The sequence below is a fragment of the Scyliorhinus torazame genome, chromosome 4 (assembly GCF_047496885.1).
Source record: "Scyliorhinus torazame isolate Kashiwa2021f chromosome 4, sScyTor2.1, whole genome shotgun sequence".
Classification (NCBI taxonomy): Eukaryota; Metazoa; Chordata; class Chondrichthyes; order Carcharhiniformes; family Scyliorhinidae; genus Scyliorhinus; species Scyliorhinus torazame.
Genome location: NC_092710.1, coordinates 142,043,767 through 142,559,172, shown reverse-complemented (window position 1 = coordinate 142,559,172; position 515,406 = coordinate 142,043,767). Strand labels below are relative to the sequence as shown.

General features: G+C 48.1%; 3 protein-coding genes across 14 annotated transcripts in view; 2 read left to right on the top strand and 1 right to left on the bottom strand.

The window, feature by feature from the left end:
• The window catches only part of adi1 (acireductone dioxygenase 1), a 31,353-nt gene extending 5,162 nt beyond the window's left edge, over positions 1–26,191 (top strand). For both annotated transcript variants that reach the window (XM_072498693.1, XM_072498694.1), the window contains exons 3-5: positions 7,111–7,230; positions 9,936–10,115; positions 24,416–26,191. In XM_072498693.1, the coding sequence (XP_072354794.1) occupies positions 7,111–7,230; positions 9,936–10,115; positions 24,416–24,535 (420 nt within the window). In that variant the 3' untranslated portion in view covers positions 24,536–26,191. The remainder of the gene's footprint in view (positions 1–7,110; positions 7,231–9,935; positions 10,116–24,415) is intronic.
• Positions 26,192–30,449: 4,258 nt separating this feature from the next.
• Positions 30,450–154,659, bottom strand: trappc12 (trafficking protein particle complex subunit 12). Of its 11 annotated transcripts, none has more exons than XM_072498685.1 (16): positions 154,601–154,651; positions 129,464–129,546; positions 127,815–127,862; positions 126,098–126,239; positions 124,631–124,768; positions 119,576–120,832; positions 107,553–107,669; positions 99,763–99,876; positions 95,557–95,695; positions 79,506–79,618; positions 73,565–73,637; positions 65,364–65,437; positions 50,858–50,956; positions 38,185–38,288; positions 35,765–35,852; positions 30,450–31,018 (listed from the first exon to the last, which is right to left on the bottom strand). In XM_072498685.1, exons 5-16 carry the CDS (start codon positions 124,754–124,756, stop codon positions 30,776–30,778), a joined length of 2,547 nt encoding a protein of 848 aa, XP_072354786.1. In that variant the 5' UTR covers positions 124,757–124,768; positions 126,098–126,239; positions 127,815–127,862; positions 129,464–129,546; positions 154,601–154,651; the 3' UTR covers positions 30,450–30,775. The 11 variants fall into 11 exon arrangements, with proteins under 11 accessions (XP_072354786.1, XP_072354782.1, XP_072354784.1 ...); XM_072498681.1 differs by having other exon boundaries at positions 127,815–127,867; positions 154,582–154,650; XM_072498683.1 differs by having other exon boundaries at positions 154,582–154,650.
• A 5-nt stretch (positions 154,660–154,664) lies between these two features.
• eipr1 (EARP complex and GARP complex interacting protein 1) lies at positions 154,665–268,328 on the top strand. The gene is made up of 9 exons (XM_072498691.1): positions 154,665–154,843; positions 165,551–165,634; positions 170,946–171,078; positions 190,589–190,745; positions 198,037–198,136; positions 204,473–204,609; positions 224,808–224,975; positions 235,688–235,855; positions 265,803–268,328. The coding sequence occupies exons 1-9, from the start codon at positions 154,802–154,804 to the stop codon at positions 265,972–265,974; spliced, it is 1,161 nt and encodes a 386-aa protein (XP_072354792.1). The 5' UTR covers positions 154,665–154,801; the 3' UTR covers positions 265,975–268,328.
• The last annotated feature ends 247,078 nt before the right edge of the window (positions 268,329–515,406 follow it).

Below are 515,406 nucleotides of genomic sequence, written 5' to 3'. Positions count from 1 at the left end.
TCTCGCCCCCCTCCTCTCTCTCTCGCCCCCCTCCTCTCTCTCTCGCCCCCCTCCTCTCTCTCTCGCCCCCCTCCTCTCTCTCTCGCCCCCCTCCTCTCTCTCTCGCCCCCCTCCTCTCTCTCTCGCCCCCCTCCTCTCTCTCTCGCCCCCCTCCTCTCTCTCTCGCCCCCCTCCTCTCTCTCTCGCCCCCCTCCTCTCTCTCTCGCCCCCCTCCTCTCTCTCTCGCCCCCCTCCTCTCTCTCTCGCCCCCCTCCTCTCTCTCTCGCCCCCCTCCTCTCTCTCTCGCCCCCCTCCTCTCTCTCTCGCCCCCCTCCTCTCTCTCTCGCCCCCCTCCTCTCTCTCTCGCCCCCCTCCTCTCTCTCTCGCCCCCCTCCTCTCTCTCTCGCCCCCCTCCTCTCTCTCTCGCCCCCCTCCTCTCTCTCTCGCCCCCCTCCTCTCTCTCTCGCCCCCCTCCTCTCTCTCTCGCCCCCCTCCTCTCTCTCTCGCCCCCCTCCTCTCTCTCTCGCCCCCCTCCTCTCTCTCTCGCCCCCCTCCTCTCTCTCTCGCCCCCCTCCTCTCTCTCTCGCCCCCCTCCTCTCTCTCTCGCCCCCCTCCTCTCTCTCTCGCCCCCCTCCTCTCTCTCTCGCCCCCCTCCTCTCTCTCTCGCCCCCCTCCTCTCTCTCTCGCCCCCCTCCTCTCTCTCTCGCCCCCCTCCTCTCTCTCTCGCCCCCCTCCTCTCTCTCTCGCCCCCCTCCTCTCTCTCTCGCCCCCCTCCTCTCTCTCTCGCCCCCCTCCTCTCTCTCTCGCCCCCCTCCTCTCTCTCTCGCCCCCCTCCTCTCTCTCTCGCCCCCCTCCTCTCTCTCTCGCCCCCCTCCTCTCTCTCTCGCCCCCCTCCTCTCTCTCTCGCCCCCCTCCTCTCTCTCTCGCCCCCCTCCTCTCTCTCTCGCCCCCCTCCTCTCTCTCTCGCCCCCCTCCTCTCTCTCTCGCCCCCCTCCTCTCTCTCTCGCCCCCCTCCTCTCTCTCTCGCCCCCCTCCTCTCTCTCTCGCCCCCCTCCTCTCTCTCTCGCCCCCCTCCTCTCTCTCTCGCCCCCCTCCTCTCTCTCTCGCCCCCCTCCTCTCTCTCTCGCCCCCCTCCTCTCTCTCTCGCCCCCCTCCTCTCTCTCTCGCCCCCCTCCTCTCTCTCTCGCCCCCCTCCTCTCTCTCTCGCCCCCCTCCTCTCTCTCTCGCCCCCCTCCTCTCTCTCTCGCCCCCCTCCTCTCTCTCTCGCCCCCCTCCTCTCTCTCTCGCCCCCCTCCTCTCTCTCTCGCCCCCCTCCTCTCTCTCTCGCCCCCCTCCTCTCTCTCTCGCCCCCCTCCTCTCTCTCTCGCCCCCCTCCTCTCTCTCTCGCCCCCCTCCTCTCTCTCTCGCCCCCCTCCTCTCTCTCTCGCCCCCCTCCTCTCTCTCTCGCCCCCCTCCTCTCTCTCTCGCCCCCCTCCTCTCTCTCTCGCCCCCCTCCTCTCTCTCTCGCCCCCCTCCTCTCTCTCTCTCGCCCCCCTCCTCTCTCTCTCTCGCCCCCCTCCTCTCTCTCTCTCGCCCCCCTCCTCTCTCTCTCTCGCCCCCCTCCTCTCTCTCTCGCCCCCCTCCTCTCTCTCTCGCCCCCCTCCTCTCTCTCTCGCCCCCCTCCTCTCTCTCTCGCCCCCCTCCTCTCTCTCTCGCCCCCTCCTCTCTCTCTCGCCCCCTCCTCTCTCTCTCGCCCCCCTCCTCTCTCTCTCGCCCCCCTCCTCTCTCTCTCGCCCCCCTCCTCTCTCTCTCGCCCCCCTCCTCTCTCTCTCGCCCCCCTCCTCTCTCTCTCGCCCCCCTCCTCTCTCTCTCGCCCCCCTCCTCTCTCTCTCGCCCCCCTCCTCTCTCTCTCGCCCCCCTCCTCTCTCTCTCGCCCCCCTCCTCTCTCTCTCGCCCCCCTCCTCTCTCTCTCGCCCCCCTCCTCTCTCTCTCGCCCCCCTCCTCTCTCTCTCGCCCCCCTCCTCTCTCTCTCGCCCCCCTCCTCTCTCTCTCGCCCCCCTCCTCTCTCTCTCGCCCCCCTCCTCTCTCTCTCGCCCCCCTCCTCTCTCTCTCGCCCCCCTCCTCTCTCTCTCGCCCCCCTCCTCTCTCTCTCGCCCCCCTCCTCTCTCTCTCGCCCCCCTCCTCTCTCTCTCGCCCCCCTCCTCTCTCTCTCGCCCCCCTCCTCTCTCTCTCGCCCCCCTCCTCTCTCTCTCGCCCCCCTCCTCTCTCTCTCGCCCCCCTCCTCTCTCTCTCGCCCCCCTCCTCTCTCTCTCGCCCCCCTCCTCTCTCTCTCGCCCCCCTCCTCTCTCTCTCGCCCCCCTCCTCTCTCTCTCGCCCCCCTCCTCTCTCTCTCGCCCCCCTCCTCTCTCTCTCGCCCCCCTCCTCTCTCTCTCGCCCCCCTCCTCTCTCTCTCGCCCCCCTCCTCTCTCTCTCGCCCCCCTCCTCTCTCTCTCGCCCCCCTCCTCTCTCTCTCGCCCCCCTCCTCTCTCTCTCGCCCCCCTCCTCTCTCTCTCGCCCCCCTCCTCTCTCTCTCGCCCCCCTCCTCTCTCTCTCGCCCCCCTCCTCTCTCTCTCGCCCCCCTCCTCTCTCTCTCGCCCCCCTCCTCTCTCTCTCGCCCCCCTCCTCTCTCTCTCGCCCCCCTCCTCTCTCTCTCGCCCCCCTCCTCTCTCTCTCGCCCCCCTCCTCTCTCTCTCGCCCCCCTCCTCTCTCTCTCGCCCCCCTCCTCTCTCTCTCGCCCCCCTCCTCTCTCTCTCGCCCCCCTCCTCTCTCTCTCGCCCCCCTCCTCTCTCTCTCGCCCCCCTCCTCTCTCTCTCGCCCCCCTCCTCTCTCTCTCGCCCCCCTCCTCTCTCTCTCGCCCCCCTCCTCTCTCTCTCGCCCCCCTCCTCTCTCTCTCGCCCCCCTCCTCTCTCTCTCGCCCCCCTCCTCTCTCTCTCGCCCCCCTCCTCTCTCTCTCGCCCCCCTCCTCTCTCTCTCGCCCCCCTCCTCTCTCTCTCGCCCCCCTCCTCTCTCTCTCGCCCCCCTCCTCTCTCTCTCGCCCCCCTCCTCTCTCTCTCGCCCCCCTCCTCTCTCTCTCGCCCCCCTCCTCTCTCTCTCGCCCCCCTCCTCTCTCTCTCTCGCCCCCCTCCTCTCTCTCTCTCGCCCCCCTCCTCTCTCTCTCTCGCCCCCCTCCTCTCTCTCTCTCGCCCCCCTCCTCTCTCTCTCGCCCCCCTCCTCTCTCTCTCGCCCCCCTCCTCTCTCTCTCGCCCCCCTCCTCTCTCTCTCGCCCCCCTCCTCTCTCTCTCGCCCCCCTCCTCTCTCTCTCGCCCCCCTCCTCTCTCTCTCGCCCCCTCCTCTCTCTCTCGCCCCCCTCCTCTCTCTCTCGGCCCCCTCCTCTCTCTCTCGCCCCCCTCCTCTCTCTCTCGCCCCCCTCCTCTCTCTCTCGCCCCCCTCCTCTCTCTCTCGCCCCCTCCTCTCTCTCTCGACCCCCTCCTCTCTCTCTCGACCCCCTCCTCTCTCTCTCGCCCCCCTCCTCTCTCTCTCTCTTCCCCCCATCTCGTTCCCTTTCCCCCCCTCTCTCTCTCTCTCTCTCTCTCTCCACTTTGGCAAATCTGACCACAAGGCTGTGCTCCTGCTCCCTGAAAGCAAAAACTGAAGCGGGAGAATCCGTCAAAGAAAGTCATGCATTGTTGGTCTGAGGAATGGGATGCTTAGAGTCAGTGGGCTGGTCAGTATTTAAAAACTCTGCACCCAGCCTGAACGAGTACGCCACAACAGTAACTGACTTCATTAGTAAGTGTGTAGAAGACTGTGTGTCAAACAACCAAATCCGCGAGTTTCCCAACCGGAAACCCTGGATGAACAGGGATATCCACTGCTTGCTGAAGTCTCGGTCTGAGGCATTCAAATCAGGCGACCCTGACCTATACAAGAAAGCCAGATATGATCTAAGGAGATCCACCAAAGATGCCAAAAGACAGCACCGGACCAAGCTCGAGTCCCAGGCTAGCCACATGGACCCCCACCGACTATGGCAAGGTCTGCAAGACACAACGGGCTACAAGATGAAGGCATGTAAAATCATCGGCTCCAATGCACCCCTCCCTAATGAACTCAACGCATTCAATGCACGCTTTGAGCAAGAGGTCAGCGAGAGCAAGCCCTTCACCCCAGAAGCCTCGTAGGAACTTGTATCTGAGATCACCATTGCTGATGTCGGAGCAGCCTTCTCGAAGGTCAACCCATGGAAAGCCACTGGCCCGGATGAGGTATCCGGATGGGCACTCAGATCTTGTGCGGATCAGCTGGCAGGGGTATTCGCGGACATCTTCAACCTCTCTCTACAACAATCTGAGGTCCCTATCTGCTTCAAGAAGATGACCATCATCCCTGTACCAAAAAAAGCTAAGCAGCGTGCCTTAATGACTATCGTTCAGTGGCTCTGACATCCATCATCATGAAGTGCTTCGAAAGGTTAGTCATGGCACGAATCAACTCCAGTCTCCCGGATTGCCGCCTTGATCCACTACAGTTCGCCTACCGCTGCAACAGGTCCACAGCAGACGTCATCTCCATGGCCCTGCACTCAACTCTGGAACACCAAGATAACAAAGACACCTATGTCAGACTCCTATTTATCAACTACAGCTCAGCCTTCAACACCATCATTCCTACAAAACTCACCTACAAACTCCGCGGCCTTGGCCTCGGCTCCTCCCTCTGAGACTGTATCCTGAACTTTCTAACCCACAGGCCACAGTCAGTAAGGATAGGCAACAACACCTCCTCCATGATCATCCGCCATGGGCAGCACGGTAGCATTGTGGATAGCACAATTGCTTCACAGCTCCAGGGTCCCAGGTTCGATTCAGGCTTGGGTCACTGTCTGTGTGGAGTCTGCACATCCTCCCCGTGTGTGCGTGGGTTTCCTCCGGGTGCTCCGGTTTCCTCCCACAGTCCAAAGATGTGCAGGTTAGGTGGATTGGCCATGCTAAATTGCCCTTAGTGCCTAAAATTGCCCTTAGTATTGGGTGGGGTTACTGTGTTATGGGGATAGGGTGGAGGTGTTGACCTTGGGTAGGGTGCTCTTTCCAAGAGCCGGTGCAGACTCGATGGGCCGAATGGCCTCCTTCTGCCCTGTAAATTCTATGATAATCCTCAACACCAATGCCCCACAAGGCTGTGTCCGCAGCCCCCTACTATACTCCTTATACACCTATAACTGTGTGGCCAAATTCTCCTCCAACTCGATTTTCAAATTTGCTGATGACACCACCTTAGTGGGTCGGATTTCAAACAATGACGAGACAGAGTACAGGAATGAGATAGAGAATCTGGTGAACTGGTGCGACGACAATAATCTCTCCCTCAATGTCAACAAAACAAAGGAGATTGTCATCGACTTCAGGAAGTGTGGTGGTGAACAATCCCCTGTCTACATCAATGGGAACGAAGTAGAAAGGGTCGAGAGCTTCAAGTTTTTAGGTGTCCAGATTACCAACAACCTGTCCTGGTCCCCCCATGCCGACACTAGAGTTAAGAAAGCCCACCAACGACTCTACTTTTTCAGAAGACTAAGCAAATTTGGCATGTCAGCTACGACCCTCACCAACTTTTACAGATGCACCATAGAAAGCATTCTTTCTGGTTGTATCACAGCTTGGTATGGATCCTGCTCTGCCCAAGACTGCAGAAAACTACAAAAGGTCATGAATGTAGCCCAGTCCATCGCACAAACCAGCCTCCCATCCATTGACTCTGTCTACAATTCCTGCTGCCTCGGAAAGGCAGCCAGCATAATTAAGGACCCCGCGCACCCCGGACATACTCTCTTCCACCTTCTTCCGTCAGGAAAAAGATACCAGTTTGAGGTCACTTACCCACAGACTCGAGAACAGCTTCTTCCCGACTGCCATCAGACTTTTGAATGGACCTACCTCGTATTAAGTTGATCTTTTCTCTACACCTTGCTATTTCTCTACACCTTGCTATGACTAACATTATATTCTGCAGTCTCTCCTTCCTTCCCTATGTACGGTATGCATTGTTTGTATCGCATGCAAGCAACAATACTTTTCATTGTATACTAATACATGTGACAATAAATCGAAGTAATAGCGACCATGAAGCTATCATCAATTGTTGTAAAAGCCCATCTGGCTCACTAATGCCCTTTTGCAGGAAATCTGCCATCTTTACTTGGTGTGGCGCCTATCAAGGGCAATTAGGGATGGGCAAACGAATGCTGGCCTTGCCAGTGATGCTCACATCCCATGAAAGAATAAAAGAAAATGAACTGTAAGGATGAATAAACTCAGGCTGAAAGTATCATATACTCAGGCCTCCTACATTCATCATGGTCTCCACTCCTACAACGTGCCAGTGGCTTATAATAGCAGAGAAACGGGCATTATTCCAGACACAAAATGATGAAATGCTTAAAAGAAAAAGAAAGTCAGGAAAAAATATACACTGGAAAGCAAATATGTCAAACCAGATATTGAGAACTGCTTTGTTCTAAGGATGTAATCTCAAGAAGATTATCTTTGTTTTCTTGCCAACCAAGATGCTGTAATATGCTTCAATCACAGAATCTTCTCCATTCTACATAAATGTTTCTCAGCCAATTAATGTCATTTTAAAAGATCAGCGTGAGTTGTTTAGCATTTCTGTATGACTTCTTGCTTGGCGATCAAAAACAAGTTCCCTTAAAAAGTATGGAACGTTAAAATAATTGAAAAAGGAAGATAAAAAGTAAATGATGAAGAAGTGACAGATATTGGTAGGGTATATTTTTTAAAAATTCTGTCTTTTTGGAATTAATCAAGATGTGATTGACTGTAATGTGGATAACTAGTATCAATTATCATTATTGGTGAGACCCTATATCATATTCTTCTAGACCTTGTGCTTGTAGTTTAATTAATAATTTGCAAAGTTTGTAGCATTCTTGACATTTCATTTCACTGAATTAAAGAAAATCTTATAAACTCTCCCTTTCAAAAAGATTTCTTCAAATAGAATTTGGCCCATCATTTATTTTTCCCGTTGTTGATCCAGATGAGTTCTGAGTATTTTTACAAATACTGGTTGCTCTCTTGTAGTTTGTCATTGTATGGCACATTCTGTATTCTGCAGATGGACGCTGATAATTATGAGAAAGATCCGGAGCTGCAGAAGATTCGCAAAGAGAGGAATTACTCCTGGATGGATATAGTAAATGTCCACAAAGATACCATGCCGAATTATGAGGAAAAGGTCATTGTTTACTTTATGGTTTGCATGACTGAATAGATATTGATATAAATAAGTTATTTCTGAAGGTAGTATGAGTGCAGTGGCTCAGTGATAGTGCTCTCATTCCTGAGTCTGAGCTGACACTCCAGTGCAGTATTAAGGGAATGCTGCAGTGTCTGAGGTTTGGTCTTTCAGACTAGTTGTTAAACTGAGAACCTGCCTGCCATCTCAGCTGGGCGTACGGCCTCTGACACTACTTCAGAGCAGAGCAGAGGACCTCTTTCCAGTGTCCCTGCCAAAAATTATCTTTCAACCGCCCTAAAATAATTACAATAATCTTTATTGTCACAAGTAGTCTTACATTAACACTGCAATGAAGTTACTGTGAAAAGCCCCCAGTCGCCACACTCCGGCACCCGTTCGGGTACACTGAGGGAGAATTCAAAATTACCGAACAGCACGTCCTTTGGGACTTGTGGGAGGAAACCGGAGCACCCGGAGGAAACCCACGCAGACACGTTGCGAACGTGCAGACTCCGCACAGACAGTGACCCAAGCCGGGAATTGAATCTGGGACCCTGGCGCTGTGAAGCAACAGTGCTAACCATTGTGTTGCCATGCCGCCCGATATCTGGTACTTATCACATTGCTGTCTGTGGGAGCCTGCTGTGCACAGATTGTCTGCTGTGTTTCCGACATTACAACAACGATTACGGTTTACAAGTACTTCCTTGACTATAAAGCACTTTGAGATGCTCTTGAGGTTGTGAAAGGTGCAATAAATGCAAGTCTTTCTTGAATGTCAGAATACCTCGGATGGTAGTGCTGTTATCTTCAAATTAGAAACACAGGAGTTTAACCCTTCTACAGAACTGAATACCCAATCTTCCAGACTGATACTGCAATGCAGTACTGAGGCGGTGCTGCAAAAGTCTTTCCTACAAGAATACAAATTAGGAGCAGGAATAGGCCACCCAGCTCAACAAGATAATGGCCGATTTGATTTTCAACCTCAACTCCACATTCCAGCACAGCCCCGATAACCTTTCACCCCCTTGCTTATCAAGAATCTGTCTATCTCTGCCTTTAAAATATTCAAAGACTCTGCTTGCACCGCCTTCTGGGGAAGAGAGTTCCAAAGTCTCACGATGCTCCTGAGAGAAAAAATCTCTCATCCTCCCTGTCTTAAATTTCCGACCCCTTATTTTAAACTGCGACTTCTATGTACGTTATATAGTTTCTTGTATGTTTCAGTCAAGTTACCTCCTACTCTTTTGAACTCCAGCAGATACAAAACTAGCTTGTCCAACCTCCCCACGTAACACAATCCACCCATTCCTGATAATAGTCTCATAACCCTTCTCTGAACTGCTTCTGATGCATTTACATCCTTCCTTAAATAAGGGGTCTCAGTGATGCCTTGAATAACTGAAGCATTACCTTCCTACCATTATATTCAATTCTCCTCAGAATACACAGTAATACTCTATTATCCAACCTAATTACTAGCTGTGTCTCTGTACTGATCTTTTGCATTTCATGCACAAGGACACCCAGATCCCTCTGCATCTTAGAGCTCTGCAGTCTCTCACCATTTAGATAATATGCTGCTTTTTTATTCTTCCTTCCAAAATAGACAATTTCACATTTGCCCACATTATACTCCATTTGCCAGATAGTTTGGGGGGTGATGTTGAATCAAAGTCTATCTGCTCAAGCAGGTGTAAAGGAGTATTATTGAAAGATGCAGAGGGTGCTCTCCTGTTGCCCAGGCCAATATTCACCCCTCAAATGCTAGTATCTATAAAGGGCATAGTGGACCACTCATCTCATTAGTGCTTCATGGGATCTCACTGGCAGAAAAGTGGCGCCACATTACTTGCATGATAGATACCACTTCAGAGTAATTGGTTGTAAGATAATCATCAGTAAAATGTTCTAAAAATTAAAGTCACATTTTGTAAACTGCTCTCATTTTGGAAATTGAGACTTGGTCTTTGTAAATGCCTGTTATTTGTTGGTATGGTCAGCAGGCGGCAGCACTGTGCTGTATGATCCAAATGTTGCAGCAGTTAGTTGCCACTTGGAGATTGATTGGTTAAACCTTTCAATACTCTGCTCTATCCTTGATGTAAAAAGATGTTCTCCCTCGAAAATGAGTTATTGCTGCACTGAATCAAAAGGAATAGTTCAGCACATCAAAAATGTGGTGTCTGCTTCTTGAAAGTAAATAATTAAAAAGAAATCACGGCACTGCGGAGCATAGAGATCTCAAAGCCTGGCCAATGCTGTCTGCGAAATCAGCCATGTCTCACAAAACATGGCGGAAAGTTAATTACAGATAATTCCTAGCTGAGTTTGAATCATGGGCTCACTGACATTTAAGCTGACCTCTCCTCAGTGAATCCTGAATGGTTTGTTAGGTCGACCTCTCCACTGCTGTGCAGCAAACCAACCATCTTTTCAGGGAGGAAGAACATGGGCCACTCCCCTGGGCCACTGTCCCTCTGCACAGCAGCCTGCCTCCTTTCAGCTGAGTGTAGAATAGTATTGATTCCGATTGTCTCAATCATTTTACTGAGCAGACTCCAGTCGGGAGAGTTTTTTTTTTACAAATGTGTGTGTTCCCATGGTAAAACACTCATGAAAGAATAAAAGCGAATTATAATGCTGAAATTTCCACACAGCACATCATTTTTGACATCAATTGTGTACTTTCTTCCCAGATTATGACCTTTTTCCAGGAGCACATTCACTTGGATGAAGAGATTCGCTACATCCTCGATGGGAGTGGATACTTTGATGTGCGAGATAAAGATGACAAATGGATCCGAATTGCCGTGAAGAAAGGAGACATGATCACGCTTCCTGCGGGGATCTATCACCGATTCACGCTGGACGAGAATGTAAGTTCTGGACTTCTGGTGGCGGTGATGTGGTGAGCTGTTGGACACATGGTGGCTCCCACCAGATTACTTGGTTTTTGGCCCTTTGTGCCCGATTTATGGGCAATTTTCTTGGAGGAAATTGGGTGTAATTTGATGTAATAAGACCCCCTCATTCAATTCATTCAAGTAATGTCCGGTCAAAGCAAAAGTTGGGCAAGAGAGCAAAAGTTTCTCGAGCCTCAGCAGGAGGGGGGGGGCAGACATGGCGGCGGCTTCTGCAGAGTCGGTGGCCCCTTAGTAGGCGATTAAGACGTTGGTCAGCTTCTTGACCGCCACATTAAAGAAGCAGCGATAGGTGGTCACTGAGGATCTGTAGAAGGCAATGGAGGGGGATTTGGCCTCAATTGGGCGGCCATGGACAAGATGGACTGGCAGATAGAAGTACATGGGGTGATGATTCAGTAGGTGGGGGTGCCACTCTCTGACCATAGAGATCCGATTGTCTCCTTGGAGGCAGAGATGGCGGTGCTGGCACAGACTGCTACAGACCAAGGTTGACGATCTTCTGCCAGGACACCAGAGCTGACTCTGCCGGGACACCAGAGCTGACTCTGCCGGGACACCAGAGCTGACTCTGCCGGGACACCAGAGCTGACTCTGCCGGGACACCAGAGCTGACTCTGCCGGGACACCAGAGCTGACTCTGCCGGGACACCAGAGCTGACTCTGCCGGGACACCAGAGCTGACTCTGCCGGGACACCAGAGCTGACTCTGCCGGGACACCAGAGCTGACTCTGCCGGGACACCAGAGCTGACTCTGCCGGGACACCAGAGCTGACTCTGCCGGGACACCAGAGCTGACTCTGCCGGGACACCAGAGCTGACTCTGCCGGGACACCAGAGCTGACTCTGCCGGGACACCAGAGCTGACTCTGCCGGGACACCAGAGCTGACTCTGCCGGGACACCAGAGCTGACTCTGCCGGGACACCAGAGCTGACTCTGCCGGGACACCAGAGCTGACTCTGCCGGGACACCAGAGCTGACTCTGCCGGGACACCAGAGCTGACTCTGCCGGGACACCAGAGCTGACTCTGCCGGGACACCAGAGCTGACTCTGCCGGGACACCAGAGCTGACTCTGCCGGGACACCAGAGCTGACTCTGCCGGGACACCAGAGCTGACTCTGCCGGGACACCAGAGCTGACTCTGCCGGGACACCAGAGCTGACTCTGCCGGGACACCAGAGCTGACTCTGCCGGGACACCAGAGCTGACTCTGCCGGGACACCAGAGCTGACTCTGCCGGGACACCAGAGCTGACTCTGCCGGGACACCAGAGCTGACTCTGCCGGGACACCAGAGCTGACTCTGCCGGGACACCAGAGCTGACTCTGCCGGGACACCAGAGCTGACTCTGCCGGGACACCAGAGCTGACTGCCGGGACACCAGAGCTGACTCTGCCGGGACACCAGAGCTGACTCTGCCGGGACACCAGAGCTGACTCTGCCGGGACACCAGAGCTGACTCTGCCGGGACACCAGAGCTGACTCTGCCGGGACACCAGAGCTGACTCTGCCGGGACACCAGAGCTGACTCTGCCGGGACACCAGAGCTGACTCTGCCGGGACACCAGAGCTGACTCTGCCGGGACACCAGAGCTGACTCTGCCGGGACACCAGAGCTGACTCTGCCGGGACACCAGAGCTGACTCTGCCGGGACACCAGAGCTGACTCTGCCGGGACACCAGAGCTGACTCTGCCGGGACACCAGAGCTGACTCTGCCGGGACACCAGAGCTGACTCTGCCGGGACACCAGAGCTGACTCTGCCGGGACACCAGAGCTGACTCTGCCGGGACACCAGAGCTGACTCTGCCGGGACACCAGAGCTGACTCTGCCGGGACACCAGAGCTGACTCTGCCGGGACACCAGAGCTGACTCTGCCGGGACACCAGAGCTGACTCTGCCGGGACACCAGAGCTGACTCTGCCGGGACACCAGAGCTGACTCTGCCGGGACACCAGAGCTGAATCGCTCCAGACGGCAAAGCTTAAGGATCGCCAGGCTGCTGGAGCGGCTCCAACTCTACCGACTACATGTCTAAGATGTTCAGAAAGTTGGTGGGAGAGGTGGGTCTTTTTTGACCGGGCCCGTAGCTGTGTGGTGGGCATCTTGGGTAGGCCCGGAGCTGGCACAGGTTGAGGCAGTGCTGGATTGCCTCACAGGGTGGATATGGCTGATCCTGGATCTATCTGGGAGCTGGAGACCCTGATTTGGTTGATAACCTGGAATATGAGGGGTTAGACGGCCCAGTAAAAAGATTCTGGGTGTTCACGCACCAGAGACGTTTGAAGGCGAATGTGGTTCTTGTAAAGGAGGCCCAATTGAGAATTAAGAATCAAACACGTTTGAGGAAGGGATGAGTGGGGCAGGTATATATAACTTGGATTTTGATTGTAGGGCGCGGGAGCCATTGTGTTCATTAATAAGAGGGTGGATTTCTCTGCAGGTAATATATTAGCAGACCCAGGCGGGAGATACATAATCATCAGGGGTGGTGAAGGAGTTATTGGTGTTCATGGAAAAGATGGGGGTTGCAGACCTGTGGAGGTTTAAGTTTCCGAGGGATGAGGTGTTTTCCTTTTTTCTCATGTCCATCGGGTCTACTCCTGAATTGATTTCTCCGTGGTGGGCAACGGGGCGGGGTACTCGGCGATCGTTATATCGGATTATGCTCTGTATTTTGCGAACCTGATGTTGGAACTGGGCCACTCTCAGCGACCCCTCATGGAGACTGGACACAGAGTAGCTCACGGAAAAGAGATTTTGTGAGCTGGTATCCTCTGCCATTGGGGAGAATGTTGAGTTCAACAGGAATGAGGCGGTTTCGCCGTCCACACTCTGGGAGGTCCTGAAAGCAGTTGTTAGGGGCGAAGTAATCTCTTTTAAGGCACATGGGGATAAATCTGGGAATTTGGATAGGGAGAGACTGGTGGACTCTATTTTTGAGGTGCACCGCCAGTACTTGATCACTCCAATGTCAGAGTTATTGGCGGACAGAAAGAAATTGCAAATGGATTTTGAGTTGTCAACAGGTAAGGCAGTGAATCAGCTGCATTGCTCGAGTGGGACTTATGAGTATGGGGAGAAGGCCAGTTGTCTGTCGGCTCACCAGCTGAGGTGGCAGGCAACCACCCGGGAGATAGTGCAGGTCAGGGATTCAGGGTAGTTTCAGGCCCGGAGAAGGTGAATGAGGTGTTTGAGGCCTTCTACCGTGGGTTTATGAGTCAGAGCCCCCAGAGGAGGGATCATCAATGAGGCAATTTTAGGATGGGTGGACCTCCTGGGGGTGGAGCAGGAGGGAAGGCAGGAGTTGGAGACACTGATCAGATGGAGAAAATCATGAGTTGTGTTTGGTTAATGCAGGTGGACAAAGCACCGGGCTTGGATGGGTTCCCCATTGAATTTTGCAAACAGTTTGTTGGTCAGTTCCCACTTCTGCTGGATTTCTGGATTTGCTTAATGATTCCATGTCCCGGGGGGGGGGGTTTGTTGCCGATTATGCTGACAAAGGTGTCGATTTCCTTGATCCTGAAGAAGGACAGGATCCCATGAACTGTGGGTCGTAACGGCCTTTTTCATTGTTAAATGCTGTCGCTAAGTTGTTGGCGAAGGTATTGGTAATGCTTTTATAGCCTACCTCCCTGGGGTAATTTCGGAGGAGTGGACTGCACTAAGGGCCGGCAATTGTCGGCAATATTAGGAGATTGTTAAATGTTGTGTTGTCGCTCTCCTTATGGACCTAGTCAGAGGTGATTATTTTGATGGACGCGGAGAAGGCGTTTGACAGGGTTGAATGGGGGGTACCCCTTTGATATCCTGGGGCTGTTTGGCTTTGGGACAACATTTATTTCTTGGATTAGTCTTTTGTACAGGTCCCCCACTGAGAGTGTGTGCACTAATGCCCTGAGCTTAGGTTATTTCCAACTGAACAAGGGTACAACGGGCGTGCCCGTTGTCTCTGCTTTCATTTTCCTTAGCAATTGAGACATTGCCTATTGCGTTGAAGCCATTTACCAGATGGGGGGAGGGAGCACTGGGTGTCCTTGTATGCAGACGACCTACTGCTATATATTAAGGATCCTCTATCCAACGTGGGGAAGATAATGGAGCTGCTCAGGAGGTTTTCCAGCTGAATCTGGGCAAGAGTGATTTTCTTCTGGTGAACCCCCACCCTTCGCGGAGGGGAACTGGTCTGGAAAGGCTGCCGTCTGGCCAAGATTACTTCCTGGGTATCCGGGTGGCCCATGCCTGGGCCTCGCTCCATTAACTTAACTTCTCTAGTCTGGCGGATGTGGTGATGGTCGACTTGAAAAGGTGGTGCCCTCCCTCTGACCTTAGCGGGAATGGTACAGACGGTGAAGATGAATATCCTCTGGAGCTTTTTGTTTTTTGTTCCAGTGTCTTCCAGTCTTTCTTCCCAAGGCTTTTTTTTTTTTGCAGGATTAACAAATTGATATCTGCTTTTGTTTAGGCTGGTAAGACTCCTCGGGTTCTTAGGACGTTTTTGAAAAAGGATAGGCAGTCAAGGGAGGTTGACCTTACTTAATCTGTTATGCTATTAGGGGGCGGAATATTGATAAGGAGCAGGAATGGTTCAATGATCCGGACTCTATTTGGGCGTGGTTTTGTGTAGGGTCGAGTCTGAGGGGCCTGTTTACAGCAGCACTCCTTTTTTCCCCTGCTAGATTTTCTTTGAGCCCGGTGGTGATAGCCACTTTGAGGACCTGGACAGTTTAGGCAGCATTTTATACTGGACTCCATGGGCGAGATTCTCCGACCCCCCAGCGGGTCGGAGAATGGCCGTTGGCTGCCGTGAATTCCGCCCCCGCCGCCCGCCGAAGTCTCCGAAGGGAGAAAAGTCGGCGGGGCGTCAATGGCGCTGCACACCCCGGAGAATGGCACGGGTGGGCGCAAGGCAATGGATTTTGGGGCTGCCGATATCCTCCCGTCCGGATGGGCCGAAGTCCCGCCGACGTGATGACGGGTCACGTCGGCGTAAATCAAACCACCTTTCAATCGGCGTCAACCAGTGCTCAAGGTTTACGCCGACCAGCGTGGAGGTGGGTGACGGCCTGGGGGGTTGGCCGCTGGAGAGGCGATGGCGTGGCTGCAGTCTGAATGTGTGGGGGAGAGGTGTGTGTCGGGTTTTGTGTGTGTGTGTGGGGGGGGGGGCGTGCCGGGGAGGAGGATGGGGTCCGTGCCGGGGATGGGGGGGGGGGGGGGGGGGCGTGCCGGGGAGGAGGATGGGGTCCGTGCCGGGGAGGAGGATGGGGTCCGTGCCGGGGAGGGGGATGGGGTCCGTGCCGGGGAGGGGGATGGGGGGACGGGGTCCGTGCCGGGGAGGGTGACTGGTTCCGTGCCGGGGAGGGGGATGGGGGGGGGGGACGTGCCGGGGAGGAGGATGGGGTCCGTGCCGGGGAGGGAGATGGGGTCCGTGCCGGGGAGGGGGATGGGGTCCGTGCCGGGGAGGGGGATGGGGGGACGGGGTCCGTGCCGGGGAGGGTGACTGGTTCCGTGCCGGGGAGGGGGATGGGGGGGGGGGGACATGCCGGGGAGGAGGAGGAGGAGCGTGCCAGAGAGGCGGCGCAGGCGACCAGGCTGGAGGGACGCCTGACCGACAGGACGAGGAGGGGGAGGAGGACGTCGCAGCCCCACGGCAACGGAGGCACCCGAGGGCGCCCCGTGTGTACCGGCCCCGGCAGTCATACCAGGACCTCACGGACCGGGAATGCAGGAGGAGACTCCGGATGAGCCAGGAAACTGTGGCACACACCTGCCACCTGCTGGCGCACCTGTCACCACGTGGCACTGGCGGGGGACACCCTCTCCCCGTGTCCGTCAAGGTTACGGTGGCCCTGAACTTTTATGCAACGGGGTCATTCCAGGCACCGAGTGGGGACCTGTCCGGCATATCACAGACATCGGTGCACCGGTGCATCCGGGCAGTGACAGACGCCCTATATGCCATGGCGCACCGCTACATCTGCTTCCCTGTGGATCGGGCCAGCCAAGATGCCCGGGCCGTGGGCTTCTCTGCCGTGGCCGGGTTCCCCATGGTCCAGGGCGCGATTAATGGGATGCACGTCGCCTTGCGGCCACCTGCAGATAACAGGGCCGTGTTCACCAATAGGAAGGGGACCTATTCGATGAACATACAGGTGGTCTGCGACCACCGCATGATGATCCTGCACGTCTGCGCCCGTTAGCCGGACAGTGTACATGACTCATACATGTTGTCGCGGTCATACATCACTGGCATGTACGAGGGACGCCATCCCCGGCTGAGGGGCTGGTTGCTGGGCGACAGGGGCTACCCATTGCGATCGTGGCTGACGACACCTATACGGAGGCCACGCAATGAGGTGGAGAACTGCTACAATTGATGCCCATGTAGCGACAAGGGGAGTGATAGAGAGGTGCTTTGGCATGCTGAAGATGCGTTTCAGGTGCCTGGACCTCTCTGGGGGCGCCCTCCAGTATCGGTCAGATAGGGTCGGCCGCATCATTGTGGTGTGCTGCGTCCTGCACAATAGAGCCCAGCAGAGGGGCGATGTGCCGCAGGCAGAGGAGGGCGGAGTGGAGGAGCAGCAGGAAGAGGCGCAGTCCTCCCCAGATGAGGGGGATGGGGGCAATGGTCAGGGCAGACGGGCTAGACACGGGCGGGTGGCTGTCCACCGTTACCGGCTGGGCCAGCGGGCACGGGACAGGCTGATAGCCGCCCGCTTTACTGACTAGATGGGCGTGGGAATCGGGTAGTATGGCCACAGACTGCTCACCATGGCAACAGCCGACCACCCACACCCCCCACCCATCCACCCACCCAGCACCCTCACCCCCCTCCCCAACCCCACCCGCATACACACCACCCCCCCATTGCCGATCCACCTGCGGCACAACGGCCGGGCTCTCACAGTTGCGGGTGGACGCATGTTTATTGCAGGCCATGGAGGATGATGACAACCTGCCCTGCGACGAGCTCCTGGCTCCACATCGTTGGACTATGTCTGACCCATGGCCACAGTACCACCATCCACCCGGACCATCCCTGCATGCGGCTGTGACACTGCAGCGCACGGTCCTGTCTTCTGCCCGGGGCGATGTTGATGGCGGCACAGGGGGAAGGGGGCAGACTCACCTGGGGCTGAGGTAAGACCACCCCTCACACACACACTTGCGCTCAACGTACATGACACCCCCGCACGCTTTGGACAGAGCACAAAGGCAGCTTCTGTAGGTGTAACATTGACTTTAATAACGAACGGAGTTCATGCACGTGCCCTAGCGCCTAAAACTCATCTGTGCCCTGCACCCGTGCCAACTTACTCAGTGTCTAGTTGTTTGGCCTTACCCTATGACTACGTCTATGTGGTTCCCCAGACGGTACAGTAGAACTGGAGGTGGACTCCTGTGATTCCTGCCCTCTGACACGGGATCCCTTTGGCGGCCGTTTCCTGGGGCGTCCTGGCCTAGATGGGCCAGGCTGCGGCCCGGACGACTGGGATGGAGAGCTGCCAGCCTGTCCTGCCCGTTGCCTACCTGATGCACCTGGGACGGAAGGGGAGGGGGAGTCCGAGGTGTCGCGGTGTTCCGGGACCTCCCCTACAGGGGGACCCGGGACGGACCACAGCACCTCCTCCTCCACCCTCAGGGTGCCCGATGGCCCCCAGGCCTCTACATGGGTGGGGGATGCGAACGGACTGGCCATCCGACGCCCCCCTGACATCTGGCGCTGCCAGTCCTGGAGGCCCGTGCTGGTATCAACAGGGGTCTGCAGGTTTGCAGCCATGGAGCTCAGGGGATTGGCAAACCCTGTCTCGCACATGGGCAATGGCGCCGATGCCCTCAGCGATGGCCTGCTGAGACTGGGCCATGGCCTGCTGAGACTGGGCCATGGCCTGCTGAGACTGGGCCATGGCCTGCTGAGACTGGGCCATGGCCTGCTGAGACTGGGCCATGGCCTGCTGAGACTGGGCCATGGCCTGCAGAGACTGGGCCATGGCCTGCAGAGACTGGGCCATGGCCTGCAGAGACTGGGCCATGGCCTGCAGAGACTGGGCCATGGCCTGCAGAGACTGGGCTATGGTGTTGAGCGCCTCTGCCATCTGCCGCTGGCGCTGGCTCATGGCCTCCTGTGAGAGGGCAGCCATGTCCTGGGTCACAGACGTCACCTGCACGGAAAGCCCCATGCCTCGCAAACCTCGTTCCCCATGTCTGACACCGTCGCACCCATTGCCTCCACCGCGGACGCCACCCGTGCGGTGTCGGCCTGGGTGGCACGCATGACCGGCACCACTTCCAGCTCCTGGACGCGGGTGGACTCCTCCACCTGCGACTGCAGCCGCCACAAGCCGGCCGTCACCCTCTTCGCTCATCTCCGGGTCGGTGGTTGCATCGGATCTATGTGTGGGTGTGGTAACTGCAGGAACCCGGGATCCATCTGGGCGGCAGATGTTCGCTTGGGCTGGGCTGCCCTCCGACCGCCCGGCCCCTCTGCTGCTGCTACCTCCACCTGCTGTACCGGGACGGCTGTGTTGTGCGCACCAGTGAGTGTACCAGACGCCTCATCACTAAAGTGCCCAACCGAGGTGAGCGTCTCTGCGATGGTGGAGCGTGTTGGTGACAGCAGTGGCGTTGTGTCGTGCGCGTCGTCCCACTCTGAGTCCATGGCACTTTGGGGTGGCAGTTCGTCTCCACCCATCCAATCTGTGTCACTGTCCGGTATTTCAGTTTCCTGGGTAGGGGTGTCCTGGGTAGGGGTGTCCTGGGTAGGGGTGTCCTGGGTAGGGGTGTCCTGGGTAGGGGTGTCCTGGGTAGGGGTGTCCTGGGTAGGGGTGTCCTGGGTAGTGGTTTCGTGCCTCGGTTGTGACGGGGGCCTGTGGCTGCCCCTCTCGTCGCTGGGTGGCACACGCCTGCGTCGTTGCACCCGCACGAGACTGGGGCGTCGTCTCCCTGTTGCTCCAGGTCTCTCCATCTCCAGGGGTCTCCGAGGGACATCCTGCGGGCGTCGCATGCCAGAGGGTCCGGGTCTCTCCATCTCCAGTGGTCTCCAAGGGCCATCCTGCGGGCGTCGCATGCCAGAGGGTCCGGGTCTCTCCATCTCCAGTGGTCTCCGAGGGCATCCTGCGGGCGTCGCATGCCAGAGGATCCGGGTCTCTACATCCCCCATGGTCTCCGAGGGGCATCATGCGGGCGGTCTGCAACTGCGGGGATGGGTGCCTCGACGTTTGCTCCTGCGATACACAATGAAGCATGCATGGTTAGACACGCAGGCAGTGATCAGGTGATATGGGGGAGGGGGGATATGGGGACGGGCTGTCGGTGGCTCACTTGCTGGTGGGCCCCCGACCTCTGCATCAGCAACCTCCCGGTCCTCGGGTCCGCCAGCCAGTTCCAGGGCCCTTCCCTCAAGTTCGGTCAGTGGCCTCTCATCAGCGGGGCCTCCTCCAGTCCTCACATGCTCCCTGGTGTTGTGTGCGCGTTTCTCCTGTGGGGGGAGGGGGGGGGGGTGGTGGCAGGGATAAAAGGCAACAGTGTTAGACAGGTATATGAATGCACGCCATTGGTTGCGCGTGTATTGCAGAGGTTAAGGTTTGGGCTGGATTCACTTGGGGAATATGGGGGAGGGGGGAATATGGGGGAGGGGGGATATGGGGAGGGGGGATACGGGGCATTTGGATATCGGGCGGGGGGGGGGGGGGGCGAGGCTCACCCTGCCTGCTCTGACGAGGTCGTTCACCTTCTTGTGGCACTGGGTACCTGTCCGTGGTGTCAGGGCCGTAGCGGTGACGGCCTCTGCCACCTCCCTCCACAGACGCCGGCTGTGGCGTGGGGCAACTCTGTGGCTGTGCCCGGGATACAGGGCCTCCCTCCTCTGCTCCACTGCGTCCAGGAGCGCCTCAATGTCACGGGACTGGAACCTCGGGGCTAAGCGGCGGGCGGCCATCCGGTCGGGTGTTCTGGTCGGGTGGGGGGAGCAGCGCGTCCTTAATGAGCCGTCACGCCGTGCGGCGTGTATGACGCCGCACGGCGTGAACCACGTGAGCCAGCGCGGATAGCGTCACGTCGCTGCTAGCCCATTCCGGGCCGGAGACTTTGCGACGTTTTTGGCGGCGTGGTGCAGGTGGGATTTGCGCCGTTTTTGCCGCCGGTTGGCGGACTTTGCGCCGATAACGGAGAATTTCGCCCCCTGTCTCTGATGGCTCCGATTCACAGGAATCATAGGTTTGTGCTGACTGGTTTGGATTCATCAATTCGGGCATGAGAGAGGAAGGAATTGGCGAAGCTTAGAGCCACTTTTCTGGAGGGTAGGTTCGTCGGTCTTGGTGAATTGGAGTAGTTCAGCTCCTGAGAGGGAATGTATTTGGGTACTTTCAGGTGCATGACTTTTTATGCAAGGAGCTACCTTCATTTCCCCAGGTACTATTGACTTTACTTATGGACAGGGTTCTGTCCTTGGAGAGTTAGGGGAGGGTAAGATTTCAAATGTCAATGGGCAGATTTGGCGACGGAGCAGGCATCGTTGGAGGAGGTAGAGGAAGTGGGAGGGTGATTGGTGTTTGGTCAAGTGTGGAGTGAGGCCCTTCACAGGGTCAACCTCATATCCTCATGTGCGAGGTTAACTTGATCCAGTTCAAGGTGGTGTACAGGGCATACTTGACCAGGCACGCATGAGTGGGTTCTTCTCTGGGGTGAAGGATAGTTGTGAGTGGTGCTCCAGGGTGCTGGTACCCCTCTGATACTTCACTTACATGGTTCATGTGTTAGCCTTGACTGAGTGTCAGCAGACTACTTGAGTGAGACAGGCTAGTCTCCTGCAATGTCCTCACATGCACCTTCAGCAAGGGTCACTAGAAATGCTAAGAAATGATTGGATTGGATATGTTTATTGTCATGTGTACCGAGGTACAGTGAAAAGTATTTTTCTGCGAGCAACTCAACAGATCATTAAGTACATGGGAAGAAAAGGGAATAAAAGAAAATACATAATAGGGCAACACAAGGTATACGCATAAGCACCGGCATCGGATGAAGCATACAGGGTGTAGTGTTAATGAGGTCAGTCCATAAGAGGGTCATTTAGGAGTCTGGTAACAGTGGTGAAGAAGCTGTTTTTGAGTCTGTTCGTGCGTGTTCTCAGACTTCAGTATCTCCTACCCAATGGAAGAAGTTGGAAGAGTGAATAAGCCGGGTGGGAGCGGTCTTTGATTATGCTGCCTGCTTTCCCCAGGCAGCGGGAGGTGTAGATTTTGTCATAGAATTTACAGTGCAGAAGGACGCCATTCGGCCCATCGAGTCTGCACCGGCTCTTGCAAAGAGCACCATACCCAAGGTCAACACCTCCACCCTATCCCCATAACCCAGTAACCCCACCCAACACTAAGGGCAATTTTGGACACTAAGGGCAATTTATCATGGCCAATCCACCTATCCTGCACATCTTTGGACTGTGGGAGGGAACCGGAGCACCAGGAGGAAACCCACGCACACACTGGGAGGATGGAGTCAATGGATGGGATTGTGTGATGGACTGGGCGGTGTTCACAACTCTCTGAAGTTTCTTGCGGCCCTGGGCCGAGCAGTTGCCATACCAGGCTGTGATGCAGCCAGATAGGATGCTTTCTATGGTGCATCTATAAAAGTTGGTAAGGGTTAATGTGGACATGCCGAATTTCCTGAGGAAGTATAGGCGCTGTTGTGGTTTCTTGGTGGTAGCGTCGACGTGGGTGGACCAGGACAGATTTTTGGAGATGTGCACCCCATGGAATTTGAAACTACTAACCATGAGAGACCTCAGTTAATTTTCCTTGCTTTTCTAAACCACATCTCCAATTGAGTTCCATTGTAAAAGACTCCCATCACTGTGAACACTGAGATCAGCCATCTTTCTAGATCAGAGATTAAATTTGATATTTCGGGTCTCTATAGGTAAGCTACTCCCAAGCCCACTAAAGGCAGGAAGAAGCAGGAAAGGGAGAATAGCTCATTCTATGTTGACAGCACTACTCTTATTTTGTTACTATCACTGTGGGGGAAACATAAAGTAAAAGAATCACACTTTCTGAATGAACTGCAAATGAAGAGATTAGCAACAAGATTCCACTTTTTGGAGCTTTAATATGATTCTGAACCAGTGCAAATTAGATATTTAATTAACAGGCAAATGATGCTTCAAAATCAAAAGATAAATTTTACATTAAATAGTCCATACAACAAAGAGATCCAAGGATATGGAGATCGGGCAGCCAAGTGGAATTGAGGTCAAGGATCTGACATGATTTTAATAAATGGTGGAAAAGGCGTGAAAGTCTTATTAAACAACCTATGATTAGACACTATTCCATATCCAAGGTAGAATTTCTGCTGGGTTATGCCGATTACTTTGGCATAATTTACCTGAAACCAGTGCAACTGGCACAAAAGACTTGAGAAATGGTACCACAAATTACTCACAGCGGAAATAAAGTTTCTGTGAATCTACTGCACTTGTTTAAAAAGCACTGGAAGCAGACTTGGTGTACAAAACTGGCCACCTGCTCCCTGTCTCTCTCTCTCTCTCTCTCTCTCTTTCCCCCCCCCCCCCCGCCCACACACATACACAATTAATTAATCACCACTGGAGGTTTCTGCTAACTACTTTTTCCCCCAATACCGGGAAATCTAATTACTGACTATTATTCCCCAATATAACTCTGGAATGTTCTGTTTTTTTCACATTTTAAATGGGCTTTTAAATAATCATTTGCGGGATGTGGGCATCCCTGGCTGGGCCTGCACTTATTGCCCATCCCCAACTGCTCTCCAGTTCAGTGGGCATTTGAGAGTCAACCACATTACTTGTGCTTTGGGAGTCACATGTAGGCCAGGACGGGATGGCAGATTTCCTTCCTATAGGGCATGAATGAACCAGATGGGATTTTACGACAATCAACAGTGGCCATCACTAGACTTTTAATTCCAGGTTTTTATAGATTCAAAAAGTGGGAAGAACACAAAAGGAAAGTCTGTGATAGGATGAGAGGCAGGAGAGCGTGAATGGCACACAGGATGATGCAAAGCAAAAGGGAAAGGTAATGGGACATATAACCTCTAGAAGAGATTTAAATGGGAATAGCAAATCATTTTCAATGCTTGCCCTTTTACCTGCTGACTTCCTACCATTCAGGGTCCCAAACCCTCCTTCCTGGCGAAATGTGATTTATTTGATGTACTTTCGATTCATTATATTGCATTTTACTGCTCTGCAAACATGAAGTCATCAAAAACTCTGCTGGCCATGTCCCATTCACACACCTTCTCAAAAACTGCTCACATCTAACGTTTTCCTGTCCTGAGAGAAGGTGGTTGTTTCTCTCTGCAGATGCTGCCTGACCTGCCGAATGTCTTCAGCATTTTATGTTTTGATTTAAGATTTCCAGCATCTCAGTATTTTCCTTTTTGTGAGCTCTTATCAAGGTTCTGCTTGTGTGCTCTCGATACTGTGCCTGTTTCTGTGTATTGATTAACAAATGAAAACACAACCTCTTTCACATGTAATGTGTGTTGGGTGGAAACTGGCTTTGTACAAGCTGGTGTTTGTCCCTGGTATGCAGCATATAGTCAGGTCTTCGTTAGTGTTGCCTGAAATGGATATTGTATCGCTACTTCCTTCCAGAGTTCTTTTTCAGACTTTCTATGCCTGCCGCTTTTTTTTTTTAAAGCAAAAATTATAACTTCGACGACATTTTCTATCCCCCTCCCCCACCCAAAAAGGAAACAACTGATGCAAAACTTACTTCAGGCAGAAGTGGCAGGCAATGTACTTTTTTCCTTTCCAACCATACATCTTCAGATAATGAAACTGTTCTGGGATCTCTTCAATTAGGCATTTTTTTCACTGTGCTTTGACAAAGAGTCGTCCAGACTCAACGTTAGTTCCGTTTTCTCTCCCCAAATGCTGTCCGACCTGCTGAGATTGTCCAGTGCTTTCTGTTTTTGTTTCAGATTCCAGCATCTTCAGTAATTTGCTTTTATCTTATGTTTTTTTTATTGAACTGGCCGTTGCAATTGTTTTCTTAGCCTTCTTTGTGTAACTCTGACCATGATTGGGACCTTTGCGAACACGCAGAATCATGTCCTCTTGAGTATTGTGAGAGGGATTCCACCTTAATGTAGCAAAGTTATGAAACCCCACAAGATCCTACCCTTGTAGTTTAAAACCGGTTTGTAGCTAACAGCAGAAAATTATGCAGTAACTGTAATTTTTTATGTTGCAGAATTACGTGAAGGCTATGAGGCTGTTCATTGGAGAACCAGTTTGGACACCTCATTATCGCCCAGCTGATGAATTTGAAGCCCGCAAGAAATATGTTCAATTTCTTAGCCAAAAACTTTAAATTCTGTACCAGCTACACTAGTCATGCCAGAATAAAGAAACTATGGGAAAAAATTTGCATAATGTCTTCCTACCATACACCTAGGTTTACTTGTTCAGTATAATTCATGTGTGATTTGACTTTATTTCAGCTGTATGACATTGGAAAAGACATCACACAAATTTATCAGTGTATTAACCTAATAAGAGCATGTGTATTGGAGTCATTGAATTGCTGCAGTGCAGAAGGCCATTTGGCCCATCAAGTCTGCACTGACCCTCTGAAAGAGTACCCTACACAGTCACCGAAGGCCAGAATTGAACCAGGACCCCTGCCGTTGTAAGGCAGCAGTGCAAAGCACTGTGCCACCATGCCAATGTTCATAGTAACCAACCATTGGGGATGGCACAGTGGCACAGTGGTTAGCATTACTGCCTCATGGTGCCGAGGACCCAGCGTCAATCCCGGCCCATGTGGAGTTTCCACATTTTCCCCCGTGCCTGCGTGGGTCTCACCCCTACAACCCAAAAAGATGTGCAGGGTAGGTGGATTGGGCACGATAAATTGCCCCTTAATTGGAAACAATTAATTGGGTACTCTAAATTTTTTTTTTTTTAAATTGCCCTCTGTTATGACCTACCATGCCATTTAGTTCAATAAATTCATGACACAAAGGTGTAATAATAAAACTGACAGACAACTAAACATTGGATTCTGACTTGACAAAGGCACAAGCAGCCCAATTGACTCTCCAAAGTATTCACCTGGGAATGTGTGCCAAAATAATGAGTGCTGTCCTACAGACCAAGCAAACAACAGCTTGACAAGTCCAATTTAGATTCCTCCATTACCATCCCTGGGTATTGTAAGGGTCCTTCCTGTTTATTCCCATTGTTTCCCTTTTATTTTGGTGTTCTTATTTTGACCCATTGATAATTAACGGACAGGTCTCTTTAAGGCAAGCAGCCTTTGTCTTTTATTCAAGCAGAAGAATCCACAAGCAGGATCACTGTGCCAGTCTGTGCTGGTATGAGAAGACCACAGACTTGCCGGCACCAGTGAAAGAGATGGGTTGGAACTCCGCTTGATTGATTGGCTGATGGCCAATGAATTGGCACAAAAGGCTGTACTTGAACGGTAACAGATGGTGATTGTATCCTATCCCAGTAAAATGTTTTTCAGAGACCTAAAGGTTTCAGTTTGATTCTGGCAGCATGGAGGAAAAAAGATCCAGCTAACCTTCTCCAGAAATGCTGCTGTGAGATCTCTCTTTCTCCAGAAAGCCTGTGGGGGGCTGTATTTCTGAAACTACAAAGGCCTGAATACAAACCATGAACTGAAAGCATATTTTGAAGAGAAATAAAGTGCCTCTCCAGGTAAGTTGTCAGTACTACATTTCTAAATTGCAGAGACCATTACAGGCTGCAAACCGAACACTTTAATTTGCAAGCTTACTGTGAGGAAAGTATGCTGGGGACCATCATGTGAAACAAATACTTTTTTTTTTTCCTTTCACGTTTGATTTTTGCCCCTGTGTTTGTCTGTCTTGTGTGTATATGAAGAGGGGCAAGTTAAAATGGAAGTTAGGTATTAATTAATCATTAACAAACTGTATCTGCTGCATAATTAATTATAATTCTTGTTATAAATAAACAGTAATTGTATTAAACTTACAAATCCAGTGACTAATTATTGGACAGATTGTGGGTATTTTTATAATAATTGTTGGTTAATTCACTTATGCTGTGATTCTGGGATCAGTGGGGCTGGAATTGACCGTGCACTTGCCCAGGGTGCCATAATATAATTAGGACGCTTGGGTCCGGGATCTTTTAAACAGTAGTTGGCGAAGTTTGGGTTACAGGGTAAATTAAAAAGAGACACCAAGTTTACAGTGATATGGCAGGATGGATCTGAAAGTTGCTAAGCATTTTCTTCAGGTGGATGACATGCCTCTGGTTTATTTAAAAGCGTTTTGCAAAGACAAGCTAGTCAAATTGGCAGGGGAATTAAAAATGAAGGTACCAGCCAGAGCTAGGAAAGTAGAGATAATTGACATGATTTCTAAGCATTCAAATTTGAAATTAATGCCAGAAACACAGTGTGGGTCAGGGTAACAATCAGTAAAATTAGCTAAAATCCAATTACAAATGGAGGTGCAGCAGAAAGAAATGGAGCTGAGACATAAGGGGCTGGATTCTCCGTTCCTGCATCTAAGTGCTGATGCCAACGGAGGATCCGTGGTGTTTCATGACGGTAAAATCAGCACCACACCCGCCCTGATTCCGCTACCGGTGACGGGTTAGCACCGGTGATGTGTGAATCATTCGCGAATGCACGGAAAACAGTGGGAGAATCGGGTCCATGCTAGACATGCTGCAGCCGTGCGTATGCCTACCCACCCCCCCCCCCCCCCCCCACACGCACCTATCACACCTGAAAAGATGGTACTGGTTGTGCTGGACCGTGTACCCACCCACCCCGACCCCACAGCCCACCACTCCTCAATCCTGGCAGAAGCCCCCCAGCCAGCAGTGCGGCTCTCGGCGATGTATGGCGGTGCTGGACACCGTCCCCGCGCCCTCTCTCCTCAGCCACCATGCGAGGCTTGCGACCGCTGGGACATGTGGCCCACGCCGTCGGAGCAACGTGGGTGGGCCCAATAATGATATGCAAATGGAGTTGCGACTGCACGTGTTGCGCGTCTAAATGACATTGATTTGGAGGGGGCGGAGCATCGTGGACTAGCGTCAAACCGGTGCCTGTCACGATTTTGGGTTCGGGAGCCATTCTCTACCCGATCGCCGTTCTCAATTTCGACGTCGGGCAACGGAGAATCCCAAGGGGTTTCCAAAAGGGGATCAAAAGTGGAGAATGTTACAGGGTAGACTAGCTTTAACATGACTGTGGTAAACATTGCTGTGGGAACAGGTGTGAGGAATAAGGTTGAGGAGAGGTTTGCAGGGTTTGTGTCCTTTTCCTCAACTGAAGTAGCCAAACCTATAACTATCCTAAGAGATACAGGTGCTACTCAAACTCACTTACTGGAGAAGGATTTGGTTTTCCCTCCAAAGAGGTCAATGAAAGCTGAGGGGCAGGATTCTCCGCCGGCAAGATTCTGTTTTGCCGGCGCCCGGGGATTTCCCGACAGCGTGCGGCTGCCCCACAATTGGAAACCCCATTGTCCGGCCGGCGTAACTGAGAATCCCGCCGGCAGGTCAGGGCTGAAAAGTGGCGTGGTGGTGTGGAGAATCCAGCCTGAGGAATAAGTGAATGGGAAAGGTGGAGATTATATCCCAGTTCCATTGTATAAAGTACAATTGGAGTGTGATTTAGCACAGTCGGCTAAACAGCTGGCTTGTATTGCAGAACAATGCCAGCAGCGCGGGTTCAATTCCCATACTAGCCTCCCCGAACAGGCGACTAGGGGCTTTTCACAGTAACTTCATTGAAGCCTACTTCTGACAAGCGATTATTATTATTTAGTGTCATGTCTAGTAGTTGTTGGAGTGATTAAGAAATTCCCAATGGACGGAGCAGCTGCAAAATGGAGGAATATCTCTCGTGCCCAGAACACATGACCTGCTCTCTGACACCACTCCAGGCAGGAAGATACTAGCGACGTAAAAAAAATTCTCCTGGGTCAGCACACCGACATCAGGAGGAGGCGTTCTGCTTCTCTGGGCTCCGGGCCTGCGCACTGCTGAGGGAGCATGCATGCAGAACGGCCGGCATCCAGAAAGTCTGTCGCAGTAGTCATTTTTAAAAGCTGCCCGTGTCATTGGGCACTACTTTCTGAAATCAGGAACACCGCAACGCATGGCCCTGCGACCCACCCGCAGGTCGCGCGGCCCTGGGTTTGGCAATAACTGCTTTAGAACAGCTGATTGCCATTTAATACTATTCATTAAGTTTGGACATCATTTTGGTCACTAATGCCATCTCCTAACAATGACCAGCAACTGTGATTTTACACTTGTTGATGCGGATTTCAAGCAACAGAGTTCTGAAGAAGTCATATTGAATGTGAAACAGATACTGCCAGATTTGCTATCTTTTGAGTATTTTGTTATTACTGCTTAAAAAGATATTCATCATTTCATGATCATTGCTGTTGGAGCTGTATGGAGGAGCACTGAAACACCCAGGACACATTGTCAAGGCTACAACACTCGAGTAAGATTTATTCCAGCAATTATTTTGAGAACTTAATTTATAAAGAGAAAATGTGTTCTATTTCTTGGAAAATCACCAGGCGTGTGTGCTTGGTCATGGTCAGCTTGCTAGGGGTGCCCCTCATTAAGGATAAGAGGTCATGAGGTCAGACAGCAGCACCAGCTGTGACAGGAGAGACAAGGTGGTAAGGAGGGCAAGATGATGACATTCCTCACTGTGGGTCATCTCTTTCTCTGGACTTCCAGTGCCACATCCAAGAACCCATGTTTTCCCCCACTCCCATAGCTCTTAAGCCATCCTGGAACCTACTGCTGTCAGCCAGCCAACTCTACACTTTCAGTGGAAGTGTGAGAGGACCCCACATATACTGCTCCACTAGTAGTGTCTGTTGAGTACCTCTAGGAAAGTTTAAATTATGATCATCGGCATTTAGGTCCAAAAGCGTGTGCTACATTTGGACTTTCAAACAGACTAGCGTTATTAGTGATGCAGCCACCTTGGTATCCGTTTTCAGTCTGCCCAAACTAGCTTTCAGAGCAGGAAATAGCATTTACTTAATTAGAAACATTGGTATTGACACAGGGGAAGCTCAACATAGGCAATAATATACCTTTCAAATTTAACTGCGAGAACTATCTCCCTACATCCTAGACATGGTGAAAGGCATTCTTCCCTCAAATGTTGGTTCTCACTGATGAAACCCAAATATAATTTTTATTGAACTTTGTTGCAGATTAAAGATTGCATTCTGTACAAGTCTGTATCATTCTTCTCTGGCCTGGAGGACACCATTTACTTCACTTAGAAATTAAAACATGTATTAAAAGTTTCTGGTCAAAGACTTTGCTTGGAATGTAGTTACACATTTGCAAGTGAATCAATCCAGTACCTCTTCTCCCCTTTGTAAATGTTAATATTGGGTTTTGTATTGCAATGTATCTGATGTAAAAGACCATGTTCAAACTCTAAGCAACTATAGAATTTATTTTAAAAAGTTACTTGTGGCAGTAATATGCAGTACATGCAACAATATGTCAATGCCAGCTTCCTTTGATGTGGAGTTGATTTTCAACCTTTATCATATTGTGCTGTGGAGCTATTAGCAACTTACACAGAAGAATGTGCGCAAACTAAAATCCGATGATGCATTTCTGTTCCTCAGGATACCAGAAGCTCCAAACATTTCACAACAGAATTCATCAGGGCATAAAATGAATGGAATTGCTTTTGCCTGAACAATGGATAACAATTTCTTACAACATATGCTGTAGAGTAGATGTATTGAGCAGATTGTTTCGAACTCCCTTCCAGAAAGGCTATAGTGCTATCACTGTCGACCAATTAAGAAGTGGCCTGTAGTTTGATTAACATTGGTCCGGCTCTTGTGCCAAAGTTTCTGTTGTAACATAAAAATGTAACTCAATGTCAAATCCCTCAGCAATCTTTTAAAATTCCTCTCTTAGAGGGCGGCATGTGACACAGTGGATAGCACTGGGACTGCGGCGCTGAGAACCCGGGTTCGAATCCCGGCCCTGGGTCAATGTCAATGTGGAGTTTGCACATTCTCTCCATGTCCGCGTGGGTTTCACCCCAACCCAAAGATGTGCAGATTAGGTGGATGCTAAATTGCCCCTTAATTGGAAAAAATATATATAATTGGGTACTCTAAATTAAAAAAAAAAAAAATCCTCTCGGTAAGCAAGGCAAAGCATAAAGAATGGGAGGAAAAGACAACGTGAATAAATGGCCATTGCAAATGTGATTTTCATAGTTGTGTTTATTTAAAATTACACCGCATTATTCTCATCCCTCTAACAACCAAGTCAGAGCAGCACTGGTCAGAAAATTTGGTGAAAGGACCAGGAGGAGCAAAATAAAATACAAAATAGAGAAGGGAATTGAAATCGGAATTGTTCCCTTATCTCGACCAAAACAGAAGCTGATGTTGTAAGATACTCCACTTACAAATAATTTACTTGCAATACAGGACAGTATCAGTTGCAGTTAAAAGGTAATTAAAATATTTACACATTTACATCTTCGAAGTTACAATTGCTAATTACAAACTGGGCAGAATGCGCAGTTTCACAGTAGCTTTAGACACTGAATATTAAAGCTGTCTCCTTCACGACAGGCCACTGACTCCAGCAAGCTCTGCTTTTTCTGCATACTTCGAGATGATTCAAGCTCGTACATAGTGGTCAGGTTAAAAAGAACACTTTCGTGCAGGTAGTGTTTGGGATCCTGCTGGACGAGTCCTTCCAGCTGCCTGAGGGAGTCCTTCAGTTTTCCCAAGTACAGCAAACATACGGCTGCATTATTATTCGCCTAAAGAGAAAGTACAGGTGAAAATGGCAGAAACATGCCCAATGATTGATTTACTTAATGAGCACACCTGCAGCTGGGTTGCCAGAGCCATCAATATTTTTTGTCTGAAAGGTATTTTGTTAAAATATCCTATTTTATTTTCATAACTATTTCATCACAGAATGACGCTCAATACATCTGTGCGATCTCATCCCATTATGCTGCTCTTTCCACATTCCCTTTAATATTTTTCATATATTTAATTCCCCTTAAATGCTGGGACAAACAACATAGGCAAGACTAGGAAAGAGGACCTGCTGTGGGATTATCAGGCACTTGGAACTAAATTAAAGCACAGGTCCTCAAGGGTTAGAATCTCTGGATTACTACCCGAGCCACGTGCGAATTGGCAGAGGGATGAGAAAATTAGGGAAGTAAACACGTGGCTAAAGGGGTGATGCGGGAAAGAGGGGTTCCATTTCATGGGGCATTGGCATCAGTATTGGAACAGAAGGGATTTGTACCATTGGGACTGTCTCCACCTGAACCGATCAGGGACCAGTGTTCCAGCAGAAAGGATAGTTAGGATGGTGACAAGGACTTTAAACTAGTAAATGAGGGAAAGGGAAGGGTAAAACTACAGGAAGTATAATGGTTAACGGGGAGCAAAGCAGATTAACACATGGGGGGGGGGGGGGTTCAAATACATGGAAAATTATGAAAAAAGTTAAAGGGAAGAACTCAGGAGATGTCATTAAATGGAGGTGTTAGGATTCACAAAAAGGTATAAAAACTAGCATAAGAGCACTTTACCTGAATGCCCGTAGCATTCAAAACAAGGGAAATGAGTTGACGGCACAAATCATCACGAATGTGAATGATTTAGTGGCCATTACAGAGATATGGTTGCAGGATGATCACGACTGGGAGCTAAATGTCCAGGGGTATCAGACTATTCGGAAGGACGGACAAAAAGGCAAGGGAGGTGTTGTAGTTCTGATATTTAAGGATGACATAGGTTTTATGGAGAAAAGGTTGAATCCATTTGGGAGGAAATATAGAAATAGTGAGAAAAAGGTCACTGATAGGCGAAGTCTACAGGGCACCAAATAATAATTATGGTGGGGCGGACAATAAATAAAGAAATAACTGATGCATGGGGGCAGTATGGTTGCACAGTGGTTAGCACTGATGCCTGACAGCACCAGGGACCTGGGTTTCATTCCGACCTCGGCTGACTGTCTGTGTGGAGTTTGCACTTCATTCCTGTGTCTGCGTGGGTTTCCTCCGGGTGCTCCGGTTTCCTCCCACAGTCCAAAGATGTGCAGGTTAGGTGGATTGGCTATGTTAATTTGCCCCTAGATGGGGTTACAGGGATAGGGTGGGGGATTGGATTTCGGTAGGGTGCTCTTTCAGAGGGTCGGTTCAGACTCGAGGTCCAAATAGAATCCCTACAGTGCAGAAGGAGGCTATGTAAAAATGGTACAGCAATTGTCATGGGAGATTTTAATCTACATGTCCATTGGTCAAACCAGGTCGGTCAAGGAAGCCTTGAGGAGTTGTTCATAGAATGTATCCACGTCAGTTTCCTCGAACAGTATGTAATGAACCTACGAAGCAGCAAGCTATCCTAGATATAGGGCTGGTTTAGCTCAGTGGGCTAGCAGCTGGTTTGCGATGCAGAATAAAGCCAGCAGCGCGGGTTCAATTCCCGTACCAGCTTACCCAAACAGGTGCCGAAATGTGGCGATGAGGGACTTTTCACAGTAACTTCATACTTGTGATAATAAAAGGTTATTATTATCTGGTCCTGTGTAATGAAACAGGAATAAATAATGATTTTATAGTTAGGGATCCTCTTGGAAGGAGGGTTCACAGTATAGGTGAATTTAAAATGCAGATGGAGAGTGAGAAAGTAAAATCCAATACCAGTATCTTGTGCTTAAACAAAGGAGATTACAATGGGATGAAGGAGAAGTTGGCTAACGTAGACTGGGAGCAACGACTTAATGGCGGGACAATGGAGGAACAGTGGAGGACTTTCAAAGAGATTTTTCACAGTGCTCAGCAAAAGTATATACCAGTGAATAGGAAGGACTGTTGGAAAAGTGGTAATCAGCCATGGATATCTAAGGAAATAAAGGAGGGTTTCAAACTGAAAGAAAATGCATACAAAGTGGCAAAGATTTATGGGAAACTAGAGGACTGGGAAATCTTTTAAGTTCAACAGAAAGCCACAAAAAAAAGCTATAAAGAAAAGTAAGATAGATTATGAGAGTAAACTAGCTCAGAATATAAAAAGATAGCAAAATTTTCTACAAATAAATAAAATGGAAAAACATAGCTATGGTAAACATTGGTCCTTTAGAGGATGAGAAGGGATATTTAATAATGGGAAATGAGGAAATGGTCGAGGCATAGAACAGGTATTTTGCATTGGTCTTCACAGTGGAACACAAATAACATGCCAATAATTGATGGCAAGGAAGTTATGGCAGGTGAGAGACTAGAAATGATCAGTATCCCAAAGGAGGTCATGTTGGGCAAGCTAATGGGGCTGAAGGTCGACAAGTTTCCTGGCCCTGATGGAATGCATCCCAGGGTACTAAAAGAGATGATGGGGGAAATACCAAATGCGCTAGTGGTGATTTACCAAAGTTCGTTGGACTCTGGGGTGGTTCCGGCAGATTAGAAAACAGCAAATGTGCGCCACTGTTTAAAAAAGGAGGTAGACAAAAGGTGGGAAACTATAGGTTGGTTAGCGTAACTTCTGTAGTGGGGAAAATGCTTGAATCTATCATTATGGAAGAAATAGCGAGACATCTGGATAGAAATTGTCTCATTTAGCAGACGCAGCATGGGTTCATGAAAGATAGTTCATGTTTAATTAATTTACTCGAATTCTAAGAGGATGTTACAAGCATGGTGGACAACGGGGAACCGGTAAATATGATATATCTGGATTTCCAGAAGACATTCGACAAGGTGCCGTACAAAAGGCTGCGACAAAAGATAAAGGTGCATGGTGTTACGGGTAATGAATTAGCATGGATAGAGGATTGGTTAACTAACAGAAAGAAAGAGTGGGGATAAATGGGTGTTTTCTGGTTGGCGATCAGTGGCTAGTGGTGTGCCTCAGGGATCAGTGTTGGGACCACAATCTTTTACAATTTACATAGATGATTTGGAGTTAGGGCCCAAGTATAATGTGTCAAAGTTCACAGATGATACCATGATTAGTGTGCAGAGGACACGGAAAGTCTGCAGAGGGATGTAGATAGTTTGAGTGAGTGGGCAAGGGCCTGGTAGATGGAGTACAATGTCGGTAAATGTGAGGTCATCCATTTTGGCAGGAATAACAGCAAAATGGACTATTATTTAGATGGTAAAAAATTGCAGCACGCTGCTGTGCAGAGGGATCTAGATATACTTTTGCATGAATCGCAAAAAGTTGGTTTGCAGGTGCAGCAGGTAAATGGAATTTTGTCCTTCATTGCTAGAGGGATGAATTTTAAAAACAAGGAGGTTGTGTTGTAGCTGTACAGGGTGCTGGAGAGGCCACACCTGGAGTACTGTGTACAGTTCTGGTCTCCTTACTTGTGAAAGGATGTACTGGCACTGGGGGTGGGGGATGCAGAGGACATTCACTCGGTTGATTCCAGAGTTGGAAGATTGGCTTAAGAAGAGAGACGGAGAAGGCTGGAACTATACTCATTGGAATTTAGAAGAATGATGGGGAATCTTACAGAAACAGATAAAATTATGAAGGGAATAGATAGGATAGAAGCAGGGCGGCTATTTCTACTGGCAGGTGAAACCAGAACTAGGGAGCATAGCCTCAAAATAAGGGCAAACAGATTTTCGACTGCAGGCTCGAGGGGCCAGATGGTCTATTGCTGCTCCTAGTTCCTACGTAATAATTTTCTTGGCTTCAATAGCCAATTGCGGTAATGTACGTCATACCATGGGGAAAAAATATCTTGACCCTATTTATGTTTCTAAACAAATCCTAAATATTATGGAAAATTTATGCCAATCAAATTATAAATGCATCGGAAAGTAGATTCCCAAGGTGAAAATGTACAATATAGCATAGATGGTTTACAGACTGATGACATTTGTTACCTATGGGAAAGGTTTGTGGTGTCTGGGTGTGAAAGGAGCACAAATGGAGTGAGAGTTCACCAGGAACAATAGAGGTTTCAAAGATATCTGGAGGCAATTTGTCCAACACTGAAAAGACAAACAATCCCTCAGGTATTAGGAGACCAGAAGATAAGCGGTGCAGGTCAAAAGTACATCAATCAGAAACAGCTTTTTTAGAGGGAGGAGGCCCCCTTGACACTAAACAAAGCAATATAGTATTTATTAAGCTGACAACAGGCATGTTTGTTGAGGTGAGGTAGTACTGGGATGTCTCGCTGAATATCAAGGAGCTAGAATCTAAATGATGACAATTTTAACATGATTGTCAGGAACTACATCGATACAAGATATCTGAAAGGAATTGTTTGTTAAAAAATATATTTTCTTAAAGTAGAATAAACTTGATGATGACAAAGGAAGAACAGCTCAAAGCTCACAACATGGAAAATGCAACATTACCAGTTACATAAACATGCTAGACTTGCAGCTCAGTTTCTAAAGCAGGATATTTTCAGAAAGTGCAAGAGTATTCCCAATAGTGAAAATTACAACGGAATATGATTAATCTAGGTCACTGTGGACGTAAAAATATTAAACAACAGACCATAGTCTCTCACTTACCACTGGATTGCTTGGGTCTAATTTGGTAACTTCATTGAAGTATTTATGGGCTTCAGTATAGTCATTCTGACCTAGATGGAGGAATGCTCTGCAAGAAATAACATCATATTTTCAGCACCAATTTTCTGTTATTAATACTTAATTAAAAGCAACAATATCACAACATATTACAGTGGACTAAAATGAAGTACTAAAACAGGTTATGCTCAGAATTTAAGCCAGGTCCTTGCAGGGGTGCGACAGAGAGGAGATTGATCTACTTTATGGATTTGCTTATTGTTATGCAAAGCAAATTCATCAACTCAGTTAAAGCATATTTTCAGTGCATGTGCGAGGAATGTTATATAGCATAGCAGAATGTAGCACGAAGATGCATTAAAAATTAAGCATCCTTAGGGCTTGAAACACGCCAATACTCAGCACCATAAAGGATTGTACTGCGCCGAGTCATATGATTTTCACCAGCAGAGCCCTGTTGTACGCTGTCATCCCTTAGCTGCCGCCACATCTTAAATTTATTTCAGTATAAAAATAGAAAATACACAATAGTGAGTAAAGGTCGTGGAGGATGTTTCAAACTGAGAGAGCAAAAATGTGGTTTAGGAGTAGCTGAATCCCCTGGGATTGGAAGATGTGTAGTTGTGGGTAGCCAGAACTACTCTAATTCATCAATTTGACCATCAAACCAACCAACATATCTTTTGCAGGATTACTCCCCGCCCCCCCCCCCCCCCCCCCCCCCCCCCGAGAAACTTCTACCACAAGTACACATGCGCACAAATGCCTGTTGGAGCGGATTTCTCAAAAACAAACGATTCCAGTTTTTACATTGCTGTAATTATGCATTAAACGTCCAGAATTAATTTCCCGCCAAACTTTCCTGATTTCATACTGGAGAAAGCCTGCTGCTGGACCACTACCAATTCGCTGCCGGACCGCTACCAATTTGTTCAGCAAAAAAAGCTGAAGACACCGTATAGCAGCTTGGGCTCTGCTCATCCCCACTCTGATGAAATTGGGTTGTTTTGTCAGGAGACTGCGGTTGCAGACTTAGTTTTTACCACTCTGCAGCAAATTGCACTTGAAACATACCGGCAGGCTGTGTGTTGTGGTGCAGCTTTTAGTGAGTTATTTAAAAAGAACACCAGCATCAGCAGTTCAAATTAAAAATGTGTTTAAACTTAGAGTATCTTGCTGCAAAGGCACCAAACCAGAGCTTACACATAAATATGTCAAGTGCGAGTTATCAATGATGGAATAACTATAACCCACTAAAGCTGAAATGCATTAAAAGGTAATGAAAGAAAAGAATTAAAGCAGAATAACAGAGTCAAGATAAAGTAACAAAATGCACTGCTTCTGTAGCAAAGGACTGGAGTCAACAATATAGAAGGCGACTGAAATAGAGCACAAATTCGATAAAGAGGTATTAAGAGATAGGTGGAAGACAATAATTGAAAAGCACAAATGCACAAGCATTAGCCATGATCATCTCTATCTCAAGGTTATGATACAGCCTCAGTCGGCAAACTATTAAATTCTAATAAGGACAGCGGGATGTGTATTATAAAAATAAATTGTCCTCTGCCAAGACATCAAGCTGCTCTTTTACCCATGCATTATATGGACAGGCTTTCAAATGGCCAGCAAATCAATGCTTTGGATTTTGTGATAGGGATAAAAGTGAGGTTTGCCAATGCTCAGCACTATGAAGAAGCAAGTCAGATAGTAACTTCCGGCATCCGCATATGTACATTTAAACATGGAAATCAAGAACTTGATGTCTGATTTGCCCTGCTCCTCTCCAATTCCTCACTCAGCTACTCGGTCTTGGAACTAAAACAAATAAAGGATGCGAAATTGCAGTATTTGCCCACTACTTACCCAGTAAAACATGCTGAAAGAAATTAGAGCATGTCCATGCAAGTCCAAGTGTATTTGTAATGGCGTACTATGTATTATTTAGTCAACCAACTTCTCAGTGTGTGGGCCCTCACTCTCCATGTGTTTTCGAGACAGAATTGAATCCAAACTTAAATTTCCTGGTTTAGACTGCCTCAGTAAGGATTACTAATCCGATAGGTTGAGGAAACTCATTGTTGTTTCTTACTGAACCCCAGATCCCCAGTGTTGTATGCCTGATTACCATAAGATGCCATGAAAAGTCTGTGGGCAGCAGGAAGGGTCATGAATGAAGTGTGCCATGTATTTATCACTGGCTGCAAAATCCAGGCCAATACATCTTCCACTAGTGGCAAGAAGCACTCCTTGTGAGCCGTGCTGTCAGCATCTCGTGAGAAACTGCAAAATAGCTTGCAATACTTCACCATTTCCTCTATAACTAACACAGGGGTTTTGAAATTATGGGACCCAGTCAATGAACTGGAACATATAATTCGAAAATATATCTTTTGACTTACCTGTTCATTTGAACGATTATATTCTGATGCAGCTCATTTCCTAACTTTGGCCTAATTTTCTCAACTTCTTGAAAGTATTTCTCAGCTGTTTTGATGTCACCAATCTAAAGACAGGAGGAGGACAATACTGAGGTACCAATTTAAACAAGGCACGCGCATCAATGTAATAATCTAGGCAGAACAACATTGAATTTTTGGTAACAGGAAAAGTAACTTGGCACAAAAATTCCCTCTCAACATTGTTTTTAAACTATATTTGTTAACCATTCTATATCCGTCAATTCCTACTCTATCCACAAGGCATTTCAAACAACTTACATCATCAATTTCAATGGCTGATCCTGTTAAGCTATTGCACGAGAGATGCAAAAGTGACAGTACAAAATTCTTCTTTCACATTAATGTCACAGACAAAAAGAAAATGAGTTGAATTGTTATTACATAAAACTGAATACACCCAAGGAAAATGAAGACTGCAGCAGTGGATAGATGATATGCTCAGTAAGTGGAATAAATCCATAGAATTCCTACAATGCAGAAGGAGGCCATTCAGCTCATCGAGCCTGCACTGACCCTCCGAAAGAGCATCCTACCTCGGCCCACTTCTCCGCCATTTCCCATAACCCCATCTAACCTGCACATCTTTGGACTGTGGGAGGAAACCTGAGCACCTGGAAAAAAAAACTATCCAGACAAAAGGAGAACATTGAGACTCTACACAGACAGTCACCTCAGGCCGGAATTGAACCCGGGCCCCTGGCGCTGTGAGGCAGCAGTGCTAACTACTCTGCCACTGTGCCATTCTTGGACAAATCCTCTACTGTGCAATGCTTTGAAAATACCAAAACAACATCCAACTCTCATCTCCTGTTCTACATAGTGTACAAATGGAAATGCAATAGCTTTCTACACAGAATGGCAACAAAGGTGTTCTTTTGATTCCCAATGGTTCTTCTGATGACGGGGTGTGCAACTGAGCCATAGACTAGAAAATATCTGGTCTCCATTTTCAGGCCACGAATATGCTAAATTACATATTTCTTAATCACAGTCGACTAACAACATTACATTTCTAATGAGCTTCAATCTTGCAAATGGTTTGGTGATGAGTAGGGGATCAGGCTGGCGTGTGTGTGTGTGTGTGTGTGTGTGTGTGTGTGTGTGGAAGGTTTCAACTTCTAGCAAAAAATGTTTGTGAAGTTAGTGGAACAACCCCTTAGGCCAGTCAAGGTTAGTGTCAATGCTAGCGTCAAAGATAGTGTTTTCCTCCTGCACTCACAAAACCACAGAGAAGGGTTGGGACTCTTTTGTGGAGCAGTCACAAATCTATTGCCTAGGCCATTCACCGCCCAGCACAAATTGGCTGCCCAGATCTACTTTAAAATTGCCACACTGGTCTATGTACATAATCGGCTTCCTGCCCGTAACAGGTACACATGCCCAGGGTTACCTGAAAATTGCATTAGGTATTCCTCAAGTATTCCCACAGATATTTAGCTGTCTGTGCACTTATCAGGTGATAGTTGAAAAAATAGCCTTTGCTATCCCTCAGATTCCACTCTTCTACAAGTTCAAGTGCACAAAATAATTTCCAACCATAGTAACCGTGTGGCTTGCTACTACAGTCTGCTACTTACAACTGCACCACAGGAAAACTAATACAATTTCCATTCTAATTTCAAACTCCAACAATCTAATCTTTACCAATGAGCAATTACCAAAAAATGAACAATCTGGTTCAAGTTCAAGTTTGCTTGGCTAATTTACATTTCACACTTTTCTTATTCTGTGAATCATGACCAGCTTAGTTTCGCAATAGCCGTGAATCACGATCTGCCTGATATTTACTTAAAATAAATGTAGTATCCAGGAAACAACACAATTGCCATAACATAGATACTCTTTCGCACAAGATCAATGTTTTCATTTGTCAGTGCTGCACGGACATCTGAGAAATAAAATTAATGTACTTTTAACACTTGTTTGACAAGTGCTAATACAATTGATGCATAATCACTCTGCGACTTGTGCTGTAAATCACACTGTTTTGAGCTCTGATCGTCCCGTGAAAACTTACTGCGGAATCTCTTGGAATATGTAATTTGAATATTCCACATTGAACTTAATTGACGACTCAGGGATCGGAGAAGCAACACAGCCAGTAGCTTACCTCATCTGCTTCAATTAATCAGACAAATATTGCATTGACCAAAAAGATAGGACTTGCTATACTGAACTTGATCACTTACAAAAAATTATTTAAGTGGAGATATCAGTTGCTATATTCAGATGTTTGGAATATTCTAGGTAACAATCTTCATTTTTAACCATTTATATGGGAGATAACACTAGTTATTTAAGCTTATTAAACAAATGGAAGTGGAGGAGGAGGGGTGCAGGTTTTGTGGGGGGGGGGGGGGCGGGGAGTGCAAAGTGTGAACAGAGCAAAACGGTCCAATTTTCTCACACCTCAAATGAATGAAATATTTCACAGCATAATGATTTGTGAAATATTCAGGCAAACCTGTTGGCTGCTTTAAATAGGGTCCCTTTATGTACTAATGAGAGGTCTAATGTCTTTTTAAGGATCCTCATCTTGGAAACCGGTCAGAACCTGTTTAACTGCTTTCTCTGCAGCATAACATGTATTTCTTAAAGGGACTCTGAAGACTACCAATGTAAAGGTAACCTTTTTAACTTACACGAATATGGAGCCAAAGGGAGCATGAATGCTCATTCCAACTTCACAGCATCACTGTCGGACCCCAGCATTCCCTTGTCCTTTAGGAGCCGTCCCAAACTAGTCCAGCAGAAATCACTGCGCTGCCACAAGAGGACCAACAGGCACCTGAAACTCATCAGAATTATTCAGCTAAGGCCTGAGCTTCAATTTAAATAGCTCTTGGGCTTCTGATGCATGTCCAAGTGCGGCACTATTTTAAGCCCCAAAACGTGCCTGAACTAATTTCCCTTGGTCTCGTTTTCATCAAGCACTGATTCATGCACTTCAGTGCCCTACTACACCGCATATACGATATATACTAAACCGAATGCATAATGGATTTTACCTAAGAAAGACAGAGATTGTATTTTGAACTCATGAACTTAAGTACATTCCACAATTACTCATCGCTCTAAGTGGTTCAATGAGAAAACTGAAGTAAACCTGGGAAATTTAAAATCTGTAACTTCATTGCAGTGTTAATGTAAGCCTACTTGTGACAATAAAGATTATTATAATTGTGTGGTGGCCCGACACAATACCAGGTAGACGGTAGTAATGAAGAACAAAGTGTTATTGGCAACTAACAAAGGAAACTTACGTACAGGCAGGGTCTCGAATATGGGTGTTAACAGCCTGGCTCCCAGGTTCACTGACTGGAGCCCCGCAGCCCAGGACCCACACTGATCCCTCATTGGCAGCACGATGGGCCCCGAGCCAGTCAAATGGACTGCGAAGGCACACCCGTTAATAGGGCCGCGCTACAACAGTGGAGCTGAGTAATGATAATTTTCCACGGCTTTAGTGAGGCCATCTGTGGAGTGGTGTGAAAACTGCAGGAAATTCTGGGCCAACTTCTTTCTGATACTCATTATGGGGACTAATTGTAGACATTATTGAAACTTCATTTTGAAGTTCATAGTTCTGGCAGTTGTTTTAATAACAAAGCATTACAAATAAAAAATACCCTTCAGAAAGTGATCTTGAGGGCAAAAGCTCCCAAACTCCATGTATTAATTAATCAGTGGATATTAGTGTAAAAGGATAATGAAAAATATAGCTTCTCATCCCTGTAGACTATACGCTCCAAAGGAACTGAAAACAGATTTTCTTTTTGCAACAAATTGATAATCAAGAAATAATGCAAGAAAGGAACTGGGGAGAGAGGGAGGAAATCAATGGAATGTGTTTCAAAAGGTAGCTAGGCTCAACATCATAGGAGTGCTTGCTAGCATGATCTCTTCATTTCCCACACCAGCCATTCTTATGACTGCTCAGAGTACAACTGCTTGTTTAGTGCAGAATTATAGACGTTTTGGTGCTTTGGAACTGGACTTAAACTTCACAAAACATTTCTGCTCAGGAAGATCATTTTCATCATTCAGAACTAAATTCAAAGCCAGATCTCAGAGGCAAATCGCCCGGGTTCCAACTCACTGCACCACAAAAATCACTGGCGTAATTGTATTTCTACCAGTGTTTGCTTCACCAATGCACCGTAGCAATGTTTTGGGGGTTTTAAAATTTTGTTTTGATCTCATAAATCTACAGCCATGCTTCATAAAGGAGCAATAATATTAAATTATTTAGTTACAGCTTGCTGCATGGAGATCAATAACTCCCAAATTCACAGCTGCACCCTGCATAGTGTGCTTGCAAACATGAGGTATGTTAGTGAGGGAAATGCTTATCGGCATAATGGTCACTTTCCAACCTGCCTACTGAAAACAGCAGGACAGGTACGTGCACATATGTTTTCCTGAAGATGCTGATTAAAACCATGTATCCATTTTTCTGTAGTGAAAACTTAGTTCTGAATTCCTTTTGCTCTAACGTTACGGATCTACTTTAAATTAACATACACATACTGCAGACGTTTGAAATGGACCAACGATGGCAAGTGCACACTTGGCTGCTTTCATTCAGAGTAACAGGTGCTTAATTACAAAATGATTCATGAAGGTTCACAACCAGAGAACCCAATTTAAAAGAAATTCTCAGAAAAAAATTAATCCCGGAAATAACTAGACTAACCTGGGTTTAAAAATAAAGCTATCAATTGATCCCAGATGTAAAATAATTTCCGATAATGCTGGAAGGAAAATTAGAAATTTACATTTACACAAAAGGATTACAAAAGTAATATCTACAAATGTAAATCCTAATGCAGCACTGAACAAAAGAGCAACTGCACTTGGAGCACTACAAGATCTGCAGTGACCTCGTTGGAATACTGTCAGGGCACCAAACATGTGTAATGATCATCTACGCCAGCAGCGAAACACTGTTGGAATATCTGCCATGGGACAGGATAGCAGTTTGCTTGTGTTCATGATATTTATAATGCAGCTGATGCTGTAATCTGGGTCCTATAAGATGTCTATTTGATTGCTGGCTGGCTAATTTGTGGGATACAGTCACGATCTATCATTTTTAATACAAGCCCAAACCGGTGTTGGAAACTGCAAATGATACAGCAGCTACAGAAGTGTAGATCAACGACACTCGATTTGGATATGGTGCCATCTATTGCTTACAATGGCGTGCCCCACAAAACAATTTTTCTTTAAATTCAACTTCAAGATGAGGATGTTAGTTTCAATGCTTGCCGTTATTGCACATCCCGGTTTACTCAGGAATGATGATGGGCCAGCTTCCTAAAACACTCTCAATTTGGTACAACTGAGTGGCTTCAATGGACAGTTAAGAGTCAGCTATGCTGGTATAGGACTAGAGCCATTTGCAGGTTAGGCCGGATAAAGATGTCAGAATTCCTTCCCTAGTGGCATTAGTGGGACAGTTGGGTTAAGATAATCTCAACAGCTTTATAGTCATTTTTACTGATACCGGCTTTCTTTTATTTTCCAGATGATTTAAAACTAAATTCAAACACTCAAATTTCCACGGTGGAATTGAATTATTAATCCAAGCACCTGAACTTTGAATCCCTGAATATAACTACTACTCCATTGTACTCTGTTGACTTGCCATCAATCTGACATACACAATTCAATTTAATATTGCTTTATAAAAGGTCAGTTAACTTCAGAACATTACAAATAGAGTAGGGAAATCAAAAAAAAAAAATCAGTTTTATACATTTTTATACAGGAGTAAGCTTCATGCGCAAAGCAAATTATATAATGTGATAAGATGATCAAGACAGTGGAGGCCATTTCAAAGTTGAATGGCATGGCAATCCATGAAGGGGGCAAGTATAATTGGTTGAGCGGCCTTTTCTCAGTAATATTGTATGACTCTAACTAGGTTCCATCAGATTAAGTGTGCCTATTTTAATAATTTTTCAAAAAGACATGCAGTTTGAAGAAGGCTCAACCAACAGCCAAGAAGCAACAGAATGCAGATGTGATTAATAAGGATTAATTAACAGGACTTCATGAATTAGGCGGAATGGATAGTGGCAATTTTTCGGATTTAAAAACAGTAGGAAGTAGAACTTTGTGACATATAAATAAGAGAAGACAGTGGCATACTGGTAATGCCAAAGGATTAGTAATCCAGAAGCCCAGGCTAATCCGATGTGGACACAGGTTCAAATCCCACCATGGCAGCTGGTGAAATTTAAATTTGATTAATTAATAATTTTGGAATTGAAGAGTTAGTCTCAGTCATGGTGACCATGAAACTATCATCGATTGTTTTAGAAACCCAACTGTCCTTCAGGAAAGAAAATCTTTTGTCCTTGCCTGGTCTGGCCGACATGCGAATCTAGACCGGTTAGTTGCATCAAACTGTTGAAGAAAAGTCAAACTGGAGGGATTGTAGCAGGTGAAGAAAGCAGCTCACCATCATCTTCATAGAAATTATAGTGCAGAATGAGGCCATTCAGCCCATCGGGTTTGCACCGGCTCTTGGAAAAAACAACCCTACTTAAGACTACGTCTCCACCGTATTCCCGCAACCCCACACTAAGGGGCAATTTAACATAGCCAATCCACCTCACCTCTTTAGACTATGGGAGGAAACCGGAGCACCCGAGGAAACCCACGCAGACACGGGGAAAAAGTGCAAACTTCACACAGTCACCCGAGGCCGGAATTGAACCCAGGTCCCTGCCGCTGTGAGGCAGCAGTGCTAACCACTGTGCCACCCACGGTGATGGCCTTCTCAAGGACAATCAGGGATGGACAATGAATTGGCCTTGCCAGAGATACACACAATCTGCAAAATAATTTTTAAAACTTTTTTTTTTTTTTTTTAGACACGGTAGAGACAGCTGGTCACACTCAGGAAAGCACCAATTCTAATATTAGGATCCAGAATTGGTGCTCACTCCTCATTCCCACCACACAATTCCCAAATGATGTGATTACACTTAAAAAGTACTCAGCCCATCAACTATTTTTAGATTGTCTTCTTTTTAAAAAAATAATCATTATTATCACAAGTAGGCTTACATTATCACTGCAATGAAGTTACTGTGAAAAGCCCCTAGTTGCCACATTCCGGCGCTTGTTCGGGTACACTGAGAAAGAACTCAGAGTGCCCAAATGACCTAACAGCACATCTTTCGGGACTTGTGGGAGGAAACTGGAGCACCCGGAGGAAACGCACACAGACACAGGGAGAAAATGCAGACTTCGCACAGACAGTGACCCAAGCCGAGAATCGAAACTGGGACCCTGGTGCTGTGAAGCAACAGTACTAACCACAATTCAGTATTTGCATATTATTATTTTATCACAAAGCAATCTGCTCCTTCGCTACCAATTTCTGACAGATAGCCACCATGAAGTGGACAAGAATAGAAGAGGCAGTTGTTTCTTCTGATGACAACTTTGTCTTGAAAGGATCTACATTCCATTTGAAGTCAAAATAAGGCGAGATGTATACTGGCTTTCCAATCCAATAACATCAGATTTATGCCCATGCAAATGCTTCTGCATCAATTGTGGAACTAAACTTAACAAACAAAATACTGTGGATGCTGAAAATCTGAAACAAAAACAACATACGCTGGACATACTCAGCAGGTCAGACAGTATCTATGGAGAGAGAAACAGAATTAATGTTAATTCTGTTTCTTTCATGACAGAGCTTGACTGGCCTGCAAAACCATACCGGTTATGCCCTGAATGAAAGTGTAGCACCTGTGCCAGACTGCTACATGATTATAAGCTTAAGAACACCAACATGCTTCAGAACGAACTCTGGCCCAAAACGTTGGCGCATTGAGTGGCTAACCAACAATGCTCGCCTGACCTCCAACAAACATTTCCATCAAGATTTTCAGTGATCTCGGTATCACCTGTTCTGACAGCAATTTCATTCTGGTACTGATTATAGAGGTTTCTGACATCCAGCTACCACCAAGTACTATCATCAATCAGCCACTTACACTGAAGAGTTCTCAGACCGCAAACGAGGAAGTAACAAGCTGGTTTAATCAATTGTTTTTGAACATTTTCAGAAACAGAAATAAATATTGGGACAGACAAATAGAATTAAGGTAGAAGCTGAAATATATTTAATTTTAAAATAATAATAATCTTTATTAGTGTTACAAGTAGGCTTACATTAACACTGCAATGAAGTTACTGTGAAAATCCCCTAGTCACCACACCGCGGCGCCTGATCGGGTACACTGAAGGAGAATTCAGAATGTCCAACAGCATGTCAAGACTGAGAACTGAAGGGAATTTTAGCATTGAATGGAGAAATTTGATATTCCACTAATATAAAATTAGGTTTGCAGGGTCAAAAGGGTTTTGGACAGCAATAACTTAGTGCACTGTTAAACGTCCACCTATACTTCAGTCAACAAGATGCAACTTTTTAAGGGTTGTCACAGCAAGATTAATAGTATAAAAAAATGGACACTCAAGTCAAATCAGTAATTTCTAATTGATTCCAATCCGTAAGAAATTCAAGGGTACATCCTGTGAAAGAGCAGATTTACAGCAGTTTGAGGACTTCTATGATTAAATGTGCATGTGCAGACACTAGACGTTGTTGTCAGTTTCACTGTGTAATGTTGGTGAACACAAGACGATTTTGCCTTCATTACAACCACAAAATCTGGGCCATTAGGACGAGTGCAAATATTCCTTCAGGCCAGCATTATCATCGCAGAAGCAGCAGCAGAATCCTGTAAATTTCCTTGCTATGACATGAGATACTTGGGCAACACGATAGTGTAGCCATCTGGGATGGCCACATCCCGATTACAAAATGGACACTTCGCAAAGAATGCAGGGAAAATTGGACAATACCAAGAAAGCAGGTGCAAGGTTTGTCTGTTGATTGGAGCTATAGCTCCCAGACAAGACCGACACTGCAGAACCATCTACATACTAATGAGCCATTTTCAGGGACAAAAGGGTAACAATGCTAAGACAGACAACCCGGCGCCAGAGGAGACTAAAACAAAGTAGACCAACGGCCACCTAGGACACGCCCAACAATCAGGGAACCCAGCCCTCTATTGGAGGAAAATCGATAAGAACGATTGGGAAACGGCCCAATTAATTGGGGCCAAGTTCAAGGCTCGCCAAAAGCGCGCAAAGCCCTTTCGAGTATAAAAAGGACTCTCCAAGAGAGAATCGCTCTCTTGGCCTTGGCTCTCAGCGAGGAGAGACCTGCTAAAGCTGCTCCAGACCAAGTAAGTTCCAAGTCAACGCACGCTACGAGATAGACGCTCCTATTTGCTATCCTATAAACAGCTCAACCCAGTAGCCTCAGAACCGAGCAACGGCCATTGTTCCTCTAACTGAGTGGGCACCTGAAGCTAAGTATAGGCTTTTAGTAATAGTGATAGTTTAGTTTGTAGAGTTTATGCATGAGTATATTTGACGGTGTGTGTAAATAAATGAGCATTGATTTTGAACTTACTAACTGGTGTATCGAGCTTTGATCAGTATTCAGTTTTGAACCTTGTGGCGACTCTTGAGCAAACGTAATTAAACAGAGCCAAATTAAGAGAGCACACAATTAGCAACAGTAGCATAGTGGTTAGCACAGTTGCTCACAGCTCCAGGGTCCCAGGTTCGATTCCCGGCTTGGGTCACTGTCTGTGTGGAGTCGGCACGTTCTCCCCATATCTGCATGGGATTCCTCCGGGTGCCCCGGTTTCCTCCCACACCCAAAGATGTGCGGGTTAGGTGGATTGGCTAAGCTAAATTGCCCTTAGTGTCCAAAAAGGTGAATTGGGGTTACTGGGTTAAGGGGATGGGGTGGAGGTGGTGTGTGCTTGAGTGGAGTGCTCTTTCCAAGGGCCAGTGCAGACTCGATGGGCCAAATGGCCTCCCTCTGCACTGTAAATTCTATGATTCTATGAATCCCTACTGCGTAGATGTCTGCATCAACCCTCAGAAAGAGCACTCTACCAAAGCCCACTTCCCTGCCCTGTCCCTGTAGCTCCACCTAACCTGCACTAGTTACTAAGAGACAATTCTTTAGGATGGTTAACCTATCTAACCTGCACATTTTTGAACTGTGGGAGGAAACCCACGCAGATAGGAGGAGAACCTGCAAATTCCACACAGTCACCCAAGGCCGGAATTGAACCAGGGTCCCTGGCGTTGTGAGGCAGCACAGAGCTAACCACTGTGCCACCGATCATCTATCATCAGTATGCCCCATTTGATGAAAAGCAGATTACTTTCCCCCAAGGAACGGTTTCACTGGGGGTGCTTCTGCTGCGGTTGAAAATCTAACTTCCATACTAACTACCCGTAACTTGTATCAGCTTGAAGGGTCAAACACTATGGTTCAGAAAGCAAATAATTAGCCTGCTTGACACATGCGCAGTTTGGAACGTAGACATGTTGCCTTAATGGCTATGATGGAGAAATCTATAGGTATTAACAAAAAACTGGTTCCTGTTGGAATAAAAGTGGTTTTCAATGTGTTGATGTTTACTGGGTGAACAGATTTCAGCATCAATCTATTTAACAATTGAATTATTACAGATCAAAGTTAATTTGTGATTGACAACTATGTCTCCGAATTCTAAGAACAGAAAAAAAAATCAATGATTGGCGATATATCTTTTTGATAATTTTGTGGTTAGGGTTTCCAAATATACATTTAAATTGGGCTCCCCGTCCATAGCTCAAAGCCAGCAGAAAGTCGAGCTCGATCCCATGGCACAGGCCCGGGTCATAAGAAGTGCAAATCTGTTTTTGAGATTTAATGCATGTTGACAGTAAGAACAGGGAGTAAGTAGTCTTTATTGCTTTCATATGCTTCATGAAGAACAGCTGAGGTTTGTAAATTATGTAGCAACATTAGTCAAGAATTTCTGGGCGATTTTCACCGTTGTAGTGAAGAACCTGTGGCACTGGGTTTGTATTACACCATCGAATTTCCAGGAAATCATGCTGTCGGAGTCAGGACACGTGCTACCCATAGTGAGGGGATCTGAGACTGGTATTAACTTCCTAATTATCATATGCAAGGAATCTAATGCTCGTTTAAAGACGTGACCAAGTTTAAAGACGTGACCAATATGGCATCAGGCATATTGTAGAAACCCATGGGGTTCAAGAAATAGTCTGATTTCACATCGAAGCAACAGGAAATTAAATTAAATGTTGACCATCTCAGTTTGGTTTAATCTGAAACAGGTGTAAATTATGACACGAATTACAGACTGTGCCATTTGAGGAAATTCTAAACCATTGTACTGAACATTGCTCAGATTGCCCAATTAAAAAATCTATTGTTAAATGAATTGACGGAAGGTCGAAAGCGCAAGCCTCAAGCTGACAAGCATCAAAGAGGGGATATGCAATGATACTTGGTACGTTTTGTTAACTGGCTTACTCTACTAATCGTTCACTAGTCAATCCCTGGTCTCTCTACCATCTCGGTACAGATGCTGCCCCACCTGCTGAGTGTTTTCAGCATTTTCTGCTTTTATTTCAGTGGAATAGATCGTGGGAGCTAGAAACAGGGGGAAAATATAGAGAGGGAAGTGTGGGCTGAAAGCTCAAATTCAAACAGAAAAAAAGACACTAGTGGGAGATAGAAATGGCTCCATGAAGAATATCAAGGCACGATCTTAGTTTTCTATTTCCTGCTCTGGCATTCTCCCCCTCCCTTCATCTTTTCAGTTCTCTCCTTCAACAATCTTCAACGTCTACCTCAAATACTAATTTTTGTTTAAATTGCACCACTTTTCCTCTCTTGTTCGGCTCCTTTTTTCTGCTAAGCTATCCGACAAAGAACTGAATGAAAATTTCTAAGTCCACCTAATCTACTATAGAGTAATGTTCTCTAACACTGCCCAAAATTCCTAGGCCACTGGCTCCAATTTGCCGTTCACAAACAGCTCACATCACATCGACCTCTGGCTCCAATTGTATCACTTCTGCCTGCGCATTCCACCTCTCCCGCTACTTGCCTCGTTTTCACTTCTCTCTGCTCTGCCCACAAGCCAGGATCAAAACAAATTTGTCTGTTGACAAAGGGTCCAGATGCAGTTTGGTTAAATTTAAATGCTTCTGTATTAAATTTATTGATTTGCTGCTGCCTGAATCTGATCAGTCAGTGGTGGCAAGTGCACTGTTAGTTTATTAATTCACTCATACCTACCCTTTGTAACCCATCAGTAACCTTACGTTGTCAGTGAGCTGTCATGCATTTTGCTTGTATTTTTGGCGTAAATGTGATTTTTCCTTCATCCTTCACAGTTCAAACCAAACAAAAGTTATAATTCAACTTCTCTAATTTGTTCCATTTGTGTTTTAACCTGAATGCTGTTTTACTGCCAGATTCTTTTCTCAACTGTTTCAGGATTTGCTGTCATATTCCGCTGTTTGGGAACATGACATAAAATGCTTCCAGAAGGTACAGCTCTTGACTCCCCCATCCAAGTCTCAGGAGGTCGACTTAGAATATTCATTAAATCAATGCTCAAATGATCATGATTAAAGGATAAAAAAAATTGGATGGTCTCCTGCTTGTGACCTCTTCCATTGTTCATACCTGCAAAAGTAGTCTTCCTATGCCACTTAGAAGCTGAGGCTCTTGTTCCGGTTGATATTGGATGACTGAGTGGTACATGTTAATTGCAAGAACGTAATCCTGATAAAGAGGAAGAAAATAATAAACAGCTTGCTCAGTTCTACATCATAAACATCAATCCTTTAGCGACTACACTGTCTTTCTGGAAACAAGAAATGGGACCTGTTTGAGTTTGCTCGAAGTCTGGCATGAATTGCTTGCGCACACGCAATATTAAAGTGTGACAAATAGCCATTTGTACAAGGTACCAGAGGGTTACCACAGAATCATGGCCGGCAGGACTGTGCACCTTCAGGAACATAGGTGAGAAAAGGAAAGGCAATTAGAAACAAGAGAGGAACAAACATGCAGATGTGAAGAAGAAATCAAAACAGCATAGATTTGAAAAGTTCGACGAGTGAATACGTTAAATGAAGCGCCCAGTTTTTAATATAGATAAACCAGAAGAGAAACGAAAAACAATGTAGCAACAAATGGTTCTGAAATTCACCTGGGGTGGCTGTCTTGGCCAATTCATTTCTGTTACTAACCTCTGTTACTGTTTTGTGCATTGAAGTTCTTTTAAGTATGGTAAATTCAGTAACATGATAGGTATCAGTGTTGCTCTTATTAGCAAATCTCACCAACAAAATGCAAAATTGAGCCTATTCCACATTTCCCTGCTTTTTCCTGGATTCCCATGGTTCTTAATTTAATTTAATCTCCCCAGGTGGGACCCTGTCAAAGATTTTCTGAAAGTAGTTCAAAGGAGTTCCTCCACCACAAAATTTGCAGCAATTTCAATGTAGTTAAGGAGGTTTGACCTTCTAAAACTGTGCTGGCTGAATCCATTGTCAAAGTACTCCTCACGTCTACTCCTTGTAATGGTTTATTATTTAACCTGCTAAACGGGATGTAGTGGTGTATTTCGCCACTTTAAGTGTTTGTTTGTTTCCAATTCTGCAGATCCTCTCCAACACTTACTGATTCTTTCATAACTATAGCCAAGATCGCAATTTATTTTGTTCTTCGTCAATCTCTTTCGCTCAGCAAGTACCCACGCAACAAAGATTTTTCAAAAAACTTTCCGTGTTTCTAAGAACAGTGAATCTTCTGCCTGGTTAAAAATGTAAAAAATATATTAACTAATTCTATTTTTCCTTAGTCTTATTCTACCATTTTTATCCATTAGCAATCTAAACTCATTCCTGATCACTCTTCCTATGTTGATACTCAAAATATTTTGTGCTGTTGGGCTGAATTTATGCTAGATCACAGGCCGTGTGCCGTCTAAGTAACTTACAAAAAAGGACATCAGGCTCATGGAAACGGTACAGTGAAGATTCACTGGAACGATCCAGGAATGAAAGATAATGAAAAAAAATAGTGAAAAATCTTTGCATGGATGAAGAAAGCTCAAGGGGAAATTGAATGGCAGCTTCTGTCAAAATCTTAAAGACGAGAAGCTACTCAAGAAAACACAGTGCAAGATTGTTTGCAACCTAAATTGGGTATGATCACCAGAAGAATGATACAGGAAGTCAAAGGTTATTATGTCCAAATGATATTAGAACACGGAATAATTGATGTGAATAGTTAGAGGCAGACGCTGCAGCATCGTTTGAAAAGGGAACTGGTCTAAGTATATGGGGAAAAAGGATATGGAAAAAAGACAGGGAAATTAGATTAAAGTATTCAGCTCCAATTCAAGATCTAGTACTCGTACTGGTACAGGCATGATAGGTCATTTCTCCCCCCCCCCCCCTTTCTGTGCTGAAATTCTACAATCCCTTGTTTTTGTAACCAGTTAAAATGGCTAACACCCGATTTAGAATGGCCAACCCAGATTTAAAATGGCGAACGGAAAAGGCTGATGGGAAGATCAGCCAACAGGACTAAAACAAGCAGCTGCAGGTAAAACTGTGTATTCGCCTCCAGGAAGGCCAGACAAGATCGATACCTGCAGCCACCAGCACAACAAAACACCAGCCATCTGAATATTAATGAGCAATCCCCGGGAACAATATGCAACATTTTAGACACAAAGCCAACCCAGACTTTTCGGCGCCATCAAGAGCCTACACAAAGGGAGGTGACCGATCACCCCAAGTCCGCCCATCGATCAAGGAATCGCTCTAGCATTGGAGAATATCGAACCAAGTGATTGGGACAAAGTCCAATCACTTGGAACCAGGTACAGGGTCCGCCCCGAAAGGCGGGAAGCCCCTGGGGACTATAAGTATAGAGTCCAAGTTCAAATCGACCCTTCTCCTCTCTGCCACCCTTCTGCAACCCCTACTGCTGACCATCTGCAACAGCCGTTCAAATCGTGTGTCTTACTTCAACGCTTGCTACGAGATAGGCGCTCCTAGCTATCGATCTGTACCAGCTTCGAATCCCGCAGGCTCAGAACCCAACGAAAGGCCATTCGTTTCCCTGACCTGGTGGGCCATTTCCAAGTTAAGTATTGGCCTGTTAGTTGTAGGAAGTAGCTTAGATGTAGAATTTATGCATGAGTATTGATTACTGTATATAATAAATGTGCGTTGATTTAACTCTTACTAAGCGGTGTGTTGGATTATAGATCATTACTCAGACTTGAACCACGTGGCGGTATCAGAAAGAAAATTTATTATAAAACGTTCAATTTTGCCTCAACTGAGCTTGTTCAGCAGCATGCCACAATTAATTTCTTATTCCACTGAAATTTATCTTCCTGTCGTTATATATCCTGTCCTGGTCCTCACTGACCCTGATTATTAGCTGATCTCAAATTTTTGTTTTGTTAAAATATTTTTATTCTCCTCCTCTTTCACATTTTCTCCCGCATTTACACCCATCAACAATAGTCAGCAACAGATATGTCAATCCCCATAACAGTAACGCCCCCATCCTCCCACCAACCCCCAAACATCAGCCCGCATGTTTACATAAACTAATGACAAAAAGGAATCAGGGATTACCCATTGTTACCCTTAATATACACAGCCCCCCTCACCCCCCCCCCAACTAATGTTCGATGTTATCCAGTTCTTGAAAGTGCATAATAAATAGTGCCCATGACTTGTAGAACCCCTCCGAGCTTCCACTCAGTTCGAACTTAACCTTCTCAAGGGTCAAGTATTCCAACAGGTCCCCCCGCCACGCCAGGGCACTGGGTGGAGAGGCTGCTCTCCATCCCAGCAGGATCCGCCTTCGGGCGATCAACGAGGCGAAGGCTATGATATCTGCCTCCGCACCCGACACCCCAAATATGGCCTCCCGGGGACCCGGGTCCATTTTCACACGCACCACCTTGGAAATTACCCTAAACTCCTCCTTCCAGTACTCCCCTAGCTTTGGACAGGACCAAAACATATGAACGTGATTAGCAACCCCCCCCCCCCCCCCCCCGGCAACGCTCACACACATCCTCTACTCCTTCAAAAAATCGGCTCATCCCCGCCCTCGTGAGGTACGCTCTATATACCACCTTCAGCTGTATCAGCCCCAACCTCGCACACTAGGTGGAGGCATTCACTCTCCGGAACACCTCACACCAGACCCCCTCCTCTATAACCTCTCACAGTTCTTCCTCCCACTTTGCTTTGATCCCTTCCAGTGGTGCCTTATCCTCTTCCAAAATAGCTCCGTACACCGCTGACACTGCTCCTTCTCCAGTCCCCTTGTCATCAGCACCTCCTCCAGCAATGTGGAGGCTGGTTCCTTTGGTAAGCTCTAGATCTCCTTCCTGGCAAAATCCTGAACCTGCATGTCTCCCTGCTCCAGCCCATACTTCGCTTCCAGCTCCCTCAATCCGGAAAACCGACCCCGAAGAAACAAATCTTTTAGCGTCTTAATCCCCCTCTCTTCCCATTTCGGAAAACTTCCATCCCACCTCCCTGGCTCAAATCTGTCGTTCCCCCGAATCGGCATTTCCCTTGATCCTGCCCCCAACCCGAAGTGTTGGCTAAACTGCCTCCAGATTTTCAATGAAGCTATTATTACCGGACTCCCTGAGTATTTCCCCGGAGCTATCGGGAGCAGCGCTGTTGCTAGTGCTTTCAGCCCCGACCCCCTGCACAAACTCTCCTCCATTGTGCCCCACTGGGAATCAATCCCTCTGACCCAGCTCCGCACCTTCTCCACATTCGCCGCCCAGTAGTAGTACAACAGGTTTGGGAGACCCAAACCCCCTGCCCGCCTTCCCCTCTGTAGCAGCACCTTTCTAACTCTGGCCACCTTCCCTCCCAATATGAACGAGGTAATCCTTCCCTCAATCTCCCTGAAAAAACTTTGGCAGGAAAATCGGTAGGCATTGAAAAATAAACAGAAATCGCGGCAACACATTCATTTTACCCGCCTGTACCCGACCCGCCAGTGATAGAGGAAGGCCATCCCACCTTGCCAGATCAGCTTTCACTCTCCCCACCAAACTAGTGATGTTGTACCTGCGACGCCTCCCCCACTCCTGGACAATCTGCACCCCTAGATACCTAAAGTGAGTCCATGACCTACGGAATGGCAGCCCCCCCCCGCCGAGACACCACAAAATACTCACTCTTGTCCAGGTTCAATTTGTACCCCGAGAAAGATCCAAATACCCGCAGTAGCTCCAATATTCTTCCTATCGACACACTCGGTTCCGACACATACAGCAGCAAGTTGTCGGCATATAAGGACACCCTATGCTCTATCCCCCCCCCCGCACTATTCCTTTCCATGCTCCCGAACTTCTCAATGCGATGGCCAACGGCTCAATCGCAAGTGCAAACAGCAGGGGGGACATAGGACATCCCTGTCTCGTCCCACGGTGGAGAGAAAAGTATCTCGAACTGATACAGTTTGTGCGGACACTCGCCTTCGGCTCCTTATATAATAAGCTGATCTCAAATTGAATCATCTTATAATTTATTATGCCCAGAGATTCTCCAGGGGTCACTGCTTAAAAATAAGGGGTCACTCGTTTAAGACAAAGATGAGAATTTTATTTCTCTCAAGAGGGTCGCGAGTCTCTGGAACTCTCTTCCTAATAAGGCAATGGAATATTTTAAAGGCAGAGTTCAGTAGATTCTTGATTAACAAGGGTGTGAGAGGTTTTCGGGATAGGGACAGGAATGTGGGGTTGAGGTTACAGTCAGATCAGCCATGATCTTATTTAAAAAAAAAAAAATTTCATTGAAAATTTTTGGTCAACCATCACAGTACATTGTGTATCCTTTACACAATAATATAACCGTATAAATAACAATGACCTGTTTTATAAACAAAGAATAAATAATATATAACAAAAACGAAAACTAAATGGCAACTGCCTTATCTCAGATAAACACTCTCCAAAAATATGATTTAACAGTCCAATATACAATTATTTATAGCAACGACCTATACATATTATACATATGTATTAACAACCCTGAGAGTCCTTCTGGTTCCTCCCCCCCTGGGCTGCTGCTGCTACCTTCTTCATTTCCATTCCCTCTATCTTTCTGTGAGGTATTCGACGAACGGTTGCCACCGCCTGGTGAACCCTTGAGCCGATCCCCTTAGGACGAACTTAATCCGTTCCAGCTTTATAAACCCTGCCATGTCATTTATCCAGGTCTCCACACCCGGGGGCTTGGCTTCCTTCCACATCAACAGTATCCTGCGCCGGGCTACTAGGGATGCAAAGGCCAAAACATCGGCCTCTCTCGCCTCCTGTACTCCCGGCTCTTGTGCAACCCCAAATATAGCCAACCCCCAGCTTGGTTCGACCTGGACCCCCACTACTTTCGAAAGCACCTTTGTCACCCCCACCCAGAACCCCTGTAGTGCCGGACATGACCAGAACATGTGGGTGTGATTCGCTGGGCTTCTCGAGCATCTCGCACACCTATCCTCTACCCCAAAAAATTTACTGAGCCGTGCTCCAGTCATATGCGCCCTGTGTAACACCTTAAATTGAATCAGGCTTAGCCTGGCACACGAGGACGATGAGTTTACCCTACTTAGGGCATCCGCCCACAGCCCCTCCTCAATCTCCCTCCCCAGCTCTTCTTCCCATTTCCCTTTCAGCTCATCTACCATAATCTCCCCCTCGTCCCTCATTTCCCTATATATATATCTGACACCTTACCGTCCCCCACCCATGTCTTTGAGATCACTCTGTCCTGCACCTCATTCGTCGGGAGCTGCGGGAATTCCCTCACCTGTTGCCTCGCAAAAGCCCTCAGTTGCATATACCGGAATGCATTCCCTTGGGGCAACCCATATTTCTCGGTCAGCGCTCCCAGACTTGCGAACTTCCCATCCACAAACAGATCTTTCAGTTGCGTTACTCCTGCTCTTTGCCATATTCCAAATCCCCCATCCATTCTCCCCGGGGCAAACCTATGGTTATTTCTTATCGGGGACCCCACCAAGGCTCCCGTCTTTCCCCTATGCCGTCTCCACTGTCCCCAAATTTTCAAAGTCGCCACCACCACCGGGCTTGTGGTGTATTTCTTCGGTGAGAACGGCAATGGGGCCGTCACCATAGCTTGTAGGCTAGTCCCCCTACAGGACGCCCTCTCCAATCTCTTCCACGCCGCTCCCTCCTCTTCTCCCATCCACTTACTCACCACTGAGATATTGGCGGCCCAGTAGTACTCACTTAGGCTCAGTAGTGCCAGCCCCCCCCTATCCCTACTACGCTGTAAGAATCCCTTCCTCACTCTCGGGGTCTTCCCGGCCCACACAAAACTCATGATACTCTTTTCGATCCTTTTGAAAAAAGCCTTCGTGATCACCACCGGGAGGCACTGAAACACAAAGAGAAATCTCGGGAGGACTACCATTTTAACCGCCTGCACCCTCCCTGCCAGTGACAGGGATACCATGTCCCATCTCTTGAAGTCCTCCTCCATTTGTTCCACCAATCGCGTTAAATTTAACCTATGCAATGTACCCCAATTCTTGGCTATCTGGATCCCCAAGTAACGAAAGTCCCTTGTTACCTTCCTCAGCGCAAAGTCCTCTATTTCTCTGCTCTGCTCCCCTGGATGCACCACAAACAACTCACTTTTCCCCATGTTCAGTTTATATCCTGAGAATTCTCCAAACTCCCGAAGTGTCCGCATTATCTCTGGCATCCCCTCCGCCGGGTCCGCTACATATAACAACAAATCATCCGCACACAGAGATACCCGGTGTTCTTCTCCTCCTCTAAGTACTCCCCTCCACTTCTTGGAACCCCTCAATGCTATTGCCAGGGGCTCAATCACCAGTGCAAACAATAATGGGGACAGAGGGCATCCCTGCCTTGTCCCTCTATGGAGCCGAAAGTATGCAGATCCCCGTCCATTCGTGACCACACTCGCCACTGGGGCCCTATACAACAGCTGCACCCATCCAACATATTCATCTCCAAAACCAAATCTCCTCAGCACCTCCCACAGATAATCCCACTCTACTCTATCAAATGCTTTCTCGGCATCCATCGCCACCAATATCTCCGCTTCCCCCTCTGGTGGGGGCATCATCATTACCCCTAGCAGCCTCCGTATATTCGTATTCAGCTGTCTCCCCTTCACAAACCCAGTTTGGTCCTCATGGACCACCCTCGGGACACAATCCTCTATCCTCATTGCCATTACCTTGGCCAGAATCTTAGCGTCTACATTTAGGAGGGAAATAGGTCTATAGGACCCGCATTGCAGCGGGTCCTTTTCCTTCTTTAGGAGAAGCGATATCGTTGCCTCAGACATAGTCGGGGGCAGCTGTCCCCGTTCCTTTGCCTCATTAAAGGTCCTCATCAGTAGCGGGGCGAGCAAGTCCACATATTTCCTGTAAAATTCAACTGGGAATCCATCCGGTCCCGGAGCCTTCCCCGCCTACATGCTCCTAATTCCTTTCACTACTTCCTCTATTTCAATCTGTGCTCCCAGTCCCACCCTTTCCTGCTCCTCCACCTTGGGAAATTCCAGCCGGTCCAGAAAGCCCATCATTCTCTCCCTCCCATCCGGGGGTTGAGCTTCGTATAATTTTTTATAAAATGCCTTGAACATTCCATTCACTCTCTCCGCTCCCCGCTCCATCTCTCCTTCCTCATCCCTCACTCCCCCTATTTCCCTCGCTGCTCCCCTTTTCCTCAATTGGTGGGCCAGCAACCTGCTCGCCTTCTCCCCATATTCGTACTGTACACCCTGTGCCTTCCTCCACTGTGCCTCTGCAGTACCCGTTGTCAGCAGGTCAAATTCTACGTGTAGCCTTTGCCTTTCCCTGTACAATCCCTCCTCCGGTGCCTCCGTATATTGCCTGTCCACCCTCAGAAGTTCTTGCAGCAACCGCTCCCGTTCCCTACTCTCCTGCTTTCCTTTATGTGCCCTTATTGATATCAGCTCCCCTCTAACCACTGCCTTCAGCGCCTCCCAGACCACTCCCACCTGGACCTCCCCATTATCATTGAGTTCCAAGTACTTTTCAATGCACCCCTCACCCTTAGACACACCCCCTCATCTGCCATTAGTCCCATGTCCATTCTCCAGGGTGGGCGCCCTTCTGTTTCCTCCCCTATCTCCAAGTCCACCCAATGTGGAGCGTGATCCGAAATGGCTATAGCCGTATACTCCGTTCCCCTCACCTTCGGGATCAACGCCCTTCCCAAAACAAAAAAGTCTATTCGCGAATAGACTTTGTGGACATAGGAGAAAAACGAAAACTCCTTACTCCTAGGTCTGCTAAATCTCCACGGGTCTACTCCTCCCATCTGCTCCATAAAATCTTTAAGCACCTTGGCTGCTACCGGCCTCCTTCCAGTCCTGGACCTCGACCTGTCCAGCCCTGGTTCCAACACCGTATTGAAATCTCCCCCCATTACCAACTTTCCCACCTCTAGGTCCGGGATGCGTCCTAGCATATGCCTCATAAAATTGGCATCATCCCAGTTCGGGGCATATAAGTTTACCAAAACCACCGTCTCCCCCTGTAGTTTGCCACTCACCATCACGTATCTGCCCCCGCTATCCGCCACTATAGTCTTTGCCTCAAACATTACCCGCTTCCCCACTAATATAGCCACCCCCCTGTTTTTCGCATCTAGCCCCGAATGGAACACCTGCCCCACCCAACCTTTGCGTAGTCTCACCTGGTCTATCAGTTTCAAGTGCGTTTCCTGTAACATAACCACGTCTGCCTTAAGTTTCTTAAGGTGTGCGAGTACCCGTGCCCTCTTTATCGGCCCGTTCAGCCCTCACGTTCCACGTGATCAGCCGGGTTGGGGGGCTTTTTACCCCCCCCCCCCCCCTTGTCGATTAGCCATCCCCTTTTTCCAGCTCCTCACCCGGTTCCCACGCAGCTGTGTCCCCCCCCTAGGCGGTGCCCCCCCGCCCATCCCACCCCATACCAGCTCCCCCCTCTCCCCAGCAGCAGCAGCCCAATAGTTTCCCCCCTCCCACCCCCCCCCCCGCTAGATCCCCCACTAGCGTAGTTACACCCCCCCATGTTGCTCCCAGAAGTCAGCAAACTCTGGCTGACCTCGGCTTCCCCCCGTGACCTCGGCTCGCACCGTGCGACGCCCCCTCCTTCCTGCTTCCCTATTCCCGCCATGATCATCATAGCGCGGGAACCGAGCCCGCGTTTCCCCCTTGGCCCCGCCCCCAATGGTCAACGCCCCATCTCCTCCACCTCCTTTCCTCCCCCCACCACCTCCTGTGGAAGAGAGAAAAGTTACCACATCGCAGGATTAATAACATAAAACTCCTCTTTCCCCCCTTTTTACCCCCCTCTTCGCCCCCCCATACTCGCCCCACCACTTTGTTTCAAACGTTCTTTTTTTTTTAATAACCCGCTCATTCCAATTTTTCTTCCACGATAAAAGTCCACGCCTCATCCGCCGTCTCAAAGTAGCGGTGCCTCCCTTGATATGTGACCCACAGTCTTGCCGGTTGCAGCATTCCGAATTTTATCTTCTTTTTGTGAAGCACCGCCTTGGCCCGATTAAAGCTCGCCCTCCTTCTCGCCACCTCCGCACTCCAGTCTTGGTATACGCGGATCACCGCGTTCTCCCACTTACTGCTCCGAGTTTTCTTTGCCCATCTAAGGACCATCTCTTTGTCCTTAAAACGGAGGAATCTCACCACTATGGCTCTAGGAATTTCTCCTGCTCTCGGTCCTCGCGCCATCACTCGGTATGCTCCCTCCACCTCCAGCGGACCCACCGGGGCCTCCGCTCCCATTAACGAGTGCAGCATCGTGCTCACATATGCCCCGACGTCCGCTCCCTCCGCACCTTCAGGAAGACCAAGAATCCTTAGGTTGTTCCTCCTCGCGTTGTTCTCCAGCGCCTCCAGCCTTTCCACACATCGTTTATGGTGTGCCTCGTGCATCTCCGTCTTCACCACCAGGCCCTGTATGTCGTCCTCGTTCTTGGCAGCCTTTGCCTTCACGACCCGAAGCTCTCGCTCCTGGGTCTTTTGCTCCTCCTTTAGCCCTTCGATCGCCTGTAATATCGGGGCCAACAGCTCCTTCTTCATTTCCTTTTTGAGTTCTTCCACGCAGTGTTTCAAAAACTCGTGTTGTTCAGGGCCCCATATTAAACTGCCACCTTCCGACGCCATCTTGGTTTTTGCTTGCCTTCCTTGCCGCTGCTCTAAAGGATCCACCTCAATCCGGCCACCTTCCTCTCCTTTTTTCATCCGTATCCAGGGGGGATTCCCTTCTGGTTCACCGCACAGTACTTTTAGCCGTTAAAATTGCCGTTGGGGCTCTTATTAAGAGCCCAAAAGTCCGTTCCACCGGGAGCTGCCGAAACGTGCGACTCAGCTGGTCATCGCCGCACCCGGAAGTCCCAGCCATGATCTTATTGAATGGTGGGGCAGGTTTGAAGGGCTGAGTGGCCTACTCTTCCTCGTAATTCACATGTTCATGTCCTAGAGTATCGATTGTTTGTGATCAATGTTCCCTCAATGCTCCGCTGCAATCGGGTATGCGCTGCGCAGGAAAGAAACAAGCTGTACCCAGCCATCTTTAAGGTAGCTCCAGTAAACTCCTAATTTTGACTGTACTGCTTGAACTCACCTATACCCATCTTATCTGATCATATAACCTGATCATTAATGGGATAAGATGTGAAAATAATGCATAAATTACAAATGTAATCAACAATAAACTAAATATAGCATTTTTCACACCAGGTCATAACTAACGCAGTATTTCAAAAATATGGTCACTGCTGTAATGCAGGGAAACATGGCAGCCAATTCGCACACGGAAAGTTTACACAAACAACAATGAGAAAATCCAGGTAATTTCAGTTAGGTGATAAATATTGGCCAGGAGATGGGGGAAGGATGCTTCGGTTTCAAAACTAAGTGTTCCCGCCAGCGGAGAATCGGGACTGTTTCCCGCTGGCATCAGGAGCGTCGCCAAGGTGGGATTCTCATACCTTTACTGTGCTAAAGGAAGGACATTCTCACCCCACTATTGTGGGAAAACATGTAACTCCCGCCACCATGCATGGACACGGGTGACACCCCCCCCACATACATCGCACCATCAGCCCTTCCCCTTCATTCACCCCCACCTCTGCATTGCCAGCAGTGCACTGCCGCTGGCGTCATGAACTGACGCCTTGGACTGGCTTAGTGCGCTGGACCCCGAGAGGGGGGTGGGGGGTTGTTAATGTGGTTAGCACATTGTTCATGTCCATCTCTGACATTGCCAGGTTGCAGCGGGTGGGTGCCCAAACGTTCCTGGGGGTTGGATGGGCTTGAGCTATTGGTTAGGAGGTGACCCTGGAACCCTCTCCCGTTATGGGGCTCTAGTGTCTGGACTGCCCCATCCAGCCCTGGGCATCCTGAAGAACACTCTTGGCATGATGATCTCAGGCAGTCCTCTGCTCGAAATTATCACCCTTGGCTGACCTGTTTAAACTTTAAAGTGGCCTTTTCATTCTGAACTGCTTTGCCTGAAAGCTGATGAGGTCAACAGTTCACTGAAGATTCAAGCCAGGAACATTTTCACTTTCCTCACACCTGCTCCCTCAGCCCAATGCTTTTAAAATTGCTGTTTTTTGAAGTGTCAGAGCCTTCCAGGAAAGCCCACAACACTTGAAAAGATTTGAAATCCCCAGAGATCCTTCGAAATGTTTTGCATTCATTCAACTTCAGTGTAGTAATTTTAACTAGCCTTTTATTGGTTTAAACACAGCAAGCTTATTTATTTATCTTTCCCATCAAGGTCAACAAAATAGGCGCTCTTTTCACTTGAACCTACAAAACAAGTTTTGGTAAGCTGTTCAAAATAGGGACACAAATTTTCCTCTCTTATCCACAACTGGAGGACATCTGTGACAACACTACCTATCCTAACCAAGATAGGTTAACACCACAAATTAAGCCTGCAGCCTTCCTACTGATTATTGTTCAGCTACTTGCATCACAATCTGAACCATTAGGAGGACTGAAATAAGTCCTCTTCACATTGTGTTACAACCTCTTTTCAGATATGAAGTTTGCTTCAGCGAGAAACATTTAATATGTCTATGAACAAAGCTACATAAATGTAATGAATAATATGCATATGATGATATTGGTCACCGACAGGGTCCAGAAACTGGTTCCAACTTAGAGGAAATCTATACTTATTAGTTTATCAAGTCACAGCAAGTCCTAAAACTGCTGCTTCTCATCCTCCCAACATGCTTAATATTTTCAGCATGACTGATCTCTACCTGTGCTGAAATAACTGACCTACAAATGGGGTGGTGCAGTTTCATGGGGAAAGTGCAGGTGTGAATCATCCACTCACTGATCACTCTATTGCGACTGCTAGTCGAAAGTATGCGTTGATACCCAGTCAAAATTAGGCCAGAGCAGATGCTGCTGTTGAATAGGGAATGAACACTGACTGTTTTGATTAACACAGGAATGGCTACTCAAGGAAGAATCTAGAGGGCAGCTCGCACCCGTAGAAATGTTCCTCATTATCAGAAGAGATGAGTGCACAAAAATGATAAATGAGGCAGTACCAGGATTCTGCTTCAAAATTAGCCATGGCACATAAACTGGTTCAAAATAGTGTAAAAGAAATCTGAGTGATTAATGGGATTTATTGAACAGTCAAAGCTATTCACATATCGCTGCGCTAATAGGAATAATTCCATTCCATTCACACTGTGTTGAAACATAAAAAGGTTTTAATGCATTTCCATGCAGAGGCGTGATTAAAGCTAATTGTGGGGTTTAACCAATTAATGCCATTAGAGGGCATTTTAACATTTTTGAATTGTTTCAAATTAAATCATTTGGAATGAAATTCAAGATTTTTGGATGCGAAGTGAATTAGGATTTAAAAATGGTCCAATTGATAGTGATGATTGTAATACTATAAAACAGCAGAGGGCGATGTTCTGCATCATAATAAATTGACATATAAATTTCTACTGATTTTCCACACAGATTACCACAGCTGGTGCCCTGGCACACATTTGCAGCATTTCTAATAGGAAAATCTGACATCTGGCAAAGAGGTGTTTTAGATAACTTACCCTTTTGACCCATTAATTGGACTGGCTGGGATCTCAGATTCCATTCCTAAAATTTCAAACTCTGTTGCTGTGGTAAATGAGAGTGATTTCAGTTCCCTTGTCAGGGGAGTTAGTTCCCTTTTCTAATTAGAACCGTTTGCTTCTCTGCCTTCAATTCTTGCTGTCTGGTTATTTTAAGTTCTAAAGAGTAACTCACAAACATCCATATCCAAGTTAAGAAGAAGAATTTTAAGGGCTGCACGATGGCGCAGTGGTTAGCACTGCTGCCTACGGCGGAGGATCCAGGTTCGATCCTGGCCCCTGGTCACTGTCCGAGTGGAGTTTGCACATTCTCCCCGTGTCCGCGTGGGTCTCACCCCTACAACCCAGAAAGATGTGCAGGGTAGGTGAATTGGCCACGTTAAATTGCCCCATAATTGGTAAAAAAGAATTGTGTACTCTATATTTATTAAAAAAAAGAATTTTATGAGACTGAGACATAAATCAAGGAGTTGAAATATCTTAATTGGCTTGGTAAAATTAAAAAGTTCAATCAAGGTTTTAGAAGTTGCCTGAACTGCAAGAGTGTGGGTTGTCCTTAGAGTTTCCACCTTCCCAATATTTGATTTATTTTGCAAATATTTGTTGAAAGAATTGTAATGATCAACTAACAAGTATGCATCCATGCAAACAAGGTAATTTTCACACTGACACTCATTTATTTGTCTTTGAGCAGTTGTGTGTACTTGTTCGTTGGTAAATGCTTTGTTAGAAAAAATAAATACATCTTTCTGGATCTGGAATTTTTTGCTTTTAGACCAAGTTACATATGTCTGCAAACAAGTTATGCATAACAACAGAGATCTTGATATGGTTTAAATCAATTGCACTCCCCACCCCCAATTTCTTCTATCTCCTACATTACACATTGAAAGAAATTGATTAAACTGCTGCACCGTCCACAGTAGTGCTCAGATTATAAACTATATACGGTAATTCTGCAGCTCACAACCGCCCACGTACCTTCATCATCAGCAGGCAGTTTGCCATGGAGTACATCACACGCCCCAGACGTGACCTCCACAACTGCATAGAAGCTGCAAGACACAGGAGCATCTCATGAAGATACGGTGCACAAATAATTGCTTTTTGTTACTGGCTTCATTGTTTCAACTACCCCATTGCCTCATCCTATGAATTACATTAATTTACAAATATTTTATTACTACTTCCAAGGAAAATAATTGTCCATGGTCTTTCTGCTGCAAAATAACAATAGGTCTGCAGACAGATTTAAAGAAGATAATGTTTGCACTTGGTCATGCAGCATTTTGCAGCCTACATAAAATTTTCTTTAAAAAACTGGTTACTGTCAGGATATCCGTGACGCCAAAAGAATATAAGCGATTGTAATTCTGATATTGCTCTACCATAAGTAATTTTATGAAAATCATGCAAGTTTATTAAAAAAATCTCTTGTCAATGTACTATACTATGAAAGCAAAGTAGAAATAAGCAACATAAATCTCTACCAGACCAATATGCAGCACCAATTCGGTCACACTGTTAACAATAACATGAGTGGCCCTGATGAATAATTAAACTTTCACAGCTTACCTATACCACACTAATATAATTGTAGCCTCAAGGATAGCTGCTGCATTGCATTACCTGCAATAATACAACTTGCTGTGTACAAGGCTTCTATTTATATATTGAACCATAAAACCCTGAATTCCCCTTCTTCATTCTCCTCTTCTTTTCTGAATTTTTTCCCTAGTGATCTTCGAGCAGCATTGATTCATATTAATGAAGCTAAGTGGCCATTCTTCTTGTGGGAGCAAGAGACAGCAAGCATTAAGGGGCTATTCAAACATGCGGCCATCGCAATCAGAGCTAATATATCCTTCTCACCGATATTCAACCTAATTTTTTTCAGCTGAAAGTGTCGACTCCTTACTGGGTACCTGTCATCCTACGGTACCTCACCCAAGTGATAACTACTGATGCAGTAGCCCTGAGTGCAAGTGCCAATGGAGTTTTTGGTTTGTGAGGACGATCACAAGTCACATCCAAACACATCCTTTCCCACTGCTCATACATGCATTTACAACAGGGTTCAGTTGTCGTCGCTCTCCGCTGCTACCACTCCCAGCCAACTCAGCACAAACTGATGCATACTGCTCAACTACTCACAAAATAAATGTTGCGAGCCATTTGGGAAGCTGTAATTTCTAGAACTGGAAACAATAAAGGATAAGCACATACAACAGACAATGCTGGAAATACCAAGCAAGTCAGGCAGCTTCTACGGAGAAAGACACAAAGTTGGTGTTTTAAGTCCATGGTCTTTCAGCAGAAGTGATGTTTCTCTCTGCAGATTTTGTCTGACCTGTAAAGTACTCCAAGCATTTTCTATTTTTATTTCATCTTTTTCAGCAATCACAGTATTTTGCTTATGTAAAAGGAAAAGCATATACCAATCCGGGCCAAAAATCATTCTGGAATTAATTTTGATTCAATGGCCTGCCCAATTTAATTCTTTCGAGGTTTCATTTATATTCACTTTTGAACTCATCCTACACTGCCGTCGTCATCACTTAGCTTCGCCAAGAACCAATCCCACCTGGAAACAAACCTCCAATGTTTATCTTTAAAAGCAGAATTCTTGGCTCTGTCTCAACACATCAACATTTGAAAACATTAAAACATAAAATTCATACACAAGTCAAAACAGCTCATTCTTCTATAAAATTACATCCCGCCTTACGCTCTTTACCCCAAGTAAGACTGTGACAATGGGCAGAAAGAAAAAAAACAATTAACAGATATTAAAACTAAAATCTGAAGACAACAATTATGCATTAAATTAAATTATTTTCAAAGCTACATATTGAACAGAACCGGGTTTCATCATACACTTATGAACAGATTAGCAAAACAAGCAGTTACCAATAATTTAGTAAATCATACAAATCACTGTTGCAAATGAACAATTCTCCCCATTTATATCAATATGCACTGAAGCCATGTGTTCTCCTAAGAATCATCGTTGTAGAGGAAGAGACTCAATGCATTGAACGTAAACTAATATGCAGCTGAGCTAGAAATGTAGTGATATATATCCAATCTTAAACTTGAGAATTGTTTTGAAGGATAATTATTTCAAAATTACCTGCTGCAGAGTACAATTCACAGACAGCCTGTCACATTCTAATTTTCATAGATACCCCTATAAACCAAGATCTAAACCATAGTTAGGTTTCTACTGTATATTTTAGCTCTGGTGCAGTTTACTGCAAGTTACTCAAGCATGGTAAAGTCCTGAAGTATTTTTTCAAAATCTGACATTTACTTTTAAAGTGTTACTTATGAAATGTGCATTTAAGGTGCATAAACTCAAATTACAAAAGAAATGAAGTAATTGAAGGTCTGCTGTTATTTAAACTTTGGATACAAACTTCAGCACCTTTACATGCAACAAAATTTGGGTAAATTTTAATATGAAAACCAGAATGTTTAAAATTGGTTTTATATTATTCATACATTAAAAAGTTAAAGAAATTCAAGTAATACATTTTGCATCATATGAACCTACAGTATGAAAAATATTGTTCTTTTTACTCATACCAAATAAATTTGCTGCCATAAAAAAAGTTCCATTAGTTGTTTAATGAAAAGTACACATTTTACAGGAATACGCATTCCCAGCTATGGTAGTGGAGTTGGACACTTTAGGAACTGTCAAGCGATTATTGGAAGGCATATGGAGTGCACTAGAATGATTGGGAGTAGGCTGATTTGATCTTAGTTTCAGACTAGTTCGGCACAACATCGTGGGCCCAAGGGCCTGTACTGTGCTGTACAGTTGTATGTTCTACGTTGGTGTCTAAAATGGTTGCTATATTGCCTCGTGATAACTACTGCACTTCAACATAACTCATTGTACATGAAGCCAAGACTTTTGGGATAAATAAGGCACAAATAAAATCAAAATCTTCCTTTTCATTAAAGCATTACTGAACAGTTTGCTTTACCTGTGTAAGGCACACGTTATTTGATAAATGAGAACAAATGTAAAAATCAGGAAGTGTGGTTTCTTAACTTCTGTGATAGCTGCTATAATGCGCAAGGTACTGACCACACAAAACAGGATCAGTAACACAAACCATGGATTATTGATTCAAGGTTGGCTCTGCATGTACACAAGCCTTCATTGTACTGGTACCGTCTTCAGACCGCCCACGTACAGGAGTCACATGATGTTTAACATCACATCCCTTATACTGCGTATCACGACAGGCATTTACTCTAGTACTGAAATTATGTAATGCTTCATATTCAAAATTTATACTGGTAAGTCCTCTGCGAGTTGGATTGTATCCAATGATAAATAAGTGTTACTTTTTGTGAAATGTTGTGTACAAGGCACAACATTGGATTTACAAAACATTCAGAAACTATTTAATAGGACTTACTGGTTTAATTAATATTTAAAGAAATATTATTTATCTTTGTATTTCCAGAGGAATTTATTCCAAATCCCTAAACCCACAGTATCAATGGTGTTTCTTTCATAGAATCACCATCTGTCTATAGCTGGAAGACGAGATGCAGTGGGCTAGTAATATGCAGTGACTATATTCATTTCCTATCCAGCCATATAAAATGTGGATGCTTTGACAAAGGAAGACACTCATTATCCTTCATTTTACAAAATAGAAATTTCATTTTTCCCCTCCACTTCCAAAAATTCCAGAGGCGCTGAAAACCTTTTGCCCTCCAATACCTCACCAGAATCAACTTGATTGCATGCATTGGCTTTCAGTTGAGCTTAATTTTTCAATTTTGATCTTCAGTTCTCACCATGACTTCGCCCTCCGATCTCAGTAACCCTCGCCAATACCAAAAATGTTTTGAGATCTATGCACTCCTCCAAATCAGGCCTCTTGCCGCTTCACCATGAGCAGGTGTGCTTTCAGCCACCTTGGGCTCATGCGCTGGTGTTCCCTCCCTAGACACCCGAGTTTCTCTCTTCATGATCCATAAAACTTAACTCCTTGGCCAAGCCTTTGGTTTACCATCATCATATCGCCTGACCTTAGTGTTGAGCTTTGTTCACTAATGTTGGGAAGCAGCTTCAGACTGTTTAAGTGTATTAATTACTTCATTACAAAGGTGGTGCCACTATTGTATTAAATTTGACGAGATGCTGAGTAGTTATTCAAACGGACATCGCAGCCTCGCTTGATCCTGCAAACACCAAGTGATGGATTTTGACTGATCAAAGCAGAAATCCTGGCTGTATTGCCTCCTTCCTAAAGTTAATTATCGCACTCTTATCACCACTGAAGGCAAGATCAGCTAAAGCAACACAGACAAATGATTGAACACCTCTATTTTCTTGGATTGAACAATGCACTGGATCAAATCATTGGGAGAAGTCTCATATTGTAAGTTAGTGATTCTTACTCTTTGAAATGATTAATCTAACCCCTAGTTAGTGATTGTGAAAAGGGATAACTGTAAACTTCAGAATAATTAAAAAAAAAAAATTTACAGTACGCAATTATTATTTTTTTCCAGTTAAGGGTCAATTTAGCGTGGCCAATCCACCTAACCAGCACATCTTTGGGTTGTGGGGGTGAACCCCAAGCAGACGCGGGGAGAATGTGCAAACTCCACACGAACAGTGACCCAGGGCCAGGATTCGAATCCCGGTCCTCAGCGCGATAGTCCCAGTGCTAACTACTGTGCCGTTGTGCTGCCCCAACTCCAGAATCATATCAATGGTTTGGTTGAGTGGGCAGAGAAATGGCAAATGGAATTCAATCCAGACAAATTCGAGGTAATGCAATTGGGGAGGGCAAACAAAGCAAGGGAATATGTAATAAACAGAAAGAGGGGTTGAGAGAGAGCTTTGCGTACATGTCTATAGATCCTTGAAAGCGATAGGACAGGTGGACAAGGAGATCAAGAGAGCATATGGAATACACTTTTTTTATTGGACAAGGTATTAAATAAAAAAGCAGGGATGTAATGATGGAACTGTGTCAAATGCTGGTTATGCCACTGCCGCAACTTTGAACGGCGGAGCAGACTCGATGGGCTTTATGGCCTAATTCTGCTCCTATGTCTTGTGGCCCAAGGCTATGGACCAGGGTCACCACATTACAGGAAGGAAAAATTGTTCTGGAGAGAATGCAGAGATTTATAAAAATGTTGCCAGGGCTTGAAAAATTCAGCTGGGAGGAGAGATTGGAGAGGCTAGGGTTGTTTTCCTTGGAACAGAGATGGCTAAGCGGTGACCCGAGGTGTACAACAATTCTAGGGGCCTAGATAGGCTAGGCCCTAGCTGGGGAGTCAATACCAGGGGCCATGGATTTAAGGTAATTGGTTGAAGGATTAGAGGGGACATGAGGAAAAATTGTTTTCATCCAGACGGTGCTGGGTGCCTCAAATTCACTGCCTAGGTTGGTGGTTGAGACTGCAATGCTCAACCCATTTACAATATACCTAGATCTGCATCTGAAGTGCTGTAACCTGTAAGATTACAGTTTTGGGCTCTGTATCTACGGAAGGATGTGCTGGCCTTGGAGAGGGTCCAGAGGAGGTTCACAAGAATGGTCCCTGGAATGAAGGACTTGTCATCTGAGGAGCGGTTGAGGACTCTGGGTCTGCACTTGAAGGAGTTTAGAAGGATGAGGGGAGATCTCATTGAAAATTACAGGATACCGAGAGGGCTAAATAGGGTGAACGCGAAGAGGATGTTTCCACTAGCAGGAGAAACTAAAACCTGAGAGAACAGCCTCAGACTGAAGGGACAATCTTTTAAAACAGAGAGAGGAGGAATTCCTTCAGCCAGAAGGTGGTGAATCTGTGGAATTCATTGCGGCAGAAGGCTGTGGAGTCCAAATCAGAGTGTCTTTAAGATCGAGATAGATAGGTTCTTGATTCATAAGGGGATCAAGGGTTATAGGGAGAAGGCAGGAGAAAGGGGATGAGAAACATATTAGTCATGACTGAACGGCGGAGCAGACTCGATAGGCTATATAGCCTAATTCTGCTCCTATGTCTTGTGGTCGAAGGCTATGGACCAGGGGCTGGGAAGTGGGATTAAAATGTGCGTTAATTTTTTCTCTTTTTTGGCTGGCACAGACAAAATGGGCTGAATGGCCTCTTTCCCAACTTTTCTATAGTTCTGAAACCAAAATCTGTATATATCTGTATGATTGCTTTCACAAATAATAATCAGGAGTGTCCAGTTGAACTTGCTCAGAATAACAGTGCTGTACTTCTAATCTTAGTCTAAACTTGGCTAAAACCTTTACACGCTGAAATGACAGTCTATGATTGAAGTTCCCATACTAATTAGCTTGTGACACAACAAACCATTTGTTTGGAAATGTAGGAGTTTTAAAAGCAGTGACACTTTTTTGAGGTAAACTCAGTTTCCCCCATTTTATTCTGGGTTTAGATGCGGTTGCTTCTATACACCTGGCCCACGTTCATATTTTGCTGGCACATTGTGTCCCAATATTCTGCTATTATCCATCTGACCCTAGTTATACTGTTCGCTCTCTTCTGCCCAAACTTGATACCTGGACTCTCCTCATTCTCCAGACTCCTATTACAGAAATAAAAAGGAGATAAAAGAATAACAATGGAAAATGAAAATGAGGGTAGCACATGGGACCCGGATTTAATTCCCACCTTGGGTGACGGCCTGTGTGGTGTTTGCATGATCTCCCAGTGTCTGCATTGGTTTCCTCCCACAGTCCAAAGATGTGCAGATTAGGTGGATTGGCCAAGCTAAATTGCTCCTTGGGTGTCCAAAGATGTGGAGGATAGGTGGGTGATGGGATTACGGGGAGAGGGAAGGGGAGTGTGCCTAGATAGGGTGCTGATTCAGATGGTCAGTGCAGACTCAATGGGCCAAATTACCTCTTTCTGCACCATCGGGATTCTAAGTGAAAAGAAAAGTTCAGAAAGTTGGCTGGTAGCTTGTTTTCACAGTCTGACATTTGATGAGATTTAATTGGCAAAATCGGTGATGTGGTTGACAGATGCTGCCAGTTATTGACAACATTCAAACAGGCGATCAAAGGTTTTTAAAAAATTATTCTAAGGTTGCTTGAAATCCATGGGGTGTCTCAGATAGAGTGAACACTTGTGTATAAGTAAATGTGGACTCGGCAAAATCGATAATATCTGGCCCATTACAGCATCATATTAATTGTTTTTGGAGAGGATGAGAAGAGAAAGAGGATCCCCCCCTCTTTACTTGCAAGCAACCTTGATAATCAAATGACCATCATTTAGCAGTGCAAGTTATCTCTGAAACCAGACATCACAACCAGCCCTTCTTGCCTACATACCTATATTACTGCAGCCTAGGCACGCACCTCCCCAATTGATTTGGCTCAGATTATGAGCAGCATGCATTATTCAGTTTTAAACGAGTCTCCATATTCTTAGAATAGAGCTTAATTCTAAAGGCTGCAACGAGTAGAATATTAACAATTCTGTCACTAACAAGTTCCTTTCAGGGAATACCAGTCCTTTTAGTAAAATAGGAAAAACATGCCCAACATTAGCATGTTAATGAATTTGAAATTTTCTAACTCAAGCAATGAAAATCATATGCAAATGATGGGGATAAACAATTATCAGGTGTACCATGAAGTCAGATCAACAGTGTTCAGACCTACAGTCATGCTTGTCTGTTCTGCCAGTTTTCCCAGCTGCATAATTGGCTAAACTGTGTGCATCCAGTGCTTCAAAGATATGCACAAGACTGTCAATTTTTGGCCAGTCTAAGTTATCTGCTCCATGCAGCTGTGGAATGTTTGTAAGTTAAGCTAAAGATTGACATTCAATTACAGACTTTATTGACAGCTGATAGGAAAGCCTTCAAAATGCAGGAGTTTGTTCGGGTTTCTCAAATTTCAGTATTCTTATTTCACCGGGTGCAGCCTTTCTTACAACATTACTTCTATATACATTAATTGCCTTGAAAATATAACACTTAAAAGAGTTCCACAAATTTGCAGCACAATTACAAGTTGAAATTAAGCTGAACAGTATACTCCTCTGAAAATGTTTAGATTGTCTGGCCGTTTCCTTATTTAAACCACTTTAAAACGGAGTTATTTGTACAACATTAATGATATCTATGAAAACTGGCATTAACCTTTAATAAAAAAAGTTACGAAAATCCACACCTTGTCTGTTCTCAGAGGATACATTGATCATACTTCCATCTTCAGCGAGTCCATTTTCTAGGTTATCAATGACCTGTGTGAAAGATAAGTAGTTTAGAAGGTGAAAAATTACATATTCATTAAAATATTCAAAGCAACTAATGAAGAGTGGTTTCTTTGGAAAACAAATTTTGATATATACCCTGCCATAGTGCTCATGAAAGATTATACTGTTAATTTAACTATACATCCAAAAAATGTGATCAAGGCAAAAGCATTTAATGTTCATTAGTATATCTGAAAATGCAAATACAGGCAAAATAAATGATCATGTCACTTCTGTTCCACTAAATTATAAAAGGAAACAAAACCTGGTAAGTATTCACAGGAAGGAAAATAAACAACCAAATAAAGTCAAGATAAAATAACTGAAGCTAATAGATATAATGATGCTCCTTTCTTTCACATTATTGAGAACTTAAAAAAAAAGGAAAATATTTTTACCATGGTTAAAATCAACTTCCTGTTCCAAAAATATACCCAGAATGACGTAAACCTTTATTTAAAGTTTGAACCTGCTTATTTCTGTGTGATCAAATGAGAATGTTATATTTGTGGCTGAAGCAGAAAGCTAGATTATGTTATAATGGTCCAAAACAAAGTTTGAAGAAACTATCTGCATGCTTAAGTAATTTAAAAGAAAATAAATTTAGAGTACCCAATTCATTTTTTTCCCAATTATGGGACAATTTATTGTGGTCAATTCACCTACCCTGCAGATCTTTTTGGGTTGTGGGGGTGAGACCCATGCAGACGCGGAGAATGTGCACACTCCACACGGGCAGTGACCCTGGGCTGGGTTCGAACCAGGGTCCTCGGCGCCGTGAGGCATCAGTGCTAACCACTGTGCCACCATGCTACCCCTCTGCATGCTTAAGTGATGCATGTCACCTAAGGCGCAACAATTTACAAATTAGAACCTGGAAATTACAGTCAATATTATTTTTATACCAATAGTTTGATTAATTTTCAAGAAGTAGGAAACAAGGGTGCTCAAGGTATAATCTGTGTTTTACAATATTGATAGAGTATAGTTTTATTCATATGGGTACTGGTTGAATGTATATAGCTAAAGAAGCAAATTATTAAAATTGGCTTGACTATGGGAACCCAGTCATTTTCTCAAATAATGAATTAACCATTGTGTTCCAGTATATTCAGCACTGCAAACGTATTGTTCTCTATCTAATCAATTCTTAAGGTCTCCGCCAAGCTATGAGACATAGCAAAATGTGCGAAAACATATCCAGTACTTTTCCTAAGACTGCGCACGCAGACACTAAGCTAGTTTTGATAGGCACCAGTCAATCTCCCGTAATGTCCAATATTTGATTAACAAATCATCCTTTAAGTAACAGACATTCATTTGAACAAATCAGGAGGTCTCAGCTGAGAATTAAAAGCCAACGAGCATAAATGAGGGGTTAAACCAAAGATAAGAATTCCCTTAAAACTAGGACCTTGTGGTTGAAGTCTGTTGTCCCTGAATTCTTCAATCATCTATCTGTTTGTTTTTGTATAGTGATTTCTTTGTGCTTATGCTTCTTGCCACGTGCTTGACTTTTTAACATATTTTGTTTCTAAGTTTTTATTAATTTCTTACTCAAGTGTATACCAGTGAGTAATTAGCAATAAAGTCATATTTTTGACACCTCCCACCAACCGGACTACAGATTCTTATTAGAAGGTAAAACAAGAGTCCCCACAAACATCAATGAGTAATACTCAATGGCCTAAGATCACAAAATCTGTAGAGGATCTCATACGTTTCTGAACTACATTTCATAATGTCCCGTTCAGCCAATCGTTGTGAGAATCTTCACCCAACAACATGCAATCCATTTGGGATTATTCAGTTGTTTCAGTACCAAACAATTTGAATTGCCCAATAAATTAAGAAACATAAATTACATTCTGGTGTGAATTTAAGTGTTATAATATTTAAAATATCAGATTTGAACAAAAAGTTTGAATTAAGAATAGTTTCTTGTACTATACACAGTGGTGGGGAATGACCATGATGAAAATGAGTTATTTTAGATGTGAAATAAATAAATGCATTTCATCAATTACTGTACGTTTTTAAAGGGATGCCACATTCACAGAGTTCAGCATAATTACTCAATGACTGAATTTTTACTTTCAGGAAAAACTACTAGCTCACAACAGACTGACCGCCTGTGTTTAAGTAAAAAACAAAGGCACAGTACACTGATACTCTAACACATCATTACAGATTAATGCTCTAACAATTTCCTAGAGAGCAAGCACCTGAGCTCAGCTGTGCTGTAGAGGTGAGTTGGCAATGGAAGATGGGAAGCAACGAGAGAGGTATCAGTGCTTTCAATTTCACAAAGGCTATAAGATGTTTGTCACCACCATCTCCAACTGCCACAATCAGACCTGATTCCTTAGCCGCCAAGATGTAATTCTGCCACCCTAAAAATTGTTGACTGGACTTTAGTTTTATTAAGAATTCCAGAATCCTTACCATACAAGGATTTATGCAAATTTCAAGTTGAAACTGAACACGTGCTAAAGTTAAAAACGTACCCAGTGTTTATATATGAAAGTAAATCAACTATAATGTTGGCCCACATGAGCCATTCAGCTTTCAGATCAGTTTGACATCACAAATCACCATTTGCCGATCATTAAATCACAACTGCTGTGGACCTTCTGCATGACATCATATCTATTTAAATGTTAAATGTCAAAACTTCAGTAGTTTAACAAATACAATGAATGTTCATTACTTCAGTCACATAGTTTGATCATGTAAGTGGCTAATGAATATAGAGGCCCAAATAACTTACACTTTCTAAATTAAGTGTCCTGGAGCTTTAAAACAAAATACACCTTAAAGTTAAATTGTGCAGTTTGGGAACAGTTACAGAATGGTGAACAAATTGCTTCATCGCTTCATGCCTGTAATATTTAGACAAATAAAATACTTTTCGCACTTCAGTAGTGATATTGTAAGCGCACCCCAAACAAGTATTTGAGCATCCAAACCATTTTTTCTCATACAGAGCAGTGACATTGGGCAGTACGGTGGCGCAGTGGTTAGCACTGCTGCCACATAGCACCGAGGACCCAGGTTCGATCCAGTCCCGGGTCTTCCTGTGTCTTTGTGGGTCGCATCCCCACAACCCAAAAAGATGTGCAGGGTAGGTGAATTGGCCATGCTAAATTGCCCCTTAATTGGAAAAAATAATTGGGTACTCTAAAATTATAAAAATGAAAATAGCTTGTTCAATAAAAGTCACACTATCGAAGGGAAACCATGTGACGAACTTTACAAATGCAATAGACAAAGGACAATGCAGCAAAGGAACAGGCCCTTCAGCCCTCCAAGCCTGCACCCATCATGTGTCCTATCTAGACCAACCGCCTGTACCCTTCTATACCCAGTCTGTTCATGTGCCTATCCAGATAAGTCTCAAAGGTCGCTAACGTATCTGCCTCAACCACCTCCCTTGGCAGTGCATTCCACCACCACCCTGTGTAAAAAAACTTCCGTGCACATCTCCACTGAACATGTCCCCCCTCACCTTGAACTTGTGCCCCCTTGTAATTGTAATTTCCACCCTGAGAAAAAGCCTCCAACTGTTCACCCTATCTATACCCCTAATAATATTATAAATTTCTATCAGGTTGCCCCTCAGCCTCCGTCTCTCTAGGGAGAACAATCCCAGTTTATTCAATCTGTCCTCATAGCTAATACCCTCCATACCAGGCAACATCCTGGTAAAACTTGTCTGTACTCTCTCCAAAGCCTCCACTTCCTTCTGGTAGTGTGGCGATCAGAATTGGATACAGTATTCCAAATGTGGCCTAACCAACGTTTTATGTAACTGACATAATTTTCGAGCTCTTTTTTAAATAAATTTTGAATACCCAATTCATTTTTTCCCAATTAAGAGGCAATTTAGCGTGGCCAAGCCACCTACCCTGCACATAGTTTTGGGTTGTGGGGGCGAAACCCACGCAAACATGGGGAGAATGTGCAAACTCCACAAGGACAGTGAGCCAGAGCCGGGATCGAACCTGGGACCTCGGTGTCGTGAGGCAGCAGCACTAACCACAGCGCCACCGTGCTGCCCTATTTTCAAGCTCCCGTCCTATGAAGGCAAGCATGCCGTATGCTTTCTTTACCACCATTTCCACCTGTGCTGCCACTTTTGAGGATCTGTGGACCTGCACACCCAGATCTCTGTGTCTATGCTCCTGTTGGTTCTGCCATTTATTTTATAGCTCCCACCTGAATTGGATCGACCAAAATGCATCACCTTGCATTTGTCCACGTTAAATTCCATCTGCCATTTCTCTGCCCAATTTTGCAGCCTATCTATAGCCTGTTGTATTCTCTGACAATCTTCATCACTATCCGCAACTCCTGTAATCGCAGTATCATTCTCAAACTTGCTAATCAGACCCGCTACATTTTCTTCCAAGTCATTTATATATATATATATATATATATATATTACAAACAGCACAGGTCCCAGTACTGATCACTGCGGAACACCACTAGTTACAGACCTCCATTTGGAAAAACATCCTTCCACTGCTACCTGTCTTCTATGGCCAAGCCAGTTCTGAATCCACCCAGCTAGTTCACTCCTGACCCCTTGTGATTTAATGTTTTTCACCAGCCTGCCATGAGGGACCTTATCAAATGCTTTACTAAAGTCCATGTAGACAACATCCACAGCCCTTCACTCAATCATTTTTGTCACCTCCTCAAAAAATTAAATTAAATTAGTGAGACACGACCTCGTACAAAACCATGCTGCCTGTCGCTAATAAGACCATTCACTTCCAAATGTGTATAGATCCTATCTCTGAGAATCTTTTCCAACAATTTCACTATCACTGACATCAAGCTCACTGGCCTATAGTTACCCGGGTCATCCTTGCAATCCTCCTTAAATAACGGCAACATTGGCTACCCTCCAATCCTCTGGGATCTCACCTGTGGCCAATAAGGACACAAAGATTTCTGTTAGAGTCGCAGTGATTTCATCTCGTCTCCCTCAGTAATCTGGGATAGATGCCATCTGGCTCTGGTCATTTGTCTACCTTAATGCTTTTTAAAGCATTTTACTAAAGTAAAGATGCCATAGTTCCAGATGACCATAGGCTGCTTTCCCCTTTCAGGGAGAGAGCTGACTGGTGGTAATTTAACATGAGGATCACATGAGGGACAAGGTTGAGAAGGTGGTCCTTCATGAATAGCCTCAGCTGAACCTGTGCTGTTGCCCTAAGCTCTGCATCGCGAACCAGCTGTCCAGCCAACTGAGTAAACCAGCAATATACAATGGACTGGTGGGACTGTCAGAGCTGCCATTTCCCCACGGGATTAATTTCCTTACCTGCCCCTTGGAAACATACTAAGGAAGACAAAGCATTTCCCCATATGGAATTGTGCATGGATTGGTTGAGGGCGAGGGGGGAAAGAAGGGATTTTGGGGTCCGTGAGGTCATGTTGGTCCAATCTTCATTGCCAAAACATAAGCTTAAAACAAAACATCACTGGGACAGACTGTATACTCACTGTCAAAAACAGCAATGACTAAAGAGAGAAATGCACAAGTCAAAATAAAATCAAACTTTGAGAGTGCATGTGGAGAAACGTTTGGGAATTCTCATGACAACAGTTGTCTAAACATGTAAATTGTTTCCACCACTGAATAAGTTTTCATATTTGGCTATTTCATGTGTGGCTACACAAATAGAAAAATAAATGACTCAAATAGATTTTTCACCAATGGACTAGTAACAGAATCCTCCTCGGACTTTTCTGCAATTGCAAACTTTATTGAGCAGAGTTCATTTCTCAGGAGTAAGGCACAATTGACCCACCCAAATGTACATTCTTAAAAACTTATGGTTTTACCTTTAGACAAGTTACTTTCATGGCATGCAGTCTGTCCAATGATTCCTGTGGTTTCCCCAAGTACTGTGGAAGTTCTGCATGTAGGACTCTCATAGAAAATGGTATCATGGACCCTAACAATGCAATTGAAAAAACTATGTTACAGAACAGCAAGACATTTTGTATTTACGCAATCTTGTGTTTTCAGATATACGTTTTGAATGGATTGTTGACTTATTTATTTTTAACATAACATTTAAGAATATTCATTTAATATAAACTCTGGCTGCATGTGTCAAGACCATCAATTTCTATTTTATAAAAATCCGTGGCAGTCAATTCAATTTGAATCATCTCTAAAAGGTTAATGGATCATCGGCTCTCCTTTCTAATCCTAAATCAAATCAGCTCTACGTACAGGATTTTTGTGGTGATAAACTGAGAAGACACATTGAAAAATTAACAGGTTTGTTAGATAAAACTGCTGAACTTGGAGACGTGATGCCTAATACAAATAAAATTTCCCAGAAAAACAATTTAGTTTTGGATACTGAATAGGAGTGGTACATACAGACACCCAACACAACTGGAACCAAGAACATATCAAATACTTATACATGTCAGTTACGCACAATAAAGCCTGTGGTTGAAAGGATTAAAGCTCTACCATAGCAGTGCTTTACGGTGTGGCAGGGAAGTGAAACGCAGGGGGTGGCAGCAAGTAAGGAACAGGGGGCAAGTAAGGAAGAGGGAGGAAGGACAAGTTGAGAAATGAAGGAAGGTGGGGAGGGGTGGGAGAAGGAGAGTGCGAGGGATGTGAGAGTGGGGAGGGAGGCGAGAGTGGGGAGGGATGGGAGAGAGGGGAGGGATGGGAGATGGGGGAGGGATGGGAGAATTGGAGGGAGAAGGGAAAAGATGGGGAAGGGCGAGAGAGGGGGATTGGAAACGAGAGGAATGACAGAGCCAGGACATGGGTGAGAATGAGGAACAGCAGCATAAAGAAAATGTTTTTCTAAGTTCGTACTATTTGATTTTCCTTTCCCTTGTTGCTTCTTCTCTCTCCCCCCCTCTCCAAGAATATGTAAAGATATCTCAGGTGTCTCACAAGCGTGAATTCATAGAATTTACAGTGCAGAAGGAGGCCATTCGGCCCATCAAGTCTGCACCAGCTCTTGGAAAGAGCCACCCTACCCAAGCCCACACCTCCACCCTATCCCCATAACCCAGTAACTCCAATTTTGGACACTAAGGGCAATTTAGCATGTCTGATCCACCTACCCTGCACATCTTTGGACTGTGGGAGGAAACCGGAGTACCCGGAGGAAACCCACGCACACACCGGGAGAACGTGCAGACTCCGCACAGATAGTGACCTAAGCCGGGAATCAAACCTGGGACCCTGGAGCTGTGAAGTAATTATGCTAACCACTATGCTACCGTGCTGCCCAAAATGTTTTTGATCAAAATTTGGAGAGTAATCTGAGACTTTGTTACACACTGAATCAACTGATTGTGTTTCTTATAGCTCAAGAAGGCAGATGGAAGAACTACACCTAATGAAGGTGCAAATGCTGCAAATATAGAAATTCATTACATCTGCATCCTGGCACATGGAGGGCGAGAAAGGAGCAATCTTGATTATGAGGCTTCAAACTTACTACTTTATAGAGTACTATTGAAAGCGCAATCACAGTCTCTACTTTTAAATTATCCACTTATTTGTGCATTTTTTGTGCCGATAGTGGAAGCATCTTTTTAAATCTCTCATCAGCACTGAACGCTGAGTTAATATAGCATCGACTAGAGTAAATCTCCCTTAGTTTGCTTTGAACCATATGCCTATAAAAAAACTATATTGCTCTGAATGTTCTGTTTTCCGCATCAACCGCCGTTATAAATTGATATGATCCCAATTGATGTTATAGCTGGACAGGAAGATCCCAGAATGGAACTCTGGCTCAAAAAACTGTAACATTTACTTTTTAAAATAAAACATGGAGGAAGAGAGTGACAGGACCGCTAATTAATTTTAAGAAGAAAAAATGATTAAACATGAAAAAATTGGATGATAGAATACTCCTTTACTCCCCCCTTAGCTTAACAAATACACACAGATTTTAAGATTAACATGGATTACAAAGTACATCTTAAGCTTCAATGGCCCATTTAACACAAATTCCCTTTTAAGCACACAGGTTGGCTGTGGTCAAATACACGCTTGCCGTTCTGAACCCAAGTTAGTGTCTGTGGATTTCTTCTCAGAATCCTCCCAGATGATTGTCAACTGTGGCAAATGCATGATTTTAGAGACATTGGATGACAAACATTTGGCAATCTAAGGGTTAAAAGCCTGGGCTAGAGTGTGTTTGGCTCCAGTAGTCATGCTTTTAAGTGAACCTTGTTTTGCAAGACCAGAAAGCTTTTTGGAGCCAGAGGGGAAATTGACCATCGTACAAGCCTGGGCTGATGCACTGTTGTTTGACTAGGGGGAATCCCTGGGGAGTTGATGCACTTTCAGCCTAGGGAGCTATTGCCATTGCTGGGTGCAGCTCAGGTATTCAGACATTTTAAAAAAAGCTTTTGAGTCGAGTTCTGATCTGACAACCGTTTAGATCACAAGTCTGCATGTTCTCCCCGTGTCTGCGTGAGGTTCCTCCCACAAGTCCCAAAGACGACCTTGTTTGGTGAATTGGACATTGAATTCTCCCTCAGTGAACCCGAACAGGTGCCTTAGTGTGGCGACGAGGGGATTTTCACAGTAACTTCATTGCAGTGTTAATGTAAGTCTATTTGTGACACTAATAAAGATATTATTACAAAAGTTAAGTATTCTGTTCTCACTGCAGGATAGTTAAAAAAGAGCAATAGTATTTAAAGCAGTGCAGAATTGTCAGGGGACAAGGGGGGAGCTGAAACAAGCTAGGTGGAACAGCTTTTTGAAGACAACCAGCCAAAGTCTGCAGGGGTTCTAACAGGAGCCAAATCTATTGTGGAAAGCAAATCTGTTCTGTGCCACTGGTATGCAGGATGGATTGAGAGCTGTATATTTGTTTCTTTCTTGTTGTTGAATTGGGAATAGAAATAGTAATTAAGGCTATTTACTATATTTAGTAGTATTATAAGGGATGATTGTAAGCTATTTTCGGGTATGAGGTTGTATATTTTAAATACTCTGTTAATAATAAAGATTTGTTTTAAAATATCAAATCCTTATTTTTTTGTTCAATCACCCCTTCAGCAAAGTATACTTTCCGCAGAGTCTGAAACAAAATAAAATAAAATATTAGGGTTTCGGTCCAGCATCCTAACCACTGTGGGGTCTCTGTATGGGGATGGTAATACACAAGGGTCTCCAAACTCCACCCCCAAAAGCACACTTGAAGATCTTCTCTCACAATAATGCTTTCCCTTAGCAGTTTGCAATCCATAATCCATAACCGTTAACAACAAATCCAGTCCAGAATTTTACATCAACTCCTTTAGGATTTCTTTGTCTTGATTGCAGTATAAACTGTTCATAATTGCTTTAACTCTTAATTCCCAGACTGTATTGAAATGACAATGTAATGCGTATTCATCTTAAAATCTGTATGTATTTGTTAAGCTGAGTAAAGGAGTATTCTATCATCCAATTTTTCATGTTTCATTATTTTTTCTTCTTAAAACACTCCATTTACCTCTGAAGTCTGCTTTAAATCTAGTTACTGCAATTGTCTCTTTAACTCAGAACACTTTGCTTACTCTTCCTTGAACTCTTCTGAATATCTTGGGTCTTGTTCTCTTAACTCCAATCGTCTTAAGAAATTATTTTTGACGCAAGTCCCTCATTAGCTGGATTGCATCTTGTTCCTTAGGAAACTTGCATCCTTGCAACTCCCTTCTCCTGCCCAGCTTCCCCCAGCAGAGTTGAGAGCTGTTCACTCCCTAATGTCCTGTATCCATTTGCTCTGGCTTCCAGTTAAAATTAACAAAGGAAAGTATTTCCCCCTCTAGAAAGTGGCCTCCTGTTGCAAAGCAACAACTTATTTCTATTTACTCTTCGCGCTGTAACCTTTGCTAAGCATAATAGAGACACGGTTGAAACTTAACTAACCTGCACACAAGCAAACACCTTTGTCTAGCATGAATCGAACTATTGGTTTTACCCGCCCAGGCACAGAAACATTAAATTAAATAAACTGAAGACTATACCTTATTTCCAGTGTTTATCAATACAAATATTAATCACTTAAAACTACCTGTTTTCCTAACAAAATAAAATACGAAATAGCAAAATACCACTTTAAGAACTTTGCTTAAACGTCTAACAATTGCTCACATGCCTCTTACATCCTATTTGGGTTCTTCAACAGTACTTTTCGGTAGCGAGTTCCTAATTTTGCCCCAGTCTAGGTTAGGAAGGCTCACTTGACAGTGGTGTTCCCATGCATACTGCTGTCCCTTTAGTCTTGGTGGCAGTGGTTGCAGTTTGGGAGATGCAGTTGAAGAAGCCTTTAGCTGCAGTTCATCTTGTGGATGGTACACATTGCTGCCATCGTGCACCAGTGGTGGAGCAGTGAAGGACGAGTGCCAATCAAACAAACTGCTATGTGACTTCCGGGTGCGGCTATGTGGAGCTAAGTCGCACGTTCGGCAGCTCCCGCTAGAAACTGATTTTTGGGCTCTTTTTAGGGCCCCCAACGGTACTTTTTCGACGATTCCCAGTGTGGGAAGGGGACAGCAATATTCCCCCGGCACTGTATGGATTGGAACAGGAGTGGAGCGGTGAAAAAAGTGGGATTAGAGCAGAGAAAGGTGCGAGGGAGGAAGACCAAGATGGTGGCGGGTGGAGAGCAGGCAGCGTGGGCGCAGTGGTCACAGAAGCAGCAGGAGTTTCTCCAGCGCTGCTTCACGGAGCTGAAGGCAGAGCTGCTGGAGCCGATGAAGGCGTCAATTGACAAGCTGCTTGAGACTCAGACGGCCCAAGGTGCGGCGAACCGGGAGGTCCGGCAAAAGGTCTCGGAGAATGAGGATGAGATCTTGGGCCTGGCAGTGAAGGTGGAGGCGCATGAGGCGCTCCATAAGAAATGGCAGGCAAAGTTCGAGGACATGGCGAACCGGTCGAGAAGAAAGAATCTGCGGATTCTGGGTCTCCTGGAGGGATCGGATGTCGGAACCTAAGTGGTCACCATGTCTGTCGGGTGGGTTCGTGGGTAGGGGGGGGGCAGGTAAAAGCCGGTGGGCGTCGGTGGCTGGAAATGGAGATGGGGCCCCGCAAGGGGGGGGGGGGGGGGGAAGAGGGACTGGGCCTGGAAAGGGAGCTGCGCCAGAGGAGGCAGGGTCGGGTGGGTGGAAAGTGCGGGTTTTTCACCGCGCTGAGTGCAAGGGGGTGGGGGAGGGGGAGGGTAGAGCCCGTTGACGGACAGGAGGGGGGGGGGGGGAGGGGAGACTCCCACACTGGGGGGGGGGGGTCAATGGAGCGGCGTGAGTGGCCGGGGTCAGCAGGAGTCGGCTGACTCACGGGAGTGCAATGGGGGGAGCAATGCTGCTAGGGGAGACCTAGATTTGGGGGGGGAGGGGGAGGAGAAACCGGGTTGCTGCTGGAATGGCCAAGGGGGAGCTGGAGTCTGCAGCGGTCGGGGGTCTGCCACTGGGGGGAACGGGAAGTGCGGGGGCACGTGGCTGGCCTAGAAAGGGTCATGGCTAATCGGCGTTTGAGGGGGGGGGGGGCCCTGATCCAGCTGATAACCTGGAATGTAGGAGGCCTAAACGGGCCGGTCAAACGGGCCCGTGTGTTCGCGCACCTGAAGGGGCTGAAGGCAGTGTGGTCATGCGCCAGGAAACGCATCTGCGGGTGGCAGATCAGGTAAGGCTAAGAAAGGGGTGGTAGGGCAGGTGTTCAATTCGGGGTTGGATACAAAAAATCGAGGGGTGGCGATTTTGGTGGGGAAGCGGGTGTCGTTTGAGGCGTTGAGCATCGTGGCAGACAATGGAGGTAGGTATGTGATGTTGAGTGGTAAGCTGCAGGGGGTGCGGGTGGTCTTGATGAATGTATACTCCCCGAATTGGGACGATGCGGGGTTCATGTGCGGGGGGGGGGGGGGGGGGGGGGGGCGACGACTCCAACATGGTGCTGGATCCGGCCTTGGATCGCTCTAGGTCTAGGACGGGCAGGAGGCCGGCAGCTGAGGGGGTTTATGGACCAGATGGGAGGAGTGGATCCGTGGAGGTTTGCGAGGCCGTGGTCCAGGGAATTCTCATTCTTCTCCCATGTTCATAAGGCCTACTCTCGGATTGACTGTTTTGTAATGAGCAGGGCGCTGATTCCGAGGGTGGAGGACACGGAGTATTTGGCAATAGCCATCTCTGACCATGCCCCGCATTGGGTGGACCTCGAGCTGGGAGAGGAGAAGGACCAGTGCCCGCTGTGGCGCTTGGAGGTGGGGTTGTTGGCGGACAAGGAGGTGAGCGGGCGGGTCCGGGGATGTATAGAAAGGTACCTGGAGGCCAATAATGGGGAGGTGCAGGTAGGGGTGGTCTGGGAGGCGCTGAAGGTAGTGATCAGGGGTGAGTTGATCTCCATTAGGGCCCACAGAGAGGGGAAGGAGAGGAGAGAGAGGGAGATGCTAGTGGGGGAGATGGTAAGCATAGATAGGTGTTCAGAGGCCCCCGAGGAGGGACTACTCAAGGAGCGACGAAGCCTCCAGGCAGAGTTCGACCGGTTGACCACCAGGAAGGTGGAAGTGCAGTGGAGAAAGGTGCAAGGGGCGGTGTACGAGTACGGAGAGAAGGCTAGCCGGATGCTGGCACACCAGCTTCGGAGGCAGGAGGGAGATCTGGGGAGTTAGGGATGGAGGGGGGAGCACAGTGTGAAGTGCGGTGGGTATTAATGGGGTCTTCAGGGACTTTTACGAGGGTCTGAGTCCCCATCGGAGGAGGGGGGATGGATCGCTTTCTGGACCGGCTGAGGTTCCCGAGGGTAGAGGGGGGTCAGGTGGTGGGCTGGGGGCGCCGGTTGGGTTGGAGGAACTGGTCAAGGGACTGGGGAGTATGCAGGCGGGGAAGGCACTGGGGCCAGATGGGTTCCCGGTGGAATTCTATAGGACCTGTTAGGCCCGCTGCTGGTAAGGACTTTCAACGAGGCAAGGGAGGGGGGGGGGTCCTGCCCCCGACGATGTCTAGGGCGCTGATTTCTCTAATTCTGAAGCGGGACAAGGACCCTGTACAGTGAGGATCGTATAGGCCGATTTCACTCCTTAATGTGGATGTGAAACTGCTAGCAAAGGTATTGGCCTTGAGGATTGAGGACTGTGTTCCAGGGGTCAAACACGAGGATCAGACGGGCTTTCAGAAAGGGAGGCAGTTGAATACCAACGTACGTAGGCTCCTGAATGTAATTATGATGCCGGCGGTGGAGGGGGAGACGGAGATAGTGACGGCTATGGACACGAAGGGCTTTGATAGGGTGGATGAGGGGTACCTGTGGGAGGTGTTGAGGAGGTTTGGATTCAGGGAGGGGTTCGTCAGCTGGGTGAGGTTGCTGCACGAGGCCCCGGTGGCGAGTGAGGCCATGAACAGGAGGAGGTTGGAATATTTCCGGCTATACCGAGGGATGAAGCAGGGGTGTCCTCTATCCCTCCCTGCTCTATTCGCTGGCGATTGAGCCCCTGGCCATGGCATTGAGAGTGTCTAGGAACTGGAGGGGGGGGGGGGGGGGGGGAAAAGAGGAGGAAGGAACACCGGGTATCGTTGCATGCGGACGATCTGCTATTGTATGTGGCGGACCCGGTGGGCGGGAATGTCGGAGGTGATGCGGATCCTGAGGGAGTTTGGGGATTTCTCCGGGTATAAGCTCAGCATGGGGAAGAGCGAGCTGTTCGTGGTGCACCCGGGAGACCAGGAAAGGGGGATTGGTGAGCTTCCGCTAAAAAGGGCAGAAAGAAGTTTTAGATACCTGGGGGTTCAGGTGGCTAGGAGCTGGGGGGGGGCCTTGCATAAGCTCAACTTAATGAGGCTGGTGGAGCAAATGTAGGAGGAGTTCAAAAGGTAGGATATGCTGCCGCTCTCCCTGGCGGGTAGGGTACAGTCGGTTAAAATGACAGTGCTCCCGAGGTTTTTGTTTCAGTGCCTCCCCATCCTGATCCCTAAGGCCTTCTTTAAGCGAGTTAACAGGAGTATTATGGGGTTCGTATGGGCAAAGAAGACCCCGAGGATGAGAAGGGTGTTCTTGGAGCGGAGCAGGGACAGGGGGGGTTAGCATTGGCAAACATATGTGGGTACTATTGGGCTGCCAACATGGCGATGATACGTAAGGGGGTAATGGAGGGAGAGGGGGCGTCGTAGAAGAGGCTGGAGATGGCGTCCTGTGTGGGCACGAGCCTGGGGGCGCTGGTGACGGCACCGCTGCCGCTTCCTCCGACGAGGTACACCACGAGCCTGGTGGTAGCGGCGACCCTCAAAATCTGGGGGCAATGGAGACGCCACAGGGGGGAGGTGGGGGCTTCGGTGTGGTCCCCGATACGGGAGAACCATCGGTTTGTCCCGGGGAAAATGGATGGGGGGGTTCATGAGTTGGCGCAGGGCAGGTATTAGCAGGATGGGGGACCTGTTCATAGACAGGAAGTTTGCGAGCCTTGGGGAGCTGGAGGAGAAATTTGGGCTCCCCCTGGAAATGCTTTCATATATATGCAGGTAAGGGCGTTCGTTAAGAGCGACAGGTGGTGGAGTTCCTGCTGCTGCTGGCGCGCAGGGTCCAGGACAGGGTGCTTTCGGGGGTGTGGGTTGGAGAGGGCAGGATCTCGGCAACTTATCAGGTAATGCAGGCGGCCTCGGCGGAAGAGTTAAAAGGTAAGTGGGAGGAGGAGCTGGGGGAGGAAATAGACGAGGGTATGTGGGTGAATGCCCTGGGAAGGGTAAACACTTCCTCCTCTTGCATGAGGCTCAGCCTGATACAATTTAAGGTGCTGCACAGGGCGCACATGACCGGGGCAAGGCTAAGCCGTTTTTTGGGGAGTGAGGACAGATGTGCGAGGTGTTCAGGGAGCCCAGCAAACCACACCCACAAGTTCTGGGCATGTCCAGTGTTGAGAGGAGTTCTGGAGGGGCGTAGCAATGACGGTGTCAAGGGTAATGAATTCCAGGGTTAGGCCTAGCTGGGGGCTTGCAATATTTGGGGTGTCGGACGAGCCGGGAGTGCAGGAGGCGAAAGAGGCCGGTATTCGGCCTTTGCGTCCCTGGTAGCCCGGCGAAGGATTCTGCTTCAGTGGAAGGATGTGAGGCCCCCCCAAGCGCGGAATCCTGAATTAACGACATGGCAGGGTTTATTAAATTGGAGAAGGTGAAATTTGCTGTAAGGGGATCTGTGCAAGGGTTCTTCAGGCGGTGGCAGCCGTTCCTAGACTTCCTGGCGGAGCGTTAGGAGATGGTCAGCAGCAGCAACCGGGGGGGGGGGGGGGGGTATAAGTTTGTGTCTGGTAGGGGATGCACTATTGTTTACTGTTTAACGTTTATTTGTTTATTTATGCGCTTTTGTTCTTGTTGTTTTATTATTTGTGTAAGGAGGGGGGGTTCTATTTTTCTGTTGTGATAATCTGTGAAATATTTTGACAAAAATTTTTTTTTTTTTTTTTTTTTTTAAACTGCTTTGTCCAGGATGGGGTCAAGCCCCTCGAGTGTTGTTGCAGCTGTGCTCATCCAGGCAAGAGTATTCTATCACAGTTCTGACATCATTGGGTAATGACATTTAATGACATTTTTTTCACAAAGGAAGTCTTACTTGAAAGATACATCAGTTTGATATCAGCGCTGTTACAAATGTCTGAGCATTTTAACACAATTCAGATCCCTTATGGGATAACATTATAACAGTTGACAAAGTACTTGATACCTGGGAAAGCCACCACCTGTAAGTTCCCCGCCAAGTCACTCACCACCAATTTTGAAATATATCGCCTTTCTTTCAGTGTCGCTGGGGCAAAATCCTGGTATTCCCTCCCTAACAGCACTGTGGGTGTACCTACACCTCAGGGACTGCAGCGGTGACGGCAACTCACCCACACTTTCTGAAGGGCAACTAGAGATGGACAATAAATGCTGGCCAAACCAGCGATGCACACATCCTATCAATGAATTTTTTAAAAATTGGCTGCAAAATACTTTGTGATGTCCGGAGGTCAAAAAAGGCACAATATAAATGCAATTCCAGTCTTCCTTTCTAATTTCAGTAGTCACATCATGTGCATTTTAGAAGGCCTGCAGCTTTGAAACAGTCACTGACATTCTTATTAGATGGCATTGTAATGGGATAAACCAATCAGACAGGAATTGGCAGAGCTATTAAATAGTCACAGCTCATTATTCCGAGCAGATGCCAAAGACTGCTGATTAAGCATCTCAAAACTCACTTGGTATCTTTTGTGTCAAAGTGATATTTTTCTAGAGGCTTTTCATAGTAAAGTCCCACCATGTGACCAATACTCAAGAACAAGTAAAATAATTCAGGATGGTCAAGACAACAGTCTTCACACTATATTCTGGGTGAAGAGGTAGGAACCTTGGATTTTCTTTGCTGTATGGCAAAAACATACACCACATAGGTTATGAAATATTGAAGTATAGAGTACTGTCAAATCATTATTTAAAAAAATTAAACAACCAATAGTCAGCAAAGACCCTCAATTATTTTAATTGAAAACACATTCTCCTCTAATCCAACAACTAAAAATAAAGTCTGTGAAGTAAATACCCTTCAAGCTTACTGTACGAATTTCTGTGGCAATGTTCCCCCCAAAAAGGATATTACATTGGATATAGGAACCATCTTTTTTTAAAAGGAAAATCCACACGCTGCAAGTGAAGCAGTGGAGTGCATTGCAGGCTGTACTGCCCTCGTGATACTCACACTTCTCTGAGATTTACTCTCAAAAACTTTCATCTTTGTATTGATTAGAAACTGAAGCTTGAGGTTCATCACCAATTCACAGCATATGTACGGAGAAGAAAGACAACCTCAGCTGAGTTTCCTCTTCATAATCCTGTGTTACTGAAATCAACTGAAGCAATTTTACTATCAACTTGCCTTAAATAATTAATGTAGTAGAGACCATGGACCAAACCTGGGACCTTCTTTGTGCACGACAGATATATATTGACTAGAATTAGTTATGGAGAGGGAGGGCTGGGCTGTTAATAAATTATACAGCTTGAACACTTGAAAAATTACTGCAAGAGGAAAGATGGTACAACAAAAATAACCATATAACAGTTAACATACAATATATCAGTACACTTGACTAGTTATTGTGCAATAGTTATTTATATTATTTATTTTGTATGCAATTTAAGCTGCGCAGATAAGTTTGGGTTAATGGCATACCTTAAATCATATTTTCATTACAGGTCACCATTTAAACTTCATAAAGCAAGTAAACTGAGTCATGATGGAAGTAGTCACACAAGCAGATTAATAAATTAATTTATCTCCATGATATTCAGTGGTACGGTGGTTAGCACTGCTACCTCACAGCTCCAGGGTCCGCCGTTCAATTCCAGCCTCGGGTGACTGTCTGTGTGGAGTTTGCACTTTCTCCCCTTGTCTGCGTGAGTTTCCTCTGGGTGCTCCGGTTTCCTCCCACAGTCCAAAGATGGGTAGGTTAGGTGGATTGGCCATGCTAAATTGCCCCTTAAGGGGCAGCACGGTGGTGCAAGTGATTAGCATGGTTGCCTCATGGCGCCGAGGTCCCAGGTTCGATCCCGGGTCTGGGTCACTGTCCGTGTGGAGTTTGCACATTCTCCCCGTGTTTGTGTGGGTTTCGCCCCCACAACCCAAAAAAGATATGCAGGATGGGTGGATTGGCCACGCTAAATTGCCCATTAATTGGAAAAAATGAATTGGATATTCTAAATTTAGGTAAAAAAATTTTTAAATTGCCCCTTAAGTGTCAAAATGTTTGTAGGTGGGGTTATTGGGATAGGATGGAGGTGTGGGCTTAATAGGGTGCCCTTCCCAAGGGTCAGTGCAGATTCGATGGGCTGAATGGCCTCGTTCTGCACTGTAAATTCTATGATTCTTCAAGTCATTGCTCTCGTGTTTCCTGAGGCCAGTGTGCTGAAAAGTGCATGCTATCAGAGTTGTGGCTCAGGGTGTAGCACTCTTGCTTTACCCAGGTTCAAGTCATATTCCAGAGAGTTGAACACAAATCTCTGGCTTACAGTCCACTGCAATACTGAGGAAGTGTTGCACTGTCATAAGTGTTAACCTTTAGATAATATGTTAAACCAAGATCTGTCTGTGAACTCTCGGGTGGATGTAAAAGATACTGTGGCACGATCTTGAAAAAAGCGCAGGTGCATTAGCCCTATTGTTCTGGCCAATATTTCTGCCTCAATCAGCTCCTTGTGGGAGCTTGTTATATGCAAATTAGCTGCCACAAGTTTCCTACAATATGACAGTGACTATATTTTAACAAGCACTCCATTGCCTGCAAAGTGCCTTTGGACGAATTGAGGCTGTGAAGGGGACGGTATAATTGCAAGTCTTTATTCGTATTCTCTTCAGCAACACTGACATCAACGTTAGCCGCTATTTGCAGGAATCATTTCTTTGTGCTGACTGGCTTGGACTCGTCATTCAGGGCATGGGGGAGGGAGAGTCTGGAAAGGTTTGGGATCATGTTTATTGAAGGGAGATTTGCCGATATGGAGGAGTTATTAGATTGGTTCCACCTTCCGAGAACAAATGTACTTTTTGGGCAAGGAGATTCCTTCTTTGCCCCTGGCACCGTCGCCCTCGCTCTTGGATAAGGCCCTGTCTCTGGCCGAGCTGGGTGAGGGGAGGATTTCAGATATCTATGGCCGGAGCAGGGTTTGTTGGAGGAAATGAACAGTAAGTGGGAGGGTGAACTGGGTAAGTTGTTTGTTCTTGGGGGGTGGAGGATCGGTGTGAACGTCGTTCTCAGGGACTGATGAATCATACTCTCATTTTCTGGTCTTGGTCTAAACTTGTAAACTTCTGGGCCTCTTTCTTCAGCATCATGCCAGGGATGCTGGGTATTCAGCTGGACCTGTGCCTGTTGGTGGCCATCTTCGGTGTATCGGACTCGCCGGTGCTGCAGATGGGGGTGAAGGCAGACGACCTTGCCTTCGCCTCGTTGATAACCCAGAGGAGAGTTCTGCTCGGGTGCAGGTCCCGGATGTCATCCAGTGCCTCGGCCTGGCTGAGTGACTGAATGGAATTTTCGAGAAGGTCATGAGGGGGTCGGTGGAAGGGTTCTACTCGAGGTGGCAGCCTTTCATTTATTTTTTCAAGGAGTTAGTCACCATCAGTTGCTGGGGGAGGCGGTTGGGGGAAGGTATGGTTTTTGTTAAGTTTTGTTTGTGGGGTTGAGGTTACATGTGGATGTGGTTTTATTATAAAATGGTATTTGCTGTACGTTATTGGTTTTTAACTTCTTATAATGAAAAACGTTTTTGAATAATATTTTTTAAAAACTTCTCCATCTCCATTTCTGGGGACGAGCTGCAAATCAATATCTACCATAAGTTAATTTTCATCCTTAAGAACAGCCTTGGTTAGGCATGGTAGCACAGTGGTTAGCATAGTTGCTTCACAGTTCCAGGATCCCAGGTTCGATTCCTGGCTTGGGTCACTGTCTGTGCGGAGTATGCACTTTCTCCCCGTGTCTGCGTGGGTTTCCTCCGGGTGCTCCGGTTTCCTCCCACAGTCCAAAGATGTGCAGGTTAGGTGGATTGGCCATGCTAATTTGCCCCTTAGTGTCCAAAACGTTTGGGTGAGGTTGCTGGGTTACGGGAATGGGGTGGAGGTGTGGGCTTAGGTAGGATGCCCTTTCCAAGGGCCGGTGGAGACTCGATGGGCTGATTGGCCTCCTTCGGCACAATTCACTATATCTGTGAATCTGTTCCAATTAGGCCACCTTACAAACCGGGTCTCACAACACGTCTTCCATTTTCATACATCGGCAATTCCTCTCCACTGAAGTTGATATGGCCCGCAACCAAGTCTATTGCATTTCCTGTACCTCTGCACTCATCTTCCAACTCTCTCCAAGACCTATACTAGGGTTTCTCTCATTCTCACTTGCCACCCCACTAGCCATTCTGAAGGCGCCGTTTTCTCTGTGACACCCTGCTGCATGTTTCTTCTCCAAGCACTCGCTCCTCTTCCCACATCTTTCTGTGCAAATGCATAAGATGCAACAACTGCCCTTGTACTTCCAACGTTCAGGACACCCAAGCACTCCTTCCAAGTGAAGTGATTAATCATACATTCAATTTAGTACACTGCTTACAACGTGGAGATAGCAAATATAGGTTAGGGGATTGCTTTACTGAACACCACAAGTGTGGCCCAATGGTTGACATTTTAATTCTCTGCTCCAATCCCGCTCTAACCTTTGCCTCCTACCTTTCTGATTAAGCTAATGGAAGCTTGAGGAACAGCGCCTCATTCTTTGGACTTAACAGGTGGCAACTGCCCGAGCTGCCATGGTCAAAAGTAAGCGAGTGAGCAGGGGCCAGGGACATGCTCTGCTCTCCTCATGCTCACTCTGGCCTCCACCCACTGTCCATTCACCAGTCGTTAATCATCTTGAATTCTGCTACGATCCTCCTCAGTGTCTGCTACTTGTCAGAGGTTCATTTGTAAACTTTGAAATTATACACAAGACAAGGTCATTAATATGCACCAAAAGGAGCGGCGACCTTTATAGTGACTCACAGAGGACACCGTTGTATACTTCCCTCCAGTATGAAATACAACCATTCACCGTTGCTCGGTTTTCAGTTTCTTAGCCAATTGTGTCCACACTGCCACTGCCCCTTTTCCATGGGCTTCAATACGGTTAACAAGTCTAATGATGTGGTGCTTTAATCAAATGTTTTTGAAAGTCCATGTGCACAACACCAAACACAACACCTTCATCGACCCGCTCCGTAATTTCTTAAGAAATGCAAGCAGATAAATGCACATGGCTCCTCAAGTCTCCTCTGCCATGCAATATCATGGCTAATCGTTCTGCTTCAACTCCACTTTCCTGTCTTCAAAGCAGATAAAGTCAGTCCAACATGATTTACCTTTATCAAACCTGCTGGTAATCCATGTTGTTCTATTTCCCTTTCCTCCAAATGCCAGTGTTTACCAGAACACACCATGCTTTCTATGCTCTCATTATTGATCCACTGTTTTATCTAACTATCTTTAATTCCAAACCACCAGGACCTTTTCAGTTCACTGAAATTAGTTCCCCATCAGTTGAATACTATCACTGATGTTTCCTCATATTTTCTCGTAACTATTCTAAAACTTCATTACATTGGGATCACTGATTCTCAAATGCTGTCCCACCAAAATATCCTCCACTTTGCCTACTTCATGCCCTTGATCCACCCCATCATCACTGCTTTATTGTTCGTTTATTTTTAATGAAAATTGCCTGCACGTTTTCCCCTCCATCGAGCGGCAGGGCGGCACAATGGTTAACACTGCTGTCTCATGGCACCGAGGTTTCAAAATTGATCCCGGCCCCTGTCCACGTGGAGTTTGCACGTTCTCCCCGTGTGCATTGGGTCTCACCCCCACAACCCAAAGATGTGCAGGGTAGGTGGATTGCCCACACTAAATTGCCTCTTAATTGGGAAAAAAAGAATTGGGAAATTCAAATTTAAAAAAGTTTTATCTTCCATCTCCTTTCCACTATTTTAAGGTTTATAGTATACATCCACATTGAAGTTAACAAGTCCACCTATTCTTAACTTTACTCAAATCAATTCTATTCTCAAGTACGTAATCAGGTTTTCCAGTGCAACAACATCTTAAATCATGGTTGCTGAACCCCCTTCTCTTTTTCCTTCTCAATTTTCCAGAGTAGACATGTAATAACAATAGTTTTAGTTGCTGAGGAAATTGTTTTCAGCATATATTTAAAAAATAACCTATGGAAATATGAAAAGTTATGAGTTAACATTTTTGCTTCACGAGAGAAAAAACAGAACTGGAGATGGGAGCAAACAATCTTCTCCACTGCAGTGTCAGTAAATATAAGACAATACATTAATTTTGTCTGTAATAAAAAGTAACCTCTGCGTCCTGGGTACACATGAGGATAGTACTCATAGTACAAGTCTGGTTGGTCGAGGCTTCCGAAAGGCTCAAATTCCATCTCAGCATTTTGGAACAAACTCAGCTTCATCAACAAGGCTAGTCGCACAAACCATAGCTGAAATAATGAACATATTATTGTTAGAGTTTGCATTGAAATAAAAGGTAATATCTTGAAAACGTTAAAATATATATGTATATATTTACATACACACCACTTAAAAAAGTGTTTGTTACTTCATCTTGGCTCCGATTTAATCTGATGAACAGTTGAGCCAGACACAGAAAAAAATCCTGCCGTTAATCCCAAGTCCGTCAGTCAGCCGCCCTCAGCTGGGATAACTGTAGGGTCAAAACAGTTGGCCTCCCATGTTCCTGGTTCCCTCCAGGATTTCCAAACCTGACTGCTGTTGAACAATCTGTTTGGGAATTCTGTGGCAGCAGGCTTGGCTGTGATGACCTTGGCATTGCCACCAATAGGCAAATAAAAATAACAGCCACTTGGTTGAGGTACTAAAAACTGATCAGCACCCACAGAACCATTCCCCAGGAACAGCAAATGCCTTCTGCCAAAGATGTGGATGGGAGAGAAATAGGGGTGAAAAATGTACTTAAAGGTTCTTTTCAACTACTCCAAATAAACACACCCAGAATGCAAGCACAATTTGCAGCAACGGGCAGAAAAGAAGCATCAACTCTTGTGCCGTACAGGAAGGATTTCCTATTCCTTAGTGGAAAAAGGATGGGGAAGCAAACACAAATTTCCTCCACTCTGAATCAGCCACTATGGTTGTCCTGAAAAGCCAATGCAAGTATTTGGGTTCACTTTCTTTCATAGTCTGGTTTCTAACTTAACTTGAGCCAGAGCATGAGGGTGTGCGACGCCAGAGCGAGTGCAAACTAGAGGGGGCCAATCCATTGCAGCAGCACTTAGTATTTGGATGCAGCACATGGATGGAGACCCCGAAGGGAGGTAGGACAAAGAGATGGGACATTGAATTCCAGCATTGAGAACTGGCGGTCGGAGGAAAGGCTGCAACTTACATCTTCCTCTTGCCGCCGCAGTGACATGACTAAGTGCACCAAATTAGTTGGTAATATTCTGTGTGCGTTCATGTTTTCTTCATGCTTGTGATTTCTCCTTAGCTCCACCCCATACCTCCAACTGAGTAATCTTCTGTACCATTGGGAATTGGCATGGTGTCCAGTTTTTGCATTACATGCATATTTATACAGTATATGCATTTACATTTTTTTTGCATAAGGTAGAATTAACTTGTAAACTAGCTGAGGGATCTCTGGTCAGTTGGACCTTGGGTGGGAAAAAAGGAGTTAAGGGGAAATATTGGGGGATAAGAATCAATTTGGAAGTAAACATATCTAGCTCAGTATATCTCAATATAGGGGTATAGCTCAGTGGTAGAGCATTAAAGATCAATACAAATCCAAGTGACACTTTGTAATTGGCTGCCTTGTTTCATACATCATACCAATGACAACAATTCAAAAGTTTTTCATTGGCTGGAATTGGTTTTGTGGTGTCCGCTGGTCAGGAAAGGAATTTTATGAAAACAAGTCTCTCTTTCTTTGTGAGGCTGGTTTTGCCCAGTTGGCTGGACAGCTAGTTTGTGAAGCAGAGCAAAGCCAAGAGTGTGGGTTCAATTCCTGTACGGCAGAAGTCATTCTTCTCAATCTTGCCCCGCGCCTGACGTGTGGTGATCGTCGGTTTAAATCTCCACCAGTCAGCTCTTCCCCTCAAAGGGTAAAGCAGCCCATGGTCATCTTGGACTGTGGCAGCTTTACTTACTTATTAAAAACATATATAAGAGACACAGATTTTTATTTTTATGACTAACAGAAATATATACACACAATGCTTGCATTGTGGTCCAGGAGTCCAATTTAAAAAAAAACACAGAATGGGGTCTCGGAAACCAAAACGTTCCGAACTCCTGATCAAATTTTAAAATGGGGACAGAGGTGGTGATTGCATTGGATGCAGAAAAGGCATTTTTACGGGTAGAGTGGGGGTATTTGATTGCGGTGCTAGAGAGGTTTGGGATTGGGCCGAGATTTGTGGTGGGGGTATGGTTATTGTATAAAAAACTGAGGGCGAGCGTCCGTAAAGCAATACAAGTTTGGGGTATTTTGCTCTGCACAGACGGACCCGGCAGGGGTGTCCCATGTCCCTTCTGTTATTTGCGTTGGCGATTGAGCCTTTGGCCATCGCACTGAGGGGTTCGGGGGTGTGGAAGAGAATAGTGCGGAAGAGAGGGTTTCTCTGTACGCGGATGATTTATTACTATATGTGTCAGAGCCGAGTGCGTCGACGGGGGGGGTGCGCATACTGAAGCTTCTCCGAACATTTGGGTCTTCTGTGGGGTATAAATGAAACCCGGAAAGAAGTAAATACTTTGTGATTTCCCGGGCCAGGGCTGGGGGCGGGACTTGGGGGGGCTCCGTAGGTACAATCTTACTAGCTTGGTGGGGAGGGTGGAGGCATATTTGGCAATGGTCTCCTCTGTCACTGGCAGACGATTAAAATGAATGTGCTGCCACGTCTTGTGTTTGTATTTCAGTGCCTGCCGATCTTTTTGCCAAAGGCATTTTTCAAGGAGGTTGAGAAGATGATTACCTTGTTTATTTGTGAGGGGGAGAGCGGGGGAAGGTAGCTGGGTTAGGAAGGTACTTCTGCAGGGATGTCGGCAGGCAGGGGGGTTGGCTTCCCGAATTTATTGTACTATTATTGGCCGGCGAATGCTGAATAGGTGAGGAGGTAGGTTGGGGGAGGGGGTAAATATTTTGGGATGGTGGTGGAGGCAGTTGGCAGCACTTTAAGTTGGGGTGGGTTAAGAGAGATGCCGATTAGGTGGAACCATCGGTTTGAGCCAGGGAAGTGGGATGGAAGATTTCAGAGGTGGGAGGAGAGGGGAGTCAGGATATTAAAAGATCTGTTCCTGAGAGGTCATTTTGCGAGGCTTGAGGAGTTGGGGGAGAAATATAGACTGGGGCAGGGGGAAGCATTTAGGCACCTGCTGCTCCAGGACTTTGCCAGGAAGGGGGTTCAGAGCTTCCCTATAGTGCTGGCTTCCACGTTGTTGGAAGAGATATTGACGGCAGGGGGAATGAAGGGGTGGTATCAGCGAGGATAAGATATCCTTGGAGGGGATTAAAACCAAATGGAAGGAAGAGTTGGGGGAGGTTATGGAGGATGGTCTGAGGCCTGAGGTGCTCCGGAGGGTAAACGCCTCAACCTCTTGCGCGAGGTTGGGGCTGATACAGCTGAAGGGCATGTAGAGGACGCACCTCACGAGGGCAAGGATGAGCTGACTATTTGAGGGGGGTGGAGGATGTGTGTGAGCGCTGTGGGAGGAGCCCCACAAACCATCTTCACATGTTTGGTCCTGCCCGAAGCTGGAGGGAGGTTAAGGTCATCTTGGGGTGGTACATGTGAATTTGGAGCCAGGGCCCCTCGAAGCCATTTTCTGGGTATCGGACCAGCCCGAGCTGCAGGCGGGTGCGGGGGGAGAAGTTTTAGTCTTCGCCCTGCCGATTGCCCAGAGGCAGGTCCTGTTGGGGTGGAGGTCAGCTTTTCCGCCCTGTGCCAAAGCTTGGCGGGGGACCTGCTGGAATTTTTGATGCTCGACGAGGTGAAGTTTGAGCTGAGGGGGAGGATGGAAGGGTTCTACAATTCATGGGCATTGTTTATCTTGCACTTTCAAAAATTGAAAGCTGGTTTGGCACAGTGGGCTAAACAGCTGGCTTGTAATGCAGAACAATGCCCACAGCGTGGGTTCAATTCCCGTACCAGCCTCCCCGAACAGGTGCCGGAATGTGGAAACTAGGGGCTTTTCACAGTAACTTAATTGAAGCCTACTTGTGACAATAGGTGATTATTATTAATTGGATGCCATCGAACATTAGGGGGGGGTGCTATTGGTGGCGTTGGGCAGTGTTTATGGGATGACCGTGAATTCTCTTTTTGTTTTTTTGTTTTGTTGTATTTGGAATGTATAGGTGCTGTTTGGGTTTGTATGTGGAAGGGGATGCTGTTTGGGGGATTGATACTACATTTGTTATTGTTGGTTATCTTTTGTTTTGTATTTGATGAAAGTGTGGAAAATGAGGGGAATAAAAAAAGTTATAAAAATATAATTAAAAAAAAAAAAAAACGGCCCAACCTACCTGCACGGAATCTGTAGTGTGGCTCGTTGGCTGACCACTTTTGCCGTAGCCTTGACCATGTACTGTGAGCAATCTTCCACAAAGATCAACAGCAGCTCTCCAGTTCTTCGTATTCTGTTAGCACAGAAAGAAACATCACTAATTCATCAACAGCTCATGATATTTCAATCAGGCACATATAGGATCAGTGATAGAGCACAGGAAAGGCCCTTCGGCCCATCACGTCTGTTCCGCTCAAAAACAACCACCAAAATATTCTTTTTTTAAATAAAAATGTTTTTATTCAATTTTTGGTATACCACCTAACTATTCTAATCCGATTTTCCAGTAATTGGCCCATAGCCTTGTATGCCTGGGCATCGCAAGAACACATCTAATTGCTTCTTAAATGTTCTGAGAGTTTCTGCCTCCACCACCCTTTCAGGCAGAAAGTTTTAAACATCCACCATCCTCTGGGTAAAAAGGTTTTCCTCACATCCCCTCTAAACCTCCTGCCCACCTTAAATCTGTGCCCCCTGGTCATTGATCCCTCCACCAGAGGAAAAGTTCATTCCTGTCTCCTCTACATATGCCCCACTTAATTTTACACGTCTCAATCATGTCCCCTCTCAATCTCCTCTGCTCCAAGGAAAACAACCCAAGTTTATCCAATCTCTCTTCCTAACTAACACTCGCCAGCCCAGGCTACGCCCTGGTAAATCTCCTCTGCACCCTTTCCACTGCTACAACATCCCTTCTATAACAGATTCCAGAACTGCACACAATACTCTAGTTGCAAACTAACCAATGCTTTATACAGTTTCAGCAAAACCTCCTGCTCTTAAACTCTATGGCTTGGCTAATAAAAGCAAGTATACATATGCCTTCTGAACCACTTTATCCGGCTGCTCTGCTACCTTAAGGGACCGGTGTACATGCACACCAAGATTCCTCTGATCCTCGGTGCTTCCCAGCGTAATACCGTTTATCATTCCTGCCTGGCGATTGTCGTGCAATGTCCGTTCATCCGTTGTCGCAGCGTCTGCATGGTCTCGCCAATGCACCATGCTTCGGGACATCCTTTCTTGCAGCGTATGAGATAGACAACGTTGGCCGAGTCACAGGAGTATGTACCACGTACCTGGTGGGTGGTGTTCTCACGTGTAATGGTGGTACCCATGTCGATGATCTGGCACGTCTTGCAGAGATTGCCATGGCAGGGTTGTGTGTAGTCTTGGTCGCTGTTCTGAATGCTGGGTAGTTTGCTGCAAACAATGGTTTGTTTGAGGTTGCGCGGTTGTTTGAAGGCAAGTAATGGGGGTGTGGGGATTACCTTGGCAAGATGTTCATCTTCATCGATGACGTGTTGAAGGCTGCGAAGAAGATGTCGTTGTTTCTCTGTACCGGGGAGGTACTGGATGACGAAGGGTATTCTGTCGGTTGTGTCCCATGTTTGTCTTCTGAGAAGGTCGCTGCAGTTTTTTGCTGTGGGGCATTGGAACTGTCGATCGATGAATCGAGCACCATGTCCCGTTCGTACGAGGGCATCTCTCAGCGTCTATAGATGTCTGTTGCACGCCACAGCAGAAAACCGCACCGACCTCCTCAGAAAACAAACACCAACAGAGTATCCTTCGTCGCCCAGCACTTCCCCAGAGCAGAAAAATTCCGACATCTTCTTCGCAGCCTTCAACACGTCATCGATGAAGACGAACATCTTGCAAAGGTCATCCCCACACCCCCATTACTTGCCTTCAAACAGCCGTGCAACCTCAAACAAACCATTGTTTGCAGCAAACTACACAGCCTTCAGAACAGCGACCACGACACCACAACCTTGGTTCATGTCATATTACATTCACCCCCCACCATCTGGCCTGAGCTTGCAAAATCCTACCAACTGTCCTGGCTTGAGACAATTCACACCTCCTTAACCTGTGATTATCGCTCTCTCCAGTTGCTCCATCTGGACCTGCAGACTTAATTACCCCCAAAGACTTGCATTCAAAGTATCGTATTGCTTTTTGACTTTGTCTATGTATATGTTTCTGGAACCCACCTCTTCATTCATCTGACGAAGGAGCAGTGCTCTGAAAGCTAGTGATTCAAAACAAACCTGTTGGACTTTAACCTGGTGTTGTAAGACTTCTTACTGTGCTCACCCCAGTCCAACGCCGGCATCTCCACAACATGCCTTTAATGGAAGGGGCTCCAGAGATAGCGGATCTATTGGTGACATTTTTTCTAACTCACTAAATTCTGAGAGCGTAGTTGGAAAACAATCTATGTGACTCTCTTGTTCAAATAGGGAGAAAGGCAAAAGGCAGGGATCTATAGCCCAGTTAGTTTATCAATTATTGGCACGATGCTAGAGCCAATAATCAAAGAGAAAATAGCTAATCATTTAGGAAAGTGGAGTATAATCAAATAGTGAACCTGGTTTTATGAAAGGGACATTATTGTCTGACAAATGTGCTCAAATCGAGGGTGTAACAGGGAGTAGATAGAGGGGAACCTGTAGATATAGTGCATTTAGATGCTGCAGAAGAGGTTGGTAAAAGTAAAGTAAAAACCCATCGAATTGGAGGAACTATGTTAGCATGGATTGAAAATTGGCTGTCACATAGAAATCAGAGAGTTAGAATAAATGGGTCCTTTTCAGAGTGGAAATATGTAGCTAGTGGAGTACCGCAGGGATTAGTTATTGGCCCCAATTATTCACGATTTATGTTTATGATCTGGAGAAAGGAACAGAATGTAAGGTTTCCAAATTTGCCGATGTTATGGAAATAGGTGGAAGAGCACGTTGTGATGAGTATATTGTAATTCTGCAACGGGTTATAGATCGATTGGATTACTGGACAAAAACTTGGCAAATGGAGTTTAATGTGGGTATGTGTGAGATCATGCACTTCGGTAGGAGGAATCATCAGGCAGATTATCATCTAAATGGAGAGGGACTGCAGGAGAATGAAGTACAGAGGGATCTCGGTGTTCTAGTGCATTAATCACCAAAAAGCTAGCAGGCAGGTGTAACAAGTAGTTAAGGTGGCAAACGGCATTTTGGCCTTTACTGCAAAAGGCTGGGGTTTAAAAATAGGGAGGTTTCATTGCAATTGCATGGGGTGAGGCTTCACCTGGAATACTGCGTATAATTTTGGTTCCATTACCTAAAAAATGATAAAGTAACATTGAAGGCAGTCCAAAAGAGATTAACCAGGCTGCTTCCTGGGATGAGACAGTTGTCTTCTCAAGAGAGACTAAATAGTCTGGGTCTTTATTCCTTGGAGTTTAGAAGAGTGAGGGGTGACCTTATTCAAACATATAAGATCCAGAAGGTGCTTGACAGGGTAGATGGGGAGATCTTTTCACTAGTGGGAGAGTCTCGAACATGGGGACATAGCTACAAAATAAAGAGGCGGTCATTTAAAACTGAGATGGGCAGAAATCTCTTTTCACAGAGGGTGGTGAATCTCTGGAACTTTCTGCCCCGGAGGGTGGTGGAGCTGGATCATTAGAAGTATTTAAAATGGAAGTGGATAAATATTTGATAGATTGAGGAATATGAGGAATAGAGGGCTATGGGCAAATGGCACAGAAAAGAAGTTGAGGGCGGCATAGGTCAGCCATGATCATATTGAATGCTGGGGCAGGCTTGAAGGGCCTGGTGGCTTATTCCTGCTTCTGATTCTTTGTTCTTGTGGTGGTGTTCAAGTATCTGCTGCCCTTGTCCTTCTAGATGGTAGCATTTGTGCGTTTGGAAGACGCTGCCAAAGGAGGGTGGAGTGTCGATCAAGCAGGCTGCTTTGTCCTGATGGCGGTGAGCTTCCTCAGTGTTGTTGGAGTCAACTGGGCAAGTGGAGAGTATTCCATCACACTCTTGACTTGTGCCTTGTAGATGGGCTTTGGGAAGTCAGGTGGCGATTTACTCGCCATAGGATTCCTTCCCTCTGACCTGTTCTTGCAGCCACAGTATTTATGTGACTAGTTCAGTTTCTGTTCAATGGTAACCCTGGATGTTGATAGCAGAGAATTCAGCGTTGGAAATGCCATTGAATGTCATGGGGCGATGGTTTATGGCATGGATGTTCCTTGCCAACTGTCCAGGTCTTGTTGCATTTGTACATGGGCTGTGTCTATCATCGTTCTTTTTCCTTTGCCGCTTCATCCTCGGTGCTGCCTTGCCTGCCCCTTATCCAGGCCGTTCATCCGAACAAACTCGTCCGCCTCTGCCGGGGAAATATTGTTGCTTGTTTTGGAATGTGACCCAGAGCCTGGCTGGGAACAGCATTCCAAATTTCACTCTGCTTTTGTACAGGGCCAATTTCGCCTGGTTGAACTCAACCCTGCACTTTGCCAGGTCTGCCCAATGTTCTGGTAGACCTGGATTCTCTGTCCTTCCCAACTACTCACCTTAGTCTGCCTTGCCCACCCCAGGATCTTCTCACGATCCTGGTAACGATGCAGTTTTGCAATTATTGCCCATGTTGATTCCCCCGCTTTGGTCTTCAGTCGGAGCGATCTGTGTGCCCTCCCAATCTCTGGCGGTTTGGGGAAGCTGTCCCTCCCGACTAGATTTACAGAACAGAAAACAGGCCATTCGGTCCAAATGGACTACACCAGAGTTTATGCTTGACACAAGCCTTCCCTCATCCCTGTTTATCTAACCCGAACAGCATAATCATCCAAATCTTATTTCATATGCTTATCCATTATCCCTCAATTGCATCTATGCGACTGGCCCTAACCACTCTATGCAATCGTAAATGCCACATTCTAAGTATTGGTAGGTAGTTTGTCCTGAAATTACTATTGGATTGATCAATAGCTATATTAATACGGTCAAAACAAGTCCAATATAACTTCTCTGCCTTTCAATTCTATTCTACGAGAAATTAAACTCAGTCTCTTGTTTGTTTATAAAAAAAATGGCCTTACTAACCTGCCTCGCTACCTGGCTCGTCTATCTGTACCTATGGAACATCATGGGAATCAAATGGAGGAACGAAGTACCCAAAACTGAGGTATTTCAAAGAGCAGAAATATTTGCAATTAAAGCGCTTATCATCAGAGCTCAGCTCTATGAAGCTTGGCAGGTAGTACATATGTCTGATGATAAAACTGCCTGCGAGATAGGACAAGATCAAGGCCCAAGGATTCCTTGAAAGCGAAGCTGAAGAAATGTGACAAGTCAACAATGGACAACCCGCATTGTGATCGAAAGTAGTGACATTGCTTGCTTTGAATAGAAAAGAATACAGGCAGTTAAGGACAAAAGATAGGAACAAAGAGAAACCGGCAACCACAATATCTGTACCCCCTGATCACTTGGCACCTATATCCCTTCTTGACTCTTACTTTCCAAGGAGTATATGGCCTTCTTATTCTTGTTCTTCCTACCAAAATGCATCATACAAACATAGTTGAATTTTCATCCTGCAGGGAAATTTTACTTCCAATTGCCACTTCTACCCCACAACCTCATTAAGGTCAGGGCCAAACCTGCAATTTCATGATGCAACATTTGATTGGTAATTTTAATTTGTTTTTAATTCTGGAAACTTCAGCTGTAACCTTCATTGAAATATCAAAACAATATTTCACTGCAGAACAACTATAAACAATAAGTTATCAACACAGAAAGAAATGACCATCAACAGTTTAAAATGGTTACTACAGCAGTTGCTGGATACGGAGGGTCCCTGCAATACATGATAATTACATTTACATTACTTTTTTCTTGAATATACATCAACTATTGATAAAATGTAATCAAAATATTAAAATGTATACAGTCAGACAGCAAAATAGGAACAGGAGTCGGTAATTTAGTTCCTTGCATCTTTTCTCCATTCCATTAATCAGGTTCATCTGGACCAAACCAGCTCACATAAATTACAGATTATACAGGACAGAAACTGGTCATTGGACTCAACCAGTTCATGTTGACTTATTCTCAACTCAAGCCTCCCACCCCATACTTCCTCATCTAACTTCTATCAGTTTAAGCCTCTTTCCCTCCTCTCTCGTATGTGGATCCTGCTTCCCTTTGCCTAAACCACTCCCTGTGGTAGCATGTTCTGCATTTTCACTATGCTCTGGGTAAAGAAGACCCTTCAAAATTCACTATTTGATTTCTTTAGGACTATAAATATATATTACATACACACACAAATATAAAAATCTATAATAAATATACAAATAGAGACGCATACACCAGTGGCAACATGCTTGTAAATGCTTTGTGCACCCTCTCAGCACTTCCAAATCTTTTTATAACATGGGCGATCAGAACTGTACACTACAAGTGAGGTCAAACCAAGTTTAGCCTTACTACCCTTTTTAATTCTATCCTTCTACAGATAAACCCTAATGCTTTGTTGCATGCTAATTTCAGAAGGTTTTAAGAGCAATAGGGTACTGACAATGGGGCCTTCTATTGACCTAACGTAGACCAAGATAAAAAGTGCAAAGGTAAGAAGGGGAAGGAATTATTTAAATATGCAGCAGAGAACCTTTCTGACTAGTAGGTTTCCAGTCCAACAAGAATGGAAGCAGTGCTGAACCTAATTCTGGAGAATGCCATGGGCCAAGCTTAGCTTGTTTCAGTGGGCGAGCATCTGGGAAACGAGGATCACAGTAGCATTCTGTTGTGGCAAGGGACAAGGTAAAGATGCTCAAATGGAAGATGCCTAATCTCAATGAGTTAAAAAGGGATCTGTGTTCAATTCAATTGCAAATGATGAAAATATTGAAATGTGTGTAATGTCCTCATTATTGAATTGAAGCACCTCAGAGTGCCTCTGGAGAAAATGTAAATATTATCTTACTTTACAGTTACGACAATTTGAAATGTATTTGTAATGTTTTTATTCTTTCAAGATTTTATGAATAAAGTATATTTTTGGAAAAAAATTGCAAATTAAGATTGACAGGTAAATGAGAGGTTCTATGATAGTTAAACTGAACACAGTATAATGGGGGAGAAAGAGAAGGTATCGAAAGCTACAGATCCCTGGGTGACTCAAGCAATTGAGATTAAACTAAAACTGAAAAAAAATGTGATGGAAGCAAATTCAATAGTAACTTTCGAAAGGGAATGGAATATATATCAATATATAATACTTGAAAAGGAAACGTTTGCTTGGTTTTAGGGAAAGAGCGGAGAAGTGAGATAAATCAACAGTTCTTTCAAAGACCATGCACGGACATGATGCATCAAGTTGCTACATTCTGCATTATCCATTTCTAATTTTAAGAATGTTTCTGGTTTCTAACACCAAAGGAAATGGTTTCTCTGAATCGCTACCCACCCAGTCCCTTTATTATTTTAAAGACCTCAATTGGGTCTAAATTCAGATGAATACAAGCCAAGTTTATGCAACCCAAGCTCAGAATTTAATTCTTTAAGTCTGGGTATTGTGCTGGTGAATTGGTAGCGACAAATTGATTTGAGGATTATAGGTGCTGGGGTCAGAATTAACTTTTCTTTTGGAGAGGCAAGGGGGTGAATGCACGATGGCAGCAGTTTCATTTTCTGATAAATGCGTACGGAAAAGCAAACAACATTCAGTGATACGTTCTCCCAACACTCAAATGTCTTCATTTTACTGAATAGATAAGTTAAAAAGGACAAACATTGTTACATGTTGATGTGAACACAAGACAGGAATACAGAAGGATTCTTCTCCCATCTGCACAACTCTCAGGTAACAAAACATCCATGGCAATGTCAATGCCGAGTATTTAAAAGAAACAATGCTCCCTTATATCTGCATGATAAAACTGTAAATGGAGGACCCATTACTTACTATTAATTGCTTGAGTCCCACAAAGGACTGCTCCACAGCATTTGCAGTCAAAGCTTGTCTCTTCATTGCAGCCTGCTCTCCCAAAAACCGCAGCATTACTTCCTTGACAGCATCACCCTGAGAGGATTAAAACACATCCACACAGTTTGATTAATGAGTCATTTGTGCCAGACGAAGCAGTTTTGAAAAGCTATCTTCCATTTTGTCCTGGAGATTTAAATTGCACGAAGTGGTGCAAATGTTGCAAAATAACCAGTCTTTTTTAAACTCAAGTTTGACTAATTTCTATTCAGGTTGAAAATTCAACAGTTAGTTAACATGGGGAAATGTATAATAATGACCCTCATATGAACCGTAGGAACATATGAGAAAAACATCTCACATTGCCTTCTGTTAATTTTATTATAAATTCCATATCCATATTTCTAAGACGAACTGTGCCGGCAAACGTAACATGCTGTTATACAGCAGCTCGCATCTCCTGAGCCTCAAATGGAGGCAAACACGAATTCCCAAATTGCCATAGGGGGTGCTGTTTAAATGTAAAGCCAAAGCAATGCACACAAATTAGAACAGAATATATGACTTCTAAGTGGATAATGAATTATATTTGCATATTTTTGATTAATTATCCCTCTCCTGGAAACAATACTTTTTTCTGAAAACAAATGTCTAATTCTCTGTATGTAGCAATCCTTTTTGCTTGTTCATGGGATGTGAGCGAATTGCCTGTGAGGTGGTGAGCCACTTTTTTTTGCAAATTATTTTTATTCTCCATTTTCACATTTTCTCCAGAATTTACACCCCACCCACACGCAGTAAATGGTAACAAATACAAAGTCCTTATCAACAACAACGATCCCATCCTCCCACCACCCCAAGCAACGACCCACCTGACAATATAAACATCAAATAGAACAAACCCTCCCACGGTGGGACAAACAAAGGAGAAATAAAAGAGAGGGGAATTAGGAATCACCTATGGTCACCATTAACCTATAGAGTCCCTCCCAACCCCCCCTCCCCCTAACATTCAATGCCATCCAATCCACAAAAGAGTACTGTAGATGACACCCATGCATTGCAAGCCCCCTCCCCCCTCCCTGGCTCCTCCCCTCCACTTCCTCTTACAAAAATCCTCTCCCCCCCCCCCCCCACCAACCTCCGTTCCTTCCCCCCATCTTTCCACCCCAGCTAGACTCATCGGGACCTATTCTGCCAGGCTCCGATGGCCGCAGCCCCCCCCACCTCACTCCCGTTCACTGGCCGGCTTAAACCGGCCAGCGCGGAGGCCCCCGCCCGGGTCTCTTTCCCTTTGCCCGGTCCCAGGAAAACTAAGAAATCCCCGATAGCACACAAACCCCGCATACACACCCAAGCCCCAAAGAACCATCATTGCAAGCGAAAGTCCCATCTCTTCCCCTGTCCAAGTATATACAACGTTGGCTCATTTAGCACATACACCCGCCACAGTGAAAAAATACACCCGCTGCAGTGAAAAAATACAGTTACATGAGGCTACATCAGTACATGACCACTTCTCAATTCAGCCACAGTCCTTCTGCCTTCGCAAACTCCTCTGCTGCTTCCGCCGTCCCGAAATAAAAGTCCTTGGATTTGTAGATCACCCTCAACTTAGCTGGGTACACTATGCCGCACCGCACCTTGGTGTACAGCGCCTTCTTCACCCGGTTGAAGGCAGCCCGCCTCCTTGCCAGCTCCACCGTAAAGTCCTGATATATGTGTATACCAGCTCCAGCCCACTGCACCACCCGCTTCTGCTTTGTCCAGCACAGGACCTTCTCCTTCACACTGTACCTAAGAAAACACAAGAGTCACTACCCTTGGCCGCTCACTCTCCTTTGGTACAGGCCTCCACGACCGATGAGCCCGATCCAGTTCATATCGGGAGGGATCATCACCCTCCCCCAATAGGTTCGCCAACCTATTGCAAAATACTCCGTCGGCCTCGGGCCTTCCACCCCTTCGGGACGACCCACAATCCTCAGATTCTGTCACCTGGATCTGGATCCAAGTCATCCATTTTGGCTCGCAGACCCTCGTTGATCTCTATCACCTTCCGCATCTCCTTCCCCATCGAGGTAAGTTGATCGCTGTGCTGTAACAATGTCTCTTCCACTTCCTTCAGCGCCTCGCCTTGCTCCCGTACCTCCGCCACTGCGTTCAATACCGCCGCCCTCACCGGGGCAATCGTCTCCTCCACCAGCACTTTCAATACCGCCCCCATCTCCTTCCTCATCGCCCCCATGTGTTTTGTAAACTGCCTTTCGAGTTCCGCGTCCATCACGTTAGTCATTTCTTCAGCCGTGGCCAATGCGGCCTCCCCTGGTGCTCCAGCCTCCATTTTACTTGCCGTCCCCGCGGTGACCTTTCCACTCCCCGACGGACTTTCAGCTGTTTTTTTCACGGCCGCTTTTTTACTTGTTCTCGACATTTCCCTTCACTGTGCCTTCTCCCTGCTTTTACTGCCTCTGTTACCCCTGGGACCGGGCGTTAGACCCCGAAAATGCCGTTCCCAAGTGGGAGCCCTCCAATGTGCGGCTGCCTCCCCCGCCCGCCGTCACCCAGGTGGTGAGCCACTTTAATGAATCCCTACATTCTTATGTGGTGTAGATACAGCAACAGTGCTGTAAGGAAAGAAGTTGCAGCTTTTTGACCCACTGAGTGGGGGCGGGTTTCCAGGTTTGGAAGGTCGAAGGGCCCTTTGTAAATTGTTGTAGTGCATCTTGTACATTATATCCACTGCTGTCAGTGTGTGCCAATGGCGGAGGGAACGAATGCCTAAAATGATGGGATTGGGGGTAGCTCAAGTGGACTGCTTTGTCCTCGATAATGTTGAGCTTCTTGAGTGCTACTGGGCTGCACTCATCCAAGTAAATGGGTGTATTCCAACACGCTCCCGACTTGTGACTTTATAAAAGGTGGACAGGCTTTAGGAGAGTCAGGAGTGGAATTACTCGTCACAGAATTTCCAGCCTATGACCTGCTGGCTGGCCCAGGTGACCCCCAAGCATGTTGATAGTGGGGGATTCAGCAAGAGTAATAATAACCTTTATAAGAATCTGGATTGTCACACGTAGGCTTATATTTACACTGCAATGAAGTTACTGTGAAAAGTCCCTAGTCGCCACATTCTGGTACACAGAGGGAGAATTAGAATATCCAATTCACCTAACAGCATGTCTTTCGGGACTTGTGGGAGGAAACCGGAGCCCACGGAGGAAACCCACGCAGACAAGGGGAGAACGTGCAGACTCCGCACAGACAGTGACCCAAGCCGGGAATCGAACCTGGGGCGGTTTAGAACAGTGGGCTAAAAAGCTGGTTTGTAATTCAGAACAAGGCACGGGTTCAATTCCCGTACCGGCCTCCCCGAACAGGTGCCGGAATGAGGAGACTAGGGGCTTTTCACAGTAACTTCACTGAAGCGTACTTGTGACAATAAGTGATTATTATTATTATTGTTGTGAAGCAACAGTGCTACCGTGCCTGCCCTGCTGAATGTCATGGGGAAATCTCTTGTTGGAGATGGTCATTGCCTAGCTCTTGTGTGGAACAAATGTCCTTTGCCAGCCATCAGCCCAAGCCTGAATGTTGTCAAAGTCTTGCTATGGACTGCTTCAGTATCTGAGGAGTTGCAAAAGATATTGAGCACTGTTCAATTATCCCCACCTCTGCTCTTCAGTTGGAGGGAAAGTCATTGATGAAGCACCTGAAGATGGTTAGGGCTGTCCTGGGACTGAGTTGATAGGCCTATAACTATCACCATCTTCCTTTGTTTTAAGTATGACTCAAACCATCCTTGTGTCTTAGGGCATTCTCAGTCCAATATTCCATGTTCTGTAACCTTCCTCACTGCTTTCATAAGAAACTTCCATCAGAACTCTCATCCACTAGCATATTTACCACAAAATGCAATTCCAGCGGGATTGACTTATTACTTTCTAACATCAAGCTGACGACTCCCTATGCTTGTACCGTTACATATTCATTTATAGTTTTCCACATTATGCACCCCAGTTGTTTCTCATATGAATTAGGCAGTTAACCTGCAATTGTTGGGTAGTTAAGCTGTAATTGCTAAGTTTGTGCTTTGTCCCCCCATTTATGAGCTCCACATTTAAACTTTTTCAAGTTCTCTGTAACATTGTTCAATAACTTTGTGTGTTCTATATCACTTAACTCCATTTAATAGATCTGGCAATTGCCTCCCGCATGAAAACCGATGAAGAATCTATTCAATGTTATTGCCCTATCCTGATCATCTGCAATAGTTTTATCCCAATTTATCTGTAGAACCACCATTTTGTTCTTTCTGCTCACTGTTTAGTTGTTTTTTGGGGGGTTCTGTTTGTGCATCCCGCTCTCCCTTTGCCCACTGTTGGTAAGAACCCGTAGCTACTTGTCCCTTCTCCTCTGGAGTACTTGCACTCTAAGCATCCCCCCCTCCCTCCCATCCCTAAACTTCTTTCACCACCATTAGAAACCTCCTCATTTTGACCAAGGATTCAATTCAGTCATTGGCATCTATTCGGTTATCGATTAATCTTCACCACCAGCCCCCCACCTCCCCCCAAATGCATCTTGGGACATTATCTATACTCAAGATGATAAGGGGCTGGTTTAGCACAGTGGGCTAAACAGCTGGCTTGTAATGCAGAACAAGGCCAGCAGCGCAGGTCCAATCCTCATACCGGCCTCCCCGAACAGGCGCCAGAATGTGGCAACTAGGGGCTTTTCACAGTAACTTTATTGAAGCCTACTTGTGACAATAAGCAATTATTATTATTAAATGCAAGTTGCTGTTCTTTACCCCTCAAGCGCAAAACCTGCAATTCTGAAGTCCCAAAGTATTATAGAAGTACACAGTTATTTTGGGCCTTAGCTTTTGGAATACCAAATTGAGTCCAACAACATAACAATTGCTATGTCCAACATATTCACAACACTCCAGGCTATTCATCAGATCTGGTGAATTACTCAACAACAAGTTCAGTGGACATCTGTAGCCAACCTGGCATATTGTTCAAGGAAAACATTCCCATGGCACCTGAAAATTATAATTTCCATTCCTGCCTTCTAGTTGTTCCTAATCTGCTCACTCAACCATTGAATGTCTATGTTCTATGTTCTATGTACTATCCCAAGCTCTCCATCTTCTCGTTCACCTTGCATTCATGATCCAAAACAGCTAAAAGTTAATAGTTTGCCAGTATCAACATTCTCTCCTTCCACAACTTGTGTCTCATACCCTGAAGCACAATGCTCCACTTGAGCTATGGCTCAAAACAAGATAAAAATATCATTTCCTCCACTGCCATATGGTGGCATCACTCTTTTGTCAATGAATAATCCCTCATTTCACTGTTGTCAAGATCTATGATGTAGACAAGAGTGCAGGATATAGGGGGAAATTTAAAACTAAGAACTTGGGCATACTTCCATGGAACAAAAGAAAAGCCACAGCACTGAAAGAGGTCATTCAGCCCACCGTGTCTGCACTGGCAGAAAATAAAAAACTAGCTGTCCATTCTAATCCCGCCTTCCAACACCCAGTCCGTAACCTTGCAGGTTACAGTACTTCGGTGAAGATCCAGGTTCCTTTTGAATGACTCAAGGATTTCTGCCTCCACCACCAATCCAGGCAGTGAATTCCAAACATCCATCATCAACTTCTGGGTGAAGATGTTTTTCCTCCTGTCCTCTCTCATCCATCACCTTAAATCCGTGACCACGGTAGCTGACCTCTCCGTTAGGGGAAACAGGGCATCCCTGTCAACTCTATCTAGACCTCTCAATCAGGTCACCCCTCAGCCTCCTCAGTTCCAAGGAAAACAATCCCCAGCTTAACCCATCCTTCCTCAAAGCTGCAATTTTCAAGCCCTCTATAATTCTCCATAACAATTATGTCCTTCCTGTAGTGTGGCAACCAGAACTTTGTGCTTGATCATGCAAATCTTTGTTTCAAATTGTAGTGAATTGAATACTTTTAAAAAGATACTGCTCACATGTCAAAAAAGAACACAAACTTACAAGGTGAAAATCAGCACTTCAGTCCAAACACATTGCATGAGCAGTAGTCCTAATATCATGTGCCTATTCTGTTCCCACATACCCTTATCGCCTCTTTCCCCTATTAGACGATATGGTGGCAGTGGTTAGCACTGCTGTCTCACAGTTCCAGGGACCTGGGTTTGATTCCGACCTGGGGTGACTGTGTGTGGAGTTTGCACGTTCTCCCCGTGTCTATGTGCGTTTCCTCCGGGTGCCCCGGTTTCCTCCCACGGTCTAAAGATGTGCAGGTTAGGTGGATTGGCCACGTTAAATTGCCCCTTAGTGTCCAAAGGTTGGGTGGGATACAGGGATAGGGCGGGGGGCCTGCGTTGGGTCCTCTTTCGGAAGGTCGGTGCAGACTCGATGGGCCAAATGGCTCCTTCTGCACCGGAGGCACTTTCTGATTCTAACCACCTCTAATCAATCTTAAATGTTGACATGATCTTGGCTTCAATCAATAACTCTGGTTTGCATTCCACAGCCCCATATGCTTAAAAAAACCTTCTCCTGTTCCCTGCCCCAAATAATTTAATCTTTCATTGATATTCCATTTTTCTAGATCCCTTGATCACTGGAAACAATCTGGTTCCATTCACAAATAAAAAATAGAAAATGTTACAAAACCTCACCAAATTAGAACAAAGAACAATACAGCACAAGAACATGCCTTTTGGCTCTCCAAGCCTGTACCGGTCATGATACTAACCTTGGTCAATATCCTCAGTACTTCCTTGCGCCGCATCCCTCTACACCCACCCATTTTGTGTGCCGACCAGAATTATGCGTAATACTCCACGTTTGGCCTCCATCAAGGTTCTATACAACTGCAGCATGAATTTCCAGTTTTTATACTCGATGCAAGCATTCCATAGGCTTTCTTGACTACCTTGTCCACTTGTGTTGCCACTTTCAAAGACTTTCTGAATTCTAAGAGTTTTGCCATTTACGGTATATTTCCCCTGCAGTTAGGTTGATCTTAGATTAGGATAAGTGGTCGGCACAACATGGTGGGCCGAAGGGCCTGTTCTGTGCTGTATTGTTCTATGTTCTATGTTTGGCCTACCAAAATGCATTACTTCGCATTTGGCTGGATTAAACTCCATTTTCCATTTCTCTGCCCAAGTCACCGACCTATGTCCTGCTGTATCCTCTGACAATCCTCAACACTATCTATCACTCCACCAATCTTGGTGTCATCTGCGAACTTACTAATCAGACCAGCTACATTTTCCTCCAAATCGTTTATGTACGCCACAAACAACAGAGGCTCCAGCACAGATCCCTATGGACCATTAGTTACAACCTTCCATTGAAAAAAACATCCTCCTACTGCTACCCTCTGCCTTCTGTGACCGAGCCTGTTCTGTATCCATCTTACCACCTCACCTCTAACCCCGTGCGGCTTTACCTTTTGTACCAGTCTGTCATGCGACACCTTGTCAAAGGCTTTACTGAAGGCCATGTAGACAACATTCACCGCCCTCCCCTCATGAATCATCTTTGTCACCTCCTCAAAAAATTCAATCAAGTTAGTGAGGCACGACCTCCCCTTCACAAAACCATGCTGTCTATCGCCAATAAGTCCATTTGTTTCCAAATGGGTATAAATCCGGTCCCTTTACCGACTACCGAAGTGAGGCTCACCGTATAGTTTCCAGGATTATCCTTGCTACCTTTCATAAACAGCGGTACCACATTAGCTATTCTCCAGTCTCACCTGTAGCCAATGAGGATACAAAGATGTCAGTCAAGGCTCCAGCAATTTCTTCCCTCAGTATTCTGGGGTAAATCCTATCCGGGTCATGAGTCCTATCTACCTTAGTATCTTTTAAAAGATCTTTCGATGTCAACATGACCCAGACTATCCACACACCCTGTCCAAGAATCAGCTTCCACTTATCTTTGGTGAACACTGATGCAAAGTACTCATTTGTACCTTGGCCATTTCCTCTGGCTCAACACATAGATTCCTCCCCACTGTCTTTAAGTGATCCAATCCTTTCCCTGGCCACCCTCTTGCTTTTTATATATGAATAAAAAGCTTTGGGATTCACCAATCTTATTTGCCCAGGACCTTTCATGAACCCTCCTCGCCCTCCTAATTTCCCGCTTAAGTACCTTCCTACTTTCTTTATACTGTACCCACCCTTCTAGACTGTACAAAAGCCTCCTTTTTCTTTTTGACTAAGTTCACAATATCCCACGTTATCCAAGGCTCCCTAAACTTCCCATACTTGACTTTCCAGAATCCTAATCAACTGTCGCTTGAAAGGTTCCCACATGTCCGATGTTGATTTACCCTCCAACAGACGCACCAAATCCAAATTCTTCAATTCCTGTCTAATGTTGTCATAATTTGCCTTTCCCCGGTTTAGCACCTTAACTGGAGGGTTACCCTCATCCCTATCCAATAGTACCCTAAAGCTTTTGTGGTCACTACTCCCAAAATGTTCCCCTACTGAAACCTCAATCACCTGTCCAGGTTCATCCTCCAGTAACAGGTCCAGTACTGCCCCTTCCCTGGTTGGACGATCTACATATTGCAAGAAGCCTTCCTGGATACACCTTACAAACTCTGCCCCATCCAAGCCCTTAGTACTACGTCCCAGTCAATAAAGGGGAAATTAAAATCCCATACAACAACCCCGTTAGATTATCCAAAATCTCTCTATCTGCTCCTCTCTCTCTCGCTGGCAGTTGGGGGGCCTGTAATAAACACCCAACCTCTTCCTGTTTCTGAGCTCTACGCAGATTGCCTCATTGTATGAGCCCTCGGGGTAATCCTCCCGCAGTACGGCTATAATATTCTCCTTAACCAGGAATGCTTCTCCCCCACCCCTTTTACATCCTCCTCTAGTTCTTCTGAAGCACCTGTATCCTCCAACGTTCAGCTGCCAATCCTGCCCTTCTTTAAACCACATTTCTGTGATAGACACATCATAATTCTAAGTATTGATAAGTGCTCTAAGTTCATCTGCCTTACCTGCTATACTTCTGGCATTGAAACAAATACACTTCAACCCACTGCATTTGAGAAGACAGGGTGATGTTAGACCATAAGACATATGAGCAGAATTAGGCCACTTGGCCCATCGAGTCTGCTCCGCCATTCAATCATGGCTGATACTTTCTCATCCCCATTCTTCTGCCTTCTCCCCATAACCCCTGATCCCTTTATTAATCAAGATCCTATCTGAAAATGAAAATCGCTTATTGTCACGAGTAGGCTTCAATGAAGTTCCTGTGAAAAGCCCCTAGTCGCCACATTCCGGCGCCTGTTCAGGGAGGCTGGTACGGGAATTGAACCGTCCTGCTGGCCTGCCTCGGTCTGCTTTAAAAGCCAGCGATTTAGCCCAGTGAGCTAAACCAGCCCCAGCCCTATCTATCTCTGCCTTAAAGACACTCAGTGAATTGGCCTCCACAGCCTTGTGCGGCAAAGAGTTCCACAGATTCACCACCTTCTGGCTGAAAAAATTCCACCTCATCTCTGTTTTAAAGGATCATCCCTTTAATCTAAGATGGTGTCCTCTGGTTCTAGCTTTTCCTACGAGTGGAAACATCCTCTCCACGTCCACTCTATCCAGGCCTCGCAGTATCTTGTACGTTTCAATAAGATCCCCGCTCATCCTTCTAAACTCCAACGAGTACAGACCCAGAGTCCTCAACTGTTCCTCATATGACAAGCTCTTCATTCCAGGGATCATTCTTGTGAACCTCCTCTGGACCCTTTCCAAGGCCAGCACATCCTTTCTTAGATATGGAGCCCAAAACTGCTCAAAGTACTCCAAATCGAGTCTGACAGAGCCTTTTACAGCCTCAGAAGTACATCCCTGGTCTTGTATTCTAGCCCTCTTGACATGAATGCTAACATTGCATTTGCCTTCTTAACTGCCGACTGAACCTGCACATTAACCTTAAGAGAATCGTGAACTAGAACTCCTAAGTCCCTTTGTGCTTCTGCGTTCCGAAGCATTTCCCCATTTAGAAAATAGTCTATGCTTAGATTCCTCCTTCCAAAGTGCATAACCTCACACTTTTCCACATTGTATTTAATGCCACTTCATTGCCCACTCTCCTAGCTTGCCCAAGTCCTTCTTCAGCCCCCTTGCTTCCTCAATACTACCTGTCCCTCTACAGATCTTTGTATCATCTGCAAACTTAGCAACAGTGCCTTCTGTAACTTCTTCCAGATCATTAATGTATATTGTAAAAAGCTGTGGTCCCAGCACAGACCCCTGAGGCACACCACTAGTCACCGGCTGCCATCCTGAAAAAGACCCCTTTATCCCCACTCTTTGCCTTCTGCCAGTCAGCCACTCCTCTATCCATGCCAGGATTGGTCTTAACACCATGGGCTTTTAACTTATTTAACAGTCTCCTATGCGGCCCCTTGTCAAAGCCTTCTGGAAATCTAAATAAATCATGTCCACTGATTCTCCTTTGTCTAACTTGTTTGTTACCTCCTCAAGGAACTCTTAACAGATTTGTCAGTCACGACCTCCCTTTGACAAAGCCGTGCTGACTCAGTCCTATTTTACCATGCACTTCCAAGTGCTTCGCGATCTCATCTTTAATAACAGACTCTAAAATCTTACCAATGACCGAAGTCAGGCTAACCGGCCTATAATTTCCTGTCTTCTGCCTCCCTCCCTTCTTAAACAGTGGTGTTACATTAGCCACCGTCCAGTCCTCTGGGACCCTTCCTGCCTCCAGTGATTCCTGAAAGATCATCCCCAATGCCTCCACAATTTCCTCAGCTATCTCTTTTAGAACCCTAGGGTGTAGTCCATCCGGTCCAGGTGACTTATCCACCTTCAGACCTTCAGTTTCCCCAGAACCTTCTCCTTAGTAATGGTCACTGCACTCAACTCTGCCCCCTGCCCCTCTTCTCCTGGAGCTCTGGCATCCCACTGGTGTCTTCCACCATGAAGACTGATGCAAAGTAACTATTCAGTTCGTCTGCCATTTCTTTAATTCCTATTATTACTTCTCCAGCCACATTTTCTAGTGGTCCAATGTCTATTTTTGTCTCTCTCTTACCTTTTATATATTGAAAAAATCTTCTTGTTCTCTTATTTTTGTTCTCTATTTCCCCTTCAGTGATTACACCTTCTAAGCTAATGTTCTGGTTCTCACCCCCTACCATACTAATTTAAATCCTCCCGAGTGATTCAAGCAAACCTCCCAGCCAGGATATTGGTGCCCCTCCAGTTTAGATGCAACCCGTCCTTCTTGTACAGGTCCCACCTGCCCCGGAAGAGATCCCAGTGGTCCAGAAACCTGAAACCCTCCCTCCTACACTACCAGTTTAATCATGTATTTAGCTGCACTATCCTCCTATTTCTAGCCTCATTGGCACGTGGCACAGGGCGTAATCCTAAGATTACAACCCTGGAGGTCCTGCTTTTTAGCTTACTGACAGCATCTGGAGCTAGAGAAACACAGTAATCTTTTGAGTTGAGGTAGAACTTCTATCCACTTTGTCCCGTCTCTTCACAATCAATTTACTCCTCAACCTCCTCTGCGCTAATGAACACAGCCCTAGTTTTCAATGTTTTAGAAAGGTGATTTTATTCCTCTGCTCAGGGCCTGGCAGGGCTCGATGCATCTACAGGGAGGTAATTTATTAACAGAAATGCAATAAAGCCTCAGATTTCCTATATGCTACTCACATTACAGTAAATTGGAAGAACGTAAAGACAATAATTTGTATGAAGATTTAAGCAACTAACCTAATCTGAAAATAACAAAGACATAGCAAGCTCAAATCAAAAAGAAAAAACCAGGACAGCAGGTTGGCTTCCTTTTAGATTTTTTCATGTACACAGCATAGCATTTCCCTCCGAAGTAAGATTAACTTTTTCCCAGTAAATCGCAAGTCAGGAACAGATTCTGGAGGTCACAAATGTGGTAAAATTAATTGTTAATGCCAACAAAAACTGACTCACCTGCATGTTGTCAAACTTCAGGCCCGGCATGGTCAACTTTTCCTTTTCTATAAATACTGTGTTGTACTGCTGGGTAGCTACAGAGATGAGAATGTTCCTAGTTTCCTCAGAGGGAAGCCAAGCATCATACCGTCTGTCAATTTCACTCATGTTCAACGCTGTTGCAAAGGGATCATCACTTCCTGCAAATGCTGCTTGGAGCTGGGAAAAGGGTTTCGGCGACAGAGATATTTCAGTAGATGATGTTGATGAAGGTGTGATATCACTTCCTATGTTAAAAGACTTGCTTGTGCCATTATGTGGACTGGCTATCCCAGAAGAAAGTGAGGACAATCTATCAGGCACTGAAGCACTAGCATTTGGGTTACTGACAGAAATGAAAGACGTTGACGTAAAGGAGTCAAAAAATTCGGCTGCTGAGGAGCTTGAACTGGCATCCTCTGTGAAAAATTTGCTTAGGCTAGGACTAGGGTGAACTCCAAATAATGAAGGCTTACTGGGAGTATCAATAATTGTCCCAAAGCTCGGAGATTTTACCATCTGAGGTTCATAACCATCTGCTTTCAAAGGAACATGAATCTGGGCTTTGGACTGATTTTCTTGGCTGAAAATAGTGCACATGGGCAGATGTTCATCCTTGGGCAATTGAGTGGTAACTGGTATCAGCGTCGGTTTCTCCTGCAATTCGGAATTAATCTGACCTGTAGGCCCATTTTCAAGACTTTCCTTTGTTACTTGATGCTCTTTTTCTGATCCGACTGTTAATTCCAGATTTTGTGAGGCAGACATGACATCTTGTGTCGGAGTCCTCTCCTCATCATTGTGCACGACAGGACCTGTAGGTTCACTCTCTTCAGAAGAAGTCTCTTTATAATCCTTATTCACAGAAACCACGGCCTGGACATCACCACACCCAATCTCTAAAGCCTCTTCACAGTCATGCAGGATTGCTAGATCTCCTGCATCACCCTCACTATTACTAGGTGAATCAGATATTATTACACTCTCCATCATCTGGTCATTAAGTTTATCCATGAGATTCATTGGACAAGCATCAGATATTTTATCTGCAGGCTCAGAAATGAATTCACTTGCACCTAGGTCAATGTTTTCTGATCCGAAAAGCAACTGCTGCTGCTGAGTTTGAGATTCTTGCAGCACTGTGTTCACATTCTCTTCATTATTAATCTCCACACCAATGTCGAATGATACGGTATCAGTAACCTCAGAGTCGAGTTGAAGATTTTCCATCCTTTCCTGCAACCAAAATTCATAAATTTAGTAACTGTCCATAAAATCCTGCTGCAACATTGTGAGCAAGTTGCATTTAACACAGTCCACAAACAAAGGCATTGGCCCAGATTTTGCAGTCAGCGTCAAAGTGGCAGCACTCGCTAAAGACCTCGATGAAAACTGCCCACAAAAGCAGGTCATCTCTGTGCTATGGCTTTCACCTTTCCGGATATTAAATTTGATTCTGATGCAAACTGTCGGGGATTGCCAGCATCAAGCGGACCAAGCAGCCAATCACACCAAATAATTTGCACAGACAATAAGCCAGGAAGTTAAAAAAAACTGATCAACCTTCATTGAGTCATTTTAGCCGGTGTGGCTCTGTAGCGCAACCGTTAGCTTATTTGACTTCTAGTCATTTTTAGTCATTTTCCTGACAGCATATCAACAGATACCAGAATTAAGGTAAAAACTGAAATATGAAACAAGTTTAAAAACCTATGCATTATTTTCATAATTGAGAAATTTGACATTCCACACATACAAAACTAGTTTTTCAGGATCAGATGGTTGGTTCAACTGTAATAATGACTTAGCACACTGTTAAAAACCCAAGTAGAGCACAATGAACAAGACAGAACTTGCTTTGTGGTGGCAGAGGCAAGGGGTGTTACAGGTAAATGAATGTGAAAAGGGGATGTTTGTGTTGATTCGAGTGAGTCTAAAGGTTTCCATCTGCAGGGACTTCCAACAACACACCCTGCTGAGGTTTGCAGAACTACTGACAGCAACATCTGGACTTTGATATTTAACTGCTGACGCCAAAAATTACTGTCAATTTTATAATTATACTGACAGCAAACACCAACAGTTTTACTATCATTACAACTGCAAAATCCAAGCAATTAATATTTGTATGATGAGTCGAGCCCAAATATGGTATCTCGAGACTGACTCACTTACATGAAATTGATTTTCTTGGTGACATTTTACTTTGCCCACCACAAGTGTTATTTGCACTTGTAAACCTCATTGGATTACAAAAAATCCTCTAAATTTGTCTTGTTAAACCAAAAGATCTTCTCTTCATGCCTTGTGTCATTCCTTGGTTGAAAACACAAGTTGACTACAATATCATGACATTGACTGTTGCTCAGTAAGCAACATTGTTCCATGTTGATATGCCCGACAGTTTCCTCCCTTTGGGGTGATGGCGGCCGGGGAGAGGGAGGAGGGAGGGGGTAAATGGGGCAAGAAAAGTCATTAAGAGGAACAGCTACCTTTTAACTGCAGTATACTGTGCTAAAGTTTTCTTCTTGTTCTTAAATCTTTTACCTCATTTTTTTTAAATCCCCAAAGGATTCGTGGACTTCTTGTTGCTGCAATCAATACATTTTCTTCTCATTTTCGGAATACAAAAAAATGGGTATGACCCGTAAGCCAAGATTCCCTCTGGTATTTGGTTTGCTCAGCAATTAACACCTGCTGTGGTCATAACAGAGTCCTCTAGTACCTGGAATTTTTAGGTAGTTAACAGATTTCTAGCTGCCAAATAATAAAACTGATGGGGCAAATATGTTTTGTTAAAAAGCCAGCTCCTGTTGCAATTAATTTGTAGCTGAGGGGCATTGAGCATTACACTGACTGTTGTGCCGAGGCATTTATGTCTGCAGTTGTGCGGCAAATTTATAGGTGCTAACTGGTGCACCACACCGCCATGTAGAGCTGAACGCTGTTACCAGGATATTGCACATCAGCTGATTGATATTTAGTTCGACCACTCTACGTGCTTTCACAACTGCAGACATAAATGCCTCGGCACAACAGTCAGTGTAATGCTCAATGCCCCTCAGCTACAAATCAATTGCAACAGGTGCTGGCTTTTTAACAAAACATATTTGCCCCATCAGTTTTATTATTTGGCAGCTAGAAATCGGTTAACTATCTAAAAATCCCAGGTACTAGAGGACTCTGTTATGACCACAGCAGGTGTTAATTGCTGAGCAAACCAAATACCAGAGGGAATCTTGGCTTACGGGTCATACCCTTTTTTTTGTATTCCGAAAATGAGAAGAAAATGTATTGATTGCAGCACCAAGAAGTCGACCAATCCTTTGGGGATTTAAAAAAAAAAAATGTAAAAAATGTAAGAACAAGAAGAAAACTTTAGCACAGTATACTGCAGTTAAAAGTAGTCTGAAAAAATATTCCCCCCAAAAGACTCCCTACTTGGTCAAGCCCACAATCAAAGAACTTCTAGGTCCATATAGATGTTTATTGATAAAAAGCCAGTAATAATACCCTGTTGCTTTCCTAAAGGTATACCACTCGGCTCGGCCTCTCAAACTCTATTCCACTGTACTATACAAGTTCAAAAAACTTTAGAACAAGACTGCTTTTTTCAACCTTAGACTTTTTTAGCTTGACTGGATGGGTGATTCAAACTTCACCTTCCCCCAGCCCAGAGCTGTTTCCAGGAGGTCTTCCTCAGAGCCAACAACAAAAAAAAAATCAGCTCAACATCTTTCCTCTTTAACCCTTTCATCTTAGATTCCATTGTCCTCAGCACTTCTTTGAATTTAACTTTTCCAAAATGTAAAACTCTTTCACGCCTTTCCTATTACCCCAACTTTTGGGATCAAATAAAATTGAACAATCTTCCCTTGTTTACCGTTGAAATTTAACAGCTGAAAATCTAAGTGCCCGTCTCTCCTAATGCAAATTTCTAAACTTTATTTATTTACTTACAAAACTTCATTACAAATGTTTGCATTTAGCACCTTCACTACTTTCAGACCTCAACTCTTTGACACATTGTCTCCATTAACCTTTCTCAGCTTACACGCTCACAAAATAACATCCACTCTCAGACTTGCACCACTGATTTGGCTAAGCACTACAGTGGGCTTACTTAAGTTGCAACTGCACACTGTTGCAGGGAAAAACATCTTGCTGCACAGGAAATATAGATCATAAGCTTTATATATTTCTTAATCCATTCATTGTTTTTAAAAAAAAGAAATTTAGAGTACCCAATTCATTTTTTCCAATTAATGGGCAATTTAGCGTGGCCAGTGTACCCACCCTGCACATCTTTGGTTTGTGGGGGCGAAACCCCCGCAAACACTGGGAGAATGCGCAAACTCCACACAGTCAGTGACCCAGAGCCGGGATCAAACCTGAGACCTCGGCCCCGTGAGGCAGCAGGGCTAACCACTGCGCCACCGTGCTGCCGGTCTTAATCCATTCATGAGGCATGTGTTTACGTCAAATGGACGTTGGGGCTTCATAAATACAGCTACAGAGTAGAAAAGCAGGAAAGTTATTCCAAGCCTTTATAAAGCTCTGGTTAAATCACATCTCGAGTATAGCATCCAAACTTGGTCGACCACACTTAAGGGTGTGTGGGTCCTTGTGAGGATGCAGAGATTTACCAGAATGGTTCCAACGATAAGTGATTTTAGCTACAAGGTTAGGTTGGAGATGCTGGGCTGTTCTCCTTGGAGAAAAGAGGATTTAAAAAATAAATAAATTTAGAGTACCCAGTAAGTTTTTTTCCAATTAAGGGGCAATTTAACGTGGCCAATTCACCCATCCTGCACATCTTTTGGGTTGTGGAGGTGAGACCCACACAGACGCGGGAAAATGTGCAAACTCCACACAGTCAGTGACCCAGGGCTGGGATCGAGCCAGGGTCCTCAGCGCCATGAGGCAGTGGTGCTAATGACTGTGCCACCATGCTGCCGTTGGAGAAAAAGGGATTGAGACGAGATTCAACAGACATGTCTAAGATGGGCTGGCACGGTCAGCACTGCTGCCTACCTCGCTGAGGACCTGAGTTTGATCCCAGCCCCAGGTCACTGTCCATGTTGAGTTTGCACATTCTCCCCACGTCTGCTTGGGTTTCACCCACAACCCAAAGATGTGCAGGTTAGGTGGATTGGTCATGCTAACTTGCCCCTTAATCGGGAAAAAAATAAATTAAAAATTATTTAAAAAAAGACATGTATAAGATTACAGCAGATTTCAATAAGAGACACAAAGAAAAGCTGTTCCCATTAACTGATGACATGACGACTGATTCGAGTAGAAAATCAGATGGGCACTTTACGGAATAAACCTGCAGGGCAGTGGGGATAGAGCAAAGGAATGAGGCTAACTGACTGCTCTAGAGGGCCAGCATGGTCTCGATAAACCAAATGGTTTTCTTCTGTGCTGTAATGACTCAATGACATGTTGGTTGGTTATTTTATAACTTAGAATTAGCAAGGTGGTCACTAACATTAAAACTATCAGATAGCCAGCCAACCACAGTTCCAATAAATACTTGACATGAAGCAGCTCCCCACATATTTTGCTTGGGTTTTAGGCCATTCCAAGTCGATAAATAACAATGTTGAAATAATTGCAATGCCTGGTGTTAAATAGAGCTTACTTGTCAAACGACTGCATCACACTTCTTTCATTTGATTATGTCGCATTTTCAAAGATTTGTGAACGCTAAAACTTAGTTATCCACAATAAAAAAAGAATTATACAATATATTATTCTATTTTTTAAATATTTTAGATATTAATAGCCTCCCTTAATATTACAATCACTTGCACAGTATAAAAATTAAAGATATACTATACAATATTAAGAATGAACACACTCCCAATTTACCCCTCACACCCTGGACGGGCTTCTCCCATCTGAAGACATAGTGTTGACGCCGTTGTAAAAACTGGAGAGTTTAACGACGGCGTCATTGGACCACTAAGTGTAGCGATCCTCTGCCCTACAGGAGGCCAGCATGGCACTGAGGTCACCCACGCCGCTCCAGCTGCCGATACCGGCGTCAAATGGGCGCCCCGAAGCAACATGGCGTCGGGGTACAGGGGCCGGCGCGGAGCAAAAGAGGCCCCCACCAGGAGAGGCCGGCCCGCCGATCGGTAGGACCCGATCGCAAGCCAGGCCACGGTGGAGGCCCCCCTCTGGGGTTGGACCCCCACCCACCAGGGTGGGTGGCGAGGACCCGACGGGTAAGACCAGATGTGAACTGCGCCGGCGGCACTCGGGCTTTTTTGGGCGGCCACTCGGCCCATCCCGGGCAGAGAATCGGCAAGGGGGGGGGGGGGCCGCTCTACCGTACCAGCGCCAATTCTCAGGTCACCAGAGAATCGGCAGACCGGCGTCGGGGTGTTGTCGCGCGATTCACACCCGGCCCGGTAATTCTCCGAACCGGCGTGGGCTGAGAGAATCCCGCCCACTATCTAATCAATCTTACATGGTTCATTGTTGACTTACCTCTATCTCTGTCGGCTTCAGCCAAACTGGAGCAAGCCAAATCAAGATATACTTTCACAACTCAAGTAGAAGTGAAACAAGATGTTTGGCTTTTCTGGGACCAGGTTAAGCTGTTCCACAAAGCATAGCATCCATCTAATAGCTGTGGGGACAATCCAATTAATGCCCATTAATTAGTAACTGTGTCTTGAAGACAATGGATATTTACAGGTAAACAGAATTGGCTACACATGCAGCTACATTATGAATTGATAGTTTCTGTCCACATCTGTTGTGCATACCAGGATGAATTATGTTCAGAAAATGAATGACTGAAGAGTCTCTAACCATTTGCGTGTCGCGTTCACATAACTTTGTCACACAAATCATAAGACTAAACTCACTCTTGCAATCACAGGAAGTGAAGGGGCCCTTTGGCCCATCGAGTCTGCACCGATGCATGAAAAACACCTGAGCTCCTACCTAATCCCGTTTGCCAGCATTTGGCCCATAGCCTTGAACGTTATGACCTGTCAATTGCTCATCTAGGTACTTTTTAAAGGGTGTGAGGCAACCCGCCTCTACCACCCTCCCTGGCAGTGCATTCCAGACCGTCGCCACCCTCTGGGTAAAAGCGTTTTCCCTCAAAACCCCCTGCCCCTCACCTTGAACTTGTGTCCCCTCGTAACTGACCCTTCAACTAAGGGGTACAGCTGCTCCCTATCCACCCTGTCCATGCCTCTCAATCTTGTACACCTCGATCAGGTTACCCTCAGTGTTCTCTGCTCCAGCGAAGACAACCCAAGCCTATCCAACCTCTCGCCATAATGTCAATGTTCCACCCCAGGCAACATCCTGGTGAATCACCTCTGCACCCTCGCCAGTGCAATCACATCCTTCCTATAATGTGGCGACCAGTCAGGTCAGGAATAATCCCAATTTTGTTGTTTGTGTCTCTCAAAACAATTTTTACTCTTTTTTTTGGGGGGGGGGGGGGGGGGGGGAAAGGAGGAAAGACGCGAGGGTATTTTTAAATAGGTGGCACATTTTGAGCAATTTCTCATTCTTAACATTGTTTCTGTTACCAGCTGCAGAGCAAAAAGCAGATCCTAAGCAAGAGGGAGTTGTCAGCAGATTTTAGGGCCCCGCAGGAACCCAAGAAAGGCCTGAGACACCAACTCTCCAGTTAATAGATACAACACCCTTTATATATCTTCCAACTCTCCGAGAAACCCAAACAAAAACTAGGCATATTATTTTTATCCTGCCAACAAGGCAATTCTGATTCCATCACAAAAAAATTCTTGTAACACAAAGTACATACAAGCTTTTTTGCTACAAGGGAGAAAGCCTTAATGATCAGGAAATAGATTTCCCATAATTTCTGATATCAACAGGTTCAATTTCCAGGTGTAGTAATAACAAAACCTGCAATATTTATAGGGTAAAGTGCCGAGCAATACTTCCGCTCGTCAAGAAAAGTTTTTCAATGTACCAATAGCTCCAGAATCAAGCATTCACACCATTAACCTTAAACGCTTAACCTAATTATTTCACTTAAATTATTACAAGTATCCACCCCACTTCTGCTTAATTTCAATTTACTTCTTTATTTTGAGTTATAGCTCACTTCCCATTCATACTTTACCTGCTGCAAACGACAACAGCTAAAGAATATGAATTTCTAAATAATGCTGTGCACTTCAGAGAGGATTATGGACATATTTAATGCATTCACCTATCACCCTGCGCTTGCTGATGATATTGGCCCCTGGTCCAGCTCTGCCTGCACTTTAAAAAAAAGTATATTTATTAAAGTTTTATATTTTTGCAAACAACGCAACAAAAATTAGAAAATACATCGCAGTAAGTACAGCAAAAACGGTTCAACACACATGAATAGAAAAGATTCTCAGAGATAGGATCTATGCACATTTGGAAGTGAATGGTCTTATTAGTGACCGTTAGCATGGTTTTGTACGAGGGAGGTCATGTCTCACTAATTTGATTGAATTTTTTGAGGTGACAAAAATGATTGACGAGGGAAAGGCTGTGGATGTTATCTATATGGACTTTAGTAAAGCATTTGATAAGGTCCCTCACGGCAGGTTGGTGCAAAAGATTAGATCACATGGGGTCAAGGGTGAACTAGCTGGATGGATCCAGAACTGGCTTGGCCATAGAAGACAGAGGGTAGCAGTGGAAGGATGTTTTTCTGAATCGAGGTCTGTAACTAGTGGTGTTCCTCAAGGATCAGTTCTGGGACCTCTGCTCTTTGTAATATATATAAAAATGATTTGGAAGAAAACGTAGTGGGTCTGATAGCAAGTTTGCAGATGATACTAAGATTGCAGGAGTTGTGGATAGTGATGATGATTGTCAGAGAATACAACAGGATATAGATAGGCTGCAGATGGAACTTAACCCAGACAAATGTGAGGTGATCCATTTTGGTAGATCCAATTCAGGTGGGAGCTATAAAGTAAATGGCAGAACCATCAGGAGCATAGAGACACAGAGAGATCTGGTCCAGTGCAGGTCCAGATCCTCAAAAGTGGCAGCACAGGTGGAAATGGTGGTAAAGAAAGCATATGGCATGCTTGCCGTCATCGGACGAGGTACCGAGTATAAAAGCTCAAAAATTATGTTACAATTATATAGAACGTTGGTTAGGCCGCATTGGAATACTGTGTCCAATTCTGGTCACCGCACTGCCAGAAGGACATGGAGGCTTTGGAGAGATTTACCAGGATGTTGCCTGGTATGGAAGGTATCAGTTATGAGGCGAGATTGAATAAACTGGGACTGTTCTCCTTAGAGACAGAGGCTGAGGGGCGACCTGATAGAAGTTTATAAAATTATTAGGGGTATAGATAGGGTGAACAGTTGGAGGCTTTTTCTTAGGGCGAAAATGACAATTACAAGGGGGCACAAGTTCAAGGTGAGTGGGACAGGTTCAGTGGATATGTGTTTTTTCACACAGAGGGTGGTGGTGGCCTGGAATGTACTGCGAAGTGAGGTGATTGAGGCAGATACGTTAGTGACCGTTAAGACTTATCTGGATAGGCACATAAACAGACAGGGTACAGAAGAATACAGGTGGTTGGTCTAGATAGGACATGTGTTTGGTGCAAGCTTGGAGGGCCGAAGGGCCTGTTCTTGTGCTGTATTGTTCTTTGTTCTATAGAGAACAGTAAAACACCATTATATCTGGCTCGATACATTAGACAAAGCTGGACACCTCGATAACCCCATCAGACACCAAGGGAGAATCAGAATTAAGCCATGAAAACATGGTAAAATGCTGCACACCCTCCCACACAAGGTCTGATCGCAATTACCACGAGAGATCAGGATAAATTTTCCGTGCCATGTTCGGGGACGTACCAATATACAACTCCCTCCACTCCGGCAGCATCGAAGTCACCAATTATATACCACAGTCTCCTCTCCTCGGATACCAAACCCATCTGCAGAAAAGCAAACAAAGAAAATAAGCGAAACCCCGACTCTAAAGGGCAGTTACATACATAACCACACAACACAACTTGTACCAAGTCTCAGACCCAGTACAGAACCATCATCATTCCATACATTTGTAGAGAGGGCATGTTCAGATTATGATTAAGCCTCCACTGGGCAGCACGGTAGCACAGTGGTTAGCACTGCTGCCTCATGGCGCTGAGGTCCCAGGTTCGATCCGAACCCTGGGTCACTGTCCGTGTGGAGTTTGCACATTCTCCCCGTGTTTGCATGGGTTTCGCCCCCACAATCCAAAGATGTGCAGGGTAGGTGGATTGGCCACGCTAAATTGCCCCTTAATTGGAAAAAATGAATTGGGTAATCTAAATGTCTTTAAAAAAATGATTAAGCCTGCAGGCCTCCCAAGAAAAACAGGGAGAAAAAAAGAGCTAGAACTACCATAAATAAACCACAGGATAACCAAGGATCAGGGCCCAACCCTGGTTCAATACTTTCCTGGCGCATGCCGATCACCCCTTAATGAGGAAGAGAACAAGCTGCTCATTCAACCAAAAAAGTGTCCCATTCCCTGCAGGTCAAAAAGATATCAGCCAAAGTACAGGACTCAGCTCAACCCCAGGCCCCAGTGCACCAAAGAAGTAATAGCCAGCCTCTCAGGACATGCCTAATTTGCACCTTCAAGAATGGACAGCCCAAGCTCCAGGGGGCAACAGGATACCCCACAGCACGGACCTGGCCTCACCCAGCACCTCTCGACACAGGAATCACCACCCATTGGGCTGCCAGCACACCCCAGCACTCACAGCCCAGCTGGACCCGCAACTCTCCAACCACATCCAGGGCAGTACAGCACCCCCATTTGTACTGAAAAAGCCTGAACTGAGGAGACCGCATCACCAAAGAGAAGAATCACCAAGACAGCCAACAATTGGGCACCCTGGGAGGGGCCGATTTCCTCCTCCTTGGTACAACTAGGGGAATGTCCCCTGAACCATCGGACCAGACCAGTATTAGTAACAGCACCCTCATCACCCAAGTGAAGGAAGGAAAAAACCCCAAAGGGAAGAACACCCAAAATAATCCAAAGATATCACCCATCACTGCCTGCCATCACAGGAAGGATACCAAGAACAATCTCTCTTCCAACAGACCAACCAAGGATTACCAAAACCACCTCAGCGTGCGCCACCACTCATATCCTCCCATTCTAATAGCTTGAATATAAAAAACCCAGATGAAAAACTCCAACCTCAAGGGAAAGTTAGAAGGAACCCAGCACTGCCCAGCTTATCGATGGAGATAGGCATGGATTCTTAAATTTAAAAAAAAATTCAATCCCGGCCCTGGGTCACTGTCCGTGTGGAGTTTGCACATTCTCCCTTGTTTGCGTGGGTCTCACCCCCACAACCCCAAAAGACGTGCAGGGTAAATTGCCCCTTAATTGGGAAAAAAAATAATTGGATACTGTAAATTTGTTTTTAAAATAGTCCCTCCCTAAAATCAGCTAGTATATATCTAATTCCAGAATGGCAGCCAACAACCAACCCATAAACTGAGCATCATCCTAATTTGGGGTATATATAATGACATCTGCAAAACTTGGCAATAGTACAGTCACTTCTCCCGTCAAAGTCATTTATATATATTGTACATAATTGTGGCCCCAACATGGATCCCCGTGTCACTCCCCCAGTTACAGGATGCCATCTGGAAATGCCTCTCTTGTCCCACCTCTCTATCTTCTATCAGTTAGCCAATCCTCTATCCATGCTAATATACTACCTTCAGCACCATGGGCTATTCAGTAGCCTTTTGGCACCTCAACAACTGCCTTTTGAAAATCCAAGTATAGCTTTTGAAAATCCAAATATACAACATCGACTCTATCTGATTGATGCAGGTAGGGCAGTGGATGGTGTCTATATGGACTTCAGTAAGGCCTTTGACAAGGTCCCTCATGGTAGACTAGTACAAAAGGTGAAGTCACACGGGATCAGGGGTGAGCTGGCAAGGTGGATACAGAACTGGCTAGGTCATAGAAGGCAGAGAGTAGCAATGGAAGGATGCTTTTCTAATTGGAGGGCTGTGACCAGTGGTGTTCCACAGGGATCAGTGCTGGGACCTTTGCTGTTTGTAGTATATATAAATGATTTGGAGGAAAATGTAACTGGTCTGATTAGTAAGTTTGCAGATGACACAAAGGTTGGTGGAATTGCGGATAGCGATGAGGACTGTCAGAGGATACAGCAGGATTTAGATTGTTTGGAGACTTGGGCGGAGAGATGGCAGATGGAGTTTAATCCGGACAAATGTGAGGTAATGCATTTTGGAAGGTCTAATGCAGGTAGGGAATATACAGTGAATGGTAGAACCCTCAAGAGTATTGAAAGTCAGAGAGATCTAGGAGTACAGGTTCACAGGTCACTGAAAGGGGCAACACAGGTGGAGAAGGTAGTCAAGAAGGCATACGGCATGCTTGCCTTCATTGGCCGGGGCATTGAGTATAAAAATTGGCAAGTCATGTTGCAGCTGTATAGAACCTTAGTTAGGCCACACTTGGAGTATAGTGTTCAATTCTGGTCGCCACACTACCAGAAGGATGTGGAGGCTTTAGAGAGGGTGCAGAAGAGATTTACCAGAATGTTGCCTGGTATGGAGGGCATTAGCTAGGAGGAGCCGTTGAATAAACTCGATTTGTTCTCACTGGAACGAAGGAGGTTGCGGGGAGACCTGATAGAGGTCTACAAAATTATGAGGGGCATAGACAGAGTGGATAGTCAGAGGCTTTTCCCCAGGGTAGAGGGGTCAATTACTAGGGGGCATAGGTTTAAGGTGAGAGGGGCAAGGTTTAGAGTAGATGTACGAGGCAAGTTTTTTTACACAGAGGGTAGTGGGTGCCTGGAACTCGCTACCAGAGGAGGTGGTGGAAGCAGGGACGATAGTGACATTTAAGGGGCATCTTGACAAATACATGAATAGGATGGGAATAGAGGGATACGGACCCAGGAAGTCTAGAAGATTGTAGTTTAGTCGGGCAGCATGGTCGGCACGGGCTTGGAGGGCCGAAGGGCCTGTTCCCGTGCTGTACATTTCTTTGTTCTCTCACTAATATCTCCTCAAAGAATTCTAGCAAATTTGTCAGGCATGATTTCCCCTTCATGAAGCAATGCTGACTCTGCTTGATTATGTTATACATTTCTAAATGCTCTATTACATCCATTATAATGGACATTAACATTTTCCCAATGACTGAAGTTAAGCTAACTGGCCTCGTTATTGGTTTTTTTTCTCCCCCCCCCCTTTTTTGAATAAAGGTGTTACATTGGTAGTTTTCCAATCTTCTAGGAATTTTCCAGAATTTAAGGATTCTTGGAAGATTACTACCAGTGCATCTACTAACCCTGTAGCTACTTCTTTTAATATCCTGGGATACAACCCATTAAATCCAGGGGACTTATTGGCCCTTATTTCAGGCACTGGAGTATAAAAGTAAAGAGATGTTGCTGCAACTGTACAAGGTACAAGTGATGCCATATTTAGAATCCCGTTTACAGTTTTGGTCCCCTTATTTAAGGAAAGATGGATTATCATTGGAGACAGTATGGAGGAAGCTTATCAGGATGATCCCAGGTATGGAGGGACTGTGATATGAGGAAAGATTAAACAGGTTGGATCTGTACTAGAGTTCAGAAGAATAAGAAATGACACGATTGAAACGTATAAGATTCCTAGAGGGTTAGACAAATGTTTGGAGGATGTTCCACTCATGGGAGAATGCAGGGCCAGAGGCCGCAGTCACAGAATAAAGGGGTGCTCATTTAAGATGGATTTGAGGAAGAATTTTTTCTTTCAAAGTGTGGTGGATCTTTGGAATTCTTTATCCCAGGAATCTGTAGAGGTCGAGTCCTTGAATATTTTAAAGGCCAAGATCGATTGGTTTTTAATCAGTAGGGGAATTAAGGGTTACAGAGAGACAGCAAGAAAGTAGACTTAGTGAATGTTAGATTAGCCATGGTTTCATTGAACAGTAGATCAGGCGGAATGTTTCTATTTCTTCTGGTCTAACTATTCCAATCAACACTTTCTAAGATACAACTATTTTTTTAAAAAAGTTTCCAATAAAGGGGCAGTTTAGTGTGACCAATCCACCTACCTTGCACATCTTTGGGTTGTGGGGTGAAACCCATGCAGACACAGGGAGAATGTGCAAACTCCAAACGAACAGTGACCCAGGGCCGGGGTCAAACCCGGGTCTTCGGCACCGTGAGGCAGCTGTGCTAGCCGCTGTGCCAGTGTGCCGTGTCCCGGGATACTGGTTAACATATAAGCTTTTGAGTATATCATTCCGAGGTGAAGGTGATGCTGACAACCAAGTGGCTAGCTCAGTCACATAATGGCGCATGTAGGCGAGACTAGGTAGAGGTTGCCTTTGCACAAATTGGCCTTTTGACAAACTAGCAGTTTTCATAGTCACTCCTTGTACCAGGCCACTAATCATCAAATTTACTGAATTAAATTTCACAACCTAGCAATGTCGGATTTGAATCTCTGGGTAACTAGTACAGTACCTTACCAAGAGAAAAGTCTAAGTGTAAAGTTGCCATAGTACCAGGTGATCATAGGCTGGTTTCCCCTTTGAAGAGGTAGAGCTGACTGGTGATGATACAACCTGAGGACCACCACACCTCAGGCGAGGGCAAGGTTGAGAAGGCGGGGCTTCATGAATAACCTCAGCCAGTACCGTAACAAACACACTACTGTACCCAGTCTATGACCTTTACAAATATTAATCAGGCAATTCACTCTTCAATTTGTAATCTCCTAATTTCCCTGAAACATTTCAATCCACACAAATTTATTTCTTTTGCGGAATTGCATTTGAGTCAATAATTTAAATCAAATCCAATTCTGAAACAGAGCAAGGTGATAACAGTAAAATTCCACATAAATAATTCACAACACGGAGCTCCTGATATTTGGGCAGAATGCACCACTGAATGCCTAGGGCAGATGAAACCGAAGGTGGAAATCACTTTTGACTATTCATCTGCTGACTTGCTCGAGGAGGAAAATACTTGAAGATGGTTTAGAAACAAGTTTACTTGGCTGATCCCTGGGACGAAGGAGTTGTCTTAGAAGGAAATGAGCAGGTTGGGCCTATCCCCAGAGGTCAGAAGAATCAGAGATGGTCGTATTGAAGCTGTAATATCCCACAGGGGATCTACGGGGTGGGAATGATTATCTTCCCCGTGGCCCTTGTGGAGTACAAGCTCCCCTGCTAGGGGAATCTATATCAACCTCTGTATAAAAGGTCGACCAAAAGGCATTGAAAAGAACTGGAGCCCAGTAGGGATCTACCGGGTACATACTTAGTGTACATACTATGTTGTAAATAAAACTATGTTTCTTCATTTTACTCCATATGGACTCCCCGTGTCTTTATTAAACTGGCAAGAAGTAAACTGGTTGGCTGCCTACGCTGCGACCTGCTCAGCTGAGCCACCTCTCCAATTTTATGGACCCAGGTTTGGATTTACCATGCCTCTGTTTGTGCGGTTAGATGTATTTGATGCCAGTGTTGGACTGGAATGGGAGCCGGTTTAGCTCAGTTGGTTAGACAGCTGGTTTGTGATGCAGAGTGAGGCCAGCAGCGTGGGTCCAATTCTCCTACTGGCTGAGATTTTTCATGAAAGTACCGTGGGGCAGCACGGTAGCACAGTGGTTAGCACTATGACGTCACAGCGGCAGGGTCCCAGGTTCGATTCCCGTTTGGGTCACTGTCTGTGCGGAGTCCGCACGTTCTCCCCATGTCTGCGTGGGTTTCCTCCGGCTTCCATCCACAGTCCAAATATGTGCAGGTTAGGTGGATTGGCCATGCTAAATTGCCCTTAGGTTAGATGGGGTTGCTGGGTTATGGGGGTAAGGTCTTGAGTGGGATGCTCTTTCCAAGGGCCGGTGCAGACTCGATGGACTGAATGGCCTCCTTCTGCACTGTAAATTCTATAATTCTCTCAACTTACCCCTCAGGTAAAATCACCATCAGTCAGCTCTCCCCCTCAAAGGGGAAAGCAGCCTATGGTCATCTGGGATAAGGCAACTTCACCTTTTACCTGAAGACTGGAACCAATAAAGGATGCATTATTTCTTCTGGGCCAATATCACGGAGAACGAATGCCAGGCGGTCATACTATTGATGGCTTGTGGAGCGCATACATTCGGGGTGATCAGGAGTTTCACATGGCGACAGATTTGCAATTGTTTGACCAACACGTGGCACCTGTGTTGCAAAACTTTAACCCAATCCCGTCAGTGATCATTCAAAGATATTGGTTTAACACTGCGGAGAGGTCCCGCGGTGAGTCCGTCACGGAGTACGGATCACGGTTCCAAAAGATAGCAGAGTTCTTTGAGTATGGAACTGCTTTATCCCATATGCTCCACGATTGTTTGGTCTGCAGTATCAATAATATGAAAACAAGAAAGTGTTTGGGCGAAATCTCCCTGACCTTTCAGCAGGCATTGCAGATCTCCTTGTCCCAAGAAAGCACAAACTGCGACGTCTAAGAGATACAAAGGATAGAGGTGAACACCTTGGGGCGTCACGTGGTATTCCCACATCCCGTACCGAATGCTGCGACTCTGGGCAAAGAGCCGTCTGGCGAGACGTGCGACATCACCGGACCCGGCTGAAGATTCCGGCCATGTGCGAATCTAGACTAGGTGTACTTACAGGAGGGCCAGCGCTCCAGACATCTGTCGAGGTAGGCAGCATTCCTGGTGCCGGACTTTGCATCTGGGTGACCCAGAAGAGGCAGAGGATGAAGCGGAGATGCAGCTGAATTTTGGCAGCACCCAGGGGGTCTCGCTTCGTGTTCTGTTACAGGTGAATGGCCTTATGGTCAAATGGAGTTGGATACGGAAGCTGCCCTTTCTGTGATGGCACAGAGCACCTCTGATTTTATGAAACAAGGTGAACATACTTTGACTTTGGCTGACATGGCGGCTTGTTTGGGCACTTTTACGGGGGAACGACTGAATATTACAGTGTCCATCCGTACTCAGTTTTCTTCCCCTCACTTGTTGTGCGCCAGTTTGTCTTTCCCTCATTGAAGTTTACTTACACAAAGTGTGAGTCACAGAGGCCACAGGCCAAGAACATTTGCAGAACCTCGAGGCAGTGTTGAAGCATTTTTCAGAATATGGGGTTCGCCTGTGCCGCGCAAAGTGCATGTTTCACGTGAAAGGTGGTATATTTAGGGTATCGAGTGGACCGAGCCTGCCTGCATCGGGTCGCCCCACCCAGAGAGATGCCACAGAGCTTCGCTCTTTTCCTGGACGAGTAAATTACTTGGGCCGATTTATTCCAAATTTGGCAACACTCCTGGTCCCTCTTCACTTGCTCCTCAAGAAGCACCTGCCTTGGGAATGGAGCAAGGTCCAGGATGAGGTATTTAAGAAGGTGAAGCGGCGGTTATCCTCTTCGGGGGTGTTGATGCATTTTGACCTTTCTAAATCATTGTACATCACTTGCGATGCTTCGCTGTGTGGGATTGGGGCCGTTATGCCTCATCGGATGAGCGATGGCCGTGAACGTCTGATCGCCTTTGCCTTCTGGATGCTGGCTGTGGCAGAAAAGTGTGCTCCAGAAAAAGGTCTCGTGGTCATATTTGGCGCAAAACCATTTCATCAGTCTGTCTATGGCCATCATTTCTTTGTCACGCCCTTGGCGGACCTCTTCCGTGAAGACAAGGTGATCCCACCAATTGCGTCTGCAAGGATTCAGCACTAGGTTTGAGCACCATCCAGGGACCCAGACTGCACATGATGCGTTAAGTCGTCTTCCCCTGCAGACCAAATCCGCGAATCCCCCAGAACCAAGTAGTCGCGGTCAGAATTTTGTCAAACTCCTTGCCAGTCACTGCATTGCGCATGTGTGACTGGACGCAGACCGACCCCAAAGTGCATCTGATGCTAATCGGTGGGCAGCATTGACAGCTACCAGGGGTGTTGAAGGCTTTCTCCTCAAAATTCTTTGAGCTGACTGTGGAGGATGGTGTTCTCCTGTGGGACACGAGGGTTGTTGTTCTGGTCCAGGGCCAGGAAACTGTATAGGACCTTCACCACGGGCACCCCGGAGTGTCCAAGATGAAGCTACTCCTGGCGGCCGGGGTTAGACACATCTCGAGACGTTGGCCCAACACTGCTCCATTGTCAAGAGCACCAGAGCTCCCTGCGATGGCATCCCTGCACCCTAGGGAATGGCCAGGCTGCCCTTTGGCTCGCGTACATGCCAATTTCTCCAGTTCCTTCTTGGGTTCGATGTTTTTTGTTCTGGTATACGCCCACTCAATGTGGCTGGAGGTCCACAAGATGGCAACAATCACCTCCCGGGCAACTGATTACAACCATTTTACCACCCATTGAATCCCGGACGTGCTCGTAACCGATAACGGGGCTTCTTTCACAAGTGAAGAGTTTGTCGCTTTTGTGAAAAGAAACGGGATTCGCCATGTCTTCAGTGCCACATATCACCCAGCATCGAACAGCTTGGCAGAGAAGGCTGTGCAGACAGTTAAACGGGAGATCAAGAAACAGACGTAAGGGCTCGATGGACACCAGAATGGCATGACTTTTATTCTCATACCTGACCGCACTGCCACAGAAACCGGGGTGGCCCCCGCTGAGATGTTAATGAGTCGTAGGCTTCACACACGAATGAGGGCAGCATGGTGGTTAGCACAATCGCTTCACAGCTCCAGGGTCCCAGGTTCGATTCCCGGCTTGGGTCACTGTCTGTGCGGCGTCTGCACGTTCTCCCTGTGTGTGCGTGGGTTTCCTCCGGGTGCTCCGGTTTCCTCCCACAGTCCAAAGATGTGCAGGTTTGGTGGATTGGCCATGCTAAATTGCCCTTAGTGTCCAAAATTGCCCTTTGTGTTGGGTGGGGTTACTGGGTTATGGGGATAGGCTGGAGGTGTGGGCTTGGGTAGGGTGCTCTTTCCAAGAGCCAGTGCAGGCTCGATGGGCCGAATGGCCTCCTTCTGCATTGTAAATTCTATGAAATTCTACGAGTTTGATTCCTGACATCGGCGGCGTCACCAAGATTTGCAAGGGTGTTGCCCAGTTTGACGTCAACCTCTTACAACACTTCACAACGCAATGTTTGTTAACTTCAACGACAGTGCCCGCTGGCTCTCTGGGATTGTCATCCATCAAACAAAACCAGTCTCTTACCAGGTTCGGACCCTGGCGCAGCTGATGCGACGGCATTTGGATCACATTCGTTCACGGAGGTTACTCCCTCATGAGGTTCCTCGAAAGAAACCCGTCCTGAATCCTCTGGCTCCATTGCCGAACCAGCCTGCTGCGACACATCCAGGCTCTCTCGATGCTGACGTTCCTGACATTGTATCTTCCTACTCTGAAATGAGACACAGACCTCCGAGGTCCCGGACGCTGACTCTGTGGTTCCGCCTCCTGACAATCATCCACCGTGACATTCCTGCTGCAGACGTAGACGACTTTCACCAGCAAGGTAGGCGCTGACTGATCCAGTACATCAGTTGCACGCCGACCTGCCGGAGCTGAAGACTGTCCAACTTCCTCTGCCTGCTCCTCCTTCACTGCCTCATCAGTGGTCCTTGCAGAGTACGAGTCCCCCCCCCCTCCAAAGGTGGAGGTTCTCAGTCAGCTTCTGCATAAAAGGTCGGCCAGTAGGCCACCGACTAAAACAGGAGCCTGGTAGGGATCTAGCGAGTAATGTACATATCGTGTTGTAAATAAAGCTACGCTTCTTTATTTTGGTCAGTGTGGACTTCCCGTGTCCTTATTAAAGAAGAAAATAAGATTCTGAGGGTCCTTGACAGGAATGCGGAGAGAATATTCCCTCTTGTGGGGGAATCTACAACTATGGTGCAGTTTGAATAGAGGTCTCCCATTTAAGATGGAGTGAAGGGGTATTTCTACTCCCAATAGGTTGTTATTTGGTGAAATTATCTTCCACTTAGAGCAGTGGGTATTTGAATCTGTTCAAGGCTGTGTTAGTCATATTTCTAATCGACAAGGGAGTGAAGGATTATGGGTGGGGGGAGGGGAGGGGGGTGGACAGAAAAGTGGAGTTAAGGCCACAATCAGATCAGCCAGGATCTTATCGAATGCAGAGCAGACACGACAGGCCATGCCTGCTCCTATTCCTTATGATCCCACTACTGGTACCAACATACTTCCTGTGTTACTCGATAGAGAGAAATTCAGAAAACTAAAAACAAAATGGAGAGTGGAAGGGGAATATAAATCAGTACATTTGGCACATTACTCAATGCAGTAACACGCATGAGAAGTCAACACCTTACGTAATATAATGTATTAGTTTGTAACGCACATAGGTAACATTTCAAAATGGCACAACTGGCACTTCATGTCACAGCATCACTGTCAAACTAGGGAGAGAATTTTTTTTTTTACAAAAAAAGGTGAGAATTTAGACTCCAATTATTTGCTGAAATTTGGAGTATTATTTCAAATGTCGTCTGTTTGTGAAATCACGTGTTCAAAGGTCACCTCTCAGACTCTGCCCTGGGTCAATCAGTCCAGCATCTCCTCCTCAAACACACCCATAGGACTGCCAACCTAATCAACACGGGTATCTTCAGTAATATAAATAGTGGATCCAGTTCTGAAAGTCAGACCTCAGCTTTGAAGCCCCAGGGCTGTTTGAGGCAGGATTATGGAAACATAGCGCAAACTGAAAATGTCAAAATTGTATCGCAAGTGAATTTCTATCTGGAATGGGATAGATCAGCAAGTGTATTTAAGGTCAGGATGCCACTCGCTTATACTTCCCCAATTCCTACACACACCCAAGTGCCCGCCCACCTCCCATCACCAAAAGCAGTAGCAACTGACAGGCCAGGGTGGCCTACTACAGTGACCACCCCCACCTCACACTGGTCCAATTCCAGTTTGAAACTGCAGCTTCCAGCCCTGGTATATCAAGGGTAACATTCAATTAACATTGAACCGTCCTGTGATGGAGATGGTCTATATATGGGGGGGGGGGGAACGAAGGGGTCGGGGGGGATGACGACGAGGGGGTCAGGACGGGGGGGGGGGGGGAAACGGGGGATGAGGGGGTCGGGACTGGGGGGGGGGGGGAACGACACGAGGGGGTCGGGACGGGGGACGACGAGGAGGGGGTCGGGACGGGGACGACGAGGAGGGGGTCGGGACGGGGACGCCGAGGAGGGGGTCGGGACGGGGACGCCGAGGAGGGGGTCGGGACGGGGACGCCGAGGAGGGGGTCGGGACGGGGGACGCCGAGGAGGGGGTCGGGACGGGGACGCCGAGGAGGGGGTCGGGACGGGGACGCCGAGGAGGGGGTCGGGACGGGGACGCCGACGAGGGGGTCGGGACGGGGACGCCGACGAGGGGGTCGGGACGGGGACGCCGACGAGGGGGTCGGGACGGGGACGCCGACGAGGGGGTCGGGACGGGGACGCCGACGAGGGGGTCGGGACGGGGACGCCGACGAGGGGGTCGGGACGGGGACGCCGACGAGGGGGTCGGGACGGGGACGCCGACGAGGGGGTCGGGACGGGGACGCCGACGAGGGGGTCGGGACGGGGACGCCGACGAGGGGGTCGGGACGGGGACGCCGACGAGGGGGTCGGGACGGGGACGCCGACGAGGGGGTCGGGACGGGGACGCCGACGAGGGGGTCGGGACGGGGACGCCGACGAGGGGGTCGGGACGGGGACGCCGACGAGGGGGTCGGGACGGGGACGCCGACGAGGGGGTCGGGACGGGGACGCCGACGAGGGGGTCGGGACGGGGACGCCGACGAGGGGGTCGGGACGGGGACGCCGACGAGGGGGTCGGGACGGGGACGCCGACGAGGGGGTCGGGACGGGGACGCCGACGAGGGGGTCGGGACGGGGACGCCGACGAGGGGGTCGGGACGGGGACGCCGACGAGGGGGTCGGGACGGGGACGCCGACGAGGGGGTCGGGACGGGGACGCCGACGAGGGGGTCGGGACGGGGACGCCGACGAGGGGGTCGGGACGGGGACGCCGACGAGGGGGGTCGGGACGGGGACGCCGACGAGGGGGTCGGGACGGGGACGCCGACGAGGGGGTCGGGACGGGGACGCCGACGAGGGGGTCGGGACGGGGACGCCGACGAGGGGGTCGGGACGGGGACGCCGACGAGGGGGTCGGGACGGGGACGCCGACGAGGGGGTCGGGACGGGGACGCCGACGAGGGGGTCGGGACGGGGACGCCGACGAGGGGGTCGGGACGGGGACGCCGACGAGGGGGTCGGGACGGGGACGCCGACGAGGGGGTCGGGACGGGGACGCCGACGAGGGGGTCGGGACGGGGACGCCGACGAGGGGGTCGGGACGGGGACGCCGACGAGGGGGTCGGGACGGGGACGCCGATGAGGGGGTCGGGACGGGGACGCCGAGGAGGGGGTCGGGACGGGGACGCCGACGAGGGGGTCGGGACGGGGACGCCGACGAGGGGGTCGGGACGGGGGCGCCGACGAGGGGGTCGGGACGGGGACGCCGACGAGGGGGTCGGGACGGGGACGCCGACGAGGGGGTCGGGACGGGGACGCCGACGAGGGGGTCGGGACGGGGACGCCGACGAGGGGGTCGGGATGGGGGGGAACGAGGGGGTCGGGACGGGGGGGGAATGAGGGAGTCGGGACGGGGGGGGGAATGAGGGAGTCGGGACGGCATGCGACGAGGGAGTCGGGGGTCGGGACTGGGGGGTGTGGGGGGTCAGGACTGGGGGGGGGGGGGGAGGGGGGCCAGACAGGGGGGGGGGGTGAGGGGGCGAGACGGGGGAGGGGGTGTCGGGCCGGGGGGACAGGACCGGGGGGGACGGGGACGAGGGGGTCAGGACGGGGGCATGACGAATGGGTCAGGACCGGGGGAAGGGGGCGAGGGGGTCAGGACCGGGCGACGGGGGGACGAAGGGGTCAGGACGGGGGGACTGGGGGGACGACGAGGGGGTCAGGACGGGGACGACGACGAGGGGGTCGGGACGGGGACGCCGACGAGGGGGTCGAGACGGGGACGCCGACGAGGGGGTCGGGACGGGGACGCCGACGAGGGGGTCGGGACGGGGACGCCGACGAGGGGGTCGGGACGGGGACGCCGACGAGGGGGTCGGGACGGGGACGCCGACGAGGGGGTCGGGATGGGGGGGAACGAGGGGGTCGGGACGGGGGGGGAATGAGGGAGTCGGGACGGGGGGGAACGAGGGAGTCGGGACGGCATGCGACGAGGGAGTCGGGGGTCGGGACTGGGGGGTGTGGGGGGTCAGGACTGGGGGGGGGGGGGGGGGGGGCCAGACAGGGGGGGGGGGGTGAGGGGGCGAGACGGGGGGGGGGGGGGGTCGGGACGGGGGGACGAGGGGGTCGGGACGGGGGGACGAGGGGGTCGGGACGGGGGGACGAGGGGGGTCGGGACGGGGGGACGAGGGGGTCGGGACGTGGGGCGAGGGGGTCGTGACGAGGGGGTCGGGACGGGAGGGACGAGGGGGTTGGGACGGGAGGGACGAGGGGGTAGGGACGGGGGGGACGAGGGGGTCGGGACGGGGAGGACGAGGGGGTCGGGACGGGACGGGGGGGCGAGGGGGTCGGGACGGGGGGGACGAGGGGGTCGGGACGGGGGGGACGAGGGGGGAACGAGGGAGTCGGGACGGGGGGGAACGAGGGAGTCGGGACGGCATGCGACGAGGGAGTCGGGGGTCGGGACTGGGGGGTGTGGGGGGTCAGGACTGGGGGGGGGGGGGGGAAGGGGGGGCCAGACAGGGGGGGGGAGGGGGGGCCAGACAGGGGGGGGGGGTGAGGGGGCGAGACGGGGGGGGGGGGGGGTGGTCGGGCCGGGGGGACAGGACCGGGGGGGACGGGGACGAGGGGGTCAGGACGGGGGCACGACGAATGGGTCAGGACCGGGGGAAGGGGGCGAGGGGGTCAGGACCGGGCGACGGGGGGGACGAAGGGGTCAGGACGGGGGGACTGGGGGGTCGACGAGGGGGTCAGGACGACGACGACGACGAGGGGGTCAGGACAGGGACGACGCGAATGGGTCAGGACCGGGGGACGGGGCGAGGGGGGGGGGGGGGAGAAACGGACGAGGGGGTCGGGACGGGACGGGACGGGGGGGGCGGGGGGACGAGGGGGTCGGGGGGGGGACGAGGGGGTCGGGACGAGGGGGTCGGGACGGGGGGGTCGGGACGGGGGGACGAGGGGGTCGGGACGGGGGAGACGAGGGGGGTCGGGACGGGGAGGACGAGGGGGTCGGGACGGGTGGGGGGGCGAGGGGGTCGGGACGGGTGGGGGACGAGGGGGTCGGGACGAGGGGGTCGGGACGGGGGGGGGGGGGTCGAGGGGGTCGGGACGGGGGGGGGGGGTCGGGGGGGTCAGGGAGAGGTGAGGGGGCCAGATGAGGGGGTCGGGGGGAGGGACAAGGGAGTCGGGACAGGGGACGGACGAGGGGGGAGCGAGGGGGTCGGGACGGGGGGGGGACGAGACGGGGGGGGGACGAGACGGGGGGGGGGACGAGACGGGGGGGGGGGGGACGAGGGGGTCGGGGACAAGGGGGTCGGGACGAGGGGGGGGAATGAGGGGGTCGAGGACGGGACGGGGAATGAGGGGGGTCGGGACGGGGGGGGGGGGGAAACGAGGGGGTCGGGACGGGGGGGGGGGGAGATGAGGGGGGTCGGGGGGGGACGAGGGGGGTCGGGGGGGGCGAGGGGGTCGGGACAGGGGGGGGAGACGAGTGGGTCGGGACGGGGGGGGAGACGAGGGGGTCGGGGACGGGGGGGGAGACGAGGGGGTCGGGACGGGGGGGGAGACGAGGGGGTCAGGACGGGGGGGGGGGACACGAGGGGTCGGGACGGGGGGGACGAGGGGGTCGGGACGGGGGGGGGGGGGGGGAGAGACGAGGGGGTCGGGACGGGGGGGACGAGGGGGTCGGGACGGGGGGGGGGGGAGGGGGGTCCGGACGGGGGGGACGAGGGGGCTGGGACGGGGGGGGACGAGACGGGGGGGGGGGGGAGACGAGGGGGTCGGGACGGGGGGGGACGAGGGGGTCGGACGGGGACGAGGGGTTCGGGTCGGGACGGGCGAGGGGGGTCGGGGCGGGGGGGGGGGGGGTCGGGACGAGGGGGTCGGGACGGGGGACGAGGGGGTCGGGACGGGGGACGAGGGGGTCCGGGACGGGGGACGAGGGGGTCGGGACGGGGGGGGAGACGAGGGGGTCGGGGGGACGAGGGGTCAGATCAGGACGGGGACGAGGGGGTCGGGACGGGCGGGACGCGGGGGTCGGGACGGGCGGACGCGGGGGTCGGGACGGGGGGGGGGGACGAGGGGGTCGGGACGGGGGGGGGGGGGACGGGGGGGACGAGGGGGGTCGGGAACGGGGGGGACGAGGGGGTCGGGACGGGGAGGACGAGGGGGTCGGGACGGGGGGGGCGGGGGGGAGACGAGGGGGTCGGGACGGGGGTGACGAGGGGGTCGGGACGGGGGGGACGGAGGGGGTCCGGGACTGAGGGGGGGGTCGGGACAGGGGGGACGAGGGGGGTCGGGACGGGACGGGGGGGTCGGGACGGGGGGGGACGAGGGGGTCGGGACGGGGGGGGACGAGGGGGTCGGGACGGGGGGGACGAGGGGGTCGGGGCGGGGGGGGTCGGGACGGGGGGGGGACGAGGGGGTCGGGACGGGGGGGGGGGGGGGGGGGACGAGGGGGTCGGGACGGGGGGGGGGGGGACGAGGGGGTCGGGACGGGGGGGGGGGGGGGAGAGACGAGGGGGTCGGGACGGGGGGGGGGGCGAGGGGGTCCGGACGGGGGGGACGAGGGGGGGCTGGGACGGGGGACGACGAGACGGGGGGGGGGGGGGGGGAGAGACGAGGGGGGTCGGGACGGGGGGGGACGAGGGGGTCGGGACGGGGGGGGTCGGGACGGGGACGAGGGGTTCGGGTCGGGACGGGCGAGGGGGTCGGGGCGGGGGGGGGGGGGGTCGGGACGAGGGGTCGGGACGGGGGAGTCGGGGACGGGGGGGGAGACGAGGGGGTCGGGGGGACGAGGGGGTCAGATCAGGACGGGGACGAGGGGGTCGGGACGGGGCGGGACGCGGGGGTCGGGACGGGCGGACGCGGGGGTCGGGACGGGGGGGGGGGACGAGGGGGTCGGGACGGGGGGGGGGACGAGGGGATCGGGACGGGGGGGGACGAGGGGGTCGGGACGGGGGGGACGAGGGGTCGGGACGGGGGGGACGAGGGGGTCGGGACGGGGGAGGACGAGGGGGTCGGGACGGGGGGGCGGGGGGGAGACGAGAGGGGGTCGGGACGGGGGTGACGAGGGGGTCGGGACGGGGGTGACGAGGGGGTCGGGACGGGGGGGACGGAGGGGGTCGGGACTGAGGGGGGGGGTCGGGACGGGGGGGTCGGGACGGGGGGACGAGGGGGTCGGGACGGGACGGGGGGGTTCGGGACGGGGAGACGAGGGGGGTCGGGACGGGGGGGGGACGAGGGGGTCGGGACGGGGGGGACGAGGGGGTCGGGACGGGGGGGGGACGAGGGGGTCGGGACGGGGGGGGACGAGGGGGTCGGGACGGGGGGGACGAGGGGGTCGGGGCGGGGGGGTCGGGACGGGGGTGGGCGAGGGGGTCGGGACGGGGGGGGGGGGGACGAGGGGGTCGGGGACGGGGAGGGGGGGGGGACGAGGGGGGTCGGGACGGGGGGGGGAACGAGGGGGTCGGGACGGGGGCGGGGACGAGGGGGTCGGGACGGGGGGGACGAGGGGGTCGGGACGAGGGGGTCGGGACGGGGGGGGACGAGGGGGTCGGGACGGGGGGGGACGGGACGGGGGGGACGAGGGGGTCGGGACGGGGGGGACGAGGGCGTCTGGACGGGGGGGACGAGGGCGTTGGGACGGGGGGGGTCGGGACGGGGGGGTCGGGACGGGGGGGACGAGGGGGTCGGGACGGGACGGGGGGGTTCGGGACGGGGAGACGAGGGGGTCGGGACGGGGGGACGAGGGGGTCGGGACGAGTTGGTGGGGCGTCGGGGGGGACGAGGGGGTCGGGACGGGGGGGGGGGGGAGGGGGGGGGGCGAGAGTGTCGGGACGGGGGGGGGGGCGAGAGTGTCGGGACGGGGGGGACGAGGTGGTCGGGACGGGGGGGACGAGGGGGTCGGGACGGGGGGGGGGGGGGACGAGGGGGTTGGGACGGGGGGGGGGGGGAGACGAGGGGGTTGGGACGGGGGGGGACGACGAGGGGGTCGGGACGGGGGGGGGGACGGACGAGGGGGTCGGGACGGGGGGGACGACGAGGGGGTCGGGATGGGGGGGGGGACGAGGGGGTCGGGACGGGGGGGGGGACGAGGGGGTCGGGACGGGGGGGGGACGAGGGGATCGGGACGGGGGGGGGGGTGGGACGAGGGGGTCGGGACGGGGGGGGACGAGGGGGTCGGGACGGGGGGGGGGAGACGAGGGGGTCGGGGGGGGGAGACGAGGGGGTCGGGACAGAGGGGGGGGGGTCGGGACGGGGGGACTAGGGGGTCGGGACGGGGGTGTCCGGGACGGGGGGGGGGTCGGGACGGGGGGGGGGGGGGTCGGGACGGGGGTCGGGACAGGGGGGAGACGAGTGGGTCGGGACGGGGGGGAGACGAGGGGGTCAGGACGGGGACGCCGACGAGGGGGTCGGGACGGGGACGCCGACGAGGGGGTCGGGACGGGGACGCCGACGAGGGGGTCGGGACGGGGACGCCGACGAGGGGGTCGGGACGGGGACGCCGACGAGGGGGTCGGGACGGGGACGCCGACGAGGGGGTCGGGACGGGGACGCCGACGAGGGGGTCGGGACGGGGACGCCGACGAGGGGGTCGGGACGGGGACGCCGACGAGGGGGTCGGGACGGGGACGCCGATGAGGGGGTCGGGACGGGGACGCCGAGGAGGGGGTCGGGACGGGGACGCCGACGAGGGGGTCGGGACGGGGGCGCCGACGAGGGGGTCGGGACGGGGGCGCCGACGAGGGGGTCGGGACGGGGACGCCGACGAGGGGGTCGGGACGGGGACGCCGACGAGGGGGTCGGGACGGGGACGCCGACGAGGGGGTCGGGATGGGGGGGAACGAGGGGGTCGGGACGGGGGGGGAATGAGGGAGTCGGGACGGGGGGGGGAATGAGGGAGTCGGGACGGCATGCGACGAGGGAGTCGGGGGTCGGGACTGGGGGGTGTGGGGGGTCAGGACTGGGGGGGGGGGGGGAGGGGGGCCAGACAGGGGGGGGGGGGTGAGGGGGCGAGACGGGGGAGGGGGTGTCGGGCCGGGGGGACAGGACCGGGGGGGACGGGGACGAGGGGGTCAGGACGGGGGCATGACGAATGGGTCAGGACCGGGGGAAGGGGGCGAGGGGGTCAGGACCGGGCGACGGGGGGACGAAGGGGTCAGGACGGGGGGACTGGGGGGACGACGAGGGGGTCAGGACGGGGACGACGACGAGGGGGTCGGGACGGGGACGCCGACGAGGGGGTCGAGACGGGGACGCCGACGAGGGGGTCGGGACGGGGACGCCGACGAGGGGGTCGGGACGGGGACGCCGACGAGGGGGTCGGGACGGGGACGCCGACGAGGGGGTCGGGACGGGGACGCCGACGAGGGGGTCGGGATGGGGGGGAACGAGGGGGTCGGGACGGGGGGGGAATGAGGGAGTCGGGACGGGGGGGAACGAGGGAGTCGGGACGGCATGCGACGAGGGAGTCGGGGGTCGGGACTGGGGGGTGTGGGGGGTCAGGACTGGGGGGGGGGGGGGGGGGGGCCAGACAGGGGGGGGGGGGTGAGGGGGCGAGACGGGGGGGGGGGGGGGGTCGGGACGGGGGGACGAGGGGGTCGGGACGGGGGGACGAGGGGGTCGGGACGGGGGGACGAGGGGGTCGGGACGGGGGGACGAGGGGGTCGGGACGTGGGGCGAGGGGGTCGTGACGAGGGGGTCGGGACGGGAGGGACGAGGGGGTTGGGACGGGAGGGACGAGGGGGTAGGGACGGGGGGGACGAGGGGGTCGGGACGGGGAGGACGAGGGGGTCGGGACGGGACGGGGGGGCGAGGGGGTCGGGACGGGGGGGACGAGGGGGTCGGGACGGGGGGGACGAGGGGGGAACGAGGGAGTCGGGACGGGGGGGAACGAGGGAGTCGGGACGGCATGCGACGAGGGAGTCGGGGGTCGGGACTGGGGGGTGTGGGGGGTCAGGACTGGGGGGGGGGGGGGAAGGGGGGGCCAGACAGGGGGGGGGAGGGGGGGCCAGACAGGGGGGGGGGGGTGAGGGGGCGAGACGGGGGGGGGGGGGGTGGTCGGGCCGGGGGGACAGGACCGGGGGGGACGGGGACGAGGGGGTCAGGACGGGGGCACGACGAATGGGTCAGGACCGGGGGAAGGGGGCGAGGGGGTCAGGACCGGGCGACGGGGGGACGAAGGGGTCAGGACGGGGGGACTGGGGGGTCGACGAGGGGGTCAGGACGACGACGACGACGAGGGGGTCAGGACAGGGACGACGCGAATGGGTCAGGACCGGGGGACGGGGCGAGGGGGGGGGGGGGGAGAAACGGACGAGGGGGTCGGGACGGGACGGGACGGGGGGGGCGGGGGGACGAGGGGGTCGGGGGGGGGACGAGGGGGTCGGGACGAGGGGGTCGGGACGGGGGGGTCGGGACGGGGGGACGAGGGGGTCGGGACGGGGAGACGAGGGGGTCGGGACGGGGAGGACGAGGGGGTCGGGACGGGTGGGGGGGGCGAGGGGGTCGGGACGGGTGGGGGACGAGGGGGTCGGGACGAGGGGGTCGGGACGGGGGGGGGGGGTCGAGGGGGTCGGGACGGGGGGGGGGGTCGGGGGGGTCAGGGAGAGGTGAGGGGGCCAGATGAGGGGGTCGGGGGGAGGGACAAGGGAGTCGGGACAGGGGACGGACGAGGGGGAGCGAGGGGGTCGGGACGGGGGGGGGACGAGACGGGGGGGGGACGAGACGGGGGGGGGACGAGACGGGGGGGGGGGGACGAGGGGGTCGGGACAAGGGGGTCGGGACGAGGGGGGGGAATGAGGGGGTCGGGACGGGACGGGGAATGAGGGGGTCGGGACGGGGGGGGGGGGGAAACGAGGGGGTCGGGACGGGGGGGGGGGGAGATGAGGGGGTCGGGGGGGGACGAGGGGGTCGGGGGGGGCGAGGGGGTCGGGACAGGGGGGAGACGAGTGGGTCGGGACGGGGGGGAGACGAGGGGGTCGGGACGGGGGGGGAGACGAGGGGGTCGGGACGGGGGGGGAGACGAGGGGGTCAGGACGGGGGGGGGGACACGAGGGGGTCGGGACGGGGGGACGAGGGGGTCGGGACGGGGGGGGGGGGGGGAGAGACGAGGGGGTCGGGACGGGGGGGACGAGGGGGTCGGGACGGGGGGGGGGGGGGAGGGGGTCCGGACGGGGGGGACGAGGGGGCTGGGACGGGGGGGGACGAGACGGGGGGGGGGGGGAGACGAGGGGGTCGGGACGGGGGGGGACGAGGGGGTCGGGACGGGGACGAGGGGTTCGGGTCGGGACGGGCGAGGGGGTCGGGGCGGGGGGGGGGGGGTCGGGACGAGGGGGTCGGGACGGGGGACGAGGGGGTCGGGACGGGGGACGAGGGGGTCGGGACGGGGGACGAGGGGGTCGGGACGGGGGGGGAGACGAGGGGGTCGGGGGGACGAGGGGGTCAGATCAGGACGGGGACGAGGGGGTCGGGACGGGCGGGACGCGGGGGTCGGGACGGGCGGACGCGGGGGTCGGGACGGGGGGGGGGACGAGGGGGTCGGGACGGGGGGGGGGGGACGGGGGGGACGAGGGGGTCGGGACGGGGGGGACGAGGGGGTCGGGACGGGGGAGGACGAGGGGGTCGGGACGGGGGGGCGGGGGGGAGACGAGGGGGTCGGGACGGGGGTGACGAGGGGGTCGGGACGGGGGGGACGGAGGGGGTCGGGACTGAGGGGGGGGTCGGGACAGGGGGGACGAGGGGGTCGGGACGGGACGGGGGGTCGGGACGGGGGGGGACGAGGGGGTCGGGACGGGGGGGGACGAGGGGGTCGGGACGGGGGGGACGAGGGGGTCGGGGCGGGGGGGGTCGGGACGGGGGGGGACGAGGGGGTCGGGACGGGGGGGGGGGGGGGGGGACGAGGGGGTCGGGACGGGGGGGGGGGGACGAGGGGGTCGGGACGGGGGGGGGGGGGAGAGACGAGGGGGTCGGGACGGGGGGGGGGGCGAGGGGGTCCGGACGGGGGGGACGAGGGGGCTGGGACGGGGGACGACGAGACGGGGGGGGGGGGGGGGGGGAGAGACGAGGGGGTCGGGACGGGGGGGGACGAGGGGGTCGGGACGGGGGGGTCGGGACGGGGACGAGGGGTTCGGGTCGGGACGGGCGAGGGGGTCGGGGCGGGGGGGGGGGGGGGTCGGGACGAGGGGGTCGGGACGGGGGAGTCGGGACGGGGGGGGAGACGAGGGGGTCGGGGGGACGAGGGGGTCAGATCAGGACGGGGACGAGGGGGTCGGGACGGGCGGGACGCGGGGGTCGGGACGGGCGGACGCGGGGGTCGGGACGGGGGGGGGGGACGAGGGGGTCGGGACGGGGGGGGGGACGAGGGGATCGGGACGGGGGGGACGAGGGGGTCGGGACGGGGGGGACGAGGGGGTCGGGACGGGGGGGACGAGGGGGTCGGGACGGGGGAGGACGAGGGGGTCGGGACGGGGGGGCGGGGGGGAGACGAGGGGGTCGGGACGGGGGTGACGAGGGGGTCGGGACGGGGGTGACGAGGGGGTCGGGACGGGGGGGACGGAGGGGGTCGGGACTGAGGGGGGGGTCGGGACGGGGGGGTCGGGACGGGGGGGACGAGGGGGTCGGGACGGGACGGGGGGGTTCGGGACGGGGAGACGAGGGGGTCGGGACGGGGGGGGGACGAGGGGGTCGGGACGGGGGGGGACGAGGGGGTCGGGACGGGGGGGGACGAGGGGGTCGGGACGGGGGGGGACGAGGGGGTCGGGACGGGGGGGACGAGGGGGTCGGGGCGGGGGGGTCGGGACGGGGGTGGGCGAGGGGGTCGGGACGGGGGGGGGGGGGACGAGGGGGTCGGGACGGGAGGGGGGGGGACGAGGGGGTCGGGACGGGGGGGGGAACGAGGGGGTCGGGACGGGGCGGGGACGAGGGGGTCGGGACGGGGGGGACGAGGGGGTCGGGACGAGGGGGTCGGGACGGGGGGGACGAGGGGGTCGGGACGGGGGGGACGGGACGGGGGGGACGAGGGGGTCGGGACGGGGGGGACGAGGGCGTCTGGACGGGGGGGACGAGGGCGTTGGGACGGGGGGGGTCGGGACGGGGGGGTCGGGACGGGGGGGACGAGGGGGTCGGGACGGGACGGGGGGGTTCGGGACGGGGAGACGAGGGGGTCGGGACGGGGGGACGAGGGGGTCGGGACGAGTTGGTGGGGCGTCGGGGGGGACGAGGGGGTCGGGACGGGGGGGGGGGGGGAGGGGGGGGGCGAGAGTGTCGGGACGGGGGGGGGGGCGAGAGTGTCGGGACGGGGGGGACGAGGTGGTCGGGACGGGGGGGACGAGGGGGTCGGGACGGGGGGGGGGGGGGACGAGGGGGTTGGGACGGGGGGGGGGGGGAGACGAGGGGGTTGGGACGGGGGGGGACGACGAGGGGGTCGGGACGGGGGGGGGACGGACGAGGGGGTCGGGACGGGGGGGACGACGAGGGGGTCGGGATGGGGGGGGGGACGAGGGGGTCGGGACGGGGGGGGGGACGAGGGGGTCGGGACGGGGGGGGGACGAGGGGATCGGGACGGGGGGGGGGGTGGGACGAGGGGGTCGGGACGGGGGGGGGACGAGGGGGTCGGGACGGGGGGGGGGAGACGAGGGGGTCGGGGGGGGGAGACGAGGGGGTCGGGACAGAGGGGGGGGGGTCGGGACGGGGGGACTAGGGGGTCGGGACGGGGGTGTCCGGGACGGGGGGGGGGTCGGGACGGGGGGGGGGGGGGTCGGGACGGGGGTCGGGACAGGGGGGAGACGAGTGGGTCGGGACGGGGGGGAGACGAGGGGGTCAGGACGGGGGGGAGACGAGGGGGTCAGGACGGGAGGGGGACACGAGGGGGTCGGGACGGGACGGGGGACACGGGGGGGTCGGGACGGGGGGACGAGGGGGTCGGGACAGGGGGGGGGGGGGGAGAGACGAGGAGGTCGGGACGGGGGGGACGAGGGGGTCGGGACGGGGACGGGGGGGACGAGGGGGTCGGGACGGGGGGGGGGGGGGGCGAGGGGGTCCGGACGGGGGGGACGAGGGGGCCGGGACGGGGGGGGGACGAGACGGGGGGGGGGGGGGAGACGAGGGGGTCGGGACGGGGGGGACGAGGGGGTCGGGACGGGGGGGGGGGGGGCGAGGGGGTCCGGACGGGGGGGACGAGGGGGCCGGGACGGGGGGGGGACGAGACGGGGGGGGGGGAGATGAGGGGGTCGGGACGGGGGGGACACGAGGGGGTCGGGACGGGGACGAGGGGTTCGGGTCGGGACGGGCGAGGGGGTCGGGGCGGGGGGGGGGGGGGGGTCGGGACGAGGGGGTCGGGACGGGGGGACGACGAGGGGGTCGGGACAGGGGGGGGACGGGGGACGAGGGGGTCGGGACGGGGGGGGAGACGAGGGGGTCGGGGGGACGAGGGGGTCAGATCAGGACGGGGACGAGGGGGTCAGGACGGGGACGAGGGGGTCGGGACGGGGGGGGGGGGGGGACGAGGGGGTCGGGACGGGGGACGGGGGGGGACGAGGGGATCGGGACGGGGGGGGGAGACGAGGGGGTCGGGACGGGGGGGGGGGGAACGAGGGGGTCGGGACGGGGCGGGGACGAGGGGGTCGGGACGGGGGGGGACGGGACGGGGGGGACGAGGGGGTCGGGACGGGGGGGACGGGACGGGGGGGACGAGGGGGTCGGGACGGGGGGGACGAGGGCGTCTGGACGGGGGGGACGAGGGCGTTGGGACGGGGGGGACGAGGGGGTCGGGACGGGACGGGGGGGTTCGGGACGGGGAGACGAGGGGGTCGGGGCGGGGGGACGAGGGGGTCGGGACGAGTTGGTGGGGCGTCGGGGGGGACGAGGGGGTCGGGACGGGGGGGGGGGGGAGGGTCGGGACGAGAGTGTCGGGACGGGGGGGGGCGAGAGTGTCGGGACGGGGGGGACGAGGGGGTCGGGACGGGGGGGACGAGGGGGTCGGGACGGGGGGGACGAGGGGGTCGGGACGGGGGGGGGGGACGAGGGGGTTGGGACGGGGGGGGGGGACGGACGAGGGGGTTGGGACGGGGGGGGGACGAGGGGGTCGGGACGAGGGGGTCGGGACGGGGGGGGGCGGACGAGGGGGTCGGGACGGGGGGGGGGACGAGGGGGTCGGGATGGGGGGGGGGACGAGGGGGTCGGGATGGGGGGGGGGGACGAGGGGGTCGGGACGGGGGGGGACGAGGGGGTCGGGACGGGGGGGGGGACGAGGGGGTCGGGACGGGGGGGGGGGGGAACGAGGGGGTCGGGACGGGGGGGGAGACGAGGGGGTCGGGACGGGGGGGGGGGGGGGGAGACGAGGGGGTCGGGGGGGGAGACGAGGGGGTCGGGACGGGGGGGGGGGGGGGGAGACGAGGGGGTCGGGGGGGGAGACGAGGGGGTCGGGACGGGGACGAGGGGGTCGGGACAGAGGGGGGGGGTCGGGACGGGGGGGACTAGGGGGTCGGGACGGGGGTGTCGGGACGGGACGGGGGGGGGTCGGGACGAGGGGGTCGGGACGGGGGGGACGGGACGGGGGGGACGAGGGGGTCGGGACGGGGGTGTCGGGACGGGACGGGGGGGGGTCGGGACGAGGGGGTCGGGACGGGCGGGACGGGGGGGACGGGACGGGGGGGTCGGGACGAGTGGGTGGGGGAAGGGGGGGGAAGGGGGGGAAGGGGGGATTAACATTGCGACTTAACCTACCCGGACTCGCGCTCCTCACCTGACGTCGCCGCGATTGTTCCGTCGCTGCCCAGTTCCGCGCCTGCTCTGTTCAAACCGGAAGTGCACGGACGGGAAGCCGCGCGGACCTGTTCCGCGAGAGTCGAAATTGTTCACCCGGGAGGGGCGGCCCGTTTGTTGTTGTCGTCGATTCATTTGGTTTTGAAACCCACCCGCCGTTTGTTTTGAAAAAGAAAAAGAGATGGAAGACGACGCCCCCGTTATTTATGGGCTTGAGTTTCAGGTAGTTTTTTTTGTCGGGAGAAGTGTCGGGCCGAGGACAGGTGTTGAAGGGACAGCTTGCAGCTTTTGACATCCAGAGCGTCCCCAGGCAGGGCCAGTGGTTCAGGAGGAGCTGAATGTGCCCATTGGCAGCAATCAGCTTCAGCAACTGCTGACTCGGGCCTGCCCATCAACAGGTGCACAATACTTCAAGAATGATCAGGTTAAAACATAAAAACCCACACCAACCGAAAAAGGAAACAAGGAGATAAGAGAACCGCTAAGATTTTCCTTTGACTCAAATCTTCACCAATAGCTCTTTCACTCCGAAAACGCGTTGAATTGTCCATCTGTACACAGAAGGACCCGGGTTTGATTCCCGGCTTGGGTCACTGTGTGGCGTCTGCAGGTTCTCCCCATATCTGCGTGGGATTCCTTGGGACGCTCCGCTTTATCCCACATGTCCCGAAAGACATGCTGTTAGGTGGTTTGGACATTCTGAATTCTCCCTCTGTGCACCTGAACAGGCGCCGTTGTGTGGCGACTAGGGGCTTGTCACAGTAACTTTGTTGCAGTGTTAATGTAAGCCTACTTGTGACACTAATGAAGATTATTATTATTCAAACTCTGCATTGAAATGTTGCTACTGCAAGAGTTCCCGCCTGGTGGTAAATTGCACGATCGCCTCTTGGGTCATATCTTAGAATTTAGCATCAGAATTTTGCAGGCAGACGAGATGCAAGACAGCAGGCAATGGGTAACTTTTCCATTAGTCAGACTCATTCTGTAACCATTCTCTGCTATAGCAATGTCAATTTTTGTTGTAAACCATGGCTCACTAGGTAGCACTGTCACTTCTGCATCCCACTGTCAGACCTGAACACAAAATGAAGGTAATACTCCAGTGTTGTACTGAGGATGTACTGTATAGTCAGAGATACGATCTTTTGGATGCGATTGGTGTGGCACAGTGATTAACACTGCTGCCTCACAACGCCAGAGACCCGGGTTTCAATTCCGGCTCTGGTGTGACTGTGTATATTCTCACCATGTTTGTGTGGGTTTCCTCCAGGTGCTCCGGTTTCTCCCACAGTTCAACGATGTTAGGTTAAGGGGATATTGGGATAGGACGGTGTGTGCTTTTTTGGAGGATCGATACAGACTCGATGAGCCGAATGTCCTCCTTCTGCACTGCCGGGCTTCATTGATACATACATATGTACATACAAACCTACTAATTAGGAGCAGGAGCAGCCTCTCAAGCCTGCTCCATTTGAGAAGATGAAATCTGTGGCACTATGGGACTGTGGCACTATTTTGAAAGTGAGCAGGGGAGCTATCTACACTGTCCTGGTCAATATTTCTCCCAAAACCAACATCGCAAAAAAATACTTCAATTCTTTGCAAGATCTTGCTGTGTGTAAATTGGCTGCTGCATTTCCTACACTATAGCAGTGACTATACTTCAAAAGTATTTAATTGGCTGTAGAGGACTCGCACTTTCAGTGGGTGTGAAAAATGCTATACAAATGCAAGTCTTTTTTTCTGTTAATGCATTGAAATATTAATTAAAAGATATTAAAACAAATAAATGTTTAACACAGCAACTTTAATCAGGTGTGTTAATAAATCGAAACATTGAAAATATTACGCACTATCACTGTTAAAGAATCAACAGACAGCACTCCAAACTCGGTGCATGAACAGAAAACAAGACTTGCATTTGTATAGCATTTTTCACAACCACTGAAAGTGTGAGCCCTTTACAGCCAATGAAATACCTTTGCTGCACTCCACCGTGTCTATTATGAAGCTGATTCCCCTGCCAAGGTACTGAGAAACCGGTCAGTATGTTTAAGCCTTCTTTCCAGCCTTGGAATCTTTTGCATATTTTGGTCTTAAATCCACTTCACAAACTGATCCTGCGTCTTGCATATAGGCCACAGTAAATCTGTCTTGCCAGCTTAGAAGTTCTGAGGCATGCAGGAGAAATGTTTATATGTGTGGCACCAACAACCTGCAGACTACTAACACATTTAATAAAAGTGTCCCAAGATGCTTCTCAAGAGCTTTAGATCACTCTAAATCTCATGCACCACTCGCTCACCTATGCTGGGACAGAAATACTCTTTATTCCTTCTCAATGAGGGTCGGCTAAATTTATCATTCATCAGGCCCCTCAGTCACCGATATGAATCAATAAATGCCTATTGTATCTCCCAATCAATGTCAAATTGGAATCTCTCTTGAACTGTGCAAAATCCAAGTATCCATTTGAGAGCCTCCAGCATATATGAGTAGTTAGCCATTGTTTAAGATGGTGAGTAGAGAGCATTATGCCTCCAGTTTGATAGCAATATCGATCAAACATATTCCATTGGCTTACTTTAGTCTCAATGAACCTAAAATTTTCCAGAAAGTCTAATATACTGAAAATTAGAATGTGCTGCAAAACATTTGGAACCTGCATTGGAAAAAAAATTGTCTTGTGATGAATTTAATTCATTCGTATAACAGAGTGGTGCCGCCACTTGTGCCAGCCGCAGTTACTCGAGAATTGTGAACTAAATGTGATAACCTTTATTTGTATATTATACATTTTACTGAAGTGCATCATGATTCAGAATGCATTGTTTTGGTGTATTCCGCTGCTGGTTATCCTTCTGATGTGGCACATTTGTGATAAATCTCAAAGTGTACTTCTGAAGCAAGTACATTAAATGTTAATGTAACATTTGGTCCTGTTACATTTTGATACTTTTTCTACGCAGCAAATATTTTAGGATAATTAGTTGAAACCTGAAGAAGATCTCACCATTAGAGCAAGGTTCTAAACAAAGGAGCTTTCTGTGTAACTAAAGGACTGCGCATAGGGAATATATTTGTCTACCATGTTCCTGCTTTTCCAGAGAATCATACTGCACAGAAGGCAGCCATTCTGCCTATCATGCCAGTTCCATCACTTTGCAAGAACTGTCCAATTAATTCCACTCCCCTGCTCTGCAGTCCTGCAAAATTTTCTTTTTCACGTGTATACCCAGTTATTTTTTGAAAGTTATTCAGTTTTGCAAGCTGTCACTTTTTTGATATTCTTGTAGCAATTGCCATTTTTATGGGAGAAAACGATAAACATATCAGAAATATTATCGATGTTTTTTTGAAAAAAGCATCAGTTCAGTTGGCAGCATGGAGGCCTTCAACCCGCTTCCAGTAATTACAATGGATTATTTTACTAAGCAATCAAAAATATTTCTGGTACCTAAATAAAAAGTGTTCTGTTTCGCAAATTTCTGGGAAGTGTAGAAAAGTGCCATTCAAAGTACTCCACAAGCAAGATATCTAATCACAAGCTCTCAATTGGCTCAAATATTATCCATCCATCCATCCATGGGTGACACGGTAGCACAGTGGTTAGCACTGTTGCTTCACAGGGTCCCAGCTACGATTCCTGGCTTGGGTCACTGTCTGAGTAGAGTCCACACGTTCTTCCCGTGTCTGCGTGGGTTTCCTCCGGGTGCTCCGGTTTCCTCCCACAAGTCCTGAAAGACGCGCTGTTAGGTGAATTGGACATTCTGAAATCTCCCTCTGCGTACCCGAACAAGCGCCGGAGTGTGGCGACTTGGGGCTTTTCGCAGTAACTTCATTGCACTGTTAATGTAAGCCTACTTGTGGCAATAATAAAGATTATTATTGATTATTATTATCTCGCTATATTATAAAAATAGTAATCTGTCCCAATTTCCTGCCTGTCACACTTCGCGAAATAAGTATAAGAAGCAAAGACTTTGTCTTTGTAATCTTCCTGCCACTTTCCAATTACATTTAGCCTTTCAAATGGGCAGCATGGTAGCACATTGCGTAGTACTGTTGCTTCACAGCGCCAGGGTCCCAGGTTCGATTCCCGGCTTGGGTCACTGTCTGTGTGGAGTCTGCACGTTCTCCTTGTGTCTGCGTGGGGGTTTCCTCCCACAAGTCCCGAAAGATGTGCTGTTAGGTGAATTGGACTTTCTGAATTCTCCCTCCGGGTACCTGAACAGGCGCCAGAATGTGGCGACTAGGGGATTTTCACAGTAACTTTATTGCAGTGTTAATGTAATCCTACTTGTGACAATAAAGATTATTTAAAAAATAAATTATGATTGTGACCTCCAATTCAACAATTATATAGCACCTTGAAGCAACTTGAGTCACTTCACAGGAGCATCATTAAACAATATGTGACACTGATTCACATAAGTAAATACAAGGTAGGTGACCAAAGGCTGAGCCAAAGAGATAGGTTTAAGGAATCTCTTAAAGGAGAGAGAGGCAGAATGGTTTCTGCTTGGGGCCTAGAGTTGAAGGCTGCTGAAGAGGTTTTAATCAGGGATGTGCCTGACCAGATTTGGACGAGCACAGAGATCGGGTGGTGGGGGATGGAGTTTGTAAGGATGGAGGAAATTATGGAGATAGGGAATGGCAAGGCTGAGGAGGTTTTGAAACAGTGATGATTATTTCAATATTGAAATGTAGCTGTACTGGAAGCCAATGTAGGTCAGTGAGCATTGAGGTGATGGGCGAATGGACTTGGCATATGTTAGTACACAGGCAACAGGTTTTGGGTGAGCTCTTGTTTATGAAAGGTGGAAGATGGAAGGCCAGCCAAGAGATTATTGGAATTGAGAAGTAAAGAAATAACAAATGCAGCAATGAGGGTTTCAACAACAGATAAAATGAGGCAAGGGGTGGAGATGGATGATGTTATGGAGGTAGAAATGAGGGATCTTGATGATAGAACAGCTATGTGGTTGGATGCGAATGTCAGGATCAAAAAAGGTCTCAAAGTTGTGAATGGTCAGATTCAACTTCATCGTGGCCAGGGATGCGAATTAAGTTGATCGCTCGGAGACAGAGAGGTAGTGATGTTGACCTAGCTGTTGTCCATGCACATGTAGAGACTGACGTGCTTTCGGACGATGTTGCTGAGGGGCAGTATGTACGTGAGAAATAGGATGCCAAGGATACATTGTTGGTGGACTTAAAGGTGATGGTGAGGAAGCCATTGCATGTGATTCTATGGCTACAACTAGTTAGTTAAGAATGGAATCAGGCGAGGGCAGTCTCACCCATCTGGATGATGTAGGAGAGGTGTTGGATGCGAATGTATGGTCAACTGCAGACAGGTTGTGAATGGTGGCATAATACAACCTATAACATAATGTGGGGACTGTTGCCTTCATAGATATGTTAATGGACTAATAATCCAAAGATTCAAAATGTACCAAGGCAGCTAGGGAATTCAGATTTAATTAAATAAATCTGAAATGAAGTATCAGTAATGGTGACTATGAAACTGCAGATTTGTCATTAAAACCTATCTGGCCCACCATTATCCTTTGGTGAAGGAAGTCTGCTGCCCTTATCCAGTCTGACCTACATGTCACTCCGGACCAACAAAATCTGGTGGATTTCGAACCAGCCTCTGAAATGGAAACCATTTAATTGTTTCAAAGAAAACTGACAATGCCTAATGAAAATCCTAAAAGCACTGTGAGTGTACCACTGCTGTTGGACTGTTACAATTCAAGAAGGAAGATTGTCACCACCTACTCGAGGGCAGTTAGGAATGGGCAGTAAATGTTGGCCTTGCCAGCGACGTTCCGATCCAATGAAGACTTTAAAAAAAAAAGATAATGTGGGATAGTTCACGTCATGTCACAAAAGGTATAATTTGTGACTTTGATGGGAGTCCTTTTAGAATGTGGCAGGGATAATTGGAGGAATTCAAACATGGAGTTGCGGGAAAATGGGCAACAAGTTAAAGTACTTTGGAGAGTAAAGACGGGTTGGAGATGGGGCAATAGTTTTCAAGGGCATTGGTTTGTTCAGGGAGAGGTGATGACTGCAGATTTAAAGAGGAGGGAGATAGTACCTGTGGGGAGTATACATGTAACAATATCAGCTAATGTGAAGAACAGGAAAGCAACATTCTCCCTACTTTTTTTGTGGGGAACTTGGGTGATTTTCTTTCAGTGCATGTCTCCCCTGAATTATTTTGCACAGCTGCACAGGTTCAGAAATGCAGAGGCATTAACTTGCAGAAGGCCTGCATGTTTGTTTTTGGCATGCTGCATGCAAGGCTCAGTCGGAATGTTGCTTGGATGGTCAGCAGTTTGGCAGAAATAAAGTCAAGGGAGCAGAAGGTGAATCTCATAGACATGCGGAATTAATAAAGGGCTTGAGGGAAGATAGGGCAGAAACTGAGGAAAGGTGTGGGCTAGGGTACAGGAACCTGTGAGGAAGGTGGCAGGAGAGAAGAGCCCATAGGAGTTAGAGAAAAAAAGGGAAAAGAGAGAAAAAAGTAATGGGCTCAGGCTCCAAGTAAGATCTTGAGGAAGAAAAGCTAAATAGGCCATGCGGCTCATCAATCTTGTTCTGCCATTTGATAAAATCGAGGCTGATCTGATTGTGGCCTTAATTTCACTTTCCTCCTTTTCCCCTTAATGCTTCTGTTGACTAAAAATCAGCCAAATTCAACCTTGAATATATTCAATGACTGCCTCCACTGCTCTCTTTGGAAGAGAATTCCAAAGGCTTTCGAACCTCTGAGAGAAGAAATTCTTCCTCATCTCTGAGTTAAATGGAGGACACCTTATTTTTAAACTGCCCCCTAGTCTAGATTATCCTGCAAGAGGAAACTTCCTCCCAGCATTTGCCTTGTCAAGCCTGCTCAGAATTTTATGTTTCAATAAGATCACTTCTCATTCTTCTAAACTCCATTGCGTATAGGCCTAATCTGTTGATTGAGTAGAGGACCAATCTGCGGAAACTTTACTCATAAGGGATCTCATTCATTTCTGGAATCAAATTGGAGAACTTTCTCTGAACAGTTTCCACTGCAGATATATCCCTCCTTAAGAAAAAAATATACCCAGTGCTCCAGGTGCGATTTCACCAATGCTCTACAGCTGTAGCAAAACTTCCTTAATTCATTCCACTTGGAATAATGGTCAACATTTTGTTTGTCTTCCTAATTACTTGCACTCACTGTGTGCTAACCTTTTTGTGATTCCTCTCTACTGCAAAATTCTGCAGCCTCTTTCCATTTAAGTCATGTTCTGCTTTTTATTTCTTCCTACCAAAATGGGTAACCTCACATTTTCCCACATTATACTCCACCTGACAAATATTTGCCCAATCACTTGATCTAATAATATCCTTTTGCAGACTCTTTATATCTCCCTCACAACTTGCTTTCCTAACTAAGTTTTTATCATCAGCAAATTTGACTACAGTAGTCTGTCATTAATCTAAGTCATTAATGTAGATCGTTGAGACCCCAGCACTGATTCCTGTGGTAGTGCACAAGTTATGGGTTGCCAATCTGACAATTACCCGATCCGACTCTCTGTTCCCTGTTAGCCAGTCCCCTATCTATGCTACTACATCACCCCAACACCATGAACTCTTATCTTGTGGGGTAACATTTTATGTTCCTGCCAACATCCTGGGGGTTACCACTGACCAGAAACTAAATTGGACTTGCCATATAAATACTGTGACTACAAGAGCAGGTCAGAGGCTAGGAAGCCTGATGCAAGTAACTCACTTCCTGACTCCCCAAAGCCTATTCATCTACAAGGCACAAGTCAGGAATGTGATGGAACATTCCAGGACAAAGCAGTGCTCCTTGATTGGCACTCTTTCCAAAAACTTTCAGTCCCTCCACCATCATGAACGAGCAGTGGCAGCCATATGTACCATCTACAAGATACACTGCAGAAACCCATCAAGACTCCTTGGGTAACACCTTCTAAACCCACAATTGCTACATTTATGAAGAACTGCTCTACAGCAGGTATATGGGAATGCTACCAACTGGAGGTTTCCTCCCAAGTTACTCACCATCCTGACTTGAAACAATGTCACTCTTCTTTCACTGTCACTGGGTCAAAATCCTGGAACTCCCTCCCTAACAACACTGTGGGTGTACCTATGCCACAAATACTGCAGCGGTTGAAGAAGACAGCTCTCAACCTACTTTGCAAGGACAATAAGGGATGGGCAATAAATGCTGGCCTAGCCAGTGACAACCGTAAGTGATTTTAAAATATTTTATCTGATATATTATTGAATGTCTTTTGGAAATCCAAATACACTACTGGTTCCTCTTTTTCCACCCTTCTTGTTACTCCCTCAAAGAACTCTCAGAACCTCATCAAACACTATTTCCCTTCTACAAAATCTGCCTGAATGTAGTATTCTACATTTTTCCAATGATTGATGTTAGACTAACTGGCCTGTAGTTTACTGCTCTCTGACTCCCTCTTTTGAATATTGCTGGTACATTTGCAGTTTTCAAATCTGCCAGGTCCAAGCCAGAGAACTTTGGAAGGTCACAACCAGTGCATCCATGATCTCTGTAGCTACTTGTTTTAAAACGCCAGGATGCAGCCAATCATGTTCAGGAAACTTGTCGCTCTTTAGTCAGTTTGTGATTGTTTTAAGTTCCTCTCTTTTGATTTCCTACTATTTTTGGGATACTCTCTGTGTCCTCTATTGTGAAAACAAAATACTTGTTCAAAGTGCCATTTCCTTGTTTCCCAATAATACTTCTCCAGTTTCACCCACTGAGTGACCAATGCTTACTTTAGCTACTCTCTTCCTTTTTATATATTTGTGGAATCTTTTATTGTCTGTTTTCATATTTCTTGCTTGGTTTCACTCATACTCCAATTTTCCCCGCTTTTTCTTAGTCATCCTTTGCCGATTTCTAAAATATTCTCAATCTTCTGGGGTAAGAAACCTTTGCAGCATTGTTTGCTTTCAATTTTATGCCATCCTTAACTTCCTTGATTAGCCACAGATAACACATCTTCTTGAAGTGCCTTTCTTTCTCATTTGAATATATCTTTGGTGAGAGATATGAAATAGCTCCTTAAATATCTGCTGCTGTTTCTCTACCATCAGACCCAATTTTCACACCCTCCAACTGAACGTGAAATTCAATCACTCTTACTGAAGTTATCCTTTACTATGAGGTCATTAATTAATCCTGTTTCATTAGATTACCAGGTCTAAAATAGCCTTAAACAAAAACATAAAATATTGGACAATCTCAGCAGGTTTGACAGCATCTGTGGAGAGAGAGGGTGCTAACATTTCGTGTCGGGCCCAGAATCGCCCCAGTACGGATTGTAAACTGCCGCCCACGTTTTGACTCAGCACCCACTTCCCCCACCACCACCCTCCTGGAGTCCCCGACCACTTCTCTCAAACTCCTGACTATTCCCTCCCGCCCCCCCCAACCACCATCCCTCACACCCTCTTTCCCTCCCCACTGCCGACTACAGCGATACTTTCACCCAACAGCCACCATACCCACTTACCTTATATACTTCTCTCAAAGTGGCCTTGGGACTTTTAAACGTTTTACTTACTGGGATACGGCAGCTAGTGCCATAAAAACAGGCCATGGTTTCCACGCAGATATTCTCTGTTCCTTCCTGTGAGGATTGATGCGCTACCTGAGTTTCGAAGGATCCTCCATTGGAAGACAGGCCTGCAAAATCTTAAGAAAGTAAGGAACTGATTATTGTTTGATCTGGGTCGGAAATAGGGATTTTGACCAAGATGTAATGTTCTGAGCCAAATTATCTAGTCATTCTTCTCATTGCACAATGTGAGATCTTGCAACACAAATTATCTGCTGTGTTTGCTTAAATGCAGGGAATGCTTCAAAAGTGATTGAAAAACATATGAAGTTCTCTGGGATTTCCAAAAAACATGAAAGACAGTACATAAATTCAAATCTTTTCTTTTTCGATGGGTCCATATTCAAATAAATAAAACTCTGATACATCTTTTGCAGTTGCTGTTCCATTCTCCATCGCTCTCAGCAAGTATTGCTTCTGCTGGTATCCATCTGTGCATGCACAGTTCTGTCTACATTAGGTCTTTCTCTTGTCTTCAAGGCCTGCAGAACTAAAGTCAGACTGATCAATCTTGCTGCTTTTGTGAGTTTCTCCTCGATGTAATTACACGATACTTGAAGGAGAATCCCACATGTTGACATTCTTTAATTGTACATCCATTTTATGCTCTCTGTCTCTCTCTGAGGCAGGGTGCCGCATATATAGGAAACATGTCTTTATTTCATTTAATTTAATTTCTCCAACACTGGGTTTTATCAACTTTGGACAGTTGCTTTTCTTATTTTTAAAAATGTGTTCATGGGCTCTGGGCGTTGCTGGCTGGGTCAGCATTTATTGATCATTCCTGAGGATATTTAAGAGTCAACCACGTTGCTGTGGGTCTGGAGTCACATGTAGGCCAGACCCAGTAAGGACAACAGATTTCCTTCCCTAAAGGGCATTAGTGAACCAGATGGGTTTTTAACAATAATCAACAATGGTTTCATAGTCACCTTTTAGATTTTTAATTCCAGATTTATTTTTATTGTATTCAGATTTCACCATCTGTCATGGTGGGATTCAAACCCGAGTTCCCAGAACATGACTTTCTGGATCACGAGTCAAGCGACAATACCACTACACCACTGCCTCCCCATAATGGTTATATGTTACATATGGTTACATGTTACGTATGGTTATATGTGCTCTACAGAGTTGAATAAAGTTTCTATTGGAAGGTGTGATGACTAAATTTATAGTTGACAGGGAGCAAACCATGAAATTATGCAACGATAAGACTACAGTAAGATCACAGATTTGTACTTTTTATTTTGCAGGCACGAGCTTTAGCACCACAGACTGCTGAAACTGATGCAATCAGGTTCCTCGTTGGCACTCAATCTTTGAAGTATGATAATCAGGTAAATACCATTGACACATTATGCAATGTAGTATGTGTTTTATGAAAAACGCTGAAATAATTTAGATTTTTTGATTTAATGACTGGGTGAATTTCCAGTGACTTGGGAAATCTGACAACTCCCCTGACCCCGCTCCCCCACCCGTGCCCTTACTGATGGCCAGGAAACCGAGAAAACAAATTTGTTAGGACTTCTGCGTTATTTGCAGGAGTCCCGGTTGCTCCAGCTCTCAAACCCACTCCTCTCACTTTCTGCTCATTGTCTGCCCACCCCCTCTTCCCTGACACTCCTTACTTCTCCCCGCCCCCCAATCCTCCTTTCAGCCAAGAAATCAGAACCCCAAGAAAATAATCATTATATTTGAAATTATGGTCTTGACTGTTCAGTGACTGATCCTAGGATACAGTGCAGTGGCAATATGAGGAGGCCAGATACTCTTGGTAGCCTTTACACGATTTTAGTCAATAAAGAGGTAGACTATGTTCTGAATTTTAAATCAAGTGAACTGACATAAGTTGTCAAGTGATTTCTTTTACCTTTTTCAGTGTGTTAATTTGAAGTTGGTATGAATGTTTTTCATTTTTTTAATTAATCTTTAGATTTAGAGTACCCAATCCTTTTTTTCCCAATTACTTGTGATTTAATGTGGTCAGTTCATCTACCCTGCACATCTTTTTGGGTTGTGGGGTTGAGACCCACACAGACATGGGAAGAATGTGCAAACTCCACATGGACAGTGACCCAGGGCCGGGATCGAACCCGGGTCCTCAGCACGCTGAAGCAGCAGTGCTAACCACTGGGCCGCCGTCCGGCCCACAATTGTTTTTAATTTGAAGACTTGCCAATTTTTATGTCCTTAGGCATGAAATCCCATGCTTGCCTGTACTTTATCAAGAAGTGAAAGGTGGTCTGTCCATTAACTGGCCCGAGCACTATAGTTTAAAATAACAACTGAAGCGAACTGACAAAGAATCAAAAATATTATTGAGATTCATCTGTGCTGGATGTTGTGCATTGAATGGATGTGGAATTGTGTCTGTCTTTCTCTCGCTGTCTGTCACCCATGACACACTAGCAACAGACTGGGACTTCCATGTGCATCCGAAGCCTTCCAAATGATAGGTCTGTGGGTACCTGAATCTACAAACAGATTTAATTCAATTCAGAGGTCAATGCTTCCTGCCTTCACTTACTCATACCCATGTATGCTATTTTCCAGTGCTGCGAGGTACATAAATAAAAGACGACAGTGTAACATCGGCAATAAGTGGCAGGTTTTTTTTTTGTCCCCTCAACAACCATATGTTTTATTTTTAATTACCATGAGGCTTTCTTTGAACAAGGTAGAAGGAAACAGAAGCCATGTCATGGCTGTGTTTGGTGAGACAGATTGACGAGGAAAGGCTTTATTTTGGAAATAACCCAATTTCATACTCTTCTGCAAGTTACGTGCCGAATAGAGCAGTTAATTGTGAACACAAAATTATTCATAACTTATTAATGTGATTATCTGATATGCAAAATGTATCTCGGATTCCTATTAACTGAAAATAGTTGGCATTCATAATTTACAAGTTTATGCTAAGCTTCAAAAGAAAGCTTTGTTTTGAAATTGTAAATTCTTAATTTGAATGCAGGAATAAAAAGATGAATGAAGTAGGGAAGTCTGGTGAAAACTGTTAAATATGCTTGAATCATGTCACTTCTGCTGCTTATTAACATACTGCCAATTCTAGACTTTGTTTGGGATAACATGCTTTAATTAGCTACATATTTAGCAATGTAGCTTTTTATAGGATAGTTGATAAAGAATTTCACTAATTTTCTGATTTTTTTATTAATCAGGGAAAAATCTTTATTCTTTAACATGTTCTAATGCACTCACTTAGACTCCGAGAATGTCATAACACAGAAACAGGTCATTCAGATCGTCAAGTCTCCACTGATTTAATTTACTTTACATAAACATTTACTCTAATCCCACTGTTCTACTTATGCCCCACAACATTTAATTTTCCTGTTTTTTAAGGAATTTATACCGAATTAGAGAAAACTCAGAAAATCTATGGGGCAGCACAGTGGCATAGTGGTTAGCACTGTTGCCTCAAAGAGCCGTGGACCTCTGTTTAATTATGGCCTTGGGTGACTGTGTGGGGTTTGCGCTTTTTCCCCTTTTCTGCGTGGGTTTCCTCTAGGTGCTTCGGTTTTTCCCCCCACACTCCAAAGATGTGCAGGTTAGCTGGACTGACCATGATAAAATTGTCTCTTAGTGCCCAGGGATGTATGTACATTAGATGGGGTTTCGGGGATCGAGCGGAAAAGTGGGCCTCTTTCTTTCAGAGGTTCAGTGCAGACGCGATGGGCCAAATATGATTCTACTTAATGCGTGCATTTCTTTCTTCTCAGTTCTTTGTCAAACACTAAAATAGTTAAAGTATTTTCATTTGCTTCACTTCCACCACAAAGTCTCTGTTTAAAAAAGTCTCTGTTTAAAAATATGTGTATTCCTTCCCATTCATCAGAAAAGCCAGACATCTCAACCAGAAATCGGCCAATTCAGATCTCCTTTTCCAGATGCTCATCGGAACAGGAAAACGCAGTTTAGCCCATAGACCTTGACCGCCAATCATTCACATTATGACTGATCAGTACTTCAATTCTATTTACTCTCCATTGATCGAAATGACTTGGATACCCTTACCCATCTGGGTCACTAATGCCCTTTGCCATCCTTAACTGGTCTGGCCGGCTTGTGACTCTAGACCCACAGCGGTTGGCTCTTAACTGCCCTCTGAAATGCAAGCCACTCAGTCCAAGGGCAGTTAGAGATGGGCAGTTAGAGATGAGCAATAAATGCTAGCCCAGCTAGTGTTGCCCACATCCCAGGAATTAATTTTTTAACAGTATCCTCAATGGGCTGACTTCAGGAGCCATATTTTTGAAATAGAGATGAAAAAATTAACCTTCTAACAATCTAATAGCAATTTCATTCAACACATTTGAGACTGAAAAAAGGGTTAATTTATAAAAGCCATTCAAATTAATTAAATCCCCTCAAGTTGTTAATCTGTTGGAAAAACATTTATTTCACTAACCACAACAAAGACAGATAATCCTTTAGTAACCTCTTAAAAGGTCAATGACCTCAGTTATCAAACAAATCATTGCAGTTCACAGACAGTGAAGCTTATTGAAATTGCAGAAACAGATGACATGTTCTTTTTCTAAACTGCATCAGGTGGCCTATCAATCAGTGCCTTTAAAATAACCTGTTTCTTTTCCTATGTTTATTTAAAATGAAGGCCATTTGAATGGGGGTCAGTTTAGATTTGTACTACACCCCACCCAGTATATTTGTTGTGTAGAAGTGGTCTAGTGCGCCTGGGTGTCCTGGCCTTCAACTCACTACGAGTGGCACGGTAGCACAGTGAGCAGCAGTGTTGCTTCACAGCGCCAGCGACCTGGGTTCGATTCCCAGCTTGGGTCACTGTTTGTGCAGAATCTGCAAGTACTCCCCGTGTCTGTGTGGGTTTCCTCCCACAAGTCCCAAAAGACGTGCTTATTAGGTGAATTGGACATTCGGAATTCTCCCTCCTTGTACCCGAACAGGCGCTGGAGTGTGGGCTTTTCACAGTAACTTCATTGTAGTGTTAATGTAAGCCTACTTGCGACACTAATAAAGATTATTATTATTAATTACCTGGATGTGAGTGCTGGTAGGGTGGAAGTCTGCTTCTCCACTTAGTGCCTCAGTGTGGCTGGGAGATCTGATGCCGTTTCTATGCACCAGAAAGTGAAGTACACCGTGAGGGGAGCAATTGAACGGTTTTACCGAAGGTGGCAGCCGTTTATTGTGAATTTCAAAGAGCTGGTCACCGTTAGTTGCTAAAGGAGCAAGTGAAGGGTTAGGTGTTTCTTTTTGGAGGGGTGGGGCTTGGGGAGGTGGTAGTGGGATTGGAGAGGAGTGTATGTTGATGGGTTGTGTTTTATGTATAAAATGAAAAAGTTGAATACAAATATATATTTTTTAAGTTTGAAAATGTATTGAGGTTCTTAATAAATTGTACCAAAATAGAGTTGGGCAGCATAATAGAAATTGTGGAGTTTTGCAAGCAATGGAATGGAAATCAGATATGATCCAAAATAAGCAAGTGATCTGCATTGCCAGATTAGTGCCTAAGTAGAAATGATGATAAAAAAAATTGTCCCATTGTCTCCAACCCATTCAGAGTCAGGCAAGCACCAGTTTCGATCTCCATTTAGTACTCGGTTACCTGACTTCATCTGGAGCAGGTGTTGGACCACAAATAATCGTGGTACCAAAGGACTGGTGAATAGCAAACCAACCTTTGATCCTGCTCCAAACTATTATCCGACAGTCCCAACTGGAGTTGTATGAATGTGGCATTGTGTGAGAACAGAATAAAATATCCTGCAAGCACACTGGGATCGTGCATCACATATAAATAATTGCCACTTGGGTGTGGCATCCGTGGAGGTCGGGGGTGGGGGGGGTCGTTAACTGTAGAATTGTATCCTCGCAAGGACGTTATTGTCTTCAAATGAGAAAATAGAACGGTAGCACAGTGGTTAGCACAGTTGCTTCACAGCTCCAGGGTCCCAGCTTTGATTCACGCCTTGGGTAACTGGCTGTGCGGAGTCTGCATGTTCTCCCCATGTCTGCGTGGGTTTCCTCCGGTGCTCCGGTTTCCTCCCACAGTACAAAGATGTGCAGGTTAGGGGGATTGCCAATACTAAATTGCCCTTAGTGTCCAAAAAGATTGGGTGGGGTTACTGGGTTACGGGGATAGGGTTGAGGTGTGGGCTTAGGTAGGGTGCTCTTTCCAAGGGCCGGTGCAGACTCGATGGGCTGAATGGCCTCCTTCTGCACTGTAAATGCTATGATTCCGTGAAAGTAAAATAAGGGTAGCTAGTTACTGTTTAGAAAAGCATTGTAGTTTTAATTAGTGCTTGTTTAAAAAAAGTAAGATTTATTTATGCTGTATAAAGGTGTGATTGAAATTTGTTGATGAAAATGACAGTATCAGCTCACAAAGAAATCTTGAGTTCGATGTATATTGATGAAATTATCCTTGACCAGAACAGTGACTTCTAGCTTCAGTGCACCACCCCATGAAACCGTGCTTCTTTTCCTCACATCCCTGATTGTGCTCTTGAGACTAGCGCTGCATTCCTAGAACGCTATTGATCAAAGCCTCATATTCCATTCCTTAATTCAGAGGGTAATTTTTTTTAAAAACTGGCAGTCAGTGTTTCATTACTAATTTATAGATGTGGATTATGTTTTTAGATTCACATCATAGATTTTGATGATGAAAATAATATTATTAACAAGAACGTCCTTCTGCATCAAGTAGGAGAAATATGGCACATGAGTACCAGCCCTGCGGATAAAGGTGTGCTGGCAACTTGCTACAATAAAAGTAAGTGTAATGGATTGATTTGTCCATTGACCTATTGGATAAAATAGGCTGGATTTTAAAACCGCAAAATTTATTTTGCATATTTACATTTCATAAACATGGACATTCAATACATTGAAAAACCTGAAGAAACTCTATGCAATGTTTTCCTTTTTGGATGATGCAAGTTGTTTATGTCCAATCTGAAGTATTTTTCTCTGTTTCCTTTATTTTACTAATGTTGTTCATCTAGCGTTTAGAATTTTGTGCATCTGTAAGTACAATTGAGTAACATTTCTAATATCTCATTATCTCAACGAATATGCAGAAAACTATTGTTGATTTAAAAACACTTCATATTGAATTTGAAGTGATTTTGGTATCGAGCAGAAAATACATGTAAAATTAATGCAGTAAATGAGTTGCCTTGTTCAGGGTGTGACTTGCAGCAAGTGGAAACACTGCTTACAACCTTGGTGTGTTTAAGCTGTGATTGCAGTGTTGAGACGCAAGAGTTGCACAAGTGAAGCTATAGACTGGCCAAATGTTGACATTTGAGTGAAAGCCAATTACCAAGAATTAATTGAGTGTGGCAACTGTTTGCAACTTGTCTCTTTTAAACCTTTTCTCCAAAAAAAATAGGAACCAAGAAACTGCAAACCTTCCCAGTGCACCCCCAACATGACTCCACTGGTAGTGTGGCGGTGGGCCCAGGAAGCCGGCAACCCCTTTTATACTTTGACCATTCTTATTTTTTTTCTTCACATGCTTTTTATTGGGTTTTTGAACAAAGTATATTTACCATTATGTACACAGAATAAGATATATGAAGAGAAGGGCACACACAAACATACCAAAAAAAATAAAAATAAAAATGAAATAAAAAATAAAATAAAATAACTGGTAAGGTATTATGCACCAGCTCAACAACAGCAACTCTGTACAATGGCAAAATTATTTACAACACGTAAGTAGGCAACTGTGTGGGTGGGTGTGGGGGGGGGGGGGGTGGGGGGGTGGAGACTGGGATATACATTTGGATGCTGGATAAACAATTACAGAGGGCAATACTCAAATGGGTCTGGTGTTGTCACTTGCTTCTCCCGGATGGATTTTGCTGCCGTTGTCGTCTCGCGCTCACCTCCGCTTCAGCCGTTCCTCCCGTCTTTCGCCTGTATTCTCCTTGTTCTCTGTTCCTGTAGATGCCAAGTTTGTTATCGTTTCTCGTGCCCTACTTCCGGCTGTCATTTCCCTGCCTCCTCCCCAGCTTCTGCCCCCTCCCCCCCCTCCTGTGGCTCGCCTTTCTTTCCGCTTAGGTTTAGCTGCCCCCCCCCCCCACCCCCCCTCCCAGTCTATCTCTCCCTCTCATGCTTTGGCTACTTTCCCCTGATTCTTGGCTACCTGGCTATTATTCTGCTTGTTCGTTGGCCACAAACAGGTCTCTGAACAATTGGGTGAATGGCTCCCATGTTCTGTGGAAGCCGTCGTCTGACCCTCGGATGGCAAATTTGATTTTCTCCATTTGGAGAGATTCCGAGAGGTCGGACAGCCAGTCTGCAGCTTTGGGTGGTGCTGCTGACCGCCAGCCGAACAGGATTCTATGGCGGGCTATCAGGGAGGCAAAGGCAAGGGTGTCCGCCCTCCTGCTCAGGAATAGATCTGGCTGGTCTGAAACCACGAAGACTGCCACTTTCGGACATGGCTCCACCCTCATCCCCACCACTTTGAACATTGCCTCGAAGAAGGCTGTCTAGTACCCCGCAAATGTGGGGCAAGATCAGAACATGTGGGCGTGGTTGGCCGGGCCTCCTTGGCACCGTTCACATCTATCCTCCACCTCCGGGAAGAACCTACTCATACGGATTCTTGTTAAGTGGGCTCTATGTACCACTTTTAGTTGCGTCAGGCTGAGCCTTGCACACGTGGAGGTGGAGTTGACCCTATGCAGTGCTTCGCTTCAGAGTCCCCACCCTATTTCAATCCCCAGGTCCTCCTCCCATTTCTTTCTTATTGCGAACAGTATGGTGTCGGCCCTTTCTACCAGTCGGTCATACATATCGCTACTGTTTCCTTTATCTAGTATGCGTGCGTCCAGTAACTCTTCCAGTAATGTCTGTCATGGCAGTTGTGGGTACGTCCTTGTCTCCTTTCGTAGGAAGTTTTTGAGTTGCAGGTACCTCAGCTCGTTCCCCCTAGCTAGCTGGAATTTCTCTGTCAGTTCGTCCAGTGTTGTGATCCTGCCGTCCGATCGTCTGGACTCTCCCCGTGAGGGAGAGTGGGAGTGTGTTCCATCTTTGCAAGTCCTTTTTTACTTCCTCTGTCAGACTGGTGAGGTTCCATTTGTGGATCCATTTCATGTCATGGGCTATTTGGATCCCCAGATAGCGGAATTTGTGTCGGGCTTGTTTAAACGGCAGTCCTGTTAGTGCAGCCCTCCATACTTGTGGGTGTACTGGGAAGATCTCGCTTTTGCTCATGTTGAGTTTGTAGCCCGAGAAGGCGCCAAACTCTTTCAGGAGCGCGATGATTCCGTCCATGCTGCTATGTGGGTCTGAAATGTAGAGGAGCAAATCATCTGCATAGAGTGAGACTCTGCTCTCTGCCGCCCCTTCGGATCCCCCTCCAGCTTTTTGCTGCTCTGAGCGCAATTGCTAGTGGCTCGATCGCTAGAGCGAACAGCAGTGGGGAGCGTTGTATAGGAGTTTTACCCAGGAGGTAAACCCTGTTCCAAGCCCAAACCTCTCCAGTACCTCTATGAGGTATTTCCATTCGACTCTGTCGAAGGCCTTTTCTGCGTCTAGGGAGACGATCATCTCTGGTACTCTCTCTCCGGAGGGGGTCATTATCACGTTCAGCAGGTGCCTGATGTTCGAGGTAAGCTGTCTACCTTTGACAAAGCCCGTCTGGTCCTCTGCGACAACCTCTGATACTGATTTTGGCCAGTTTTTTGGCATCTGTGTTCAGCAGTGAGATGGGTCTGTATGACCCACATTCCGTTGGGTCTTTAACGTTCTTCGGTATCAGCGAGATTGAGGCCCGTGCTGGCGTGGGTGGCAGTGTGCCCCTAGCTAGCGAGTCTGTGAACATCTCCCGCAGGTGTGGGGCCAGTGCTGTCGCAAATGTTTCGTAGAAGTCCGCTGGGAACCTGTCTGGTCCCGGCGCCTTCCCCTCCTGCCTGGAACTAATGCTGTCCATTATCTCTCCCAATGCTAGTGGTGCTTCCAGGCCCTGTTTTCTGCCCTCCCCCACAACTGGTATGTCCAGTCCATCAAGGAACCGTTTCATCCCGGACTCCCCCATAGGGGCTCTGATGTGTACAGATCTTGGTAGAAGGCCTTGAAGGTTTTGTTGATCTTTTCTGGTTCTGTTTCTAATGTGCCTCCGATATCCCTGATTTGTGCAATTTCTCTGGTGGCTGCCTGCTTTCTCAGCTGGTGTGCCAACAGGCGGCTGGCTTTATCTCCGTGTTCGTATAGGGTCCCACGTGCCTGGCGGAGTTGGAGCACTGGTTTCTTGGTGGAGAGCAGATCAAAGTTCCTTTGTAGCTCTTTCCTCTCCGTCAGGAGTTCTACGGTCGGGGCCTCGGAGTATTTATGGTCTACCTCCAGTATGGAGTCGACCAACTGCTGCCTAGCCGCCATTTTCTCCCTATCTCTTTGTGCTTTGAAAGCGATGATTTCCCCTCTTAGTACGGCCTTTAGCGCTTCCCAGAACGTGGAGAGTGAGACCTCCCCGTTCTGGTTGTTCTCCGTGTACTCTGCTATGGCCCGCGATATCTTTTCATTGAAGGCCTTGTCAGCTAGTAGGGCAATGTCCAACCTCCATGTCGGGCATTGGGCCCTGCCCGTCTCCAGCCTCACGTCCATGTAGTGTGGAGCGTGGTCTGATATCACAATTGCGGAGTATTGTCTATCCCCGGAAGCACCGATTTCCATACCACAAATAAGTCAATTCTGGTGTATACGTTGTGTACTGGGGAGAAGAAGGAAAATTCCTTCTCCCCTGGGTGGGTGAACCTCCAGGTGAACCTGGGTGGGTGAACCGCTCCCATCTGTTCCATAAAGTGACCGAGTTCCCTTGCCATGCTTGAGGTTTTCACCGTTTTGGGGTTTGATCTGTCAGTCCTGTACACAGTTGAAGTCCCCCCCCCATGATTAGTCGGTGCGTCGCTATGACAGGGATTTCTGCCACGGTCTTCTTGATGAAGCTTGTGTCGTCCCAGTTGGGCTGTACACGTTAACTAGTACTACCGGTGCCCCATCCAGGGCCCCGCTGACCATGATGTATCGTCCCCCTGGGTCCGTAACCGTCTTTGTCGCCCGAAACATCGTCCTCTTGCTGATCAGTAATGCCACCCCCATGGCCCATAGCAGGAATGGTAGGTTTGTCCCACCCAGCCCTTTCTTACCCGCAGTCGGTCCTGCCGTGTCAGGTGTGTCTCTTGGAGGAAGACTATGTCAGCCTTCATATTTCTTAGGTGGGTGAGGACTCTGGATCTTTTCACTGGGCCGTTGAGTACCCTTACGTTCCAGGTGACTATCCCGGTGGGGGGCTTCTGTCCCCTCGCTCCTGTGGGATTAACCATACTTACCTGGTGGACGCGCCCCTGCCCTCCGGGGTTTCCCTTTGTTAGGGGGCCGTCCAGATGGCCGCTGTCACTGCTCTCTCCATGCGGTCGGGTCCCTGCGCTCCGGGGTTTCCCTTTGTCCAGGGGGCACCCGACATGGCCGTCCACTGTGCGTCCACCACGCGGGTAGTCCCCTGCACTCTGGGATCTCCCTTCACCCAGAGACCGTACTGGGTGGGTGCTTGCAGCGATTCCTTATTCCGAGCCCTTGGTTGTGGCACTTTGTAGCCCTATTGCTATTCCTTTTCTAGCCTTGTTTGTCCCTCCTTCCCTGTTCCCCCCCTTCCCCCGGTCCCTCCCTCCCTGTGACTTTGATCATTCTTATGATTTCCGTCGGCAAGATTGTAAATTTGATGGCACTTAGTGCCAAGTTTAATGCCACTGATGCCAAATTCTGTGCTGGGGCCCTATGCTAGCGATCAATTTGATGCAATCAAAATATATTTCACTTGGGATCTTAGCAGCCATCAATAAAAGTATTTTGTTCCTTCAGTCTGAACTGCTATTTGTTCCAGGGCTCAGAAGTGAAACGATCATGTACTAAGCTACTTTGTGACCTAGTTATCTTCCTTTTCTTAAAAACTTCTGAACTTTCATGGGAATTAAGTTTAGTTCTTCTCCAGTTGTCTGGTGCAGATTTGAAATTTATTACAACAAAACTACAGCGTTTGGGGCGAATCGGATCAAAGGATATGGGAGGAAGGCGGGATCAGGCTATTGAATTGGATGATCAGCCATGACCATAATGACTGGCGGAACAGGCTCGAAGGGCTGAATGGCTTCCTCCTGCTCCTATTTTCTATGTTTCTATGTAGCCACAAACTTACAGGCTGCCGTTCCATGTTGGATTGTATTGGTGCACCAGGAAGCTACATTGTTTTGAAATATCTTCAGTTGATTGTAGAACAATCAGTGTGACATCATTTTGATGCATTGAACAGTTTGTTTTATTAACTTTATTAGCTAATGGGAGCTTTTCATGTTTCTGCATTATTGAGTTATATAATTGGAGAAAGGTCCAGAGGGGGCAGGAGGCCATGAGGAGATTTAAATATGCAGATGAAAATTTTATATTAGCGGTCCTTGAGGCAGTACAGGGCATAAATAATAGATAAGTGAGATTTGATGCAGGATAGAATACCAGTATTAAATTTAGAATGAGCTAGAATGGAGAATGTGAAGCGTCCATACTAGCCTTGGAATAATCAGGTAATTGAGAGTTTTAGCATCAGATGAGATGAAGCAAGGCGGAAGCGGGCAATTTTACTTAGGTGGAAATATATTGTTCCTGTGATTCAGAGAATATGGGGCGAGATTCTCCGACCCCCCGCCGGGTCGGAGAATCGCCGGGGGTTGGCGTGAATCCCGCCCCTGCCGGTTGCCGAATTCTCCAGCACCGGATATTCGGCGGGGGCGGGAATCGCGTCGCGCCGGTTGGCGGCCCCCCCCCCCCCCGGCGATTCTCCGGCCCGTATGGGCCGAAGTCCCGCTACTAGAATGCCTGTCCCGCCGGCGTGGATTAAACCACCTCTCTTACCGGCGGGACGAGGCGGCGCGGGCGGGCTCCGGGGTCCTGGGGGGGCGCGGGGCGATCTGGCCCCGGGGGGTGCCCCCACGGTGGCCTGGCCCGCGATCGGGGCCCACCGATCTGCGGGCGGGCCTGTGCCGTGGGGGCACTCTTTTCCTTCCGCCTTCGCCACGGTCTCCACCATGGCGGAGGCGGAAGAGACTCCCTCCACTGCGCATGCGCGGGGATGCCGTGAGCGGCCGCTAACGCTCCCGCGCATGCGCCGCCCGGCAATGCCATTTCCGCGCCAGCTGGCGGGGCACCAAAGGCCTTTCTCGCAAGCTGGCGGAGCGGAAATCAGTCCAGCGCGGGCCTAGCCCCTCAAGGTTAGGGCTCGGCCGCTCAAGATGCAGAGGATTCCGCACCTTTGGGGCAGCGCGATGCCGGACTGATTTGCGCCGTTTTTGTCGCCGGTCGGCGGACATCGCGCCGATTACTGAGAATTTCGCCCATGGTGTCTGAAGTTCATTTAGGGTTAAATGGGACCGATATTGGAAATAATCTGGTTCATCCTGAAACAGTGATTGTGGAGTGAAATAGAGTCACTGGCAAGAGCGCAAACCTTGTATTGCGGGCCAGAAATTGACATTTTTCTTTCTAATGTTTAACTGGAGAAAAAGGCAGCTTGTACAAGACTGTATAAGCAGTTGGCAGCACAGAGACAGGAGAGACAGTTTGGAATAGGATGGCAATTTGCCAAAATAAGGTCAAAGCGTCTCACTTGCTAGGAGCAGTTAATTATTGTGTTGGACAAGTGAGAAACTAATGGGCGGCTCAAGTATTTACATCCATTTTTTATCAGGTACTTCTTGCCTTCCCCTGAGACCTCCACCTTCATTGATGCCATCTCCAGCCAATTTGATTCACGTGATATTAAGTAACAGCTGAATATGCCACATAAACAGCCCTGACAAAATTCTGGGCGGCACGGTAGCACAGTGGTTCGCACTGTTGCTTCACACCGCCAGGGACCCAGGATCGATTCCCAGCTTGAGTCACTGCCTGTGCAGAGTCTGCACCTTCTCGTGTCTGCATAGGTTTCCTCCAGGTGCTCCGATTTCCTCGCACAGGTCCCGAAAGATGTGCTTTTTAGGTGAATTGGACATTCTGAATTCTCCCTCTGTGTACCCGAACAGGTGCCATACTGTGGCGACTAAGGGATTTACACAGTAACTTCATTGCAGTGTTAATGTAAGCCTACATGTGACACTAATCAGGATTACTATTTAAGTCCTCTGCTCCAGAGCTAGCTCACTCCTAGCCAAGTTGCTGCAGCAGTAGCATTTACAAAGAACAAAGAAAAATACAGCACAGGAACAGGGCCCTTCGGCTTTCCAAGCATGTACAGTCATGATACCAATCTTTGCCAAAACCTCAGCACTTCCGTGTGTCGTATCCCTCTATACCCATCCTATCCATGTATTTTGTCAAGATGTCTTTTTAATGCCATTAATGTATCTGCTTCCACAACCTCCCCTCGCAACGCATTTCAGGCACTTACCACCCTCTGCATAAAAACTGGCCTCGCACATCTCCTCCAAACTTTGCCACATGGACCTTAAACCTATGCCCCCTGGTGACTGACCCCTCCACCCTGAGAAAGAGTGCCTGCCCATCCACTCTATCCATGCCCCTCATAATCCTGTAGACCTCTATCAGGTGTAGCCATCTGGGATGGCCAATTCCAGAATACAAAATGGATGATCGCAAAGACTTTAGGGAATTATGGACAATGTTAAGAAAGCAAGCAGGCACAGAGCCTGTATGCATATTGAAGAAACAGCTCCCAGATGGGACTGAAACTGTAGGGCAATTAACATATTGATGGCCCATCTCCGGGAACAAAGGAAAGACACTCAAGCAACCAATCTAGCTCCAGACATCGTGGCGCCAGTTCCCCAAACCAAAAGCGTCAACAAAGCAAGGCCAGTGGCCACATAGGACCCGCCCAGCCATCAAGGCACCCACCCCTTTATTGGTCAAGATCAATACGAGTGATCAAGATACAGCCCAATTAATTGAGGCCAAGTTCAAGGCCCACCCAAAAGCCCCTCCGGGTATAAGAAGAAACCCCCGAGAGAGAATCGCTCTCTTGGATTTGACTCTCAAAGCAGAGAGACCCATCCACCAGCTGCACCAGAAGCAAGTAAGTCCAAGGTGAACGCTCGCTACCAGACGGACGACCTTAGCTGTTCTCCTGTACCACATCGAAACCAACAACCTCAGATCTGAACAACGGCCATTGTTCCTCTGACTGAGTGGGCACCCGAAGCTAAGTATAGGCATTAGCGTTAGAGATAGTTTAGTTTGTACTACTTTGTGCATGTGTAGATCTTACTGTGTGTGTAAATAAATAGTATTGACTTTGAACTAACTAACTGGTGTATTGGCTCTTTGATCAGTATTCGGGTTTGAACCTTGTGGCGGTATCAAAAGATACCTGCCGACTCTAAAGCAAACATAATTAGGATTAAGGAAGGCGACCATCTTGACCGCCATATTTAGAACCAGAGAAACAGAGCAACATAGGTCACCTCTCAATTTCCATCTTTCTATTGGAAACAGTCTGAGTCTATTCAGCCTCGCCGCATAGCTAACACCGTCCAGGCCAGGCAACATCCTGGTGAACCTCCTCTGCACCCTCTCCATATCCTTCTGGTAGTGTGGCGACCAGAATTGAGTGCAATATTCCAAGTGCGGCCTTACCAAGGATCTGTACAACTGCAGCATGACTTGCCAGTTTTTATACTCAATGCCCCGTCCAATGAAGGCAAGCATTCTTGACTACCTTGTCCACTTGTGTTGCCACTTTCAAAGATCTGTGGACCGTCACGTCCAGATCTCTAACTTTCTATATTCCTAAGAGTTTTACCATTTACGGTGTATATCCCCTCTGTTAGGGGCTGGTTTAGCACACTGGGCTAAATAGCTGGCTTTTAAGGCAGGCCAGCAGCACGGTTCAATTCCCGAACAGGTGCCGGAATGTGGCGACTAGGGGCTTTTCACAGTAACTTAATTTGAAACCTACTTGTGACAATAAGCGATTTTCATTTCATTTCATTTCATTTCATTCACCTACCAAAATGCATTACCTCACATTTGTCCGGAATAAACTCTGTTTGCCATTTCTCTGCCCAAGTCTCCAACCTATCTATGTCCTGCTGTATCTTCTGACAATCCTCAACACTATCTGCCACTCCACCAACCTTGGTGTCATCCGCGAATTTACTTATCAGACCGGCTACATTTTCCTCCAAATCGTTTATGTACACTACAAACAACAGAGGCCCCAGCACAGATTCCTGTGGACCACTAGTCACAATCTTCCACTGCTACCCTTTGTCTTCTGTGACCGAGCCAGTTCTGTATCCATCTTACCACCTCACCCCTGATCCCGTGTGACTTCACCTGACAATATGGAAAATTGACCAAGTATGTTCTGCCAGCATAGAAAATAGGAGCAGGCGATTTGGCCCTTGGAGTCTGGTTGCAAAATTCAGCATGATCATGGCTGATCTTCCAACTCTGTAACCTGTCCCACCCCCACCCCAATATCCCTTTATTGTTTTAGCCCCAAGAGCTATATCTAACTCCTTCTTGAAAATGTACAATCTTTTCACCTCAACTACTTCCTGAGGTATCAAATTCCACAGACTTAGAACTGAGTGGGTGAAGACATTTCTCCTCATATGTCCTAAAAGGTTTACCCTGTATCCTCATACTATGACCCCTGGTTCTGGACACATTAACCATCGGGAACATCCTTCCTGCATCTACCCTGTCTAACCCTGATAGAATGTTCTAAGTTTCTATGAGATTGCCCCTCATTCTTCTGAACTCTAGTGAATATAATCCGAACCAACTCTCACTCTCCTCGTACGTCAATCCTGCAATCCCAGGAATCAGCCTGGTAAACCTTCTCTGCACAACCTCTATTGTCAGAACATCCATCCTCAGATAAGGAGACCAAAATGGCATGCAATTTTCAAAGTGTGGCCTCACCAATTGCCTGTATAATTGCAGCAAGGCATCCTTGCTCCTGTTCTTAAATCCTCTCGCTATGAAGGCCAACATACCATTTGCCTTCTTTACCACCTGCTGCATCTTCATTCCCTTCTTGTCTGTGGAGACTGAGCCTGTGGTGTGACCACACCTCTAGATGTGCTAGCCACAACACTCTCTGCCTTGCGGATGCCCCACAGTGTCCCCAGCCGCTACTCCAGCTCTGAAACCCAGGCTTTCAGGAGTTGCAGCTGGAGAGACATCCTGCGTACATGCTGGCTCTGGCACTGGAAATGTTCCCGACTTCCCACATGGAGCATGAGGAGTACACCACGGCTTTGAGCTCTCCTGCCATGATTTGCCCCTTTAAATTAATTCTTTGGAAGATGCTTTATATTAGATAATGCCAATTACTCCAGGGTCCTTTCTTCCTGGCCCTTGTTACAACAAAATATAGCTCTTACAAAATGATGTTGCAAACTATAAGCGGTAAAAGTAGTAAATACTTACCTGACCTTACCCACTATCCTTACCCAATCAGCTGTCTCCCTTGTAGCCTCTACTGTTACAGCAGGGCAAGACCACTCTCTGAAGATACAAAAAGTTAGAAAGCAAATTTTAAATATCTGCGGAGAGTGTCGTGGATAGCACATATAGAGATGTGGTCACACCTCAGGCTCAGTCTCCACAGACAGGAAGGTAAGTATGCAGGTACAGCAGAAGGCAAATGGTATGTTGGCCTTAATTGCGAGAGGATTTGAGTACCAGAGCAGGGTTGTCTTGCAGCAATTATACAGGACCTTTGTGAGGCCACACCTGGAGTATTGTGTGCCGCTTTGGTCTCCTTATCTGAAAAAGGATGCTCTTGGTATAGAGAGAGTGCAGAGAAGATTCCTGGGATCGCAGGATTGACGTATAAGGAGAGATGGAGTCAGTTGGGATTATTGCTTGTGCGCAAAGCACAAAAAACAGAAGGGGATAAAAGGTGGGTTTTTGATGAGGGCTTGATGAAAGCTGTTTGATTAGAAAAGGGACCGTGTTTGAGGTGATGAAGACACTTACGATGTCAGCAAACCTTCTGGTCAGAAAGGGAAGTAGGACGTCAGCGGTTAATGGAAATGGAATCAGGAGCGGATTGGAAAAGTAGGTGCATTCTGGAAATGAGGAACTAAATTCACATTCTGGGGGTGGAACGTTGTCTTCGGGAGCATCTCTGGGTCCCAACCCTGCATTTTGTTGGTGATGACACAGTTGTTGACGAGCAGACCAATTAGATACCAGTCCAATTATGGACAGCGGGCAGACACCCAATGCTAAGGGGACAATAGGAGGCTCTCTGTGAGAAATCGGCAGCCCCGGCATCAGAGTTGGAAGCTGCTAATGTAGATAGGCAAAAGAGAGAGCGCCTCTCTGAAGGCTTAAAAGAAACCTTTAATATTCACGGTGGCACAGCTGCCAAGGATCTGGATTCGATCCAACCTTGGGTGACTGTTAGTGTGGAGTCTGCACGTTCTCCCCTGTCTGCGTGGGTTTCCTCTGGGTGCTCTGGTTTCCTCCCACAGTCTAAAGATGTGCAGGTTGGGTGGATTGGCCATGCTAAATTGCCCATTAATGTCCTATGGTTAGGTGGGGTTATGGGAATGGGGTGGGGGAGTGAGCCTGGATGGGGCGGATCTTTCAGAGGGTCAGAACAGACTCATTGGGCTGAATGGCCTCCTTCTGCACTGTAGGGATTGTATGATTCAAAGAAGCTGCAACGGCCAGGCACTTATTGTGGGGTGGGGAGATCCTCGACAGGACTGCCTGTGGCCACAGCTACAGCTAACTGGCAGTTGTGGCCATGAGGCAGGGTGAAGTTAAAGGGACCCCCCCGGATCTGCTGCCGGCATGCCGTCTACATTCCTTGCCCAGGATATGGCCTCAGCGGCAGGAGACGGGTGGTGTGTGGGGATGGTGACCTGCGACTGCCGACTGGAAAATTCCACTCAACATCTTGTATAGTGACCTGAATAGGCCCTATAAGAGGTAGAACTGTCTACCCACCATTTGTGGGTGGCTATTTGTCAAATACAGCACCCATCCCCTCAACCAACTTCGTCGAAAATGGCTCCTGAGACAGGAACATGCCAGAAAACCGGCATGCTGGCTGGCAGTGAGAAATTGGAGACCTGCTGTCTCCACAGCCCTTCCAACATTTGACCCACGGTGAGCTCACTACCCTGATACTTTTGCTGGGTGTTTTTAACATCATCGAAACATACACAGAAAATAGAAGCAGGAGGAGGTCATTCACCCTTCGAGCCTGCTCCGCCATTCATTATGATCATGGATGATCATCAAGTTCAATACTCTGATCCCGCCTTCCCCCCATATCCCTTGATCCCTTTAGCCCCAAGAGCAATGTCTAATTCCTTCTTGAAATTGCACAATGTTTTCACCTCAACGACTTTTTGTGGGAGTGAGTTCCACAGATTCACCACTCTCTGGGTGAAGAAATGTCTTCTCACCTCAGTCCTAAAAGGTTAACCCCTTATCCTCAAACTATGACCCCTAATTCTGGACTCCCCCCAACATCGGGAACATTCTTTCTGAATCTACCCTGCCTAATCCTGTTAGAATTTTATACGTTTCTATGAGATCCTGGATGATCCTGAAGCACTCTTCGAAACTCCAATGAATATAATTCTAACGGATTTAGTCTCTCCTCATATGACAGTCCCGCCATCCCAGGAATCAGCCTGGTCAACCTTCGATGCACTCTCTCCATAGCAAGAATATCCTTCCTCAGATAAGGACACCAAATGCAAACAATGCTCCAGGTGTACCCTCACCAATGCCCTATACATTTGCAGTAAAACATCCCTATTCCTGTCCTCAAATCCTCTCGCTATGAAGGCCAATGTACCATTTGCCTTCTTTACTGCCTCTGTACCTGCACGCTTACTTTCAGCGACTGATGCATGAGGACATCAAGGTCTCGCTGAGTATCCACCTCTCTCAGTTTACAACCATTCAAATAATAATCTGCCTTCCTATTTTTGCTACCGAAGTGGATAACCTCGCATTTATCCATGTTATCCTGCATCTGCCATACATGTGCCCACTCACTCAGCCTGTCCAAATCCTGCTGAAGCATCTCTGCATCCTCCTCACAGTTTATCCTCCCACGTAACTGTGTATCATCTGCAAATTTGGAAATGCTACATTTAGTTCTCGCGTCCAAATCATTAATATATAATGTGGGGAGTTGGGGTCCGAGCACAGATCCCTGCGGCACCCCACTAGTCACTGTCTGCTAATCGGAAAAAGACCCATTTACTCCAACATTTTGCTTCCTGTCTGCTAACCAGCTTTCTAACCATCTCAAGATACTACCCGCATTCCCATGGGCTGTAACGTTACATAGTAATCTGCTATGTGAGACCTTGTCGAAAGCCTTATGAAAGTCTAAATAAATCACATCCATCAGATCTCCCTGGTCAACTCTACTAGTTACATACGCTAAGAATTCCAATAGATTTCCCAAGCATGATTTCCCTTTCATAAATCCATGCTGAATTTGGCTGATTATACCACTGTTTTCCAAATGATGTGCTATGAAATCCTTGCTAATGGACTTCAGTAACTTCCCTACTACTGACGTTAGGCTCACTGGTCTATAGAATCATAGAATTTACAGTGCAGAAGGAGGCCATTCAGCCCATCGAGTCTGCACCGGCCCTTGGAAAGAGCACCCTACCGAAGCCCACACCTCCACCTATCCCTGTAACCCAGTAACCCCACCCAATCTTTTTGGACACTAAGGGCAATTTGGCATGGCCAATCCCCCTAACCTGCACATCTTTGTACTGTGGGAGGAAACCGGAGCACCAGGAGGAAACCCACGCAGACACGGGGAGAATGTGCAGACTCCGCACAGACAGCGACCCAAGCCGGGAATCGAACCCGGGACCCTGGAGCTGTGAAGCAGCTGTGCTAACCAGTGTGCTACCGTGCTATTTTCTTCTCTTTTGAAGACAATGACACCCTTGCGAGGATACAATTCTACAGTCAATGATCCCTTCCCCCCCCAACTCCCATGGACGCCACACCAAGTGGCAATTATTTATATGTGATGCACGATCCCAGACAGTGTGCTTGCAGGATATTCAATTCTGTTCTTGAGAAGTAAAGTGTACTTCACCTTCTGGTGCATAGAAACGGCATCAGATCTCCCAGCCACACTGAGGTACTAGAGAAGCAGACTTCCACCCTACCAGCACTCACATCCAGGCAATTAATAATAATAATCTTTATTAGTGTCACAAGTAAGCTTACATTAACACTACAATGAAGTTACTGTGAAAAGCCACGAGTCGCCACACTCCGGCGCCTGTTCAGGTCCATGGAGGGAGAATTCCGAATGTCCAATTCACCTAACAAGCACGTCTTTCGGGACTTGTGGGAGGAAACCCACGCAGACACGGGGAGTACGTGCAGACTCTGCACAAACAGTGACCCAAGCTGGGAATTGAACCTGAGTCACTGGCGCTGTGATGCAACAGTGCTGCCCACTGTGCTACTGTGCCACCCGTAGTGGGTTGAAGGCCAGGACACCCAAAAGTTCCCTGTTTTCTCTCTACCTCCCTTTTTGAATAGCAGGGTTACATTCACTATCCTCCAATCTGTACGAACCATCCCAGAGTCCAAAGAATTTTGGAAAATGATTGCCAATGTATCTACTATTTCTAGTGTTCCTTCCTTAAGTACTCTGGGATGAAGATTATCAGGTCCATAAATTTGATATTAAATTCCATTTATTTTTCTATTTAACTTTGCACATCCCTTTCGTGTTAGTTTGTCTCAATTGGTTACACTTTTGCATTGGGCAGAACTTTATAACTAGTAAGGGAGAAGAGGCATTGGATGCAGACGGAGAGGGCATTAAATTTGTTAAATTAGTTAACAGAGGAATTGATTAACCTCTGAATCATCATTTACGAACTCTATTTAAAAAATAATTATTTGTGAGAAATGACTAGGATATAAAAGAGCTCTACCTCAGAGTTCCACAATGTACCAGAGCAAACATGGCGCTGACATGTACAAAGGTATTTTAGTAATGTTCAGACTTTCTAATAATCTCGCAGTTGGTGCAGCTATGGGATGCTCCTGGGCTTCGTCACTTTTGTTTCTATCATATGAATTTGATGAAATCTTGGCTCAATTGGAATGCCACAGTATCGCAAGATTGTAAAATTATGACTGCAAATTCTATTATAAAAGCTTCGCATTTATGACTTGGCTTATGTGAGCGAGACAACTAAGTATAAATTTCAACAAAATTGCAGGAAAAGCTGCTCCTTACTTTTATGGGAGGACTTGGATCCTAAGGGCACTATTTCAGACAACACTGGAGCAATGTAAACGGACATCGCCCCATAGCCTTGAGGGCTACCGCAGGGAATCCAGAACCCACTTGGATAGATCAAGATACTTGTAATCTGTAAAAAGAAATGCATTGAAATATGTACTGATTCTTGTCACTGATCTGTACATTTTGTGCAGCTCTGTGTACATACATCAGTTATCGCCATTGATATGGAAAAATGCTGAACTGAACCACTAAGATGTTGGGATATTCACCTTAAACTTTCTGCCCCGAGTATCCTGTCACTGATGTTAATTCTGGTAGTTCAAAGCATTCCTCGCAGAAGCTGTACTGGGATACTTTGGGATTATGCTCTGCATTCATTATTCATTGGAAAGAATGTCAGGCAGATGGGGCCAGAAGGAGCAGCATGTTCTGAATGTCAGAATTCTATGTACAAATGTTGACGGTGGATGCAAGTTTCTTTTCTGAATAATTTAACAAGACTAATGTTATTTTGTGCATGCCTGTAAGATTGCAGTAAACAGCAATGACATAAAATACCCCCCTTTTTGCTTGTTCATTTTATCTCATTTAATTTCTCTTTTTTTCTTGTCTTTTTTATTTTGCAATTATTATACTCTTCATATTCCTTTGCTTCCTACGTTGGTAATTCCTGAATTTATTCTTATGCTTTGCCTTGCTTCCAATTCCTCTCTATCCTTCCTCCTGTGGCACTGAATGCTCATTATCCCTGAAGTAGCATGGACTCTCTGATCAGCTCTATTGATTTTCCTTGCTGCAGGTTTTCTTACCACTAGAGTATCCACTGTAAAGTGCACTGGGGAATCTTTGAAACAAAAGCAACGAATCTGAGGGGGTCATATGAAAGGTAGTAAGAATGAGGGAGGGAACTGCAAAATTAACTGTTGAGGTTTCAGGTAGCCAGGTTAATAGATTTATTTTTTAAATGTGTGCCATCAAACAAAGCAATGAATTTAAAAAAACCATTTAGAATGAAATGAGGCAGAGCATCACACCCTATGAGTATCAAATTAAATGGAATGAACTGCCTGTGTGTGGTTAATAGCTAAATTAAAAAAGTCTGCCGTACATTATCTTCCCAGTGGCTGTATCTAATTCAACAGAAAACAAATGTATGTGCAAAAAATATAAGTATTACAAAGCCACCAGTAGAGACTCTTGAACTCTTCTTTTGTCTTTCTATGACTATATCTTTCTTATTGGCAAGTAGTCAAAAATAGTTAAAATGCCTTCAAATCAAAAGCTGAAGTGATGTGTAAATAGTTACAACATATGCCACATCAAACCAAAAATCAATGAGGCGTAATCTTGCAAAGAATTACCTGGAAACATTAATTCTTGATTTAGCTTGAATTTACTATTGTGAACGCGGAAATTTAAAAAAAAAAAAAAACTCCCATACTAAATAATACAAGCATCTCTTGAAGTTATAGCAACAGAATTGTTTTAAACCAATGTCCCCTCCATTTGCAACCATTTTAAAATTGAAACTGTTACAGTTTTTGAATCCTGTTTGTGGAGAACCTAATACTTGAACCTGTTTTTGAGGTTAAAAAGAACACAGTAAATAAGCCCAAATGTAATGCATTTTATTTGCAGCTTTATCACACCACCCCACAGCCAAGGGAATATCAGAATAATCCAGCTCCAGGCTTCTGGCATGCTATTTTTCAGCGAGCTACTCATGAAGGTGTTGTGGGTTGACCAGCACTTCCAATTATTTTCTTTCTTTCTTATTTGGAAAAATGATTCACTAAAATGGACAAGTTGAGATTGTGAAACTCTCAGGCGAGGCAGCATAAGGTTGAGCCATTTTCTACCTTTTCTGTATTGATGTGGCACCAAGCTGTGACAGAACAGAACACTATTCATGTTCTGCTCTTAATTATGCTTTATATAGTTTGATTGGGTTATGAATTGTAAATTAATTAATCAACCAGTTGGGTCTTCATCCCTTTAATTCAGGGAGGGGAATACAGCTAGGGCTCCTTCTCCTAATCATCTTCCAGTGACCCTCACCTCTGACCCCCCTCCGTCCCCCCCGTCAAATCACCAACCCAGAAAAGGTGCAACAACAGGATCAGTCTTCGCTGTGATGTTACCCTCAACTTACTAAACTGCTGTCGTCAAAGTACATGTGGAAAGTAGTCACTTGGTTATGGTACAGAGGGGCTTCTGGGACCCAAGGAATTTGTTCCCATAGTGAATCAGCACTTTCATGAGAGGATTGAGGAGGTGAAAGAGAAACAGCAATATTTAAGAAGAAAAGTAGGAATTTTAAACATAGAATGGAGTTTTCTCTTATTAAAGGTTTAACAGTCCTTCAAAGATTGTTTTTATGGAAGCAGAGGTTTAAGTATATTCGCCAACAACCACCACAACACAGAGCTTCTGTGAATGTAACTAAATATAATTAAGCAGTCTACAATAAAGACTCACTTGATTTTTGCTTTGTAACTTGTGAGTAATTTGCATCGATGAAGGGAAAACACGCAAGCTCTGAGACCTTAGATGTTCCGACAGCCACACCACGGTTATCACAAGGTTCTTATGGAAACACAGGGGGTAACTGGAGCACATAAAATATTAAAGTTGTCGAGTCTAATAGGGAGTGCATTCAGAAGCCATTGTCTGGGATTTGCTGCACAAAAGCCTGTGGTTCTCTGAATGAAATCTACAGTATCTTTTTTGGATTACTCATTTCAAGACAAATTCCTGAATTCAGTATAAAGTGTGAACTCTAAATTTGGGGCAATTTAGAAGCAGATCCATGAATAAATTAAAATAACGTTTGCAACAAGTTTTAAGGAAATAAAATAATTTTACTACGAGGTCCACGTTTGATGTTTTTTGTTGTACTAATTACCATTATATAATTCCTCCGCAATTCAGAAACTTCAGCTGTAAATTCAAACTAACAAATTAAGTTTACGATTGGTGTAATTTTAGCACATCATTAGATGCTGACTGAATACCTTTTGTAACATCATTCATATATCAAGGGCATAAAACATTCTGACACAAGGCTCCAAAGCAAATTTGGAATTATACAAATTGGATGAAACCATTGTTTGTCTATCTTTTTGATGCCCAGGTGGGAGTTAAAAATCTGTAATTGTGTCAAATCGCAAAGATTTTCTTTTTTCACTTTGACATGAACAGAACTCCAAGATAAGATTTTTTCAGTTCTATGAAATATGACTCCACTGCTAAATTCAGGCCATCAGACATCTTAACCAATTAGCCGAGGCATCCTGAGTATCAGACCATGCTGGCTGCTATCATTGGTGCAGTTAGTTTGGTTTATTCCCTTTATTCTTTTCCTTTACAATTCTTTGTCTCTTTTTCCTATCACTTGGTTCTTGGCACATTTTTCTGCATATGAAGATTATTACAGTATCCCCCGACGGCACTTCTAAACCTGTCTTTTCTAAGATGATGGCAAGAAATAGTGGAAACGTGCAGTATGATCCATCAAGCTGTTTGATCAATTTTTTTCTGTAAACAATATCAATATTTAAAGAGCGTACTGTAGGACTGCTCCTTTAGTTTGTCAGCACTGAGACTGATCATTTGTCCCAATGCTGCTTGTGAAAATGTGGCGCAGCGCACTGAGAGTTATATTATTGCTTAATTAAGATGTTTAATTGCATTTAAACTTAACATGCCCGCATTAATGAACATAGAATTGGAAATTGTCCAGAACTAAGCAAGTATCACTGGCCCGAACGACGACCGTGAAATAGAATTTGTGCCATTGGCTTTTAATAGTTTGATCTGTTTATAAGTTTATACCAAATACGGTGCTGATTTTTCTTTTTAAATAACTGGGCTCTTGTGCTTTATTTTCAACCTGTTTGCATCTGAGAGTACAATTAATTATATTTTCCTCTGCATTTATTAAAAGACTTGTTAATAATCAATTTATGTTGTTCCTTAGCTTCAGATAGTAAAGTCCTGACATGTGCTGCCGTGTGGCGTATGCCAAAGGAATTGGAATCAGGCAGTCATGAATCTCCTGATGATTCATCAAGCAACCCGCAGACACTAGAGCTGCTTTGTCACCTTGACAACACAGCCCATGGCAACATGTCCTGGTAGGTCGCTCAGTATTGATCTAAAAGATTTCAAATGCATCCTTCAGGATGGAACTAAGTGAAATATTTGCCTGTTTAATTGGAGCATCTAAACAATAAAAATTCCTTTGGAAAAAGGCAATATGTATTCACAGCAAAGTAAAATGTCATTTGTATATGTAATTTGAATATGTCTTAGACTAGTAAACAAAGAGTTTTTATTATGTTCCAGGTAATTATTCATCAGTTTTCTACTCCGATTAACAAGCTATTAACTTTATATTATTCAAAAACATAGCTAGGATTATGGTATTTGTTAATGGGAAATGTGGACATCGAGATATGAAATAATGAGACTGACATGTTTCCGAATAAATAACAAGATAATAATTTGTGTGATCTTTGACATTATACCCAAACTGTACTTAACTTAATTAATAAATCTACAGCAACTGTAGCTGTTTAAAATGATTGTAATATTTTGCCAATAGATATTGGCTTTGCATTATATTTTTTACCTTGAGGTTTTAGTTGGAAAGGATCATTAATTGTTTAGCCATGTGGGTATGATTAAAATTTTAACTAATTGCATGTGTGTTTCTTTTCATATACACATACGAGATATGCATGTTTCATTGAAAAATCCAAATAAGTACCTGCAGTACCCATTATTCCTACAGATGGTGCTATAATAGGTATTTTCCACATTGAAGAACCATCCTTTTTTCACATAGAGGGGCATAAATTGGGCTGCGCGGAGCCCATTATATAGGTTTACGTGACCTGGATATGTTGCGAAAAGAATAATATCCACATACGATGTGACAAGATTAATTTTTATTTCCAGTTAAAGCTTCAGGATAAAATGTATAATGCATTCAAAGCAGATAGCCATCGGTTAGATATTACAATAATTGAATAGTTCTAATGTCTACAGATTTATTTGGAAAGTAAGTAGATTTGGGGTATAATGATGAGCATCTCACAATTTATTATGTTACTTATTTGGAACAATTTCCCATGGGAAGTGCACAGGACACCATCTTCCTAAGGGGTTTGAGCACTTGCGCCAAAAGATCGTCGACAGCATGTAGAGCAGATAAGTGATGACGTGAATGAGTGAAATGCTTATTTAAAGCCTCCGTTGAAACACAAAGACGGATAAACTATAAGGGGAAAGGGGAGAAGGACTCGGTCACAGGAGATATCAGTTGAAAGTATTCAGGGAGCAATTGTCTTACCTTCATCTCATCAAGGAACCACGGCATGAGAAGTCTTTGCTTCACAACTGCTACAGTTTCAAAGCAGGGTAATGTCAGCATTGTCTGGGGCAATCAAAGTGATCATGACTGTTAACCTTTTGTGTCTAGCTGCTTTCAGGCTGCTGCTGGAGTTCTGAGCAATATTCCACAGTTTGTAAAACATGGCTCAATAAGGGAGATTATCGAGGCTCTCTATAAATAGATAAACACTTTTGTCTCAATCCCTCTGGCAATTGACAAAAGCCAGAGAGGCAATCAACCAGAGTGAGCATGGGTGGCAAGTTCCCCATGGTACAGGATGCCATTGACTACCTGCACATTGTTATGATCTCAGGAGGGACCAGTAACATTTTAATTATTTTTGTTTGAAAATCCAAAAACGGAGGTCTTTACTAAAAGAATGAAACTGCAAGCTTCACTATTAAAATAGAATAATTTTACCATACGAAAATCAAAGGATATGAATACTACTAACTGTACTCTGTCCGAAAGTCAGTTACGTTAAAGATATTGACGTCCCCCAGCTCTAGTGGTGCTTCCAGTCCCTGTCTCTTTTCCTCCTCTACAGCTGTTATGTCCAGCCTGTCGAGAAACCACCTCATCTTTGAGTCTCCCTTGGGGGCTCGGAGGTGGACAGCTCCCAGTAAAAGGTCACAAAGGCCTCATTGATCTTATCCAGCGCTGTGACTAGTTTACCGTTCCTGTCCTTCACCAGTGCTGTTTCCCTCGTGGCTGCATGCTTTCTCAGCTGGTGAGCCAGCAGGTGTGTCTAGCCTTGTCTCCGAGTTCATAAAAGGTACCCCATATCTGGCGTAGTTGGTGCACTACTATCCCGGTGGAGAACAGGTCAAATTCCAACTGCAACTCTTTCCTCTCCGCCATTAGTTCCACGATCGGGGCCGTGGAGTATCAGTGATCAATATGGAGTCGATCAGCCATTGCCTAGCTGAACTCTCCTTCCTGTCCCTGAGTGCCTTGTATGCTATTATTTTTCCCCTTATCATCGCCTTCAGTGCCTCCCAGAATGTGGAGGGTGAGACCTCCCCGTTCTGGTGGCAGATACATACTCGTCGATGGCTTGAGACATTCAGTTCCTTTACCATCACCAATTGTTTCCACGCTTTGGAGCTGGATTTGTACGTTGTTTGGTCCTGTACACAGTTGAAGTCTCCCACCATGATGAGTTGGTGGGAGACTAAGCCAGAGATTTCTGCTATGGTTTTCTTTGATTAAGTCTGCGTAATCACTGTTAGGGGTGTATATATTCACAAGAGGCTGAGCATTACATACCGTCCATCACCGTATTCGTCGCTGTAAAGGTCATTCATTTACTAAACAGTAAAGACTTCCCCTAAGACCAGCTTTCCGAGCATCTGCGCAACATACTCCACTGGATTTCTGCTCTCTGTGTCCTTAGGTAGCCCAACAATTCTTGGGTTAGGCAGCGAGACCTGTTCTCCTGATCTTCCACCTTTCCCTTGAGCACTCCCTGGGGTTACCAACCATGCCACTTCTGCCTCGAGGAAGGCGATCTGATCACTGTGGTCGGTGGCTGCTTTCTCCAGGTACCACACTGTTGCCTCCTAGGTCTGCAGTCTCCACTCTATTCTTTCCAGCACTTCTTTGAAGGGGGCCAAAGCAATTTCTATGGCCGACATCACAGCTAACTTGAGGTCCTACTTAATGGAGTCCCTGTATTTTTGGAGCTCCATCCACTGCTCCACCAGTGTTCGTCCGTGATGACTATTCTCCTGGTCCGCCATGCTCTGCTCCACTTCGCTCCGCGTGTCTTTTCGCTCTGAGGCCTGGATCCTCCTTTCCTGACTTTTACTCTTGCTATTTTTCTGGCTCCGTGGTTGGTCTGAGGGCATTTCCTCGGATGGTTGTTAGTTTAGTGTGAGGGTGTTTTTGTTTGTTATTTTGGTTCTAATGTCCTAGCTCAACTCATGGTTAGTAGTGTCCTTTGGTTTAACCCCATTTGGCCAGCATACAGAATTTGAACTGAATTCTGCTTGAAAGAGATGTTCCCTTCAGCCAGTTTGTTCTAAATCTAAAACTAAATTGATTGAAAACCGAATCACACATAATAATTTACTCCCCCTGTATTTAATTTCTTGATTGCCTGACTCCCAAGTAGCTTGGTCATATGATCAGTTGCTGGAAATAAGGTGCTTTTTCAAGAAATCATCTTCCAGAGAAGCCTAATTTTTAAAGGGGCCATCACTCCAAATAAAATATAGCTTTTTTCCCCCAAAGCACATGGGCCATCACAACATTCCTTAGGGTCGGCTTTATGTAAACTCAGTCATTTCAAGAAACATGGGCGTTCCAATTCCTCAGTGTGCGGCAGTTGCACACAATAGGCAATGCATCATGTCATCATCATGGTAGCATTTTGCACCTTCCTCTGTTCCACATGCATCTGAACCAGCATGACAAGCCATGGCTCTGGTCAGGAACCCCACACACTTGCACAGCAAGAATACAATAAGAGGCATGTTGCCAAATGGAACATTTTAGAGTTCCCTTAGTGTTGTTCTCGGGTGACGCTTACGATGCCTGCATTGCTCCAGAGGAGCCCAGTAGCACTCAGCTCAGCTGAATAGCCCTTGCCACCACCAATCAGATGAGGAGCAAAGGGGCAGGAGCAATAGGAAATGGGACAGGAGGAATTGTAACAGTAAGTGAAACAATAGCCCCTTTCTGCCCAGGCTCTACAAGATCAGAGTAATCATGAGTGATTCCAGTAACTTCGCCCACATCTCTCCATTTGTCAATAGTTCCACATTCTTAACCTTTGCTCCATCATTGATCATCACCTTGTCCACTTACTAACAACGCAAAAAAAACCGCCAGAAAACAGTTCGAATCCAATTTTAGAACAAGAACAAAGAACAAAGAAATGTACAGCACAGGAACAGGCCCTTCGGCCCTCCAAGCCCGTGCCGACCATACTGCCCGACTAAACTACAATCTTCTACACTTCCTGGGTCCGTATCCTTCTATTCCCATCCTATTCATATATTTGTCAAGATGCCCCTTAAATGTCCCTATCGTCCCTGCCTCCACTACCTCCTCCGGTAGTGAGTTCCAGGCACCCACTACCCTCTGCGTAAAAAACTTGCCTCGTACATCTACTCTAAACTTTGCCCCTCTCACCTTAAACCTATGCCCCCTAGTAATTGACCCCTCTACCCTGGGGAAAAGCCTCTGACTATCCACTCTGTCTATGCCCCTCATAATTTTGTATACCTCTATCAGGTCGCCCCTCAACCTCCTTCGTTCCAGTGAGAACAAACCGAGTTTATTCAATCGCTCCTCATAGCTTATGCCCTCCATACCAGGCAACATTCTGGTAAATCTCTTCTGCACCCTCTCTAAAGCCTCCACATCCTTCTGGTAGTGTGGCGACCAGAATTGAACACTATACTCCAAGTGTGGCCTAACTAAGGTTCTATACAGCTGCAACATGACTTGCCAATTCTTATACTCAATGCCCCGGCCAATGAAGGCAAGCATGCCGTATGCCTTCTTGACTACCTTCTCCACCTGTGTAGCCCCTTTCAGTGATCTGTGGACCTGTACTCCTAGATCTCTTTGACTTTCAATACTCTTGAGGGTTCTACCATTCACTGTATATTCCCTACCTGCATTAGCCCTTCCAAAATGCATTACCTCACATTTGTCCAGGTTAAACTCCATCTGCCATCTCTCCGCCCAAGTCTCCAGACAATCTAAATCCTGCTGTATCCTCAGACAGTCCTCATCGCTATCCGCAATTCCACCAACCTTTAGAAATGGAATCATTAAATAATGCATGTTAAATTAAACAAATCACTTTGTGTGTTCCCTTAGTGTCTGTGTTCCAAGTGACTTTGCCTGTTCTAGTGCTCATTTGAGATGCTTCTTCCGTTTCTGTTGCATGAATGAAAGAAATCAGCTGATCTTCAATTGAGCGGACTGCAAATGGACTTGGAGGATGAACAAGCCACATTGGCTCACCACCACCTCTTCAAGGGCAACTAGGGTTGAGCAATGAATACAGGGCTTTCTACCAATGTCCACATCCTGTAAATGAATTACAAATAAATATTTATTCAATTTCACAGAATAAAGGACAGAATTATGAAATTCAGTTCCTGACGAAGCAATACAAATCAGAGAATACGGTTTTATTAAAAAATTACTTGAACTTATTTAGCCACTGCAAATCATTGGTCTTTGTGTAGTCCCCTACATTAAATAATGTCCCCTACCATGAAATAGTGACTTCCCTGACATTTTTATTTCATTCTTTAATGGGATGAGACCAGCATTTATTGCTATCCCTAATTGCCCTTGAGAAGGAGGTGGTGTACCACCTTCTTGAACTGCTCCAGTCCATGCAATATAGGTATATCCACATGCTGTTAGGAAGGGAGTTCCAGGATTTTCACCCAGCAACACTGAATGAATGGCAAAATAGTTCCAAATCAGGATGGTGAGTAGCTTGGAGGCAAAATTGCAGGTGGTGGTATTCCCATGCATCTGTTGCTCTCATCCTTCTAGATGGTAGAGGGTGTGGTTTTGGGAAGTACTGTCAATGAGCTTGGTGAGTTGCTGCAATGCAACTTGTAGATGGCACATGCTGCTGCTGCTGTTGCTGTACATCAGTGGTTCAGAGAGTGAATGTTTGTGGATGGCATGCCAATCAAGTGGACTGCTTTGCCCTGGTGTTGCACTTCTTGAATGTTGTTGGAGCTACACTCATTCAGGCAACTGGAAGGTATGTCATTAGACTTTTGACTTATAGATATTGGGCAGGTGAGTTACTGGCCACGGAATTCCCAGCCTCTGATCTGCTCAGGTAGCTGCAATATTTACATGTTTCTGGTCAAAGATAACTCCCAGGATGTTGTTGTTGGAGGATTCACCGATCATAATGCCATTGAATGTCAAGTGACAATGGTTAGATTCTCCTTATTGGAGATGGTGATTGCATGGTACTTGTGATGTGCATGTTATTTGCCCAAGCCTGAATATTGTCTAGGTCTTGCTGCATATGGCTTCAGTATCTGCGGTGTCACAAATGGGGCTGAACATTGTGCAATCATCAGTGACATCCCCACTTAGGATGTGGAGAAGCTCATTGATGAAGCTGCTGAAGGTGGACTATCTACCTAGTGTGACCCGTTATAAAGTAAGCCAGTCATTTTATAGTATGCTTATATTCTCAAAACAATTTGATTCCTCATAAATGCATACTCAGCTGCCCAACATTTCTATCTTTCTATTAGGATTCCATGCTCACATCTGGATTCCTGAATGCAAATGGCCTTTTGGAAACTTTTATGTGGATCATTAGTATGCTTCAATTCAAATGTGTTTATCAACCTTTGATTTATTGGACACTTGGTCCTGAATATATGCTCTTTTCAAATAATAGCTCTCAGTTATAGTTTGGTCTTAGTCAAAACTATCAATCAGTTCTTTTATTTGAAATTAACGTTTGTAATATGTTGAATCGTGTTAATATTCTGGTCCTATGTTCCTGTGTCATTATTGCTCGTGCATGACATATACCAGTTATGATGATCTGATATATCCTCCGTGCTGGAAAATCAAGAATAGTTCTCTTTAATCACCTTTCCACCTCTCATTTTGGCCTCTTCCACTGCACCCAATTATCACAAGAGTGGAGACCCTTTACCAAAATTCCATAATCAATGTCCAGGATGTACATGGGAATATACTGGCGTGGATTTACCATCTCATTTTGTCTTTTGCAATTGAGGAATGCTAAGTTTTTGTTCCTGATGCCCATTACAAAACTTCGGGCGCACTGTCTGGAGAACATTTTTCTACCCTCATAATATAGCTAATCAATACACAACAAAACAGAATTTCTATGGAGATCTCCATTTCCTACACTTCCACTCGTCTTTGACTCCTTGATATTCTAACTTGTAGACCAGCCTTTTGGAACATCATTATTATCCTTGTAAAACTGAATTGATGAATCATATTAGAAAGTCCAATTTGTTCAGTTATTGATGGATTTTACTTTTCAGTGTATTGTGGGAGCCAATGGGAGATGGTAAAAATATAGCATCACTGGCTGATAATCACATTCTTCTTTGGGATTTACAAGAAAGCTCAAGTCAGGCAGTGGTAAGTAATTTTATAATTTTGTTTTGTGATAATCTTAGGTCTGTCATCTCTTTTTTTCTAAGTAGAAATTCCTTTTCTATATTGACACTGGAACCAGCCTTCATAAATTTCCCTCACAGTAATTATACCCTTCTGCCATTATAATGCTACAGTGCCACCATAATGATGAAATATAATCATAGGGTGACAATTATTTATTGGCAGTTTTCACTGGAAATGTAGTTGAAGAAATGTAGATAACGCACATGCAAATATAATGACAGATTGTATAGGAGTTAAATTGGGCCACGTAGGTGTTATTTTCCAGGTAATACTTGGCCTTCTAAAGTGCCAAAAAGGCCATCAGGAAGCATGGACAAACTTCTGGCTGGAAAATGGTCAGCCCAGCAGATTGAATCAGGACAAGCAAGGTGTCGTCTTCTTTTAAGGACATTTGCATATGCAAATAAGAGGCAGAATGTTATAGTCCTCTGCCAGCAGGTTTAAAGACCAATCTGATTGGCAGGTAACACCTTGAGGCAGAACTACTGCCCAAGTGAGGAATGAAAGTTCTGTTTCCAGCCAATTACTGCTGCTCAGAGCATTCCCACTGGATCTTTGGGTGGTGATATAGGAAACCTTGCCATCTGGAAAATTCTGTCCAAGGATCTAATGCTTGCTGTAGGCCCTGCTGGCTATCTTCAAAAAACTATTGGCTCTAAGTATTGATAAAATAAAAAAATACCCAAGTACTTATCAAAATAGCTTGATTAACTTGATCTCAGAATCTCTTCCATACAGACTCCAGACCCAACCTTAACTTGATGCCCCCCGCCTCTCCCTCCTTTATGAATAGTGGTGTTACAGTTGTTATTTTCCTATCCGCTGAGACTATTTCAGAAGATCATAAACAGTGCACCACTCTCACTGCACTAACTCTTTTAGAGCTCTAGGATGTCAGCCGGGAGCCTGGGGCATTTAGCACATTCATTTTGTCCAATATCTCTTGTTCTGGGCTGATAATTATTTTATGTTGCTCAGTCTTATTTACTCCTTGGTCACCCTCTATTTCTACTGTAATTTGTGTTTTCTATTGTGAAGGCAGTCATAATCAATGAGCCAAATGGCCTCCTTCTGCACTGTAGAGATTCTATGATTCTATAATTAAAAAAAATATATATTTTTATTCTACCTTTTTCACATTTTCTCCCAAATTTACACCCAACAATAAACAATAATCAGTAACGAATGCAATGTCAATCCCCATATCAATAACAACAACCCCATCTTCCCACCAAACCCCCAAACATTAGCACGCATATTAACATAAACAAATGACAAAAGGGAACCAGGAATCACACATAGTCACCATTAACATATTCAGACCCCCTCCCCAACTCTCCCAACACCCCCCTCCCCCCTCCGATGTTCGATGTAATCCAATTCTCGAAAATGCATAATGAATAACGCCCATGAATTGTAGAACCCTTCCATCTTTCCCCTCAGTTCAAATTTGACCTTCTCAAGAGTCAAGAATTCCAGCAGGCCCCCCCCCCCCCCCCCCCCCCCCCCCATGCCAGGGCACAGGGTGGAGAGGTTGATCTCCACCCCAACAGGATCTGCCTTCGGGCGATCAACGAGGTGAAGGCTACAACATCTGCCTTCGTACCCGTTTCCAACACTGGCTGGTCTGACACCCCGAATATGGCCTCCCAAGGGTCCGGGTCCAGTTTCACGTGCACCACTTTAGAGATTACCCTAAAAACCTCTTTCCAGTAATCCTTCAACTTTGGGCAGGACCAAAACATATGAATGTGGTTTGTGACGCCCCCCCGCAACGTTCACTGACATCTTCGACCCCCTCAAAGAGCCGGCTCATCCTTGCCCTTGTGAGGTGTGCTCTGTATACCATCATCGTACCCCCCTTGCTCGCCTCGTCGGCCTATCAAAACTTGCTAACCAGGATCCAATGTCCGCAACCCTCCTCTCACCTCACCTCCGTTCACTAGCCGACTTTAGTTAGCTAGCGCATGTGCCCCCCACCCCCACCCCAAAGGCATATTGTCCTACCCAGTCCCAGAAGAAAAAGAAAAACAATCTAATCCAAACAATTCAATAAAAAAACATATAACCGATAGAACAAAAATGCCAATCAAACCAAACAAAAACTTAAACTCTGTAACAATGTGAAGTCAAGTAAGTTACAATACAGGTCAATGAAAAGAAAGTTATAACATTTATACATTTTCCAGCTTCCCAATCACAGTCCCCGATCTCTCTTCCAGCTCCATTCCTCACTTCTCTCCCAAGCCTTCTGCTTTCATGATTGCCTCAGCTGCCTCCTCCGTTTCAAAATAAACCTTTGGCGTTGTACATCACCCTCAGCTTTTCCGGGTATGCCATACCAAATCACACCCGCTTGTTGTACAGTGCTGCCTTCACTCGGCTGAATGCCGCTCGTCTCTTCGCCAACTCCATCGTCAAGTCCTGGTAAATCCGAACTCTAGCACCACTTCTGCTTTGCCCAGCTTAACACCTTCTCCTTCATGTGGTATTTATGGAAGCAGATAATTACTGCTCTCGGTGGCTCATTTACTTTGGGCTAACGACCGACGAGCTCGGTCCAGTTTATACCGAGAGGGGTCTTCACCCTCCCCCATCAACTCCGCCAGCATCTTAGCAAAGTGCTCTGTTGGCCTTGAGCCCTCTGCCCCTTCGGGCAAGCCCACAATTCTCAGATTGTGCAACCTCGAGTGGTTCTCCAAATCCTCGAGCTTTGCTCGGAGTCCTCTGTTGACCTCCACCACCCTCTGCAGCTCGTTCCCCATCGCTGTGCTGCAATATGACCTCCTCCACTTCCTTCATCTTTTCACCTTGTTCTCTCACCTCGGCCGATGTCTTTCCCACAGCTTCCCTCACCGGGGCGATTGCCTCCTCCATCAAAGATCTCAGTGCGACTGCCATCTCCAACGCCTCCATGTGCCTCGCAGACTGCTTCTGCAGTTTCACAGCCATCACCTCGGTCATCCTTTCTACTGTAAGCAGCGCGGCCCCACCACGCAGTCCGGCATCCGCCATCTTGTCAGTGCTTTTACTGGTCCTCTCATTCGATGGCGAACCCGCGTTTCCTCCCTTCTTCACAGTTTTGGCATCCTTTAACGACTTATTATTTTTCCCCTTCTTTCTTCAATCTTAAAATAAATAAATAATAAAATTTAATAAATGAAAAATAAATAATTTTTTAAAAATTTAAATAAGAAATTTTTTAAAAATTCAACATTCAAAAAATCTCTTCCCTGGGACCGGACTTCAAACATCCCCAACATCCATTTTCAGCGGGGAGCACCCAATGTGCTCTGCTCCCCCTCTACATTCGTCCTGAATTCAGGCCTTGCCTCGTGCCAAGCTCCAACCCCGCCGCTCAGTTCGGACTCAATGCCCCCTGCTCCTCTGGCCACTGGACACTCCCGCGGGGCTCCTCACCCGCCTGACCTGGCGCCCGTCCCTCAGGCCCCAAAGGCCGAAGAAACGCCGATCGAAGAAACAATGGGGAAACCCTGAAAAAGGCGGAAACGTCTCAGACCGGCGGGAGCCTCTCCTCAACGTAACCGCTCCACTCACGCGCGCCGCCGGACCATGATTCTATTATATTTGTTCAAGACTGGGTTTCCTCCTGGTGTTCCGGTTTCCTCTGACGGTCCAAAGATGTGCAGGTTAGGTGGATTGGCCATGCTAAATTGCCCCTAAGTGCCCAAAGGTTAGGTGGCATTAACGGTGTTGCGGGGTAGGGTGGGGGAGTGGGTCGAGGTAGGCTGCTGTTTCGGAGAGTCGGTGCTGACTTGATGGGCCGAATGGCTTCCTTCTGCCCTATAGGGATTCTGTGAATCTATGAATAGCTCTGCCATTTCCTCATTCCTCATAATTTCTCTTGTGCCTGCTTCTAAGGGACCAACATTTCCTTAACCTGCTCTCCCTTTTTTTGCTCTTGTAATAGCTCTTATCCAGTGTACATGAAGATTAAAATACCTTATCATTATTACATTGTCTTTAATAAAGCACCAATTATTTCTTGCTTAATGCTGTGTCAAATGCTAGAACTACTATTAGACGCCTATAAACTACCCCCACTAGCGTTTTCTGACCCTTGTTATTCCTAATTTCACCCATGCCCATTCTACTTCCTTATCTTCTGGAATTATATTTGAAATACTCAGACTTCATCATTTGTGAGTGGATAGTTTAGTAGAAGTGATGCCAAAAACAAATGTCTGTTTTTCCCCAATTTAGCACCGGGCTAAATAACTGGCTTTTAAAGCAGACCAAGCAGCCAGCAGCGCGGGTTCAATTTCTGTACCAGCCTCCCCGAACAGGTGCCGGAATGTGGGGACGAGGGGCTTTTCACATTAACTTCATTTGAAGCCTACTTGTGACAATAAGCGATTTTCATTTCATTTCGTACTGCCTACTACTGGACATACCAATCTTATAGTGAGAGACTCAAACATATAACAGATCTTTTATTTGCTCATACATTTCATAGAATTTACAGTGCAGAAGGAGGCCATTCGGTCCATTGAGCCTGCACCGGCTCTTGGAAATAGCACCCAACCCAAGCCCACACCTCCACCCTATCCCTATAACCCAGTAACCCCACCCAACATTAAGGGCAATTTTGGACACTAAGGGCAATTTAGCATGGCCAATCCACCTAACCTGCACATCTTTGGACGGTGGGAGGAAACCGGAGCACCCGGAGGAAACCCACGCACACACGGGGAGAATGTGCAGACTCCGCACAGACAGTGGCCCAAGCCGGGAATCGAATCTGGGACCCTGGAGCTGTGAAGCAATTGTACTAACCACTATGCTACCGTGCTGCCCCGGTACAAAGAACCTAACACCTGTTTCCCAAATTAACAATACAAACTTTTGTTTTTCAAATATGTATCCAATTCCCTTTTGAAAGTTGCTGTTTAATTTGCTTTGGCCATCTTCTCAGTAGTGCATTCCCACTAATTTGCTGCATTTAAAAAAAGTCTTCTCCTCTCCCCTGTTTTTGTTGCTAATTACCTTGAATCTATCCTCTGGCTAATAATCCTTCTGCCAGCGGAAACAGTTCCTCCCTTAAATTCTGTCAAAACATTTCAGTTTTGAACATCTCTATTGAATCTCCCCCTAAACCCCTCTGCCCGAAGGACATCAATCCCAGCTTCTCTAGCCTCTCCACGTAACTGAAGTCCCTCATCCTTGGCACCATTCTAGTAAACCTCGACTACACCAGAATGTATTAATGACAATGGTAAAATGCTAATATGAATTCTCAATAAAGGGTTAAATGTCAAGTTTCTCAAGATTTCAGGTCATCTCCACTACATTCTGACCAACCTACTGAGCAGTGCTAACAGTAAATTTGTGGTTGAGTTAGAATTTCACTGAAAGCTAGAAAAAAATAACAAGTTGGGAGTGGGAATGAAAAGCTGAAAAAAATAATACAAGGAGTACAATCAATATAAAGTTGGTGGCATTTTCCCACCAGTTGTAAAATTGTGGCTTAATGAGTCTAGGCTTGCATTACTCCTCTTTTCTTCTTATTTTATTGCATTGTTTTATAGTGTTTAACTTACTAAGAATTGCAGGAGTACCACAATAAAGGTGGTTACTTTTGTATATATGAAGCATTACACATTTTTCAACCCAGTTTACAAGCAAATAATCCTCAGTTCATAATTTAACAGATTTTAGCCATGCTGAATATTGCTGTGTTTGGTTGTGTTTCGCGCATGCCATTAGTTATAAAGCTTTGTAGTCTGGTAACGATGTTATAAAATCATTTTAATGAATTGTAACCAGCATTGTTGCATGATCAAAAATGGGAAAGAGGGTCATGAATAACATAATTAGATTCAAGAGCTGCACAAAATAACAATTGAGGGGTGGGGGCGTGTGGGGGGAGCTTGTGAAATAAATTGAAATGCTGTTATATCTGTTTTCTACCATCATTGATTTATATTTGCATAGCATATTGAGCTCATAGCAGTAGTGGTAGCGGTAAAAACCTGATAATTTAAATGTTTTTTGCAGTATAAGGCCATGGGCCAATTTGCAAACAATGTTTTTTCATTTCTGTTACTCGTTCGGATTGAATACATCAAAGAGTAAAGTTTTTGTCTTATGGGCATCATCATTGTGACCCTTGTTGGTACTTCTAAAGATTTACTTTTTAACATTTTCTGGTTGACAAGAAACACAGTATGGAATCGTTCTTTGCAGATTCCTAGATAGCTAGTTCATCTACCTGGTTTCGGAATTGTCATTTGTTATTTTTCCATTCCTATTTGTTTTTGTACTATATTTTAGCTCTCAAATTCTGCAACCCTAGAAGGAAAAGGTCAGTTGGAGTTTACTTCTGGACGATGGAGTCCCCACCACAACTGCACACAACTTGCCACAGCTAATGACACATATATTCGAGGTTGGGACACGAGAACCATGAGGTAAGCAGAAAATAGCTCTTGTTGTAGAGCTCCTTATAGTTAATTTATATTAAATGATTAATCAGAAAATGCTTGACATTTGAAACTTATTAAAATCCAACCTGTGAAATGACCACAAATAGGTGAGTTTTACTTGATCTCTAAAGCTGAGCAGCCTCTTTTGTAATCATCGGTCATTATCATAACTGGGATCACTGTAGATGAATAATCTTTCTATACAGGTGACCTTTAAGGCTAGTTTTACATCATTTACGAATGCCTTTTATGCAACTATTAAAGACTTTCGGTGGCAGACATGGAGTGAATGGTCGCGCGCAGGGTGGCTTCTGCCTGGAGGCGTTGGTTTTGGTCCCTTTTACCCAAATTTCTGGGAATTTTGGCGGAAAGGTTGTACGGAGAGTGGAGGGGGGGGGTCAGTTCTATCCTGGATGGGCGGGTCTACGGGGTATCAAACTCATCAGAAGACAGTGAGAGCCCTGGCTAAAGAGTTGGAGGAGACTCGTGGCACAGCAGCAAATGGAAAAATGGCAGAGGGGGAAGGGTCGTCATTGCCTGGACAGCTGCAAATAGAGCAGTTGATGAGCTTCATTCAGATGAATTTTGGCAGCAACGGAATGAAACGCAGAGTGACTGGTTGAAGATGATTGAGGGGCAGTCCGCAGGGCTTTGCAACCGGTGAAGAAGCACATGGAGATCTCGGGGGTGATTGGTCCAAGAGGTGGAGAAGCTGGTGTCAGACCAGAGTGATGGATTGTGTCGTTGGAGGCAGAGATGGCGATCTTGGGGGACATGTGCAAGCCGCTGTGTGCACAGGTGGAGGACCAGGAGAATAGGTCCAGGTGGCAAAATCTTCGGATTGTGGGCCTACCGGAGGGAGTAGAGGGAACAAATGCAACAGGCAAGGTCGTGTGGATGCTGGCAAAGTTGGTGGACACGAAGGTGCCGGACAAAGCTCCAGAGATGGTTCAGGCCCATAGGTCCCTGAGGCAGAAGCCAAGAGCGGGAGAGTCGCCATGGGCAATGATTATGCGTAAGCAAAAGTTCAAGGACAAGGAAAAGAGAGAAGGATTGCGATTGGGAAGAAAACTGAATCTGGATTTGATTGATTGATTGATTTATTGTCACATGTACCGAAGTACAGTGAAAAGTATTTTTCTGCGGCCAAGGGAACGTACACAGTATGTACCCAATAGATTTTTAAAAAATCAACAAAGTTCATCGACAAGTACGTAATTGGTGCGGAACAAGGGCTAAACAAAGCAAATACGACATGAGCAAGAGCAACATAGGGCGTCGTGAATAGTGTCTTACAGGGAACAGATCAGTCCGAGCGAGGGTGGTTGGGGAGTCTAGTAGCTGTGGGGAAGAAGCTGTTCCTATTTATCAGGACATTGGTGCTGAGTTGGCCAAGAGATAGGCGATGTTGAACAAGCATTGTACCAGCACCAAATTCGGTTTGAGGTTTTGTACGTGGACTAGCTTTCGAGGGCCATAAATATTACTTTGGGATGCAGGCAGAAGTGATTGAATTTATTATGGAACATAAGCTGGGGGAGGGCCGAAAGAGGAGTGTGGGTGGAAATTCTGTCTCTGTTAAATTTTGCCACATGCTTTTGTTTGCCGATTGGGAAAGGTTGTTGTATTTTTGTATTGAAATTAAATTGTTGCTCTTTGCCGATTGGGAAAGGTTGTTTTATTTTTGGATTGAAATTAAATTGTTGCTCTTCGGAGGGGGGAACCTTTTGGTGATGGGGCTATAATGTTAATTGTTTGCACTCTGTTTGTTACGCTCTGTACAGTGCATGAGGGGCTGTAGTAAGTCGGAGTGGGACTGCGGGGCGACTCGAGAATGTTCTGCATTGGGCCATTTTGAGGTGATGATTCTTGCATTGGGTTGGGTGCGGGCTCTGAGGGAGGTGCCGGGGAGGAGGGCTGGAGATAAGTAATGGGGGGGGGGGGGTGAAGGAGCGAGGAGGGATGGGTAGAGGGGGGTGGTGAAGCTGGGTCTTTGGGTTAGGGCCTTCAGGTGAGAGTTGCCTCGCTAGCAAGAAATGCTAGTGAACGGAAGTGAAGTGGGGGGTGGACTGGTGGTTAGCCAGGGAGGTGTTGGAGAAGGGAGAGGGGGTGGTGGGGGGGAGGGGAGACAACGTGGCTGATATGTAGGATGAGTTTGGACATGGGGCGGAGGACCATCTTGAGTGTGCCCGATTCAGACAGGATGGGGGGCGCGGAGCCCAAGGTTGATGATGGCAGACTCTAAAGGGGAGGCGAGACGGAAACCTCTGGTGAGAGATGTGACATAGAATGTCCAAGGGCTAAAAGGGCCAATTATCTGGTCCAGGGTGTTCGCGCACTTGAAAAGTTTGACAGCAGAGATGATTTTCCTGCAGGAGATGCATCCCCAGGTGAAAGATCAGATAAGGCTGAGGAAGTGGTGGGCGGGGCAAATGTTCCACTCTGGGTTCGACTCGAAGTTGATGGGAGTCACCATACTGCTGAATATGGCGACCCCGTTTTGTGCTTACGAGGGTAGGGAGGCACGGAACCTGGGAAGGGTGGGGGGAGGTTTGTGATAGTGAATGGAGTGCTAGTGGGGACTCCAGTGGCATAGGTGAATGTATGTGCGCCAAATTGGGATGATGCCGTGTTCGTGGAGAGGCTTTTAGGAGCGATTCCGGACTTGGACTCCCACCAGCTGATTTGGGGGAATGGGGGGGGTAATTTGCAACAGCTCCCCACCATTCTGGGTATGTTCAGTGAAGCGTTGGAGAACGGAGAACTACGAGCTATTCATATCGAGCAGAGAATGTGGAAAAGGTGAGACGATGGTGGGGCGGGTAGGGGGCAGATTTGGTCAGGTTAGAGGAGGAATCAAGCAAGGGCACAAGCCTTAGTGCCCTTGTGATGGCCCCATTGCCATTCGCCCCGAAGAATTACACAAGTAACCCTGCGGTGGCGTCATCCAGAAAAATTTGGAACCAGTTGAGGAGCCACTTTAAAGTGGGGCACATGTCGATGGTCAATGATGTCTCCACTCTGTGGGAATCTTAGGTTTTTGCGCCAGGGTGGGGGATGATTGGGATATTCAGGAGATGGCGGGAGGATGGGCGAGTGTGGGTCAGATATATGATTATGGACGACAGGTTTGCTGGGCTAGAGGAACTGTGGGAGAGGTTCGAGCTATCAGGGGGACAGAGTTCAGGTACTGGCGGATGCAGGGCTTTCCGTGCAATAAGCAGCACTCATTCCCTCAGGTACCGGAATGTACGCTTTTGGATAAAATGTTGCTCCTGGCTGAAGGGGGGAATGGTAGGATTGGGGATTTATATGCGTGGTTAGGGAGCAGCAGACAACCTAAGTGAAAAGGATCAAGCGGAAGTGGGAGGAGGAGTTGGGGAGGGAGATAGGATGGGGACTTCGGTGCGAAGTAATGTGCCAAGTGAACTGACCCTCTCCCTGCACAAGGATGAGTCTTATACAAATTAAGGTGGTGCATAGGGTCCACATGACTCGCGCTCAGATGAATGGATTTTTCCCAGAGGTTGTGGACTGATGCAAAAAGTGTGGGAGGTGTCAGGTGGACCATGCCCATATGTTCTGGGGGTGCGTGGAGTTGGAGAACTTTTGTGAGGCAGTTATTAGGAACCTATCAAGGACGGTGGTGATCTCTGGGTGTCGGAAGTGCTGGAGCTGCTGGAAGGGAAGGTCTGATTGCCTGGCAACGAATGCTTTTGAATTGGAGGTCGGCTACACCACCGGGGCCACAGCGTGGTTGGGAGCCTTGTACGAGTTTCTGAAGTTGGAGAAAATCAAGATTGCCCTAAGGGGGTCGGAGGAGGGCTTCAAGGTATGGTGGAGGCTGTTCATGACTATATTTGATTAACTGTTTGTCGCAGGGTTCTGGGGGGGGTGTGGTGGGGCATATGGAAAAAATATACAAACTGTATACCCGGTTGGATGTCAAAGTTGTGTTATTATGATGAACATGTTTGGAATAAGAACCTTTTTTTAAAAAAAAATATTAAAAGTGAATTTCTTAACTGATACTCAGTCAACCCTCTTATGTACTTTTGATTCCACCTTTGTAAAGTTGCATTCCACCCACAATCTATGTCTCCACAAACTTTTGGATTCTATAAGCACTTCATTTCATTCATGTAAAAAAGTCAAAACATGATTTCAAGATTTATACATTTTTCAGGAAATCAAACTAGTTTATGTAGATGTTACACGCAGGTTTACAGAAATACACCTGAATCCTTCTAATCAACCAAATTCTCATGCTCGGTCCCTCATTCATTTCCTACATTACAACAGTGACGGCACTTCAAAAGTGCTTGATTGACTGAAAAAGTTTTATGCATGTTATATAAAAAATTTTTTTAAATATTTTTATTGGATTTTATACATGATATACTTACAAATGTACAGATAGAGAAAGAAAACAATAAGTATATATATATTTAAAAAAAAAGAAAAATGTCATAACACACAGCAGTAAGGGCTGCTTTCTCCCCCCTCCCTTCTATTTTTTTAAATACAAAACAAGCAAAACAAAACCGGGAGGAAGGGGCTGATGTCACTTGCATTCACTTGGTCGTTTTTCTTTGTTGTTTTTGCCCATTTGCCTCAGCTTCTGCCATCTGTCGTTTCTTCTTCCTGTTCTTTCTTTCTCTCTTTCGTCTTGATGTGCTTGTTGTGGTCATTGTCGTTTCCTGCACTCTCCCCCCAGTTTGTGTTCCCTCCTCTTTCCTCCCTTCTCGCTCCCCCCTGTTGTTCTTCTGCTCCCGCCCTCCCCTGGTCCTCCCTCCCTTCCCTCTCTTCTATCATGTCCTGGCTACTTTCCCCGGCTCTTGGATACTTGTTTGTTTGTTTGTTGGCCACAAACAGGTTTCGGGACAGTCGGGTGAATGGCTCCCATGTTTTGAGGAAGCCATCTTCCGACCCTCGGATGGAGAATTTGATTTTCTCTATTTGAAGAAATTCCGACAGGTCGGACAGCTTTAGGTGATGCTGCTGACCGCCAGCCGAGCAGGATTCTACGGCGGGCGATCAGGGAGGCAAAGGCAAGGGGCTCCGCCCTCCTCCTGACGAAGAGATCTGGCTGATCTGATACCCCGAAGACCGCCACTTTCGGGCATGGCTCCACCCTCATCCCCACCACTTCGAACATTGCCTCGAAGAAGGCTGCCCAGTACCCAGCAAGTCTGGGGTAAAGCCAGAACATGTAGGTGTGTTTGGCCGGGCCTCCTTGGCACCGTGCAGATCTGTCTCCGGGAAGAACCTACTCATTCGGGTTCTTGTTAAGTTGGCTTTATGTACCATTTTTGGTTGCGTTAGGTTGAGTCTTGCGCACATGGAGGTGAAGTTGACCCTATGTAGTGCTTCGCTCCAGAGTCCCCACCTCATTTCGAACCTCAAGTCTTCCTCCTCATCGTGTCCAGTACGGTGTTGGCGCTCTCTATCAGTCGTTCGTACATGTCGCCAAAGTTCCCTCTATCTAAAATGTCTGCATCCAGTAGTTCTTTTAGTAGGGTCCATCGTGATGGTCGTGTGTACGTCCTTGTCTCCTTCCGTAGGAGGTTTTTAAGCTGCAGGTTTCTGAGTTTGTTGCCATTAGCTAGCTGGAATCTCTCCCATCAGTTCGTATACATGTTATATAAATGAAAGGTTTTGCTTTTAAAGGGATTTATGCAAATCTCAGCTGGAGTCTGTTCTACTGAGGCATGTCAAGGGCATAGAAGGAATTATTTCCCAAGAAACCCCTGAAGTAAGTATGGCAGGGCCTCATTCACCATACTTCTAGAATATTGAAAATCATTAGAACCCTTCAATTGAGGTGGAAAAATAGTCACTGCAAGCGTAAATTAAATAATAAAATAATTACATTAATATATTCTGTAGGCAAATTATATAACCATGCCTGTAAATTATATTTAATACCTTTCAGTGCACAATTTAATCTGTTTTATATTTGATAATTTCTTTAATTCATAAAGATCCAAAATTATATGAAGGCATTTTTCTAAGTACTGTAATATTTCAATTAATTCATTTCATTTTCCACGTAGAATTTTATCTATTTTACATTCAACTACTTCGGCAACAATCACTTCCAACAGTGGTTAAAATATACCATCACACTAATGCATTCTGTTTCATCTTATACAGTAGCCCTGTAAAAAACTATTTTCTATTTTACTGTGAGCAACACAATGGCGCATTCACTAATTTTCACAATTTCTTTCAGATATCTAGTGCAAAATACTTGAGGCTTATAAATACTTTAGTTTAATTGGCAGTTGATACATTTGATGTTCACCATTGTGATCTATCATGGCTTAATGGCAAAAGGCCTCAGCAGTAATCTCACCTGAGTAACAAGTGAATCAGCAGAAGGAGGTGAAGCCTCACAGCTCATTCCATTGAAATCTATCCAGGGACTCTCTCTTCTCCTCTTGACTACTCTTACAACTTTCAAATGTATAGTTTTAGTTCTGAAAACAAGAAAAGCATTTGTACCAAACATCATATAACTTCATGGAATAATATATTGAGATCACTGAGTACAAAAACAAAGTAGTGATGTTCAATTTGTGCAAGGCAGTGATTCTGTCACTTAGACTATTGTGCGCATTTCTACTCACCCCTTTGTAAGATAGGTACTAAGAGGAATGAAAATAATACCACAAAGATTGAGTAAGGTGATGCCAGGAATAACTTGTGAAGGTTTTTTTAGAAAACGGCGCTTCATCACTGTAACAAAAAACATTAGATGGAACCTCATGGGGTTTTTCAAAATAATGAAATTATTTAGAAATAGTAAGAACTAAATCCGTGAGTTGATAAATCAGTCGCAAGGGGACATAAATGCAGAATTAATGCTGGGAGAATGAAAGAAAAATTGCATTTTGTTTTCCACAAGCTGGGTTGTTAGTACATGAAATGATAATAAATGTTTCAGTTAAGAGGGAACTGGATAAATATTCGAAGGTGAAATAAAAATGGATACGGGAAAGAGCAGAGAGACAGGCTTAGATGGCTTCAGTTGAAGAATGAGCACTTACGCTTAAAGAGCCAAGTGGATTTCTTCTATGTTGTAATTTCTATGAATTTTGAATTTCAGAAGTTAGCAATATTATCTGAATTAAGTTCAGAATTTTACGCTCTTTGTGCTTCTCGGGTGACTTGCTAAAATGCAGGTAAATGCCAATTTATTGAAAAGAGGTGGATGTCATTCAGCTCATCGAGTCTGCTCCACCATTTGATCATGGCTGATATGTTTCTCATCCCTTCTTCCTGCAACCCATGATTCCCTTATTAATCAAGAACCTACCTATCTCTGTCTTAAAGACACTGTTAATCACGAGTATTAAATCACCTTTTGATATATCCTTTGACTTTGACCACTAAATAAATTTTGGAGTCATTAAGGCATCTTCGAATTAGCTCAATCTGCAGATTAGTCTTCAGAGTTATTTGTAATTCTCTTCCATCTAAAGCTCTGCTGTGCACATTGATGACATCGTAAACCATTATTTCTTCATTTTCATCATCGTCCAATCCAGCAATGAAAGTTCCCTATCAGTGACTAATCTAAATGCGAACAGGGTATCGGTCTAAGCCTCAGTAGCCACTTTGGTGATCTTTATATGTGCATGTACACAAGGGGTTAATGTGTAATCAGTAGCACCACATGATCACTAGAGGGCCGGACCAACAGGGGTATAAAAGGAGACTGTGACCAGGGCAATATGAAATGAACTGAAATCAAAATCGCTTATTGTCACAAGTAGGCTTCAAATGAAGTTACTGTGAAAAGCCCCTAGTCGCCACATTCCGGCACCTGTTCGGGGAGACTTACGGGAATAACAGACTAGTTCAGATGGCTAATGGAGTTACGGTGAAAGACTCCGCAAAGAGAGCGGTGAAAGACTCCGCAGAGAGAGCGGTGAAAGACTCCACAGAGAGAGCAGTGAAAGACTCCACAGCGAGCGATGACAGATTCCACAGGGAGAGCGATGACAGACTCCACAGAGAGAGCGATGACAGACTCCACAGAGAGAGCGATGACAGACTCCACAGAGAGAGCGATGAAAGACTCCACAGAGAGAGCGATGAAAGACTCCACAGAGAGAGCGATGAAAGACTCCACAGAGAGAGCGATGCAAGCCTCCACAGACAGCTCGGTGACAGACTCAAAACTGGAAGCAAGCAAACACTCCATAGCGAATGCCATGCATGAACAATACTATGAAGGTATATCCACCTTATCTGCGCAACCAGCAGCAGACTATGAAAGTCTACCCAGCTCATTTAACCAACAAGAAGACACTGAATGTCTACCCGCTGTATGTGAGAATAGTGACAATGTGATCACAATCAACATACGGGATGTGCAGGATCACAGCGAGACTGACAGATCTCAGCTCGTCTGTACAGAAGCACTCAACAATCAGAGGAGGGCTACTCATGAGTGCAGAGAGACCACATCAATTGAAATCTTGAAGATTTTGACTCCAGAAGAGGAGCACCAAGAGTGCAGAGAGACCACGTCAATAGAAATCCTGAAGATTTTGACTCCAGAAGAGGAGCACCATGAGTCCAGAGAGACCACGTCGATAGAAATCTTGAAGATGATGACTCCAAAAGAGGAGCACCAAGAAATCAATGATGCTTCAAGTGAACCAGAAATGACTATAGAAGAGGAGTACCAAGGAAGCAAAGAAGAGGAATCAAATCCACCACAAATGATTGATGTCACCAATATCAATGCAACATCAGATCATTCTCACAATTCTCAAGAAGAAGTGCACAATGTAACAGATATCACAAAGGACACTGACACCAATAACTGTGACAATGACTCAAATCACCCACACGGAACACTCATTGAGCGCAACAAGAACAACAAAAACCGCAAGAAGCCAGCAGAAACAAGAACAACAACAGCAACAACAAAAACAACATGCAGCGCAACAAGAACAACAAAAACAACATGCAGCGCAACAAGCACGACAAGAAAAACAACAAGAACAACAGCAAAAACAGAAACAACAAGCATGACAAAAACAATAAAGAACGACAACAACAAGAACGACAACAAGACAGAAACGACAACAATGAAACAACGGACTGTACAACATGGTACAATTCTGCACATGAAGGACAACGCCACAGCACAATGACAAGAGTACAAACATGCCATGGCATGGCAACAAATCTCACAAATTCACATTTGCTCCACAACAAACAAGCAAACCAGCTTTCAAGAAAGATGACATACAGAATCAATACCATAAACACAGGAAAAAGTCCAGGTCAGATAACAAAGATGACATACAGAATTAATACCACAAACACAAGAAAAATTCCAGGTCAGACAACAAAGATGTAACACAGAATCGCTACCGCAAACATAGAAAAAAGAAGCATAAATCAGACAACAAAGTGATTCGACCATTCAAATACCTCATTGATGACTTCTTGGTTACTTAAACACAGGAACACTGACGACGTTCACTAAGAAATAACAACATCAACATCACCACTTCAACAACAGAAGAAGAAAGCAACTCGACTGAACAAACTCATAAAGTATGGACTCACAAATTATTTTTTTTAAAATTAAGATTGGACTCATAAATATTAATTGGCTTTGTATAATCATCAAGATCATCAAAACTTGTACATAACATCATTTGTCTACCTATTTCACACAAGCGGAAAAACCTAAGAGGCTAAATATATTAACATTTGACAGACTAACTCATTGATTTTATGTAATGCATTTGTAAACTGCATCCATTATGTTTGTTTAATTTTCTTTACAACATACAGAAAATATGTAACACGAAAAAAAGGGGGATGTAGTGATCTCTATATGTGCATGTACACAAGTGATTAATATGTAATCAGTAGCACCACATGATCACTAGAGGGCCAGACCAACAGGGGTATAAAAGGCAACCACATTGGGTCTCGGGTTCTCTCGGGGGTGCACTGTGACCAGGGCAATAGCAGACTAGTTCAGATGGCTAGTGGAGTTACGTATAGTTACCATAGTTAGATATTGTTAACCTTATCATTAGTATCAAAGTTAAAGTAAAGAACTCATGCAATTATTGTTATAGTTACTCAATAAACCTTTTGTTACTACTGGACAAGTTCGAGTCTTCTTCATCGAAATTCAGAAGACCTCATCACTAACCAAGGTTTGAGTAGCACATGTTACCTACCACACAGGTAACAAAACAGCCAGCTCAGTGTGGCATCTTAGGATATGCTATGATATGGAATAGCCACCTTGTGTAAATATATGATTAGAAGAAACAACGTTTGGTCGAAAAATGTACTTAGTAATATTAATTTTACCATTCAGTGTATAAATTACTTGCGTTATCAGTCCAAGGTGACATTTTCTTTTGCCATTTTTCAAACCCAAATATGTTGAAATTCCTAAACTAATATATTGCTCTACAGTCAAATTAGATACATTATACCTATGTATAGATGGGAAGCATTTACCTTTTTCATTCAGAGGTTTCAAACTTTTAAATTATTAATTTCAAGTTTGGACCTGGACTTCTGTGGAGTGGCAATCAGAGTCTGAGTCCCACTCTGCTCATAGTTTCTTACCTCAAAATTATTTTTGTCCTTTCGTGCCTGGGCAGACAGGGTTATACAGTCAGAAGAGGAGTACATCACAGCAAAGGCCCTTCAGTCAAAAACAACCACAGAATTGTTTTAATCCCATTTACCAGCACTTGGCCCATAGTCTTGGCATCGCAAGTGCACATCTAAATACTTCTTAAATGTTATGAGGGTCTCTGCCTCCACCACCCTTTCAGGCAGAGTGTTCCAGACTCCCACCACCCTCTGGATGAAAATGTTTTCCCTCATATCCCCTCTAAACCCACGGCCCCTTATCTTAAGTCTATGCCCCCTGGTCATTGATCCCTCTGCTAAGAGAAAATGTCTTTGCTGCCTTTTCGATCTATCCCTCATAAATTTACACATCTCAAACATGTCCCCCTTCGGTCTCCTCAGCTCCAAGAAAAACAACCCCAGTCTATCCAATCTCCTTTCATAGCTAAAGCTGTCCAGCTCAGGCAACAGCCTGGTAAATCTCCTTTAATAATAATAATAATAATAATCGCTTATTGTCACAAGTAGGCTTCAATGAAGTTACTGTGAAAAGCCCCTAGTCGCCACATTCCGGCGCCTGTTCGGGGAGGCCGGTACGGGAATTGAACCCGCGCTGCTGGCATTGTTCTGCATTACAAGCCAGTTGTTTAGCCCACTGTGCTAAACTGGACTCTATTTGCACCCTTTCCACTGCTATCACATCCCTCCTATAATGTGGATTCCAGAAATGACACAATTCTCTAGCTGTGGCCTAACCAACGTTTTATACAGTTCTAGCATAACCTCCAAGCTCTTAAACTCTATGTCTCGGCTAATAAAGGCAAGTATACTATATGGCTTCTTAACTACTTTATCAATTTGCCCTGCTACCTTAAGGGACCGGTGTATATGCACATGCAGAACAATGCCAGCAGCGCGGGTTCAATTCCCGTACCGGCCTCCCCGAACAGGCGCCGGAATGTGGCGACTAGGGGCTTTTCACAGTCCTGCTGATCCTCAGTGTTTCCCAGGGTCCTGCCGTTCATCATGCATTCCTTTGCCTTGTTTATCCTGCCCAAGTGCATCACCTCACACTTTTACAGATTGAATTCCATTTGCCAGTGGTCAGCTCATCAGATGAGCCTGTCTATGTCCTCCTGTAATCTAAGGCTATCCTCCTCACTATTTACCACCCCACCAATATTCGTTTCATCCTCAAACTTACTGATCAACCCTTCTGCATTCATGTCTAAATCAGCAAGGGTCCCAATGTTGATCCCTGTGAGACCCCACAGGTTTGCAGTCAGAAAATCACCCCTCGACCATCACTTTCTGCTTTGTGCCACTCAGCCAATTCTGGATCCAATTTGCCAAGTTTCCTTGGTTCCCTTTGACCCTCACCTTTGCTATCAGTCTCCCAAGTGGGACCTTACCAAATGCCTTGCTGAAGTCCAAGTAGATTGCGCCAAATACATCTACACACCTGGCCATCTCTTCGAAAAATTCAATCCATTTGGTCAGACATGACTTCTCCTTAACAAAACCATGCCAACTGTTCTTGATTCATCGCTGCTGCTCCAAATGTTGAATAATTCTGTCTCTCAGAATTGCTTTCAATAGTTTGCCCACTACTGAGGTTAAACTGAATGGCCTATTTTTTCTTGGCTTATCCCTTCCTCCCTTGAATAATGGTATCACATTAGCTACCCTCCAGTCCTCTGGCACCTCTCCTGTGGCCAGAGAGGTATTGAAAATTATTGCCAGAGTCCTTTCTATATCTTCCCTTGCCTCACTCAACAGCCTGGGATACATTTCATCTGGCCCTGGAGATTTATCTACGTTTAGACCACTCGGAACCTCCTCTCTGTGTATGTTAATTTCTTTAATTTTATCACAGTCCTTCTCCTTGATTTCTATATCGACACTGCCCCCTCACTAGTGAACACTGACACAAACTATTCATTTAGAACCCTACCTACATCCTCCGGTTCCAGACACAAATTACCATTGTGGTCCTTAATGGGCACTGTTCTTTCCCGAGTTATCTTTTTACCCTTAATGCACTTGTAAAACAATTTAGGATTTTCCTTTATTTTACCTTCCAGTATCCATTCATGTCCTCTTTTTTCTCTCTAATTTCCTTTTTAAGTTCCCTGTTGCTCGTTCTATATGCCTCTATGGTTTCTTCTGTTTTGAGCCCTTGCTCTCTGCCCCCCTTTTTCTTTTCATCCAATTTTGTATATCCCTCGATATCCAGGGTTCACTGGATTTATTAGTCCCTCGTTTTTTTCTTGATTGGAACATGTTGGCCCTGTAATCTCCTTATTTCCTTCTTGAATGTGTCCTACTGTTCTGTCACAGATTTATCTAAAAGTGTCTGCTTCCAGTTCACTCTGGCCAACTCATATTTAACCTTATTAAAATCGGCCTTTCTTTTCCCCAGTTTAGGACTTTGATTTCAGGCCCATTAGCCTTAATTTGAAGAGCCTTCTAAGATGTTGTCCCTCCTTACTGCTATAATTAATTCTCTGATCAAAATTGTGACACACTTCCTCTTTTATCTTCTTCCCTACCTCACCTGAAGATCTTACATTCTGGAATATTGGCTGCCAATCCTCCCCTCTCTCAACAACGTCTCAGTGACAACAATGGCATCGTATCCCTATTTTTAAAATTGTGCCCTTGGCTCATTTGCCTTGAATTAAAATAAATACCATCCAATCTTGCCAAACTCACTTGTGACTTAACTTGTCAAGAACTTCTATGCCTTCCTGACTTGCTTGATGTCTTTTCTAATTTTGGTTATGCATCTCTCCCTGCTGAACCCTCTCTCAGGATCCTACCGTCTCAGCCAAGTTAGTTTTAACCCTTCCCAACAGCACTCAAATTTCTCCCTGCAAGGGCGCTGGTCCCATTTCTGTTCAGGTGCAACCCGTCTGCCTTGTGCAGGTCCCTTTATCCCCCCCAAACAGTCCCAATGTTGCAGAAATCTAAACTCCTCCCTCCTGCATCATCTCTCCGGCCTTGCATTCATCTGGACTAATCTTCTAATTCTGTAATCACTAGTATGTGGCACCGGAAGTAATCTGGATTACTATCTTCTGGGTCTTGTTTTTTCTTCCTAGCTCCCCATTCTGCTTCTAAGCCCTCATCCCTTTTTCTGCTTATATCATCGGTATCAATGTGTACCATGATACCTGTCTGTTTGCTCCCCCCCTTCAGTATACCCTGCAGCCGTTCAGTGACGTCACTGACCCTAGCATCAAGGAGACGACTAGAGTGTGGTTGGGTGGGGCAGTCTTGGGATTGGGGTGTGGCTGGGTGGTCCATGGGCAGTTGCGAGGTCACGGGGGAAGGAGTGAGGTTGGGAGTTGTGGGGAAGGGGGGACAGGGGGTGCGGTTCAGTGGAGGTTTTGTGTGGGTTTATCAAGGGTTCTGTGGGGGGACGTCAGGTGGGTAAGTGTACAACAGATGTCAGAAGCGAGAAGTGGTTTTCATCTGCATAACTTTTTCTGGGTAACTATTGCTATAAGACAGTCGACATCATCCAATGGTTGTGAATTAAATAGCATTTTCGATTGGTTACCAGTGCAGAGCTATTGCCCAAAGGAAGTTTGAACTTACCAGGCAATTGCCATACAATCCTTATTTGGGAGTCTCTGGGTGGGGAGAGGGAGTTACCCCGTGCATCCTTGGGGTAACACCTAGATACGTTGCCCTGGAGCTTGGAAGGGCCTCTATGACCATTTGGGACCGTTAGTTCAGACATATTAACTTTGGGATTTCAAAGCAGAGAAAGAGAAAAATTCATTCTTTTGCTATCTCTGATAAATTCTACATGACACTTTCTTTTAAAGATTAGGAGGTTGTCATTTCTACTCTTCATGGATTAATAATAATCACTTATTGTCACAAGTAGGCTTCAATGAAGTTATTGTGAAAAGCCCCTAGTCGCCACATTCCGGCTTCTGTTCGGGAAGGCCGGTACGGGAATTGAACCCGCGCATTACAAGCCAGCTGTTTAGCCCACTGTGCTAAACCAGCCCCTAAATTATAAATTATTTAGTGGGTGATTCCTATGTGGGTAAAAACAATGTTGCACATGTTATATCCAAGGTAAAACTGTTCAAAAATCCTTTGCAGCTGAATAGACCACTACCATTTCGTAGGACAAGAGCAGCAGATATCTGGGAACCCCACCACCTGGAGAGTCCCCTCCAAATCACTCACCACCCTGACTTGGAAATATATCGCCGTTCCTTCACTTTCGCTGGGCCAAAATCCTGGATCTCCCTCTCTAACAGCACAGTGGGTGTGCCTACACCTCGGACTGCAGCGGTTTAAGAAAGCAACTCACCACCACTTTTTAAAGGGCAACTAGGGATGGGCAATAAATGCTGGCCTAACCAGCGACGCCCACATCCCGTAAATTAATTTAAAAAAAAAGATAATTTAAAGGATTGCATTAATTTCATATAATCAAAACTTACTTTTCTTTACTTGTAAAATTTACAAAGAATATTGTACCAGGAAAATTGTGACTCAAATAGTATTTCAAAAGAATTATGGTCTCTCCCAAGAGCTACTTAAATCTCTTAAATTTTCCACTTGCAATTGTAGAAAATGGAAGGCACTTCTGTTGGTTGGCGATACCAGTGCTAAACAGTTCTTAGTATTTATATTAAAGTATAAACTGTTTGCATAACCTAGAGCTTGAAGTACACCATGAAAGATCAAACTCTCTTGGTCTCTGGTTAAAAAGAAGTATTATATACATATCGTCAATGGAGACGGTTCTGTGCATAGTTCTAAAAGAAGCAGTTTTATCCTTTCAGCACATACATATTCATCATTTCAACTGGGTGAAGGCTGCCTTAGTTCGGTTACTGTTCTTGTGAAAGGAAGATGATTTGGGATTGAACTCCACTATCAGTGGAGTCTTTAAGAAATAAATCAAACTTACAACCCTGCAAGTTTCAGTGCAATACAACATGTCTACCTAATACTGTGATTTAGAGCTTGAATGCACAGTAACAAAATGTTCAGGATTCAAGCCCATTGTGATCATGTGGATTTTCCATTCAATGGCAGAAAACCTGCTGCTGTATAAAGTAGCAAAGAAAAGTTCCCTCTCCTCAATTTCTAATTTTCCTCTGTCTGAGAGAAACATAGGAAATAGGAGCAGGAGTAGGCCATTTGGGCCTTTGAGCCTCCATCATTCAACCATCTTATTGCCATTTTCCTGCACTATCCCCATATCCCTTGATATCTTTAATATCTAGAAAGCTATCAATCTAATTTTTGAACATACTTAATTGCTGAGCCTCGGCAGCCTACTGGGACAGAGAGTTGCAAAGATTCTTTACCCTCTGATTGAAGAAATCCCTCCTCATCTAAATCCTAAATAGCCTACTTTTTATTCTGAGATTATGTCCCTGGTTCTAGGTATCCCTCCCAGATAGGGGAAACATCCTTCTTGCATCTACCCTGTCAAGCTCTGTAAGAATTTTGTTTGTTTCAGTGAGATTACCTCTCATTCTTCCAAAGGCCCAGTTTTCTCAATCTCACCTTGTAGGACAATCCTGTCACCTCAGGGATCAGCCTGGTGAACCTTTGTTGCACTCCGTCTCGGGCGAGTATATCATTCCTTGGTAAGGAGATCAAAACTGCAGAGTACCAAGTCTCACCAAGTAGCTATATAATTGCAGTAAAACCTCTTTGCTCATGTATTCAAAAGTGTCTTATAATAAAGGCTAACCCACAATTAGCCTTCCCAATGGCGTGCTGCACCTGCATGTTAGATATCAGTGATTCATGAATAAGGTAACCAGGTCCCTTTGGACATGAATACTTCCCAATCTCTTACCATTTAAGAAATAGTCTGCATTTCTATTTTTCCTACCACATTGGATAACTTCACATTTTTCCACATTATATTCCATCTGCCATGTTCTTGCCCCACTCACTTAGCTTGTTTAAATCCACGTGAAGTCTCTTTACATCCATATCGCAATTCACAGTTTCCCCCCTAATTTTGTGTCATCAGCAACTTGGAAATGTTCCATTTGGTCCCCTCATCCAAATCATTAATATAGATTGGGAATATCTGGGGCCCACTATTCACAGCCTGCTAATCTGATAATGAAACATTTATTCCTACTGTCAAGTATTGCTGAAAAAAATACATTTTTTGTAAAATCTTTTCATTTTGTACTCATCAGGACATTTGCAAAAATACATTGCATGGGAAATCAACAAATTTATACTGTATGGGAAGAGAGTACTGATTGGTTGTCAAATGGACACTGGTTAGTAGAGGCATTGCCATGGAGAATGCACCAGTTAATGGCGACTGACAAGTTGACTGCCAAGTATTGTTTGAAATTAAATCGGGAAGATTGATTAGTCATGGCATTGCCTTAAGGAATGAACGAGCGAATGGCTGTCACTTATTTTGTTTTGCTCAGACAGGCACGATATGTGTGCGTACTGTGTACGTTCCTCGGCCGCAGAAAAATACTTTTCACTGTACTTCGGTACATGTGACAATAAATCAAATCAAACCAAATCATATTCTTTCTGTCTGAAAAAAACATGGCCTTGTGTATTAATATATGTAGTTTCCAGAACCATACACCACACTGCAAGCCCGACTGACAATCTGATTGGTTGTCAGCATAATTCTTAAGGCACTGAGGACTATTTTGCAAATGTTGAATAATCACAGAAGCACATCTAATGTTGGACACTGTGTTTTGAATTTTGCGAGCATGGGCTGGTTGAGTATAGTCTGTACTTGGCCGTTGCGAACAGTGAAAGGGACATACTACATTATTGGATCTGCCAATCTTTGGAATATGTGGTCTATATAACTAGCTTCGCACCGCAATTCATACACCACACTACTCATTGTGTAACAGGCAGAAGGTCTTTTTTACTTGACTTAAGCATTCTGTTAGTGGTGAATACCATACCTTGCCCTTCCTGCATAATCTGAGGTAGACTTGGCACTTCTCAGAGCCAGAAATTCAATGTATAGTGTCAAATGAATGATGTGATCAAGGTAGCTGTTAGCCTGTGGGGTAATCACTGTGTGCCTTTAAGACAGAGATAAATTGTTTTTTGATGGCCCTTGGATGGACTTTGGGGGCAACTCCCTTAAAGAGTTACCTGCTCGGCCCAGCACGAGGTCACGGCCGCGTTTGTCAAGACGCCTGCCAATTCCCGTCCACGTGATTCCCAGCCCAGAGGACCGGAGAATCACGCCGGTCTGGAGAATATGGTGCCCAACCTGTTAATAGGATGCAAATGGGTCTTAATGACCCATTTGTATCCTCATGCTGCACGGGGCGCGAACCACAATCCCGACGCCAGCGAGAGACTGGAACCAATCCCGTTTATTTTCTTGTCCATTGCTGGATTCTCCACCGTATCGGAAAGTCTGCTGCCAGCAGCAGAAAATCCAACCCCTGATCTGAAAAATCACACACACCAAAATGATGCAGCCTCTCAATGCGAGACAACTGAACACTGTTTACCACTTTCTTGTACATCTGTAAACCAATGTAATTCAGCATTCACTACCTTTGTTCAATCAATCCAGCTTCATGATCTTATTGTTTCTTAAAGCAGTATCTCTGAGCAACTCATCACATAATGAAGTTGAACAAAAAGTCAGAGCTTTGTACCAGGCATCTCTGTGTTTTGCATTATTACTGAAGAGGTTTATGTAAGGATAATTGTAACTAGTTTGATGTCCGTCATCAATATTTGCAATTTTCCACCTGGATCTTCACTGTGATATCACAGGAAATAGTTTTCATTGTCACAGATACAAAGGTCATTGCTGTGCCATTTATTTTTTATGAAAATATTGTTAATCAAATCATGAAACTGTATACTGCCGTTATATTGTTTTTGGGGTGATATGTTACATTGGTACAATGGATAATCTTCAAAGATTTTGGTAACATTAGTATTGCATAAACTACCAAAAGAAAAGCACAAAATAAAAAAGTGACCATCTCAGTGTCTGCATTCGCAATGTGAAAGCTGGTCTGTGTCAAGAGGGAACATTTCAAACATGATGAGAATTATCAAACAGACAGTACTGTCCTCACATAACTTTAACATTTTGGGGCATGTTGTCAATATTACAAAATGGACCAATTTTCAGTAGCAGAAACAAGCAAGAAAACTGGCACTTCTCTTTGTCAGTATTGTGGTCAACCTGTGTGTTATTGTGCCTCTCCAGTTTAGCAGTAGAACATATAGAACATAGAACATACAGTGCAGAAGGAGGCCATTCGGCCCATCGAGTCTGCACCGACCCACTTAAATCTTTACTTCCACCCTATCCCCGTAACCCAATAACCCCATCTAACCTTTTTGGACACTAAGGGGAATTTAGCATGGCCAATCCACCTAACCTGCATGTCTTTGGATTGTGAGAGGAAACCGGAGCACCCGGAGGAAACCCACGCAGACACGGGGAGAACGTGCAGACTCCGCACAGGTAGTGACCCAGCGGGGACTCCAACCTGGGGCCCTGGCGCTGTGAAGCCACAGTGCTATCCACTTCTGCTACCATGCTGCCCATTAAGCATGAAGATTACTGCAGATGGTGGAATCTAAAGCAAAAAAAAGAAAATACTGGACAATCTCAGCAGGTCTGACACCACCTGGTGAGAGAAGGGTGTTAATGTTTCAAGTCTGGATCACAGCTTTGACAGAGACTCGAAACATTAGCTTCCTTCTCTCGCCACAGATGCTATTAGACCTACTGAGATTGTCCAGTATTTTCTGTTTTTGTTGGCATTAAGGATGATTGAAGACACCAATGGTGTCCAGTTATGGATGTAGCTGTGTTAAGTATTGAAATTTGAGTAATTATAGAAGCTAGCGATTGAAGAACAAGATAGTGGTGTATGTTAATTAATGATAAACAAAACTGGGATTATATTTTATATTTTAATCTATGGTTTATGAACTTGCACCATTTTAAGGTGCTGCAAATTTTGAATTATATCACAGCAGTTCAATTTTGTGTTTCATTCTGATTTTCATTTTCAAGTGTAGTTATGAGGACTAGAAGTGGCTTTGTTTTCAAACGATTTGTGTGCGTGTGCATGCACGTGTGACTGCACTCTGTCCCCACCAGCATTCCCTGATCAGACTCTCATATACTCTGTGGAAACTGGTACATGGGGAATCATATCCCTGTATTTCTTCAGGGCACTAAGGTAGATGGAAAAATGTGTCTTGGTGAGAAAAGCCCTCCACTGCATCGTGACAGACTATCAGACATCCAAAATGTCAGCAGAATCCCTACTGTAGATGATTATAAACCAATTCCTTATTGGGGCTTCACTTAACTTGGTTTCTCATAAATATAATTGTGATAAAGCGTTTAGAAAATACCAGATCGCAAGTATGCCTTTGGCTCTTTTAGAATGCTGTATAGAATGTTATTTATCCATTTCATAGATAGTAAGCATTTTTCGTGAATTCACGAAGCATGACAAATTGCAGTATCAGAAGTGAACTACTTTACACACTTTCTTTTCTTGCAGTCAAGTTTACTGTATGGAAAATGCTCATGGCCAGTTGGTACGAGACCTTGACTTCAATCCCAACAAGCAGTACTACTTAGCGAGCTGTGGAGATGACTGTAAAGTGAAGTTTTGGGACACCAGAAATGTTCACGAACCAGTCAAGACTTTGGAAGAACATTCCCACTGGTAAGTGTTTCCTCTATTCACTTCGTCAAGATGGCAGGATTATTCGATTCAACGATTCCTTTATGCGCATCACTATGACTTTTTGTCCCATCCACCAAGAGCTGTGGTTAAATGACTGCAAATGGTCAGAGGAATTTTTTCCTTCCTTCCGAGAAACAATTACATTTTCTCATTAGATATACATGAGTGTTATTTGTGACGGCAATTATAATTTGGGTTGCATGGCTGGGAGCCCAACATTCATGTTAAAGCTTTTAGATCTTTATTTGTTGAAATTTATTTTGATGGATTGGCTAGGATTCTGATCTGAATTGCAATGAAAGTCTTAATTCTGTCACTGTCCATTAGTTTATCAAACCATTAGTTCTTTGGCGTTTGGTAACCTGTGCCACTGTTTCTATTCTGGGTCCTAATGCAAGATAATAGCAAATAAATACACATGTACTGTTATGACAACTTGGGCGAGTGCGCAGTCAATTCCAGCCGACAAATCCCAGGGTCCCGAAATCAGTGAATTAACCAATTTGTGTATTTTCCTGACATCCTTGACCCTTGACTGTTCCGATGAGATACAGGCACCAGATTTGTAAGTAAAACATTTTTAAAAACTGTTTATTTATAACAAGAGTAAAAGATGTACATATAATGGAACAATGGTCTACTAGTCTAACTATCCCCCAAACACTGTCCCACCCTCTACCCACATGCACTCAAGACAGACACACAAGGGCAAAGGGGAAGGATCAAAATAATGGGGATTTAAGTAGGTGTGAGATATTTGAGGATCTTGGCTGCTGGGGTTGAGGTCTTTGTAGGCAGTGATCTCTTCAGAATGTGAGGTGCTGAACTGTCTGTTGGTTTGGATCTTCAAGTTAGGCCACTCAGGCTGGATTCTTAGGCTGCGGGATCCCCATGTAGGGACACGTTTCAACTTGTGTTGAGCTGAGCCTTACCCTTGGAAGATGCACTTCAGGTCTGCTCAGTTACTGATATGTGGTCAGCTTCAGCAGACTCACCAACAGCTTGTCTCGGTTAAACAGAATATCAGAGCAGCAGTTTTCACGAGGCCTTCGAGTGATCTGGTAACTTTAATGGGAGAGGAATCTGGAAAGTTCCCCATCCCCAGCTCTATCTTCAGGCTTTCAGTGCTTGCTAACTACTCTGTTTATTTGAAGGGAGTTTCAGCTAAGATTTGAGAGAGAATTCCACAACTTCTGGGAGAGAGATTCAAAAAGATTCTGCTCAGTTCTGCAGTCTAATCAAACCCCTAACTTGTAGAAACAGTCTCACAGAGGATGCCTACCAGCTCAGCTGAGGAGAAAACACAGCATTTTGTAATGAGGAGGGATTAATTAAGGACCTCATAGTTAAGGATCCACCAGGGAGTAGTGACCACAGTACTACTCAGATTCAGTTTGGGGGTGAGAAACTAGTGTCCTGGAATTAAACAAAGAAAATTACATAAGCTTAAGGTCAGATTTCTCCCGCATAGACTGGGCAGGAAGGCGAAAAAATCGGTCAGTTGATGAACAGTTGCAGTTGTTTAAGGATATAACAAAGAAAATTACAGCACAGGAACAGGCCCTTCGGCCCTCCCAGTCTGCGCTGATCCAGATCCTTTATCTAAATCTTGTCTTCTATTTTCCAAGGATCTACTTCACTCTGTTCCCTGCCCATTCATATATCTGTCTAGATGCATCTTAAATGATGCTATCGTGCCCACCTGTACCACCTCCGCTGGCAAAACGTTCCAGGCACCCACTACCCTCTGCGTAAAAAACTTTCCACGCACATCTCCCTTACACTTTCCCCCTCCCACCTTGAAATCGTGACCCCTTGTAATTGACACCTCCCTCTTGGAAAAAACTTGTTGCTATCCACCCTGTCCATACCTCTCATAATTTTGTAGACTTCAATCAGGTCCCCCCTCAACCTCTGTCTTTCCAACGAAAACAATCCTAATCTACTCAACCTTTCTTCGTAGCTAGCACCCTCCATATCAGGCAACATCCTGGTGAACCTCCTCTGCACCCTCTAAAGCATCCACATCCTTCTGGTAATGTGGCGACCAGAACTGCACGCAGTATTCCAAATGTGGCCTAATCAAAGTCTGTAAACAACTGTAACAAGACCTGCCGACTCTTGTACTCAATACCCCGTCCGATGATGGCAAGCATGCTGTATGCCTTCTTGACCACTCTTATCAACCTGCGTTGTGCCACCTTCAGGGTACAATGGACCTGAACTCCCAGATCTCTCTGTACATCAATTTTCCCCAGGACTCTTCCATTGACCGTATAGTACGCTCTTGAATTAGATCTTCCAAAATGCATCACCTCGCATTTGCCTGGATTGAACTCCATCTGCCATTTCTCTGCCCAACTCTCCAATCTATCTATATTTTGCTGTATTCTCTGACAGTCCTCCTCACTATCTGCAACTCCACCAATCTTAGTATCATCTGCAAACTTGCTAATCAGACCACCTATACCTTCATCTTTATCATTTGTGTATATCACAAACAACAGTGGTCTGAGCACGGATCCCTGTGGAACACCACTAGTCACCTTTCTCCATTTTGAGACACTCCCTTCCACCACTACTCTCTGTCTCCTGTTGCCCAGCCAGTCCTTTATCCATATAGCTAGTACACCCTGAACCCCATACGACTTCACTTTTTCCATCAACCTGCCATGGGAAACTTTATCAAACGCCTTACTGAAGTCCATGTATATGACATCTACAGCCCATCCCTCATCAATTAACTTAGCCACTTCCTCAAAGAATTCTATTAGGTTTGTAAGACATGACCTTCCCTGCACAAAACCATGCTGCCTATCACTGATAAGTCTATTTTCTTCCAAATGTGAATAGATCCTATCCCTCAGTATCTTCTCCAACAGTTTGCCTACCACTGACGTCAAGCTCACAGGTCTATAATTCCCTGGATTATCCCTGCTACCCTTCATAAACAAAGGGACAACATTAGCAATTCTCCAGTCCTCCAGGACCTCACCCGTGCTCAAGGATGTTCCAAAGATATCTTTTCAGGCCCCAGCTATTCCGTCCCTTGCTTCCCTCAGTAACCTGGGATAGATCCCATCCGGACCGGGGACTTGTCCACCTTAATGCCTTTTAGAATACCCAAAACTTCCCCCTTCCTTATGCCGACTTGACCTAGAGTATTTAAACATCCATCCCTAGCCTCAACAACCGTCATGTCTCTCTCCTTGGTGAATACCGATGCGACGTACTCATTAAGAATCTCATCCATTTCCTCTGACTCCACGCATAAATTCCCTCTTTTGTCTTTGAGTGCGCCAATCCTTTCTCTAGTTACCCTCTTGCTCCTTATATACGAATAAAAGGCTTTGGGATTTTCCTTAACCCTGTTAGCCAAAAATATTTCATGACCCCTTTTAGCCCTCTTTATTGCGCGTTTGAGATTTGTCCTACTTTCCCGATATTCCTCCAAAGCTTCATCAGTTTTAAGTTGCCTAGATGTTATGTATGCTTCCTTTTTCATCTTAGCTAGTCTCACAATTCCATCCGTCATCCATGGTTCCCTAATCTTGCCATTTCTATCCCTCATTTTCACAGGGACATGTCTGTCCTGCACTCTAATCAACCTTTCCTTAAAAGACTTCCACATTTCAAATGTGGATTTACCCTCAAACAGCTGCTCCCAGAAAGGTCAGAGGTGCTAAATCAATACTTTGCCTCAGTTTTCACGGTGGTGGGCACTAGTACCATTCCTATAGGAATGGGTAATTCAGAAGAATAGAAACGTGGAACTTGGAACAATCAGCATCAATAGGGAAATGGTACTCAACAAACTCTTGGGATTGAGGGCAGATAAGTCCCCAGGGCCTGATGGCCTACATCCTAGGGTGTTAAATGAAGTGGCAGCAGAGATAGTGGATCTATTGGTTATGATATTCCAAAATTCCATGGACAGGGAAAGGCTCCAGTGGATTGGAAAAAATGCTAACGTAACTTCCTTATTCAAAAAAGGAGGGAGGCAGAATGTGGGAAATTACAGACCAGTTAGTTGAACGTCTGTTGTTGGAAAATTGTTGGAATCAATTATCAGGACATTTGGAAAGCCAAACGCTATCCATCAGAGTTAGCATGGTTTTATGAAGGGCAAATCATGTTTGACTAATTTGTTTGAGTTCTTCGAAGCTGTAACAAACAAAGTGGATAATGGGGATCCTGTAGATGTAGTACATCTGGAGTTCCAGAAGGCGTTTGATAAGGTGTCACACAGAAGATTGATTCACAAGGTGAGATCACATGGGATTAGGGGTGACTTATTAGTTTGGACAGAAGACTGACTGCCAGACAGTAGACATGGCGTCGGGATAAATGGATCTGTTTCTGGATGACAAGATGTAACTAGTGGGGTGCCACAGGATTCAGTCCTTGGGCCCCAGCAATTTACAATCTATATTAATGACTTGGATATAGGGATGGAAGGTTCTATAGCCAAATTTGCAGATGATACAAAAATAGGTGGGACAGTAAGTTGCACTGAGGAAATAAGAACCTTACAAATGGATATGGATGGGTTAGGAGAGTGGGCCAAAATGTGGCAAATGGAGTTTAATGTGGATAAGTGTGAAGTCATGTATTTTGGTCGAAAAAATGTAAAGGCAACTTATTATCTAAATGGGGAGAGACTTTGGAGTGCTCCATTGCTGAAGGCTCTGGGGGTCTTTGTGCATGAATCACAGAAAACGAGGTGCAGCAGATAATAAGGAAAGCAAATGGAATGTTGGCATTTATAGCAAAAGGAATTGAATATAAAGGAAGTGTGTGCAACTATACAAGGCATTGGTAAGACTGCACCTGGAGTATTGCGCACAGTTTTGATCCCCTTATTTGAGGAAAGATGTAGTGGCATTGGAGGAAGATCAGAGGAGGTTCACTAAATTGATTCCAGAGATGAGGACTTTGTCGTAGGAGGAGAGATTGAACAGTTTAGGCCTATTCTTTCTCGAGTTTAGAAGACTGAGGGGAGAGCTAATTGAGGTATACAAGATGCTAAAAGGTATGGATAAAGTAGACGTGGAGCTATTGCTTCCTCTTGTGGGGAATTCTAAAACGAGAGGTCATAATCTTAGTAAAAGAGGTAGCAAATTTAAAACAGATATGAGAAAAACCACTTCTCCCGCAGGGTTGTGAATCTATGGAATTCGCTATCCCAGAGTGCGGTGGATGTAGGGACACTGAGTAAATTTAAGGAGGGGTTAGACAGATTTTTAATCGGTAATGGGTTGAAGGGTTATGGAGAATGGGCAGCACAGTGTAGATGAGGCCAGGGTGGGATCAGCCATGATCACATTGAGGGTGTTTAGGCTCTGGAGGCTAAATTGCCGACTCCCACTCCTAGGTCATGTGTTCCAGGGAGGAGATGATCTGGCTGATTTTGCAATCCAGCTCTTAGTGTGTAACATTGTAGGTAGCAAATGAGGAACATATCAGCCAAGATAGAATAGCGGAGCAGACTCGATGGGCCGAATGGCCGAACTCTGCTCCTATATCTTATGAACTTAAGAACTGAGGAATGAACCAGCATATGGCTATCACTTATTTTGTTTAACTTAAACAGGTGCAAAATGTGTACATGTTATTTCTGTCTGTAAAGAACAGGGCCCTGTGTAGTAATATATGAAATTTCCAGTATAGGCAAAGGCGGCACACTGCGAGTCCAATTGACATTATTAAATTTGTCGTCAGTGTAATTTTTAGCAAACTGAGGATTATTTAGCAAATGTCCAATTGTAGAGTCACATCTAATGTGTTTTGAGTTTTGCAAGCACAGGCTGGTTGTGTATGGTCTGTACCTTGCCTGTTGTGAACAGCAGGAGGGACATGCTGTTTGATACGATCCACAAGTCTTTGGGACGTACGGCCCAAACTGAAATTCTTCATACACCACATTATTCATTTGTGTGATAAGCAGAACACCTCTTGCTTGAATGCATGATCCTGTTTTTCCTAATACCAATCATGGTAGCAGCCTGAAAAGAAAGAATTGGGGGCCACATTTTCTCTTAATTAATTATCTAAAATGCAGCCATTCATGGTATTGTTACCCACCAGTTAAAGCCATACCTTCTAACTAAAGGGAGAGAAGTAGAAGGATAGCGAAGAAAGTAACGAGAAAAGCTCAGGAAGGTAAGTGGCAGAAAGGAAAAGCGAGAAATAGATTCAGGACAGGAGGAATAAAACGAGCATGAGGTAGATAAAGCATCTGAAACTGGCAAGACATAGAGACCGGGGGCGGGATTCTCCACTCCCCCACCGAAGTGGCCACGCCGTCGTGAACGCCGTTGAGGTTCACGACGGCGCGAAACGGCCCCGATCCCGACCGATTCAGGCCCTGACAATGGGCCAGGATCGGGGCCGTGTCATCTACACGCGCCAGGCCTTGTCGCCCATGTAAAGGCGGCGCCGCATAGATGACGCGGCTGGCGCCGCATAACGGGCATCATCTGCGCATGCGCGGGTTGGCCAGCGCCAACCCGCGCATGCGTGGTTGCTGTCCTCTCTAAGTCCGCCCAGCACGAAGATGTCTGACGGATCTTGCGGGGCCGCGGAAGGAAGGAGGTCCTCCTTCAGAGAGGACGGCCCGACGATCGGTGGGCACCGATCGCGGGCCACCCCACATTTGAGGTACCCCCCGGTGCAGGATCCCCCCTCGCCCCCCCCCCCCCCCCGTAGGCCGCCCCCCCCCCAGCGTTCACGCATCGCTCACGACGGCAGCGACCAGGTGTGGACGGCGCCGGGGGGAACCCGCCGTTTTGGCCTGGCCGCTCGGCCCATCCGGGCCTGAGAATAGCGGGGGTGTCGGAGAATCGCCGTTTTGGGTGTCTCCGGCGATTCTGCGGCCCGCGAAACCCGACCGGGCCGTTCCCGCCGCTTGGGAGAATCGCGGGAGGGCGTCGGACCGGTGTCCCGGGAAATCTTGGCAGCCCAGGCGATTCTCCCAACCGGCGTGGGAGTGGAGAATCGCACCCCGTGTTCTTCGACCATATGCTCATGCCATTGGAAATCAACCAGTTTGATATAATTGTGTGAACAACTTAAGAAATTTCAGCGAAAATGAGGTTTATTTTGGAAGGGGAGGAAGAAGAAAGCGACTTGCATCAGATAAAATTGTAATACGATGAATACCTTAAAATTCTTTCAGAGAGACTATGCATCTTCATTGTGTCTCAATCATTTGATATATTGCTTCAATAAACTTGCTGTATTAGAGTAATGGGCAAATAGTTGTCACATTTTAGATAAAATAGGACTTGGATAAACATTGGAAACCGCACACCAGGTCCCGGTGACAGATGAGCAATGAAATGGGATTTGTGGTACTGAAAAATAAATGAAAATTAATAATGGAAAGTATGAACAGAGTTTTTTTTTAAATAACTGCCTTGTACGCTCTTGCAGGATTTGTGAGGGTGATTTTTCTGTAGCATTACATTGTTAGCATGGACCAAAAAGCAACATTATAAAATATTACTTACACAGGCAAAACTTTTAATGATATGGAAAGATATAGGGAGAGCAATTGAGTCTGCTGGGTGCTAAATGAGTGAAGGCAAGGTATTATCTCATACCAGATGGGGCAGCATGGTAGCATAGTGGTTAGCACTGTGGCTTCACAGCGGCAGGGTCCCAGGTTCGATTCCCTGCTGGGTCACTGTCTGTGCGGAGTCTGCACGTTCTCCCCGTGTCTGCGTGGGTTTCCTCCGGGTACTCCAGTTTCCTCCCACAATCCAAAGACATGCAGGTTAGGTGGATTGACCATGCTAAATTGCCCTTAGTATCCAAAAAGGTTAGGAGGGGTTGTTGGGTGAAGGGGATAGGGTTGAAGTGAGGGCTTAAGTGGGTCGGTGCAGATTCGATGGCCCGAATGGCCTCCTTCTGCACTGTATGTTCTATGTTCAGATTGAGAGTCAAGAATAGAGGACACCGGAAAAACACAGCAGGTCTGCCAGCAATTATTAGGAGAGAAACAGAGTTAATATTTCGGGTCATTTGACTCTTTATCAAAACTGAAGGGAGGGAGAATGTGTTAGAACTGTAGAAACAACAAAAGACAGTCCGGTGTGAAAGGGGAGGAGGGGAATTTGTATTGAGGCAATACATGTATGGGATATTTTAAACGAAAAGGTGTTTAAGATTTAGGAGAAAGGTCAAAAACTAAAGTTGCCGACCTCGATGATAAATGTCGAGGGCTGTAATGTGCTCAACTGGAAGATGAGTTGCTGCTCCTCCAGCTTCTGCCAGACTTACTGGAGCTTTGCAGCAGGCCAAGGACAGCAGACATATGGGCATCAGAGCAAGGTGCTGAGTTAAAATGGCATGCAATAGAAAGATTGGAGTCATGCTTTTGGACTGAGCGAAGGTGTTCCGTAAAGCGGTCATCCAGTATACGATAAGTCTGCCCAACGTAGAGACCGCATTGGGAGCAGTGAATACAATAGACCAAATGAAAGGAAATACAAGTGAAAGGCTGCTATAGAACAAAGAAAAGTACAGCACAGGAACAGGCCCTTCGGCCCTCCAAGCCTGTGCCGACCATGCTGCCCATCGAAACTAAAATCTTCTGCACTTCCGGGATCCGTATCCCTCTATTCCCATCCTATTCATGTATTTGTCAAGATGCCCCTTAAACGTCACTGTCGTCCCTGCTTCCACCACCTCTGGCAGCGAGTCCCAGGCACCCACTACCCTCTGTGTAAAAAAATTTGCCTCGTACATCTCCTCTAAACCTTGCCCCTCGCACCTTAAACCTTTGCCCCCATGTAATTGACCCCTCTCCCCTGGGAAAAAGCCTCTGACTATCCACTCTGTCTATGCCCCTCATAATTTTGTAGACCTCTATCAGGTCGCCCCTCAACCCCCTTCGTTCCAGTGAGAACAAACAGAGTTTATTCAACCTCTCCTCATAGCTAATGCTCTCCATACTAGGCAACATCCTGGTAAATCTCTTCTGTACCCTCTCTAAAGCCTCCACATCCTTCTGGTAGTGTGACAACCAGAATTGAACACTGTACTCCAAGTGTGGCCTAACTAAGGTTCTATACAGCTGCAACATGACTTGCCAATTTTTATACTCAATGCCCCGGCCAATGAAGGCAAGCATGCCTTCTTGACTACCTTCTCCACCTGTGTTGCCCCTTTCAGAGACATGTGGACCTGTACACCTAGATCTCTCTGACTGTCAATACTCTTGAGGGTTCTACCATTCACTGTATATTCCCTACCTGCATAAGACCATCCAAAATGCATTACCTCACATTTGTCCGGATTAAGCTCCATCTGCCATCTCTCCGCCCAAGTCTCCAAACGATCTAAATCCTGCTGTATCCTCTGACAGTCCTCATCGCTATCCACAATTCCACCAACCTTTGTGTCGTCTGCAAACTTACTAATCAGACCAGTTACATTTTCCTCCAAATCACTTATATACTACGAACAGCAAAGGTCCCAGCACTGATCCCTGTGGAACACCACTAGTCACAGCCCTTCAATCAGTAAAGCACCCTTCCATTGCTACTCTCTGCCTTCTATGAGTTAGCCAGTTCTGTATCCATCTTGCCAGCCCACCCCTGATCCCGTGTGACTTCATCTTTTGTACCAGTCTGCCTTGAGGGACCTTGTCAAAGGCCTTACTGAAGTCCATATAGACAACATGCACTGCCCTACCTGCATCAATCATCTTTGTAACCTCCACAAAAAACTCTATCACGTTAGCGAGACACGACCTCCCCTTCACAAAACCGTGCTGCCTCTCGCTAATACGTCCATTTGCTTCCAAATGGGAGTAGATCCTGTCTCGAAGAATTCTCTCCAGTAATTTCCCTACCACTGACGTAAGGCTCACCGGCCTGTAGTTCCCTGGATTATCCTTGCTACCCGTCTTAAACAAAGGAACAACATGGGCTCTTCTCCAGCCCTCCGGGACATCACCTAAAGACGGTGAGGATCCAAAGATTTCTGTCAAGGCCTCAGCAATATCCTCTCTGCCCTCTGTCAGTATTCTAGCAATTTCCTCTCTAGCCTCCTTTAGTGTTCTTAGACTTTCTTGACTTGAAAGGAGTATTTGGTGTCTTGTACAGTGAGGAGAGAGAGGTAAAGGGTCTGCCTAAAATAAATGTATTAGGATCCCACTTCCATATTTAGCAGAAAGTAGGCTGCTGGCCACCCACACAAGTCGTTTTTTTTTTTGCACTTACTCAATGTAAGATGGGAAGAGCTGCAGTACTGCTCACCCTACATTAGTCGTGCGTTCGCTGCCAACCTGCCTCTGCCTTTCAGAAGCTGTGCTAGCTCATAGAATCGTAGAATTTACAGTGTAGAAGGAGGCCCAAACCTGAGCCAGCGGATTTTACGAAGGGTCAACCTCGTGAGTTGCCCAATTGTCCTCCACTGCTCACAAGAATTATGGTAATAAGACCCACGGCCAATTTGGAGCACCCCTCAGACTGATCTCTTCAGACACTCTAGCCAAATCAGGCAAAACAATTTCTTGCCATAATAACTAACTTTGAGCAAAAAAAGTAATTTGTAATTATGGAACAGTACAAACTGGCACTCAGATGCTACAGGAACTCTTTCCTTTTTGTTTATCAGTGTTCAGTGGCAGTCCTTTGAACTTTACTTGTGGACTGAAAATGTTGTACTGTTTTTGCATGCAGGATATGGAGTGTCCGATACAATCATTCACACGATCAGTTGGTGTTGACTGCCAGCAGTGACAGCAGAGTCATTCTTTCCAACATGGTTTCTATTTCGTCAGAGCCCTTCGGCCACTTAGTGGATGATGATGATTTAAGTGACCAAGAAGACAATCACAATGAAGAAAAGTATGTTGCAGTCTTTTTTAGATTAATTGTTTGTTATAATTATTAGCTATTAATTTTATAAACGCCAACATTTGACGGACAATGTGAGAAGTTCTGTAGCAGTGTTAACGGACTATTCCATATCAATGATCTTATTAGTATTTGTGCATACTAACCTGGTGGCCCTGGGACAGGGCTGAAAACCCAGAGGAAACCTTCCTCTTCCCCAGTTTCTCATTTAACTATTAATGCCCTCAGGGCAACGAAGGCTCAGCACTGAATACTAATGAGTTATAAAGCAGAGCTACAGGCTGTGTATCATCACTGTTATTGGTCTACTGTTCAAAGCAAATTATAAGTATAATTTTTAAGCTGCAGTACCCTACTTCAAATACCTACGCTCAATTTGAAAAGTTCAGAGTCCGCCATACATTGATTTCATGTGGACCTATGAAAACTCTTTGAAGAAACTGTCATTATGTCTGTTAGTTTTTATATAGAGGTTGGAGGAATTTATTTTTAAATTCAATTGGCATGCACGTCTGTGTGCTTGAATTATAATGTTTTCTGTCAGAGTTTGGAGAAAACAGAAAACCTATTTTTAAAACAATTGAATAACTTTACCAGGCTCCACCCTCAATGTGGAACTTATCTAGTGAATACGTTCGAACTGGAAAAATGGGGCGACAGTCCTCTCTAGCTCTGTCTCTGTGGGCACACGCTTCATGCCAGGGGTGGGAGAATATAAATTACCCCAATAAACAAATATCTAAAATGTAATGACTCTTTCACCAGTTATTCTTATCTGTTGAGTACTGTATTCTTGTGCTCAACGTTTGTTAAGAATAAAGATATTAATCCTTTCTGAATTACTGTATCCTCTGCCTTCTTAACTAGTTGGCTACTCTAAGGTCTTCTATCCCTTAGACTCCCTTGCTGATATCAGATGGGAACTAATCTATTTCAAACTATATTTCAAGTTATTATAGGGTCCCAAATCTACAAGGAAGAATTTTAACTCACTTACCACTAAATGTCCCTTAAGGGTGTAGAGCTGTTGAGAATGTATAGGTGAGTCTTTTGGGTAAACCGCTATTTCAGGTTCCGATTTAAAATAAACCACTGTTTCAGGTTTAGATTTGAAATAAACCACTATTTCAGGTTTAGAGTTAAAATAAAACTTGTTTTTATTTGCCTTTACAAAATCCTAACAAATTACTTTGTATTTAAAGATCTCTTTTAGTTGATCAGACTTCAAGAGCTCGCTTTAACAATTCTTCTGTTGTCTTGATAGCTTGTGGCTGTTCTTATTCTTCGGTCTGCCAGCTTCTTTTGTTTCCCAAGGACCGATGAGCTGACTCGAATCGGATCTAAGAATGAACTTGAACCGAATGCTCTATGGTTGTCAGTTCAGTGAGTTGGTACTTTGCTGCTGTCGCTTCGAGACTTTTATACTCTTAAATTTGCCTCTCCAGCACATTTCAACCACAAAGCATTGTCTCATAATTTGCCTTATAGATATGTCACATTTCAAAAAACCTCGCTGCCTTGCACCTGGTTCAAGGCTGCTAAACATTTTAAAACCACTCGTCTCCTCTTTCCCAAAATATACACGTCCTGTTCAAGATTATTTCATTTGGAAAACCCCATTTGTTCCCTTTATCGCAGAGGATTTTACGACTGTTACGCTTCGTAAACTAATCTGCAGCTATATCCACTTAAAATACCAGCAGTTTTCTAACACATCCTTTCCCGTACGTGCTAGCTTCCAAATCATAGAATCATAAAATTTGCAGAAGGAGACCATTCGTGGAAAGAGCACCTTACCCAAGCCCACACCTCCCCATAACCCAGTAACCCCTCTCAACACTAAGGACAATTTTGGATAATCAGGGCAATTCAGCATGGCCAGTCCACCTAACCTGCACATCTTTGGACTGTGGGAGGAAACCGGAGCACCGGAGGAAACCCACGCACACACGGGGAGAACGTGCAGACTCCGCACAGGCAGTGACCCAAGCCGGGAATCGAACCTGGACTCTGGAGCTGCGAAGCAATTGTGCTAACCACTGTGCTACCGTGCTGCCCATCTTGTAGCACCTTGCTCAAACTTGCCATGTCTCCTTAACCACTGGTTCCCTTTGTTTTCAACGCTGCTATTTTTTTCAGAAGTCATTACTCTTCCCAAAATAAAGTTATATCCTGTCTATCTCAAACACTTATGGTTTTCTTAATGATCCTTTCTCATGCCTGTTGTTTTTCTCAAACTTTTGACCTCTTCTGTGCTTGCTAGCTTCAAGCTTTTAAAAGTGCTCTGCCATTTCCACTTGTATGTTACTTTACCTATTTTCTATATGTTTCCTTTATTCTGTTTATTTTGTTCCAAACTACATTCTCCTTTGCCATTTTCATTTACACCCCCTCTTGGAGTTTGGAACAAAATCATTAACCCTGGAAGGTTATTCGCCCAAATATACTTGACATACTCTGCATTGCCGCCACCTCCTCCGACAGATGTCACCCGCATACACCCATTCACTCTGTCCACATTTTCCAAATATCTGGATTGTAAATTACACATTGTTGTTTCTCCGGAACCGTGTCCGGAGAATACTGGCCGAATCCTTTATCTCGATTGCCATGAACCAGAAATTAGGCTGTTGTTCCAAGCACCGTACACAGCAGGTATACCTGTGCGCAGCACCCCTCCCAAAACAAAGACCTCCTTCAGGTGGGCGCCAGCTCCCAGGCTCCCAGTGTCCTCAACTTGCAACACATCAGCTGTTGTCTCAGATGTGCCATGTAAGTGAATCGAGTGGACTTCAAACCTCCCACTTCACTCCTAGAAGCGATATAATTCAAGTGTTCCTGTACCCTCAAACGGACACCTCTCATTCACACTCAACATGGTCCTAACCATATTTTCCATTCCCTCTGGGAAGCAAGCGGTATACAGAGATAGCCAAGTGTCACTTTTTATCCCTTTCCTCAACATAATAGTCTTTCAAAATATGAATGTTGTATGTCCCTTTATAGCAACTGGGGCATAAGCGTCCCAAGGTACATTGTACTCCTCCAAGACAACACCTGTTGTCGCATTGGAGACAATGAACTGGCCCTGCCATTCTCCAGTCGGGATCAGTAGCATCACTGTGAACCCAACACAGGTCCGGTGTCATGTATACTTCCATTCTCACGTGTTGCTAAATACAATCCCACAATAATCAGTTTCCATCTCCTGCATTCCTCCAAATTTAAATGTAAAACTTCCTCCCTCATCAAGGAGAAAGCGAGTGATGTCATGATCACTTTAAACAAAATCACTTTAACGATGTTTCTCACATTCTGATGTGACTCCTTTCTATATAGCCGTACAAGTATAATAGCAGAACACCCCAAAATGATTATTAATGGTGGGAGTGACACATATACCATCGCACCCTCACAAAAAGCACTAACAAACTCCCCACACATAGATAGTAATTGAAAAATTTTAAGTATCATGGGGATCCTAGAGTCCAGCGTTTCAAAGCAGTTCCTTGAAAAGGTAGGAAAAGTATCTGAACGCCTGGTGGTCCCTTTAACACATTAAGTAAGGTCAACGGAAAACTTAACAGACACCATATAGTTTTCCGATGCCAACATTTCGACCCGGAAATCGCATAACATATTACAATCAATAAAACACGTACCCCCGCATTCGGCAATAGTTGTCTACTTCATCCGTCATCAAGCTGCTATTGCTGAAAGTTAAAGCCATTGTCATTAAGCATGTGTGGGTTCCTCGTCAGTCGCCGCTATCCGCCGAGATCCTTAACAAAGCAACTGCGTAATATGTGCCTTGTGTAGACCGCAGATCATCCATCCTCTGATATCAAGGACACACGTCCAGTCAGGGATGTGTGACCAGGAGTTTTATTTTTCAGTGATGAATTGATATTTTGGTTTAACTCTAACCGTAAAGCTTTTCTACGGGCCTTGTCATTCAATTTTCTGATATATGTAGCCAATTGTAGCAATTTTCTTTCTTTCTGCCGATCGACTTTTTTGCAACATTTGAAACGTAAGATTCGGCATAATTTAAAAACTCCCAATTTCCAGAGTAATATCGCGATAATTGTCCCTCCTGCTATTGATACAAACAAGTACCAATTTTTTAGAATTCAGATTAAAATGGCCCAAAACCATTGGAACAGACTTGTCACAACTTCGATCTCTGTTTTAACTGTCTCTTTAATTTTTATCCCCACATCAATCAAATCGTTTCCCAAATTATTCCAGCTGGGATAATAACCCAAATGCTCTATTGCCGTGACACAGGTAACTCTTGTTTTGATATTCGCATCTCTACGCATCTCTTCCTTCTTGAATTTAATCCATCCTTCTTGCATATATTCCGGGTCCTGTACTTGGCAGACTATACTCCTGCCTATCCCTCTATCTGGACCAAATACCGTTCCATCATCTTTTCGCCCCTTATTATACCTATTTGAAAGTTTCCTAAATAGATCATATTTTGATTGATCCCATGCTGGGTACCAGTCTTTCTTATATCCAGGACATGATATCAATTTCCACCCTTTTCTACTTCCCCGATAACTGTTGTATGTCCCTAAAAATTCAATTGAGTTCCTGCCTTTTCTCCATGGAATCGGGAGCAGCTGCCTTTTCCGATTGCTTTTACCCACATTAAACCCAATTTCACACTTCTTATTAACCCCATCTATCGTTGTTTCCCATTCCCAGTGATGTCTGAAATATAATTCACCCCTTTCCTTTACTCTGCTATATACTCCCTTGGTATGGTAATCCCCATAGCATTTACCTAAAAATAGAGCTCTCATGGGCATGTGTTTGGTAGCTAACAATTCTGAATTCGTCATTTTTACCAACTCATGGCAGTAAAACCAATAAATGTCATACTATACTGAAGGCTACTCTTATGAATCACAATTCTATTATATCCCCTTACTACTATTTTTCTCACTAAATATGACCAAATGCTCCCTCCTATGAATGATTGGAGTGAGCAATTATATTTCCTCTCTGGCGCATCACAACTTTGTTCTGATAATGTGCTATCAACGCATTTTTCCCTTCAAGGTCCAAAAGTCCACTCCCTGCTATCATCTTTGCGTTCTATCTCAAAACCCCCTGATAGGTCCTTCTTTTGTGTCCCATGCAATTGGCTTTTAGTCTCTCTTTAAGGATCCAGATCAGCAAATTTTTCCTCCACATAGACTCCCGAAACATTCCAACCACACCAATTACCATAAATTTCACACAAACTATTTATGGGGTAGTTGACACCTTTTCCAACGATGCTGTCTCTCCCTCTCTTTCAAACTCTTGTTTCTTTTCTTGTTACCTTCCCACTGTCCTTCAGATGGGTTCCATCGAGTCCCGTTATTATGAGCTTGATATACATCAAAGATCGCCCCTCTATCTTCCAACTCTACTTTGAAACCTAACTAACCTATTTGTTAGTGCCCCCCACATACGCGAAAACATATTATTGCGGCTGCTCCTATCACCCGCTATTCGGGTTTCATTGAGCCCTATGGCCAGTATTCCATTAAACGTCCATGACTGTTTAGTGAGGTTGTTACACACATGAATCTTCACTGTTTTTATCTGTTCTAATGTAACTCTACTGGTATCTGCTTCTTGTATTCCCCAAATCGGTGCTGAGTATCCTGTGGTCAACAGAAATACCAGAATACATATACTACAAATCATACCCCCCATTGTTATCTTTAGTCCCCATTTTAACCAATCAATTCTACTTGTATTCTGGACCCTAAGCTTCCTTATTTTTATGCGTGGTCCAATCTTTTCCTGTGCCGATTTTCTTCCACATATCCATCTTCTGAGTATTTTCTCCATCTGCAAAATCATAATTAACAATTTGGATTAGTGGAGAGGGTCCCTATTATTTTTCATTCAACATCTATTTCTTGGAGGTTCTAGAAGTACCCTCTCTGGAACTTCCAGATCTCCTCTGCCACCATCTCCTTCTCTTGACCTTCCTTTCTACTGCCATTGGTTCTGTACTGCGATCCATCTTTACACTGAGTCTTGTGAGTCCTCCTCCTGATATCATAGCTCCTGTCAACGTCATGTAAGGTCCTTCATGTCCTCATTTTCCTCTTTTATCCTATCCCAGTTGATTCCCTTGGTATCCTTCCTGTATTGCTGTTGCCCTGATTTGAATTTGCTTCTGTTTCACTACCAAATTGGTCTTACAAAAAGACATCTCCGTACATGATATGTTCTGTTGACTGTCTGGGTTTCTGTCAATACTACCTGGCTCAGTCAACTGGCCAATTTCCCAAAAAACGTGATCATCTGATATCATAATGTTCACTAATCCTCTCAGACTCATCACTAGGCCCTTTCTATCTCTATTTGGGTGGTCCTTGTCTGGTACACTCAAAGGTATATTGGCTGTGCCCTCCTTGTTCAGCGGCCGCATCTCATTCAACTTTATGCCATATCCATGATCAAGCTGGATCATCAACTTAGTAGGTGCGATCTATTTTCATTTGCCCAAGGCATGCTAGGGTTCTGTCGATTTTATGACATGGGATAATTCCCATGATACACTCCCTAAATGTGGTGACTGGCCAGGTTCCTCTCTTTGACAACCGTTGGACACCTAATCCAGTTGCCCCTTCACTTAATGGTATCTGGAGGTTGTCTGACTTCCAGAGTCCTACACACCCTTTCATTTTTTCCTCATCACTAGAATCTCCGCAGTACTGACATTTATACAGTGTTGTACCTGACCACCAACATTTGCATTTGCTTTGGTCCCTTTCATGGTCCATCACTTCCACCAAGGTATCTCCCTGATAGTGCACATAGCATTTATGACAAAACTGAACACCCCATATTTCCCTGGACGCTACTTCTTCACCCCATCGTGTTCTTGGAAACCTTCGCTGAATAGGACCTGTGTACCCGGTGTCCTGGAGTTGTCCGGGTTTTTCCTTACTATTCCCTGTCCAGGTGACATAGGTGCAAAATTTCCACATGTCACGCACTCACACTCATCATGTACCCTGTGAGTTACCATTCGCGGTTGGTAACTGATAACTCCCTTGGTCCTATCCTGCTGACACTGCAGTTCCTGGCTGATTATGTTTGGTTTCTTGCTTCCAAATGGTTGTCTGTGTTTTATGATCATCCCTTTCAGGTTGATTAATCTAAATATGGCTTCAAGCTCTGGCGATTCCCCTTGTGCTCCAGATGCCATGGTTTTTTAACTGAACTGCGTGGCTTCCTATCACCTTGACTATATTATCGGCACCTTTTATTTTTTTCAGTTATAACTTTACCAGCTGTTTTGGTTGGTAGTTTTACCCCGACTCAGTCCCCTTCTTTAAATTTATGAGTCTGTTCAGTCTCCTGTGTTCCCTGCAACATAGAGGGTCCAAGGTTACGGTTCAAGTCGTGTACTATCTTTTCTATATCTTTATCCCATTTCTTATCATTTTGATTCTTGATGATCCAGTCTTTAAATTTTCCTAACTGCTCTTTCCGCCATTCCATTGCTTTCTGGTACATATTTTGCCACCCAATTAATTGCAATCCCTTTATCCGCACAAAACCTCATGACTATTTGGTTTCTAAAATGAGAGGCATTATCCATTCTTCGTGCTTTTGGTCTTCCTCCTGAGGTCATCATTTCTGACGGGATTCTAATCGTGGTTTTTCCATCCGCCTTTTTAGCTGGTTTTAAGTCTATCGTCCCATCACATCTATCTACTTTAACTAAAAAGTATAAATTTCCTTTAGTACTTTTTGGAAATATGGGTCCTGCATAATCCAGGGCCCATTCCTCCATTGGATTTTCAGTTTTAATTCTTCCATATTGTTTGTTCCCCCTTTGTCCCCCACATGCCATACATCTCTCGCACTTTCTTCTAACTTCAGCTACAAATGACCTCCAATAGGGAATGTGAAGCTTTAACTTATTCATTTCTCTCTGTCCAACTGTGTTTCCCCCATGGCCTCATGGATTTGCCGCCCAATTTCCTGTAGTTCCTCTTTAGTTTTTCCTATTTTGCCCAATATAATGGCCCTATTTTTGGCCAATTTGTCTACCTCCCTATAACCTTTACACGTTTCTGTGGTGCCGCTGATATGGGTTTTCTGGTGTAATACCTGAATGTCCATCCCCTGTATTACTACCACAATCTCCTTCCATTCAGTTTCATGTTCTAATGGTTTATTTTTAGCGGTTGTCAAACCATTCTGTTTCCAGTATTCGATTTCCTGATCAAGTCCTTGTTGTACGTAATAGCTGTCTGTTATAAGAGTTACTTCCGAGAGGAGCGGGGGAAGGAAGAGAAACCTCAGGGTAAGGAACAGCAGTGGGGAATGAGAGAGAGACAGACAGATGGCTGGAGGAAAGAAAAACACCAAAGCGAAGGGACAGCGAGACACAAGCAGCAGCGAGGGTAAGGCGCATGGGCGATGGACACGCAGGCAGGCGGCCCCACAAGACGAGACGGAGGTTCAGCCTGAAAGGGAAAACGATGGCGGACCAAGCAGCGGAGCGTGAGCAGGACCCAGCGACCAGCATAAAGGAGGCGCTCTGGTCGGAGCTCCAAGCAATGATGAAGGAGACGACGCACAAAATGCAGCAGACCATCGAAGGCCTGGAAAGGGAAGTGAAGGCACAGAAAAAAACGATTCTGGAGCTGGAGAGGGCCGCCTCAGACCAGAGCGACAGGGTGATAACCCTAGAAGCTGAGGTCAAAAGGTTAGTAACGGCCCAGGGGTGCCTAAGAGGGAAAGTGGAGGACGAGGAAAATAGGTCCAGACGGCAGAACATTAAAATAGTGGGTCTGCCAGAGGGGGTAGAGTGCAGAGGCCCAACAGGCTACATCACCCAAATGATGGGCAAACTAGTGGGAAAGGAGGTATTCCCAAACCCACCAGAAATAGACAGGGCGCACAGGTCGCTCCGACCCAAGCCCAAAGCCGGGGACCAGCCCAGAGCGATTATTGCAAGGCTACACCGGTTCCAAGACCGAGAGAAAATCCTAAAGTGGGCCCGGCAAACGAAACAGAGCACGTGGGAAGGGAAGACCATAAGGGTGTATGAGGACATTGGGGCGGACCTGGCCAAAAAAAGGGCTGAATTCAACAAGACGAAATCAGCACTGCAAGGTAAAATTTGGGATGTTATTCCTGGCCAAACTCTGGGTAACATTTGAGGGGAAAGAGCTGTATTTTAACACCCCAGCGGCGGCTGATGAGTTTGGTAGAGCGAACAAACTGGGGGAGGAGCTGATGCAAACGCAATGAAAGACATGGGGACGGAAAAGGAAGGGAAGACCAGAACAAAGAGCGAAGGACAGACCTCAAACAAGGACAATGGTTGTTTTATGCCTTGCACGGGACTGTGCTGCCTCGTTTCTGAGCTTGTCTCCTCTCTCAATGCAATGAGGGGGGAGTAGAGCGAAGGAAATGAGGGTGAGACAAGGGCCAGCAGGAGGAAGGTTAAACAGTGCCAGAACTGGGCGAATACTGGGAGGAGGGCCACCGTACTAACGAGGAGGGCCAGCACGGGCGGGCAGGAAGGAAGGAGAGCCGCGGCGCGCCTCTCAGGGGAGGGGGAGCGCCTGGCACAAGGAGGGGAGGTGGGGCAGAAGGGGGGGAGAATGCAGGGGGGCGACAAAGGGAGAGGGGGGAGAGGAGCCTGGGGCAGAGCACAGAACAAAAGAGAAGCAAAGAGAAGGGTGAGATAGTGAAGCAGTGCAGACATAGGCCTCGGCGGGCATGGAGCAGGGCGAGGAACCAAGAGGGTGCCGTAAACAGCCACTTGAGAGGGCATCGGCGGAGGGAGAACCCAGAGCGCAGGAGCGCACCCGTGTGGCAAACACACAGCTGGAGGCTACATTGGGTGCCCCCGGGGCAAAGGGAAACCCCGGAATGCTGGGGCCCGACCCCATGGTGAGAGCAGTGACCCTGACCATTCTGGACGGCCCTCTAGCAAAGGGAAACCCCGGAGTGCAGGGGTGCGTCCACCAGGTAAGTATGGGTGATCCCACAGGACCGGGGGGTCAGAAACCCCCCACCAGGATTGTTACCTGGAATGTAAGGGGACTCAAAGGCCCAGTGAAAACATCCAGAGTCTACGGCCACCTAAGAAGCCTTAAAGCAGACATAATCTACCTACAAGAGACGCACCTGAGGGAGAAGGACCGACTGCTGGTAAGGAAGGGCTGGGTGGGACAGACGTACCACTCATGCTAGGGGGGTAGCAATATTAATTAGCAAAGCAACGAGGTTTACGGAAACCAGAACAGTTACGGACCAAGGTGGAAGGTACGTCATGGTCACCGGTGTCCTGGAAATGGTAAATGTGTATGCTCCCAACTGGGACGACTGTAAAATAGATATAGAATATAAAAACAGATAGCAAAAGTTTCCGCAAATTGATAAAACAAAAAAGAGTGGCTAAGGTAAATATTGGTCCTTTAGAGAATGAGAAGGGAGATTTAATAATGGGAAATGAGGAAATGGCTGAGGAACTGAACAGGTTTTTTTGGGTTAGTCTTCACAGTGGAAGACACAAATAACATGCCAGTGACTGATGGAAATGAGGCTATGACAGGTGAGGACCTTGAGATGATTGTTATCTCTAAGGAGGTAGTGATGGGCAAGCTAATGGCGCTAAAGGTAGACAAGTCTGCTGGCCCTGATGGAATGCATCCCAGAGTGCTATAAGAGATGAAATTGCAAATGCACTAGTGATAATTTACCAAAATGATAAAATATTAAAACATGCTGCTGTGCAGAGAGACCTGGGTGTGCTCGTGCATGAGTCGCAAAAAGTTGGTTTACAGGTGCAACAGGTGATTAAGAAGGTGAATGGAATTTTGTCCTTCATTGCTAGAGGGATGGAGTTTAAGACTAGGGAGGTTATGCTGCAATTGTATGAGGTGTTAGTGAGGCCACATCTGGAGTATTGTGTTCAGTTTTGGTCTCCTTACCTGAGAAAGGATGTACTGGCGCTGGAGGATGTGCAGTGGAGATTCTCTGGGTTAATCCCAGAGCTGAAGGGGTTGGATTACGAGGAGAGGTTGAGTAGACTAGGACTTAGGGCAGCACGGTGGCCTACTGGTTAGCAGAGCTGCCTCACGGCGCTGAGGTCCCAGGTACGATCCCAGCTCTGGGTCACTGTCCGTGCGGAGTTTGCACATTCTCCCCGTGTTTGTGTGGGTTTCACCCCCAAACCCAAAAATGTGCAGAGTAGATGGATTGGCCACGCTAAATTGCCCCTTAATTAGAAAAAATAATCTAAATTTTTTTTAAAAATAGAGTAGACTGGGACTGTACATGTTGAAATTTAGAAGGATGCGGGGGGGGACCTTATAGAAACATATAAAATTATGAAGGGAATAGATAGGATAGATGCGGGCAGGTTGTTTCCACTGACGGGTGAAAGCAGAACTAGGGGGCATAGCCTCAAAATAAGAGGAAGTAGATTTAGGACTGAGCTTCGGAGGAACATCTTCACCCAACGGGTTGTGAATCTATGAAATTCCGTGCCCAGTGAAGCAGTTGCGGCTCCTTCATTAAATGTTTTTAAGATAAAAACAGATAGTTTTTTGAAGAATAAAGGGATTAAGGATTATGGTGTTCGGGCCGGAAAGTGGAGCTGAGTCCACAAAAGATCAGCCATGATGTCATTGAATGGCGGAGCAGGCGCGAGGGGTCAGATGGCCGACTCCTGCTCCTAGTTCTTATGACTCAGAATTCATAAAGAAGACCATGGCGGAAATCCCCGACCTTGACACACACCAACTGATTATGGAGGGCGACTATAACTGCGTGCTGGACCCACTGACCGACCGATCAAACCCCAGAACGGTGAAAAAGTCTGGCATGGCTAGGGAGCTAGGGGCCTTCATGGAACAGATAGACTCCTGGACCCGGGAGAACAGGAGTTCTCGTTCTTTTCGCAGGTGCACAAGGTATACACCCGTATCGATTTCTTTGCAGTGGGGAAATCGGTGCTTCCAGGGATCACAGGAACGGACTACTCCGCGATCGTTATCTCCGGCCACGCTCCACATTATATGGATGTGAGGTTGGAGACAGGCAGGGCCCAGCGCCCCACGTGGAGGCTGGACACGGACCTCCTGGCCGACAAGGCTTTCTGCCAAAAAATATCACAGGCCACAGGCGATTATGTTAGTAACAACCAAAATGGGGAGGCCTCACCCTCTGCGTTTTGGGAGGCACTAAAGGCCGTGATCAGAGGAGAGATTGTAGCCTACAAGGCAAGTAGAGATAGGAAAGAGAGGGTGGCCAGGCAACAGCTAGTGTACTCCATTCTGGAAGTCGATTGAAAGTACTCCGAGGCCCCGACCATAGGGCTGCTGGCAGAGAGGAAAAAGCTGCAAATGGACTTTAACCTGCTATCCATGAGGAAAGCAGTGTACCAACTCTGCCAGACACGGAGACAAAGCTGGCCGCCTATTGGCTCACCAGCTGAGAAAGCAGGCAGCGACGAGGGAAATAGCGCAGGTTAAGGATAGCAGAGGCAGATTTGTAACAGAGCCAAACGATGTCAGTCGGGCATTCGAGACCATCTACCGGGGAACACCTCCGAGCACCCCGACGGGGATGCGGGAATGAAACAGTTCCTAGACAGACTGGAACTACTGGTGGTGGGGGAAGACAGACGGGGGGAGCTGGAAGCACCAATACACCTGGGAGAAATTGTGGCGAGCATCAGCTCCATGCAGACGGGGAAGGAACCAGGACCCGACGGGTTCCCGGCAGACTTTTACAAAGAATTTGCACCAGTCCTGGCCCCACACCTAAGGGACATGTTCGCGGACTCACTGGCAGGGGGCACCCTGCCCCCCACGTTAGCGCAGGCCACAATCTCACTGATACCCAAAAAAATAAAGACCTGATGGCATGTGGATCATACAGACCCATTTCACTGCTGAACGTGGATGCGAAAATACTCGCAAAAGGCTGGTGGGCTGCGCACCAGAGGTGGTCGCAGAGGACCAAACGGGCTTTGTCAAGGGTAGGCAGCTCACATCGAACATCAGGCGGCTGCTGAATGTGAGAATGACCCCCCCCCCCCCCCCCCCCCAAACCACCACCCGGGAGAAAACACCAGAGGTGATCGTCTCCCTGGATGCAGAAAAGGCCTTCGACAGAATCGAATGGAGCTACCTCCTCGAGGTACCGGAACGGCTTGGGCTAGGAGCAGGATTCACCGCCTGGGTGAGGCTCCTGTACGACACTCCCAAAGCGAGTGTCCAAACTAACACCACCAGCTCTGAATATTTTGAGCTACAGAGAGGAACAAGACAGGGCTGCCCCCTGTCCCCACTCTTGTTCGCGCTAGCGATCAAACTCCTGGCGATAGCCCTGCGGGACGCAAAAAGCTGGAAGGGAATCCGGAGAGGAGACACAGAGCACAGAGTCTCACTCTATGCAGATGACCTGCTCCTCTATGTCTCGAAGCCACAGGAGGGACTGAAGGCAATACTGCAAATACTGAAAGAATTTGGAACCTTCTCGGGCTACAAACGTAACCTGGGCAAAAGCGAGGCATTCCCAGTGAACCCAAAAGGGGGACGGACAGAGCTGAAGGGGCTCCCGTTCAAAATGGCCCAGAATACATTCCGTTACCTGGGGATCCAAATAGCCAGAGACTGGACACAGATCCACAAGGGGAACTTGACCACCCTGGTGGAGGAAATAAGAAAAGACCTTCAAATGTGGGGCTCACTCCCACTCTCCCTGGCGGGACGAGTGCAGACGATCAAGATGAACATACTGCCAAGGTTCCTCTTCCTGTTTAGGTCCATCCTGATCTTCATCCCCAAGGCCTTTTTCCAAAACGTAGACAGTCTAATCATGGCGTTTATGTGGGGGGGGGGGAAGAACCCGAGAATTCCCAAACCGACACTGCAAAGAGGGAAAGTCAGCGGGGACCTGGCTCTACCGAACCTACACTACTACCACTGGGCAGCAACAGCAGAAAAAGTGAGGGGATGGGTACAAGAACCCGACACAGATTGGGTACAAATGGAGGAGGCATCCTGTAAAGGAAGGACCCTTCGGGCCTTGGCCACAGCAGCACTCCCATCCTCCTCATCAAGGTACACAACGAGCCCAGTGGTAGCAGCCACGCTGAGAACATGGACCCAGTTGAGGCAGCACTTGGGGATAATTAAAATGTCCCATATGACCCCCATCTGCGGCAATCACAGATTCCACCCAGCCATGCTCGATACCACCTTCAAAAGATGGAGGTGGGACGGGGGCACACTGGAGGTCGGGGACTTCTACGTAGGGCGCAGACTGGCGACACTGAACGAACTGACGAGGAAGTGGAAACGAGCAAAAGGACAGGAATTGAGACACCTCCAAATAAAGTACTTCCTCTGCAAAGAGACAGTAGGGTACCCCGGGGCCCCAGAATGCACACAACTAGAGGACCTGATAAGCACAAGCAGCGAGAAGGGTGGGCAATGTGGGAAAATAAACGGACAGATACTGGACAGAGCCCGAACACCACTGGACGGGACCAGACGAAAATGGGAGGACGAACTGGGGACAGAGGTAGGATGGGGACTCTGGAGTGAGGCACTGAGCAAGGTGAACCCCACCTTCTCCTGCGCAAGGCAAAGCCTAATGCAGCTCAAAGTGGTGCACAGAGCGCACCTGACCAGAACCCGAATGAGCAGGTTCTTCCTGGTGGAGGACAAATGTGAGCGATGCCAGAGGGGTCCGGCCAACCACACCCACATGTTTTGGGCTGGCCCCAAGCTTGCTGGTTTCTGGACAGCCTTCTCCGAGGCGATGTCCAAGGTTGTGGGGGTGAAGCCATGCCCAATAGTGGCAATCTTCGGGGTACCGGAGCAGCCAGAGCTACACATGGGGAAGGGGGCTAACGTCCTTGCTTTCGCTTCCCTAATCGCACGCCGGAGAATCCTGCTCGGCTGGCGATCAGCAGCACAACCCAAAGCTGCAGACTGGCTCACTGACCACTCAGAATTTCTCCACCTGGAGAAGATTAAGTACGCCACCCGAGGGTCAGAGGAAGGCTTCCTGGATACTTGGGGGCAGTTTGTCAGCCTGTTCCTAAACCTGTTCGAGGCCAACAACAAGGAGTATGCCAGGAAAAAAATGAAAAAGATGAAGAACCAAAGGACTGCGCAACCTTTGGGGGGGGGGGGGGGGAAGAGAGAGAAAGGGGTTTGTCCCCTTTGTTTACGTTGTGAATGAATATATGTTCAGGTTTTAAAAGCAGTGTTTCCCATCATTCCCATCAACTAGTATTAGCCCATTGTTGACATGTTTGTCTTTTAGTAAGCTCTTTCAGTTCTAAGAATTTAGTGGTTACATATATACTTCTACCTGCTGACAAGTTTTCTAGCTCGGCTATCCTTTTCGTTACTGCGGCTAGACATTTTTCTATCTCTGAAATTTTTTTTTCTGCTCGTGACCAATTCCCAGTAAGGTACTTGATTGCTGAGTTGTCGCTGTGGTTTGTCACCATCATACTGTATGCGTTTGAGTGCAGGTCCACTTTAACCCCTAGATCATCCTTTTCTTGCCTCTCCACTAATGGGCCTGACTATAGTATTGCCTCCATTAATTTCTCCAAACTTGCCTGCGCTTCCTTAGTCCAATAGAAATTTCCATGCAAAGTGGCATATATATGCTTTGCAACTTCACCAAAATAAGGCACTACTGGTCGGAGATATCCTAGTATTCCCATTATTTTATGTACCCCTTTTTTAAATGTTGGAGCTGTTAATGTAGCTATTTTAGTCCAATGTAGCTATTTTAGTCCTCATGTTTTCGCTGGCCTCCCTTCCTTCTTTTGATACTGTGTATCCTAAGTATTCTACCCGTGACCTACCAATCTGGCATTTTTTCAATCCGATCTTGAAACCTTCCTTACTGAGTCTGTTTATTCTTTTGGTTACTCTCCTAACATGTCTGTCCTCCTTGTCGTCTCCTATCAGTACATCATCAATATACACCAAGGCTTCAGAATCCTCAATCATGTCTCTAACAATGGTCTGGAAGTGGTTAGGGGAGTTCACATCGCGCTGTGGCAGTCTTGTATAGACATAGTGTCTTGTTCCAAAAGTAAATGCTGTTTTCTCCCTGCTTTCTGGGTCCAGTGGTACACTCCAGAATCCGTTAGCTAAGTCTGTGCTAGCCAAATATTTCTTCCATGCTACTTGTTCCAGTGCGACTTGAGGGTTAATCAAGTATCTTTTATCTTTCTTTGTCACCTTGTTCAACGCCTTGTAATTTGTTACCATCCTCCATGTGCCATCTGGCTTACTCACTGCTATTAGTTTGCCCATACGGGATTTCCTGTATTATGCCCTGTTGTTCTAATTCCATCATAGTCTCCTTAAGTTCTTCTCTGGCTCCTTTAGCTCAAGGATATTGCTTCTGTGGTTTATGGGTTCCTCCTTCTATTGTATGTTGGCATTTATCTGCTATTCTTCCAGTATCGTTTTTGCCAATTGACAGATTAGCTTCCCTTAGGGCCTTTTCTATCTTCTGCCATGCTGTTTCACTCAAAATACTCTGCTGCGTTGTTTAACTATTTCTTCTTCATTACTTACTGGCTTTAGGATTTGTAATTTCTTTTTATTTAACAATATCAGGTCTTTCCCTGCCATTAGATTCTCTGTTCCTCTTTCCACAAATAAATCTCCTAACCTCACTTCGGCTCTTAACTGCTGATTCCCTAATGCTCCTTTTACTAATATCTTACTTCCTGTAGGTTTTCCAGCTTCCTCCCTTAACATCGATATTTCCGCTCCTGTATCTACTAAGAATTTCTTGTTTCTATACTCTACTTCTAATTCCTTTTTCTCATATTCTATCACTTCTTGACCTATGACCTTTTTAAGGGGAGAAGCCGACTTGTTTCAATTTCTAGGCTGTCCTCTTCCCCTTAGAGGTACCTGGTACCCGCCAGGGGGGTCTCTCATTTGATCTTGTTGTCCTTGGGGTCCTTGCTGATAAGTATTAAGCACAATCCGGCCTCTACCTCCATAGTTTTCTGGTCTAATTTGTCTTCTTGCGTTTCTATCTGCCATTAATCTGACCCTTTCCTCCTGACTCATTGCCAAGAATTGTTCTCTTGGTACATATCCTAAATTATTGCCTGGTTGGGGCCTTGGTCTTAGGTTGTATCCTGTCTGCTGTGACTGTTGTTTCAGGATTCCTTGTGTATTTGGTTGTTGGGTCTGAGTTTTATTTAGTCCTTTGCCTTCCATTGAGCTCCTGGTTTACTACTGACTCCTGCTTTTGATTTTCCCTGATCACTTTTTCCATTAAGTCTTACTGTACTAAAGCTTTGCCAATTTCTGCCTTGCTGGCCGTGAGTAATAGGATGGCTAGCATATTTCCTCCAGGTATTTTTTCTCCGAGCTGTCTTAATAGGCTGACTACTTCCACTCCCTCCCTTCATTACTTGGAACATCTTTCTGTAAAAATAGTTAAGTATTCTCCATTATATGCTGCATCACACATTTCTTTTAGGAGAGTTTCCCTGTTATTAAGGTCTAATTCACGAAGTAAATCTCCCAGTGGTCCAGTTAGGACTTCTCCACGTGCATGCAACTGGATCAGTTGGCTTCACTGTCTGCTCTTACTCCTACAGTCTTCATTACTGCTGAGGCTGTCTTAAAGGGTACCATTCCTCTAAATTCTGTCTTGGATCTGGGTGTGAATGCTTGAATATTTCTATTTGATGTTTCCCCCTCCTGACCTGTCTCCCTAGTTGCTCTGTAACTTGGGCTCCTAGTCGGACGGTTGGGGTCTCTAGTCAGTAAAACTTAACTGTTTTCTAATTGTAGGTATTTCTAGGTACGGGGTGTGGATCTTTGTTTGAAAGTCTGTTGCCCTTGTATGTAGGATCCAAATATATCATCCGGTCTTCCTACAATCTTTTTGCCCAAGCTTGTTTGTACTTCTCGGGGTTCTACTTGTTGTCTGATTGGTCTTTGGCTCATCATCCTTTCCTTTACCCTGGACATGGCTGTCCCAAAATTATCATACCCTTTACCTAACTGGTGAATTTTTGCCCCGGCTGATCTGTGTGGTCGGTTCATTATGTCCGCTGAGGGTAATTACCTCCTATAATTTCTCCTACAGTTAACCCAACAGCGGGCCTGAATTGGGTATTCCAGTTTTCTTGATCTAGTGGGTGGACTTGAGGTGCTTGTCGGTTGTAGACATTGTATGGTAGTTTATTAACTGCCTGGTAAGTCTGGGGTTGATGTACTTCCCAATATTTGGTGTAGTTCCCTGATCTTAAGGGTCTGCTAGCCTTCACATATCCCTTTCTTCTGGGGCGGACATCCACTTCCTCATCCAAGGATGATTCCTCACCTCTAACACTAGGAGGTGGAGGTAGCGGGAAGTTGTCTTCTCTTATTAAGTTTGTAAGGGCTCTTGGTGGGTAATACGGGTTCTGGGATCTTTCCGGATTCACTTCTTTAGGTTTTTCCCATTCTCTGGGTTCCTGTCTCTCTATCACTGATTGTTTGAATTGGTCTAATGACGGGTATACTACTGGTATTGATAACTCTTTTCCCTGTTCCAAGTCTTCTCCGTTAAAACATTTGTTTAGTTCTGATTCCCAATTCTGCCTCCATATCTCTACCACTTGATTTGGGGTTATTGGGGGCTCTAATGTGCAGGCTTTCATTATAGACTGAAGTGAACCTTTTGATTGATTCTTAAACTTGCCATCTCCCAATCGGGTCATGGATATTCCCCTTCCTACACTGTCTCTCAGTATCCCTTTCATGTTTTGTCCATTTACCTGTTCTTCCGCCTTCTGGGTGTAATGTCCCCCTGAATTGTCTAGGGAGACTGTGCATTATCATGTGTCCTGTTGATAATGTGGTAGTTTTGGGTTCTCCCATCTGGAATCTTCCATGCCGAGTTACTTCCTCATTCATTAACCTTTGTAGTTCTGGCCCAAATTTTGTCCTTAATACTGCTGATATACCCTCTCCTAATTGTCCCTGTGAGTTTGATGGGTTTACTTGGACTATTTGATTTGCTTCTCCAAAATCTCCTTGTCTTTCCTACCATTGTTTTTGCACCCACTATTTCGAAGTCCCTCTCTTGTTCCTCATCTGATCTTTCCTGTCCTGCCCAAGCAGTTCGACACGCCCCATCTGTATCATCTGCCGACTCACCGTCATCTTCTTTTCCTAATATCTTGTTTTTCTGTAACTGTCTTTTATATTCTGTAATTGCTTTGTTGCTTGTTTTTAAAAAATAAATTTAGATTACCCAATTATTTTTTCCAATTAAGGGGCAATTTAGTGTGGCCAATCCACCTACCCTGCACATTTTTGGGTTGTGGGTGTGAAACCCACGCAGACACGGGGAGAATGTGCAAACTCCACACGGACAGTGACCCAGAGCCGGGATCAAACCTGGGACCTCGGTGCCGTGAGGCAGCTGTGCTAACCACTAGGCCACCGTGCTGCCCTCTTTACAGAATTTACAGTGCAGAAGGAGGCCCTCTGTTGCTTGTTTGATGAGGATGTTTTACTTGGACTATTTCTTGCTCAGTATCTCAGTCTATAATTTTTATCACCTTGGAATAGACTGTTCCTACTGCTGCTGCTGCCTCAACTTGCCTCTTTCCAGTGACTATCATTTCATTTGCTTGGACTTCATTTGCCCATTTACATAATGCCTTCATCAAACCTATTGGGTCTGTAGTTTGGATTTTTCTGGGTACCCTGACCAAGAAACTGACTGACCCATCAGGTGCAATTTCTCTGGCCCAAGTTAATCTTGCTTGTTTTAAGCTTTTCCACACTGCTTGTATTTCTCCATCTCTCTCCCCCTTATTCCAGGGGAGCAGAGATACCGTGGTGGTCTTACTTCGAGATTTTAAATTTTCTATTTTTATCTGCTCCCAATTCGTCCTTCCCTGCTGCAGCACTGAGATTAAGGTTGGGCTCTCCTTTCTGGATTACCCCCAAGGTACTGAAGTACTCTGAGCTGTTTTAATAAACCAATATTTCAGGTTTAAATCAGTTAAGGGTGGGAAGGCGACTTTGCCTAGTCCCCGATTTTCTAGGTACCTCTGTCACGTATCCTACCTTACTTAGAGTTCTTGGGTTTCCTTCTTAATTGGTAATAGACCCGACTATTACCAGGCTGGCGTATTCCAGTTTGATGTTGCTTACTAACTGTTCTGGGTTATGAGTACAGTGAGAATCAACTACTGGTATTCCCGCCCCTGTTCTCTAGCCCCACAATCCACAGATTAGTCCCGTAGTAAGATTAAAATAGCAATCGCTATTAAACATAACGCGAGTGGTATAGTTTGACTATACAAATCACATATCGGCCCAAAACTTCTTTATTCGAGCCCCATGTTTTTGGGCGCCATGTATTCGTGTGCTCAACTTTTGTTAAGAATAAAGATATTAATCCTTTCTAAATTACTATATCCTCTGCCTTCTTAACTAGTTGGCTACTCTGAGGTCTTCTATCACTTAGATCCCTTGTTGATACCAGATGGGAACTAATCTATTTCAAACTATATTTCAAGTTATTATAGGATCCCAAATCTACAAGGAAGAATTTTAACTCACTTACCACTCAATGTCTCTTAAGGGTGTAGAGCTGTTGAGAATGTATAGGTGAGTCTTTTGGATAAAACGCTATTTCAGGTTTAGATTTGAAATAAACCACTATTTCAAGTTTAGAGTTAAAATAAAACTTGTTTTTATTTGCCTTTACCAAATCCTAACAAATTACTTTGTATTTAAAGATCTCTTTTAGTTGATCAGACTTCAAGAGCTCTCTTTAGCGATTCTTCTGTTGTCTTGATAGCTTGTGGCTGTTCTTATTCTTCGGTCTTCCAGCTTCTTCTGTTTCCCAAGGACCGATGAGCTGACTTGAATTGGATCTAAGAATAAATTTGAACCGAATGCTCTAAGGCAGTGTTCTTCAAACTTTTTTTCCGGGGACCCATTTTTACTAACCGGCCAACCTTCGGGACCCAACCCGGCCAACATTCGGGACCCAACCCGGCCGACCTTCGTGACCCACGCCGGCCGACCTGAGCGACCCACGCCGGCCGACCTGAGCGACCCACGCCGGCTGACCTGAGCGACCCACTATTTTCTCTTACCTTGTTTGCTGCTGATAAGAATGGAGGAAATGGTTTTGGGTCCCTTTGGCCCTCGTACACGCTCCTCCAATGGAACCTGTTGGATGAAGGTGAAGCCTTCCGATGTCGGAAAGTATGGAGTCTCCATCTGTCCAAAGTTCTTCATTTTTTTCTGTAAAATTTTATTAAATAAAACCCCCCCCCGAACTTGTAATAAAAAATAAAACGAATAAAATAAATGAAAAAAAAATTAAATTAATAAAATAAATGAATAGAGCCCCCTCGAACGTGTAAAAAAAAAAATGAAAAAAAAATTAAATGAATAAAAAATCCCAAAACTTGTAAAACAAAAAGCTGCGACCGTTTAAAAAAAATAGCGGCCGCACTGCACATGCGCGCCCGATCATCGGCGCGCATGCGCAATGCGGCCAAATTTTCTTTTACATGTTTGTGGCCATTTTAAAGGCTGCTTGCAGCCGGTGTTATTAAAAGCTGGCTGCTGCGCGGGGATTTGAGCGATCGGGAGCGCCACGAAGGACGGTTCCGCGACGCTCCCGACACCCACCTGCGGGTCGCGCCCCCGAGTTTGAAGAACACTGCTCTAAGGTTGTCAGTTCTCTGAGTTGGTACTTTGCTGCTGGCGATTCGAGACTTTTATACTCTTAAAATTCACCTTTCCAGCACATTTCAACCACAAAGCATTGTCTCATAATTTCGCTTATAGATATGTCACATTTCAAAAAAAGTTGCTGTCCTGTACCTGGCTCAAGGCTGCGAAACATTTGAAAACCACTCGTCTACTCTTTCCCAAAATATACACGTCCTGTTCAAGATTACCACATTGGCAAAACCCATTTTGTTCCCTTTTTTTCAGAGGATTTTACGACTGTTACGCTTCGTAAACTAACCTCCAGCTATATCCTGTCCATTTAAAATACTAGCAGTTTTCTAACACATCTGTTCCTGTATGTGCCAGCTTCCAAATCTTGTTGCACCTTGCTCAAACTTGCCATGTCTCCTTAACCACTGGTTCCCTTTTTTCTCAACGCTGCTATTTTTTTCAGAAGTCGTTACTCTTCCCAAATAAAGCTATATCCTGTCTATCTCAAACACTCATGGTTTTCTTAATGATCCTTTCTCATGCCTGTTGTTTTTCTTGAACTTTTGACCTCCTCTGTGCTTGCTAGCTGCAAGCTTTTAAAAGCGCTCTGACATTTCCACTTGTATGTTACTTTACCTATTTTCTATATCTTTCCTTTATCCTGTTTATTTTGTTCCAAACTACATTCTCTTTTCCCATTTTCATTTACAGTACCTTTGAATAACTATTGTCATTGCCTTTTTAAATTCAATCCAAAGTAAAAAACATAAAAATAGTCTTTCATTTTTCCTGCTGTTACTAAAAAGTATTTCCAGTAATATTATTCATTTCTAATTGTTTGAAATTGCTTTTTGGTATTATAATTTTGAAGTAATATTTTAAAGATTATTAAAAACTTTTAAAATAATATTATTAACTGCAACTATACACCAAAAAGGTGGAAAGAACTTCCATTTAACTAGCCGCTTTCATGTCCATGGAGTGTCCCAAACGCAATACATTTCAAGTGTGCTCACTGCTGTGGTGTAGACACGGTCTCGTTTTAGCGATGAAATGAATGACAAGATCCAACTGTTTTATTGTTGTTCTGTAAGGGATAAACATTGGTCAGAATATTGCGACAACTCCTGCATTTTGAATAGTGCCAAGGGATCTTTTACTTCCACATAGCAGGAAGACCGGGCTTTGGCATAATGTCTCATCTGAAAGCCATTATGGCACTCACGTCAGTACTACACTGAAATGTCATCTTAGATTATGTTCAGTTTCTGGATTGGAACTTGTTCTGACTCTAAACCAATGCTGAAATATTCATTGGCTTGACACAACAAGAATTCCTTTGTTTTTAATATCCAACTTGACTGAAGATCCTTGATTTTGTTTCTGAATTACTGGAGATATGTTTGTAGATCTGCTGTCTGCAGGAAGTACTACTGATTAATAGCACTCTAATAGGAAGAGAAAGAAGCGAGCATTCAAATTTGCTTTGTCTGAAGAAATCAACGAATATCTTTGTATAGATCATGGGGAGGAGAGAGAGCGAAAAAGATGATAAAGTATTTACATATGCATACTGAACCCAAAATTAGATTCTGGATTGCATTGCTTGAGAGTGTTGGAGGCAGATTCAATCATTGCTTTGAACAGAGAATTGGACAGTTATCTGAAGAGAAAGAAGTGGCAGGGCTACGGGGTAAAGACAGGGGGCGTCATTCTCCGACCCCCCGCTGGGTCGGAGAATCGCCGGGGGCTGGCGTGAATCCCGCCCCCGTCGGTTGCCGAAGTCTCCGGCACCGGAGATTCGGCGGGGACGGGAATCGCGCCCGGCCGGTTGGCGGGTCCCCCCGCTCGATTCTCCGGCCCGGATGGGCCGAAGTCCCGCCGATAAATTGCCTGTCCCGCCGGTGTGGATTAAATCACCTTTTGAACGGCGGGACAAGGCGGCGTGGGCGGGCTCCGGGGTCCTGGGGGCGGCGCGGGGCGATCTGGCCCCGGGGGGGTGCCCCCACGGTGGCCTGGCCCGCGATCGGAGCCCACCGATCCGCGGGCGGGCCTGTGCCGTGGGGGCACTCTTTCCCTTCCGCCTCCGCCACGGTCTCCACCATGGCGGAGGCGGAAGAGACTCCCTCCACTGCGCATGCGTGGGAAACTGTCAGCAGCCGCTGACGCTCCCGCGAATGCGCCGCCCGGGGATGTCATTTCCGCGCCAGCTGGCGGGGCAACAAAGGCCGTTTCCGCCAGCTGGCGGGGCGGAAATTCCTTCGGCGCCGGCCTAGCCCCTCAATGTTGGGGCTCGGCCCCCAAAGTTGCGGAGCATTCCGCACCTTTGGGGCGGCGCGATGCCCGTCTGATTGGCGCCAGTCAGCGGACATCGCGCCGTTTTGGGAGAATTTCGCCCAGGGAGTGGGACTAGGTGAGTTGATTTTTGCAGACAGCTGACAGAGACATGATAGGTAAAATGGCCTGCTTCTGTGCTGTAACCATTCTGACAAAAGAAACTCTTCAACACTATAATCCCAGCCAAGCTCATATCAAAGCTCCAAAACCTAGGACTTGGCTCCTCACTCTGCAACTGGATCCTCGACTTTCTGACCAACAGACCACAATCAGTAAGAATAAGCATCAACACTATCATACTGGTGCCAAAGAAGAACCAGGCAACGTGCCTCAATGACTGCTGTCCGGTGGCCCTGACTTAAGTCGTAATGAAGTGCTTTGAGAGGTTGGTCATGAAGCGCATCAACTCCATACTCCCAGAGCGACTTGATCATCTGCAATTTGCATTCCGCCGCAGCCGGTCCACAGCAGATACCATTTCCCTGGCCCTACACTCATCCCTAGAGCATCTCGACAACAAGGACTCCTACATCAGTCTCCTATCTATTGATTACAGCTCCGCCTTCAACACTATAATCCCAGCCAAGCTCATATCAAAGCTCCGAAACCTAGGCCTTGGCTCCTCACTCTACAATTGGATCCTCGACTTTCTGACCAACAGACCACAATCAGTAAGAATAAGCAACAACACCTCCTCCACAATAATTAGGGTACCACAGTGGTTAGCACAATGGCTTCACAGCGCCAGGGTCCCAGTATCGATTCCTGGCTTGGGTCACTGTCTGTGCCAAGTCTGCACGTTCTCCCCATGTCTGCGTGGATTTCCTCCGGGTGCTCCGGTTTCCTCCCACAGTCCAAAGATGTGCAGGGGTAGGTGGATTGGCTATGCTAAATTGCTCTTGTGTCCCAAAAAAAGGTACGGTGAAGTTACAGGGATAGGGTGGAAGTGTGGGGATTGGGTAGAGGTGTGGGCTTAGGTAGGGTGCTCTTTCCAAGGGCCTGTGCAGACTCAATGGGCCGAATGGGCTCCTTCTGCACTGTAAATTCTGTGATAATCCTCAATACCGGGGCCCCACAAGGCTGTATACTTAGCCCCGTACTATACTCCCGACACACGACTGCGTGGCAAAATTTGGTTCCAACTCCATCTACAAGTTTGCTGACGATATGACTAGAGTGGGCCGGATCTCGAATAACGACGAGTCAAAATACAGGAGGGAGATATAGAGAACCTAGTGGAGTGGTCTAGCGACAACAATCTGTCTCTCAATGCCAGCAAAACTAAAGAGCTGGTCATTGACTTCAGGAAGCAAAGTACTGTACACATCCCAGTCAACATCAATGGGGCCGAGGTGGAGATGGTTAGCAGCATCAAATTCCTAGGGGTACACATCACCAAAAATCTGTCCTGGTCCACCCACATCGACGCTACCACTAAGAAAGCACAACAACGCCTATACTTCCTCAGGAAACTAAGGAAATTTGGAATGTTCACATTAACCCTCACCAGCTTTTACAGATTCACCATAGAAAGCATCCTATCTGGCTGCATCACAGCCTGGTATGGCAACTGCTCGGCCCAAGACCGCAAGAAACTTCAGAGAGTCGTGAACACAGCCCAGTCCATCACACGAACCTGCCTCCCATCCATTGACTCCATCTACCACCTCCCGCTGCCTGAGGAAAGCGGGCAGCATAATCAAAGACCCCTCCCACCCGGGTTACTCATTCTTCCAACCTCTTCCATCGGGCAGGAGATACAAAAGTCTGAGAACATGCACGAACAGACTCAAAAACAGATTGTTCCCCGCTGTTACCAGACTCCTAAACGACCCTCCTATGGACTGACCTGATTAACACTACACCCTGTATGCTTCACCCCTTGCTGGTGTTTATGTCGTTACATTGTGTACCTTGTGTTGCCCTTTTATGGATTTTCTTTTTATTTTGTTTTATTTTCATGTACTTAATTATCTGTTGAGCTGCTCGCAGAAAAATACTTTTCACTGTACCTCGGTAAACCAATCCAATCCAATCCAAATGAAATTTGAGAGGAAACTTGTGTGCAGTATAAAAACAAACAGCAAGAGTTTCTATGAATATATAAATGGGAGGTGGGCGACTAAGGTAAATGTGGGACCTCTACTGAACGAGGCTGGTGAATTAATAACAGCAAACAGAAATGGCAAATATGCTAAATAATTTTTTTGCATCAGTCTTCACCATGGAAGACATTGCAAATATCCCTAAAATATTAGATGGGCTGATTTCAAATAATATGGTAGAACTTACAAAACCTCAATCACAAGGGATAGAGTGTTAGAGAAACCTAAGGGGCTAAAGGTGGACAAATCATCACGACCCGTTGGACTGCACGATAGGGTTTTAATGAAATTGACTGCAGAGATAGTGGACCCATTGGTTGACATTTTTTGTAACTTGCTAAATTCCGGGAAGGTACTAGAAGATTGGAAAACAGCTAATGTGACTGACTTGTACAAAAAGGAAGAAAGGCAAGATTATTAATGGCAAGATGCTGCAGTCAGTAATCAAAGAGGAAATAACTAATCATTTAGGAAAGCCTACTCCTGCTTCTAATTCTTGAGTTCTTGTGTTGTGTTTAAGCCAAGAAATCTGAAGGATAGTGCATCAGATGATTATTGAATAATACAGAATCATAGAATAACACAGTACAGAAGTCCATTGTGTGCGCTGGCTCTTTGAAAGGTCTATTCAATTACTTTCACTCCCCTACTCTTTCCCCATGGTCCTACAATTTTCTCCCCTCCCGCTATTTATCCAATCCATTTTGAAAGTTATTATTGAATCAGCTTTCACCACCCTTTCAGGCAGTACATGCAAGATCATGTCAGTTTTTTAATTCTTCTCATCTCACCTCTTGACAATTTGCTTAAATATATGTCATCTGTTTACTGCCCTTCTGTGACTGGAAACAGTTTCTCCTTACTTACTCTATCGAACCCCTCATGATTTTGAACACCTCCATCAAATCTCCCCTTCACCCTCTCTGCTTTAAGAGTAACCCCAGCTTCCGTAGTCTGTCCGTCCATGTAACTGAAGTCCATTATTCCTTGTACCTTTCTAGTAAATCTCTGCATCTACACAAGATCTTTATCTTTCCGAAAGTGTGGTGCCCAGAAGTGGAAGCAGGGGTCTGACCAGTGTTTTATAAATGTTTAGCATTACCTCTGTTTTTTACTCTATGCCTCTATTAATCAAGCACAAGGAGCCCTTGGGCTGGATTTTTCGGCCCACCCACTGCAAAATTGCCATGGGTGGGACAGGGACCATGTAAAGGTCCATTGACCTCGGGTGACAAATTTCAGGTCGCATGGCAGGCGCAGCCGAAAACGTCCTTCCCATAAGTTTTTTAAACAGTCTTCCCAAATTGACACGAAACTAAAGATTTCTGGGAATTAACCCTAAATCTTAGGGGTGGCACAGTGGTTAGCACTGCTGCCTCACGCCGCCGAGGACACGACTTCGATCCTGGCCCCGGGTCACTGCCATTGGAGTTTGCACATTCTCCCTGTGTCTGCATGGGTCTCACCCCCACAACCCAAGATGAAGAGGAGCCAGTGGATATGATGCATTTGGACTTTCAGAAGACTTCTGACAAAGTCCCGCATAAAAGATTAGCGTGTAAAATTAAAGCGTATAGGATTGGGGGTAGTGTTTTGAGATGGATAGAAAACTGGTTGGCAGACTGGAAACAAAGAGTAGGAATTAACGTGTTTTTTTCAAATTGACAAGCTAGTGGGGTACTACAGAGATCGGTGCTAGGACCCCACCTATTCACAATATATATTAATGATTTAGATGAGGGAACAAAATGTCATATCTCCATATTTGCAGATGATACCAAGTTGGGTGGGAGGGTGAGCTGTGAGGAGGATACAGAGATCCTTCAGTGTGATTTGGGCAAGTTGAGTGTGTGGGCAATTGCATGGCAGATGCAGTATAATTTAGATAAATGTGAGGTTATCCACTTTGGTAGCAAAAATAAGAAGGCAGACTATTATCTGAATGGCCATAAATTAGGGGAGGGGAACGTGCAACAGCACCTGGGTGTCCTCGTACACTGGTCACTGAAGGTAAGCATGCAGGTGGAGCAGGCGGTAAAGACGGCAGATGATATGCTGGCTTGCATTACGAGAGGATTCGAGTACAGGAGCAGGGAGGTCTTGCTGCAATTATACAGAGCCTTGGTGAGGCCACACCTGGAGTATTGTGTGCAGTTTCTGTCTCCTAATCTGAGGAATTATGTTCCAGCTATAGAGGGAGTGCAGCGTAGGTTTACCAGACTGATTCCTGGGATGGCAGGACTGATGTACGAGGAGAGATTGAATCGATGAGGATTGTATTCGCTGGAGTTCAGAAAAATGAGGGGAGATCTCATAGAAACCTGTAGAATTCTAACAGGACTGGACAAGGTAGATGCAAGAAGGATTTTCCTGATGGTGGGTGTGTCCAGAACCAGGGGCCACAATCTGAGGATACAGGGTAGACCATTTAGGACAGAGATGAGAGGAAATTTCTTCACCCAGAGAGTGGTCAGCCTGTGGAATTCGTTACCACAGGAAATTGTTGAGTCCAAAACACTATGGTTTCAAGAAGCAATTAGATATAACACTTAGGGTGAAGGGGATCAAAGGATATGGGGGAAAGCAGGATTAGGCTATTGAGTTGGATGTCAGCCATGATCAGAATGAATGGTGGAGTGGGCCTGAAGGGCCGAATGGCCTCCTCCTGTTCCTATTTTTTTCTATGTTTCTTTCTATGTGCAGATTAGGTGGACTGGCCACGCTAAATTGCCCCTTAATTGGAAAAAAATAATTGGGTACTCTTTAAAAAATGAACCCTGAATCTCTCTGTTCCGGCCCACTCTGTAAAATATTTGATTGTCTCTACTTATTATTCTTTCCAAAATGCATCACTTCATAAATATCTGCAATAAATTTTATTGCCATATTTCTCCCCATTTCACCAGTTTATGTCCTCCTGAAGTCTGTCACTATCCTCTTCACTTTTTGCTTACTTTGGCAAGTTTCATATCCTCTGAAAGCTTTGAAATTATGCCTTGTATACCCAAGTCCTCGTATATATATCAAAGAGATCAATGGTCTTAATACACACCCATATGGGAGGTACCACTGTATACTTTCCTCGAGAGTGAAAAACAACTTTATTGTTGCTCCTTAGCCAGCCTCAGGGGATGAAATGATAATAATACAAAATGATGATGGATATGGAGACAGAGATTTGAGAAATTTACCTGATAGTGCTGCTTATAAATCTACAATTTTAAAAAACTTTTGGAGGAAAGTAGAATCAAACTTTCCACTGGGGAAGTTTGGCACAAGTGTGACCAAGAATTGCAACAGAAAGAATTAAGGAGTGTGTACAACAAGAGCCTATTTTATGCAACATTTTTAACATGATTTTGTTATATAAAAGAGTATGACAGTGGTTTAAAGATCCAAAGATTTGTACAAATAATACTTCTATCATACAGAAACTGTGGTGACATATGTAGCTCAAAATGGACCTTGGTGGACACAGAGAACACAAAGTACTGAAGAATCTGGGTGGTGTGTTGAGGAGAAAATTGAATATTTATTGTGCACACTTGTTACCACATCAAACTATGAATTTCCTGATTTGATCGTGCTTGTGGCTTGGTAGATATAGCCCAGGTTATCCTTTACTCAACATGTAGTGAAATATGATGAGGTTGAAGGGACTTTCCCATTAAGTTGTGCTTTAAGTTGCATTGAAGACATCTAATACGTACTAAAATAATTTAGCTACCTATTGATTTTTCTTTGCAGGAAAGAACCACTACAGGACAGCATAATAGCCACATATGAAGAACATGAAGATAGCGTCTATGCTGTGGAATGGTCCTCAGCTGATCCATGGTTGTTTGGATCTTTAAGTTATGATGGAAGACTGGTGATAAACCGGGTACCGCGAGCATTAAAATATAGAATTTTGTTATAATTTTGCTACACAATAAAATCATGGGCTGGGGTTAGGGTGGATTTTATAACAATTTAATGGGGTTGGAGCAGGGGAAGCCCCATAGTGTATGGTGCACCCAGAAGTCTGGGTTTCTTTGCATGCTGTTGAATATTAACCCCACAGCATTGTGTCTTTCGTCTATAACTTGTTCCCCACCCAGAAGTCATCTTAATTGACAGGCTAGGCTTCCAGTTGGGTGGGGTGCACTCCGTAGAAAGCATGTGGACCAGGTAGATACTATCCACCATAACCATGGAGTGGGTAGGTGCCCGATCCTGATCCTATTGGGTATAATTTCTGTCATGTGAAACCTGGAATAGGAATTGTCATTAAGACCCACATTGCAGAGGTCATTCGCAACAAATGTCAGCGAAACGTTTTCCAAAACTTTGGTTTGTGAAATCAGTAATTTAGACAGGTCAACAAAATAATTAAATAATTTTGATGGTTCCCTTTCAGCATCTTTGATGGTCCATGCAAACGTTTCACTATCATGAGCCAAACTTGTTTAATCTCCTGTTGAATCGATTTACTAGTTTCCACTTTTTCCTAAGATAATTGAGTTAAATACCAGGATATCTTATCTGACCTTGCAGCACAAATACAACCTTGAATGTCTGCCTTCTGTAGCTTGCTTCCTTGGCCTCAGTAGCTTAGGAAGCATTTTAACTGTCTCAAAACTATTGATCATATTTTAAAGAAGCTATTTATCCAACTTCAGTTAAATTAATTAATTGCGGTTACAGTACAACTGCTGGCCATTTTAGTGGGAAATGCAACTTCAGTATTTGGATAAAGAACCCTAAAAACCATTTACGTTAGCATTTATGTGAACCATGAACCTAATTGGATAATTTCAAAACTAGATATACATGCATCATCCAGTTGGGACCATATTTCTGAATATTTAATTGAATATCTCATATTTGATTAATAGATCAGATGAGGCTGATTTTTTAAACACCTACTGTCTCATTCCTATATATCACTAACAAAATACAAAAAGTATATCCATTATATTCTTCGAGTAAGACAGATTGCTATACATAGCCATAATTGGAAGATATTGGCTATACTGATATTTCACAATGGTCCACAACTTCCTGGTTCACCAGCATCGCATTTGGGGGGGGTACACCAATGATGCATTGGGGAATTTCTCTAAGACATTCCAACATAAGGGTTTATCCAGCAATTGGTCAGAAGTTCTAACGTAATAATAATAATCTTTATTGTCACAAGTAGGCTTACATTAACACTGCAATGAAGTTACTGTGAAAAGCCCCTAGTCGTCACACCCCGGCGCCACTTCGGGTACACGGAAGGAGAATTTAGAATGTCCAATTCACCTAACATCACGTCTTTCGGGACTTGTGGGGGGGAAATCGGAGCATCCGGAGGAAAGCCACGCAGAAACGAGAAGAATGTACAGACTCCCCACAGACAGTGACCCAAGCCAGGAATCGAACCTGGGACCCTGGCACTGTGAAGCAACAGTGCTACCCACTGTGCTACTGTGCTGCCCGTCTTCAGGACAATTGTACTGGGCTGAGAACCATCTGCCAGAAGCGATTTAAATCACAAACTTCAGATGGTTCTGCCAATTTTACCCTGATAGTTACTCAGAAAGAGTTAGAGAAAGGGCAGCACAGTGGCGCACTGGTTAGCACTGCAACCTCACGGCACTGAGGACCCGGGTTCGATCCCGGCCCAGGGTCACTGTCCGTTTGGAGTTTGCACATTCTCCCGTGTCTGTGTGGGTCCCGCCCCCATAACCCAAAAAGATGTGCAGAGTAGGTGAATTGGTCATGCTAAATTGCTCCTTAATTGGGGAAAAAAAAGAATTGGGTACTCTAAATTTATTTTTTTTTAAGTTGGGAGGAAAAAAAAATCACTTCTAGCGTCAGAATAATTATTTACAAAAAAACCAGACCCAGCCTCGCACGGGACTCGCCCCACACACTTGACCCCCCCTCTCTCTCTCTCTCTCTCTCTCTCTCTCTCTCTCTCTCTCTCTCTCTCTCTCTCTCTCTCTCTCTCTTCCCCCCCCCCCCCCCCCCCACTTCCTGTGATCTGAACCATTTACCTTTTAATTGTCCCTTTAAACAACTTCTTTACGGCAGCTACTGACGTAAAAAGAGGGAATTTATTACACTCTGCACCCCAGTTACTCCACGCCGATGCAGGACTTAACCTACCCAGTATGAGTGAGGAAAGTTGGAAGAGTCGGGCTTTGAAATCCCAGTGAAGTCCGTCAAGAGTGACAACTCGCCAGAGATTGCCACGCTGAAGAAATTACGTGCGCATAATATGATTAAACTTGCTTCAAGGTTGTCATCTGTATCTTGTGTGTTGTCCTCAGCTTGGATTTTATACTTGGATTATGAGCTGCTAGACTTGTTAAATTTAGGGGACATTGCTGCCTGAGGCATGTAAACAAATATCACCATGCATCAGAACGATTTTCTTACTTTTTATCCTGTCATGAGATTTCTGACAGACTCTTACATTTCCAAATGAGTCGAAATACACCATATCTGAAATTTTAATTTATTCTATGATCTATAGCTGACAAGTTTCCTATATTGTAACTGAACGAAAGCTAAACACACAGTAGCTTTCCTTTCTGTTGCTCACATTTAGTCAGACAATCTGTTTTTCCCATGGAAACCCACACATGTCTTTGATTTTACTATGGGCGCGATTTAACGTGCATAAAAGAGTCCTGTTTTGGACATATATAGTGGGGTCTTTCTCGGCACATGCAGCTCGCTCATCAGTGAAGTAAGAGATCAGAATGTCATTTTTAAATGCCACCCGCTATCACGATTTGTAGACCTCCCCCCTAGACGCCCCACCGCAGCCTCAGATCCCCTCAGTGCCACAACTTACCTCTTAGGAGGTCCTTGAGCACCCCCCCCCCACACCTCTTAAAGGCAAGACGTGCTGTTACATCTGGTTCACATATGTGTGGACCAGAGAATCCTTACAGTGCAGAAGGGGGCCATTCAGCCCAACAAGTCTGCACCGACCCTACCTATGCTCAGACCCTCACCCTATCCCAGTAACCCCACCTAACCGTTGGACACTAAAGGGCAATTTAGCATAGCCAACCCACCTAACCTGCACATCTTTGGACTGTGAGAGGAAACCAGAGCATCCGAAGGAAACCAATGCAGACACAGGGAGAAAGTGCAGACTCCGCACAGACTGTGACCCAAGGAATTCAATCCGAGACCCTGGCGATATGAGACAGCAGTACTAACCATTGTGTCACCGTGCCGCCGACCAGTGATAACCGGCATGATGGCTAGATCTCCCAGGCGTGGGTGTTAGTTACCAGGCCCCAGGAATATTGGGCGTATGTATATGTTAATCTGGATCTTGCCCAGTGAAGGCGAGATCCAGATTGCAATGTCTGGCAATATCTTGTTAAATCTCGCGAGGTGCCCAGATTTGTGGAGTGGGTAACGATATATAGAGCTGGGGGCCAGTGTCCGCACAAATAACATCAGCTCAGACTACTTTCCTCTCCACCGTGGGACTAGGCAGGGGTGTCCTATGTCCCCCCTGCTGTTTGCAATCGTGATTAAGCCATTGGCCATCGCATTAAGAAGTTTGGGGGAATGGAAAGCGATAGTGCGGGGGGGGGGGAGTTGATAGAGCATAGGGTGTCCTTATATGCCGATGACTTGTTATTATACATGTCGGAATCAAGTGTGTCAATAGGGGGAATACTGGAGATGCTTCGGGTGTTTGGGTCTTTCTCGGGGTACAAATTAAATCTAGATAAGAGTGAGTATTTTGTGGTGGCTCGGCTGGGGGTGGGGGCAGAGGTGGGGTGCTGCCATTCTGTAAGATAGGGACTTTAGATACCTGGGGGCGCAGGTTGCTCAAGATTGGGGGGTCTCCGTAGGTACAACATTTCTAGTTTGGTGGGGATGGTGAAAGCTGATCTGGCAAGGTGGGATGATCTCTGTCACTGGTGGGTCGGGTACAGGCGGTTAAAATGAATGTGCTGCCGCGATTCCTGTTTATTTTTCAATGCCTGCCGATTTTCCTGCCAAAAGCATTTTTTAGAGAGATTGAAGGAATGATTACCTCGTTCATATGGGGAGGGAAGGTGGCCAGAATTAAAAAGGTGCTACTACAGCGAGGAAGGCAGGCAGGGGGTTTGGGTCTGCCGAACCGGATGTATTATTACTGGGCGGCAAATGTGAAGAAGGTACGGAGCTGGGTCAGAGGGGTTGACTGCCAATGTGTCAGAATGGAGGAGAGTTTGGGTAGGGGGTCGGGATTGAAGGCGCTGCTCCCGACGGCCCCGGGGAGATACTCAGGGAGTCCGGTAGTAACAGCTTCGTTGAGAATTTGGAGGCAGTTTCGACAGAACTTCGGGTTTGGGGCAGGGTCAAGGGAAATGAACATAGAACATACAGTGCAGAAGGAGACCATTTGGCCCATCGAGTCTATACCGACCCATTTAAGCCCTCACTTCCACCCTATCCCCGTAACCCAATAACGCCTCCTAACCTTTTTGGTCACTAAGGGTAATTTATCATGGCCAATCCACCTAACCTGCACTTCTTTGGACTGTGGGCGGAAACTGGAGCTTCCGGAGGAAACCCACACAGACACGGGGAGAACGTGCAGACTCCGCACAGACAGTGACCCAGCGGGGAATCGAATCTGTGACCCTGGCGCTGTGAAGCCACAGTGCTATCAACTTCTGCTACCGTGCTGCCCTTGCTATTCGGGGGAACCAGAGATTTGAGCCAGGGAAGTGGGATGGACACGTTCATATGTTTTGGTCCTGTCCAAAGCTGGAGGATTACTGGAAGGAGGTGTTTAGGGTAATCTCTAAAGTGGTGCACGTGAAACTGGACCCGGGCTCTCGGGAGGCCATATTCGGGGTGTCGGATCAGCCGCCGCTGGAAATGGGTATGAAGGCAGATGTTGTAGCCTTCGCCTCGTTGATCGCCCGAAGGCGGATCCTGTTAGGGTGGAGATCAACCTCTCCGCCCTGTGCCCTGGCATAGCAGGGGGACCTGCTGGAATTCTTGACATTTGAAAAGGTCAAATTTGAACTGAGGGGAAGGATAGAGGGGTTCTACAATTCATGGGCGTTATTCATTCTGCACTTTCAAGAATTGTATCACATCAAACATTAGGGAGGGGTTGCTGGGAGGGTTGGAGGGCGGGGGGAGAGGGACTGTATGTGTTAGTGGTGACTTTGTGATTCCTGATTCCTTTTTGTCATTTGTTTGTGTTACCATGCGGGCTAATGTCTGGGGTTTGGTGGGAGGATGGGATTGTTTTATTGACATGGGGATTGACATTACATTCGTTACTGATTATTGTTGGGTGTGAATTTGTTGGGTGTGATTACTGTTTATTATTGGGATGAGGCGCATGGGGGATTATCCCCAATCCTGGGAGTGTCTGTATCTATGTATTGGGAGGGAAATTTGAAGGAGTAAATTGGCTGGGCGGAATGGTGCTGCCTCACGGAGCCGATGCAAGTCATAAACTTGATTTATGAAAGAGACTGGTGTGAAGCTTTCATCTAGAAAGCTTTGGAAGAAAGAGAACATAAATTAATCATGCTGCTGGTCTCAGCACCAGCCTACATCTGATGTTGTTATTTCACTCTCGGAGCAGACTGGTGTGTGCAGGAATTATGGATCTGGCAAAACTATTGTGAGACGAGGAATTCACACTTACAGCACATGACAGAAAATCAGTTACAAGGTAGCAAGGGGGAGTGAGAACAGAGCTGTCGTCCTGGGTTGGGCTTTGGTGAGATGAGAACGGAATAAGGGGAACAAAGAACAAAGAAAATTACAGCACAGGAACAGGCCCTTCGGCCCTCCCAGCCTGCGCCGATCCAGATCCTTTATCTAAACTTGTCGCCTATTTTCCAAGGATCTACTTCCCTCTGTTCCCCGCCCGTTCATATATCTGTCTAGATGCATCTTAAATGATGCTATCGTGCCCGCCTCTATCACCTCCGCTGGCAAAGCGTTCCAGGCACTCACCACCCTCTGCGTAAAAAACATTCCACGCACATCTCCCTTAAACCTTCCCCCTCTCACCTTGAAATTTTGACCCCTTGTAATTGACACCCCCACTTTTGGAAAAAGCTTGTTGCGATCCACCCTGTCCATACCTCTCATAATTTTGTAGACGTCAATCAGGTCCTCCCTCAACCTCTGTCTTTCCAACGAAAACAATCCTAATCTACTCAACCTTTCTTCACAGCTAGCACCCTCCATACCAGGCAACATCCTGGTGAACCTCCTCTGCACCGTCTCTAAAGCATCCACATCCTTCTGGTAATGTGGCGATCAGAACTGCACGCAGTATTCCAAATGTGGCCTAACCAAAGCCCTATACAACTGTAACATGACCTGCCGACTCTTGTACTCAATACCCAGTCCGATGATGGCAAGCATGCTGAATGCCTTTTTGACCACTCTATCGACCTGCGTTGCCACCTTCAGGGTACAATGGACCTGAACTCCCAGATCTCTCTGTCCATCAATTTTCCCCAGGACTCTTCCATTGACCGTATGGTCTGCTCTTAATTAGATCTTTCAAAATGCATCACCTCGCATTTGCCTGGATTGAACTCAAAGTGCCATTTCTCTGCCCAACTCTCCAATCTATCTATATTTTGCTGTATTCTCTGACAGTCCTCCTCGCTATCTGCAACTCCACCAATCTTAGTATCATCTGCAAACTTGCTAATCAGACCACCTATACCTTCGTCCAGATCATTTATGTATATCACAAACAACAGTGGTCCGAGCACGGATCCCTGTGGAACACCACTAGTCACCTTTCTCCATTTTGAGACACTCCCTTCCACCACTACTCTCTGTCTCCTGTTGCCCAGCCAGTTCTTTATCCATATAGCTAGTACACCCTGAACCCCATACGACTTCACTTTTTCCATCAACCTGCCATGGGAAGCTTTATCAAACGCCTTACTGAAGTCCATGTATATGACATCTACAGCCCATCCCTCATCAATTAACTTTGTCACTTCCTCAAAGAATTCTATTAGGTTTGTAAGACATGACCTTCCCTGCACAAAACCATGCTGCCTATCACTGATAAGTCTATTTTCTTCCAAATGTGAATAGATCCTATCCCTCAGTATCTTCTCCAACAGTTTGCCTACCACTGACGTCAAGCTCACAGGTCTATAATTCCCTGGATTATCCCTGCTACCCTTCATAAACAAAGGGACAACATTAGCAATTCTCCAGTCCTCCAGGACCTCACCCGTGCTCAAGGATGCTCCAAAGATATCTTTTCAGGCCCCAGCTATTCCGTCCCTCGCTTCCCTCAGTAACCTGGGATAGATCCCATCTGGACCTGGGGACTTGTCCACCTTAATGCCTTTTAGAATACCCAAAACTTCCCCCTTCCTTATGCCGACTTGACCTAGAGTATTTAAACATCCATCCCTAGCCTCAACATCCGTCATGTCCCTCTCCTTGGTGAATACCGGTGCAAAGTACTCATTAAGAATCTCACCCATTTCCTCTGACTCCACACATAAATTTCCTCTGTTGTCTTTGAGTGGGCCTATCCTTTCTCTAGTTACCCTTTTGCTCCTTATATACGAATAAAAGGCTTTGGGATTTTCCTTAAGCCTGTTAGCCAAAGGTATTCCATGACCCCTTTTAGCCCTCTTTATTGCGCGTTTGAGATTTGTCCTACTTTCCCGATATTCCTCCAAAGCTTAGTCAGTTTTAAGCCGCCTAGATCTTATGTATGCTTCCTTTTTCATCTTAGCTAGTCTCACAATTCCACCCATCACCCATGGTTCCCTAATCTTGCCATTTCTATCCCTCATTTTCACAGGGACATGTCTGTCCTGCACTCTAATCAACCTTTCCTTAAAAGACTCCCACATTTCAAATGTGTATTTACATTTAAACAGCTGCTCCCAATCCACAATCCCTAGCTCCTGACGAATTTTGTTATACTTGGCCTTTCCCCAATTTAGCACTGTTCCTTTAGGACCACTCTCGTCTTTGTCCATGAGTATTCTAAAACCTACGGAATTGTGATCGCTATTCCCAAAGTAATCACCGACTGAAACTTCAACCACCTGGCCGGGATCATTCCCCAACACCAGGTCCAGTATGGCCCCTTCCCGAGTTGGACTATTTACATACTGCTCTAAAAAAATTCTCCTGGATGCTCCTTCCAAATTCTGCTCCATCTTGTAAGGTTTTCGGGCAATTCGGCCCTTTTTGGACTGCCCAAGAATAAAACCCAGAGACTAAACTGGACACTTTTCAGCCAAAGGAACGTAACCAAATTTCCCAGCAGGCTTGGTCCGCTGAGCTGAGTAGGGGCATAGGTATTTACAAACCCCCCCCAGGAGCTACAAGGAAGAAGGAGCCAGACAACTAGATAAGATTAAACACAGAGACAAAGGGGCATGGTAATGCTGTAAGGGGCCTGCCTGCAAGCAGGACAATGGGATGGTCATAGCCCCATGCAGATGTAAATGACTTTGCCTCCACCAGAGCAGAATCCAATCAACACCCCATCAACATAGCAGCGATCTCCAGAGCAGATGGAAGACTTTGAAAATCTTCACAAGGGAGCTCAACCTCGTTATCTCAAAACGCAGACTGGAGGCGGACCTAGGGGAGGTACTCCCATCTTGACAGGTCTGACCGGCTCAAAGGGGGCAGGACCAGCGGGAACTTTAAACCTTATGGATTCAATGCAAAAGGGGCTGGCCGAACACAGGAAAAAGCCAGGTAAAACGGATATAAAAGGGGCTGTGTTTCGATTGAGGGTCGCTTGGCTTGACCTCTCCACCTTCGACTTGACCTCCTGCAGCCTGTGACCGTAAGTACCCTGCAGCAGCTTGCGAAACTCCCTTGACTTTGATAGTGGTTGAGGCTTTGGGGCAGGGGCTTGATTTGTGTTTTGTGCCATTGCTAAACTTGTGTAACAATAAGATTTTACGTTGTGTCCGTTATAGTACTTCCTGAATAGACTTAGTTTGTGTTAGAGTTTAAGATTGTATTATAATTTCTTCTGTTTGATGATTTTGACCTGGGTTTTGCAATAAACCTCGATTTGCTGATAATTGGAGTCGTTTCAATTCTTCAATCTCTCACCAGTGATCTCTGACCAAGTCATTGTTAAGATATTCCTCACCTTAATTCCGGGGTCGAGAATCTAGGGTCATCTTGAACGATTCAAACCCGTTCACTCAGGACAGGCTGCTGGTTAGGTAATAAACAGCAATGTCCTATTCTCTCTCTTGGGAAAGCTACTCCAGCGAAGTAGGAACCGGGTGGGTGTTGCACCACCGGCAAGAGAGAGAATCACCTGGGCATTGGTGGGGGTCTGGATATCTGTGTGATATAAGCCTCAGGCTTCCGGTTAGGGATAAACGGCAGGCTTGATTCAGTGCTCTCTTCCGTGGAGGTGTCCCAGTGCGGCATCCCCTGGCCTCTGAAGTTTCAGTGCCAGCTGGAGAGAGACACACACAGATACTCAAACCCCTGATATCGGCCCAGTAGTGGAGTAGCAGAGATGGAACCCTCTACAATGGCGACAGCGGCAGGAGCCCGGTGGTTTGGAGTATGTGACTTGGCAGAGGGGGTGAGGGAACGAAGTAAAATGGAGGAGAGAATCTCCTCGTATATGTGGCAAGAGGTCAACCTCACCAAACCTTGGGTCTCAGAAGTAATCAATGCGGAGCGACCTGTAATGGCAGCGGCCGCATGGACAGAAAGTAAGGCACACAAAAGGCACTTGGAGAAGGCAGTGTGGCTGGTCTGCTTGTCCCAGCAGGTAGCCAAAACAGAGTGAAGGGTGGAAGAATTAGAGCAGGAGTTGGGAGAAGTTAGGGCCAGCGCAGGGGACAGCGCTAGCGCAGCTGAACGACTGCGGGAGGAATTGGCAGAAATTAAACAGGGCAGCCTACAGGAAAGCGAGTCTAACCGGTGCGAGAAGGAATATCTCCACTGCCAGATAGTGGAGGGTAAGACAAAGGAACGGAGGCTCCAGGAACTCTATGCTCGGAGTACAGAGCAGTGTAGGAAGCTGGAGGGGAAGTTCCGGGACATCCAGGCAGCGTACCGAGTGGCTCGCGAGGAAGTAGGGGACTGTGCTCACGGGCCGTGCCAGGCACGGATAACGGAGTTGGAGGAGACCTTGTCCAAGGTCAGGGGACAGGTACACCTGGTAGGTCCAGGGGGGTTCCCAAGGGGCAAGGGGCTCCTCGCAGCGGATGATTTCCCAAAGGCTATGGGGAATAGACCGCCTTCTGAGGCGCCGGGATTGTGTCCGGGTCGGCAGGGGGGGATCGGACTGCACGTTCAGGGGCAAGTCCAAGGGGGGTCGGCAGGGTACCCCCAGCTGGCGGCGTGTCCGCCTGGTTTCGTATGTGGGTCCCCATGGGATGGGGACAGACCGCTGCCTGGGATGCCGGTGATGGGGCCGGGTCAGCAGGTAGGGTTTGGACCGCCCGGTCAGGGGCAGGTCCAAGGGGGGTCAGTGGTGTATCCCCAGATAGCGGCGTCTCCTATATGGGTAGTTAGCCCGGGGACAGGGGGGCTACCCAACGGGGCAGGAGAGCTGGATGCCGGGGAGGCGGAGGAGCAGGAACCCCAGGTAGGGCAGATGTGCCCTGTCAGGCAGAGAAGGTATGGTCTCCCGGCGGGGCTGGCGAATAGGGGACCGGTTGAGGGCGACATTATCATTCCTCATGGGGCATCCGCGCTCAGGGGGATGGTGGCCCACGTTCCCAGGCTAACTCCGAAAGGGGATCCGTCGCTTCATTTTATGGAGGTGGAGCAGGCTGCCAGCATTAATGACTGCGACGAGGGGGAGCAAATAAGGATGCTCCTGATGACCCTAGATCCCCAACTATGCAGGGCAGTGACCACCGGGAATGGGGGACGACCTGACACATGGGTGGCAGCACGGACTGCTGTGCTGGAGGCAATGGGTTTGAATCTGGGTAGCCCTTTCATGAGGGTGGGGGAAACCAAGCAGCAGCTAGGGGAATCGCCAAATATGTTCGCAGACAGGCTGTGGACTGTCTATGTGGAGGCGTGCGGGACTCCCGCGGATAGGCAGAATTTAGATGAGAGAACAGCCCACTGGCTGAAGACCCTCGTAGCTAACTGTCTCCCTCACGTTAGGGCAAAGGCCGATCACTGGTTCGACCCGCAGAGTCCGGACCTTAATGAGGCAGAGGTCCTTAGAAAACTCACCCTTGCATATCGCAACGGGGAGAGGAGTGAGAAAAAGCCCCATAAGGGTGAGGTGCATGGAATCACACCAGCACCCCCTAAGAGCGAGTGGAAGCATGAGGGCTCCCGGACCTCCGACAAGAGACCGGTATGCTACGGGTGTGGAAAGACCGGGCATTTCAAGAGGGAGTGTGAGAACCCTAGCAAGGAGGAGAGGGCCCCCTTAGTAGAGAGTCAGACCCCGGCGGCAGGAGCAGCTGCCCCGGAAACCATCGATTTAAAAAAACTTTTAGCCTTTTTGCAGAGCCTAGCAGCTGGGTCGGGACAGGTGGCAATGGCAACGGGCCAGGACCTGCCCGCACCCACACCACAAGAACCCGTATGACTACCCAGGGAGCAGCCTCAGGAAAAAGGGAGCGCAGGGGTAGTTCTAGCCCCAGACCCTGGTCCGATCCAGGTGCAGGGTCCCATTCTGGAGGCTGCCTCAGCGGCTATTTGCAGTTTAAATCCCTTAAGGTGGGACCCCTGCGAACGCCACATCAGTCAATTTAAATTGTTCCACCCCATAAAGGCAAGAAAGAGCAAGTTGGGGTGAAGACTGAGGGTGGTAGTGGAGAAACCCCCCGTAGAACTAACGACGGTGGGGGAGGTCCCTGACCCCGTGGTCACACAACCGGTGACAAGGTGCTCTCCCGAAGGGGCAGTCCCAAAGAAACCGACAGTGCTGCAAGCACCCAGCCCAGGGACAGTAACGATTCCCAAGCCATTACCTGTGGGTCAGGTGGCCTGCCTTAGTATAGAGGCTAGGGAGGCAGAGGAGAGGGAGGTATCACCTTGGGCGTGGGAACCATCCAGGGGACGAAGGAGCAATCGGGTCTCCAAGCCCCCGGTAAGATGGTCCCCAGTAGAAGGGAACGGTGAGGGATGTAGGACATTATCCAGTGCTGCCACAGGTAGCCCAGTCTACGGAGGGAGCAGAAAGGGATCCCCGAACCCCTTTGGGGAAGGAGAGGCAAGGGGCAGTCCGGACCCCCGGGAGGGGAAGGTCTGGCCCGAGCCGTTGGTCCAAACAGGCGAACAGCCCCAGTATAGCGGGGTCCAGTTTTAATTTGGCCACCCGGAGACGGGTGGCATTGTATATAGCATTCCCCCCCTGTTAGTTCTAATTAGTGTGTAGTGGTGTGTGGGTTATTTAGGATCGTGGGATCACAGAAGCGCAGAGTGCAGTGAGATAATGATTGACCAGCAGGCACTAGGACCCTGATGGAGCCGGGCTGTGGACACAGAACCACAGACAGGCTGCGGCAATTTCATGTCAATTTCCCAACTTCAAAGCGGGAGCTGCTGCTGCCGCTGGATAGAAGCCATGCACTTTAAGGTAGGTAGTTCTGTAGAAGCAAGGATGTGTTTTGTCTGTTTTACAGATGGGGCACCCGACGATGTGGAGCTTGCTGATCTTGGCGATGGTGGGACCGGGAGAACTCCGCAGAGGCGAGACAGAAGAGTCCTTCGTCTACGGGTGCTCTGGCGGCAGAGCCCCTCTTGTCACTACCGGACAGGGAGACCAGGTGGCCACAGAGCAGACCCGCTACTCACACCTGGGGAGGTGGCCTGGATGGCTGGGGTCGAACTCGACCAGGTACTCCAGCCACCAGAGCTTCACCTATGGAGAGGCCTCTGTACTCTGCGAGGAGATACAGGTGCCGACTGACCGGGTTAGGGTGACTGAGGGCAGGCGGGTGTGTTTAACCTGTAAGGGGGACGTTCCTTTGGGGAGATGGTGGTGGCCCAGGAAGCTGAGCCTGGACATGAGGGATCGGTCCTCGGACTGGGAACGCCTGGACAACAACACCTACCGGACCATCACGGGGTCACCGGGTAGGATCACCGTTTGCTGGGATAAGTGGTGGGCTTCTGACCAGGGCATTTGTTTGTGTTTATGGGGGTCTACCAAGGCATGTCCACAAGGGGCATCGATCACTTTTGTTAGGTGGTGGCAGAACCCAGGGAACGGGATGAATTGACCGCAGTGGGGATGGATGTGTAACGCCCAGGGAAGGGATGACTGTAAAAGCTACCGAACTGCTGGTTCAGGTAAAGCGACCCCTGCCCACAGCCCAACCAATCAACCCTCACAACTGTCGGATCACCACCAGGGGGGCCTGAGAATGGTTTAGTGTTTGTCCCCACAAAGAAAATGTTGCACCAGGGGGTACATTATGCTGTCGCCTCAGTTGTACTGAACCTCTCAGCTGCAGGTATTGACGACGGAGGAAAATGAAGAGCCTTCAACGGGCTTTTGGGAAGAAGCGAAGTGCAGCCCAGAAAAGAGGATCCTTAGTGAAATAAAGAGATTCAAATGTAAATAGTTGTATGGATTCGCGGGTTTCAGTTATTTGATTGTGATATATGTACAGGGACCCTTACGTTTGGGTTCCGGTGAAATGTGTGTATGTTACTGTGTGTTTAAATTAAGTATGGTCTTGTCTTTCCCTTTCAATGGAATTAGGGGTAGCCTAGATTAAGGGAACTGTCTTGGGACTTGTAGTTTTGCATGTTGTTGAGGGGGGGCCTACGGTCCACACAAAAGGAAATGATTGCCATTCACCTGTGTCGATACGGTCCAAGCAGGTAGGGACGTATCGAAGGGGCATCTGTAAGGTTTTCGGGCAATTCGGCCCTTTTTGGACTGCCCAAGAATAAAACCCAGAGACTAAACTGGACACTTTTCAGCCAAAGGAACGTAACCAAATTTCCCAGCAGGCTTGGTCCGCTGAGCTGAGTAGGGGCATAGGTATTTACAAACCCCCCCCAGGAGCTACAAGGAAGAAGGAGCCAGACAACTAGATAAGATTAAACACAGAGACAAAGGGGCATGGTAATGCTGTAAGGGGCCTGCCTGCAAGCAGGACAATGGGATGGTCATAGCCCCATGCAGATGTAAATGACTTTGCCTCCACCAGAGCAGAATCCAATCAACACCCCATCAACATAGCAGCGATCTCCAGAACAGATGGAAGACTTTGAAAATCTTCACAAGGGAGCTCAACCTCGTTATCTCAAAAAGCAGACTGGAGGCGGACCTAGGGGAGGTACTCCCATCTTGACAGGTCTGACCGGCTCAAAGGGGGCAGGACCAGCGGGAACTTTAAACCTTATGGATTCAATGCAAAAGGGGCTGGCCGAACACAGGAAAAAGCCAGGTAAAACGGATATAAAAGGGGCTGTGTTTCGATTGAGGGTCGCTTGGCTTGACCTCTCCACCTTCGACTTGACCTCCTGCAGCCTGTGACCGTAAGTACCCTGCAGCAGCTTGCGAAACTCCCTTGACTTTGATAGTGGTTGAGGCTTTGGGGCAGGGGCTTGATTTGTGTTTTGTGCCATTGCTAAACTTGTGTAACAATAAGATTTTACGTTGTGTCCGTTATAGTACTTCCTGAATAGACTTAGTTTGTGTTAGAGTTTAAGATTGTATTATAATTTCTTCTGTTTGATGATTTTGACCTGGGTTTTGCAATAAACCTCGATTTGCTGATAATTGGAGTCGTTTTAATTCTTCAATCTCTCACCAGTGATCTCTGACCAAGTCATTGTTAAGATATTCCTCACCTTAATTCCGGGGTCGAGAATCTAGGGTCATCTTGAACGATTCGAACCCGTTCACTCAGGACAGGCTGCTGGTTAGGTAATAAACAGCAGTGTCCTATTCTCTCTCTTGGGAAAGCTACTCCAGCGAAGTAGGAACCGGGTGGGTGTTGCACCACCGGCAAGAGAGAGAATCACCTGGGCATTGGTGGGGGTCTGGATATCTGTGTGATATAAGCCTCAGGCTTCCGGTTAGGGATAAACGGCAGGCTTGATTTAGTGCTCTCTTCCGTGGAGGTGTCCCAGTGCGGCATCCCCTGGCCTCTGAAGTTTCAGTGCCAGCTGGAGAGAGACACACACAGATACTCAAACCCCTGATATCGGCCCAGTAGTGGAGTAGCAGAGATGGAACCCTCTACAATCTACGCCTCCAACACTACATGAGTTCCATTCAATGTTGCAGAAGTTAAAATCTCCCATCACGACCACCCTATTGCTCCTACATTTTTCTATAATCTGTCTACATATTTGTACCTCTACTTCACGCTCGCTTTTGGGAGGCCTGTAGTAAAGTCCCAACAATGTTACTGCACCTTTCCTATTTGTTAGCTCTACCCATATTGCCTCAGTGCTCGAATCTTCCATCGTGCCCTCCTTAATCACAGCTGAGATATCATCTCTGACCAGTAATGCAACTCCTCCACCCTTTTTACCTCCCTCTCTATCCCTCCTGAAGCATCTATACCCTGGGATGTTTAGTTGACAGTCTTGCCCTTCCCTCAACCAAGTCTCAGTAATACCAATAACATCATATTCCCAGGTACTAATCCAAGCCCTAAATTCAACTGCCTTACCTGCTACACTTCTCGCATTAAAACAAATGCACCTCAGACCATTTGTGTTCATCATCTCTTCCCTGTCTACTCTTCCCCTTAGTCACATTGAGTTTATTATCTAGTACCTTACTGTCTTTAGTTGCTGCCTCTTTACTGACCTCTAACTTCCTAATCTGGTTCCCACCCCCCTGTCACATTAGTTTAAAACCTCTCCAACAGTGTTAGCAAAAGCACCCCCTAGGACATTGGTTCCAGTCCTGCCCAGGTGTAGACCATCCGATTTGTAATGGTCCCAGAACCGGTTCCAATGTCCCAAAAATCTGAACCCCTCCCTCCTGCACCATCTCTCAAGCCACGTGTTCATTCTGACTATTCTTGAATTTCTATTCTGTCTCGTGGCACTGGTAGCAATCCTGAAATTACTACCTTTGAGGTCCTACTTTTTAACTTATCTCCTAACTCCCTAAATTCTGATTGTAGGACCTCATCCCATTTTTTACCTATATCGTTGGTGCCTATATGCACCACGACAACTGGCTGATCACCCTCCCCTTCAGTATGTCCTGCAGCCGATCTGAGACATCCCTGACCCGTGCACCCGGGAGGCAACATACCATTCGGGAGTCTCGTTTTCAACCCCAGAAACGCCTGTCTACTCCCCTTACGATTGAATCCCCAATGACTATAGCCCTGCCAGTCTTTTTCCCACCCTTCTGTGCAGCAGAGCCAGCCACGGTGCCATGAGCCTAGCTACTCCTGCCTTCCCAGGGTGAGTCATCTCCCCCAACAGTATCCAAACCAGTATACCTGTCCCCGCCGCTCTCCTCGCTCTCTTTCACTGTGTCCCCGCCGCTCTCCTCGTGCTCTTTCACTGAGTCCCCACCGCTCTCCTCGCGCTCTTTCACTGTGCCTCCGCCGCTCTCCTCGCCCTCTTTCCTGACTTGGGCCAGGTCACTTTGGCTGAAATGCAACATAACCTGAGGGCTAGGAGAGAAAGGTTTTGCGGAGCAGAGCTGAAGCATTTCAGGTGAGCACAGACGGGAATAGTAGCCGGGCAGATTGGCTACAATACTCCAGACAAAGCATTAATAGGAAGAGGTTAGGAAAGTATCTATGAAGCTGATAACTGGTTATATTCTTTCTGATCTATAATTGTGCCATGTTGACAGTGATATGACAGCGTGATTTTTTTCAGACGCTGTGACCAGAAAGTCCAGATTATTTAAATAGCTCGGAACAGTTACCAGGGACAATTTGAGGGCTGGATTTCAGGTTTATCTCTCCTTTTTTGTAAAACCAGACAGAAGGGGCCCAGGAGTCCTGGTTCTCATGCACAATTCAAGGTGTTAGAGACTCACCACAAACGTACAATATTATTTTAAAAAATACAAGAATAAAAAAATAGGTGTATTTATTTCAATTCAGATATGGTCTTTAGGGTTGCCATTTCAGGTTGGACTGTTTCATCACATGACCTCCCGCCTCCAGCTGTCCCTCTCCCCACTCCACACTTCCACCATTCTTCACACACCATTTTGAAAATGGATATGACATATACAGGCTGGTGGAGTGGGCTGACAAAATTTGCGCAGTGAAGTGCAAAGTACGTTTTGGCTGGAAGAACGAGGAAAGGCAATATAAACTGGAGGATATAAAGGCTACAGGAAAAGGACGGTGCAGTCGCTCTCATTAAAGTGCTCTCTCAAGGAGATGGCACAAACCCAACAGGCCAAATGGTCAATTTTTATACTGTCACCATTCTCTGATAATGGACTCTTTGTAACTAATTGGATGAATCATAATTGTTTGGACTGATAGGATCTATTTTCACATCTCCATTTTTTTTTAGAACCCCCCAAACGAGAAAAAGGGCACACGTTTATTTAATCCCCTCTTGTTTTTCCCTTGGGTTGTTGCAGTGATTTGGAAATTAACATTTAACTCCAGAAGTCATCAGGACAATGCTGGAGGAATGGAGACCCTAGTAGTCAATACATTTCTTTATTGTGTAGCTGTTATTTGGTCTGAACTTAATATTGTCTCTTTACATTCATGACCACATAGCTTTTTTAAAACTTCATTTACAGGATGTGGGCGTCGCTGGTTAGGCCAGCATTTATTGCCTATCCCTAGTTGCCCTTCAGAAGGTGGTGGTGAGCTGCCTTCTTAAACCGCTGCAGTCCTTCAGATGTAAGTATACCCACTGTGCTGATAGGGAGGGAGTTCCAGGCTTTTGTCCCAGCAACAGCAAAGGAATGGCGACGTATTTCCAAGTCAAGGTGGTGAGTGACGTGGAAGGGACCCTCCAGGCGGTGGGGTTCCCAGGTATCTGCTGCTCTTGCCCTTCTAAATGGTAGTGGTTGTGGGGTTGGAAGGTGCCGCCTAAGGAACTTTGGTGATTTACTGCAGTGCATCTTGTAGATGGTACACAAAGCTGCCACTGTTCGTCGGTGGTAGAGGGTTTGAATGTTTGTGGAAGGAGGAGCAATCAAGTGTCTCATTTTTCATCCCAATTCATTAATTGCATTATTTGCACCCCAATCCTTCTCCTCTTCTCCACATACTGTGAGGTATTTGTTTCCATCATTATACAGAAAATTCAAACTGAAAGTACTCTACAATTCAAAGTGTTGATCCTAATCTACCATCCCCAATAGGTAACCTTAAACATCTATATTAGCATGTTATCTGTCATCGTATGTAAACAAGATCAAAGAATAAATGCTTCTGAGCTATCATTAACAAACTGGTTGAGAGTCACTTTATACACTTAAGCATTTAAAACAAATGTAAGTCTGGATTGAAATGAATGGCAAATAAAGTAACTCACCTGATCTCATCTACCATCAAGTCTCATACAAATTAGGAGCAGGGGTTAGATATTTTTTTTAATTCCCCAATTTGGTCAATATATAGTGCGACCCAGTTTCTTGGCCTTTTTGCTAAGACCATGCTTCAGATCAAGCCCAAGACGAGGTGTAAGGTCTTTTCTTGTCAGCTTGGTTCTTGTATGTCTCTTATGGAGATCATGAATTGGGTTCAATTTAATAGGTTTTTGGAGCAAGCAAGGAGATGGATTAAGGCTTGCCCTGTCCACTCTGTGCATTCGCTTTGTAACTTTAAGAATAGGGGGCGAAATTCTCCGTTATCGGCGGAAACTCCGCCGATCGGCGCACAAAACGGCGCAAATCCCACTTGCGTCACGTCATAAAAATGGGCCGATAGTCTGCGGCCCGAAATGGGCTAGCAGCGACGTAACGGGATCCGCGCTTGCGCAGTGGTTCACGCCGTGCAGCGTCATACGCGCTGCACGGCGTGACGGCTCATAAGGCCGCGCAGCTCCCCCCCACCCGACCGGAACAGCCGACCGCAACACCCGACTTGATGGCTGGCCGTCGCTCAGCCCCGAGGTTCGAGTCACGCGATGTGGAGGCGCTCCTGGATGCGGTGGAGCAGAGGAGGGACGCCCTGTATCCCGGGCACGGCCGCAGAGTTGCCCCACGCCACAGCCGGCGTCTGTGGAGGGAGGTGGCAGAGGCCGTCACCGCTGTGGCCCTAACACCACGGACAGGCACCCAGTGCCACAAGAAGGTGAACGACCTCGTCAGAGCAGGCAGGGTGAGCGTCCCCCATATCCCCTCTCCCCCAAATCCCCCCCTCCCCCATATCCCCCCCTCCCCCATATCCCCCCTCCCCCATATCCCCCATATCCCCCCTCCCCCATATCCCCCCCTCCCCCATATCCCCCTCCCCCATATCCCCCATATCCCCCCTCCCCCATATCCCCCCCTCCCCCATATCCCCATATCCCCCCTCCCCCATATCCCCCATATTCCCCCCTCCCCCATATCCCCCCTCCCCCATATCCCCCATATCCCCCCTCCCCCATATCCCCCCTCCCCCATATCCCCCATATCCCCCCTCCCCCATATCCCCCCTCCCCCATATCCCCCATATCCCCCATATCCCCCCTCCCCCATATCCCCCATATTCCCCCCTCCCCATATCCCCCCTCCCCCATATCCCCCATATCCCCCCTCCCCCATATCCCCCCTCCCCCATATCCCCCATATCCCCCCTCCCCCATATCCCCCATATCCCCCCTCCCCCATATCCCCCATATTCCCCATATCCCCCCTCCCCCATATCCCCCATATTCCCCCCTCCCCCATATCCCCCCTCCCCCATATCCCCCATATCCCCCCTCCCCCATATCGCCCATATCCCCCCTCCCCCATATCCCCCCTCCCCCATATTCCCCATATCCCCCCCTCCCCCATATCCCCCCTCCCACATATCCCCCCTCCCCCATATCCCCCATATCCCCCCTCCCCCATATCCCCCATATCCCCCCTCCCCCATATCCCCCATATTCCCCCCTCCCCCATATCCCCCCTCCCCATATCCCCCCTCCCCCATATCCCCCATATTCCCCCCTTCCCCCATATCCCCCATATTCCCCATATCCCCCCCTCCCCATATCCCCCCTCCCCATATCCCCCCTCCCCCATATCCCCCATATCCCCAAGTGAATCCAGCCCTAACCTTAACCTCTGCAATGCACGCGCAACCGATGGCGTGCATTCATATACCTGCCTAACACTGTTGCCTTTTACCCCTGCCACCACCCCCCCCCCCAGGAGAAGCGCGCACACAACAATAGGGAGCATGTGAGGACTGGAGGAGGGCCCGCTGATGAGAGGCCACTGACCGTACACGAGGAAAGGGCCCTGGAACTGGCTGGCGGACCTGAGGACCGGGAGGTTGCTGATGCAGAGGTCGGGGCCCCACGAGCAAGTGAGCCACCAACAGCCCGTCCCCATATCCCCCCTCCCCTATATCCCCCTCTCCCGTATCACCTGATCACTGCCTGATGTCTAACCATGCATGCTTCATTGTGTATCGCAGGACCAAACGTCCAGGCACCCATCCCCGCAGATGCAGACCGCCCGCAGGATGCCCCTCGGAGACCACGGGAGACGGAGAGACCCGCACCCTCCAGCATGCGACGCCCGCAGGATGCCCCTCGGAGACCACGGGAGACGGAGAGACCCGAACCCTCCAGCATGCGACGCCCGCAGGACGCCCCTTGGAGACCACGGGAGACGGAGAGACCCGAACCCTCCAGCATGCGACGCCCGCAGGATGCCCCTCGGAGACCACGGGAGACGGAGAGACCCGAACCCTCCAGCATGCGACGCCCGCAGGATGCCCCTCGGAGACCACGGGAGACGGAGAGACCCGAACCCTCCAGCATGCGACGCCCGCAGGATGCCCCTCGGAGACCACGGGAGACGGAGAGACCCGAACCCTCCAGCATGCGACGCCCGCAGGATGCCCCTCGGAGACCACGGGAGACGGAGAGACCCGAACCCTCCAGCATGCGACGCCCGCAGGATGCCCCTCGGAGACCACGGGAGACGGAGAGACCCGAACCCTCCAGCATGCGACGCCCGCAGGATGCCCCTCGGAGACCACGGGAGACGGAGAGACCTGGAGCAACAGGGAGACGACACCCCCGTCACGTGCGGGAGCGACCACCCAGCGATGAGGGGGGCAGCCACAGGCCCCCGTCACATCCGAGCCAGGACACCACTACCCAGGACACCACTATCCAGGACACCACTATCCAGGACACCACTACCCAGGACACCACTATCCAGGACACCCCTACCCGGGACACCACTATCCAGGACACCCCTACCCGGGACACCACTACCCGGGACACCACTACCCGGGACAGCACTACCCGGGACAGCACTACCCGGGACACCACTACCCAGGACACCCCTACCCGGGAAGACGAAATACCGGACAGTGACTCAGAGTGGATGGGTGGAGACGAACCCCCACCCCAAAGTACCATGGACTCAGAGTGGGACGAAGAGCACGACACAACGCCACTGCTGTCACCAACACCCTCCACCATCGCAGAAACACTCACCACGGTTGGGCACTTTAGTGATGAGGCGTCTGGTACACTCACTGGTGCGCACAACACAGCCGTCCCGGTACAGCAGGTGGAGGTAGGAGCAGCAGAGGGACCGGGCGGTCGGAGGGCAGCCCAGGCCAAGCGAACATCTGCCGCCCAGATGGATCCCGGGTTCCTGCAGTTACCACACCCACACATAGATCCGATGCAACCACCGACACGGAGACGAGCGAATAGGGTGACGGGTGGCTTGCGGCGGCTGCGGTCGCAGGTGGAGGAGTCCACCCGCGTCCAGGAGCTGGGAGTGGTCCCGGTCATGCGTGCCACCCAGGCTGACACCGCACGGGTGGCGTCCGCGGTGGAGGCAATGGGTGCGACGGTGTCAGACATGGGGAACGGTTTGCGAGGCCTGGGGCCTTCCGTGCAGGCGGCGTCTGTGGCCCAGGAAATGGCTGCCCTCTCACAGGAGGCCATGAGCCAGCGCCAGATGGCAGAGGCGCTCAACGCCATAGCCCAGTCTCAGCAGGCCATGGCCCAGTCTCAGCAGGCCATAGCCCAGTCTCTGCAGGCCATGGCCCAGTCTCTGCAGGCCATGGCCCAGTCTCAGCAGGCCATCGCTGAGGGCATCGGCGCCAGTGGCCATGTGCGAGCTGGCGTCGCACTGTCGCAGACAGGGTTCGACAACCCCCTGGGCTCCATGGCTGCAAACCTGCAGACCCCTGTCGATACCAGCACGGGCCTCCAGGACTGGCAGCGCCAGATGTCGGGGGCGCGTCGGATGGCCAGTCCGTTCGCATCCCCCACCCATGTAGAGGCCTGGGGGCCATCGGGCACCCCGAGGGAGGAGGAGGTGGTGTGGTCCGTCCCGGCTCCCTCTGTAGGGGAGGTCCCGGTACACCGCGACACCTCGGACTCCCCCCCTTCCGTCCCAGGTGCATCGGGTGGGCAACGGGCAGGACAGGCTGGCAGCTCGCCATCCCAGTCGCCCGGGCCGCAGCCTGGCCCATCTAGGCCAGGACGCCCCAGGAAACGGCCGCCAAAGGGATCCAGTGTCAGAGGGCAGGAATCACAGGAGTCCACCTCCAGTTCTGCTGTACCGCCTGGGGAACCACGTAGACGTAGTCAAAGGGCCCGTAAGGCTAAACAATTAGACACTGAGTAAGTTGGCACGGGTGCAGGGCACAGATGAGTTTTAGGCGCTAGGGCACATGCATGAACTCCTTTGGTTATTAAAGTCAATGTTACACCTACCGAAGCTGCCTTTGTGCTCTGTCCAAAGTGTGCGGGGGTGTCATGTACGTTGAGCGCAAGTGTGTGTGTGAGGGGTGGTCTTACCTCAGCCCCAGGTGAGTCTGCCCCCTTCCCCCTGGGCCGCCATCAACATCCCCCGGGCAGAGGACGGGACCGTGCGCTGCAGTGTCACAGCCGCATGCAGGGATGGTCCGGGTGGATGGTGGTACTGTGGCCATGGGTCAGACATAGTCCAACGATGTAGAGCCAGGAGCTCATCGGAGGCGGGTTGTCATCATTCTCCATGGCCTGCGATAGACACGCGTCCACCCGCAACTGGGTGAGCCCGGCCCGTTGTGCCGCCGGTGGATCGGCAATTGGGAGTGGGGGGGTGGTGTGCATGCGGGTGGGGTGTGTGGGCTTGGGGAGGGGGGTGAGGGTGCTGGGTGGGTGGATGGGTGGGGGGTGTGGGTGGTCGGCTGTTGTCATGGTGTGCGGTCTGTGGCCATACTACCCGATTCCCACGCCCATCTAGTCAGTGAAGCGGGCGGCTATCAGCCTGTCCCGTGCCCGCTGGGCCAGCCGGTAACGGTGGACAGCCACCCGTCTGTGTCTACCCCGTCTGCCCTGACCATTGCCCCCATCCCCCTCATCTGGGGAGGACTGGGCCTCTTCCTGCTGCTCCTCCACTCCGCCCTCCTCTGCCTGCGGCACATCGCCCCTCTGCTGGGCTATGTTGTGCAGGACGCAGCACACCACAATGATGCGGCCGACCCTATCTGACCGATACTGGAGGGCGCCCCCAGAGAGGTCCAGGCACCTGAAACGCATCTTCAGCACGCCAAAGCACCTTTCGATCACTCCCCTTGTCGCTACATGGGCATCATTGTAGCGGTTCTCCGCCTCATTGCGTGGCCTCCGTATAGGCGTCATCAGCCACGATCGCAATGGGTAGCCCCTGTCGCCCAGCAACCAGCCCCTCAGCCGGGGATGGCGTCCCTCGTACATGCCGGGGATGGATGACCGCGACAACACGAATGAGTCGTGTACACTGCCTGGGTGACGGGCGCAGACGTGCAGGATCATCATGCGGTGGTCGCAGACCACCTGTACGTTCATCGAATAGGTCCCCTTCCTATTAGTGAACACGGCCCTGTTATCTGCAGGTGGCCGCACGGCGACGTGCATCCCATCGATCGCGCCCTGGACCATGGGGAACCCGGCAATGGCAGAGAAGCCCACGGCCCGGGCATCTTGGCTGGCCCGGTCCACGGGGAAGCGGATGTAGCGGTGCGCCATGGCATAAAGGGCATCTGTCACTGCCCGGATGCACCGGTGCACCGATGTCTGCGATATGCCGGACAGGTCCCCACTCGGTGCCTGGAATGACCCCGTTGCATAAAAGTTCAGGGCCACCGTAACCTTGACGGACACGGGGAGAGGGTGTCCCCCGCCAGTGCCACGCGGTGACAGGTGTGCCAGCAGGTGGCAGATGTGTGCCACGGTTTCCCGCCTCATCCGGAGTCTCCTCCTGCATTCCCGGTCCGTGAGGTCCTGGTATGACTGCCGGGGCCGGTACACACGGGGCGCCCTCGGGTGCCTCCGTTGCCGTGGGGCCGCGACGTCCTCCTCCCCCTCCTCGTCCTGTCGGTCAGGTGTCCCTCCAGCCTGGGCGGCTGCCGCCTGCCCCTCTGCGGCAGCCTGCGCCGCCTCTCTGGCACGCTCCTCCTCCTCCTCCTCCTCCTCCTCCTCCTCATCCAGGGCAACATAGACATGAGCGGCTGCCACCACGGCGGCCAACATCGCTGGATGATCTGAAAACATGACGACCTGGTGGGGGGGAGGGGAACGACGACATGTCATCATTGCCCATATCCCCTCCTCCCCACAGCCAGGTGGCATGGACCGCATGGGTCCAACTGTTGGAGGCTGGCACCTGGCCAGGTGGACCAACTCATTTGCCCTCCCATCACCCACCCCGGCACGGACCCCCCCCCCCAACCTCCACCCCGGCACGGACCCCCTCCCCAACCCCCAACCTCCACCCCGGCACGGACCCCCCCCAACCTCCACCCCAGCACGGACCCCCCCCCAACCTCCACCCCGGCACGGACCCCCTCCACAACCCCCAACCTCCACCCCGGCATGGACCCCCCCCCCCAACCTCCACCCCGGCACGGACCCCCTCCACAACCCCCAACCTCCACCCCGGCACGGACCCCCTCCCCAACCTCCACCCCGGCACGGACCCCCTCCCCAACCCCCAACCTCCACCCCAGCACGGACCCCCTCACCAACCTCCACCCCGGCACGGACCCCCTCCCCAACCCCCAACCTCCACCCCGGCACGGACCCCCTCCCCAACCCCCAACCTCCACCCCGGCATGGACCCCCTCCCCAACCCCCAACCTCCACCCCGGCACGGACCCCCTCCCCAACCCCCAACCTCCACCCCGGCACGGAACCCCTCCCCAACCCCCAACCTCCACCCCGGCATGGACCCCCCCCCAACCTCCACCCCGGCACGGACCCCCTCCACAACCCCCAACCTCCACCCCGGCACGGACCCCCTCCCCAACCTCCACCCCGGCACGGACCCCCTCCCCAACCCCCAACCTCCACCCCAGCACGGACCCCCTCCCCAACCTCCACCCCGGCACGGACCCCCTCCCCAACCCCCAACCTCCACCCCGGCACGGACCCCCTCCCCAACCCCCAACCTCCACCCCGGCACGGACCCCCTCCCCAACCCCCAACCTCCACCCCGGCACGGACCCCCTCCCCAACCCCCAACCTCCACCCCGGCACGGACCCCCTCCCCAACCCCCAACCTCCACCCCGGCACGGACCCCCTCCCCAACCCCCAACCTCCACCCCGGCACGGAACCCCTCCCCAACCCCCAACCTCCACCCCAGCACGGACCCCCTCCCCAACCTCCACCCCGGCACGGACCCCCTCCCCAACCCCCAACCTCCACCCCGGCACGGACCCCCCCCCAACCTCCACCCCAGCACGGACCCCCCCCCAACCTCCACCCCGGCACGGACCCCCTCCACAACCCCCAACCTCCACCCTGGCATGGACCCCCCCCCAACCTCCACCCCGGCACGGACCCCCTCCACAACCCCCAACCTCCACCCCGGCACGGACCCCCTCCCCAACCCCCAACCTCCACCCCAGCACGGACCCCCCCCCAACCTCCACCCCGGCACGGACCCCCTCCCCAACCTCCACCCCGGCACAGACCCCATCCCCAACCCCCAACCTCCACCCCGGCACGGACCCCCTCCCCAACCCCCAACCTCCACCCCAGCACAGACCCCCTCCCCAACCTCCACCCCGGCACGGACCCCCTCCCCAACCCCCAACCTCCACCCCGGCACGGACCCCCCCCCCAACCTCCACCCCAGCATGGACCCCCCCCAACCTCCACCCCGGCACGGACCCCCTCCACAACCCCCAACCTCCACCCCGGCATGGACCCCCCCCAACCTCCACCCCGGCACGGACCCCCTCCACAACCCCCAACCTCCACCCCGGCACGGACCCCCTCCCCAACCCCCAACCTCCACCCCAGCACGGACCCCCCCCCCAACCTCCACCCCGGCACGGACCCCCTCCCCAACCTCCACCCCGGCACGGACCCCCACCCAACCTCCACCCCGGCACGGACCCCCTCCCCAACCCCCAACCTCCACCCCAGCACGGACCCCCCCCAACCTCCACCCCGGCACGGACCCCCTCCCGGCACTCCCCCGGAGCCCAGCCTACTCTAACCACCCCCCCCCCCCCCCCGCCGCACACACACACAAGCCGAGACACACCTCTCCTCAGGCAATCAGTCTGCGGCCACGCCATTTCCTGCCCAGAGCCAACCCCCCAGGCCGTCACTCACCTCCTCGCTGGTCGGCGTGAGCCTGGAGCACCGGGTCACGCCGATGAAAAGGAGGTTTGATTGACGTCGACGTGAACGGTCATCACGTCGACGGGACTTCGGCCCATCCGGAAGGGAGAATATCGGCAGGCCGAAAATCCGCTGCCTTGCGCAGACCCGTGACATTCTCCGCGGCAGCGGCGCCATTAACGCCCCGCCGACTTTTCTCCCTTCGGAGACTTCGGCGGGGGCGGGGGCGGGATTCACGGCGGCCAACGGCCATTCTCCGACCCGGCGGGGGGTCGGAGAATGACGCCCAGGATTTTTAGAAATTAAGCCAAGAATTGATCGAAGTAATAATACTGATGTATCAACCTCAGTAATGGACAGTAAAAAGCAATTGAACTGCCTTCAGAATTGCAAAGAGAAAATGTCAATGAAAAGGATTGAAACCGCTAAATGATCTGGAAGTGACTAGAGATACTGATTTACAAGTGCTTGGCAGGGTTGACATACAAGGTACAGAAGCTGCAATCCAGGCAAGTGGAAAGCTTGCAAAAGACTACTTAAAGTCTGCAGAGGAATGGAATGAACTATGTAAAAGAGTTGAAGTATTTGAACAAACCACTATACACTAGATGGAGGAAGTGGCTAATGTTGCTCAAAGAGAATTAATTGAAACCTGTTTGAAATGAGATCAAGAGAAATTACAAGATCTTAAAATGCCCAAAGAACAGACCAAGGAAGAGTATGAATCTCTTCAGTGTAACCCTAAAAGGCATCCCAATAACATCCTTGAAAACGGCTAAATGATATTTAATCAGAGGAGAAATGAGTTGTGAATGCACAAAGATGCTATTTGACCTTACTGTCTCAAAATGAAAATTGATCACATTTGAGTTTGGTAAATTGAGCTTGAGGGTGGAGTTACACTTACAGATCACGAAAAGTATGATGATTGGGCTGTGGACCTAAATGAGATAGTCTTTGTCAAGTTAAAGACCGTGAATAAGAGAAAAATGAAAAATAAGCATTGAGTATGGTGAATCTATGGTGTTTAAATTCTGCTCATCCTATTTGTTACATATTGACATTGTTTGGGTTAAACCTTTGTAATTGCATAATATGACATGTAACGGTGATACAAAATGAAAAGTTTATTTTTATAATATGCAATAATTTGTCTGTTGGAAGATTATGATGTTAAGCTTTTGTAAAGAAAGTGCTAGGCTATTGCAAAGCTTCCCTATTGTGAGACTTACTTTCTTCTGAGGGTGTGGCTGTAACAAATCTTAATTGGCAGTAGGTGAGCGGGAATTCATAGACCAGGAACGACAGTACACAACGGGCCTCAGGACTTCTGTGCACATGCCGACCTGAATGGCCGCACGTACATATGCCCTGCCCATATGCACAGTGGTTCATCAGCTCTTTCGGTTGGGAACTGGTCCTGCAGGCGAAAAGGGGGAAGAAAAGACGAAAATGAAACAGTGCAAAACTGCAGGTCAGGTGATGTGTAGAGGAGCACTATTGCAGAGAAAGTGTCCCAGGGAGGAGGACAGGGAGAGGTCCCAAACAAAGAAGAATTCAAAGCAGGAAGTGGGGCAGAAACAGGTTCTGGAAGAAGATCCCTTTAAGACCCTCAGGGGCCACAAGAGGGTGGATGCGGAGAGGATGTCTTCTCTTATGTGGGAATCGAGAATATGGGGTCATTGTTTAAAAACAAGCGGTGGCTTATTTAAGACAGATGAGGAAAACTTATTTCTCTCAGAGGATCGTGAGTCTTTGGAACTCTATTCCTGATTATTTTTAATGTCGAGGTAGATAGATTCTTGAATAACAATGGGTTGAAAGGTTATCGGGTGTTGAAAGGAATGTGGGTTGAGGTTGCAATCAGAGCCAGCCATGATTTTATTGACAGATGGAACAGGCTCAAGGGGTGGAATGACTTACTCCTGCTCCTAATTCATATGTTTGAAAGGGGCAAACGCAGCGATTAAGAACAAATCCTGTTCATTAAAGTTGAGAGAATGGAGCAGAACACAAGCTTCAAATTAGAGCAGTGGGTGGCAGACTTTAAGCAAAATGGGCTTGAGAGAAGCCTTTAGATCCAAGAGGGCAGCCAAAGGTTGGCAACTCTGTGATGCAGGACGTAGTGGCAAAGGTACCCTTTTGGAGCAGTGGTGTCCAGGTTGGCATGGCTGAAGATCTCAAATTGCGCTTGGAAGGTGAAGATTTGAGTGTACTTGGAGATCCAGGGCAAAGGAACCCTGGAGTTGGATCCTTGTTGAAGCCATCCAAGTGGAAAAGACATTTGAAGAGAACTCAAAGGCAAGATCTTCAAATGTGGAGATTAGAAACCATTGTGAGGAAGACAAAGTTTCATTGAGACTGGTTGGCTCACGGTGTGATGAGCATCAGGGTGGCTTACTGAGAAATCCATAGGATCTCCTTTTGTCGCATATGTCATTTACTTTAGAGTGTGGTGTGTCAGACCATAGTTCACCAGTTGATTCACATGTACCTCATACATTAGAGTTTAAGACAGATTCAGTAAATTTTTTTATCTTTCCGAATTTGTATGTGCCTGTAAAGATATAGCTGAGATGCCAGAATAGTGAATATTTTAATCATTTTCTTGTGTTTATATTGAGATCTTTCCAACTTTTTGTTTGCTGTAATATTGTTCATTTTTCTTGTTTAATAAATATTTTACTTTTTTTTTAATGTTCATCAGCAAACGTTTGTTAAGTAAATTACCTTCACAGAATATAATAATTGTTAAGATCTATTAAGTCAGGGTTCACTCTGGGATCTCACTTATCCAGTAGTAACAGCAGCTTGGATAGTCATAATACATTAAGAGTAAGAGGATAGCTAAGGAAAGAGTAGGGCCTGTAAATGTCCTATGTGTGGAGATGGAGGATGTGGGTATGGTTCTTAATGAATACTATGCATTTGCCTTCAAAAAGAGGAGGGCAATGTGGACATTGTAGCTAAGGGAGAGTGTCAAGGATCTGATAAGCATAGGGAGAGAGGAAGTATTAAGGGGATCACCATCCTTGAAAGTGGATAAATCACCAGGGCTGAATTAAATGTACCCCAGGGAGGACATTGCTGAAGATCAGACCAATTTTTAAAATTGATCGTTTAAAAAAAAATATTCATTGGGTGTGTATCGCTTGCTGGGCCAGCATTTATTGTCCATCGTCTATGACTTGCTGGGCTATTTCAGCGTCAAACACATTGGATCTGGAGTTACATATAGGCCAGACCAGGTAAAGATGGCAGATTTCCTTCCTGAAAGGACATTAATAAGCCGGATGGGTTTTTACAACAATCATTGGACTAATTCCAGATTTTTATTGGACTCAAATTTCACCATCTGCCATGGTGGGATTCGAACCCTGGAGTTTCTGGATTACTAGTCCAGTGGCAATACCACTATGCCACTGGATACAGCTGAGGTGCCAAAAGATTGGAGGTCTGCTAATGCTGTACCTTTGTTTTAAAAGGAGCAAAGGATAGACTGAATAATTACAGACCAGTCAGTCTGACCTCACTAGTGAACAAATTATTGGAATCAATTCTGAGGAACAGGAGAAATTGTCACTTTGATAGGCCTGGAATAATCAAGGACAGTCAGCATCTATTTGTTAAAGGTATGAGGGTCGTGCAGTAGATATGGTCTACATGAATTTTACCAAAGCTTTTGACAAGGTCCTACATGGCAGACAGATTAAAAACATAAAAGTCCAGGGGAATGAAGCAAGCTGGATACAGGGTTTGCCAATGTTGTTTCCAGTGCCAAACTAAATTCCAGGCGGTCCATTGGGTTTAATTTGTTCGGAAGGCTTTGTAGCGGTTTGATACAACTGAGTGATTTACTCGATAATGTCAGGGCATTTATATTGCTGTAGTTCTGGAGTCGCATGTAGGCCAGACTGGGCAAGGGTGGTAGATTTCCTTCCCTAAAGGTCATTTGTGAACCAGATGTTTTATTACGGCAATCAACATTGGCTTCATGTTCACTGTTATCAACACTCGTCTTTTAATTCCAGGTGTTTTATTAACTGAATTTAAATTACACCAGCTGCTGGGGTGGGATTTGAATCCGTTTTCCCAGAGCATTAGCATAGGCCTCTGGAGGGTGCCACAGTGGTTAGCACTGCTACCTCACAGCACCAGTGATCTGGGTTCAATTTTGGCCTTGGATGACTATGTGGAGTTTTCACATTCTCCCCATGGCTGTTTGGGTTTCCTTTTGGTTTCCTCCGGGTGGATAGTCACCCCAGGGTGGAAGAGTCAATTACTAGGGGGCACAGGTTTAAGGTGTGAGGGGCAAGGTTTAAAGGAGATGCAAGTTTTTTTACACAGAGGGTGGTGGGAGCCTGGAACTCGCTGCCAGAGGAGATAATGGAAGCAGATACAATAGTGACTTTTAAGGGGCATCTTGACAAATATATGAATAAGATGAGAATAGAGGGTTATGGTCCCTGGAAGGGTAGAGGGTTTTAGTTCAGACGGGCAGCATGGTCGGTGGAGGCTTGGAGGGCCGAAGGGCCTGTTCCTGTGCTGTAATTTTATTTGTTCTTTGTTCTTTTTTCTTGGTTTCCTCCCACAGTCCAAAGATGTGCAGGTTAGGTGGATTGCCCATGCTAAATTGCCCCTTAGTGTCTAGGGATGGGCAGTCTAGGTTATGGGGATAGAGCGGGATGGATGGGGGAGAGGACATGGGCAGTGCTTTTTCAGAGGGCCAGTGCAGACTCGATGGGCCGAATGGCCTCCTTCTGCATTGCAGGCTTCTATGATTTCTCGGTCAGTGACTTACCACCACGGCACTACCTCCCTTAAGGAGGAAGCATACGATGATTTTCAAATATGCATAGTGGAAAAATTAAGCTCCTCATCATCTCCAGCATGGAAAATTGACCTTAAATAAGTGTCATCTCATAGAATTCATAGCATTTACAGTGCAGAAGGAGGCCATTCGGCCCATTGAGTCTGCACCAGCCCTTGGAAAGAGCACCTACCCAAGCCCACACCTCCACCCCTATCCCTGTAACCCAGTAACCCGACCCAAACATTGTTTGGACACTAAGGGCAATTTATCAAGACCAATCCACCTAACCTGCACGTCTTTGGACTGTGGGAGGAAACCAGAGCACCCGGGGGAAACCCATGCAGACACAGGGAGAACATGCAGACTCCGCACAGACAGTGACCCAAGCCGGAAATCGAACCTGGGACCCTGGTGCTGTGAAGCAGCTGTGCTAACCACTATGCTACCATGCTGCCCATCCAACCTGAGGCCTTAGAATCCTTTTAACTTGACTAGATAGAACACTGAGTCATAAAAAAACTTAGTAAACTCCAAAATAATTACATTCTGTGAAGTGCAGGTCTAGGTTTTACTTTTCAAAATGTAGCCTTTTGATGATTCTTTCTTCCTTATTACCGAGATGAGGAATTGCAGTATTTCAGGATTTCACATTTTGGATCCATTGTCAGCATCACACATAGGCTCAGGTTTAAGATGGAGTTTGCTCGGTTGTAGTGGTATAGTTTAACTTTAGATTCACAGTATCCCATTTACACCAGTAGATTTTCTATTTTCATCCTTGTGGCTTCTGTGAATATAATAATTTAGTGTCAATTGGCGCAAAGTTGTAAGGAAATTTGTCCTTGTTAAAGACTCATTTAAGGTCTCACAGATTACATATATGTTAACTTTAGATCAGTTAGTATCCTTGTGGCTGGCAGAAAGAAGACATCCATCAGTTCTCGAAGAGCCCGAGGTTCACTCTGCCACCAGATTCCTGCAATTTGAATGTGATGAAATCTGGTCAAATGGTCTGAAATTCCACTATTAATGAAAAGAATTAAAAATCCTTTTGACAGGAACATAGAGTTTGAAACAAGTGGTTTCCAGTATGATACTTTCCCCCCAACATATAGTTGATTACTGAAGAGAAACGTATGGGCATTATTTTCTCTTCAACCTGCTACATGTTTCACCAGCTGTGGGTGTGGCCCACCACTGGCCAGTGGTGGGATCTTCTGGACCTGATGTGGTCAACGGCCAAAGATATCCACTTGTTTTTCATTAAAACAAGTTTCAATTCCCCTTCATTTCCAAGTGCGCCACTGCAAAGTTAGGTCACGTAGTCCCTTCTTTGGAGCTATGAGTGACATTTTGATTACTAAATGGTATTTGCAGCACACAGGCACATACTTCTAGTGCTGGTCATGCCATGCATCATTTTAGTAAGACCATTATCTGCTAGAAGTATGTAACAATATGGATATTGTATGGGAGATAAAGAGTTAACAATTTCATGTAAATCTTACCACAAGTGATCAAGAGCAGTCACATATATATCATGTGACATCCCTTGATTCGAAGAAGATGTTTATGCGTGAAAGAGAGTAGTTGTCTATTTGAGAGTTCTGTAGTTAGTGTTATCGCACAGTTATTTTAGCAACCTTGTACTTAGGAATACTTTTGAATCTAGTTTAAAGTAGTGTTAATAAATCAGCTTTGTTAAACACTATGCATTCAAGACATCCTGACAAAGAAAACAGAGAATATCACAGAGTAGGCAGCTCATGGCATTAATTGGGTGTCATTTTGAAGCTCAGCACTCTAGCTAATGCCCTCTTTAACCTCGCACAGCTGAACATGCATTTAGCAGCAGGAAGGATCACCCATCAGTGCTACCTAAAGAAATCATCAACTATTTTTAAGGCTAGTTGCTGATTGACACCTTCTGGCTGTTGCTGAGTTTATGGAATCTTAACTGTAATTTAAAGTTGCTGAAGTTACAGGGAGTGATGTGACAGGTAGGGAATGACTTTTCCTGTCTTCAAGGCCTCTGTACAAAACATTTGCTGCCAGACATGGGTGTAGCAATTTGCATCCCACATAGAGTACAGCATGATGGGAATAATGAGCAGAGGTGACATAGAGCAGGGCAAGCATCTGGAAGAGGGGGCTGGAGGAGAGGGTGGTCTCTGCAGGGTGTTCAGGGAGCAAGTCTACCGTAATGGTGTGTCCATTATCTCCACTTCACTAAGGAGCTACTCACTGAAATCTGTCACCTGCTGCAGCCACAACTTCAAACTCAACAAGGTGGGGATGGCACACCCAGTTGTTGCGAATGTCATGGTGGCCTGAAGCTTTTTGGGTCAGGCTCCTTCTAGGTCGGAGGCAATATCTGCAAGATCTTCCAGTTTGCAGTTCACTGTTACATAAGGTAGATCACTGAAGTTCTGTGGAAACATAATCAAATACATTTTGCTCTCTCTTGCCAGAGAGCAACCGGCAAAATGAGCAAGTGTCTTCCCAATTATGTCGATGCCATTGACTCCACACATGTCACTTTGCAAGCACCACGTACCAATTCAATGTCCAGCTTGTGTTCCACCATACTCAGCATATCATGCAGGTTAATGCCCAGTATCCCGGCAATAGTCATGATTGCCTTCACACTGCAGCTGTTCACTGTGCCACCTCTATCTGAACCACCATGATGAACCAGAGGGTTGCAATTAGGTGACAAGGGCTGACCACATGGCTCATGACTCCAGCATGGAACCCGCGCTCACATGGTCAGCATGTAGATAAAAAAAGCCATTGAATTCTGTCCGTCTCTCGGCCAGGTTAGCATCAATGTCATGGTATAAGTGGATGGGATGTCCTTCCCAGCTGCACCCTCTCGTGCTCTTCACCCACCTCAGGATTTGATCTTTGCCCTGGTACCTGTGGAGCCTCATGATTATCACCCATGGTTCCCCAGCCCAGTGCCGCTGCCGACGCAACCTGTGGGCGTGGTCTACCTCCGGAGGCTTGATGAAGCCCTCCTCCAGTTTCACAAACATCGCTGCTACGGATTCTGTGGGGTTTCTCCGCTTCATTCCCTCTAAAAGCCCCAGGATTCTTAGGTTTTGCCTGCATGGTTGGTTCCCCTGGCGATCAACTTTATCCTTAAACCCTTGAATGCCGCGATCCAGTCTCACTTGATCTGTCGCGGCTTTTTCAAGGCCACTTGTTATCATCTCCTGGGTGTCTATCCTCTGCTCCATATTGTCCATTGCCTCCTTCATGGGGGCCATCCTGGATTCCACTGCCATCTTGACGGTTGCCAGGGGGTCTTTTCTCATCCTCTCCCTATGTCTCTGGAGCTCGGTGGTGATGAAGCTCGTCAATTTGTCCATCAGTGCTGGGGCAATCTGTGGGGCCGGCCCCCACAGGTTCTGTGCCTCCACGTTCCCTGCTCCGAGGCTGAGGTTTTTCCTCTCCTTGTCTCTACTGGCTTTTCGACTGGGTGGCTGATTCTTCCCCATCCTGCTTGGCAGTGTGGCCGATGGTGATGGGGGGGGGGGTAATTCTGGGGGATTATGAGTACTTTTGGTGCCCATTTGTTGGGGTTAAATGGCTGTACTCAAAGTTCTTAGACAAGAGCCACATTTCATGCGACCACTCAGCTCATGGCCGCCACCGGAAGTCGAGTCTCCTTCATTCTATAGCAAACCAAAATTTTATTGGCATAATCCCACATACTGCCCCATGTCTCCTCATTAATATTAGTTGTCAAATCTTTTCCCCAAGACTGCAAGGTTCCCAATTTATGAACAGGATCTAGAACACAAGGTATCATAAAGCTTGCTAATTAACTGTTTAGGTTCCACAGAAATTAGGATATTTTGCACTGGGGAACTGGAGGAGTTAAGAGACAGAGTTGTCTTATTCAGGATAAAGTCTCCAAGTTCAAATTGTTGGCATAGTTACTCAAAGGATGACAAGGAGGCATCACTGAGCCTATCTCCCAGCCAGAAATACCTCTATCTCTCCAAGTATCGAATCCATGGTCCATGAGCGCTGTTGAGAAGTCCAGGCTGCCATGGATGGGAGAAAGAAGGGGTATCAGTTTAGATCGCCCTACTAGTTGGCGGACTGTTCTCCACACTCTAAGAGTATTAATAATAATAGGATTTTCACATCTAGCAGAACCTGCCCTCTTGTCCCCATAAAATGTCAAGATCCAGGGTAAACCAACTGATCTGCATCAATATCGAGCCAAATGGAGGCAGGGTCCTGCCTAACCTAATCCCTTATAAAGGGAGGCCAGTTGATATAGCTTCATATTCGGGACACCCAACCCCCCTGGAACCTCGGAGCAGCATTGTGGTGAACTTTAGACAAGGATTATTCATACTCCAAATAAACGAACTGATCATTCCATGAATTTCTTTTAAGACTCCTCCGCTGCCCGATGTTATGAAGGACACAGCACGTCAACAAGATGTTGGAGACTATCCTAGCGCTATACTGGAGGGCCCTTCCAGAGATGTCTAGGCACCTGAACCACATCTTCAGGATGCCGATGCACCGCTCGATCAAGCCCCTGGTCGCTGCATGGGCGTCATTGTAGCGGGTCTCTGTGCCGTCCTGTGGCCTCCGATAGGCATCATCAGCCACGACCGTGGAAGATAAACCCTATCGCCCAGTAACCAACCCATCCTCACCGGCTGCCTCCTGTTCCTCTGGGGCAGGCTCTGCTGCTGCAGAGTCCTCCTCGAGCAGCTCCTGCTGGGAGTGTGTTACATCACTCAGTGACTGTCATTTCCCTCTGGGACCGGCACAGATCAGTCAACGCCCGGGCAATGCCTACGGCTCAGCCAGTTGTGAGTGGGCAAACTCTGGAGCACCACTGCAATGTCCAGGTAGTCCTGGTACATAGCTGCTGCAACAGGGAAGCCCTGTCCTGTGCCTTGGACACCATCCGAACAGACTACCCCAAGACTTGGACATCCTGACCTATGGCCGAAACTTTTGTTGCCAACCACGAACGTCACCCATTCAGTGTTGGCCTGAGTGGCACACAATGTCGGGCACAGCCTCCTGCCCCTGCAGACGGTTGGACTCCTCCAACTGCACCTGCAGGCACTGGATGGTTGCTGACAAGCTCTGATGTAATCCATGGCTCTGTGTCTGCATTTCCATTTTCGATCGGACCACCTTTTCCAGACGTCGGAGACCCGTCTGGACGGCAGCTGGTCTCTGGGATTGGGCGCCCTCCAACCATTTGCTCCCTTGGGGGTTCCTACCTGATGGTTTGCGGCATGTGTGTGGTGCGCAGCAGATAGTGCCCCAGGAGCCTCTTCACGAACATGCCCAACCAAAGTGAGTGCCTGGGATGGTGGAGGGTGTTGGTGACAGCTGTGATGGGAAATCAGTGTCGGACTGGTATTCTGGGGTGTCTCGGGGTGGCGTTTGGGGGCTCGCGTCACTGTCTGTTGTCTCCTCATCATTGGAATCTGCTTGGGGTTGAGGTCGAAGGGCGGGAAACACCAGAAGGGCCCACCTTGTCACCAGATGATTCTACAAGACACAAGATTGGATCACGGGTGAGGATGGCGGGTGGTGTGGGGGAAGTGAGGTGGTTTATGGTGTTGAGCGGGTAGTGTGGGGTTGGTGTGGGGGTATTGAGGGGGTGATGTGAAGGGGGTCGGAGGGGGTCCATGCCACTCATGCCATGTGAAATTGCTACGTAGTGGGGTCTCATTTTGTTGCCCGATGCTGACCACCGCCTCGGCGAGTGCGCTCTCTCTGGGCCCATGAGGACCAGGTCCACGGCGGTGAGGGGCCGCAGGTCCGACGGTCCCCCTCCGGTTTTCTCTCTCTCCCTGCGGTTCTGCGTCAGGGTCGGGGGGGGGGGGGGGGGGGTGGGGTGTTGGATTGCACAGTGTTAGACAGGCAGACGGGTACAGCACAGGGCATGGGAAGCTGGTGGCCTTCGTGGCCAGGGCACCCGTCCATGGCGGCCGGTATGGGTGCTGCTATGTGGTGCAGGATGGGGAGCGAGCGCACTGCCGCCAGCTGGCTGCGTTGGTGAGATTGCGGCTTCTTTTAAAAAAAATAAATTTAGAGTACTCAATCTTTTTTTCCAATTAGGGGGCAATTTAGTGTGGCCAATTCACCTACCCTGCACATCTTTGGGTTGTGGGGGTGAGACCCATGCAGGCACAGGGAGAATGTGCAAACTCCAAGGGGATTGTAAAACTGGGGCAATTCAGCTCTGGTGGGAAAACATGCAGCGGAATTCTCCATTTGAGAGACGAAGAACGCAAGCTTCACAAAAGGGAACAAAGTCCCCGAGCGAAGGTGTTTAGCCGCGTGTTTCCCCGCACCCGTAATGCTGAGAAATCCGTGGCTATTCAACGTGACTCGCTTTCAGTAAGGGGCCTAAACAGGGAGCATACGGCCGAGGCCACACATCGCCCCGTTTTTTACAATGGGGAGCTCCGCTTGCCGGAATTCCCTGTTGTAGTAAGAGATCGGGATGCCATTTTTAAATCCCCGACCCCCCCCCCCCCAAGCCCGAACGCAACATGGGAAGGTCCCCAGCCCCCCCATACCCCCAGCGGGAACCCCGGCCCTATTGCGCTGGCACAAAAGATGTCAGCTTGGCACTTTGACAGTGCGAGTCTGGCACCCAAGTGGCGCTGCCAGGGTGGCAGGCTGTCAGTGGGAAGGTACCGAGGTGGCAGCAGCAGTGTCTGGGCACCACACTGCTCATAAGGCATGCAGCTGGGGGCCTCTGATCCCCTTGGGGACCCCCACGAATGTTGTTTCATCTGGTTCCCATTTGTGGGGACCAGTAACAAACGGAGATCGCCTGAGGCCTCTGAGGCATCGGTGTTGAATCCCAAAGCCTCAGGTACCTTGGGAATCTGCTCATTAGATGATGCTTACTGTCTCGCTCTAATATGAGATTTGCTAAAAACTGATCCCACCCATTGTGGGCGGGATTCCTCCTGCAACATCTCGCGAGATTGCATTGAATCTCACGAGGCGTAGCGAACCGGGTAGATCCCGAGAGCTGGGTCTCCTGGCTTTGAATGGCCACGTTGCGCCACTGCAAGTCGCTTTTCCGGCTCAATGTACCTGGAGGATTGCGCCCTAAGTGCTGACGCCAGAACAGAATTGCGAGAGTTCTACATTGGCAAAAGTAGTGCCGGTCCCGGGCCAATACATGACCCGTAAATGGGTTAGCACCGGCGCCACATGGAACAAGTGCAATTCCAATGCATGATGCTGTCTGATTCGCCAGGGTCATTATTGGCATTCGAGAGCCTGACAAGTTGCAGCCGTATATAAGCACTCCACTCGCCACACGCACTCACTCCAGCCAACAAGATGGCACCCCGAAGAGCGGCACCCCGTTTCACTGATGCTGAGTTTGCTGTGGAAGAGAGCTGAGACATCTTATTCCACAGGGTAGGAAGGTGGCTGGCCGGGTGCCCTGCACACACAGCAGAGACTCCCTGTGCTGCCCGCGCCCGAATGTCTTACTGTGCATTATCTGTCCCCCAGGAGAGGGCGGCCCACAATTGCAGAGAGAGAGCACACCAGAGGCGGCCCGCCGCACATGTAGCACCTCACCGCCGCTAAGCGGAGGGCATTGGACCTGGTTGGTGGGGCTGGAGTGCGGGCAGTCGCCGAGGTATGGGGTACAGGGAGGGTGGACAGGTGCGGTGGTGATGACGGGGTGTGGGTGCTTGCAGGAAGGGTGGACAGAGCAAGGGGTGTTTTGAAGGGGGAGGGGATGTGGTGGGAGGGTTGGGGGGGGATGGTAGGACTGCCGGTGGCCATGCATCCAAGCCGGTGAACCGGGAGGCGGTTCAATTGACCCGTGCACAGCGGCCCCGGCACACAGGTTCTGCGGCATCCTGTGCTTGTCCAGACCTCATGTTGTGCCCATCTTGGCCCTCCTCTGCATCTTCCTCATCAGACGAGGCCTGGCGTTCGTCCTCCTCCTCCACCATCTTTCCTCTCGGTTGCCTGCTGTTGTGAAGGATGCAGCAGGCCACTACTATGTGGGAGACTCTCTTAGCGCTGTTCTGGTGGGCCCCTCGCGAGTGCTCCAGGCAGCTGAACCGCATCTTCAGAATGCCAAAGCACCGCTCGATCATGCCCCTGGTCACTGCATGGGGTCATTGTAGTGGTTCGCAACTTCTTTCTGTGGTCTCTGGATGGGCATCAACAGCCGTGACTGCAGTGGAGTGGAACCCCCACTGCTCGTAGTGGGACATGGGTCCCGTCGATCACCCCCTGGACCTGGAACAGCCCGGCGATGGCGACCAATTCCGTTGCCCAGGAAACCTAGTGGGCTCAGTCCAGGATGAAGATAATGTATTGTGCCAACCTAGCATACATGGCCTCCGTTATGGCACGGATGCACCTGTGCACCGAGGTATGCGAGTTCCCAGACAGGTCCTCATTGCGTGCCTGGACGGACCCCATGGTGTAAACATTCAGGGCGACTGTCACATTAATGGCCACCAGGAGTGGGTGTCCTCCCCCATACCCCCCATGCGCAACGATCTGGCACAGTCCCCTGCTCAGCCGGATTCGTTGGCGGACATACTCGGTCCAGCAGGACCTCGAATGGTAGGCTCTGCCAATGTACATGAGGCGTGTTGGGCGGCCGGCTCTCCACCCTCACCGGCTAGCCCCTGCTCCTCTGGTGCAAGCTCTGGTTCTGCAGGACCCTTCCCGAATATCCCATGCTCATAGAGCCTCATTGCATCTTGGATTGGATTGGATTTGTTTATTGTCACATATATCGAGGTGCAGTGAAAAGTATTTTTCAGCGTGCAGCTCAAACAGATCATTTAGTACATGAAAAGAAAATATGTAATACGGCGGCAACACAAGGTACACAATGTAACAGCCTCCCCGAACAGGCGCCAGAATGTGGCGACTAGGGGCTTTTCACAGTAACTTCATTTGAAGCCTACTTGTGACAATAAGCGATTTTCATTTCATTTCATTTTTTTCATTTCATGTAAATACATAGACCTCAGCATTGGGTGAAGCATACAGGAGTGCAGTATTAATCATAGCAGCCCATTAGAGGGTCGTTTAGGAGTCTGGTGACAGTGGGTAAGAAGCTGTTTCTGAGTCTGTTCGTGCGTGTTCTCAGACTTTTGTATCTCCTGCCCGATGGGAGAAGTTGGAAGAGTGAGTAAGCCGGGTGGGAGGGGTCTTTGATTGTGCTGCCTGATTTACCATTCAGTGGAGGTGTAGATAGACTCAATGGATGGGAGGCAGGTTTGTGTGATGGACTGGGCTGTGTTCACGACTCTGAAGCTTCTTGCAGTCTTGGGCCGAGCAGTTGCCATACCAGGCTGTGATGCTTATATGGTGCTTCAATAGGATGCTTTCTATGGTGCACCTGTAAACGTTGGTAAGAATCAGTGTGGACATGCTAAATTTCCTTAGTTTCCTGGGGAAGTATAAGCGCTATTGTGCTTTCTTTGTGGTAGCGTCGACCTGGGTGAACCGGGACAGATTGTGGGTGATGTGCACACCTAGGAATTTGAAGCTGTCAACCATCTCCACCTCAGCCCCGCTGATGCAATCAGGGGTGTGTACATTACATTGCTTCCTGAAGTTAATGACCAGCTCTTTAGTTTTGCTGTCACCCCACTAGGTTCTTTATCTCCCTCCTGTATTCTGACTTGTCGTTCAAGATCCAACCCGCTACGGTTGTGCCATCAGCAAACTTTTAGATGGAGTTGGAGTCAAATTTTGCCACGCAGTCATGTGTGTGTATAGCGAGTATAGCAGGGGGCTAATAACGCAGCCTTGCAGGGCCCCGGTATTGAGGACCATCATGGAGGAGGTGTTGTTGTTTATCCTAACTGATTGTGTCTGTGGGTCAGGAAGTCGAGGATCCAGTTGCAGAGGGAGGAGCCAAGTCCTAGGTTTTGGAGCTTCGATATGAGTTTGGCTGGGATTATGGCGTTGAAGGCGGAGCTGTAGTCAATAAATAGGAGTCTGATGTAGGAGTCCTTGTTGTTGAAATGCTCCAGGGATGAGTGTAGGGCTATGGAGATAGCATCTGCTGTGGACCGGTTGTGACGGTATGTGAATGGCAGGGGATCTCGGCGTTCTGGGAGTATGGAGTTTATGCGCCTCATGACCAACCTCTTGAAGCACTTCATTATGATTGATGTCAGGGCCATCGGCTGATAGTCATTGAGGCACGTTGCCTGGTTCATCATTGGCACCGGCATGATGGTGGTCTTCTTGAAGCAGGTGGGGACTTGGAACGGAGTAGGGACAGGTTGAAGAACAAAGGTCCGCAAACACATCTGCCAGCTGGTCCAAGGCACATCTGCTATTGCAGCGGTGGCTAGGATGATGGAAACCATGCCTGGTTGGATACCAAAATCCATTGTCTGCAGGAGGTAAAGTGCGGACATGTTCCCATGGTGGGTACCCCTGTCCCCGATCAGACCCAATGGGCTACACGGTGGCCCTGATCTGCATTCCAGCACCTGCCCCCACATGTCTCCCTCCCATCCCATCCCCACCCCCACCCCCGCCTGTTCTGCCTGGCACTCTGCCCTCCACACTGCACCTCTGACTGTCGGTGGCTGGCCACAGGGGGGCCGCTGGCCCCCGCACACACCCCTGCCGGTAGGGGTACTGGTGGCTGGCCTTGCACATTTTTGTGATGTTGGTTGCAATAGGAACAAGAAAATTAAATTATTATTTCTGAACATGATTTAAATGCCCATGGAAAGTAGAATGCCAAATAAAAAGAACGTATTCATTTTTAAAATAGAATACCTACAGTGCAAAAGGAGCCCTTTCGGCCCATCGGGTCTGTACTAACCCACTGAAAGAGCACGCTAACCAGGCTCCCACCCTATCCCTGTAACCCTGTAATCCCACTGAACCCGCATACCCCTGGACACTAAGGGCAATTTAGCATGGCCAATCCACCTGACCTGCACACCTTTGGACTGTGAGAGGAAACCAGAGCACCCAGAGGAAACCCACGCAGATACAGGGAGAATGTGCAGACTCCACACAGACAGTCACCCGAGGCCGGAATTGAACCTGGGTCCCTGGTGCTGTGAGGCAGCAGTGCTAACCACTGTGCCACCGTTCCTTCCTCTTGTCACCATAAAATGAAGAACTTGCATTTCTATAGTGCATTAAACACTCTCCAGACATCCCAAAGGGCTTTACAGCCTATGAGGTACTTTTAAAATTATTGAACTGTTGTCAGAAATATAGCAGCTAATTAGCATACACCAATGTCCATTAACAGCAATGTGAGTACAGCCAGGTAACCTGTTTTAGTGATGTTAGTTGAGGGGTAATCATACATGAGGACAAGAAGAACTCCCCTGCACTTCTTTAAAATGGTTGGAAGGTGTTGAATACAATCAAAGTCAAAGAAGAGTGAAATAACAATAACCATGATCTTCTGCAGTGTAAAGACGCAGAAGAGAAAAGGAATGCAACAAAGAATTTTAACTTAAGGAATTGAATGAAAAAAGATCAAGAATGATGGATTGACTTACACTGTTAATGTAGGAGGGTAAATGAAATGTGCAGAATCACAGAATTATTACAAATCTGAATGATTCCCCCCCCCCCCCTGTAACCTTGCACATTCTTCCCTTTCAGATAACAACCTAATTCTCTTTTGAATGCTTTGAACTTCCTTGAACTTACTTGCACCAAACTCTTAAGCAGTGCATTCATGGCCTTAGCCACTCATTGCATGAAAATGTTTTATTCTCAAATCGCTTGTGCTTCTTTTGCTACTCCCTGCATTCAGAGACACAAATAGGAGGTTACAAAACAAATATACTCTACAGGAGAAAAATGTACAGGGTTGGAAACTAATATGGACAACAGGAGAATTGGTTGATGGATAAGGAATGTCTTATTTTAAATATAACAGTGTTATAAAGTCAGGCTTTGTGTCAAAGGTGACTATTGGGCTGAAACCACTGGTTGAGTTTTTAAAAGACAGAACAGCAGCATTTTTTAAAAAATAGCTTAAACACCAGCTTGTAGATGATGAACATTAACATACCTGTGTGTTGCATATTACAAAGCTATTATAATGAAGTCAGACTGTATAGAAAAAAAACATCAAAGGCAAGTACCTTAGTTGAGAGTGAATGACCCATCTCCTGAACGATTCACAAAAAAAAATCAAAACTACCACCTCTGTATTCAACTGGGTGTGGGCCAAGTCATCAGACACAATCAGTTCAGAGAATGGACACTGCTAAAAAGGGAACTCTTCCAGCCATCATGTCTAATCATTTCTTAACCATGGAGTTGGAAGCAATTTGCGATGACCATGTTTGGATAACTGGCCAGTTGTAAGAGGGAATTCTGTGATGAGCCCCTAACACTCTATTGTGTTTTAAGTAATTGCTTTTTTCCAGGCCTGTGAGGACAGAAGGATAAGGGTCCTGAGTAGGCTCCCTCTCCATCCATTAATCGTGCAAGCTCAAGTCCTGCCTATTGTTTGACTAGGTACGTGCCACGAGCAACACCTATTGACCAACCCAGCAGCTACTAACTCCAGAAAACCGAATAGAAATTGTCCATCAACATCTTTAAATTATCCTGTCACAGAATCGGTAAAATCCATTGTGTCCAGTCTGAAATCATTCAATACTTAATCTATATATAACTGATTTGTTTGGACTTTTAAATTACTTAATCTATTGTCCCACTCTGTAACTTACTTGTAGTACATATGTGAACTCCTGAATGCATGAGCGTGAGAGAGTCAGAATGGTTTTATTATTTTTATTTCAATCGGGTATTAAGGACAATAAATATTATTGTCTTTTCTTTTAAAAACCTCCAAGGAATCCTGTCTGTATGTCGTTTAGAAGTCACAGTACTTAAACAGTTAAACACTCACTAGATTGGTTATTGTACTCTTTCAAACAAACCTGTTCTGGTCAACTGAAGGGTTGGAAAAGAAGAGAGTCATTTTCACCTGACCATAACAATATGTATGATCATGGATAGAGATACAGGTAAGAAAAGGTAAAAATGGTCAACAAATTGCTTAAAACAGACTAATGAGTTTAGGATGGCATAAAGTACAAAAAATAAAGGTTTAGTACATATATTTATGCAAAACGGGATCCCTGAGTGTTTTGGATATTTTAAGGGAATTCCTGAATGAGAATGTTGAGGAATTGAAGGTAGCTAAATGGATGCCAATTTATTATAAAAAGATAATGCATTTTTATAGATGTGAGAGCTTGCCACTGGTATTGACAGAGATTAGTGAGGCATCAGGAAAAATGTGGCATAATAAATAATTAAATGTCTTTGCATTTGGTAGGTCTTACTCTCTACTCGAGTTCTTTGATGGTATTGGGATAACAATTCTTTTTATGTCTGTTTTCAGGTGTAGACAGGTTGGCAGATCAGGTCAACAAATGTCCTCAAGCCAGTGAAAGAAAGAGAACAAATGGCGAAGTACAACAGAAACCAGTGGCACAATGTGGTTACAGCATGATCTTAAAATGAATAGCTAATGGGTTGTAGCACGAGTCTCAGCAATTGATAATTAATTTGCACAAAATCGCCCAGGTGAAGTATCAAGGATGATACCCTGGTCTTGAATGGACTGCAAGCAAGGATAGCTAAATTTATAAATGGGTTCAGGAGTAGTGACCAGGATTTGATTAAGAACACTGAACCAGAAAGAGAAAAATCAGTACCAAAATGAGAGCAGCAGCTCAGGCTAGAGAAGACCTTATAAAAATGAAGGGCTCCAAGCAGTTGGACCGTACCACACCACCTTTCCCTCATCAAAAAGGTTATGGAGGAAAATGCCTTTGATCACAAGTCCATCAGGTAGTGATCCATAGGTAACATCAAAGAGATGCTGTGGAAAAAAAAACCATCTTGTTGGATGGTTCCCTGATCAGATTGTCAAACTCATTTGACAGAATACCTCATCATGAGAACTTTCAAACAAGCACCAAGATGTAACATGGCTGGTGGTAAGAATGCACCACTATTCAATACAATCATGGCTGATCATGCAAATTCAGTATCGCACTCTCGTTTTCTCTCCATACCCCTTGATCCCTTTAGTCGCAAGGGCCAAGTCCAGCTCCCTCTTGAATATATCCAACAAACTGGCCCCAATTGCTTTCTGTGGTAGAGAATTCCGCAACTTCACAACTCTATGAGAGAAGACGTTCTTCCTCATCTCAGTCCTGAATGGTTTACCCCTTATGTTTAGGCTGTGACCCTTAGTCTGGACGTCCCCAAAACTGAGAATATTCTTCCCGCATCTAGCCTGCCCAGTCCCATCGGGATTTTATACGTTTCTATGAGATTCCCTCTCATTCTTCGAAACTCCAGTGAGTACAAGCACAGTCAATCCAGTCTTTCTTCATATGTCAGTCCTCCAATCCCAGGAATTAGTCGGATGAACACCCTCAATAGCAAGAATGTCCTTTCTCAAACTAGAAGACCAAAACTACTCACAATACTCAAGGTATGGCCTCAGCAAGGCCCTGCAATAACTGCAGCAAGAAATCCTTACCCCTATACTCATCCTCTCACTATGAAGGTCAACATGCCATTAGCTTTCCTCACCAACTGCTGTACCTGCATGCCAACCTTCAGAGACTGTTCCACCGTGACACTCAAGTCTCGTTGCACTCCCCCTTTTCCTAAACTGCCACCATTCAGATAATAATCTGCCTTCCTGTTTTTGCCATCAAAGTGGATAACCTCACATTTGCTCACATTATATTTTATTTGCCAAGTTGCCCATTATGAATTCACCTGATTCTAACTGTAAAGAGTCTACATTTGTTTTCACCAGTCTTTTTCTCTTTACATATCTTGAGAAGCTTTTTCAGTCAGTTTTTATGTTTTCTGCAAGCTTACTCTCGTATTCTATTTTCCCCTTCTGAATTAAACCCTTTGTCGTCCTCTGCTGAATTTTAAATTTCTCCCAGTCCTCAGGCCTGCTGCTTTTTCTGGCCAATTTATATGCCTCCTCTTTGGCTTTAACACTATCCTTGATTTCCCTTGTTAAACCATGGTTGAGCCACCTCCCCCATCTTACTCTTGTGCCAGATAGCGATGTACAATTGTTGAAGTTCATCCATGTGTTCTTTAAATATCTGCCATTGCCTATCCACCATCAACCCCTTAAGTATACTTTGCCAGCTTATCCTAGCCAATGCATCTCTCATACCATCAAAGTTAGCTTTCTTTAAGTTCAGGACCCTAGTCTCAGACTTAACTGTGTCACTCTCCATCTTAATGAAGAATTCTACCATATTATGGTCACTCTTCCCAAAAGGAACTTGCACCACAACATTGCTAATTAATCCTCTCTCAGTGCACAATACCCAGTCTAGGATGGCCTGCTCTCTAGTTGGCTCCTTGATGCATTGGTCAAGAAACCATTCTTTATACATTCCAGGAAATCCTTCTCCATCACATTGCTACCAGTTTGATTAGCCTAATCAATATGCAGATTGAAGTTACCCAAAATAACTGCTGTACCCTTACTGCATGAATCTCTAATTTCCTGTTTGATGCCATCCCCAACCTCACAACTACTGTTTGGTGATCTGTACACAACCCCCACTAACGTTTTTTATCCTTTGGTGTTCTGGAGCTCCATCCATACAGATTCCATATCTTCCAGGCTAATGTCTTTCCTTACTGTTGAATTAATCTCCTCTTTAACCAGCAACACTACCCCACCTCCTTTTTCTTTCCTTCTATCTTTCCTGAATATTGAATACCCCTGGATGTTGAGTCCCGATCCTTGGTCATCCTGGAGCCAAGTCTCCTGTGATCCCAATTACATCATATCATTGATCATTGGCAGCACAGTTAATTCGTTAACCGGACTACAAATGCTCCTCGCATTGAGACACAGAGCCTTCATGCTTACTTTTTTAACATTTATTGCCCTTTTAGAATTATGATAAAAGTGGCCCTTTTTGACTTTTGTCTTTGGTTTCTCTGCCTTCCACTTTTCACCTTACTGCCTTTTGTTTCTGTCCCCATCTTACTTCCCTCTAACCAGTGGACGGGATTTATTTAGATTTCCAGAAGGCCTTTGACAAGGTGCCACATAGGAGATTGTTAAATAAGTTAAGAGTCCATGGTGTGAAGGGTAAGATTCTGGCATGGATAGAGGATTGACTGTCTGGCAGAAGGCAGAGAGTGAGGACAAAGGGGTCTTTTTCAAGATGGCAGCCGGTGACAAGTGGTGTGCCTCAGGGGTCGGTGCTGGGACAACAACTTTTCACATTATACATTAATGACCTGGAAGAAGGAACTGAAGGCACTGTTGCTAAGTTTACAGATGATACAAAGATATGGAGAGGGACAGGTAGTATTGAGGAAGCAGGGGGGCTGCAGAAGGACTTGGGCAGGCGAGGAGAGTGGGCAAAGAAGTGGCAGATGGAATACAACATGAAAAAGTGTGAGGTTATGCACTTTGGAAGGCAAAATGGAGGCATAGACTATTTTCTAAATGGGGAAATGCTTAGGAAATCAGAAGCTCAAAGGAAATTGGGAGGCCGTGTTCAAGATTCTCTTAAAGTTAATGTGCAGGTTCAGTCGGCAGTTAGGAAGTCAAATACAATGTTAGCATTCATGTTGAGATGGCTAGAATACAATAGCAGGGATGTACTTCTGCTGCTGTATAAGGCTCTGGTCAGACCCCATTTGGAGAATTGTGATCATTTTGGGCCCTGTATCTAAGGAATGATGTGCTGGCCTTGGAAACGGTCCAGAGGAGGTTTACAAGAATGATCCCTGGAATGAAGAGCTTGTTTGATGAACGGGTTGAGGACTCTGGGTCTGTTCTTGTTGGCGTTTAGAAGGATGAGGGGGGAATCTTATTGAAACTTACAGGATACTGCGAGGCCTGGATAGAGTGGATGTAGGGAGGATGTTTCCATGTAGGAAAAACTAGAACCAGAGGACAATCTCAGACTAAAAGGACGATCCTTTAAAACAGAGATGAGGAGTAATTTCTTCAGCCAGAGGGTGAATCTGTGGAACACTTTGCTGCAGAAGGCTGTGGAGGCGAACTCACTGAGTGTCTTTAAGACAAAGATAGGTAAATTCTTGATTAATAAGGGAATCAGTGTTATGGAGAGAAGGCAGCAGAATGGGGATGAGAAAAATATTAGCCATGATTGAATGGCGGAGCAGACTCGATGGGCCGAGTGGCCTAATTCTGCTCACATGCCTTATCATCTTATGGTCTTATGGTTCCCATCCCCTGCCATATTACTTTAAACCCTCCCCATCAGCACTCGCAAACACTCCCCCAGGACATTGGTTCCGGTCCTGCCCAGGTGCAGACCGTCTGGTTTTGTACTGGTCCCACCTCCCCCAGAACCGATTCCAATTTCCCAGGAATCCCTCCCTCTTGCACCATCCCTCAAGCCATGTATTCACATTCACTATCCTGCCATTCCTACTCTGACGAGCATGTGGCACTGATAGCAATCCTGAGATGACTACCTTTGAGGTCCTACTTTTTAGTTTAACTCCTAACTCCCTAAATTCACTAGTAAGACCTCATCCCACATTCACCTATAGTTGGTGCTTATATGCACCACGACAGCTGGCTGTTCACCTTCCCCCTTCTGAGTGCCCTGCAGCCGCTGAGAGAATTCTTGACCCTTGCACCAGGGAGGCAACGCACCATCCTGGAGTCTCATTTGCGGTTGCAGGAACACCTATCTATTCCCCTTCCAATTGAATCCCCTATCACTGTAACTCTACCACTCTTCTTCCTGCCCTCCTGCACATCAGAGCCAGCCAGGATGCGATTAACCTGGCTGCTGCCGCCTTCTCCTGGTGAGCCATCTCCCCAACAGTATCCAAAATGGTATACCTGTTTTTGAGAGAGATGACCTCAGGGGACCCCTGCACTGTCTTCCTACTATTCCTCTGTCTGGTGGACACCCATTCCCTATCTTACTCAGTAATTTTTATCTGCGGTGTGACCAACTTACTGAACATGATATCCACGATTTCTTCAGCATCATGAATAGAACATAGAACATGACAGCGCAGTACAGGCCCTTCGGCCCTCAACATTGCGCCGACCTGTGAAACCACTCTAAAGCCCATCTACACTATTCCCTTATCGTCCATATGTCTATCCAATTACCATTTGAATGCCCTTAGTGTTGGCGAGTCCACTACTGTTGCAGGCAGGGCATTCCACGCCCTTACTACTCTCTGAGTGAAGAACCTACCTCTGACATCTGTCTTATATCTATCTCCCCTCAATTTAAAGCTATGTCCCCTCGTGCGAGACATCACCATCCGAGGACAAAGGCTCTCACTGTCCACCCTATCCAATCCTCTGATCATCTTGTATGCCTCAATTAAGTCACCTCTTAACCTTCTCTCTAACGAAAATAGCCTCAAGTCCCTCAGCCTTTCCTCATAAGATCTTCCCTCAATACCAGGCAACATTCTGGTAAATCTCCTCTGCACCCTTTCCAATGCTTCCACATCCTTCCTATAATGCGGCGACTAGAATTGCACGCAATACTCCAAATGCGGCTGCACCAGAGTTTTGTACAGCTGCAACATGACCTCATAACTCTGAAACTCAATCCCTCTACCAATAAAAGCTAACACACCGTACGCCTTCTTAACAACCCTCTCAACCTGGGTGGCAACTTTCAGGGATCTATGTACATGAACACCGAGATCTCTCTGCTCATCCACACTGCCAAGAATCTTACCATTAGTCCTGTTATTCCTTCCAAAATGAATCACCTCACACTTTTCAGCATTAAACTCCATTTGCCACCTCTCAGCCCAGCGCTGCAGTTTATCTATGTCCCTCTGTAACTTGTAACATCCTTCCGCACTGTCCACAACTCCACCGACTTTACTCACCCATCCTTCTACGCCCTCCTCCAGGTCATTTATAAAAATGACAAACAACAGTGGCCCCAAAACAGATCCTTTTGGTACACCACTAGTAACTGGACTCCAGTCTGAACATTTCCCATCAACCACCACCCTTTGTCTTCTTCCAGCTAGCCAATTTTTGATCCAAACTGCTAAATCACCCTGAATCCCATGCCTCCGTACTTTCTGCAGTAGCCTACCATGGGGAACCTTATCAAATGCTTTACTGAAATCCATATACACCACATCAACTGCTTTACCCTCATCCACCTGTTTGGTCACCTTCTCAAAGAACTCAATAAGGTTTGTGAGGCACAACCTACTTTTCACAAAACCGTGTTGACTATCTCTAATCAAATTATTCCTTTCCAGATGATTATACATCCTACCTCTTATAAACCTTTCCAAGATTGTGCCCACAACAGAAGTAAGGCTCACTGGTCTATAGTTACCAGGGTTGTCTCTACTCCCCTTCTTGAACAAGGGGACAACATTTGCGATCCTCCAGTCTTCTGGCACTATTCCTGGAGACAAAGATGACTTAAAGATCAAAGCCAAAGGCTCAGCAAACTCCTCCCTAGCTTCCCAGAGAATCCTAGGATAAATCCCATCGGGCCCAGGGGACTTATCTATTTTCACACTTTCCAGAATTGCTAACACCTTCTCCTTATGAACCCCAAGCCCTTCTAGTCTAGTAGCCTGAATCTCAGTATTCTCCTCGACAACATTGTCTTTTTCCTGTATGAATACTGACGAAAAATATTCATTTAGCACCTCTCCTATCTCCTCGGACTCCAAGCACAACTTCCCACTACTGTCCTTGACTGGCCCTACTCTTTCACTAGTCATTTGTTTATTCCTGAAATATCTGTAGAAAGCTTTTGGGTTATCCTTGATCCTACCTGCCAAAGACTTCTCATGTCCCCTCCTGGCTCTTCTTAGCTCTTTCTTTAGGTCCTTCCTAGCTAACTTGTAACTCTCGAGCGCCCTAACTGAACCTTCATGTCCCATCTTTACATAAGCCTCCTTCTTCCTCTTGACAAGTGTTTCGACTGCTTTAGTAAACCACGGTTCCCTTGCTCGACCACTTCCTCCCTGCCTGACAGGTACATACTTATCAAGGACATGCAGTAGCTGTTCCTTGAACAAGCTCCACATTTCCATTGTGCCCATTCCCTGCAGTTTTCCTCTCCATCCGATGCATCCTAAGTCTTGCCTCATCACATCATAATTGCATTTCCCCCAGATATAACTCTTGCCCTGCGGTACATACCTATCCCTTTCCATCACTAAAGTAAACGTAATGGAATTGCGGTCACTATCACCAAAGTGCTCACCTACCTCCAAATCTAACACCTGTCCTGGTTCATTACCCAGTACCAAATCCAATACAGCCTCGCCTCTCGTTGGCCTATCTACATACTGTGTCAGGAAACCTTCCTGCACACATTGGACAAAAACAGACCCATCTAAAGTACTTGAACTATAGCGTTTCCAGTCAATATTTGGAAAGTTAAAGTCCCCCATAACAACTACCCTGTTCCTTTCGCTCCTATCCAGAATCATCTTTGCAATCCTTTCCTCTACATCTCTGGAACTCTTCGAAGGCCTATAGAAAACCCCGAACAGGGTGACCTCTCCTTTCCTGTTTCTAACCTCAGCCCATACTACCTCAGTGGACGAGTCCTCATCAAACGTCCTTTCTGCCACCGTAATACTGTCCTTGACTAACAATGCCACCCCACCCGCTCTTTTACCACCTTCCCTGAGCTTACTGACATATCTAATCCCCGGCACCTTCAACAACCATTCCTGTCACCTGCTCTACCCGCGTCTCTGAAATGGCCACAGCATCAAAGTCCCAGGTACCAACCCATGCCGCAAGTTCACCCACCTTATTCCGGAGATGCACCTGGCATTGAAGAAGACACACTTTAAACCACATTCCTGCCTGCCGGTACACTCCTGCAACTTTGAAACCTTACTCATGACCTCACTACTCTCAACCTCCTGTATACTGGAGCTACAATTCAGGTTCCCAAGCCCCTGCTGAACTAGGTTAAACCCTCCCGAAGAGCATTAGCAAATTTCCCCCCAGGATATTGGTACCCCTCTGGTCCAGGTGTAGACCATCCCGTTTGTAGAGGTCCCACCGACCCCAGAATGAGCCCCAATTATCCAGAAATCTTAAACCCTCCCTCCTGCACCATCCCTGTAGCCATGTGTTCAACTCCTCTCTCTCCCTATTCCTCGTCTCGCTATCATGTGGCACTGGTAACAACCCAGAGATAATAACTCTGTTTGTCCTAGATCTAAGTTTCCACTCTAGCTCCCTGAATTCCTGCCTTACATCCCTATCCCTTTTCCTACCTATGTCGTTGGTACCTATGTGGACCACGGCCTGGGGCTGCTTCCACTCCCCCTTAAGGATCCCGAAAACCTGATCTGAGACATCACGCACCCTAGCACCTGGGAGGCAACACACTGACCGCGAGTCTCTCTCATTCCCACAGAATCTCCTATCTATCCACCTAACTATGGAGTCTCCAATGACTAATGCTCTATTCCTCTCCCCCCTTCCCTTCTGAGCAACAGGGACAGACTCTGTGCCAGAGACCTGTACCCCAGGGCTTACCCCTGGTAAGTCCCCCCCCCCCCAACAGTGTCCAATGCGGTATACTTGTTACTAAGGCGACCACAGGAGATCCCTGTACTGACAGCTTCCTCCCAGACCCTCTCACCATCACCCATCTATCTTTATTCTTCTGAGTAACTACAGCCCTGAAGCTTCTATCTATGACCACCTCTGCCTCCCGAATGATCCGAAGTTCATCCAGCTCCAGTTCCCTTACGCGTTTTCTGAGGAGCTGGAGATGGGTGCACTTCCCACAGATGAAATCAGCAGGGACACTGATGGCGTCCCTCACCTTAACATTCTGCAGGAGGAACATTGCACTACCTTCCCTGCCATCCCCTCTTGATAAAAAAAGAAAAAGAAAGAAAGAGCTTACCTGTTATTCACTCCCCTTCTCAGCAAGCACTCACTCAGCAACCTCTGCTCCCCGCACGATAACACCTGAGGCAAAATAAAAGAAAAACTACTTACCAGTTACCAGCCAGTCCCTTACCTGCAGGCTGTGACGTCACTGTTCAACTTCTTTCGGCATCTTCCACTTGATCTTTACAGCGGTTGTTTTTTTTTTGGTTAGAGGAGGGGATAGGCAGGGAAACACTGAAGAAGTGTTTTGAGTTTCAGTGTTACTTGACAACAGCTCCTCCACAAACCACCTTCAAGTTAGGGTGCGCACACGAACGTATGCAAATTTCCCCCGCAACAGCAACTCAGCAGCTCCGCTCTACTGTCCTCTGCTGTATGCTTGTCTTCCACAAACCACCTTCAAGTTAGGGTGAGCACACGGACATATGCAAATTTCCTCCGCAACAGCAAATCAGCAACTCCGCTCTACTGTCCTCTGCTGGATGCTTGTCTTCCACAAACCACCTTCAAGTTAGGGTGAGCACACGGACATATGCAAATTTCCCCCGCAACAGCCAATCAGCAACTCTGCTCTACTGCCCTCTGCTGGATGCTTGTCTTCCACAAACCACCTTCAAGTTAGGGTGAGCACACAGACATATGCAAATTTCACCCGCAACAACCAATCAGCAGCTCCGCACTACTGTCCTCTGCTGGATGCTTGTCTTCTACAAGCCACGTTCAAATTAGGGTGAGCACATGGACGTATGCAGATTTCCCCGCAACAGCCAATCAGCAGCTCCGCTCTACTGTCCTCTGCTGGATGCTTGTCTTCCACAAACCACCTTCAAGTAGGGTGAGCACATGGACGTATGCAAATTTCCCCCGCAATAGCCAATCAGCAACTCCGCTCTACTGCCCTCTGCTGGATGCTTGTCTTCCACAAGCCACCATCAAGTTAGGGTGAGCACAGGGACTTATGCAAATTTCCCCCGCAACAGCCAATCAGCATCTCCGCTGTACTGCCCTCTGCTGGATGCTTGTTTTCCACAAACCACCTTCAAGTTAGGGTGAGCACACGGGCGTATGCAAATTTGTCCCGCAACCACCAACCACATACGGACGTATGCAAATTTCCCCCACAACAGCCAATCAGCAGCTCCGCTCTACTGCCCTCTGCTGGATGCTTGTCGTCACTTGAACAGCTAGGGTCTCTTGCTCAGGTACACCTTCAAGTTAGGGTGAGCACACGGACGTATGCAAATTTACCCCACAACAGCCAATCAGCAGCTCCGCTCCACTGCCCTCTGCTGGATGTTTGTCTTCACTTGAACAGCTAGAGTCACTTGCTCAGGTATACCTTCAAGTTGGGGTGAGCACACGGACGTATGCAAATTTCCCCCGCAACAGCCAATCTGCAGCTCCGCTCTACTGCCCCCTGCTGGATGCTTGTCTTCACTTCAGCAGCTAAGGTCTATTGCTCAGGCTCAGGTACACCTTCAAGTTAGGGTGAGCACACGGACGTATGCAAATTTACCCCGCAACAGCCAATCAGCAGCTCTGCTCTACTGCCCTCTGCTCGATGCTTGTCTTCCACAAACCACCTTCAAGTTAGGGTGAGCACACGGACATATGCAAATTTGTCCCGCAACAGCCAATCAGCAGCTCCACTCTACTGCTCTCTGCTGTCTGCTTGTCTTCCACAAACCACCTTCAAGTTAGGGTGAGCACACGGACATATGCAAATTTCCCCCGCAATAGCCAATCAGCAGCTCTGCTCTACTGCGCTCTGCTGGATGCTTGTTGCCACTTGAACAGCTAGGGTCTCTTGCTCAGGTGCACCTTCAAGTTAGGGTGCGCACACGGACGTATGCAAATTTCCCCCGCAACAGCCAATCAGCAGCTCCGCTCTACTGCCCTCTGCTGGATGCTTGTCGTCACTTGAACAGCTAGGGTCTCTTGCTCAGGTACACCTTCAAGTTAGGGTGAGCACACGGACGTATGCAAATTTCCCCCGCAACAGCCAATCAGCATCTCTGCTCTGCTGCCCTCTGCTGGATGCTTGTCTTCACTTGAACTGCTAGGGTCTCTTGCTCAGGTACACCTTCAAGTTGGGGTCAGCACATGGACATTTGCAAATCTGCCCTGCAACAGCCAATCAGCAGCTCCGCTCTACTGCCCTCTGCTGTAGAGGGCTCCAAAGTGAATCGTCCTGCAGCTCCAGACCCATCAAGCAGCCTGACAGGAGCTGCAGTTGGACACACTCCTGCATGTGAAGGAGACAAGGACACCGGAAGGTTCCCTGAGATCCCACATCACACAGGAGGAGCATTGCAAGGATGTGGGATCTCCTGCCATGACTTAACGCTTAAGTTAACTTTACAGCAATGCCAAGAGCGAATAAGAGAAAAGAAAACATGAAATTACAAAAACAAATTAAAACTACTTACCAATCACCAGCCAATCACTTACCTGCTAGCTGCGATATCACGGTTCAATTTCTTCCTTGCACCTGTAGTCAGGTTCCCAGTACCTTTTAGGCTACAACAGATTTTCTAGCAGCCTCTCTCAACCTGTCTCTCCCTTTTTCTTAGGTTTGAGGAGGAGGGAAGGGTAGAAACACAACAATAATATAATGTTTGGGGCTTACCGTTTCTTGACACCGAGTTGTTCCGCTGTTCAGTTGGGTGCATACACATTGACCAGGACCATCGGCGCCCTGTCCAGGACACTGCTAACCATGTCATACCATCCCCCTGGATGGGTAACTGTCCTTGTTGCAGTAAACATCGTCCTCTTAACAATATGGCTACTCACTGGCCCTTGTCCCACAGCAGGAATGGTAGGTCTGTCCCACCCAACCCTCCCTTACCCGCAGTCAGTCCTTATCCCTTTGGATTTATTTACTGAATTTAAATATAGTGTAAGAACTAGTTTTAACTTAGCAAGCAAGGAGTTAAGGAGTACAAATTATATTGAGCCAGAGATCTGATAAGATTATTGATCAGGTGCCTTGCTCAAACAACCAGAACTGTCTGCAAGGAGATGCTGACTCATCTGTGGGAAGCAGATTACAGAATCTGTAACTGCGGGGAATCTGGAGTCAGAGTACTGCAGCTGACTATTATTTTAGATGTGAATGTTGCTCGCTGATGGCTAAGTGGCCAAATTTACCACCTGGGTGAGTAGATGAGCCACACAGATCCAAAAGGCCTCGACCTTAATTCCCAGTCTCAGATGAGTGAGGTGATTTCAACAGAACTGATGGTCACGGTTCTATATCTGGCCTCAGGAATTTGGATGAGATAGTGGGAATGGGTGATTGTGCGGTGGGGGGTGGGGTGCGGAGGGAGGGGGGGATGTTGTTTGTCAAGGTTCTTTCTCCAGTTCAATTGACAGTTTCTAGAAATTATAGTGGGTGGGTTTGAAAAGATTTAAATTGAGCTGTACGAGCAGCTTTGGACTGTGGAGCCCAAAAATACAAGGGGCAGGATTCCCTGGTGCCCCAACCCACGTGTTTCTCGATGGCGCGCTATTCGCTAGCGGGGGGATTCTGTCTTTCCACCGCTTGTCAATGGGATTTCCTATTGAAACCACCCAATGGCGGGGGAACGCTGCCGGCGGGAAAAGTGAATCACAATGGCAGAAGCATTCCGGCCATGGTGTGCAGCTAAATCTGAGATTCACCACTCAAGAACCTCTGCCAATGACTCCACTAATCATCTGCAGAGTGATCCCTTACAATGTCAATGGTAAGTGTCATGATATTCAAACAGACATCATAACACATACATAATGATAGACAGACCAACGGACCAATTAGCACACATAACACGACAGCCAATCACAGACAAGAGCAGACACAGTATAAGACAAGGAACACGACACTTCCTGGGCAGTCCATCTGGAGACAGCACAGGGCCAGGACCTCATAGCAAGACACTCACACTGTCACAACGTGCTGAGTACCAAGTCTGATGTATAAATAGTTAAATGGAATAAAACTGCGTTGTACCAATCGCAACCGTGTTGGTTCGTCTGTACCTCAGAGCACCCAACACCTCATGATACCAGGAGTGAATCGATACATACCGGCAAATCTGCCATCCTGAGCCATGGACACCCGCAACAAACCATAGCCATTGCAAGTCGCTGGGAACCTGGGCACAAATCGGAAGCTCTTCAAGCAGCGCTTCGAACTCTTCATGCAAGCCAATGAAAAACAGGGCGCCTCGGACGAAACAAAGATTGCCATGCTCCTCACTACCACAGGTCAGCACGCCATCGATGTATATAACTCCTTGGTGTTCGCGGAAGGCGAGAACAAAGCTAAGTATGACACGGTCCTCCTCAAGCTCGACAAGCACTTCAACGTTGAGGTCAATGAAAGCTTTGAGAGGTATGTCTTTCAGCAGCGCCTGCAAGGTAAGGATGAGTTCTTTCAGTCCTTCCTGACGCACCTCCGCATACTCGCGCAGTCCTGCGGTTACGACACCACCTCAGAGTCCATGATCCGGGACCAGATCGTTTTTGGCGTTGCCTCCAGTGGCCTACGCCAGCAGCTTCTAAAAATTAAAGGCCTGACTTTAACATCTGCAGTTGAAGCCTGTGTCCTGCATGAGAATGCGACTAGCCGATATGCCCAATTTCAGGTGACCGAATCGGCACGGAGGGGGTCCCACGCAATCAAATAGGCCGCCCACGAGGCCGAACGCGTCCAGGCAATGGAGTTTCTCCCGGCACGCGGCCCGGACGAGGGCAGCCGTTTCGCGCGCTTTTTAAGGCCTCCCGCGTTTGTGCGCGCCAAAACCTACGGCAACACTGAGGGACGTGCTGCGCAGGCGCACCCGACGCAAGACCGAACTGTGCATGTGCAGTGGCGTAACGAACGCCATGACGTCATGACATGCGGCAACTGTGGAGCTGCACATTTAAAAGGGCAATGTCCTGCAAAAACCCGACAATGCCTACGATGTGGCAAGATGGGCCACTACGCTGCCTACTGTCGAGCGGCTCAACCTGTTGATCTTCCACATCTCCGACAACCTCGCAGGAACGTGCGGGCCATTCAGCCTCCACATCACGACATCCAAACCGACGACACAGATGACCAAGACGCCTTCCGGGTTGCGGTCATTGATGCGAACTGGGTCAACACCATCAATCCGGGCGATGAATGGAGTGCCACCCTAACGGTCAACCGATCGCCGATCACTTTCCGCCTGGACACTGGCGCCTCCGCAAACCTCATAGCATGGTCAGCCTTCTACGCCATAAAGGTCAGACCACCAATCCAGCCATCCCGGTGCAAGATGGTCGACTACAACGGGAACGTTATCCCGACCATGGGATCCTGCCAGCTCCAGGTGACACACAAAACACACATGGCCACACTCTCGTTCGAGATAGTTGGCTCATCGAAGGATTCCCTGCTGGGCGCACAGGCATGCAAGGCTCTCCACCTCGTGCAACGAATCCTCTCTCTCTCTCCAGACGGCACGTCTGACTTCCTGAATGCAGAGTTCTACGCACAGCTCCAATCGCTCCTCGCCCTCAACCAGGAGGCATTCAAAGGCATGGGAACACTGCCATACACCTACCGAATTCGCCTCAAACCGCATGCCATCCCGGTCGTTCATGCACCTCGCAGGGTTCCTGCGCCACTTTAAGACCGCCTCAAGCAGCAGCTGCAGGATCTCCAGGACGAAGGGGTCCTATCCAGGGTCACGGAGCCCACGCCATGGGTCAGCTCCATGGTGTATGTCAAGAAGCCCTCTGGCGAGCTCCGCATCTGTATTGACCCCAAAGACCTCAATAATAATATTATGAGGGAACATTATCCCATACCCAAACAGGAGGAGATCACCAGTGAAATGGCCCAGGCGAAGATATTCACGAAACTGGATGCTTCTAAAGGGTTTTGGCAGATCCAACTGGACCCGTCCAGACGAAAGCCTTCAACACCCCTTTCGGCAGGTTCTGCTACAACCGGATGCCATTTGGCATCATCTCGGCATCCGAGGTCTTCCATAGAATCATGGAGCAGATGATGGAAGGCATCGAAGGGGTGCGCGTATATGTGGACGATGTCATCATCTGTCCACCACACCGCAGGAGCACATATATCGTCTCCAACCCGTTTTTGCCCGCATACGGGAAAACGGCCTGTGCCTCAACCGAGCCAAGTGCTCCTTTGGCCAGACCGAGTTGAAGTTCCTGGGGGACCATATTTCCCGGTCAGGGGTCCGTCCGGATGCAGACAAGGTGAGCGCCATCACAACCATGCCGCAGCCGGCCGACAAGAAAGCAGTGCTACGCTTCCTTGGCATGGTCAACTTCCTGGGGAAGTTCATTCGCAACCTTGCCTCCCACACGACGACTCTGCGTCACCTCGTCAGAAAATCCACAGAGTTCCAGTGGCAACACACGCACCAGCTGGAATGGGAGGAGCTCAAACGCAAACTCACTACGGCACCAGTGTTGGCGTTTTTTGACACGTCTCGTGCCACCAAAATCTCAACTGATGCCAGCCAATCCGACATTGGAGCAGTGCTCCTGCAGAGGGATGACACGGCATCATGGGCCCCAGTGGCTTATGCATCGCAGGCCATGACCCCCACAGTGCAGCGCTACGCGCAAATCGAAAAAGAATGCCTGGGCTTGCTAACCGGTTTAGACAAGTTCCACGATTACGTCTATGGTCTTCCACGGTTCACGGTCGAAACTGACCACCGCCCCCTGGTCAGCATAATAAACAAGGACCTGAATGAGATGACCCCTCGCCTCCAGCGCATCCTACTTAAACTCTGGAGGTACGACTTCCAACTGGTCTACACTCCAGGGAAGGACCTCATCGTGGCGGATGCCCTATCCAGAGCAGTGAGCACGCGGAGGGGTTCGTATGTCAGGTCGCGGCACAGGTGGCTTTCACATCGGCCAATCTGCCAGCTACTGATGCACGTCTGGCCCACATTCGCCGTGAGACTGCGGCTGACCCCCTTCTACAACGTGTGATGCGCCACATGACGGAAGGGTGGCTCAAGGGGCAGTGCCCACAATTCTACAATGTACGAGATGACCTAGCCATCATTGATGGTGTCCTTCTGAAGCTGGACCGGATTGTGATTACGCACAGCATGCGCCAGCTGGTTCTCGACCAACTACACGAAGGCCACTTGGGGGTCGAGAAGTGCAGACGGAGGGCTCGAGGGGCGGTATACTGGCCGGGCACCAGTGACGATATTGCCAACATGGTGCTCAACTGTACAACCTGCCAAAGGTGTCAGCCGGCGCAACCTCCTGAGACGCTTCTGCCCCATGAGCTGGTGACGTCCCCCTGGGCGAAGGTGGGTGTCGACCTATTTCACGCACTCGGCATGGACTATGTCATCATAGTTGACTACTTCTTAAACTACCCAGAAGTCATACGCCTGCACGATTTGACGTCGTCTGCTGTCATCAGGGCCTGCAAAGACACCTTTGCTCGCCACGGCATTCCGATGACTGTCATGTCGGACAATGGGCCCTGTTTTGCCAGCCATGAATGGTCGTCCTTTGCTGCTTCGTATGGCTTCACACACGGGACGTCCAGCCCTCTGCATCCCCAGTCCAATGGAAAGGCGGAGAAGGGCGTTCACATTGCCAAGCGGCTCCTCGGCAAGGCTGCTGCTGCCGGGTCGGACTTCTACCTCGCCCTGCTGGCCTATCGCTCGGCCCCACTAGCCACTGGTCTCTCACCAGCACAGCTGCTGATGGGTCGCGCCCTCAGAACCACTGTGCCTTCCATCCTGGCACCAACAGTAGACCATGCTCCGGTACTGCGTAGGATGCAACTGCAGCGCGATCACCAGAAGAGATCGTACGACATACGGGCAACTGATCTTCCCTCCCTGGCCCCTGGAGACAACGTCCGCATTCACCTACCAGACGGTGGCTGGTCAGCACCTGCCGAAGTTCTCCGACGCGTGGCTCCCCGTACGTTCCTGGTACGCATGCCGGATGGATCCGTGCGTAGGCGCAATCGCCGAGCCCTTCGCTTACTTCCACGCTCGCAACGGGACCCTACACAGACGCCGTGTCCTCCACTGGTTCCTGATAGCGACTTTGTGGAGCTGCCATATACCATGCCCCTTCTGTCGCCGCCCGTGGCCAGGCTCGCACCTCAGCCGGTGGTTCTCCACCCACCCTTGAGGCGGTCAACCCAAATTCGTCACCCACCTAGTAGACTGGACTTATGAGACTGTCCACACGTCAAACTTTTGCAACCACTGTTTTATAACATGTCACTGTTTTATCGTTACAGGCCTCGTTTGATCGTTCCAAATTTCCACGTTGTTCTTCTTTTGTTATGGTACAACCTCTTTAGCATGTCACACCTGACATCGCCCCTTGTATATAGTTAAGCCCCATGTACATGATGTAAATATTACGCACACACACACCTTTAGCTGCACTCAGGACACATTTATATTTATAACCACGTAGGCACATAATCTTGTAAAAAAAGGGGGGATGTCATGATATTCAAACATACATCATAACACATACATAATGATAGACAGACCAACGGACCAATTAGCACACATAACATGACAGCCAATCACAGACAAGAGCAGACACAGTATAAGACAAGGAACACAACACTTCCTGGGCAGTCCATCTGGAGACAGCACAGGGCCAGGACCTAATAGCAAGACACTCACACAGTCACAACGTGCTGAGTACCAAGTCTGATGTATAAATAGTTAAATGGAATAAAACTGCGTTGTACCAATCGCAACCGTGTTGGTTCGTCTGTACCTCAGAGCACCCAACACCTCAGTAAGTAGGCCTATGCAGGGTGCTGCAGTTAAACACATTATTTTACAGGCTGGGGGGCATCTGAGAGTCAGAGATTTAGGAACTTACACCATTGAAAGTTTCTCCATCAATAGCTGTCTATGAGGGGCATCTGAGAGTCGGAGATTCTTAATGAGTACTTTGCATCGGTATTCACCAAGGAGAGGGACATGACGGATGTTGAGGTTAGGGATGGATGTTTAAATACTCTAGGTCAAGTCGGCATAAGGAAGGGGGAAGTTTGGGGTATTCTAAAAGGCATTAAGGTGGACAAGTCCCCAGGTCCAGATGGGATCTATCCCAGGTTACTGAGGGAAGCGAGGGACGGAATAGCTGGGGCCTTAAAAGATATCTTTGCAGCATCCTTGAGCACGGATGAGGTCCCGGAGGACTGGAGAATTGCTAATGTTGTCCCTTTGTTTAAGAAGGGTAGCCGGGATAATCCAGGGAATTATAGACCTGTGAGCTTGACGTCAGTGGTAGGCAAACTGTTGGAAAAGATACTGAGGGATAGGATCTATTCACATTTGGAAGAAAATACACTTATCAGTGATAGGCAGCATGGTCTTGTGCAGGAAAGGTCATGTTTTACAAACCTAATAGAATTCTTTGAGGAAGTGACAAAGTTAATTGATGAGAGAAGGGCTGTAGATGTCATATACATGGACTTCAGTAAGGCGTTTGATAAAGTTTCCCATGGCAGGTTGATGGAAAAAGTGAAGTCGCATGGGGCTAAGGGTATACTAGCTAGATGGATAAAGAACTGGCTGGGCAACAGGAGACAGAGAGTAGTGGTGGAAGGGAGTGTCTCAAAATGGAGAAAGGTGACTAGTGGTGTTCCACAGGGATCAGTGCTCGGACCACTGTTGCTTGTGATATACATTAATGATCTGGACGAAGGTATAGGTGGTCTGATTAGCAGGTTTGCAGATGATACTAAGATTGGTGGAGTTGCAGATAGCGAGGAGGACTGTCAGAGAATACAGCAAGTTATAGATAGATTGGAGAGTTGGGCAGAGAAATGGCAGATGGAGTTCAATCTAGGCAAATGCGAGGTGATGCATTTTGGAAGATCCAATTCAAGAGCGGACAATACTGTCAATGGAAGAGTCCTGGGGAAAATTGATGTACAGGGAGATCTGGGAGTTCAGGTCCATTGTACCCTGAAGGTGGCAACACAGGTCGATAGAGTGGTCAAGAAGGCATACAGCATGCTTGCCTTCATCGGACGGGGTATTGAGTACAAGAGTCGGCAGGTCATGTTGCAGTTGTATAGGACTTTGGTTAGGCCACATTTGGAATACTGCGTGCAGTTCTGGTCGCCACATTACCAGAAGGATGTGGATGCTTTAGAGAGGGTGTAGAGGAGGTTCACCAGGATGTTGCTAGCTACAGAGAAAGGTTGAGTAAATTAGGATTGTTTTCGTTGGAAAGACGGGGGTTGAGGGGGGACCTGATTGAGGTCTACATAATTATGAGAGGTATGGACAGGGTGGATAGCAACACGCTTTTTCCAAGAATGGGGGTGTCAATTACAAGGGGTCACGATTTCAAGGTGAGAGGGGGGAAGTTTAAGGGAGATGTGCGTGGAAAGTTTTTTACACAGAGGGTGGTGGGTGCCTGGAACGCTTTGCTAGCGGAGGTGGTAGAGGCGGGCACGATAGCATCATTTAAGATGCATCTAGACAGATATATGAACGGGCGGGGAACAGAGGGAAGTAGATCCTTGTAAAACAGGCGACAGGTTTAGATGAAGGATCTGGATTGGCGGAGGCTGGGAGGACCGAAGGGCCTGTTCCTGTGCTGTAATTTTCTTTGTTCTTTGTCCTTTGTTCTTTGTCTCTGGGTTGGTCGAGGTTCTGCCACCAATAGTTTAGCCAGGGAATTTCCAGGGAAGACAGAAATCTTGCTGATAACCCATGCCGACACTATAGTTAAGAAAGCCCACCAACGACTACTTTCTCAGAAGACTAAGGAAATTTGGCATGTCACCTACGACTCTCACCAACTTTTACAGATGCACCATAGAAAGCATTCTTTCTGGTTGTATCACAGCTTGGTATGGATCCTGCTCTGCCCAAGACTGCAGAAAACTACAAAAGATCGTGAATGTAGCCCAATCCATCACGCAAACCAGCCTCCCATCCATTGACTTTGTCTACAGTTCCTGCTGCCTCGGAAAGGCAGCCAGCATAATTAAGGACCCCACGCACCCCGGACATGCTCTCTTCTACCTTCTTCCGTCAGGAAAAAGATACCAAAGTTTGAGGTCACGTACCAACCGACTCAGCTTCTTCCCGACTGCCATCAGACATTTGAATGGACCGACCTCGTATTGAGTTGATCTTTTCTCGACAGCTTGCTATAACTGTAACATTATATTCTGCAATCTCTCCTTCCTTCCCTATGTATGGTATGCATTGTTTGCACAGCATGCAAGAAACAATACATTTCACTGTGACTAATACATGTGACAATAATAAATCAAATCAAAATCAAAAAAATATTGTGGAAATAAAGCATTACAGATTCTCAGCTCTATTCACTGCATAGGCAAAGATATGAAGAGTGGCCATTTGGCAAGGCACTGGATAGCTGTCTGCTCATACTCGACTTAGAACAAGTCATACATCGCAAAAGTAATGAAAAAATTACTTAAATAGTAAAAGTCCAAATTCCAGTCGTATTGCTGCAAAGTGTGGTCAGTGTAAACCTGGCCTGCACTTACCTCAGATGGGCAGAAAAATGTAAAGAGGTGAGAGTTAAGCCACAACTGCACCCTGAATAGTTGTCCGTTTAGGAAAGGGACAGAGAATAGTTGGAAGAGAGGTTGAGATATAAAACTGCCACTACTTAAATGGGCAATGACAACTGAATAGCCTATGTGGAAAGGGCTGCTACCTGATTAAGGAGAAGAACGCTGAACTTAGGAGAGCCCTATTTGGATGTTTTCCGCACATAGATGCAGAGCATTTGGACTATTTCGCGTTAATGGCTAAAAACATAATCAGAATGTGGTACTTGGTACATGAAGGGAAATGGCTGCGGCTTCGTGTGACACCTCATTGACAACAGGACTCCTCTGTGTTGTGCGTACCTAAACCACAGTGTGTCTCAACCAGTACACAGTGGACAAATGACTATGAGACTGTTTCATACAATGATTCAATATTTATTTACTATCACCCAATTGTTACTGTTCATCGATCACACACACACATACTTAAGTCAAACTACAAAGCTATTATGCACATGACCTTAACTTAACTTCAGAGTGGCTAGCAAGTCCCAGACATATATTGGCCGTTACCTGTATCCTGAACCTTGTAGTCCTCAATGTTCAGTCCTTGGTCTGGTCTGTTCCTGGCTCTGGCCTTCCTTCAGTTGGTCAGGTGATGGCCTCCTTAATCAGCCGGTGGAAGTCACCGTTGTTGGTTACTGCTGCAGCAGAGATTCTAAAGTTGTGCCGCACCTTTTAAACCTGCTTGAATTTCATCCCCTCTGGTGGGCGGTCCCTGGATTATTTGTAAATCAATTGATCAGGGCTTGATCAGCCTGATAGATCCAGTCCAATCTACCACATCAATTTTGGGGTGGGCACTCAGTGGTCATGCCTGTAAGTGTTGGATGCATGTAGGCTTTCCAAATAAGGTGTTTTGGTGCCACTGTGTCTGGTAAACAAGTGTGAATAACAGGACAGTTTTATTGTTCCTGGGATGGCCTGGAGATGGCCATTTGCTTATGTTATTCGCATCAACCTGTGAAATCTTTTGAAATCTGTAAAACCTTTTGCTGCAACTTTGTTTGATCTGCTCTGCAGCCTGCTTGTCAATAAAACCTGACCACTTTTCCCAGCATCTCTTGCTGGACACCATTTTAGATGGCCACATCTGCAATGCAGAAAGGCAGTGACTTCACCAGAACAGCCAAAATAGCTACCTGCTTCATTAACCTTTCTTTGCAGTTACTATATATGTATGGTTCTTCATCATTCATTACTCATGGACAGCAGTCTGAACCATTGCCCCTTCTTCCATCATAATTCACATGCACTTACAAATGACCCTTTCTTTACAATGTGTCATGCATGAGCAAACCACAGTCAGGGAAGGTGGCGGGACCAGATGGGATCCCAGTGGAATATTCTAAGAAGTTTTAGGACAAGTTGGTGCCGCTAATGATGGGAATGTTTGAGGAGGCGATAGGTAGGGGGGTCTTGCCACAGACATTGGGGCAAGCTTCGATTTCCCTGCTGTTAAAGAAGGAAAAAGACCTGGTGGAGTAGGGGTGGTATACACCCATATCCCTATTAAATGTAGATGCCAAGATATTGGCAAAAGTGCTGGCGGCAAGGTTGGAAGGGTGTCTCCCGAAGGTCATAGGAGAAGGTCAGACGGGTTCGTGAAGGGAAGGCAGCTGTTTTTGAATGTGAGAAAGTTGTTAAATGTGATCCTGTCTCCGGCGGAGGGAAAGGAGACGGAGATGGTGATGGCACTGGGTTGGGTAGAGTGGGGTCATTTGATGGCGGTATTAGAAAGATTTGGAATCGGGCCGAGGTTTGTGGCGTGGGTATGGCTGTTGTATAGGGAGCCGATGGCGAGTGTTCGCACTAATAATCTGAATTCGGACTACTTTGCTCTGCACCGGGGTACGAGGCAGGGGTGTCCTATACCCCCCCTGCTGTTTACATTGGCTATAGAGCCTTTGGCCATCGCGCTAAGGAGCTCGGGGTTGTGGAAGGGGATAGTGAGGTGGGGGAGAGCATCAAGAATACTTGTAAGCTGATGATCTGCTACTGTACATCTCACAGCCGAGTACGTCAGTGGGGAATATAATGGGGCTGCTGCAAAGATTTGGGTCGTTCTCAGCGTATAAACTGAACCCAGGCAAGAGTGAGTATTTTATGGTTCCCCAGCCGGGAGTGGGGGTGGGGTTGGGGGGGGGGGGGGGGTGGGGGGAGAATTTTGTTTGGCGGCAACCCACTTTAGGTTTCTTGGGGGTGCAGGTGGCGCGGGATTGGGGTGGGCTCCATAGGTATAATTTTACTAGTTTAGTGAGGAGGGTGGAGGACGATTTTTCGAGGTGGGACAACCTCCCTCTGTCATTGGCGGGTCGGGTGCAGGAAATTCAAATGAATGTGTTACCGTGACTTTTGTTCCTATTTCAGAGCCTGCCGGTCTTCTTACCAAAATCTTTCTTCAAGGAGGTGGACAAATTGGTCACCCCGTTTATTTTTTGGGGGGGAGAAGGTGATCAGGGTGGTCTTGCAGAGAGGGCGACAGGCGGGAAGGGGGGGGGGGGGCGGTGCTAGGCCTCCCAAACGTACTTTACTGGGCGGTGAATGCGGAGAAGGGCATGGCTGGCTTAAAATGGGGGGGGAGGGGAGTCCCGATGGATTAAGATAGAGGAGGGCTCATGCAGGGTGGTCAGGGCTGTGGGCGCTGGCAACGTCACCCCTCCCGATGGCACCGCACCGGGTAAGTATTCAGTCTGGTGGTGGTGGCCGTTTTGAAGATCTGGGGGCAGTTTAGGCAGCACCTTAAGCTGGGGGCCGGGTCAGGGGGGGATGCCGATTAGGGGGAATCATGGGTTTGAGCCAGGGAGCATAGATGCAAGGTTTTGGATGTGGGACGAGAGGTGAATTAAGGAAATTAAGGATCTGCTTCTTGGGGGACAATTTGCGAGCTTGGAGGAGCTGGGAGAGAAGTATGGGTTGGTGCAGGGCTTAGGTACTTCCAAGTTCGAGATTTTGCAAGGAAGGTTTCCCCGATCTTCCTAATAATGCCGGCCTCTTCGTTGTTGGAGGTGGTATTGTTAGCAGGGGGGTTGGAGAAGGGGGTTGTGTCGGCGATTTATGGGAGGATCCTGGAGGAGGATAGGGTGTTGTCATGTGACAGTACATTAAAGAAATGGGTGTTTAGTACTGCCGTGATGTCAGAGTGTGGGTGGAGCTGGACTGTCTGTCAGCTTTTAGTTTCACTTTGAGAAAAGCATGGGTGTGTCTGTGGTTTTTGGTTTCGCTTCAGTGTTGGAGCTGCAGTCAGCCACAGAATGTGTAATGTTGTTTCTCTGCCATGTAAAGACTATCTCTTGATCATTTGGTGAATTCAGAGTTATAACTGTTCTCAGTAGCGAATTTAAACCTGATGTGCTTCTGTTAAAAGTTTTTATAAAAAGTCTTATGGCTGTTAAAAGGAAAGTAAGGATTACTTAGTGTTGTATTCTTTGGGGATTGTATTTGAATTAATGGTTGCTAAGATGTTCACTGTATGTTTTAAAAAGGTTCATAGAATAAACATTTCTTTGCTTTAAAAAAATACTTTTGAGGATAGTGAGAAAGAGCGTCATAGTCGAAGGCTTGGTGGGGATCTATTTAAATATGTCCAAGCATTGCCAAGGTTTGATGAGAAGGAGGTAGAAGCCTTTTTCATTTCATTTGAGAAAGTAGCTAAACAAATTAAATGGCCACAGGACATGTGGGTATTACTGATTCAAACAAAGTTGGTAGGTAGGGCTAGTGAAGTGTTTGCGTCACTACCAGAGGAGGTATCTAGGACATATGAGGAGGTGAAAAAATTCATCTTAGGTGCATATAAACTAGTGCCTGAAGCCTGGAGACAAAGGTTTCGAAATTTAAGGAAAGAAATTGGTCAAACATACATGGAGTTTGAAAGGATCAAACAGAATAATTTTGATAGGTGGATAAGGGCTTTGAAAATAGACCAAACGTATGAAGCTCTCAGAGAAATTATGCTTTTGAAGAGTTTAAAAATTCAATTCCTGATGTAGTGAGAACTCATGTGGAAGAGCAGAGGGTTAAAACTGCGAGATTAGCAGCAGAAATGGCAGATGATTATGAATTTGTTCACAAATCAAAGCTTGCTTTCCGACATCAGTTTCAGCCTGTGAGGGATAGAAACTGGGGACATGAGAAATACTCAAGTGGTAAAGGTAAAGGTGATCTGATGGGAGATAATAAGGGGAGTGTACCTCAGACTAAAAAAAGAAATCCAGGAGGGTGGAACAGACATGAAAAGTTTCAAATGTTTTCACTGTAATAAACTAGGCCATGTAACGTCACAGTGTTTGTGGTTGAAGAAAAGCACTGGGAAGGCTGATATGGTAAAACAGGATAAGAAAGTGTGGTTTGTTAAAGTGGTAAAGCAAAGCCCAAGTGAAGCGAAGGACGTGCAAAAGATTGTACAGCCTGATCAAGAGGTGATTGATTAGAAGGTGCCAGATCTCTTTAAAGAATTTACTTGTGTGGGTAAAGTTTACTCATGTGTATCAGGAGGAGCAGGTAAAGAAGTCACAATTTTAAGAGTTACGGGAGCTAGTCAATCTTTAATGGTAAGAGATGAGGAGTTATGTAGGTTGGGAAGAATGTTGTCAGAAAAGGTGGTAATATGTGGAATTCAGGGTGAGAGGAGTAGTGTTCCATTATATAAGGTAAGGTTGGAAAGTCCTGTGAAGAGTGGTGAAGTGGTAATAGGAGTAATAGAGAAACTATCTTGTCCAGGAATACAGTTTATCTTGGGTAATGATACAGCTGGATCGTAGTTGAGAGTGATGCCTACTGTGATGAATAAGTCAGTGGAAAATCAGACAACTGAAGTGTTAAAGGATGAATATCCTGGGATTTTTCCGGATTGTGTAGTAACAAGGTCGCAAAGTCACAGGTTAAGACAAGAGGATAGATCAAAGAGTGAAGGTGAAGTTGAAGTGCAATTATCAGAAATGATTTTTGATCAGATGGTTGAAAAAGAAAAAGAACAGGTAGAGGATTAGGCAGATATTTTTAGTTCAGGAAAATTGGTGGAGTTACAACAAAAAGTTATAGAAATAAAACGGATGTATCAGAAAGCATGTACGGAAGAGGAATCTGAGTGTATACCAGAGTGTTATTACCGTAAACTGGATGTCTTGATAAGAAAATGGAGACCTTTACATATGCAGGCGGATGAAAAGTGGGCAGAAGTTCATCAAGTAATATTGTCGGTAGGGTATAGAAAGGAGGTGTTGCGAGTTGCACATGGAGTACGAGTGGGAGGTTATTTGGGAATAAGGAAAATTCAAGCTAAAATACAAAAATTTTTTTATTGGCCTGGACTACATAAAGATGTAGTTAAATTTTGTCAATCATGTCACTCATGTCAAGTGATAGGGAAACCTCAAGCAGTGACAAAACCAGCGCCCTTAATATCCATTCCAGCATTTGAGGAACCTTTTACAAGGGTCTTAATTGATTGCGTAGGACCGCTTCCTGAAATGAAAAGTGGGAATCAATATCTTTTGACTATACTGGATGTTTCTACTAGGTTTGCAGGGCCATTCCAGTACATAATATTACAGCTAAAAAGATTGTGGAGGAGTTACTTGAATTCTTTACTAGATATGGACTACCCACAGAAATACAATTGGATCAAGGATCGGATTTTACCTCAAGATTGTTCAAAGAAGTTATGGATAGCTTAGGAATAAAACAATTTAATTCAACTGCATACCATCCAGAATCGCACGGAGTTTTAGAAAGGTGGCATCGGACATGAAAGACAATGTTGAGGGCTTATTGTCACGATTATCCAGAGGATTGGGATAATGGAATTCCATTCGTACTGTTTGCAATTAAGGATGCACCTAATGAGTCAACCAAATTCAGTCCTTTTGAACTAATTTTTGGTCATGAGGTAAGAAGACCACTTAAATTGATTAAGGAAAAATTGGTGAGTAAGAGATCGGAAATTACATTATTGGATTTCGTGTCAAATTTTAGGGAATGATTAAATAGAGCAGGTGAATTGGCTAGACAACATTTGAAAGTTGCACAAAATGTGATGAAACGGGTAGCGGACAAGAAATCCAAAGTTTGTAGTTTTGCCAGTGGAGATAAAGTTTTAGTATTGTTACCAGTGGTAGGTGAACCTTTAAAAGCAAGGTTTTGTGGATCTTATCAGATTGAACGGAAATTAAGTGAGGTGAATTATGTGGTAAAAACGCCAGATAGAACGAAAACTCACCAAGTGTGTCATGTGAATATACTTAAAAGGTATCTTGAAAGGGAAGAAGAGAAAAAGGAAGAGGTTTTAATGATTCTAACTCAAAGTGACGACCCAAATCCAGATGTCTGAATTTGACATACCTCAAATTAAATTGGAAAACGAGGATGTTCTTAAAAATTGGGATAAATTGTTGAGTTACCTTCCAGAGGAAAAACAAACTGACCTGAAAGAGTTTTTGATATCAAGTGGGCAAGTTTATAGAGATAAATTGGGAAATACTAAAATGGCTATACATGATGTAGATGTGGGAAATGCTGTTCCAATCAAACAACATCCATACAGACTTTTTTTAAAATAAACATTTTGCTGAGGTATTTTTGGTATTATAACAACAACAAAATAAACATTGTACATGAAACTATAAACATAGTGCAAAAGCCGTCTCCCTCCCTTATAGGTCCCACCTTTATTAACCCCCTACTCTAAGCTGAACTAACCCCCCCCCCCCCCTACTGCTGACGATTAATTTTCCGCGAAGAAGTCGACAAACGGTTGCCATCTCCGGGCAAACCCTAACAGTGACCCTCTCAAGGCGAACTTGATTTTCTCCAAACAGAGGAAGCTAGCCATGTCCGATAGCCAGGTCTCCGACTTTGGTGGCTTTGAGTCTCTTCAAGCCAATAGTATCCGTCTCCGGGCTACCAGGGAAGCAAAGGCCAGAACGTCTGCCTTTTTCTCCTCCTGGACTTCCGGGTCTTCCGACACCCGGAAAATCGCCACCTCTGGACTCAGTGCCACTCTTGTTTTTAAAACCGTGGACATGACATCTGCAAAGCCCTGACAAAATCCCCTCAGCTTCGGACACGCCCAGAACATGTAGACATGGTTCGCTGGTCCTCCCGCACATTTTGCACACCTGTCTTCCACCCCAAAGTATCTGCTCATCCGGGCCGCTGTCATATGAGCCCAATGAATGACCTTGAATTGTATCAGGCTGAGCCTGGCACATATTGCGGACGCATTGACCCTACTCAACGCGTCCGCCCATTGACCATCCTCAATCTCTCCTCCCAGCTCCTCCTCCCACTTGCGCCTCGGTCTGCGTCTCCTCTGACCCCATAAGTTCCTTGTAAATGTCAGAGACGCTCCCTTCTCCTACCCACCCTCTGGAAACTACCCTGCCCTGAATCCCCCTTAGCGCTAGGAGCGGGAAGGTTGACACCTGTTTACGTAGGAAGTCCCGCACCTGCAGATACCTGAATTTGTTTCCCTTTGCCAACCCAAACTTCTCCTTCAGCGCCCTCATACTCGGAAAGCTCCCCTCTATGAACATATCCCCCATCCTCTCAATCCCTGCTCTCCCCATATCCGGAACCCCTCATCCATACTTCCCGGGGCAAACCGGTGCTTATTACAGATTGGGGACCAGACCGATGCTCCCGATGCTGCCACATGTCTCCTCCATTGCCCCCCAGACTCTCAGGGCCGCCACCACCACGGGGCTGGTGGAGTACCATGCCAGCGGGAACGGCAGAGGCGCAGTTACCAATGCCCCCAGACTGGGGCCCTTGCATGAAGCCACCTCCATACGTTCCCATGCCGACCCCTCCCCCACCACCCACTTCCTCATCATGGCTATATTCGCCCCCCAGTAATAGTTACTAAAATTTGGCAGCGCCAGCCCGCCCTCTCCCTGACTCCGTTCAAGCATTACCTTCCTTACTTGCGGGGTCTTGCCCGCCCAAACAAAGCAAATGATCACTTTGTTGACCCGTTTAAAAAAGCCATGATGTGGAGATGCCGGCGTTGGACTGGAGTGAGCACAGTAAGAAGTTTTACAACACCAGGTTAAAGACCAGCCAGATATTTTTGCCCTGTTGTGTATCTTGCTTGGGATTATTGTTGAGTTTCCAATGCTTTGTGTGCCTGCTGAAGACGCTAACAGAGGCAACAGCTCAGTCAAATCCGTTCTTACTCTCCAATTCTTGAATTGCTTCTCTATTAAAAGCAGCTGCTTTCCAGAACTGCTTTCTTCCTTCCCTCCCTGGAGCTCTGAATTATACCTGGAGGCTGGAACACATTTTAAAGCCTGATTAGATACGAAAGACTGAAATAAACTGTGAAGAAAATGTCCAAGGCAGTGATACACAGAATGCAAGGGAGGAAGAACCCGCCTTCCTTACAACAGTGACCTCAGGACAGGCTTGATGGACAGGATGCATCAATGGTATTGACAGGACTGGGAAAGTGCGTCTGAGTGAGATCAGTGATGAATGCTATCAGGTCCATAGTAAGAAGTCTGACAACACCAGGTTAAAGTCCAACCGGTTTGTTTCGATATCACTAGCTTTCGGAGCGCTGCTCCTTCCTCAGGTGAATGAAGAGGTATGTTCCAGAAACATATATAGACAAATTCAAAGATGCCAGACAATGCTTGGAATGCGAGCATTAGCAGGTGATTAAATCTTTACAGATCCAGAGATGGGGGCATTCAAGGGCATTCAGCCTCTGATCTCCAGCTAAGCGTTCTCCAAGGCGGCCTTCAGGACGCGCGACAACGCAGAATCGCCGAGCAGAAGCTTATAGCCAAGTTCCGCACACATTAGTGCGGCCTCAACCGGGACCTGGGATTCATGTCGCATTACATTCATCCCCCACCATCTGGCCTGTGAAATCCTACCAACTGTCCTGGCTTGACACAATTCACACCTCTTTAACCTGGGGTTACCCCATCTCTGGATCTGTAAGGATTTAATCACCTGCTAATGCTCGCATTCCAAGCATTGTTTGGCATCTTTGAATCTGTCTATATATATGTTTCTGGAACATACCTCTTCATTCACCTGAGGAAGGAGCAGCGCTCCGAAAGCTAGTGACATCGAAACAAACCTGTTGGACTTTAACCTGGTGTTGTAAAACTTCTTACTGCGTTTAAAAAAGGATCGCGGAATAAAGATGGGGCACATTGAAACGCGAACAGGAATCTCGGGAGGACCATCATCTTCAACGTCTGCACCCTCCCAGCTAATGACAAAGGGAGCGCGTCCCATCTCTGAAAATCGTCTTTCATTTGGTCTACTATTTGGACCAGATTTAATTTATGTAGCCAGTTCCATTCCCGCGCCACTTGAATACCTGGGTACCTAAAGCTTCCCCCTACTCATCTAAACGGCAGTCCCCAATCGCCTCTCCTGTCCGCTTGCCTGACCCGCAAACATCTCACCTTTCCCCATATTCAGCTTATACCTCGAAAACCGGCCAAATTCCCCTAGAATCCTCATGATTTTTTGCATCCCCGCTATTGGGTCCGATACATACAGAAGCAGGTTGTCTGCATACAGCGAGACTCTGTACTCCACCTCCCTCCCCCCCCCCCAAACCCCCCCCCCCCCACCACCACCCCCCCCCCCCCCCCCACCACCCCACCCCCCCCACCCGGTTTTTTCACACCTATTTGCAGTTGCATTCAGGACTGTTTGCAGCCCATCTATTCAGACAACCACAGTTAAATCGGCTATCTCCGGGAACAATTGCAACATATTAGCAATTGAATACCGGGCCAGACCTGTCGGCGCCTGCAGTGGCCGAAACAAAGACAGGTGAGCGACCAGCCCCCGATCGAGGAATCGCCTCACCATTGGACACATCGACCCCAGAGATTGGGGACAGAATCCAATCACTTGGGACTCAGGGTCAAGGGCCGCCCAGGGAGGCGGGAAGCCCCTGGGCCCTATAAAAGTGAAGGTCCAAGTTCAAATCTCTCTCTCTCTCCTCTTCGCCTGCTCGAGACCTTCGCAAGACCAGCCACCGGCAATAGTAAGTCTGAATCCAGCGATCGCTATCCGGTAGAGATACCTAGCCACCGACCTGTAGCAGCCTTTTGAATCCCGTGGGCCAGATTTGATTGGACAAGCCATTCGTTTCCCTGACCTGGTGGGCTCTTCCTAAGTTAAGTATTGGCCAGTAGTGATAGGTTTATTATATAAATAGTAGTATTAGGGTATTAATATTGCTTGTTGTATATAATAAATGACCGTTGTTTTAATCCTTACTAAGCGGTGTGCTGTATTATTAATCATAACCTGAACTTGAACCACGTGGCGGTATCATAAAGATACCTGGCGACTCATGAGCAAAGGTGACGTAAACATAGCAAATAGACTAAAGCTAAAAAGAGCAACAGTACGCTTGCCACAGGAGCCTGATACAGCAACCTGACCCTGTCAATAAAGCCCCGTCCAAATCCGAACCGTCCCAGTACCTCCCACAGATAATCTCATTCTACCCGATCAAAAGCCTTTTCTGCATCCATTGCGATCACTACCTCCACCTCCCTACCTTCTGGGGGCATCATGATCACGTTTAATAACCTTCTTAAATTGGCCACCAGCTGCCTACCCTTAACAAACCCCATCTGCTCCTCCCCAATGACGTCCGGAACACAATCCTTAATACTGGAAGACAAAATATTGGCCAGCAGTTTGGCGTCCACATTCAACAAGGATATTGTCCTGTAGGACCCACACAGCTCCAGTTTTTGTCCTGCTTCAGAATTAGCGAAATCGTGGCCTGTGACATCGTCGGGGGCAGCACCCCTCTTTCCCTTGCCTCATTGTATATCCTCATCAACAGGGGCCCCAATATCCCAGAGAACCTTTTTAAAATCTCCACTGGGTACCCGTCCGGTCCCGTAGCTTTATCCGACTGCATGGCCTTCAGACACTCCACTATTTCATAGATTTCATAGAATTTACAGTGCAGAAGGAGGCCATCTCTCCCAACCCGATCGGGAGCCCCAGCCCTTCTACCAGCTCCCCGTCCACCTTTGGGAAATTCAGCCCCCCCAAGAAGTGCAGCCCCATAGGGGGTTCTGACCTATACAGCCTACTGTAGAAATCCCTAAATGCCTTATTCACCCCTGCTGAATCTCCAACCAGGTTCCCATCTCCGCCTTACTTTCCCTATCTCCCTGCTGCCTCCCTCTTTCTAAGCCGCTGTGCAAGCATTCTGCTGGCCTTCTCTCCATACTCATAGATCACCCCCCTCGCCTTTCTCAGCTGCTCCACCACCTTCCCTGTGGTTAACAAGCCGAACTCCGCCTGTAGCCTCTGCCATTCCCTTAAAAGCCCTGCCTCTGGGGCTCCGCATACCTCCTTTCGATCTGTAGTATCTCCTTTACCAGTCGGTCCGTCTCTGCACTGTCCACCTTCTCCCTGTGGTCCCGTATCGAGATCAGCTCCCCTCTGACCGCCGCCCTCAGTGATTCCCAGACTATCGATGCTGAAATTTCCCCTGTGTCATTGACCTGCAGATAGTTCTGAATACAATTCCTCAGCCGTTCGCACACCCCTACCCCCTGCCAAAAGTCCCACATCTAACCTCCAGTGTGGGCGCTGGTTCTGTCTTTACTAACCTGCGGGTCAACCCAGCGTGGGGCATGGTCTAAGATTGTGATCGCTGAGCACCCCATGCCCACCACCCCTGCCAGTAAAGCCCAGCTCAAAATAAAGAAATCAATCCGGGAGTACACTTTATGCATGTGTGAGTAGAAGGAGAATGCCTTCACCCTCGGTCCATTGTCTGCAGTGGGTGAAGCGCGGACATGTTAGCATGGTGGTACCTGATTTGTTATGTTCTAGGTGTAACATAAGCGGCTTCCTTGTGGTGCACTTGACAAAGGAAGGTTCAGACGTGGAGATAACTTCAACACGTTTATTAAACTATTTACACTTCTACTACTCGTGTTCGACGCTACTGCTAATCCTACTATAGCTAACCAGACTGACTAACCAGTTGTTGCAATCCACGTGGTGGGAGTGATATTGAATCAACCCTGTGTCTCTACCCATTGACTGTATCCACTGGAAAGAGGCAGATCATGTGTGCGGTGTCCTTTATATATGGGTTGGTGTAATGCCCTCCTGTGGCCGTGTCACCTCCGTGTGTATCATGAATGTCCATGGTCGTGTCCTATCTAACTGATCTATTGGTTGAGTGTGTGTGTGTGATATCTCTTGTGCTCCCTCTAGTGTCTAGCTAGCCTACATGTATTTACATTGATGCACATCACCACACTACCCACATGCCGATCAGGCCTAATGGGCTACATAATGGCCTTGGCCTGCATTGCAGCCCTTGCCCCACATGTCCTCCTCCCACCCTCTCCTCCCGTCCCAACACACACCCACTACCGCAATTCCCCCTGGCACTCTGCCCTCCACACTGTACCCCTGGCCACATCGGTGCCTGGCACCAGAGGAGTGTTTAGCCCAAGCACCCGCAGGGTTACTGGTGGCTGGCCCTAAACATGCCATGTTCTGTGGCTCCTATCAGGCGCACTCCTGTGGGATCTATCATGGTAATTCTTCCTGGCAGAGGCGGAGCATCGCTGGAGGCCCGGGGAATACCGGGGCAGGCCCGTTAATGATATGCCAACGGCCTTTAATGTACAATAGGTATAGCCACGCCAATGTGCAGTGTAGAATGCACTCACGCCGCTGTCAAGGGGCCAGAGCATGGCATTCTGTCTGGCATCTGGCGCTGGCCACAATTGTTGGCTGATTCGCAATTCTCCGCCCAATCGTGTTTCCTGATTCCGGCGTCGGCTGACGGGGAAACCCACCATCGTCTTTGGCTTGATTAAATCATTGCAATTGTATATTATGACATGTGTAATTGTGAATTGAGAAAACTACTCACATGATGTAATTAGTTGTATGGTTAAATATTTGTCATGTTAAGTTTGTGTAAAGTGGATGTAACACCTGTGTAAAGAAATCAGTTCCACTTTACACAAACTTAACATGACGAATATTTAACCATAGAATTCATGACATCATATAAGCACAGATTATGAAGATTTATTTTTCAAAGTGTGAGGTGTTAGGAAAACAATGAAAGTTCTATATTTGTATTTGTAAACATTAGAAATAAGGGACTGGATTCTCCGCCGGCGGGATGCTCCGTCTTGCCAGCAGCCCGGGGGTTTCCCGACGGCGTGAGGCTGCCCACAATGGGATACCCCAGTGGCCAGCCGGGGTAACGAACAACCCGCCGGCATGCTGAAACAGAAATGTGGCACGGCGGGGCGGAGAATCCAGCGCAAGGATAGTTGTAAGTGTGTTTAATGTTTCTGTGCCTGGGAGGATAATTCAATTACTTCACTTTTCAAAATACTGGATTCTCTGTCCAGAGACTAAGGGCTGGATTCTTCGATTTTGAGGCCATGTTCGGAGCAAGTGGCTAGTCTTACGACAAAAAAGTCAGCCCTGCCCCCGCACGGATGCTCCATTCGATGAGGGGCTAGCAGCCGCGCCACGTAAAACCCCTGGCGTTCCCGACAGAAACAGCCACGTGCTGGCCCGTCCTCCCAGATAGTGCCCCCCTGTAATACCCCTCACCACCCCTGGACCACCCCCCAGCAGTCCCCCCCAGCAGTCCACTGAAGCCCCTCCCCCGGCCAGCGCAACGGCTCCCCCCCCCCCTCGACTGTGGCGGCGCTGGACACAGTCCACAGCCGGCATGCGAGGTTGATGAAACCTCAGACCACAAGTGATCCACAAGTGAACCACGGGAAGTCGGCCCATCGTGGGTGGAGCATCGGGGGAGGGCCTTGAGGTGACGTCCTGAGGCCGTCCCAATGGCGTGCGGCGGACTCACCGATGACACCGCTTTTGAGGGGGCGGAGCATCCGAAAACAGATGCGCCTCTGATTTCGGCATCAAAAGGGATTCTCCGCCCAATCGCTGAATGCGATTTCGGCACCCGCAATTGGAGATTCCCACCCTAGGCATTGACGCCGGCGCATGGAGTTTCATGATAGCAAAACTGATGCCACACCTGTACTGATTCAGCTACTGTGGAGGGGCTAGCACTGGCGCCATGTGGAACACAATCGATTCCAATGCAAAATAGTGCGAGATTCGCCGGATTCATGATTGACACTCAGGAGGCAGACAAGCTGCAGCTGCATGTCCACACTTCACTCCCTACACACACCATCCCAGACAACAAGATGGCACTGGTTGTGCTGGAGCTGATGGGTCGGCTGTGGCCTGAGGGCACCTGGGGGAGGGCCTGAGGGCACATCCATACGACCTGTGGCCCTAAATACACAGTGGGCAGTCAGCAGCGTGCGCAGCTGCATCGCTGCCATGCATAATATGCCTGGTAAAGAAGTAAGACTCGTACCCGGGCCCCTCATCGAGTGCCAGCGGAGAGCAGTCCCGATTCTCTGCTGGCGGGAGCACTTCGGTCCAGAACAGACAATCGAGGCCCCTGACTCTAACAGCTCGCAAATTACTTAAACTAAAACATTAAAACTTTTTACCTTACAATGACCTCCAGTGGCGAAGGAACAGTCACATTCTTATTCCTTTTGTTTATTTCTCACGCCATAGCCCTCTCTAAGCACAATAGAATTACAGTTGGAACTTAACTAACCCCCACACATAAAAACACCTTTATCCAGCATGAACCTAATTGTAGGTTTCACCCTTCCAGGCACAGAAGCATTAAATTAAACACGCTTGAAACTATACCTTATGTTTAATGTTTACCAATATAGATATAAATCTCTTAAAACCACCTTTGTTTTCTGAACATTATTCACTCTTGGATGGTCTCCCATCTTCCACTCTCCATAAACCCGAATTCACCCAAAACTCAGCTCCTTGTGTAGTAGCTTGCAACAAGTCCCATTCACTCATAAATTACTGTTGTGTCTCCGGTTTTCCAGTCCAGCAATGGCTCAACTTCAACATTTTCATTCCTATTTTCACATTCCTCCATAGCGTCATCCCTCTCCTGTGTAACATTCTTGAGGTCTACAACCCTTTGGGACCGGTGAACAATGACAATGCGCGCAACCCCAATTGTAATAGTTTTTGCTGTTGGTAGCCATTCCTTCAAAACCCCCAATGTAACAAGATTGTTTTCAAAATAAGGGCTGGAATTCTTCGACCATTGGATTCTCTTTTCCCACCAGCAGTGCCCCCCCCCCCCCCCCCCACTCCCCGTCCCGTGGGTTTCCAGGCGGTCTGGGTTGGCTTCCATGGGAAATCCCATTGACAAGCGACATGAGTCGAGATTTTGCCACCAGCGAACTGCGCGTCGTCAAGAAACACCCGACTGGGGGATCAGAGAATTCATAAGACCATAAGACTTAGGAGCAGAATTAGGCCACTCGACCCATCGAGTCTGCTTCGCCATTCAATCATGGCTGATATTTTTCTCATCCCCATTCTCCTGCCTTCTCCCCTAACCCCTGATTCCCTTATTAATCAAGACCTATCTATCTCTGTCTGAAAGACACTCAGTGATTTGGCCTCCACAGCCTTCTGCGGCAAAGTGTTCCACAGATTCACCAATCCAGTCCATGGTAGCCAAAATTAAACTTAGCATTTCAAATCTGACTTTATCGAATGTCTGCCTTGTTTATGCATTTATTTTCTGAGCATAAGGGTTCAGCTGCAAAGTTATTATAACAAGGCTTGAGCTGTAAGATGAATTGGACATTCTGAATTCTCCCTCTGTGCACCCGAACAGGCGCCGGAATGTGGCGACTAGGGGCTTTTCACAGTAACTTCATTGCAGTGTTAATGTAAGCCTACTTGTGACAATAAAGATTATTATATCATGAGTCACAACCTGGAATTGGCTACACAAGAGTTGAATAAATGCTGCTGGGTTTTCGGTTTTCGGTTTCCAATGGTTTAATTCATGCTGGAACAGCTTTCGATGATTAACTATGCATTTGAACTTGTTCATATCAGGGCTGGAGTTTCAGGTGTTGAAAATCATCTGGGGGAGAGCTCCACAGGCAGGATAAACATTGTCTGAAGTTTCAGAATTGGTATTCTGTGCAGATGTTAGGATCAATACTGGAACATCAGAGTTCTCTACTGCAGCAACTATCATGTTCCTTCCATCAGCAAAGAGCCGTGGATTAAAAGGTAGCAAATCTTGAGTGGTGTTCCAGTCATGGTCTTATGAAAGAATAACAATCCAGGCTCTACTAAAAACATGAGGAGGAAGGAATCTGGCATAAAGTCCACCGTTCTATCTTGCTTTAGAACTTTTTTTTTTGGATAAACAATTTTAATGAGGTATTTTTGGCATTACAAACAACAACAGTATAAAAACAATGTACAAAGAGCAATAAACATAGTGCAATCACCCACTCCCATCCTGCCAAGACCCGCCTAATTGACCCCCGATTGTACGCTACCTTAAACCCCCCTCCCATCCCTCCTCCCCCCTGCTGACGATTAATTCTCCGCGAAGAAGTCGATGAACGGTTGTCACCTCCGGGCGAACCCTAACAGTGACCCTCTCAAGGCGAATGTAATCTTCTCTAGGCCTAGAAAACTTGCCATGTCAGTTAGCCAGGTCTCTGACTTCGGGGGCTTTGAGTCCCCCCAAGCTAGCAGTATCCGTCTCCGGGCTACCAGGGAAGCAAAGGCCAAAACGCCAGCCTCTTTCTCCTCCTGGACTCCCAGGTCCTTGGCAACCCCAAAAATCGCCACCTCTGGACTCATTGCCACCCTTGTTTTCAATACTCTGGACATGACGTCCGCAAACCCCTGCCAACATCCCCTAAGTTGTGGGCACGCCCAGAATTTGTGAACACAGTTCGCTGGTCCTCCCGCACATTTTGCACACCTGTCCTCTACCCCAAAGAATCTACTCATCCAGGCCACTGTCATGTGGGCCCAGTGGACCACCGTGAATTGGATCAAGCTGAGCCTGGCACACATTGCGGTCACGTTGACTCTAAACGCGTCCGCCCATAAGCCATCCTCCATCTCACCACCATCTCCTCCTCCCACTTACACTTCAGCTCCTCGGTCTTCGTCTCCTCTGCCCCCATAAGTTCTTTGTAGATGTCCGAGATGCTCACCTCCCCCCTCCATCCTCTAGACACTACCCTATCCTGGATCCCCCTTCGTGGCAGGAGTGGGAAGGATGATACCTGCCTGCGCAGAAAGTCCCGCACCTGTAAATACCTAAATTTGTTCCCCCTTGTCAACCCAAACTTCTTCTCCAGCGCCCTCAAGCTACGGAAGCTCCCCTCAAAAACAAGTCCCCCATCTTCTCAATTCCCGCCCTTCACCATACTCGGAACCCCCCATCCAAGCTCCCCGGGGCAAACCGGTGATTGTCACATATTGAGGACCAGACCGGTGCTCCCACTGCTCCAGCATACCTCCTCCACTGACCCGAGATTCTCAGGGCCGCCACCACTACGGGGCTGGTGGATTACTGCGCCAGCTGGAATGGCAGAGGTGCCGTTACCAACGCCCCCAGACTGGTGCCCCTACACGAAGCTGCCTCCATCCACTCCCAAACCGACCCCGCCCCCATCACCCACTTCGTTATCATGGCTATGTTAGCCGCCCAGTAATAATTGTTAAAATTCGGCAGCACAAGCCCCCCCTCCCCCTGGTTCCGCTCAAGCATCACCTTCTTCACTCGCGGGGACTTACCCGCCCACACAAAGCCCAGGATGATTTTATTGACCCTCTTAAAAAAGGACCGCGGAATGAAAATTGTGAGACACTGAAATATGAACAAAAATCTCGGTAGGACCGTCATTTTGACTGTCTGCACTCTCCCAGCTAATGACAGCGGGTGCGCATCACATCTCCGAAACTCGCCCCTCATCTGATCGACCAACCGGGACAGGTTCAACTTGTGTAACCGGCCCCAGTTGCGTGCCACTTGTATCCCTAAGTACCTGTAACTGTCCCCTACTAACCTAAACGGCAGCTCCCTCAGCCGACCTTCCTGACCCCTCGCCTGAACTACAAACATCTCACTCTTTGCCACATTCAGTTAATACCCCGAAAGTCAGCCAAATTCCCCCACATTTTGCCCATCCCTGCCCCTGGATCCGATACGTATATGAGCAGGCCGTCCGCGTACAGCGAGACTCTATGCTCCCCACCCCCGAACCAGCCCCCTGAAGCTCTCTGAGCAATTGCCAGTGGCTCTATAGCTAACGCGAACAGCAGTGGGGAGAGGGGGTTGTCTTGTCCCCCGGTACAATCTAAAGTAGTCCGAGGTCATCCTATTCATCCTTACACTAGCCTCCGAGGCCTGGTACAACAGCCTGACCCAGTCGATAAAGCCCTTTCCCAATCCAAATCGTCCCAGCACCTAGCACCTCCCATAAATAGTCCCACTCCACCCGGTCCAACGCATTTTCCGCATCCATTGCCACAACTACCTCAGCCTCCCTACTCTCCGGGGGCGTCATGATCTCATTGAGCAGCCTTCTTATATTGGCCACCAACTGCCTGCCCTTGACAAACCCTGTTTGGTCCTCCATAATGACATCCGGCACACAATCTTCAATCCTGGAGGCCAAAAGTTTGGCCAGCAACTTGGCATCCACATTAAGCTGGGAGATCGACCGATATGGCCCGCATAGCTCCGGGTTCTTGTCCCGCTTCAATATCAACGAGATAGTGGCCTGTGACATCATGGGGGGCAGCACCCCTCTATCTCTCGCCTCATTGAAAACCTTGACCTGCAACGGCCCTAAAATCCCCGAGAACTTTTTATAGAACTCCACCGGGTACCCGTCTGGCTTCGGGGCTTTACCCGACTGCATTGCCTTCAAGCCCTCAACTATTTCTTCGGCCCTAATCGGGGCCCCCAGCCCATCTACCAGCTCCCTACCCACGCTTGCGAAGGTCAGTCCGTCCAAAAAGCGTCTCATCCCCTCCGGCTCTGTGGGGGGTTCCAAGCAATAGATCCCACTGTAAAAGTCCCTGAACGCCTTGTTTAGCCGTGCCAACTCCCCTACCAAGTTCCCATCCCCATCGACCACCCTCTCTATTTCCCTGGCTGCCTCCCTCTTCCTAAGCTGCTATGCAAGCATTCTGCTGGCCTTCTCCCCATGTTCGTAAAACGCACCCCTCGCCTTTCTAAGCTGCTCCACTGCCTTACCTGTGGACAACACCCCAAACTCTGCCTCCAGCCTCCGACGTTTCCTTAAGAGCTCCACCCCCGGGGTCACCGCATACCTCCTGTCTATCTGCAAGGTCTCCGTTACCAGTTGGTCCGTTTCTGCCCGACCCATCCTGTCCCTATGAGCCCGGATCGAAATTAGCACCCCTCTCACCACTGCCTTCAGCGCCTCCCAGACCACCACTGCTGAGACTTCCGTCGTGTCATTAACCTGCAGGTAGTTCTACATGCACTTCCTCAGCCTTTTGCACACCGCCTCGTCAGCCAACAACCCCACCTCTAACCTCCATTGCGGGCGCTGGAAGCTCTCCTCACTAACCTGCAATTCCACCCAGTGTGGGGCATGATCCGAAATAGTGATGGCCGAATATCCCGTGTCCACCACCCCCGCCAGTAAATCCCTGCTCAAAATGAAAACGTTTATCCGGGAATGAACCTTGTGAACATGCGAATAAAAAGAAAACCTCCTTCCCCGTCGGCTGCCTAAACCTCCATATGTCGATTCCCCCCCCAACTGCTCCATGAACCCTATCAGTTCCTTTGGCATTGCTGGCACCCTCCCCGTTTTCGAACACGACCGGTCCAGGCCGGGGTCGATGACTGTATTAAAATCCCCTCCCAACTTGTGTGAGTCCAGGTCAGGTACCTTCCCCAGCAACCTCTTTATAAATTCTACGTCATCCCAATTTGGCGCGTACACATTAACCAAAACTACCTTCCTCCCCTCCAGCTTACCGCTAACCATGACATAACATCCCCCCCCATCCAAGACTATACTGGGGCTGGTTTAGCACTCTGGGCTAAATAGCTGGCTTTTAAAGCAGACCAAGGCAGGCCAGCAGCACGGTTCAATTCCCGTACCAGCCTCCCTGAACAGGTGCCGGAATGTGGCGACTAGGGGCTTTTCACAGTAACTTCTTTGAAGCCTACTTGTGACAATAAGAGATTTTCATTTCATTTCATTTCATACTGCCCACCTGAAATTGCATCCGCTTGTTGATCAAAATCGCACCCCTCTAGTCTTGGTGTCCAGCCCCGAATGAAAGACCTGACTGACCCAGACCTTCCTTAGCCTGATTGATCCGCCACTTTCAGGTGTGTCTCCTGCAACATCACCACGTCCGCCTTCAGTGCCTTCAGCTGCGCGAACACACGTGCCCTCTTGACCGGCCCGTTCAATCCTCTAACATTCCAGGTGATCAGCCTAGTTGGGGGGCACTGTGCCCGCCCCTCCGCAGATCAGCCATCCCCTTTCCTGGGCCCGCCACCAGCCCATGCGCCACTCCTCCATCAGCCCGCCTCCTAGCCGCCCCCACCCCCGACCTCCTCTCTGTCCCGAAACCTAAGTCCCTCCCTCGTCAGCAGAATAACTCCCCCCACTACCCCCCCCCCAGCAACAACCTTTAGGTTTGTAACCTAACCCCATCATATGCACACCCCCCACTTTGCTTCCATAGACTAGCTCACCCAGATAGCCTGGTGGCCATCGCCTCTGGTGCCAAGAAGTCTCCCACCTATTGTTCCCTCACTCCCCTACCCCCCGCCCACCGAAACCACTTCCCTCATCAAACCGACCCCAAAGAATCGCAGAAAAGTCGGTGGGAAAGGTCCAAAAGTCCGGCCAGAGTGGGAGCCACCAAATGCGTGACTTACTCCCTCATAGCTGCCACCGGAAGTCTTTGCTTTGGAACTTGACAATAAAGGCAACTTGCAAAACTTGCACAAACTTGCAGAACAGGCCTGCTTCTGAAACCAAGATGTGGAGATGCCGGCATTGGACTGGAGTGAGCACAGTAAGAAGCCTTACAACACCAGGTTAAAGTCCAACAGGTTTGTTTCGATTCACTAGCTTTCGGAGCCCAGCAACTTCCACCTGAGGAAGGAGCAGTGTTCCGAAAGCTAGTGATTCAAAACAAACCTGTTGGACAACTCCCTGGTGTTCGCGGAAGGTGAGGACAAGACGAAGTACAAGACGGTCCTTCTCAAACTCGAGCAACACTTCAGCGTCGAGGTAAATGAGAGTTTCGAGAGGTACCTCTTCCAGCAGCGCCTGCAGGGTAAGGATGAGCCTTTTCAATCTTTCCTGACACGCCTCTGTATCCTCGCGCAGTCCTGCGGTTACGAGGCTACCTCCGATTCCATGATTCGGGACCAGATTGTTTTTGGGGTCACCTCGGGCACCCTATGCCAGCAGCTCCTTAAAATTAAAAGCCTCACCCTAGCCACTGCCATCGAAGCCTGCGTCCTCCATGAAAACGCGACCAGCCGCTACTCCCGATTCCAGGCGGCCGAATCGGCACGGCAGGGGTCCTACGTGGCCGAATCGGCAAGGCAGGGGTCCTACGGGGCCGAGCTGGTCCAGGCGATCGAGTTCCGCCCAGCCCGCGGCCCGGACGAGGGCGGCCATTTCGCGCGTTTTCCGCTGCCTCCCGCGCTTGTACGCGCCAAAAGAGACGTCGACGCAGAGGGACGCGACGCGCTCTACGCAGGACCGAACTGCGCATGCGCGATGGCGCAACGAACGCCATGATGTTACGACGTGCGGCAACTGTGGATCCGTACATTTAAAGCGGCAATGTCCGGCAAAGAAACGACAATGCCTCCGCTGTGGCAAGATGGGCCACTACGCTGCCTGCTGTCGAGCAGCTCAACCTGCCAATGCTCCCCAATTACGACCACCTCGCAGGGACGTGCGGACCATTCAGCCTCCATACTCCGAGTCATACCTGGACGATATACAAACCGGCGTCACAGACGACCGGGAAGCCTTCCCGTGTTGCGGTCATTGACAGGATACAGATGTCTCCAAGCAGGACCCACTAGCCGATGCCAGTGAACAGTGTCAATCCGGGTGATGAATGGTGGAGTGGACTTGATGGGCCGAATGGCCTTACTTCCACTCCTATGTCTTATGGTCTTATGGTGTGCCACCCTAATGGTCAACCGATCACCAATATCATTCCGTTTGGACACTGGTGCCTCCGCCAACCTAATAGCATGGTCAGCCTTCTATGCCTTGAAGGTCAGACTACCAATTCGGCCATCCCATTGTAAGATGGTCAACTACAACGGAAACGTTATCCCGGCCATGGGATCCTGCCAGCTCCACGTGACACACAATACATACATGGCCACACTCTCCTTCGAGATAGTTGGATCATCGAAGGACTCCCTGCTAGGCGCACAGGCATGCAAGGTTCTCCACCTCGTTCAGCGGGTACACGCTCTGTCTCCAGAAAGCACATCAGACTTCCCGGATGCAGAATTTAGGGCACAGCTCCACTCGCTCCTCGCCCTCAATCAGGAGGCATTCGAGGGCATGGGAACACTGCCCTACACATACAGAATTTGTCTCAAACTGGACGCCACCCCGGTCATTCATGCACCTCGCAGGGTCCCAGCACCACTCAAAGACCGCCTCAAGCAGCAGCTGCAGGATCTCCAGGACCAAGGGGTGCTATCCCGGGTCACAGAGCCCACGCCATGGGTCAGCTCCATGATGTGTGTTAAGAAGCCCTCTGCGAACTCCGGATCTGCATTGACCCGAAAGACCTGAACAACACCATAATGAGGGAACACTACCCCATACCCAAACGGGAAGAGATCACGAGTGAGATGGCCCAGGCTAAAATTTTCATAAAGCTTGATGCCTCGAAGGGTTTCTGGCAGATCCAACTGGATCAGTCCAGCCGAAAGCTGTGCACCTTCAACACTCCTTTCGGCAGGTTCTGCTATAACAGAATACAGTTTGGCATCATCTCGGCATCCGAGGTCTTTCACAGGATCATGGAACAGATGATGCAGGACATCGAAGGTGTGCGCGTCGATGTTGACGACGTCATCATCTGGTCCACCACATCACAGGAGCACATCAGTCGTCTCCAGCGTGTCTTTGCGCGGATACGGGAACACGGCCTGCACCTCAACCGAGCCAAGTGTTCTTTCGGCCAAACTGAGCTCAAGTTTCTGGGGGGCCACATATCCCGGTCAGGAGTGCGTCCGGATGCAGACAAGGTGAGCGCCATTACAGCCATGCCGCAGCCGGCAGACAAGAAAGCAGCACTACGCTTCCTAGGCATGGTCAACTTCCTGGGGAAGTTCATTCCCAACCTTGCTTCCCACACGACGGCTCTTCGCCACCTAGTAAAGAAGTCCACGGAGTTCCAGTGGCTGCCCGCACACCAGAAGGAATGGGAGGAGCTCAAAACTAAGCTCACCACAGCCCCGGTATTGGCGTTCTTCGACACCTCTCGTGATACAAAGATCTCGACGGATGCCAGCCAGTCCGGCATTGGGGCGGTACTCTTGCAATGGGATGACACTGCATCATGGGCCCCAGTCGCCTATGCCTCACGGGCCATGACCCCCACTGAACAGCGCTATGCGCAGATCGAGAAGGAGTGCCTGGGTTTGTTAACCGGCATAGACAAGTTCCATGACGACGTGTATGGTCTCGCCCAGTTTACTGTGGAAACCGACCATCGCCCCCTGGTCAGCATCATACATAAGGACCTGAACGAGATGACCCCTCGCCTCCAGCACATCCTACTCAAGCTCCGGAGGTACGACTTCCAACTGGTCTACACCCCGGGGAAGGACCTCATCATCGCGGATGCCCTGTCCAGAGCAGTGAGCACACCGCCCGACTCGGAGTGGTTCGTCTGTCAGGTCGAAGCGCAGGTGGCCTTCACATCGGCAAATCTGCCAGCTGATGATTCAAGTCTGGCCCGTATTCGCCGGGAGACTGCGGCTGACCCCCTACTACAACGTGTGATGTGCCACATGACGGGAGAGTGGCTCAAAGGACAGTGCCCACAATTCTACAATGTCCGGGACGACTGGGCCGTCATTGATGGTGTTCTCCTAAAGCTGAACCGGATTGTGATTCCACACAGCATGCACAAGCTGGTCCTCGACCAACTACACAAAGGCCATCTCGTGGTTGAGAAGTGCAGATGGAGGGCCCGAGAAGCTGTATACTTGCCGGGCATCAGCGACGACATTGCCAACATGGTGCTCAACTGCCCCGTCTGCCAAAGGTTTCAGCCGGCGCAACCCCCTGAGACGCTTCAGCCCCATGAGTTGGTCACATCCCCCTGGGCAAAGGTGGGTGTGGACCTTTTTCATGCGCTTTGAGGGACTACGTCATCATCATAGATTACTTTTCGAATTATCCAGAGGTCATACGCCTGCACGATTTGACATCCTCCGCTGTCATAAGGGCCTGCAAAGACACCTTCGCTCGCCATGGCAATCCGCTTACTGTCATGTCGGACAATGGGCCCTGTTTTGCAAGCCAAGAATGGTCTTCTTTTGCTGCTTCGTATGACTTCACCCACGTGATGTCCAGCCCTCTGCATCCCCAGTCAAATGGCAAGGCGGAAAAGGGCGTTCACATCGTCAAGCAGCTCCTCTGCAAGGCTGCTGATGCCGGATCGGATTTCTGCTTAGCCCTGCTGGCCTATCGCTTGGCCCCACTGGCCTCTCACCAGCCCAGCTGTTGATGGGTCACGCCCTCATGACCACTGTGCCATCCATTCTGGTCCCTACACCCAACTATGCTCCAGTACTGCAAAGGATGAGACAGCAGCGTGCTCAGCAGAAGGTGGCACATGACACTCGGGCAACTGATCTTCCTGCCCTGGCGCCTGGAGACAACGTCCGCATCCACCTACCAGAGGGTGGCTGGTCGGCAACTGCCGAAGTTCTCCGACGCGTGGCTCCCTGCTCGTTCCTGGTTCGCATGCCTGATGGCTCCATTTGCAGGCGCAATCGCCGGGCTCTTCGCCTGCTTCCACGCTCGCTACGTGATCATACACCGGTGCCACGCCCTCCTGTTGTTCCTGATGTCGACTTTGTGGAGCTTCCTGCCACCATGCCCATTCCTCTGTCGCCTGTGGCCAGGCCCATTCCTCAGCCAGTGGATCCTGACCCACCCTTGAGGCGGTCAACCCAAATTCGTCGCCCACCTACTAGGCTGGACTTATGAGCCTGTTTGAACATTGAACTCACTGACGTATTATGCCACAATGTTAATATGTTTCTCTTTTTGTCGTTAAAGGAGTTTGTTTTGATGCTTAATGTTTACACGTGTTTTGTTTATGGTACAACCTCGTTGCTATGTTGCACCTGACACCTTCCTCTGTATATAGTTTAGCCTCATGTACATGTTGTAGATATTGCACACACACATTCAGCTGCACTCAGTACACATCTATATTTATTACCACATAGGCACATATTCTTGTAAAAAAGGGGGGATGTCATGATATTCAGATAAACATCATGGTGCAAACATACATACACACTGATGGACAGATCAATGGACCAATCAATACACACACAACATCACAGCCAATCACAGGCAAAAGCATACACACTATAAAACGGGGAACACGACACTTCCCGCTCATTCCAGCAGGAGACAGCTCAGGGCACAGAGCTCACAGCAAGCCACTCAGACATTCACCATGTGCTGAGTGCTTCTCCAAGATAGTGTTAGGGCTAGGTCCACAGGTTAGAGGGTAATGAATGAACCACAGCAACCAGTTTACAGATGTTAATATTGTTAGTAATAAAACTGAGTTGTACCATCCGCAACCGTGTTGGTTCGTCTATGTAGCAGAGCACCCAACACGACAGACTCTGCCTTCTCAATCTTGTTCCCTTGCCTGAGGTGTGGTGATCCTCAGGTTAAATCACCACCAGTCAGCTCTCCTCTCTCAAAGGAGAAAGCAGCATATGGTTATCTGGGACTATGGCGACTTTAACCTTACCTTCAGTTTGACACCAGATGGTGTGCAAACCCAGTTGAGAATGAAATGTGGTTTTCAGAGGATTCCTCTTCCTTGTGCTCTAAATAATTAAACATTGAACTTTTGAAAGCAGCTCTGTCCATGCCTGTATCGAGGGCATGCACACAACTCTCTCCTGACTGCGGAGTCTGCACGTCCTCCCCGTGTCTGCGTGGGTTTCCTCCGGATGCTCCGATTTCCTCCCACAGTCCAAAGATGTGTGGGTTAGGTGGATTGACCATGCTAAATTGCCCCTTAGTGTCCAAAAAATATTAGGTGGGGGTTACGGGGATAGGGTGGATACATGGGCTTCAGTGGAGTGCTCTTTGCAGGGGCCGGTGCAGACTTGATGGGCTGGGTGGCCTCCTTCTGCACTGTAAATTCTACATGTGAAACTCAGAGTTAAGCCATTTAAGATTGAAATCAAGAAGCAAGTTCTGGAAGTCTTGAATTCACACCCCTCAAAACGCTTTAGATGCTGGGTCAAATGACATTTTCCAGACATACATTGATAGATTTTTGTTAGGTACGGATATTGAGGGATATGGAGCGAAGGTGAAAAGATAGAGCTGTGGTACAGATCAGCAATAATCTAATTCAATGGATGAATATATGAATATACAAATTAGGAGCAAGAATAGGCCACTCGATACCTCGAGCCTGCTTCACCATTCAATAAGATCGTGCTTCAACTGATTGTGTCCTCAACTCCTACACCTTTGACTCCTTTGTTAGTCAAGAATTTTATTTTCCTCTACCTTAAAAATATTCACTGGCCGTGCCGTGGCTGAACAGCCTACTCCCATTAATATATTCCCTGGACAGTCAAGCTTCCAGCTAGGCCGAAGAATGTGAACATGGTTTTCTCGCTGGCGGGAACACTAAGGCCAAACTACAATGCTAAATGTATCTCAATAATGAATATTTACATGCATAAATTGTGAAAGCAACATATCTAACAATATAACATGAAATGTAATATTTGTAGCATTTGGGAATTACTAAGCAGTGATAGAAAAAGTATAGTAATAACATGGTAAATAACAGCGTGTAAATCACCTCAAAGCCAAACCACTTTATAGGGCTTTTTACCAAAAGGCAATTGTGAACTCCGAGTGAAATATATCCATCAAGTTTTATAGCAGCTACCCATAGTTATGCTTTCTGCTTAGTAATTTGAGGTTTCTCTCCCAGTGGAGTTCAGAATGATTGTGTTTGATTAATTATTCTGCGTAAAACTAAAGACAGTATGATTCATTTGAAGCAAAGTGGATGTAAAAAAATCTAGATGTACTGGCTTGGACTTTTCTCTTCAGTAGCTGCCGTCCGAGAGGCAGAGAAGGAATTCTCACCCTGGTGAATTTTCTGGGGTCAGCCTAATTCAAATCGTTTTACAGGGGGCCTGTACCAGTGAGTCCATCATAATGGAGGAGTAGTTGGGAGGTGATGGGCTTTACTGAAAATCACTGATATTGCAGGACTCTGCAGCAGCTCAGAGGGGTTGGCCTCTTCCATGTAAAGGAAAAACATCAGGGGTGCGATCAAACAACCTTGTCGCACCCGACTCAGTAACACGCCGAAGCCATTAACTCTCGCTAGAGGCCTCTGGGCTCCAGTGAAATATCATGATCTGGCTCTTTCCCTCGCTGGGCACGATCCAGATGAACATATTTAAACAAGTCGGATTATCCCAGTGTCCGGAATTAACGTCCGCGCCTGGGAGACCTTGCCATGGCAACGTTTAGCGCTGGCCCACACAAACGTGGACCACATCAAATAGCACCTTCCAAGGTGTCTAGGTGGCAATGCCAGGCTGGAAGGGGCACTGTCATGGTGCCAGGGTGACAGTGCCAGGGTTCCCAGGTGCCAAGAGTCAGAGCCAGAGTGGGGCTCTGCCCATGAAAGGGGGTATGGGGGGTATGAAGGCTGTTGGGGTTAAGCGTGGGTATGAAGAAGCTTCCTAAAGGTTGGGGGATGAAGGGTGGAGGTCCCAAAAGTGAGGGTCCCAAAAAGGGAGGGGTGAGGAGGCCAGAAAAGGGGGGGACACTCAGTGACCCCAGAGCTGTGTGACCTCACATGGGGGGCGGGTGTGGTGGGTAATGCCCATGTGGCTGGGAAGTGACATTTCCCATGGGTGGGGGGGACCCTCAAGCTCAATTAGCGATCAGGGTACGCTTTCAAAATGACGGCCCATTGCTGAAAACATTTCTAAGTATGGGCTAGACTGGGGAGAAACTCCCCAAGGCCAAAAGAATGACTAAGGGCGCGATTTAACGGAAACATTTCTAAGTGTGGTAGTGAGTGGGAACTGTTGTGGGTTTCCTGATGTTCGGAACGGCGAGGTCATCGTCGGTATCAAACTCTAATTGGTCCACTTAATGAGGCCCTACAGGCTTCACGCCGCAAATGACTGTCCCACTGGCTGATTCGCCAGAACTGCGCTAACAAGGGAGAGCAGCATTTAAACCGATCCTGCAGAGTAAACTCCACACAGCTCGCAGCCATGTCACCGAGGTGATAAGCCCCATGATTCGGGGATGCCGGCCTGGCCAGACTGTTGGACGTGATCAAGATCAGACGGTATGCCCTGTTTCCCCGAGGGTCTCGGAGCGTCAGACACGGGGCAGCCTGGGTGGAAGTGGCAGCGGCCATCAGCTCGAGGTGCATCACCAGGGGGATCAGCACCCAGTGCCGTAAGAAGATCAACAAACTCCACCGGGCTGCACGGGTGAGTTAGCACCGCTACACCAGCACCATTCCGTGCCCCAGCCCACCCATGTCGAACAGTGCTGCCCAAGCCCCCCCCAGCCCCCCACATATTCCCCATCATATTCCCCAACCCCCGCACTCCCCATCCTTCCATCCCCCCCATACTCCCATCCTCCATCCTCCCTCGTACGCCCCCCCAATCGCAAACCCCCAACCCCCTGATGAACATCTTGTGCGGCTCACGATACCCCCTCTGTGACCCCGCAGGAGAAGTTGGCCCACAACAGGCGGGAGAGGGCCCAGATGGACAGTGGGATGCCGGATATGAGAATACACCCCCTACCAGGAGTGTCATGAAGGTGGCCAAGGACAGATCGATCACCAATGTAGAGGTTGGCGCACGGCATCGGTCCCACCCAGATGACTTGTCACATGTGAGTTGTTAATGTAATGCAGAATGACCCATACCTCCCACTGACCACATATCCATTCTCCCATAGGATCTCCATCCAAAGGTGCCGGCGCATCCGGGGTGGAGACCACCCCCCCCCCTGCTTCCAATGAGAACATCTCGGAGGGGGGCTCCGAGGAGACCATCATATTCATGGCACAGCTATCATACCCACACTCCACCTGCGCAGAGACACACACCTCGGTGATGACAGTACTGGACAGGCTTCCGGTGCACAGTTGCTGATGCACATAAGGTGGAGGCAGGAACGCCCAGGTGAGACAGCAGTCGGAGGTCTGCTGGATCCCATGGCCCAGCTGGGTCCCAGCCAGATGCTGAGCCTCTGGGCTAGGATTAGCTGGAACTGATGCAGTTGTTAGAGAACGGCTGAGAGATCAGAGGAGAATGTCAGTGACACTCCAACAGGTCCATAGTCAATTGAAGGCATCTCAGAGGCTGCGGGTGCATGAGATGGTGTCGGCAATGCGTGGCACCGAGGCCAACACTGCTAGGGTGCTGACCGCAGTGGAGTGCCTGGTACTTGACATCAGCAGCATGAGTGGAGGTGTCCAAGGCGTGGCTCAGTCAGTGACGGCCGTGGCTGAGCACCTCAACAGCAAGTTCCAGTCGCTGGGTGACGTGTCTCAGTCCCAGGTGGACCTTCATGAAGCATTGCGGAGCATATCGCAGTGTCAGGTGGGCACTGCCGAGGCCCTCAAGAGCTCATCTCGGTTGCTAGGCCACATGTCCCAGTCACAGGTGCGTATTGATGGGGTGCTCCAGAGCATGTCCCAGTCACTGACGAGCATCACTGAGGGCGTCAACACTGTGCAGCAGACATTGGGGCGTCGCCAGGGCTGGCAGAGCCAGCTGACGCAGGGATAACCGGACTCGATCCAGCTGCCCCTCTGTCCTGAGGTGAATCCCAGGGTCCTATGGGCACTGACTGGGAGGAGAGGGTGCTCAGTGCCTACCTGGAGCCACACTACAGAGTGACGATCGATATGGGCCACCACCTCTCTGAGGCCCACCCTCCTGGCAATGGCGCATCTCAGAGTCAGCACCCGGAACAGGGTGGCACAGCAGGGCATGTGCCACCGGAAAGTGACGGTGCCCTCCAGCCCCAGGGCCTCTAGAGGATGCCCGCAGGGGCATTGAAGGCCATGGGACACGGTAGGCATTAGGCTATTGATGTATCTGCACCCACTGCTATTTATGTATCTGCATCCACTACTATTTATGTATCTGCACCTACAGCTATTTATGTATCTGCACCCACTGCTAATTGTGTATCTGCACCCACTGCTAATTGTGTATCTGCTCCCACTGCTATTTATTTATCTGCGTCCACTACTATTTATGTGTCTGCACCACAGCTATTTATGTATCTGCACCCACTGCTATTTATGTATCTGCACCCACTCCTATTGATGTTATCTGCACCCACTGCTATTCATGTATCTGCACCCACTGCTATTTATGTATCTGCATCCACTACTATTTATGTATCTGCACCCACTACTATTTATGTATCTGCACCCACTGCTATTTATGTATCTGCACCCACTGCTATTTATGTATCTGCGTCCACTACTATTTATGTGTCTGCACCACAGCTATTTATGTATCTGCACCCACTGCTATTTATGTATCTGCACCCACTCCTATTGATGTTATCTGCACCCACTGCTATTCATGTATCTGCACCCACTGCTATTTATGTATCTGCATCCACTACTATTTATGTATCTGCACCCACTACTATTTATGTATCTGCACCCACTGCTATTTATGTATCTGCACCCACTGCTATTTATGTATCTGCACCCACTGCTATTGATGCGTCTGTACTCACTGCTATTTTGTATCTGCAACCACTGTTATTATTGTATCTGTACTCATGCTATTTATGTATCTGCACCCACTGCTGTTGACATATCTGTACTCACTGCTACTGATGTATCTATGCTCACTGCTATTTTTATCTGCACCCACTGCTATTTATGTATCTGCACCTACTGTTAATGATATATCTGTACCGACTGCTATTTATGTATCTGTACTCACTGCTATTTTGTATCCGCACCCACTGTTATATATGTATCTGTACACACTGCTATTTTGTATCTGCACCCACTGCTATTGATGTATCTGCATCCACTGCTATTTATTTATCTGTACTCACTACCATTTATGTATCTGCACTCACTGCTATTGATGTATCTGCACCCATTGGTATCGATGTATCTGCACCCACTGCTATTCATGTATCTGCACCCAAAGCTATTTTGTATCTGCACTCACAGTTATTTATTTATCTGTACACACTACATTTATGTATCTGCACTCACTGTTATTTATGTATCTGCACCCACAGCTATTTATGTATCTGCACCCACTGTTATTTATGTACATGCACTCAGTGCCATTGATGTATCTGCATCCACTGTTATATATGTATCTGTCCCCAGTGCTATTTATGTATCTGCACCCACTGTTATTTATGTATCTGCACCCACTGCTATTTATGTATCTGCACCCACTGTTACTTATGTATCTTCCCCCAGTGCTATTGATATATCTGTACCCACTGCTATTTTGTATTCGCACTACTATTTATAACTATTCAGGGATCAGCACCATCTGCTGTTTATGTACCTGCACCCACTGCTATTTAAATATCTGCCTCATTGCTATTTATGTATCTGCACTCACTGCTATTTATGTATCTGCATTCACTCCTATTTAATATCTGCACCCACTACTCTTTATGTATCTGCAGACTTTTCCTGCGATGCTCTGCTCTCTAATACCAACCTGAAGGGCTTTAGCACACAAATATCATCACTTGGATTTCTTGAATGACTTCTGTTGTGGGCAGGAAAGGGATTAATTTAAACAGCCCTGATTTCTCCTTTCACTGCCTGTCCTCCGGTGTTTTTGATTTTTACTTTCCCTCTTTATGTCGGACCCCCGCAGGTGGTCAGAAGTAGAATGTTTTGGTGGTCTTTGCCAGATATACCATTTGCTTGGAAGAAATATCGCATGCATTTTGCATACTGACTCCAATCCAGTCCAACATCGAAGGCATCCAATTTACCGAACAACAGCATTTTAAACCATACCATGTACCATGCTCAGTGCAAACGTCTGGTGGATAGACGAAACGACAGGCGAATCCGGAGTTTCTGTAAATCCTCGTCACCAATGTAATATCTCAGAAGGAAGCTGACGTGAACGAAAATTAATTTATTTACATATTTACAAAGGCCTGCGTAATGCAGCAGCTCACTCTGAGTACAATCCTAGCTCGGAGGATTTGTTATACCAGGCCCTGAGTTGGGCCTGCTCATACCTTGCTCATAACGAGCCCCAGGTGGTTGTCCTCCACCCCATACCGAGGGGGTTCATACTCCACGAGTCCCACAGGGAGATCAATGGTTGTTTCCCCATGGTCGACACAGACCAACGTAAAATGTGACTTTGCACTTAGGATATTTTCCACTCCCATTGCTGAAGCCGCCCACCTTGAATGGGAGTAGAAAATCCTGGCTGAGGAGTGTAAAAAGTGAAGCCATTTGACACCTTCTCACTTGGTTGTAACAATTATTATAGATATATCTCTTGTCAAGTTTCCTCTGTTTCCTTATTCCTGATCTCCATTTCATGTATGCCTTTGAGTCTCTGTAACCATATCCAACTTTTGACGATATTCTTCCCCAAGGTCTATCTCAGAGTCATTCTCAACCCTATTTATCCTCCCCTCATCTATCCGGTCTAAATGATTCTCAGTTGGAATTGGGGGAAAGCTCTCTGTTGGTTGGAGTCATACCTGGCACAAAGGAAGAAGATTGTGGTGATTGGAGATCAATCAGCTCCAGGATATTAATACAAGAGTTCCTCAGGGTAGTGCCAAGGACCAACCCTCTTAAGCTGTTTCATCAATTACCTTCCTTTCACTATAAGGCCAGAAGTGGGGATGTTTGCTGTTGACTGCTCAATGTTCAACACAACTCTCAACTCCTCAAATACTGAGGCAGTCCATGTCCAAATGCAGCAAGAACAGGACAATATCAAAGCTTGGACTAACAAGTGGCAAGTAACATTCGCACCACACAAGTACCAGGCAATGACCATCTCCAATAAGAGAAAATCTAACCATTGCCAAATGACATTCAACACTGAATCCCCCACTATCAACAAGAGCTGTTCAAAGGCTAGAAATTGTGTGGTGAGTAACTCACCTCCTGACTCCCCAAAGGCTGTCCACCATCTACAAGGCACAAGTCAGGAGTTTGATGGAATACTCTCCACTCGCCTGGATGAGTGCAAATCCAACAACACTCAAGAAGTTCAATACAATCCAGGACAAAGCAACCTGCTTGATTGGTACTGCTCCCACAAACATTCACTCCCTCCAACACTGACGAACATTGGGGACAGCCATGTACACCTGCAGATACAAGATACACTGCAGTAACTCACCAAGGCTCCTCAGGCAGCACCTCCTAAACCTATGATCGCTACCATCTAGCAGACATATGAGAACACACCTGGACATTCCCCTCCAAGCCACTCATTATCCTGACTTGGAAATATATCACTGTTCTTTCACTATCGTTGGGTCAAAATCCTGGAACCCCCTCCCTAATAGCACTATAGGTGCTGCAGCAGTTCAAGAAGGCAGCTCACCTCCACTTTCTCAAGGAAAATTAGGATGGACAATAAATGCTGGCCTCGCTGGTGATGCCCTCTTCCTATATATGAATGAGTAAGAATAAGCTTCCTCAATGTTATTTGTAACTCTCCCGACTCCTAATTGGTTTAGGTGCAGTTTGTCTTTTCTGCATTGGCCCCCTTTGTGAAAATGTTCCCAGTTATTCATAAAGATGGCATTCCTTTCTAATGTTTCTTTTTAAAAAAAACTAATTGCAGTGGAGAATATCGAGTATAGACAGCCTAATAAGAAAAGCAGGTCACAATTCAGCTTTAGCTACTGGAATAAACTGTTTGGTAGTAGTCTCGCCATTTGAGAAATACCTACATTCTGATCCCTCAAACATTCAGAAAAGCCTGTACATTTGACAAATCACTATTCACAGTTTAACGTGATTTACTAGACAGGATTGAGAGGTTGGCTGGGAGGGCCAACAGTAAATACTGTGTGGGGCAGGTGGACAGTTGGCATTGGGCCAAATACAGCAAATCTATGTTTTATACTTATCCATTTGTATCTTGCAATCTTGCTGAACTTTAACTTACAGCATTCATCTTTTTTTATCCTTTCAGAAGCTGAACGTGCTAAACACCCCACAGGGGCTGTGCACTCTATAGTAAATATGACCAATGCAGGAATAGAGCTGGCCTATAATTCAGATGGTGGTGGTAGCTGGGGAGGGAGTGATAAAACATTCTCTGAAGTTTAAGTGGCACCAATAAAACCCAGTTTGCAAAGCGGTTGATGGTTCCAGCAATATTACTGGACTGACTTTTTTGCTCAGGCGCTTACAGCGATTAATATACATGTGTGTGTGTGTGCTAGTTGCTGCTGCTTCGGTAGTCATTGTGTGTGCAACCTGCAGACCATCATTGTGCCAGCTGAAGGGCAGCCAGGCACGTGAGGCCGCCCTCCTGACGGAAAGGTTTAAGGAAAAAACTTTTATTGGGATAAATTGGGCGGCAGACTGGATTTTATTTCACACCACAATCCTCTCTTTCCCTGCGTTACCACACACCAACGGGCTGTTCCTCCAAGGTAATGTGCCACACATATGCTATAATGTTCCTCTCTCAAACTGCTGTCGTGAAATTGGCCGGGATTCTCCAAAATCCCGGCTAAATGTTGACGCCAGCGTAAACACCGGAGTGTTTCATGCCGGCGTCAATGGGCCTCATGGCCTAGCGATTCACTGGCCCACAGGGAGCCAGCGCAGCGCCGGACTGCTCCACGCAGCTCTGGCGCCGATACGCAACCCAACATTGCCAGCGCGGGTCTGCGCATGCGCATGGTGGCCGTTTCTGTGTCGGCGCCGCACAACATGGCGTAGCGACACAGTGGACCCACGTGGAAGAAGGTAGGTGAGCCTGGCCATCGTGGAGGTTCTCCTCGGAGTCGTATCCCCCACCCCCCCACCAGGACGGCCACCGCGGCCGCGGGTCCGAGCTCCCGCCTGGTGGTACCATATGTGAACCAGGCTGGCGGAACTTGGCAGGAACTCGGCCGGTCGACTGTGGAGAATCGCGTCGACCGCACGCGCGCGACTGGCGCCGATTCTCCGGTCGCTGGAAAATCGCATCCTGGGGCGTCATTCTCCGACCCCCCAGAGGGTCGGAGAATGGCCGGTGGCCGCCGTGAATCCCGCCCCTGCCCCCGCCGAAGTCTCCGAAGGGAGAAAAGTCGGCGGGGCGTTAATGGCGCCGCTGCCGCGGAGAATGTCACGGGTCTGCGCAAGGCAGCTGATTTTCGGCCTGCCGATATTCTCCCTTCCGGATGGGCCGAAGTCCCGTCGGCGTGATGACCGTTCACGTCGACGTGAGTCGACGACCGTTCACGTCGACGTGAATCAAACCTCCTTTTCATCAGCGTGACCCGGTGCTCCAGGCTCACGCCGACCAGCGTGGAGGTGAGTGACGGCCTGGGTGGTTGGCTCTGGGCAGGAAATGGCGTGGCCGCAGTCCGATTGCGTGAGGAGAGGTGTGTCTCGGGTTGTGTGTGTGTGTGTGCGGCAGGGGGGGGGTGGTTAGAGTAGGCTGGGCTCCGGGGGAGTGCCGGGAGGGGGGTCCGTGCCGGGGAGGGGGATGGGGGGGGGTCCGTGCCGGGGTGGAGGTTGGGGGGGGGGTCCGTGCTGGGGTGGAGGTTGGGGGTTGGGGGGGGTCCGTGCTGGGGTGGAGGTTGGGGGTTGGGGGGGGTCCGTGCTGGGGTGGAGGTTGGGGGTTGGGGGGGTCCGTGCTGGGGTGGAGGTTGGGGGGGGTCCGTGCCGGGGTGGAGGTTGGGGGGGTGTCCGTGCCGAGGTGGAGGTTGGGGGGGGGTCCGTGCTGGGGTGGAGGTTGGGGGTTGGGGGGGGTCCAAGCTGGGGTGGAGGTTGGGGGTTGGGGGGGGGGGTCCGTGCTGGGGTGGAAGTTGGGGGGGGTCCGTGCTGGGGTGGAGGTTGGGGGGGGTCCGTGCTGGGGTGGAGGTTGGGGGTTGGGGGGGGTCCGTGCTGGGGTGGAGGTTGGGGGTTGGGGGGGGTCCGTGCTGGGGTGGAGGTTGGGGGTTGGGGGGGGGTCCGTGCCGGGGTGGAGGTTGGGTTGGGGTCCGTGCCGAGGAGGGGGATGGGAGGGCAAGTGAGGTTGTCCACCTGGCCAGGTGCCAGCCTCCAACAGTTGGACCCATGCGGTCCATGCCACCTGGCTGGGGGGAGGAGGGGATATGGGCAATGATGACATGTCGTCGTTCCCCTCACCCCCACCAGGCCGTCATGTTTTCAGATCATCCAGCGATGTTGGCCGCCGTGGTGGCAGCCGCTCATGTCTATGTTGCCCTGGATGAGGAGGAGGAGGAGGAGGAGGAGGAGGAGGAGGAGCGTGCCAGAGAGGCGACGCAGGCTGCTGCAGAGGGACAGGCGGCAGCCGCCCAGGCTGGAGGGACACCTGACCGACAGGACGAGGAGGGGGAGGAGGACGTCGCGGCCCCACGGCAACGGAGGCACCCGAGGGCGCCCCGTGTGTACCGGCCCTGGCAGTCATACCAGGACCTCACGGACCGGGAATGCAGGAGGAGACTCCGGATGAGCCGGGAAACCGTGGCACACATCTGCCACCTGCTGGCACACCTGTCACCGCGTGGCACTGGCGGGGGACACCCTCTCCCCGTGTCCGTCAAGGTTACGGTGGCCCTGAACTTTTATGCAACGGGGTCATTCCAGGCACCGAGTGGGGACCTGTCCGGCATATCGCAGACATCGGTGCATCGGTGCATCCGGGCAGTGACAGATGCCCTATATGCCATGGCGCACCGCTACATCCGCTTCCCCGTGGACCGGGCCAGCCAAGATGCCCGGGCCGTGGGCTTCTCTGCCGTGGCCGGGTTCCCCATGGTCCAGGGCGCGATCGATGGGATGCACGTCGCCGTGCGGCCACCTGCAGATAACAGGGCCGTGTTCACTAATAGGAAGGGGACCTATTCGATGAACGTACAGGTGGTCTGCGACCACCGCATGATGATCCTGCACGTCTGTGCCCGTCACCCAGGCAGTGTACACGACTCATTCGTGTTGTCGCGGTCATCCATCCCCGGCATTTACGAGGGACGCCATCCCCGGCTGAGGGGCTGGTTGCTGGGCGACAGGGGCTACCCATTGCGATCGTGGCTGATGACGCCTATACGGAGGCCACGCAATGATGCGGAGAACCGCTGTATGATGCCCATGTAGCGACAAGGGGAGTGATCGAGAGGTGCTTTGGCGTGCTGAAGATGCGTTTCAGGTGCCTGGACCTCTCTGGGGGCGCCCTCCAGTATCGGTCAGATAGGGTCGGCCGCATCATTGTGGTGTGCTGCGTCCTGCACAACATAGCCCAGCAGAGGGGCGATGTGCCGCAGGCAGAGGAGGGCGGAGTGGAGGAGCAGCAGGAAGAGGCGCAGTCCTCCCCAGATGAGGGGGATGGGGGCAATGGTCAGGGCAGACGGGGTAGACACAGGCTGGTGGCTGTCCACCGTTACCGGCTGGCCCGGCGGGCACGGGACAGACTGATAGACGCCCGCTTCACTGACTAGATGGGCGTGGGAATCGGGTAGTATGGCCACAGACCGCACACCATGGCAACAGCCGACCACCCACACCCCCCACCCATCCACCCACCCAGCACCCTCACCCCCCACCCCAACCCCACCCACCCCACCCGCATGCACACCACCCCCCCCCCCCATTGCCGATCCACCTGCGGCACAACGGGCCGGGCTCACACAGTTGCGGGTGGACACGTGTCTATCGCAGGCCATGGAGGATGATGACAACCCGCCCTGCGATGAGCTCCTGGCTCTAAATCGTTGGACTATGTCTGACCCATGGCCACAGTACCACCATCCACCCGGACCATCCCTGCATGCGGCTGTGACACTGCAGCGCACGGTCCCGTCCTCTGCCCGGGGGATGTTGATGGCGGCCCAGGGGGAAGGGGGCAGACTCACCTGGGGCTGAGGTAAGACCACCCCTCACACACACACACTTGCGCTCAACGTACATGACACCCCGCACACTTTGGACAGAGCACAAAGGCAGCTTCGGTAGGTGTAACATTGACTTTAATAACCAAAGGAGTTCATGCACGTGCCCTAGCCCCTAAAACTCATCTGTGCCCTGCACCCGTGCCAACTTACTCAGTGTCTAATTGTTTGGCCTTACGGGCCCTTTGACTACGTCTACGTGGTTCCCCAGACGGTACAGCAGAACTGGAGGTGGACTCCTGTGATTCTTGCCCTCTGACACTGGATCCCTTTGGCGGCCGTTTCCTGGGGCGTCCTGGCCTAGATGGGCCAGGCTGCGGCCCGGGCGACTGGGATGGCGAGCTGCCAGCCTGTCCTGCCCGTTGCCCACCCGATGCACCTGGGACGGAAGGGGGGGGAGTCCGAGGTGTCGCGGTGTACCGGGACCTCCCCTACAGAGGGAGCCGGGACGGACGACACCACCTCCTCCTCCCTCGGGGTGCCCGATGGCCCCCAGGCCTCTACATGGGTGGGGGATGCGAACGGACTGGCCATCCGACGCCCACCCGACATCTGGCGCTGCCAGTCCTGGAGGCCCGTGCTGGTATCGGCAGGGGTCTGCAGGTTTGCAGCCATGGAGCCCAGGGGGTTGGCAAACCCTGTCTGTGACAGTGCGACGCCGGCTCGCACATGGCCACTGGCGCCGATGCCCTCAGCGATGGCCTGCAGAGACTGGGCCATGGCCTGCTGAGACTGGGCCATGGCCTGCAGAGACTGGGCTATGGCGTTGAGCGCCTCTGCCATCTGGCGCTGGCACTGGCTCATGGCCTCCTGTGAGAGGGCAGCCATTTCCTGGGCCACAGACGCCGCCTGCACGGAAGGCCCCAGGCCTCGCAAACCGTTCCCCATGTCTGACACCGTCGCACCCATTGCCTCCACCGCGGACGCCACCCGTGCGGTGTCAGCCTGGGTGGCACGCATGACCGGCACCACTCCCAGCTCCTGGACGCGGGGGACTCCTCCACCTGCGACCGCAGCCGCCGCAAGCCGCCCGTCACCCTCTTCGCTCGTCTCCGGGTCGGTGGTTGCATCGGGTCTATGTGTGGGTGTGGTAACTGCAGGAACCCGGGATCCATCTGGGCGGCAGATGTTCGCTTGGGCTGGGCTGCCCTCCGACCGCCCGGCTCCTCTGCTGCTCCTACCTCCACCTGCTGTACCGGGACGGCTGTGTTGTGCGCACCAGTGAGTGTACCAGACGCCTCATCACTAAAGTGCCCAACCGTGGTGAGTGTTGCTGCGATGGTGGAGGGTGTTGGTGACAGCAGTGGCGTTGTGTCGTGCTCTTCGTCCCACTCTGAGTCCATGGCACTTTGGGGTGGGGGTTCGTCTCCACCCATCCACTCTGACTCACTGTCCGGTATTTCGTCTTCCTGGGTAGTGCTGTCCCGGGTAGGGGTGTCCTGGGTAGTGCTGTCCCGGGTAGGGGTGTCCTGGGTAGTGGTGTCCTGGGTAGTGGTGTCCTGGGTAGTGGTGTCCTGGGTAGTGGTGTCCTGGCTCGGATGTGACGGGGGCCTGTGGCTGCCCCCCTCATCGCTGGGTGGTCGCTCCCGCACGTGACGGGGGTGTCGTCTCCCTGTTGCTCCAGGTCTCTCCGTCTCCTGTGGTCTCCGAGGGGCATCCTGCGGGCGTCGCATGCTGGAGGGTCCGGGTCTCTCCGTCTCCCGTGGTCTCCGAGGGGCATCCTGCGGGCGTCGCATGCTGGAGGGTCCGGGTCTCTCCGTCTCCCGTGGTCTCCGAGGGGCATCCTGCGGGCGTCGCATGCTGGAGGGTCCGGGTCTCTCCGTCTCCCGTGGTCTCCGAGGGGCATCCGGCGGGCGTCGCATGCTGGAGGGTCCGGGTCTCTCCGTCTCCTGTGGTCTCCGAGGGGCATCCTGCGGGCGTCGCATGCTGGAGGGTCCGGGTCTCTCCGTCTCCTGTGGTCTCCGAGGGGCATCCTGCGGGCGTCGCATGCTGGAGGGTCCGGGTCTCTCCGTCTCCTGTGGTCTCCGAGGGGCATCCTGCGGGCGGTCTGCATCTGCGGGGATGGGTGCCTGGACGTTTGGTCCTGCGATACACAATGAAGCATGCATGGTTAGACATCAGGCAGTGATCAGGTGATACGGGGGAGGGGGATATAGGGGAGGGGGGATATGGGGACGGGCTGTCGGTGGCTCACTTGCTACTACGCCCCCCGACCTCTGCATCAGCAACCTCCCGGTCCTCAGGTCCACCAGCCAGTTCCAGGGCCCTTTCCTCATGTACGGTCAGTGGCCTCTCATCAGCGGGGCCTCCTCCAGTCCTCACATGCTCCCTATTGTTGTGTGCGCGCTTCTCCTGTGGGTGGGGGGGGTGGCAGGGGTAAAAGGCAACACTGTTAGGCAGGTATATGAATGCACGCCATCGGTTGCGCGTGCATTGCAGAGGTTAAGGTTAGGGCTATATTCACTTGGGGATATGGGGGAGGGGGGATATGGGGGATATGGGGGATATGGGGGAGGGGGGATATGGGGGAGGGGGGATATGGGGAGGGGGGGATATGGGGAGGGGGGATATGGGGGCGGGGGGATATGGGGGATATGGGGGAGGGGGGATATGGGGGATATGGGGGAGGGGGGATATGGGGGATATGGGGGAGGGGGGGATATGGGGGAGGGGGGGATATGGGGGAGGGGGGATATGGGGGAGGGGGATATGGGGGAGGGGGGATATGGGGGATATGGGGGAGGGGGGATATGGGGGAGGGGGGATATGGGGGATATGGGGGAGGGGGGATATGGGGGATATGGGGGAGGGGGATATGGGGGATATGGGGGAGGGGGGATATGGGGGAGGGGGGATATGGGGGAGGGGGGATATGGGGGAGGGGGGGATATGGGGAGGGGGGATATGGGGGAGGGGGGATATGGGGGAGGGGGGATATGGGGGATATGGGGGAGGGGGGATATGGGGGAGGGGGGATATGGAGGATATGGGGGAGGGGGGATATGGGGGAGGGGGGTATGGGGGAGGGTGGGATATGGGGGAGGGGGGATATGGGGGATATGGGGAGGGGGGGATATGGGGGATATGGGGGAGGGGGGATATGTGGAGGGGGATATGGGGGAGGGGGGATATGGGGGATATGGGGGAGGGGGAATATGGGGGAGGCCGATATGGGGGAGGGGGGATATGGGGGATATGGGGAGGGGGGATATGGGGAGGGGGATATGGGGGAGGGGGGATATGGGGGATATGGGGAAGGGGGGGCTATGGGGGATATGGGGGAGGGGGGGATATGGGGAGGGGGGATATGGGGGAGGCTCACCCTGCCTGCTCTGACGAGGTCGTTCACCTTCTTGTGGCACTGGGTGCCTGTCCGTGGTGTCAGGGCCATAGCGGTGACGGCCTCTGCCACTTCCCTCCACAGACGCCGGCTGTGGCGTGGGGCAACTCTGCGGCCGTGCCCGGGATACAGGGCGTCCCTCCTCTGTTCCACCGCGTCCAGGAGCGCCTCCACATCGCGTGACTCGACCCTCGGGGCTGAGCGACGGCCAGCCATCCAGTCGGGTGTTGCGATCGGGTGTTCCGGTCGGGTGGGGGGGAGCAGCGCGGCCTTATGAGCCGTCACGCCGTGCAGCATGTATGACGCTGCACGGCGTGAACCACTGCGCAAGCGCGGATCCTGTCATGTCGCTGCTAGCCCATTTCGGGCCGGAGACTATCGACCCATTTTTCCGACGTGACGTAAGTCGGATTTGCGCCGTTTTTTGCGCCGATCGGCGGACTTTCCGCCGATAACGGAGAATTTCGCCCCTGGTGTCAGAGCGGCGTGGAGGGAATTTTCGCTGTCAGCGGCGATTCTCCAACACAGCGCGGGCTCAGAGAATCCCGGTCATTATCTTTTAAGTTGCAGGTCAGGCCAAACAAAAAATAAATAGAGCTTGTTCTGAACTTTGGGAAGATTGTATTGAATAGAATGAACTTCTTTGTTGCAGGAGTTTTAGAATAAAGCCTGGAGTGCTCAATTGCGGTCATGAAAATATTTTTTTGGTGGAAGGAAACAAAGTTAATGAACGATATCAAACTGTGAAATATGCGAGCCAAGGATTTATTTACGTTCCATGAGTTACCTTACTAAAACATCCCAGCGAATACCATTTTACTAAAGCAAAAGTTGAGATTTTATTTGGGCAGCATTGCACTTAATCGCTAATTTACTAATTCAGGTGGATATTTTTTGCGGTTATCATAACATGCATCTATTCCTATGTGTTGTGAGGAAATGCAGAAAGTGGCTTTCGCATTGTCATAAACATTTTTCGGATTACTCAAGATTGATAGACTATATCAACCCATGACAAGAAAGCGCTGGAAGATAGACACAGGAGATTGCAATGTTAAAACATGTGCGCTGACAGACACATTTAAAGTTAAAGCTGTATTCAAATTGGATCATAAATTAAAAAGGTGAAACAAGTTTATACAGCATCTATCCATTCACACAGCATTATAGAATATGAAGTGATAAATATTACCAAATTAAAATTAAGACCCAAAGAACAGGTTTGAGGAGAATCTGAGTGGCAAGAGAGTTAGTAGTTTAGGACACAGATTTAAGCTAATTGGCAAAAGAACCAGGGGTGACACAGGGAAACATATCCATGCACAATAAATTGTGATATGGAAAGCTTTATGGAAAATATGGCCCCGTTGCACTGCCGTAAATCCCGTTATGTCGGGAGAATTGCGGGAAAGTCCTGAAACAGGGGGCTGGATTCTCTGATTTGAAGACTAAGTGCTGATATCGGCGTGGGAACAGTGGTGTTTTCCTTCTGAAAAAGCAGCTCCAAAGCTGCACCGATCCTCTATCTGGTGGGGGGCTAGCAGCCATGCAGCCCTTTACCTGCGGATACGGCTGGAGAATTGCCGGGTCCATGGCCACGTATGCGGCGTACCAAAAACTGCACCCCTCTGACCAGGCTTGCCGCCCTCGGACCACCCCCCACCAGTGCCCCCAGCCCCCGCCAAAGCCACCCTGCCCGCAGAATGGCTCCCACCCGACTGTGGCGACGCTGGACTCTGTCCGCAGCCACCACGCCGGGTTCACGAAATAAAAAGGACACGTGCCACACGCCGTCGGGAACTCGGCCCATTGGGGGCAGAGCACCGGGGTCTCAGGTGACGTCCTGATGCTGTACCGACGGCATGTGGCGTTTTCGAGGGGGTGGAGCATTGCAAAAGCGCCGAAGCCCCCGATTATGGCACAAACGGTGATTTTCCGACCGATCGTCGAGTGCGATTTTGGCGTCGGTGACCTGAGAATCCCGCCGAGGAATTTCACCACACACAAGTCAGTTCGCGATTCTCTCGGTCTGCTCCAGATGGTGTAAGGGCGAGGACCTCAGCACAAAGCATTTACATTCATTTAAATCTCATTAGCGAGATAAAAGTTGAATACATCACCCACCCCTCCAGAGAGAAACCACCCGGCATTTGTTGCCCTTGAGAAGGCCGTTGTGAGCTGCCTTCTTAAATTACTGCAGCCCTTATAGGTACATCCACAATATTCTCAGAGGGAATTCCAGGATTTAACCCAGCGACAATGACGCAACGGTGGTATATTTTCAAGTCGGGATGGTGAGTGACTTGGAGGGGGACCTCCAGGTGGTGGGGGTCCCATTGTGTTAAGGCAGGATATGAAATTTCAAGGCCTCTGATTTCAACATTTCTTTGTTGACTATATAAATATTTTCACCGCAAATACTTGGAGGTTGAACTGTGTTGTAACCTATTTTTTTTTCTTTATTCATCCATGGGATGTGGGCAACACTGACGAGGCCAACATTTATTGCCCATCCCTAATTGATGCACCTGTGAATGAGCAGGTCTTGGCAAATTAATTCCAATAAAGGTATGTGTGAGGTGGTGCATTTGGTAGGAAAAATAAGGAAACCCCATAATCTTTGGAAAATAAGAAAGCAGGACCCTGCACCATCTGAAACACTAAAGGCGGAATCTTCCTAAAAATGCACAGGGGTTTGGTTCAGGTGAGAAAACCGGTGTGAAACATGCATTTAAAAGGGTAAACAAGGTTCACACCGTTGTGGAGGGTGGGGCCCAAAGACAGCAGTAAGGCCGGAATCCCGTGATCGAGGTGTAATTTTTAAAGGACATCCTGATCTCAGGCTTAAATAAAAGACCCCTCATTGGACACTGGAACCCTCTCCCCCAGACCGCAGCACCAACATCGGGGCACCTCCCTCACATGCATCGTGGCTCTCTCCAATTCCTCCTCTGCCTCACAGGTATCGAGGCTCTTCCCTAACCGCCCCCCCCACCTGATATGCATCGGGACACTCCCAGCCCCTTGCTCCCACCGCCCAAGGCAGCCAGGCTCTCCTTCCGCCCTTTCGCATGCACGGGACTCTAACCCCTCTCCTCACAGGCATCGGGGCATTCCCCTCTTCCCCCACCACCACCTGTTGGACTTTAACCTGGTGTTGTCAGACGTCGTAATGTGCTCATTCCAGTCCAATGCTGGCATCTCCACATGTAAGGGGAACCCCCGAATGGGACTCCCGTGCAGGCTCGCCACTGGCAGTGCCAGCCTGGTGGCAAGGTCCGGTTGGCATTCCCCGGCAATGTCCCTCACTATCCAGGGGCTATACCTACCTCCACGCCCCCAACACAGTCATTATGTCTGGTTTTTGTTTTTGAAAACCAGTAGTGATTCACGGTAGCATGATAGGAAGGATAAAGCATTGGGAGAAATTACTGTGTCAAGGATAGTAAGTACATATCTATTTATTAAAATCTATGGAAATCGTCACCGGCAGGAGGAGGGGGGTGGGGGGGAATCTCAAACTGAGTTCTCGCCGGAGCAAATCCCTTTTTTGGCCGCTTGTGAGACTTAGTGGTCATTGTGGGAATTCTACCCGTGACCAACAGGGTCGCTAAATTGAGGCCTTACTCTCTCCACCACTGACACCCATTGGAAACAATGTGTACATGATGCGTGGCAGAAACTTGCCACACCTCCTTCCACAGCATCTTCAAAATGCAGGCTCGCCCTTTCAATTCACACATCATCCTGACCTGGAACAATGTCACCGTTCCTCCACTGCGGCTATCAAAATCCTGGAACACCTTTCCTATCTGTGTCATTCGTCTTCATAAGCTTAGTGATGTAAAAGCGGAAATTAAGTTGTTTGATCTGGCATTCATATTGTGGGGTCAAGACTGGATCAGAGGGGAGTGTTCATGATCTCGGGAGGCGAAGGGTGGTTCAGGAGAATATGTCCTCACAGCTCGCTATTTACTGCAGGGCCTTGCTTTTCATGTGCGTCCTCTGGCTCCTTATCTTTTCTTGATCCTCTTTTGCCTCTTTTTCCTTCTCAGACAGCTCTAATGCAACTTCCTTTTTCATAGCAAGATTTTATAGTGTACAGCGAATAATTAGGAATATAGACCTTCATTCTTAGCTGCACTGAAGCTCCAAACATAGAACCTTGGTTTCAATGGCCTGCTCAATCAAAGCCCTTGTTGCCTGGCTCTCATTGGGTAGAATTGTACCACCGCTGAAATCAATCTTTTGGCTGTTTGTTCCAAAAGAGGACCTTGACGTGGTCATGGCGGACTGTGAGGCATCGCAATCTTGCGTGGGGCAGGCAATTAAGAGGCCACCTCCATGTTTCCCATTTAATTAAGCATGGCGGGTGGGTTCTGGAGGCTGGAGGTTCAATCAGAGAGCCTAAATCTGTGGACAGCGAGCAGCCCCATGGGAGAGGTGGATGTTTTTGAAGTATGCAGGGGACAGTACCGTGCCTCAAGGTGTAAGGCTCTCTTCTTAATTCTAAGAATTTTAAAATTGGGAATGACCATAGTTGCAGGCCATCATTGTGGCAGGGAGCCCCTCCCCAGGATTGTTTGTAGGCGTTTGCCACCTCGTTCCAGTATAGAGCATAAGATCCCTACAGTGCAGAAGGAGACCATTCGGCCCATCGAGTCTGCACTGACCCTCCAAAAGGTCACCCTACCTAGGCCCCCTCCCCATCCTATCCCCATAACCCCACCTAACCTACACATCTTTGGACCGTGGGAGGAAACCGGAACTCCAGGAGGAAACCTATACCGACACGTGGAGAACATGCAAACTCCACAGTCACCCAAGGCTGGAATCAAAACTGGCTCCCTGGCACTGTGAGGCAGCAGTGCTAACCACTGTGCTGCCCATTTGCCACCGGGCCACATATATATATCCAGAATGGAGGGGTGGGGGGGTGATTTGCAGGAGACATCGAAGGCTTCTAGGCTTGTTGTCAAGAGGCCACCTCGAGGTACCAATTACGTTTCTACTCAGTGGAGGGTACAGCGATGTCAGTTAGATTCTGGTGACAGCAGCATTTTGCCCTTATAACCTGGGCCTATCCACCATTGCTAGGCAGACACCCACTGCTGCATTGACCCCGCCTCTGACAAAATGGGAGCATGCCAGGGAGTCATCCAAAGACAAACTATCTTCAGATTTTACCCCCATTCCCGCCTACAGCCTGTGGTAGTCTGTATAGAGGTATTACGGTACCTGGTAATGCTGGAACACCATTGGTAGATATTGTATGCTTCCTATTGGTCAAGCTGTATGGTAGCTCCACCCTGCTAGGTGGGGTATAAGAGCCTGTGCCGCCCCAGCAGCCTTCATTCTGTACCTGAGCTACTGGGGGAAATATCTAGCTTATTAAAGCCTTCAGTTGGACTACAACATCGCTTTAGTGGTCATTGATCGTGCATCAATTTAATAAGCTAGATTTAAAAGGATGGAGCTCCGAATCAAGCCGGAGTGTCTGTAACTCAGCCCCCATGCGGCGAACTCTGCAGCAATCTTCAAGCACTGGCTGGCGTGTTCTAAAGGATATCTCGGAACAGCCAAAAACACACCCACAGGAGAACAGAAAATGCAAGTCGTGCACTCGAGGGTGAGCCCGGAAATTTACACCCTCATCGAGGACGTGGAAGACTTCGATGCGGCAATAGAGCTGCTAAAAGGACATTATATCTGCCCAGTAAACCAGGTCTACGCCCGACATCTGCTAGCAACGAGGCAACAAATCCCTGGGGAATCGCTGGAAGAAATCTACCGTGCACTCCTGGTGTTGGGTAGAAACTATAGCTGCTCGAAAGTTTCGGCGAGCGACCATACAGAACTTGTGATCCGAGACGCTTTCGTGGCAGGTATGCTGTCCTCCCAGATCCGCCAGCGATTGCTGGAAAAAGACACCCTAGGCCTAAAGGAGGCACGATCCCTTGCCGGCTCCCTGGACGTGGCCTCCAGAAACGCCCGCGCTTACGTTCCCGACAGCGCGGCAGCCCTCTGGGCAGCGTGAAACCCCTCCGCAGCCGACCCCGAGACATCCCCCATCCCCCTCAAGCTTGTGCTGCAAGGCGGCCTGGCAAGGGATGCGGTAAAAAGGACCATTTCGTGGTTGGATGCCAGGCCCGTGCGGTCGCCGCGGTCTCTGCCGGCGAATGCGGACCACCACCACAAACCTCTCCACGGTTCCCGTGCAGCCAGCGGGTGCCGCCATCTTCCTACTCCAGGGCCACGTGCGGCCCCCGGGCGCCGCCATCTTGTCCCATGGACACCACGTTCGATGGATGGGCGCCACCATTTTGTGCACCCCCAACCATGTGCGACCAATGGGAGCCGCCATCTTGGATGGACTCCCAGGACCCCAGTTCAGCTGACCACACACTGCCGAAGAGAACACACAACTGCTGAGATGAGCCTCAGTGACTCTGGATCAGTCCCGGCCTCGAACACTCTCAACTGCTACAATGACAGTACTAATCAACGGGCACGAGACGTCCTGCTTAATCGACTCTGGGAGCACGGAGTGCTTCATACACCCCGACACGGTAAGGCGCTGTTCTCTCCTCATCCACCCAGTTAATCAAAATATCTCCCTGGCCTCCGGTTCCCACTCAGTAGAGATAAAGGGGTTTTGTTTAGCAAACCTCACAGTCCAGAGAAGGGAGTTTAAAAATTACCGGCTATACGTCCTTCCCCACCTCTGCACGGCCACACTCCTAGGTTTAGACTTCCAGTGTAACCTTCAAAGTGTAACTTTCAAATTTGGCGGCCCTATACCCCCCCTCACTGTCTGCGGCCTCGCGACCCTCAAGGTCGATCCGCCTTCCCTGTTTGCGAACCTCACCCCGGATTGCAAACCCGTCGCCACCAGGAGCAGGCGGTACAGTGCCCAGGATCGGATCTTTATTAGGTCAGAGGTCCAAAGGCTACTGAGGGAAGGAGTCATTGAAGCTAGCAACAGTCCCTGGAGAGCTCAAGTAGTGGTGGTAAAGACCGGGGAGAAGCATAGGATGGTCATCGACTACAGTCAGACCATCAACAGGTTTACGCAGCTGGACGCATACCCTCTTCCCCGCATATCCGACCTGGTAAACAGAATTGCGCATTACAAGGTCTTCTCCACGGTGGATATTAAGTCCGCCTACCACCAGCTCCCCATCCGCACTAGTGACCGCAAATACACTGCCTTCGAGGCAGATGGGCGGCTCTATCACTTCTTAAGGTTTCCCTTCGGTGTCACCAATGGGGTCTCGGTCTTCCAGCGCGAGATGGACCAAATAGTTGACCGGTACGGTTTACGGGCAACATTCCCATATCTCGATAATGTCACCATCTGCGGCCACGACCAGCAGAACCACGACACCAACCTCCGAAAATTCTTCCAGACCGCAAAGATCCTTAACCTTACATACAACAAGGACAAATGCGTGTTTAGCACCGACCGCCTCGCCATCCTCAGCTACGTAGTGCAAAATGGAGTTATAGGCCCCGACTCTGAGCACATGTGCCCCCTTATGGAGTTCCCCCTCCCTCACTGCTCCAAGGCCCTGAAGCGCTGCCTGGAGTTTTTCAGTTACTATGCCCAGTGGGTCCCCAACTATGCGGACAAGGCCCGTCCCCTGATCCAATCCACAGCTTTTCCACTGTCGATAGAGGCCCGCCAGGCCTTCAGCCACATCAAAACGGACATTGCAAAGGCCACGATGCACGCCATCGACGAGTCCCTCCCCTTCCAGGTCGAGAGTGACGGGTCTGACGCAGCTCTGGTGGCCACCCTCAACCAAGCGGGCAGACCCATGGCCTTCTTCTCATGTACCCTCCAGGTTTCCCAAATTCGCCACTCCTCGGTCGAAAAGGAGGCCAGGCCATAGTAGAAGCTGTGCGACATTGGACATTACCTGGCCAGCAGGAGATTCACGCTCCTCACTGACCAACGGTCGGTTGCTTTCATGTTTGATAATGCACAGCGGGGCAAAATTAAAAATGACAAGATCTTGCGGTGGAGGGTCGAACTCTCCACCTTCAACTACGAGATCTTGTATCGTCCCGGGAAGCTAAACGAGCCTCCTGATACCCTGTCCCGCGGCACATGTGCCACCGCACAAGTGGACCGCCTCCGAGCCCTCCACGGGGACCTCTGCCACCCGGGGGTCACCCGCTTTTTCCACTTTATCAAGACCCGCAACCTGCCCTACTCCATCGAGGAGGTCAGGACAGCCACCAGAGACTGCCAAATCTGCGCGGAGTGCAAACCGCACTTCTACTGGCCAGAGAAAGTGCACCTGATAAAGGCTTCCCGTCCCTTTTAACGCCTCAGCATGGACTTCAAAGGCCCCCTCCCCTCCACCGACCGCAACACATACTTCCTGAACGTGATTGACGAGTACTCCCGGTTCCCATTCGCCATCCCCTGCCCCGACATGACTGCAACTACCGTCATCAAGGCCCTCCATAGCATCTCTGCACTGTTCGGGTTCCCCGCCTACATACATAGTAATCGGGGGTCCTCCTTTATGAGCGACGAACTGCGTCAATTCCTGCTCAGCAAGGGCATCGCCTCGAGCAGGACGACCAGTTACAACCCCCGGGGTAACGGACAGGCAGAGAGGGAGAACGGAACGGTCTGGAAGACGTTCTACTGGCCCTACGGTCCAGGAATCTCCCAGTCTCCTGCTGGCAGGAAGTCCTCCCAGATGCCCTCCACTCCATCGGGTCACTGCTTTGTACCACAACCAACCAGACACCTCACGAACGTCTCCTTGTCTTCCCCAGGAAGTCCTCCTCTCGGATTTCGCTTCCGACCGGGCTGGCAGCTGCCGGACCCATCCTGCTCTGAAAACACGTGCGGGCGTACAAGTCAGACCCGTTGGTCGAGAGGGTCCATCTTCTCCACGCCAACCCCCAGTACGCCTACGTGGCGTACCACGACGGCTGACACGATACGGTCTCCCTACGAGACCTGGTGCCCGCCGGAGCCCCATGCACACCCAAGCCACCAGTGCCACCCTCCCTTCCACCAGTGCACCTTACGGGAGGATCGGTCCTCCCGCCGGCCCCGTCTAGGGCCCCCCACCCACCAACGCACCCCGCAGACGCTCCCTTCCCAGGTCAACCGTTTTCCCACCAGTGCCGTCTAGGGGTGTCGAAGTTGCCACAGAGATCGAGGCTACGCTCCCAGAGTCAAAGGCGCCCAAGCCTCCACCGGAGTCACCACCGAAGCTTCGACGATCACAGAGGACGACCAAGGCCCCCGATCGACTGATTGCTTCATTTTAAAGTGTATAGCTAATTAAGAATCATAAATTGTAAATAGTTACAAAACACTGTACGGAGGTATTACGGTACCTCCATAACTAGAATTCTACCATGTTACCATGTTGTAGTATTAGGCCACCACCCCTGCCGGACTCTTTTTTAACAGGGGGTGAATGTGGTAGTCTGTGTAGAGGTATTACGGTAGCTGGTAATGCTGGAACACCATTGGTAGATATTGTATGCTTCCTATTGGTCAAGCTGTATGGTAGCTCCGCCCTGCTAGACGGGGGATAAGAGCCCGTGCCGCCCCAGCAGCCTTCATTCTGTACCTGAGCTGCTGGGGGAAACACCTAGCTTATTAAAGCCTTCAGTTGGCCTACAACCTCGCTTTAGTGGTCATTGATCGTGCATCACAGCCCTGTCTTTTTGGAACCAGGAGAATCTTACCCAAATTATTGGCTCTATGCATCTGTGTCCAGATTTCTGGTCGGCGCCACAAGCCAGGTAATAGACCTTGTCCAGTCTGCCAGCTGACGGTCCAGGTGCAACCGAGGGGCCTTTGAAGACTGACCAGTATGAAAGTGACATGACTGTTGCCAAGAAACCAGGCATATACCTGTATGAACTGGCTGGAGAAAAGAGGTAATTAGTGCAGAATATCAAATGAAAAGGAGGCACGACTTCAGTCACCTAATTGGAGCAGATGATGGACTGAGACAGTTATCAGAGATGCAGATCGATGGAAAATGTAGGAGGGGAAAGCAGAGGAGAAAATGAAATGATAAATATAATGGACTGAATGTAATAGACTTTTACAGAATGTATAAGGATGAGACAGACGTGTCGAATCATGCACCGCCAACCTTCTGGGATGATGATGACATCAATGAAAAAAATGAGCTAATCTGAATGAGTCGAATGGAAGCCCTTCTTGTTGAAAAACAGAGGTGGTTGGTGATGGGGATCACTGTGCTACCTGCGTGCAGTCTAGAATGATGCAGTGTGCTTGTGCGAATCGAGATGTGTGGGCAAATTCCAGTATTCACCCTTGCTGCTTGACTGCCTTAATTGCGAAGCTAATGAACTGGATGATTGTGTACAAAGCAAACTGACTTTGATTGCTGGTGTCACCAGAAACAATTTCTTCCTTAACAACTAAAAACATGGCCCCGTTAAATGACTAACTAAAGACCCGTGAATGGAAATAAGGATTCTTTTGAATATCACTTGCGTAATCATCTTACTGACTACTACCCACCTACATGGGCTGGTTTAGCTCACTGGGCTAAATCGCTGGCTTTTAAAGCAGACCAAGGCAGGCCAGCAGCACGGTTCAATTCCTGTACCAGCCTCCCCGAACAGGTGCCGGAATGTGGCGACTAGGGGCTTTTCACAGTAATTTCATTGAAGCCTACTTGTGACAATAAGCAATTTTCATTTCATTTTCATAATTTGCTAGACAAATTAAAGAATTAGTGCACGATCTAATAAAAAATAACCACAGTCTTTTCTGGGTGGGATGAGTGGGGTCGCTCCTGGTGCCAAAGGCATTCTGTTTTTTTCGGGGGGACCTCAGCGGGGAACACCTCACCAAGGCCGCAGTCAGTCGCATTTCCTGCACTGAGAAGCTCCGTTTGTAAGTGCGGGAAGAGATCGGTGGGCCCCTGAACTCCCGAACCTGCGACGCAACCCCTGGACCCCTCCCCCCAACTCACCTGTTTGGGGTCCTCAAGCTCCACACACCCCACCTCATATGGGCAGGTCACCCCCAGACCCAATTCCCAGAGGGGTAAAATGCCACCTGGGCACATTGGCAGGGCCAGGCTGGCACCAGGTTTGCACTGCCAGGGTGCCCATGAGGTGCTGCCAGAGTGCCAAGTTAGCAATGCCAGGGTGCCAAACAGGCAGTGCCAAGGTGCCCGGGTTACATCAGCAGAGCCACGGTGCTCATGGCGCCGAGGTCGCAGATTCAATCCCGGGTCTGGGCCACTGTCCGTGTGGAGTTTGTACATTCTCCCCGTGCTTGCGTGGGTTTTGCCCCCACAACACAAAGATGTGCAGGTTAGGTGGATTGGCCACTCTAAATTGCCCCTTAATTGGAAAAAATTCTTTGGATACTCTAAATTTATATTTTAAAAAAGCAGTGCCACGGTGTCACCTTGCCCAGAAACCAACCACCTGGGGGGCCTCCAATCGCCGGCAAAACTCCCTCCAAGTGCCCTTCCACCTGGTCTCCGTTTGTGGGGACCAGTGCTACACGGCAACTGGCTGGGGTCTCCTTGGCGAGGCTGGTAGATCCCGAGTGCCAGTTAACTCGGCAGAGTTAAATGAAGTTTTAATCTCCCTTAATACTCAAATCTGGGTCCCGTCTCTTGTGGTCAGGAGCCACATCGCAACGTCTCGCGAGACATTGTTTGACCGTCGGCAATCCTGTAAGAGGTCCCTTGCGGATCTACCGGCCGATTCCGGCGTACACATAAACATCCATTGGTTCAGGACCCAAACAGTGCCTGCATTTGTTACAGGCAACCCCTAGTAATAGCTAACAAAGTGCCCAAACCAGTATGGTGTTGTCAAACTTCAAATTACTATTCAAATTGGAAGTCCTCACTGCAGACACATGTCGTTATTGTGCCTGTTTTGGATGCAGGAAATGTACAAAACACCTTTCAATTTCTACCCCATGAATTGGACATTTATATTTGTAGTAGTGCTGTGAAACATTCCAAAACAAATATGTAATAACAGCAAATGCTGGAAATCTAAAATAAAACCAAAAAGCAGTTGAAAAACTCATGTCTGGCTGCATCTTTAGAGAGAGAAAAACAGAGTTAATGTTTTGAGCCGAATATGACTCTTCTTCTGAAAAGCTCCGTTTCACCTTCGTCTCAAAATGTAAACTCTGCTTTTCTTTCTGGGTGCTGTCAAACCTGAGTTTTACCAGCACTTTCTATTTTTATTTTTAAAACATTTGTGTATTGACTTTTAAAGGATGGCGATTAATGCAGCATTTGCTGCTTTAGTTGGGAATTCATTCACTCCCAAATGAACATTTTTCTCCTTCAATTTTGTGCACCCCTTTCTTACATAAAGAAAAATGAATTCTATTTTGAGTGAATGTTTAAAAATAGTTATTATGATTTTTGAGGAATCTCTGTTCCATGCAGACATTCACTCTTACTTAAAAAAATGATTAAAACTTATTTCAGTTTGAGAGATCGAGCATACCATTGATAATAGCCACTGTAGGGGTGATTGCGTTTAATATAATCCAGATATCATGCAAAGAAATTCCTCATCTGTACTTCACTGCCCATCTCCATGCTCAGAAATTAAAGCCTCACACAGACGCACTGTAGTGGCTGTTAATCTTTGAATATATTTTATGTGTAATTTTCAACAAGGCTACAATTTTAGCTTGCGAGACTGTGAGGCGTAATACTGAATTATAAAATGTGCCTGTCTGTTTCATTTCTGTGGATGCTTTATAATGAAGCTTCTTGAATATTAGTGCATGAGTAATTAACATATTTCTATGGAATTTCTTTGCTTTTTTTTTAGCACACCTAACATAACGTTTAAAGAGCTTCAATTCTGGATGAACGTACCAAAATGTTGGTCTTGCCTGTGTGGTTTATCAGGTAGAATGTTATCATAAGTACAGCCAGAGCAAATAACTACAAAAACACGACTCAATATTAGACCAATTTATTTTATTTAGAGGCCTTTTCTAATGCTAATTGCGACAGTTGCTAGGAGGAACAACAATTATTCTTCCTTGTAGGGAAATGCGTGACCTTTTCCAACATGATATGGCAAGGGTGTTAGGGAATAAACCTGTGTTCTTCCACTCTATGGTTTGAATTTACAAAGGTGAATGGGTTTGGGAGTAGGTGGGGTTTGAAGCTGACTTAACCAGTCGACTTCTGCATTAAACTGCAGTGTGTTAGGCTGCTTATAAGCAATTGCCAATTTCAATGTTAATTGGGCTTTTTTAACAGGGATGGTCATCTTTAATTGAGGGTGCACAGGTTTCCTGAGCTTCCTGCAACTTGACAGAGACAGCAAGGCACAGTAGCAATTGAGGGGACTGAAGTAACAACAAGCTAAAATTCCACAGGTGTTGAAACCTCATAACTGCTTTCTTGCCTAATTATTTGAAAAGATTTTGCTTGTCTTGAAAGTTTACTTTCACTAAAATTTCTACCACTTTAGAGGTGACTTTCATTTTTGGGAGGTTTTTGCATCTGATTTCTGCTTTTCACCTGGAGCAGGAACAGTCTCCTCTACTTGGGAGTTCATCTTTGTCCAGTTGAGGAATCCTGGGCCGGTGAATTGGCAGGAGCTGGAGGCCAAGGTCACCATTCGCCTGAAACACTGGACAGAACTTCTCCAAGATTAGGAGAGATAGGGTGATGGGAGGGGAGGGGAGGAGTGGGGGAAGATCTGGGGAGTAAAGGGTCGGGGGAGATTAGGGGGTGAGGGACATTGTGGCTCTATGGGGAGATATGGGGGTGGGAGCGAAGATTAGGGAAGGTAAGGGAGATTGGGGGGATGTTTAGGAGAGGTAATGTGGTGGGAGTGGAGGATAGGGGTGGGGGAAGATAAGAGGGTATGGTGGGAAGATTAGGGTGCAAGGGGGGTAGGGGACAATATGGGGAGTAAAGGGTTAGGGGGAGATAAGGGGGGCGTGAGGGAGATTGGGGCTCAAGGAGGAGGTAAGGGGGTAGGAGTGAAGATTAGGTGAGGTAAGGGTGTGAGGGAAGATTAGGGGAGTAAGAGAGTAGAGGGTGAGCGGTTGGGGGAAAGTGGGTGGTGTTCAGGATAAGGGGGTGGGGGGAAGAATTGGGGATAAAGAGGTGGGTGTGGATTAGGGGTTAATGTGTGGGGGTAAGATTACAGGATTGGGGGAGGTTATAGGGGGAGATTCAGGGGTGGGGGGGAGATTCGGGTGGAGAAGACATTGGAGTGGGTAAGGGGTGGGGGATGATTTTGGGGGGGTAAGAGCATAGGCGGATGATTAGGGCAGTAAGGGTGGAGGATTGGGGGTGGGAAGATTAGGGCAGTAAGGGATGGGGAAAGATTACGTGATTGGGGGAGATTAGGGGGAGATTAGGGCGGTAAAGTTGTAGGGGGAAGAAAAAAAAGGACAAAAAACCTGTTGTGCTCGGACCAAAAGGCACTCGTAGTCTTGAGGCGGCACAGATGTGTGGTGGGCCCCTGTCTGAGTACACCCCTGCTTGGACGGAATTTCACATTGGCCCCAAGACCCGACCTCCCAATTGGGCACTGGAGCCCCACAGCCTGAGCTGCCTCATGGAAATGCCCTCCATGCCCTTTCATACAGTGTGGAGAGATTTCCTGTATGGGCTGCTGCTTCACATCCTTTCGTTCCTTGCCCTCACCCACCACTCGGGCACACCTTGGCACGCCTTGTTACCATCCGGCAGAGGAGGTCCTGGGTGGAGGTCCCTCTATTGGGGAGTCCTCCCTTTTAACATTGTGGACCTTGGGTAGAGAGTGTTGCATGGAGCAGTATCATACAACCGTAGGAATCATCAGTTCACGGACTCCCCAGATACATGCCATTTTTGCAGCCTTGTGAAGTCCGTGGACCATGTTCATGTAGGTTGGTATAGGCTGCACTCCCTTTTCAGTTACTTAAAAAACCTTTTGTTGCAGTTGTTTGCACTTCAGCCCCATGCTCCTAATCTACGGGCACCCAGTGAGGAGAGGGGCAGGGAAGGAGGAGGACATCCTTATGAAACTGCTTCTGGGCCTGGCCAAAGTTGTCATTAACAGGTCCAGGCAGCGGGTGACCAAGGAGGTTGTCTGACCTGATTGTCTGCCCCTCTACTGTGGCTATATTTGTGGCAGGGTGACCAGGGAGCATTCAGTGTCCACTGGCACCCTTGAGACCTTCCATGCCCATTGGGCACTGCAGGGGCTGGGGTGCCTTATTGACCCCGTTTAACACATTTTGCTTTATTGTTTTACGTTTCCTTTGTGATTCACTGTTTGTTTAAGGGAGTTTCCCTTTAAGGCACCGTCCTTTTAATTTGTCCATCAGTTAAGTTGATTCAGTTTACTTGGTTTTTTATGTTAATCAAAATAGTTGGATGCTGCTCATGCTGTTTTAGCTTGGACTTCAGATCAGGAATAAGGTAAACAAGAGGGTGAGCAGCATCGACAGGAAGAGCAGCAACCACATTTTCTCACAAACCTGCTGCTCTACAGAGAGATGAACAGAGAGTTGCAGCTCACAGGAGGCAATATCCACAAGATAAGGCAGGAGATTAGTTTCCTGTAGATGTCTATGTTCAGTGTTCTAGACTCTCCGCTGGCTCAGAGTCTTATGCCAGGTGTGATCCAAACTGCTGGAACAAGACCTGCCAACTGAAACTGGTGACCATGATTTCCCAGTTGTTGTCAAAGTGACTACTGCTCTCAACGTCTGTGCCTCCTGCTCCTTCCAGGGAAACAGATTCTTGCTGGATTTTGTATTTGGCCCTCAAGCACAGGTGACAGATGCCATGCTAGCTAGAGAAGGTAAATATATGCACCTTTCCACAAATGGTGGCAGTCAGAGTGAGGGAGGACTTGGGTTTGCATCTCTGGCTGGCTTCCCACAACTGCAGGGTCCCCCCATGGTTTCTGAATCTCATACTTAATAAATGTTTGCTATTCAACGACCTAAGACTACGAATACCGTTACTTGGAATATTGTGCACAATTCTGGTCGCCAGCTGCCAGAAGGATGTGGAGGCTTTGGAGAGGGTGCAAAGGAGGCTTACCATGATGTTGCCTGGTCTGGAGAGTGTTAGCTATGTGGAGAGGCTGAATAGACTTCGGACTGTTAGAAAGATGGAGGTTGAGGGATGATGTGATAGAGGTCTACGAGATTATGAGGGGCATGGATAGAGTGGATGGGCAGGCACTCTTTCCCAGGGTGGAGGGGTCAGTCACCAGGGGGTTAAGGTCCATGGGGCAAAGTTTAGAGGAGATGTTCGAGGCAGGTTTTTTACGCAGAGGGTGGTGAGTGCCTGGAACGAGTTGCCAGGGTGGTTGTGGTAGCAGATACATTAACGGCGTTCAAAAGGCATCTTGACAAACACATGGATAGGATGGGTATAGAGGAATACGGCACAAGTAAGTGGTGAGGGTTTGGGCAAAGGTTGGTATCATGATCGGTACAGGCTTAGAGTGCTTGTACCTATGCTGTATTGTTCTCTGTTCTTTGTTCTTTATCAGACCAACCGATATAGACCCAACATTTAATCATGGAATCCCTAAGGTGCAGAAGGAGGCCATGCGGCCTGTCGAGACTGCACCAGCCCCATGAGCATTCTACCCAAGTCTCCTCCCCTACCCCATAATCCCACCCAACCTGCACTTCCCTTCAGACTAAGGGGCAATTTAGCATGGTCAATTCACCTAACCTGCACATCTTTGGACTATGGGAGGAAACTGGAGAACACTGTGGAAACCCACACACATGTCGTGTTAGGTACACTGGTCTAACACTGGCTGCAATTGGATGCAGCTTAGATCAGAAAGATACTCCAGTTTGAAGTTAGTTCAATCAGGTTTATTGAACTAATAGCATAGTTAGCACAGTTCTCTGTGAGTTCGACTCTCTGCTAACTTAAGTGTGGTTACTCTGTCTGACTGAACCAGACTAGCACTTAGCCACGTAGTGGAGGTGTGAGATTGTAACAACACCCTTGACTGACTCTTTAGATGGTCATCGGTGGAAAGAGGCAGACCATAAGACATAGGAGCGGAAGTGAGGCCAGTCGGCCCATCGAGACCACTCCACCATTCAATCATGGCTGATTTCAACTCCATTTACCCGCTCTGAACAAACAAAGAACACAGAAATGTACAGCACAGGAACAGGCCCTTCGGCCCTCCAAACCCGTGCCGACCATGCTGCCCGACTAAACTACAATCTTCTACACTTCCTGGGTCCGTATCCCTCCATTCCCATCCTATTCATGTATTTGTCAAGATGCCCCTTAAATGTCACTATCGCCCCTGCTTCCACCACCTCCTCCGGTAGCGAGTTCCAGGCACCCACTACCCTCTGTGTAAAAAAATTGCCTTGTACATCTACTCTCAACCTTGCCCCTCTCACCTTAAACCTATGCCCCCTAGTAATTGACCCCTCTACCCTGGGGAAAAGCCTCTGACTATCCACTCTGTCTATGCCCCTCATAATTTTGTATACCTCTATCAGGTCGCCCCTCAACCTCCGTCGTTCCAGTGAGAACAAACCGAATTTATTCAACCGCTCCTCATAGCTAATGCCCTCCATACCAGGCAACATTCTGGTAAATCTCTTCTGCACCCTCTCTAAAGCCTCCACATCCTTCTGGTAGTGTGGCGACCAGAATTGAACACTATACTCCAAGTGTGGCCTAACTAAGGTTCTTTTCAGCTGCAACATGACTTGCCAATTCTTATACTCAATGCCCCGGCCAATGAAGGCAAGCATGCCATATGCCTTCTTGACTACCTTCTCCACCTGTGTTGCCCCTTTCAGTGACCTGTGGACCTGTACTCCTAGATCTCTCTGACTTTCAATACTCTTGAGGGTTCTGCCATTCACTGTATATTCCCTACCTGCGTTAGTCCTTCCAAAATGCATTACCTCACATTTGTCCGGATTAAACTCCATCTGCCATCTCTCCGCCCAAGTCTCCAGACAATCTAAATCCTGCTGTATCCTCCGACAGTCCTCATCGCTATCCGCAATTCCACCAACCTTTGTGTCGTCTGCAAACTTACTAATCAGACCAGTTACATTTTCCTCCAAATCATTTATATATACTACAAACAGCAAAGGTCCCAGCACTGATCCCTGCGGAACACCACTGGTCACAGCCCTCCAATTAGAAAAGCATCCTTCCATTGCTACTCTCTGCCTTCTATGACCTAGCCAGTTCTGTATTCACCTTGCCAGCTCACCCCTGATCCCGTGTGACCTTAATTCCTCGAGAAATCAAGAATTTATCAACTTCTGTCTTAAAGACACTCAACGTCCCGGCCTCCATAGCCCTTAATTCCTCGAGAAATCAAGAATTTATCAACTTCTGTCTTAAAGACACTCAACGTCCCGGCCTCCACCGCCCTCTGTGGCAATGAATTCCACAGACCCACCACTCTCTGGCTGAAGAAATTTCTCCTCATCTCTGTTCTAAAGTGACTCCCTTTTATTCTAAGGCTGTGCCCCCAGGTCATAGTCTCCCCTGCTAATGGAAACAACTTCCCTACGTCCACCCTATCTAAGTCATTCATTATCTTGTAAGTTTCTATTAGATCTCCCCTCAACCTCCTAAACTCCAATGAATATAATCCCAGGATCCTCAGACGTTCATCGTATGTTAGGCCTACCATTCCTGAGATCATCCGTGTGAATCTCCACTGGACCCGCTCCAGTGCCAGTATGTCCTTCCTGAAGTGTGGGGCCCAAAATTGCTCACAGTATTCTAAATGGGGCCTAACTAATGCTTTATAAAGCTTCAGAAGTACATCCCTGCTTTTATATTCCAAGCCTCTTGAGATGAATGACAACATTTCATTTGCTTTCTCAATTACGGACTCAACCTGCAAGTTTACCTTTAGAGAATCCTGGACGAGGACTCCCAAGTCCCTTTGCACTTCAGCATTATGAATTTTGTCACCGTTTAGAAAATAGTCCATGCCTCTATTCTTTTTTCCAAAGTGCAAGACCTCGCACTTGCCCACGTTGAATTTCATCAGCCATTTCTTGGACCACTCTCCTAAACTGTCTAAATCTTCCTGCAGCCTCCCCACCTCCTCCATACTACCTGCCCCTCCACCTATCTTTGTATCATCGGCAAACTTAGCCAGAATGCCCCCAGTCCCGTCATCTAGATCGTTAATATATAAAGAGAACAGCTGCGGCCCCAACACTGAACCCTGCGGGACACCATTCATCACCGGTTGCCATTCCGAAAAATAACCTTTTATCCCAACTCTCTGCCTTCTGCCTGACAGCCAATCGTCAATCCATGTTAGTACCTTGCCTCGAATACCATGGGCCCTTATTTTACTCCGCAGTCTCCCGTGAGGCACCTTATCAAAGGCCTTTTGGAAGTCAAGATAGATATCATCCATTGACTCTCCTTGGTCTAACCTATTTGTTATCTCTTCAAAGAACTCTACCAGGTTTGTCAGGCACGACCTCCCCTTACTAAATCCATGCTGACTTGTTCTAATCCGACCCTGCACTTCCAAGAATTTAGAAATCTCATCCTTAACAATGGATTCTAGAATCTTGCCAACAACCGAGGTTAGGCTAATTGGCCTATAATTTTCCATCTTTTTCCTTGTTCCCTTCTTGAACAGGGGGGTTACAACAGCGCTTTTCCAATCCTCTGGGAATTTCCCTGACTCCAGTGACTTTTGAAAGATCATAACTAACGCCTCCACTATTTCTTCAGCTATCTCCTTTAGAACTGTAGGATGTAGCCCATCTGGGCCCGGAGATTTATCAATTTTTAGACCTCTTAGTTTCTCTAGCACTTTCTCCTTTGTGATGGCTACCATATTCAACTCTGCCCCCTGACTCTCCTGAATTGTTGGGATATTACTCATGTCTTCTACTGTGAAGACTGACGCAAAGTTCTTATTTAGTTCCTCAGCTATTTCCTTGTCTCCCATCACTAGATTACCAGCGTCATTTTGGAGCGGCCCAATGTCTACTTTTGCCTCCCGTTTGTTTTTAATGTATTTAAAGAAACTTTTACTATCATTCCTAATGTTACTGGCTAGCCTACCTTCATATTTGATCCTCTCTTTCCTTATTTCTCTCTTTGTTATCCTCTGTTTGTTTTTGTAGCCTTCCCAATCTTCTGACTTCCCACTACTCTTTGCCACATTATAGGCTTTCTCTTTTGCTTTCATGCATTCCCTAACTTCCTTTGTCAGCCATGGCTGCCTAATCCCCTTCTGATAACCTTTCTTTTCCTTGGGATGAGCCTCTGTACTGTGTCCTCAATTACTCACAGAAACTCCTGCCATTGCTGTTCTACTGTCTTTCCCACTAGGCTCTGCTCCCAGTCAATTTTCGTCAGTTCCTCCCTCATGCCCCTGTAGTTACCTTTATTTAACTGTAACACTTTTACAACTGATTCTACCTTCTTTCTTTCAAATTGCAGATTGAATTCTACCATATTATGATCACTGTCTCCTAAGTGTTCCCTTACTTTAAGATCTTTAATCAAGTCTGGCTCATTACATATACTAAGTCCAGAATGGCCTGTTCCCTCGTGGGCTCCATCACAAGCTGTTCCAAAACGCCCTCCTGTAAACATTCAATGGATTCCCTTTCCTTGGGTCCACTGGCAGCATTATTTACCCAGTCCACCTGCATATTGAAGTCCCCCGTGATCACTGTGACCTTGCCTTTCTGACATGCACTTTCTATTTCGTGGTGCATTTTGTGCCCCTGGTCCTGACCACTGTTAGGAGGCCTGTACATAACTCCCAATATGTTTTTTTTGCCTTTGTGGTTCCTCAACTCTACTCCCCATCATCTGACCCTATGTCGTTTAGTGCTATTGATTTAATTTCATTCCTAATTAACAAGGCAACCCCGCCCCCTCTGCCCACCTCTCTGTCTTTTTGATAGGTTGTGAATCCCTGGATGTTTAAATGCCAGTCCTGAACCCCCTGCAACCACGTCTCTGTGATGCCTACCACAGCATACCTGCCAGTCACAATCTGGGCCACAAGCTCATCTACCTTGTTCCGTACATTGCGCGCATTTAGATATAGCACCTTTAATTCTCGATTGACCGTCCCTTTTTGTTTTCTTAGTGTGGTGGACCTTGGTTTACTGAGCCTTTCCATACACTGTGTCATATTTTGTGGGATGGGGACTATCGTAACCTCTCCTGAGTTCTGTCTTTTCGTGCTTTTTTGTATTCCTAGGCAGCTACGCTTCCCACTGATTACTTCACCTCTTGGTTCCCTGACTTTCCCTTCCCCCCCAATCTCTAGTTTAAAGTCCTATTGACCACCCTATTTACTCTTTTCGCCAGAACACTGGTCCCAGCTCGGTTCAGGTGGAGACCATCCCAACGGTATAGGTCCCCCCTGTCCCAAAACTGATGCCAGTGTCCCATGAAAAGGAACCCCTGCTGAACCATGGTGCCTTGGTCAGCTGACTCATCCTTCCTGCAGCCCTGTGCACCATCCACACAGGGAGCAAGTGCCTCATACCTGTTGGACAGTGTCAAGGGCTGAGGCTCCTGAGTTCCTGACTGCTGGTTCCCTTTACCTGCCTGACTTGCAGTCACACCGCGCGGAGTGTGAGTGCCTTGTGTCTTTTATAGTCAGATCCCATCCCTGAGTATCCTGCCTGCTTATTGGTCATGTCCTGTTCTCTGTGTCCATTAGCTGCTTGTCTGTATATCATTATGTGTGTGTCCACATATCATGAAAGCACACACAGGGAAAAAGTGCATACCCCACACACAAGCCACTCAAAGCCGGAATTGAACCCAGTGCTAACCACTGTGCCACCATGCCACTTAACAACAGACATGTTTATTGTATATTTATAATCAAATGAAGCAACTTTGCACCATTCCATGTGTTTTAATGTCAACTCTCTTCGCAAAATACTGCCATACCATTATACAAAGTAGTACACAACAGTCTTAATAGCCTGTGGTGTTCCTTCACCGTCATAAGTTAATTTTCCCATTGTACAATGTAGCAGCATTATCTATAGAAATTATCATACCTCTCTCAGAGTTCCATGTGGCATCTTCACCTGTTCAGATTTCATATTATTGAACTATGTGACTGGATTTCATAAAGATCAAGGCATCGATTGTGCACATATAGCCTTACTTTCACCAACACACAATAGTGGGACATTAATGAACTGAAAAGGCAATCATTCTATTAATATACTGCTAGTCTGCACCAAGCTGCATTGGATCATGTGGGTCAATGTCTACTGCCCCAACAGTAGTCATAATGTCTTCATTTTGAGGCAATCCATCATTCACTCCTTATTTGACCTACAAAAAAGTACTCTGTTGGCTTTTAAGAGGCCAGAATATCCTCTCCAGCATGGTTCATAATACACCTAATGCAATTCTGCAGAGCTGATGCAACAAGTCCCATATGTAAACCAAAGCCATTGTGAAGTACTTTGCTGTGAAGCAAAGGTTTTAACATTTTGACAGTTCAACAAAGTCTGTCTAAAGTATCCCATGGTCATAATTTACTGTTTGCTCCATTCCTCTACACTCTTGAGCAGGATGTACTGTTACGGACAGTGGAAAGTGGGATAATTTCTCCCTTTTCTCATTGCTCGACTGACTGCAACAAGATCTATTTTTGTGAAGTTTGTTTAATCCCTTGAGAGCTGTTACTTTTAATAATAGATGCAAAACAGACTTTCTGGTAAATTTAAATCAAAAGAAAGGGCAAATGTTTATTTTTCACAACACTCAAAACTATGCACCAAATGCTCATTCCTCATTTACCCAGGCGTACACACACACACACGCAAGAAAAGGTGATTTCTAATGATGCAACATGTACTAAGGTTACTTCAACTCACAAAAGCCATATTACTCTGTTTCTCCAAGATGGACGTTGAAAGTGTTGAAAGTTCAAAAGAAACTGAACTTCTTCAGTTCATTGAAGAAGGAAAATGAGGGTCGGAGGTTTCTGGTGATGAACTCATAATGATACTTCAAGTAATAGCAGACCCCTCCAGCGCTGGCCTAGTCCCCGAAGGTGCGGAGGATTCCACAACTTCCAGGCGGCCCGACACCGGAGTGAAACTGGTGACCGTGATTTCCCAGTTGCCGTCAAAGTGACTACTGCTCTCAACGTCTGTGCCTCCGGCTCCTTCCAGGGAAACAGATTCTTGCAGGATTTTGTACTTGGTCCTAAAGCACAGGTGACAGATGCCATGCTAGCTAGAGAAGGTAAATATATGCACCTTTCCACAAATGGTGGCAGTCAGAGTGAGGGAGGACTTGGGTTTGCATCTCTGGCTGGCTTCCCACAACTGCAGGGTCCCCCCACGGTTTCTGAATCTCATACTTAATAAATGTTTGCTATTCAACGACCTAAGACTACGAATACCGTTACTTGGAATATTGTGCACAATTCTGGTCGCCACACTACCAGAAGGATGTGGAGGCTTTAGAGAGGGTGCAGAGGAGGCTTACCAGAATGTTGCCTGGTATGGAGAGTGGAGTGGCTGAATAGACTTCGGACTGTTAGAAAGATGGAGGTTGAGGGATGATGTGATAGAGGTCTATGAGATTATGAGGGGCATGGATAGAGTGGATGGACAGGCAATCTTTCCCAGGGTGGAGGGGTCAGTCACCAGGGTGTTAAGGTCCGTGGGGCAAAGTTTAGAGGAGATGTGCGAGGGAGGTTTTTTACGCAGAGGGTGGTGAGTGCCTGGAACGAGTTGCCAGGGGAGGTTGTGGATGCAGATACATTAACGGCGTTCAAAAGGCATCTTGACAAACACATGGATAGGATGAGTATAGAGGGATACGGCACAAGGAAGTGCTGAGGGTTTTGGCAAAGGTTGGTATCATGACTGGTACAGGCTTATGGGCTGAAGGGCTTGTACCTATGCTGTATTATTCTTTGTTCTTTGTTCTTTATCAGACCAACCGATATAGACCCAACACTTAATCATGGAATCCCAAAGGTGCAGAAGGAGGCCATTCGGCCCCACGAGCATTCTACCCAAGCCTCCTCCCCTATCCCATAATCCCACCTAACCTGCATTTCCCGTCGGACTAATGGGCAATTTAGCATGGCTAATCCACCTATCCTGCACATCTTTGGACTATGGGAGGAAACCGGAAAACACAGACGAAACCCATGCACACACAGGGAAAATGTGCAAACCCACACACAAGCCACCCAAAGCCGGAATTTAACCCAGTGCTAACCACTGAAGGTCGGAGGTTTCTGTTGATGTACTCACAATGATACTTCAAGCAATAGCAGGTTTCTGGCTGCTGTAGTCAAGAACTATAATCTTACAGGTAAAATAAATTAGCCGTACTTCTCCCCCTATTGTGGATTTTTAAGGCAGGCCCTCTCTTGTTCTGGGCGAAGTGACTTCCTTCTGGTCTTCGTATCCCAGACTAAGGGCGGGATTCTCCGACCCCCCGGAGAATCCCCGGGGGGACGGCGAGAATCCCGCCCCGCCGCTCCGACGCCGGCTGTCAAATTTTCCGGCGCCGGTTTTCAGGCAGGGGCGGGGATCACGCCGCGCTGGTCGGGGGTGGTTGGCAGCGGCCCCCTTGGCAATTCTCCGGGCCCCGATGGGCCGAGCGGCCACCCGTTTGCGGCCAGTCCCACCGGCATGAAATGAACATGGTCCATTCGGCAGGACCTGGCTTGGAGGGTGGCTAGCGGGGTCCTCGGGGGGGATCCCGCCCTGGGGAGGCCCCCCGGGTGGCCTCACCCGCAATCAGTGCCCACCGATCTGCGGGCGGGCCTGTGCCGTGGGGGCACTCTTTCCCTCCGCGCCGGCCTCTGTAAGGCTCCACCACGGCCGGCACGGAGAAGAAACCCCGTGCGCATGCGCAGGAAACACGCAGGCAGTCCTGCGCATGCGCCAACTCATGCCGGCCGGCAGCGGCCCTTCGGCGCCGGTTGGCGCGGCGCCAACCCCTCCAGCGCTGGCCCAGTCCCCGAAAGTGCGGAGGATTCCACAACTTCCAGGCGGCCCGACACCGGAGTGGTTCACGCCGCTCTTAACGCCGGTACGGGCCGCCCCGCCAATTGTGGGAGAATTCCGCCCTATATCTCTGGGCTGTAATTAGAATAAATAAGATAATTGCTAACTTAAGCTGGTATGTCATATGACAACAGTATTCATGTTTTCCATTGCCCACACAAAGATTATTATTAATAAATAATAATAATATTATTATTATTATTTCAAAAAATGGTTGATGGCTAAGCAATTTGCCACACAATAGAAGGTGTGTGATAAAATGTATGTCCACTTGTGATAACATTGTTCCTTGCTACCCATCAGTGTTAGGTTTCGAGTTTGCAAACATCACATCTGGGGGCCCATCTGAGTCTCTGTAAATATCCAGACAGCAGTAAATATAAATTCTGTATGGGGGGCTTGCACCCCAATATCTGTTCAATGGAAGGTCCTCCAAAACAAACATTTACATTTTAATAACCTTCCAAAGATATGTTCAGAAATGGAATAATACTTGTCTGCATAGAAACCACAACATGAGTCACCTGAGCCTCTGGAATACATTTTGTTCAGGTAAACCATCCAATTTCGATACTGCCTTTTAAAAGTAAAGTGTCTCTGTTTTTAAAAAATATTTCTATTCAACTTTTTCAATCTTATACAGAAACAGTGAAACAATAATAACCCACCCTGCCCACCCCGCCGGCGCAAAAGACCCCAACAGAAAGCCTCGTCCCCCCAAATCCCTCCTTCCTTCCCTGAGGCACGATCAATTTGACTGGAGACGAAGTTGAATCCAAACTGAGGCTTCATTAGTATCAGATGTGTGGCCTCCCACAGCAACTGGCGAAATGGCCGCGAGCTGGAGGCCACACATATTTATAACCCACCTCCTGGGCGGAGCTAGCATGCAGGGTCCACAGGTAATAATAATCAGTGAGGCGAAGGCCAGAACATCAGCCTCCACCTCTGTCTGCAGCTCTGGCAGCTCTGGCACCCTAACGGCTTCAGTTCTATTTCTAAAATTGCCAACATGGTGCTAAAGAAGAAAACCCAGAACCCAGAGCTTAGGACATGACCTGAACATGTGCACATGATTAGCTAGGCCCCTCCCACAATGCTCACACTTATCCTCCACTCCCACAAACAACCTCCTCATCCTGGATTTGGTCAAATGGACCTTATGCACTACCTTCAACTGTATGAACTCTAACCTCACACATGACGACATAGCATTCACCCGATGCTGAGCCTCGCACCACACCCCATCCTCCAAGTCCAACTACTGCCTATCTTCCTAATAGGTTTTATGGTTTAGGTCATGACTGTGACAGACAGAGTCATTGGGCTGGATTCTCTGTTTGGGAGACTAGGTCCCCACGCCGGCGTGAAAATGGTAGTGTTTTGCTCCAGGAAAACGGGCCCAAAACGGCCAGCAATTCTCTGTTCTGGGTAGGGGGGTGGGGTGGGGGTGGGGGGGGGGGTGGCTAGCAGCCAGGCAGCATAGAGCACCTGGCTCTAGGTGCTGATACAGCCTGGAGAGTTGCCGGATCCGTGGGCGCTCCGTGCTTCATGGCGGATGCCGCTCACGGACCCGGCCCGCAAAATAGTCCCCCCCTTCGGCCGACTTGCGCGCCCCTGAACGTCCCACAACAGTGCCCCCAACCCCGAATAATGCCCCCCCCCCCCCCTGCCCACGGATCAGCCCTCCCCCGACTGTGGCGGCACTGGGTGAATGTGTGATCAGGAAATTCAATTTTCTGAGTTCTTTAAAGGCTTGGCACAGCACGATATTTGGGGTAGGTATAGAATCATATAATCTACAGTGCAGTAGGAGGCGATTCAGTCCATCAAGCCTGCACCGGCACTTGGAAAGAGCACCTACTTAAGCCCATGCCTCCACCCTATCCCTGTAACCCAGTAACCCCACTTAAGGACACTAAGGGCAATTTAGCATGGCTAATCTACCTAATCTGCACATTTTTGGACTGTGGGAGGAAACTGGAGCACCCGGAGGAAACCCACGCAGACACGGGGAGAACGTGCAGACTCCGCACAGACAGTGACCCAAGCCAGAAATCGAACCTGGGACCCTGGAGCTGTGAAGCAACTGTGCTAACCACTGTGCTACCGTGCTGCCATGTTTGTCAGTTTATAAAAGAGACGATTGATTTCAGTAAAAAAGTTGTTAATTGCAACCACATGGGGTAACCTCGCAAATTACAATAACGCGGTACTTTTATAAAGTAGAAAACAATAAAAACCTTATGAGGATAAACACAGTAAGACATTATAAAAATTACAACATCATAGACATCTTAATTTGGTGAACACAGTCTAATATACAGAAAAAAAAAATCATTTATAGGATGGATGTGCAAAAGCACTTGATAGTCAATTAAATATTTTTGTAGTGCAGTCACAGTTCTAAGGTGGAAACATGACAACCAATCTGCATACAGCAATCCCCACAAACAGAAACCAGATATTAACTAGATAATCCATTGTTCCACGGGACGTATGGACAGATTCAATGGAAGGGAGGTGGATTTGCGTGATGGGCTGGGCTGTGTTCACGACTCTCTTACGGTCTCGGGCTGAGCAGTTGCCATACTAGGCTGTGACGCAGCCAGATAGGATGCTTTCTATTGTGCACCTGTAAAAATTGGTAAAAGTCAATGTGGACGTGCCAAATTCCTTGGTTTCCTGAGGAAGTATAGGCGCTGTTCTGCTTTCTTGGTTGTAGCAGTGACGTGGGTGGACCAGGAGAGATTGTTGGTGATGTGTACACCCAGGAATTTGAAGTCAACCATCTCCACCTCGGCACCATTGATGCAGACGGGTGTGTACGATACTTTGTTTCATGATGTCAATGACCAGCTCCTTAGTTTTACTGACATTGAGGGAGAGATTGTTGTTGTTACACCACTCCACTAGGTTCTCTATCTCCCTCCTGTACTCTGACTCATCGTTGTTCGAGATCCGACCCACTGCGATCGTTTAATCAGCACACTTGTAGATGGAGTTGGAGCCGAATTTTGCCACACAGTTATGTGTGTATAAGGAGTGCAGCAGGGGGCTAAGTACACAGCCTTGTAGGGCCCCAGTATTGAGGACTATCGTGGATGAGGTATCATTGTTTATCCTTACTGATTATGGTCTATGCGTCAGGAAGGTAAGGATCCAATTACAGAGGGAGGAGCCAAGTCCTAGGTTTTGGAGCTTTGCTATGAGCTTGGCTGGGATTATGGTGTTGAAGGCAGAGCTGAAGTCAATGAATAGGAGTCTGATGTAGGAGTCCTTGTTGTTGAGGTTCTCCAGGGATGAGTATAGGGCCAGGGAGATGTTGTCACAACCGGTCCATAGCAGACACTATGCGAATTTCAGTGGGTCAAGGCAGTCTGGAAATATGGAGTCGATGTGTATCATGACTAACCTCTCGAAGCACTTCATAATGATCAATGTCAAAGCCACCGGCCAGTAGTCAATGAGGCATGTTGCCTGGTTCTTCTTTGGCACCGGTATGATAGTAGTCTTCTTGAAGCAGGTGGGAACCTAGGAACGGAGGTTGAAGATGTCCACGAACACACTTGCCAGTTGGTCCACGCAGGATCTAAGTGCATGACCAGGGATTCTGTCAAGACCCATTGCTTTCCATGGGTTCACTTTCAAGAAGGCCGACCTGACTTCTCAGGGTGTGACGGTAGGTATGGGTGTGTCCGAGGCTGTTGGGGCAGTTGGCAACAGTTTATTGGCTTCCTTCTTGAAACAAGCATAGAATGTATTGAGTTGGAGAACGTACGTACGACCTTTTTTGGCACGCAATCTTTGACGCACTTACTGATGAAGTCTAAGACGGTGGTGGCATCCTGCTGGCCACTGAGTTCTTGAGCATGGACCAATCCACTGACTCCAAACAGTCGCCTAGAAGCTCTTCCATTGCCTCTGACCTGCATTGCACGACCTTCTTAACCAGAGTCTCCCGCTTAAATTTCTGCTTATGTGCCGGGAGAATACTGTCTTGTTTTTCGATTATCCAAAGTGTGGCCGGGAGATGGATCGGTCGGCGCTCTTGATGCTTGTGTGGCAGTGGTGAAGTGGTTGGAGTGGATCTTGTGTAACTCAGTTGCAATCGTTCTACTGTACCAGGGCTGACACAATCAACACTAATTTTCCATTGCTTTTTGTCATACACAAAAAATTATATCAAGACTTCAGAACATCTTAAGGGTAAATGTAGTGTAACCTCTTTAAAAATGAAAGGAAAATGCTCATGTCTTGAGAATTTTTAGCCTGCAAAGAATTCTGTAATTTCTTTGGTGATCAGAAGCTGTACTTTCCCTTCCAGTGCATAGAATTCATCAAGCAATTCACTAGCTTTTGACTCAATTAATTGATGCTGAACACAGTGTGCAAAATCTTTTTGCTTAATTTATGGGGCTGGATTATCCGTCCTGGAGACAGTGCTGCCGTCGGAGTTGAATGGTGAGAACTGTGTTCTCCCACTGGGAACACCGACAAGGAGATATTCAGGTCATGCAAATGGGCCAGCACACTGCCCACGTGCAGCCCGCGCAATCCCCGGACCAGCTGGCGTCTGATTCGCTGGGGTCGGCTTCGCGTTAATAAGCCTGACAAGCTGAAGGAACTTTTAAGTGCCCCATTCACCACAGACTGTCATTCCAGCTAAGAAGATGGTTGCACGAAGACCTGTTACAAAGTTTCAGGAACCAGAGATCGACAGAATGCGGGATGCTATTGAGGTGAGGAGGGACACCCTCTTCCCCAGGGTGGGTGGAGACTCAAGCCCACCATTCTCAACTCTGCCTGGGAAGAGGTGGCAGAGGTGATCAGTGCTAACAGCCTCATCAGGAGGTCCGCCACACAACGCTGAAAGAAGATGAACGACTTCCTTAGGGCAGCTCGGGCGAGTCACCACCTCTGTGCTCCTGGCATCGCTCCCGTCCCTCACCCCTCACCCAATCCCCTAGAGGCCAACAGAACTCCCTCACAACATACTCTTCACGAAATCCCACCAAACGTATTGTCCTCTTTGGCTAAGAGCCTTGCACATACATGCCACCAGCTACAACCCTCCCCCCCCATAAAACTCGCATCCCAGCATCTCACTATGTCCTTTCTGTGTTCCTGAGGGTAAAGTGTCCCATAATTGCTGGGAGCGGCAGAAGATGGGAGTAGGCATCCCAGATATTTGGGTCCACACCCCCTCAGAGAAACTCGCGAGGGAGGCCGTGAAGAGGGCAGTGGCTGTATAGCTTGTATATACCTGAACCAATTTTACGCCCGTGTGACTCCCGACTGACTGGGCTGTAGCATCGTGAAGGGGTGGAGCATCGGACTTCAAGCCCGTTAATCATATTAAAATCCATGCAAATCACGGTTTTGCATAGTGCCGCTGGCATAGGGCATATAGCTTGCTGCTGCCACTGGAGCACCGGAACTGGTTTGGCACTGGGTGTCGATCCTGTTTTCGGCCGACGCTCGATTCTCCGCCGTATTGGGAAACCTGCTACCGGCGGCAGGCAGCGGAAAATCCACCCTGTGGAATTTCCAGTCCATACACATCTCTTTTATATCTTCAGTCATCAGTGTTGCTGATTCTTTTAGAGAAGAAATTACTGCACTAATCGTGTCCCTGCAGATCTCAATGACGCCATCTATTGAAACAGAAGTCTAACTCACTCGAGCTACCAGGAATCCCTTCACTAACTGACTAACTTCAACTGGGACATTATTTCCCTCACAGTTATGATGTAGTTGGGAGACAAAGCATTCCAAACTTTACCAGATAGGTAGATAGCATCCAACACATGAGAGTTCTTCATGATCTGTGAATTGCCAGTTTCCTTCAGTGGAATTTAAAAGAGAAGCCAGCTTGCATTGTAAATATTTCTTGTAGTGTTGCTTCATGTTATGAATAGCCAGGGATTGATGGATGTGGTGTTGGATAGTGCAAGTTGGACCCTCATGTGCGTAAGGTGACATTATCCAATAATCGCACTACCTTCTTGCACCTCTTTTTCTTGTTTGCATAAGGACACAGCCACATCCAACTCACATTCCTCCTTCACCCGCCCATCACTAATAAAGAGCTGATGAACAGCCCAAATTAATTCTCGGACACATATAACCCAATCAGATTCAGGTAAAATCCTCACCGTCACAGGTGACGAGTCTCATGAACTTATGATTTCATGGCTGGCATGCTTGCATGTAAGTGGGACTGGCAATAAAGGAAATTGCAATAAAGCTAAATTTTCACAATTGGAAATATAGAGGAACAAGTAATTAATAATACGTGGTAATGAGCTCAAAACTATACAGAAAAGTTGTTTCCTACATTACAAAAACCTCCCACGAAAAGTGCTTTGAAAGTTAATTCTTTCCTTCATCTATTGTTTAACATCAGAAATTAACAGGGCGGCAGGGTAGCACAGTGGGGTGACATCGTAGCACAGTGGTTAGTACTGTTACTTCACAGCGCCTGGGTCCCGGGTTCGATTCCTGCTTAGGTCACTGACTGTGCTCCCCGTGTCTGCGTGGGATTCCTCCGGGTGTTCCGTTTTCCCTCCACAAGTCCCGAATGACCTGCTTGTTAGATGAATTGGACATTCTGAATTCTCCCTCTGTGTACCCAAACAGGCACCGGAGTGTGGCGACTAGGGAATTTTCACAGTAACTTCACTGCAGTGTTAATGTAAGCCTACTTGTGACAATAATAAAGATTAATAAAGATTAATTAATTAATTATATTCGGATACAAAGGGCTGGATTTCCCCACCCATGATGGTTCGCTTGGAGGCAGGGGAGCTGGGAAAATGGTGGCTGGAGGGAGACTCCCTCCACCATTAGGCTGGCTCCCCCGTGCATTCTTGCCACTGGGGAGCTTTCCTGGGGTGGACTGGGAAATGGATTGGTCAATTATCATTGTTAAGGCTCCAATTAGAGGTGATTCTATGGCCTGCTGGCAGAGTGCTCTCCTGCTATTTGTGGAGGGCACCAGCTCAGTGGAAGTGGCTTCCATGCAGCAGCCTGAGGGCCAGAGACTCCATACCCCATTATTGACCCCATTGTGGCCAATCGCGATCCAGCAGAGGTGTTTCTCCTCCATCCCAGTAAACCGAGCAGTTTATTTCTGTTTTATTCTGCACTGCTGTGCAACCCAGCATGGCCCTCAACCTACCGGAGTAGCACCCAGCTCTTCCGATTAGGCTGCTGAAATTCCACAGCTGCTGGCCCTCTGTGCCTAGCATCAAGGGCTTGCCTTTATAAGATGGCGGGCGAGGAGGTGGCCATTTAGGAGGCCACTTCCCGGAATATTGCTGTGCCTGTCTCGCGTCTGGCAAGTGTGGACTCGGGACCCCCATTTGGTCACAGATCCTGTGGAAAAATGCAGTCCCATATGAAAGTGGGTGGTTTACATGATCATATCCCAGTAGAAGAATCACATTTTGATACAACTGCTATTTTCAGGTTCTTGTTGCCTTTGACATGGAGATGTAAGATTTTATAACACACCATTTAATTTTTGACATGCAGCCAAAGGGAAGATTTGCCTCCTCATATCAGTCATTACTGCTGTCTCCTCGCAGTTTCTGGCTCCTAACTTCAACAGTACCTTTGCAAAAATGTAAAGGGAGTCATTAGGGCACTGGTTGAGAGCGTATTTAATATTTTTGGATATCTTTTTGTGTTGTGGTGGTAATGTATTTAGATTCTCAAGGTAAATGGCTTATCTAACACCTAGGGCGCGATCTAACGGGAGAAGCACTAAGTGCAGTAGTGAACCAGAATTGCCGGGTGCTTCCGCAGGGCTGACCAGATGAGACCGCGACCGGTATCTAACGTCAATTAGGGCCGGCAATGTTGCCCCACAGGCTTCATGGTGGAAATGGCTGTCCCGCCAGATGATGCGCCCGGACCAGGCCCGGCTGCTCTCCGCTAACAGGGAGGAGCAGCACATAAACTGTTCCCTCCGAGCAAACCCCAGACAGCACGCAGCCATACCACCAAGGAGACCTACACCATGTTTCGGAGACGTCAACCTTACCAGGCTGCTGGACGCAGTGGAGGTGCGATGGATTGGATTGGATTTTGTTTATTGTCACGTGTACCGAGGTACAGTGAAAAGTATTTTTCTGCGAGCAGCTCAACAGATCATTAAGTACATGGAAAGAAAAGGGAATAAAAGAAAATACATAATAGGGCAACACAAGGTCCACAATGTAACTACATAACACCGGCATCGGATGAAGCATACAGGGGTGTAGTGTTAATGAGGTCAGTCCATAAGAGGGTCATTTAGGAGTCTGGTAACAGTGGGGAAGAAGCTGTGTTTGAGTCTGTCCGTGCGTGTTCTCAGACTTTTGTATCTCCTGTCCGATGGAAGAAGTTGTAAGCCGGGTGGAAGAGGTCTTTGATTGTGCTGCCCGCTTTCCCCAGGCAGCGGGAGGTGTCGATGGAGTCAATGGATGGGAGACAGGTTTGTGTGATTGACTGGGCTGTGTTCACGACTCTCTGAAGTTCCTTGCGGTCCTGGGCCGAGCAGTTGCCATACCAAGCTGTGATGCAGCCAGATAGGATGCTTTCTATGGTACATCTGTAAAAGTTGGTAAGAGTTAATATGGATATGCCGAATTTCCTTAGTTTCCTGAGGAAGTATAGGCGCTGTTGTGCTTTCTTGGTGGTCGCTTCAATGGGACACCTTTTTCCCCTGAGGGGGTCGGAGGATTAGCCACATATGCCACCTGGGAGACAGCGGCAGCAGCTGTCAGCACAGGAAGTGTTACTAGAAGGACTGCCACCCAGTTCCATAAGTATCTCAACGACCTCCACCAGGTCACAGCGGTGAGTCGGCATTGGCCCCCTGGCACCGCCCCCTGGCACAAACTGGTGAGCACCATACAGTTGCGTGTGCACATCAGATGGAGGCAGGAAGGTCCAGAGGGGACAGCAGTCAGAAGTTTGCAGAATCCCAGGACCCAACTGGATCCTAGTCTGGACCAGGTTATCCCAGCTGATGGAGTTGCTAGGGTGCAGCCATGTGATTCAGGAGGGGATGTCAGCGACACTCCAGCGCATCCATCACCAATTGGAGGAGTTCAAAAGGCTATGGGAGCAGGAGATGGCACCAGCAATGCATAGTACTGAGGCCAACGCTGCTTGGGTGGCGACCGAAGTGGAAAGCCTGGAGCACCACGTCAGCAACATGGGTGATGGTGTCCAAAGCATTTCTCAGTCAGTGACGGCCATGGTTGAGCACCTTCACAGCATATCCCTTTCATTAGGGCTTGTGCCTCTGACACAGGTGGACCTTGCCGAGGCGCTGTGGAGCATGTACCAGTCGCTGAGGATCGTGTCCCAGACACAGGCGCACACTGCCGTGGCACTCCAGAGCATGGCCCGGTCGAAGAGGGGCATCACTGAGGGCATCGACACCATGGAGTGACAATGGGGAGCTGTCAGGGCTGGCAGACCCAGAGGATGAAGGGGTCGCTGGAGCTCATCCCAGCTTCCCCTCCTTCCCAAGGTGACTCCCGGGGCTCTATGGGCACCATGCAGGAGGAGGTTGCGGAGGCTGACCCGGACCCTTCCTACAGGGAGACGATGGCGGTCACCAGGTCTCCTGGGTCCCCCGTCCTGACAACGGCACGTCTCAAGCTCAGAGGGCGTAATGGGGTGGCACAGCGACGTATGTGCCCACCGGCAAGTAGGCCGAGGCCCTCTGGCCCGAGGGCCCCCAGAGGACGCCCACCAGGGATGTAGTAGGCAGCAGGCTGCCATCCTATCCTGGGATGCACCTAGATGTTACACCCAAGACATGTGAAGCCTCTGTCACATTATGCCGCACTACGGGCCCACCTGCACCCGCCAACCCTCAGTGCCCTCCCTGAGCCTAAGCCCACCCGGCATGGTGATCCTAGATCTGGGGCACCCTCCTAAGGCATACCACGTGTCGGTGATGAGTGTGAACACCCTGTCAGCACCCTTTCCGCAGACAGACAGGAGTCAGACTTGCACATAGAATTGATGTACCAGAGCTCACTTTAAAGTAGGTTATCATCACCCTCTTGCCTTGAATATTGACCCGCTGACAGTGCCGACTCAGGCTCATCGCCTTGGAGTCATGTTACACACATCATGGGAAGTTGGACTGGGTGACAAAATGGTGGGGGGGGGGTGGAGGAGGGAAATCAGTAGGTGATGGGGGGGAGTGGCGGGTCGGGAGGGTGGGAGGATGGGTGGGGGGGGAAATAGTGGAAAAGGGAGCGGGGGTGAGATGACAGACAAAGCCACGTCCTACAAGAAGCGAGTGAGGTTGAGGACCTCCCTGGTCCTCCGGGCATGCCGGATCATCGCCGCTGCCTGTCCTCCATCCTCCAGCTGCTCCTGCGGGTCCTCCCCGGGCTCGTCCTCCAGCTCCTCCTGTTCCGGCCCCTCCTCGCCGTCCTCCTCAGACAGGGTCGCATGTCCCTCCTCCTTCAACTCTAGCGTATTGTCCTGCTGCTGTGCCAGGTTGTGGCGGGCACAACAGACAACCACAAATCACAACCCCAGGGGGGGTTTACTGCAGTGCATCACCAGAGTGGTCGAGGCATCGGAACTGCATTTTGAGCAGTCCGATACACTGTTTAATGACAGCCTGGGTGGTCACAAAGGCCTTGTTATATCACCTGTACATGTTGGGCTGTCGCTACCCTACCCCCCTGGGTCCCTCCCCGGCCTAATGTGTGGCTGAGTCCTCAGAGTGGCCCCTGCACATAGGCTGCTGTCTCGAGCCTCCGTCAACGTTGCTGCCTCTGCTTTCTCCGATGCCTTGTCTGCCACCAGCACCCCGAGTGCAGCTGCTGTGGGGTCCACAATACCATCCATAACGTGATGTCTAAGGAACTGGAGAGGGTGAGAGACCACTTCCACCTTGGGGCCTGCATATCCCCCAGGTCTCCCCCACCCTTAGGTTTCCTGCCTTCTCTCAGGATGCCATCCAGGCCACAGCAGGGGCCCATGGGCACCGGACCCCAGACCCTCGACCCCAGACTTCTGCCGGGAACGTAACTTGGACCGGGCTGGCTCAGGTTCCCTTCCCGATCCACACACTTGCACCTTCTGGTCGAGGGGATATCCCCAGTGTGGAAACTGAGTTCCAGGGTGTTTGATTGTTGGCTGCTGCTTCTGTGGTGTTGACGCCCCCAGGGTTCAGGAGAAGTGTCCAGGCCAAACAATCTGATTGGGATCCTAGGCAGTAACACTTGCCTGAAACATGGCGGGTGAGATTCTCCCGCAACTGGCCGGATGGCCCGGCTCCGGCGCCAAGAGTGGCGCGAACCACTCCGGCGTCAGCCCGACTGGAAGGTGCGGAATCCTCCGCACTTCCGGGGGCTAGGCCGGATCCGGAGGGGTTGGCGCAGTGCCAACTGGCACCGAAGGGCCGGCGCGAGTTGGCACATGCACAGAACCACCGACGTGTTTCCTGCGCATGCGCAGAGGGGTTCTTTTCCGTGCCGGCCATGGCGGAGCCCTACAGAGGCCGGCGCGGAAGGAAAGATTGCCCCCACGGCACAGGCCCGCCCGCAGATCGGGGCTGGATCCCCCCCGCGCCCCCGCGAGGATTCACCTAGCCGGCTTACAAGCCAGGTCCCGCCGTGATGAACCATGTCCGCTATCAACGGCCCCCGACCGGCGCGGCGTAAACACCTCCCCCGCCTGAAAACCGGCGCCGGAGCGACGGGGTGGGATTCGTGCCGCCCCCCGGGGATTCTCCGACCCGGCGAGGGGGGGTCGGGGAATCCCGCCCAGCATGTCTACCCACAGGAATGCGCTTGAGAATACTTTGTTTATTAAACAATCATCAATAACAAAGATTCGAAAATCAACTATGTAACATTCCACTTATCACACTAACCATTAAACAACAAGGAAATGTCAACGTTCCATATTGGTACCAATACAAAGCTATATCAGCTCATTTTCCAAAAAAACCAAACATACAGTATCACTCCTCACAGGTTCGTCAACAGAATCAGGGATAAGCCTGAGAATGTGTTATCATGTCCAGATCTTCGTCGTAGAAATGATCTGTCCATCAATGTGTGACTTATCAACGTATCAGTTCCATTCTTCGTCCAGGAGCTGTGCAGACCCTCCCACACGGTCCAATCTGTGAAGTGCTCATGTACCTAACATTGCCAATGCAGTCGTGGCAAAAGCCTTCAGTTCTGCAGCTAACGGCCGCCACGGTCGGAGGGAGTTGAAGTGACCTTCACCATATTACCAGGGCCAGGGCTCTGTCCTGGGAGTGTTCGGTGGGTCAGACGGGCAGCAGGTGGAGTTGCCCCTGGTATGGGTACAGACGATCTGATCTGTGGGGTGGCCTGTTGGACCCATGGGTGCTGAGCCCCTCACCCCCCAGCCCAGGGTGACACCCCACTGATGCCACCTGTCCCCCACCCCCCCGACCAGACCCATCCCACCCAGGGGCTCCCCCCACCCCCGACACTCTGCAAGGAATAGGGCAGCAGCTTCAGAGCCCCTGGGCTAATTGCCTGGTTTTGAAGATGGCTACTCGCCTCTTCTGATCCCCACAGCAGCTATTGCGCTAGTTTCACATTCAAGGGCCCTCAAGGGCGCCTGCGTGACTGCTCGCTGGGCAGTTGGTTAGATCACGTGAGGTTGTTCGATAGGAGATCCGTCCCGTTAACGATATGGAGATTGACCTTAATTGGTGATTATTGGTTTCTCGGCATGTCTAGGCGAGATCCAGAGTCCATCAACAGGAGCGGGGTGGTTAGATCGGAAACTTATCGGCACCCAGCGCGGATCCCGACTTCGGCCTCTCCCGCGACCTAATCGGCTCGCACGGATCTGCAAACGTTAGATCGCACCCCTGATCTCCAGCATTCAACAATCTAAAAATGTAACGGTTAGGTGGATAGGCTATGCTAAATTGCCCCGAGTGGGGATAGGTGGGGGATTGGACCTAGTAGGCTGCCCTTTTTAGAGGTCCGATGCAGACCCAATGGGCCCAATTGCGTCCTCTTGCACTGTAGGGATTCTATGATTCCTCCCCTAGCTCCTGATCTCCAGCCTCTCACATTCAGTCCTGATCCCAAAGTTTCCTCCCTCCAAGCCCATCTGCAGCCACCTTTCCCCAAATCCTGTCTCTGACCGAAGACTTATCGCTTTACAGAGATGCCCATTGAAGTTTCTTCTTCACTGGAGGTGCTAAAGTCAAGTCCCTAAGGATTTGATTGCCATTTAGTTTCTTCTTAGTAAGGCTCACTTGTGGCCCCTGACCGTTTCAATGGGAATATGTACTGCTTGTGTATCTGGCAGATTTCCTAAAGGAGCCAGGGTACTTCACTTGCCAAGCCCGCTGAAGGAAACAGTGGGTGGAGGATGGGGGACGGGATGGAGATGAAAACCCTGGACTCCTCCATCAGAATTTAGTGCAGCAAGTATTTAGGAGTGGAAACATGGTTTGGGATGGGTTCATCACTGCAATACACTCGAATATTGCCCCATGGAAGAGCTGAACTTCTGAGTTAATATTGTCATATATTGGTAGAAGCAAATTAAAAAAATACAACAATTTCAATTTAATTATAATAGTTAGCAGCATTATAAATTTTAGGTCAGTTGCAGAGTAGCAACAACTCGGGGATCTGCAAGTACTTGAGCCGATACAAAGAGTAACAGTAAATTGGTACTGGAAATAGATTTTGCCTATATTAGAAGGCAACAGATGATGGAACATCAGAAATTCAAGTTGGAGAGTACACATCTTAATTTGTTAATGAATGTCAGTGTAGGCTTATGAAGGAATCAGGTTTGTAGTAAGCAAATGTGAATGAGCTAGCTAATTTAAAAGACAATAATTTGAATCACCTTTTCTCCCATGTAATATTCATGTAAAATTCACAAGCAATTCATATTAAAAAATTCATATTTGCACAACAATGTGATGTTAATTTACTTAATGCAGCATGCACAACATGCAGCTTTTCAAATGCTTTGTCATTTGATTCTAACATCTGTAATATAAACAGTTCACATTAGGAAAGATGCAATGCTATACTTTCTGAGCTCATTCTAGAGGATTGAAATTGGTCTACGTGGGCAGTGCAAAATCAACGGCCTGTTACACTCCCGGCGCGAATGCCTCTCTCGAAGGGCAATCGCTCAGTTCCGAAATGGCCAGAAGTCCAGCAGGGGGGGACCCAAGAAGCAGTACCATGGACACCAGCTGTTAAACCCCTTGAGACTTGGAGGTCCACAGCATTCCTCAAAATACTGAGACACAACCCTACCCCTACCATTCCTGGACCGGTTCCCCGGTGCCCCCTCTTCATTTTCCACCTTGGGGTGGGAGGGGGTGAGGGGGCAGTGGGGAGTGATGGTGGCCTGAATGCTCACCTCCAATATCCCCTTAAGAGGTGAGGTCAAGAGGTTTGCGCTTTCATGCAGCTGTTGCAAATGCGATGAATATTAAATGAAAGGGAATGTCCCAGCAGGAAAGCCTACTAATGATATTAAAATGTATTTTAATGAGGTTCCCAACTTTCCTGGGCAGAAACCTCACCATGTCATCGGTGAGGGGCGTGGAAAATTGGGAAATGGGATCTCAGCCGCAAGAATGGTGTTTCCTGACTCTCGCGGGATTTTGTGCCCATGCCATTCTCGCTAACACCTAACGCAGACTCAAAATTCCGCCCAACGTGTCAGTTTTTATTTTCCAATGACTGGAAAAACTTTGCCAAGATTTTTAATTTCAAACCAGCCAAAAGTGACAGGGAGACGAGAAAACCTATCTCCAAAAGGAATTTTTTGTGAGCTTCAGCAGAAAGGTCAGGCACAATTAAAAATTGGCTGCCGATTCGCTAAGAGATTGCACTTTTAGCCCCATTGATGTTGCATGTTCCTTGCTGTGGGTCAGGCCTTGGAAGACCTAGCCTTTAAAATTGCAATAACACTGTTGCCTCACGGCGCTGAGGACCCGGATTCAAACCTAGCCCTTAGTCAATGTGCATGTGGAATTTATACATTCTCCCGCTGTTTGCATGGGTCTCATCCCTACAACCCAAAGATGTTCCCGCCCAATGCAAGGAAACTCTTGGGCAGCAGGGTAGCATTGTGGTTAGCACTATGGATTCACAGCGCCAAGGTCCTAGGTTTGATTCCCGCTTTGGCCACTGTCTGTGCAGAGTCTGCACGTTCTCCCCGTGTCTGCGTGGGTTTCCTCCGGATGCTCCAGTTTCCTCCCACAGTCCAAAGATGCGCCAGTTAGGTGAATTGGCCATACTAAATTGCCCTTAGGTTAGATGAGGTTGCTGGGTTACGGAAATAGGGTGGAGGTGTGGGCTTAAGTGGGGTGCTCTTTCCAAGAACCGGTGCAGACTCGATGGACCGAGTGGTCTCCTTCCGCACTGTAAATTCTATGATTCTATGTGCAGGGTAGGTGGATCGGCCACGCTAAATTGGCTTTTAATTGGAAAAAAAAGAATTGGGTACTCTAAATTTTTTTCAAAAAATAAATAAAATTGCAGCGACCTTGCACAATGAACAGGCCGTATCAAAATCTGAACAATTTTTTGGGTACATTTCAGTCCGCAATATTTGCAGTAGTGCAAGGAAAATATGAGTGAAGGCACACTGTGAGTTCACAGCTAGTACCTAAGGAAGCGAGATTCTGAATAAGGAGGAGAGCCATTTTCATTCTGGAAACCTTTTAGAAACTATGCTGATCGGAGCAGGGGCACAGTTCATTCTTCTATTGTTCATTTCAGAGGACACCAGAATGTGTACTGCGAGTTCCTCACTTACATTTTACCTAATCCCTGATAAAGACTTTATAACAACTTGACTATGACATTGGAAGTACATTTACTTCAGCGACCTTCCTGCTTGAACTGTGCTGCAATTTTCTTATAATTTTAACTCAGTATTCAATGCTGAAAATACCCTGCTGTAATGCAGAGGGCCTGGTAAATCTTCTGAACTGTGTAAGGTAACTGTTATCATTTAAATGGTTCATGTTCTATCAAGCTTGATTCTAAACAGTAACATAACATGTTGACACAAAATTTCCTTTTTGTAAAAATGTGATAAGGATTGGAAGAGAGTCAGAAGATGGTTCTGAAATTAATGGGATAGAGGAGCCCCTACTGTTCATTCCAACTGCACTGCTGCGACAGACAGAGATTCGGTCTGCCACATTGACTGCAGTCAGGATAATTGAGAATAATTCCGAGAACTCCATGGATGTGGAGGATAAAAAATGATTTTCTTTCTTAGATTGGGTTTCAAAATCAGTCATGGTCAATTTAAATTTGCCTCCTTTTGGTTTCTACCCGATCAAAACAATTAGTCAATGCTCAAACATGCCAGCCAGACAATGATTTTACATAATAAATATATGTCTTTTTTGGTGAGACACTTGTCAGTATTATTTTAAACAGGTTTGGAGTAAGAACATGGGAACATAAGAAATAGGAGCAGGTCGAGGCTATTTGGCCCTTGTGCCTTCTCTACCATTCAGTTATATCATATTTGTTGTGGCCTTAACTTCACTTGTCATGTGAGAGTGCCTTTAAGAAATGGGTGTTTAAGAAATGTACCTTTAAGAAATGGGTGTTTATCAGTGATGTCAGAGTGTGGGTGGAGCTGGGCTGTCTGTCAGCCTTTTACTTTCGTTTTAGGCTGTTTGCTGCAGGGTATGTTTTAGTTTAATTTTTAGTGTTGGAGCTGAAGCCAGACAAAGCAGGTGTACTGTTGTTCTTTGTGCCATGAAAAGACTGTCTCTCGTTCATTTGGTGAATTCAGAATTATAAATGTCCTCTGTAGTGAATGTAAACCTAATGTGCTTCTGTTAAAAGGTGTTTCTTTTGTCTTCTGGATGGTGTTTGGTAAGTTATTAAGGATTACTTAGTGTTGTATTCTTTGGGGGTTGTATTTGAATTGATGGTTGCTAAGATGTTCACTGTATGTTTTAAAAAGGTTAACTTGAGTTCATAGAATAAACATTGTTTTGCTTTAAAAAATACTTTTCCATTTCTGCTGCACCACACCTGTAGAGTGGGCCGTGTGCTCCCCATATCACAATCTATTAAAAGTTGTGGGTCAGGTGAACTCCATGGTACTCTTTGGGGTTCTCTAAACCCTGGCCCATAACAAATTGGGGGCTCATCCGGGATAAAAGTCTATCTATTGGATTGGCTTAGTGAACTTAAAGACAGTGAGGCGTGAGCATATTGTGGTTGCTTATCAGGTGTGGTATTCTAGGGAGTGTGTTGTGGACAATGCCTCTTTCAGAGGCTCTGAAGATTTTGGGGGTGGAGACAGTCACATGCAGTACCTTACAGACAGAGACTAAAGGCAGACTGTTAGATTTGACAAAAACATTGCAGTTAACATTACCTGACAAAATGTGAAAAGATGAGGTAATTATGTCGGTGGCTAAGCATTTAAAGTTGCCTGAGATACAGTTTGACTCATTGGAAATTGCAAAAATTCAGTTACAAATTAAACAAATGGAACATGAGAAAGAATTAAAGCAGCTTGAATACGAAAGAGAGGAAAAAGAAAGAGAGAGCGGGAAAATAAAAAGAGAGAGCGGAAAAAGAAAGAGAAAGAGATAGTGAGGAAAAAGAAAGAGAGAGAGAGGAAAAAAAAGGAGAGAGAAGAAAGGAGATAAGAAAGAATAGCCCGAGCAGAACAAAAAGAAAGAGAAAGGGAGATACAGATCAGGGAAAAGGATAAAGAGAGAGAGTTTGAACTTCAGAAAATGGCCATGAAATATAACTGTCAGTTAAAATTGGCAGACATAACGCGAAATGTATAGTTTGAGGACAGTGATGAGGATAGTGAGAAAGAGCGTCAAAGTCGAAGGCTTGGTGGGAATCTATTTAAATATGTCCAAGAACTGCCAAGGTTTGATGAGAAGGAGGTAGAAGCCTTTTTCATTTCATTTGAGAAGGTAGCTAAACAAATGAAATGGCCACAGGACATGTGGGTATTACTGATTCAAACAAAACTGATAGGTAGGGATAGTGAAGTGTTTGCATCACTACCGGAGGAGGTATCTGGGACAGATGAGGAGGTGAAAGAATCCATCTTAGGTGCATATGAACTAGTGCCTGAAACCTACAGACAAAGGTTTAGAAATTTAAGGACCTTTTAAGCATATTCACATGACACACTCGGTGAGTTTTCCTTCTATCCGGCGTTTTTACCATATAATTCACCTCACTTAATTTCCTTTCAATTTGATACGGTCCACAAAACCTCACTTTTAAAGGCTCCCCTACCACTGGTAACAACACTAAAACTTTATCTCCACTGGCAAAATAACGAACTTTGGATTTCTTGTCCATGACCCGTTTCATCACATTTTGTGCAACTTTCAAATGTTGTCTAGCCAATTCACCTGCTCTATTTAATTGTTCCCTAAGATTGACACGTAATCCAATAATGCAAATACTGATTTATCATTCACCAATTTTTCCTTAATCAATTTAAGTGGTCCTCTTACCTCATGACCAAAAATTAGTTCAAAAGGACTGAATTTTGTTGACTCATTAGGTGCATCCCTAATTGCAAACAGTACGAATGGAATTCCTTTATCCCAATCCTCTGGATAATCTTGACAATAAGCCCTCAACATTGTTTTTAATGTCTGACGCCACCTTTCTAACGCTCCCTGCAATTCTGGATGGTACGCAGTTGATTTAAATTGTTTTATTCCTAAGCTATCCATAACTTCTTTGAATACCCTTGAGGTAAAATGTGATCCTTGATCCGATTGTATTTCTGTGGGTAGTCCATATCGAGTAAAGAATTCAAGTAATTCCACCATAATCTTTTTAGCTGTAATATTACATACTGGAATGGCCTCGGGAAACATCCATTATAGTCAAAAGATATTGATTCCCACTTTTTGTTTTAGGAAGCGGTCCTACACAATCGATTAGGACCCTTGTAAAAGGTTCCTCAAATGCTGGAATGGGTATTAAGGGCACTGGTTTTATCACTGCTTGAGGTTTCCCTATCACTTGACATGTGTGACATGATTGACAAAATTTAACTACATCTTTATGTAGTCCAGGCCAATAAAAATGTTTCTGGATTTTAGCTTGAGCTTTCCTTATTCCCAAATGACCTCCCACAGGTACCTCATGTGCAACTCGCAACACCTCTTTATACCCTCCTGGCAATACTACTTGATGAACTTCTGCCCACTTTTCATCCGCCTGCATATGTAAAGGTCTCCATTTTCTTATCAAAACATTACTTTTGCGGTAATAATTCTCTGGTATACACTCAGATTCCTCTTCCCTGTATGCTTTCTGATACATCCGTTTTATTTCTACATCTTTCTGTTGTAACTCCGCCAATTTTCCTGAGTGTGTCATGTGAATATGCTTAAAAGGTCATTTGAAAGGGAAGGAGAGAAAAAGGAGGAGGTTTTAAATGATTCTAACTCAAAGTGACGAACCAAATCCAGATGACTGTGAATTTGACATACCTCAAATTAAATTGGAAAACAAGGATTTTCTTAAAAATTGGGCGTAATTGTTGAGTTTCCTTCCAGAGGAAAAACAAACTGACCTGAAAGATTTATTGATATCACTTGGGCAAGTTTGCGGAGATAAATTGGGAAGTACTAAAATGGCTATACATGATGTAGATGTGGGAAATGCTGTTCCTATCAAACAACTTCCATACAGACTTAGCCCTTTAAAATTGGCACAGGTTAACAAAGAGATTAAGAGTATGCTTAAAAATGGCATAATTGAAGTGGGTTGCAGCGAATGGAGCTCACCCATAGTGATGGTATTGAAACAAGATGGTACCCAATGGTTGTGTGTGGACTATAGAAAGGTTAATGCAGTTACAAGAACGGACTCTTATCCTACCCCACGTTTGGAGGATTGCTTTGAGAAAGTGGGACAATCAGCTTTTATTTCCAAACTGGATTTACTTAAAGGTTACTGGCAGGTACCTTTATCCGAAAGGGCGAAGGAGATTTCAGATTTTGTGACTCCAGATGGTATATACCAATTCAAAGTTATGCCATTTGGCATGGAAAACGCCCCAGCCACATTTCAACTGTTAACTAACAAAGTTGTTTCAGGATTACCCAATTGTGCGGTATACATCAACGATCTGGTAATTTTCAGCCAGACATGGAAAGAACATTTAAAACATCTGATGGAGTTATTCGATCGACTTCAGGAGGCGGGTTAGGTCATGAACCTAGCCAAAAGTGAATTTGGAAAAGCCCAAGTCACTTTCCTTGGCCATACAAATGGACAGGGCCGAATGGTCACACCGGATGTGAAGACAACAGTTATTGAGGAGGTTTCAATACCCTCAAGACGAAGGGAAATAATGTGATTTCTTGGCATGAGTGGATTTGATCGAACATTTGTGCAAAGGCTTTGTAGCGTGATTGCTCCACTGATGGACTTGCTGAAGAAACGTCAAATATTTCAGTGGACAGCGGACTTTCAACAGGCATTTGACTGCCTGGAAGCTGTGAAAACCAATGCTCCTGTATTGGAGAATTGCAAGGGACTCTGTGATCAGATTGAACTAAAGTATCTGACTTTAAATGGGAATGCCGAGGCGCAGAGAAATGGATGGATCGTGCAGAGGCCTTCTTGTTCAAAGAGACTGTCAATCGAGAAGGATTTCAGTTGGAGGAAGAAGATCGCAAAAAAATGGATTATGTTATTATACCTGTTTGCGTATGTTGTTTTTTTTAAACAAAAAGTATATTTACTGTGTGCATTTTTTAAAGGATAGTGAAAAGATGAAAAATAAAACCATCTTGAAGTTCATGGTTTATTTTCTTTTTCTTGGGGGGCGCGTCCTGTGAGAGTACCTTTAAGAAATGGGTGTTTAAGAAATGTACCTTCAAGAAATGGGTGTTTATCAGTGATGTCAGAGAGTGGGTGAAGCTGGGCTGTCTGTCAGCTTTTTACTTTCGTTTTAGGCTGTTTGCTGCAGGGTGTGTTTTAGTTTTGTTTTCATTGTTGGAGCTGAAGCCAGACAAAGCCATGAAAAGACTATCTCTTGATCATTTGGTGAATTCAGAATTATAAATGTTCTCTGTAGTGAAGGTAAAATTAATGTGCTTCTGTTAAAAGGTGTTTCCTTTGTCTTCTGGAAGTTGTTTGGGAAATTATTAAGGATTACTTAGTGTTGTATTCTTTGGGGGTTGTATTTGAATTGATGATTGCTGAGATGTTCACTGTATGTTTTAAAAAGATTAATTTGAGTTCATAGAATAAACATTGTTTTGCTTTCAAAAATACTTTTCCATTTCTGCTGTACCGCACCTGTGGAATGGGCCGTGTGCTCCCCATACCACAATCCATTAAAAATTGTGGGTCAGGTGAACTCCCATGATACAATTTGGGATTCTCTAAACCCTGGCCCGTAAGGCACTTTACTGTCTGCCCCCCATAACCCTTGACTCCCTTGTAGATCAAAAATCTATCTGACTCAGCCTTGAATATATTTAATAACCCAGCCTCCACTGCTATCTGGAGAAAAGAATTACAAAGATTAATGATCCTCTGAAAGAATAAATTTCTCCTCATCTCTGTCTTAAAAGGGAGATTGCTCGTTTTGAAACTGCGCCACCTGGTTCTAGATTCCCTCATGAGGTCAAACATCCTCTCAGCATCTACCTGGTCAAGCCCCCTAAGAAACATTTTGTTTCTTTTAGACTCCACTGAGTTTAGGTCCAACTTGCTCAACCTTTCCTCGTAAGACAGCCCCTCCATCCCAGGCATCAGCCTAATGAATCTTCTCTGAGCTTCTTGCAATTCAAGCATGCCCCTATTATGAAACAGGCCAAAACACAACACAGTACCCGAGGGGCAAAGTTTTACATGCCCCTCCAGGCTTTGGGAGGGTAGCTCGCAAAGTCCCTCCGATGGTCATTCCCCCTGGCTTCCGGCCCGCCTTGAGCTCTGTGATTTTACAGCCCATTGCCCTTTTCACAATTGTGTCCCTTATGACGCCTCAATTTTCTGGCTGGCAGAAGGAGTTCAAGAGCAGGAGAAGACTAAAAAATCAGGCTTCGGGCAGGAAGGAGGGGAATAGAGCAGTTCCATCAATGGCCACCTTTCAAAATAGGGCATCCCCCCAAAGCAAGGTTTGCCCCCTGTGGATGCTCTCCCCACCTTGCCCAGACCTCACCTCCCTTTTCCACTTTGAGATCCCGACACTCACCTGATCCTAGACTTTGGGCTGTAGACACTGAGGATTGCTTGTTGTACCAGTCCTGTCTGCTGTAGCCTTTGGTGCTGCTAAGACAACAGAGCTGCCAGTCAATCAAATTAACTCCTTGGAGGGTGATGTGTTCGCCACTGACCTTTCAGGAAAACCCCCAACCCAAACAATCCTGTCCTAAGTGTGTTCTCACCAATTTCCTGTACAGTTGTAGCAAGACTTTCCTAGTTTTATACTCCATCCCCTTGCAATAAAGGCCAACATCCAACATTCCACCTGCTTTCCTAATTACTTGTAGCTATTTACCAGACATTTGTGATTTGTGCACCAGAACACTCAGATGCCTCTGTACCCACAGCATTTTGCAGTCTCCACCTATTTAAATAATAATCTGCTTTTCTCCTCTTCCACCAAAAATGGACAGCCACACATTTTCGGACATTATACCCCATTGTGCCAAGTGTTTGCCTCTCGATTAACCTATCTGTCTCTATACAAGGAAAGTTTGAACTTTTTGAGAATGATTCCATGGTCTGGTGTTCCCAATGTAAAGTGACGCTTGTAGGCAGTGCTTCTTGGGAATTTAAAATTTGTGTAAAATAACAAGAAAATGTGGCTTTTCAATTTAATTTCTTAGCACCAGTAAATATTTTAGTTTTTGAGGGTCTAAATCAACTTTTCAAAAAGCTTGTAAGTGATTAAATTTCGAAAGTGACCAGAATTGTTCACTTCCTTAATCAGATTCCTCTATTACAGGGTTTATCAATGTGCAGGTCACAACCTGTGGGTGAGTCAAGTATGGGTGTTAGGAGGGTCACAGAGTGATCGCAGCATTTCTGCAGTGAACCTGACCGTAGCAGGAGCACCGAACAGCTGCTACCGGAATTAAATTGAGAATGGCGGCCGCTGTCACCTTTTAAATGAGAACAAAATGAAGCTGGGTGCAGTCTTCCGACCACTGGCGGCAGCAGTGAGCAGGTCACACGCCCTGCACATACACTTGCTGTCAGGTGTCATGTATGTACGTGACATTTTGGCACCAAATCATGGAGGAGAGCTTCTTCCATTTTCTAACAGGAGACTGTGAAGATGAATCGTTTTGTTACAAGAATGAGATGGCCAGAGAAACAAATAGGCAGAATTCCTGCTGGCCAGGATCTCACATCAGAATCTTCTGGAGAGAGCTGCTCTGCTCAGGAGAGTCCATGGCAGGACAGAGCAGTGCTGGTGTTAGTTCTGTACAGAGTTCCAGGGCCTCCGGTTAGCAGCCTGCAAAGAAGCCTGCTGTATAAAGATGATTTCTTGAGGTTTGAGCTTGTCAATTGTGCCAATGCAAATAAGGATGTGTGTTATATGCAGGGAAGTACTGTTAATGAGAGGAGAAGTTTCAGATTTGAAAGAGAAGTGGAGGGTGAAAGATTCCTTTTGCGGTTGAGGCCCCAGTGCCAGTTATCAACTTGAAGCTGACTCCAAATGAAAAGACTACGGGCATGATTTAACCAAAAGATTTCGAAATGCGGTAGCAAGTGGGAACTGCTGCGAGCTTCCCGACCCTCGGACCAGTGAGGTTGCCATTGCTATAAACCGTGAAGTGGTCCACTTAATGAGGCAAGCAAACAATCAAACGATTGTCCTGCCAGTTGATTTTCCGGGACCGTGCTCGCCAGCCACCTGCTAACAAAGGAGAGCAGCATTTAAACCGGTCCTCCACAGCCAACTCCACTCCACTCACAGCCATGACACCGAGGAGACCAGCTCTACAATTCGGGAAGCGACCTGGGGGAGGCCAGATGGGATGTCCTGTCCCCCCAGAGAGTCAGCCAGTGGCCCTGGGAGGAAGTGGCAGCGGCTGTTAACTCAGTTAATGTGACCAGGAGGACCGGCAACCTGTGCCGTAAGAAGAACTACAAACTCCACCGGGCTGCATGGCTGGGTTGGCACCGGACCTCTAAAGTCCCCCCACTCAAGAATGCACCTGACACTGCCACTGCCCTGCACCGTTCCGTGCTCCAGCCCATCCATGTCCAGCAGTGCTGCTCACACCGCCACACCCCCATACCCCCACCCACCCTCCCGCATTATGCTCACACCCCCACAATGAATGACCTGTGCAGCTCACGATGCTCCCTCTGTGTCCCAGCGAGAGAAGTTGGCCCACGACAGACAGGAGAGGTCCCAGACAGGCGGCGAGTAGCAGAACATAAGAGTCCTAACCCCCTACGAAGAACAGGCACTGGAGGTCACGGGACTGGCACAGGACAGATCTGTCACCGACGTTGAGGTTGGCGTGCGGCGTAGAGGTGAGTGTCCACTGACCCCCACCCAGATGATCTGCCACAAGTGAGTTGTTAATGCCATACAGAATAACCCAACCCCACTAACCACATTTCCAATCTCCTCCAGGATCTTCATCCGAAGGTGCCTCCTATGAGGATTTCCTCCAGGTACTCTGGTTTCCTCCCACAGTCCAAAGATGTGCATGTTAGGTGGATCGGTCATGCTAAATTGCCCCGAGTGTCCAAAAAAGGTGCGTAGTTTAGGGGAACTCCAAGGACACTACCGTATTTGCAGCACAGCTGTCATCCCGACCCTCTACCAGTGCAGAAACACATACTTCGGTGGACGACAGTAGTGGACAGTCTTCTGGGGCACATTCTGTTGAGCACCGCACAGTTCCTGATGCACATCAGGTGGCAGGAACACCCAGGCTAGACAGAAGTCGGAGGTTGCTGGATCTCAGGACCCAGCTGGGTCCCAGTCAGATGCTGAGCCTCTGGACCAGGCTAGGGTGGCGACTGCAGTGGAGAGCCTGGTGCACAACGTCGGCACAATTAGTGGAGGTGGCCAAGACGTAGCTCAGTCAGTGACGGCCTTGGCTGAGTGACTCGAAAGCGTGCCCAGTCACTGGGGTACCTGACCCAGGTGGGCATTGCCGAGGCGCTGCGGGCCATATCCCAGTCTCAGGTGGGCATTGCCGAGGCTCTCCAGAGCATTTCCAGCTCACTGGGGAAGGTCTCCCACTCTCGTGGACATAGCCGAGGCGTTGCGGGACATGACCCAGTCTTAGGTGGGCATAGCTGAGGAGCTGCGGAGCTTGTTCCAGTGACAGGTGGACATTGCTGGGTGCTCCAGAGCATGTCCCAGATGTCCCAGTCACTGAGGAGCATCGCCGAGGGCATCGGCACTGTGCCGCAGACAATGGGGAGATGCCACGGCTGGGAGAGCTAGTAGGCATGGGGCATCCGGGGCGCGATTCAGCTGCCCCACCACCCTGAGGCGAACCGCAGGGTCCTATGTGCACTGACCGGGAGGATGGGGCACTGAGTGCCAACCCATAGCGATCCTACGGAGTGGCAAAGGAGCCCACCAGAGAACGCCCGCCAGTGACGTCGGAGGCCATGGGACACAGTAGGCAGCAGGATGCCTCCACCTTTGATTTGCATTTGGCGGACACACCTACTGCAGCGGTAGAGCACTGAAGGCTAAGCAGGTCGAGGATCACTGAGAGGACACCTGGGGGAGGGAGGTTGAGAGCGCATTGCGGGGGGAAGGGATGTGGGGGAGGCGTTGGGCGAGTGGGCGGCACCACTGAGGGGGAGTGGGGCAGTTGGGGACACAAATGTATAGAATTTTAAACTGTTGACCTTGATTAATATGACGCCTTTCTTCCGTGATGCAGGCCAAGTACCAATACCATGCCCAGCTCCTGGACATTAGAGGTCCTGGATGCCTCTTTCTCCACCCCGACATCCCCCCATCCCTCCGGCAAACTGCATGCAGATGCTGGGTGTGAGCGAGCACTCAGCAGGCAGGCAGGTGTCAGACTATAGATTGAGGAGCACCAGCGCTCAGCTCACAGCGCGTTATCATCACCTGCTGCCCTCGACAGTGGCCTCTGACTGTGCGACACAGTCCCATCACCCTGGAGTTATATTACACAGACCCTGTGAGGGTAGGACAGGATGGGACATGGGGTGGGGTACAGTGGACTTAACCACGTCCTGTATGAAGCGGGCGAGGATGAGGACCTCCCTGGCCCTTCCGGCTTGCCGGACCCTCGCCACTGCCACCTGTCCTCAATCCACCGGCTGGTCCTGTGGGTCCTCCCCATCCTCCAGCCCCTCCTCACCCTCCTCCTCCACCTCGGAGATGCCAAATGTCCCTCCTCCTCCACCTCTAGCACATCGCCCCGCTGCTGTGCCAGGTTGTGAAAGGTGTACTGCAATGCACCACCAGAGCGGTTGAGGCATCAGAACTGCATCTTGACGAGTCCGATGGACCACTCAAAGACGGCTCGGGTGGCCGCATGGGCCTCATTGTATCGGGTCTCTGCATCGGTCACCGGTTTCCGTACTGGCATCATTAGCCAGGTCCTCAGCGGGAACCCGTTATCCCCCAAGAGCCAAACAGTCATCCTGGGGTGGTCTTTGAAGAAGTCAGGGATGTCCGACTGCCCCAGGATGTAGCTGTCGTGCCCACTCCCTGGAAAGAGTGCGCTACGTGCATGATCTTCATGTGGTAGTCGCACATGAGCTGGATGTTCAGGGAGTGGAATCCCTTCCTGTTGATGTAGGCCACTCCCAGATGGCCCGGTGAGCAAAGGCGACACAATTTGCGAGTGTGCTCTTGATCACCATCTGGTGGTTAGAAGCTTTCACATCAAATTATTAACCCTTCATTTATCATACAATATACATATTGTCACACCCATTTAAACCAGGAACAGTTTGTTCGAAAGCTATGGTTCAGAAAGAAGGTGCTCAGAGAACTGTTTTACCTCTTGGAACCAAACATGTATAGCGGGATTCTCTCTTCCGCTGGTCCCCACGCTGGTGGGAAAACCGACGGCAACGATTCCAGCATCAACAGGCCCCAAGGTGAGGAATTCTCACCTGTCTCGGGGATAGGTGGACGGAGGAGGGGCTGACGCCGATCAGCCGGCGCCAAAGGGATGGCGTGAGTTCGCGCATACACCAAAGGGCCGTCGTGATCTTGCGCATGCGCAGACCGGCCGGCGTATTTTGGCACATGCGCTGGGGGTTCTCTACTCCGCGCCAGCCATGGCGGAGCCTTACAGAGGCCGGCGCGGAAGGAAGAGGTGCCTCCACGGATCAGGCCCGCCCGCAGATCAGTGGGCCCCGATCGCGGGCCAGGCCACCGTGGGGGCCCCCCGGGGTCGGATCCCCCCGCAACCTCCCGAGGACTGCCCCTGCCGACTTACCTGCCAGGTCCCGCAGCAACCATGCGTAACCCACGCCGGCGGGACTGGCAAAAAACGGACAGCCGCTCGGCCCATCGGGGCCCGGAGAATTGCCGGGGGGCCGCTGCCAACGGCCCCCGACCGGCATGGCGTGAATCCCGCCCCCCCACTCGAAAAACGGTGCCGGAGAATACGGCAGCCGGAGTCGGGGCGGCAGGATGGGATTCTCGCCGTCCCCTGGGGATTCTCCGACCCGGCGGGGGGTCGGAGAATCCCGCCCGTAGCCTCAAAGCCGTGTGAGGACATCACTACCAGCGACTGTGAAGTGGATTATGCCCCTCTGAATAGAGAGAAGCAGTTAGAGCGCACACATGGCTTTGCAGGTTAGCGGCTACCCCATAGTGTAGGGAGCCCTTGGATACACACATGGCTTTGTGGGTCATAACCTCTCAGTGTGACCACTCTCAGCACGATATACTGACGAATGCCAGCCACCCTGCATTCATTCTGTACTAGTCAGCTGTTTCATCTATCTTTCAGCCACTGCATTAAGCTTATAGAGTGGCTGCTTGGTGACAAGAACTATCCACTCAGACCCTGGCTGGATCCACTCTGCAATCCAAACGTACATGGCAGCCACTCACTGAGTGAGCTTTGCTGCAGTACAAAATGTCACTGTGCAGATAATTGGGCACTGATGCAAAGGCTTCGATTGTTCTGGTGGAGCCCTCCACCAGCCACATGAGTGGACATCTTAGTTTGTGGTGGTTTGCTGCATCCGCCAGAAGCTGGTAATCATGAGGGCATAACCCTTGCCAACACAGATTTGGCGACTTCAGAAAGAGGAAGGGAGGAGGCAGCCAGCACATGCATGTCCCAGATGGGCTGCCCCTGTGTGTCTAATATGACTGCGGTTCCCCTGAATACAACCCTGCATTGTCGAGCAGTCCCAAACCTTATCATCTTCACTTACAGCCCATCAGTGTCCTCTTGGCCAGATTTCTGACACAAAATACACCAAACAGACAACCATTCCATACTAACTTTGTACAACAGCCAGATTGTATCCCCTCTTTAAGAAGTGCAGTTTGGTTCAAAATGGTGCAAGCTATCTTTAAATGATGCTCGCCTCGATTGAACTTCAGCTTCCTGCTGAGGTGTGCAGCCACTAGACAGCATGCTCGATGCTGGATTCCATACCACAGTCATTACAATGAGCTGGCACCATGAATTCTGTGTGCTCAGGTGCAGAGGAGTGTGGATGGTGATGTTGCAAGCCTCTACAATGATTCATCACGAAAAGGTGAATTGTTTGAAAAAATCTATTTATTGGAGGTTTGACATTTCATATCATATGTTACACAACGAGACAAAATCAAAACATGTATCTACAAGAATTTGCAGCAACTGTAGTTTCAGCTATTTTACATAGGCTGTATCCTCTCGATACGTAGAGCTTATACAGGGTGTGCTATGCTGCTTAGTGCTTGCTGGGACAGACCGTGGCCTGCGGTATGCCCGCTCGGTCTTGTTGGGCTGCTTCTCTGAGAGGGAGTTTTTAAAAAAATAGTTATGGGTGGGGGGGGGTCTATGTTTGGGAGCCCCCGGAAGTTGGCCGTTACTGTTGTGCGGCCTGTCTCCTGCCCTGGTTGCCTCCTGGCACTTAGCCATGCTGGGGACATGGGGGGGGGGGGGGGGGGGGGGAGAATATGTCCGCTGGATGAGCTCTTTCTTTTGTTTTCCTGTGTCCCTTGTGGCTCTCCTCTTTTTGAAAAGTTTTTTTTTGTGAAGATATTTTATTCCAAACATGCCCAATATCAACACATTCTAAAAAAACATAGTTAACAGATGGTACAATTTTTCACCTTTTATTCCCTCCCCCCACCATGACGAACAGCTCCTCAAATTAAGTAATGAACGACCTTCACCGTACTTCGAAACCTTCTGACGCCCTCAGGCCAGAGAAAGTCGTACAAATCCCCAGCCAGGCAGCAACCCCCCTGTTGCGTATCCGACCTCCAATTCAAAAGAATCCTTCGCTGGGCAATCAGGGAGGCAAAGGCCAAGACATCGGCCCCCTTCCCCTCCAGCAGCCCCGGCTCCTCCGAGACCCCAAAGATCACTGCCATAGGGTCCGGCCTAATCTCCACCTCCACTATCCTAGATAGCTTCCTAAAAACTGCCTCTCAAAAGCTCTACAGCTTCTTGCAGTCCCAAAACATGTGCACATGATTCGCCGGCTCCCACCCACACTTCTCACACCCGTCTGTTACCCCCTGGAAGAACCAACTTATCCTCACCCGGGCCCTGTGCACCACTTTGAACTGAATCAAGCCTCGCGCAGGAGGAGGTTGAGTTCACCCGCCGCATCGCCTCCCACCAGAGTCCTCAACCTATCTCCCTCCCCAACTCCCCCTTCCACTTACGCTTTATCCTCGCTACCTGTGCCTTGCCCTGCTCCCCCAACCACCCGTATATGTCCCTAATCGTGCCCTTCCCCAAGTCATCAGAAAGGAGCAGCTGCTCTAATAATGTGTATTCCAGTAGCTGGAGGAACATCAGCCAACCCTTTTGTGCGAAGTCCCACACCTCCATATACCGGAACTCAATTCCCCTCAGTAACTCAAACCTCTCCCGTAGCTATGGTTCCCACACAGTGGCGTCAACACCAACATTTTACCCAACTTATAATGCCTCCTGAACTGGTTCCATATCCTAATAGTCGTCTCCACCACCGGACTCCATGTATACTTCCCTAGGGCTAACAGCAACGCGGCCGAAACCTGGGCCCTCAAACTAGAATCCCCGCACGGCTTCACCTCCAACCTAATCCACTCTGCCCCCTCCCTCCCACCAATACCTCCCCTTCTTCAGATTCGCAGCCGAGTAATAATGCATCAGGTTCGGGAGCGCCAGCCTCCCTTTCTGCCTCCCACTGAAAAGTATTTTTATTGGAATTTTAACACTTAATATCAAAATATTTTAAAAAAGCAAAAACAACAACTACAAATATACCACAGGTTATCCCAGTGTTTGTGACCATAGTCTTCATAATCAAGTTTCCTAATTGACAATGGTGTACAGAGTTACTTAGGGAACATCTTATTTACATTAATCGTGTTGAGAAGAGTCATGATTTTAGAGGATGAGCAGGATATTCTGCTTCCCCGGTTCTTTACATGTGCGAGGGGCCTGTGTCCCTCCATGTTTTGGGCCTTCATCCATGCCTCTCCACTGTGTTGTGTGTGGATTTCCCTTCTCCCCGGCGGTTCTCCCCCCACTCTCCTCCCATGTGCCCTCCCCCTGCTTCCACCTCTCCTCCCATCCTATCTGTCTCACAACCCCTCCCAATTGATGGTTACGAACAGGATTGGTAAACCTGTGAAGAGCTCTGGATGTTCTTCTTCACCTGTCGTGGAATCTCTCCTCGAAGCCCCGATTGAGAATTTCAGGGATTTAGACAGATTTGAAAGACATTCTGGGTGGCGCTGCCGACATCCAACCTGGCAGACGTCTCCACTGAGCGATCAGAGAGATGAAGGCCAGGGCATCCGCCCCTTTAAGCCTGTGAAGAGCTCTGGATGCTTTGACACCCCGAAGACTGCCACAAGTGGGCATGGCTCCCTCGTAGCCCCCACAACCCTGGACATGGCCTCGAAGAATGCTGTCCAGAACCAAATGAGACTGGAGCAGGACCAGAACATGTGGGTGTGACTGGCTGTGCCCCCCTGAAACTGTTTGCACTTGTCCTCCACCCCCGGGAAGAACCCGCTCATCCTTTTCTTGCTTAGATATGCTCAGTTTACTGCTGTACTAGTCTTAGCCCTGTGCATGAGGAGGTGGAGTTAATCCTGTGCGGCACCTTGATCCAGAGTCCTCCCCCTATCTCCATGCCTAACTCCTTCCCCCATTTCCATTGCATTTCGTCTAGTGGGGTCTGACCTTTAATATGAGTTGTCCGCATATGTCACCACATTTTGTCTCCCCCGAGCCAATCAAGCCCCACCACCATGTCCAAAAGTGTGTCCAGGTAGTTGGGGAGAACATAAGACCATAAGACATAGGAGCGGAAGTAAGGCCATTCGGCCCATCGAGTCCACTCCGCCATTCAATCATGGCTGATTTCAACTCCATTTACCCGCTCTCTCTCCATAGCCCTTAATTCCTCGAGAAATCAAGAATTTATCAACTTCTGTCTTAAAGACACTCAACGTCCCGGCCTCCACCGCCCTCTGTGGCAATGAATTCCACAGACCCACCACTCTCTGGCTGAAGAAATTTCTCCTCATCTCTGTTCTAAAGTGACTCCCTTTTATTATAAGGCTGTGCCCCCAGGTCATAGTCTCCCCTGCTAATGGAAACAACTTCCCTACATCCACCCTATCTAAGCCATTCATTATCTTGTAAGTTTCTATTAGATCTCCCCTCAACCTCCTAAACTCCAATGAATATAATCCCAGGATCCTCAGACGTTCATCGTATGTTAGGCCTACCATTCCTGGGATCATCCGTGTGAATCTCCGCTGGACCCGCTCCAGTGCCAGTATGTCCTTCCTGAGGTGTGGGGCCCAAAATTGCTCACAGTATTCTAAATGGGGCCTAACTAATGCTTTATAAAGCTTCAGAAGTACATCCCTGCTTTTATATTCCAAGCCTCTTGAGATGAATGACAACATTGCATTTGCTTTCTTAATTACGGACTCAACCTGCAAGTTTACCTTTAGAGAATCCTGGACTAGGACTCCCAAGTCCCTTTGCACTTCAGCATTATGAATTTTGTCACCGTTCAGAAAATAGTCCACGCCTCTATTCTTTTTTCCAAAGTGCAAGACCTCGCACTTGCCCACGTTGAATTTCATCAGCCATTTCTTGTCTCTTTGTCTCTTTGTGGAGAAAATCGCACAGCTGCAAGAACCAAAGTTTGTTCCCTTTTGGGAGTTGGAGCTTCTCCGAAGTTACCCCAGGGTCGCTAGTCTACCGTCCATGAACAGGCCCTTCACCCTCAAGGCCCCTCTATCCTCCTTCCATGTCCTAAATGTGCCGTCAATCCTAGCCGGTGTGAACTTAGGGTTATTGCAGATGGGGGCCTCTGTAGACGTATCACTGAGTTTGAAGTGGCGCCCGAACTGGTTCCAGATATTTAATGTGGCTACTACCACTGGGCTCCTATGTGTGCGGGGGGGCTGGGAGTGAGTTGGTGGCCAGTGCCTGGAGAGTCGTCCCCGGGCAGGAGGCCTTGTCCCTTTTGACCCAGTCTGCCTTCAACTCTTTCAGTCATCACCTCACCCGTTCTGCGTTTGCCACGCAGTGGTAGAATAGGAGGTTTGGCAGGGCCAGGCCTCCCACTCTGCCACTGTTGTGTTATATAATTTGGAATAACACAAGCTGCCACTTGATGCAGTTTTGAGTAAAAGATGCTCCAAACTTTCAAGTGAGTTCAATGTGTTTTATTGAACTATTAGCACAGTTCTCAATGAGTTCGACTCTCTGCTAATCTAAATGTAGTAACTCAGTCTAACTGAGCCAGCCTTGCTTTAAGCCACGTGCTGGGGTGTGATACTGAGGATACACCCTGTCTCACTCTGTAGATGTTGGTCTGTGGAAAGAGGCGGGGTGTGAGTGCCTCATCCCTTTTATAGTGAGATACCACCTCTGAGTGTCCTGACTGCTCATTGGTCATGTCCTTATCTATGTGTTCATTAGCTGCATGTTTGCATATCATGACATCGCCCCTTTTTTTAATGTTTTGTTGGCGTATGTGAATGTATTTACATGTGAATGAGTCTGTCTAATGTGACTGAATGAGGACAACAGAACAGAGCAAACGTTCAAAAGTCCTTGTGTCTGATCCTGGTCGACTGCCGGAGAGGTGGCAGAGGGGACGACGGGCTTTGAAAGTCGGGATGGAAGCCTGACTGGTGGCCTCGTGGTGCGGGGTATCAGGAGGTGGCAATTCAACATATGGAAATGGAGGATAAAGTGGTTGCGGCTAGGCAACGTTGCGCAGTGCCCGTCGATTCCTTCGCACGATGGAGCCATCAGCCATATGTACAACATAAGAGCCTGTCGAACAACGACAGCCAGGGCAAACCACCCACCATCTTTGGTGTCTGCCGGGGATAGCATGGCCAGATCGGAGGCATGGGCATCATAGCCCTGCTTTTGATGGTCTCTGAGCTGCTGCATATTCTGCAGCACCGGGCGGTGATCCAGGTTGGGCAGGTGTATGGCTGGAAGCGTCCGCAGGTACCTGTTCATTAGGAGTTGAGCCGGCGACATGCCAGTGGACAATAGAGTTGCCCTGTACACGAGCAGTGCAAGGTGTATGTCGGAAGCAGAGTCCGCGGCCTTGCAATTGAGCTGTTTCACAATGTGCACCCCTTTCTCGACTTTTCCATTGGACTGCGAATAGTGCGGACTGGAGGTGACATGCTGGAAATTGTATGACCTGGCAAATGTGGACCATTCTCGACTGTTAACGCACGGGCCATTGTCGCTCATGGCGGTGATTGGGATGCCATGCTTTGAGAACGTCTCCTTACAGGCCTTGATGACGGTCCGAGAGGTGAGGTCCGGGAGCTTCAGCACCTCAGGATAATTGGAGAAATAGTCGATGATCAATACGTAGTCGCGACCATTCGCATGAAAGAGATCGATGCCAAACTTGGACCATGGAGAGGTCACTATGTCATGCTGTTAGAGCGTTTCCTTGCTCTGCGCTGGCTGGAACCGCTGACAGGTAGCACAGATCAGGACCATGTTCGTGATGTCCTGGCTGATGCCGGGCCAGTAGACAGCTTGCCGGGCTCTGCGTCTGCACTTCTCGACTCCCAGGTGTCCTTCATGAATCTGGCGCAGCACCAAGCTCTGGAGACTGAGCGGAATGACAATCCGGTCCAGCTTGAGGAGGATACCATCAATCACCGTCAGGTCATCCTTCACATTGTAAAATTGTGGGCACTGCCCTTTCTGCCAGCCATTGGTGAGATTGTGGATGCCGCGCTGCAAGAGGGGGTCTTTGGCTGTCTCATCATGGATGAGAACTACCTTCTCATCTGTCGCCGGGAGAGTGCTAGCACACAGCTGCCCCTTCGATTTGATGTGCTGGATGATCTCCAGGGGCTCACTGGGCGAGATGACGGAGCGGGACAATGCATCAGCGATGATGAGCTCCTTGCCAGGTGTGTACACCAAGTTGAAGTCATACCTCCTAAGTTTAAGCAGGATTCTCTGCAACCGAGGCGTCATGTCGTTCAGCTCCTTGGGGATGATGTGGACCAGAGGCCTATGATCTGTTTCGACAGTGAATGTCGACAGGCCGTAGACATAATCATGAAATCTGAGGATGCCGGTGAGACGACCCAAGCATTCCTTCTCAATCTGAGCATATCTGGTTTCAGTGGGCGTCATCGCCCTTGATGCGTGGGCTACTGGTGCCCAGGATTATGTGTCATCTCGTTGAAGCAACACCGCACTGATGCCATCCTGACTCGCATCTGTGGATATCTTTGTCTCCCGGTCCAGGTCGAAGAATGCCAGGACTGGTGCAGTGGTGAGCTTGGCTTTTAGCTCCAGCCACTCTGTCTGGTGTGTCGCCTTCCACTCAAAGGCAGTTGACCTTTTCACCAGTTGCGTAGGGCCGTGGTGTGTGTGGCCACTTTTTGGAATGAACTTGCCCAGAAAATTGACCATACCCAAGAAGCGCAGCACCGCCTTTTTGCCCTCAAGGACCTTCATCACCTCGATGGCCTTGATTTTGTCTGTGGCTGGGCGCACACCATGCTGTGAGATCTGGTCGCCTAGGAACTTGAGCGCGATGTGCCAAAACAACATTTGGACCTGTTTAACTTTAGGCCGTTGGCATGTACACCGCGGAATACCTTCTGGAGACGGGACACATGTTCTTCAGGGGTTGTGGACCATATGATGATGTCATCCACGTACACACGAACCCCTTCAATACCTTCCATTATCTGCTCCATGATGCGATGGAATATCTCCAATGCCGAGATGATGCCAAATGGCATGCGATTGTAACAGTATCTGCCAAAAGGCATGTTGAAGGTGCAGAGCCTTCTGCTGGACTCTTCCAGCTGGATTTGCCAAAATCCCTGTGATGCATCCAATTTGGTGAAGAAGCGTGCGTGTGCCATCTCACTCGTGAGTTCCCCCCGCTTCGGGATGGGGTAGTGTTCCCGCATGATATTCTTATTGAGATCCTTGGGATCAATGCAGATGCGCAGGTCCCCTGAAGGCTTCTTTACGCACACCATCGAGCTGACCCAGTCAGTCAGTTCGGTGACCTTGGATATGATGCCTTTTTGCTGAAGATCCTTGAGCTGTGCCTTCAGGCGCTCTCTCAGTGGAGCAGGGACACATTGTGGTGCGTGGACCACTGGCTTGGCATCAGGTCAAAGCAGAATCTCGTATCGATTCGGCAGCGTGCCCATCCCGTTGAACACATCTGGATACTGGGCGAGGATGTCATCGATGCCGGCCTGAAGATCCACATGGGAGGATGTCGTGGTGTAAACCCTTTGAATGAGGTTCAGCTGCTTGCAGGCGTGTGCACCTAGTAGGGTTACCCTGTCCGGCTTAACAATTTCAAAGCGTAACCGTGCTTGTGTGCGTCGGTTGGATACGTGCAGATGGCAGGATCCCAGTGCCGTGATGGCATTCCCGTTGTAATCCAGGAGCTTGCAGGCTGCTGGAAGGACCGTGGACGGCTTTTTAATGCGTCTGAAGTCTGCCTGTGAGAGGAGGTTGGCAGAGGCACCTGTGTCCAGTTTGAACTGGATGGGGCAGTTGTTGACCTTCATCACTGCTCGCCATTCATCCTCGAAATCCACAGCTAGGATTGACTGGACTTGCGATGAGTTTGGTGTGGCATATTCACACGTTGTAATAATGCCCACACGGTAGGCGTTGTCCAGGCATTCATCATCTGGATCCATTGCACTGCTGGGATCAGAATCCTGTAGGCGTTGTTGCACACTCCGGATGCGCCGTCGTCGGAATTGGGAGCACTGGCTCCTGACAGGTGGTGCAGGTCTGCACAGGGCTGCATAGTGGCCTGGCTTCCCGCAGTTTAAACAGCGTCTGCCTCTTGCAGGGCAGTGCTTCTTTAAATGGGCGGTGCCACAGTTCGAACACATCATGACGTTGGCGTCCTGACGCTCCGTGCATTGTTGCACATGCACAGTGCGGTTCTCAGACGTCTGCACCTGCGCAGTGCGGGTTTCGGCCGCATTGTTATCCCTTTTCATCGCGCATGCGCGGGCCCCGGGAAGAGCGCGCAAAATGGCCACTTTCGTCAACTTTGAGGCGTTGCATCCGGGAGATGGCCTGCACACACTCCGCCTCGTGGGAGGCTAGTTTATCATGTTCTGCCGTTTTGTACTGGAAATAGCGATTTTCAGCGTGCTCATGCACTGTGCATGTTTCAATCGCGACTGGCAGGGTCATAGGCTTGATCTTCAATAACTGCTCTCTCAGAGGATCAGAGTGAACTCCAAAAACAATTTGGTCTCTGATCATGGAGTCAGTGATATCACCGAAGTTGCAGGATTGCGCTAGCAGTCTAAGGTTAGTTAAATATGAGTTGAAGGATTCGTCTTTACCTTGCAATCTGCTTGAATATGTAGCGCTCGAAGATTTTGTTGGTGTCCACCTCACAGTGGCTGTCAAACCTGTCCAGGATAGTCTGAAACTTTGTCTTGTCCTGGTCTTCGGCGAAGTGAAAGGAGTTGAATATTTCCAAGGTGTGATAACCCACTGTGTTGAGGAAAAGAGCTATCTTCCGTGCATCAGATGCGCCATTGAGGTCTGATGCTTCGACGTAAAGCTGAAATTTCTACTTGAATGTCCGCCAGTTGGCACTGAGATTGCCGGAGGTCCTGAGCTGGTGAGGAGCCGGAATCTTTTCCATTGTGCCGGTTTACATTCGCTGGTCGTCACGGATCTTGCTGAGTTGAACTAACTGGATTGAACAGACTCCTGGTATTATGTTGTGTTATGTAATTTGGAATAACACAAGCTGCCATTTGATGCAGTTTTGAGTAAAAGATGCTCCAGACTTTGAAGTGAGTTCAATGTGTTTTATTGAACTATTAGCACAGTTCTCAATGAGTTCGACTCTCTGCTAATCTAAGTGTAGTAACTCAGTCTAACTGAACCAGCCTTGCTCTAAGCCACATGCTGGGGTGTGATGCTGAGGATACACTGTGGTGAACCACTGTCCACCTGTATTAGGGGATGTAAGGTAGAACCTGTACTACAGGAGGAGGAGGATAAATATGCGTGTCCTCCATTCAGCTGCCATTTCGCCAGTTGCTGTCGGAGGCCACGCATCTTACTCCAATAAAGCCACAGTTGTACCCAATCTGAGTCTTTGTACTATTGATCGTGCATCAATTTATTGCAGTAAGATTTCTACAAGATGGACATCCAAATCAAACCAGATCGCCTGCAGCTGGATCCGCAATCGACCGATGCCAGGAAAGACTTTAATCACTGACTAGCTTGCTTCGAGGCTTACATAAACTCAGTGAACACCCCACCGACGGAGGCTCAGAAGATACACGTCCTATACTCCAGGTTGAACTCAAACGTGTTTCCGCTGATCCAGGACGCTCCGACATACGCGGAAGCCATGGCACTCCTCAAAGAGAACTACGCGCAGAAAGCGAACACACTCTTCGCCAGGCACATAGTCGCCACTCGCTCTCAACTCCCTGGTGAGTCCATTGAAGACTTCTGGTGGGCCCTAATCCCACTCGTCCGGGACTGTGACTGTCAGGCCGTTACGGCCACCGAACATCCCAATCTCCTCATGCGCGATGCTTTTGTAACAGGGATTGGGTCGGACCTCATCCCACAAAGACTGCTTGAAGGGGCCACGCACGACCTAGCGGAGACAAAAAACTAGCGCTCTCCATGACGGTCGGCTGTCGTAATGTTCAGGCCTACCCCTCCAGCCGCGCGGCCCACCTCTCCTGGACCACGCAAAAGGCCGCACCAGCCGGGGCCTTACCCAGCCAATATGCCTGCGCCACCCGCCAATCCACGCACCCCGGGGGTCCCCAATGCTACTTTTGCGGCCAGCAGAAGCACCCTCGCCAACGCTGCCCGGCTCGCACTGCCATTTTCAAGGCTTGCAGCAAAAAGGGCCACTTTGCCACAGTGTGCCAGGCCCACGCAGTCGCCACTATTGCCCCGTTCCCCCGACACACGGACAATGGGTGCCGCCATCTTCACCCCCCCCAGACCACGCGCAGCCAGAGGGCGCCACCATCTTCACCCTCCCCAGGGCCGTGACCAGCCAGTGGGCGCCGCCATCTCCCCCCCCCCCATCAGTCCACGTGCGGCCCATGGGCGCCACCATCTTGTTCAGCCCCCACAGCGTGCGGCCCATGGGCGCCTCCATTTTGTCCCCCACAGGATCTTCAGTCGCCGCCATCTTGTCTTCCCCACGGGCATGGGCGCAGACGACATTCCACGCTGCCACCAGTGACGATCAACCGCAGCTCGCCTCGATGACGCTAGACCAGTCTCGTCCACACAACCTGGCCACCGCTTCGACTACGGGGAAAATCAACGGCCACGCGACCTCTTGTCTGCTGGACTCCAGGAGCACCGAAAGCTTCATTCACCCGGATATGGTAAGGCGCTGCTCCCTCTCGGTCCACCCCGCCAATCAAAGGATGCCCCTGGCCTCCGGATCCCATTCCGTCCCGATCCGAGGGTTCTGCACGGTCACTCTCACGGTCCAGGGCATAGAATTCAGTGGCTTCCACCTCTACGTCCTTCCTAAACTCTGCGCTGCACTATTACTAGGCCTGGATTTCCAGTGCAATCTCCAGAGCCTCATCCTCAAATTCGGCGGGCCCCTACCACCCCTCACTGTGTGCGGCCTCGCGATCCTAAAGGTCGAACCCCACTCCCTCTTTGCCAATCTAACTTAGGATTGCAAACCCGTTGCCACCAGGAGCAGATGGTACAGCACCCAAGACAAGACCTTCATCAGGTCCAAAGTCCAGCGGCTGCTTCGGGAGGGTATCATCGAGGCCAGTAGCATCCCCTGGAGAGCTCAAATGGTAGTCGTTAAAACTGGGGAGAAGCATAGAATGGTCGTGGACTATAGCCAGACCATCAATCGGTACACGCAGCTCGACGCGTACCCCCTCCCACGCATATCTGATATGGTCAATCAGATTGCGCAGTACTGGGTCTTCTCAACGATTGACCTGAAATCCACCTACCACCAGCTCCCCATCCGTTAATCGGACTGTCCATACACTGCCTTCGAGGCGGACGGTCGTCTCTATCACTTTCTTAGGGTTCCCTTTGGCGTCACTAACGGAGTCTTGGTCTTCCAAAGGGAGATGGACCGAATGATCGACTGGTACGGTTTGTGGGCCACGTTTCCGTATCTAGACAATGTCACCATCTGCGGCCATGATCAGCAGGACCACGATGCCAACCTTGCTAAATTCCTCCGCACCGCCACTCTCCTAAACCTTACTTATAATAAGGATTTTGTGTGTGTTCAGCACGACCCTCTTAGCCAGCTTCGACTGTGTGGTCCAGAACGGAGTTCTGGGGCCCGATCCCGACCACATGCGCCCCCTCATGGAGCTTCCCGTAACCCACAGCCCCAAGGCCCTCAAACGCTGCCTGGGGTTCTTTTCGTACTACGCTCAGTGGGTCCCAAACTACGCGGACAAGGCCCATCCACTCATTCAGTCCACCCAGTTTCCCCTTACGGCCGAGGCACAACAGGCCTTCGCCCGTATCAGAGCAGACAGAGCCAAGGCCGGGATGCACGCAGTAGACGAGACACTGCCCTTCCAAGTAGAAAGCGACGCATCAGACGTCGCCCTTGCCGCCACCCTCAATCAGGCAGGCAGACCCATGGCATTATTTTCCCGCACCCTTCATGCCTCAGAAATTCGGCACTCATCCGTCGAAAAAGAGGCCCAAGCTATCATTGAAGCTGTGCGGCATTGGAGGCATTACTTGGCCGGCAGGAGATTCACTCTCCTCACTGACCAACGGTCGGTAGCCTTCCTGTTCAACAACACGTAGCGGGGCAAGATCAAAAATGATAAAATCTTGCGGTGGAGAATCGAGCTCTCCACCTATAATTACGAGATTTTGTATCACCCTGGCAAACTCAACGAGCCCCCAGATGCCTTATCCCGAGGTACATGTGCCAGCGCACAGGTAGACCAACTCCGGGCCCTACACGACAGCCTTTGTCACCCGGGGGGTCACTCGATTGTACCATCTGGTCAAAGCTCGCAATCTGCCCTACTCCGTCGAGGAAGTAAGGACAGTCACCAGGGACTGCCAGATCTGTGCGGAGTGCAAGCCGCACTTCTACCGGCCAGATCGTGCGCGCCTGGTGTAGGCTTCCCACCCCTTTGAACGCCTCAGCGTGGATTTCAAAGGGCCCCTCTCCACCACCGACCGTAGCACGTACATTCTCAGTGTGGTCGATGAGAACTCCAGATTCCCCTTCGCCATCCCATGCCCCGATATGACGTCTGCCACCGTCATCAAGGCCCTCAGTACCATCTTCGCTCTGTTCAGTTACCCCGCCTACATCCACAGTGACAGGGGATCCTCATTCATGAGCAATGAGCTCCATCAGTTCCTGCTCAGCAGGGGTATAGCCTCCAGCAGGACGACCAGCTACAACCCCCGGGGAAACGGGCAAGTAGAACGGGAGAATGGGACGGTTTGGAAGACCGTCCAGATGGCCCTACGGTCCAGGAACCTCCCAGCCTCTCGCTGGTAGGAGGTCCTCCCTGATGCACTCCACTCCATCCGGTCACTATTGTGCACCGCCACTAATAACACACCCCATGAACGTGTTTTTACCTTCCCCAGGAAGTCTACATCCGGGGTGTCGCTCCCGACTTGGCTCGCTGCTCCAGGACCGGTCCTTCTCCGTAGGCATGTCCGACTCCACAAGGCGGACCCCTTGGTGGACAGGGTTCACCTGCTCCACGCCAACCCTCAATATGCCTACGTTGAGTTCCCCGACGGTCGCCAAGATACGGTCTCACTCAGGGACCTGGCACCGTCAGGTTCCACCCCAACACACACCCCCACCAATGCGCCCCCCCCCCCCCACCTCCCACCGCGCCACCAATATTGACCCCACTAGAGCACCCCCCTCCCCTTTTCCACACAAGAGGACGAAGGGGACTTCTATTGTTTACGACCACCAGAAACTCCTACTGTCATAGTTGTGGTGAAAGACATGAATTAACATTGGCAAGGTAAGAATGTTGCAACTTATCATTACGAAGATGATCATATTTCACTTGCTGTTGAAGTGGAGTCAACATCATTGACTGTCCATACGACATGCGAGTAATTGATATTTAATTCTGCCACAGTAGAGCTGGGAGTTTTCCATCCCTGATGACCAGGGACACTGCAATTCCAAGGATGTCTAGCATTGCCTCATCTGTACTTGCCAATTTGGGAAATGTGGTGTGACCCAGCTCCAGTTCCCTCCCTCTCGCTCCTGTTATGTGCTCTCTTCTATGAGGAAAAGAGCAAACCTTTGCATTTCTGCAATGGCAGGCGTTCATTTAGTGGATGGAGTCCGTTTGTTGAGGATGACTAACAGGGAAGAGGCATATTGCCAAAGGAGGGTGAATGGGAATGGTGGATAGGCTGATGGAGATGTGAGAAAGTGCATTGACAGTGCAGAATGGGTGTAATTGCAAGTTTAAGTTGTTGTGAGGAGTGATGTGCTGGAGTAGGTGTGACGAGACAGTGGGGTGATGTGCACAACAGGGTGAAAATGATCGTGCAACTATACTCACCTTTCTTGATTTTGTTAAGTCACTAATGCAGTTCTTATATTGAATCTAGGAGAGTGGGTGAGGATTTTATGCTGGTTGAATCGTGTTTAAAAGATTGGATCATATTGTTTTGTGGTTTCCACCTGATATATTCAAATACTAAAAGCTTAGTAATTAATTGAATTTCCAAATTTAGCCAACTGAGCTCAGAAATATATAAACTAAACTCTAAAGCAGATTTTCATCTATGAACTCTGATATATTTAAAATTCCAGTTTGATATTTAATTATAACATACAAGCGCAGTATCTCCAATTGAAAAGAATTTCTGTTTGCTGTTTCCTTACCATCTGTTTAGATCTAGAATGTATTTAAAAATACATGCAGTCCCTTTTATTTTCATGGAAAAATGTAACATTTGTCCTGTCAATTGAATTGTTGTGAGATGCAACTGAAGACCAGCATAGTGCAATGATAATACTTTGCTGAGTTACTGGTGAATAGCATACCATTTTTTAATAATGATCTGTTACTTTTTATTTATGTGATTATAAATTTAAAGGGGTCTGTTTCAACTTTGGAAGATAGTGTAACATGGGCAATGTCAAATTGCCCACCCATTGCACAATTCCATTGAATTCAATTATATTATAAATCCGCTCCTACAATTGGGCTGCAGGGAAAATAGACATAAACATAGAATTTACAGTGCCGAAGGAGGCCGTTCGGCCCATCGAGTCTGCACGGCTCTTGGAAAGAGCACCCCACTTAAGCCCCACACCTCCACCCTATCCCTGTAATCCAGTAACCCCACTTAACCTTATTGGACATAAAGGCAATTTAGCGTGGCCAATCCACCTAACCTGCACATCTTTGGACTGTGTCAAGCCAGGACAGTTGGTAGGATTTCGTAGGCCAGATGGTGGGGGATGAATGTAATGCGACATGAATCCCAGGTCCCGGTTGAGGCCGCACTCATGTGTGCGGAACTTGGCTATAAGTTTCTGCTCGGCGATTCTGCGTTGTCGCGCATCCTGAAGGCCGCCTTGGAGAACGCTTACCCGGAGATCAGAGGCTGAATGCCCTTGATTGCTGAAGTGTTCCCCGACTTGAAGGGGAAGTTCCATCCAACCATCAGACTCACCATGGACTACTCTCCAAAATCAGTTGCATTTTTGGACAGACTCGTCTCCATCAAGGATGGTCACCTCAGCATTTCGCTTTACCGCAAACCCACGGATAGCCTCACGATGCTCCACTTCTCCAGCTTCCACCCTAAACACATTAAAGAAGCCATCCCCTATGGACAAGCTCTCCGTATACACAGGATCTGCTCAGATGAGGAGGAGCGTAACAGACATCTACAGACGTTTAAAGATGCCCTCGTACGAACGGGATATGGCACTCAACTCATCGATCGACAGTTCCAATGCGCCACAGCGAAAAACCGCACCGACCTCCTCAGAAGACAAACATGGGACACAACCGACAGAATACCCTTCGTCGTCCAGTACTTCCCCGGAGCGGAGAAACTACAACATCTTCTTCACAGCCTTCAACACATCATTGATGAAGATGAACATCTTGCCAAGGTCATCCCCACACCCCCACTACTTGCCTTCAAACAACCGCGCAACCTCAAACAAACCATTGTTTGTAGCAAACTACCCAGTCTTCAGAACAGTGACCGCGACACCACACAACCCTGCCATGGCAATCTCTGCAAGACTTCCCAGATCATCGACATGGATACCACCATTATACGTGAGAACACCACCCACCAGGTACGCGGTACATACTCGTGCAACTCGGCCAACGTTGACTACCTCATACGCTGCAGGAAAGGATGTCCCGAAGCGTGGTACATTGGCGAGACCATGCAGACGCTGCGACAACGAATGAACGGACATCGCGCGACAATCACCAGGCAGGAATGTTCCCCTCCAGTCGGGGAACACTTCAGCAATCAAGGGCATTCAGCCTCTGATCTCCGGGTAAGCGCGACAACGCAGAATCGCCAAGCAGAAACTTATAGCCAAGTTCCGCACACATGAGTGCGGCCTCAACCGGGACCTGGGATTCATGTCGCATTACATTCATGCCCCACCATCTGGCCTGCGAAATCCTACCAACTGTCCTGGCTTGACACAATTCACACCTCTTTAACCTGAGGTTACCCCATCTCTGGCTCTGTAAAGATTTAATCACCTGCTAATGGTCGCATTCCAAGCATTGTCTGGCATCTTTGAATTTGTCTATATATTTGTTTCTGGAACATACCTCTTCATTCACCTGAGGAAGGAGCAGCGCTCCGAAAGCTAGTGACATCGAAACAAACCTGTTGGACTTTAACCTGGTGTTGTAAGACTTCATACTGTGCTCACCCCAGTCCAACGCCGACATCTCCACATCTTTGGACTGTGGGAGGAAACCGGAGCACCGGGAGGAAACCCGCGCAGACACGGGGAGAAAGTGCATACTCCACACAGACAGTGACCCAAGCTGGGAATGGAACCTGAGATCCTGGCGCTGTGAAGCAACCACGCTAACCACTGTGCTACCGTGATGGACAGTAATAGAGCCCATTATAAGTGAGCTACTACAGGGTGTGAGTGTGAGCCAAATCCTTCCTTCACAACCTCGTTTACTATCATGTGTTCAGTGACCGCCGACATGTGGACCTGCGCAGGTACTGAGTGGAGGCAAATCACCTCACCATAAGAATGGACTGAAATTCAAAATTTGGCGTATGGAAAAAAGAAAGATTTGCATTTCATGCCCACCAGACATCTTAAAATATTTGCAGCCAATGAAGTATTTTTTTTTAAGTGAAATCTCTGCTGTAATGCAGGTAACATGATGGCCAACATGCACCCAGAAAGCTCCCACAAACAGTAATGTGATAACGGCCAGATAATCTGTTTTTGTGATGTTTTTTGAGGGATAAGTATTGGCCCGGGCACTGGGGATAGCTCCAGTGCTCTTTCTTGAACAAGTGCCATGGGATCTTCCACATCCACCCGAGCAGGCAGAGGGGTGGCCTCAGTTTAACATCTCATCTGAAAGGCAGCACCTCTGACAGAGCAACACTCTCTCAGTACTGCACCGTGAATGTCAATTTTGATTTTTGTATTCAAGCCCTAGAGCGGAACTTGAACCCAGAAACTTGTGACTCAGAGGCGAGAGCGCCACCAACTGAGGCAATTTTCCAGCCCGATATGATATCTGTCATTGAAATGAAATAAAACTATTAAGATTACTTCCTGCATAAAAAATAAGCACAAAACTCTGTAGCCTGGTGTCTTGGAAACATCTAAAAGAGCCGCGAGGTTTTGCTGCAGCTTTATAAAACCCTAGTGAGACCACACTTGGAATATTGTGTCCAGTTCTGGTCGCCTCATTATAGGAAGGATGTGGTTGCTTTGGAGAGGGTACAGAGGAGATTTACCAGAATGCTGCCTGGACTGGAGGGCATGTCTTATGAAGAAAGGGCTTTTCTCACTGGAGCGAAGAAGGCAGAGGGGTGACTTGATAGAGGTGTACAAGGTGATGAGAGGCATGGATAGAGTGGATAGCCAGAGACTTTTTCCCAGGGTGGAAATCGCTGACATGAGGGGACATCATTTTAAAGTGATTGGAGGAAGGTATAGGGGAGATGTCAGAGGTCAGTTCTTTACACAGAGAGTGGTGGGTGTGTGGAATGCACTGCCAGCAGAGGTGGTGGAGTCAGAGTCATTAGGGACATTTAAGCGACTCTTCGACAGGCACATGGACAACAGTAATTTGAAGGGGTGTTGGTTAGGATGATCTTAGATTAGGATAAATGGCCAGCACAATATCGTGGGTTGAAGGGCCTGTACTGTGCTGTACTGTTCTATGTTCTATGTTCTATCTGAAGCTGAGTTTCACAAAAGTATTTACTGAAGAATCCACCGAATAATCTATGAGGAAAATCTTAGACTTCCTCACGATTTGTCAATGTGTAGTTTGCATAATTTATTGACCAATGTTCCAATTGCTTTCAACTATTCAACTATAGCTTTAGCTTGGAAAATTGCAGACTGAAATCTACAGAGCCCGAGGGAGAAGCTGGTTTGCTTTGATTTCTCCATTGTTCAGATCTTGTTTGCTCCTCAATTGCTTAAAAACAGTCTCCAAAGTCCAGTGTTTAAGGCAGGCTAGATGCTGAATCCTCTTGTTTGAAGGGATTGTATTTTGGTGAGTTGATCTAACTATCATCTGGAGCTTGGACGACCATTTCCGTGTCTGATTTGCTTTGAGTACCTGGTGCGGTAACTCAATTATGGTGCAATCTGCAGGGCACCATTAAAATATTTGAATAACCAGGGCTTTGAGTATCGAACTAGAGATAAGTATAAATTTAAAAACTTGAAACAAGCTTGAGCTTAGAGGCTAATGTTTCTCACAATGTATTGGATATGCAAAATAGACACTGTGTTGAAGCAGCGAACACTATGTTGATATTCTTTAATGTTTCAAATAATTTCGACCAGTATTGAGAGTCATAAGAGAAGATAGTACATTATAGTTCTTGAACTGTTTGGACCATGCAAATAGCAGATGGAAGAAAGCAAATTATGAATATACAGGTAGATGGTTATTCTTGAGTTTTACATGGCAGGGCAGGGAGCAAACTTTATGGAACCTTTCCTCTGGGGATCGGATGGATGGCAGTACGCCTCAGATACAATAGACTCGAGGAATGGACTTGATGTGCTGAAAAACCTTTATTCATTCAGTGTCTATAGGTTCTTAAGGGAGAATAAACTTTTAAAAGTTTTGTATTGAGGAAGTCTTTCCTTCAGCGCTAATTTCTTTTATTATACAGAGAGGTTTAGTTTGTCCTTCGTTTAACTGACCCTATGTGCATTTCATTGCCCTCTGGATCGGTCTGTAGTTCCTCCCCCTTCCCCGCTGTCCCCCAGGGTTGCACAGTCCTTTAGTACCTCATCTATCTTGGTGTTTTAAAAAAAAAATTCTTGTTACGTTACTCCTTGTTGCTGGCCTTGAACAGGTTTTGGAACAGACCGACAAACTGCCCCCAAGTATCCAGGAAGCCTTCCTCTGACCCTCGGGTGGCGTACTTAATCTTCTCCAGCTGGAGGAATTCCGAGAGGTCAGCGAGCCAGTCTGCAGCTGTTGGTGGTGCTGCCGATCACCAGCCGAGCAGGATTCTCCGGCCTGCGATTAGGGAAGCGAAAGCGAGGGCGTTGGCCCCCTTCCCCATGTGTAACTCTGGCTGCTCCGATACCCCGAAGATTGCCACTATTGGGCACGGCTTCACCCTCACCCCCACAACCTTGGACATTGCCTCGGAGAAGGCTGTCCAGAACCCAGCAAGCTTGGGGCAAGCCGAAAACATGTGGGTGTGGTTGGCCGGGCCCCTCTGGCACCGCTCACATTTGTCCTCTACCTCCGGGAAGAACCTGCTCATTCGGGTTCTGGTCAGGTGCGCTCTGTGCACCACTTTGAGCTGCATTAGGCCTAGCTTTGCACAGGAGGAGGTGGAGTTCACCCTGCTCAGTACTTCGCTTCAGAGTCCACATCCTACCACTGTCCTCCCATTTTTGTCTGGTCTCGTCAAGTGGCGTTCGGATTCTGTCCAGTAGCTGTCCGTATATTTTCCCACATAGCTCCCCCTTCTCGCTGCTTGTGCCTATCAGGTCCTCTAGTAGTGTGGTTTCTGGGGCCCCGGGGTACCCCACTGTCTCTTTGCGGAGGAAGTGTTTTATTTGGAGGTGTCTCACTTCCTGTCCTTTTGCTAGCCTCCACTTCCTCGTCAGTTCGTCTAGTGTCGCCAGTCTGTGCCCTATGTAGAAGTTCCCGACCGCCTGTGCCCCCGTCCTGCCTCCATCTTTTGAAGGTGGTATCCAGCATGGCTGGGGGGAATCTGTGATTGCCACAGATGGGGGCCATAAGGGACATTTTGGTTATCCCGAAGTGCTGTCTCAACTGGGTCCACGTTCTCAGCGTGGCCGCTACCATTGGACTTGTAGTGTATCTTGTTGTGGAGGATGGGAATGCTGCTGTGGCCAGGGCCCGGAGAGTTGTTCCTTTACAGGGTGCCTCCTCCATTTGTACCCAATCTGTGTCGGATTCTTGTCCCCATCCCCTCACTCTTTCTGCCGTTGTTGCCCAGTGGTAGTATTGTAGGTTTGGTAAGGCCAAGCCCTCTTTGATTTTCCTTCTTTGAAGTGTCTGTTTGGATGCTTTCCTCGGGCGGTGTGTGGTCATCCGAGTCGGGGTCCTGAGAGTCCAGCCAAGATGGCGGCGCCCACTGGTCGCACATGGCTGGAAGTGTACAAGATGGCGGCGCCCATCTATCGCACGTGGTCCCCGGGGAACAAGGTGGCGGCACCCGGAGGCCGCACGTGGCCCTGGAGAAGGAAGATGGCGGTGCCCGCTGGCCGCATGAGGCTCGTGGAGAGAGTTGTGGTGGCGGTCCCGGTTCACCCCCGGAGAACGCGCGACTGCCCGAGCCTGGCATACTGTCACCAAATGGCCCTTTTTGCCGCACCCTTTGCAGATGGATGAGCGGGCCAGGCAGCGTTGCCGGGGGTGCTTGGCTTACCCGCAAAAATAGCAGCGGGGCCCCCCCGGGGTTGCCTGGCAGTCTCGCAGCGCAAGCTTGCTGGGGGATGGGGGGATGCATCAGAGACGGCCGCGGGGGGGGGGTTCCACGCTGCCCAAGGGGCTGCTGTGCGGTCAGGGACGTAAGCGCGGGCATTTTGGGAGGCCACATCCAGGGAGCTAGCAAGGGCCCATGCCTCCTTGAGGCCTAAAGTCTCGTTCTCCAGCAATCGCTGGCAGATTTGGGAGGACAGCATACCTGCAATGAAAGCGTCCTGGATCAAACGGTCTGTGTGGTCGCTGGCCGAAACTTGCAGGCAGTCACAGTTCCTCCCTAACACCAGGAGCGCACGGTAGAACTCCTCCAGTGATTCCCAGGGGATTTATCACCTCGTCGCTCACAGATGTCGGGCGTAGACCTGGTTTACAGGGCGAATATAGTGTCCTTTCAGCAGGGTCATTGTGGCCTCAAAATCGTCCGCATCCTCGATGAGGGTGCAAATCTCTGGGCTCACCCTCGAGTGGAGAGCTTGCAGTTTCTGGTCCTCCGGAGGTTCAGTCGTGGCCGTCCGGAGGTACCCTTTGAAGCATGTCAGCCAGTGTTTGATGGGTGCCGCTGAGTTTGCCGCTGAGTTGCAGACACTCCGACTTGATTCGGAGCTCCATTCTTTAAAATCTAGTGCAATAAATTGATGCTCGATCAATAACTCCTGAGACAAGATTGGAGACAATTGAAGGCTTTATTGCCCTAGATGTTTCCCCCAGCAGCACAGGTACAGAATGCAGCTGCTGGGGAGACTCAGGTTCTTATACTCCGCCTTACTGGGCGCAACCAGCAGACAGGCTTAACCAATGAAAACAGCAGTCTCAGGTATCTCCCACACCAATGGTCTCACAGCATTATTCAGGATACTGTAATACCCCTAATACCGACTACCACAGAGAGTAAATCAACATCGGACATGTGGGAATCTTTCAAGCAACAGTTGATTAAGATTCAGGAAAGTCATGTTCCTGAGAGAATGAAGGATAAGTATGGGAAGTTTAGCAGAGCCTTGGATAACGAGGGATATTGTGAACTTCGTCAAAAAGAAAAAGGAGGCTTTTGTACGGTGTAGAAATGTATGAACAGTCGAAACCCTTTGAAAGTAGGAAGGTACTGAAGCGGGAAATTAGGAGGGCTAGGAGGGGTCATGAAAAGTCCTTGGCAAGTAGGATTAAGGTTAATCCCAAAGCTTTTTATTCATATGTAAAAAGTAAGAGGGTGACCAGGGAAAGGATTGGACCATATACGGACAGTGGGGGCAATCTATGTGTTGAGCCAGAGGAAATGGGCGAGGTATTAAATGAATACTTTGCACCAGTGTTCACTAAAGAAAGGGACTTTATGGACGATGATTCTTGGGTAGGGTGTGTGGACAGTCTGGATTATGTTAACATCGAAAAGGAGGAGGTATTAGGGCTGGGATTCTCCAGTATCCAGCGGGGCGGGTCGTGCCGGCGCCAAGGAGTGTTGTGAACCACTCCGACGTCGGGCCGCCCTGAAGGTGCGGAATCCTCCGCACCTTCGGGGGCTAGGCCGGTACTGGAGTGGTTGGCGCCACGCCAACAGGCGCCGAAGGGCCTCCACCGGCCGCTACGAGTTGGCGCACGCGCAGGAGCGCAGGCGTGTTCTGGCGCATGCGCAGAACTGCTGCCGTGTTTCCTGCGCATGCGCAGGGGGTTTCTTCTCCGCGCCGGTGATGGCGGAGCTTTACACAGGCCGGCGTGAAGGGAAAGAGTGCCCCCACGACACAGGCCCGCCCACAGATCGGTGGGCCCCGATCGCGGGCCAGGCCACCGTGGGGGCTCCCCCCTCCTCCCCGGGGCCGGATCCCCCCGCGCTCCCCCGAGGACTCCGCAGGCCGCCCTCAGAGCCAGGTCCCGCCGGTACGGACCTGGTCTAATCCATACCGGCGGGACTGGCTGAAAACGGGCAGCCGCCCGGCCCATCGGGGCCCGGAGATTTGCCGGGGGGGGGGGCCACTGCCAACGGCCCCCGACCGGTGCGCCGCGATCCCCGTCCCCGCCCCCGCCCAACAAATGGCGCCAGAGAATTTGGCAGCTGGCGTCGGAGCGGCGGGGAGGGATTCACGCCACCCCACAGTGACTCTCCGACCCGGCCGGGGGGGGGGGTCGGAGAATCCCGCCCTAGGTCTTCTAAAAGATATTGACGGAGATAAGTCTCTTGGGCCTGATGGGATTGATCCCAGAATAATGAGGGAAGCAAGGGAGGACATTGCTGGGGCCTTGACTGACACCTTTGTATCCTCATTGGCTACAGTTGAGATCCCAGAGGACTGGAGAATAGCTAATGTGGTACCGCTGTTTAAGAAAGGTAGCAGGGATAATCCTGGAAACTATAGGCCGGTGAGCCTCACTTCTGTAGTAGGTAAATTATTGAACAGAATTCTCAGGGACAGGATTTATACCCATTTAGAAACAAATGGACTCATTAGCAATGGAGGTCGTGCCTCACTAACTTGGTAGAGTTTTTTGAGGAGGTAACAAAGGTGATTGTTGAGGGGAGGGCGGTGAATGTTGTTTACATGGACTTCAGTAAAGACTTTGACTGCCTCATGCCAGACTGGTACAAAAAGTGAAGACACACGGGATTAGAGGTGAGGTGGTAAGATGGATACAGAACTGGCATGGTCACAGAAGGCAAAGGGTAGTAGTAGAGGGGTGTTTTTTCTGAATGTAAGGTTATGACTACTGGTGTTCCACAGGGATCTGTGCTGGGGCCTCTGTTGTTTGTGGTGTACATAAACGATTTCGAAGAAAATGTAGCCGGTCTAATAAGTAAGTTTGCGGATGACACCAAGGTTGGTTGAGTGTCAGATAGTGTTGAGGATTTTCAGAAGATACAGCAGAACATAGATAGGTTGGAAACCTGGGCAGAGAAATGGCAAATAGAGTTTAATCCGGACAAATGTGAGGTAATGCATTTTGATAGGTCTAACATAGAGGGGAAAGATACTGTAAATGGTAAAACTCTTAGGAATATAGAATGTCAGAGAGATCTGGGCGTGCAGGTCCACAGATCTTTGAAGATGGCAACTCAAGTGGACAAAGTAGTCAAGGAAGATTACAGAGATAACACTTAGATAACAAAGAGATACACTTAGATAACAAAGGCACCTATGTCAGACTCCTATTTATTGACTACAGCTCAGCCTTCAACACTATTATTCTGACGAAACTCATCTCCAAACTCCGTGGCCTGGGCCTCGGCTCCTCCCTCTGTGAATTGATCCTGAACTTCCTAACCCACAGACCACAATCTGTAATGATAGGCAACAACACCTCGTCTTACAGAGATGGCCATGGCAGGGTTGTGTGGTGTCGTGGTCACTGTTCTGAAGGCTGAGTAGTTTGCTGCAAACAATGGTTTGTTTGAGGCTGCGCGGTTGTTTGAAGGCAAGTAGTGGGGGTGTGGGGATGACCTTGGCAAGATGTTCATCTTCATCGATGACGTGTTGAAGGCTGTGAAGAAGATGTCGTAGTTTCTCGGCTCCGGGAAAGTACTTGACGACGAAGGGTATTCTGTCGGTTGTGTCCCATGTTTGTCTTCTGAGGAGGTCGGTGCGGTTTTTTGCTGTGGCGCGTTGGAACTGTCGATCGATGAGTCGAGGGCCATATCCCGTTCGTACGAGAGCATCTTTCAACGTCTGTAGATGTCTATTACGCTCCTCCTCGTCTGAGCAGATCCTGTGTATACGGAGAGCTTGTCCATAGGGGATGGCTTCTTTAATGTGCTTCGGGTGGAAGCTGGAGAAGTGGTGTTGTAAAACTTCATACTCCTTATACACCGATAACTGTGTGGCTAAATTCCCCTCCATCTCGATTCTCAAATTTGCTGATGACACCACCTTAGTGGGTCGGATTTCAAACAATGACGAGACAGAGTACAGGAATGAGATAGAGAATCTGGTGAACTGGTGCGATAACAATAATCTCTCCCTCAATGTCAACAAAACAAAGGAGATTGTCATTGACTTCAGGACATGCCCCAGTCTACATCAATGGGAACGAAGTAGAAGGGGTCGAGAGCTTCAAGTTTTCAGGTGTCCAGATTACCAACAACCCATCCTGGTCCTCCCATGCTGACTCTATAATTCAGAAAGCCACCAACGACTCGACTTTCTCAGAAGTCTAAGGAAATCTGGTACGTCAGCTACGACCCTCACCAACTTTTACAGATGCACCATGGAAAGCATTCTTTATGGTTGTATCACAGCTTGGTATGCATCCTGCTCTGCCCAAGCCCGCAGGACACTACAAAAGGTTGTGAATGTAGCCCAGTCCATCATGCAAACCAGCCTCCCATCCATTGACTCTATCTATAATTCCCACTGCCTCGGAAAGGCAACCAGCATAATTAAGGACCCCACGTACCCCGGACATACTCTCTTCCACCTTCTTCCGTCAGGAAAAAGATACGAAAGTTTAAGTTGATCTTTTCTCTACATCCCAGTTATGACTGTAACATTACATTCTGCAGTCTCTCCTTCCTTCCCTATGTACGGTATGCGTTGTCTGTATAGCATGCAAGTAACAACACTTTTCACTGTATACTAATGCATGTGACAATAATAAATCAAATCAAAATCAAAAGGAATGCTTGCTTTCATTGGACGGGGCATCGAGTATAAAAACTGGCAAGTCATGCTACAGTTGTATAGAACCTTGGTAAGGCCGCACGTGGAATATTGCGCACGATTCTGGTCGCCACACTACCGGAAGGATGTGGAGGCTTTGGAGAGGATGCAGAGGAGGTTGACCAGGATGTTGCCTGGTCTGGAGGGTGTTAGTTATGTGGAGAGGCTGAATAGACTCGGACTGTTTTCATTAGAAAGACTGAGGTTGAGGGGTGACCTGATAGAGGTCTACAAGATTATGAGGGGCATGGATAGAGTGGATGGGCAGGCACTCTTTCCCAGGGTGGAGGGGTCCGTCACCAGGGGGGCATAGTTTTAAGGTCCATGGGGCAAAGTTTAGTGGAGATGTGCGAGGCAGGTTTTTTTTCGCAGAGGGTGGTGAGTGCCTGGAACGCGTTGCCAGGGGAGGTTGTGGAAGCAGATACATTAACGGCGTTCAAAAGGCACCTTGACAAATACATGGATAGGATGGGTATGGAGGGATACGGCGCAAGGAAGTGTTGAAGGTTTTGGCAAAGGTTGGTATCATGACCGGTACAGGCTTGGAGGACCGAAGGGCCTGTTCCTGTGCTGTATTGTTCTTTATTCTTTGTGTTACGCCGAGAAGTTCTTAATTTTGACGATGATGCACTCAAAGTCGTCCAGTGATAACAAATAATTTATAAATAATTAATTTATAACTATCAATTAACTTGTGAGTTCGATTCTTTAATAATTTTATTAGCTATTAAATTAAACAAGATGGAATTAGATTAAACTATGAATATTATACTTGCACTCTGAATTAACTCTACACTTCTGTTCTCTCGTCACAACACACCCGAAGAGAGTGGGAAAACAGATTGAGCTAGTATTTATACCCACTGTTAGTGTTGCCCTCTAGTGATTATCTGACTGTACTGACTACACATTAACACTTTATGTATACACATATACAGAGATCACCACACAGGGTATCTCGCAGGGCTGCGGCCATCACCGCAGTGGCCAGCATCGCGGATTGGTGTCCGAATACCATTCTCTGCAGGTGGTGAAAGGCCAACATTTTAGTATGGCACATACTCCCGTGCCCATTCTGGTTCCATGGGCTCCATGCGGGCCCCGCCCATGCATTCCCCCCCCTCCCCCCCCCCCCCCCCAACCCCTTTGCTGCACCCCAACCCACCCCTGCACCCCTGTTCCTAGAGAAAACAGCTTGGAGACATGCAGCCTTTATTCCTTTGTGTCGAGAACATTGCAGCAAAGACAGCAATTTTGCAGCATTGTTGGTAAGCAGATTGTAGACTGCAGGACTACTGAACTACAAGGACAGTGAGTTGAGGGTGATGAAAAACTGATCCAAGAGAGAAGACTAAAGGACATCACATGAAGCATGGTAGCACAGTGGTAGCACTGTGGTTAGCCAGGGACCCGAGTTTGATTTCCAGATTGTGTCACTGTGCAGAGTCTGCACGTTCTTCCCGTGTCTGCGTGGGTTTCCTCCGGGTGCTCCAGTTTCTTCCGACAAGTCCCGAAAGACGTGCTGTTAGATGAGTTGGACAGTCTGAATTCTCCCTCTGTGTACCCGAACAGGTGCCAGAATGTGGCGACTAGGGGCTTTTCACAGTAATTTCATTGCAGTGTTAATGTAACCCTACTGTGACACTAATATAAATTATTATTATCTTTGGACTCTGGGGCCAGAAGAGAAGAAATTACTCTCTGCAGAATGTGTTGCTCCCTTGAAGCAGAAGATGAACGATCTTCAACACCAATGAAGATTCTCACAGCTGTATTATTCATTGAAGACTGAAAAGGCATTGACGATCTGAGGTTCCAATGATTCTGGATGACAAAGGAAAAATCGACAACTTCCAGTTAGCCTTTCAGGAAAAGGAGGGATGATTTCCTAATATTGCAGAAGGAATGTCTGCTTTCTGTAGGCAGTGGTAACAGAGCTACACTTATCTCTGTGTCAACTTGCTCTACCGTAGGCAGTTGGAGGAATTTTTCAGCATTTGGAGAGAAGACAACACCCATTTGAACACATTCTATGGCAAAATGAAGACAAACTTCCTGTGGACAAATAACCTGAAGGCAGGCTTGATGGGCAGGATTATAAAGTGCTAGATCTTCTAAAGATTCCCCCTTGGCTTCTGTGGGAAGAAGGAAAGATGATTTTCACCTGGGACTGAAGTATGAGCCTCAATTGATTTTCACACTTGGTAATAGGTGCTACCATCTCTTTGGCAGTGTGATCATTTATGAACTGTAATGCGGAATCAGGCAAGGCACTCTCTTTGGAAGACTCTTCATAGACAACCAGTGATATTGGTAGATTCAGTGGAATTAAGATTTAAATGCTGCTTTAACTGCTCAAAATACAGCTGACTCAAAAAAGGCATTAGAGGACATTTTGGTGTGTCCATCAGTTGGAAAGACAGGCCAACCTCTAGAACCTTGCCCACGGATCACTCATTTTTGCAACAGTCTTTTATTTACTACTTCCTTTAGGAAAGTGCCAACTGTATCTGCCACCTCTGGCCTAGCTTCATAAAGAATTGAGAGATTCCTAACCTCAAACTCTGCCCAGGGTCAAGTGGATGGTGTTTCTGTGATAGAACGGAAGTCACTGTTGATTGACTAAACCTCGTCAACTGTTGTAGATGGAATTTCTAACAGTTTTAAATAAAAGTTTGAAGATAAGGTCAAAGATTGTTCCATGAAAGATTCAGGTGCTGGTCATCATCTGTTTTATCCAGGATTTTTAGAAGAATATTTCCACTCAATAAGGATGAGCATTCATCATAGGCAGCAAAGGGAGAATCATGTAACGAAGAGGAGCTCTTTGGTTCAAACATGGACAAAAGTGCTGAATGCCAGAGGTGAGGTGAGAGTGACTGCCCTTGACATCAAGGCAGCATTTGGCCGAGTATGACATCAAGGAGCCCTAGCTAAACTGGAGTCAGTGGGAAGCGGGGGAAACTCTCCACTAGTTGGAATCATACCTGGCACAAAGGAAGATTGTTGTGCTGGTTGGAGATCAATCATTTCAGCTCCAGGACATAATTGCAGGAGTCCCTCAGGGTAGTGCCCTATGCCCAACCATCTTAAGCTGCTTCAAAAAAGACCTCCCTTCTATCATAAGGTCAGAAGTGGGGATGTTTGTGGATGACTGCACAATGTTCATGATTCCTCAGATAATGAAGCAGTCCACGTCCAAATGCAGCAAGACCTTGACAATATCCAGGCTCGGGCTGACAAGTGGCAAGTTACATTCGCACCACATAATTGGCAGGCAATGACCATCTCTTATAAGTGACGATCTAACCATCGCCCCTTGATATCCAATGGCATTACCCACACTGAATCCCCCACAATCAACATCCTGGGGGTTGTCATTGATCAGGAACTGAACTGGACTAGTCATATTAATACTGTGGCTACCAGGGCAGGTCAAAAGTTAGGAATCATACGACGAGTAACGTACCTCCTGACTCTGTCCACCATCTACAACGCCTAAGTCAGGAGTGTAATGGAATACTGTTCACTTTCCTGGATGAGTGCAGTTCCAACTACGCTCAAGAAGCTCAACGCCATCCACGTCAAAGCAGCCCGCTTGATTGCCCTCCTTTCCACAAACCTTCAAACCCTCCACCACCGACAAACAGTGGCAGCGTTGTGCACCATATGCAAGAAGCACCACACAAACTCACCAAGGATCCTTCGGAAGCAGCTTCCAAACTCATGACTATTACCACATAGTAGGACAGGAGCAGCAGATACCTGGGAACAACACCACCTGGAAGTTTCCCACCAAGTCACTCACCAGCCTGACTTGGAAATAAACCACCGTTCCTTCCCTGTTGCTGGGGCAAAGTCCTGGAACTCCCTCCCTAACAGTACTCCCTAACTTACACCTCAGGGACTGTAGTGATTCAAGAAGGCAATTCACCACCTCATTCTGAACAGCAAGTAGGGCCTCATGCAGTTCAAAGTGGTGCACAGAGCACACCTGACTAGAACCCGAATGAGCAGATTCTTCCCGGATGTGGAGGATAAATGTGAGCGATGCCAGAGTGGCCCGGCCAACCACACCCATATGTTCTGGGCTTGTCCCAAACTTGCTGGGTTCTGGACAGCCTTCTCCGAGGCAGTGTCCAAAGTTGTGGGGGTGAAGCCATGCCCGAATGTGGAAATCTTCAGGGTGGCAGAGCATCCAGAGCTACACATGGGGAAGGGGGCGAATGCCCTAGCTTTCGCTTCCCTAATCGCACGCCTAAGAATCCTACTCAGTTGGCGATCGGCAGCACCACCCACAGCTGGGGACTGGCTTGCTGACCTTTCAGAATTTCTCCACCTGAAGAAGATTAAATATGCTATCCGAGCGTCGGCGGAAGGTTTCCTAAATGCATGGGGGCAGTTCATCGGGTTGTTCCAGAACTTGTTCGAGGCTAGCAACAATGAATAGATAGGGAACATAAAAGATAGAAAGAAAAGACAGAGGAAAAAGAAAAGAAAGACAAAGGGGAACGATAGGAACGCAAAACCCGGGGGAGGGGGGGGGGGGGGTGAAGAAGAGAAAGGGCTGGAGAGACATAAGAAAGACAACGCACGAGGGTGAGGGCAGCCCCTCCCCTTCCCCCAGCCACAGGGGAAACATGGCCGAAGCCGACGGAGGAAGAAACGAAAGGGGGTGGGGAGAGGAAGGGGGAAACATATCCCTCAGACCAACCAGGAAGACACAAGTGGTGGTGGAAGGGAGGTGTGGGCTGGGGGGGCGAAGGGACCGCATGCCGAGCCGGATGGCGACAGACTGGATATAGGAAAATTCAAGGGAAGGAAAAGTCAAACCTTTCTGTATTGTACAGTGAATGAGCACGACCAGCAATGTACATAACTATTTATAATTCTTGAAAATACCAATGAAAGATTTTCTTTAAAAATGAAGAGAAAGTAGGGATGGGCAATAAACGCTGGCTTAACCAGTGATGCCCACATCCCATAAATTAATTTTAAAAATGTATCCTGCCTTTGATTAGAAGGTTTGCGCCACCTAGACCTTGTAATTTGATTTCTGATGAATGAAGGGGTATTGGCTGAAGCCAGTCTAGATCATCTACTCGCATGTCAACGCCAGCTCCAGTGTCAATTTTGATGGTGGAATTAAAGCTTTTAACCTGCACTGTGATTGACCAATAGGCGTGATTAAGACTGTTAATTTCTCCTAGAAACTTTCTAATTTTGTCTTTGTCTTGATTTCCAATTTTTTGGATGCAGTGTAGTTCAAAAATATTTTCTTGTCTTTTTACCTCAATTAAATTTGTTGGATTTGCAGATACACTTAGGCTAGGATTCTCCAATCCTGCGGCCAAGTTCTGACGCCGGCGTGAAAAGCAGCGTGAACCACTCCGGCGTCAACGGTCCTCAATTGTCCGATATGCTCCCCTTCCTGGGGGGCTAGGTCGGTGAAGGAGTGGTCTCCGCAGCTCCAGCCGGCGCGGCACGGCTGGCGCGAGTTTGTGCATATGCGGAACGGCCGGCATGATTTTGTGCTTGCGCGCCACGGCTGTCGTGATTTCGTGATGGCCCCTGGACAATATGGCGGAACCCCACAGGGGCCAGGCACGGAGGAACATAGGCCCCCACGGAATCAGCCTGCCTGCCAATCGGTAGGCTCCGATCGCGGGCCAGGCCACTGTGAAGGACCCTACCCCCTGCGGGGACGGATCCCCCTGCCCCCCACAGGACGGACCCCGCAGACACAACTTCCAGCTCCTGCCGTGTGGGAGCATACGTGACCCACGCCGGCGGGACTCGGCCGAACTCGGCAGGCACTCGGCCCGTCGAGGCCCGGAGAATCGCCGGGGGGGGGGGGGGGGGGGGGTGCACTTTGAACGGTCCCCAACCAGCGCGGCAGCGATCCCACAGGTGCCCGAGAATTAGCGCCGGAGAATCGGTGAGCTGGTGTCGGGGTGGCGTGGCGTGATTGTCGCACGCCCCCAGGGATTCTCTGACCCGGCTAGGGGTCGGAGGATCCCGTCCTTAAAATGTTCAGTCTTGCTATACTAGAAACACCTTGCGCCCCCTGCTGGACAGTCCTGGCATCTATGATAATTATTCACACCACAAAATAAGCATCTCAATATGGCTGTCACTGTGGAGTTTTCCACCCTTCCGCCTGGTTTGGCAGGCTTTTGTGTGGATGATCCCTCTGCCTACCAAGTCAACGAGATCATGTGAAGCCTCAGAGTCGTGCCTAATTAAAGCTTAGTTTATTCATCTATGCTCTGTCTACCTTGCATGCTGATCCATTTGTTCCAAAGAGAGGTCCCATGGCCACCAAAAATATACATCAAAGGCGTTGGAAAGTAGACTCCTCCATCCCTGCCTCTGAAGAACATCATCTGCTACTGTACCTACACCATAAGGAAAGGAACTGACTTGGTGCTTTTGATGCTTCACATGAAGGCGCAACACTGCTAGATATCAGAGGTAGTGTAGCTTCCACAATTCCCAATGCTGGCCTCTGTATAAGCCCTTGAAATATTAAAATGGGATGGGTAGGGGAGGAAATGCTCACCGGATACGAACATCATTACCTCTCTCCAGAATATCTCCTTCTTCTATAGAATTGTAAATATAAGCTGCAGCCATGTTTTACTCACTCTCCTTGCAGTGTTTCTGTCGATGGCACCAATATATATGTTTTTATATTGCTGCCTTCATGTTTTGGATGGACCTTTAATATGTGGACTCTCGGCATGTTGCTGACCTAACTTCCCTTGGACAAACTGCCTCCATTTATTTACTTAGTACTTGTTTAACAATATTATATCTAAATAGGTTACAGAGCAGTTATGTTGTTGCCGAGCACCATGTCCCAGCCTCTCTTTCTCTGAGAGAGATAGAGCGAGAGAGTCTTGCACGTGACTGATTGTCAATGAGGCATTATCATCTACTTTATACATGAGCATAAACATTCTGATAACCCTTACACTACACCGACTGAAGCACATGCTCTGTGTGCTCAAACTAGTGAATTGAACATTCAGTGGCCTTACCAGTGATCCTTGCTCTGGGCAATTTGAAGGTAGGTTTTTAAAACCATGTTGCTGAGAACAGGAAGAATGCAATTATGCCATCATGACTTTGGAAAGGAACTGCCACATTTGCAGCACCCAATGTCCCCTCCCCACTCCCCTGAATTGGTGAACTGTCTGCAAGTGCCAACATAGCATTGGCAGCTTGCTGATTTTATTTGAGTCAGGTCCAAGCATGAAAGTGTTGGAACAGGTGGTACAATTGCCAGAAATTCACTCAAGATGAACATTTCTTCCATTATCTGCTGTTATGCCAATTCTTATGCCAATCTTGCTTTGCAATTTTTGAATGTTGAAATTTATAGCATATTTTGCAATAGCTTCACTTTGCTTGTGACCGATAGCTCCTTTCAATTCTGAGAGATTCAATATTCTGAGATGTGACAGAAACAATTTTGAAATTTCAAAAACAAAGATGGACCCTTGGTAGCAGACTGTATTTGAAGATAAACCCATGGACCATGACAACTCCTTTAAGGTCATTAAATGTCTTTCTGCACAGGGATTTCACAAGTACACTGCTGGCTGGCAGCGACCGACTTGCTTTATATTCCCAATGCCTCCTGCACGTTTGCTTGGAGCGCCTCTTGCCTCTACCTCTTTCATCAAGATCTCTAGCGCAATATCTGAAAACCTTGTGCATGCTGTCTAACATAATAAGCCATTCATGAATCTCCCTTTTTTGAAGACACTTGTGCTACCTCCAGCAACCAGAATGCAACTATGGTCTTTCTTCAAGAGGTTCAGCCTGGCTTTAGGTAGTTTGAGGCACCCATGATGTTGGTCCCCCAGCTTATGTATACAGTCAGTGAATAATGCCGGGAATGTTGGCTGCATACAGCAATCATGGAAGGCAGATTGTATCATGACTTTGAGGTGCTGCCTGCATCACAATGAATGGGTGCAGGTTAATGACATTTTGCAATTGCTGCACCCATTACAAGCCTTATTTAATTTATCCCAAACTGTTTTTGACCCAAAGAATGAAAGAAAAGTCAAGCAGAGAAGTCAGGTGAAAGATGATAGAGAAGAGGAAAATGACCGGAAAAAAAGGCTATTTGGTCATCAACCTTGCTCCATGCAGACTTTGTGCCTTAAGTATCAAGATTAGACATACCCTCACCTCAAGGAGCCATGGACATTCTTGGAAAAGAAAACTTTTAAGAAGGAGAGAGGTTGGACTTCCAGTGGCAACATGTAGAAGGAGGTCGCACCAAGGTCGCTCCCGCAAGAGCCCTTGGTTTTTGGACATTTTTACCCGGTTCCCGGGAGTAATTGGTGGACAAATTCATCTCATTTGAGAGCCTTTTGTGTGAGGTTGTCAAATGGCGCAAAAAAGAATATTGGGAAGAAAGGTGTGAGCGGTAGCCCTTCTGAGGAACTGAGCAAGGTGTGGAGCCTGCCGGATGGCCCGCACCTATTACAGTGAACACGCTGACGGAGGTAATGGCTGTAGAATTTGAAAGGCAGTTAGGCAAGCATTATGAGAGGCAAGTTAAAGAGATGATAGATGTGGTGATATGCCTGTGAATAATATTGCATACACTCGGCAATGCGGCCTCCCATCAGCAGGTGGCATCAGACCAGTCATGTGACGGATACCGGCAGAAGGTTGTAAGGCGTACACCAGGACAGATGCACATATGAGAGTCTGTGTAACTGTATCAATAACTTAGTCTGTATAGCATTCTGATTGTTACCTTACCACGTGTTAACTAATAAATCATCATTCTAAATAAGCCATCAACATTTCTGTATGAATCATTGCAAGGACAGGACAACAGAACACAACAATGGACACCCTCAAAAAGTTGGTGGATGATGGATTGGTCCAGATAAAGGAGGCATTGGGGAAGACCTTGGATACAGTGCGGGAGCATTGTGAGTTGTTGAAGGGGGTGGAGGAGACCCTGTCATGGCATAGTGATCAGCTATGGAGGGTGGAGGAAAGGAACAAGGGCCTGAGAGCTAAGGTTGAAGACCTGTAAAATAGGTCAAGACGCAGAACCTCAGGATCGTGGGCTTGTCTGAGGGGGTGGAGGGTTCGAGGCTGACTGAATATTTTGAGTCGATGTTTATCAATTTGATGGAAGAGGAAGATCAGGTTCCCCCCATCAAGTTTTATTGGGCCCACCAGTTGCTCTGGGTGAAACCACGGGCGAGTGAGCCACCACGAGTGGTGATAGCATGTTTTCACAGCTATCGGACGAAGGAGAGAGTTCTGAAGTGGGCTGAGGAGAATAGGAAGGTTCGGTGGGAAGGCAGCAACATTTGAATTTACCAAGATGTTGCAGCAGAACTGGCAAGGAGACGGGCAGCCTTCAACAAGACAAAATCAGCACTTTTTGAGAGTGGTGTGTGGTTTGGTGTGGTGTACCCAGTGCAGCTGAGGAGCCAAGGACCATTTCTTCGAGACGGCGGATGAAGCGGAAGCCTTTATTAAAGCTCAGGGACTGATGGTTGCTGGTGGTTGGGATGGGTTTGTATGGGGACGTTGATGTAAGGATGTTTTTTTTTCTTATTTCTCCCTTGTTTCCCTTCTCCCTTTTTCTTTTTTATACAAGAATTGCTCCTAAGTGAAATTGCTGTCTTTTATTTGGGGCTTTTTCTCTCTGCTGTTGTGTTTTCTCTTTTTTTGTAGAATGTTAGTGGGTTGAATGGGGGATTTGGCTGAGGGGAAGGGAGGGTTAAAAGAGGGTGTGGGGTATTTCAGCCCTTGGGTGTGGTGGTGTGTGTTTTGGTTTCTTTCTGCGGTTGTTTATTTGGGTGGTATGGGCTCTGGCGGGGCTGGGGGTCGACCTCCTTAGCAGACTGAGCTTGGCTAGTGAACGGAAATGATGTGGAGGGAAGGACTGTGGCTTGCTGTGCCTGTTTAATCATGTTTCAATGAACCTAGAAGGTGTGAATGATGGGAGGAAGGAGATGGAAGAGAGAGGTGTTGGTTCAAGAGCAAGTGGCTGGGGGATTTCTGAGATGGGGAGGGGGATAGATTTCTGACAGTGACTGAGGGTTGTTCTTTGTTCCATCAGGTGGGTGGGGTGGGCTGCCATTTTGTGTGAGCCCTTTAATTTATAAAAAAGTTTGGTTTCAGGTGGGGCAGGTGGTAGTGGATGAGAGTGGTAGGTATGTCATAGTTACAGGGACGTTTGAAGGTAAATCGATGGTTTTAGTGAGTGTGTACGCTCAGAATTGGGATGATTTAGCGGTCATGAAAAGGAATTTGGCGGCCATATCAGACATGGATCCGTATCAGTTGATTTTGGGGGTGGGGATTTGAATTATGTTCTGAACCCCAAGTTCGATCAGTCTAACTCGGCCCCTTCAGGGGTAGCAATAATAATCTTTATTAGTGTCACAAGTAGGCTTACATTAACATTGCAATGAAGTTACTGTGAAAATCAGCTAGTCGTCACACTCTGGCGCCTGTTCGGGTGCACTGAGGGAAAATTCAGAATGTCCAATACACCTAACAAGCACGTCTTTTGGGACTTGTGGGAGGAAACCGGAGTGCCTGGAGGAAATTCCCGCAGACATGGGGAGAACATGCAGACTCCGCACAGTCAGCGACCCAAACCAGGAATTGATCCCAGGACCCTGACGCTGTGAAGCAACAGTGCTAACCACTGTGCTACTGTGTCGTCCAAGGTACTAACGCCATTTATGAAGTAGATGGGAGCAGATCCATGGCGTTTTTTGAATTCTGGGATTGGGAATTCTCCTTTTCCTCTCTGGTGCATAACATGTATTCACGTATTGACTTTTTTGTAATGGGGAGGTCTCTGCTGCCAGAGGTGATGAAAGCGGAATATTTCATCAACAACCAAATACTCATCTACCGTCCTCTACTCCCCCAGCCCTCGAACGTGTCTAGGTCCTAAAAGAAATAAACAAATGGCCGCCATCTCTGGTGGAACCTCCCCACCAGAACCTACCTCTTCATTCATCTGAGGAAGGAGCAGTTCTCTGAAAGCTAGGGGTTTGAAACAAACCTGTTGGACTTTAACCTGGTGTTGTGAGACTTCTTACTACTTTTGTATGTGGTGGGTCCGCTCCCCACAATGGGTGATACCATGGCGCTGCTGAAATGATTTTGGGCTTTTTCAGGTTGGGAGAAAAGTGAGTGTTTTCTGATCACTCCACCAGGGAGGTGAGCTAATCTGGGGTGTTACCATTTTGCAGAGCGGAATCCCATTTTAGGTATTTGGGGTGCAGGTAGCTTGGGATTGGGCCGGGCTTCAGAAGTTGAATTTTACGAGTTTGGTGAGTGAGGCTAAGGCTAATTTACAGAGTTGAGATAGTCTCCATCTGTCATTGGCGGGCAGAATTCAGTCAGTAAAGATGAAAGTTTTACCACGGTTTCTCTTTCTATTCCAGTGTTTGCCTTTTTTTCTGCCAAAGTCCTTTTTGGAAAGGTGAGAAATTGATTTTGTCCTTTATTGGGGGGGGGCGGGATAAAGTGGCTAGGAATTCGGAAGACGGTCCTTCAGAGGGACCGGCAGTCAGGTGGTTTGGCATTACCAAACTTGATATATTATTATTACTATTGGGTGGCAAATGCTGAGAAGGTGCTGGGCGGGCATCGGGATCCTGAGGCTGTATGGGTGCGGATGGAGTTGAGGTCGTGTCGGGGATCGGGGTTAAGGGCGTTAGTGACGGCTTTCCTTCCGTTTTCTCCGGGGAAGTGCTCGGTGAATCTGATGGTGGTCTCCACATTGAGGATATGGAGACAGTTTCGGCATATTGGGGGTGGTATCAAAGCTGGCACTGATCTGTGAAAACCACATGTTTGAGCCGACGAGGTTGGAAGCTAGGTTCAGGGAATGGGAGGAGAAGGGGGTGGAAGGGAAGAGGGACTTGTTTGCAGAGGAGCGATTTGCAACCTTGGAGGAGTTGTCGGGAGAAATTTGGGCATTGTCAGGTGGATATTTTTAGGTACCTGCAAGTTCGCAATTTTGTGAAAAAGGACTTTCCGACATTCTCGGTGGTGCGGCCATCCTCGTTGTTGGAGAGGACTTTGTCACTGGCAGGGATGGAGGAGGGGAGTACATCGGGGATTTATGGTAGGATTATGGTGAAAGATGCAGTATCTGTGGAGGGGGTTACCGCTAAGTGGGAGGAGGAGCTGGGGTAGGTGCTGGAGGAAGGTGTGTGGTGTGAGGTTCTGTGTAGAGTGAATGCAACGAGGTTAGGGTTGATACAGTTAAAGGTAGTGCATAGGGTACATTTGACGAAATTGAGGATGAGCAGTTTGTTTGCGGGAGTGAAGAATGTGTGTGAGCTATGTGAGGGGGGTGGTGGTTCTGGCTAATCATGTGCACATGTTCTGGTCGCGTGCTAAACTCCCGGGATTTGGGGAGGGACCTAAACATGTCCGAGCCAAACAGACTAAATTTCTGCTTCAGCTGCTCCAGCCTGGCAAACTGGCCCTCCACGAATAAATCCCCCACTCTCTCCAGCCGTTTCTCTTTCCATGCACCGTGGCATCCAGCCTTGTTGGCTCAAATAGGTGGTTAGTACAAATGTGAGCAAGCCTTGACGCTGACTCCAACTTGAAATTCTGGTGGCGTTGCCTCCATATTTTAAATGAGGGCACCACCACTAGGTTCACTGAGTACCTTGCCGGTGCCAGCGGAAGTGGCGCCATTATCAATGGCCCCCAAACGTGTCTCCCTGCATGACCCCGACTCTATCTGAACCCAGAGAGCCCCAGGGTACCTGCAACACCTCAACACTTTTGCTGTGTTGGCTGCCCAATCATAGTACAGCAGGTTTGGCAGTACTAGACCTCCTGCCTGTATCTCCCTCTGGAGGACTCCCCTTCGAATCCTCAGGGCCTTATCCGCCCAAATAAAGCCAGAAATAAGCCACTCGACCCTTTGTTAAAACAACTTGGGCAGGAACACTGGTAGACACTGAAATAAAAATAAAAATCTCAGCAAGATGTTCACCATAATCGATTTATCGCAGCCCACCAGCGATAACGGAAGACTATCCCACCTCTGCAAGTCCCCCTTAACTCTACTCACTAGGCTTGTCTAGTTCAACCTCTGGACCTACACCCAATCCTCCCCACCTGGACCACCAAGTATCGAATACTGGCTCCTGCTAACCGAAATGCTAACGCCCCCCCAATCCAGGCCCCCGCCCTGATGGCCCGATGACAAAATATTCGCTCTTCCCTATGTTTAACTTTTAACTGAAGAAGGCACCGAAGTCCTGCAAAATACCCATAATATTCCCTATAGACGACCCAGTACCAAAGAAGAACCCGGCAACGTGCCTCAATGACTACCGACCAGTGGCCCTGACTTCAGTCGTAATGAAGTGCTTTGAGGGGTTGATCATGAAGCACATCACCTCCATACTCCCAGAACGCCTTGATCCTCTGCAATTCGCATACCGCTGCAACCGGTCCACGTCAGACACCATTTCCCTGGCCCTACACTCATCCCTAGAGCATCTCGAAAACAAGGACTCCTACATTAGACTCCTATTTATTGACTACAGCTCTGCCTTCAACACCATAATCCCAGCCAAGCTCATATCAAAGCTCCAAAACCTAGGACTTGGCTCCCCACTCTGCAACTGAATCCTCAATTTTCTGACCAACAGACCACAATCAGTAAGAATGAACAACAACACCTCCTCCACAATAGTCCTCAACACCGGCGCTCTGCAAGGCTGCGTACTTAGCCCCCTACTCTACTCCCTGTACACACACGACTGCGTGGCAAAACTTGGTTCCAACTCCATCCACAAGTTTGCTGACGATACGACCATAGTGGGCCGGATCTCGAATAACGATGAGTCCGAATACAGGAGGGAGTAGAGGACCTAGTGGAGTGGTGTAGCGACAACAATCTCTCCCTCAATGCCAGCAAAACTAAAGAGCTGGTAATTGACTTCAGGAAGCAAAGTACTGTACACACCCCTGTCAGCATCAACGGGGCCGAGATGGAGATGGTTAGCAGTTTCAAATTCCTAGGGGTGCACATCTCCAAAAATCTGTCCTGGTCCACCCACGTCGACGCTACCACCAAGAAAGCACAACAGCGCCTATACTTCCTCAGGAAACTAAGGAAATTCGGCATGTCCACATTGACTCTTAGCAACTTTTACAGATGCACCATAGAAAGCATCCTATCTGGCTGCATCACAGCCTGGTATGGCAACTGCTCGGCCCAGGACCGCAAGAAATTCAGAGAGTCGTGAACACCGCCCAGTCCATCACACGAACCTGCCTCCCATCCATTGACTCCATCTACACCTCCCGCTGCCTGGGGAAAGCGGGCAGTATAATCAAAGATCCCTCCCACCCGGCTTACTCACTCTTCCAACTTCTTCCATCGGGCAGGAGATACAGAAGTCTGAGAACACGCACGAACAGACTCAAAAACAGCTTCTTCCCCACTGTCACCAGACTCCTAAATGACCCTCTTATGGACTGACTTCATTAACACTACACCCTGTATGCTTCATCCGATGCCAGTGCTTATGTAGTTACATTGTATAGGTTGTGCTGCCCTATTATGTATTTTCTTTTATTCCGTTTTCTTCTCATGTACTTAATGATCTGTTGAGCTGCTCGCAGAAAAATACTTTTCACTGTACCTCGGTACACGTGACAATGAACAAATCCAATCCCCAGATCCCTAACGTACAGCAACAAACCATCTGCCTATAACAATACCCTATGTTCCACCCCACCTCTAATGATACCACTCCATGCATTCGAGGCATATTATGGACTAGTATTGGGCATATTTTGCTTCATTGGTGAATTGGTTTCTGAGTTGCTCTGCCATTATAGTGATGAAGTGGGCCTAAGTTCTGTGCATTAAATAGTTGACTCTTCCTGAGTCACAATATTGATAACTTTTCAAATGCTATTTGAGAAGCTCGTCAAATTCACTGAGATATTCAAGGCAGGCTAAAAATGACCTCTTTGACACTGATGATTCATTATTCTCTTAGAGGTAGTCCCAAGGAAGACAGCAGTTTGACTGTTGCAACAACACGTCTCAGCCTTTCCTCCAGGAAGAACACTCCTTTTCAAACTGAGTCGATGATGCAGAATCAATCCTTCCAGATAATTTACATCTTTGAACTTTGAAAGTTTCATGATCAGCAATATCACTTCCAACATTTCTGCAGTTAGAGTTCCCGTCGACGATTGCTTATGATCAGGGAATAATTTGAAAACATAACAGTAGACTTCCTTAGAGGTTTAAAAAAAAATCAACTAATTTCTAATTTCTGTCACCTCATTTCTTTCCAATATGAGAAAATGGGACTTGTGAAGACTTCTCAAATTTTCTATATTACTCACAATTTGTGGGTTATTTAGTATGAAATATTAAGGGCAGCATGGTGGCGCAGTGGTTAGCATGAACATGTAAATTCTATGTACTCCGGCGCTGAGGACCCAGGTTTGATCCCTGCCCCGGGGTCACTGTCCGTGTGGAGTTTCCATATTCTTCCTGTCTCTGCGTGGGTTTCACCCCCATAACCCAAAGATGTGCAGGCTAGGTGGAATGGTCATGCTAAATTGCCCACTATTTGGAAAAAAGAATTGGGTATTCTAAATGTGGCAAAAAAAAAAATTAGTATGAAATAAAGTGTCATACCCAGTGGAACAGATTGTGAACATAAGGTACTGTTTTCAGGGTAGGTGCCTTCCCTCACTTGAGCAGAAGAACGAGCAATATCTTGTTACATTCCCATTTCAGAATCCACTTTTTGTTCAATGTTTTCTTTGAAAATCGGCAAATCAAAGTCATCAGATAATTCACCCATGCTTTTGGTAGATGAGGATGAATGTGCAGTTTGTGCACTGTTAATACTTCAAACTTTCTAACGTAGTTTGGATTCTCCGGTCCCCCGCTGCATGTTTCTCTGTGGTGTTATGGGCGAGAAGTTTTCAGAACCCAAAAATGTATCATGGCGTTCAACCATCCTTCCCCTTTAATGTATTTGTTGCTTTTCCTAGCACACGGCTTGTTCCCTAGGTGTGGGATTACAATTATGGACATGTGGGTTTTTAAACACAAAACACTGTTTATTCCATGAACTCAACTTAACATCTTAAATAAACATTGGATCTCTCAACACCCCTTACTTCAAAGATAACTCCGAAAATATTGCAACAGTAAATAATTCCTCAAAATGTTCCTTCAAACTTCCAAGAGACTTAACACCTTTAAACAGAATCATATCAGGTTAAAGGCTTTACTATTATGAGTTTAAATCACCCAAATGAACCAGAGATAGTCTTTCATGGCAGGGATCCAGCTCACTGCAAACACAGACACTGCCAAGCTCTTTTCCTCCAAACTGCAGCTCTCTGGAAACACACAGACACACACAAGCTCTTTTTCAAACTGAAACTAAAAACTGCCAAAATGGCTGATCTAAAGCCCAGCTCCACCCACTCTCTCACATCACTGTTTTCTTAAAGGTACTTGCTTAAACATCCACAACTTAAAGGTACTCTCACATGACACCTCCCCCCAAGAAAAAAAAGTAAACCATCAACTGCAAGATGGTTTAATTTTAAATTTTTGCACCATCCACTAAGAAATGTACACAGTAAATATACCTTTTTGTTTAAAAAAAAACACAACACACGCAAACAGGTATAATAATATAGTCCATTTTTCTTCGTTCTTCTTCCTCCAACCGAAAACCTTCGCAATTGATCACATTCGTGACAAAGCACATGTACTATTTTAAAATGAAATGGCTGTAACAATAAACTCCAGCGAAACAGCCTTGCATTGTTATTCCGGAATCGCTCCAAAAACGTGAAAGGATTATGATCAGTATATATAATGGTGTCAGATGGATTGCTGGTCACATAAATGTGAAAATGTTGCAAAGCCAGCACCAAACTCAAAGTCTCCTTCTCAATCGTCGAATACCTTTTCTGGTGAGAATTCAATTTCTTTGAAAAATAGCCAACAGGCCGCTCTAGCCCTTCGTCGTCGTCTTGTAGAAGCACCGCACCTACGCTCACATCGCTCGCATCAACAGCCACTTTGAAGGGTTTGGTATAATTTGGGATGACTAACACCAGGAGCAGTGGTTAACACAGCCTTCAGGCCGTCAAATGCCTGTTGACACTCCGCTGTCCACTGGAATTTGTTATGCTTCGTGAGCAAGTCCATCAGTGGAGCGACCACACTGCTCAAATTTGGTGCAAATATCCGGTAAAATCCACTCATACCAAGAAATCGCATTATTTCCCGTCGTGTCGAGGTTATCGGAAACTCCCCAATAAGTTTTGTTTTCACATCCCGTGGGACCAGTCGACCCTGTCCGATTGTATGGCCAAGGAAAGTGACTTGGGCTTTTCCAAATTCACTTTTGGCTAGATTTATCACCAAACCCACCTCCTAAAGTCGATCGAATAACTCCCTCAGATGTTTTAAATGTTCTTTTCATGTCTGGCTGAAAACTACCAGATCGTCGATGTATACCGCACAATTGGGTAATCCTGAAACGACTGTTAACCGTTGAAATGTTGCTGGGGTGTTTTTCATGCCAAATGGCATAACTTTGACCTGGTATATACCATCTGGAGTCACAAAAGCTGAAATCTCCTTCGCCCTTTCAGATAAAGGTACTTGCCAGTAACCTTTCAGTAAATCCAATTTGGAAATAAAAGCGGATTGTCCCACTTTCTCAATGCAATCCTACAAACGTGGGATAGGATAAGAGTCCGTTCTTGTAACTGCATTCTCCTTTCGATAGTCCACACTCAACCGTTGGGTACCGTCTGGTTTAGGTGCCATCACTATGGGTGAGCTCCATTGGCTGCAACCCACTTCAATTGGCACACTTGGTGAGTCTTCCTTCTAACTGGTGTTTTTACCACATAATTCACCTCACTTAATTTCCTTGTGGATATGGTCCACAAAACCTAGCTTTTAAAGGCTCCCCTACCACTGGTAACAACACTAAAGTTTTGTCCCCACTGGCAAAACTACGAACTTTGGATTTCTTGTCCGCTACCCGTTTCATCACATTTTGTGCAACTTTCAAATGTTGTCTGGCCAATTCACCTGCTCTATTTAATCATTCCCTAAAATTTGACACGTAATCCAATAGTGTAATTTCCGATTTCTCACCCAACAGTTTTTCCTTAATCAATTGAAATGGTCCTCTTACCTCATGACCAGAAATTAGTTCAAAAGGACTAAATTTGGTAGACTCATTAGGTACATCCCTAATTGCAAACAATGCGAATGGGATTCCTTTATCCCAATCCTCTGGATAATCTTGACAATATGCCCTCAACGTTGTTTTTAATGTCTGATGCCACTTTCTAACGCTCCCTGCGATTCTGGATGGTACGCAGTTGATTTAAATTGTTTTATTCCGAAGGTATGCATAACTTCTTTGAATAACTTTGAAGTAAAATTCGTTCCTTGATCCGATTGAATTTCTGTGCGTAGTCGGTATCTAGTAAAGAATTGAAAGAACTCCTCCACAATCCTTGTAGCAGTAATATTACGTACTGGAATGGCCTCTGGAAACCTAGTAAGCACATCCATTACAGTCAAAAGATATTGATTCCCACTTTTTGTTTTAGGAAGCGGTCATACACAATCGATTAGGACCCTTGTAAAAGGTTCCTCAAATGCTGGAATGGGTATTAAGGGCGCTGGTTTTGTCACTGCTTGAGGTTTCCCTATCAATTGACATGTGTGACATGATTGACAAAATTTAACCACATCTTCATGTAGTCCAGGCCAATGAAAATGTTTCTGGATTTTAGCTTGAGTTTTCCTTATTCCCAAATGACCTCCCACTGGTACCTCATGTGCAACTCGCAACACCTCCTTTCTATACCCTACTGGCAATACTACTTGATGAACTTCTGCCCACTTTTCATCTGCCTGCATATGTACAGGTCTCCATTTTCTCATCAAGACATCATGTTTACGGTAATAACACTCTGGTATACTCTCAGATTCCTCTTCCGTATATGCTTTCTGATATATCCGTTTTATTTCTACATCCTTCTGTTGTAACTCCGCCAATGTTCCTGAACTAAAAATATCCGGCTCATCCTCCACCTGTTCTTGTCCTTTTTCAACCATCTGATCAAAAATCGTTTCTGATAATTGCACTTCAACTTCATCTTCACTCTTTGATTTCTCCTTTTGTCTTAACCTGTGACTTTGCGACCTTGTTACTACACAATCTGGAAAAATCCCAGGATATTCGTCCTTCAACACTTCAGTTGACTGATTTTCCAATGGCTTATCAACCACAGTAGGCATCACTCCCACCTGCGATCCAGCTATATCATTACCAAAGATAAACTGTATTCCTGGACAAGATAGTTTATGCATTACTCCTACTACCACTTCACCACTCTTCACAGGACTTTCCAACCTTACCTTATATAATGGAACGCTACTCCTCTCACCCTGAATGCCACATATCACCACTTTTCTGGCAACATTCTTCCCAAACTACATAATTCCTCATTTCTTACCATTAAAGATTGACTAGCCCCTGTATCTCTTAAAATTGTGACTTCTTTATCTGCTCCTCCTGATACACATGAGTAAACTTTACCCACACAAGTAAATTCTTTAAATACATCTGGCACCTTCTAAACAATTACTTCTTGAACAGGCTGTACAATTGTTTGCATCTCCTTCGCTTCCCTTGGGCTTTCCTTTACCACTTTAACAAACCCCACTGTCTTATCCTGTTTTACCACATCAGACTTCCCAGTGCTTTTCTTCAACCATTAACACTGTGACTTTACATGGCCTAGTTTATTACAGTGAAAACATCTGAAGCTTTTCATTTATTTTCCACCCTCCTGGATTTCTTTTTTAATCTGAGGCACACTCTCTTCATTGTCTCCTTTCAGATCACCTTTACCTTTCCCACTTGAGTATTTCTCATGTCCCCAGTTTCTATCCCTGACCGGCTGAAACTGATGTCGGAAACCAAGCTTTGATTTATGAACTAATTCATAATCATCTGCCATTTCCGCTGCTAATCTCGCAGTTTTAACCCTCTGTTCTTCCACATGAGTTCTCACTACATCAAGAATTGAATTTTTAAACTCCTCCAAAAATATAATTTCTCTGAGAGCTTCATATGTTTGGTCTATTTTCAAAGCCCTTATCCACCTATCAAAATTACTCTGTTTGAGCCTTTCAAACTTCCTTAAATTTCTAAACTTTTGTCTGTAAGCTTCAGGCACTAGCTCATATGCACTTAAGATGGATTTCTTCACCTCCTCATACATTCCAGATAACTTCTCCGGTAGTGATGCAAACACTTCACTAGCTCTACCTACCAGCTTTGTTTGAATCAGTGGCATCCACATGTCCTGTGGCCATTTCATTTGTTTAGCTACCTTCTCAAATGAAATGAAAAAGGCTTCTACTTCCTTCTCGTCAAACCTTGGCAATGCTTGGACATATTTAAATAGATCCCCACCATGTCTTCGACTATGACGCTCTGTCTCATTATCCTCATCCATCTCCTCCAACTGACGAATGTGATATAAAATAGTTACTTTAGAGATATTAGTTAATGTAATGTAGAAATAAGCCACTTTGATTCTGGCAAGTAGAGACAAAGGATTTTAGACCGCATGGAAAAAAGCAGGAAGAGGTGTGTCTATGAGAGTGATGCTGAATTGATAGGGGCCGGAGAAAGGGATTGGAAGTGAGCCAATCAGAATAGATCAAACAAGTCAGGAGGGACATAGGATTACCTATGGGTGTTGAGTATGTGAAACTTGATGCCATTTGAATGTATCAGTACTGATCTCTTTGTCTGGGACATTCACTTAGTTCCCGGGCTGCAGAGAGCAACATGTTATCTGTATCACTGTGGACTAGGTAGCTTGCAAGCTGAATAAAATAACTAATGTTATACCTGCAAATCCATCTCGACTTTTATTGAGGCCAGACTGACGGATAAAGAAATTTGGGATTCAACATTTGGTGCCGAAACCCGGGATTTCTCAGGGCGATCCTGGTCCAACCGCGAAATCAGAATTAGACTGATTATGAACAGGAGGATGGGGAACGAGGGCCCTCAATGTAGAACTGGAAAGTGACCGCGCATTGATTGTTCCCCTCTTCTTATCGCCTGATTAGTCTGGTCACTCGCGGTTGGCACAGAAAGACCGCCTCGACGAAATCACAGGTCAGTCTGGGGGTTAGCATTTTAATTGATGGGATTTCATTTGTGAGTTAATTCGGCTGGGGTAGGCTATATTGTTGATGGGACATTTAAAACTATAAATGGTTCAACTTCATTTGTGAGTTAATTCGGCTGGGGTAGGCTATATTGTTGATGGGACATTTAAAACTATAAATGGTTCAACTTCATTTGTGAGTTAATTCGGTTGGGTTAGGTTATGGGAGGTCGATGCGACATTTGAAATTGAAAATGGTTCACCTCCATGTGTGTGTGTGTTAAAAATATAGTTGATTAAGCTAAAATTTTCTCCTTGGACTGTAGAGGCAAAAAACGCAGTTCCGAGGACTAGTTGAGATTATGGGGAATTCCTTGGATAGCACAAATGATCCAGGCATGCCACTGCAAATATTATGTGATAAGTATCCGGACAAAGCAAAGGATTTTAGAAAATTGTCAGCACAGTTAAGAACTAAAATGGGAGATGAATGGTCACTAGGGGGCACCAAAGACCTAGAAATGGTTAAGAAAATCCAGGGACAAATTTGGAGAAAAAAATCAAAGTATGAAAGCTAAAGAATTAATTGGATTATGGAGGCAATATTGTCAAGAGGAAAGAGATAAGATTCTGTTGTCTAGCTGGCAGGACAATGCCCTTAAAATGGGGATTCCAATTAGTGAACAGGGTAACCTAAAAACATTACAGATCTTGAAAAAGGAATGTGCATTTAAAAAAAGAGCAAGTAGAGACAGGAAAGACACGGGTCAAACAAGAGATGAGCTACGTAGTTCAATGGCTGGCCTTGAATTGACAGAAAAAGAAAAATTCAATAATTTGGAAAAGTCAGTAAAAGTTCCGTCTGCACCCATAGCATGGTCTGCGCTCATTCCAGAACCACCAGAGTACAATAATATATACCCAGTCATTGCTCCCCAGATTCCAAATATGCCAGAAACTCAAGCCCTTTTGGATGATAGTGTGGGTGATAGTGTGGGTCCTGATTTACCAACTTCACGACCAGAAGAGCAAAAGGAACTCTGTCCCACAAGCCCAGTTAGCTCTAGGACAAGATCTCGGACAGCGAGAGTGGGGCTTGACCCTCACCAGAAACAATTAAGCATATCACCTAAGTCTCTCCAAACTAAGGAGAAACCACAAGATTCGGGAACAAAGGAAGCTGAAACAACTTCTTTTGAAGAGAAAGAACTCCCCCTAGTGACAGGGAGAGACGTTGAAGTCTTGGAACAACCAGGGGAAATAGCTAGAGTGCCCCCTGGTGACATTCGGAGACAGTTACCGATTAGGAAGATGCAAAACCCCGACGCAGTGACTGCGGGAGCGAACCCCACGATAGACGTTTACTTCCCATGGACACCCAGTGAGATGATGGCTATTATGGCTACAATCCCAGATAGAAAAAAATCTCCTGCTGCCTTTGTGGATTCCTTGAGAACTACCATCTCAATTTATCAAGCTGATTCAAGGGACCTCTGGGCCCTAGTCCAGCAGATTTTAACCCCAGCAGAGTACCGCAATTATCTTAACCACCTGAATTATGCTAGTCATGCTGCACTTCAGCAGGCCTATGTGTTAGACGACGATAGAAGGACACAGATCCTGAATGCGTTGAATAGCACATTTCAAAGGCCCATAAATCTTTCTGTTATCTTAGACCTAAAACCTAAGAAGACTGAAGAGCCAGAGGAATTTCTGGAGCGTTTTAATGAAATCTACCGTGGGCAATCAGGCGACTTGCTGTATCAAAATGGTCAGAATTCCCCTCAATATTGTGCTATGTTAATGCACTGCCTACCACCTTCTGTGGTTACTGCTGTGAAATGTAATAACATGAATTGGACAGAGAACGACCCTTCCCAGATGGCAAGGGCAGTCAGATTTTATTGGAAGGAGGGTGTAGGCCAAGAAGGAGGCTCAGTTACAAAGGTTAAGACTGAGTATGTAATGAAAAAGGATGATTGGCGATCCCAACAAGCGGCAGAAATGGTAGTTTACCAGCAGGAGCCCCAATATAGTGACTTTGGGTGGGTGGATCAGCGAAGAGGAGGATACCAAACCCACCCAAAGGGACCCTCACCCCCTTTTTATGGCCCACCGAACGAATCAACAGCTCTACAACCGCAGCCCCCTCTGAGGGGCCATTGGTCTACTGGAAGAAGAGGACGGGGCAGAAATAGAGGGAGCAATGCATGTTTTAATTGTGGCCGTGTAGATCACTGGCAACAGGAATGCCCCTTTAAAAGACAGGCAGTAGAAGGAGATTATCCGACCCAAAGGAGAGGGTACCCACCAAGGGGAGGACAGACGAGATACACTGACTTCTCCCAGGAAAACCCTTTCCCAATACAGGATTAACTAGCTAATTTAGCCATAAGGACTCTCCAATCGGACAGGGAACCTATTATCTCTCTGCAGATAGGAGATCAACATCACTCATTTGTAATCGACACCGGGGCAGCCATGTCTTCTGTGCAATCAGAACTTCGACTACCATTATCCGACCACACGCAGCAATTGTCAGGGTTCCAAGGACAGGTGTGTGAGTATCCTATTTCTGAACCTGTGACAGTCACTTACGAGAATAAGTCTGCAGAGCATCAGTTTGTAGTGACTACTGGATTGGACTGTAACTTGTTGGCCCGAGATTTACTGTGTATCTTCCAGCTACAGCTAGAATGCGGAGATGAGGGGGTAACGGTTACATCATGGAGGATGAGACAACAGTGCTATATTTCTATCACCCCCCAGTGGTGGACGTTAGACGTTGAACAGTCACTGCATCACGTTATCCTGGCCTATGACAGAACTGGACGAAACAGGGAGTTGGAGGACAAATACCGGCCATTACTTGAGACCGAATGGCCAGTCAAGGTTACAGCCACAGTCACGGGAAAAGAAGGTACAGCCGATTTTGTTACAATATCACCACATTTATGGACACAGTCAGCTTCGGTAAGCCCTCATATTACACGTCAGGTCCATGACCAGTACCATGCCAGGGATATGGGGCGAATGGTCAGGAGGGCAGTGGATCATTCGGATCCAACAGACTACGCACTTCAAGTCATGCCGGACAGCACTACCATAAAATATTTTGAGGTCCCTGAAACGATTAACACTCGACTGCAGCATCACAGGGGGCATGATGTGTTGGAATATGTCAATCCACAGGTCTGGGCGGAATACCCATCACAAGTGGGAAAGACAAATGTTACACCTATTAAGGTGATGATTAAGGATCATGTAAAGCTACCTTCCATTCGACAATACCCCCTGAAATCTCAAGCTGCTCCATCAATAGATAAATTAATTCAAGAGCTGTTGAAACAGGGTATTTTGGTCCCTTGCCAATCAGAATGTAACACCCCCATACTTGCTGTGCCTAAACCAGCCAAACCAGACCAGTACCGATTAATACAGGATTTACGTTCAATTAATGCCATCGCACAGCCATTACATGCTCTTGTCCCTAACCCTGCCCACATACTGGCTCAAATTCCAGCTCAAGCCCGGGTCTTCGCCGTAATTGACCTTCAGCACGCCTTCTTTGCCCTCCCACTTGCGACTGAAAGTCAATATTTGTTTGCCTTCACTTACAATGGACAGCAGTATACCTGGACCCGACTGCCACAGGGGTTCATCAATTCACCTACACTCTTCTCCAGATGTCTGCAGACCCAACTCCAGGCCTTGACATTGGAGCATGGTTCCACTCTGGTGCAGTATGTAGATGACATATTGGTGGCAAGTCCTGACGAGCCCAGTAATAGGGATGATGTGATCCAATTATTGAACCACCTATCCTCGTTGGGTTATGTTGTTTCACAAGCAAAGGTCTTGGTGGCTCAGAGAAAAGTTAAATTCTTAGGAGTTTTACTTACAGCCACAGAAAGAAGTCTCGAACCTAGTAGGATTGAACCAATATGCCAATTCCCCGCCCCTACAATAGCCAAGGAGGTTCGTCATTGGCTGGGTATGATGAATTATTGTCGGCAGTGGATACCAAACATCGCTGTCTATACAAAGCTGCTGACGCCTTACACTAGTAAAGAGGGAAACTTTATTCTCACCACCGAGGCACTCGAGGCCTTCCGTTGCCTGAAGCAGGCCTTGCTACAAGCACCGGCCCTTGGTAGGCCCCTATACGACCGACCATTCCAGATATACTGTACTGTTCTGGAAGGATGTTCAACAGCGGTACTCACCCAGCAACATGGGGACAAGCACCGGCCCGTAGCATATTACTCTTCCAAACTCGACCCAGTGGTGTTGGGCCACCCTGTTTGCACCCAGATCTTGGCAGCGATATACAATAGTTTGCAGGCTGCTGCCAACATCACTCTCCAACAGGATATTACGGTGTATAGCTCCCACTCGGTAATCGCACTATTGGGGCAACTGCAGACTCAGCATCTTACCGCAGCTCGTCAGAATAGGTATGAGAGATACCTTTTGAACAATCCACGTCTGACAGTTACATACTGTACCACTATCAATCCAGCCTGTTTTCTTAGCGGTCCCCCTGTCAATGAGGACGCGCCTGGTCGCGACTGTTTAGCCTTGATTCAGGAAACTACAACAATAAGGGACGATCTGAGTGATAGTCCGTTTGAACAACCTGACATGATTATGTATGTTGATGGCAGTGCATTAGTAAGCCCCACTGGCCGGAGACTGTCTGGTTATGCAATCATAGATCAGGATGGTCTGATTCTAGAAGCGGCAGCTTTCCAGACCCCTTACTCAGCACAACAAGCCGAACTTTTTGCCCTCACCCGTGCATGTATATTTGGGGGAGATCGCCGGGTAAATATCTACACTGACTCCCGATCTGCTTTCGGGGTAGTTCATGACTTCGGACAACTCTGGAAGAATAGGGGATTCCTTACCTCGGCAGGCACAGAAATATCCAACCGGGGTTTAGTTAATGACCTACTGCAGGCCCTCCTTATGCCCGCGCAGATTTCAGTTATTAAATGCGCTGCCCACACGAATGGTACAACCCCAGTTGACGTTGGTAATGAACGAGCAGATTGTGCAGCGCGAACAGCCGCGCAAATTCAGCAAGTGATGGTGCCTAAGATGTTAAGTCAGACTAAACGATCTACTATAAATATGTCTGCTTCTGACAAGTCAATGCCAACCATCCAAGACGTCATAAGATTACAGGAGGACGCTCCTGAGAGTGATAAACAAATGTGGAAACGGTTAGGTTGTACATATGATTCTGTTTCCTCTTTATGGACCACGCCTGCACATCAGACTTGTATGTCTGATGTGCTGGCTTTATGGGTCATTGAATGTGTACACTTTGCAACTCATTGTGGGGCTCGAGGGACTAGTGATTTGTTGCTGGACACTTGGTGGCACCCTAAAATGCAGGGGTTGGCCCAAAGTATCAGTAATCGGTGTTTGATTTGTCAGCAATATAACACCGGAAAAGGTATCCCTTGTGGGATGGGGCAAACCCCGTTGCCCAGTGGTCCCTTTGAGACGCTCCAAATGGATTACATTGAGTTGGAAAGGTGTCAATGTTATAAATATGTTTTGGTCATTGTGGATGTGTTCATCAGATGACTGAAGAGATGACCACCTATGTTCTAGCCCTCACGCAAGTGCTCAAGGAACTCCATGGCCAGGTCCGCGCGGCTCACCAGCCATCGCCCCCAGTACCTAGCTCACTTTCAGTCCAGCCCGGTAGTTATGTCATGGTCAAAAATTGGACTAGGAAGGGGTCGGAGCCGCGATGGGACAGGCCCTTCCAAGTTCTCCTTACCACCCCCACAGCAGTTAAAGTGGAGGGGCGAAGTGCTTGGGTCCACCTACATCACTGTAAATTGAGTCCATCTCCACTACTGTAAAAGGTCGGATACTAACTGCCTCCCTTCTCCAGTGCTATTTTATAGGTGTGGAGCGTGATGGAGTGGCTACGCATCGTCTGTATGATATTTGGCCTCACTCCGCTTGGCGTGTTATTGGCGATGGACATGGAAAAGGGGAATATTATGTATCTGTGTAGCCCCAATCAATCTACAAGGTTACATCACCTCTGCAAAGGTGATGTTGTTCGCTGCCCCCATATACGAGGACATGGTATCGACTCATGGAAGGTCATCAAAGTTAAGGAGAATGCAGGAGTCATGAAGCAGTTGCACCGGTCCCGGCGATGGGAAGGGAACATTATATGGACATTGCCTTGTTTTTGGAATACATGTAAATTTGATTTTGGATGTGTTAAGAGTGGTACAATAAAGGTAAAATCAGGCTGTCAGAAGAGCGTAGGAAGAGGCTATGAGAAAGTGAAAGGGACTAGAGAGAGGACGGGGCGTATGAGAAGGGAAGTACAGCTAGAACGTAGGTTACCGGGAGATACACTTAAGTTAATTAAAGGCCAAACTGAGGAAAACCCGGGTAGTATGAATCTCTTCTACCAGATTTACCGCTTGTATGGCCAGGGACGGGTTGTCTGCTACCCAAACCCCGCAGCGGTGTCTAGGTTATTTTCTGTTTCACCGCTTTGGGGCACTCCCCAAACGTTGGTTCATTGTCAGCATTCCGAGCCACTGCCCGATCAGGTCACTCTTCCTTACGATCCGGGTTCAGCACCACCGGCTATTTGCCTTCCCCTTCCTCGGGATAATTCCCATTCACAGTACGATAGGCTGCGACGGCGGAGGGCGTACATACGTAGCCACTTCACTCCCAATAGGGATTCCCGGTCGTACGAGAATTGCTTCAGCAGTGAAGGATACGGCTATTTGCTGGTAGAGGTGGACACAAATATAACATGTCTGTTTCCCACCTGTACGGACAGAAGGTGCCATATCACCCAGGCGTCTGGCCAATGCGTTTGTTACAACACCACTTGCGTTCCATTGAACGCCGGCCTCCAGCTCCTTTGTGGCTGGGCGAATGTCTCTCATATCACTGTTGGGACTAGGGCTTTCCGCATTGCTGGGCGGCCCGAATGGGCATTTCAAAGTTGGATAAACTGGGCTACTGGGGGGTCCTTACGCAACCGATATGCTGATTGTGATGCTACCCTGCACACGGAGCAAGGATACTACTTTTTATTTAATGATACAGCGACCAACGGTTTGTCACCCCCATTTCCCCGCCGAATTGCTATAGGGACTCTAGTCCCTACCACAGTCCCCTGCCCTTCGGCGTGGAACCTGCATAATCAGTTAGCACGCCGGGCAGTCTCTGCTGAATTTTGCGAGAACTGGAAAAAACCTCAGGTTCTTGAACCCAACCGGGGCCACTCAGCCGGGTGGGGCATTCTGAGCGTATTGACACTGGGAGGTGTGGGGGGTTCCTTGGCTGTCAGTGATCGGAATTATTTTATTTGCGGCCTTACCATCTTGGGAAATGAAACCTTGGGAGCCCTCGGGGCAATAACCAAGGAGTTGTCTCAGCTACGGTTGTTTGCAATGCAGAACCGGTATGCTCTTGACTATCTTCTGGCCCGTGAGGGTGGGGTATGCGCCATAGTACAGGGCAAGTGTATCATGGGAGTTCAAGACTTGACCGCTAACATCACTAAATTTATGGATCGCATACGGGATCACTTGGACGGGATGCAGGATCCTGGCTCTTGGGGTAACTGGGGATTTGGAGGTTGGAAGGACTGGTTGATAAATATGGCCATGTATTTAGTGGTGGCTGTCGGCTGCATCTTTGTGGGCTGGCCATCCTTAAATGTGTGATGGGTAGAATGCGGGGTGCACTGGATCAGATCACCGCCCAAAAACATTTAACTGTTAAAATCCATGAGGGTGCAGCAGATGAGGGGGGGCTAAGACAGGAATTGGAAATGCAGCGACAGATCTTTTTAGATGAGGAACCGTAGCTATGGATTGGATAGTTCGGTTATCATGGAATGATAAAAGGAGGGAATGACAAATGTGATATAAAATAGTTACTTTAGAGATATTAGTTAATGTAATGTAGAAATAAGCCACTTTGATTCTGGCAAGTAGAGACAAAGGATTTTAGACCGCATGGAAAAAAGCAGGAAGAGGTGTGTCTATGAGAGTGATGCTGAATTGATAGGGGCCGGAGAAAGGGATTGGAAGTGAGCCAATCAGAATAGATCAAACAAGTCAGGAGGGACATAGGATGACCTATGGGTGTCGAGTATGTGAAACTTGATGCCATTTGAATGTATCAGTACTGATCTCTTTGTCTGGGACATTCACTTAGTTCCCGGGGCTGCAGAGAGCAACATGTTATCTGTATCACTGTGGACTAGGTAGCTTGCAAGCTGAATAAAATAACTAATGTTATACCTGCAAATCCATCTCGACTTTTATTGAGGCCAGACTGACGGATAAAGAAATTTGGGATTCAACACAACTGTACGTGTCCCTTTGCGTCTGCCAATTTTAACTGATTTTCATGTTTCAGAGCCATTTTCCAAAGTTCAAACTCTCTCTCTTTTTCCCTTTCCTCTCTATCTCTTTCTTTGATTCTTTCTTCTCTCTCCTTTTCTTTTTCCTCGCTATCTCTTTCGTATTCAAGCCGCTTTAAATCTTTCTCATGTTCCATTGGAACAAACCATTACAAGGGGACATAAATTTAAGGTGGAAGGTGGAAGATATAGGAGGGATATCAGAGGTAGGTTCTTTACCCAGAGAGTAGTGGGGGCATGGAATGCACTGCCTGTGGAAGTAGTTGAGTCGGAAACATTAAGGACCTTCAAGCAGCTATTGGATAGGTACATGGATTGCGGTAAAATGATATAGTGTAGATTTATTTGTTCTTAAGGGCAGCACGGTAGCATTGTGGATAGCACAATTGCTTCACAGCTCCAGGGTCCCAGGTTCGATTCCGGCTTGGGTCACTGTCTGTGCGGAGTCTGCACGTCCTCCGCGTGTCTGCGTGGGTTTCCTCCGGGTGGTCCGGTTTCCTCCCACAGTCCAAAGATGTGTAGGGTAGGTGGATTGGCCATGATAAATTGCCCTTAGTGTCCAAAATTGCCCTTGGTATTGGGTGGATGTGTTGAGTTTGGGTAGGGTGCTCTTTCCAAGAGCTGGTGCAGACTCAGGGGGTCGAATGGCCTCCTTCTGCACTGTAAATTCAATGATAATCTATGATTAATCTAGGACAAAGGTTCGGCACAACTTCGTGGGCCGAAGGGCCTGTTCTGTGCTGTATTTTCTATGTTTTATTTGTTTAATTTGCAACTGAATTGCTTTTCCTAGCACACGGCTTGTTCCCTAGGAGTGGGATTACAATTATGGACACGTGGGTTTTTAAACACCAAACAATGTTTATTCCATGAACTCAACTTAACATCTTCAATAAACATTGGATCTCTTAATACCCCTTACTTCAAAGATAACTCCGAAAATATTGCAACAGTAAATAATTCCTCAAAATGTTCCTTCAAACTTCCAAGAGACTTAACACCTTTAAACAGAATCACATCAGGTTAAAGGCTTTACTATTATGAGTTTAGATCACCCAAATGAACCAGAGATAGTCTTTCATGGCAGGGATCCAGCTCACTGCAAACAGAGACACTGCCAAGCTCTTTTCCTCCAAACTGCAGCTCTCTGGAAACACACAGAAGCTCTTTTTCAAACTGAAACTAAAAACTGCCAAAATGGCTGATCTAAAGCCCAGCTCCACCCACTCTCTGACATCAATTTTTTCTTAAAGATACATTGCTTAAACATCCACGTCTTAAAGGCACTCTCACATGACAGTGGCATTCTGTACGCTAGCAGTGCATTAACTACTCCCGCCGCTTGTCAATGGGCTTTCCCATTTCAGTCAACAGATGCCGCCGTGGACGGGCGTGCACTGCCAGCGGGAAAAGAAAATCCCAATGGCGGAGAATTACGGCCACTGTTTTTTTGTCCAGCTTCATCTTCTTGGCTCGCCTTCAATTTCCTGGGCTTTTGACTGTCGGATTGATGGTGTCTCTACATATTATCTGATCTTTCTTAATTTTAACAAAATAATTTTCTGAAAGGGCAGTCTTTTTTTGACCTCTTCAGCCCTGGGGTTCAAATTGCTCCTTCTCACCCCCGAGACCTTGCCTCACAGCTGGTTCAGACTGCCTGGCTATGGTGTGGCCTTGCCCTCAGCCCTAGCCTGTGGGTCAGGTTGCCACTGTTACCACTCCACTCCAACATGATGACCTCAGCTCATCTCTCTGCTGGCTCAGGCTGCCAGTCTGGCTATCTCGTCTCGATTCATCTTTGGTTGCCCAGCCCACCCCAAACCTTGGCCTGGGAATCGAGTCACCTCCACCATTCTAATCCCCTCAATGACGGCCGGCACCACTTTGGCACTCGAATCTCACCTTGAGCTCTGATGGCTATCTGGCCTCCTCACCTCTCCCCTGGTTCGTTGCCCAGCCCTCCTGAGGCCTACTGGCCTGGTCGAGTGACCCTGCTGCATTGCTCCCGTAGATTACTACTGGTGCCTCCTCGGCCCTCACAGTTGACCACAAATTGAGTTCTGCTTGGCGACAACCTCAAAGTTATGCTGGTTCATTGGCTGCCCGCCTGGCTATCTGGCCTCCTCAGCCCCCTGGCCCTGGGTCAGAAATTGCTGCTGCTTTTTTTATCCTTTTACTTTGAACCCTGACCCTCCGCAGCCCTGGCCTATGGTCAAGATTTGCCTTGCTGCTACCTTCAATGACTGCCGGCCAGCGCCTACCACCTCTCTTGTGTATCACAGACATGCACCCCAGAGACAAGCTCAAATACCTCGTTGTTGTCTCAGGCTGCCTGCCTCCTCAGCCCTGGGTCAGAAATCTGTCTGCTGCTTCATTAAAAATATTTTTCAGAAATCCACATTACAGCTATCTCTCCTTCTAAGTTACCATCACTTGTCAAGTATCATGGACAGTATTTTCCAGCTGTAAGGGGACTCGACTAATCAGAGATCGCTGACAGGCCCAAGAGCTATCGGGCTCTGATTGGTGCCCCTAAGCCACAGGCTAACAAGCCCCCTGATGCACTATCAATTATGATGAGACGAGAGTAGAGGGTAATCGAGGCTTTATTACACAGAGCTGTGTGGCCTCCTACAGCTGCTGCCGAAATGGCTGCAGTTTGGAGAGCACACACATTTATACTCCGCCTACTGCGCAGAGCCAGCAGGCAGGGATCTACCCCCGTCCCTGTAGTACAGGGGCCTTACCGTAATACCCTCGTATGCAGTGCAGTATATACAATATAATACAACAGTGGTGACTACCACATTCACCCCCTGTTAAAAAGGAGTCCAGTGGGGGTGGTGGAAACTATTTACATACAGGTTGTCATTTAAATTTCAGAAAAGGTTACAAATTTAGACAGTCGGGCGCCTTGATCCGTCGTTGAGAGCGCCGTAGTGCTGGTGGCGAGTCAGGCGTCGGCTCGGTCGTCGGTGACTCCGGGAGCATGTCTACATCCTCTTTATCCCCGGGTAGGACCAAGGGGAGGACGGATTGTCCTGGATTGGGGGCTGTGGTGGGGTGCGCTGGGGGAAGGGAGGGTGGCGCCGGGGCAGAGGGGGTGGTGTGTGGGGACCCAGCTGGTGCCAGGTTCCTGAGGGAGACTGTGTCTTGGCGGCCGTCGGGGTACGCTACGTCGGCGTACTGCGTGTTTGCGTGGAGTAGCTGTACACTCTCAACCAACAGGTCCGCCTTGTGTAGCCGCACATGCTTGCGGAGGGGGACGGGTCCTGGCGCTGTCAGCCACGTTGGGAGCGAAACCCCGGAGGTGGACTTCCTGGGGAAGGCAAAGAGACGTTCATGGGGAGTTTCGTTAGTCGCAGTGCACAGGAGCGACCGAATGGAGTGAAGTGCGTCGGGGAGGACCTCCTGCCAGCGGGAGGCCGGGAGAATTTCTGGACCATAGGGCCAGCTGGACGGCATTCCAGACTGTCCCATTCTCCCGCTCCACCTGCCTGTTTCTCCGGGGTTGTAGCTGGTCGTCCTGCTCAAGGCAATGCCCCTGTTGAGCAGGTACTGGCGCAGCTCATCGCTCATAAATGAGGAACCCCGGTCGCAGTGGACATAGGCGGGGTAACCGAACAGAGCGAAGATGGTGTTGAGGGCTTTGATGACGGCGGCAGGCGCCATATAGGGGTATGGGATGGCGAAGGGGTATCTGGAATATTCGTCGACCACATTGAGAAAATACGTGTTGCGGTTGGTGGAGGGGAGGGGCCGTTTGAAGTCCACGCTGAGGCGTTCAAAGGGGCGGGAGGCCTTCACCAGGCGCGCACGGTCTGGCCGTTAGAAGTGTGGTTTACACTCCGCGCAGACCTGGCAGTCTCTGGTGATCGCCCTGACTTCCTCGATGGAGTAGGGCAGATTGCGGGCCTTAATGAAGTGATAAAAGCAGGTGACCCCTGGGTGACAGAGATCGTCGTGCAGGGTCCGGAGTCGGTTCACTTGTCCGCTGGCACATGGACCTCGGGACAGGGCATTCGGGGGCTCGTTGAGCTTACCGGGCGATACATAATCTCGTAATTAAAGGTGGAGAGCTCGATCCTCCACTGCAAGATCTTATCATTTTTGATCTTACCCCGCTGTGTGTTGTTAAACATGAAGGCAACCAACCGTTGGTCTGTGAGGAGAGTGAACCTCCTGCCGGCCAGGTAATGCCTCCAGTGCCGCACAGCTTCAACGATAGCTTGGGCCTCCTTTTCGACGGAGGATGCCGAATTTCGGAGGCATGGAGGGTGCGGGAAAAGAATGCCACGGGCCTGCCTGCCTGGTTGAGGGTGGTGGCCAGAGCGACGTCTGATGCATCGCGGCCTTGGCGATGACGGCCTTGATACGGTTGAAGGCCTGGTGAGCCTCAGCCGTCAGTGGGAAACCAGTGGAGTGGATGAGTGGGCGGGCCTTGACCGCATAGTTAGGGACCCACTGGGCGTAGTACGAAAAGAACCCCAGGCATCGTTTGAGGGCCTTGGGGTAGTGGGGGAGGGGGAGATCCATGAGGGGGCGCTTGCGATCGGGGTCGGGTCCTAGAACTCCGTTCTGAACCGAGGATGGCTAATCGGTTCGTGCTGAGCACACATTTCTCCTTGTAGGTTAGGTTGAGGAGTTTGGTGGTGTGGAGAAATTTGGAAAGGTTAGCATCGTGGTCCGCAGATGGTCGTGGTCCGCAGATGGTGACGTTATCCAGGTACGGGAAAGTGGCCCGCAGTCTGTACCGGTCAAACATTCGGCCCATCTCCCGTTGGAATATCGAGACCCCGTTAGTGATGCCGAAGGGAACCCTAAGGAAATGGTAAAGGCGGACGGCCGCTTCAAACACGGTGTACGGGCGGTCCGCCTTACGAATGGCGAGCTGGTAGTAGGCAGATTTCGGGTCCAATGTCGAGAAGACCCGGTACTGTGCAATCTGATTGACCATACCAGATATGTGTGGGAGGGGGTACGCGTCGAGCTGCATGTACCGATTGATGGTCTGACTAGTCAACAACCATCCTGTTTCTCTCCCCCATTTTCACCACTACCTCTTGGGCTCTCCAGGGACTGTTGCTGGCCTCGATGATACCTTCCTGCACCAGCCGCTGGACCTCAGACCTGATGAAGGTCCTGTCCTGGGCGCTGTACCGGCTGCTCCTGGTGGCGACGGGTTTGCAATCCGGGGTGAGGTTTGCAAACAGAGAAGGCTGGTCGACTTTAAGGGTCGTGAGGCCGCATACAGTAAGGGGTGGCTGGGGCCCGCCAAATTACAGGGTTAGGCTCTGGAGGTTGCACTGGAAGTCCAGGCCAAGTAGTAAGGCAGTGCAGAGGTTGGGAGGACGTAGAGCCGGAAGCCGCTGAACTGGATGGTGAGGGTGGCGATGCAGTACCCCCGGATCGCCATGGAGTGGGATCCGGAGGCCAGGGAGATTCTTTGGTTGATGGGGTGTACCGTGAGGGAGCAGCGCCTTACCATATTGGGGGTGGATGAAGCTCTCAGTGCTCCCGGAGTCCAGCAGGCAGGATATCTCATGCCCGTCAACCTTCACCTTTGTCGACGCGGTCGTGAGATTGTGCAGTCGGGACTGGTCGATCGTGACGGAGGCGAGACGTGGCTGGTTGTCAGCGGTTGCAGGCGATGAGCGGCCAGATGAGATGCTAGACGGGCAGGGGTCCTGGGACGGGGAAGATGGCGGTGCCCACGTGCCGCACGTATCCTGAGGCAGGCAAGCTGGCAGCGCCCTTGGGCCGCACGTGTCCTGGGGCAGGCAAGATGGCTCCGCCCATTGGTTGTGAAGCAAGCAAGATGGCAGCGCCCACGGGCCGCATGTGTTGTGAGGGGAGCAAGATGGCGCCACCCACAGGCGCACGTGGTCTGAGGCGTGGAAGATGGCGGCGCCCACTGGCCGCACGAGGGGTGTGCAGGGACAATAGCGGCGGTTAAGCGGGCCTGGCACACTGCAGCAAAATGTCCTTTCTTGCCGCAGGCATTGCAGAATGCGCTCAGCGCCGGGCAGCGCTGCCGGAGGTGTTTTGTCTGTCCGCAGAAGTAGCACCCGGGTCCCCCGGGGTTGGTTGGCTGGGGGCGGTCGCTGGTGGGGTCCACGATGGGGTGGCTGCTGGCGGGCTCCACGATGCCCAGGTGGGGTGGGCCGTACGGTCGGGGGCATACGCCTGTATGTTGCGTGAGGCGACTGTGAGCGAGAGCGCTAGTTTCTTGGTCGCCGTGAGGTCATGCGTAACCCCTTCTAAGAGGCGCTGGTGGATGTAGGCCAACCCTACGCCCGTAATGAACGCGTCTCTCATTAGCAGCTTAGAATGTTCAGCGGCCGAAACGGCCTGACAATCACAGTCTCTCACCAGGGCGAGCAGGGCATACCAGAAATCTTCCACAGATTCACCGGGAAGTTGGTGCCGCATGGACAGGAGGTGCCTGGCGTAGATTGTTGGTCTGTTGAGCATAGTTCTCCTTCAGTAGCGCCATGGCCTCTGCGTAGGTAGGCGCGTCCTAGATGAGGGGAAAGACATTGGAGCTCAGCCGCGTGTACAGAATCTGGAGCTTCTGTGCTTTTGCGATTGGGTCTGTCGCAGATCCGATATATGCTTCAAAGCAAGCTAGCCAACGTGCGAAGCCCTTTTTGGCGTTGTCTGCTTGAGGATGCAGCTGCAGGCGATCCGGCTTGATGCGGAATCCATCTTTGTAAAATCTCTGTGTAATAAATTGATGCACTATCAATTACGAGGAGACGAGAGTAGAGAGTAATCAAAGCTTTATTACACAGATGTGTGGCCTCCTACAGCTGCTGCCGAAATGGCTGCAGTTCGGCGAGCACACACATTTATACTCCGCTACTGGGCGAAGCCAGCAGGCAGGGATCTACCCCCGTATCTGTAGTACAAGGGCCTTACCATAATACCCTCATATACAGTGCAGTGTATACAATATAATACAACAGTGGTGACTACCACCCCCCCCCCCAATTGGTCGGAGTCCTGTGCCGAGGCAGAATGTGTTTCACTGTCAGTCCGCCTCGGTCTACAATCAGGTCCCTGCCCATGTATATACACATATACCGAGTTACATCTCACCACCACCCCTCTCAAACCCTGAACTTTCTCGAAATTGTCAGTATGCCTGCCGACTCCCAGAGACCAGAATTTGGTTTGACTAAATGTTGGGAATATGGAACCACAGTTACCATCACAAATACTCGTCATCCCTCTCCGAGGCAGCTAGCTGAGGTGGATTCAGACTGTTGGCAACTTTAGTAGCATATTTAACCCTGAGATGAGTTGCTGGCCACATACCCACCTCAGCGCTAAAACTTGTGCATATCAACTTCCTTAAATCACTCAACTCTGCCCCGCGCAAGTCCATCTGCTGCTGTATCTCTTCCAACCGCAATATCTCTTCCAACATTTCTCATGTAAGAGTACCTATCGCCGAATGATTGATTCTCTTTACTAGGGTCAGTGAATAATTTTCAAACATAACAGTAGACTGCTGTAGACCTTTACGAAAAAAATCAACCAATTTCTCCTGTCCGTCAAGCCATTTCTCTTCAACCTCAGAAAATGGGACTCAAAGAACAAGAAAAAGAACAAAGAAAAATACTGCACAGGAACAGGCCCCTCAGCCCTCCTAGCTTGCTCCGACCATGCTGCCCGTCTAACCTAAAACGTTTTACACTTCTGGGGCCCGTATCCCTCTATTCCCATGCTATTCCTGTATTTGTCAAGATGCCCCTTAAATGTCTCTATCGTCCCTGCTTCCTCCACCTCCTCCGGCAGTGAGTTCTAGGCACCCACTACCCTCTGTGCAAAAAACTTCCTTTGCACATCTCCTCTAAAATTTGCCCCTAGTAATTGCCCCCATTAATTGACTCTTCCACCCTGGGAAAAAGCTTCTGACTATCCACTCTGTCTATGCCCCTCATAATTTTGTAGACTCCAATCAGGTCACCCCTCAACCTCTGTCGTTCCAGTGAGAACAAACCTAGTTTATCCAACCTCTCCTGATAGCTAATGTCCTTCATACCAGGCAACATCCTGGTAAACTTCTTCACATTTGTCCAGATTAAACTCTATCTGCCATCACTCCGCCCAAGTCTCTAACCGATCTATATCCTGCTGTTTCCTCTGACAGTTCTCATCACTATCTGCATTTACACCAACCTTTGTGTCGTCTGCAAACTTACTAATCAGACCAGTTACATTTTCCTCCAAATCATTTATATATACTACAAACAGCAAGGGTCCCAGCACTGATCCCTGTGGAACACCACTAGTCACAGTCCTCTATTCATAAAAGCACGCTTCCATTGCTATTCTCTGTCTTCTATGACCGAGCCAGTTCTGTATCTATCTTGCCAGCTCACCTCTGGTCCCGTGTGATTTCATCTTCTGTATTAGTCTGCCATGAGGGACCTTGTCAAAGGCCTTACTGAAGTCCATGTAGACAACATCTACTGCACTACCTTCATCAATCGTCTTTGTCACTTCCTCGAAAAACTCAATCAAGTTAGTGAGACATGACCCCCTTCACAAAAACATGCTGCTTATCGCTAATACGTCCAAATCCTGTCTTGCAGAATCCTTTCCAATAGTTTCCCTACCACTGATATAAGGCTCACCAGCCTGTAATTTCCTGGATTATGCTTGCTACCCTTCTTAAACGAAGAACAACATTAGCCATTCTCCAGTCCGCTGGGACCAGATCCACAGCAATGTGGTTGATTCTTAAATGCCTTCTGAAATATACTCAAGTCAAGGGAAATTAGGGATAGGCAATAAATCTGGCCCAGCCATCGACACCCATATTCCCTGAATGAATAAAGAAAAATCTACACGTCTTTAATTCTGGCCCCTTAAGTATTTCCAATATTAATCTGTCAATAAACCTCTCCAACTTTCTATATTGCTTTTCTCCTATTAGCGACTTCTTTGACCAAGCTTTTGCTACTTTGCTCTAATATCTCTTAATATAGGGTTTTTCAAAGTGCGAGTTGCGGCAGGTGTCAGAAGTGTCGTGGAGTTAAGGGTCACGGTGTTCTGCATCCATCAGTCGCTAATGCAGAGTTTCCCAACAACAGCGTTAAGAAGCCTGCAGGAAAATTCCTGCCTAAATTATCGATTCAGTCCTCTAGTGGGAGCAATTATTTGACAGATTTTTTGTAAATCTGAAAGTCAGAGTATGTCAGAGCCCTCTGTGAGTGAACACAAACATGCGTGTGTGTGTGTTTGTGTGTTTTCGGAATTGACAACAACAGTACAACTGAGACAATGTCTCCGTGCAGACAAACAGCTTGAAAATCTTCTGCAGATCTTCTTGCAGTGTGGTTGCTGCTGAGGGGCCTGAAGTGCGTGTGTCAGCGATGCTATGGAGGCACATTCAGTGGGAGGGAATCAGCTGCCATTGCAGCAAGAGCTACATTATTGGAGACAACAGTCTCCAAAATTGACTCAAAGCATATATTCTGGTTGGGGAGACATGTGCACATCACAATGCCACAATTGAATATCTGAGAAAACCTTTTTCAATGTCCATCTTGCCTGATTACTGGCAACCAGAACAGTGTCTGTGGGTCAGTTTTAGTCTTGTCAGCATTTATCAATATTGATGACCTTCTTTCTAATAGTGTACTTTGAAGTTGAATAAACTTTCATCAAATAATTGAATTTCATTGTGTTAAACAAGATTGTAATATCACTATTATTAGAAACATTATAGAGCACACCATCAGTGTCCTCAAGAAAATGCGGCACGGTCGCACAGTGGTTAGCATTGTTGCTTCACAGCGCCAGGGACCCGGGTTCAATTCCCGGCTTGGGTCACTGTCTGTGCGGAGTCTGTATGTTCTCCCCGTGTCTGTGTGGGTTTCCTCCGGGTGCTCCGGTTACCTCCTACAAGTCCCAAAAGACATGCTGTTAGGTGAATTGGACATTCTGAATTCTCCCTCAGTGTACCCGAACAGGCGCCGAAATGTGGCGACTAGGGGCTTTTCACAGTAATTTCATTGCAGTGTTAATGTAAGCAGACTTGTTACACTAATAAAGATTATTATTGTTATTAGCTGGCTGGACTGCTCTGGGGGAGCTCAGCAGTGCCCAGCAGGTTTCAAGATTTATGTTAATATGCTGAAAGCTGCACAACCTTTTCATCATGAGGGAACAGCCTATTAGGCGAGAGGCTGAGGAACAGGAGTACAATGAGGTGGAGGAGGAAGAAAGATAAGAGAGGTTGCAAAATAAACATTTCTTTCTGCCCATTCTCCATGTAATCAAATCATTCATCACAATAAGTTATTCACAATGCAAAAAAATATCCATTTCTTTCACTTACTTTCAAACACTGTCTAAAGCCTCCCAAGGTTTGCTTGGGGATCTTTAAAGAAGTATTAAAGCAATAGTGTAATATATACTATTCATTGTTATTAATCAAATGATTTCGTAAGTTTTCTTTGTGAATTAGCAATGCTATTACATCTGTGATGCAGGAAATCAATATAAGTCAAAAATAAAACTCGAATATATATTTTGATTGTTACTGTCCTGGAAGTTGTCAGCTATTTAAACCTATTTTTGTTTATATTAATTTAACAGTTCACTGAGCTTCTTTCATGTAGATGAGATATTAGAGCTGGAATCAGTCTCAATTACACTTATACTCAGAGATATGTACGGTTTAGTAATGAGAATTTTCAGACTTCATAAAAATTTCCATCCAAAATAATTAATTTTATTGTTCACACATTGCAGTGATCTGTGATACACACAGAGCAAGTTTACAGAATGTTCAGCTCTGAAGGTCACTCTTGTGTTCCATTAAGGCAATTGATCTTCCCAACTGCTCATTCCCTGAAGCATCTACAAACCATCTACATTCGAGGTTTTGTTATCAGTGATCAGTGGCAGCTTAAATTCACACATCTCCTATCACCATGAGATGGGGGGGAGGGGGGGGGGGCGGTTATGTAGAGAGATTCCACACGCAGTACTGTATTTGCCTGGGTTTGTGATTTTAGAGGTAGTGCAGTAAAATGTATTGTCTGGCATGCGCTGTGAATGGGTGGTGCTGGTTAATCAAAAATGCCCATTAACTGAGAGTTCCATTTACCGATGAAATACAGTGCAATAAATGTGGCATGAACTTTTAAAGAATAAAGTATGAAATAATATGCAAATACTCAGAAAGTAAGGAACAGTAGTATACTTTTTAACCTCTAAACTTCGACAGTACATGAAAACATAGTTTAAAATATAAAATAATATAGTGTACGTGTACTCATAAAATCTCTACAGTGCAGCCAGACGCCATTCAGCTCATCGAGTCTGCACCAACCCTCCAAAGAGCACTGCACCCAGGTCCACTCCCCCAGCCACCTCGCCCAATCCCTGTAACTCCGTAACCTAACCTGCACATCCCTGGCCACTAAGGGGCAATTTAACATGGCCAATCCACCTAACCTGCACATCTTTAGACTGTGGGAGGAAACCGGAGAACTTGGAGGAAACCCACACAGACACAGGGCGAAAGTGCAAACTCCACACAGACATTAACTCAAGGCTGGAATCAAACAAGGGTCCCTGGTGCTTGAGGTAGCAGTGCTAACTACTGTGCCACCATGCTGCCTCAAGATCGCCTGTACGTCTTACAACTGGCTATTAAGAAGTAGACGGTATAGGCGATTGCGTCCAGTAAAGCCCTTGATGCTTCATTGAATAAAACCCTGATGTCAGCTTGCCTGTTTGCATACTGTCTTTTCTGCATTGAGTGCAGAATGTGCAATTGCATAACTTCTTGTGCAGGGTAATAAGTTTGCCTTTCAGCAAACGTAATCAATGCATCAAAAGCTGAAGCCACCTGAGCCTAAATTATTTTCTCCTCTATGCTGGAATATTCTCCAGAGTTTTTTTCCATCTCTTTTGGCTTTCAAGGATTCATAGCACTCTCCATTATTTCTGCAGTATGTGACACTTCAGGCTCTTTGTCAGCTTCAATCCACTCTTCTGTCCCACTTTTATGAAGTTGCTGATTAGGTGCGCGTCTGCCAGGGCTGAACCCGGCAAAAATCGCCAACATAACCCAGATTTGCTTGCATTATAAATTTGATCAAAGTATCGATTATGTTCGGCAATTGACTGATTGTAAAATTCACGGTATTTAGGGCAGCACGGTGGCACAGTGTGTAGCACTGTTGCCTAATGGTACCGAGGCCCAAGGTTCGATCCCGGCTCTGGGTCACTATCCGTGTGGAGTTTGCACATTCTCCCCGTGTTTGCGTGGAATGTGAAACCCAAAGATGTGCAGGAAAGGTGGATTGGCCACGCTAAATTGCCCCTTAATTGGAAAAAATGAATTGGGCACTCTTAATTTATAAAAGAAAATTCATGGTATGTTTCAGTAGCTTCACGGTCAGTTGATGATTGTTTACCGGATATATCTCATTTTTAATTGCATGACAAAGTTTAAAACATAAAACCCACCCAACAGAAAACACACATGGTTCAGCCAATTTCATTTCCTCATGAAACTTTGCCTTTTCAATGAGCATTGGGCTGGAGTAGCACCCTGTGAGCGTTTCAACGAAAGCTATTCATTTAAAACTTCATGGCTGAATTAGTGAGGCTCATTTTAACCCACCTCGCCTGGCAGGAACAGCTATTAAAATTATTTGAAGTCCTGACTTCTTTTAGGTTGCTAAGGCACCAGATTCCTCATATGCATGCAAGCTCGTAGAAGACCTTACCCAGCCTACAAGGTATATATGCCAAGTGTCAGTTTCCTGGATATGACCTCTGCATCAGGAGGCTATGCCTCATGTCCAAGTCATTAAAGACTGGATTCACAAAGCCTTTGAGGTACCCGAAAATGAGCCAGCAAGTGTTCAAGAATCCAGCTTTGTGGATGGATGTTGGCTCTTCGAATTTTCTGTGTTGTCACACTATTTTTTAAATTTCTTTGATACCTGGTATGAAGATTTGGTTAGATTTAGATTTGATTTATTATTGTCACATGTATTAGTAGACAGTGAAAAGTGTTGTTACTTGCATGCTATACAGGCAACGCATACCGTACATAGGGAAGGAAGGAGACTCTACTGAATGTAATAGATTACATAGAATTTACAGTGCAGAAGGAGGCCATTCGGCCCATCGAGACTGCACCGGCTCTTGGAAAGAGCACCCTACCGAAGGTCAACACCTTCACCCGATCCCCATAACCCAGTAACCCCACCCAACACTAAGGGCAATTTTGAACACTAAGGGCAATTTATCATGGCCAATCCACCTAACCTGCACATCTTTGGACTGTGGGGGGAAACCGGAGCACCCAGAGGAAACCCATGCACACACAGGGAGGATGTGCAAACTCCGCACAGACAGTGACCCAAGCCGGAATCGAACCTGGGACCCTGGAGCTGTGAAGCAATTGTGCTATCCACAATGCTACCGTGTTGCCCTAATGTTACAGTCATAGCTAGAATTTAGAGAAAAGATCAACTTAATACGAGGTAGGTCTATTCAAAGGTCTGATGGCAGCAGGGCAGAAGCTGTTCTTGAGTCGGTTGGTATGTGACGTCAAGCTTTTGTATCTTTTTCTTGACAGAAGAAGGTAGAAGGTGCAATTAGAAGAGTTGTCAGACTGTCTGTGAGTTGCTCCATGCCCTCTACAGAAACCCATTACAGAAAAAGGAGAAATTACCACTCAATGGCTGATATCTTGCCGGTGGAAACGCTTCTTCCCTAAAGAAGCTTTACTATGACATTTGATTGCCTGACTATCTTCCGCCGTGAATGTTGTACTTCCTTGAATCAGTCTCTGCATACTGTATGCTATTTATGAAAGAAGGCATAATTGGAGTGAACATGAGCTAACTTTACTGATTGATTGTGTCATGATATGCAGACACACACATAATGATATACCGACAAGCAGCAAATGGACACAGAGAACAGGACAGGACCAATAAGCAGGCAGGAGACTCAGGGGTGGGATCTCACTATAAAAGACACGAGGCACTCACTCTCCGCCTCTTTCCACTGATGAACATCTAGAGAGTCAGTCAAGGGTGTTGTTACAATCTCACACCTCCACCACGTGACTAAGAGGTAGTCTGGTTCAGTCAGACAGAGTAATCACACTTAAGTTAGCAGAGTCAAACTCAGAGAACTGTGCTAACTGTGCTATTAGTTCAATAAACCTGATTGAACTAACTTCAAGTCTGGAGTATCTTTCTGATCTAAGCTGCATCCAGTTGCAGTCAGTGTTAGACCAGTGTACCTAACACGACATGAGACCAGGAGACTACTATTTTAAGGGGGCTTACCTCAATCCGTTCCATGACGACCAGCGAATGTATCCGGACACCATGGAGAAGATTCAGGCTCCTCACCAGCTCAGGACCTCCGGCGATCTCAGTGCCAACTGGCGGACATTCAAACAAAAGTTTCTGCTGTACATCGCAGCCTCAGACCTCGAGGATGTGTCTGATGCAAGAAAGATCGCGCTTCTCCTCTCAACAGCGGGTGATCAAGCCATCGAACTCTTCAACTCATTTAACCTCACTGAAGGCCAGGACAAGACAAAGTTTCAGACAATCCTGGACAGGTTTGATAGTCACTGTGAAGTGGACACCAATGAAATCTTCGAGCGCTACATATTCAAACAACGTCTTCAACGTCCATGATCAGAGACCAAATCGTGTTTGGAGTTCACTCTAATCCTCTGAGAGAGCAGCTCTTAAAAATCAAGCATATGACCCTGCCAGTCGCGATTGAAACATGTACAGTGCATGAGCACACAGAAAAATCGGTATTCCCAATATAAATCGGCTGAAAATGAGAAACTTGTCACCCACGAGGCAGTGAGAGTGCAGGCAATCTCACGGATGCAGCGCCTCAGCATTGAAGACAGCGGCCATCTCGCGCGCTTTTCCCGGAGCCCCACGCATGCGCGATGCGAATGGGATAACGAAGCGGCCGACACCCACACTGCGCAGGTGCAAACGTCTGCCGACCGCATTGCGCATGTGCGACGACATACACCGCTTCATGACGCCGACGTCATGACGTGCCCGAACTGTGGCAACGTCCACTTAAAGGGACACTGCCCTGCAAGAGGCAGGCGATGTTTAAACTTCGGGAAGCCTGGACACTATGCAACCTTGTGCAGGTGTGAACCACCAGTCAGAGGCCAGCGCTCCCAATTCCGACGACGGCGCATCCAGAATGCGCAACGACGATTACAGGATTCTGATCCTGGCAGCACAACGGATCCAGAGGGCGAGTGCCTGGAGTCTGCCTACCGAGTGGGCATCATTACCACACGTGAACATGCCACACCTAACTCACCTCGCTTTCAGTCCATTCTCGCTGTGGATTCTGAGGACGAATGGCGTGCGGTGATGTAGGTCAACCGCTGCTCCATCCAGTTCAAGCTGGACACAGGTGCCTCTGCCAACCGCCTCTGACAGGCAAACTTCAAACGCATCAAGAAGCCCCCCAAGGTCCTTCCAGCAGCCTGCCAGCTCCTGGACTATAACGGTAATGCCATCACGGCACTGGGGTCCTGCCATCTACTCGTCTCCAACCGGAGTGCCCATGCACGGCTAAGGTTTGAAATTGTCAAGCCGGACAGGGCATCCCTTCTGGGCGCGCATGTCTGCAAAAAGCTAAACCTGGTGCGGCGGGTTTATTCAACGACATCCTCCAACGTGGATCTTCAAGCTGGCATTGACGACATCCTTGCTCAGTATCCAGATGTGTTTGACGAGATGGGCAGTTTGCTATATCGCTACAAGATCCAACTGCGAACTGATGCCAAGCCAGTGGTCCATGCACCACGCCGGGTCCCGGCTCCGCTGAAGGAGCGTCTGAAGGAACAGCTCAAGGAGCTGCAGCAGGGGATCATTTCCAGGGGAACCGAACCGACTGACTGGGTCAGCTCGATGGTGGTGGTTAAAAAACCCTCTGGAGACCTGCGCATCTGCATTGATCACAAGGATCTCAACCAGAATATAATGCGTGAACACTACCCATCCCGAAGCGGGAGGAACTCACCAGTGAGATGGCACATGCACGGTTTTCCACGAAGTTAGATGCGTCACATGGATTCTGGCAAATCCAGCTGAATGAGTCCAGCAGAAGGCTCTGCACCTTCAACACACCGTTTGGCAGGTACTGCTATAACCGTATGCTGTTCGGCATTGTCTCGGCATCAGAGATATTTCATCGCATCATGGAGCAGATGATGGAGGGCATCGAAGGGGTTCGTGTGTACATGGACGACGTCATCATATGGTCCACGACCCCTGAGGAGCATGTTTCCCGTCTTCAGCAGGTATTCCGCCGTGTCCACGCCAATGGCCGGAAGCTGAACAGGATCAAATGTTGTTTTGGCATGTCGACACTCAAGTTCCTAGGAGACCAGATCTCTCAGCAGGGCGTGTGCCCCGACACAGACAAGGTCAAGGCCATCGCAAACATGAAGGTCCCGGAAGACAAGAAGGCGGTATTGCGCTTCCTGGGCATGGTCAACTTTCTGGGCAAGTTCATCCCAAACATGGCCTCACACACCACGGCCCTACGAAACCTAGTGAAGAAGTTCACTGCCTTCGAGTGGAAGGCGGCCCATCAGGCAGAGTGGTTGAGCTGAAAGCCAAGCTCACCACTGCACCCGTATTGGCATTTTTTGACCCAGACAGGGAAACAAAATCTAGACAGATGAGGTCCTGCTGTAACGCGATGACACTTCATCCTGGGCACTGGTTGCCTACGCATCAAGGGCAATGACGCCCACTGAACAAAGGTATGCACAAATCGAGAAGGAAAGCCTGGGCCTTCTCACTGGCATTCTCAAGTTTCACGACTATGTCTACGGCCTGCCGACATTCACAGTCGAGACGGATCACAGGCCCCTGGTCCACATTATCCACAAGGACCTTAATGACATGACGTCTCGGTTGCAGCGCATCCTCCTCAAACTCAGAGGGTACGACTTTGACCTGGTCTACACGCCTGGCAAGGAGCTCATCATTGCCGATACACTGTCCCGCTCCATCACCGTGCCTAGTGAACCACTGAATGTCATCCGGCAAATTGAGTCACAAGTTGAGTCACAGGTGCAGCTGTGTGCTAGCACCCTCCCGGCATCTGATGAGAAAGTGATTCGTATCCGTGAGGAGTCAGCTAAAGACCCCCTCTTGCAGTGTGTTATGCAACACCTAGCCAACGGCTGGCAAAAAGGGCAGTGCCCTCAATTTTTCAATGTAAATGATGACCTGGCGGTGGTTGATGGTATCCTCCTCAAACTGGACCGGATTGTAATTCCACACAATCTCCAGAGCTTGGTGCTCCGTCAAATCCATGCAGGCCACCTGGGTGTGGAAAAGTGCAGACACAGAGCCAGGCAGGCTGTCTACTGGCCCGGGATCAGCCAGGACATCACGAACATGGTCCTGAACTGTGCAACCTGTCAGCGCAGAGTAAGGAGACACTTCGGCAGCATGAAATCGAAACCTCTCCGGGTCCAAGGTTGGCATCGACGTCTTTCATGCAAATGGTCATGATTACGTGTTAATCATTGATTACTTTTCCAATTACCCTGAAGTCGTGAAGCTCTCAGACCTCACATCTCTATATAAATATGGTCACACCCAAGGTGCAGGCAGAGAAATGGGTGACCACCAGAAAGGGCAGGCAGTCAGTGCAGGAATCCCCTGTGGCTGTCCCCTCTCGAACAGGTATACCCCTTTGGATATTGTTGGGGGGGGGGGTAGCCTTGTGGTGATACACCACTGTACTTCCCTAGCATTGTACATAGTTATATAATAGTTGTGTGTAACGTGGCCCTGTAATCCTGTGTATGGTACTGTGTATTGTACTGTAGCTCTGTAGAGGTTCGGTCACCTGTATGTAACCTGACCTGGCCACGGAGAGCTCCGCCTTAGCCACTCCCCTGGGAGTTAAGTATAAGACCCAACTTCTGAGACCGGACCCATTTTGTCTGGGGTCGTCTGTGTCGGGTAAGCTTCCTATGTAGTGTATTAAAGCCTTAGTTAAAGTCTCACATGTCTTTGTGGTTCTTGACGCTTAGTGCATCAATTTAATACACTACAGTTATAATGGAGGCTGCTCTGAAACCCGACAAGCTCTCGCTCGACCCCCATGCTCCACGTGCGGATCACCTTTTCACCTGCTATCAGGGGAAAACAGCAGCAGCCAGAGCAGTGGCACCACGGCTGGCTCTGATGTTCAGAAGGGAGGGTCAAAGCGCAGAAGAGCAATAGTAATAGGGGACTCTATAGTCAGGGGCACAGATAGGTGCTTCTGTGGACGTGAAAGAGACTCCACGATGGTATGTTGCCTCCCTGGTGCTAGGGTCCAGGATGTCTCCGAACAGGTAGAGGGCATCCTGAAGGGGAGGGCAAACAGGCAGAGGTTGTTGTACATATTGGTATTAACGACATAGGCAGGAAGGGGCATGAGGTCCTGCAGCAGGAGTTCAGGGAGCTAGGCAGAAAGTTAAAAGCCAGGACCTCTAGGGTTGTAATCTCAGGATTACTCCCTGTGCCACGTGCCAGTGAGGCTAGAAATAGGAAGATAGAGCAGCTAAACACGTGGCTAAACAGCTGGTGTAGGAGGGAGGGTTTCCGTTATCTGGGCCACTGGGAGCTCTTCCGGGGCAGATGTGACCTATATAAGAATAGGTCTATGCATTTAAACTGGAGAGGCATATATATCCTGGCCGCGAGGTTTGCTAGTGTCACAGGGGAGGGTTTAAACTAGTATGGCAGGGGGGTGGGCACAGGAGCAATAGGTCAGAAGGTGAGAGCATTGAGGGAGAACTAGGGAATAGGGACAGTGTGGCTCTGAGGCAGAGCAGACAGGGAGAAGTTGCAGAACACAGCGTGTCTGGTGGCCTGAAGTGCATATGTTTTAATGCAAGAAGTATTACGGGTAAGGCAGATGAACTTAGAGCTTGGATTAGTACTTGGAACTATGATGTTGTTGCCATTACAGAGACCTGGTTGAGGGAAGGCAGGATTGGCAGCTAAACATTCCAGGACTTAGATGTTTCAGGCTGGATAGAGGGGGGTGTAAAAGGGGTGGTGGAGTTGCGCTACTGGTTAGGGAGGATATCATAGCTGTACTACGGGATGACACCTCAGAGGGCACTGAGGCTATATCGGTAGAGATCAGGAATAAGAAGGTGCAGTCACAATGTTGGGGGTTTACTACAGGCCTCCCAACAGCCAGCGGGAGATAGAGGAGCAGATAGGTAGACAGATTTTGGAAAAGAGTAAAAACAACAGGGTTGTGGTGATGGGAGACTTCAACTTCCCCAATATTGACTGAGACTCACTTAGTGCCAGGGGCTTAGACAGGGCAGAGTTTGTAAGGGGCATCCAGGAGGGCTTCTTAAACAATATGTAGACAGTCCAACTAGGGAAGGGGCGGTACTGGACCTGGTATTGGGGAATGAGCCCGGCCAGGTGGTAGATGTTTCAGTAGGGGAGCATTTCGGGAACAGTGACCACAGTTCAGTAAGTTTTAAAGTGCTGGTGGACAAGGATAAGAGTGGCCCTAGGATGAATGTGCTAAATTGGGGGAAGGCTAATTATAACAATATTAGGCAGGAACTGAAGAACCTAGATTGGGGGCGGATGTTTGAGGGCAAATCAACATCTGACATGTGGGAGGCTTTCAAGTGTCAGTTGAAAGGAATTCAGGACCGGCATGTTCCTGTGAGGAAGGCGGCTAAATACGGCAATTTTCGGGAACCTTGGATAACGAGAGATATTGTAGGCCTCATCAAAAAGAAAAAGGAGCCATTTGTCAGGGCTAAAAGGCTGGGAACAGACGAAGCCTGTGTGGAATATAAGGAAAGTAGGAAGGAACTTAAGCAAGGAGTCAGGAGGGCTAGAAGGGGTCACGAAAAGTCATTGGCAAATAGGCTTAAGGAAAATCCCAAGGCTTTTTACACGTACATAAAAAGCAAGAGGGTAACCAGGGAAAGGGTTGGCCCACTGAAGGATAGGCAAGGGAATCTATGTGTGGAGCCAGAGAAAATGGGCGAGGTACTAAATGAATACTTTGCATCAGTATTCACCAAAGAGAAGGAATTAGTAGATGTTGAGTCTGAAGAAGGGTGTGTAGATAGCCTGGGTCACATTGAGATCCAAAAAGACGAGGTGTTGGGCGTCTTAAAAAATATTAAGGTAGATAAGTCCCCAGGGCCTGATGGGATCTACCCCAGAATCCTAAAGGAGGCTGGAGAGGAAACTTCTGAGGCCTTGACAGAAATTTTTGGATACTCACTGTCTTCAGGTGATGTCCCGGAGGACTGGAGAATAGCCAATGTTGTTCCTCTGTTTAAGCAGGGTAGCAAAGATAATCCAGGGAACTACAGGCCAGTGAACCTTACTTCAGTGGTAGGGAAATTACTGGAGAGAATTCTTCGAGACAGGATCTACTCCCATTTGGAAGCAAGTGGACGTATTAGTGAGAGGCAGCATGGTTTTGTGAAGGGGAGGCTGTGTCTCACTAACTTGATAGAGTTTTTCGACGAGGTCACAAAGATGATTGATACAGGTAGGGCAGTGGATGTTGTCTATATGGACTTCAGTAAAGCCTTTGACAAGGTCCCTCATGGTAGACTAGTACAAAAGGTGAAGTCACACGGGATCAGGGGTGAGCTGGCAAGGTGGATTCAGAATTGGTTAGGTCATAGAAGGCAGAGAGTAGCAATGGAAGGATGCTTTTCTAATCGGAGGGCTGTGACCAGTGGTGTTCCACAGGGATCAGTGCTGGGACCGTTGCTGTTTGTAGTATATATAAATGATTTGGAGGAAAATGTAACTGGTCTGAATAGTAAGTTTGCAGACGACACAAAGGTTAGTGGAATTGGGGATAGCGATGAGGACTGTCAGAGGATACAGCAGGATTTAGATTGTTTGGAGACTTGGGCGGAGAGATGGCAGATGGAGTTTAATTCAGACAAATGTGAGGTAATGCATTTTGGAAGGTCTAATGCAGGTAGGGAATATACAGTGAATGGTAGAACCCTCAAGAGTATTGAAAGTCAGAGAGATCTAGGAGTACAGGTCGACAGGTCACTGAAAGGGGCAACACAGGTGGAGAAGGTAGTCAAGAAGGCATATGGCATGCTTGCCTTCATTTTCCGAGGCATTGAATATAAGAATTGGCAAGTCATGTTGCAGCTGTATAGAACCTTAGTTAGGCCACACTTGGAGTATAGTGTTAAATTCTGGTCGCCACACTACCAGAAGGATGTGGAGGCTTTAGAGCAGGTGCAGAAGAGATTTACCAGAATGTTGCCTGGTATGGAGGGCATTAGCTATGAGGAGCAGTTGAATAAACTCGGTTTGTTCTCACTGGAACGACGGAGGTTGAGGGGCGACCTGATAGAGGTCTACAAAATTATGAGGGGCATAGACAGAATGGATAGTCAGAGGCTTTTCCCCATGGTAGAGGGGTCAATTACTAGGGGGCATAGGTTTAAGGTGAGAGGGGCAAGGTTTAGAGTAGATGTATGAGGCAAGTTTTTTACACGGACGGTAGTGGGTGCCTGGAACTCGCTACCGGAGGAGGTGGTGGAAGCAGGGACGATAGTGACATTTAAGGGGCATCTTGACAAATACATGAATAGCATGGGAATAGAGGGATACGGACCCAGGAAGTGTAGAAGATTGTAGTTTAGTCGGGCAGCATGGTCGGCACGGGCTTGAAGGGCCGAAGGGCCTGTTCCTGTGCTGTACATTTCTTTGTTCTTTGTTTGTTATCTATCTATCTATCTATCTACCTGCCTATCTATCTATCTATCTAACTACCTATCTAGCGATCTATCTATCTATCTCGGACTGTCATCAAGGCCTGTAAGGAGATGTTCTCCAGGCATGCTATCCCACTCACTGTCATGAGTGACAATGGCCCGTGCCTCAGCAGCCATGAATGGTCTCTGTTTGCCCAGTCGTATCAGTTCAAACACGTCACTTCCAGCCCACACTATCCGCAGTCAAACGGAAAAGTTGAGAAAGGGGTGCACATAGTGAAGCAGCTCATCTGCAAGGCCAAGGATTCTGCATCTGACATTCACCTTGCGCTGCTTGCGTACAGGGCGACCCCACTGTCCACTGGCATGTTGTCGGCTCAACTCCTGATGACAGGGACCTGCGAACGACACTTCCAGCCATACACGTACCCACCCTAGATCACCTCCACGTGCTGCAAAAGGTGCAGCAACTCCGAGACCGGCAAAACAGGGCTATGATGCTAATGCCACCGATTTGCCCGTGTTATCCCCGTCAGACACTGTTCGGGTCAAGATCCCTGATGGAGGCTGGTCAGCTCCAGCTGTCGTTGTTCGACAGGCTGCCCCCCGCTCGTATGTTGTGCGTCTGGCTGATGGTTCTGTTGTGCGACGAAACAGACGGGCACTGCGCAGTTTCCTGCCCGCAACCACATTCTTCTCCGTTTCCTACTGTTGTTTTGCCACCTCCTGATACCTCGACTCACGAGGCCACCAGTCAGGCTTCAATCCCGCCCATCAAGGTGCTGTCGTCCCCACCACCACCTCTCCGGCGGTCGACCAGGATCAGACGCAAGCCCCAGAGACTGGACTTATGAACGTTTGTTCTGTTTGCTGTGTTCTGTGTTCTCGCATTAGACAGCTGTTTTCACATGTACATATGTTCACATCCACTGCATGTATATATGTTAATGACGAATGTGATATAAAATAGTTACGTTTTGAATTAATTAAAGGAAACCAGTGGGTTTCTCCACCTCTTTGATAAAAGTTATTATTTTCGAAAGCAATTGATTGAAATTGCCAGAATCTTAAGTTTTACTTACTTGAAATAAGGTTTATCTCATTTTATCTGGAGATTAATAGAAACTTAAAGAAGATCATGGACACCATTTTAAAAAGTGTAAATCTGGAAATGATAGTTGATTTTGCTAATACTTATGTGTATGTAAAAGAAAAAAACTTGTTAAAAGAAAAATTGTTAAGATAAAGAAATAATTAAGTTGTAAATGTTGTACAAGTTTGTGTTAAGCAAATTGTAAATTTAGTTCTGAGTTGAGATCAGAGCTAAGCTTGCAAGTTGCAGTAATTCAATTTGAATTTTCAAACATTTTTAAGTTTTTAAAAAAAGCGCAAGTAGAGGAAGGACACGGGTCAAACAAGAGATGAGCTACGTAGTTCAATGGCTGGCCTTGAATTGACAGAAGAAGAAAAATTCAATAATTTGGAAAAGTCAGTAAAAGTTCCGTCTGCACCCATAGCATGGTCTGCGCTCATTCCAGAACCACCAGAGTACAATAATATATACCCAGTCATTGCTCCCCAGATTTCAAATATGCCGGGAACTAAGTGTAGGTCCCAGACAAAGAGATCAGTACTCATACATTCAAATGGCATCAAGTTTCACATACTCGACACCCATAGGTCATCCTATGTCCCTACTGACTTGTTTGATCTATTCTGATTGGCTCACTTCCAATCCCTTTCTCCGGCCCTTATCAATGCAGCATCACTCTCATAGACACACCTCTTCCTGCTCTTTCCATGCGGTCTAAAATCCTTTGTCTCTACCTGCCAGAATCAAAGTGGCTTATTTCTACATTACATTAACTCATATCTCTAAAGTAACTATTTTATATCACATTCGTCATTAATATTGGCCATTCTTGTAAATACGTTCACATATGTCACCCAAACATTAAAAAAAAGGCGAGATGTCATGATAAGCAGACACACACATAATGACAAGCAGCTAATGGACACAGAGAACAGGACATGACCAATAAGCAGACAGGACACTCAGGAGTGGGATCTGACTATAAAAGACATGAGGCACTCACACTCAGGCTCTTTCCACTGATGAACATCTAGACAGTCAGTCAAGGGTGCTGTTACAATCTCACATCTCCACCATGTGGCTAAGAGCTAGTCTGGTTCAGTCAGACAGAGTAACCACACTTAAGTTAGTAGAGAGTCGAACTCACAGGGAACTGTGCTAACTGCTATTAGTTCAATATACCTGATTGAACTAACTTCAAGGTCTGGAGTATCTTTCTGATCTATGCTGCATCCAGTTGCAGCCAGTGTTAGACCAGTGTATCTAACACGACAGATTATACCACTCATTATGTTTTGCAGTAACGAGTCTCCATGGTACTTGTCTTCTGAGGAGATGTTTGAGCAGAGAGGCTAATACAGATCTGTGGCATCTACTGCTAGTACACTTGCAGTTATTTTGCAGCAATGGGCTAGCATGCATAAGTCAATAACAATCAGCCATGACCTGAGATTTGGCGGAATCCTTTTGCTTCTATTAATTGATCATTGAGACATACAGCACAGAAAGAGGTCATTCATCCCATTCTGTCAATGCTGGCTCTTTGAAAGAACTATCCAATTAGTTCCATCCCCCTGATCTTTACCCAAAGCCCTGCAAATGTCTTGTTTTCAAGTATATATTCAGTTCCTTGTGGAAAGTTTCGACTGAATCCCTTCAGTTATCTTAAATGCATGCTTGGTTCCTGATCCTCTTATCAGTAGAAACAGTTTCTCCATTATTCTAGCAAAATCCTTCCTAATTCTCAACACTTCTGCCAAACTTTAGTAAACCTTCCTTGCTCCAAGAAGAACAACCCAACCTTTTCCAGTCTCTGAAGTCCCTCATTTCAGTACCATTCTAGTAATTAATTACCTTCTACATCCTCTCTAAGACTTTGACATCCCTCGCGAAGGCTTTGACATCCATCTTGAAGTGTTGTGCCCAGAATTGAACACAACATTCCAGCTGAGGCCTAACCACTATTTTATAACAGTTTAGCCAAATTTCCTTCCTTTTGCATCCTATTTATCAATTCATAAAATAAACTCCATAGGATTTTTTAGTTAACTTGCCCTGCCACCTTCAAAGTTACACCCTCAGGTATCTCTGTTCCTGCACTCCCTTTAAATTGAACTATTTACTTTATATTGTCCCTCCTCATTCTTCCTCCCAAAGTGTATCAGTTCACATTTCTCTCCATAAATTACACTTGGCATGTGCCTTCTCTTTTCAACAGCCCATCTATATTCTCCTGAAGTCTGTCACCATCCTCCACATTGTTTAGTACTTCTTCAAATTCAAGTTATTTGAGCACTTTGAAATTATATCCTCTATACCGAGGTCCAGATCAGTAAAATATATCAAAAATAGCAGCACTCCTAATACTGATCCTTGGGGAATAGCACTTTAGTTCACCCCCAGTCTGAGAAGCAACACTATTAGTGGGGATGGAAATTGTGCAAAAATGAAATTTATAGGAATGGGCATTATTAAAAGCAACAATCACAATAAGATGTCAAATATTCAGAAAAGCTTCAAAAGGCACCTCAACTCATTAGCAACCATAGCCAGGCCTGAAGAGATAACGGTATACACAGTGACAACAAATTAAAAGAAATGCAAACGCATGTGTAGCCATAAGGCTGCAGGCAAGTGACAGTGTGTTTCAGCACTTGATCATGTTTGCTGGCTGCTGCGGTTGAGACAATGCTACATGAGCTGGTTGTAAATTCATAGCCCCATCCCTACACAGCCACATTACCTAGCAGGGGATAGTGACACATTCTTAATCAGTATAGCCACAAGTTCTGTCAGCCATGTGGTGCATGTTACCACTAGGTGTCCTTACAGCATAATATTATGTATCAAAGAATACACCTTGCTGGTGGAACATCTCGTGATCTGTAGTGACATTAGCAGAGTGTTTTCCACAGATTTCATTTCTCCATCTTAGATTGTATGAGCAACATCTCCTAATAAACCTCTTATTGTGTTTGTAAGAAACACAGTGTGTTTCACCTCCACGCCTTTTCTCTTTGTGGCACATAGAGAATATAATAAAAAGAAAACTGGCGATGAGGATTAAGGCAAAACCAGTTACTGTGACAAAAATTTTCAACAAGAAAAGTGGAGACAGTGATGATAGCGGAGATCAGATACATGTGTCAGGACTCACATGTCGTTTGATGCAAAGCCACTGGTGCTGAAGGTTTAAACAAAAAGGAACACAACCGTGAGTAAGCAGAACAACAGTTTTAAAACTTGCTTGCCTTTGGAAGTGGGTAGATTCTAGGCTGCTGGGACAGCGCACGTGGCGAAGCTAAAGGGGCTGCGAAAACTGGGATTCAAAAAGCCATACGACTCTGTACAAGTCACTTATCAGGAAAAAACTACAGTCAAGCAAAAGAAAAATTTGCATTGTGGACAAGGAGGTCTCATGGAAAGGAGGAAAGTTGGTTGAAGTACAGACACTAGGAGCGGGTACCTGGAATGGCAGGAAAAATGAGCGCTATGGATGATTTTGATGAAGACTGTGAGACTTGGAACTTATATGAGGACAGATTTCAACTTTATCTCAGATTGATTCAAACATCGGTGGACCTAAAGGTTGCAACATTTCTCAGTTCAGTTGGGCGTAAACCTTTTATGCTGCTGAACAACAAAGCCGGGAGATAAGACTTGTCATGAATTAATGAAGATTCTGGAAGGGCATTTTAAATGCAAAAATGTTTTGTTTTCACTACCGTAATCAGGGAGAAGGTGAAAGCATTTTACAATTTGTAGTGACCTTAAGAAGGCTATCAAAATACTGCAGGTTTGGTGAAACACTAGACAACACCATTCATGGTAGGCTGGTCAGTAAGTGACTTTCATATCTGCTGAAGAAGTTGCCACATCTATGGAGCTAGCAGCAAAAGAGGCTTCACAGATAGGAGTTGGAGCAAAGGTCTACAAGATAGAGACCACCATAAACAAGACTGAAAGTGTGCAGCCATTCTATCAATGTACACAGGTTGGACCCTTAGCGGGGGAAGAACATAGGAACATAGGAATTAAGAGCAGAAGTAGGCAGTTCAGCCCTTCGAGCCTGCTCGCCATTCAATCAGATCAATGCTGATTTCTTCCTGATCTCAAATCCACCTTGCCATTTGTTCCCCATATCCCTTCAACCTGTTTGTTATCAAAAATATTTCTATCTCTTTCTTGAAACCATTTAATGATTCGGGGTCCACCGCACAATGGGGCAGCGAGTTTCACAAATTCACCACCCTCTGCGAGAAGTAGTTCCTCCTCATCTCAGTTTTATATCTACCGCCTCTCAACCTATATCTGTGGCCTTTAGTTCTTGGTTGCCCCTAGGGCAAGGGGGAACATTTGGTCTACGTTTACTTTATCGATCACTTTTAGTATTTTATATACCTCGATGTGGTCCCGTCTCATTCTTCTAAACTCCAGCGAGTATAAGCCCAAACTGTTTAATCTCTCCTGTTAGGTCAATCCCTTCATCCCCGGAATCAATCTGATGAACCTCCTCTGAACCTCCTTCAATGCCACCACATCCTTCCTCAAATAAGGAGACCAAAACTCAACATAATACTCCAGATGTGGTCTCACCAACATCCTATACAATTGCAACAACGCTTCTCTACTTTTACACTCCAGTCCTTTTGCAGTAAATGCTAACATTCCATTTGTCTTTTTAATTACACGCTGTACCTGCATACAGACTTTCTGCGATTCATGAACAAAGACACCCAGATCCCTCTGCCCAGACACATTTTGAATCTGTTTTCCATTTAGATAATTATTTGCCTTTCTATTTTTTTGGCCAAAATGGATAACATCACACTTATCCACATTAAACTCCATCTGCCAAAATTTGGCACATTCTCTGAGTCTATCTATATCTGTGTGTAAACTCTTTATCTTCTCTTCACTGCCTGCTTTCCACCTATTGTAGTATCATCTGCAAATTTCACTATTTGCAGATCATTTATATAGATTGTAAACAGCTGAGGTCTGAGGACTGACCCCTGTGGCACCCACTAGTTACAGTTTGCCAACCAAAGACCCATTTATTCCTACCCTCTGCTTTCTGTCAGTCAGCCAATGCTCAATCCAATCTAGTGCTGTACCCCAAGCCCCTGTGATCTCACCTTCTGGATCAGTCTTTTACGTGGCATCTTGTCAAACGCCTTCTGGAAGTCTAGATATATCACATCCACAGGTTCTCCATTATCCACCTTGCTGGGTACGTCCTCAAAAAACTCAAGCAAGTTTGCCAAGCATGATTTACCCTTCATAAAACCATGCTGACAATGGTGGATTGAGCTTTGTCTTTCCAAATGTTCAGTCATCTCCTCCTTAATGATTGATTCCAGTAATTTACCCACCACAGTGGTCCAGCTAACTGGTCTATAGTTTCCTACTTATTGTCTCTCTCCCTTTTTGAATAGAGGCATCACATTAGCGTGTTTCCAACACCGGGACATTTCCAGAATCCTGGGAATTTTGAAATATCACAACCAATGCATCCACTATCCCTGCTGCCGCCTCCTTTAATACCTTGGTTGCAGGCCATCGGGTCCCAGAGACTCATCTGCCTTTAATCCCATTAGTTTATTCAATACCTTCTCCCAGTGATGGTTATTGCATCAAGTTCCTTTGCATTTACTGCAGTTTTTGGAAAATGTTTATTATCCTCTGTGGTGATGACAGTGGCAAAATATTGGTTTACTGCCTCCACCATCTCTATGTTCCCTATTATTACCTAATCTCTGCCCCCTTACATAATTATAGAAGCTATTGGTATCAGTGTTTATGTTTTCTGCTAGTTTCCTTTTGTAGTTCATCTAAGCTCTTTTGATTTTATTTTTAGTAGCCTTTTGCTGAACCTTAAAGTTCTCCCAGTCCTCCAGCTTACCACTAGCTTTTACATTATGGTGTGCCCCAGATTTTGCCTTTATGTCTTCCTTGACTTTCTTGTTTAGCCATGGAATGTTATTCTCCTTTTTACAATTCCTCTTCCTCTGAAGAACATACTTGAGAGGTATTTAATATCTCCCTGAACATCCGCCATTGTTCCTCAACTGCCCTACTCTCAATTATCTGTGCTCAGTCTACTTGGGCCAACTCTGTCCTCAGGCCTGTATAATTCCCTCTGCCCAATGCTAAAACTCTAGTATGGCACTCTGTCTTCCCTCATTCAATCTGAATTTGAAATTCTAGCATGCTGAGATCACTCCTTCCAAGAAAATCCTTAACGACAAAGACTATTTATCAACCCTTCTTCATTACATAATACTAAATCTAAAATAGCCTGTTCCCTAGTTGGTCCATAGCATATTGCTCTCAGAAACAATCCCTCATACGCTCTATGAAATCTCCCTCGAGGTTACTCTTGCCAATTTGATTAATCCAGTCAACATGCATGTTAAAATCACCCATGATTACCGTTGTGCCCTTCTCACAAGCCCCACTTTGGAAGTATTGCTCAGGGGACAGTAAATTACTCCTACCAAGGAGTTTTTCCCCTTGTTTTTTATTTCCACCCAGATCGATTCAACATTTTGTCCCTTAGTGCCAATATCATTTCCTAATACAGCCTTTCATCTTTAACCAATAAAGCAACTCCACCTCCTGTTCCATCCTGTCTATCCTTTCAGAAACTGAGTACTCTTGGACTACTCCCGCTACTCCTACAAACATGTTTCAATAAGCCCCACCAAATCATACCCATTTGTCTCTACTTGTGCCGTCAGCTCATTGACCTTATTCTGAATACTGCATGCATTTAGGTACAAGGTTTTTAATTATATCCTACTGATTTGTCTTTCCCTTGCAGGATTATCTTGTGCACTACGCTTTTCAAACATTCTGATCTCCTTTATTAATCTCTGATAACACTCAGCCTCATCCCCAACTTTAACTCCCACAGTCATCTTACATTTTGATTTTTTACGTTTCCTTTCCCATCTGTAGTCGTTAGACTGGCCCTGCCTATTCATCCTATTAACCTCTACCTTATCCTCGTGCTGATCTGCTGTATTGGTTCCTATTAACCATTATACTTCTTGTAGTTTTATCATTAGCTTCAGTTCCTACGGTTAGGTTCCTGAATATTCCTTTACTCTCTGCCCTGTTACTTGTTTTTGGAACTGTATTGTGCTCCCCTGAGGCATTCCCTTCCACCTCATTTGCTAGTTTAAAGTTTTTGGGACCACCCTTTTTATCCTTTCCGCTAGAACACTGGTCGGTTCAGGTGGAGACCGTCCCAATGGTATAGATCCTTCCTGTACCAATACTGATGCCAGTGCCCCATGAATGCTAGAGTAGAGAAAATAAGTGCAAGAACAGTGGCAAAAAAGGACATATTGCCAAAACATGCTCGACACGGCACACTTCAGAAACGCCCAAGGTATGTAAGAAGAAAAACATATCTAAGCAGATTAGTCGAGTCTATAAGTTAATAGATTAATTTAAAGACACACGCAGGAGATGATGTACCCAAACAACTTCAAGATCTTAAACTTCACAAAATTGATGGTAACCAAGTCAAAATGGAAGTGATATGGGTGCAGCTGTACCATTTATACCCAAGACAATTTACAATCAAAAGTTGAAACATCTGCCTTTAAAACCATCAAATATTATCCTAAGGATGAACACAGAAGAGGTTGTACCATTAAAAGGATACATTTTGCTAAATATAGATATAAATGGACAAACAGCGGTGTTGCCTCTCCACGTCGTATGTGGAAATTTTCCTGCTTTACTTTGCAGAGTATGGTTGGGAAAAATCAAACGCAACTGGGCAGTAGTGAATGAACTCATAGATTCAAAGAACGACCTACAACAGCTTCTGGAAAAGTATGAACAGATATTTGAAGACTCACTGGGCTCAATGACAGGAGTTGAAGTTCAACTCAAAATTAAGCCAAACAGTACACCGAAAAGCCCCAAAGCTAGAATTGCGATCATGCCAAAAGTCGAAGAACGAGAAAGATTAGTCCAAACAGGAGTCATTGAACCAGTTACTAGAAGTGATAGTCCCTGCATTAAAACGTGATGGCTCAGTAAGAATATGTGGAGATTTTAAAACAAATATTAACCCGGTATTGTGGCCTGATCACTATCCACTGCTGTTGATTAAAGACTTGTTTGCTGGACTTTCCGGAGGGCAGAAATTCAGTAAATATATCACAGGCATATTTACAAATGAATGCTGCTGCAAAATCAGAACCGCTACTCACTATCATGATGCACAAAGGTCTGTTCCAATCCAAAAGACTTCCAGTTGGGATATCATCAGATCCTTTTCTTTTTCAGAAGTCCATGAATCAAATTCTGAGTGGGCTAAATAGAGTGCAATGTTACCTAGATTACATTCTCATCACCGGTTCAAGTGAGCAAGAACACCTGGGGAACTTGGAAGCTACACTGAAGCATTTACAGAGCCACAATCTCAGAGTTAAAAAGGAAAAGTGTGACTTTTCCAAGACATCCATAAACTACCTGGGTCACATCATCGATAAAGATGGCCTTCATAAAAACCAAAAATGATGACAATGATCTTAGAAGCACCACACCCTCAAAATGTGATACAACTGAGGTCGTTTCTGGGTTTAATCAGTTATTACGGCATGTTCTTCCGAATTTTAGCAACACGATTGAAGCCTTTATGCACTTTCTCATGTGCCAAACAGGTATGGCTCTGGTCAGAAAAATAGTAAAGTGTCTATAAGAAGGTAAAAGAAGCCTGAAAGAAGTCAGAGCTATTCGTTCACTACAATCCCAAGCTGAAGTTACAATTTGCTTGCAATGCATCACCCTATGGGATTGGTCAAGTAATCTCACACATAATGCCTTCAGGAGGGAAATGACTGATAACATTTGCTTCACAAACTATTATGATCGCAGAAATGAATTACATTCAACCATGAACGGAAGTATGAGCATCATGGGCGAAATTCTCCGTTATCGGCGGAAAGTCCGCCGATCGGCGCAAAAAACGGCGCAAATCCGACTTGCGTCACGTCGGAAAAATGGGTTGAAAGTCTACGGCCCGAAATGGGCTAGCAGCGACGTAACGGGATCCTGCTTGCGCAGTGGTTCACGCCGTGCTGCGTCACACGCGCCGCATGGCGTGACGGCTCATAAGGCCACGCTGCACCTCCCACCCGACCGGAACACCCGACCGGAACACCCGACTGGATGGCTGGCCGCCGCTCAGACCCGAGGTTCGAGTCACGGGATGTGGAGGCGCTCCTGGACGCGGTGGAGCAGAGGAGGGACACCCTGTATCCCGGGCACGGCCGCAGAGTTGCCCCACGCCACAGCCGGCGTCTGTGGAGGGAAGTGGCAGAGGCCGTCACCGCTGCGGCCCTGACACCACGGACAGGCACCCGGTGCCACAAGAAGGTGAACGACCTCGTCAGAGCAGGCAGGGTGAGCCTCCCCCATATCCCCCCCTCCCCATATCCCCCCTCCCCCATATCCCCCCTTCCCCATATCCCCCCTCCCCCATATCTCCCTCCCCATAACCCCCATATCCCCCATATCCCCCCTCCCCCATATCCCCCCTCCCCGTATCCCCCATATCCCCCCATATCCCCCTCCCCCATATCCCCCTCCCCATATCCCCCCTCCCCCATAGGCCCCCTCCCCCATATCCCCCCTCCCCATATCCCCCATATCCCCCCTCCCCATATCCCCATATCCCCCTTCCCCCATATCCCCCCTCCCCCATATCCCTCATATCCCCCTCCCCCATATCCCCCTCCCCATATCCCCCCTCCCCATATCCCCCATATCCCCCCTCCCCCATATCCCCATATCCCCCTTCCCCCATATCCCCCCTCCCCCATATCCTCCCTTCCCCCATATCCCCCCTCCCCCATATCCCCCCTCCCCATATCCCCCTCCCCATATCCCCCTCCCCCATATTCCCCCTCCCCCATATTCCCCCCTCCCCATATCCCCCATATCCCCCCTCCCCATATCCCCCTCCCCATATCCCCCCTCCCCCATATTCCCCCTCCCTCATATTCTCCCTCCCCATATCCCCCCTCCCCCATATCCCCCTCCCCCATATCCCCCCTCTCCCATATCCCCCCTATCCCCATATCCCCCCTCCCCCATATCCCCCTCCCCCATATCCCCCATATCCCCCCATATCCCCTCCCCCATATCCCCCCTCCCCCATATCCCCCTCCCCATATCCCCCCTCCCCCATATCCCCCCTCCCCATATCCCCCTCCCCATATCCCCATATCCCCCCTCCCCCATATCCCCCCTCCCCCATATCCCCCATATCCCCCTTCCCCATATCCCCCCTCCCCCATATCCCCCCTGCCCCATATCCCCCCTCCCCATATCCCCCCTCCCCCATATCCCCCCTCCCCCATATCCCCCCTCCACATATCCCCCATATCCCCCCTCCCCCATATCCCCCATATCCCCCTTCCCCCATATCCCCCCTCCCCCATCTTCCCCCATATCCCCCTCCCCATATCTCGAAGCGGCTGCAGGGCATTCTGGAGGGGGAGGGTGAACAGCCAGCTGTCATGGTGCATATAGGCACCAACGATATAGGTAAAAAACGGGATGAGGTCCTACAAGCTGAATTTAGGGAGTTAGGAGTTAAACTAAAAAGTAGGACCTCAAAGGTAGTAATCTCAGGATTGCTACCAGTGCCACGTGATAGTCAGAGTAGGAATGACAGGATAGCTAGGATGAATACGTGGCTTGAGAGATGGTGCAAGAGGGAGGGTTTCAAATTCCTGGGACATTGGGACCGATTCTGGGGGAGGTGGGACCTGTACAAATCGGACGGTCTGCATCTGGGTGGGACCGGAACCAATGTTCTCGGGGGGGTGTTTGCTAGTGCAGTTGGGGAGGGTTTAAACTAATGTGCCAGGGGGATGGGAACCGATGTAGGAAGTCAGTGGGGACAGAAACAAAAGGCAGGAAGGGAGAGTGTGTAAAGCATGACCAGAGAAAGCAGGACAGAGAGCAAGGAAGGTCTACATTAAACTGCATTTATTTCAATGCAAGGGGCCTGACGGGCAAAGCGGGTGAACTCAGGGCATGGACGGGCACATGGGACTGGGATATTATAGCTATGACTGAAACATGGCTAAGGGAGGGGCAGGACTGGCAGCTCAATGTTCCGGGGTACAGATGCTATAGAAAGGATAGAACAGGAGGTAAGAGAGGAGGGGGAGTGGCGTTTTTGATTAGGGAGAACATCACGGCAGTACTTAGAGGGGATATATCCGAGGGTTCGCCCACTGAGTCTATATGGGTGGAACTGAAAAATAAGAAGGGAGAGATCACCTTGGTAGGACTGTACTACAGGCCCCCAAATAGTCAGCGGGAAATTGAGGAGCAAATATGTAAGGAGATTACAGATAGCTGCAAGAATAATAGGGTGGTAGTAGTAGGGGACTTTAACTTTCCCAACA

Excerpts from the sequence above, each read along its gene's own strand:
- trappc12 (XM_072498680.1), bottom strand. The coding sequence starts at position 124,756 with ATGACCAATCCACCTAACCTGCACATCTTTGGGTTGTGGGTGAAACCC. Across the intron at positions 107,670-119,575 it reads TGAAGTTTGACAACATGCAG|GGTGATGCTGTCAAGGAAGT; the intron begins GTGAGTCAGTTT and ends TAATCCTCTCAG. Across the intron at positions 35,853-38,184 it reads ATAATCGTTCAAATGAACAG|AGCATTCCTCCATCTAGGTC; the intron begins GTAAGTCAAAAG and ends TATTTCTTGCAG.
- eipr1 (XM_072498691.1), top strand. The coding sequence starts at position 154,802 with ATGGAAGACGACGCCCCCGTTATTTATGGGCTTGAGTTTCAG. Across the intron at positions 198,137-204,472 it reads AAAGCTCAAGTCAGGCAGTG|CTCTCAAATTCTGCAACCCT; the intron begins GTAAGTAATTTT and ends ACTATATTTTAG. Across the intron at positions 204,610-224,807 it reads TGGGACACGAGAACCATGAG|TCAAGTTTACTGTATGGAAA; the intron begins GTAAGCAGAAAA and ends CTTTTCTTGCAG.